Source organism: Equus caballus, chromosome 1, assembly GCF_041296265.1.
Source record: "Equus caballus isolate H_3958 breed thoroughbred chromosome 1, TB-T2T, whole genome shotgun sequence".
NCBI classification, from domain to species: domain Eukaryota; kingdom Metazoa; phylum Chordata; class Mammalia; order Perissodactyla; family Equidae; genus Equus; species Equus caballus.
In genome coordinates, this window is record NC_091684.1 from 44,084,105 (window position 1) to 44,660,820 (window position 576,716).

Sequence of the window (576,716 nt, forward strand, 5' to 3'; positions counted from 1 at the left end):
ATTAGTTTCCTAAATGTTACAGTATTAATTGGGGACTACATACAGATCAGATGAAATGATGGAGATTTTTTCCATAACAAACCCATAAAAGGCTCTTTAAAATTGATTTTTCCATGTCTGATATCAAATTCATCTTCCGTTTCTAGACATCTTATTACCATTAGTCTGGCTCTAAGTTATTTTCTCCTCATTATTCTGGCAGCAACATGGCCAGAACAAAGTATAATTAAAGAAATGAAAATACAGAGCAATACTTTATACACTAAAATATTCTGAATTATTTTATTTGCTGAGGAAGATTTGCCCTGAGCTAACATCAACTGCCAATCTTCTCCCTTTTTTTATGTGTGAGCTGCCACCACAACCTGGCCACTGACAGATGAGTGGTGTAGGTTCATGTCCAGGTACTGAACCTGGGCCACTGCAGTAGAGCATGCCAAACTTAGCCACTAGGCCACTGGGGCTGGCCCTGAAATTTTTTCTTTTCTTTCTTTCTTTCTTTTTTCTTTTTTTTTTTTGGTGAGGAAGATTGGCCCTGAGCTAACATCTGTTGCCAATATTCCTCTATTTTTTGCTTGAGGAAGATTATTGCTGAGCTAACAGTTGTGCCAATCTTCCTCTACTTTGTATGTAGAATGCCACCACAGCATGGCTTAATCAGTGGTGTGCAGGTCTGTGCCTGGGATCTGAACTGGTGAACCCTGGACCACCAAAGCAGAGCATGTGAACTTAACCACTATGCCACTGGGCTGGCCCCCTGAAATATTTTTAATGATTTGAATTATATAATGTGCATTAGATAAATATAGGTAATCCAAATTACAATACTTTATATCTTTTAGGAGGAGGTTTATTATCTATTCATTCATTTGACAAATACTTTCTGAGTTTTCACCATGTGCCAGGCGTTATTTTGGTGCCAGAGGTATTTAGTGGAAACAAAAGAGACAGGGTGCCTGCTCCGGTGGAGTTCATATTTCGGTAGAAGTAGGGTAAGAGATACAGACAATACACGATTCAATGAAAAAATAAATAAGAAAAATATAAGATAGCCATAAGTGCTACAAAAAGAATTAAGCCGGGATGTTGCGATAGTGAATTACTGTTGGCTCCTTTGGAATAGGTGATGAGGAGAGACGTCTCTGAAGTGGTGACAGGAAGGTCAGATCTGAGTGACAAGAAGGATCCAGCCAGGCAGAGAAGCAAACAGGCCAGTGTTCTGAGCAGAAGCTATTAGAAAGGCCCTGAGGAACCTGCAGGGCATGTGCTAGGAACAGAAAGAAGGCTGAACTGGCTCAACGATTGGAGGGAAAACAGAGACAGTTTAGAGGTGAGCTCAGACAGGCAGGCAGAAGGCAGTTCACGGTGAGCTTTGTAAGTCAAGGAGACTTTGGATTCCTTTCCAGCGTGATGGGCAGTCACACAGCAATAGGGACATGATATGACTGGATGTACATTTTGAAAGATTACTCAGGCTGCTTCGGGGAGAATGGATCATCGAGGGTGTCAGTTGAGGCTGGGTTTGGCTGCATATAACAGAAAACCCAATGATAGTAGCTTAAATAAGCTAGTTTGTTTTTTCTTTTTCTCATATAACACAATGTCCAGAGGTAGAAGGGACAGAAAGGGCTTCTCTCGGCTGAATTGTGCCCTGGTTAAGCAGATTTTTCTAAAAACTCCTACTTACGACTCATTGGCCAGTACTATGTATGTAGCCAACATTATTTGCAAGGAGGACTATTTTTGAGTTTTGAGCTGGACACATTGCTGCCTCCACCCAAATTGTGGTTACTTATCTAAGTTTTTGTTTTCTTGCCTGTAAAATAATAATAATAATAATAATAACAATAACAATGATAAATAGTTACTTCATTATGGTAAGCTTAAAGATTTAAATGGGATGATACAAGTAGAACATTTAGCACAACACTTGGAACACAGTCAACTAGTTCAATAAATGCTATTTATTAGAATGTAAGCTCCATGAAGGTAGGAATCAAGTCTGCCTCATGCAAGTGCACAATAAATATTTTTTGGATGTTGAATAAATAAATGCAGGAGGTAAACTCTTCTGGAGTTTAGAGGCTATGACTGTGGTCGCACCACAGTCAGTAGAGTGTATATGTTTGTGTTAAAAATAAATACGTCAGAGAAAAAAACACCAACAGAGTACTTTACAAACGTATAATTAACTGAGCCCAGATTAGGCTCTCATTGCATTCTCTGGATTTTTGGAAGAAAATTCATTGCTGGTAATGTTGTCCCTGGAGTACTGCCAACATTCAAAAATATCAATTTGCTTCCAATGATGTTCTGTGAAGACAGGGTAACGCAAAAGAAAAAAGAATTTAACTGTTAAAATTCCAGGGCTCTGAGTTAGTTAAAAACAAACAAACAAACGCCTCCATACAACTTTAGTTTTTTTCACCTTAGGGAAATAATTGACAGTCAACTGAGAAAAAAACAAATAAAACTGACCACTATCCTTTTTAACCTGAATTACATTCCAAAGAGGTACATTCTTTTTCTTAAGAGACGTATCAATAGCTCTTTAGTTATCAAGGCATTTTTATGAGGTCTTAGTTATTTTTGTTTTTTTCTGCTTTGCATAGCTACATAGGGAGGGCTGCTAACCATTTACTGGCTTTTCTTTATATAAGTCTAAATTTCAAGCTCTATTTGTTTCTAGTCTCACTTTTTTGTTTGTTTTAAGTTTCATGCCATTACACGTTCATCTTAAAGAAACAAAAATGATAGTCACTGACCAATTTTGAAACAGTTAACTTTCTAAAGCCCGATCAATACATATTGGTTTCTGAAGCGGAGGAACAAAAGGATATGCATTCTTTTGTGGCAGAAATCATAAAGCAAGTCAACTTGTTGACTTATTTCAGAAGTAAGGAACTTCTGAGGAAGCTCTTGAAGGTCATGCAAATGAATTTAGATACTATTTTGTGACCATGGGGAGCTGTTCAAGGATTTTGAGGAGAGGTACGATGTGTTCAAGTTTTTAGGCTAGAAATACATTTCTGTCTGCAGAATACAGAATGATGGATTGAGATGTGTAATAATAGAGGCAGAGGTAACACAGTAGGATATTGAACCAATCAGGAATGGTGCAGTTCTGACTTAGGGCACCAACAGTGTAGATGCTTGTGAGTGAATCAGTTTACATTAAATTTTGGTAGTTGATTCAACCATACTGAACAGAAATTGGATATGCAGAAGTAAGAAAGAGAAGGAAACAAGAGAGGGTTCTCATTTTCTGCAGAGGACAATTAGATCGTGCCATTAACCTGAATGATGAAGATAAGAATAAGTTTGAGGAAAAGGATTAGTAAGTATTAGACACATGAAGTATCCACTGATGTCCAGTAAGAAGTTGAATATAGGGTTTTAACATCCGGAAGAGAGGTTTGAGCTACAGACATAAAAGCTATCGGAGCAGAAGATTATGTAAAGTAAGTTGAAAAGAGTACAGAAGAACCAACTTCATGGAATAGTGGATCATGAATGAGAGTTGCCAGCTTACAGGGGAAAAATTTTGCCTGGCAGAGGGAATGGCCTGTGAAAGTAATATCAGCACATAGACCAGCGGGATGAATGTGGGAACTAGAAGCAGTGTCCTACCGAAGTGCTGTGTGTGAGACTAAAGAAGCAGACTGTGCCCAGATTTTAAAAAGGGAAATCTGGTATGTCAGCTATCCCAGAGAACTTTGACTTTATCTTGTAATTAATGGGTAACCACTGAAAGGTTTTTAATGGGGAGTGATATGATACTATCATGCTGGTGGCTATTATGAAGGATGGAATGCGGAGAGTCTGGCTGCAAAGAGGGAGACTAATTAGGAAGCTCTTGCAATCACTTGGTGAGAGATAATGAGAGTGTTTACTAAGATAGCAGCAGTGGAAAAGGATGTGAGGACAAAGAGTGGAGATATATTTAGAATGAGTTGGATATGAGGGCAGAAGGAAAGTGAGGGATTGAGGAGGATGCCCAGCGTTCTTGTTTGGGCGATTGGAGGAATAAATGGTAACACGAGCCACTGTAGAAGATCATGGAGAAAGAAAGAGGAAAAGAGACTGAGAAAGATATGGCCAAACAATTAGGAAGAAATTTGGAAAGAAAGTAGTGTGGGGAATGTCAACACTGTAGAGAGTTTCAAGCAGTGGTCAGTAGTGCTAAATGCTGTTAGAGGTCAAGTAAATTAAGAACCAAAAATTTTCCCTCTGATTTAACGATCAGGAGAACAGTTTCTGGGCGAAAGCGGTTTCAGTGGGGTGGTTCAGACAGAAACCAGACTGCTGTGGGAGGAGGAAAAAGGGAGGAAGTGGTAATAGTCTAGACACCTTCTTCAAGAAGGTTAGAAAATCATAAAAGAGAGAGAGACGGAGAAGAATGAGACTATGAAATAAATCTAGTTTTTTTATTTTCTTGACTGGGCAATAGGTTATACATATATGTTAATTTCTATCTTTCTACAGATTAAATTAAATCATGTAATATACAATGTAAACAATTTTATATAATAAAATGTAGGACAAAAAATATTAAATAGTCATTTATTATATAGTGAATGCTTTTAAATAAAAAGTGAATCATAAAAATAATAATAAATATAATTATTACATTATTGTTTTACTTTTTAGAATATTTCAGTCAAATATTATTTTGTCAAAAATTCTTTGTAAGAATAAAGTCCTGCTTAAAAAAGGAAGTCCTTCTCCACTGCTTATATTTTCCATATGTTATTTACTTTTTAGCAATACGTAATTATTTCCAGACTCCTGTTTAACCTCTGAAGCCCTCTGGAATGTTTACTTTACTTGGGCTTTTGTCTTATTGTTGTGGTGCTAAATATTTCTTTAGAGTGGGGTTTTTGGAGTCTGAGGATTAACATTCACAAAGCAGGAAGGTCCTCTCATCAAGCAAATCAAATCCCCAACAACTTCATGGCTTAATAAAATAAAAATGTTTGCTCCCTTCTTTAAAAACAGAGAATATCAGCTATGCTAGAATAATGTTCTTCACATTTGTATTCTTAATCTCTCAGACGCTTTACTTATTCATTAATTCATTCTTTGTACAATTCTTATTTTGCATCTATGTGTACTATATGTTCAGATGCTGAGGGATATGTCAAAACAACATATATAAAAGTCCCTTATATTTGCAGCTTCCAGAAATTCTTAATATCAAATTAGATCCCTAACTCTAGGTTAGAGATGCCCTCTCTACCTGAGCTGGGATGCCTCCTACCAAGCTGCTCCTCCTTGTGGATGCCCTCCTCACACCTCTCAGACTCTGGCATCTCACGCTGGGTCATGACTTCCTTTTCCATATGGATGATATCAAGGAAAAAAAATAGTTTACATGACTTAAATAGAGGTTAAATGCTTTATTTAACTGGTACACATCCAGGAACACCTGAGGAACATCAAAGGAACTCCCCTAACTGAAGCAGGATTGGAATTTTATAGGGTGAGGAGAGGAGAGCTGTATGTGTACTTGTGGTCTGGCCCATGTTGAAGTTTTCTTCATCTTTAACCACTGCAAAACCTTATGTGGAAAAGATTGACGGTTGTTCTGGTTTTCATGCTTTTTGCTAGGGATCATTGGTTCAATTCCCTCCTGGCAACAGTCAGAACAGTTCTTTCAAAAGATGTTTTTGCAATTTCTGCAGTTTTTTCATGTTTAGAAGAGGGAGAAATAGCAAAAAGAAAAAAAAGTGGGGGAGGGATGGAGAAAGAGAGGAAAAAAGTAGCAAGTGAGGAAAGAGTTGAAACAAGAGAAATAGGTCTATTTTAATCCTTTACCATGTCAACAGGGTCGCCTTGGTCAGCTCTGAGTCCTTATGCAGGGCAGCTTCTCTGTGGATGTTCCCTTCTCTCTGATTGAATTCCAACAACCCTGCCTTGAGCTAGCTTCCTTCACCCGCCCCAGCCACAAATGCCTAACTTGCTTTGCCCAAGTTCAACATAGGCATCGGGACAAAATTGTTCTAAAAGGAGAGAGAAGGGAAGGGAGGAGAAAAGAAAAGGAGAGGGGTAAAAAAAAAAAAAAAAAAAAATAAGAAGGAGGGGAAGAAGAAGCTCAATTACTTCTTTTAAACTCTCCTATCCCTGAAATGTCATTCTCCTTTATAAAACTTCAATTGTGCCCTTGATCTTTCGCAGTATAGAGTTCAGATCAAAGACTATGCAGTCAGAAAGATCCAGATTCTAGTTTACTCGTTGCCACTTACTACATTTATGCTCTTGAGGAAAACACTTCACCTTTCCAACCTCATCATCAATTAAACATACATAGTTGTAGTAGTCAAAAATTTTTAAGTGAAATTGACAGAAATACAGATCTAACTGATTTACTCAGAAAAGGAAAATTTATTGGCTCATAGAACTTGAACACAGGAAAGAAAAACTCATGTCAGGAAGATAGGATCGAAGGACCAGATCCTTCTCAGGGCTTTGTCTTGTTTATTCTACTTTTCACGTGTTGATTTCATTGTCTCTGACTCAGGTAGGAGTTGAATGTGAAAGGGAATAGGGTAATGACATAATTGGACATACAACCTACCTACTCCAACATCAGAGGGAAATGCTTCTTTTATCTATCAGAAGCAGGCAGGAAAAAAACCTAGGGATGAATGAAGACTTGGGCCTGACTTGGGCCACTTACCCATCCCCAAGTCAATCATTGTGGCCAAGAGTACAGGGCATTATGTCTGGATTATATACTCATTCTTGTGGCCAGGGTGAGGTTGTCAGTTATGGAGGCTTGCTGGGTAAAGCAAGACAAAGGTAGCTACCCACCTTGTAAATTTCTGTAAGGATTAAAGTGATTAGAAAAAATGAACCAATATTAAAAAAAAAAGGGAACTCAACGGAAACCAATCATAAAGCAACTATATTCCTTTTCCCGTTGCCCTTAAAATTCCTCTTAGTCTAGTTTTTCTGTTTTCTCTGTACTTGGATTAAATTTAGGAAGGTTAGATAACTTTTCTGGTTCATTTCAACCATAAGAAAAATCTCATTTTAACAATTAAAACACAGATTCTCATGTAATGTAGTATTAACTTCAAACTTAATGCAAATCTGAAGATTCTATTCCCCATTCTCCCAAGATATGTGGATGGTTTGTTTTCTTCCTCAGATTTATTCTTCTTACCCACTAGCCATCGGTGTTAGTCCATTTGGGCTATTATAACAAAAATACCATAGTCTGGGTGGCTTAAATCACAAACATTTTTTTCTTACACTTCTGAAGGCTGAGAAGTACAAGATCAAGGCACCGGCAAATTCAGTGTCTGGTGAGATCCGGCTTCCTGGTTCGTAGATGGATGTCTTTTCGTTGTGTCTTTATCTGACAGAGGGACGAGAGAGCTCTCTAGGATCTCTTCTATAAGGGCACTAATCCTATTCATGGTGACTTAACCCTCGTGGCTTAATCACCTCCAAAGGTTCCACCTCCTAATACCATCACATTGGGGGTCAGGATTTCAACATATGGATTTTAGGGGGACACAAACATTGTGTCCATGGTTTCTAATCTCTGAATTTTACCTAAAGGGAAAGGAAACAGGGAAAATGGAGCAGAGTGACTGGCACTGTTGTAAAACGGCTGGTCACATCACTGAGCAAAGTGCAACAGAATCTTATAGGCTTACAAAATGTCAAAACTGACTTCCTCGTAAGTGTTTTTGCACATTCCTCAGATGTTCACGCAAGAAATTTTCAACTGCAATTCTGTTGAGTCAGGGAATGCCTTTCTGGCTAGTCATTTTCAAGCTCCCTCCCATTCTTCAGGCTTTCCTAGTCACCCTTCTGATGAATCACTCAACCCCTCCCAATGGCCTTTTTGAAAGAATTCCCTTTCAAGATGGTCCAGGTTGCCTCTTTCTCATTTGGCCTCAATTTAGTCCATGGGAAGAACAAACTGTAGAAATACAATTTTAAGAACATTATAAACATGATTTTCAAACAAATATAAAGTGAGTATATGTGAAAGATGTATTCAATTAGTTAATAAGGAGCCAGCAGAATGGTAAAGCCAGTTCAGAAAATTTGAGAAACTGAGTGTTTATAGATACTGAAGAAAAATGTTAGAGATGGTTTTCCAGGTTAGATACAATACTGGGTAACATCCTAAAAATCAATGAAACTAAAACTTTTGGGGTCATCTTCTCTAGTAGACAGAAATGATGTGTATCTCTACTGCACAAAAGTCTGCAGGTAAATTTGTAATTTCATAGTCTTTGGACCCTAATGACGAAAGAATACTTTTTCAAAATAATTAAGTAATCCAGAGGTGAGCCATTTGTACAATGCTTCAGTATAACATTGAAAAGACTTCCAGTCCTCTTTTCGCATTTTTACATGTTTTGTATAATTGTTCTGAAGTGTGTGTTTATCTTGCCGTCATCAGTGGAACTGCACTTTCCTTCATGGCAGCCCCATATTTCTCTTTGTTCTGCTGCCTCAGGAAATCTTGCCAATCTCTATACCCTAACCTCCAGGGGCACATATGCTAAATGATATCTTAGGCCCCTCTCAGATGGCCTAAGGTGGAAAAACCTCCCCTTCCTCTCCCAAGGGAGAATAGAGTGCCTGAGGAGACTGCCACAGCACAGGCCTCCAAAGGATGTTCCCTCAGCCTCCTTAGCCCTGTGGAATGGACTGGGGGTGGGTAATCATGCCTGGGAGCAGAACACCTTTCACCCTCTTTACTTTGCCCTGAAAACATCTTGCTCTAGTGTGTGGGAGTACAGTCATGTGCCACATAATGATGTTTCAGTCAAGGATGGACCACACATACGACAGTGGTCCCATAAGATTATAATGGAGCAAAAAATTCCTATTGCCTTCTGACATCATAGCCATCATAACATTGTAGTTCAACACATTACTCACATGTTTGTGGTGATGCTGGTGTAAACAAACCTACTGCACTGCCGGTCGTATAAAAGTATAACACATACAATTATGTACAGTATGGAATACTTGGTAATGATCTAAATGACTGGTTTATGTATTTACCATACCATACTTTTATTATTATTTTAGAGTATACTCTTTCTACTTACAAAAAAATATTTACTGTAAAACAGCATGTCATGTTATGCCAGAAGTACCCTCATACATCTTGTGTTCACCACACCTCTTGACTGTATCCTTTTCTCTTCTGCTTGATTTAATCTTGTGTTGTTTTGTTCATCGTGGCTTCTAAGCATACAAAATGCACTCTTAATGTTGCCAGTAAGAGAACATATCAAGCGATTGACCCAGAAATAAAATCAAAAGTGATTAAGGACTACAAAGGTGGAAAATCAGTGATGACTATCGTTCACCAGTCGGGCATGTCCCATTCCACCATAGCTATCATGTTAAAATACAAGAACAAAGTGACAGAAGCTGTGAAAGGATCTGCTTCTGAAGGCAACAAGACTAAAAACATTTGAGAAAGGACTACATCAGCCATCGAGAAACTTCTAATGACCTGGATTAAAGACCAGACACAGAAGCGTAGCCCTCTCAGCACCATGACAATCACTGGCAAAGCAAAAAATTTGTTTGTGATGTTGAAAGAAAAGGCTGGGGCCCAGTACGATGTTGAGTTTACTGACAGCTCTAGGTAGTTTAAATGAGTCAGGAATCATTATTCATTACATAACGTGAAAGTGAGTGGTGAGTCTGCAAGTGCTGATGTTAGGGCGGCTGAAGAACTATTGCAACTCTAGATAAGTTGATAGTGGAATAAAATTACTTGCCATAGCAAATATTCACTATAGAGTAAAATTTTCCATTCTGGAAACAGATACCTGAAAGGTATCATCCATAAGGAGGCCAAGTCAATGTCAGGTTTCAAGGCTTTTAAGGACAGGATAACAGTCTTGCTTGAGGGCAATGTTGCAGGCTACAAATTGAAGCCCTTTATGATCTGGCACAGGAAGAACCCCAAGGCCTTCACGCATGTAAATAAACATACACTGCCAGTGGACTACAGGAGCAATAAGAAGTCATGGATGACCCAACTGCTCTTCCAAGATGCCCTCCTGAATTGCTAGGCCAGCAAAATGGAGAACTGTTTGGAGAATAACACACCTTTCAAGATTTTGCTTACTGTTGGTAACGCTCCCAGACATCCTCCTTTTATTGGTGATCTTCATCCCAATATCAAAGCGATGTTCTTCTCTCCAAACATCACCTCTTTGATGCAACCAATGGATCAAGGAGTTATAGCAGCTTTTAAGGCCTATTTTCGGAGGACCTTTGCCCAAGCTATTGCTGCAACTGAGGAAGATACTCAGAAAGCATTGATGCAATTCTGGAAGGATTACAACATCTATGACTGCCTCAAGAACCTTGCTTGGGCTTGGGGTGGTGTCGCCAAGGATGGTATGAATGGAATCTGGAAGAAGACTATCAAAAGGTTTGCCCATAACTTCCAAGGATTTGCCAAGGGCACAGAAGTTGCAAAAATTAACAAGGCTGTGGTTGAGATAGCAAACAATTTTAACCTGGGTGTGGATGAGGATGACATGGAGAAGCTCCTAGAGGGGTTTCCTGAGGAATTGACTAATGAGGAGTTGTTGGAACAGGAACAGGAACACAAAGCTGAAGAAGAGGCAGAGAAAGGAAACTATAGGAGAAGAAAAAGAACCCCCAAGAAAATTTACAGTGAAGGGTTTAGCAGAAGCTTTTAGCAGAAGCTCAACAAGCTCTGTAAAAAGTTTGGAAACATGGATCCCAATACCGAAAGGTTTTCATTAATAGAGAGAGGAATGTTCATGGTATATTATCTGTTTACAGGCAAATCTATCATGAGAAAAGGAAACAAACCAAGCAAACCCACCATGGACATATTTTTGAAAAGAGTGACACCTCCTCAAGAAGAGCCTCAGGCAGGTCCTTCAGGGGGAATTCCAGGAGAAGGCACTGTTATCGGAGATGGCAGCTCCATGCGTGTTATTGTCCCTGAAGACCTTCCAGTGGGGCAAGATGTGGAGACGGAAGACAGTGATATTGATGATCCTGACCCTGTGTAGTCCTAGGCTAATGTGTGAGTTTGTGTGTTAATTTTTAAGAAAAAAGTTTAAAAAGTAAAAAATAAAAAAACTTTTAAAAATAGAAAAAACTTTATAGAATAAAGAAATAAAGAAAGAAAACATTTTTGTGTAGCTGTACAATGTGTTTGTGTTTTAAGCTAAGTGCTATTAAAAAAGTCAAAAAATTAAAAAAATTAAGTTTACGAAGTAAAAAAGTTACAGCGAGCTAAGGTTTATTATTGAAGAAAGAAATATTTGTCTATAAATTTAGTGTGGCCTAAGTGTATAGTGTTTATAAAGTCTACAGTAGTGTACAGTAATGTCTTAGGCCTTTACATTCACTCACTCACTTACTCACTGACTCACCCACAGCAACCTCCGTTCCCGCAAGCTCCATTTGTGGTGGGTGCCCTATACAGGGGTGCGATATTTTGTCTCTTATATCCTATTTTTCCTGTACCTTTTCTATGTTTAGATACGTTTAGATACACAAGTACCATTGAGTTACAATTGCCTACAGTATCAGTACAGTAACATGCTGTACATGTTTGTAGCCTAAGAGCAATAGGTTATGCCATATAGCCTAGGTATGTAGTAGGCTGCACCATCTAGGTTTGTGTAAGTACACTCTGTGATGTTCATACAATGATGAAATCACCAAACGACGCACATCTCAGAATATATCCCTGTCAATAAGCAATGCGTGAATGTACTTGCTGTCTATTGTATTGTTCTCATCCATGAGGCTCTGCCAAGCTTCTAGACAATAAGAATTGTGTTTCACATCCTCTAATATGTAAAGTCTTGGTAGTAGGACCAGGTAACTCTGAGGATGAGGGCCTCCTTAAATTCTGTGACCTGACAGCCTCTATTGTCTCACCCTACTCCCACCCCTTCTCAGTAAAGTGCCTTGTATTTAATAAGTGCTACATAAATTATCATAATCTGAATTTTATTACTGCTACTATTGTTGTTACTGCCCAGAGAATAAAATGCTTACATTTTGTAACTTGGCACACATGACCATTTACAATCTTTTCTGAGATTTCCTTTTCAGACTCACCTTCGGTGATTTTTTTTCTACCAGTCCTGCCCACTGTGCTCTCGCTGCACCAGAGTAGCTATTAACATCAACATAATGGTTAAGAGCATGCAGTTTGTGGTCAGACAGAACTGAATCTGAATCCAACTACACAAATTATCACTTGGGACCTTGGGACCTTGGATGAATTACTCAACCCCTGGAAGTTTCAGTTTCCTTATACCTAAAATGAGCATAGTAGAAAACTTCCTCATAGGCTGGTATGAAATTAAAGGAGGTAATGTACATGAAATGCTTAGTATCTGGTACATGCTCCATAAATGATGGGTATACTTTTATAACTGGCTTCTTAGTTTTTTTTGTATCTTCCTGCCCTTGTATACTGTGTTACTTCTGATTTGAGTGATTTACTCAGCTTCTCCATTCATGAGAATTTTACTTGTAAACACACCTCAGATATGGCCTCATTTGACTTTTCTGTGTTCCAATAGAACTTTTTACATACCTACATGGTGACACTTGTTTCATATATCGTAAGTTATTCTTAAATCGGAAGCCTTCTTAGAAGAGGAACTGATTTCCTTAATTTTTGTATTGTCAGAAGGCAACACACAAGCATTTGATAAACTTTATAGGGGAAAGAGAGTCTATATATTCCTAAATCTTAAATTATTCACATGTACATACAACATCCCCCCATTCTCCCTCCACTCCCCTGTAACTCTCATGGCACCTTGTTTTTATGTGTCTTCTTGGACTATAGAGTCTATCTTTGGTTAATAAATTTTCATATACTTATCTGCCTTTTTTGAATATAGATGTATAAAACAATCTAGATTTGGACACTATTTATTGCCAAATCTTTTGCCAATTGGTAATGATTCCTAATAGATATTTTGAAAATAGTTGGTTCCTTTAACATACGTGAAATAGCTATCAGTTTATACTTTTGTTTTTGCAAGAGCAAATATATTACACAGAGCAAAGTATTCATATGCTATTCTCATTTTGCAAATGTGGACAACAGGAAGTGGAAAATTAACTGAGTTGCTCAAAATAAATGAGCCAGCTCATCAGTACACACCAAGGAGCCCAACTGACTAGCCTTTTTTCCTCTCAATTGATAAATGAAGCTAGCATAAAGTATAGGGATGAGATTTAAGGCCTCTGTAAATAAGCCACTTATATTCTTTGTTATGCTTCTCACAACTTTCTTCTCTCATCATTTTTATTTCTTTCACTTTCATCAATCGTTTGTAGCTTATTTTTATGACACAATTATTTCGGAATCAAGATTCAATTTCTAGTCCCTGTTCCAGTGGTGTGATTTTAGGCAAGGTGCTCTCTGTGTCTGAGTTCTCATCTAAACAAATAAGAGAACTTGAGTTGAGTTGAGTCAGTGCTTGCCAGGCTTGTTTGACCATGCTACCTGTTATCTTCAAAACACATATTAACACTCCAGAGAACTAGCTTCTGGAAAAAACATCTTGCCAAAGAGCGTTCTAAAATATCGAATCAATGGATTAAGTCACATGAAAGGAAAGTAAGAAGTAAAGCTATTGGAATGACACACAAAGTGGCCATTGTTTCAAAACAATATGTTTGTATTCCTAAATTATCCAAAGAGAACCAATTAAAAGTTTTATTAGAATTAAATTAAGTAGCTACCTGAAAAATAAATACGTAAAACTCAATAATTTAACTTGTGCTTTAACTATTTAGAAAGTATGATAGAAATATGCCATTTATGATAGCACCACATATATAAATATTTGGAAATAACCGTAAGAAAAAGATACGCATGGGAGGTCAATGGGAGGAGACTGCTGAGCGGCACTGTAGAAGACGTGACTAAATAGAGAGAAGATGTGATCCTCATGGAAAGATTCTTATTATAAATATATCAAGGCATTACAAACATGTCATTTCTGCTAGATTTCAAATGGTTTTCTTAGGTGAAACACTGATAGAAAAATAAAAAATAGTCGTAATTACCATTTACTAAATCTTTTCTATGTCCCAGGTACCCAAATTTAAACATGTTACATATATTAGCATACTTAATGCTAATAATAGCTCCCTGAGGTTGTACTATTAGTACGTCCTTCTTAAAGATGAGGAAGCTGAGGCATAGAAAATATGCACCTTGTTCCAGATTACGTAACTTATAAGTGGGGCTGCCAAGATTCAGACCTAAGCAGGCTGACTTCACTTAGAGTGACCTTCATTTCACCTACAGTGATGGACTGCAAGAAAAATTCTACAGAATCCTTAAAGGAGTATAAAGTGAGACTTGCTTTATTATTCAGATATAAAAACATATTAGAAAGCATCAATAAATCGATTTACATCACATACACTCATATCGAATCTAGATGGAATGAGAATTAAATAGAAAAAATATAAGAATCAAACATACAAAAATAGAATTGTTGTCACCTCTTGTTTGGGTAAGACTCTAATATAAATGCAATTAATTAATTAATTAATACAGCAAATATTACCAGAGTGTCTCCTGTTTGCCCAGCATCCAGCTAAGGCATTATGAATATGAAGATGAGCCGTAGAGAACCTCTCTCTCCTGAAAAGGCATTGACTTAACCCAAATGGACATTAGTTCAATATTAACTTTAACTACTATACATTTGCTATTCACTTACTCTGAAGAGTGTTGACCAAAATACCTCACCGAGATCTCATCCCCAAGGAAGTGATGGTGGAGCTGAGATATAAAGATATGAAGGGTGTGCAGGAAGTAACCAGTTTTGATGGGCTGACAGGAAGACATGAGGGAGAAAATTTCAGAAAAGGGAACACCATCTGCAATGGCCAAGAATGAACTGGAACTGGGCCCAATGAAAGCTATGCAAAAGGCTAATAGGTCATATAATGAGGAGAGTGAGGTAAAATGTGTCTGGGGTGAAATTTCTGAGTGTATAAAAATCGAAGTTTTCGAGTATATGAAAAATGTAAAATTTCTGCTTGTTAAAATCACTTATATTAAAGCACAGATAAAAAACTCAAGAAAATATTTGCTACAATAGTTTTATTTTTAAAGAGTATTTGTAAATTATCTATGATGTGTACCCGATGCTACATAAGTGGACCAAGGAAAGGAACCGACACTTGAGCAAAGAGAAAACACGCAAATCTAATGAACATGGAAAATACACAAATCTCACCCTTATTGAATGGATGACATATCAAATTCACAAAAATTTAGTAAGAAAATATTGATCAGTGCAGGTAAAGGTGAGCTGGAATGAGTATTAGTGAGTTGGAATCTTTTTTTAGAAAGCACTTTGGCAGTATACATCAAAGTCCTTAAATAATGTAAACATTATTTGACTCTGTGATTCTATTTCATTTATCAATCGATCCATCTATCCACCCAAATCTAACTGGACAGCTACTTTGTGTGCAGACACTAAGGAGAAAATTTCCATTACAGGAAGGAGTGGAATAATAGGTAGGATTAGAATATGAGAAGCGGCATTTCAACAAACACATCACTTTCACAAGTTGACAGCCAAGTGCAATTTATATTGAGCTATTATAAATAAAGTACAGCTAATGAATACACACACACACATACACACACACACACACACACAGGAGAATTGGGAAATTTTTCTAGCTGCTTTATCTTTCTACTGACTTAGGCAATATCTACTGGTAAAAAATACTAGGAAAACAAATCAATTTCATCTTATCATGAGCTCTTTTGAAAACAGAATGGAATATTTTACTTTTTATTTTCTTTGAAAAATATTTTGTATGTGAAGGCAGAGTCTAAACTTCTTACTGAAAAAGGAAATTTCCCATTGTCTGGAGCCACTTATATGCTTAAAAAGATGGAATAACATTCATGGTGGGCAATTTCTTTCACATTTCTTCTCACTAGCGAATAATGGCTTTTAGTGATCTGGACTTACAGGGTAAAACAAAAGAAAGAGGATCAATCTCTTTCTAAAATACCGCGATTACTTCAATGCAGAACTGCTCAGATTTAAAAAGAGAACATACATTCTTTTTTGAGAGCTCTAACTGAAGGACTATTTGATTTCTCATAATTTATCTAAAGCATCAGCACTTCACTTGACAATTTGGAATTAGGATATGTCTATAAAATGATCTCAATACAAGAAAAAATATGAACATGTGCTGTCCTTTATAATCTCATGCCTGAGCTTCCATTTCTGTTTAAGCTGCCAAGGTAGTCCACACTCATATCACTTCACATTTAAGATTATTTTAAACCTTAACTGCTCTTTCTCCATTCAATCTGCTTTACATAATGCTACCAGTTTAATTTTGCTGAAACTTATCACTTTTATTAAGTTGCTCTTGTGCTCAAATGCTCTCTATCATCTGCAAGATAAAATTCAAATTATTTTGAAAGATACTCATAATTTCCTTCCTTCCAGCCTCAAACTACCTTCTTTAACTTGTCTCCCACTATTCATCAGCATAAATCTTTAATCTTTATGCTATATCTCCTGTTCTACGTGAATTACAGTTCCATTTCTTATGGTGTGTTATTTCCCATTACTGCTTTAACAAATTACCACAAAATCAATGGCTTAACACAATTTATATATTTTTTATCTGATAGTTCTTGAGATTAGAAGTTGACATAGGTCTCACCAGGCTAGAATTAAGGTGTTGGCAGGATTGCCTTCTTGATGCTCTAGTGGAAAATCTGCTTTCTAGCCTTTTTCAGCTTCTAGAAACTGCCTGGGTTCTTTCGCTGCTGGCCCCTTCCATCTTCAAAGTCGGTGATGGCTGGTTGAGTCTTTCTTATATCACATCACTCTGACTCTGACTCTTCTGCCACCCTCTCCCTCATTTAAGGACCCTTGAAATTATAGTGGGCTCACCCAGACAATCCAAGATAATCTCTCTATTGTTAAGATCAGCTGATTAGCAAACAAACAACCCGATCAAAAAATGGGCAGAGGACATGAACAGACATTTCTCAAAAGAAGATATGAATATGGCCAATAGACACATGAAAAGATGTTCATCATCGCTAATCATCAGGGAAATGCAAATCAAAACTACACTAAGATATCACCTTACCCCCGTTAGATTGGCAAAAACATCCAAAACCAAGAACGACAAATGTTGGAGAGGTTGTGGAGAAAGAGGAACCCTCATACACTGTTGGTGGGAATGCAAACTGGTACAGCCACTATGGAAAACAGTATGGAGATTTCTCAAAAAGTTAAAAATAGAAATACCCTATGACCCAGCCATCCCATTACTGGGTATCTATCCTAAGAACCTGATATCAGATATCTCAAGAGTCCGTTGCACCCCTATGTTCATCGCAGCATTATTTACAATAGCCAAGACGTGGAACCAGCCTACATGCCCAGAAACTGATGATTGGATAAAGAAGATGTGGTATATATACACAATGGAATACTACTCAGCCATAAAAAAAGACGAAATTGGCCCATTCACAACAATGTGGATGGACCTCGAGGGCATTATGTTAAGCGAAATAAGTCAGTCAGAGAAAGACGAACTCTATATGACTCCACTCATAGGTGGAAATTAGCATATTGATAAGGAGATCTGATCGGTGGTTACCAGGGAAAAGGGGGGGTGGGGGGAGGGTACGGAGGGGGAAGTGGTGTACCCACAACATGACTAACAAAAATGTACAACTGAAATCTCACAAGGTTGTAATCTATCATAACATTAATAAAAAAAAAAAAAAAAAAAAAGATCAGCTGATTAGCAACATTAATTTCATCTGTTACATTAATTCCTCTTTGCCATGTAAGGCAACATATTCACAGATTCTGAGGATTAGGGAGAGAATGTTTATGAGGAGTCATTATTCTGTCTACCACAGATTGTCTGACCATTTTCTCTTCCTTTGTAAACTACAGGTATTCAGTTATTCTTTAATGCCCAGTTCAGCTCTTCGATGAAACCTTCTCAGATTACAGTTAATCTCAGCAATTTCTCCCTCCTTTCAACTCTTATAAAGAGTACCACACTTATACACTCACAAGAAAGGATCCTGTTTGGGTCTTGTGTAGTTAAAGGGTCCACCCTGGTCCTCATTTGTCCTTGGCCCTCTTCAAAGGCAAGGAGTCTATAGGGCAAACGAGCCTCCAATGTTCTTCTTACTCTGGACAATTACAAATGATATGGATGAATCTGCCCATAACACTCTTTATAATAAAACAATGAATTCTGAGTGGACTTAATGAGTACATTGTTCTATGGGTTTTTGTTTTTTCACATTTTGAGATCTTAGTTTTCTCATCTCTGTAGAAAAGTATCTAGGGTTTGACATATTAAGATTCAGTGTGATCGGTGGATAAAAAGTTATAGAAGTCTTGTATAACATGTATGAGTCTGACCCCACCCCCCCAGAATGGCCTTGCTTATTATTAAAGTTGCTGGGTGTGCATGTGCCAAATCCTAAATGTGTTTATCACAAGGACATAGTAGACGTGTGAGTAAAGATTTTTATATGAAGAGGCTCATTGTAGCATCATCTCCCAAATTAAAACCAATCTAAATATGAGATAGTTAAATTCTAATAAATAAATGTTGTAGAATATTATGCAGCTATTAAAAAGTATGTTCCTAAAGATTATCTAATAATACAGGAAATGGTTATATATGTTATTTGAGGGAAAAGAATCATGCAAAACAAATGATATCAAAAAAGAATGACATATATTTATATATTAATTTATTAATTTCAAATGAAAAAAAGAGTTTGTGAAAATATGTTAAAAGAGTGAAAGGGGTCATGCCCAAGTGTGGGATTATAAGGGATTTTAAAATATTTCTTCTTTATACTCTTTCTTGTTTTCTAACTTACTTCTAAATTAAAAATGTTTTCTAGGGGCTGGCCCAGTGGCACAGCGATTAAGTTCACACGTTCCACTTCTCGGCGGCCCAGGGTTCGCTGGTTCAGATCCCAGGTGCGGACATGGCACAGCTTGGCACACCATGCTGTGGTAGGCATCCCACATATAAAGTAGAGGAAGATGGGCATGGATGTTAGCTCAGAGCCAGGCTTCCTCAGCAAAAAAGAGGAGGACTGGCAGTAGTTAGCTCAGGGCTAATCTTCCTCAAAAAATAAAAATGTTTTCTAGCTTCTGACAGATTATTTTAATTTATATAAAATTGATTTTATATGTAATTAAACTATATGATACTTACTCTTGTTTCTTCATTAAAAAATCATTATCATTATAATAAATAAGTTCAACTAACATTTACTGGACATTTACTAGGCCCCAGACACCATACTGGGTGCTAAAGGTAAGACATAGTCCGTGCCCTGAAGGAGCTCATCCTCACTAAGACAATTAGAAAAGGATCTTAGCTTGCTAGGGCTGCCATAACAAAATACCACAGGCTAGATGGCTTAAGCAAGGGAAACTAGCTTTCTCACAGTTCTGGAGGCTAGAAGGCCAAGATCAAGGTGTTGGCAGGGTTGGTTTCATTCCGAGGCCTCTCTCCTGGGCTTTTGGAGGCTGCCTTCCTGCTATGTCCTCATATGGTCTTTGTCTTTCCTCTGTGTGTCCAAATATCCACCTGTGCATCCAAATCTCCTCTTCATATAAGGACACTAGTCAGATTGGTTTAGGGCCCACCCTAAGAGCCTCATTTTAACTTATTTACTTCTTGAAAGGCCCTATCTCCAAATACAGTCACATTCTCAGGTACTAGGGATTGGCGCTTCAACATACGAATTTTGAGGGGAACACAATTCAACCCACAACAACAAGTAAACAACTAATCTTAACATTTGCTAATGATGTCCATGTTGACGGTACAGACAGGTACATACTCTTTCAGAGGAGGGAGTAATCATTCTTTTTAGGAGGTTTGGTCAAGTGAGGTCTCATTGAGGTCACATTTGAGAAGAATTTTGAAAAATGAATGAGATTTTGCCAGTTTCTAATCAATAGAAATGTGTACCCTAAATAGAATTGATTTATATAGCATAATATACATAAAAAGTATAATTCATACATAGAAGATTAGAAAGCACAATTCTACTTTATGTCCTGGAACTTCTGGGTTTCATTTATTTGGGCCAGGAACCCAATGCCCCTGGGTAAAAATGAGTCAAACTAGCCATCTAGCTTGACAATGCTCACAAAGTCTTTCAGTTTTTTCTGGATAAAGGATAATATCTGAGTGATTATGCTGAAATCAAGAAATAAAAATTTCTTGGCAGAAGTAGCTCTTTTTACAACTCATACAGCCAGTTGTGGGGTAGATGTTGTGTTCACAAACTCACAGAGTAGGGACGTGGTGGAGCCAAGGAAGCCGTATTTCTAAAATGCTCCCAAGAACATTCTAATGGTGTCCAGGGTTAGAACAAAAGTCAGAATATTGCTGAACTCTCCTTAGACAGCCACATGATTGAGGACCAAATTGTCCCATGATGATTCCCCTAACCCTGAAAAATATTTACTATTTGCATTAGTCTCTTGAACCTTAAACATTTACAGTTCAGTATCTTGAAATTTTTTTATATTGTTACTTCATGTACTGATGATTTTTTTATTAGACTGTAAGCCTCTCAAAGTTGAGAATGAAATCTTTGTGTGTTTTTTGGTGCATCCTCTGGAGTCCCTTCCTTTGTGCTATGCACAGTAAGTTTTAACTGATACATAGAGAAGAAACACATGCATGAGTAAGAGCGCCATCTTTCCCTCAGGTGGACTGTCTCAGACAAAGGCACCGCTCTTTACAAAGGCTATAAGAAATCCTGAGGGTGTCCATAAACACATCTGGAACTATCACCATGTTTCCTTAGATATTTTTCAGAGCTATATTGCTGATTGATAACACTTCTTACTGCCCTGACTAGGCTGTCTTGTACGCTTAACAGGCCAAGTTTTCACACTTCTATGCCTCATGTTCGGAGTTATAATACGCCTTTTATCTACTACAGAAAATTGTACCCGTCTCTTATCACCCTCAGGGGAGTTCTACTCCTGACAGACATGGCTGTAACACCATATGTCTTTGTTGTAGAAAGAAACTGTACAATGATCAAAATTAGCACACGTATATGAAGGGCTCATGCAATTCTGGAGTTCCCCTGACAAAACATTTGAGAACCATTGGACAAAATGTCTGACTGGCCATCCCACAAAAATGGCTGTCTAACGAATATGTTTTCACCTCAACTGAGTTATATTTTTGAAGTTTTCAAAGACAGCAAAGAGATATATACATAAAAACAATAGTTTATCCATCAGATATTTGCATTAAATCTTACAAAGCAAGAATTCACTAGCACAATTTATCCCAATGTATCTCGAAATCTGGTTTCCTGCATTTTTGTGTGAGTAGATTCATTGACAGCTCCAACAAATGACCTTCGTTTTTTGTACACATTTCTAATAAGGGAGATCTTGGGAAGTTACACATTGCTCTGATTAGTAGTTCTACAAAAATTTGGAAAAGAGCTCAGGGATTTTAAATGAAATAATAATTCTGAAATATCAGATTGATTGTATTAGCACTGCTGGCAATCCTGCTACATTTCTCAGTCCCCCAATCTCAGTCTCTCAAGCTCTTTCTCTTCTCTTTCCCTCTCACTTTGTCTCTTTCAACTAGTGGATATTTAAGCATTCTCATCTCCCCTTGTACCTCCAGCACCACTTTGTTATGCTCTTTCTCTGGTGGTGACCTTACTTCTCCCACTGAAACACCCACTGCTACAACCACTCATTCACCTGTGTCTGTACCCACTTACTCTGCCTTCCTTCCTATCTGTGGAGGACCTGCCCATGTGTTGATATAAAGCTGAATCTTCTACTTGGGCAGATCTCAGCCCTTCCCTCTTCCTCAAGCATATCGGTCCAGTATTTTCCACTGTTTCTCTGCATCATCAATTTTTCTACTTCTAGTGGATCATAACCATCAGCTTACACATTTTCAATACTTTCTTCCATCTTAGAAAAGCAAAAACCCTCCCCCTTGATCTGACATTTGCTCCAATTACCACCCATGTCTCTCCTTTCTCCAAAGGCAAATCTCCTCAAATGAGTCACCTGTGCTCACTCTCTCTCTCTCTAACAGCTCTCTTCCCATCCTCACATGAAAATACTCCAGTCAAGATTTCAATCTCCACCACTCAACTGAAATAGCTCTTGTCAACACTACTATTGAACTTCATGTTGCTCTGTGAAAAGTTAATTTTCATTGCTCATCTTACTTGATGTATTAGAAGCTGATGAGTTCCTTCCTGGTGATTCACTTTCCTCAGTTGGTTTCCAGAAGGCCAATATCTGCTGCTTTTCATCCTGCTTCAAAGCTGCTCCTTCTTGACCTCTTTTCTATTCTCTTATTTTATCTCTCTGCCCTCTAAAGTTGAATTTCCCCAGGACCAGTTCTTGGACTACTTCTCTTCTCTAGATTCACTCATTCCTTTGGTGAGCTCATGAGAGTCACAGCTTTGAATACCAATATGTTGGCTAGTCCCAAAATTTTATATCTAGCCTACACCAATTTCTTGAACCCAGGCTTTTATTGTCCACCTGGTAGCCCCAGGGATCCCTTTAAAATGTACATCAGTGAATGCCATTCCTCTGCTCAAATTTCACGCAGAGCTTTCCATGTCACTCAGAATAAAAGCCAAAGACGTCTCAGTGTCCTATAAGGCCTCACCTAGGCTGATCTTCCCATTGCTTCTCTGGCTTGTTTCCTTCTGCTCTCTCTGTCACTCAACTCCAGCCATGCTGGTCTTTCTCAAGCTCTTTAAAATGGGCCAGTGCGCTCCAGTCTTAGGGCATTTGAACTGACTGTTCCTTCAGATATCTCTGACTCACTCTCCTGCTCTTTAAGGCCTTTAGTCAAATCTCATCATCTGAGTAAGACCTCCCTGATCATCCTGTCATCACACTCCCCTCATCACTTTATCAGGTGCTCCCTTTCCTGCTTTGTTTTTTTTCACAGCACTTACTACTACCTAATACACAATATACTTTAATTATGAATTCGTTGTGTGCCTCTTTCCACTAAATATAATGTCCTTGAGGGCAGGAATTTTTGTCTGTTTTGCTGTTTCTTGCTGTATCTCCAGCACACAGCATCTGGTAAATACTGCATGTATAATATATTGACATTTCTCAAAGTGTGGTGCCCAGACCAGCAGCATCAGAATGACCTGAGAAGGTTTTAGAAACATGTTTGAGATGCCAGTGCTTGGACCCTACATAGTCTTACTGAATCTGAAGCTCTGAGGACAGGGTCTAACAGTCTGTGTTTAGACAAGCCTCCCTCCAGGTAATTCTCATTTCTGCTACTGTTTGAGAATCACTGTGATGACTATTTATTGAATGAGTAAAGAAATGAGAAAATTTCTATTTCTGTTACTCTTTCGACAAGTAAAGCCATCACAATTTTGGGGTTAAAATGTTGTGCAAATAAATGAGTAAATCACTTTGTAGTATTTATTTTTCTGATATCAGTCATAATAAATCTAATAAGAAAAAGTACTAGTTTTTCATTTAGAAAATGAAAAATATATACATTATCCTAAGCCATGAATCCAAATCTGTTCAAAAGTGGTAGATTTGGATAGTCATAACCGAATCCGTAAAATTAATTTATGGTTTTAATTCAGTTTTAGTTGAAACTTCTGTTAAAAGGTAGTCCCAAGAATTTTGTCCTATGATTTAAAAATTTAACAAAGCTATTATGAACCAACTTACTTCTGTTGGGCTTTCCTTCTTCTTCGACTTCCAGCCCTAATTCTCTGAGGTTAAAGCACTCTATGTCTCTATGCCCTCTACATCCAACCATGTCACATGTGAGCATCTATTCCGCATTCGATGCCTGGGACCCACTTTCTACCCTTAAGGAGATAGGGCAGAGAATGTATTTCAGTTCACGAAATCTCACATATTCTGTGATTATGAGGCAAGCTGATAACTTCCTCCTTTACTCCCTGTACATGAAGTCATTATGACCCTTCCCACGGGAGCAAGTGACTGTTAGCCCAGGAAGATCCCAGTTTTTACTTGATACCCTAATGTAATTATTATTATTAGCATCCTTCATTTCCAAAAGTGTCCTGCGTTTACTGACAAATTATATGGCCACCCTACTTATTTTACAGATGTATTTGTTTATACCTTTACCACCTTTAGTTTACATTTTTATATAATATCTAATGATTATTGAAAACCAGAGTTCTAAATATGATATTCACTAGGAACATTAACTTTGGAAAGTCACTCAAAAAGTCTAGATATTGGTACTTTTAATACTATAATGAGGAAGGAAGAAATTTTAATATTGCATTTGTATAAATGAGTATTATATGGCATTGTATATTTTACTAAGAATTTCTACTTATTAACGTGGTATTTGATTTGCATTAGATTTCATTTAAAGCCTCTTCCACTTCTAATACTAAATGCCAGTACCGATTGCCAAAGATGTCATGTTTCTCTGTAGGTATTAGCAGGATGATATTACGATGTTGCTACAACAGACTGAAACGTGAAAAATACAAAGATTACGTAGCCTGACTTTTTTCATTTACTGAGTCAGCTACTCCTTCCATTTCTTTGATGTTATGAAGATATAACCTCAGACCTCATGCCTTTAAAGAGGATCAATAAATGTGTGCAGAATTATTGTTGTAGGATTAGAATTTCTGGATCAGTTTCTATGGAGTGGTGCTCCACAGGAGTTTTTGCTTTGCATCATGTTTTTAGGCAAAACTAAAACGTAAATAAGACAAACGCATTTGTCTTTCTGATTAAATACACTAACAGGCTTAAGTGCTTTTCCTTTCCTTTAAGAATTCAGATCCTATATGAAAATGATACTAGATTAGTATAAACCAGATTTTGCCAATGTGTGACGACTCCTTTGCAATGATTTTTGAGGTTTACCAGCTTTTTAAACTTTCAATTTACTCTTGCATACTAACTTGTTGAGAATTTAAAGTTTATTGGTGGATTGATGTAATATTCCCAAGGCTTCACTATCATATATTGTTTTAGTGGAAAAATAGGGGTTCACCAGGAGGAATATCCTACCAGTAAAACAATCTAAATTGGATGTTTCAGCAATTACTTTAATTATGTGATCAATTGTATAGTTCATCCAGACTATTAGAGTCGTTGTAAGATAGATGTTTGTTTACTTGATTCATTCTCCTAATTGCCTCAAACCGTTTACTTGGCCTATATAATCAGCCTGTTTTGGGCAGTCTGTTCATTACAGTTGTGCTGGCATCCATTCCAACTGCCATACCCAGAACAACTGTGTGGCATTCCGCATGTATAACAAAAATGGCTGGCATAAACACATTGACCTTGGCATGACACCCTGCGTAGGCGGTTTGTATACATAATCATGGCCACAGCCTGCCTGGCTTGTTCAAGGTCATATAACAAGTCTGGGTTTGGTTACAACTCGGAGTCCTTCAGTTTCTAGTCTGGGGTTGACCTTAAAATAGCCAATCCGAAGACTTTTTTTTTTTCCTTTCAATAAATACTGTTAAAGTAGCCTCAATTTTATAGAGTGCGTTATCTTATGGGAGAAAATAGTTTCATCAGTCTAAGGCCACTCTTTTTACTGAATTGCTTTACAACTGGGGTGCACACATTTCTATCAGTTATTTTATTCTGGGCCGGAAGGTATGCCAGGTTCAAGACGATGGCACACACTTATTGAGTGTCAATTTTCACAATGTGGAGAATATATTAAGATAAAAGAAATATATTATAGAATAGCATACAAAGTCCATACACAGTTTCAAAAATATGAGCCTTCAAAAAAATTAAGGCTTAAGAGTCTGGTTTGAGCCTAAACAGTCAGATACTTCAGGAGCAGAAGTTCCTTCTATTCTGGGTACTAATTATGGGTATTTTGGTGAAAAAGTTTGAGACTGGCAAATCTCAATGTCAGAGAATTTTCCATCTTACTTAGCAAGTTAGATACTTTTGAATGTTATGGTTACTGTATCAGAAAAAAGGTAACGCTAACTACAAATTGCTCCATGTCTGCATTGGAACAAATTGCAATGATCTCAAATCTATTAAAAATAGGTTTATTTAGTAATTTACAAAAATATGTAACTTTATTACCAGCTATACTCTTTGGCTGTTTAGTTCAGTATTTAAAAAGCAAAAAACAAAACAAGCAGACAAAAAACCCTTATCATATCCTTCCTTTTTCCAACTTCCACCAAACTTTGAAATGTCCTTATGGCACTTTTTTTTTTTATTGAGTTCATGATAGTTTGCATCATTGTGAAATTTCGGTTGTACATTATTTCTTGTCTTCACCATATAAAGCACTTTCTTTTTTAACTTGTGCTACATATTTGTTTAGTTTTTCTTTGGGAGGAACTCTGTTGTATACATATATAAAAGAATTTTAAACACAATGCTTAGTAAGCTTTTGAGAATTGATACATTGTGAAATAGAAGCTTGAGTGCTGATTATGAAATCTTACAGATTTAATGATTTAGTGGCCCCTGATTGCTTCACTCTGGAATGGAGTCAGTCTTCATAAAGTAACCCAGAGTTTTGAGAGTTTAGGTGCAGTTTTCACAATTGCCCTGTGTCTCCCAGCTTACCGCTCAGTGGACCACTCCAAGTCCACTTTATTTACGAGGGAACTTCTTCATGTGTCTGAGAGCAGCACACATTTCACTGGCGTTTCTCAAAATGCAGAGGTAATGTTTTTCCTAGAGCCTGTAGACCCAACAGACATAGATTTTTGAAGCATTAAACACACCACTTCTGTAGTATATATTTAACAGAGTGAACTTCAGACATCCTCATTTTTGTTTTCTGAGTATAACAGTCAGAATGTAATATTCCTTTCTCCCAGCTACTCCCCCTCCCCCAAATAAACCAAAGCATTAGATAAAATTGGTAGTCCTGAAATTGAGGATATCTAAAAACAGCAACCTGTAACCTTGGGAATTTTGGGTGATATAAATACAATGGCTGAAAGCATTTTTAACCACAGAATTTTCACCTGTTATACTTAGCCCCTTGCCAAGGTTATTGAGTTGCTCTTCTTGTAGCCCATATTAAAATGCTTATGTTTGGGAACTACACAATTCACATCCCATACTTTTTTTTCCCCAAATGAATCCATATTTGTAACCAACTTGTAATGTCTGGTTCAATTCCCAGCCAAACAAGTAAATACACTTTCTGAGGAGTGATAGCAATTCCATACCTGTTTATTTACAAATTTTCTGACAATGAGTCAGAAGTCTACAATTTGTTTTGTATATAAACCTTCTCAGATTGATTTACCGATCTGGAATAATTTCCTGTCTGTCTCTCAATCTTTATAATCTAAGAAAACTGCCTTCAATGTTTTCAGTCTTTCTGTCTGATACAGAAGTGGTATCATGTATTTCACAGAGAAAATAATGCCTTCTCTATCCCGTAAAACTGTACCGACTTATCACAAAAGCCTGGTTTTTGGTTACATCATCACTTAAAACGTTGCCTATGCCTGGGGAAACGTGGCTATCCTAATCAGCAGTAAATCAAAGTTCTTTCTCTCTGACGGAACAGGACTGTGAAATAAATTGTGATGGGTGAGCTGTACCAGCAAGCATCCGTGATTAGGAGGATTGGCTGACAAGTCTATTAAGACTGCCCCAAAGGAAACCACACCCGTTTAAGGAAAGGTTGGGGGAACTACATTTTCTGTGGTTTTACCGTTGATCTCTGTTTCCTTATACAAAGTTCACTATAATTGACAATCAGACTGGTACAACACAGGATGTTTTAATCTAAATATTTGAAGGTGCTTTTCTTTATAATCTAATGAAGTAGGATTTTTTAAATTGAATCAACAGGAATGTAAGACCATAGTTACAAGCAACAACCAAAACCATTAAAATAAATAGGAAAAGACTATGCTCCAGTGGAGAAAATGAGAAGTTGATGCACATTATTCTATTAAATGCACACATATATTCAGCAAAAAGTGTACAAAAAGTTAGCCTGAGTTACCTGGCTTGCCTGGGGATAGTTGCCAAATTCATGAATTAAACAGTTCTCCAACAAATTTTGCTTGTGTGGGCAGCCCCTAAAATACAAAAGATATTAAAAAAATACTCTACATAGCTCAATCTAGATAAATTTTGGTTAATTATAAATCCAAAATAAAAAATTATGAGTAAAAGTGATCATACTCCAAGGATAATATCATTAATAAACATAGAAAATATTCGTTTTTAGTAATTAAGAAGTAATTCACAAGAAATCAGAGAACACATGTTGTTTGTCCCATTGGACAAAGTGACCACACTGAGAACGAATTGGTAGACATCTGAGAAATAAGTCTTTGCCCGACTTCTTTCCCCTTAACCTCTTTATAAAACTCTAAGTACTTCCTCCTATGGCCTACAACCACTCTCAACCCTGGGTACGTGAAAATTAACTTGAAGTAATTAAAAATACTTTTGGTTAGGGCCTTTAAAACAACTGAACCAGTATTTCAGGAATGGGGGGCGGGGCAGGCATTGGGTTTTTTTTTTCCCAGTGTTATTGAGGTACAATTGACAAATAACACTGTGCAAACTCAAGGCATACCGCACAATGATTTGGTATATGTATATATTGTGAAATGGTTACCACAATAAAGTTAGTTAACACGTCCATCACCTCTCATAGTTACCTTTTGTGTGTATGTGGTGAGAACGTTTAATATCTACTCTCTTAGCAAATTTCAAGTATACCATACCATATTCTTAACTCTGTCAAATCTGTTGGAGCCCCAGAACTTATTCATTACATAGCTGAAGCTCTGTACCCTTTGACCAACGTCTCCCCATTTCCCCCACCCTCCAGCCTCTGGCTCAAAGGAAACAAAAATTACTATCTTGAAGAGATGTCCTTACCACCAAGTTCAGGCAGCATTGTTCCCAATACCCAAGATATGGAAACAACCTAAGTGTCCATTGATGGATGAATGGACAAAGAAAATGCAGCATCTATATATACACAACAGAATATTATTCAGTCATAAAAAATACAGAAATGCTGCCATTTGCAACAACATGGATGCAACTTGAGGGCATTATGCTAAGCGAAATGTCAGCCACAGAAGGACAAATACTACATGATCTCACTTATATATGGAATCTAAAAAAGGCGTATTTTTTAAGTGCCCCGGGGAGCGCTGGCCCCATGCTCTGCTTACACCTTCTGCTTCCGTTCCTATTACTCTCTAAGCTCAAGCCACAATTCCCTCTCTTCCTTAAGATCACAGAAATTATTCCTGCCTTTGAGTATTCACCCTTGCTGTTCCCTCTGCCTGGAATTCCTTTTCCCTAGATGTTTATATGGCTATTCTTCTTATATTCAGGATTCAGCTCAAATGTCACCACTTTCAAAGAACTCTCCCAGGGCCCGCAAGGTCACATTTTATCACATTATCCTGTGTTATTTTCTTCATAGCCTTCTTTTAAAAATTATTTCAGTATTTGTATGCTTGCTTCATATCTCTCTCAACTGTTAGAAAAAGCTCCCTATTGCAAGAACCATGTATTTCTTCACCATTGTCCTCGCCCCCTAGTAGCATCTAGCAGCACATTATAAACATATAATGAAGTTGATCATTTTAACGAATATTTATTAAGCACTTACCACGTTTCAGACACTGTTTTAAACAATGAGAATAAAGCAATGAACAAAGATAAAATATATGAATAAAGAAATAAGTGCATCCCTATAGTGCCCAGCAGACAGGTTATAGATGAACTCAGTTCTTACAGAAAATTTTCTTTTGTAATATTATTGAATTTCCCCAACTACAAGCAAACAATCCACAGAGATATATTCAGTACTTACAGGATTGCAGCCTAGCCTACTGGAAGGAATGGAAGGCCTGACACCATAGAACCTAGATCCTAATCCTGATTGGCTCTACCAATACTGGTAGCTATGAGATATCAGACAAGGCATGTACTGCATAGTTATTAGGAGCACAGCTTTGGAGACAGCTGGTTTAAAAGACAGGCACTTATAATTTACTCATCTCTGTTTCTTAATTTTCTCATGTATAAGGTGTGAGTAATGGTAAATCGCTGCTTCATTGGATCGGACTGAGGATCAAACAAGGCAAAGAGTGAGAAATTAAATAAGGCTGAAAAAATGCATCGAATGCATTTTGATTAATAGTAGCTGTGATTACATTAATTCTCCTTCTCTTCCTCCTCAGCTTTGATTTTTTCCATCTGTGAAACAGTGAAGGTAGACTAGCATTTCTGCCGTCTTTTCCAGAGCACACGTTTTCAAAATATTCTCGGCCTGTATCCTGACAGCAAAAACTTTCTGCATTTTTTAGCAAATACATATTCCAGAAAAATATAATGACTTGTTCCAGCTTTCTTGGCTCTTCTATTTTCGGATCCTAGGAATGATTAAGACAAAATAATGATGTGGTAATATTCTATGATTTCCTCCTCATAGTTTTGAGGTTTGTTTTTGCCTTGTTTTACCTGATCAGTCTGCTGCTTTACTGGATACCACGGATTTTGTTTCGTTTTTGCTCTAAGCATATGCAATTTTCAAGTTTATTTTTTAGAAAACTTATTATTATTTTTTTGAATGGATATTTTTGGCTCAATGGCATTTGCAAGCCCACTCCTCATTACATTGCTTCTGACTTTGAATGATGGAGGAAATAGCTTTGGGTGCGTAGCCAGCCAGTCTGACTAGTCCACTGGGCACAGGCTCCCTGGTCACTGGGATCACTAACGCCTAATGCCTCTCTAATTATAGACATGTCTCATTTCTGGCTACTTAACAGCCTCACCGCAGGGAGTGGCTCCACTTCCTGACTGGAAGCTTACCTTCATTAGCGTAAACTGTACATCAGAACCTTCTAGTTTTACAATAACCCAAGGGGCCCTTCCTCCCAGAACTGTGGCAATGTGACAGTCTTAGTATTTGAACTTGGAGACAGATGATAAGAATTTATGACTTCCAACTTTAAAATGCAAAAGGTAAAATTCTGTATGAAATGGTTTCAAAGAAGCCGTCTGTGCCAATAATGGGGAGGATGCAGAGATTTTGTTCTACTCATTCCCTCTTCAGTGTCCCCTTCCTTCCTTAGAGAAGAAAGGCCTAGAGTAAGATTCTCAGCGCTGGTGAAGTCTGAGTAAGGATGAAGACTGAGAAACAAACGAGCCTGTAAAGAAACTTCATATTGAGTCAAGATTTAATACATCCAGATGTGAAAGAATTATCACTTAGTTTGGATTAGAACTTGGAGTACTTATTCAAGTCTTACCTACTTTCATCATCATCATCATCATCATCACCATCATCATCATTACGTTTGCTACCTGTTATAGAAAACTCTTCAGATGCTGGGCTAAGTACTAAGCCCCTTAGATATTATCTTCCCAGATCTCCTAAATACTGCAAGGTAGGTTATGTCCATTTACATAGGAAAAAACTAAGACTCAGAGAAGTGTGGTGAGTTGCCAAGGTCACACAACCTATGACCAGGTTGAGATTTGAACTCTTTACTTGATTCTAAACTCTTTCTCTCAGTCCACTCTGCCTCCTTTAGTCTTTCTTGCCCAATGATAATATAACATCTAGACATTTAAGAGGACAGTGCTCCTGCCTCTGTGCTTTCATAGACATTTGGTCTTAAACTTCTATTATAATAATAATATAACTTTCATAGCAACAATAACATAACCAATTTTATTGAACATTTATTCTGGGTCATGCACATAGTACTCTCATTCAATCTTTAAAATAAGCCTTGTATCTTTATTTTCAAGTGAAGATGTTGAGGTTTGGAGAGGTGGTATGGCACACTGCCGCATCTAAGCGGCGGAACCCACTTTCATTATATTGCCTCTCACAGTAGCAATGAATCACATGCATATGTATTTAAATGTATATTAAATTGTGTTCTTGATCATACAGTGAGATTCTTAAGAGAAGGGATCACTGCCCAGTGTAGTTTTCCCACTGATTAGGACTCTATCTGGTACGTGATAAGGATTCAATAGAAACATGCTGAGTGACCATCAGTTTTAGTTACATTTGAGTCAATCATCTTCTCGTTCAGTTAAATAGATCTTACATAATGGAGAAAACCATGAGAATACTTGGAGGCAAGTATGGCAAAATTAGTGCTTCATACATTTTTCTAGTTACAACAAAACCTTGTTATTTAGAAGTTAAATCTTTCACTCCTGGTTCATGTTGACTGTAATGTCTCAATGGAGATAGAAAACTAGAAATTGATCTTAATTTTATGCAGACCAACAAAAAAGATGAAAGATCATCAAGTATTCAAACCAGGGCCACCCTAAAGTCTGGGGCTATGAAAAGAAGGCCAATATTTTTTGTATATTTTGCTCATCTCACTTCCAAGTGGCTCGTACATTGCTATCTGCTATGCTATAAATGAGTACTGAAAGAATGAAAAATTATAGAGTTGCCTGAGAGCATCTATTCTGACTAAAGTTAATTTTAGCTTACTCAGAATAATAACCTATTTTGCAACTCTCAAAGCCAGAAGGGAATTTAGGAATCCCTTAGGGAAAATCCTCATTTCCCTGATCATGCAAATGAAGTGTACAGACGTAAAGTTTGCACAGATAATTGGATCTAGAACTAGAAATCAGTTTTGGAGGCTCGCTGCACTGCATCCTGCTCACAGCCAAATAAAACTATTAAATATTTTCATTGAATTCATAATTTCATCTGAATTTATTTTTATATTCCTTCAAAAATCCACAAAGTAAACACATACTACCTCCATGTCCTCATGCTGGTCTGGGGACCATTATCTCTAGACTGGATCACTGCCCGAGCTCCTGACAGGACCCCCTGCTTCTACTCTTGCCAGCGTGAGTCTTCTCAAATGTGGTTTAGATTATGTTCGTCCTCTGCCTCAGAACCCTGCAATGGCTCCTCCTTGACCTGAGTAAAGGCCAGTGTCCTTTCAAAGGTCTATAAGGCCCAAAGCTTCTCACTGCCTATTTCTTCCTGACCTTGTCTTCTCCTCTTCCTCTGGCTCGTTGCAGTCCATCTATGCTGCCTGCTTCCTGTGCCACCTACATGTCTGAATGCTTCTGTCTGGTATAGGGGTTTTGTTCCCTCTGATTGTACTACTTCTCTGCCATAAACTGTTTGCTAATTTATACACCTCATTCAAGTTTTTGCCCAGATTTTACCACCTCAAGGAGGCCTATCATGACTTTTATTTTAATATTATAATCTCTCTCTCTACTTCTATCCCTTTCTGCCCTGTACTCTCAATTCCAATTACTTTGCTCTATTTTCAATTTTTTCCATATCGCCATCACCGTCTTTCTTACCATTTACTTAGTTAATGAACTAATTTAATAGTCACATTATCTCCACTGGAATGTAAGCCCCTCAATGGCAGAGATTTCCCTTTTCTCTATTTCCCACTGCTGTATCCTAAGCGTCTAAAATACTACTTAACACACATTGGGTGCTCCATGTGTATTACTTAGGTGACTTCGATAAAATATATAATTAAATTTTTAAATGGCCATAGACAGAAAGTAACAAATTTACTAATTAATATAATAATATGAACAGATAAATTTATCATAGAGGAATAAATGCACTATTTTTAAAATTAAACGGTATTTCTAGTGATAGACAATATAGTTCTCAAATTTCCTAAACATAACAATAGCAAATATTAACAGACATGAACACATTTACTCAGCTATTAATATTTGTTTTTTGCAAGCTTCAAGAGATTTTTCTGATATTCTTCAGTTATTTTATTTTTGTTTTTAAAGATTGGCACCTGAGCTAACATCTGATGCCAATCTTCTTTTTTTTTTTCCTTCTTCTTCTTCTCTCTAAAGCCCCCCAGCACATAGTTGTATATTCTAGTTGTGAGTGCCTCTGGTTGTGTATTCTTCAGTTATGGATTTCTCGTTTGTTCCATTGTGGTTGGATAACACGCTGTGTATGATTTCAGTTCTTTTAAAAATGCTAAGGTTTTTTATGACCCATGATACAGTCTATCTTGGCGTATGTTCCATGGGCATTTCAAAAATATGAGCATTTTGCCATTCTGGGGTAGAGTGTTCTATAAGTGTTGGTGAGATCCTGTTGGTTGATGGTGTTGTAGCATTTTTACACATCTTATTTCTCCTTTCAGTTCTATCAGTTTTTGCTTCACATATATTACAGCTCTGATGTTTGGTGCAGATGCATTAAGGATTGCTATGTATTCTTGGTGGCTAGACCCTTTTATCAGTATGTAATGTCCTTCTCTATTTCTGGTAGTTTTCTTTACTCTGAAGTTTACTTTCTCTGATATTAATCTAATCACCCCTGCTTTTTTTAAATTAATGTTTGTATGGTATATCTTTTTCCATTGTCTTTCTTTCAACTTACCTATACCATTACATTTGATGTGAGTTTCCTGTAGACAAGATATAGTTGGGTTGTGTTTTTTTTGTTTGTTTTTTTTTAATTAATTTATTTTTTTAAAGATTTTATTTTTTTCCTTTTTCTCCCCAAAGCCCCCTGGTACATAGTTGTATATTCTTCGTTGTGGGTCCTTCTAGTTGTGGTATGTGGGACGCTGCCTCAGCGTGGTTTGGTGAGCAGTGCCATGTCCGCGCCCAGGATTCGAACCAACGAAACACTGACTGGGCCGCCTGCAGCGGAGCGCGCGAACTTAACCACTCGGCCACGGGGCCAGCCCCAAGATATAGTTGGGTCGTGTTTTTTAATCCACTGTCCCAACTTTCGTCTTTTCATTGGTGTATTTCGGCTATTTACATTTAATCTAAGTATTGATATGTCAGATTTTAAAGCTGCCATTTTCTTTTTTGTCTTCTATTCTCTCTATTTTTCATTTCTCTGTTTTTTTGTCTTCTTATGAATTATTAAACTGAACCTTTTTTAGAATTCCTGTATCTATAGTGTTTTAAGTATTGTATCATATATACATATCTTATCACGGCCTATTGGTATCAACATTTTACCAATTTAAGTGAAAAGTAGAATCCTTATTTTCCTTTACCCTCTCCTATTTAAATTGTTTTAAATATTTCCTCTAAATACATTGAGAACCACATTAAACAGAATTATAATTTTTCCTTCAACCATCAAACATAATTTAGAAAACTCAACAGGAGAAGGAAATGTATTTTTACTTTTTCTTGGTTTTGTTTTTCTTCCTGATGTCCTTAGATTTTTTTGTTTTTTTTTAAAATAATTTTCCTTTTGTTTAGAGAATTTCTGTTAGTCATTCTTTTATGTAAGTCTGCTAGTGACAAATTCTCTTATCTTTACTTCATATGAAAATGTCTTGATTTCCCCTCATTCTTAAATTCTGTTTTCACTGGATATAGATTTTAGGGCTAACAGTTGTGTTTTCCAGCACTTAAAGAATGTTGTGCCACTTCTTTCTGGTCTCCATGATTTCTGATGAGAAATCTAATTATTTTTCCCCTAGAGGTAAGGTCTCATTTCTCTTTCTCTGCTTTCAGGATTTTTACGTTGTCTTTTGTGTTCAAAAGTTTGACTGTGATGGCGTAAGTGTGGATTTCTTTGGTTTATCCTGTTTGGGATACACTGAGATTCTTAAATTTGTTGTTTTATGTCTTTTATCAAATTTGAGAAATTGTCAGCCATTATTTCTTTGAATACCTTTTCAGCTCCTCTCTTTTACTTGTCTCCTTCCTGGACTGTAGTGACATAGATATTAGATCTTTTGTTGTATTCTCACAGTTCCCTGAGACTCTGTTCTTTTTTTTGGATCTATTTTATCTTTGTTGTTCAAATTGGGTAATTTCTATTGTTTTTATCTTTAAGTTCCGTGATTCTTTACTCCATCCTCTGCATTCTATTGTTGAAGTCATCTCTTAAGGGCTTTTTGAAAAATCTTGGTTACTGTATTTTTCCATTTTTAAAATTATTTGTTTTTTTTAAATATCTTCTGTTTTTTCCCGATATTTTTTATTTCTTTGCAAAAATTTTCTCTGTTTTAAATTTGTTTCAAGCATGTTGGTAGTGCTCATTGAAACATTTTTATTATGGCTGCTTTAAAATCCTTCTTAGATAATTCTAACATCTGTACGATCTTGATATTGTATCTGTTGATTGTCTTTTCTCATTCATGTCACAATTTTCCTTGTTCTTGGTGTGCAGAGTGATTTTCTATTGAAACCTGGACATTTGGGAGGTTATATTATGAGACTCAAGGTCTTATTTCAACGTTCTGTTTTAGAAGGCCTCCTCTGACCCCACTCCAGTGAGGGAAGGATAGATACCATCTCTTACTGCCAGGTGGGGTGGAAGTCCAAGTTCCCAACTCAGCCTCCATTTACACCTTCAGGGAGATCTCCTTGTTACTTCTGGGTAGAGATGGAACTTCTGGCTTGCCAGTAAGCCTCTGCTGATACCACCCTTGTTAGGAAAGGCTGGGGTGCCTCATTACTACTCCCCTTGTGTCTTCCACTGACACCATGGGGTGAAGGTGGCCTTGTTACTGCTAGTGGTGGTGAAAGTTCTGACTCTCTATTAGACCTCCTCTGACACCACCCTGGCAGAAGAGTGGAGAGACACTTTGTTACTGCAAGGGAGGAGTGGAAGTCCAGGCTCCTTGTGTGGCCTCCACAGATACCTTGGATGTGTGGGCTTGTTACTACCCTATGGAGATGAAAATCCTAGCTCTCTATTGGATCTTCTCTGACACCACCCCAGCAGGGAGGTTGAAGAATCTCATTGCAGCAAAGTCGAGGCTCCTACTTGGCCTTGGCTGTTGGGTGGAGCCCCTATTTTCTCAGTGGTGTTTGGCTGAAGTACAGCAGTTATTTGTCTAAAACTTTTCTGTCTTGCTAGGTTGCCCCTCTCTTGGCCCTTTTTCTCAGAGTAGCTGGCTTTTCTTATTTTTTTTTTCTGTCTATACCCATTTGCATTTCCAGGGTGTCATCCTCTCCAGCATTTTGTCTAGAATATATGAAACAAAAAGAAAATTGAGGAAACTCAGTACCGTGTCGTTCCTTAGGTCCTGAGTTTCCTAGCTCGTTGGCCTTTTTATGTCCAGCTTTTAGAGTTTTCTTATGTTTGTTTTATATATAATGTCCAGGATTTTTAGATGTACTTACCAGAAGGAATAGAAAAAGTACCTCTATTCCATCTTTCTTGTTGCAGAAATTTCTTAAAATTCATATTTTTAGTGGTTCAACCTTGATTTTTTTTTAAGATTCCATGACTTTCAGCTGTTAGATTATAAGGGGAATGATGTTTATAGAAGTGACTTTTGAGAATTTCTGTTAAAGTCTCTCACATGCTAGACCAGCTGTGTATTTAAAGGGGACACAAAATAACTGGAGAGAAAATTATTACTGACTTTTCTTTTCAGATATTATAAACGCTTTTCCGGGATATATCTGTACATCATGGAAGAAGGACATTAAGTGAATTTAATTCTCAGGGAGACAAGAAAATCCTAGAATAAATGACAATATTTAAATAATGAATAAGGTTCAGCTTGTATATTTAATGAGTATTATTGACGAAAGTCCGTAATGATGATAGTAAATGCCAACCCAAACTTTCCCCTTAGATTAATAACTGTTACAGCATACTGAATTAGAGGTAGATGATAAGACCAGTTTTGTTTTTTTGATTAATTTCAAAACACCTATGGGTAATATTTTGTGGTAGTATGGTAATGGAGGTTTATATTTATAAAGTTGTATCACTTTTACTATAACAATGAAAATACTAGAATAATATTGTGGAACGTTAGTAGATCAGATTTTTATTGTTGTTGTTGGTGTCATTGTTTAAAAAATCTCCAAAATCCTTTATTTTCTTGTTTTTCAACTCCACATTGCTAATCCAAGATTGCTTTCTCCAGGATATGGATAAAGGTAAATAGCATTTGGTATACAGTACTGACAATGATTGATTTTTATTTTTTATTTCAAATGTTGGCTACTCAACGCAATTTACTTTAGATTTCTCTTTTTTTTTGAGGAAGATTAGCCCTGAGCTAACATCTGCCGCCAATCCTCCTCTTTTTTATTTGCTGAGGGAGACTGGTCCTGAGATAACATCTGTGCCCATCTTCCTCTACTTTACATGTGAGACACGTGTCACAGCATGGCTTGCCAAGCGGTGCATATATCCACACCTGGGATCCGAACCGGCAAACCCTGGGCCACTGAAACAGAACATGTGAACTTAACTGCTACACCACTGGGCTGCTAGATATTTTTTTTAAATGATGAAAAAATATCTAAGACTTGGATTTAAATGGTCAATTAATTTTCACCAATTTTCATTTATTTTAACACAACAATAAATAACAGATTTTAAATTAGTGTATTTAATAATGGCTGGCTTTAAGAAATTAAGTTCTGGCACATTAGGCAATAATTGAAGAATCAAGATCAGAGTGCTGAGAGAATAGAGTTTCTGAGTTCAGGCTCTGGAGTCAGAATGGCATAGCTTTAAGTCTGACTGTTACTGGTTATGTGAACTTGAGAAGTCACTTAAACCCTCTAACCTTAGCTTCCTTATTAGCAAATTGGGATAATAATATGTAATTGGTAAAACTGAATCACCATCTCCAAATATCTCCTGAAGAGGAATGGAGAGTGAGTTCTGGAGCACTTGAGTGGCTGGTTCCAGGTGATCTTAGGGCCCAGATGTGTCACATTCCTCCTACTGTTTGATCATCCAATCTTTCTTCAGATTTTACAAGCAGATTAATTTTGCTTTTCTCCCTCAGCTAGTCAACTTGTATGGTTTGGTTTTGGTCATGTAAAGCAGTCTAGTTTGTATTGATCAATTACATTAATGAAAATGTTCCTCTGGTCAGTCATTTTAAAACCGATGATTGAAAATTGGTCAATTTACAAGAATAGGAGAAATAAGCAAACATCTGGGAAGCTTGAAAAAGGCAAAACCGTGACTTCCCTGGAAAAGGGACCCCCCACCCCAAATGCTATAATAGCAGCAAACTTTAAGGCAATTTGACAAGCATTTTTTGGGGACACACTATTGAGTATCAGTAGGTTGTGTGTAGGAAAGAGAGGTACATAAGACATGGTCCTGCTCCTCAAGTGGTTCATCATGTGGAGGACTAATTTGATGAATGATTTCGTCTTCTTTTCCTTCCTTCTTGCTCCTTTTTCTTCTGTTTCTCACATCCTTTTTTATTCTAGTCTCTGGCTGCAAGTTCTTTTCCTTGGGTTGGGTAGTATCTTCAACAGGATTTCCTTACAATAAATCAGAGTTAAAAAGCTATAACAAATTTCCACAGCTAACTTTGATCACATGATTTTCCAGAACATATTTGATGAAAATAAGTTCTAAGTATGATTTATTTTCTAGCTGTATGGACCTGGAACATTTTTGCTTCTACAAATTTTGTCTTCTCTTCATGTTATGAGCTGAATACCAACCTTTCCCAAATCATCTCTTCCAACTAGTCTGCCCAGAGCCTAAAATCACTAGATGCACCATTCCTTTGAATTGATGTCTTGAAGATCTCTCAACAAAGAACTTTATTTTAAAAGAAAAATCTGCATAAAGTCCCTTTATTGCCATGATAAAGCTTGAAAATTACGTATGGTGAAGGTTGATAGAGACGAAGGCAATTTCTCCTGCCAAACCATTACATAGGAGAGAAAAGGGAAGGAAAGAAGGAAAAATATAAGAAATCTGTGTTAGGGAGCTGGAGATAAAACACAAGACGCTGTCTGTAATTATCAGCATTACTTTTGCAAATACTAAGAATAGGATGTGGTCCTGTGATTATGCAGGACAACTTGCCTAAACATTTTGAGAGATGTATCTATCAGGTTTCCACTATAGTTACATCTTAAGTCAGTAGTTCTGAAAGAATGCACAGAATATCAAGGAGATGGAACTCAAGAATTTGGATTTTAAATAAGCACCTAGGTGATTATAGTGCACAGTGAAGTTTTAGAATAACTTGCCTAAGCTACCCAAAAGTGATCCAGGGTCGTTACTACAAATTTTTACTCCAGGTTCTAGACATCTACAATGTGGATCTTTTAAAATTCAGCTCCTTGGGGCCAGCCCCGTGGCTGAGTGGTTAAGTTCGCGCTCCGCTTGGGCAGCCCAGGGTTTTGCCAGTTCGGATCCTGGGCGCAGACATGGCACCGCTCATCAGGCTATGCTGAGGCGGCATTCCACATAGCACAACTGGAAGGACCCACAACTAAAAATACACAACTATGTACCAGGGGACTTTGGGGAGAAAAAAGAAAAATAAAATCTTAAAATTCAGCTCCTTCAAATTTGTTCCTTATTCTAAAATTTGTAGCACTTATGCCTGGAACCAGATTGAGGGAAAACAATGAGGAAAGGGAAATCAGGGTGGTAGGGTATCTTAAATTACTCTCTATCCTCAACTGTGGCCAATTTTCTCACTCTGTGTCTTGTATTTCTTATCACACTCAGGATTAAAAGGTACGATAAAGATCATTTATTTATTTTTTAAGCAAAAACCCATGATGTATACAAATAGTTTACTATCAGGATGATCAGTGCAAATTATTTATAAAAAAGAAAAATTAATAACCTAAATGTCCAGCTATGGGGGAATGGTTAAATACGATAAAGACACAAGGATGGAATACTATTCAGCCAATATAAATCATGCTTCAAAACAACATTTAATGACTTGAAAAATATTCATGATAAGCCAACAAGCCAAAACAAAACAAAACAAAAGTTGATAGCCTAAAGTTATCTCTCGTCTGCCTAGTACAGGCAAAAATGGGATGGTCTTTCTTGGAACTTAATCAGACTCAGCAATTTCTTCCCAAATATAAGCAACTTACTATCTACTTATGTGGTTTCTAAAGCATGAAAAACTAAAATACTTGCACTCTAGAACTGTGTTACAGGATGTCTGATTCTGACATATAAATGGCAGGGGCTGAGAGAAATGTCATGAATGAAAAAAGTATTTGGAAGTTTTGTGGATGGTCCTCTCCATTCACTACTCTACACGCTGTTCTTGGTTAAAGTCAGATCCACCATAAAGTGATGGATATGCAACTGGACTCTATTTCACTTTTATTGAGTTTTATTTTTGTATTTTAGTAGTATGTTCTTGGTTCTTGTTAAATAAAACTATAAAAAATATTCACATGAGTATTATTTTTGAATTTTATATTCAAATACTCTTGATAATAAGCCTTCCCCAGATATTCTGTATATGCTCCTTTTCCCATATATGTCCTCAAGGTGTTTTCTTATCCTTCAAGATTTAACTCAAACACAGTCTCTGCCGAGAAATAGTCCCCATTTTTCACAGTCAAAATTATTCTTGCCTTCTCTTGTGCATTTTGATTATTTATCCTTGCAAGCAATTATTATATGCTTTTTTGTCTCTCGCGCAAATTCCACCCCAAATGTTAGTACTTAAAACAAAAATTTATTAATGTTTCTCATGCTTCTGAGGGTTGACTGGGTTCAGTTGAACGGTTCTTGCTTGGGGTGGTGTCTCATGTGATTGCAGGCAGATGGCAGCTGGGCCTGAAGTCATCTGAAGGATTGTCTAAGCACGATAGAGAACAAGGCTTTTTCACTCACATGTCTGGAGCCTAAACTGAGATGAGGGGAACAGATGAGGCTGACTGGGCATTTCTGTTCTCCATGTATTTGCTCCATGGCAGGTTGTTTGGGCTTCCTCCCAGCAGGACAATCTCAGCATAACTGGATTTCTTACATGGAGACTGGCTTTCTCCAGAGCTAATATTCCAAGAGATACAGGCTAGAGCTGGAAGTTTTCTGATGACCTAGCCTTGAGAGTCCCAGAACTTACTTCTACAATATTCTATAAGCCAAGGAAGAAACTAAGGCCAGCCCAGATTGAGAACAGGGGAATTAGATTCCATCTCAATGTGAGAAGTACTGCGCACATGCAGGGAGAGAAGATGTTGAGGGTGACCATCTTCAGAAACTGTCTAACACATGTAGAACAGAGCAGAATTTCAGTGCTGAAAAGAATTTCGAAGACGATCTGCTTGAACATTCTCATTTTAATGAAGAGAAAATAACGTCTAGGAAGATGAAATAATTTGCTCTAAATCAAATATATATATTTGCCTCTCTTTCTTTATGAACTAAACCCCCAACAATGTAGTAGAAAGGTTCACAGCAAGTGCCATGTTTTGTTCCCAGCCTAGCCAAGGACCATGCATAAATTACATGTACAAGCACTTTCTAAAATGAATAGGGTGTGTTATTGAAAATACGTTTAACTGCCCTGTATCTCATTTTAAGGAGCAAGAATAGAGACTAGGTTTCCTATTTGGGCTGCGTTTTGCTCTGGAACACATGCAGTTTTGACCTAATTTAACCGTTGTGCTATGTTGTGAAATCAACCTAGGTATAGTTTTAAAAAATAGGTTTCCACAGCTACACTTCTCAGACTACATCTTGTGTTGTAGATTCGACTTTAGAACAATGGAAATGGTATACGTAATTATAAAACAAAACTAAATCAAAATGAAAATAAAAAAGCATTCCTAAAAATGGAATGCAAAATGAAACAAATAAACCTAACTCTGTATTGAGTTGGTGACTTAACCACAAATGGGAATTATTTCAAGTTACTTTAAAGCACAGTAATTTGACTGTACATTTTTAGTGTTATATATCCTAAGAACAAAATAACTTCAGAACAAAACCAAAAACTTAAAACTGTTTTCAGTAATTATATCATTAGCAATAATTTTGTTTTGTTATTCTAATACTATTTTGCATGTATACTAGGATAAAGCTATAAATAATTATGTTAATATTATTAAGAATCAAGATTTTAATAATAAAAAGGGATATAACAAGAAAACAGAGGGGTTACCCAAAAATTCTGTATTAATAAATTTGAATTTAAAATTACTAGGATAAACTCAAGATATATATATATATATTTTCTTTTTTTTCTTGTGAGGTAGATTGGCCCAGAGCTAACAATACCTGTTGTCAATCTTCCTCTTTTCGCTTGAGGAAGAGTGGCCGTGAGCTAACATCTGTGCCAATCTTCCTCTATTTTGTATGTGGGACACCACCACAGCATGGCTTGATGAGGGATGTGTAGGTCTGTGCCCAGGATCCAAACCTGTGAACCCCAGGGTGCACTAGTGGAGTGCACGAACTTAACCACTATGCCACCAAGCCAAACCCAAGATATATATCCCTACAAATGTGCATTTCTAAGCTCTGTCTAATAAAACACCCTAGAAACAATAACCAATGATTATTTAGTAGCAGTGAGCACCATTAGTGCAGATTCTTATCTCTAAATACCATTTCCTACTAAATCAGGTTAAGGGTCCCTGGAAAAATGGTTGATTTTAATACTGGGACAGGAAACATACAAGATAAGCCTGGAATATTTTGTGATAACAGAAAGCAGGGAAATCTATGAAAGAATATTGAGATCATGGTCATGTCAAAAGGAATCAGAAGCCAACATGAAGTGTATTCGAATAGCAAAAGTTGGGACAAATTGAGAATCAATAAGAATAACAACTGAATAATCAATAAAATAATCAGCTGAAAATCAGTAAGAATAACATTAGATGAATTAAAACCATCAAATATAACTTTAAAAATCCCATGAGTTCATAATCATACTTCAAAAAAAACCTCTTTTGGACACTTTTGGAACATGCTTGGGGCAAATTCATTATTCTGACTGGTTCAAAGAAAGGGCGGAGGGTAAAGACTTAGCTTACATTTTCTGTATGAATTTTAGACCAAATGCAATAAAATGGAAGACGAGAAAACTTTTTCTCTTTATAAAATTTTTCAATTAATAAAGTAAGGAATGGTAAAATTAGCATGTCATTTTGCTAATGAAAATGAAATCCCTTAACTGAATTACTCGGCAAAAGCAATGATCATCAGTGGCTGATAATAATATAAAAAGTGATGAAACTAGATGTTACGCTCCTCCCAGTAAGAGTACACAAGACACCTAGGAAGTTGTCCTGTTGAGAAATTAAACTTCAGTCAGGTCAATCCTCTAGATTTAATTACAGTTCACAGGAAATGTAGGGGGCAGAGGAACATGCTAAGTGACATCACAAAGTTGCAATCTACAAAATCCAGACTGTAAGAAACTCGGGAAGAGTGCTTCTCAAACTTTAACAGGCATATAAATTGCCCGAAGATCTTGTTACAATGCAGATCCTGGCTTAGTCTTTTGGGAAGGGCTTGAGAGTCTTCATAATAAGCTCTCAGGAGTTGTCAGTGCTGCTGGCCTATGGATCACACTTTGAGTAGCAAGAGTCAACAAGGTAAACTTAATTTATCACAAAAAAAGAGAGAGAAGTGCCCTAGAAATTAAAAGTGACTACAGAAACATAATAATCAAATGTAGTGTGTACACCTTTGTCTAGATTCATTGAACCAATCAATGTAAACAATTATGAAGAGAGTCCAGCCTTGTGGCAGAGTGGTTAAGTTCACACATTTTGCTTCAGTGGCCTTGGCTTCCCTGGTTCGGATCTTGGGAGCGGACCTACGCATGGCTTATCAAGCCATGCTGTGACAGCATCCCACGTAGAAGAACTAGAATGACCTGCAACTAGGATATACAACTAGGTACTGGGGCTTTGAGGAGAAAAAAAAAGAGGAAGATTGGCAACAGATCTTAGTTCAAGGCCAATCTTTCTCACCAAAAAAAAAAAAAAATTATGAAGCGATGAAATGATAACCTGATATTTGACAATATGAGGGAATAATTGTTCATTTTTTAAGGTGTGATAGAAGCACTGTTTTGTTACATTTTTGGAAAAAGTTCTTATCCTTTTGAGATGCATACAAAATTTATGGCAGGATTGATATGATGATTGGAACTGGGTTCAAAATTATCCAATATGTATTGGGGGGGGGCAGGGGGAAGTGGAGAAGTCATCAGGGTTATGAGTTTATCATTTTATTTTCTCTACATTTTTATGTTTGAAATTTTCCATAAGAAAAATGATTTTTAACTGGCTCTACAAAATTATTGAGCATATTTTGGAAAAATTTTAACTGGTTTCTTAGTATCTCCTTAAATTCTTCACCAATTTTTTATATATGTGTGAGTAAAACATTTTTCTTGGCAAGTCCATAGATTTATTTCATTTTCAAAGATGATTGAATGGACAGGAATCCTACCAATGATAACTAAATTCAAGAAATTATCTCCTTTGAAAACCAATAACTTGAAGAAAACCATCAAGATAACAATTTTGTGAACATATATTTCTTGCTATTCAGTAAACATCATGAAACAAATTTCCTTGTGGATAGTGTAATGTCTTAATAAAAGAGCACCCTCTGCTGTCTTGACAAGAAATGTCACCACAGATGAAGGACATTATTGTTTCCTGATTTTTCCAGTTACCAGTCATAGCAACTGGAAAATATAATAATAATAATAATATGAAATCAAGGTATGATATCATAGTCAACTTTTCTTTTAAAATCACTACCAGGGGTATTAAGGGGAAAATATAAATGTTGTTTCTGCTTACATCTGATTTTTCCCCCATCTGAGGCCTTTCTATAGGATTTACTGTCTTTATAGCTCATATGATTCTTTATCGTAATTAAAAACATCCTCCAAGACTCACAGAGACACTTAATTCTTCACTTTAAAAAACTTTCGTTTTTTGGCAAGCATAGTTGAAAACATAAAGAAGTTGTGTGATGGGATTCCTGAATTTTAATCCCAGTTCTTTTTGCTAATTCACAGGTAATATTTGGCAATTTAAATCAATAAATATTTATTAATGTATTTTAATCTCTTTGAGCCTTTGAAAATTATACATAATTCCAAGAGATGGGGCTTAGAGATTTTCCAACAATTTTGTAGAGGTGGAAACCATTCTTCAAATTAAGCTTTCTTGGGAGCCCAATATGTAAATCAGATTAGTATTGCTCCAGTTCTTGGATTGGCAAATCACAGGCCCATGGACCAAATACAAACCACTACCCACTGTGGTAAATAAAAGTTTATTGGTACACAGCCACTACCATCTGTTTATAACTGACACAATAAAATAGATGAAACAATGATTTTTAAGGCATTGAATGTTAAGCATGGGAGATTGATCTCTGAGAGACTAGGAGCAAACTAATTGAGTCTTAAGATGCCCCCAGCTTATTGACTTGAGAGAGCTTCCAGGTCAAAATTCCAGGAGAGAAGATGAGGTAAAGCCCATTGGATGCCCTGAGATGAGGAGACAGAGCCGGAAGATCATGGAGATACAGACTGCTGGAGGTCACAGGAAAGAGTATCAATGCAGAGAGCTCTGCATGGGAGAGGACTCGGAAGACCCTGCAGGATATTGCAGAACTCTTACCAGTGTGTGCTTCAGAGGATTCTGCCCAAGGCGAGAGAAAGAACCGTCTGAAAAGATTAGAGTGAATAGTGCCAGCACTCACATAGGCCTGAGAACAGTGCCAGTACCAACTGTCCAGGCTAAAAAGCTCATAAATCATGGAGAATTGGGTAGAGTTCTCAAGAGAGGAGAACAAGTTGCTTAGACCAAGCACTGCTCCTGTCGCACATAAAAGATAGACCTGAAAAAAACAACTTTGAAATAACTTAACTGTATGCCAGAATAATACATGTCACCTTTAAGCAAGTAACTCCTAAATAATCCATGGTCAAAAAAGAAATTAAAAAAAGAAATTTAGACAATATTTTGAACTGGATCGTAATGAAAATGAAATATATTTAAATTTGTAGGATGCAACTAATGCAGCTCTAACAGGGAAATTTATAGGATTAAATGCTTATACTAGATTGGAAAAAGGCATGAAATAAATGATCTAATTACCCACTTTGAAAAGCTAATAAAATATGATCAAAAAATTTCAAAGTAGAAGGAAGGAAATAATAAAGATAAGAGCAAAAATTAATGGTATAGAAAACTAGAAAACAAATGAGAAAATTAACAAAGCCAAAAGTTGGTTCTTGCAAAAATTAATAAAATTTACAAACATCTTGCAAGATAGATCAAGAAAAAAATTTTAAAAACACAAATTAGCAATATCAGGAATGAAAAGGGTATATCCTTACTGATTCTAATAGATGTCAAAAGCACGGTAAGTGATGACTATGAACTACTTTACGTCAATAAATTTGTCAGTTAGATTCCTTGAAAAATAAAATGTAACAAAATGATACAAGGTCAAATAGAAACATCTAAGTAGCCTTAGATCTACTAAAGAAAGTCATTTTGTTATAAAAACTTGCCACAGAGAAAACTCCGGTCTCAGATGGTGTCACTGGTGAATTGTATTAAACATTAAGAAAGAAATAAGGGGCCGGCCTAGTGGTCCAGCAGTTAAGTTCACACATTCTGCTCCAGTGGCCTGGGGTTCGCTGGTTTGTAACCTGGGTGGGAACCTACACATCACCTGTCAAGCCATGCTGTGGCAGGCACCCCACATATAAAGTGGAGGAAGATGGGCATGGATGTTAGCTCAGGGCCAATCTTCCTTAAAAGAAAAAATGAAAAAAAGAAAGAAAGAAAATAAATCTTACATAAAATTCTTTTAGAAAAGAAGAATAAGAAACACTTCTCAATTCATTGATGAAGCCAGGATAACCCTGACATCTAAACCTGGAAATGTTACAAGAAAATATTGCTCATGATATGCTTGTAAAAATTCTCAACAAAATATTACCAAATATTTCCAACAACCTGTGCCAAGCACAACATATCGTGATCAAGTCATGTTTATCCTAGAAATAAAGAATAATAAAAAATAATAAATAATTCATTATATTAACAGGTCAACATTTAAAAATCAATCACTGAAATCCAGTATATTAACAAAATAGAGGAGAAAAACCATATGCTCGTCTCACTAGATTAAAAAGACATTCACAGTTTTATTACTCTTTCATGATAAAAACTTTAGCAAACTTGGAATAGAGGGAGCCATCTTCCATGGACATCAGAAAAATCCTCTAGCAGACATCATCCTCAATGGGGAAGCATGGACAATCTTACCACTCAAGTTGAGAACAAGTCAAGGATATCTCTTCATATTACTTCTATTCAACATTTTTCTAGAGGATCTAGTCAGAGGAAAAGAAAAGCCAGGCAAGAACACTGGAAGGATTAAGTAAAACTTTCCCTATATCAGAGAAGACTTTTTTTTTTTAATAAAAAATACTGACATTTAAAAAGTTACTAGAAATAAATAGGCTGAGTCTTGAAGGACTCACTCTAACAGAGGCTAAGAGCTAATACGTGTAGTATTTGCTCTGTGACGGGCCCTATTCCAATTGTTTTACATGCACTCGTCATAATGAATCTGTGTAGTAGATACTGTTATTTTTTCTATTTTATAGATAAATAAACAGAGACATAGAGAGGACAATAACTTGTCCAAGGTCACACCATGGCTAAGTGTACAATCAGGATTCAAACCTAGTCTGATTTCATGCTTTGAGATAAGAATAAATCCTGGTTCAAGATCATGTCGCAGGCAAGAAGAACTTGATCAAATGACCTGACGTGACATGCTCTTACCTCCCAGTCCATGGCTATAGGGTCTGTGAACCTCCTGAAATTCCATGCAAAATGTTGTGTGTGTGTACCATTTGTCATTGTTGAAAAGAAGATCTATGATATTTTTCAGATCCTCAGAGGGAGCAAAGAAGAAACGGTATGAGTGGAAACACAGGGCAGCACAGGGAAATGAGCAAGAGCATAGAGACGGGAGGGGGAGGCAGAGCAACACCCTTCTGCTGCCCAAGGCAAGAATTCACAAAGGACATGGCCCAGAAAGAGAAAGGCAGCCCTGACAGCTTTCTGCAGGGAGCTGGCCAGGCACTCCCAGCTCATCTTGGAGTTTCCCACAGACATGAACACTCAGAACATCAGAGGTGACCATGACGATAATGGAATGAGAGGAAATCTAGACCCCCAGAAATCAGGTCAAGTACAGACAGGCAAGGGCACTATGCAATGGATGAAAATGGCCCACATGCCCCTCTACTGGCTAGTGTGAGTAACTGCAGCTTCCCTACCAATACCGCTTCAGCCCCTCTCAGTTCCCTACCGCACCGCTCCCCCGCCCCCACCCCTCCAAGCCCCATTCTAGGAAAAAGTTGTCAAGACACAAAATCAGCACCTGATTGCACCCTGACAGCACCCAGTCCAGACCAGACTCTCACTTCTTTGAGTCTTCCTCAAAATCACAAAGCACAGGCCAAATCCCATAGTCCCCACAAGCCCAAATTCCATAGTCCCCTCCTGACAAACTGTTACTGAGAGGTCCCTATGCCGTGCAGTCTCCCTTGTTGCAACAAGTACCAAAACATCAACTTTGTTTGACAACAGGTGTGCCCCTGGTGGCTTCTGACTGCAGGTCTTTGCTCCCTCCTGAGCTGGTGACTCTCAGTACTGATTTCACCTGCCCCAAGACAGTGTTGCTCCTTCCTGAGCTGGGGGACCCTCAGAAGTGACGTCACTTGTCTGATCCTCGGTTTTCACATCTGTAACATGGGACTCTGCACAGCACTCATAGGGAAGGAATTCCTGTCCTGATGAGATGCCAAGATTGGCTCATCACTTGCAGCCCTGTTTTGAGAAAGGGGCAGCTCCCAGGCTCCCATTTGCACTTTTTTATCCTCCTCATAGCATCCTGAGGAAGCAGAATGTGGTTAAAAATCTTATTTTGTGCAAGAATAAGTGGTTTGTCTAAATTCACATGGATACCAAATCCAAAGCCATGAGTCAAAATCTCTAAATCTCAAGCTGTTTCTTCAAGATGGGCTGATCCACCGTGGCTGCTTCCCAGAGGAAGAAGAAATAGAGATAGGATTCCAACCCTGGCTAGTCTGACTCAGAATGGAGCATAGACCAGGCGAAACTCTGCAGGAAAGAGGCCATGGGAGGGCAGAAACAGGCCAGGCTGCAAAAGAGGGGCCACAGGAGGGGTCGGCATTTGTCTTACAGGCCAGAGATGCAAGGTGGGTGAGGTGTTTGTCTGGTAGGGGTGACAGGGAGGAGGCAGCACTGGGCAAGGGGAAAGGTCCTAGAAGGTCTGACAGTGGCTTTGTGGGTGGTATAAAGGTGCCCAGCGATGGTAAGTGGCAATTATTTAGCAGTGTTTGCTTCTTGTACCTGTTAAGATCTCAGCACGGTGACTCTAAGTATTTGTAGGACATCACTCAGCATTTTAACTATTTCAGCATTAGAAGTCAGCACTTTCTAGAGAGAAATTGGTACTTGCCTCTTGAAATGTAAATTTCACGTTTGCCTGGTGCAGGCCCTGAGTCAGAGATGCCATCAAGATGGAGAAGAGCTCTGAGCTCCCAGGCCTGTGAGGTGGCCTGAGGGCAGCAGGAGGGCCAGGTCAGTGTTTGCCGAATGGGTCAAGGTGGGAGGGAGGTGCGGGGTGCTCTTGGGAAAGCCCATTTCTGCCCTTGGCTACCAGGAAGCAGGGTTCCATTCATTGTCCCTAGTGGGAGGGAGCTTCCTCAGGGTGTTTTCAGGAGTCCTAGCAGGGTGGCCTTGCAAATTAGGGGCCTGGAAGGAGCCGCCCCCTTCTCAAGACAGGGTTGCAAATGATGAGTCAATCTCAGCCTCTTGTCAGGACAGGAAGTCCTTCCCTATGAGTGCTGTTCAGAGTCCCATGTAACAGGTATAGAAACTGAGGCGCAGATAGGTGAGGTTACTTCTGAGGGGCCCCCATCTCAGGAGGCAGTAGTGCTGCCCTGGGGCAGCTGAGGTTGGTTCTGAGAGTCACCAGCTCAGGAGGGAGCAAACCCTGACCTGGCCCCAAAGCCCTGGTGGCAGGTTAAGCATCGATAGATGCTTATCTAGCGATTCCCATCATCTCCCATTGGCGCCTTGAATCATCACCTTTGTCTCACACTTAGCCGCCCCTTCCCCCTACCGTCAGGCAGAGCACTGAGCGCTGAGTCCAGCACTGAACCGCAAAGCCAGACCAGAGAACCTGCATCCTGAACTTAGAGCCCCGGACCCCCAACACCCCTTATCCCAGAAGACAGGGATAAAATCCAGTCCTCTCATCAGTGACAAGTAAAGAGCTAAAAGATTCAACCGCAGGGGCAGGGCCTAGAACCTGGAGCCCACAGCCCCATGCTGGAGCTTGAGTGAGGAGCCTGCAAGGAGGAGACAAGATTGAGGGGCTCAGTTAAACTTGCAGCCCCACAGCCTTGCATATGGCCAAAGATGAAGCCCAGAGAAATGAGCTCAGCTCTCAAAACCAGGAGGCCAGGAGGCAGTGCCAAGCAGGGTCCCAGGCCAGAAAACCAGGCCTCAAGCAGAGCCAGTGACCCCTAGTTCAGGATCCAACACACAGACCCTAAAGCCACCTCTTCTCCGGGGAACTGAGGTCAGCACCCAAGCACAGCCTGAGGTCCATCCCGGCATCTAGAACTAAGACTCGGGGCCTGGACTGCAGAGTCCAGGGGCCCAAGCTCAGGGACCAGTACACAGGAAGCAGGTTCATGCTTGTCCTCAAAAAGACTTTCTCTGACATCCGTCTGCCCTCTTCTTGACCCACTGCAGTTCTGTACTTGGCCAGCAGAAGGCAGAGCTGTCCCACGCTTTTCCTACTTGATAGAAAGGGGGCTGCCTTTCGGGGATTTCAGCTTGTCTCACAAGATCCCTCAAGGTCCAGGGCTCCCCTTCTCTCACATCCTCACTTTGGTTCCAAGAGACCGTTCAGAGAAGCTTTTCCCACCATTCCGTCTCTCTGTGAAGAGTAAAGTCCAGTTGACGAGGTGATTCCGGTCAGTCTAACCAGGTTTCCCCAGGCTGCAGTGTGTTCGTAGCTTCCTTCCTTCCAGAAGAGCTCTCCTCCCTGCTCAGATCTTAGGGGAGATCTTTTTTCGTGGGAAAGTATCATGCTCTCAAATGCCACATCATTTAGTGCTCACAGTAAATACTCTGTCTGCCAGTGCTGTCCATATGTCCATTTTATAGTTGTGAGAGCCGAGGCCTGGCAAGTTGTGGTCAATGGGAGGCACTGTTCTCAGTGAAGGGCAGAGAATGAAGGTAGCATCAAGTTGTGTCTGGTGTATCACATCCTCTGCCTTCCCCTCTCCCTGTCTGGGGGCCAGCGGCTGGTGCACTGGAAGAAGAGATAGGAGGATGGGAGGTCCCCCGGGGCTTGGGGCAACAGGTGACTGGCATTAGCCTCACCTGGACTAGGAGCTGGTTCTTTGGGTTCTCAGATGCTCCTCTTGCTGGGGGAGGATTGCAAACCATTCCCTGGATGTCGCCTCCCAGGACACAGCTGCTGAGGATTCTAAATCATGTCCTGCCACGGCTCAGCCCCCAACCTCCTAACTCTTTATATTCCTGTTCAGCAGCACCCTAACGTGGTGCCCAACTCTGCTCCTCCACCCTACTTCTGACAAGAGGACAAGGAAGGGGCATGGATGTTGGTTCCCTGCCTATTGCCTCTTGGTGAGGAAGGATCCCAAGGCTGCCCTTGGGGCCAGACACGAATTTTACAAGCCTGAGCCTCATAATTCATAGATCATCCTTGTCGTATACATTCACACACCTCCAGATGTTCCCCAATACCAGCGTGTGTACACACGTCCACACACACACCTTGGACAGGACACACACAGGCAGATAATCAAATTGACTTATGTGGTTGGGAACACACAAGCACAAACACAGAGATGCAATGGAAAAGGAATGCTGCACCCTTTCTCCCTGCCTCTCAGACACAAGAGTCATGGAGACATAATCAGACGTGCCCAAGGCACTCAAATAGGCCCAGTCAGGGACTGCTTTGTGACACTGTGGTGAAGAGAAGGCCACATCTGTATTTTTACTACTCTCCTTCAATCAATTTATGCTTCTTTGGGGCTGGGTGCACAATCCTACAATTTGTATAGTCTTCTCATACATAAATTGGAACTGGGAATAAATGAACATCTATTGATTCTAGTCGTTTCTATTGGTTACTCAATAGCTAGACACACCCTTCCCTCAGGGTTCAGAATGTGTGTGTGACTTACAAGCTCTCACAAGCCACTGAGCCATGAAGTTCAATCTCAGTCAACATTGTGGCTGACCCCTCTATCAGTTAGGGTTTTATAGAGAAACAAAACTATAGAAGATATGTTAAGGAATTGGCTCACGCCATAATGGGGGCTGGCAAGTCTATAGTCTGCAGGGCAGTCTGGAAACTCAGGTAGGAGGTGATGCTGCAGTCCTGAAGTAGAATTTCTTCTTCTCTAGAAAACCTCGGTTATTCCTTTTAAGGCCTTCAGTTAATTAGATGAGGCCCACCCACGTGATCAAAGGTAATCTGTAATCTCCTTTATTTAAAGTAAACTGATTGCAGATGTTAACCTTACCTAGAAAATACCTTCACAGCAACATCTAGATTCATGTCTGATTAAATAACTGAGTACTATAGCCTGACCACGTTGACATGTAATACTAGTCATCACACTCCCTGACTCTAGGACAAAGATATGGGCTACTCAAACAGGAAGCCACTAGCCACGTGTGCTTATTGAGCACTTAGAATATGCTTAGTCCAAACTGAAATGTGCTGTACTTGTAAAATGTAGGCTGGATGTTGGAGATTTCATAAGAAAAAAAATAACTGAAAAATATGAAATAAATAATGTATTTATACAATTACATGTTGAGATGAGAATATTTTGAATACTTGGGGTTAAATTTCATTAAAATTAATTTCACATGTTTATTTTTACTGTTTTAATGTGCCTGCTAGGAAATTTAAAATCACACGTGTTGCTAACGCTATCTTTCTATTGGGCAGTGATGCTCTAAAATCCATCGTCTCTGGGCCTCGCTGGCAGACTCACTGGCCAAGTCATGGCCTCGTGAGGGTGAGCAGTTCCCCAGCTTTGCGGTCCATGATGGCAGCAGGCATCCTCATGGAGGGCAGACTCCTGGGACTGTGGTTTGCCTTACCTTTCAGGATGCCCTGAGGGAGCAAGGTGGGCTGTGTTGCAACCCCCTTCCTTCTCCCACTCTGGGGAAACGGCACACTCGCTTTAAGCTGAAAGCTCAAGAGACTCATCTCTCATTGGACATTCAGAACTTTCAGAATATGAAAGCAGGATCATGGCCAATATCAATCTGAAAAACCAGGCCCATGAGGCCTTTGTTCCAACATCACAGAACACTGAGGATCAGGATTATGGACCTTTATCAACAAGGCTTTGTCTCTCCTGAAATATTTTCAAAATTTCAGGAAGAACATGTTCATTGATTACTCCTATAATTAGAGGTTAAACACAGGAGAATGTATAGAAGGGTATTCAGCATGGGGAAATAGAATATACCAAGATGATGGTGTCAAGATAGGGGTGGCCTATGTGGGGAGCCTTATGGAGCTTCACGTGGCTGACTCAAAGACGTTCAGAGTCCGAGCTCCAGGGCGAGGCAGGAAGGAGGACCAGGCTGACAGCAGAAGGTTGTGGATATCAGACTGTGTGCACAGACCACCTCGTGTGCTCAGACTAGGATGGTCGTAAGCAGGAGAGTATTTGCCCTGGCGATTATTTCTCAGTTACAGGTATGGCCTAGGCATATGTCAAGGACACACATGACTGATACTTGGTCCTGGGCTGAGAATGCCTGGCCGCTGCCCTGGTCATGTCAGTAAGAACCTCCCCCACCCCAGAGTCAGTCTCCTGAAAGGAATGTGGAGAATCAAGGAGAATGGGCTGTGTTCTGTGTTCGGGTCCCTGTGGGCCCAGGGATTCTAGAAATGTGTGAGATGCTCAGAATGCACCAGAAATAAAACAGGCAACTAGAAGTAACCAAAAACTTAGCAACGCAGAAAACTTCTCAAAACGTGGATTTGAACTACACTCAGGATGTGAATGTGGATGGTGCTCAAAAGCACTGCATGTGACTCTCAGAGGACAGGATAAAGCAATCAGAGAAGTAGTTTGACAGCTAATCACATATGGGAATGGATTGCCTTGCCCTGTCCGGGGCTCCCCACTCTGGGGAAGGAAAATGGGGCTAGAGAGGAGGTAGGGGGCCCTTCCACGATGCGCTGGGGGAGGCACACCTGCTGGTCCTGGTGGAGGAGCGTGATCTGTCCCGCCTTCCCACAGACAATAATGATTAAGTCTGGACAAATTACTCCTAAGAAAGCACTTCACAGAAAGGACTGGAGATCCACTCAAATCAGGCAGATCCTGGAGGAGGTACCTGTGATGAGGGAACCGCTAGGAGCGAGGTCTCTGAGTATGCAGATCTTCGGCTGAGGACACGTCCCAATACTCAATAAATATTAAACTTCAAAATGACACGGGATCAAATAGAAAATAGGAGAAGTCTTATATTTGTTTAAGAAATTAAATTTGTACTCTAAATCATCCCCATAATGTCAACCTCAAGCTCAGGTGACTTTCCTGGTGAATTCTATCAACTTGAAAGAAAAAAAAAACAATAGCAACATTATACCAATTCTTTCAGAAAATATAAGAAAAAGGAACTCTTCACAAAAAATTTAGGGTGCCAGCACCAAGTTTGCCTGATACCAAACCTGGCAAAGATATTGTATGAAGGTAGTATTACAGACCAATATATCTCATGATTGTGATCACAAAATTTCGTAACAAAATATGAGCATATTGATCAAGCAACATATGACAATTAAAGAATGTCATGATCAAGTGGCATTTGGTCATGTAATAATAAGCAGGAATGCAAGTTAACATTTAAATATAAAACTTTGAAATCAACAATATTTACTAAATTAAGTTTATCTAAAAGTAAATTTTATTTACTAAATCAAGGAGATCTAAGAGTCAGTTCAATAGATTCTGAAAAATCAATTCACAAAATTCTTTACTCATTCATTATTAAAAAAAAAAACTTCAGCAGATTTGGATAGGAGTTTTCTTCCATGTGATAAAGTACCTCTATGAAGAACCTTGAGATATCATTATCTTAAATGGTAAAATATAGAAAAAATTTCCCCGTGTGATTGAGAACAAGGCAAACATATAAGTTCTCATTCAATTCAGCATTAAGTAGCAGATCTAGTAAATGCAATATGGCAAAAAAAAAAAAAAAAAAGAGAGAGAAAGCAGGCAAGAATGCTGAAAACTTTTCTGTTCACCAAAGGCATGGATTAATACAGAGATATCATAAGGAATCTATTTTTTTTTAAAAAACTCTTAGATCTAATAAACGTGTTTAGCTAGATCTTAAAGTACACAGGCAAAGTACAACAATCAATCTATACTTCTATATTTTAGCAACAATAAATTAGAACATAGAAGAGTCAATGATGTTCAATGTCTATTCTCAATACAATAGTCTCTAGATTTAACTCATTCTCAGTCATAATCCTAGAGAAATTAACCAGCTTACTCTGCAATTGATACGGAATGCATTAGGGGAGGAATTATACTACATGATTTCAAGACATACTACAAAAATAAATATCAAGACAGTGTCAAATTGGTGTGGAGACACATAAATAAATCAGTGGAATAGAATAGAAAATCCAGAAATGCAATGGGTATATATTTATATACATACAAAGTAAATATAAAATCGTTGTTTGAATTTCCATGTAAATGTAAAAGGTCTTTAATGGGAGACAGAAAGACTTCTGAACTAACATTACTGAAACCACTGGATGTCCATGAAGAGAGCTGATCAATACTGAGCTCTATCACACATCCTCAAGAAAAATTATTTCAAGATTGATATAAGAGCAAAGTGTCAAAGTTAAACCAGTAAAGCTTTTGCAAGAAAACAGGAGAATATCTTGATGAAATCGAAGTAGACAAAAATGTCTTGGGTAGGATAATAAAACCCTAAATGAAAAAAGAAAAAAAATGGATAGACTACTCTTTATCAGGAGTGAAAACTACTCATCAAAAGGCACCGGTAAGAAAATAAGGAAACTAGCTACACATTGTTAGAAATATTTATAAAATTCATTTGAGAAAGGACTTGTCTCTAGGATATATAAAAATTCTTACAACTCTCCAAAATAAAGGCAGAGAAATTTAAAAAGTGGCTAAAGACTCTAAAAGAAAATGCGCTATGCAAGAAATACAAAGCTTGATAAACGCAAGAAAAGATGATCAACCTCATGATTCATCCGGGAAATGCTAATGAAAACCACAGCAAAATACTAGTCACCTCCCCAGGGAAAAGGCTAACGTTGAAACACCTGAAAACAACAGGAATTGGCACACACATGAAGAAACCAGAATTGCTCTACTCTGCTGGGAAGACAGTAAACAGGTACCACTGCTCTGGAAAAGGGGAAGATGACCATAACATCTTGTTTGACCTGTGGGGACCAAGGGTTGGAGGTGGCAGAGGGGGAGTGCCTGTCTCCCAGGCTAGTGGGGTCAGCCTGTCCTGAGCTGTCTTGAGAATCACAGAGGGCAAGTTCAGGCAGCAGTGCGGCTCTCCTCTCTGAGCTTGTTTCCACATTTGTACGTTGGCCTCTGGCTTTCATGTATGAAGCATGTAGGGCTGCCTCACCTGTCCCCTGAAACTTCCCAGAATGGTGTGGCTTTTCCACTGGTTTTAAGCTCTACGTATGGGAAGAACCTGCAGAATTTAGAGTTCACTGTGCGTCCACTAGTTTAGCCAATGAGGGCTTCACTCCTGGGTCACTCATTCTCTCATTCATTCATTTGTCCATCCATTCCACAAACAGGAACAGGTACGTTATAGAAGGAAATTCTATGCTTCCCTCATTCCTCATAACAATTTCCCTATAGAGACTTGAGTTCCAGAATCTATCATTTTACCCTTCTATCATTACACTTATCAGTTATCTTTCATTCCAAATAATATAAGTAAGGCTGTAAGTATTGCCCCTGAAACCTCTGTAGAGAAAACCCATCGGAGATGCTGCCCCAGTCTGGGCTACCTCACCCTGCACAACCTCTAGGCCCCATCCCCAGCTCCAACCTGCCTGGCCGGTCTCAATGGAAATGTTTGATTTACTTCCCCAAGAAAGGCCATGTGAGTGGCCAAGCCCTGAGTGACTCTCCTGTTCACCTGGGGTGGCAGTGGTGACTGGTGACAAGTGGCAGTGAGAGTGTTGAATAAGAGTCCATACCAGGGCTGCTGCCAGCTCCTCTCTGTCCACCTTCCTGCACAGACTTTGAAAGAAGGCTCTGAAGACTGATTTTCCTCTGTGTCTTTGGATTTTTAGCTCTTTCTAATTTTTCATTTTGTACTTCTGCATTCATTGTTTAAAACCATGCTAGAGAAAAGAAAAATAATCTCCCTGAGGTTGGCCCTGAGCTAACATCTGCTGCCAATCCTCCTCTTTTTGCTGAGGAAGGTTGGCCCTGAGCTAAGATCTGTGTCCATCTTCCTCCACTTTATATGTGGGATGCCTGACGCAGCATGGCTTGATAAGGATGTGAACTGGTGAACCCCAGGCTGCCAAAGTGGAGCCTGTGAACCTAACCGTTATGCCACTGGGATGGCCCCTCTGATTTTTTAAAAAATGGGATTGCAGAAAAGCATCTACATTGCAGTATTTTATCTTTCAAAGCAAATTGGGGATCTCTTTGTAGTCCAAAGTGGTGAATTCTGATGAAGGTACCCTGGTAGCCTGATGTTAAACATTTGTTCAACATTTTCAATTATAGTACTGTGCTAGTCTCCATCCAAGTGGAATTATCCTAATGCACTATCTGCTCGTCAGCAGAGCGTTAGGTGTGAGTTTCCAGGGAAGGTGAAGGATGGCTTTGTCTTTCCTTCCTTCATTCAAGTGTTCATTCATTGATTCTTTCCACAAACATGCATGAGCACTGACTATTGTGGCCAGGCCCTGCCTTGGGCACTGGGTCCACTTGAGTGAGAGAGAAGAGTAGTAGTAAGACGGAGGTGTGCCCCACACATGGGCAATGGAAAGAGGGGCTTTCTGGACTGAGAGAAGAGTGTGCATAATTGATTGAGTGGGCCTTCTGGGGCCACAGAAGGAGGAGTTTAAGTAAGGAAAGAAAAGGTCAAGCACAGGGTAGAGGGAGTGTGAGTTCCTTATTACTTTGGGTCTGCCCACCCAACCCTCAGCAGGTGTGGTCTCCCCTGGTTGCCTAGTGAATGTTTGGTTCTGGGTAGAACCCAGAACAGTTCTCTCCATGGTGTAGTGTGGTCCAATTGGCCATGGTGGCTCTAGGTGCCTTTGTGTCAGACTGGGCCACTATGGGAGAACTTCCTCCTGCTGAGGATATGCACTTTTGTCAAACCCAGGAGATGCTGGAGCATTTCATGACAGAAGCCCCTGACAATATGAGAGCAAGTCTCGCTGTCCCTGGATATCAGTGGGAGACAGTGGATTGTGCTGTGATAGTTCAAGTGTTCATAGTTCTCTTGATTTTAGGCAGAATTGTGTGGTCATTCACAGAAAGGCCTTCTATACAGAGAAACAACGAGCCTGTCAGTAGAAGCTCAGCACTAGCCACAGTGAAACGTGACACTCTTAAGTTTCATCCTGAGTTAGAAGAAGTTGAAAATTCAGAAGTAGCTGATGACCTGGATATGTCCAAACCTACAAGGAGGAACATCATATGCATTATGGTAAGACATGGGGCAAAAGGAAAACCTCAATGTTCAGACCAAGAACAGCCTATGTCTGAGACAGCAAGAAAGATCCAGGCTTTGGTCCAAGAATAGAAAGCCACTGAAACACAAGGTCAAGAAGGTAAAACATTCTTAAAACTTCTACCAGTAACTGAAAAAACCCTCAAGCTTTCCATAATGATCTTTATGTCCCCTATGAAGAGTCAGGTATTGTCTCTGCAGGATAATTGGCTTAAGATCAAAGAAATGGCAGCTTCCCTGGCAGGGAAGGATATGAATGAGAACTTGGAATGAGGGCAACCAGAGAATGAAGATCGTGATGATGGCCAGGCAAAAGGATTCAGGAGGAAACTAAAGCATGTTGCAACGTCAGGTTCACATTTAAACATTCCAGATAAAGAGAAAAAACAATTCTACAACACTATTGCTAAAGAAGGGAAGAAGGAAATGCACCTGAGAGGCCATTACAAAGGTGCCTAGATCAAAGAAGCCTCCGTTGAAAGCGCAGGTCAACATCTTGAGGAGGAAGGAAATGAAGTGACTGAACCACAACACCAAAAAGAAATGGAGTATCTCGGGATAATTCAAGGCAGATCTCAACTTACAGCAAAATGTGGGATGTTCTGAAGCCAATGGATTGATGAGTCTTATAACTGCAGAGCTAGACACCTACCGAAAGAGATTCTAGGATCTTGAATTGACAGTTGGAAAGAATCACTTCTTCTTATCAGTGGCAGATTCTGACCCTGGAAAGAAAAGCTTTTGATGACTGGTTGAGAGCTCAGGAGGCTGAACAAAACCTCGTTATCACCAGCCAGGAGGTTGCAGACCTGAGACAAAGCAAAAGGGAGAGAGCAATTCAACTCCATCTTCCGGAAGTGGATTCTCATGTATTTAATGACCCTAGTGGAGCTGGGAAAATTGCTTCCCTGATCTCTGGCATGAGATTGTGCTTCCTCTGAGATGGGAGTGTCTCTGGGCTGTCTACTCAGACCCTCCCCTTGACTACCCTCCTCTCACTCCTCTTCCTCCTCTTTACATGATCTTCACTTTGTTCTTTTCCTCCTCTTTTCCCCAATAAGGTGTTTACTGTGAGTCTCACTGGGGAGTTCCTGGCAAGAAGATGTCCTCTTGTTCCAGGTCGTCCAGGAAGGCTGAGTGGACCCACATGAGCCATGTTCTCAAAGCATAGTTGTCCTCGTTTTCATTGCCATGCCCTGTTTTTGGTTCTTTTCCCTGGACACTGCTATCCAGAAAATGGACGTGTGTTACCTCTTGGTTTCATTCAGCCTCCGTGCAACATTAGCGGTTAAAATCCTGAAATACCACAATTAACTTCAGTCACCAGGTTTCTTATTTTAGCCTCAAAATATCTTTGAATTTCCTTTATATTTATTTTTAGGGTAGAAATCTCTTTTTATGTAAGTGGTTTTACTTTCTCTCATCTTGCATCTTGATAATAATAAAAATTTCAGGATAGATTTAGAAAATTGAGATTATATAAGTTATCCCATTACATTACACCCTCTAGAAAATATAAGTAGTAAGTTTTTATTTGATGAGTCAGCCTACTATTCTTTAAACAACACGATATTATCTACGAACATTTTAGTCTACAAAGATATTTGAAGTAGAAAAACACTTCTCTGTTAACGTTTCTATCCAGTAGCATTATAAGAGAAAGGTGAAAACTACATCATGATCTCAATAAATTATACTAGAATTAAAGATTGGCTAACGCGTGGATGAGTGGAGAGGGCAGCCTGTTAGGTGGGGAGTACCATAGCACTGGACCCATCCATAGGTATTGCCCTTTGGCTGTCTGAGTCTCTGGAAGGGGCTGGACTAATGTAGACACTCAGTGAAGAGGGAGATGGATCAATCTCAACTCCTCACCTTTGCCCCAAATCGCTCGGAGACCCGGGCCACTGTGGTCCTCAAAATATTGATCTAGATGATGGGCCTATCCCTCTTGACAATGACATCTTTAGGCTTACATGTTGGTCCTCTTGGTGGTATCTTGTGTTTTGGAGTATGGCCTATGGGATAGATCTGGCCAGCAACTAGTTTGATACAAAGTCAAACATGTTCCCAGGTTTGGCAAGTGGGGATGTCAATGAAGGGTGAAAGGGTGAAGCCTTGAGTATTTAGGCTAAGAGTCTTTTGGCTGAGACAAAGCAAGTCTACCATACAGAACAATAGGCTGGGCTCTGCTCATCTGGATTCTGGTCCTGAACCACAACCATTCTGAGTAAAGCATCTGTCAGTCTTCAGGGAAATCATGCCTCAGATCCTTGATGTCAGTGTGATCAAGAAAAGTCATGAGGATCTGGAACGTGCAGGTCATCTGACTGCCACTGAGTCTCAGGTTCTCCACCTCTACATGGGTCTAACATTTAGAACTGCCTACCAGTGGTCCTGAGAAGATCCCTGTAGGAGTCAAGGGTCTCCCTAGTGCCTGGTACCCAGCACATACCCAGAAATGGACAGTAGTCTATACTGGGACTTCCCCAAGGATGCAACTCTGAGCTAGGCCTCAAGCAAAATGGTGTGGGACAAGCACCAAGGCATTCCCAGAAAACAAGGAGCATCGTGAGGGCTAAAACATTCTTTACCTATGAGACCATGTTGCGAGGGAAACAAAGGATTTTGGTGGGGGTGGGGATTCAGGGGGACCCAAACTTGAGGACCCAGCATTAAACTGGATCTTGTAGCAACACACTCCATAGACTGCATCTCTGCCTGACAGTCCACCGTTAGAGAGCCCTGCTTCAGTGCAGATTCTGGTCAAAAGCAACTACTGAATGGGGACTGTTGTGGTTCCTTCCTAATCCTGTGCCTGAGATATTCATGTTTTATTCTAGTTCCCACCTTCTTCATCTCCATCATCTGCTCTGATTTGGTTGTTTCTGCCTTGAAAGAAGAGAGGCCCATCTCTGGCACCAAATCATCCCTAGGCAGGTCTAGGGCCTTCTGTGTTTACCTCCTTGTAAAGGCGACTAGTGAGAGACGGATAAAGGCTTAGCCAGAGTGGCCCTAGGGCCTGGGATGTGGTCACAAGAACTGTGGGGGTTACTAAGAAGCCATGCCGTGCTGCATGCACTGTGGGCAGGTAGGGGCTGGCACTGGGGTGACCAGCATCCACATGTCCTGTCAGGAAGCCAATCCATAAGGGATGTGGCTAACAGGTATCAAATTATATCTCATCTCATGGCCCTTTAGCTTCAAGGGCGGGGGGGCGGAGCAGGAGCTATGCTGGAGAAATTAAGGGGTGGGAAGGACATGGGCCAAGGCTCTATCTCTGTCTCATTCACTGCCCAGACATGCCTTGCTTCCCTGACATCCAGTTCCCTTGCTTTGCGAAGACTCCCCTGTGTGGGAAATCAATGCAAGTTTGCTCTGAAAATGACCAGCAGAGGGCAATATACACCAGGTGCCCTAAAGCGTCTTGCCATTGATATATCTCCCATAGAATTGCCCTCTGCCTTGCAAGGATGATTAGAACATTGGGCAGCTCGCTGTCCCTGGCTTACTTTCCTTATATTTTTACCACTGTCCCCTGTTTTCCTTAACAACTCTTTCTCAGTTTTTCTTTCTTCACATATTTTAGTATATTCAATAAATATGGGCTCTTGGCCTGTTTGTGCCAGGCCATGTACATGATGTTGAGGGTCATGATGAGTCAGGCCCTCTTTCTTTCATCTCTCACAGTCCACTTTATCATATCTGTCTGTCTGTAGGCTGATCTTACAAATCCATGAAGGGGAGGGCCCTTTTATCTCCAATAACCATATCTGGGCCCCTATTTCTACAGAACAAATCTGAGGACGGCCCAGGTTACCAAGGGCAGGTACTGAGAAGGAGAGGACTTTGTGAGGCACTTCACCTCCCAGTGTGGTCCCACTAGGTTCATCACCCTTCACTGTCTGCAAGTTTTGCCAACCGAGGTCAGGGAAGTGGTGCAGGAATGAAACCATCATGAACCAGCCCTGCCCAGTGCTCCTCACTCTGGGGCAGGAGAGTGGGGCTGGAAAGGAGGAGAGGCCCCTTCCTTTCTGTTCCATGATGCTCTGGGGGAGGTACACCTGCTGGTCCTGGTGGAAGAGTTTAGTCAGTCTCACCTTCCCAAGAATAACAATGATTAAGTCTGGACAAATTCCTCCTAAGAAAGCACTTCACAGACAGCACTGGAGAGCCACTCAAATCAGGCAGATCCTGGAGGGGATACCTGCGAAATAGGAATTGCTAGGAGCAAGGTCTCTGAGCATGCAGATCTTCAGCTGAGGATACTTCCTAATACTCATTAAATACTAATCTTCACCAAAATGACACAAGATCAAACAGAAAATCTGAAAGTCTTGTATTTGTCTATGAAAATGAACTTAAGCTCTAAATAATCCCCAAAAAGCCAACCTCAAACTCAGATGACTTTCCTGGTAAATTGTATCAACTTGAAGGAAAAAGTAATCCACACCATCTCTTTCAGAACACAGAGGAAAAAGCAACACGTGACGATAAATTGTGGGACACAACTCTCAAAAATTCATAACAAAATCTAAGCATATAGATTCAGCAACATATGACAAATATAGGATATCATGACAAAGCAGCATTTAATAGCAGCAATGCAAGTTAAAACTTAAATGTCAAACTTTGAAATCTAGCATATTCACTAAATCACGGAGACATAGCAAAAAGTCATTTCAACAGATTCTGTAAAATCAATTGACAAAATTCATGACCCATTCATTATTTTCTTTAAATCTCAGTAGATTTGGAATGGGGGAGATTTCCTCCATGTGACAAAGTACATATATGAAGAACTTTGAGCTAGCATTATTGGTGACACATGGAAAAAATTTGTGCCTGCAATTGAGAACAAGACAAAGATAACAAGGCTGGCCCCGTGGCCAAGTGGTTAAGTTCGCGCTCTCTGCTTCAGTGGCCCAGGGTTTTGCCGGTTCAGATCCCGGGCAGGGACATGGCACTGCTCATCAAGCCATGCTGAGGCAGCGTCCCACATAGCAGAGCCAGAGGCACTCACAACTAGAATATACAACTATGTACCGGGGGGCTCCGGGGAGAAGAAGAAGAAGAAAAAAGAAGAAGATTGGTAGCAGATGTTAGCTCAGGTGCCAATCTTTAAAAAAAAAAAAAGACAAAGATACCAGCTTTCATCGTTTCTATTCAATGTTAGGTACAGGATCCGGTGAAGGCAGTATGGCAAAGGAACAAGAAAGCAGGCAAGAATGTGAACAGACAAGAATTTCTATTTACCAAAGACATGAATTGATATGGAAGAATCTAGTTTTAAAAACTACTAAATCTAATAAATGTGTTTGGCAAGGTCTTAGCATACAAAAGCAATGCACAACAATCAATTTATACTTCTATATGTTAGCAACAATAAATCCAAACATACAAGAATCGATATTATTCAATGTCGGTTTTTAACACAGTACTCTCTACATTTAACTCAATCTCAGTCATAATCTTAGAGAAATTACCAACTTATTCCACAATTGATATGGAATGCATTAGGGGAGAAATTATACTACATGATTTCAAGACTTACTATAAAAATATGGTGATTGAGATAGTGTCAAATTCGCATGGGGATACACAAATAAATTAGCAAAACAGAATGGAGAATATAAACACAAACCTGTATGTATAAATGCACCTTTGATTTTCCATGTTGCTATAAAAGACTTTTAGTGAAGAATGGAAAGACGTTTCAACAAACATTGCTGAAACCACTGGATATCTACAAAGAGATGTAGTCAATCTTGACCTCTGCCACACCTTGTCTTGTAAAACTAATTCAAGATTGATATGACTCATTATAACAGCTTTTATAAGAAAACAGGAGAATATCTTCATGAAATCGAAGTAGGCAAAAATGTTTTTCCCAATATTTTAAAATCCTAAACAAAGAAGAAAACGATAGATAGACTACCCAACACCACAAATGAAAACTCAGCTCATCATAAGACCCCCATGAGAAAACGAAGAGATGAGCTACATATTGTTAGAAAATATTCATAAAATTCATCTGAGAAAGTGCTTGTCCTAGAATATATAAAGATTCTTGCAACTCATCAATAAAAATGCAGAGAAATTTTTAAAAATTGGTCATAAGACTCGAAGAGAAAATGTGCGAAGGAAGAAATACAAAAACTCGGTGAGCAAAAGATAATTAGCTTCGTTTCTCATCAGGGAAATTGTCGTGAAAAAACGATGAGATACTACTCCCACCACCAGAAAAAAGGCTAAAATTAGAATGACTGAAACAACAGACATGAAGAAACCAGAATGGCCATACTCTGCTGGGGAGAAAGTAAGCAGGTACCACCGCTTGCGAAAGAGGAAGAGGACCATAACATCTTGTTTGACCTGTGGGGACCAAGGGCTGGAGGTGACAACTAGAAAGAAATTCGAATGCCTCTCTCCCAGGATAGTGGAGTCATCCTGTCCTGACTGTCCTGAGAACCACGGGAGGGCAAGGGAAGTGGTCAATGGAGCAGTGGCAACTCCTCTCTCTGAACTTCATTTTCCGTATCAGTACACTGAACCCTCAGCTCTGCATGACCAGAGTAATCCTCCTTGGGATGTGTGTTTTCCTATGTGCCCCAAAACCTGACTTTTCTACTGAATTTTAAGCTCTCCTTTCAGGAAACATCTGCAGCGTCCTCAGAATTCATTGTGTATACATAGAATTGTCCAACAACATTGTCTAAGTCATTCATTCACTCATTGATTTGTTCATTCATTTATCCCACAAACAGAAACAGGTATATCCCAGAAGACAGCTCTGTATGTCTCTCAGTCTTTGTAACAATCCTTTTATAGATACCTGGGGGCATTGTCTGCCAATTCTCTCTCTCAAAATTAACTTTATTAAGTTTTTAATAGAGGAAAGTAGAAGTAAGGCTACAAGGGTGACACTCAGCACTCTTGTACACAAAACTTATCTGAGTGACCATGCTAGGCTGTGGTTTTTAGCCCTTCACAACCTCCCTGCTCCAACCTAGGCTGCAGGCCCGTTAGAGAGAACCTCTTCAGGTCTATGACTGCTGGAACCATTTCTCCACAACCCCTTCACTCCCATTGCTCCTCGCAGGGAAAATCTGTCTAATGGTTCCATTTCACAAATGTGGTTCACACACTCATTCCTGATGGGGGCATGAAAGCGGATAGATGAGTCCCTGAGGACACCTAAACCCCACAGATTGGATGTGTTACATCTCTTTTACTCACACTTTGCATTTCTAGAACTAGATCATTTATCTCCAAGCAAACTACTGGGAGGCTGGGAAATGTTGCTGCTTGTGATCTCAAGAAGAGAAATTGGTGCTGGAAAAAAGTATCATTTTTGCCATGGTGGGTATAGAAGTATCATTCAGGGAATTTTGCTCTTTGGGAGGCAGTAATCAGAGAAATGCTGGAGAGAGGGTAATTTTTTTTTCAGATGAGGTGTCTTGTACCATGTTGCATCCTGATGAGAATCATAAGGTAGAGAAAGAAAGAAAGAAACTGACAAAGCAATTTGGGTCAAGGAGAGATATCCCTGAGTCACTGAGAGGGGATGAGATCCAGTAAATAAGTAACTGGTTTGGCCATAGACAGTGCACCCATGGTGAGAGGAGGAGGTCAGAGTTTGTGGTCATTGATGCAAACTGGTTGGGAGGTTTGATTGTGGGAAACCTAGGAAATTATTTTCTGATCATTTTCAATTTGGCAGTGAAATAAAAAGCAAGATCCTTAGATGAGACCAAAGTGAGGGAAGAAAGTGTGGGAAACTTAAGAAAAGAGAATATGGTTTAAAGCTATGAGGTGGGATTGTGAGAGAGTGAATGGAGATGAATGCAGCAAGATTATTGGGTGACACTTAGGACTCACTCAATGTCTGAGGTCGTGAATTTACAGTGAGTGGGCCATCATGGGTATATATTTCTCTATGGCTATTGTCAGCTCTCCAGGTGCAGGTAAGGAGCAGATGGAGAGTAGAATTTAAACATGATTGAGATTTTTTCCCAGGTCATTTAGAAGAGGAGAGGTGGGGAATCAATAAAAGAAAGTAGAAGTTTCAAAAGAGTGATTATAATGATTAACCTTGCTATCTAAGTGTGTAGGAGGAAAATGAAGCTATGAGGCCAGTGAAGGGCAGTGAAAAGAGGGTCAGATCAAAGATTACATAATGCCAGGAAGTCCTAAACTGTAGGAACCTGGTTCCAGGAGGGAGTGAGCTGGAAAGATGCACGTAGTGGTCAGAGAGTGGGATGCTTAAACCTCCAATTGTTGAGAGATGTAGTTGTGGTATGAGCAATTCTAGGTATGATCTGGAGTGTGCTGAATTTGGGAGGAGAACAAAATCCAAGGAACATAAAATCTCAAGGAATTAAGAATCCCACTCTTGAAAGAATTGTCTATATGAATATTGAAATAATCCAGGACTACAACGGATATTTTAATGCAGTATGAAATCTTCAAAGATGCTCTATAAGCCTTCCTGCCATAAAGGTTTACCACTGACAAAAAGACAGGAATGCCAGCTGGGGTATGGTCTCCTGACCTCCCACTTCCCAGACTCCTTTCCTGAGGTCTTAGGCCCTGAAGAACTCCCCAGAGGGGTCAGGCGGGGCTAACAGAGATTTCCTTCTAGGGAGGAAGCCTGCTCGATGGTGAGCAGGCTAGACACCTTGCCCAGGGCCTGTCACCAAACCCTAGCATGAGACAACCCTGGGCAGGCCTTGCCTTTACTCTATTTCCCTCCAATAGCAATCATGCTCATGTTGTCCCATGGTGCGTTAGAGATGCAGAGAAGCACTACTGGCCTTCGGCAAAGGTGGGATTAGAATCTATTTTCAAAAAAATATATTCAAAGCTGTAAAACTAAGTAAAAATAATGCTGATACACAGGTGGCGCAAACCAACTTTTGCACATTTGGAGACCATCAATACAATTGCTTGGGCTGCCAGGGGAATGTGTCTTAGTGTGGAACTGGGAAGAGAATCATTCCCACGATTTCTCTATGCATTTGAACCTCTCAGAAATGTGCCACTGCCTAGTCCATCACTATGTTGATCACTTCAGAAATTCAGCCCCATGAGTTCCGCTCTCAGTCTGCTGTTCAGGTGAGCTCAGTGCGATGAAGCTCTGATGCTGAGCTCACTTAAATGCTAGACGAGGCAGTGGCAAGTCTACTTGGTGCCTGCCTGTGCCTGGTCCTTACCATGACCCTAATACCCAGCTGAAACAATGATATCCAGAGGCATGTTTATATCACGTCATGTGTCATTTTGTGTTTAAGTTCGAATTCCTCTTTCTCGTGGAACAGTCTGAGAACACTAGTGTTTGAAAGGACGCTGTGTTGAGGAAAGGGTTGACAAAACCCTTTCTCCTGTTCTATGGAATTTGACTTTGGGTTACTTTTCTAGCTCCGTTTGCCCAAAAACTTGATAAAGAGAGAATGTCAGCTGTATCACTGAGCAATATTGCATACGGTAAAAATGACCTCTGATTATGAATTGCCTCTGACCGGGGAGGACAGATGGACTAAAAATATCAGTTTGGGAGACATACCTTTGGACTTCCGAAAGCGTGATGACTCTTGTAACTCATATGTCCCTTGTGGAGACCCAGAAACTTTGCCTATGGAGCTGTTGTTAAACGATATATTGGTTCTTAAATGGCAAAGTTTTCTTCTTTTTTAAGGCTGAATGATATTCCAGTGTGTGTAAGTGTGTGTGTGTGTATGTATCACGTTTTCTTTATCCATTTGTCAGTCAACAGACACTTAGGTTGTTTTCACATCTTGGTTATTGTGAATAATGCTGCAGTGAACATGGGAGTGCATACAAGTGTGCGCTTTTCTCCACATTCTCTCCAACACTTATCTATCAACTTTTTGATAAAGTTTTTTCGTAATTCTAACAGATGTGGGGTGATAACTCATTGATTTGCAGTCCCTTGATGACTAGTGACGTTGAGTGTCTTTTCACACTACTGGACTCTACGGCTAAGATGGAAAGTTTTATGTGTATTTTATCACAATTTTTAAAAATATGTAATATACACAAAAAGAGGCTACTATCAAGAAAATGGATCTCAAGACATAAGAAATAAATCACAATGACTTCCTTAAAAGAAAAAAGATATGTTGGTTCCTATTAGGGCTGTGGGACTTCTAAGCCAGGATTGCTCTTCTAAGCCACTACTTGTAATCCAGCTCTGTCACACCTTAACACCCTAACTGTTACTTGGGGACAGATCAGAGTCTTGGACTGCTGTGTGAACTGCTCTCAGACCTCCTTCCACTGCAGAAAAAAGCTTGTTGCTGCCCAGATGACAGGCTGTGTTTCCTTTCCTGTCCTTCTGTCCTTCTAAGAGGAGCCAGGGCCAAGTGTGGCCTTTGGTAGTTTTGTGTGTCCAAAAGTATCCTAGAACTAAGAAGATCCCCAGTGCACCTTGCATCAGCTATCATTTATAAATATTTACGCATGTCACTCAGTGTTTTGATATTGTGAAACTGAAGCCAGATATAAAAAAAAGTAAATTGAATGCTGGAAGCCGACATAAGACTACAGTCACTATTCATAACTTTGGGTGGCAAAGATTTTTAAGTTTACCAGAACATTCTGTCTCATTTTGTGTAGTTATAAATTTGAACTTTTAAAATATGAAAAATCATTATTTTCAGATGAAATTGCTCTTTAACCTCTTGTGTGTATTGGTGTTCCACGTAGGATTTTGATTGAAACAAAATTTTTGTAGCTTTGCTAAGCCTTGTTAAAGTAATTAAACAAGGAGCCCATTAGTCAGGGGTGGTTCTAAGGCCTTGGTGGCTTATGTAAGCGAACCAAAACCTAAGCCAGAGGCCAGAGTCAGTGCTCCTGAATCTGAGAACACGAAACTTACGAACAACCAATCACAAACAGCCAACTAGGTTTTCCCAAATAAGGCAACTGCTTAAGCCCTGGCCAGCCAAATAAATTTTTTGCTTTGCTTTGTTTCCACATTTTTCTATAAACACCTTTCCCCTAGCTTCTGTCAACAGAGCACTGCTGATTGCTTTTGGTTGGAGGCTGCCCTTATTCAAATCAATGTGTGCTCAAACTCATAAATTCTAGTGTGCCTCAGTTTACTTTTTAACAATTCAAACACCCACTGCTCTATTTTGGTCACATATAAAATGCTCCTGTCCCTGCTTGCATACTGACAATGTCAGGGTGCTCACCACCTAGAAGGCAGGCTACTCTAACGCCCACGTTGTCAGTACCTGAGTGTCAGCTCTGGGGTGTACTGAAAATTGTGCCCTGGCTCTGCTGCTTCTAGAATATTTGATGATTTTGAAACAGGAAGCAGCCTAACAAGATAGGGTCATCTGCAAGGCCCTGGCCTAACAAGATAAGTCCCCTAACCAATCAGCAAGCTAGGACAACCAGATAGAGTCCACCAAGATCCACATTCCACTGCTTCGGGACTCTCACGGGTTTACCCATGCGCCCTAGCACCCAGGAGTCCACAGAAGGTGACCCTAGCCACCTTACCATAGTAAAATCACCCCCAGGGGTGGAGGGCTGGCAGGCTAATGATACAAGCAACACATGTGGTGTCATGTTGAACAACAGTACAAGTGCAAGGAAAACCCTGCCTCTCCATGCATGACAAGGACCTCCTTCAGCCTTTGCCTAATCAAAGCCCCAGATCACCTAAAACAGCAGAAATGTATTTGCTCACACTCAGAGTTCAGAAGTCTGAAATCAAGGTGTTGACGGGGATGCACTCCCTTCAGAGGCTCTAGGAGGATTTATTTCTTGCCTCTTCCAACTGCTGGTGGCTGCAGGCTTTCATTGGCTCCCATCTCTGCCTCCGTGGACACGTTACTTCCTCCTCTTCTGTGTGTCTTCTCCTCTGTGTGTCTATCTCCAAACTCCCTCTATTTCTCTTTTATAAGGATACATGTGATGACGTTTAGAGCCTACTTAGAAAACACAAGATAAACCCCTCATCTCAAGAACTTTAACTTGATCACATCACATACAAGGTAACATTCTCTCTTGCCATATAAGATAATATTCTTAGGTTCTGGGGACTAGGCCATGGACATACCTTTGCGGGCCATCATTCAGCCCACTTCAATAATTGTTACATAAAATTGTACAGATGAGGGGAGCCTAACCTGGAAATTACTATTCAGACAGCAGTATCTGCACTGAGGGGTGGCCTGAGAGAATCCACTCAGGAACAAACATTAATCATCTTGACCTCTTGATGCACGTGGAACTCACAGTTTGTAAAATGGGACTTCATCCTGTTTATGTCCTTCCGGGACCCATCTCCACTCATTTTCCTCTGGCCTTTCCATCAGGCACCTCTGGGTACCAACTGGTGCAGTGCACAGGAGACTCATCCATGTAGAGGAACTTCCTGGGTGTGGGGCCTCTCTCAGGCCCGGGTAAGCATGAGCGTTACCCTTCTTTGTGAAACTGATGATGGCTGTGCTCTCCTATAGGTTCATGAGGGTGGCAATAGTGGTCCCCACGTGGATGCACAGTTCTCCCATGGCTGCCAACCAGTTGCCCATTGCTAGAAAAGAGCCTGTTTCCCACCATGATCATGGATCCCTGCGAGGTCAGAGCTGAAGAACAGAGGGCCAAAGTTTGGATTTTGATCAGAGTCTGTGTGTGCTTCTATGCATTTATGTCTGTTTATGTATGTATGTTTGCTGTAAATGTATTTGTTTTTTTAATGTGTGTCTCTTCGAGTGTTTCTTGGGTATATATTTGTGTTTCTGTGTAGGGTTCTGCCTAATCTTCTTTTGTGTGTGTCTTGCTGTCTTTCAGTGTGAGTTTGGCCACCTGTCTTCATCAGCAATTCCTCTGACTCATCTTTTGACATCTGAGTGGCACACGAGTTGAGTGGGACATGCAGGAGAGAATCCTACAGAGACAGGTTTGAAAGGAAGGGCCTGGTTACACAGCACTGGCCAGGAACTTAGAGAAAAGAATAAGAGCAGTTACCTGAACCTATTTATGACCCTGGGTTCTCAGAAACCTCTCCTACTTCTGCTGAGATAGGATTTTTCTCACCTTTTGTCCCTTCCTGATTCTCTCCTCTACAAAAACTTAAAGTATGAGGCACCCAAGCTGTGAACACCTCTGGTTTTCTCCTGGTCCTCTCCCAGAAGACTCCCCACTACTCACTTTGGTTGCAGTAACCAAGTCCTGCTGAGTGCTGCGTGGACTCCCTGGGCCCCAAGGCTCACCCCTGCTTCTCATTCAAAGCCTAACATCTGCCTGAGGGTGGCCTGCAGCTCCTTGTCCAGATTGACCCTCAGTCCTGTGGAAACATCCCCATGTGGGGTCAAAGTCAAGGTCGCCACTATCCTAATTAGTGCTGGCAGGCCCTAGGCCTTGAATCACATGCTCCCCAGTAGCTCACTCCCTTCTCGTGGGTTCCCCAGGTGAGGATGTCCCTCACTGTGGTCAGATCCAGGGCTGAATATGAGCCCAGACCCAGGAGTGACTCTTTCTGGAGCTCTCAAAAAGCACCTGAGAGATTCTCCTGTTGGATGACAAAGAGAAATAACTCACTGAAGATCTCAGTCCTCTCTTTTTTTACCTTCCTCCATTCTCTCTCCTCTCCCCATCCTCCCTCCCTCTCTCTCTCCCTCTTTCACATCATAAGATTTGAAGTTCAGGAGGCTGTTCCCCAGGTAACAATCTAGTCTACTGTCATGTGGCCATTAGAAGGAGTAGGAGTCTCAACTGCCAAGTGTATTAGTTTCCCAGGGGTGCTGGAAAAAATGACCACAAACTGGGTAGCTTAAAACCATAGAAATTTATTCTCTCACAGTTCTAGAGACTAGAAGTCCAAAATCAGAGTGTCAGTAGGATTGGTTCCTCCTGTTAGGCTCTGAGGCGGAATCTCTCCCATGCCTCTCTCCTGGGCTTCCAGTGGCTGTCGGCAATCTTTGGCATTCTTTGGCTTGTTAAAGCATCACTCCATTCTCTGCCTTTGTTGTCACATGACATTCTCCCTGTGTGTCTCTGTTTCTCTATGTCCAAATTTCCATCCTCATATAAGTCATCAGTCAGTGGATAAGGGCCTCATCTTAACTCTATTATATCCACAAAGACCCTATTTCCGAATAAGGTCACGTTCACAAATCCTGGGGGTTAACAGTTGAACGGATCTTTTCAGGGTACCCTATTCTATTCACGACACCAAAGAATGGGAATTCCTGACAGAAGACATGGAGAACACCCTGCCCTGGGCTTCCTTTCTCACCTTGGATCCCTGAGTACCCCTGCCCATTTTTGTCTTTTTGTTATTAAGCTGTGGGAGTTGTTGCTGTATCCTGGATATCCTATAACAGATAGATGTTTTGCAAACATTTTCTTTAGGCCATGGTGTGCCTATATGTCTTCTTAATTTTTAAGAAATAAAATGAATCTTCAATTTTGAGTAAATCAAATTTTTGTTGATTTTTTCATTTAATGACTATTGATTTCTCTGATCTCTCTAAGAACCTTTTGCCTAACCCCAAGTCACTAAGAATATCTGTCCTTTATAAATGAGGATACTTTCTAGGTCTTATGAAATAAAACAAAAAGGAGAGGAGACAGTGAAGAGAAAGAGAGAGAGAAAAAAAGCAAACAAAAACCAACGTTACAGAAAACAATGTTTCTGATGCCAAAGAGAGCAAATTGTTCCAGGTCTTCATAATTCAAAGCTTCAGGAGGGCAGATTTAGGGGAGACCCCACAGAAGAAAACTTGCTGGTCTTCCTCAGAGGCTCTGGAAGCGCAGGCTTGCTTCAGAATCCTCCCCAGCGGTATTGATAGTTCAGGTTCCTGAGGGTAGTTTTCCAGCAGACACAAACGTGAGGTCAAGGGAGCCTCCCCAAGGGGGAAGCCCCATAAGCTTAGAGGTTTATGAAAGGGGAAGAAGCAGCAGTGGCTCTGAGGCACCAGGCTGTGGCAGCTGTGGGACTCTGCCAAGGGGGAAGTACTGAGAGAAGGTAGGACATTGCATCTGAAGATAAGGCTGTGAACTCTACCAGGAGGGTCATCCCATGTTACATGTGGGATGTCCCGCCCTTAGAGGGAGTGGAGTCTGCTCATGAGAAGACCCCTTCACTGGAAGGAGAAAGTCGAGATCAGAAGATTTTAAATGTTAATAATGATGGTGGATCACACAGGGAAGATGAGGTCAAGGTAAAGCTTGGGATCTCAGGAGATAACTTGTTACCTTTTCACAAATATTGGAGCATCTCAAAGGCGAGGCAGGATTTGAAGGTGATTTTTCCCTGAGATTATAGGAACTCTGATAAAAATAACCACAAAATGGGAAATTTCCCCCAAATATGTCTAAACTGGCAGAGTGTGACCTGAGCATTGGCCCTGACGGGGTGTCGTCATGATGAAGATGGGTTTGAGAGGTTTTCTCTTTCCTCTTTTTCCTGTCCATGTTGCAGCCTCCAGTTGTTGCTTCCGTGTTGCTACCAAGGTTGTTGGCACATAACAGGATGGTAACAGGGACCACCACTTTTGCTGGGATGTGCTGTGGTTGCAGTGGAGTTTTCTTGTATTCGTGGATGTGGCCTGTGACCATCTCAAGTGTCATGTCAATGTCTCAAACCATGAAAGAATGGAACAAGGGGAGGTTTGGGACCTAATGGTCCTGACTTGGAGGGCTGGAGGAGCCATGTCCACCCCAAGGGTAGGGGGCCTAGGCTGGGCTGCCAAAGAAGGATGCAGGCTTCACAAGATGTGAAACTCCTCTGGCTCAGCCTGAGCAGAACCAGGATATGAGAGGTGGGACCATCAGGGAGAATTAAATTAAATTCTTCAGTCTTGAATTACTACAGAGGGACAGAGATTTCATTTAGACAGTTTGCCGTGTGAACTCAATTCTCTAACAGATCTAAGAAAAAGCATTAATTTCAGCTTGTTTGGGGTTTTTTTTTGTTATGAGGATGGGAGCATGAGCTCCAAGCCCTTTAGATGTCGGAGTGGAAACCAGAAGTCTGAATGTATCATTTTTTATATAATCCAAATGCTGTCTTTTCTGTAAACATGGTAAAGAGTCGGGCAGCAGGCAGAGAGAAGATAGCTATTAGGGGTCCTCTGAACTTATTCTTAATAAAAATTTTTAAAAGACTGATTTAGAGAATTAAGTGGCTGATGGGACTTCTGCTTCTGGATAGAATACGGTAGTTTCAGGAGGCCAGTACTCCCACGGTAATAATTAGAAAAAGCCAGAAAAATTACTCAAAATCATATTTTAATCATATCATAGTACTGTAAAGCACTGAAAACTAGGTAAATGGAATTCTAGATTATGAATGGTGCTTCCAAATTGAGCTGCTTATCGTTAGCTATTTGTTTCTTTGGAAGCATTCCAAGTCTGAGCAAGGGCTGAGATTAGCCTCAAACGAGCAAAGGGAATATACTGGGGGCAAGAGAAAATGGCAAAACTTTGCAGTCACATAGAGAACATGTGACAAATGGAAAACTTGAGAGGAAGTTCTTCACACTGAAAGAAAATAATCCTGAGTGGCAGCACTAAACAGCAGGAAGGGATGAAGAAGTTGGAATGTGCACAAGCTAAAACATTAACTGTTTAGACAGCAATGATAATAAGAACTATTGTGGAGTTTATGCATCTGTAACAACAACAGCATAGAAAGCAGGAGGAGAACAAAAGCAGTGAAAGTGTGGAGAGGTTTGTGCATTGCTTGGGAAGTATATTCAAGTATTAATTTAAGTACACTATAATGAGACAATGACATACTGTAATCTACACGGTAAGCAATAAACAATAATGTAAAATTATCTGGCTAAATGTCAAGTAGAGGAGACAAAATGGAAATAAAAGGGATTAATCTAAAAAAGGCAGGAAAGAAGGAATAAGGAGACAAACAACAGATGGAACTGATAAAAATTTTTAAAAATGCTATATTTCAACCCAATTCTATTAGTAATAAAATTAAATCTATATGGACTAAATTCTTCAATAAAAATCTAGCTCAAGATCACGTAACCATTAAATGAAAGAGGTATAAATCTAGTTTAGACTGTCAGATAGGATTTTCAGGAAGAGCCAACTATACACTAGTAAAAGAAACACTCTGAACAGAAGAACAGAAACGGGTAAATGCAAAACGATGAGAAAATACATAGCATTCAAATACTAAACAAAATAAAGCTGATGAGGTGAATTAACATCAGTAATCCTAAATTTTTAGGTGCATGGTAATATAGCTTCAACATAGAGAGAACAAAAATTGACAGAGGAAAATGAGAAATATACAATCAAAATTTGATATTTTAATGTGCATCTTTCAGTATTAGTGAGAATACAGAAGATATGAACAAGATTAATATCCTGACCTAATGATACACTTATCAAATGAAGAAAACACATTATTTCATGCATTTACCATTCTTAACCATAAAGTGGGCCATAAAAGCAAGTCTTAACAAATTTCAAAGAATTGAATTTATATGAAGTATATCTCTAGCCAGAGTATAATTAAACTGTACATCTTATAGGAAGATAACTTTTTAAAGTTATCACCAAATATTTGAGAATTAACACACTTATAAATAAACCTATAAATAAACCATGACCAAAGAAGAAATCAGAATGAAAATTATAGAATATTTTAAATTGAATGATAATGACCAAAGCTGCATATCACAACCCGTGGAATGCAGCTGAAAAAGCCCTTAGATGGGAATCTATAATTTTAAATGAATATTTTAGAAAAGAAGAAAGATAGAAAATCTATTGTCTAAATGTCAATTAAAAGAAGTTAGAAAAAGAATAGTAAAGTAAATCCAAAGAAGAATAGCTCAAGGAAATGAGAAAGATAGGAGCAGCTACGAAGGAAACTGGTCATCCAGGCCAATAGAGAAAAGTTACATTAAAAAAGCAACTTTTGACAAAGATTAATAAAATTGGCAGACCTCCAGAAGGACTTATTAAGAAAAAAGGAGAGAAAAATCATGAAAGATGTAACGGAGACATTGCTATCTTGCTGACTCTACTTACGTTAAAAACAAATAAGAAGATATGGGGAACAACTTTATGCCAATACATTTAACAATTCAGATAAAAAGGACAAATACACTGAAAAAGCAGAACTTGCCAAAACTGCACAAAAAAAAACATAGAAAATATGAATAGATCTATATCTTAAGGAAATTAAATCTGAAATTAAAAACCTTTCCAAAAAGAAAACCATTGCAAGATGGCTTCGCTAGTGAATTTTTCTAACACAAAGGTGTAATTTTACGCAAGTTACATCAGAGAATAGGAAATCTGAGAGCTCGTTTTGTGAAGTTAGCATAACATTGGCACCAAAACCTAGCAAGGCATTACAGGAAAAAAAAAAAATCCGCTATCTCTCACGAACACAGATGCAAATTTTTAAACTATTAACAAATCAATTACCGCACTATATACAAAGGATAGAATGTGGCCAAGTGGAGTTTATTCAACAAAAGCAAGGTTGATTTAATTTTCAAAAATCAATAAATGTTGTTTATTACATAACCATATGATCTCATTAAAAAATATACATACAGACAGGACTGAGTGGATTAAGATTTAAAATGTAATATCCTAGCACTCTACTAGACATTATTTGATTGTCTCAGAAATTCTCATGTCATAGGGATCATTATTTTCTCCCAGCTACAGGTGAATGGTTGACACAGAGAAGTTAACTACCTAGTTCGATGTCACAGCCATGAAATGATAGAGCTGCGAATCCAGTTTAGATAGGCTTGGCTGGAGAACTTATACTGTGAAACACTTCATTACGTTGCCCTTCTGTTGCCTATGCCTATTCTGGTGGTCTCTGGAAGCTTACTTAACACAATAGCAGATATTTCCTCAGCAACACTTCAGTACTAGACTTGGGAAGACAGTGGCTGACACTGTACCGTGTTTATTGTTTCTATCAATGATTTGACTCCTAACTTAGGAAGTGATTTGACTTTCTTTTGAGAAGCCCGCCATGCCAAATTCCTCCAAAGACTTTCTGTTGTGCTTAAAATCTTCCCCTCAGGAGATCCTACGCTGCCAGAATTTAAATCATTGAACACATTTCCAGGAGCCATTTTCACAGATGTTTGGATTCTTTCAAAGTTGACAAATATTAATCCCTTGAGTGTGAGATTATTTTTGGACATGGCTAAATGTCACGGAGGAATATATACAGCAGCTGTCAGGTATGGGCCAGTTTCACAAGGAACAGCCTTGCAAAGGGGAATTGGGATTGAGCTCGTCTTCAGCAAATGGAGACCCCATCCATCCACAGAGAATCTACTGACAATGAGCTAGGACAGTGGCAGTAAAAACAGAGAAAGAACAGACAATTACTACAACCGTCATTTTAAGAGTCATCATCCCTCCTCTCAGGAAGGAGGTGGGAGAAGAGAGTTGAGTTAAACATGAGTTTGAAGTTTTGAAAAAGAGAAAGACTAAGCCTTAATAACTAAAATAAAATGAAGTCATTTAAATGAATCAAGCAAGGATGTTCACAATCGCTACTTCTATTCAATACTGTATTGAAGTTGCTAATCAGTACAATAAAGCAAGAAAAAAATAAAAGATATAGCAACAGGGAAAGGAAGAGGTAACTGCCATATTTTCAGATTACTCAGTTGTATATAAAGAAAATCCAGAAGAATCTACAACCTATTAGGTTTAAAAAATGAACATATTGAGGCTATTGAATATAATAATATCAAACAGTAGGAAAAAAAATTAAAAATATGTTATTTTAAGAACCACCAAAACAAGATATGTAAGACCTCTAAATTAAAAACTTCAAAACATTGTAAGAGAAATTAAAGAAATCCTAGTTAAATGGAGAGATACACTATAATCATTGACTGGAGACTCAGTAGTAAGTTGTCAATTCTGCCTAAATTGATCGATAGGGTCAATGTAGTCCCAATGGAAAATTTATCAGGTTTGTGTGTGTGTGTGTAAATTGAAAAGCTGGTTCTAAAATTTATATGGACACACAAATAACCAAGAAAAGCCAAGGCAATCTTAAAGAAGAACGAAGCTGGAAGGCATATGCTACCAGATACCAATTTCTGTTATACATGCATAGTAATTAACATAGTTTATTATTGGCACAAGCAACAACAAATAAAACAGTAGAACAGTACAGAAAGCCCAGAAACAGACCCACACATATACAATCACAATAAGGCACTACTCTATTTCAATGAGGGAAAAGTGATCTTTCCAACAAATAATACTGTATCAAGTGGATATCTACTAGAAATAGGTAAAAGGTTTACCAATGAAGCTACCAGAAAAAACATATAAGAATATCTTTATGATTTTGGAATAGGCAAAGATTTCTTAAACAGGGCATAAAAAGTACTAAATATGAAGGAAAATCTTGTTAAAATGAAGAACTTCTGTTCATCAAAAGTCAACACTGGGAACAAGTCACAAACTGAAAAATATTTGTGATATATACAAACGAAAAGGACATAGATCCAGAAATACAAATAACTTTTACAAATCAGTACGAAAGATACTGGCTATTTAATTTAAACAAAATACAAAAGACTTATACAGGTACTTCACAAAAGAAGCTATCCAAGCAGCCAATAAGCATATGTAGAAGTGATCAACGTGATTGCATGTCAGGGAAATAGAGATCAAAGTCATGGTGAGATATCTGCTTTACATCCTCAGGAATAGCCAAAATTAAAAAGACTAAAAAATCAACTCTTTACAAGTGTGTAGAGCAACTAGAACTGACACACATCACTGGTGAAAGTGTAAGTTCATATGATCACTTCGGAGAATTGGAAGTATGTACCAAAATCAAACACATGCTTACTCCACGACCCACCAATTGCACCCCTGGGTAGACAGCCAAGGGAAATCAGTGCATACGTCTACCACAAGACAATACAGAAACGTTCATGAGTTTTTTCCTTAATGGCGCAAAACTGGAAACAGTCCTAGTGCCTATTCACAATAGCTTAAGTATAAATTGAGGTATATTTATATACTAGAATCCTACGTGGCAATGAAAATGAAAAATCTGTGAGCAGCAACAACATGAATGAATCTCACAGACTTAATTTTGAATGAAAAAAGCAAACCATACAACAGTATACATAGTATGATTCTTATCTATATGAAGTTCATAAACAGGCAAAATTAATGTATTATAATAGAGGTCAACATAGTATTTACCTTTGGCAATAGCAACTAGGAGATGTTATGAAGGGATTTCTATGTGCTTGAAATGTCCTATATCTTAATCTAGAAGGTGTACATATGTGAGAATTCATTACTCTACCTGTTCACTTGAGATTCATGGTTTTTACATACTGATGTTGCTCATTAAAAAGAAAATAAAATACAGTTCAGAAAGAAAGCTACAAAATAGGTCCATTTGGTAACTGAGACTCGCTGAAAAGCTATGGAATTAGGTTAGGCAGGTGTCACTAGGGGAGACCTCTACCCAAAGAGAAATGACAGCTCACCGGAGCACAGGTGTTTATAGTAAATGGAAAAAATGAAACCATTTTATTTTTATACCTTAGCAAGTTAACACTATTCACATAAAAGTATACAGCCTAATTAATATCATATAAATTATATCACTATTGTTATGTCAATAATTAACATAATTAGATAATTATTAATATATATTAGATAATTATTAATATATTGATTAATGTAATTATATATATTAACTAACAGGGAACTCGCAGACTGCCAAAAGGGAGACGGAGCAGGAGATGTCATTCCACTTGGCATCCGTCTGGAGCATCACACAGTCTTCCGCAGAGTTAGCATCGTTGGGCTCACCGCTGCCCCAATTTTCATAGGTCAGCGCCCTTCCTGTCAGATCCACAAACTGGCCTTCAGTCTTCACATCTGTGATGCCCAGGAAGGTGTCTCCCTTGGCTACCTCCTGGATGGCCTTGTCCTCTTCAGCATTCCTGGGGGTGGCCACAGAGCCTTGGAAGTGGGTGCACAGAGCCTTCACTTTGTCGAAGGTCATCTTTTCACCATTGGTAAAGAAGAACTTCTGCCCAACATTTTTGCCCAGAGAGAAGATCAACCCTAAAATGGAAGAATGTAGGTGACGCTGGCTTGTCTTTGAGCCCAGCCCAAGATATTTTTCTGGATAAATGCTTCTAGAGTAGAGTTGTCACATAAAATACAGTATGTCCACTTAAATTTGAACTTCAGGTAAACAGCAAATTTTTTACCATAAATATCTCCCGTGCAGTTTTGAGAGCATACTTATACCACACAAAATTTGTTGTTGTTTATCTGAAATTCACATTTAACTGGGTATCCTGTCTTTTTATTTGTTAAATCTGGCAACTGTAATCTGAAGAGAGAGACTGAATCAAAGGTCTTTGTCCCTTTGGATGAGAGTTCTAGAGCACATATAATTTTGAATTCTGAATTCTACCTCAATAGTAACTTGAATAAGCAAAAATGTCTGAGAATATTTGCCCTGGGCCAGGAAGGCACAGAAGGACCAGGTTAGGCCCCATTGCCAGGACTCAACACCAGCATAATGAAGGGGCATAGGTCCCATTTTCAGTGACCAGACAGAGTGAACAGGATCAGGGAGTCAGATGGACTCCAGCCTGTAAACTACCTCTGCCACTGACTAGCTCCGTGCATTTGAGCAGGGTAACTTCCCTTTGCCTCCATTTCTGCTCCTCCTCAAAAGGCTATTGTGAGGATTTCAAGAAATCAGAATTTGAGAAACCCCTATTCAGCTACTAGACAATTATATGCATTTAATAAATATTTGTTGCTTTCCATCTTCCCAAAGTTCCAGCTGCCTGAAGAGTAAGGGAGAAGGCTTACACTTTTTGATACGGTCCAAATCTGCTCGCAGAGCTGCTCTTTCTGAAGCAGCTAGGTTCTGATCATGATCTAGAAAATTAAAACAAAGTGAAAGAGAGTTGTTGAGAAGAGATCTCAGAACCACAAGGCAGTGGGCTATCTTTTTAAAACTAAAAAAAAAGTTTCTTTTACATTGATATTTGCTCTTTCAAGGAAAATGATAAATACTGAGAAGAAAAAAGAAAGAAAAGTATCCCTATTTCCAGCCAGCCCAAAACATCACTCTTCATCTGTTGAAGGTATCTAAAGACACTTTATGCATGCATACACACCCACATGCATGTACACATACATACACTTCCTGATGACCTAGCGTGATAACACTCCATACACCAATCTCTTCACTAATTGTTTTTTTTCCAAATAAATAGCTCTATCACAGATCAAAAGAAATCTCCTGGGGAATTATTATGAGCCAGTGAATATTGACTAAAAAAGACTGCAGGGGTGCTGGCCCGGTGGCTCAGCAGTTAAGTTCGCACATTCCGCTTTGATGGCGCGGGGTTCTGGAGTTCAGATCCTGGGTGTGGACATGGCACTGCTTGGCAAGCCATGTTGTGGCAGCATCCCACATATAAAGTGGAGGAAGGTGGCCACGGATGTTAGCTCAGGGCCAGTCTTCCTCAGCAAAAAGAGGAGGATTGGCAGCAGATGTTAACTCAGGGCTAATCTTCCTGAAAAAAGAAAAAAATAAAACAAAAATAGATTTTGTCTTTGGAGAGGTTTTGTTGCTTTTTTGTTTTGTTTTTGATTTTTCTTGAGTTTGTTTTATTAATCAGTAAACCAAGATTTTTGTGGGTTGCTCATTATCCAAGCGGAGAGCGCATGAGGCAAACCAAGTGTAATAGATGGCAAAAACGGCTTCAATATAGTGCAGCTTCTCTCATTACGAAATGGAGTCTATTTCTCCATTCCTTTAACCTGACTAGCCTTGTGATTTGTTTTGACCAACCAAATGTGACAGAAGCAATAATGTATGTGTTCTAAGACTTCAGGAGGCCTTAAACCTTCTACTGGTTCTAATCTTGGGAATCCTGTAATGACCTCTATGTGAACAAGCCTGGGCAAACCTATTGGATGATGAGAGACCTGTGGTTCAATTATCCTCATCACTCCAGCTGACACCCAAACAATAGCCTGACATGTAAGTGAGACCTCTGGCTATCAGTTGACCACAGACATGAATAAGTCCAGCTGAGACCAGCAGAGAAATCATTTGGCTGATCCACAGAATTATGATTTAAATAAATGGTCGTGTTTTTTCCTTTGTTTCTTATGAAGTAAAAGATAACTGACATATCATGTAGACGCTGTTGTTGTGAAAACAGGCATAGTAACTCCGACACTTAAATGGTCTACTTTCTCCCTTTTGGACCAGAGCCTCACAGTGGATTGTTTCAGCTGAAGGAAAATCCCCTCCAGGGGAAACCTGGTGAGGGAGTGGCCTTGAAGGGTTTATAAGTCTGTACTCAGGCATTGACAGGAATCCTTTGAGGTTCTAAGTAACTTAGAAAGGACTGAGGGTGCGGGGTCAGGAAGCAGAGCTGAGCATCTTCCCATGAATCACCAGGAGAAGAAACGCTTCCCAACTGGTACTCAAAGTCCCAGGACCCTGGGTGGCCTCAGCCTCAGACCATGTTTAGGTAGCCTCCTTACCTGGACATTCTCCATTGTCTCCTTTTTGGCCCTGTACTCCTGGTAACCCACGGGGTCCTGGGCTTCCTGGAGGCCCCAGTTTTCCAGGAGGGCCCTGCAAGCCTCTGAGCCCTTGGCCTGTTGGAGGACAAAGGAAACACGAATCAGTATCCATGTTGCTCTATTTCTCCAAGAGTTAGATGCCCAATCCCTACCCTTGAGAAAGGAGACATTGATCCACAAGGACCAACTTGTCTAAGCCATTATTTCCAATGACCCAGAGTAGAAAATCCTCCTATGCCCCATGGGATGCCTGCCTTGAGGGCCAACTCCATGAGCAGGCAGGATAGCCACGTGTCACCAACTCCTGTGTGGAAGTCTGGGATGACAGAAAATCAGAGCTGTATCTCTGTTTTGAAGTATAACATAGAGTTGAGAGAAAAATAGCCTACCGAAATAGGATGTTACCCTTCTCACATCTCCAGGCATTTTTGTCTGGAAGGCAAAGAGTCACGGAGACAGAACAGCCCAAGGTGTACCTGGTTCTCCCTTTTCTCCCTTGGCGCCAACACTCCCATCTCTGCCTGGTAAGCCGTTGAGGCCTGGAGAACCACAGGCAATCACAGGGCAGGTCTTTGGGTCGTTCTCACAGCATCCTGTTTCTGAGCAAGATGCTGTCACCATGCTCAGGAGAAGCAGAGGGAGCGATGGAAACAGGATCATGGTCCTCACCTTGGTGAGTGGGAAGTCAAGGAAGCGTATTTCATCTTGTTCAGTTAATCGACATGTATTTACCAAACATGCCCCCTGTCCTATAACCTGTGCTGTACTGTACCCATTCCCAGCCTCCAGAGTGGGGATTTGGAAAAGTAACTCTTCTTGTGACATTGTGTGATTAGTACTTCAACAAAGGTAGACACAACAAAACGCAGTGGGGGCCCTTGGGAGGAAGTGCCCAGGCCTCTGGTGTTACCTTTGGAAGGCTGTGAGCATGCTGCCTGTGTTCATGAGAGCAAGTGGGCCTGCACACTGCCAGCTCACTCATGCTTGTTGGCTTAAGGAAGGGGAACAAGTGGAAACCCAGGAATCTGTAGGAACGCCCTCTCGTCCCCACCTCTCCCCTTTAGACCCATCTACCACCTGCATCCCATCCTTATATCTCGGCAGTCCATTTCCCTCCAGGGCTGGTTAACCAACATTTACTCACCGGCAGGCACTAAGCTGCAGGCTAGTGATCCAGAGAGGAAGAGTCGCTACTAGTCACTAACCCAGCCCAGAATTCACTTGAGTTTGCTTCTTCTTGATGTTTTATTTCCCACTGCAAGAGAGACTTACCAGGGGGAGCATTTTCTCTGGAAATTTCTTACTACGTTGGCCCTGGCAGGGTGCCAGATCCCCTCAACTTCTTGGCAGGAATTCTCTGTGCTCTGTAAGTCAAAACCACTGGCAATTAGACCACCTTTCTTGACTCTCCCTCCCATTTTTCAACTTTAACATTTCCTCTGTCTTTCAAAGCTCTCTTTCAAAGCTATCCCTCCCCAGGAAATTTCAGCAGCCTCATGGGTCTAATACTTCATGGCTGTTTTCAAATACAAAGGCACAGTCTCATTTACAAATGGTCAGGTGAATCCAGGAAAGTCGCAAGTGCCCCATCATAAACAGAGAAAGAGACATCCTCAGCATGACTTCTGCCTGCCATCTCCCCACCCCCAGCCCCTAGAAAGCCTCCTCTAGGCCTCCAAGGTCAAAGGCCTAGACACTTGATTCAGGACCCCAGATCCATTCAACAGAAAGGACTTACTGGGGCTTCTGCGGAGCAGGGAAGCAGAGACAAGGAAGCTGACCCTCCAGCTGGAGGTTCTGGCAGATACCTCAGGGTGTGGGAAGAGGCTGCAGCCCAATCAACCTTGTGAACTGGGCAGTGTGGGCGCAGCCTTCAACTCCAGATTAATAAACAACTCTTCTTGGGACTGCACTAAACTCTTTTTAGGAACATTTCCCAGGGGTTTCTGGCACAGTGCTCAGCAGCTGTTCGCCTTAGTATTGCACAGTTCCTCCTTCAAATTGCCATCCATTTTGGCAATTCTCGTTGCTGAGCCACCATAAGTAGGGCACACTGTTAGTTTTGTGAAGATCCCTTTTTCCAACAGAGAAACATAAAGATACCCAAGAATGCCCCCACACGCTTGTGCACACCAACTATACACACAGACATGCACACGTGCACACATACTCATCCACGAAGGCACGGCAGACCCCTTGCTGCCTTTAACACCCCAAGACCACTCCTGCCTCAGGCTCTATATTTGATGTTCTCCCAGCCTGGACATCCCCTCCATTGTGTCGCTGGCTGGCTCTTTGTCTCCTATTCAAATACTCCTGTCTCAGAGAAACCTGTCTTGACCATTTCCTCCAAAGTAGTCCCATGGAGCCACTCTCTTTCCTCTTGGTTTGCTTTATTTTCCTTCATATTACTTATACTACATAATATTATGTTCTAGCCATTTAATTTATTTTCTATTTTTTTTTATTTTGGTAAAATATACATCACATAAAATTTACCATTTTGACTATTATTAGGTGTAAAATTCAGCAGCATTAAGTAGATTCACATTGTTGTGCAATCATCACCGCCATCCATCTCCAGAACGTTTTCATCATCCCTAACTGAAACTCTGTATCATTAAATAGTAACTCCCCATTTCCAATCCCCAACCCCTGGTAACCACTCTTCTACTTTTTGTCTCCCTGAATTTGACTATTCTGGGTACTTCATATAAGTGGAATCATGCAGCATTTGTCTTCGTGACTGCCTTATTTCACTTAGCATAATGTCTTCAAGGTTCATCCACGTTGCAGTATATATCAAAATTTCCTTCTTTTTAAACCTGAGTAATATTCCATTATATGTAAAACCACATTTTGGAAGCTTCATTTTTAATAGCCAAAAAACCTGGAAGTAACCCAATTATCCTTTGACAAGTGAATGGATAAATAAACTGTGGAAAACTCAAATACACACACAAAAGAGACTATTGACTCATACAGTAACTTGGATGAATCTCAAGGGCATTATGTTGAATAAAAGAAATATAATCTAAAAAATTTACAAACTGCATAATTCTTTTTATAGAACATTCTGGAAACGACAAAATTACAATCATAGAGAACAGGTCCGCAGTTGGCAGGGATTCGGGCTGAAGGGAGGATTACACTGTAAAAGTGCAGCATGGAGAAGTTTCATTGGGGGTGATGGAACAGTTCTGCATCTTAATTGTGGTGGTTGCACAGATCTATGATTGTGATAAAATTTCATAGAGCTATACACCAAGAAAAAAAAGAATGCAAGTAAATAATGATTAAATCCAGATAAGATCCATATCTTATTGTTAAATTGTTCCAATGTCAATTTCCTGGTTTTGATATTTGTACAGTGGTATGTTAGATTCTATCATTGGCAAATGATAGATAAAGGGCACGTGAGACCTTTCTTTGCTATTTTTTCAACTTACTTGTGAGCCCAAAATTATTTCAAAAGAAAAAGTTTCCAAAGGGAGACTCAAGGAAGTTGTGGGTGTTCCAAAGACTATCTCTGCTCCCTTCAATGCTTTGTCCAAGTTTCACAATGTGAATAGTCTGTGCAATGGCTTGAAAGTGAGAAAAAGTAGGCCAGATTCCCAATGATAATACTATTCACTTTGGCCTTACAGTGTGAGATCCAAGTGGTGAGACATGAGGCAGGTTGACAATAGGATTTATAAACTGTGTTGAAGAGTTTGGACCTCCTCCCAAGGGTCACTAGAGGAATTCCAATAGAGGAGAGATGATCAGATTTGAATTTTTCAAAATTTATTCTGACTACAGAGTGGAGAAAGATGAGAGGGAAGCAGGTATGGAAAAAAGCAGACCTGCAAGGAAGAGCTTACTATCACCTAAGAAGCAGATAATAGTGCCAGATTTAGGGTAATGAGAGCTGGATCAAGAAAGTGGACACATTTGAGAAACATCTACAAGGTATACTTGATGGAACCTGGGAATTGGTTGGGTGTGAAATGGTGAGCCAGAAGGAGGCATTTTTGTGGACATACAAGTTTCTGACTTGCATATCTCAGTGCCATTCAACTGAGATAGGAAACAAAGGCCAAAGAACAACAATGTTGGGGGAGATAACGGGTATCTTGTGGGTAAGTCACTTGAACCCTGTGATTGTGGTCAAGGGGGTCAATCTAGAAGGGATGGAACAATAACTTTAAGAAGCACAATGGATTCAGTTCTGAACAACATTTCTAATAGATCTGTCATAAAATATCATGTTAGCCTGGGGAGGTGAGGAAGCCCCTCATGGGAGCTTCATACAGAGGTTGCAGAGCCATGTGGTAGGGTGTTGGAGAGGCCTCCAAAGACCAGAAGGAATGGGAATGAGATTCCCTTCCAGGTCTGTTCCAACTGGACCATCCTTGGCTTGTGGAGGGTCTAGTTTCCTTGCTTCCTGCTGAATCATCCCTGTGCCTAGAAAGCACCCAGGGTGGCACAGAGCCACATGTCTAAAGCAAATGACGGAGACCAAGAGATCCAAGGCCCAAAAAAGGCTAGAGGCCACTTGTTCATCCCTCTTCCTTACCCTTCAGCAGCCAGAAATTCCCCTTGCTCCTGCTCCAAAGTGGCAGGAGATGGACTAAGATAGCTGACTCCAGGTCCTGCTGGAGGTGCCGGCTTTAATCATAGTGCTTGTTTTTATTGAACACTTAGGCCAGAGGTCAGCAAGCTGCCCTCCAGGCCCTGACATTTCCTGGAACTGGGCTGGGAAGGTTTGGGCATCTGGGTGGTAAGTCAGGGCAACAGTTGAGCAGTTGCTCTGGGTGCTGCCCAGCTATGAACCCCTTCCTGCTCTCTGGTCTCTTTTGTGCTTTCCCATCATGAAGTACCCTTTCTACATGCATTAGCCCCTGATTACCCACTCTGCACTCTGTCTCAGAGATAAGGCCACTGTGCACATTTGTTCTGGACCTTAGGCCTTTCCCAGATTACCTCCACTCTGGCACCTCCACCAGACATCCACCTCACAGAGGGCTGTAGAGATGGTGCCTCTCTGACCTGTAGGACAACTACCTGCCCCCTTTATTCTAGCCTGGGATGGAATCTCAGCTCTGCCGCTTCCTGGCTGTATGACCTTGACCAAGTTCCGGCTCCTTCAGATCCTCCTTCCTCATCTGTGAACCAGGACACCACTGCCATGGCTGTGCCGTGATTGCCTCCATCTAGTCCACACTCAAGAGTGCATGGCATGCAGCTCACCACGCCAGCCTGCTTAAAATAAGCCTTCATTGCACAATAGGCTTCTTACCTTGAGAAGCAGTGTTCTCAGGTGGCCCCATTTGGGAGGCATGACTTGAGATTTGGAATCAGAAGGCTTGGTTTGGGCTCATGACTGTGAGTTTAGACAAATTACATGTTCTGGCTGAGCCTCAGTTTTGGCATCTGTAAAAGAGGATTTTGAGACTGATTCTCCTTCCCACAGAGATGCTGTGAGTAGGACAACGACAGTGAAGGGGACGTGTCAGTGCCCTCCAGGCAAAGACCACCAGGAACACGCCTATAATCAAATAGAGTTGACTTTTTTCCTTTTAGTTTTTTTATTTTGTACTCGTTATAAACAGGATATTGCATACGATGGTAAGCCATATGACTTCTCAGTAATAGGTTGCCAGGAGGGATTTTTATGGGATTTGGCCTTGTGTTAAGTGATTTTGGGGGAAGGATTAAGGAATGGGTGTTTACGCTGGATAAGACGCTGTCAAGAAGCTGAGGCAATTCTATGATTGAGTTATTTTAATAAATTTTATCTAGGATGAGAGAGGAAAGGAACAAGGCAAAGCTCTATCTTGTAAAGGAGCAGCAGATGCTCATGTTAGCAAGGAAAGGGTCATGTTTTCATTTTCGTGGTTCGCAAAGCAAACTTTTTTGTCTGTGTTCAGATAGGAGTTTGGAGTGATCTTTTCTCTCATAACAGAATGATCTTGTTTTGTATTGGTGTTCTGCGAAATTGTTTGCCCTCAGCAGAGAATACTACGGTTTAGCTGTGAGAGACAGCTGACAGCCTTCAGGCTGCTCTCTCTTTGTCAGCAGTGTCCTCTGTAACCAATGCATACCTTCCCAAACTTTCTGTCCTTTGTTTCCAATCACACTATTGTTTCCTTGCTCATTTTTGCTCACAAACTCTTTGAGACTCTAAAAATATCATGGGCCTTCTTTTCAACAAAGACAAATATACATACCACAGCGTCTTGCAAGGTACACCATAGGTACCACAGCCATGGGCTGGGAGGTAAGAGCATGTCACATCTGCCCACATGATGGAGTCCACCCTTGCTTGCAGCGTGGCCCTGAGCGTGGGGTAGGTGCAGTAGAGGAAGGTTGGATCTTAGGACAGCAAATACCTGCTCCTGTGCCACAGAAATCAGAACGTGTGTGGATCTCAGAGCCCTCTCAGACATTTGCGGCTCCATCCTTCCCCGCCCCCCCCCAACTCCCAGGGTTGTTGTATTCCCACCAACAGAGCATCCTTCATTTGGGACGGCTTCTCTCTAACACCCAGTTTCCTGATCAGTGACAGTGCATGGTGACAATCATCCTTATACATGGGGCTCTGGGGCCACGAATGCTTCTTGTCAGGGTTCATTCTCTGTCCCTGCTTTACCTCACCAGGAGGACACAAAGCAGAACCTGGCAGAGGTGGCCTGGCAGAGGTAACCAGCCAGAGAACCCAACACCCCCAAGGAGAAGGAGCTCACGGCTGAGATAAGGGGAGGCCTGAGAGGGCACGTCCACCACCACAGAAACGCAAGGACCAGAAACATACACCAACTGATGAGGAATCATTAGAAAAGAATGGCCAGCAATTTAAAATAAGTATAATCAATATCCATAAAGAAATAAGTGAAGATGGAAAATGTTGGCCATATGACATAAGCAAGAGATAGTGTAGAAGTGATGAAGCAGAAAAATGAAAATGAAGAGCGCAATCATTGAAATAACAAACGATGATATTGTGACATAATAAGAAACATATTAGTTGGGCTATGTCTCATTCCTGGCTCAGCGCCCACAAAACCCTTGGAATTTCTTAAGTGATGAAATCAATATAGGTGCCTTTTGTTATGTTAATGAGGTGACTTTTGGAAAGACCCTAGGTGACCTAAGAATGGGCTGGTCGCCAGGGCAACCAACCATGTAATTAGAGGGTTGGAACTTTTAGTCCTACCCCCTTCTCTTAGGGAGGAGAGATGGGCTGGAGATTGAATTCAATTGCTGATGGCCAATGATTTAATCTATCACACCTTCTAAATGAAATCTCAATAAAAACTTCAAAAGACAGGGTTTGAATAGCTTCGGGGATGGTGAACACATGGAGATTTGGGGAGAGTGGCCCTCTTGGAGAAGGCATGAAAGCTCTACGTCCCTTCCCACATACCTTGCCCTATGGGTCTCTTCTATCCAGCTGTTCTTGAGTTATATCCTTTTATACTAGAGAGGTAAACATTAAGTAATGTTTCTCTGAGACTTATGAGCCATTCTAGCAAGTTATTGAACATGAAGATGGGATCATGGGAACCTCCCATCTCTAGCTGGTCAGAGGAAGAGGTGACAACCTGGACTTGTGATTGGCACCTGAAGTGGGGAGGGCAGTCCTGTAAGACTGAGATCTTAACCTGTGGGATGTGATGCTCTCTCCAGATAAATAGTATCAGAATTGAGTTGAATTGTAGGACATCCAACTAGTGTTGAAGGAGAATTGCTTGGTGGTATGGAAAAAACACATACTGGATGAACAAAATAGAAAGTGTGACTGCCAGGGTGGACTAAAGAACACATCTGAGAACTGAGAGAGGAGAGTGAGAGCCTCCCAGGTTTGGGCACTTGGAGAAGTGGAAGTTGGGGGTTAGAAGAGGGAATTTTATGGTATTGACACAAGAGCAGACTCTCTGGCACATAAAACTGAGTTGGATAGATTGTCCTCCTGCTTTCTATGCCCCCAAACCACCTTGATCACAGAGATACCAACGAGGAGGAGTGGAAGAAACAGAGATTGCAGCTCACCATGCCTGACACTGGGTTGACACAGAGAAGTGCTAACCTTTCGGGGCTTATCCAAAACCATGGCTCAATTAATGCTTGAGCTCTAATCAAACAGATCACCAAATCCATTTCCCTTTTGATAGTCAAAAATTAAGGGATTTAGGAGAGGTTCAGAAATGTGTGGAGTTGGGCAGAAGCACTCTTGCTTCCAACATTGTCCACTTTTGATTCTTGGGACCAACTGCATGTAACAGCCATGCATGGTTTGACTGGGCACAAGGATGACCCCTGCGGAGGAGAAAAATCACCAATGTCTCAAAACATCTTCCAACATCGTGAGGCAGCTCTCCTGATACCCTCCAAGACCAGAGACAAAGCGAGCTCAGCTATCCACAATAACGGATCAATTATGTCACTAATTTAGTTACCTGAAATCCCACACTGTACTCTTGAACTTGTGTGTGTGTGCATGCAAACTTGCACACACATACTTCTGTATGGGGGATCTCTAAATATGCCCCTATGCTTTTCCTTAAATTATGTGTCCCTCGGTGAAGGACAAAAACTAGGCTATTAGTGGTGAACTTGATGCAATCCATACAGAAACTGAAATATAATAATGTACACTCAAAATTTACATAATATGAAAAGCCAACATGACCTCAATAAAATAAAAAAAGAAACAAAAGAATATTTTTTCTGAATATATATTTATTGTTATCAAACCTTTTTTCTGCCTCTATTTAAATGATCATATAGTTTTTTCTTTAATCTATTACTCACAAGTTACACTTATTGATTTTCTTATGTTAAACCATCCTTGCTTTCCAGTGATAACCTATACCTGTTGATGGTGTACTATTCTTTTTGCGCATTGCTGGATTTAGTTTTGTACTATTTTGTTAAGGAATTTTGCATCTTAGTTCATGGGTCAAATTAGCAAGTCGTTTTTTTCTTGCTGTTGTTCCTTTGCCCCTTTTTTGTTTTAGTATCATAGTTAAGCTGTTGTTGTTGTTTTTTTTAAATATAAAATCTTTTAATATGGCTTCCAAGAAAATGTGTGGCTTGGAAAATTTTTAAAAAAGAAAAAGGTAAAAGGAAAACAGAAATTGCAGAAAAGTGAGCACAGTTTGGCCAGAATATGCCACTTTTTTTAATGAGTTAGAGAGTGGTCCCTTTTTGTATTGGCTAGAAAAGTAAAAGGATTGAAGTTTCCTGTCATATAAAGTTGAATAAAACGTGCACACACAAATTCTGTGTCCCTGCTGTGATCATATGAGCACACTTGTGACTTTGAAGGTAAGTTTAGCACTCTGGAGCAATCGTGAGATAGACACCACACAGAGATCTAAACAGGGCAAGTCTAGTATAAAGAATTATTCAGCTATGAGAATCGAGGTGATCCTATCATTTCTGACAAGGTGGTTGGACCTTGAGCACATTGTGCTAAGTGAAGTAAGTCGGAGAAAGACAAATATTATATGGTCTCACTTATATGTGGAGTCTAAAAAAAAATAGAAATTATTCATCTGTGATAAAAGGTAACTATATGATATAAGAACACTCTCTGTGGTTCAGACCTCATTGGAGCAGGTGTAATTGAACCCACTGGATGGCAGAGAACATGCTGGTTGGCATGGCCTGAGCTGCCCTTTAGTCATGAGATGAACAGGAATCAGCCCTCAGGGGCAGCGGCCAAGAGGCAAGCCGGAGCTGGGGCCACACTGGCTGGGCAGTGGGGCCCAGGAGCCACAGACTTGGAGTGTGCTGTCCTGTCCCAAGAGACACACCTGGGGGAGGGGGCGAGCTGTGGGAATCCAGGCAGAGGTGCAGGCAGGAAGCCTTTGGTCTGGGTTTCCCCACAGTGCTATAGGAAAGTTGTGGCCAGGCCACGTGGAGGCTGCAGGCACGCTGACTGTCTGAGGGACTGAGCCTTTGGGCTGTGGCAGGAGTAGAGCTCCCCAGGATGCTCTCCTGCCCACAAAGTGGACCCACCGAGCTGCACCCAGAAACTGCAGGAAACCCTTTTTCTTGCAGCTTCTCTCTAGCGTCCTCTATTGTGAAAGCGTATGATGCTCACTTTCAAGGAGAAAAGCTTGGGGGCCAGGCCGGTGACGGAGTGGTTAAGTTCAAACACTGTTTCAGCCGCCTGGGGTTTCTCTGGTTCAGATCCTGGGTGCCAACATGGTACCGCTCATCAAGCCATGCTGAAACCGTGTCCCATATAGCAGAAGTAGAAGGACCTACAACTAGAATATACATCTATGTATTGGGGGGCATTGGGGAGAAGAAGGAAAAGAAGGAGAAGGAGGAGAAGGAGAAGCAAGAGATAGAGAAGAAGAAGAAAAAGATTGGCAACAGATGTTAGCCAGGGCCAATCTTTAAAAAGGAAAAAAGCAAGAGAAAAGCTTGGGGCTAGACCGTGGTCTAGTGGTGAAGTTCAGCACACTCCGCTGTGTGGTCCCGTTCAGTTCCAGGCTCAGACCTATACCGCTTGGCCACCATGCTGTGACAGTGACCCACACGCAAAACAGGGGAAGATTGGCTCAGATGTTAGTTCAGGGTGAATCTCCCTCAGAAAAAAAAAAAAGAGAGAGAGAAATGCTTAAAGGAATTCCATGGTTTATCACAGAACTTATATTGAAGAGTAAATTTATAGCCTAGAGTCCTTTGAGAACTAGCACAATAAGTGGGTCCATGTGTCTATGTACACAGTGAGTTCACAAATGCCCTGTGTGTGCTCTCTGTTGGCATATGTCGTGTCTCAGAGATTCCTTCAGTCAAGCCTCATGAGCGAGGCCAAGAGCCAAGGAAGGCAGAAGGGTGGGCCTGGCTGCTTCTGGGCTCTGAGGCTGCCTCTGGGCTTCCTTCTGCCCAGGCACGAAAGACCTGTCCCTCAGCCCATTCCTGCTTTAAGACATCCACTCTTATGCACTGAATTTTCTCCCCTTCCCCACAAATTCATATATTGAAGACTTAACCCTTGATATGGTTATATTCAGAGATGAGGCCTTTAAAGAGGTAATTAAGAATAAATGAGCTCATAAGGATGGGGCCCTAATCTGATAGAACTGGTGTCCTTAGAAGAAGAGAAAGAGAAAACAGAGACCTCTTTCTTCGTGCACTCACACAGAGGAAAAGCCACGTGAAGACACGGGGAGAAGGCGGCGGGCTGTCTATAGCCAGATCGAGAGGCTTCCCTCATCAGAAGCCAGCCCGGGGGCACCTCAATCTAAGACCACCAGCATGGAGAACTGTGAGAAAATAAATGTGTGTTCAGGCCGCCCATTCTGGAGTATCTTATCATGGCAGCCAGCACTGACTAATACAGCCACTTAGGTCAGGGGGAACCCAGCCAATCCCAAACCTCTTCTCTGGAATAGGAAGCTGCGCATACGGAGGAGACTGTCCTGGACATGAAGGTATAGACCCCGGAGGAGAGTGGCTGGGCAGTGGCATGGGAGGGGAGGGAGTAAGGAAGGTGTTGTCTGCCAGAAGGGCCAAGGAGAGGCTGGTTCCAGCCACAACCGGCTGAGGTAGATGCCGCCTTTCCTTCCTCCTCATTCTCTTGGGCGCCCAGCTACTAGCCCCCCAAGGCAGGTGAGAGGTCAAGGACAAAGGACATCCACATATCTGATTCCGTTCTGTCCTGACCTGAGCTTTGTGACTTAGGCAAAGACTCTCACCTTATGAGCCTCAGCCCTCCTGCTGTTAAATGGCTTTAGGGAAGCTCCTAGATACCAGAAATATTTTGGAGGGCTGACTGGAATGTTGTATGTATACAGAACCCCTAATCCTTGAGAAAAGAATTCCCCTGACAGAGGCAAAGGACCAAGAATGAGAGCTTCCTGTGACAGGTAGAGGAACAGACAACAGGAGACCCAGAGTAACCAGGCCGGACTGATCCAGGAACACCTGGCCCCTGTTGACTGCCCTTTTTAAAGGGAGGTGGAATGGTGGGGTGGAGCATCCTGTCCTATCACGCTGCTCTGCATGGCTTCCAAGGAGCCATGGTAAAGGATAGAGGCACCCTGTGTCCTGAGAGCATCATCCCCTAGCAAGGTTTCAAAGAGAAATTATAGGTCAGCCCTGCCATCTAGTGACCAGACTCAGAATTGCAGTGAGCCAAGGGCTACACTGAGACATCACACATCCCCGTCCCTGTTCACTCATCCCACAAATTACTTTCTAGAAGCTGCTATGTGTCAGGCAGTAGGATAGGACCTGGGAGATGAAGGAGAACATAGCAGCCCACGTGAACGCACAGTCTAGTGGGGAGAGCAGACACAAATTCATATTAAGACAATTTCTGCCATAAAGACAACCAGCAAAGGACTGAAAGAGATGATAATGGAGGGAGCATCCCAAGATTGAGCAGTCAAGGAAGGCCTCTCTGGGGAGGAGAAAGAATCCTTAAGTATAGAAATCTAAGGAAGCACATTTCAGGCCAAAGGAAGAGCATAGAAATGCCAGACATGGTAATAATCTTGGTATGTGAAGGTCAAAGTTTGCTCCCTCCTGAGCTGGTGACTCAGAAGTGACCTCATCTGACCCAGGACAGCATTGCTCCTGCTGAGATGAGTGACCCTCAGAAGTGAGGGTCACTGGGGCTCATTTTTCTGAGCCTCAGTTTCCTCATCTGTAACATGAGAATCTGAATAGCATCCACATGGAAGGAACTCCTGTCCTGTCGGGATGCTGTGATTGGCTCACCACTTACAACCTTGACTTGAAGGAGAGAGCCCCTCCAAGGACAGGAACTGGCTTGGATCAGGGGCTCAGAGTCCCACGCTTGTTTGTGGAAGGAATTGATGAAGCAGTGTTTGAATGAATGAAGAAGGGACAAAACCATCCTTAATCTTCCCTGAAGAGCCACACCTGATGCTCTGCGGACCCAGCAGGCAGTCCACGAGGACAGTTTTAAAATGCTATGGGTATAGATTAGCAAAGTAATGTAATTGAAAAGGTTGAACAAATGTTTAATGTCAGGAGTCCATGACACAATCATCGTAATTCCCCATTTAAACTACAAAGAGATCCTCAAACACTTTTGAAAGATAAAATACTTTCAAACCAAGACTCATTTTCTGTAATCTCATTTCAATTAGGAACAGGTAACAAAATTTAAAGTAAAAATAACAATTTGTTGGAAAATTCCACGCTCTCCTACATCATCTTTGGGTCCAAAGAGCCACAAAAGACAACATAGCAGAAAATTTAGAAAATGCTAATAATGGAAACAATAACTATAATAATCTGCAGAACAGAGCTAAAGCTACTCAAGAAAGAAAATAGATACCATTTAACACTTAAAAGACTTTTAAAAAATGTGAGAATGGATTGAATATTAATGTGTCTAAAAATGTCAGAAATTGAAAGGAAACTTAAGTAACAGTTATTAAGAAATCAAATAGATAAAATATGTGAAAGCATTTTGAAAGCTAAATAGAACTATGCATGTATATTATTTTCATTTCTTTGCAATGCATACACATAGTAGGTTAGATACTAGTTAAGGCAGAGGTCTCTTTCATTTCATGAGCTAGTGTCTGAGATACCAAGACAATTCCAGATCTCAAACTCCAGTCCCTTACACTCAATAATTTATAAACAAGCTCTCCTTTTTATGCCTGACCAAAATATTCAAAAAATTGCATCGTGCTTTAGCTGTTTATTCAAAGAGCTGGAATAAGGGTGCAGGTATTTGGCTGATATCTACTTGGGCGGCAGTGATGCCAGAATAACCAATCGCTTGTATGTATAATCTGTGGAATCAGAAAATAAACACTATCTATATCTATTCATTGATTCCTTTTATCGTATTGTAGTGATTTGGGCAGTAATGGACAGACTGATTTGAGTGGCAACTGTATGCTGTCATTCTTCATGACGATCCTCCTATCAAGGATGACTTAAGAATCTATCATTGAACTCTTTTTTCATTACATTTGTCAATTATTTTTAATACTACAACATAAAGATAAGGCTGAAAGTATAGCCACCAAGACGTCTATACAGAAAAACCATCTGAGGGCTTGCTCCGGCCTGGACTACCTTGCATGCACAACCTCTAGGCTGCATATATTTCATCCATTTGATTTCTTAACAGCAAATTTCTTGTAGCAATGGTTCCAGTCAGATCCTGACCCATTTGTCCCCAAATTTGAGTATATCTGAATAAGTCTGGGATAGAGGTGTGGCAGGCCCACTAGAAGTCTAATCATATGAGAGATCCAAAGGAAAAAGAACATTGCAATGGAAGAAACAGTTCATATGTTTGATTCAAATACAAATGGCTGGGATTGGAGAGTGGGATTTACAAGTGTAGCACACATTTATCTCACCGATTTCCCTTTATTCCAGGACATACGGAAACATGCCCAAGTCCTAAGTTAAGAGAACTACATTTAAAGGGCTATTTTATGAAAAGTCCTCTTCGGACACTGAAAGTGTAAGATATTGGGAGCATTCGCTAAGGGAGTGCCAGCCCGGTCACTGGGACTTCCACCCTTTCAGCCTCCGTCTCAAATAGGCTGGTGTCAATGGCTAATCTTGCTCAGGTGGATTGTGCCCTTCTCTGTGTCCTTCTGCTTTAGACTGTGAAATCATCTCTAGAGAGACTTTGTGTTTGCTTGTTTCTGGATACTATATGGTATTTTTTTTAAACTTAGGAATACATTTTATTTAATCTACTTTATCCAAAATATTATTTAAACATGTAATCAATATAAAAATTATTTATTATTATGATTTTTTTATTGCAGTAACATTGGATTATAACATTATATAGCTTTTGGATGTACATCATAATAATTTCGAATTCTGTGTAGATTAGGTGGTTACCATGGGGGAAGGAGGGGGGAGGGCAAAAGGGGGGATTAGGCTCACATGTGAGGGGATGGACTATAATTAGTTTTTGGGTGTTGAACACCATGTAATCTGTACAGAATTTGAAACATATGTGGTATTTTTAAAAGGGCAGTCCATTCTTACACACCGTTTTCTGAGGACCCAAGGTCTCATTTCTTGCCTGTCCCTCGTGTCTTTTATTGCACAAGCACTTATCTGTTACTAAGATTAATGAATAACTCCCAATGTTATCCCATGTCCAGAACTCGACTTCAGAGTCCACTTCATTTCAGGTACCTGGATATTTCCCTTTATGTTACCCCAATGCAGGGTTTTCTTAAAATACATTTTGTTTTGATGTTGTTATGTTTATATATGATACAGCATTATTTAGTATTTACGGAGACAGGCTTTCTAGTTAGCTTAGACTAATGCTTTCTGAAAATTGAATCTCTTTCTAGCAATTCGTCTACTCTATTCTTTTCACTGCAGCCAGTGTGTTATGTTCAGATTATCATTCTACTTAAAATATATCAAATATTCTGTAAGAGTCTGGTTGGGCTGCAAAACAAAATACTACAGACTGGGTCGCTTAAGCAACAGACATTATTTTCTCATGGTTCTAGAAACTGGAAGTCCAAGATCAAGATGCCATCAGAGTTGGTTTCCAGTGAGGTCTCTCTTCCTGGCTTGTAGACAGTTGCCTGCTACTGGTATCTGCACATGGCTTTTTCTCTTTATGTGCACAGAGAAAGAGAGGGAGAGAGAGAAAGAGAGAGACAGAGGGCATGGGAGAAAGTGAGCGAGCACTGATGTCTCTTCCTCTTATAAGGACGACAGTCCTATAGGATTGGGGCCCCATCCTTATGACTCCATTTAACCTTAATTACCTCCTTGAAGGTGCCATTTCCAAATACAGTCACATTGAGGGTTAGGGTTTCACATTTTGGAGGGATACAATTCATCCATAACAATTTTCCTTTACTTTAGCCAAATATCCAAATCCTTAACATGACTTACGTGCTGTATTTGGTGCACTATCTCCATCTCCATCCTAATTTCTGAGCATGCTCTCACGTTGTTTTTCATTCCTCCCGCTCTGGCCTTCCTTTAGCTGCTCTGCTGTGCCATACTCCTTCCAGCCACAGGAAATTTGCACTTGTTAGTCCCTTTTCCTAGATTGTTCTGCCTGTCTCTTCTTAGCCCGGTAAATATTGATTTTTTCAGATTTTAGTCTTAGTTGCATCTCAAGACAACTCTCTTGACTTCCCTCTGATGTGCAATCTGACTGTCATACACCCTCCATGAGCACCTTCTTCAAAGCATGCACTTCAGGTGTAATTTTACATTTATTTTGTGGATATGTGCTGAATGCATATCTTCTTGCTGTTTGCTCTAGAATCAAAGCTCAAAAGAACTGCATATTGTTTGCTTACTATTTTATTCCTATTAGTATGATGCCTAGCATGTGACACTCATTCAAAAATATTTCTGAATTAATTTATGTGTATATAAATATATAATATGATTGTCTCAAATATAATTATATAACATATATGACATATATTATATCAAGTATATATCAACAATATAATATATACATGTAAAATTAGTCTTCTCAAGACTCTTCCTTTCTTTGTAAATTTAGAAATCCACATTCCAAAATAAGCAAGGGCTTTTGACATTTGCCCCTCAAAGTTTTAAGTTACTTTCTGATATAATTAACATTGCCTGACTTCCCAGATTTCTTATATCTCAGTCTGGCCCAGTGCTTTGAATTTAGAAAGTTACAAAAGTTCACAGATAAAAAAGCCAGGAAGGGCTGGCTCCGTGGCTGAGTGGTTAAGTTCGCGCACTCCACTGCGGCGGCCCAGGGTTCGGATCCTGGGCGCTGACATGGCACTGCTCGTCAGGCCATGTTGAGGCGGCGTCCCACGTTCCACAACTAGAAGGACCTGCAACTAGGATATACAACTGTGTACTGGGGGGTTTGGGGAGATAAAGCAGGAAAAAAAAAAAAGATTGGCAACAGTTGTTAGCTCAGGTGCCAATCTTTAAAAAAAAAAAAAAAAAAGCCAGGAATTTGGAAAGCTGTGTATATGGGGAATTGTTGGATATAGCACAAACATCCTGGAGCTATTCACTGGAAGAATAAAAAAATTAAAATTACATATGCATCCACCATGATCTTTAGTTTTGTAGGATTGTGTTCAGATTTAGGAATTAAATAAAAAGGAAAAAAAGTTAAAAAATATCCCTACACTGTAATTCACAGTTCAACCTAGTATTTTCCTTGAAGTCTCTCTACCAATATTTTTTCTTACCTCCCTCTCTGTTTCATCCAAACTTCAAAAAGTCATGTCAGTGTTTTCTTTTGCAACATCTCGTGTATGTTTTCCCAGCTTTATTTCCACGAGCATAAACTCTTCCAGGCATTGCCAGGTCAACCCTAGACTTCTGAAGTAGCCTGTAACAGGTCCGCTTGGCTTCCGTCACTCCTTATTGCTGTCTATGCTGATTCTACTGCTGGATGAATGTCTCTAATACATGGCTTTCACAGCATCACTATTTTAAAAAGCAGTGTAAAATGAAAACACACTTATTTTCAAGACCTTCCACAATCCAGTCTGAATTAACTTTCCTCCCTTGTTGCTTATGATCCTGAAAAAAAGCGAAACAATATTCATCTCAGCAGGACAGTCCATTTGGATTTCCGTGTACTGAGCATTGGATATTTCTATTTCTCTGGGAGCACTTCCCTTATGATTCTAGTAAGCGAAGCCCTCTTGTCTGGTGAACACTTTCCGTATGGTTAAGCTGGGCTCTCCCCCATTTACCACATGAGAAATGGTCATATATCCAGGTCCAGCTCATGTATTGTAGCCCTTACATCACCACGATTGTTTCAGTGCTGGATGTGTCACTTTTCATCTTAATGGTTGCATCTCAGGACAATTCTCTTGACCTCCCTGTGATGCGCTATCTGACTATCATACACCCTCCACGAGCACCTTCTTCGAAACAACTGCTTCACGTGTAATTTTACATTTATTACATGGTTATGTGCTGAATGCATATCTTCTCTCTGTACTTTCCTAAGATTTCCTATATGGACCCAGGGAAAGAGTCTCTAAGGGAGGAAAAGCGTGGACCGACAGCAGCCATCTTTTCTGCAGCTTAGAAAAAGCCTATTTGAGGGGCCGGGCTGGTGGCCGAGTGGTTGAGTTCACTGGCTCTGCTTCAGTGGCCCAGGGTTTGTCAGTTCGGATCCTGGGTGCAGACCTACACACTGTTCATTAAGCCATGCTGAGGTGGCATCCCACGTAGAAGAACTAGAATGACGTACAGGTAGGTTATACAACTATGGACTAAACTTTGGGGAGAAAGAAAAAAAGAGGAAGATTGGCAACAGATGTTAGCTCAGGGCCAATCTTCCTCGCCAAAAAGCATACCTTTAAAAAAACCAAAAGAAAAGCCCAATTGAGAATGATGTCAATATGTGGAAAGAACAAGAGCTCCGAGATAGAGTCCTGACCATATGTCTATACATCTTGATCCCCTGAGAATAAAAACCACATTTGCCTGTGACACTTCGGAACTTACAGTCTGGTTTGATTGGAGGAATATTAGGAAATGTTTCAGAAGATTTAGTTGGGTGGACTATACATCCCCTTTTTGCTTATGTCAATTTAGATTAGGTGTCTGTCACTTGCAACTTGATGACTCTACATTCTCCATACTTGCCATGGATAATCATAGTGGTACCTCTTTACTCACACCATCCCCTTGCCTAAGATATGTTCATCCTTTCACCCTCCAAATGAAACACCAGTTATCCTTCAAGACTTGATTAGCACTCTGGTTTTGAATGAAGATTTCCCTGCCACTCCCAACCCACTGCATCCTTTCAGTAACCCATTGGATACCTACTGTACTTCATATATTTAACTAGTTATTCACATATATTTGCTCATATTTCCAACTCTATGCAAGCTAAATGAGAAACGAAATGATGTCTCATATTATTTCATAATCATCTATGTCTAAAATGGTACTTGGATATAATATCTGGTTTTCATTCATTAGAGACTAATTTCTATTTACATCTCCCCAAAAGGCATACTTTTATTTGATTTATAACTTAAGGATGTTATTCTTCTTCTTTACTTAATGTTATATATTTATTTCTACCTGTGATCCACAAATTCAATACTGCTTACCTACTAAAAATAATATTTTTGATTTGGAGGATGTGAGATAAATAGGCCATTATTAAATATTTTTTCCAATTGATGTGAATCATCTTTGTTATAAATTAAATTTCCCATGATTTGCCTTTCTGAAGGGCACTGAAAACTATTGCTAGCTGGATTTATCTTGATTTGAGCATACTTAAAATGAAGTCAAAGTGTGATCATGTTATACTGGCCATTAAAAAATAAAATTTACTTTAAGTACAATCATCGTAAATATTTAGCATCTTCAGTGGAATAAAATGAACTTTTTTTGCTCATGTGTGATAAGTACACATAAACAGTAATAACAATTTTATTTCAAACTTAAAATTCTAAATATAAACATATGCACCATCTAAACAGCAGTGCAAAGCAATATGGCTTAAATATTCAAAAGAATAGAAAGTCTTGCCATAGCCATAGAGAGTCTGAATGGTCATGAGATAACCATTCATCACCATGGATATCTCAGAAAAAATGAATAAAAATTAGGGAAAACATAAGATTGGAGATATTCAACTGACTTCAGTGGTTCCCTCAGTCCTCTCTTCTTTACCATGTAAAATTATTTTCTATTAAATAAAATAAATTTAAGATACCTAAGACTTCAAAAAATTGTCTTACAGCTCTCCCTTCCAACCAGCCAGCCACCATGAAACCCCTCCTACATAGAAAGTGTGAAAGTGTCAATAAGAATGTGTTTAAACATGTTTTTGCTGAAACATCTAAGTGAATGAAGGAATACATGAAGGAAGACAAGAAAGAAAGAAGGAAGAAAGGGAAATAATAAGGCAGTAAAGAAACAAGGAGGGGAAATGTAATACAGAAAGAGTGAAATCCTAGGGAAAAAAAAGTGAGAAAATTCAAAATGTATTTTTAATTGGTATGATTGATTTTTATGACAGAGACTAGCTATATGTTTTTCAAATCTCATTGTTTTTCTCCTGTTTGTGTACCAAACTACATTATCTAGCACTCTTTGATGCTAGATGTGGCCATGTGACTTTATGTTAGCCAATGGAAAGTAGCTGAAGTCTTGCATCACTTACAGACTTGATCCATTAAAAACCATTTGCATATGATTCTCCATGTTCATTTTCTCTTCACAGTGAAAATGAAGATGTGTTTTTTAAATCTAATTCACTTATTTTTAGTGTATTGAAAAAATGATGCAGTTATGACCACTACCTAATTCCAGAATGTTTTTATCACTTTGAAATGAAATCTTGTAGTCATTAACAGTCACTTTCATTCTCCCTTCTAACCATCCTCTGAGAAACTGCTAATCTATTTTCCATCTCTACAGATTTGCCTATTTTTGACATTTCATATGAAAAGAATCATAGAATATATGGCCTTCGATGGCTGCCTCCTTTCACATAGCATAACGTTTTCAAGATCCATCCAAGTTGTAAAATGAATCAACACTTCATTCCTTCTAATGGCTGAATAATATTCTGTTGTATAGATATATCACATTTTATTTTTCCACTCACAGGTTGATAGATTTTTGGGTTCTTTCTGTACTGGGCTATGATGATTAATGCTGTGATGAACATTTGTGTACAAGAATTTGTGTAAACTTACGTTTCTAGTACCCTTTGGTATATACCTATGAGTTGAGTTGCTGGGTCACATGGTAATTTTATGTTTAACTTTTGGAGGAATTGCCAAACTGTTTTCCAAAGTGATGTCACCATTTTACGTTTCCACTGGCAGCGTACGAGTGTTCTAGTTTCTCCACATCCACAGCAACAATTGTTAATGTATATATTTTTTATCACAGCCATCTTAGTGGACGTGAAGTAACATCTCAAGAAAAATTTTGAAAAATACTTTGATATAAATGAAAATGATGAAAACACAACATGTCAAACCTTATGGATTGCAGCTAAAGTAGTGCTTATAGGGATATTTACAGCTTAAATGACCACATGTTTTTAAAAAAGAGAAAGCTCTCAAACTAATAATTTAACTATTTACGTTAAGAAACTAGAGAAAGAAGAAAAAACAAAATCCAAGCAAGCAGAAAAAATAGAGAAAATCATCAAAACCAAAGTTGGTTCTCTGAAAAGATCAACAAAATTGATAAACTTTTAGCTAGACTGAACAAAAAAGAAAGAAGTCTCAAATTACTAAAATCAGAAATAAAAGACAGGACATTAGAACTGAACTTACAGAAATAAAAAAATGGATTTTAAGGGGTAATACATGACAGAAGTATTTGTCAACAAATTAGGAAATTTAGATTAAGTAGAAAAAAAATCCTAGAAAGACACCAACTACTAAAACTGACTCAAGAAGAAATAGAAAATCTGAATTAACCTCTAATAAGTAAAGGAATTGATTTACTTATAATAAAACTTTCCACAAGGAAAAGTCTGGACCCTGAAGTCTTCAGTGGTGAATTCTATCAAACACTTAAAGAAGAATTATTAATTCTTCACAAACTCCTCCAAAACATAGAGGAGGAGAGGGTGCTTCCCAATAGATTCTATGAGACCAGTATTATCCTGATACTAAAATCAGACAAAGTCATCACAAGAAAAGTTTAGGCCAATATCTCTTATAAATAGAGATGCAAAAATCTCAACATAAATCCAGCAACATACAAAAAGGATTATACATCATGATGAAGTGGGATTTATCCCAGGAATGCAAGGCTGGTTCAACATATGAAAGTCTATCAATATAATGCAAAGGATTAATATAATAAAGGACAAAACCACATGAAGAAAATGCATTTGACAAAATCCAACACGTTTTCATGATAAAAATACTTGACAAACTAGGAACAGATAACCATTTTGAAAGTCGCTTGACAAAAGGAGCTGAGCTCCCTGAATCCCTTCTTAGAGGAGAATAAGTTTGAGAGCAGGAAAACTGTCAGTTTGCAAGTTTATTTGTGAAAAATAAACTTATATGTATAATTTCCCCCAAATAAAACCATTTTGGGGTTTATTCCAGGAGCTAGCATTACTTTAACAATTAAAATCTTTCTGGTCAAAGTTGTGGTTTTGCTGTTTTTAATATTCTAAATAAAAATGAAAGGTCAAAATCTGTTTAGATCCTACATAACAGAAAGGTGCAGAATAGGGACTGAAAAACTATGATAACTCTAATGGGAGATTTGTCTAAAGATACTAAGATATCTAAATGGAAATTAAATCAGTTTTCTGCTTCCAGAAATCCTCTTTTTTAATATTCTTATAGAGTAATAGCATCTTTTCTCAAAGAGGGTCTAAAATTTATCTGGAAATAGAATCTATTACTGTTATAAAAGAAAAATTCCTTATTTTCTCCTGAGATCATAGCAAATGCACAAGAAACAAACGAACAAACTAGCAGTCAAAAAAACCCAATATTCCTATTATCTTCTTAGTTCTTCACAATAAGATAAGTTAACCAGGAAGATTTACTTAAAACTATAAGAATCTAATGGATTAAACCATAAGAATCATTTTCTGTCCTATGCTACTGTACATACTTTTGTACATATTTTCAAAATTAAAAACATGAATGTAATGAGAAGATGAATATTTCTGTGGCTATAGAGCTTCTCTGGAGTTTTTATTGCTTTTAGAGGCTCATCCCTACCAAAGAAACGCATGATGATAGTGAGGGATATTTGGAATTTATTCATTCAACAAATCCTTATTGCACGCCTGCTTTATGATACCTACAAGGGAGCCAACAGTGAACAGACAAGACAAGAATTCTTTCTAATGGAATTTGCATTTCAGAGAGAAATTCATCTTATAAAACTTTTCAAATACTTATAGTGGAAAATCAACCATGATTGTCATTGAAAGTCTGAGTTCTCAACAAGACAGTGATCTTCAAGTGTAGATCTTAAAAGACATTACAGAATTTCTTCCAATTCATCAAATTGTTTCACCAAGCAGCATATTCTATTATTTGAAGTTTAAGCAAGGGAAGAAGAATTGTAATTAAAATGCATTATGTTTAACTGAGTCTGAATCTGCGTAGATTTGTCTACTTATTTAACAATAAGTAGAAACCCTAGTCTCAGACAAAACATGGACTGGAAGATGGTTGTGTAGCAGAGCAGAGTTTGCAGACGTGCATGAGAGGATTTTTCTAGCTCGAAGTATTGAGCATGCTAAGAGCATCAGTCAGTATGTTTTATGGAAGAATGGAAAGTACTGCTTAATCAGGTAGTCAGTCAAATGGAAGTCATTTTAAAAAGCTTTTACTACACCTCTGAATCCCGTTTAATTCTTTGAGACATGACCAAGATAATATATAAATACCTGGGGTCAGCCCAGGGTTGTAGTGGTTAGGTTTGGGGGTTCAGATCCTGGGAACAGACTTATACACCTCTCATCAAGCCACGCTGTGGTGGCATCCCACATATGGAAAATAGAGAAAGATTGACACAGGTTAGCTCAGGGTGAATCCTCCTCAAGTAAAAAGAGGAAGATTGGCAATGGATGTTAGCTCAGGCCAATCTTCCTCACCAAAATACAAAAATATATAGAGATAGGTACTTGGAAATCACACTGTGCTTATATCACAAAATCTGAGTAACAACCAGAAATGATCTGTGGGACCTTGAGATCTCTCTGCACTCATCTTAACTTAATAATGCTTTAAAATTATATGTGTGTCCCAGTTTACCAACCCCTTTTACATATATAATCTCATACAAATTCCTGCCTTCTGGTGGAGAGTGCAACATGGTCATAAAACACGTGGCAAATTCACAAGTTTCTGGTCTCCACTTCCTGCTGTTTGCACCACCTTGACCAATTTTTTTCTATCCCTTGGTTTCCTCATCAGCAAAATGACTATAGTAAATGTACCCTCTGCATACTATTGGTGAAGATTAAATTAAATAAAATTTGCATAATTATTAACAAATTATAAGTACTCAACAACTATAGGACCTTATGATTATATTAGAGAAGCAAATTAAGTGAAAAATGTGCATGTGAAAGTATCTTAAAAGGTAAAAAGCTAATGTCACAAAATATATGCAACCAGCATAAATTAAGGGCATCAAATTCTGAGAAAAATATGTAGGTATATTTTTAAATGGCTTATAAATTAGTATTTCTCATTATCTCATTATCTAAGAACTAACTCAACTTTCTAGCTTTTAGGTCGTCAGATTTCACTTGATAATTGCTTAGTGTATATCAGAATACTAGCTGAACTATTTATTTACCTCTTTAGATTTGCAGAAGTTGTTACAACTAGTCAGGTAAATTTGCTGATAAAGAAGTGATGCGTGGTTCAGTGTCTTACAAAGAAATCTCATCTGGTTCATCACATTCTACTGTAAATGAAGCTTGCGAATAAATCTTGACTGCTTCTGTGCTTTCAACTTTCCAGCTATAATTGCTTTTATTTCGGAGATTGATATGGGAAATTACAGAAGATTAATTTTGATGAAACTCTCTGACTAATAATCCTTAATAAGAACCAGTGGGCTGGAGGTGGGTGTAGCTGCCCCTGACGCAGGAAGGGTTAATAATCACTGGAAAAGGCTTGCCAACAAACTGTGAGCCGGAGGCGAGAAGGCCAGTTAGCCAATGATGGGTAAGACCTCCAGGGGGAGGCAACCTAAGCCAGGCATCGGTCGCCCGGGGGCACAGATGGAGACACAATATCGATATCGGGAGCAGGAGGAGCCGTTGCTTAGGAGGCCTTGCCTGCTCCGAGATAAAAATATACGAGCACAGCAAAAACATGATAATATCAAAACAGAGGCCGAGGGAGGGCTCCTTGAGAAATCACTAAGAATTCTTGGCATTCGCTAATTACTTCATCCAGAACAGCTGTGTATGTTTAACAGCTGTAAGCTATGTATATATTGAAACGCTGGTTATAATAAACTCAGAGTGGCCATCAGCCCTCTCTGCATCTATCCTGATGTGTACATTGGATTGCGACACCGACAGTGGGGTGGGGAAAGAATGTGTAACACTTGAATACCAGCGAAGTCCTACGTTCTTGGAATTATGGCCCTCTAGAAAGTTGAAGAAAATGTCCTGGTTGCTGACAGCATATTATACTGCTTCCCATGGGACATAAGCACTTTTCACAGAATATTATCAATAATCAGAGGCCACCAGTGACTGTGGTCAAACAGGGTGTAAACAAGACCACCATGTAATCACGTCTGAACATTGAAAGAAAGACACCATGCAGCCCCCAAAATAACCAAACTTCCTCAGCTTCTGGATAATTTAAGTGGCTAAAGCTCATTTACCTATGACAACACTAGCTTCTCTCCCACTTGTATGCACCAATTTGAGTTTTGTTGAGAAATACAACTTTCTTATCGGTGTTCACAGTAGAAAAATGTATCCCATTGGACAGAAAAACAGACAACATGGTTTTCCTAAGTGACATTTACAAAATACTTTACCCACGCAATAGTCACTCAGAGATATTCTTGTTCAACTACTCACTTAAAGAATTCAGATTAGATTGGTCATAATCTAAAGATTTCACTGTAAGAGTGGGTTTTAGTTGAAAAGCTGAGGATATCTGCAAAATTATTTTTATGTTTAAATGAATGAATGCAATGTCTTCTTGACATTAATATATATAATTCCCACTTGATAATTTTAAACATAAAAAATATAGATTAATATCAAAAACAGAATTTTCCTGGATCTCTTAAATGGAAATAGTAACCCAAATAAACTGTTTGGTATTTATTGTGAAGTGGTATAATTAATAAATCTTTCATATAGATACACATATATATGTGTATGTTTGTGTTAAGATGAAATATCTTCTCATATACACATATACTTATATATAGTTATCAGTATTATAAAATGTATTTAATTATGTGACATAGTTTAACTAATATGATGGTATAACTTTACCCGCATTCATTTACCCTGGAGTGTTTATCTACCAATTTGTGTGTGTGTGTGTGGCAGATTAGCCCTGAGCTAACACCTGTTGCCAATCTCCCTCTTTTTACTTGAGGAGGATTGTGGCTGAGCTAACATCTGTGCCAATCTTCCTCTATTTTATGTGGGATGCCACGACAGCATGGCTTCATGATCTGTAGTAGGTCCGCACCCGGGATCCAAACCTGCAAACCCCAGGCCACCAAAGCAGAGCATGTGAACTTAACCACTACGCCACTGGGCCAGCCCCACCATCTACCAATTTTTAAAGGAAAAATAATCAAAGATTAAAATCATTACTTTGGATAGAAGGCAAAGTTGCCAGATCAAAAACCTTTCTATTCCACTTAGATATTAAAGGTTTAAAATGTTATTTAGGGGCAATAAAAACAAAACTAAACAAGTGGGCCTGCATCAAACCAAAAACTTTCCACTAAGCAAAGGAAACTATCAACAAAACAAAATGGCAAGCTATGGAATGGTAAAAAAATATTTGCAAATGAAAATCCAATAAGGGGTTGTAGAGCCAGAATATACAAAGAACTCATGCAACTGAATAGGAAAAAAACACAAATAGCCCATTTAAAAAATGGGCAAAGTATCTGAATAGACATTTTTCCAAAGAAGACATAGAGATGGTCAAGAAGTACATCTAAGGATGCTCAACATCACTATTTATCAGAGAAATGCAAATCAAAATCACAATGAGATATCACCTCACACCTGTTAGAATGGCTATTATCAAAAAGAGATAAGCGCTGTCAAGGATGTGGAGAAAAGGGAACTCTTGTACACAGTCTGTAGGAATGTAAACTGGCATAGCCACCATGGAAAATAGTATGGAAATTCCTCAGAAAATAAAAAATAGAGCTACCATATCATCTAGCAATCCCACTTCTGGATATAATATTCAAAGGAAACAGAATCATTATCTCAAAGAGTTATCTGCACTCTCTTGTTCATTGCAGCATTATTCACAGTAGCCAAGTTATGAAAAAAACCTAAGCATCCATCAGCAGATGAAATGGATCAAGAAAATGTGGTATAGGGTCTGGGCCTGTGGCCGAGTGGTTAAGTTTGCATGCTCTGCTGTGGCGGCCCAGGGTTTTGCCAGTTTGGATCCTGGGCGTGGACATGGCACTGCTCGTCAGGCCACATTGAGGTGGCATCCCACATGCCACAGCTAGAAGGACCTGCAACTAAGACATACAACTATGTACCAGGGGGATTTGGGAAAAAAAAAAGAAAGAAAATGTGGTATATATATACAATGGAGTATTATTCAGTCTTAAAAAAGAAGGAAATCCTGTCATTTGCGACAACTAGGATGAGCCTGGAGGGTTTTCTGCTAAGCGAAATAAGCCAGACAGAGAAAGACAAAGACTGCATAGTATCACGTATATTTGGAATCTAAAAAAAAAAAAAATAAGTCAAATTCAGAAGCAGAGAGTAGAAAAGTGGTTGCCCTGGAACTGGGCTCTGAGGGAGGGAAATAGGAAAAAATTTGGTAAAAGGGTACAAATGTTCAGTTATAAGATGAATAAAGTCTGAGAATCTAATCTGAAAACAAGTTTTTAAAAGGTAGGGTCCAACCAGTGACGTAGTGGTAAAGTTCGCACGCTCTGCTTCTATGGCCAGGGGTTTGGAGGCCCAGTTTCCAAGCGCAGACCTAGCACTGCTCATTAAGCCACGCTGTGGTGGCATCCCACATAAAATAAAGGAAGATTGACACAGATGTTAGCTCAGTGACAATCTTCCTCAAGCAAAAAGAGGAAGATTGGCAACAGATGTTAGCTCAGGGCCAATCTTCCTGGCCGAAAAAAGAGAGGTAAATATGTGAGGTGATGGACATATTAATTAACTTGATGGGGGAAACTTTTCACAATGTATATAAATTATTACATTGTACATTTTAAATATATTACAATTTTATTTGTCAATTATACCTCACTAAAGCTGGGGAAAATGTCATTTTGGTATGTATATACATATATGCAACATACTTCTAATGTGCATTTAGGTCTGAAATACAATGCACATCAATTATCTTTGCTTTCTATTGGCAAGTATACTTTTACTCATTTTTAAGCTGCATTAGTAGACGTTCTTTCATTGCAGATGAAATAATTAAATAGAACTATTTTCACATGTAGTTAGGATATATTATAGTAATTCAAATTAATGTTTTAAACCATAGATTTCCCACTACACTTACTCAAACTGATTGCTTTTACCTAATGAATAAAACATATTACATTTTTAAAAAGTAAACCGTATGCAATTATTACCATTAGTAAGTTGGTAATAAACAATAAAACTGTTTTGAACTGTGCAGTAAATTTACCAGAACTACTTTCTTTAACTAATTAAAGTAGGTCAGCAAAAGCTCCACTCTCTTCAGCAACATTCACATATTATGAAATGTGTCACTAATGACAGTACATTTCAAAAAAGTGAAAGTTATCATAGATGATGTTTTAGTAAAACGTGCAAGGATCTACATATGTGTACAAAAATTTACTTTAAATTGCTAAATATGCATCTTCTCCAATAGTGTTTGAATATTTTAGGAAGCTCTTTTGACTTAATGCACAAGCACGTAAGTCCTTGTCGCTATTGCTGCATAGCAAATCACCTCCTATTTGCCTAAAACATTATCTTATCCTCAAGGCTTCTCTGGGCTTGTTTCTTGAGTCGGTTTCAGGGAGATATTTGCTGGGAGGTTTGCGGATGTGCCCGTGGAAGGGCTGTAGCGCTCCAGCCGCCCTTCTCTGGCGTGTGGCTTCAGCACCCGACCTGCCCCAGCAGGCTCGCCCTCTCCCTCTCGGGACAGTTCTGGGGTTTCCCCGCGCTGGCTTGCTAGGTCCATCCTTGGGAGCTGCCCCTGACCGAGAGGGACTCTTATTTCGGGTCTCAAAGGCGACAGTCTCCGCCCCCGCAGGCCGCGCGCGTCTCTGCCTCCAAGTGGGGGACCAGGGATGCAGCAGGCACAGGGATGCAGGGGCTGGGGGAGTTCGCACGGTCTCCTGCCCACCAGAGGCTGCGACCTCAGAGGACGAGGCCTTGTCCGCGTTGTTCTTAGTCAGAGCTACCTTGGGGGACAGCATTTTGGGCTGGAAAATCTCCCATCAACCATTAGCGGCTTAATTCCTGACACCTAGCTGTGTCAGGTCAGAAAGGGGTGGGCTCAACTCTTCAGAGAACCCTTCTCCACTCACATCGGAGAGGACGCTGCGTGGATCTGGTCCCCACAGTTTGGGAGCACCCTTCCTCCCTGATGAGCAAATGATCCTACTTCAGCATCAACTCCTCTTGAGCCCTCCCACCCCGAGGCTCGGAGCAAGCAGCAAGGGTCCATCCTCCCAGCGGAGAGAACCCTTCCCCCAGGACATCAGGAGCCAAGCAGATGGCGAGTCGTCTGAAGGCAGAAAACAAAGACAAACCCAGACAACAAACAAACAAAAAGACCAGTAACTCTGACTTGATTCATTATGAAGCTTCCCAGGAAAATACTTACTTGAAGAAAATTAAATGGAACTTATGCTGTTACCACATGGTTGCAAAGTTTTCAATGGCTTTACTTCAATTCCTTCTCCATAAAGTTTGGTCAGAATCTCAAGAGTTCAGAGCAAAGGATGAAGGAAAAACAAGATCTAGGTCAGGGGTCCTCATACCCTCGGTGGGGAAGAGCCTTTTATTTTTTTCATTTCCAGACGGCTGCTTTTGTAAAATACAATAAAAAATGCATTATTTGACAAATAAAAAAATAGAAGAAATAAAAAGGCAAGCCCCAATTACATTATTTATTCAACAGCCTAAAATTGCATTTGAATAGATATAGTCAAAATAGCATAACAGAAAGGAAAGAATGACTCAAGCTGAACGAATTATTCATTGAAATAAGTCTGTATGCAATTAATATAGAGAATTTCTAGTAAATTCTTCACTTTTTGTCATTCTGCAATTATAATTTTAAAACTCATGAGTGAAATGGCAAATTCCCGTATTAAAATATCCAGAAGAAATACTAATATTAATGTTAATACTTAAAGTTTTAATGTGTCAAAAGATTGCCTCTTGTTTATTGACTTTTTTGATCTCAGTTGGAGGATGACAACACTATTCACAGGACATATGCAATCTGTTTATATGATTTGTCTCAACACTCATAATAAAACTCTCTCTCAGAGAAATGTTGACTGGGAAGGAAGAAGATTTTAAAGCAATTTTAGCCAGCTCTGGATATTAATGTTTTTTCAACTTTTATTAAAAAACAAAGCAAATTGTGTGATGTTTTCAAAATTACATTCACTCCTTCCTCAGTATCAGTTCCAACAATTTATCCTCTTAAATTATAATTACATTAAGATGATCTTTCAAAGAAAGAATGGATTCTTGGTTTAATACACTTTGAGATTACGATTATAGAACCAACCTTCAAAAATGCCACACTTGAGGTGGACTGTGCTCCAGTGGGTAAGTTCTTGTGCTCCCCTTCAGTGGCTGGGGTTAGCCAGTTCAGATCCTGGGTGCAGACCTACACACTGCTCATCAAACCATGCTGTGGTGGCATCCCACATAGAACTAGAAGGACTTACAGCTAGGATAAAAAGCTATGTATTGGAACTTTGGGGGTGGGGGGGAAGAGGAAGATCAGCAACAGATATTAGCTTAGGGCCAATCTTCTTCACCAAAAAAAAAGCATAAATAGAAACAAACAAAAAATACCACACTAACGTGGTCCTATTGTACACAACTGGTGCTGTAGCCAGGCCTAGAAGACCCTTGCCTCTCAGAAGAGAACACGAGAACAGATCTTTGCCCTGCTCAATCAGAGGAGTCCATTGGTCACACTTGGCTGTCCTACCAATGTCAAGTTGCTCTATAAATTTCTGCCTGACTTTCAACCTTGGTACTATTTTGTTTCCAATGGGTAGCAAACAATGCTGGCTTAGGAAGAGTTCTGATATTTGCTTCTGTTCTAGCATCCTCCTGAATAATTTTCACGATGTAAATGGAAATCCACTGAGATACTTTTTACAAGAAAGAACTCAGAATGGGAAATCCAGCCATGTTATTATTCACCCCATGTGCCTACTCCCTAAATCGGATTCACACAGAAATGCAATATGCCACGTCCTCAGACGCCCCTTGCTCTTTTTCTCAGTTCCTTTGCATATCTGTTACCCATCAGAAGCTGAAGGGTTCTAGCACAATGGTGTAATGTTTATGACAGTGCTGTGTACTCTAAGTGGCATTTTACTGCAGCGGGGTCAGACCCCTCTCCATCCAGCTCTGGCTCTGGTCTACGCGGAGAATACCCACGGTAGAAAAGTCACCATCACACCTGAGCCGATGATGGATTCTGGAGGTTGACTCTCCACAGCACCGCCAGGGCTGTTTTTATCTCCGGGGTTCATCACCCTAACTCAGTGCGCACTGCAAATCCACTGGGCAGGGCGCCCTGGCGCCCACTCTGCAGGCACCAAAGTTGCTGACCTGCGCGTAAATCCTTCACTGAGTCTGCCCTTGCGCCTGAGGGAACCGACTTTATAGCAGTCCCTTTGCCCAAAGAGGGAAGGGTCTACTCTCGCAGGCAGCAGCTTGGGCTTCGCTCGCTCTTCCTGGCGCTGCGTTCGTGTCTGTGCCCCTTGCTCCAAGTGCTCATCAACCTCTCCAGCGGAAGGCCACTTTGGTGCTCGTATTTCGTGCGTGAGCCCACAGGTTGCCCCAAGCGCTGTGCTTTTCCGGATTCGGAGGCCAGAGACTGCGAGGTGAGCTCCAGGCTTGCTGGAGAAGCGGGAGACTCTTCTCCCAGATTTTAGCGGGAGGGGTGGCTGGGTAGTTGTTTCTCACTGCTGGGGACAGTGCCCTCCCCAGGACCCGCTGTGTCCACTAAATCTGCTCTGTTTCGGCGCAGGCTTACGTGCGCCGTTTCAACACCAAAGTTTATTCCCTCCCGGGGAAAAGTACTTCGCTCCTAGGAAAAAAAAAATACGCTATTTCATTTCATCTCTCACCTGTACTTCTACCCAGCGCCATCTCGGCCATGCGTCCTAGATGCGCCTAAAGTGGCACCCCGGCCCACAGTGTAGCCCCGGCTGGAGATCAGGTGGGGCAGGAGGGAGAGGACCCCTGCCCGGGCGCCCCGGTGACCCTTTGCCAGGAGAGAATCCTGCAAGGGCAGGGAAGAGGAGCCAGAGCCTCCAGGAAACCGCGTACCTAGCAACGGAGTCTTAAACGCCTGGAAGTCACAGACCGTATTTCTCATTCCCAGGGACGTGTGCAGAGACCAGGACTCGTTTACGCTCAACGTTGAAGAAATGAGAACGGACCGTTCTTTACTTCACTGAGGCCCGGAAGCAATAATGTTCTCAAGATACCCAGAGCAGAGATTTTCTCTTTGGTGTGTTTCTTATCCTAAGCAAATATTGATAAGTTTGAAAGAACTACTGGATTCTATTTGCCAGTATTTTAAGGGGTGTTTTGCACATAGACTCCTCAGGAGAATTAGTCTGTATTTCCACTAAGGTGTTGGTATCAATGATATGCATACCTCATAAAGCAAGTTGGGAAATATCCCTCCCCCACTATATTTTACTCTCTAAAAGAGGCTATGTAAGGTTGGTATGATTTCTTCCCTAAATGCTGCATTTCACCAGGAAAGTCATGTGTGCCAGAAGATCCCTTTATATCATGGCCTTTAATGACAGATTCAATTTCTTTAACAGATATTGAACTATATAGATTTTCTAGTTCCTCATGTGTCCAAATTGGTAAGCTATGCTTTTCAAAAGAATTGAGAAGCAATTTGTCCATTTCATCTAAGTTATCAAATTTACTGTCCTAAAATTGCTCATAGTATCTCTTCCCCTTTGACTAGCTACAGTATTTGTTATGATGTTCCCCTTTCATTTTTTCATGTTCTCTCTCCCTTTCTCTCTCTCTCTGATGTCTTTCTCTGTTTTGTTCGGCCTTGTTCTGATAGAGTGTTATTAATTATATTAATATTTTTAAAAGACCAAGTTTCACCTTTTTTGATTGATATTCACTATTCTTCATCCATTTTCTCTTTTATTAATTTTCAATCTTAACTGTATTATTTCCTTCCTTCTATATATTTTGGGTTAATTTTCTCTTTTTTTTAGATTGCAAAGAAGGAAGCTTATATACTTAACTTTAGTCTTTTAACTTTTCTTATATGTGTATTTGAAAATAGAAATTTTCTGCTAACCACTTCCTTAGCTATATCCCCCAAATTATATTTTAGGTTTTCATTATCATTTTGATTGTGATATCGCCTTTGATCCATGAGTTATTTAAAAATTTATTTTTATTTTCCAGATTTTTAATAGTTTTTTCATTCGGTTTTGATGTAGATTTTTACTTTAATACAATTGCAGCCATAGAACATGTTTATGTGACTTCCATCATTCAGAATATATCGGGGCTTGCTTTATGGCCTAGAGTAAGGTTTGGCATTTTTATTTTTCTGTAAGGACCAAATAGTACATGTTTTAGGCTTTGTGGGCAAGATGGTTTCTCTTCCAACTAACTCAGCTTTTCTGTTTTAGCAAACACATCAGTGAATGAACATTGTTGTGTTTCGATAAAACTTTACCCACATTGCAGGTGGCTGGCCAGATTTGGCCTCCAGGCTGTAGTTTGCTGACCTCTGCCTTACAGCATAGAATGTATTGTAAACTGACTACCTTTAGCAGCTTGAATGTGAAAGAGAAACAAACTTATGTTGAGTTCTGGAATTTGTGTCTTAATATAATTCTAATAACCTTGTAGTCTATTTTAAGGGATGTGTTTTTTTGTTGTTGTTTGTACAATATGCATTTTACTTTCAGCACGAAACACTTAATTTTACTCTCCTATTTTCAGTCTAACCCACAGAAGTAGGAACAAATAACTGAACCAGACCATGCCAATTCAAGCATTCCATCTACTTCCTTGATTGATTCGCAGAGGGTCACCTGAACAGAGTCACCTAATGAGACACAATGCAGGACTTTTGCTGGATGCATGGGAAGGAGAACTTCTCTTTCTAGTTGGGTTGTTAAACTGTGTGAATGTGAGCCTAGGGCTACTGGTAGGCACCTTGGCAATGCAAAATCTGAAAATGAATTCAACACACGGGAAGCAGAGTTGGAGCAGAGCTGTTGGAGATACAGGAACAGATTATTTGTTGCTTACCTGAGCCTGAATCTAGCCATGCCTGAATCTGGGTAGTCCTGGACTTTGATTACCAGATCCACTAAGCCCCACTCTCTGCTTATCAAGTGTGTCTGTTTAATCAAGTTCATTTAGTCATTTATAACAGCAAGATTCCTGGAACATAGGTCTTTACAAACTGTATCATATATATAATCTCTTATTTTAATTCTCAAAACAATCTCATGATTTAGGTAGTATAATGACTGTGTTTTATTGAATTTTTCCTTCTAGCAATGCTTAGCACAATCTCTTGAAGAAAGCAGGTGTCTTGAAGAAAAAAAAAATGTCTGCTAAAATGAGGTAGAATAAAGGAAGTGATTGGCTACCACAAAAAATGAACAGATTTTATTCAGGCCGACCAGAACTTTTAAAGTGACATCTCATGTCTCCTTTGGAGCATTCCTATAAATTCCTGTAAGTGCTGCCATTGCTCCGTTCACTCTGAGGATGCTTCTTGGGAATTGTCTTCACAGACTGCAGCTTTGTCGTTGGTGTTGTTACTGTGGTTCCTGTTTTATACTCAGTCATGATTAACCTTCATCTTATGAGGGATAAATTAATCTATATAAATAGCCAAAATTAATGGGACAAAGTTTGGTAATGAAGGAAAAAGGCTGATAGGTTGAGTTGGGAGAAAAGGAGTAGATGAGATTACCTTTTACAAAGTACCTACTATGTGCTGCTGCATCCTCTGATGTACACTATGCTTACACACCTGCTAATATTTATTGAGCACCTGCTTTGGCCCAGATTCAGTATAAAAATCTAGCAGGTAGACATTAGTATCATCCACATCCATATCCTAAATTACACATATTTCCTGTGGCCTCACAATCATTATGTGCCAGAGGCACCGGTCAAAATCAAGGCTGACTGTGACTTCAAAGACTGAGGTTTACCTTTCCACCATTCTGTGTCTCTGCAATTAATTTTAGTTTTTAAGCCAGAGTCTAACCACAGAATAAGGAGGCTTCTTTTCTCCTGAGTAATGCCAGGTTTATTGGGAAAGCAAAAAATTAGCAGAATGCATGTGGTTCCCAGGCTCTTATCACAGGAAGGGGAGCTGGGTGCAACTGGATGCCCCTTGGGAAGTGCTCCAGCAGAGGAAGCCACCTTTCTCACTGTGCAACTTTTCATATTGATTGGGAGGGAGCAGGAGTACCCTCACTGAGCATGTGACAACGGGAGATTTCTGATTATGAGAAATGTTTGAAAAAGCCGGTGACCAGAGCTCAGATGTCATTACTTAGAGCATTTGCAAATCAGCACCAGTGCCCTCTAGTCCATTTGCTGCCCTTCAGCTGAGTCATCTCAAGAGTAGAAGGAGAGTTGAAACAAAGGCCAAAGGATTTACAAAGGGTTTGTCCCTCTCCAGTACATGTGTGGCTTCCTGAGGTGACTACAGAATTTGAATATGTGTTTGCCTTATTCTCCCTTTAGTTCTTCATCTTACCTCCTATTTTATTCTCCATCCATGAGAGCATATTTCTGGTTTGCTGGTCTGGGGCTCTGACTGTTTTGGGCTCCATTCAGCTTCCCCAAGGGGACAGGGATTGATACCAGGACATCTGTGACCCAGTATGTCTCTGCCCAGAGACTGGGAAATCCTGATTTGCATTTGGTGGGAGTGGCAGGGCTCCAATGGGCACAGATTTTTCTAGCCTGGTGCCCACTTTGAAGCAAGGTTCAGTTTTGTGTAGCCCCTAAATAGATCCAAATTCCTCCCCAATTAATGAGAAATGAATAACTGATCAAGGATTTGTGGATAAAGATTCACAAGTCACAAGTCAGCTAACAGTTCATTGGCTATATCATTAGAACACTGTTTTTGTATCCCTAGACAACTTATTTTTCATTTTCTCTATATTATTCCCTCTCAAAGACTATCAGAATGGCCTCCAGGGGCCTAATTGCCTTATCTCTTACCATATGAGCACTCCACTCAGAAAAACTGAAACCGCTCAAATTGTGCCAATCTGTTGTTCTCAAAGCCGGCACCTTGTGGAGAGTCAGCGAATCCCTCTACCTCTGCAAAGGAAGTTCTTTGCTGTTTTTGATCCTTGGTGCTATGTTTCTTAGCTTGTCTGGGCAGAGGCCCCCTCCTTGTGACAATGTTCCTCTCTTTCTTGCATACATCAAGCCCTCAACTATTAGCTGGGTTGCATCCTGTGCTCCAGGCCAGCTAGATGAGCTAATAGATATTGGACTTGGAAAGATCACTGGGGTTGAAAGGCAGGAAACAGAGACTTACCATCACTACTTCATCATTTCTGTGATCCCTCCAGAGACAGTACCAGACCTGTGAAATTGCAGGTGATTTAGAAAGGAAATTTCCAAGGCCCACTTCAGGCTTATAACAAATATTAACATATCTGCAATTTAAGATAGCACATGCTTCACAATTCTTTTTACATTGTTTTGGAAAGTACCTTACCAAAATTAGGATGGAACATCATCTAGTAACAGATGAGGATGATTATTTACTTATTTCAACAAATCAAATTTCTGGAGAGATCTCTCTGCACACAATACAACACTACAGGCTGATCACAATATAGTTTGTATGATGACAGAAAAAAATTCAACCTTTCCTTTTTATCTTTTTTCTACCTTTGTGCAGAGAAAGTACAAATAGAGGTTACATCTGCCTTATCACCTTTAGTCAGGTATTTGCTTTCTTTCTAGGAAAACAGAAACATCAAATAAAAATAATAAAGATCAAAACTAATGTAGAAAATTGTCTTTATCGACACTTTGATAAGAAAATAAGAAGTTAGTCAAATTTCCAACCTCATGATATAACTAAATATTCCCTGTGAATTTCATTCCCCTTTTGATTAAAAGGATATTAAACAGGTAAGCATATTTCCTGTAGTCTTATGGAGCCATTCAGTAGTAAATAATTTGTGCTGAAGTGGGAAAGGCACATAAAGGAATCACTTTTTGATGTGAGAAAGAATAATTTTGTACTTGCAGAAAGAATATGACTTTCAAATACTTGAAATTATAGTACAAAATAAACCCTAAGAGGCCAAAAATGCTGTTTTCAATAACCATAGCAATCACCTTCCATCCGTACAATAAAATCAATATTCCTTTTGGTAACAATGTATTTTTTTGCAATTAATCTGTATTCTCAATTACATATACATAAAACTGAATGGTTTCTGAATACCTAATTAAATCATTCCTTGTTTGATATATCATCATGCCAGAAAACTTAGAAATATCAATATCTTTTTGTGAGGCATATGGAAAATAGCAGCGTAAAATCTTTTGTGACCCTAAATAAATATTATTTGTATGTGTCTGTGTGTACATATGTATTCCCAAATGCATTATAGTAACTTATTTTCAAAAGTTAGGAGTAGGGTAGAGAATGTATCATCACTCTTATTCAAAAGAAAATATGAGAACTCTGTTACAATTCATAAAAACATTTTTAAAAAACTTCTATGGAATACATATTAGACGCAGCTGTCAGATTTCAACGACAGCTTCATGCCATTAATTAAGATGATGTAGATGAACTGAACGGGATAACCAATGTAAATTACTGGCAAAAGAGAATAAGATGAGTGCTTTCTAGTGCTTGCTTACAGTCAAAGCTGCCTAGATGGCTTACATTTAAGGACTTGGCAAGTTCGTGAAAATATGAGCCTTATTTGCACTCTGTACGTAAGTGAATACCTTGGAAACCAGTAAGAGGTGGCAGATTTTAGAACTTTGCTTTACTGTAGAACGGTACTCTCTGCCAATCAGATCATGATCAATTTTGTCTCTGAACCATTCATTTAGCCTTTACAGATGCGCGATGCTGCTCCTTAGAAGGTTCCTAGAAAGAACACAAGAATGGATGAGGACACAATCGCTCTGGCTGGAGACATTCCTTTGATGACATGTCAGTTTGTTCTTGTCCTCTACAAAATGACAGAATATGAAGATTTGTGTGTAGTAATAAATTAGTAGTTTTTGCTTCTTATGTAAAGTTTTTATTTTTATAAAAATGTTCTAAAATGGACTTGATTTTAGGTTACTTTTTAAATTAAGAAAATATTTTCATATAAGCTTGGCAACACTATTGATTTTTTTCTTAAACCTGCCTTTGTATAGACAGGAAAATAGTAAACTCAGTTTTGTACATCTTACCTGCAAGGGATTGCACGTCATTCCTGGTATAATATTTTGTTGTTTATTTCCTGTCATTTATGCTCCAAAATAGACTCACAAGTTCTTTATCAAAACATCCTTGGACATCAGGTTTCAACTCTGCCATGAAAAGAGCTTGGAAGTCACTAACGCCATCCTTACAACAAGAAAAAAGCTAAATGCACCCAAAAATCAACAACTTTATTTGAACTCATTAGAGAATTGAAACCATAGGGCAAACTGCCACTTCAAAATCAAGAGGGTCAGATGAATAGAGAGAAACACAGTTTACAGCAGTTTACAGGGAGTAGAAACCCTGAAGCCACAAACTGGGAGGAACACTTACATGGTGATTTTGATGAATTGCTGGAGGCTGCATGGGGGTTAGTTCGAGAATAAGAAAATCCTGAGAGCTACAGTTTTAGGAGGGCCTCTGAGTATTCAGAGGTTTTACCTCAAGGAACCCTCCCAAGTTCTCTTGGTAAATAGCCAAGAAAAATCAACTCCTGTCTTTGTGGGGAGGGAAAGCAGGGCAGAGAAAGCAACCATGTTGAAATGTGAAATATGCAGTTTGTTCTCTCTATCAAAGCTCCACTCTCCAGTGAGAAAGACTTTACTGGATCTGTGCCCAGAGGATCTGAGGGCCCTGATACTTGCCTGCCCTCCTTTGCTCCTCCTGCATGGTATCCTTTGCTTTTATTAAGTCTTAGGTAAGTGGTAAATATAGTCTGTGAAGTCTTGTAATGATCTGATGTTGAAATTGTTATAAAAACAGATATTTTTCTGTCGAGCCAATTGGAGGTTCCCAGCCTCTCAAGATGTGCAAACTGGTGAAATCTTTGTGCAGGCAAACCATTACAATCATTTGGAGAGATTCAAATGGAGATTTTGGAGCCTCATCAGAACCAGAATCAGAGCTCCAGGGCAGAGCGTGGGAACTTGTATTTGTGGAACTCTGGCCAGCTGATGCTGAGGATCACGCAGGTTTGGGAGCCCCTTACCTAAACCCTGGGAGCTCCTCAGTCATCATAAAGCTCTATCAAGGGCCCTAGATAGCAGGAATGTGTCCTGTCTGCAGGAAGAAATCATCCAACTCACATGGGTAAAAAGTACAGTGTAAATAAATTGAAACCAAAGAAAAGGTTGCATTAAGCTGTTGCTACATATTGTCTTTTAAACTTTAGCATTAAATTGCTTGGAAAGCTATAAATGTTTACAAATCTTGCAGTCAGCCTCCAGATGTATTATTACAAATATTGTCCAAACCAGTAGAAAAGAACAGCAGTTACTGTACGATGATCATACCTGGAAACCAGGAAAAGGATTGAGGCTGGGAGACAATAGTCTATACACATTTTTAGAGCCACCATGACTGTCCCAGGCTTGCTGATGTCAGCAGTGACCCAGAAATGGTTTGGGGATTTTTTTCCCCATCATGGCAGTGAGCTATGCTTTCAGAAACCAGCTGTCAGGGGCATTTATGCCACCACCGAGAATGGGTCAGACATTTCTAAAATGACTTTTTCAGAGATAACATTTGATTTTCTTTCAAGTTTAAATGGTATCCTGAAAAGATGTTTCCATTTATTTATTTTTTACTTCCTTTCGGGCTGAGCTGAGCAAACAGACAAGGGAGAAGTAGGGCAGTCAGGTGTGAGTGATGTGTGATTAGAGCCCAGACTCTACTCTGGACCACAGACTGTCCTAGTATGGCCACTTCTTTTTGTGGGACCCTGGACAAGTTCTTTATCCTCTTTGTGTCGTTAATATCTCATCTTCAGGCTACGAAGAACAATATTTCCTTTTGTTTTAAGGATTAAATGAGCTAAAATGTAAAGTGTTGAAATGAAAGCAATAGTAATTATTTAGTAGTTACATACTTCGTTGCTCTTTTAGCTCAGTGTTGGCTGTTGTAATAATTGATGCAGCCTCTTCTACACTCAACCACAACCAGTCTGCCTTCTGCCTCCTCTCCAAACCACCTAGCCCAGAGGAACAAACAATTGACCTGGGGCCAAAGTGCCCTAGGCCATACAAGATGTATCTGGAACCAATTCCAAAGAAACCGTGAAGACAGAGGGCAAAACAGTAACAAAACTGGCAGAGAAAAAATATTCAGTCCTTAAGGACACATTGATTGCAACATTTGTAGCTTACTGAGAAATTTAATGTAAAAGGTTTTTCTGTTTTTTTAAGACATGGCTAAGAATAACAACAACAGCTTTTTTTTTTTTTTCCCAAGGAAAGATTCGCCCTGAGTGAATTTACAGATGTTAATCTATTGCCAATCATCCTCTTTTTTTTTCCTCCCCAAAGTCCCAGTGCATGGTTGTATATTCTAGCTATAAGTCCCTCTAGTTCTTCTGTGTGAGCCTTTGCCACAGCATGGTAACTGACAGATGGGTGGTATGGTTCCAAGAAATGAAATGAACCTGGGCTGCTAAAGCAGTGACGACGCTGAACTTCAACCACTAGACCATCAGGGCTGGCTCTGTAATGTTTAAAAGACAATATATACCAAATGCTTTTTCTTTGGTTTCAATTTATTATTTACACTGTACTTTTTACACATGTGGGTTGGACTATTTCTTCTAGTTTCTCTCTTAAGCAGTGGAAGTGCAAGAAATATTTTCTCTCATTGAGTTAGATGTGGATGTCTATGATTCTAGGACAGAAAATTGTTTTGGTCTTTATGTACAGGTAGAAAGGAAGAGGCTATTTTTGACTGAGGACTAAAATAAGATGCTCTAAGAGAAATAATTCCCAGTCAGGACTGAGGAACTAGTCTGTGGGGTTTGGGCAATAAATTGGGGTTGTAAAAACATGAGCTATACATGTTTGTATTTCAGATTCTGAGTTTAAATCTGAAGCCATAGGAAGAGCCAAAAGTGAAGTAATCATAGCCATTCTTCATAATTTACTCTAATTACGTATATCAGTCAGAGGCTTGGCAGGAAATAGACAGCTCACACAAAAGGTTTAAGTCAAGAGTGTTTTATTGAAGAAGGGCTGTATACAGAGGTGTGAGCAGGCTCTGAGGAATGGAAAAGGTGTGGTAAGGCATTCAACCTCCAGGACCAGGCAGATGGGGCAAGGAGAGAGGGCTCAGAGCCGCGAAAGCAGAGCCACCTGGTGGGAGCAGCTGCCCCTCCCAAACTGTGAGTGGGCAGGGAGCGAGTGCCCCGGTGTGTATTGGGGTGGAGGGGTGGGGAGTGGCAGAGTGGTGATGGGCACATTCTGGCTTCTTTTTCCTTCTGCTTTCTGACCCTCTGCCAGTCACCCTATTGGGCATACCCAACAAGAAGCCAGATGGTGAGGCAGCAACCCACATAGGGCACAGAGCAAGGCAGGGGGAGAAGAAATAACCCTCTCACACTGGTGAGACCCTTCTAAGGACGCTAGGTTCAAGGAAAGCTATACGATGCTGTGGTGTGGACACCCCTGCCCTGTGTATTTACCCCATTAGATATTTAGCTATGTTAATTAGAATTTAATCTAAGCTTTCATTAGAGATCTGTCTGCTGGGAGGAAATAGTCCAATCCACCAAGGTAAAAAGTATGGTATAAATGAACTGAATCCACAGAAAATGGTAGATTAAACACTTAATAAATCCCTCAAATTCAACGAAAAAAATTGCACCTAAATTCAAACTATTGTATTAAAATAAAGTGCTATCACCTCATTTATAGCTTGGAGCCCACCGTCTCACCTAATTTAGGGGGGACTTCAGTGGCAAAGAGAAACACTCTCTTTAAAAGCCAACATTCCTTTAGACGGTCTGGGGCGCCTTCAACAAGAGATTTTCTTGATAACACTTATCAATTAAATGGTCTTTCTTCTGGCCTTTTTGCGCATGGGACAGAATTGTTCTACTAAGTTAAAGACAAGGGAACTGTCATATAGAAGGGAAAAAGCAGAAATTTTGAAACTAGGAACTATAGGTTTCAAAACTTGTTACAAACTCCAGCACTCACTAAATATGTGGTCTTTGGCAAATTGTTTACAGTCTTATGATATCGGTATCTTTGTGAACAAAAATTAGGGAACAACTTTACTTCTAGGACTATGGTGAATATTAATTGAGATAAAGTGTATGAAAATGTCTACTACAGTGCCTGGATTAAATTGTACCTTGAAAATGCTAGTTTCCTTTTTTTCCTTCTATAAATACTTTCTGCTGCCCTTCCTTCGGCCCTCTGTCAGGTAATATATTTTAAATTGGAGCATGACATCACCTAAAATAGTGCCTGGCTCTGAGTAGATGCTTAATAACTATAATACTGTATTGAATTGAATCGGAACTTTGCCCTAAAGGAACCTATAGCATAATGGGGACAAACGTACGCACAGAAAATGTGCTCTACAAATGAGTAAGAAGAGAGTAAAAGCTGTAAGATCTTAGAATACACAGTCACTGCTGAGAGCTAACATAATAAAGCCCTCAAAAAGAGGTGGGGCTAAGACGGGGTTGACAAATGTAGGGGGGCATCTGAGCACACACCCAGGGTAGGGAAGATTAATCTATACTTGGGGAATTTCCTAAGCAGAAAAGCAGAGACCAGTAAGCAAGAGCATGTTCTGATGAGTTAATGAAAGAGACTGATTAGAAAGGAAGATTCATGAAATGAAGAGTAGGACTAGCTTGTTGCTAGGTATAAGTTGGTTTGGGGATGGCCTCAAATGCTTAGTCAAGCAGTTTGGATTTTATTCTAAATCACAGGAAAATATTGAAGGCCTTGAAACATTTAAGTGACAGAAGAAATAAGTGTTTTAGAAAAGTTAGTCTTGGGCAGAATTGATTGTGCTGAATTCCTAATGTACTGAAGTATATGTGTTAGGAGACTTTTGATAAAATCCCAGCCTTAGCTGAAAATATTTTGAATATTTCTTGTAAAGATATGTTTAAATCAGGAATGTATTGTTTCTTGTCAATATACACGAAATAGAAAGAGTCTAATGTTTTTAAGACATATTGATTAACGTGGAATTCTTCAAGACTCTTTTCTAGCCACTAGAGCTAAGGAGCTCATGGTGCAAAACGTGGACGGAGTTTGGGAGGAGAGAGAGGAGCTAGGACTTTGGCTGCTCTTCTCGTTCCCCATGGGTATTAGGATTTCCTGGAAATTAGAAAACTGTGCAAGATGTTGAAGAGTTTTGGCATCAAACACAACATGATTTCGTTTCTGACTCTTGTTTTCTGGCTGTGCTGTCTTGATGTAGTTGCCTGTCTTCGTTGAATGTCAGTTTCCTCATTGGTAAATAGAAGTAATTGTGCCTACTTCTCAGGGACATTGTATTAAATGAGATATATAAATATATTAAATGAGATATATACATACCACAATACCTGACATATAGTAGTTGCTCAATTGATACTATTTAGTTTCTTTTGTTGGTAAAGGATGGTAGCAAAAGGAAGTGTCAGGTGTTGAACTATTCCCATAATGATGGTTTGGGCAAATTTTCATGATGACAGGTAATCGTTAACTATAATTATTTTTTTAAATCTGTGACAAAGAAGAGTGCAATTATATGGGTCAAGAAAGCTCTAGTTATCACTTTGTTCTTTGAATTCATTAAGCAGTGAACTGCCTCCATTCCCAATAACTATTCCATGGCTCCTACTCTGGCTAGAGGAAAGGGCATTGGTTCCGCCCACAGCACATTCATATCTTTTTAAATACAAAGTGTCTGGAGTGTAGTAGCTATTTTTCACCACTTCCTTGATTTTGAGAATAAGTTCAGGCTTATCATTTTCCAGCTGAGGAGCCCAGGATGAGAGATTTAGAGTCTTTATCATTATCACATGGGGATAGGAATGCTCAGCCTACTAAGCTGTGAGCCAAAGGCATCTTTTAGGGACAGAACATTTTGACGTGAATTATATTTTATGAAATATGAATTTCAGCACCAAAACACTGCAGTCCTCACTGTTAACCTCTAGTTGAAAGTTAATAAAATTCTTGCAACCGGCCAGACTGGTTGCAATATCTTATCTTATCTTCTCCAAATCAAAACAAAATTTCTCGTTTATAAAAGTCATGTGGAAATACTGCTGCCTATAACATGGGGCAGGCTCTAAAGACATTTGGTGTTCTGGAAGCCTATTTTATGGAGCCAAATTTAATCAGAATGTAGATCACACAAATGAATCATGACATTTAATGATTTAATTTATTGGAAACTAAGTTGGTTTTGAATGAGTGAGATTTAACGAATTTGTACAGTTGTTTCCAGAAATATTATTGTTTTCCATTACCCTAAGCAGCCCTGAATTGCCCTTGGCCATGGAAAGTAAAACCTTAATCAGGCCTATAGAGAAGAGCGCCTTCTTTCCAAACGTAGTTTTGCAGTCTTTGAACACTAGGTGGCAGAAGTGCTCTTGTTAAGGTTTGCGGCGCTGTCTAGGAGATCATCTTTATGCTGACAGCAATGATGAGCTCTCTTAATTAAATAGTCACCCATACACATAAAACCCACACAGGATGTTCTGATTGAAAGAGACATGTACTTCGTAATCCACGGGGAAGTTGTTTTTGCAATATCGATGGCTTGGCAGGGGATGGTTTTTACGAGGACTGCCTATTCATTTCAATAATGGAATACAGCCAGCTAGGGCTTCTGCACTCATTCATCAGTGGTGAGCATTTGGAAAAAAATAAAATCTAGATTAAACCCCGACAGAACATCATGTTTGCTACCAAAAGTCTCTGCTTATAAGTCTTGGTATCCAAGAAAAGATTGACAGAAAAATAATTGACTGCATTTTTTTTCTCTCAAGATCAAGGAGAGAGAAATTAAATTACAGAATAGACCTTAGTAATGACCTAATAACCAGAAACTAGTTCCAAGTGGTCCTCTAACTGGACTTCAATATCTGTGTTGCTTTAAACAACTGCAAGTTTCTGGCCGCTACTCCAGCCACGAGTCAGAGTCCTTGGAAAATGTGCATTTGAAAAGCTGTTCAGGTGATTTCGAAGGACAGCCTTTCACCTTTGAGTAAGATTTGTAACTCTGGCATCAGAATCAGCCCTACATGTGTTAACTGCATGCCATGCCGGACTTCGAGAGCACTCAAAGGACCCAGGCTCCAAATCCAATCTCTCTCACAGGCTAACAATAAATACGAAAGTCTCCTCTGTGCTCCTTCTTTGTGTCACACTTGTGGATGAAAGTGTAACCGTCATGAAATGTAAGTCATTAACAGACTCTAGCTTTACAGATTCAAATAGTTCAGTAGACTTTCAAAAGCAATCACTACATCACTGGCTTAAAGCGCTGAGTTTATCAGGTCTGAGAAAGGTTTCAGATCTTGAATCCTCTTGAAAAATACTGGCCTGAGGAAGATGCGGCTTCGAAGTCACTAGTCACCCTGAGAGCAACATGGGAACAGAGGTGGGGAGTTATCAGGGAGAGCTCTCTTTCAGGGATTTGGAGGGTCTCCAAACCAGTCTTGGTTTGTTTCTCAACTTTGCCTTGGGCTGGCTAGGCTCTCTGCTATTCGGTATTCAGGAGGCAGTTATAAGGATATAATTCTCCTGAAGGCAGGAATGGACAAGCTGAATGGAATGTTCTCAGTGGTACGATTCATCCCTAGGCAGTCACAGAGGAAAAAATATGTCTTCTCATCCTGAACACTCACTTTTCTCTGAGAACGAATCTCGGGGTTTTATGGAGATGCTGCTGAGACTGTCCCCAAGACACTGCAATGGAAGTTAAAAACTGACAAGTTCTGTCAATCAGCCATATGTGTGCAAACGCAATCTGCTTGATTTGTTTTCCCTTTGAGTTGATCTGTTTTACTATGTACGTACAACTTAAATGCCACGCGATTTAAGTAAATTGTGTCTCACAACTAGTCACTTCAGTGAAAAAAATCCATTGAACCTATAGTTTGATAAGATGAAGCAACGAAAACTCTGATTCGCTCAGCTTTTACTTTTCAAGTACACGTGTTGGCAAGGTAGCCCTAGCTAGCCTCAGTTATTGAAACATATTCAGAGAAACAACATTTTCCAGTTTGAGCAAAGCATCTCATTTATTAACTCTGCATTAGCAAACCACTCCTCTGGTTTTTATTAAATTTTACCAGTGTCTCTCACTCTTCACGTCTTCAGTAACGCATCTGTTATTATGACCCCAAGGAACGCAAACACTAAATTCAAGAAATACAATAAACAGCTCTGCCAGTGACACTTTATATCTGTTGCATCAACATCATAAATACATGCTCAGAAAACAGTCTTGCTCAACCTTCCAATATTTACAGTGATCTTCATCTAGGTCACATATAATGGCTCAATTTCAGAAACAATAAGAAGCATAAGATCTACAGGAAAACTCCTTCACCAAGAAAGATACTTATGTTTTTACAGCAGATTAGATCTTTAAGTTTTGCGGATTGCTAATAGGCAGGGTGTAGGATTGGAGGGCCCAAACCTCCTCATTCACTGATATTCTGATTCTAAACTTCTGCTGAACCATAAAGAAACATACATTTCCCAAACTACACTTTCTCATTGCAGGCACTTATGGAGATTGCAATTATTTCTCAGGGGGAAACGGTCATAAATATTCCATTGGAAGTGAGTCAAACATTTATAGTTTGGCTTGAAGATGGAGTTGCTGGCAACATGTGAATATATTTGCCATTAGTGTTGAATAATGCTCTCCCTCACAGTCACAGGAAGCGTTGTTCTGCATGTGTGCGTCTCGTTCTCATTGAATGAGAACATTACAGAAAGGCTCTTTGAATGGTATGAAAGTGGCAATCTGTTGCTTTTGAAAACTGGCTTGTGAGTTTATCAGGAAGAGCTGTTTTTATTGGTAGTATAGTTATTGAAAGTATAAAGTCATTAGAGTAGGCCACCATTGGTAAAAATGAAGCAGACGATGGATGGACCTTTTTCTATTTATTATTTAGTTAATGATTTGCTTGTTTGTACTAAATGCAAAGACTAACTAAAGAAGAAAACAAATTTCAATCTTGTTTTTTATTGTCACTGGGTAATCAGTTGTGAATAAATAAGATAACGTGAACAGTTCTTATATGCTAACCATCGATTGGGTAAGAGATTCCTTTGCTTTAGGCCTTCGCAATGAAAATCCATTTCTTAACGAAAGTCACTTACAAAGACTGGCTGCCTGAAATACCACCTAATGAATTTACGTCACTCTATGGTTTTGCCTGGTAAGTATGAATGCCTTTATCTGGTGTGTCAATAAATCAATTTGTCAAATTTGTAATGAAAATGTCAATGGAGTACATGAAACCTACGTGAATGAGCAGCTCATCAAGCATTATCGGGTAATTGAATCACGACTTTGTCTGATTAGAGCTTTAGTAATCAGGCCATCAGGCTCTTTGGAACAACAGAAAATCACTTAACAACATTTGACTTCGAAGTAAAAAAGGTGATCCACGTAGCGAAGAGCTCTCTCACTTCTTTCGATCATCCTTAAATCATAGCATTGTATGTCCTTAGAACTAATTTGTGTTTAGTTTTTGTAGTAAAACAAGATAATAAGCTTCATGTCCTTTTTAATTACCTTATGAATTTCAGGTAGCAGCTGCAAACTGATCCCTCAAAACTGACCTTCGGGTAGGTTTTGTTTAGCCTGTATGTTTCTGGTTTACAAAGGTTTTTTTTTTTTCCTTCTTAATTATTGGTTATTCTCAACACTTAAAATTCAGAGATTTCCAATAAAATTTCATATTTCTATCTTCTGTAAAATAATAAAAGATCTGGCAATGCTGGCCCTGTATTTCTGCAGACGATCATTCTTTGGAACCGAATAACAGCTGCCACATTTAGACAGAGAAAGAGTTCCCCAGCCTCCCACATTCTCCTCCTTCTTCTAATTTCTCTCTAATGAGATTGTGTTAGTTGTCATTTATAATCATGCTTGAAGTTGCTTTCTCAATAGTAGAGCTAAAAGGAAAGTGAAACATTGCTTATAAAAATTGCTGATCAAAAGTGGGAAAATGAAAGTCAGAGTGAGAGGGCCATATCCTCTCAGAAACAGTCACGGGATTTTCTCGTGAAATCTGTTTTGTCTGGATTCCTTCCATCTACTCATCCAGAAGGGAGAAATGTCCACATTCAAAAGCAGCTCCTGGCCTCTGTGCTCTATGTCCAAAGCTTCTTCCACCTCCCACGTGTAGCTTTTGTGGCACTGACGGACCATCAGGACACACTTGCTCTTCCTAACAATGAGAAGTACTGAAGACAACTGTCAAGCCTCTCCCACAATGCTTAGTTCTATTTTTGTTTAATTTTCTATCTTGACAGAGACGATCTTATTTTTCACTTTATTGTAGAACAATTAGCAGCATGACTTTGTTTCACAAATTACAGAGCTAATGGGAATTTTGGCAATTCTTTTTTTCCACCTCTGCATTGTTGCATGATTCTTTACCCATCATTCCTGGTGTTTCAAGGAACTGTATTATGATTATATAGATCCTGGACCAATCAGACTTTGTCTTCCAGTTCAAATGTTGTTGAAGACTAGAGTTCAGGGAAGGGAGGTGGGCACAATTGTAATCAGAAAAAAATGCTGTTGCTATAATTTATGAGAACTGTAATGGTGCAAGAGGGTGAGATTAAGATGCTATTTGAAAAAAAAAAACATCCAATTGAGACACTCCAAGTTTCCAAAGGGATTATATATTGCGACAGTAAAATGATGGATAAAAGACTATTTTTCATTATGCTGTAGCCTTGGTCCCAAAACACAGTGTAGAGCTTTATTTCATACAGAGAAATGATCTGCCTACACTAAGGGCAAGCTTGGAGGTCTCTCACCAATGCAGGATATATAATCTCATCTACTCACTTCCCCTCAAACCCACCCCCGAGTCTTAGATCTTCCTGCCTTCATGACAAGAGTTAGAGGCAACAAGTAACAAGTGCATTAGCTCTCAGACCCATTTTTTCCCACCAGCTAAGTGGGATGAATTAGGTCTAAAAAGGGAGAAGGCAGCCAAGTAAAACAGTGATGGCCAGGTTTTTAGCCTGTCTCTTCCTCATTTCTCAGGTTTCATGGGCCAAGAGTGTCAGAAGACAGAAGAGGTATTTATGCATATAATCTTTAACTCTTTTGAAAGATGCATACCTGAGGACAATGGTCTGATCCATAGACAAACTCCTTCTCCTTGAGGATGAACGGAGTGCAGGCTCTGCAAAACAATAAGAATGTATATTCACATAAGCTCATTACCAATACTATTAATGTTATTAATATAGAGTATGTATAGCATTCAATTTATAAGCAATACTAAAATATCCCATACTTTTCATTGTAAATTCCACATTGCAAATTGATTCTTCTAGAAAGCCTGTTATCAATTTTTGCCAAACTCGTATCCACAGCCAAACTCTGGTTGCAAAGGATAAATAGCGTAGTTCGAACATGAATGTTGATTAATATTTTCATTTACACTAATGAGTAATATGAAAATGAAACAATAAAACTTCACTCATTCATCAATGAACCAAGTGACTTTGCTAAATATAATCAAAATGTAATTTTTGAACACTGTAAGACTACATCCTTAATTTTTTGTGTAATTCACAACCTAACAGCCGCAGATACAATGCATTTTTTTTTTTTTTTTTTTTTAGTACTTGTATTATTTATTTTTGGTCAGAAATAGTAAATTAAATATTTTTTGATAGTTTGTAGGTAATGATCAACTCCTAACTTTTAAGATTTTTTTATTTTTTCCTTTTTCTCCCCAAAGCCCCCCGGTACATAGTTGTATATTCTTCGTTGTGTGTTCTTCTAGTTGTGGCATGTGGGACGCTGCCTCAACGTGGTCTGATGAGCAGTGCCATGTCCGCGCCCAGGATTCGAACTAACGAAACACTGGGTCGCCTGCAGCGGAGCGCGCGAACTTAACCACTCGGCCACTGGGCCAGCCCCAGATACAATGCATTTTTAACTTTAACCTGCATTATTAACATCTTTTTCATCACTTTCTTAGTTGTAGACAATCAACAAAATGATAAATCAAGCTTTGAGTTATTTCATTAAATGATTTCCATGCTGTAAATACTATCACCAAAGCTGATATCAAGCTATCAACATGATATTACTGAACATACAGTTAAGAAAAGACTGACAGTGGTATCCTATTTTATAGTACTTCTACCATACAGATACAGTAGAAGTAATCAATCACAAGAGCATAGATAATGGTAAGATGTAGTAATCTAACTATGAACTGATGAGTTTTGGGTATTTATTACCTTAGTTTTTAATAAAATTAATTTGAATGTAAGTTTATATAATTAAATTTTTATTAATGGCTATATTTAACAGCTGACTCATAAAATTCCTGAAAACTAAAGGATCAGCTCTTGTGAGTCAGTACGAGCTGGTTCCTCCTCACCACTGGGTGAGAGAAGCCCACGAGAGCGTTAGAAAACTTTGACCCCTCTTTCATGGTCCGTTGGTTCAATTCCTGTCTCTGTGCTTGTTACAGGTGAGATGGACCTGTCAGTTCCTAAAAGGTTTCACGAATGCTTCTGATGTTGCCGTAGAAGCTTTTTAAAGACTAACCGAAAAGCCATACAGTACACTAAGAAGTTACTCATCCTCTATTTTATTCTTAAAAATTTTTCAGCTATGTTTTATGTGAGGCAAAATAGCATTTTTGATAAGAACATAGGCGCTGGGTTCAGATTCAGCAATTACTAGCTATGTTGACGTTTAAGGAGTCATTTGATTTCTCTGAACCGTACTTTCCTGATCTGTATAATTTCAGTGCCTGCAATAGGGTTCTAGTGAGCAATCAGTGCCAGTCTGGGTATAGTGCTCAGCACAGAGACTAGCACACATCAAGGACTTGGTCTACGGGAGATATTCTTCTTCTTCTTGTCCCACTTCCTCAAACCCAGCTCACCAAACAGCATCATGATTCACACACGCAAAAATAACAAAGCCAATGTGTTCATAGCCACAATAGTGCTTAGTTACTAACATTTACTAAGCACACATCATGGGCCAGACACTGTTCACGCATTGTTTTATTTAATCTTTACAGTAGCATTGTGAGGTAGGTACTATCAATATATCAATTTTATAGGAGGAGAAACGGAGGGCAGAGGTGTCAGATAACTTGCTAATATTCGTATGGCTGAAAAAATGGAAGAACAACTCTCGTCTGATTTTGTAGCCACAGTCTTAAAAGATAGGACATAAAGTACCCTAAATTGAACAACTTATGACATATGAAAGATGAATTCCATTTTTTGTTGAAAAAGTTAAAATAAACAAATCCCCTATTCTTTTGTTGACAGGAAAATTGAAGTCCCAGAATGGGTACAAAAGACACTCCTTGTCCCATTTCTTCTTGTGGGCTCAGGCCCAGGCGTTAGAGACCTGTGTGAGGTCTGGGTTCGCCTTTCAGCAGCCTCAGCAAGGCTGCCTTCACCTGGCACTGATGTTGCCCCTCAGCACTATTAAATACCTCTGAAATTGGGAAAAACGCAACTCCAACTCTCTTATATATCGCATTTATCCAAAAACTCAGAGCATAAACACTCACGTAAGAATTTTAGCACCAGATATTTTTGCTACAGTAGTTCTCAACCTAAGAAACAGTTTCCCTATACAGTAATGTATTCCAAACAAAAGTAATCATGTCAGAACACAGCAAATATTTTATTCTAGGTCTGTATTGTTGCCATGGACCATGTCAGAATTTTGTCTTGGAGAAAAATGGTGTACAAGAGGAATCAGAATATATGTATATATATATTTTTAAGATTGGCACCTGAGCTAACAACTGTTGCCAATCTTTTTTTTTTTTCTTTCTGCTTTTTCTCCCCAAATCCCCCCAGTATATAGTTGTATGTTTTAGTTGTGGGTCCTTCTAGTTGTAGTACGTGAGACGCCGCCTCAATGTGGCCTGACGAGTGATGCCATGTCCGCGCCCAGGATCTGAACCGGCGAAACACTGGGCTGCCTCAACGGAGCATACGAACGTAACCACTCGGCCATGGGGCCAGCCCCTACATATTTTTTTCTTCTTCTGATTCCGTTCTCTCTCACTCTCCTTCTCTATCTCTATAGATATGTATTTCATTTTTGCCAATAATTTTCCTGAGTCTACAACCTGTGAATGGAAACTCAATTGGGAGGAATCCTCTATCAAGAAGTTAGTAATGACACAACATTTCTTGTATCTTGGGGTGTAGGTGGGGGGATCATCACCAATACATAGTGACTTCTCCCAAAAGTGACATGTAAAAGTTTTTTAATATTAAAAATTTTAAATTTTGATATTAAAAATATTAAAATATTAATTTTGATATTAAAATATTAAATATTTAAAATAGTAAAAATAACATTTTTAAATCTTCTATAGTGGATTTGCCAATCCTTAGAACTTCCCTGATGTTACCTTTTTCTTTTTGTTGTTCATTTTGTCTGTGTCAAACCTCTCTCTTTTCTACTTCCTCTTTGCCCCCTGCATTTCTGGCATTCCAAGGCTGTGTTAAGAGAACTTCCATGTAGAAATGAAGCTTTAATTCTGTCTTTCTAGCAGGCACCTTTCCAGAAAGAGTTTACAGGCTTTCTCAGTGGTGACTCCTGCTGTAGAAATACTGACGCTTTGGATTCTTTTTCCAAGAGTAGGAGCCCCCTTCACTACATGTCTATTAATCAATCCAGCTTGTTTTCCTATTTCCTCTACTCAGAGCTCTGTCCTCGGTTCTTTCTTGGATTTCACATGATCGGCAAACACGTTCATCATTCAAAGCCTGGAGATACTGTTTCTTACAATCACTCACAAAATTATGAGCAAACCTTTCAGGAGAGAGGAAGCCCTCGGGGTTGTTCTGAACTCTTAAACCTCTAGAAGGTGCCTCTGAAGAGCGAAAACACTTGTCTTAGTCAGTTTAGGCTGCTTTAACTAAAATACCACAGACTGGTGGCTTAAACAACAGAAATTTATTTATCACAGTTCTGAAGACTGGGAAGTCCAAGATCCAGGTGCCAGAGAGAGCTGAGGGATCTCTCTTCCTGCTTTGCCTTCTTGCTGCATCCTCACATGGTGAAGAGAGAGATCATTCTGTCTCTTCTTATAAAGGCACTAATCCCATTCGTGAAGACTCCACGCTCATGACCTATGTACCTCCCAAAGTCCCCACTCCAAACAGCATCACATGGGGGATTATGGCTTTCACATATGAATTTTGAGGGGACATAAACATTCGGTCTGTAGCAGCTCCCATTTGCACTTGAACTTTAATCCCTGTTAAAGCTCCACCTCCTGGATCTGTGAGTCGGCCATCTGCCCAATCCAGAGGCCATCTGCAACGTTCTCTGTTATTTGAGATGAAAGAAATCAGGGAAGCAGGATAGAATGGAGCAATGGGCTTTCCTTGATTTCCACACTAGACAGCACAGTTGCCAAAACCATGCATCCATTATGCTGCTGCACTGCCGTGAAATAAACTGTCTTCTCCACCTCTCACTTCCTGAGCATCTCTTCTCCCATCTAATTCCTAGAGAAAAATGCCTTCTGTCTAAGAGTAAGGGGAAGTAGCTCCCTCCAGATCTTTGCCTCAGATTATCGTGCCATCTTGGTAAACAAAGTAGTCTAGTAATTAAGGGCACAGACTCTTTGTTCAAAATCTGGCCCTGCCAGTTAATAACCATGTGAATTTGGTCAGGTCTCCATTTCCTTACTGGGAGATTAGGAACAATAGTAATAATGGCACCCCCCATCATAGAATTGCCATGAAAATGAAATGTGGTAATACGTGTGAAGCTCCCTGCATAGTATCTGGCCCAAAGTGAGAACTAAACGTATCTGTTCTCTCTCCTCCTCCCCTTCCTCCTACTTCACGATCTTCATCTTCATCATCAAATTTATACCATTCATTTCACCATCTTTATCTTTAACATCTTCATCAATTCCAAATGATGCAAGGTTATGGGAAGTGAGAGGGTTCAAAGGAGTGTATTATGGGGAAAAGGAGGAAGACACAGGAAGCTTAGGATAATTTCTTGATGATAGTAATAATAAATAGTTACCACTTGGAGGATACTTACCAGATGAGAAATACTAGTAAGTGCTTTATACATACTTTATACATACATACATACATTTAATTCTCACAACAATTCTTTGGGATCAGAAGTATTTCCTTCAATTTGCAAAGGGGGAATACAGCTCAGAGAAGTTCAGCAAGGATGGACATCTACGAAGTGATGAGTGACAAATGAAGCCTAGTCTTTCTGCTTCAATATTTATCCTCTTTCTACATTTATACTTTAACTATAAAAAGAATAGAAGAACAAATGGAGAAGAGGGAAAAAATGGCAAAGGACGTAGGGACATAGGAAAAGAGAAGAATAAAGGAGAGAAGGAGAAAGCAAGCAGCACTGGAACTTGTATGTATCACATTTGAACGTGAGTAGAGACACTCAGTCTTGGATCCCAAAGAAAGATTCTGGGCCAGATTGTCTGGCTTCAGGGGAAGTATCTACAGCCTTTGGGATAGGAGTAGGGGGTGGTCTGGGTGGGTAGGGAATGTAAGTGGATGGAGGACCAAAGAGTGGTGGTGTTGGAGACTTCTTCAAATTATGCGCTGCAGGTGCTACTCAGGGAAAATATTGGTAGGAAAACTGGTGCTAGGTGTTGGCTCTTCTGTTCTCCTTACGGGAGTTAACTCAAGAGTCAAGAGAAGAGAAGAGAGAAGCAACTGGCCGGGTAAGGAATCCAAGTTGCTTTGGGAAGGCAAACTTTACAGCCACTTCAAGTAGTATAGAGAGTGGTGCCTTGCTGTGAATATGACCACTTATTTTGTTTTCCTGAATAAATTCAAATGTGAGTGTTCCAACAAAAATAGACTCTCTTTTTGAAACCTTAGCCACAGGCAGGAGATTACCAGAATATTTCAAATTCTCAATTACTTGACACTGCTGCCTACTTATTTTTTCTTTCTGATCTTATATACGTAAAATGTGTCACCAATGAAATCTGACCCTGTTGGTCCCTGGACTCATCCTTGCAGATAACCATGAAGTGAGGACACCAGTATTAATGACACTAGGTAGTTATCAGCGTGTCTCCCATAGAGTGTTGGTCTTGCTTTCTTTCATATTGCTGATTATTTTTTTCACATATCTGCCCTCAAATTGATTGTAAGCTGCCAGAGCCTAGGGATATCTCTTTCCTTCCTTCCTTCATTTATAATATTGTGTATGTGCGTGTTTACTGATTAATCAAAAAATCAAGAAAATCAGTTGCAGAATTTATATTGCTCAACCATCCATTTCCTTTCATCCTGGTTTATTTAAAATAATTGTATTTCAGGCATTCTTTGTTTACTCCACAACAGAGGGACTTGTTTCCTCTTTGAGAAGGATTTTCTAACATGTTGGACTTTAAATATAGAGCTAAGAAGCCAAACCTATTCAATTTCCCCTAAGAGCATTCAGGGTTATGTGATCCTTCTATGTAAAATCCATGCTGGTGTTTTGCTAGCTGTTATCAGCCAAGAGCTAGAATCTAAAGTAGTGAGACTGAAAATCTCTTAAAGAGAATGGTAACAGAATTGCGGTGACTATAATGTTCACATACCATGAAAGTAATGTCATATCTTCTCCATGCAGGTTTTCTGATGTTATCTTTTTATTAGGATGGGACGTATTTTTATCTCCTCTTACCCAATCCTACAAATTTCTTTCAATCAGAAGCAAATCTCATTTTAATGGAGATCGTGCAGCAAGATATTTCATTGCCTTCCTATCACCGAATGTGACTCTGACATTTTCTAATATAGTTAGAAGCAATAGTATAAACTATATCTCAATGGAATTTTCAGCTTAACAGTCCATGATTTCCACTGTCTTACCCTCTTCAATGAGCTCATTTTGTGCTTCAATTAAATAAAACAAAAAAAAAGTTTCAATCTAATTCTAGGGAAAACTTTGTGCTTCCATGAATACTATGCATTTTTATAGCTCAACCTTCCCAGTTATCTGATTCTGATTATTTGGAGGCTCTGTGCCTTTCATGGCTTTTGAGTTATTTTACAACTCCTCGAATTTTAGATAGCAATGTAAATAATTTCTGCCTGTAGAAAAGCAAATAATTTGGTCCAGTGGAGGGACAAATTCAGACCCTCTGTGGAAAAGCCAGTTTTGCATCCATTTGTAAATTCATGTCACTATTCGTGGTTTATAAATGTGCTTATCTTTGGATTTTTCTTTGAACTGGTTGTAAAACACGCCTGACCCTCTCATTTAATGATGAGTTAAATAAAATCATTGCTGTGTGTCCATTTTATATCTGTACAAGAGTTATGAGTTGAACTTTAAAAAAAATTCTCCTTTAACAATCCCATTGTCTCACCAGTGGAGCTGGAAGAGCAATCTCTTTCCTTTCACTGTATTCCATTTCATTCACCAACATTTAGAATTGAGTGACAACTCTCCTTTTGCTTTCGTCCTGAGGGCTTTGGTACCAAAATACATTTCAAGTGAATAATACCAGTGGCTTTCTAGCTAGTCATCTAAAAATCTGTTGTAGCACTTTTAATAAATAATAGTAGCAAAGAATATGGCCAAATAGAGATGTGGCTGGTCCCAGAGTTTAGAACTTAGGTGATAAAGCAAACATTTCAGGTATTACACAAATGCATAATGATGAAGATGTCGTTAAGAGGGAAGTTAATCTCTATTTTCAGCCTTATAGTTTTGTGTACCTCAAGGTAAAATCAGCTATTTTATTGACTGTAAGACTACTTATTGCTGCTAAATGGAAAAGATCAATTATTAATAGGATTCTCCTTTATGACAGAGCTCTATTCATTTATTTCAGAGAGGGTTAATGCAAGGGTAAATCCTTCTTATAAATGCCATTCATTTAATGCCAGTTAAGGCTACCTTTACAGTAGAAAAAGATCAGGATCTTTTAAAATGGTCAAATATAGGTATTCAATGGAGAAATATAGATGAGTTTTTAAATATCTTTATTCATTCTATTTTCCAGGAAAGAATCTGGAGCCTTGGAGGGATTTAAAGCCACTCTTTGGGATCTCCTAATAAAATTGCTTCTCTCTCTTTGTATTTCCGTGTTGTGTGTAGTTTGGCAATCTTTTCCCATAGGAAACAAAGAAGAGGAGAGTCAGCAAGCTCATTTATATTTAGAGTGTTAATATCCAGACCACGCTTGAAAACATTTTGTTGTTGTTGTTGCTCTGTGGAAGTCCTCGGGAAAAGCTTTCTAAGTGTATTTTAAGGAAAGGCACGCTTAGTCTCCACCAAACAATTTCATCTCTATGACAATTATTTGGTTCTGCATCGATTGCAGGTAGGAAAACTACTTGAGTGTCAGGGGCTGCAGAAAATTGGTTGGTAATGTTAAAAAACAAAACGAAACATGTTTTTTAGTAGAATAAAGACTGAGCTTGATAATAAAATTCAGTTTTGACATTTTCAAAAGTTTGAGAAGATCTTGGCATTTGGCATATGGATTTTATAACAACTAGCCTCCTCTTGCTGAAGGAAATAGTCATAGCAACGATCTGGTGAAGAAGGCACTAATTAGCCATGTAGTCATCGACTGTCAAAGGCAGGCACTAACTAGTAAACTAGGCACTTACCAGCAATTTATTTCCTCTCTCTGAGCTTCAATTTCCTCATTCATAAAATAAGATGTTTGGTTAAGATAAGTCTTAATGTCCTTTTAAAACTCAATTATTGTGGGGCTGGCCCCGTGGCTGAGTGGTTAAGTTCGTGAGCTCCGCTGCAGCAGCCCAGGGCTTCGCCGGTTCGGATCCTGGATGTGGACATGGCACCGCTCGTCAGGCCATGTTAAGGCGGTGTCCCACATGCCACAAGTAGAAGAGCCTGCAACTAAGATATACAACTATGTACGGGGGAGGTTTGGGGAGATAAAGCAGAAAGAAAAAGGAAGATTTGCAACAGTTGTTAGCTCAGGTGCCAATCTTTAAAAAAATTAAAAACCCAATTATTGCATATTTTGGAATTTGACCACCTCATTTTTTTTTTTCCTTTGAGGAAGGTTAGCCCTGAGCTAGCCTCTGCCAATCCTCCTCGTTTTGCTGAGGAAGACCAGACCTGAGCTAACATCCGTGCCCATCTTCCTCTGCTTTATATGTGGCACGCCTGCCACAACATGGCATGCCAAGCGGTGCCATGTCCACACCCGGGATCCGGGCCTGCGAACCCTGGGCCACCGAGAAGCGGAACATGCGAACTTCACCGCTGCGCCACCAGGCCGACCCCTGACCACTTCATTTTTATCTCCTATACTTTTTGAGTCCCATTAACCAATTACAAAGGACTTAAAAAAAAATTGCTAGAGATTATAAGATCATTTAAGGACACAAAACCTCCTGAAGAGTGGAAAGAAAAATGAGTGAGTGAGTATATGAGAAGGAAGAAATGATCTTCTTCATTGCTTTTTAAAGTCCTTTCGCAACAAAGGTTTATCACAAAACTGCTGGTGAGTAAAATGATTAAATGAGAATAAGACGCTGTGCCAGAGCCGGTTATTATTATTGTGACTAACAAATTAGTGTTAAAAGAAAAAATACTTTTGTCAGTCATTTATTGCCCAAAGAAAACCATATTAAACTAAACAAAGTGACAACAACAAAATCAAAACCCAGAATCTCCAAATTGTTCCCCCTTCAAGCAAGTGGCTTCACCTTAGAGAGCTAACTTATTCAGTTCTTGGGGACAGCATTAACGAAAGTCAACTTTTGCTTACCGCTTACTTAGAACATTAGCAGATAAGTCAGTGACTGTACCAGAGGTGTTTCTGTGTGATCCCAGTTTGGTTGATGTTTGTCTTTAATAAAAAGAAAAGGTAACAAAATAGCTGTCAACCATCATGGTATGTCATGTGAACATTTAGAAATAGAGATGATCAATTAACAGGAAAATAAAAATCACTCATCATTCTACCATCCAAATATATACAATGTTATATGTTGCTGCCTATTTAATAAATTATTTTCAAAAAGAGGATTTTATTATACCTAGATGCAATTTTGTAACTTCTTTTTTCCTACTTCTTATAGCATGAATCTTTTTATATTATTAAATATTATACTACTATATCTTTTTTTTTTGGTTATTAGATGGTCCATTGTACAGCCTACCAAAATAGATTGAAGTAATTTCACTTATTGGATATTATTTCTATTTTTTGGTATGCGTCTTTCCCTAAATTCTTTCAGTCAACAAATATTTATTGAGCATTTATTATATCCCAGACACTGTGGTTAATTTCGCAGATATCATGGAGAACAGGACAAAGAAGGTCCCTGCCCACATGGAACTAAAGTCTACTGTGAGAGACAAGTATAACTCTCAAGCTCATCAAGTCTAAAACTTACCTCTTTGTCATCCCATCAACATACTCCCTCTGAGTTCTTGTGATTCATTTAGAGTTTGTAGTCAAGCTAAGCTCCTTCCTTTCCCTCATTCCTCACAACCAGAAATTCACTAGAAGTGTTGATTGTCAATTCTGTCTTCTAAAAATCTCTTGACGCCCTTCCTCGTCTATATTTCCACTATCATTTCCCTAGTATGCGTTCTCATGGTCTCTAACAGGACTATCGCCATCATTTGCTACTTCTGAAATCTTATTAAGTCCTCTTTTTATGGCCATGATTTCCTATCACTCTGGTTTTATTATTCCTAGTTTTCCAACTAAAACTTTTCTACAAATTCCATGAAATTTTCTTTTCCTTGATCCCTCTATTTAGTCCCATTTTATGAATCTTTGCTGCCTTTTCCTCCTTTCTTATTCAGTCTAGACATAATACTTTATGTAAGTACTTAAATCTCAGCTTCTTTACAACACAGCTCACCGTGGGTTTGAAAAACATCCTATTTTCTACTTAAGAATAATATTATTTAATAATCAGATCTCACCTTCACTACTTTTTTAACTTTTGTCTGGTGAAATCCCTTTCCCTGAGATACTTTAAACATCTAGTTAGTGGAGACTATGCCTCTGAGTGAGGAAGAACAGACAGTCTGAGGTTCACCACGCTCCAGCTCTGTGGGCATGGACTGCAGACAACTCCCCTGATAGCTGGTTGACCTGCCTCCCATTGAGAAGTCAATGGAATTGAAAATGATGTCAGGTGGAAACATTTCCTTTCTCATTTGTGGGATGGGTCAAGAGACTCTTTGATTCACTAATAAAAATATTCCAGTGTGGCAAATAGGCAAAATCCATGTCATGTCAGATACAGCTCGATATAAAGACTAAAGTAACTTGTGGGTTTTTGTTGCCTTCCTTCATTATAACCTACATAAATAGCTTGTGGGAATTGAATAGCCTAAACTCTGTGGCACTGTGGTATCCTACTGGTATTAGATCAAGTTCATGAGTTCCTAGGCAAAAGAAGCGTAGTCACACAACTAATGGCCAAGATCTCGGTAAGTTGAAGAAAGATGGTCCAATGGCTTTCTGACATACCAGTGTATGATGTTATCTTCATGATCAAATTTCATGTAGCTCAACAAACAATTATAGGTCAGCGTATTTGAGCCCAATTCTGGCCTAGTTTAGCGTGCAGAAAAGCAGCCATGATATACTTTAACTGTCAGGGACAAGTGTCATATAGGAAGAATCATATTTTCACACAATTGAGGAATTTATTATCAGGTAGATTCCAAAAGGGAAGTGGGAGCTCTCATACCAGAGAACACAAGCACAAAGAAGCGCAATTTCAAATGAGCAGCTGTATGTCATTCTTATGGTAGCGAGTGAAGTGAGCAGCTCACTTTTACAAGGCATATTAGGGGAAACAAAGATCATTGTAGGGACTATGGTGAAAAAGAACTTTACATATTTGTAATGCAAAGACAAAGAGCTATCTATAAAGAGTGTAGGCACTGAACAAGAAAATGTCCACCGCATACCAAACACCACTGATAAAAGGAAATGGTGGAACAGCATGGTAATTAGAATTAGGAGACAGAAGAGAGGAAATATTCAGAGTAGATCCACAATGAGGAGGAGCTAGAGATTAATGTCATTGTGATAGTCGTGATCATGACCATCGTTATCATCATGCTACAGTACTGAGTACATAGTGTGAGTTAGGTTTGTGCTAATTGTTTGACTTTACTTAATTTTCTCAAGAGGAATATGAGGTACGTACTCATTATTTTCATTCTATAGACAAGGGAATTGGGAAGGCAAACTGCTTTGCCCAAGGTCATGTTGCTAGAATGTGTTACTCAACAAATCTGTGTCTGAATTCAGCTATTTTAACCTCCATGGAACATAGCCTTACCTACTCAATACCAATCTACTCAATATTATTTCATTGTGGCTATATACATTTATGTCTAAGTTAATGTACTTTAAAATGCATACAATTCTTATATAAGTATTCAGTTCAGACTTTCTCATAAATCTTTTCAAAGTTAAAATAAAATTCATAAAATTCAGATTTAAAAACCATCCATCCAAGTATAGTTATGAACAAGGCATCTATACTGAATAAACTTTCTGTCTATTCGGGCCAAAATGTTGGTATCTAGATTCAGCATAAACTGTCCATTTTGCAGAAATATCTGTTAAGAATGTTCATTCTTTCTGGCCCTGCTGTTTGTATCGTATTTATTATGATCATTTAAAGCTCCTCTTCACTCGCAGAAGAAATCCTACCAATGTAGGCATATAAACTCAACCGCCAAGACATCTGTTCTGTTGAAGCGATGCAAAAGACTTTTAAGGTGAGAATACATTGAATATCCTCAGTTTTTTCTTTTTGCTGGTTCTTTCAAGCTGATATGAATTGTCCTTTGTGCTCTGTGTTCTCTGAAAGGAACTGGTTTTATTAAAGTCATTGTGATGGCACGGTTAGTGCCACATCAGCTATGACAGCCAATTAGCCTGCTGCTCTTCTATATCGAATCTTGGTCTGTTTTTTCTTTTATCGTGAAAACAACGTAACTGGGCTTTTTTTCCCTGCTTAACTTTTTTTTCATAACTCAGCTAGAATTCACCTTGTGATATGAAGAAATAGATATCATTGCTTTTCCCTCGAGTATTATACAGGATATTCTTCATTATTTTGGAGGACAAAGAAGATAAAAGAAAATGCATATGAATATCAATGAAATGGAAAATAATTCTAAGCAGTAATTTTCAATGGGTAAGATTAACTCTACAGAAGCTACTCTTTCCCAAACTCTTTCTGGAGCCCCAGTTCTCAACTGTCTGCCACTTTTTTTCACTTTTGCTCCATTCTCCTTCTCTGAGGACAAGGTTTCACTCCTAAAATGTGAACCTCAGGAACTTACTTACAGGGCCTTTCAGCTTAAGAGCCTTCTACCTACTTGAGTACAGTTAATCTTAATAGAAATTCTTGAGAAAGATAATATTGGTTGCTGACAAGTAAATGAATTTCCTGGTATTGGATGAACTGTTCACTACTGATCCAGTTAGTCATGGACAGGATTATAAGGTCATAAGTATTTTGAATAGCCCATTTAGGACCGGTGGGCAGGCCAGGCATATTAACATTATACCATCATTAACTGTGACTGGCCAAAGAGGTAGAGTACTTGTCTTTGAGAAGATTACCTTTCTGACAGTCTTTAAATACACCTCTCATTTCAAATAGTTAGCCATCTCTATTAAAGAAAGACATTTAAAATATCTTCATAGTCTTACTTGACCTCATCATACCTTTAAGGCATCTTGATTCATTTATATTCAGGACCTCTCAGTTTATTAAAAATAGTTGCCTAGGATACTTCCTACTTGTCTCCTAACTCTAGTCCTATATCATTTTTCCCTTCTGCCTGGAACTTGGCCTTGACATTTGTCTCCTATAGACACCACTTAGCCTAGTAGTTGCTGTTAGGCTCCTTGGCTGGATCAGAGGCTCTGTTCCTGTGGCTTTTCCTTCTTCTTGCTGCCTTGGATAGAGTGCCTGGCTTCACTGCCATTCTAAGACCCAAACTTCAGTACTGCATCACTTCGTGATTATCTTGACTCCCTTCAATTTCCAAACCTTGTTTAGATTATTCATGTGACTGTTATGTTCAAGTTTTTTCTGTGATTCTCCAGTTTCTTTCAAAGGAGAGCTATTGAGAGCTCTCAATGCTAGAGTCAACAATTTCCTATAACTTTGTTGTTATAACTTTATGTTGTTAACTTTTATGTCTAAACGGGAGAAGAAATATTGTTTCATATTTATTTTCTGGCACATCTGAATGAAAATCAAATCAGCATTTATTTAGGCAGAAAACAAATGGGACTATTATGGTGAAAAGTCTAGAACAGAAAAACCTTCTGGTTGGAAGAAGATTTTAACTAAAAGGATGTCTTTTTGGTCTAATGATATCAGTTAATTCCTGTATATTTAAAAGGTTCTGATTTTGAAATTTGATCTCGGCAGCCTTTAAGACTGATATGAAACTTTAGAAAAATCAGTCATTTTAAAGTTTGCTTGCTGGCCTCTTAATAGATTCACCAGTGGTCTTTCTACCCAAGGAGAATTTAACGCTATATCTGAGATTGGTAACAACAGTATTAAAGCACTAAATGCTTTTCTGGTCCAGCCCTAGATCAGAACCCAACACCACAAGATACCACATCACCTTGTCTTCCCAGTTCACTGGGATATTAGGATCTTTGAGGTTGGGCCACCCAAGAGCTGGTTTATTTGCACTGTTAAGACATGAGAAAGACTTTTCAACGCAAAGAGGTAAATCAGCAATAAGCTGTTTTTCCTGAATATTACCTATCTACCTCACTGTGTATAGTTACAGTATTACACAACTTCTAGAATCGTGATTTTAGAATTTATAAAATCTGAAAGTTGGTCATTTTGAGTTGGTTTTGGCCTGAGACTGAAGGCATAGAGAAGTACATGCCTTCAAGTAATGAAATTTCCGAAACTTCTTTTGGCTAGTAATTGATCTTAACTGTGTGGACTACAGACTCCAGAGAGGGAAGTCAGCCCAGAACACTGTATGGCTTCAGACACCACATATCCTGGACGTTCAGATAACCACTTTTTGGGTAAGAAATTCGTTTCATGTGCATAGCTAAATAACAATTACATTATTGTTTTCACTGACATAATACTTTTTCTATGAGTAAACTCAGAAATTGGAAAAACATTTCTTTATCTGTCCACATATCTTGACTTTTATTTAAAAAATATTGTCATTGCACCTAATGTGCATTCATGAATATACGCTAGAGAGTAATGTAGATAGTTTGTAAGTGCATGCAAACCCTCATTCCAGCAGTCTTGAGCTAAGATGATTAAGCTCATATGAAGCTTGGAGCAAGCCTTATTTTTACTTGCCGCAATCTGATGGAATATTTTATTTTTATTCATTTTCTTCTTCCTCCGTTTTTATGCACTGGCACCCTAGAGCTATCTAGAAGTGAATTAAATGGCTTAGAAGCTGTGATTCTGCAGCTACCAAGATGTTAGAATGGAAATGACTATCTGGAGGTGTTTGCATATAGAACGTACCCATGTCCATTTTAACCTAAGAAGTTGCAGGAAGCTTATTAATACCTTAAAGCATTTATCACTTCGGCCTATTTGGCTTCTGAATCAGTAAAGAATTGTTTTTTAAAGAGTGCAATTATAAATAAAGACAAAGATGACAAAGAAGAAATAACGTATTTCAAATAAACTACATGGAAATTCATCTGTAGGCAGGCGGAACATTCATTGTATACCTGTTCCTCTGTGTGCTCAACGACCCAGGCCAATATGGAGAAGCTGCGTCAGAGGACTTTTAAATGTTACTCCTTCATTTTATAAACACTTTCAGGAATTAGTTGGAGGATAAAAGCGAGCCATTTTTGTGTGGGGTAGAATTTTTAACTTTTTATGTTATTTTCATAAAAACCTATATTTGTTCTGAATCACAATATATCTAGAGCTACAGAAAGAAGTAGGAAGTCACCAAAGTACTTTTGTCATTGGAATCTGTCCTAAATCAGGCTTTGATTCTCTATTTCAACCCCACAGTGCTCTGAAATTGAGGAGTTTCCCCCTCTGAAGCCAGCACAGAATCCACCTTTCGCCCTCCTTTCTTTACTCCCCTCCCCCCCTTCCTTTGCTCCTCTCCCTCCCCCCTCTCTACCTCTCTCCCTGTTCCCACCCTTCTCCTTTTTCCAATCTCTCACTTCCCCCTTTTTCATCTCAAATATTTTTAAGCTCCTGTGTGGCAAACACTGAGCACATCCCAGAAATACAAAAACAAATAAGATGTAATCACTGATTTTTGAATTATACAAAATCCAGAACAACAGTTTCTAAGTTTTTTTGATTGGGCCCACAGGAAGAAATACATTTTACCCTGCAACCCAGGACACATAAACACACGTGTACTAGTTTGCTAGGGCGTCTGTAACAAAGTACCACAAACCGAGTGGCTTAAAACAACAGAAATCTATTGTCTGGTACTTTTGCAGGCTAGAAGTCTGACATCAAGGTGTTGGCAGGGGCCATATATACTCTGAAACTTGTAGGAGAGAATCTCTCCTTGCTTCTGGTGGTTTGCAGACAGTCCCTGGCATTCCAAGGCTTGCAGCTGCAGCATTTCAGTCTCTGCCTCAGTCATCGCATGGCATTCTCCTCTTGTGTGCCTTCTCTCTCTGCGCCTCTTCTCTCATAAAGGACACCAGTCATATTGAAGTAGGACTCACATTACTCCAGTATGATTTCATTTTAACTTATTATATCTGCAATGACTCTGTTTCCAAATAAGGCCACATCCTGAGACACATCAACATATTCTTTTGGAGGACACTATTCAACCCATAACAATATACAAGCACACGAACACAATAGTTTCATGAATCAATATTCATTTTTTTACTGTGTGATATTTCCTATTAGATCTTGTTAGAGAAAAATTTAGTTTTGACCCACTAAATTGATTTCACAACCCACCCACTAGTAGATACAAGCCCAGTTGGAAAAACACTTTTGTAAGAAAGGGAGGTAAGCATGAACAAGGATACTTACAATATAATATTATAGGTGCTAATAGAAGAATCTGTAACATGCATATTCCAGTATGGGGAAAAAATTTATTTATGAAAGGAGCAAAAATCCACATAAAGAGGTAAGCCAGGCTGAGTCTTAAAGGAGAAAATGGAATCACCAGTGGTGGGGATGAGAATTTGGGGGAGAGATGGAAGAGGAAAGTAGGTGTGTGGGGATGACAACTCTTGGAGGATAAATAGGAGTGCATGAGGCAGTGAGGCCGATTTATAAACGGTCTTATATACAATGTTGATGAGTTTGGCTTTTATTCTATAATAATGGAGAATTGCAGGCAATAACAACACTAGTCAAGAATATGAGTGAAACTAATTCAGCTTTAAATCCCAACATGACCTTGAACAAGTCACTTTTTCTTTGCTTTGGTTCTCTGATATATAACTGAGAATAAAAATACCACCTGCCTCATTGAGTTGTTGTAGGAGTAAATGAGTTATTACATGGAAAGAATTGTGGCTGGCCCATAGCAAGCCCACAATAAGGGTTAGTTGTTGTTTCTGTAATTATTATTGAAGGCTTTTATGCAAGGAAGTAAAACAAGGTGAGCAAACGCTACTGGATAGTTTGAAGAATATTGCAGATAAATCTAGGGGAGACTAAAGCCAGTGAATGAAAAGTAAAAATAATCAACCAGTGCTACACAACAGTTCTAAAGTCCACTGCTCAGAAAGATTTCATTCCACCCCCTCCACTTCTAGGTTAATGGGAATAATTGGTTGTTTAGTGTCCTCTAGATAGAACTCTACCAAACTTCTCTCCCTCTAGACAGTTCTATTGACAACAGTAAGTTCTTCATCATTTTCATAGTTTAAATCCCAAGCATCTTTTGAAGAAAAGGTCTTAGGCACATGCAAATACACTTGGGGTCTCAAAAAAAAGAGAAACTCCCCTCCACCCCGCCCACCTTAGGGGAATAAGGCAAGTTTCAAATGGACAAATGAAAATGATCTGCTATAATTTTTATGTCACTCTATCTTGTATAGTAAACTGAATATATTTTACATAATGTAATAAAACATTACAGAATATTTACCTAAGCTTTTGATCACTGGTAGTCAAATAAAAAGAAAACGTTTTATCACCATTTGGGATTAATTTTGGGATTAGATTCTGAAGTTTACTGTAATTCCATGTTTTCTTTTGTTTGAACCACCTTCATTTTGTCTCCAGCCCTCCCGTGACTTCAACGTTTATAAGAACAGAAAATTCTAAGCTCGCATTAGTAGTTACTGCCCTTGCACTGCGTGTGGTGAACACATCTGGGCAGACATCTGTGTCTCAATTCTACCCAGGGGCAGTTGCCTTCAAACTGAGACAAAATCTGAGCCCGCCAAGCGAACTGCTGCCGCGAATGGATATCAAAGGGGAAGGCAGAGGAGAGCATCCCGGGAACCTTGGGTCAGCCCATCCCAACGAGCGACGGGCGGTGTAACCGGGCTGGGGCAGCAGCCCAGCGCGGTCACCGCCGTGGGCTCCTTTCCGCCGGAGAACCGGTTTCTTAACCCATAGCAGTCACTGCTGGATATTGATGCGCTGCCAGGAACGCTCCCACAATCCTGCTCCAGCGCGCTCCGAAAGTCTCCTTTCTCATTTGTCCTCTGGTGGGCTCCAGGATGCAGGGCTGGGTGATGTATTGACTCAGCAGTAGAGACTCCTCAAATGATTGTTTTGCGGTTGCTAAAGACAGCCCTGTGGATCATAGCAGTGAAGGTCGCTTGCAAATTGTTTTCCTGGCTCTAAACTGAAAGAATTTCTCTTTCAGGGCTTGCAAACTAAGGTCAGAGAACTCACTGGGCAAGATGAAGGTTTCGCGGACGTCTCCCCTGGCAGAGAGAAAAGGACTAGTGATTGTAAACGGACCTTGGTGAGGGCCTTTCTTAGTCCAGCAAGGTGAGGGTGGGCAGGGGGGTAGGGGGGGACGTGGGGGACCAGACTTTCATTTTACATAATACCACTGCTTAATAATACAACTTTCGTACATAACAACAACTGTTAATGGCTTAACATGCATTGCAGACAGACCAGCCTAGGAGGAATACTTGTTACAATCTCCCTTTTTAGTGCTGGCAAAGAACCCTCCTCCTGTTTAGTCCATTAAACTTTTCAAAGGTTTTGTAAACTCAGCTTTTGCCCTTCTGGATATCCATCACTTCTTAAAATACAGCACGCCATTACCTATAGCAATTACATACAATATTTCCTAAATGCTGTTAGTCACAGATATTGGTGGATACTTTTTCTGATTTATATACAAAATAAATAGGGGAAGACAAAAAGACTTTGGGCTCCTGCATTAAAAAAAACACTTTTCTTTCATTCTATCATAAAATAATACATATTGATTATTGAAAATTTTGAAGATACTGAAAATCCAAAGAAAGGTAGATAATCGCCACCATAACTTTACTGTCCTGAGATAACCAAAATGTAATTTGTATATTCCTTGTGGGCGAGAACCACACATTTCTTACTTTTGAATCTTCCACAGGGCTGAACTCAGAACATCGTGTAGACGAGGGCATTGGTTTCAACCTTGACTGAGCTTCTGTGACATTTGTGGAACCACACTCAGACCTACTGCCTCAAATTTTTTGAGTGGTGGCCTAGATGGCAGTATTGCAAGGAAATTCCACAGAGGATTCTGTAAAGTAATGAATTCAGTACTCAAAAACAGCTTTTAAATTGAGTTAAAGATTTTTGTTGCAAAAATAAAGTAAAATAAAAGGGATTATACAAACAGTACATAACGATCTTTTTCCCCAACAGCTGAATTTGCTTATATTCCTTAAAGCCTCAAGCCAGCAGGGCATTATCATGCATGTTTGAAAATTAGTATTTCATGTCATAAGAGCTGAACCTCAATCTTCTTGAACAAGGCATGGCCCATGATTGTACTTACTGACCCCATTCCTTAGCTTTTTCAGGTCAGCTAGTCTAGGTATCACTGATTCCCGCACTAAAGAGCAAGCTTCAGATATAACTACGTGCTTTGAGTTATTGGCTGGACCATATACCAAACACTTGGAACCTGTCTTTTGGCTTCTTAGGCTTTAGTTTCCGTTAAATTCTCCCTGGTTTGGGTTTACGCCCTTCTCAATGTCATCCTCTTTGTAATTCTTCTCTTCTGCCTTGGCCAGATCCCCACTAGGTAGGGTGATACTCTGCTCTGGCCTCTGCCTCCAGGGGACCTTAGAATTCAGAGACCAGATCATAAAGAAGAGCAATTTAATTGAAGTGCCCTAAGATTTTTCTCTTCACTTTGGAGACCCTCCTTTTTTTCCTATTCAAGATTCTGTATGCAGGTCTATGGTGCCCACTTTTATTCATCTATTCAACACATACTGATTGAGCACTCATGATGTCTCAGTTACTCTTTGAGGTTCTGTAGATTCAAGACTAAATAAATCATACAAAAGACCCTGCTCCCATGGATCTCACAATCCAGTGGGAGATGATTGAAAAGAAAACAGTGACTATGCAATATTTCAGATGGGCATTAGTGCCATAAGGAAAAATTAAATAGCGTAGGGAGATTCTCTCTGACCAGAGAACCTAAGGCTGGAGGGAGCAAGCCGTATACATACCTGAGGTAGAGTGTTCCAGGTTGAGGAAACAGTAGGTTAAAAACCATTTGGTCAGAGCATATACTGATAAGGAAAGGAAGGGGGCCAGTGTGTCTGGGGCACAGCAACCAAAGTCACTGTAGTAGGAGATTGGGTCAGAGAGATACTGCAGGGGTGCAGGGGACATCATGTGGGGATTTTCAGGAAATGGGAAGGATTTTTGTATTAATTCTGAGCTGACATGGAAGCCATAGGAGGGTTTTGGAAAAATTAATGACATTATCTGGCATGTTTTAAAGAGAACACATTGAACACTGGGAGGCAACAGGAGTAGAGGCTATTGTAAATATCCAGGTGAGCGGCCAGGTAGCTTGGATGAGGTGAGTGGTAGTGGAGGTGGTGAAAAACTGTCAGCTTTTGATGGTAGAGCCATAGGATTTGCTGATGGACTGGATGAGGTATGACAGACAAAGAAGAGAGAAGATGACTCCAGGATTGTTGGCCTGAGTAACTGATAGAATGGAGTGTCCACTTACTATGATGGGAAAGAGTATGGGAGAAGCAAGTTGGAGGCGAGTGAAATTAGGAGTTTGATTTTAGATGCATTAAATTTGAGATACCTGTTAGATATCCAACTGGAAATGTAAATAGATAGGTATATGAATTTGAGTTCAGGGGAGAGGTTGGGACACCAGTTATAAATTTGGAGATTGTCAGCTTAAAAATGGCTTATCTGTTAGGATTAGATTAGGTTGTAAATGCTAGAATAGCAAAATCACACTGGTTTAAATGAAATAGGAGTTTATGTTTCTGTTATACAAAAAGTCTGGAGGTGAGCAGAACAGGAACATGGCTCCACAATCATCAGGGAACTGGACTCCCTCTATCTTATTGCTCTACTGTTCTCAATATGTGACTTTGATCTCATGGTCTACTATGGCTGCCTGGGCTCCAGCCATTATATTCCCATTGATGCCAGGAGGAGGAGGCAAGAATGAAAAAAGACTTGGTCCCTCCTTGAAAGAACACTATCTAAAGGCTGCATGTGACATTTCCAATTACAGTCTGCTAGGTAGAACTTGGCCATTTGGACACACCTGAATGCAAGGGAGCTGGAAAATGCGTACTTATTAGGGAAGGCCTTATACCAGATAAAAACTGGAGTTTCCCTTAGTATTGGAGAACAACTAAAATGCTATGTTACAGATGATATTTAAGTCAAGGCACTGAATGATCACTGAAATAATGAATGTAGCTATAGAAAGATCAGCCCATATCTGCCCACATACACAGATATTTCTATTTTTCCAGAACTCTGACAAAGGTCAAAGCTATGTCCTGGTCTATCTCAGCTGACTATTGCTGTGGAATGAAATCACCCCAAAGCTAAGTGACTTATCATAACAACTATTTTGCTATTACTTATGCATCAAAGTATTGACAAGGGTTTGGCTGAATAGGTTTTCTATTGATTTCTCTTGGGATCTAATGAAACTGCATTCAGATGACAGCTGTGGCTAGAAAGTCCAACATGGCTTCACTCACATTCCTAGTGCCTTGGTGGGGATGACTGGAAGCTTATACTCTGCCGGGGTGTTGAGATGGCCAAGCTCCTATCTCTCTCCATGCAGTTTCAGGGCCTCTGTCCCTCCACATGGCCTCTCTAGGCTGTTTCTCCATGAGTCTTTCTGGAAGGATAACCAGACTTATTCCATGTCATCTCAAGGCTCAGAAGAGCAGAAAAGCATAAAAGCTACTTGGCCCACTTAAGGCTTAGCTCCAGAAGTGGCAGAGCGTCACTTCTGCTGTTTGCTCTTGGTTAAAGTGAGTCACAGAGCCAGACTCCTTGTGGGAAGAGCCCACAGAAGTGTGAGTACCAGGGGACTTGGCTCATTAGGGGCTGTCTTTGCAGATTAGTTACTGTGTGCTCTAATGACCAGAAGGACTGATAAATATGGTATGCCTGCATCATCAAGAACGATACTGGAAAGCAGATCGAAGGCATTATTTTGCCCAAGTGCAAAAGCATACTTTCCTCAAAGAGTCATTGCCTGGCCTGTGGGAATGCTATAATAGAGATCCCTAGACAGTCCGTTGAAGGTGGCCAGTGCCCAGGGCCTGCCCTGTGAACCAGGTTGAATGAACATCTGTGCGCATCCCAGGTACCAGGAGCTGTGCTAAGGACTTTAATAAATGGTATCATATTAAGTCTTCACACGAGGGCAGTATTATCTGCATTTCATACCTGAGGTTGAGCAAAGTGCCCAAGGTGACCCATGGAGTAAATGCTAGAACTCATGGGATTTAGCTTGTCGTTCTCCCACACTTGACCTGCTTCCCATGCTGACTCACTTTGCGTTTCATGCCTCTGTGGTTTAGAAATGATGTGCCATCTGGCAGGAATGCCAACCTTGCCTTTGGTTGCCTTGGTATCTATTTTTGTCAATGTAGCATAGGAAATCATTTTCTTGGAAACCTCTCTGAGAGCTTCTTCCTCACCTTCCAATGGCTTTTGCCTTCCCTCTCCTTCTTAGGTGCCTTATCCACGCTTCTCACTGTAGCTGTGACTTTAATAAGCATAAGTCTGATTATAATGTTTGTCTCACTAATAGACTGTGAGCTCCAGTGAAGGCACTTTTATTTTTTAATCTTTTAGCCCCAGGAAATCACCCGGTGCCTGGCAGTTAGTGATTTTATTGATTAAGGATTAAATTAATGAAGGCATAATCCCTGCCTTTAGACGTAAGTCATAAACTTCTGGGGCCAGGGAGATAACATCCATGTAGGCAATTAGACTGAGTCTTAGCTCTGGGAACGAGGGGCATGGGGAGGATGCTGTGGTGATTGCAGAAATCTTAGCGCCACCCAAAGATATTCAAACTCAAACTTTTAATAAAACAACAAGCCAGCTTTTTAAAAACAAAAAAGCCTACAGAGCAGAATAGGCCTGCGGGATGAAATTTTCCACTTCTGCCATAGAGAGGTCATTATCTCGTTGAGGTTGACACATCCTAAGAGAAACAAGAAGGCGCTGGATTAAATACGACAGGGGTCACCCACAGAGCTCCCACATTCTGCCTTGCACTAAGGGGACAGAGCAGATTAATTACTTGGCCAGGTCACAAACCATAGTTTTAAGTGGCTTCTGTGGTCACAAGCACTTTCCCTTCTTTATTCAGCATGCTCTTCATTGAGCATCAGCTATAGTGCCCCCAGGGCAGTGTGAGAGTTGACACAGCCTCTCAAGTCATTGTTGCTGCCGTTGAATAATTACTTGGATATAGATCACAGCTTTATTATCCAGTGCAATGAGCAGTAGGAAGCCTCATAGCAGACGTGACCACTCTATTTGTGGACTCTTCATTAGAGAGGGGAGAGATTCTAGAGATCATTTAAGCTCTGAGAAGTTATGTTTATTGCCTCCGGTTACATAGGTGGTCTGTGTCAGAGCCAGAATGAAAACTTAAGTCTCTAGATGTCCGTTCTGTGCTCTTTCTATGATATGACTTGGAGAAGCTAATGCTCTGACTAATGATCCTTTGGTTGAGTACTTTATAGTGTTTTCTATGGAGGCTTTGTGAAGACCCCAGGCCAGGAGGGCAGGACCAGGGTTCTGCTGTCCCCAGGCCCCTGCCATATGACAGCTCCACTTTTTGTGAGTTTCAAATATTGGGTTTCCACTACGTTTTTAAAATGAAAGCCTTTTAACATAAAAACAAATACAAAGAAAATAAAATCTCAGCGAAGCCAGCACCCAGCTCCGTCAAATCTTACCATTTTGCCATACTATACCTCTGTTCTTCCCTCCCTCTACCTCCATCCCTCCCTCCATGTTCCATGTCTTCATCCCTCTGCTCTTCCTACCTTCCCTCTTTGTTTGACTCCATCCTTTCCTCTTCGTTTCTCTCCCACCTTTCCTCCCTTCCTTCCTTCCTTCATTTGCTTGTTCCTTCCTTTGTTCTCCTTTCTTCCTTTAAAAGAAAATAGCCCCTTGCAGAGATAGATGGAGGCCTCTGTTCACCTCTCCCTGATCCTATTCACCTCCTTTCCTTCCCACAGGCAACCTCTCTACTCAAGTTGGTTATTTCTGATCCATAGGCCTATTTTATAACCCTGCTATGTATGTATATCCCAGAACAATCCATAGCACTTTTTGTAGGTTTGCACAATTTTTATACATGGTGTCTGTTGCTTGCTGTTTTTTTCTGAGATGGAGGTTAATGTACAGGATGTTTATAAGGGAAAGTTCTTGGGATCAATACCTGTGAAAGGATGAGAAAGGAAGCATGACAGGACAGAGAGAGTTAGCAGCAATGTAATCCCAACAAATACTCTGATGGACTCCATTCTTTTCCAACCAGAGCTCTCTCCTTGGCATGGAAGACTGCTTCCTTTGAGAGTTTAACTTTCTTCAGAGCTTGGGTATTCTTAAAATCAATTCCCCAGCAAGCCGTCTCCTCAGCTTACTCTGCCTCCCTACTGCAGAGAATGAGAGTTTTCTAGGCTCTCTGACTTACATGTTTAGCCTTTAATTACCAGTTAATCACTTTCAGCTCTCTCTATCCTTTTGCAGAGCTTCAACTGAGGTTAGCAAAAGTTACTCAATTCCACTACTCTTCCTCCATATTTCTCAAATGCCCAGTATATCATATATTACCTGCTAATTCATTTCCTTCCATTTGTGTGCCATCTCAGTTCACTGCCTGTAAATATTTTAAGAGCTGAATTGCTACCTTGTGTCAGGGCTATCTGTGCCCTATTTACTACTCTTGATGGAGCCCTCATTTAATTATCCTGGACTTAATTTTAGCCACAAAGAACACTTTATTATTTTTTAATTACAAGCAGATGTATTAATGGGTCTATGACCAAAGAGCAGTTCTGTGGGGCTAATTTATTTTCATATTTTATGTCTACCATTCTCATTCTGTGAGTGGATTCAGGCCAAGCCCTCTGCCAGTTTTGGGCCACTGAGACAGTTGGAGAGCAACTCAGAGTTTAGCTTGGTCATGTCTATTTATTTCAAACTTATGAGAATTCAATAAGTGGTGTTTTCATAACACTATCAGAAATTTTTAACACACCCCCTTGAACTACACATTTTAGATTTTTAGGAGCCTAATTTTGCTCAGGTGGCAAAATTCAATGAAGGTCAAGAGGTGAGTCAGAGAGGCGGCCAATTACTCCTGTTTCTTTTGTTCTACTTCTGAACACCTCCTCTATGGCTTGAAGTTGCACATTAATTTCAACTAATTAAAGGCAATGGCTCTTGTCCTAGAATTTTGCCTGTCAGCTAAGATTTCAGTAGTTCCACTGAGTTTGTTTCTCCATGACTACTCTCACATTAGTAGCTCTACAAATGTCACAAAGCTTTCTTAGCCACATGGATTTTGAGGTTCTTTTATGGGGGAGTAGGTGGAATTTTTCATGGAAGAAATTATCTTCGAGTTAAACCAGGGCTCTACACATCAAAATCCGTGTTCAGATATCATGGTCTGAAGGGCAAACTCTGCTTAACTGATCTGGTAGGATTATGTGATTTATCAGCTGTTACTGTTGTTTTATCATCGAGAGAAGATTGCTTTCATGTATATACACGGTTGACTCTAGAACATTTAATCTTAAAGATTACCTTGGTAATAGGAGATTTTTACTTCTAAAACTGCATCCAGATCTCCACTTGTGTACTGCAGAGATTTCACGTCAAATAGCTGAACAGAGGAAGGGATGAGTTGAAAATTCCTAACAAGTCAGAAAAATGTTATTGAAATTCTTAAGAGAAAGGAAAAATGACCACTTCTAGGCCATTTTTTCTTTTGTATAAAGCTTAAAATTTAATTCTCAATGGAGATAAATGGTGTGGGCTTAGCTGAGGGTTTAGAAAAGTCCCCCTCCTCCATAAATTGAGGAATTGTGCCCCTAGTTATGGTAGAGTGATGACTAATTAACTCAGCAGTGAGATCCTTTCATTAGTGAATTTCTTCTGGATCTTAGGAGGTTTGTATATATATTCCAGAGTGGCCAGGGAAGCAGAAAAGCAGAGGGAGATGCCAGGTCTGTCCTGGGCTCTTTTTGGGGACTTGCTTATACCAGTCAAATAAGCTGTTAAACCACTGGGAAGTTTGAGCCCTCCTGATGACACCCTGCAGGGTAGAGCTTGCCAAATCAGAAAGTGCAGATACTGCACCATTGCTCATTCATCCTCAGTTTTCACATCTACTTCAAAAGAACAATCACTGGCAATCCATGTGGTTAGTTTAGAAAACTGTTCATAATAGTCCTAGTGCTTAAGGATATTGACATGTGTATATTCTCATTCCTCAGGAGTAGAAAGCAGAGTCAATGCCCAGTATCCATGAATAATGTGTCTGCCTGCAGCTCTCCAGACTTCTGGAAAGCCCATTTTTCTACCAGCACTTATCATATCCATTATAATTACATTTTGCTTCTACTCTCCTATTAGACTCTGAACTCTTTGACAACAGAAAAATATGAAAATGACTCATGTAAGTTGGGAACAACTAGTTAAGCGCAGTAAATTTAAATTTAAGTTTTGGAAATTTTTTAGGTATCAAATGGCAAATAAGGGCTATTTTTTTCCCAGGTTTATTGAGATTGTAGGGGAGGAAGACATTTCCTCTACCTGCTCTGGGTTCTTCTGGGCAGAGAACAAATTAAATTCAAGAGACAGAATAACAGGAGAAAATTAAACAAAGCTTTATAACATGGATACATGGGAGAGGCTCAGGCAACCTGAGCACTTGCCAAAATGGCTGAAGCCACCACCTTAAATATCATCTTCAGCTAAAGGCAAAGGAGGATGTTGGGGGTGGAGGGGTAGTCAGTCATGGGAGATTACCACACAAGTAAACAAGTGTTAGGTTATTATGCAGACTTGAGTCCTTGCCTTCTGCATTGGTAAGAGTTTCTAGAGATAAGGTCATCACTCCTTCCTGGTACAGAGAGGGTCACCTTTACCGATGGAGCTTTCCTTTAAAATGTAAATGTCTCTTAACAAAGGGTAAGTAAATTCTACTTTTCAGAATTTCTTTCCTGTCTGCAGTTTTTCAAAAAGTAACCAGCCCCAATTAATCCTCATGCCAAAGAGACTTATCTTGGGGTGGCCAATTCCAGTCCCCCACAAGATCTAATTGACACACAGCACAGTATAACTTCAAAGAATACAGCATAATGATTCGACTTACATATATTGTTAAATGATTACCACAATAAATTTAGTTAACATCCATCATCTCATATAGACAGAAAAAAGAGAAAAAGAAAAATTGGTTTTCTTTTCCCTGTGTAAAAGCTATTTTAATAAGGTGTTCTCTAGAATGTAGAATTTGATTTAACATCTTGATAAACAAAGGCCAGCTCCAGTGTTGAGCCAGACTTCCTGGAAACTCAAATCTTATTCCTTTGAGGAGCAATTGGCCCAGGCTTGTACCGAAGTTTTGCAAGGCTCATAAAATAACCTCTCCCCTGAGCCTCCAGCATCCAGGCATCCAAGTGCATGCAACTTAGTAATATTTTCACAGCAGAGTCCTGCACGTTTTGAGTGATGTTGCCATTTGCTGGAGTTCTCAGCAGTGAGGCTCTTCCACGCGGTTGCAACCAATTTCACTGATCAGTAGCTCTGGCTCAGCTTCACCCTCATAAATTAAATAATTCATTTGGCAGGTACAGAACAGACAGATCTCAAAAAAAATTAAAGTGTGCAGGTTCTTGGAAGAGCCAGGAAAACGACACACTGATTTTTTATTTGCTTTTGGATTCTGACATTTAATTTGGATATAGGGATGACCCAGTATTTCCAGGATGTTCAAGCACCAGAGATTTTTTTCAATTCTTTCATTTTTGTTCTTATTTCTTCTACAGAATGACTTTAATCTGTGGAGTCCATTTAAGAGTCATGGATATCAACAGGTTGTTAAAGGAAGCCAGTTATTGGACCATAGAGATGGGCTAGTGAGATGTAGGAACACAGCATCAATTTTGTGTCAGCCTTGGACATGGCTGTGGGCACATCCAACTGTGACCATACAGAGACTTGGTTTATATTATATGTGTGTGTGGTAGGGTGTGCACTCGTATGGGTGCCCGCACACACACACACACACACACACACAGAGCCAGACTTACTGGATCCAAATCTCAGTTCTGCTACAGGCTAGCTGAGTAATCTCGGTCATGTTTTTAAGCCTCTTTGTGTCTCATTTTTGATTTGCAGAAATTGAGAATTCCTCTCTTATTGTTTGTGAGGATTGAGCAAGTAAATACACGCAAAATAGTTTTTAAAAGTGTCAGGCCTATAAGAAGCTGTCAATGAATGTTAACTCTTATTATTATCCTCACTCTCATGTAAAGATGTGGTCATCATTTATAGCTTTTTTCTATATAGCGAAAATTTACTCTTTCTGTTTAACATATTTTTCTTGAATAGGTAAGATGCTCACATGGTAAAAACCCACACAAAACTGGAATATATACAATGAGAAGTTAATTCTCTTTCCCATCTCCCCCTCTTTCCCCATCTGCCTTCTCAGAGGTAACCATTGTCCCATTTCTTAGGTATTTTCCAGAGATATCTATGTACAGAAATGAGTTTACTTAATTTTTAAATATTTAGAATACTAATTGAAGATTATTATCCATAAGGGAATATTGAATTTGTCTTATTTGGGTTACGACTAATAGAAATAATAGTTCTTACAACTTGAATAATAATAGCTGGCTTTGCTATGTAGCAGGAACTCTAAGCTCTAAACCAAAAATACCTGATCTAGTACCCACAGCAACCCTCTGAGATGAGTATTGTTATCCCCATTTCACACTTGAAGAAACTGTGGGCAAGAGAGGCTAAATTTCTGAAGGGCACTCAGCTAATAGGTCACAGAGCTGGGTTTTGAAACCTGTGTACTTCAATCTCAAGAAAAGTTTTCAGTAGAAGATAGAAATCTACCTATTATGGATTTCTTTTTTGAAAGTGCTTCTTGTATCTTCCCTGTAATTTCTCTTCCCCCTAATCTGGACCCTCACACAACTTCTACTTCACACTTTCTGCACCTTGTGTATCCTTCAGCCTTTGGAAAATTCCACCTTTCCCAAGCCTGTGGTGGTTGGTAGGTAGTTCCCTGACTGATGGAGTGTAGTCCTCTCTCTCCTTGAGTATCAGAATATTTTGAGTTCCTGGAAGGCAGGGGCTGCATCTCCTTCATTTCCTATCCCCAGAGCTGGGACATTTCCTGGCGCGTGCTTGGCACTGAGGGAGCGCTGGCTGAATGAATGGATGGATGCAGGCAGTGTTTGTCCATGAAGGGTCTTTGGATATCAATTTCTCAGCTGTGGGTCCAGGAGGGCAAGTGGAAATTCCCTCATGCTAAAGAATTGTAAAATGTCAAATGGGGAATTCTGGCTCATGAAACAAATCTCAGGGACCTAGCAGTCTAGATGTAATTACTTCCAAGGCATACTGGTGATGTGAAGTGTGTATATATGACAGCATCTTCTTTGAGCCAAAAATGTCTTCTGTCATGTCATGGAACCATCCTCAAAAGGGTACCTCTGAGCAGAAGGCACTAAAAATTGTCATGCTTATTTTGGTTTGCAGTGACTCAGGGTCTTTTTGTCTTTCACGACTTAAAGACTGATGTCACTGGGCAAACTGAGTCAGAGGAGCTTCTTAGATCTGTTAGTGTAACTTCTTATTTGTTTCTGAGGAGGAAGCTTGGGTATTCAAGAACTGGAGGAAAGATAGATGGTTAGAGTTGGAAGGAGTTTAAATGAGTTTCAGAAATAAATTACAGGTTAAAATGACGGAATATGAGAAGTTGTGTTCAGCTGTTGCCCCATCTCTTCTCTCTGATTGCTACCCAGCATCAGCAAAGCCCTTTTGTACTCAGGGAAGCCCTTGGTACTCAGGCAGTCCCTTCCTTTTCTCTGTGAGTACTTGCCCTCGCATAACTACTGGTAAAATTCCATCACGCTAAAATGTAATTGACTAGGAGTTGTAAGGGCAAATACAAATTATAAATAAAAGGCTTAATTCTCCCTGTTGAAAGTAAAGGAAGGGTGGGGCCGGCCTGATGGCCTATTGGCTAAGTTCGTGCACTCTGCTTTGACGGCCTGGGATTCATGGATTCAGACCTACACACGGCTCATCAAGCCATGCCATGGTGGCATCCACATAAAATAGAGGAAGATTGGCACAGATGTTAGCTCAGTGAGAATCTTCCTCAAGCAAAAAAAGGGGGAAGATTGGCAAAGATGTTAGCTCAGGGCCAATCTTCTTCACCAAAGGAAAAATAAATTTAAAGAAGAGACTTCTCTCCCCTCCTTTTTCCTAGACCATTTACTGTAGAAACTTCATAATTGTAAGCTCTTTCTTCATCTCTTTGAAATATATTTAAATCTTTTTAAAGGCTAAATATGCCTCTTTCCAGGAATATCTTTCTCAAGGACCTGAGAACCATCTCTTTTCAACTGTAATCAGTTAAGGAATATACCACACCCTGCCTCTCAGGGGAGGGTAGGAGCCTCCCTTCTGTGGGCACCTCCCTCCAAGTTGCAAAACTACCTCTTTTCATAAAGATATGAGAAATTTATTTTTCCCTCGGACAAATTCAATTAGCAAACACAGATGGCCATGGCAATTACCAGGTGAATTTAGGATGAACTATGTGTGACAAATGATGCTGTCAAGTCCTCTTCCTTGAGGACTAGTCATTGGTTATCTTGAGCACATGTATGTCATGGCTTTTATCTGCCTGGCTATCCAGAAGGGGGAAATTTCTTTCTGTCTTTGCAATCTCTTCACGCACCACCTGCAATGTGCCTCACCTTCTGGTTTAACACTTACTCAAAGATAAAATTTTTTTCTTTCTCTTTTACCTTTGTGGAGAGGTTTTCTGGGTTGAGAGGAGATTTTGTTTTAAATTTTATTTCCCCAACACAGTATACTCTCTGTTCAGAGTCATCTGTATTTTAACTGAAGCTAAACCTTAAAGATGAAAATCTGAACTGCTTACTCTGGAATTTCAAGCACCAGTGAACTGAGAAGTGAAGAGAGATGAGCAAGGAATATCTGAACTTCTACGCAGGAGCCAGCCTCTTGGGGGTGAGGAGCACTTTTTTGGGGGCAAACAACTGCCCTTCAGTATTTGGCTTCCGTCTGGGGGACATCCACACTCTCCAACATTAAAAGAGAGCAACTCCTCCTTGTTCAAGGGAATTTCTCTGGCCTGCAAATCCGGCATTGCTGCCTTTTCTAAATTTAAATATTTTCGTTAAGTAACAAAAGAAATACTCATTAAAGATAACATATTTCTTGAACAGCTCAAATATCACTTTTGCTGAGTCCCTTCCCAGCTTCCCCAGACAGTCTTTACTGAGTTTTAGTGGCAAAGAGTACATTCCAGTTTTTTCAGCTACTGCTGATACTGTCCTTTAGGTTTATGTGTCCTTGAGGACAGAGGTCATGTCTTATTCATCTCTGTCCCCCAAACTTCTGGGCACATCAACAAGCTCATAGCAGTTGCTCATTTAATGCTTGGATGAACAAATAAACACATGAGAACCTCCACTACATACGGCATTATAAAACACAAGGAGGAATACATAGATAATAAAAAACAGCTAATGATCCTTGAGTTTTCACACAATTAACCTTGAAAAAACCTGGCTCATAAGAGACAAGTATCAAGTAACTTTTTATCTCCCACTCCCCCTTTTATATTCTCCGTGTTGGGATATTTCTTCTCCCACCCCGTGTCTTTCCTGGCTATGATTTGGTAAGACAAAGTACTGAGTTATAATTAACATCTCCATTTCCATATCAGAGTACAAACTTTGAACTTGTTTTAACATTAAGGCCTCTCCTCTGCGGGTCAGGTCTGACAAAAAGGGGGACATCTTCAGTCGGGGAATAGGGGGTGGTCGGCTGCTTTCCTCTTATCTCACATGGGATTTTCCCGATTTGCGATTTTATTTGTATGGAGCTATGGGATGCCCTTAGATTGAGTTTCCCCCGGTCTTGCCTAACTTAATAGATGGCAACTCGGTTGTTCTAGTTGTTCAGGTAAAAAACTTTGGAGTCACCCCTGACGCTGTCTTTCTTCCACGCCTTACGTCCAGTTCTTCAGCAAATCCTTCAAAATTCTCCCACGTCCGGGCATTTCTAGCCAATCCCACCATAGGCTGCTCACCACCATCTCTATTTAAACTGTCGCACTAGTTTTTTACCTGTTCTTCCAGCGGATTCCACCCTCCACCTCTAAGGCTACATTCCACAGTACCCAGAAGGAAACTTTTAATACGCCAAGTTATAGCATTTCATTCTTCTATGCTAAACCCTCGATTTCCCATTTCTCTTAGTCATGGATGTTGAGAGTAGCTGATTTGAGAAGAGAGTGTACAAATGTGTCCCGTGCCCCCGTGTGCATTTTTGCAGATCACAAATGTCAGTAGAAAAGGGATTAGGAGGCTGTCATTTCACCAGCGGGCCCCTGGATGGCACCGTGGGACCGCGCAAACTTCTGCCGTGGGCGTGGAGAGCGCAGTCATTTCAAGCTGAGCGCCTTCCTCCAGGCAGCCTGGAGGAAAATGCACAGAATTTCCTGCTCTTTTTTCTTTCTTTCCTATTCTTATCGCTCCCTCTTTTCTAAGGGAACAAATTGTAGCTTAAGAGAAATAAAATGGAAAGATTCTGAAGGTGCTGGATTCTCTCAGTGAAACTGTTGGAAATGTTTGAGAATGTGGAATAACCAGGCTTCATGCCCGGGAGGTTGGGGGGGTCGGGCTGGGGTGCGGCGAGGTGGCGCTGGGGGCGCCTTCGAGCTCCCAGGGGCCCGGACTCCTTGGAGGGACTTGCGTGCGCAGCCGAGGGATGCCTGACTAGAGATGTTGCCATTTGGGAACAGAGTCCAAAAACATTCAACCTAGTTGGTCACTATTACGAAACGCCTTCTTCAGAGGCCGAGCTTCTGCGAATGCAGGAACGGGGTGGGTGGCGGGGGGTGTCAGAAGGTGGTCGGAGGAGAGCAGGTGGGGATGGCGGTGACGGTGGCGGGGTTAGGGACTGGCTCTTTGGCCTTGGGGCTGACGAGGAACTGAGCTTGCGCACATCGGGGCTGGGGGGTGGGAGGGGAAGGTCCACTGAGGCTGCGAGGTCAAAGATAAGCCGAGGGCAGGACCTGGGACGCTGCAGGGAGCCGGGTTGGAGGAGGAACCGGCCGCAGAGACTCCTCCCCGGGCCTGCACCTGGCACAGCTGGCTCCTCTGAACTTCTGAGGGACCTTCAGGTGGCATGGCCGTGACTTAACGCACGTTTAGGACAGAGACGCCAGAGCTCCTGGTTGAGTCCCGGGAAATCCGGTCGGACACAGTCGCTGCAGCCGGCGGTTTCGGTTCTTCCGCGTTCTGTCCGTGTGTCTTGCGGAGGCTCGAGGGCTCCTTGAGTTGCCTCTGGGTAATGCTGGCTACATGATTTGCAGGACCCCGGGAAAAATGAAATTGTGAGCCCCTTGTTAAAAATTTAAGAATTTCAGGTCTGTGACAGCAGAACATTAAACAACCTGGTCTTCATAAGCGTAGGACCCTGTGTGATTGCTCAGGTCTCACCCACAAAGCCCAAGACGCCAGCCCTGCCCCGGGGATCCCCACCTTTCCCCCCAATTCAGTCCGGGTCCATTTTTGGCCTCGTCTCTATCCTATTTTCTTGAGTCTTAGGGGACATTGGTTGTGGTTCTATCTTGGACCTCCAGGGGGACTCTCTCTCAACAACGTATGAAAAGAGCCGCTCACTTTGTAGAAACCATCTTCCTAACCCCTCTTCTTATTGATGTTAATTTAATGTCTGCCTTGATATCTTTCAAGGGAGCTTCCTCAAAATGGAGTGTTTCTGAAGTCCAGGTACAGACGCTTTCTGTGTTCTTCGGAAACACTCGGAAGGAGAATCCTCGATTTGGAGGCGCTCGGAGAGGCCGCGCGGGACTCAGATATCAGGAGAGAGAGGCTCTGAATCGACCTGAAAGCGATCCTGTTTTTGATGACAATGTGCAGGTATTTGGCTGTTTTTAATGAAAGAAAAGATGTTAAATTTCACAGAAGGTTTTTGTTTTTTGTGATCTAAAGTCTGCCAAATTATTTTCCTTCTCCCTTTTGAATGAAATTCACTTAACTTTCTGCCATAAATCAAATCAATTCATTTACTATTCTTCGATTCCAAATGAATAAGCGGCAGTTTCATTGGTATAATCAATTTTTAGTAATTACAACTTGCTCACATACAGCGTACCCGTGAGTAGGCCTTCACGTCGCCATTTCCCAGAGGAAGAACGGGGCTCAGAAACATAAGGTCACACAGCCAGGATTAAGTGGGGATAGGAGTTTGGATTCTCTTCTCTTTGTTTCCACATCCGTGCCTGTTTCATTCTACCTTGGTGCATTTCTAACAGATCGTCTCTTGGTATACGGATATAAAAGTTCAGGGGTTACCCCTAATTCGAATTTCTACTTTTTATAGGCAGAGTTAGTTTCATGATAGATTAAAATAAAATTCAGCCCGCATTACCTTCCTCTTAGAAACATTCAATTAGTGGTCAAATAGTGGAGTGGTTTTGGCTTCTTTTTCAGAACAGTTTCCTACGATGGAGCTCACCTTGAACAACACGAAAAATATGGTCAACTGTGCCGCCTTCATCAGCCAATCCCCAATAAATATATACAAATCATTTCTGTGTAAATATACACAGAATTGTCTCCGTAATTCTTTACTGACGTCTTAAGCCTGGCGTCATCTCTTGGTATTTCAGAGATTTAGTTCCAATAAGTAAGACAATGTGTAAAGTATCTAACATATAAGAGACCTTCCATTCATTCATCTATCATTATTTCATACATTCTCAAATATTTATTAACCTTATATTGCAACCCCTAGATGTTGGGATATAGCTAAACATAGACAACATCACTGCTCTCATGCAGACTATGTTCTAGTGAGGAAGACAGAAGATAAACGGTTAATCAATGTGTGCATCAGAAAGTTACAGTAAAGGACAGTGAAGAGAAAGAAGGATAGTAAGGACACAGAAGGACATGGTGGGTGTCATTTTAGCTGAGGTGTTTCTGCTGAGGTAACATTTGGTTAGAGACGCAAATGAATTGGGAGAATAATAAGTATTAGGTTACAATCTCCTCCCTTCTTTTTTGCATGTCAAGCACATCTCAGAGAAAATCGCATCACTCTTGATGGTGACCTTTCTTCCCAGCCTTTTATTAAGTCCAATACATTTTCTCTATTATTGAATCTCTCTAATCTTCGATTTACTCCTATGCAAATTGGATAATAATACCTCCTGGGCCTACCTCTCAGAGTAGCTGAGAAGTTCAAGTGAGAAAATGTATGCGAGGGGGCTTTAAAATCTTGAAAGTACAGTAGACTCGTAGGGATAACTATGCTTTATAAATCTACCTTTCCACTGGACCCTAACTTGTCTTTTATTTGATTTTTGTGGTGGTAGCCCGTCTGGGGCTGAGTGTGCTTGTTATGTTTCTACTTTATCAGGTCAGAGCCTAGATTTTGGGTAATAAGTTTCATCTCACATGCTTATGTTGAAGATTGGCCATGACTTTCTAGGGCACTGTGGTGAACTCGTGTTCTCCCATCGTGTAGCCCATCATCATAAACAACAGTTCAATGCACTTAACTTCTCCTCCTCTCCTCATCTTCCATAGATCACTTGTGCTAGGATTGAAGGAATAATGTTTTGATGTGTTTATCATGTCTGCCATTGCCAAGAAAGGGGAAATCTGGTAGTCGTCTGCGGGATGTTTACTGAATCTTGTTTAGATCAGAGTAGCTTGTCCGGAGGTGATGGAAATTGTTGTCCCTGTCTTCCTGTTACTAGTCTAGCTGCTTCAGTGTATCCAAAAGCAGTCCTCTGTTCTAATGCAGATTTTCCTGTCCTCTCAGCAACTCCTCGGTAGACCTCTTGCTTCTTCCTGGTAAGCCACGTGACAAATGCCAGGTGCTGCCCCGTGGCTTCCTTCCATTTGCCCTTCAAATATGTGGCCCAGGTCCTTGCTCCTGTGGACATCTGATCCCATGTTTTGTGTGCTCTTCAAAGACAGGGGTCTCAGGCACAGAAATTTTGAGTCTCACCAACTAGAGTAAAATAGATAATTCAGATACTTGGAAATTTGGAAGTTGATTCAAAATACAAGTAAAACATTAAAACTTTCTTTATGCTGGATAACTGCTCCCCAAATTTAAATGAGATCATAGGATTATGAGAATTGTAACAACAGGTCAAACAAGGGTCCATTTAATTCAGCCCTGAAGTTCAGTTTTCCAGGACTTGTTTAAGACAGCCATGGGAAGTCTGTCCTTCTAAGCAAATTTATGGAGAAGCTAATTTGTGCCTGGGCACTTTTTTTGTGTGTGTGTGTGAAGAAGATTGGCCCTGAGCTAACATCTGTTGCCAATCTTCCTCTTTTTGCTTAAGGAAGATTATCACTGAACTCACATATGTGCCAGTCTTTCTCTATTTTATGTGGGATGCTGCCACCGCCTGGCATGACGAGCCGTGCTAGGTCAGTGCCTGGGATCTGAACCTGTGAACCCTGGCCTGCAGAAGCAGAGCAAGGGAACTTAACCAGTATGCCCCCAGGCCAGCCTCATGCCTGTGCATTTTTTACCCAAACTTATGGATTTGGAATTTAAAGTATCAAGCAGAGAGAGCAAGGTGAGAGCTAGTAGTATGGACAAGAGGAGGCAGGTAACTATGTGGGGAGGGCCTCTTGGAGTCTGAATAATACAGCTAATTGTAGAGTTCTAATTTCAATACAGCTAATTTCAAGTTCAGCTTGAAATGGGGCCCTCAGGGACCAGCCTGCACATTGCTTCACCTTGGATTGTTCATATCTAAAGGTTGAGTTTATTGTCCCTTGATGTTGCAACATCTTTCTTCCATTGCTCTTTATATAGTTATTTGTTTTTATCCTTTAATCTTAAAAGTTCCCCTGTCTCTGTATGTTTCTCCATTTCTCTGTGCTGCATTCAGGGTAATTTATTCAGATCTGTCTTTCAAAGCATCAATTCTGTCTTTTGAATTATCTAGCTTACCATTTGACCATATTATTACTTTCTTAATTTATTAACAGTTTTCCATTTCTAGAAAAATCTCTCTCTTTTTTTTAAAGTTTGCTTGTTCTATTTTCATGCTATTTTCCTGCCTATCTTTTGGATGGGTTCCTTCCTCTCTCTTTGGACACATTCAACATATTAAGTATTATCGCTATTCCTTTGGGTGGGAAGTCTCTCCTAGCTCGCATTAGCCTGTCAGCTGTCATTCTGTGGCTTCCTCTAGTGCTCTGTGTTTTGAATGTGTGAACTCATCTTCAGCGAGAGCTGTCTTCTTTCACAGTCTCTGTGAACAGTGATTTCAGTGTTGACAGGATAGTTTTTACACAAGCTTTTCCTCAGGTTTTCATACAATGTAAATACTAATAGTGTGGGTCTCACACTTACAAATGGGGTTCCATGTAGTTAACAATCACTCTTTCTTCACCTGTAGCTCAGAAGGAGAGTCTACTTCCAAGGTAAGCCTTGGAGAAAGTGGGCAGCGGTTTTTTGTTTAAGTTTCTGTTCTAGATGGGGAAATCCTCTATCTCTGGCTTCTAGGTCTTGCAGGGAGCACAGTTCTAGCTTTCCATCAAATGTGACCACAAAGCCAGTTGAAGATCGAGTGCCAAAACTCTAGTCCCTCATGTTTATCTTAGGTTCAGGTACCTCCAAAGACCTCTGCAATTTCAGCTCATCATCACTGCCGTGGTCTTCAGTTCCCATTTTCTGCCAAAGAGTTCTCTTTCTAGCCTTTGAGTTTGACATGGGTTTTGAAGGTTTATTTTTCAAATTTCAAATAATATTTCTTAATGTTTGGAACCAGGGAATTGGGGGTCTACTCAACCTGCCTTCTTCACTGGCAGCTTCTGAATCAGTTCTTTTTTTTTTTATTTTTTTTTTGAGGAAGATCAGCCCTGAGCTAATATCTGCTGCCAATCCTCCTCTTTTTGCTGAGGAAGGTGGGCCCTGAGCTCACATCCATGCCCACCTTCCTCTACTTTCTGTGTGGGACACCTACCACAGCATGGCATGCCAAGCGGTGCCATGTCCACACCTGGGATCCGAACCAGCAAACCCCAGGCCGCCGAAGTGGAACGTGCGCACTTAACCGCTGCACCACTGGGCTGGCCCCTGAATCAATTCTTTATGTGACTGTAATGAACAACTTGATACCAGATGGTTTACCAATCACAAAGCCTGAACCCAGAAAAGGAAATCCTGATTCACTGGTAATAAATGAGGTAGGCTCTTCATGTTCTAAATAAAGTAGAATGCATTGTTTGAAAGAAGTAGTGGTCACAAATATCTGCTCAAAATGAAAGCGAAGTGCTTATTGAATGGAATAGAGTATCCTAATTTCAGTTCCTAGAGACAAATATTTATGGATGTTTGTACCTGTTCAGACACAAATTCTTTCGTGCCTCTCTACAAGGTGGGATTGAAGACCTCGGTATTCATGAGTAGTTCAGTAGGTTTTAGTTACGATTCACCATGAAGGTGTTCTGAAAGTCCACTCTTTTCATCTTTGCTGGTTCTGAATTCTAGAGATCTCAAGTTAAATAGGGGCTCCACTTTTACATGGCTAGAAAGATGAGATCTGAATTGGTTGCTTATGACATCTGGGGAACATCTGAAAAAAGCAGTCACTAAACAAAAATAGTGACCAAATGGCAGCAATTTTACAGACTGGTATGGGATAGTATTTTAATAAAACAAAATTTAAATGTGAGACCCCAAATCAAGAGTCACAAGGACAGGTATGAGAAATGAAGGTATGATTTACAATTGAGTTGCTTCTCAGATGGGCAACCTTATGTATAATTATCAAAGGGATATTTTATTTACTTGGTAATAAATAGATAATAGGTAACAGTTCTTTGAATATAGTTGGATAGGTTGGCTAGTTGAAAGATTGCTTTTTCTATAAATATACAAAGAGAAATATAATTGATGAGTATATTTTGAAACCAAGTTAATTTTACTTTTTAATATTTTATTTTTCAAACATTATAAAGCAGATAGACAATAGTATATTAAGGTTTTAGTGTTATTGCTTTCTTTTTATTTTCTTCTTTTTTTTTGGGTAAGGAAGATTGGCCCTGAGATAACATCTGTTGCCAATCTCCCTCTTTTTGCTTGAGGAAGATGGTCCCCCAGCTAACATCGGTGCCAGTCTTCCTCCACTTTGTATATGGGATGCCCCCACAGTGTGGCTTAATGAGTGGTGTGTAGGTCCACACCAGGGATCCGAACCCACAAACCCTGGGACACCAAAGCAGAGTGTACACACTTAACCACTATGCCACTGGGCCGGCCCCCAAGTTAATTTAAATGTTTTACTGTTTAAAAGAAAGCCAAAGCTATATTTAAATAATAGTTGGTTAGTTTCCTCAAGCCAGTTTTTAAGCTTTCTGTCTGTAGTCATTGTCAATTTCAAAGGTCAGTCTGGTGGTAGAAATAGAAGCAGCTGTGAGCACAGTGAAGCATGACTAAGGGTTCCTGCCTTCTACTGTTAAAGGATCATTTTTACTTCTTGCTATTTCCTACCTCACGGGCAGTGCTAGGGTAGTGAAGCATCTGAGGTCGAAAGCATTTTGTCAGGCTAATAGGAATGACCTCTGCCAGAGTTTTCCTACATATGGCCAAGTTAGGTGAGGGAGGGAATGTTTGCAGGGTGAGAGAGAATTCCTCACGTGGAGAAATTCCTCAGGGAAGTTGGCGGGTGGAGATGAAAAGGAATCAATTGCATTTGTTAGTGACTAACACTGAGAAGTGGGAGGATGGTTGAAGTGATCTCTTGTTTTCATCCCTTCAGTTTCTATGATTGGATTAATGAGAACCCCAAGGAATTAATTTTTAAAAGAGTCATAATTTAAAATATTCTATTTCCTAAGTGCCGTCAGTGAACAGTTCTCTCCTTTCGTCCTGTTGCTTTATTCTTAACATCCCTTCCTTTCTGACAAGGTTGCTCTCTGAGCTATTTAGTGGAAATGAAGTCCAGAAACTCCTTATGGAAAGGTATTAAGTGAATATCAATATTAAAATAATAAATTAACACAAGCATGAAGAAAATAAATGTTTCTTCTGAAAAACAAAGTGCGATCAACACTTGTTAAATGAACTTGAAAATAAAAACATTAAAATGTATGTCAGCACATTAACATCAACTCATGTTCAGTTTTACAAACTGCGCATAAAGCAGTTTTTTTTTTAAAGAAACTTTTCTTTATTTTAGTAGTTTATGTGGTAGTACTTGGTCTTCTTTTTCTGGGCCTAATGATGCAGTTGTGAGAGATGTGGAAATAGCAAAGAAGATAAATATAATAAGATATGCTTAATTTATATTAATTGATGGGAAGTGATTAGAGGTATTTATTGGACATCTACTAACTCCTATGCTTTGGGGAATAAGAATGAAATATAAGATACAGCTCTTGTTCAAAGGTGCTTACAACTTAGTTGTGATTATAAAATAAGTGTCAGTGAACATAGAAAATCATTGAAAATGAGTTGGCTGCCCTGACTGCCAGTCTATGTGGAGTTAAAAGAAGGGAGGGGCTGGCCCCGTGGCTGAGTGGTTAAGTTTGCGCACTCCGCTGCAGGCGGCCCAGTGTTTTGTTGGTTCGAATCCTGGGCCCGGACATGGCATTGCTCATCAAACAATGCTGAGGTGGTGTCCCACATGCCACAACTAGAAGGACCCACAATGAAGAATATACAGCTATGTCCTGGGGGGCTTTGGGGAGAAAAAGGAAAAAAATAAAATCTTTAAAAGAAGGGAAAAACTTCCTTGAGTTGAAGTCGTCTTGGGTAGCTCAGTACATCACTATGAATGGGTTCTGTTTCACCTGCAGAGGGAAGGGAGACCTTTCCTTTCTGGGACTAAGTCTCCTTATCTCTTGCCTAAGGCAAGAGAGTAAATTATTCAGAATCCTGAAGCGTTTTGGGAAGAGAAAGCAAAGGAAGAGGTGGGCAAGATGAGGAGTTGTAGTAGGGAATTTCCGTACACCAATAGATGCTCTAAATTAATTGTCTGAATTAGAGGAATGGGAAGAAAAATTGAATATTGTTTCATGACCTTGAAGTAAATATGAAATTGTAATCTATTAACTAAGCACTGAGACCCATCAGAGGTCTTACCGGTCGTACTTCAAGGTCAAGACTCTTTGGTTTCCCACAGATGGTGTATTTGACCTCAGTGGCTGCTCAAATACTTAAAAAGAGTTTTCTCTAAAATTTCTCCTTCTTCCTTTTAATTTGCTTGATAATACTTTTTTTTTAGACGGTGAGACAGTAAACTTTGGCCCCAGTTTAAAGCAAATGGTCACACATTGGAAATCTGAATTTATAATGGTGATGCTTTTTATTTATATGGCTTTTTTACAGGTGACTTATATGTCATTTAATAAAGAATTCTGAGCTCCTATCATGTGCCAGACCCTGTATTAGGCACTAGGAGCACAATGTGGGATAGAAATGGAGTGGTGAATAAGACAGACACAGTTTCTGCTTTCATGGAGCATATGTTGTAATTAACAAGTGGAGAGTGGACAGAAAGAAAATAAATAAAATGCAAAAAAAATTAACAAGATGATTTTTGGTAATGATAAGTGCTATGAAGATAAAGCGGGATCATGGATCAAGGTGGTGTTGAAGGCCACAGGTAGCTCTCCTTTAGGGAGTGGGAACAGGGAAGGCCCTTCTGTGGAGATGACTTTCAAGCTGAGACCTTAACAATGGGAATGGGCTGGCCATGAGAGCTGAGGAGAACATTCCAGGCAGAGGGAACTGCAAGAAGAGAAGCCATGAACGAAGTGAACTTGGCTTCTTTGAGGAATGTGAAAAAGGCCAGTGTGGCTATAGTAGAGTGACTGAACAGGGACTGATACAAGAAAATTGAAGAGACAACATGGACTAGATCATGTAGGGTCTTGTAAATTACAGTAAATGATTTTCACTGGTCAATTCGGTGTACAAAGTCAAAGCACTGGAGGGTATGAGTAGGGGAGCAAAATGGTATTATTTAAAAAATATTAATCTGGCTGCTACCTGGAAAAGGAATTGTGGGTGGCAAGAGTGGAAACAGTTGGAAGTTTCTGTAGTGGTCCCGGGGAACGTCCTGACCATTTCATTTTCGGTGGTAGACACCGAGCTAAAAGGGTGCTCAATGCATTGCCCGAGCTCATACAAGCAGCGGGGAGCCAAGTGAGGCCTCCTGAGTTCAGTCTTCTTTTCCTTATATCCTGATGTGAGAACTTGTTGGGCCTGGGAGTCTTTGGGCCTCAGTGCCCTGGCAGGAAGAGTAGTAGATTCGGTGGTGGAAGATTTTATTCAGATCCTGGATCTGTCACCTACAAGCCGGGGGAATCTGCGCAAGGCAGTTGGTACCCAGTTTCTGTCAACTTGTGATGCCTATTTCATAGGGTTCTTATTAGATACAAGAGATGATTCTTATGAGAAATGACAAGAAATAGCCATGAAAGAAATACTTAATGTTAGGTGATGCAAGTGAAAGAGCTATAATTTTAATGAAGGCCTCAGAAAAATAGAAAAGATGAAAGGGATTAAAAGTAAGGAGTGCCAGGAGGTTGGTTGCCTTCCTGAGTTTTAAAAATTGTATGAGTTCAGGCTTCAATTGATCAGGAATCTGCTGATTTTGCTATCACTGTCTTGAGGCCAGTGAGGGGTGAGTTTTCTAGAACCCAGTCCCTTCCTTGCTGACTCTGAGAAACTCACATCTTTGCGGAGAGAGGATATTCACCTAGGAGGAGCTACAGACCAAAGTCGAGCCTAGAAAGAGTAATAGGGCTTATGTGATGAGTGACTTATGAGGGGAAGGTCATTTCATAATTTTTCTTTGTAATTGTTAGGAAGTCATTTGTTCCACAGAGGGCTGGCAACACGTTTTATGGTCTACAGAGCTTGTTTACATCTGAAGTGAATGTCCAAACTCACAAGGCCTGCAATTTACTTGAGGTCACAAGGGCAAGCATCTGTGTGAAGAGAAAATCATACTAAGCTCTTTGTCATCATGTCGGCCAAAACCCTAAGGGTTTTGACTGAGTGTGTGACTTTGCATTCGGGGTCCATCTGTGCCCTGATGGCACAGCTTAGTGCTGAGGAGCTGGGTTGGGAGAAGGAAGATTCTCGTTTCACCAGTTGGCTCTGGGCCATTTTGATGCTTAAAGAAATACTGATCCTGGAACTTCCAAAAGCCAGCTGAGAGTGGACTTGGGGAGCAGGTACTAACTTCTTTAACAATTTAAAGAGATTGTCCTGGACAGCTATAAACTGAAGCCCAACACGTTTCAAAAATTATTGACTTTAGATTTGTAGGCAGAAAGCCTGTGACTGGGAATAATGCACTAATTGCTTTGCTTGCACAGAAGCAAATCTGCTAGTCACCTGTCAGCTGCTCAACCTTATCTAAATTATTTCTTCTCTTTGAACCTCAGTTTTCTAACCTGAGAAGTATGGGGAAATAACATACCTTCTCTGGATTGCCGTGGTGGATAAATGCAGTAATGTATCTGCAAGAACTGAGTGTCTGACGCATAGTAGACATTGAATCCACATGCCTTTCTGACCAGACCAACAACAAGGTGTTGACGCTGAGGTCTTCAGCAGTACAGACCCAGGTCCTTGGTTTGACTATGCAAAATAACAATAATATCGACTTTTGGTTATGTTCTATATGGCCTTTTTAATTCATAGATATGATGTTACTGAGCTACAGTATAAATTAGGAGCAAAAGAGGAAAATTTTCTCGGTGGGTAGTTATCTGAATAGATTCGTAAGCGTGGGAGGAAGCATGGAACAGTGGAAAGAACTTTCATGCCGGGTAGCCCTGGTTTTGCACCTTGGCTCTGCCGTTTACTAATTATGTGTCCATAGTGGGGTGGGAGAAGTTGTCAATTTTGGAGCTTACAACGCTTTGCCAGTTTTTCTGTCTATGAAACATGGCTTGACACTCATGGTGTGGGGAAGAAAAGTGGTCTTTGCGCCTGCTAATATATTTTATTTTAATCCTGAGACTCTAGAATCAAGGCTTCAGGAGAGAGAGGGTCCTGGTAGCTAAAACACTTACTCCTTGTTTCAGACTTATCAGTCCTGGGTCATGTCCCCTCATGACTGCTGGATGCTGATTAACTGTTCTGACTAATTTCAACTAAAGTAAGCATGGTTGATAGTAACTAAGTGTGTGACCCTTCTCAAGGGATATTTGTACAAGTTGCAGAATTTTACAACAAAATGAGTTAACATTAGGGAAATTTTTAGCCCTATGTCAAGACAAGTTAGGTAAATATTTTTAGGTAGGCGGTCTTAGAAATTTTCAAATCACATCACATATAATTTGGAAAAAGGTATTACGTCTAAGTATAAGGTTGTTCCAGCAAAAAGCCATTCAATGATGCCAAAATTATTTTAGCTTGATTTTATAACTAATTCCATCTACTATCAGCCACAGCAAAGTTTTCACGTTTAAAAGAATGATCTGTTCTTTCCAATCTTTTTTTTTTTTCTGCTTTTTCTCCTGAAATCCCCCCAGTACATAGTTTTATATTTTAGTTGTGGGTCCTTCTAGTTGTGGCATGTGGGACACTGCCTCAGCATGGTCTGATGACCGGTGCCATATGCGTGTCCAGGATCTGAACTGGGGAAACCCTGGGCCGCCGAAGCGGAGCGCGCGAACTTCACCACTCGGCCATGGGGCTGGCCCCTGATCTGTTCTTTCTATGAACATTTGTTGAGCACCTACCGTGTTTTCAGTATTGGAGATAGTGGATGCAGGGATGAATTACCCCCGCCCCCCATGCTCTGAATTAAAATCTGGAAGGAAAATATAGCTAACTGAACACATAAATGAAATGTGATGACAGGAAGTACACTCTCCTAGGAGGGCATATATTAAGGGACCTGCAGACCTCTGGCTCATCTGGATGGGCTTCTCAGAGGCTGTTCCAGCTGGGGCTGAGGTGAAGAGTGTGGGCTTTGCTTTGTGGAGAGCAGTGGGAACAGAGGGAGCAAGTGTCCTAGGGTTTTGCTTTGACCCCTTGCTGCTTAACCTATTGAACTCACACTAACTCATAATTGTGGTGAAGTTAATCATATTTCCTCCTTTTCATGCACCTGCCAGCAAGCCTGAAATGACAGTAAATGTTGTTAGAAGGTTAGGCACTTTGCTGTCCTTGTCTTATTGGATAATTCACAAAACAGAGTTGACCTTTTTGCAATACATTTTTTCTCTTTCTTTCCACAGCAGCACTCTCTATTTTTCCTCTTTTCTTATTGGCTTCTTTTTCTCACTAATCTTTCCTTGACTTCTAAATTTTGGAGTCTTCCCGAGTCTTGTTCGTGGAACCTCATTTCTCTGTTTATACTCTTCCTGAGTCATTGTGTGAATTCCCCACGTCGCCATGGCTTTAACTACCATCCATAAGCTTATGACTCACAAATTGATTTTTTTCTTCCTGATCTCTCCTTGGACTCCAGATTTGTGTATTAAAATATGTATGACATCTTTATTTTGATAAAACCATGTCAAACTTATAATAGCCAAAGTGGAATTCATGATTCCACCTCAAGCATTCCTCCGCTTATCTCCATCCCTCACTGCTTGCTCCCTCCCATATAATCCATTAAGAAGTTTTGTTGCTTAACCTCCTAAAACATTAGCTTGCATCCTTACCTATCGCCCTAGTACAGTCCACCAGCCCTTCTCTCCTGTTCTGCTAAAAAGGCCTTCAAATTGGTCTTCTTTCTACTTTTGTCCCCTTATAGTCCATTCACTACAAATCAGCCAAAGTTCTCTCTTTTTTAAAAGTCATTATCTTTTTTAGGTTCACAGCAAAATTGAGAGGAAGGTACAGAGATTTCCCACATACCCTCTGCCCCTACACATGCATAGCCTCCCCTATTATCAACACCCCCCCAGTGGAGTGATACATTTGTTACAACTGATGAACCTATATTGACACGTCATTATCACCCAAAGTCCATAGTTTCCCTTAGGGTTCACTCTTGGTGTTGTACATTCTATGAGTTTGGACAAAGGTAGAATGCCGTGTGGCCTCCGTAAGAGTATCATACAGAACAGTTTCACTGCCCTAAAAATCCTCTGTGCTCCACCTAGCCATCCCTCGCTCCCCTGTTAACCCCTGGCAACCACTGATGTTTTGTCTCCGTAGTTTTGCTTTTTCCAGAACGTCATATAGTTGGAAGATTGTCTTCTTTCACTTAATAATATGCATTTCAATTTTCACCCTGTCTTTTCATGCCCCAAATTTATCTTTTTAAAATCATAAATCTGGTCATGTCCTTCCTCTCACGTAAATATTGCCATTATTTTTTCAATACGTTTAGCATAAAAATCAAACTTCTCTACCCTGGACAACATGGGTGTAGGACTGTTCCCGCCTATCCACTTGACCTCATCTCTTACCTCCCCCTGCCCTACTCACTGTGATTCATGATCTTCTTCATGTTCTTATACATGTCAAACTTGTTCCCACCTTCAGACCTACACCTGCTGTCCTCCCTGTCTGGGATGTTTATGTCCCTGTTTATTGTATTGAGAGAAGTGTATTGACTTACCATTTCAGGTCTCATCTTAAATGTTATTTCAGAGAGGCCTTCTCTGGTCACCTCATCTATAGGACATTTTGGCGCTTTCTGTCACAGCACTATCACAGTCTGAAATTATTATAAATGTTATTTTTTATTATCCATCTACCTCTCCCCATTAGGACATGAAGGTAAGCCTCATACCAGGGTGGTGATTGGGTTGATGCAAAGACAGCAGCAGATCCCAGTAGGGATACAGGTCCACAATCCCTTATTCAAAATTTTGGGGTCAGAAATATTTCAGGAGTATTTTTTTCAGAAATTATTATAACTTAGTATTTTAGAGAGATATTATGATACCTATACAATATGTTACATAGCATCACAGTCAGGCCTAGAGCAATATCCCCTTGTCCAACTCAGTATTTCTTACGGGAAATTTAATAATATTTACGCTCAGTGGGATAAATGACCTTGTGTCCCTCAGGTCCCATTTTGCTGTCAAGTGCAATTAGCAAAGAAGTCTTGTTTTTCAAAGCTTTTCAGATTCTGGAGTTACAGATAAGAGATTGTGGAACTATGGGAAGTTTCATTAATGGTGGGTGTAAGAAGCGTCTTCCATTCTCATGGGATCTTTTTATCCTCCTGACCCTCCTGACTGTTCTGGAGACTCTATCTAGATTCCTACCTCCTACCAGGTACAAATATCAATGTTAAGCCATGTAACTTCATTACTGAGGTTTCCTACGAGGTTGAGTGAATTAAGTCTCTTCTCCAGCCATAGCATTCCTGAGCACGACCACACTTCAGGTTTGCCTCAGCTCTACTCTTAGATGTAGCAATGTTAAGACAAATACAGTGGTGGAACTGGAGATGAGAAGGGACAGTGAAGTGCAGGATATTTTTAAACTTGGTTGCATTCTTGCTTTTATAGCCTCTCCTTTTGTTGAGTTTCATCTTGACTTAAGACCGGATTTGAGTCTCATTCAACTGAAGATTATAATGAGAAAAATAATTGCACAATAGTAGAGAATAAAAGACAGAGTAATTTATTTCGTTGACAGTCTTTAGTCATACGATTATTTAATGTAGGCCATTTAGAATTCATAATAAATAAGATATCCAGTTATTATTTTCCCCGACTGCTTTTAAAAATAGATTTAAATCATATTTAAAATTTTATCCAAATTTTGGAAGATAAACTTTTACTTTGTGTTAATTTTTATAAAGCAATATCAATAGTGGAGTGGCAGGGTAATCTCTGATTCACTAAATGTGTAGGATTGTTTAATAGAAGAATCTATTATACTCTTCACATGGTAAATATTTCAGTGTTAAGCCACTTCATTTTTCAGATATTACAGTGTAGACTGAAATGATTGAATGGGATAGAGTTACTGAGCTTTGGATATCTTTGAGGTTCTCTACATTTTAAAAGTGGAGGAAGATTGGCACAGATGTTAGCTCAGGGCTAATCTTCCTCAGCAAAAAAATAAATAAATCAATAAAAGTGGAATTATTTAATTTCCGTAGCACTGCTCTCTATTAGTGACATGTGATGTATTATTTTTTTCTTAATGAAAAGAATTTGTTTCTGGATGTTGACTCTGGTCTTATGGAGCGTCTTCCCTGTGTTTTCTTCTAGGAGTTTTATGGTATCAAGTTGTATGTTTAAGTCTTCAATCCATTTTGAGTTAATTTTTTGAGTGGTGTAAGATAGGAGTCCAATTTCACTTTTATGCATGTGTTGATCCAGTTTTACTAACACCATTTGTTGAAAAGACTGTCATTTCACCATTGGGTGTTCTTGGCACCCTCATAAATACCAGTTGACCATATATTCGGGAGCTTAATTCTGGGATCTTTATTCTGTTCTATTGGTCTCTGTGGTTTATGTGTCTATTTTTACGCCAGTACCATGCTGCCTTAATTACTATAGCTTTGTGGTATAGTTTGAAATCAAGAATGTGATGCTTCCAGCTTTGTTTTTCTTTGTCAGGATTGCTTTGACTATTCAGGGTTTTTTGTGGCTCCATACAAACTTTAGGATTTTTTTTTCTATTTCTATAAAAAATTGCATTGTAATTTTGATAAGGATTGCACTGAATCTATAGATGGCTTTGGACAGCATGGACATTTTAATAATATTAATTCTTCCAACCCATGAACATTTCCATTTGTTTGTGTCTTCTTTGATTTCTTTGAACAAAGTATTGTAGTTTTCGTTGTACAGATCTTTCACTTCCTTTGTTAAATTTATTCCTTGATATTTTATTGTTTTTTGATGCTGTTGTGAATAGGATAGTTTTCTTTTTCAGATGTTTTGCTATTAATGTATAGAAACGCAACTGATTTCTGTATGTTTATTTTATATCTTGTGACTTTACTGAAGTCATTGGTTAGTTCTAACAGTTATTTTTGGCTGAGTCTTTGGGATCTTCTATATATAAAATCATATCATCTACAAATAATGACAGTTTTAATTTGCAATAATTTCTTAGATATGACACCAAAAGCGCAAACAACAAAATCAAAAATCAACAAGTGGGACTACATCAAACTTAAAAGCTTCTGCACAGCAAAAGAAAGAATCAACAAAATGAAAAGACAACCTATAGAATGGGAGAAAAGGTTTTCAAACTTTGTCTTGGTTAAGGGGTTAATATCCAATATATATAAAGAATTTATACAACTCAATAACAACAACAAAACCCCAAACAATCCAATTGAAAAATGGGCAGAGGATCTGAATATACATTTTTCCAAAGAAGACATCCAAATGGCCAATAGGTACATGAAAAGGTACTCGATATCGCTAATCATCATGCAAATGCAAATCAAAACCACAATGAGATACCACCTCACACCTGTTAGAATGGCTATCATCAGGAAGGAAGACAAGAGAGAACAAGTGTTGGTGAGGATGTGGAGTAAAGGGAACCCTTGTACACTGTTGGTGGAGATGTAAATTGGTTCAGCCACTATGGAAAACAATGTGGGCATTCCTGAAAACACTAAAAATAGAATTACCATATGATACAGCACTTACACTTCTGAGTATATACCCAAAGGAAATGAAAACAGGATATTGAAGAGAAATACACACTCCCATGTTTATTGCAGCATTGTTCACAATAGCCAAGATCTGGAGACAACCTAAGGGCCTGTCAATGGATGAATGGATAAAGAAGATATGTGGTATATACCTACATACATATATATATATATATATACACACACACACACACACACACACAATGGAATATTATTCAGCCATGAAAAAGAAGGAAATTCTGCCATTTGCAACAACATGGCTGGACCTTGAGGACATTATGCTAAATGAAATAAGTCAGACAGAGAAAGACAAGTACTATTTGATATCACTTGTACATGGCATCTAAAACAGCAAAACTTGTAAAAACAGAGAGTAAAATAGTGGCTACCAGGGGCTGGGGGGTAGGGAAGGAGGAGAGATACTGTTTAAGGATGCAAACTTGCAACCAGTAGGTAAATAAGTCCTAGACGTATAATACACAGTATAGTGAATATAGACAACAATATTGATTGTAATCATCAATCTTGCTAAAAGACTAGATTTTAATTACTCCTACTACAAAAAAGAAATAGTAATTATGTGACATGATGAAAGTGCTAACTCTCACTACAATGGCAATCCTATTGCAATATATAAACGTATCCAATCAGTATGTTGTACATCTTAAATTTATACAGTGTTATATGCCAAATATATTTCAATTTAAAAAAATGAAAACGCATGTAATTAAAAAAAAGATCTAGTCCCATTGAAGCAAAATTAATTGCCTAGACGGATACAACTTCCGTGCCCATTTATCATGAGCTGACTGGCCTCTGAGTGAGGTGCAAAGTTCTGCAGGTACATTAACATCTTATTTCCCCACAATTGAGAGATTGACTCTGGAACTACTAAAACCAATTAAAAAGCTTCCACATGCCCATGGACTATGCCGCGGTGGGAAGCTTTAAAGTAGAAAATCAGGTCTTGTGTTGTTAGAAAAACTGTACTAAGATAGCAGTGGAAGTTGATTTCTTTTCAATCACAAAGAAAGAGCAGTCTTTGAAATAACTCTATTCATGCAGAGGCACTCTTACTGATTTTGAATTCTGGATTTTTGCAGTTTGACTTGACTGCCAGATCTCTCAAAGGACTAATTTTTTCACTATTAGGAAACTTTGGCAGACAATGTCATAATGGTAGACTTTTTTCTCTTCTGTCCCCTTCCATTCTTAACTCATCCCCGATCCCTGAAAAAAAAATACAAACAAAACCTCTGTGAGGAGCAAATTTCTCCACATAAAGATTTTCTTTTTATGAAAGTTTTCCAAGGGTGATAAATCACAATAATTTGCAGTTGTGTTAATATCAAGAATCATCCATTTAAATGGGTAACTCCTCACTGTGTGTCCCTTTCTAAATGAGTAAATTACTAATTTAAAATTGTGTTTGACTGAAGAGGAATTATGCTTCAATGTTTCCTTTATTGGCAAAAGTTAATGAAATAGATTGCTATTAGATAATCTAATTTTGCCTGATGTACTTATGTGCATTTAATGAATAGAAGTAATAACTTGTTATTTGGGGATGAGGCATATATTTTATAATACATTACTACTGACTATCTGACTATAGAAGTTACATTATAACACAGTGTAACATATTTCTTTCATTACCTCTTGGCATGAATGCAAAATTAATTTTGTTAACCATCTTCTCAATAAAGAAAAGAAAACTTTGTACGGATAAAACCATAGGAGTCCTTAACTTCACTATAATTGTTCTGTAATGGTTTTACAAATATGCATTTGCAAAGATTTTCCCTTTTACCAATAATAGAGATATGTTTATCCAGATCAACAAGACGATTGCAATGATCTATGGAGAACCAAAATCAGCCTTTGGAGCACAAGACTTCATTTAAGGTCTTCCTTTTCAGGAAGTATATTTCACACTTGATACCTTGCAGAAAAAAACATTTACTGGAAGCACATTAGTAGAGCATGCCATTCACAACTGCACTTAAGTTTGAGTTCTGTGGGATTCCAGAGGGAAGATGGTGTTCTACTCATTGGCCTTTGCTAATTCCGCCACGGACCTCTCTACATCCCCCCAGAATAAACCTTTATCATACGGAGTATTAGGAGAAATGATTTGCAATTACTTCAGACTACTTAGAACACTTAGTTCTTCCGTCTATTTTTTGTCTGTGTTAAAGAACACATCCTTGCATAGTGATTATTCACTCTTCTAAGCCCTGTAAGTTTGGTGTAGGGAAAAGTGTTAATAAAGGTAGCCCCCCCCCGCTTTACCCCTCTGCTTTCACCATTTTATATTGCTAAACAAAGAGATGAACAAGGTGGTGCATTGGAAATTATGGGAAAATATTAAAATTCCTTTTTAATTAACATATTTATTGATTCACTTTGTACATGAAGGTGTTGCAAAGTGATTGAATGAAGTACATTTTTTTCTCCAAGGGCAAAATCCTTTACTGGCTATTAAGATAGAATATACTTGTGTAAGTAGGGAAATAATGCTTAATTCCCTTTGTAATAATGTTGTCAAAAACAGTGGGTTTTAATTTGGGGACAATTTCTTAAAATACAGACTACCAAGACAGAGATGTAAGACATGGAGGGTGTGGTCCAGGTATCTATATTTGAAAAAAGAAGATGATTCTGATACAGATGATTCTCAGAGGTCTACTAGAGAAACACCATGCCTACACTTTTATTACTTGATGATGGAGTTATTATGTATTTGCTAATGTTTCTGTTTTTCTTATTTGCTGGCTTAACAACTTTTACGCTTTCATTAAATCTAGCCATCTGATCCTTGGTTTTATTAGAATCATACTTTTTTTTTTTTTTGATGAGGAAGATTGTCTCTGAGCTAACATCTGTGCCACTCTTCTTCCATTTGATGTTGGATGCAGCCACAGCGTGGCTTGACTGGGTTCTCACCCAGGATCCAAACCCAGGAAGCCCAGGCCATCAAAGCAGAGTGTGCAAATTTAACTACTATGCCACTGGGCCGGCCCCAGAATCATACTTTTTTTAAAAATCTCTTGGTCATCCAGCTTACACCCTAAGAGCTCTTATGTTTGCCTAAATAAAGTATGTGCAGAAAAGAAAATCTACTTAGTTATACTAAAATGAGCTAAATCTGCTTAAAGCCAAGATACAACATTTTATTGAAGAAAACTTTTATAAAAGTTTTAATCTGCTTCTTGGGATGGGGTCAGGGCAGGGGGCATCCTGTCAATTATGTATTAGGTTAGAATCTCATATCCACAGTGCATATGCAACATCAAAGTTCTGAACTAAAATAATTTCTTATTAATATTTAAGTAAGATTTTTATCTAATCCTGTGACAGTCAGAGGCAGAAACCAAAGGGATTTAATAAGCACCTCATCATTGAAGGTCAGGCCCCTAACAGAGCCCTTAATTAGCATGTGGAACATCTTAGGGCTGACAAACCTCTTGTCAAGTGATTTCTTTTTTGGCCAGATCGCTTATGTGGGTAATAGAGAGCATCAAAGAACTTGCGGCTGAAACTTAATTCACATTTGTTTCCCCCAATATGTATGTATTTTCTGTGCTCCTTGTTTCTCTGCTGACTGAATTGTGTTCTGGGGGAATGGATAAAAGAGGAATAAGCATTTTCAGGAAGGTGAAGGAAATTTCAGATTTCATTGGGAATTTGGATAACAATTTCTAGGCATAGCATTAGGTTTTGGCTCATGAACTGCGACAAACATATTGGGGGTTGTAAGTCATGCATTCAAATTGTAGAGCCATTTTGTGTCTTGTTAAAAACTCATTATGATAATATGGCCTAATTGTCTCTTATATAGGGTCCTTCTTGGTTGCTCAAGGTTGACTTTTATGCTGTCTGTGTTACTTGGAGAGTTCTGGAATCCGTCTGACCTTGACACTTCATAAACCCTATCCCTGAGGCCTGAAATCCAATCGTGTCTTTAAATTAAAGCCCTTTCTACTACAAACACAGTTTAATGAAGAATCGTTACACTAGGACTGGGCTAGTGGTGGGAAGTGGTCTATTACTTCACCGTGTAGTACAGAATTTATCATATTGTCTAGTGAGTAATTATTCATTGTTCACAGATATTTAGGGCTAGAAGGTCTTTTGTGGGTTTGCTAATAACTACCTGTTTAATAATAGGCAAGTCATGTGGCCTCACTGGCATTCTTTTATAAAAGAATGTATAAAATAAATGCATTGGAGTAAGTGTTGTCTGGGTTCTTTCACATTAAATATTCAAGGGATCTTGGTGTTTCCAATTTTTAAATTTTTGTGTCTCCTTGATCTAACTTTTTAGGTTGAACCTAGGAGCAATTATTTGGGGTTACCATGTGGTTAATTCAGTTCGAAATAGCAAACTTTAGTGAAGAAACTCCTCTGTGCAGAGCACGATAAATAAATATCCCTACAGGTCACATCAATATCCTACCTTGTTGAGAAGATGGAGGGCTGTTCTAAGGAAAGTAGCAGGGCTTGTTCTTGCAGAACCAAAGAGGACAGGGAATGGGGAGCTGAGGTGCGCTCAGAGGAGACAGTACGGGGGCTGGGGACGGGCAGGAGCGGTGAGGGTGCACAGCGAAGCTTCATCTTCCTCCTCGGGCAGGGCGCATCTGGGCAGTTTTGGAGCCCACTCGTGGGAGTAGGGAGTACACAGGCTAGGACAGCCCGTCCCTGCTCTGGGTTCTCAGGGACCTGCTTCTAGTTAAAGGACACACATAGGTAAGGACTTCTGTGTCAGTATGAACTCTGCCAATCCCAAGTCCATGCCAAGTTCAAAACCGTCTCTAAGAGGCCCTACAGGAGCATCTCCAAGCGATCACGGTGATGAACAAACATTACTTTAGGACTTTTAGTTCATTTGTTAAATTGGACACATCATTTTGTCAGCTGGGTTCCCAGGGCTTGGGTGGTAAATTAAATGCGGACACAAACCTGGGGGAGAGAGGCATTGGCTCAAGTGGAGGAGTCGACCTTAACCCGTAGCTGTTGTGTAGAATGAGACATAAAAGAGTATTTGAGGAGGAGAATGGCAAACTTGATAGCTGAGGGGAGAAGATGCTGCTTTCCTGTGAGGATTGATCGGAATGAGGAGGATTATGAAGAAAGGGAGGTTTAGTGTAGTTCTTTGGTTCATTTTTACATTCTTAACCCCTGAGATTTCACTACCACTCTGTAGTCGTTTGGCCATTAATTTATACAGTTGCACCTGGTTTAATAAGGAAATTAACATGATTTGTGGGCATATTACTGTCCATTTCTGTTTCATGGCTATTAATGGCATGTAATTTTCTCATTGCAAACCATCTTAAGGAAATAAAATGATTCTTAAAGAAATAAGATCATCAAGCATTTTTGATTTTCCTTACTTACCTCAGGTCTGTTTTAAATAGACCATTAATTTGAAGGGAATCCTTTTTGAAAATGACATTCTTTTTAACTGGGGTTGGGTAAATCCATGCTTTCATACTTTGCTCAGTTACTATAGAGGAAGCCAAGGACTTTGTGCCTTTGGATTCTCCATATTGACTAGTTTGCTCAGTTAGATGTCACCTCTGAATTGAGGCCAGCTCCTAGTCTTTCTCCCGGAACATTTTCAGCTGAGAGAATTCGAGAACTACCTTATTGTTTATTATTTCTGGTGCCTAAAGCAGTTAATCATCAGGAGGGAAAAAAGTGGATTTTAAAGCAGTAACTGAAATGCATTTGCTTTTTCTGTTTTTCTTGTCTTTTTTTTTTTTTTTTTAAAGATTGGCACCTGAGCTAACATCTATTGACCGTCTTCTTTTTTTTTTCCTTCTTCTTCTCCCCGAAATCCTGCAGTACATACTTGTATATTCTAGTTGTAAGTTCTTCTGGCTCTGCCATGTGGGATGCTGCCTCAGCATGGCTTGATGAGTGGTGCTGTGTCCAAGCCTAGGATCCAAACTGGTGAAACCCTGGCCCGAAGCGGAGCACGTGAACTTAACCACTCGGGCACGGGGCCGGCCCCAAAATGCATTTGGAATGTTGTGAGAAGCAGCTTTCAACCAAGTTTGTCACAGGCTTTGAAATGGGATGTCCCAGGAAATTCACTGTTGCCATAAAGGTAGAAAGAGAGATGACAGTATAGAGATACACCGTTCCTTTTGTAAGGAGGACACTGGGGACCATTCTGGCCTGAAATGATGCCTCTTAGACAAGCAATCTCAATTCAACTCAAAGAGCCAGGCTGACAAACTGGCAGCTGAGGTTTCCATCTCAGAAGCTTCTTTCTTCAAAATAACAACGATTGGGCTGCCTCCTGGGTGGTTGGACTGATGGCTTTTAAGTTTCCATGCAAAGGAGACAATCTGAACTTACGACAAAACTGGTACAATTTATTATTCCCAGACCTAGAGGGTCCCTCCAACCTTCCCACTCAAAATCACCCACAGAAGTTCAATGAACTGGATTTTTTAGTTGTGTTTTCGTTTCTCCCCTCAGTACACCTTTGAACTACTTGTGGAAAAGATAAGGAAATTAACAATGCAAACACAATTATAACGCAAAATATATAATAATTTGAGAAAATATATTCTTAAATAAAATAACTTATCCATCCCGTACTTAGCGAATATGTACTCCATAGCAGGGTACTGTGCAGACACAGATGGTGTTTATAGGCAAGTAGGCCTGATAGCCACCCATGGATCTTTTTAAATTCCCTGCAACATGCTGAGTGGCAGCAGGGTGGGGATTAATCTCTTGGGCTCAAGAATCAGAAAGGCTGTCTGGAGTTCCGGTTCTTCCACTTGCTAGTAGTGTGACTTTGCGCAAGTCACTTAATCTCCTTAAGCTTCTGTAAAATGGAGATGTAATAAAGCCTAGAGCACAGGGTTATGATGAGAATTGTGAGGCAATGCATAGAAAGTGCTCAGCTCAGTTCTTGGAACACAGCTAGTACTTTATAAATGGTAGTGATTATTATTATAATAAGTATTACATTTCTTTTTTTATGGATAGATAACACTTTGCCTTCCTCTGAACAGGATGTGAAAATTTGCATGGCAAAACATCACTATTCAGATTAATGGGAAATGTGACCTTATTTGAAAATAGGGTTGTTGCAGATGTAATTAGTTAAGATGAGGTCATCCTCGAGTGAGCCCCTAAGCCAACATGACTGATGTCTTTATAAAAAGGGGACATTTGGACATAGAGACACAGAGTAGTTTGTTAGGCAACAATAGAAAACTAATCAAGGTGGTTGTACCCTTTTTTATTCTTATCACTTTCTTTTTCCACAAGAAATTTGAGATCTTTTAATTAAAAAATTAGCTATTAGTTAATAGGCCCTTATTTTGTGCTAGGAGTATAAAGTACTAAAGAATTATCACTTTTTATATAAACCCTCCAATAATGTGATGAGGTAGGTGTCAGCAGTCTCCTCCATCTTGTCTATGTAAATACTGAGATTGGGAGGGCTTAAGGAGCTTGTGTAAGGCTCCACATCTGGCCTGCTGTATATTTAGGTACAAATCTAAGATGGTTTCGCTCCAAAGACTTGTGCTTTAAAAATGCTGTTGCCTTTATGTCCAAACTGATATTGAAGGCCATTTGCAATATTCTGAGGGTCTGTGGGGCATGGGGAGGCAGAACTCAGCTCTCTTCTCAGGGCCATTCCCTTTCCACCTCATCCAGGTGTTTGGATGTTGGAGAGGACGCTTTTGGGGTCAAGGTGGAGGGCCAGGATTCTGCCCCTGGGAAAGCAGCTCGGCTCTGGGAAAGCATACAGCAAGACTTCTGAAGATTCTCCTCTCCTTTGAGCTTCCAGGTAAAAAGAGTTTCTAGAGAAGTAGAGGAAATTCCCTTGTCATGAATGAAACTCTTTGAAATAATTCTGATAACAAGTAGTCTTAGGTGGCCATTTTACAAAAGGGGTAAATTTGAGGGTGCTGTCAGACCTAGGGTTTCTCCTTAGCAAAATTTAATATCTCCTATAAAAATATAGGCTCTCTATTTCTCTTTTATTATCAAGTTCACATTTTAGTTGCTCGATAAAATCATATTCTCATTTGTTCATGCATTGATTTACTCATGAAATATGTTTTGAATGCTGTCCATGTGCCAAGAATTTTCTGGGCATTTGGGTTAAAAGAGACAAGAAGAAAATGTCCTCATGCTCACAGGAGCTTCTCTTTCAGTAAACATTACCACTCTCCTCTACCAACTCCTGGGAATATATCCCATCTCTTTTTCCTACATCTTTTGTTTGTTCTGGTGGCCGTTATAATTTTTTTAGTTTTGCTCATCCATTCTTCCAGGTTTTAATGAATTAATTGCTGATTTCTTTGACTTGAACCATATGCTACCTCTCTTCTCTGATAGACATCAGTACCACCATAAGAATATTTTTTCATAGTCCCCTCCAATGTGAGCATCATACTGAAATTTCAATATGATGGTCACTGCCACAAAGAAAAAATATGAAGTCATAGAACTTCTATGAAACAAGATCTAGAGTACAGATGGTGGTATGGATCTCCAGGAGGGACATCTCTGAAAAAGTTCCCAACAGTGCAACTTAATTAACATTGGGAACAGAAGCCCATCAAGCCTTGATGTCTCAACAGTACCTTCTGGGGATTCATTAGGACCTCGTAGTAGAAAAAGCACATGTCCTTTTTATGTGACTAGATCCCAGCTACCAGTAGTGCAATGCTGAGGCAGCCCAGATTTATTCCAGGTTGGTTAGAAGATTCTAATAGCTAAGAAAGGCAAAGCGTAGTTTACAGTTTTTGGCGTTTTGTTTCCTGGTACACAGGAACATTGTCTATTTCAGTGATTTGGATGGCCACTTAGCGGAATGGTTTCACTGGAAGAAAGGCTTGTTCATTTGAAGGCTAGTTTATTTGTTGCCTCTCATTTATTTTTTTTTTAATTTTTATTTTATTTTTTTATGCTATACATCACATTAATCACCAAAGTGATAAGCAAATACCGACTGAATCAGTGTTCAGAAAGAAATTCATTACTTTACATAGGAAACCATTCCAGCCCAAATCTGTGCCAGAAGTTAGGGCTCAGAAGATTTGGCTTCTAATCTGTGGGAGCTGATAATCTAATACGGAGGGAGGAAGGGAGGAAAAAGAAGACAATTGCAATGCACAATTATTACCAAGATTCACATTGGTACGTGGCACTAAGGGACCTCAGAGGAAGGGCACCTAACCTCAAGTGATAGTGAGTGTGTGTGAATGTGTGTAGAGATCATTCTGGAGGAGATGATTTGAGCTGAATCTGAAGGGAAAGTAAGAATTAGCCATAGGAAGAAGTAGGAGAGAGAACATTTCAGAGAAAGCAAAGAGGGAAAAGAGAATGCTAGAGGAAAGTGTTGAGAGATGAGGCTGGGAGTTAGGAAAGGAACAAGTGGTCACAAAAGACCTTGCATGGCAAATGAGTGGTTTAAATTTTACCCACAAAGGAATAGGGACACACTGAGGGTTTTTAAGCAGTTTGTCGCTCTTCAGAAAGCTCCTTCTGGGAGTCATGAGTAAGTTGGACTGAAGGGATGGTGGAGGAGGAGGGCAGGCTGAAGAACAGAGCCCAGGGAGGAGGCTGTGGCAGTGAGCTAGGAGTGTTGAGCACTCCCTGAACTCAGACAGCAGTGTCAGGCTGGAGGAGCGAGAAAGGGTTCCTAGTACTAAGAAAGTGGAAATGACAGGATGTGTGGCCTATACGAAAATGTGGCCTTTTCCACTAATACTCTAAAAAACTGAAGCAACTGTGATTTCTCAACTATCAAAGCTGTGCACATTCTCTACCTTCAAATAAATACTAATCCAATTCATGTTTTTGAAGTAGCAATCATCAATGTTATAACCAAGGCGTCTTTACCCTTGAGGAGTAGTAAGAGCTGTTAGGTGGATGGTTCTCTGGGCTGTAGCGCTTAATATGACTTGAATTTTCACCTCCTAATAAATATTCACATTAAAAAATTCCCTTGCCAGATATTTTTATAGTGTGAATAGATTACAGTCCTTTATTAAATTTGTTTACATTTTATGTGCTTTCTGATAAAATACAAAATGCAGTTTTTCTATTTACCTACTCTAGGTAACGGAGTTGTCCCAAAGTGCCAAGAATCTAATAATCTGTGTTTCAATGAGAGGTGAGAAAGGTCTTAGGTATCAGATTGGCCTTATTAGACAGAAAGCACCAGACTTTCACAACCTGTGCCTTTTGAGGGGTTTCTGAGATGCTCTGCTTTCTATTAGGACAGTGTTATTAAACTAACACTGGCAAGCCACATCAGCAATAGCACTGGGGAGGGAACTGTGTATCTTACACAAGAATTCCCACAAAGTAGCTATTAGCATCAAGTAAATACATGTTAGCTTTAATCTTACCCTTGATTCTAAGTGCGGGGAAGTTGGACTCTACTCTTGGAGGATAGAAATCCTTTCCTTATTTATCATGGAGTGGATAACAAGAGAAAGCATTGACTTCCTCTCCTTGAAATCTTCCAGCAGGTTTGTTATTGAAAAGCATACACAGAGAAATTGTCTCTGGGAATGATAAGAGGAACATAGGAGATAAGAAATAGAGTGTCTTATTTTTTCCTTCTACTCCTGACAGCAGACAGAGAAAATTATAACGTTTGACACTGCTTTTGGACAGGTTGAATCCAGTGTTTCTGGTGGGATACAGTACAAGGGTCAGAGCAGTTTTTCGTGCTGACACTTAAGGGAGAGCTTGAAGTAAGAGAACAACATGATCCCCTACCAACCTGAGGCATGGTCATTTGCTCGCCCTATTCTGACTTCTATCCTGTTAGTTGATTCTGGCATTAGGTAAAAGGAGTAAATTGTATAGCATTTCCCAAAGTGCAAGCCATTGAGTAAAGAAACAATTGTTCTGCTATTAAATTATTTGAAGAAAACTGGCTGAACAACATCAAACAGATATATTCACTGCAGTTTTTCAGAGTCATTAAGCGCTGATGTAACAACCATGAAAACAAGAACCAAAATTTATTAAGCGCCTACTGTATATCAGGCACTATTCTAGAGTGTTGCCTGCATTCACTTGCTTGATACTCACAACAACTCTGTGAGGTGAGTACTAATATTATCCTTATTGTCCACAAGAGGAAACTGAGGCCAGAGAGGTTCTGTAACTTTCCAAGCTTACACAGCTGGCAAGTGTTTCTTTGAGGGCAGGATCCAGTATATAGTGTTTCATGAACTCATTTGACCACATCCTTCCTCCGTCTCTTTTTCTTTTGTGACATCTACTGCAATGAATATTCTATGGGGTACAATTTGGGAATTGTTGCAGCAGAGGGGACAGTATGGAAAAATGTTGGGAAGAACACTGCGGAATGGTTTGTATTTTCTCAGACATAAATGATGTGCATTACACTAGCCCAAGATCAGGAGATCTTTACAATCTCTTAGGGGTCAGCAACAATACTATAGGCCTATTACTTACAAAATCTAGTATTTAAAAAATCTATAGAACCTAGCATATCCTTCAGGATGAATTCTTTTCATTTTTGGTAGGTAAGCCTTTCCTGGGAGGGTACTTAAAAATATTTTAATTAAAGAGACAGAATAAATAAATTCTGGCACATGCTGTGTCAGGCATCAGCCCCATGTCCAGAAGCCTTTTACTTTACTTAGCTTATGGCCTTAGCCACAGTATCTAAGCCTCAAATCTGGCTTTTATCAGATAATAAAGAATTTTAACAGCTTCGTTCAGTTCTCTGCTCATACTAAAACTTTTTTCTTCTTAAATTATCTAAACAGGCAGTGCATAGATTAGGAAAATTAAAGGCCAGTAGATGTAAAATGCTCAACTTCTCATAATCAAAAAAAAAGAAAAAGAATGATGAAATATTACTTTTTTTCTACCAGTTAGCAGCATTTAACAATTTCGATAATGCCAGCATTGGAAAGGTCCCTACATGCATTTTTGGTGGGAAAGTAGAATCATTACAACATTTTTAAGAGGACAATTTGAGAATATCTACCAGATTGGAAAAAAAAAAGTTCATATTCTTGGACCTAGAGATGCCTGTTGTTTATATTACCAGGAAGTTCTTCCTTTGTTTTTTCTACAGTCCATCCTTAAAATGGTGGATTATGTGTCATTTCCAGTTAGGATCTGTCCTTGTGATAGGATTATACATCCTCACTCCTTGATGTGTTTTGCAGGGCCTCTCCTAGAGGCAGAATAAACTTCTCACCCCGTTGACATCACTCTTGGCTGTGTGACTGACTTTGGCCGGAGGAATTGAGTGGAAATGATATATGCCGTAACTGAGGAGAAGTTTAAAAGCTTAGAATTGGCTCCATCATTTCTGTTTCGTCTCTGCCAGGAGATGGAAGTAAAAGTTGCCCCTTCAGCCTCAGTTCTGGAATAAAAATGATAGAGAGTCAACCTGAAGACAGCCATTAGCTGAGATATATGTGAGCAAGAAATATTGTCATTGCAAGCCACTGAGATAGTTTTTTTTTCCCACCACAGTATAACCTATTATGAGCTAACAGAAAATTAATATCTGCTTTTTCCATAGAAACTCAGATAAACCCCAGCTCTGTTTGATCTTTCTTTTTTCCATAGTGTACAAAGATTTGAAGTTTTTAATACATTTTGAGGTATGTATTTCCCTATATTCTTTGCTAATTATATTATATAAATCAGTCCTCTCCAAAGATCTACTTTAAAAAGCCCCATGCTGTATCATATACATTTTTTTCTTGAGGTAAAATTCACTAATAAAATTAACCATTTTAAACTATGCAATTCAGTGGCATTTAGTACATTCGCCATGTTGTGCAACCATCACCTCTGTCTGGTTCCAAAGCATTTACGTCACCTGCTTTGGAAACCCGGTTCCCATTAAGCAATCACTCCCCAGCCCCAGCCCCTCCTCCACTTCCCCCAGCCCCTAGCAACCACTAACCTGCTTTCTGTCTCTATGGTTTAACCTACTTTGGGTATTTCATATAAATGCCATCATACAATATTTGACATTTCCTGTGGCTTCTTTCACTTAGCATAATGTTTCTGAGGTTCATTCATGTTGTAGCATGTGTCAGTATTTCACTCCTTTGTATCACAGAATAGTATTCTATTTACGGCTATACCACATTTTGTTTATCTGTTCGTCCTTTGATGGACCTTTGGGTTGTTTTTACCTTTTGTCTGTTGGGAATAGTGCTGCTATGAATATTGCGTAAAAGCATTTGTGTGAATACTTGTTTTCAGTTCTTTTGGAGATATATCAAGGAGTGGAATTGCTGGGTCGTGTGGTAATTCTGTGTTAAACTTTTTGAGAAGCCACCTCACTGTCTTCTATGATGGCTGCACCATTTTACCTTTCTACCAACAATGTATGAAGTTTCCAAATTCTCTATTTTCTCACCAACAGTTATTTGTCCCTTCTCCTCTCCCTTTTAAAAAAGTTCTAGGCTTGGGGCCAGCCCCATGGCCGAGTAGATAAAGTTCCCCATGCTCTGTTTTGGTGGCCCAGGGTTCATGGGTTTGGATCCCCAGTGTGGACCTACTCCAGTCATCAGCCATGCTGTGGAGGTGTCCCACATACAAAGTAGAGGAGGATTGGCACAGATGTTAGCTCAGGATTAATCACCCTCAAGCAAAAAAGGAGAAGTGGCAACAGATGTTAGCTCAGAGTGAGTCTTCCTCTCAAAAAAGAAAAATTCTAGGCTTTCTAGTGGGTGTAAAGTGACATCTCATTGTGGTTCCAATTTGCATTTCCCTAATGACTAATGTTGAACATCTTTCTATGTGCTTCTTGGCCATTTGTATATCTTCTTTGGGAAAATGTCTATTCAAATTTTTCCCCCATTTTTTAATTGAATTGTTTCTTCTTTTGTTATTGAGTTGTAATAGTTCTTTATATATTCTGGAAACTAGACCTTTATCAGGGATGATTTCTGAATATTTTCTCCCATTCTGTAGGATATTTCTTACTTTCTTGATAGTATCCTTTGATGCACAAAAGTTTTTAATTTTGGTGAATTCCAATTTCTCTAATTTTTTCTCTTATTGCTTGTGCTTTTGGTGTCACATCCATTGCTAAATGGGATATCATAAAAATTTACCCCATGTTTTCTTCTAGGTGTATTATAGTCCAAGTTCTAACATTTAGATCTTTGATCTATTTTGAGTTAGTGCTTGCATAGAGTGTAAGGTAAGGGTCCAACTTCATTCATTTGGATGTGAATATCCAGGTTTTCCAGCACCATTTGTTGAAGACACTATTCTTTCCCAATTGAATGGTCTTGGCACACGTCAGATATTAATTGGTCGTAGAGATGTGGGTTTATTTCTGAACTCTCAACTCAATGCTGTTGATCTGTATGTATCAACTATGCCAGTACCAGAGTATTTTGAGTATTTGGTAGGAAGTTTTGAAATCAGAAAGTCCCAGTGCTTCCATTTTGTTCTTTTACAAGATTGTTTTGGCTATTTGAGATCTTTGTGATTCCATATGAACTTTAGCATTTGCTTTTCTGTTTCAGCAAAAAGGGCCATTAGAATTTTCGTAAGGATTCAATTGAATCTGTAAATTGTTTTGAGGAATATTGCCATCTTAACAATATTATGTCTTCTAATTCATGAACATAGGATGTCTTTCCATTTACTGGCCTCTCCTTTAATTTCTTTTAGCAAGTTTTATAGTTTTCAGTGTTTAAACTTACACCTCCATTGTTAAATGTATTTCCAAGTATTTTATATTTTTGATCTCATTTTAAGTGGAATTGTGTCCTTAATGCCATTTTCCTATTGTTCATTGCTGGTGTCTGTAAACAACTAATTTTTGTGTGTTACTCTTTTACCCAACAACATTGCTGAATTTATTTATTAGCTCTAACAGTTCATGGGTTTTTTAAAAGTTATTCTTCAGAATTTTCTATATATAATGTCATCTGTGAATAGTTTTACTTCTTCCTTCCCTGTTTGAATGACTTTTATTTATTTTCTTGCCTAATTGTTGTGGCTAGAGTTTCTAGCACAATGTTGAATAAAAATGGAGAAACCCAGCATCCTCATCTTGTTCCTGATCTTAGGAGTAAAATATGCAATCTTTTTTGTTGTTAGTACCATGGCGTTGATTCTGACTCCTAGCGAGCCTATGGACAGCAGAGGAGAACCCTGCCTAGCCTTTTGCACCATCCTCTCACCTTCTGGCACTGTATCAGACAATATTCTGTTGCTATTCAGAGGGTTTTCATGGCCATTTTTTACAGAAGTGGGTGGTCAGGTCCTTCTTCTTATTCCAGTCTTTAATCACTGAGTATCATGTAAGTTGTGGGTTTTTTCATAAATTCCCTTCATTATATTGAGGAAGTTCCCTTCTATTCCTAGTTTATTGAGTATTTTTATCCTGAAAGGGTATTGGATTTTGTTAAATGCTTTTTCTGTGTCCATTGAGATAAGCATGTGGTAGTTTTCCTTTATTTTGTTTACATGGTGTATTAGATCAATTGCTTTTCATATGTTGAACTACTTTGTATTCATGGGATAAATTCCACTTGGTCATTGTGTATAATCCTTTTCATATGCTGTTGGATTTGGTTTGCTAGAATTTTGTTGAAGATATGTGCATCTATAAGAGATGTTAGATTGTAGATTCCTTTTCTTGTGGTATCTTTGTTTTGATATCAAGTTAGTTGTGGCCTCATAGAATGGGTTAGGAAGTGTTTTCTCCTTTTCTATATTTTTTGGAAGAGTTTGAGAAGGAGTATTACTAAAGCCCTTTAAAATATTTGGTAAATTGATCAGTGAAACCATCTGGTCCTAGTGTTTTCTTTGTTGGGAGATTGCAATTACTTTGCTTGTTGTAGGTCTCTTCAGATTTTCTTTTTCTGAAGAAGAAATGACTTCTTCTTGAGTCTGTATGGTAGTTTGTGTGTTTCCAGCAATTTGCCCAAATTTTCTAAATTATGGAATTTGTTGGCATGCAATTCATAGTATTCTCATATAATTCATTTCTCTGAAGTCAGTAGGACCAGTCTCTGCTTTCATAGCTGAATCTAATAATTCGCATCTTCTCTTTGCTTTTCTTGATCAGTCCAGCTAAATATTTGTCAATTTTGTTCATTTTTCAAAGACTCAAGTTGTGATTTAGTTGATTTTCTCTATTGTTTTTCTGTTCTTGATTTCATTTATCTTTGCTCTTGTCTTTATTATGTCCTTACTTCTGGTAGCTTTGGGTTTAGTTTGTTCTTTTTTTCTAGTTCCTAAAGTGTAATTTTAGGTTTTTGATTTGAGATCTTTTTTACTTTTTAATGTAGGTGTTTACAGCTATAAATTTCCCTCTGGGCACTGCATTTTCAGGATCTTATACATTTTTGTTTGCTGTGTGTTTGTTCTTATTTATTTCAGAGCATTTTATAATTTCTTTAGTGATTTCTTCTTTTACCATTAGTTGTTTTAAGAGTGTATCTAATTTTCACATATTTGGGAATTTTTCAGTTTTCCTTCTTTTATTGAAATCTAGCTTCATTCCATTGTGGTTAGAAAAGATACTTTATATGATTGTAATCTTTTAAAATTGATTGGGGCTTGCTTAGTGGCCTAACATATGGTATGTCTTGGAGAATGTTCCATGTACACTTGTGAAAAATATGTATTCTTCTGTTTTTTTCATGGAGGGTTCTGTATATGTCTGCTAGATTTAGTCAATTTATAGTGTTGTTCAAATCTTCTGTTTCCTTGTTGATCTTCTATTTATTCTATCCATTATTGAAAGTAGGGTATTGACGTCTCCAACTATGTGTTGTAGAACTCCATTTCTCCCTTCAGTTCTGTTAATTTTTCCTTCATGTATTTTGGAACTCTCTTTTAGGTGCCTGTCTATGTATTCTTGATGGATTGACCCTTTTATCAGTAAATAAAAGGCCTTCTTTGTGTTTCGTAACAATCTTTGATTAAAGTCTCGTTTGTCAGTAGACTTTGTACACCCACCTCAGTTAGCCTTCCTTTATCCTTTGGTTACTATTTGCACGGAATATATTTTTCCATCCTTTCGCTTTCGACTTATTTTTGTGTTTTGATTTAAGTGAGTCTTTTGTAGGCAGCATATAGTTGGATCATATTTTCTTATCAATTCTTGCAACATCTGCCTTTTAATTGGAACATTTAATTCATTTACAGTTAAAGTAATTACTGATAAGGAAAGACTTACTTCTGTCATTTTACTATTTGCTTTCTGTATTTCATATCTTTTTTGTTCCTCAATTCCTCCATTATTGCCTTCCTTTGTGTTTAATTGATTTTTCTTTTTAGCATACAGTTTTGGTTCCCTTCTTATTTCTTTTTCTGTATACATTTTTGTTATTTTCTTAATGGTTACTGTCAGTATTATGCTTAACATCTTAAATTTATAAGAATCTAGTTTGAATTAATAGCAACTTAGCTTCAATAGCCTTAAAAACTGTACTCATATGCAGCTCTGTCCCTCCCCATTTATGTTCTATTGTCATTTATTATAGCTTTATATATTGTGTGCCCATTGACATATATTTATAATTATTGTTTCAAGCGTGTGTCTTTTAAATAATATAGGAAACAAAAGAGTAAAGTCCAATATGTGCTAATAGTGGTTTTAATATTTACCTATGTTGTTATCTTTACCAATATTTTTATTTCTTTGTAGGGTTTTAAGTTACATTTTAGTGACTTTTGTTTGAGCCTGAGGACTCCTTTTAGCATTTCTTGTAGGGCAGGTGTACTAATAAGGAGCTCCCTTAACTTTTCTTTATCTGGAAATGTCTTAACTTCATCTTCATTTTTTGAAGGATAGTTTTTGGTGGATATAGAATTTCTGTTTTTTGATAGTTTTTTTCTTTTGCATTTATGTCATCTCGCTGCCTTCTATTCTCCATGGTTTCTGATGAGAAATTTGCCCCGATCTTATTGAAGATCCCCTGTAAATTACATCACTTCTCTCTTGCTGCCAAGGCTCCCTCTTTGCATTTGTTTTTCAACATTTTGATTACAATGTGTCTCAGTGTGTATCTATTTGAATATACGCTGCTAAAGTTTGTTGAGATAATTGGATGTGTAGATTCATGCCTTTTGTTCAATTTGGAAAATTTTAACCATTATTTCTTTAGATATTCTTTATTTCCCTTTCTCTCTTACCTCTTTTTTCTGGGACTTCTATTATGTATATGTTGGTGTGCTGGATGGTGTCCCTCAGGTGTCTTAGGCTTTGCTTACTTATCTTCATTTTTTTTTCTTTTTGTTATTCAGGCTGATTAATTAGAATTGACTTACCTTGAAATTTACTGAATCTTCCTTCTGCTTGTTCAAATCTGCTGTTGAATGCTTCTAGTGAATTTCTCACTTCACATACTTTTCAGCTCCCAAATTTCCATTTGGTTTCTTTTTATAGTTCCTATCCCTTTAATAATATTATTCAATTGTTGAGACATCTTTCTTTGGTTTCCTTTTGTTCTTTGGTCATGGTTTCTTCTAGCTTTATGAGCATATTTAAGATAGTTGGTTTAAAGTCTTTTTCTAGTCCAGTGTCTGTGCTTCTTCAGGGAAAGTTTATATTAATATCTTTTTTTCCTATGAATGGGTCATATTTTCTCTTTTCTTTGTGCGATTGATGCTTTTTATTGAAAAGCGGACTTTTTTTCTTTCTTTCTCTCGCTTTTTTGCTGAGGAAGATTTGCCCTGAGCTAACATCCATTGCCAATCTTCCACATTTTTGTATGTGGGTCGCTGCCATAGTATGGCTGCTGCCAAGTGATGTAGGCCCACGCCTGGGAACTGAACCTGGGCCCCTGAAGAAGACACTGAACTTAACCACTAGGCCATGGGGCCAGTCCTGAAAAGTGGACATTTTGAATATTATAATTTGGTAACTCTGGGCATCAGACTTTCCTCCTCTCCAGGGTTTGTTGCTGTTGCTTGCTGTGGGTTAGAGTTGTTTGTTTAGTGACTTTTCTAAACTATTTTTGTAAATACTATATTCTTTTCCAAGTGTGGTCTCTGGAGTTTCTTTTTTTTTAGTTTATGGTTTGGTATTGGTTTGACAGAGATTTCCTTAAATGCTTGGAATCAAATGGAAAAATTAAATAAATAAATATTTTCCTGGTCTTGAAAATTGACTCTGTGTTGGCTCACTCTTGTGTTTAGCTATGCTGTTTGCACGTTTGCCTTAGCTTTCACTTTCTGCTTGCCCTAAGCCAAAAGATCAGCCTGAGATGACAGCTTTGAGTCTTCTCAGGTTTTTTCTGTTGCATTGTGCCTTGGGTATGTTTATGACTTTCAAGAGTCCCCATAATATGCAGGAACTTTTCAAAGTCCTTGTCACCCAAAGTATCTCGCTCTGCAGCTTTTCCTCTCAGGCTTTTGGCGTCTATTGTTTGCCCCAACTGTAATCTTTTACTCTAGTTAACAGTGACTTGTTCATTTGCCTTTCAATGTTGTTAAAAAATGCCCTCACCATTGCCAGTTTTCCACCTTATGAGACTTCTGGGTTAGGGAAAACAAAGGAAAGTGCCTCAGAAGGTCCCCAGATAGGTTAAAATAGACAAATATAATCCCTTTATAACAAGGTCTGCTCTGCTCCCTCTGGATTCAGGAATCCACACTGGGAATGTAGGCTTTTGCCTTAAGACTGTCACAGATCTATACAGGGGGCAGGGGCTTGGGCAAAAAATTAAGACAAACAATTCTCCTACCATGTTTAAGTCACTTTTCTCTTGATTCAGTCTTAGCTTGTGTGCTGTAAACCTTTGACTAATTTCCAGAGTTCCAACAAAGTTTATTCTGAGAGTTTTGCTTCTTTTTCTGATCCTTAGAATGTCTTACTCCATCATTTTCCTGATGACCCATATTATATACTTTTAAGCAATTTGCTCAAGTGCTGGAAACATAGTAGTTGCTGATTAAATATTCTTAAGACAATGCATTTACAACTATTTATTGAGGTACCTATCATTTGAAAACCACTGGTGCCTTATTAATCAGTGAAAATGATAATGAAAGATTTTTATTTCTGCCTAATGCATAAGGAGTACCCCCTCCTTTTGAGGGAAGACACAAGTCCCAAGAAGAATTTACTTGCTGGCTGGTAAGTTCAGTGACTAACTTGTTTTACATTATCTTTGGCTTCCAAACCAAAGGGAACCAAAGAAAACCTGTCCAAAACAAATACAAGTAAACAAACAATAACAAAAATAAAAACTCAACTCAAGCTTGCTTCATGGGGAGAATATCCTTTAAGAATAGACCGATAAAAGGTTATATTTATTTATTTTTAAGTGAAATTAATTTAGTTGAAGTCTATTGATTTCCCTTTGAGATTCTTCTTACAAGCCGTGTTTGTGTGAGGTGAGGCAAGAGGAATAAAAATAATGATCAATTAAAGTTTCTTCTGGAAACAACTCATATTTTATCCAGAGGCACTTCTTATTGGATTAGACTGAGGTTTATTTATAGTTTTTAATGATTCCTTAAAAAGGAATATATTTTGAAATATATTTAAAGCCACATGGTCCTTCAGCTAATATGGTGTAACTGTGCTTTTTAATGAGGTAAAATAAAATTGATGGCTTTTTTCACATCTTGAAATGAAGGTATCCTTCTGTGACTGTCAAATGGCTTTTGGATACTTTAAATAGGAGACTGTTCTGGTATATTGTGTGATTAGGCATGACCTTAATGAGAGAAGGATGACACTGCAGACTTTGTGCTTTGATACCGAATGGGCGGTTTGGGTGCTTGATTCTAGGTCAGTGGTTGTCTGGGACAAATATTTCACACAAGAGTAGCCAATAGGCTACTTCCATATTTATCTACATAAACGTTTATAATATACTCAAGTGTGTCACATCTCTGTTTTTTTCCTATTCTATAGTCTTATAACATTTATTAGAATAAATTCTATTGAATCATTGCACCATTAACCTTGTAATATTTTTCGATGTACTTGCCCTTCTGCAGCAAACAGCCAGTGTAATGAATTGATAGAAGACATTAACCCATGTTAAAGAGTTACTACTGTTATGTGGCACATAGGTCATTTTAATGCCTGGCAAGGAGGAGGGAGGCTATTTTTCAGAGGGAATATGAATATTGTGGAGTTATCTTCCTTGTTCTGCATTAGATTATGGATATTAATGTAGTAAACTCTGTAATCTCTTCAGGTTTTAGTTTCTTCAGCAAATAAGTACAATTCCATCAATGAATTTCTTTGAACTCCTTGGGAAGAAAAGGTTTAGCAAAATTCAAAAAATCATGCAATCATTGAATTGTAAGGAACTTTAAGATCATTTAGCCAATCATCACCCAGGCCTTTTTTGAACAAAACAAGACCCAGAGATGTTAGGTGTCTTGCTTGACTTCCTTCATGGCGATAAATTTGTAGTAAAAACAATAACATAGAAAGTGCATTTTAGGGCTGGCCCTGTGGCTGAGGGTTAAGTTCACATGCTCCACTTTGGTGGCCCAGGGTTTCACCAGTTTGGATCCTGGGTGTGGACATGGCACAGCTCATCAAGCCATGCTGAGGCAGTGCCCCACATAGCACAACCAGAAAGACCTACAACTAGAATATACAGCTATGTGCTGGGGGGGCTTTGGGGAGAAGAAGAATAAGGAGAAGGAGAATGAGAAGGAGAATGAGAAGAAGGAGGAGGAGGAGGAGGGGGAGGGGAGCGGAAGGGGGAGGAGGAGGATTGGCAACAGATGTTAGCTCAGGCACCAATCTTTTAAAAAAAAGTGCATTTTAGGTGTAGGAAGTTAGCAAAAAATCAAATGCATCTAAGGAAAGCATCATGAGGATAAGAGATGTCTCAGTGACTTTAGGGGATGGGACTTTTAAAGAGCCACTAATAATAGAAGGAGAGAGGAAATGACACCATGTTAAGAAGGTAAACAAGGACAATTACAAACATGAAAGCAGATCTACAAAGGGAAAAACTACCCAAAGTATGCTGAGGAATGCAATTACATCTTCCTGGTGGGAACTTTTATGTGTGTGTTCTTTGGCTTGCCCTTTGCACTGAACTGATCCATGCTTGTGTAGATGATTTTTATGAATATATCAATGGCATACAGAAGACTCAAAGCTGGGTAGGAAAGATAACTAGCGTGCTTTACGTTAGAATCAATACTCACAACGATGTGAACCTTTGAGCCCATAAAAACAAAAATGGATAGTTTGCATGTAGATTGATAAAAATGAAAACCACTGTAAATCATTTGACTAAGAAAGGCAAAATTTTTCAGCAGTGCAGTGGTATGCATTTTTGATTTTGGTCCATAAATTCAGTATAGGGCAACAGTCTGTAAAAAAATTGAAGGCAAATTTTGTTTATTTTATCATGGTCTTTTAATTCAATATATCCTAAATAGGTAATAGACCAATGTTATTCAGATGTTCACCAGAACATTGCTGCTATTGAGTGTTGTTACATTAGAAACAAAATGATGAGATACCTGAGTAGTGATCCCTAAATCTTCTCCCTCTGAGAATCTGTTGAAAGCTGTATCCCTTCCTTTCCAAAATGAACAGTCACAAAATTCTGCCTGTCAAATCAAGGTGTTCACCTACCAATGTTAAAAAGTCTTTAGAGTAGGGTAGCAATTGGAAGGGAGCCAGGAGAAGAAGAGTAGAGGAAACGATGCCATTTGAAGAACATGTGAAGGAATTAGACATGTTTGGGTTGGAAAATGAAAGATCTCAGGAGGCCTAAACTGTAATGTGAGAGACCTTACCAGTGCTAACCAATACCCAGGTTTGCTTCTCCTGGCAAGGGGTCTGCCACCGGGTTGGGATTAGACACATTGACCTCCAAATTGCAATCAAAAGCTGAGACTCTGGGGCTGGCCCCGTGGCCAAGTGGTTAAGTTCGCGCGCTCCACTGCAGGCGGCCCAGTGTTTCGTTGGTTCAAATCCTGGGCGCGGACATGGCACTGCTCATCAAACCACGCTGAGGCAGTGTCCCACATGCCACAACTAGAAGGACCCACAACGAAGAATATACAACTATGTACCGGGGGGCTTTGGGGAGAAAAAGGAAAAAATAAAATCTTTAAAAAAGAAAAAAGCTGAGAGTCTGCAGTTGTTCTTGCCTCAATGTCTCCAGTCCTCTTTATTTTCTCAGGCACTTTTAATCATTAGTAATTGATGGCACATATTTTTTATCTAATGCATGTAAATGAAGATTTACAAGCAATTCTAGAAAGCTTTATCCAATACTACTATTTAATATAGGCTCTAAGTATAAAAGTCTAAATTTTAAAGGTAACAACCAAATATGCTTATAACTGGTCTGTGCAGAGTGGGGTGATTCAAGGAGGTGTCAGCAGCACATAATCAGCAACCTTTATTCAGTGATGAGAATCAATACCAGTTCAAGCATCAGCATCTTTTTAAATTTTTAGGCCCAGGTCCCTAGTCCATGTCTCTTAATATTCAGAAGAGTTATTCCTCATTAAAGACCTTCAGCATCAAGCAGTAATTTTGCAGCTTTCTCTCTGCTAACCTGGAGGAGTTGCCATAATCTCCTTCCTCTGACCATTTTGTGGCTTGTTTTATTTGTGTCTTAAAATAAATGTCGATTCACATTCTCAAGAAAACAGATCTTGCTCTACTGAATGGCATGCCCAAGGAAATGAATTTAGCATTACTGAATACTGGTTATCATCATTGTTTTGACTTTTAGGGGAACTAATTTTTGTTTCAGGCTCAAAAATAATTAAGCATGTATGTTTTATGAAACAGTTTGTGTCTTGTTTCTGGTTTAGCAAATGCCTTTTGTGACACAACTCTAAATTCCTTAGTCTGGGCATGTAAGTAATGCATTCAAGTAAAAACAAATCTCTTAGCAGAGTTGGTTTATATGACTTTAAGTTTCCTGTCGTTTACATTTGGAAATGATTCCAAGGGAATCAGGATATTATTTGCTGGTTGAAATAGCACAATTCTTGATAAGCAATTAGATTATATTCTGATAGTAAGTATATTAGTTACTGTGGATAAACGATAAAAAGACTATTTTCATCAGAAAGGAATGACAATGGTAATATAATGGTCAGAGGAACACATTGTTCCCTAAACACAGTTCACTGGCATTTTCTTTTTCTTTTTTTCCCCTTTTTAATTTTTTTGAGTAAGATTAGCCCTGAGCTAACATCTACCACCAATCCTCCTTTTTTTGCTGAGGAAGATTGGCCTTGAGCTAACATCCATGCCCATCCTCTCCATTTTACATGTGGGACACCTGCCACAACGTGACTTGATAAGTTGTGCACGTACGTCCGTGCCCAGGATCCGAACAGGCGAAACCCGGGCTGTCAAAGTAGAGAGTGTGAACTTAACTGCTCCGCCACGGTGCCAGCCCCTTGCTGGCATTTTCTTGATATGTAACCTTGAGTAAATTTCTTAACCTTTCTCATCCAATGTTTTCTCATCAGTAAAATGGGGATAATTGTACCTCGCTCGTACTATTGTATGATTACATGTGGAAATACATAAAGACAAAACATATAACAGATTGTCTAGTATATAATAAGTGCTTGGTAAATATTTGTCTATTGTTATTCTTATTATTGTTATTGTTAAATCTTACTGTGATTGAATGCTCTTTGTGTAGGCAAGGAAGTAAGGCTTGCATCAGGGAAGAACTGTGGTGATGGAAATTATAGAAAACTATATACCAGCAGCCCTGACTTCTAGTTCTTGTTTTTCTACTAACAAACTGTGTGGTGATCAGCAATCACTTACCTCTTTGAGTTAAACTTAAGGTATCTGTTTGTAGTTTGTTACTTTTGTCTAGACTAAGTAATCCCCCCTTTTTTCCAGTTATAAATTTCTTTCATTTTATGTGAGACAGCATTGTGATTGCCAAAACATCTTAGTGCACATATTTTATTAATCTTAAATATTGAAAACTACAAATAATGACAATCAAATGGTTCAGAGCTTCAAACAACTCCACCAAATCCACAGCCTCTCACGGAGAACCAACTGTGTTGCGGGCCTTGTGGAGCAGAGGCAGAGTGGAATAAGGCCCAGACCCCACCCTCAAGGAGGTCGGAGTTAGGATGTGTAAAGAGATCCTCCTGCTTTTTCTGTAATCTTATCCTTTTATGTAAAAATAAAATGTTGGTTATAACCCTATCAGATCATTTATGAAAGGATGTAGACCACACAATTGTGTGATTTTTGAATGTCAGCATTCTACCATTCTCACCTGTTTGTGGTCAGAGCAGTTTGGACGAAAATAAAGGACAGCTAAGTGAAATAAACCAAATTGCCAGAAATATAATATTAATTCATTATACCAAATCAGAAAAGAAATTAGTGGGTTTGTCTGGGTTACTTGAAAAAATGATGAGCCATTTAGGACTAAAATTAGATAGAATTTGTTGGGCAGATGCCATAGTAGAGCTTAAAAAAAGGAAGTCTGATCTTTAGGATGGAAAAAATTCATGTAATGGACACGGGCAATTATCCTGAATAGAACTGAACACTAAAGCATTGTAGGACCTAAGCAACTGAGCTGTCTGATGCATTTCTCACCAAGTAAAGCTGCCAGTACTAACCACTGCAGAGTTTTTATTTTAAGAAATGGTCATAAAATTCCCTTTTCAGCTAAGAATTATGGATAAATTTGCCTTTAGTAGAAAACGCTTTTCACAAACTATATTCTCTTGAATCTGTCAGCCACGTGTCCTGAAGGAGAAAAGGACTTGTGGGTAAACAGAAGTGAAACTGGTACTAACTCCTTCTTTTGCAGCTTGCCTAGAGGGCGGCTGCAATCCACATTCTCAAAGTGGGAGGAGGCAATAAGCAGAAAGAGAGGAGGGCTCTTACCACACCAGATAGAACAGCAAAGGAGATCGCAGAGAGCAAAGGCCCCAACTCTGACAGGTGGAGGTTTCCTTTTACTATCTTTGACCATAGGTCTGAGAATGGGCTTTGTTGACCAGGCATAGCTGCTAATTTATGAGCTTCTCCCTGGGCAGTCAGCCTTTCCAGTCAAGGAGAGAGAGGGGGTAAGGCAGTGTAAGTGAGCCTGGAGAAGGATGATGGGTTGGACTTCCAGACTGAAGGTAGCCGCTGGCCTTTTCCTGCGAAACTCTTATAGTATAGACAGGGTCCTATAAAGCGTTCAAAGGAAAAGTTAAATCCCAAAAGTGTGTGTGAAGCTTTGATCTCTTTAATGCCAAATGACCATAGCAATGGCCTATGTACTAAAAAATGTCTGGAAAGAATAGCTGGGCCATCTTGGGAAGATTATGGGACATCTTGTTCATTTATATACATATGCAAGCATACAAACTTAAAGAATACATATGAATATGTAGAAATTAATAGAATATTTAAATACATAAAACTTTGTAGAGTGCATAAACATTTATAGAATAATTTTAAATACATAAAATGCTTATTTATTAATATAAATAAAACTTACAGAATAGGTAAATTTGTATAATAGACATATAAATAAATTGTATGAAATTTGAAGTTTTATGTAAGATTCTGTTTTAGAAAGCAGCATGTGGTAAATCCTGTGATATTTTCTCTTTGTAACTAAATGCTTTAATATTGGTTTTCTTTCTTGCGTGAGGTAACCTGGCACTTCCTCTTTTCTCGTTTGGATCTTAATTGCTTGTTACTGAGCGGTAGTGAGAGGGATTGAATTGGATCAAAGGACACAGTCCTCTTCTTTCCAACAGAGCATCCTGTGTCTCTCTTCTAACTACTGAGAACAACCCAGTAAGATATGCTTTTGGAGGCCAAAAAAACATAGAAATAATTAGATTGTTCCTTTGCTACTATTCTTTTTTGGCTCCACTTAGATATAAAAGCATTTATTTTCTCACAGATGTGAAGAATGCCTCTTCCTTTATAATTTCAAGATAAAATTTCTTCCAAATTAGATGATTTTATTAGAAATCTGTGGCATTAAACTATTTCCCACCCATAATAATAAATTCATTGTTTTGAAATTCTATCTTCAGAAAGAAAAACAAAAAAAAATTTGGTGTTAAGTGTAAACAAATCATACCAAGGAATCCCAATGTTACCTTTAAGTTGCATTTTCTCTGCGTATGTTGAATTTGTTTACATTTAATCACCTTCATAACACTACGGTAAGTTGACCAAATGCGCAAATTTACATGAACTGCTTCAAGACTTAAGTCAACATAGTTGCTTCTTGTTGCCGCTGGGAGAGCGTTCTTGATATCCGCAGGCTCATTTTATTCAGCCACACTCATGGCAGCGCTCCAAGAAGTCTGTCCTGTACCCTAGAGATTCATATTGCACTGCCACTTTTAACTCAGCAAGCAGCCCTACTTTCAATAAGCAGCTGTTAAGACTTAATGACTAAGTTATTACAAAGATTGAAATAGTTAATTTTGCCCTCTACATGTCAGGTTTTGTTAAGTACTTCCATGATTTTTTTATAGAATCCTCACAAAAATGCTCCGTGTGGGGGTGACACTGCTGCTAATAGGCGTTCACTCAACACCCACCTTGTCCTACTGGGCATTTTACATAAAATCTTCTTTTTGCTCCTGGGAAAAACTGAAGTTCTAAAAAGTGAAGTAGCTTACCCAAAGTTCTGATTATATTGTAAGGTTCAGTTCCCTGCTATTTGGGGTTTTGACACCCAAAGGTCCCCAAGAGCGCTGTCTGGGCAAAGAGGGACAGGAAAAGTCATGCTATAGAACCAGCAGTATGATGTCCCATGCCCTCAACTTCTGGATGACAAGACCTAAAATCTGGAAGAGATGAGTGAGCATAAAAACAATATTTTTCTCAGACAATCCCCTCCTTACCATGTGCCTTCTCCGCAGATCTCATTTCTGTCCTCCTTGCTTCACACACTAGTGGGTCTCTATCTCTTACTGTGCTCATTGAACAAAACGCTGTCTTCTGCCAGAGAATGAACTTCCTTGAAACCTCTTTGACCAGCTCCAGATGGAAGAATAAATAGAAGAAATGTAGACGGCACATCGCGTTATCACCTCTTTAAGATAGCTGCTTAAAAAACAATAAATAAGGCTCCACGTGGGGGCTTGAGTTATTGTTTTTCTAAATTCAGTGGTAAAAATTCCCTCTGGATCACCACACAATGCAGTCTGTTTGGAAAGCACTTCATCATCTTCATCTTATTCTTCTCCTCATTATTTTGTCAATAATTACTGCCATGAAAAATTCTTATTCCATGTCAAACACTAGGCTTACATTTTTTTTTACCTTATCTCATTTTACCTTCACAACCAACCAATAGGTAGATCTCATTATCTCCGTTTTTACTGATAAGGTCACCCAACTAGGAAATGGTGGAGTCTCTCTTTGAATGCTGTTCTCTTTTAATGCGAAGTCTGTGCTCCTCCTGTTGCTCCTGCTTCCTCCAACTCAGATGAGATCACAGTTTCATGCTTCTATGCCCATTTCACGGCCCGGCTCTCTCTGTTGGAGGAGAGCCTATAAGGGAGGAAGAGCAACTGGATCAGATCAATATCTCCTGAAGGATGGCATGGCTTCTGGGCTAATTCATCACTGGAAGAACTTTGGAAGAAAGTTATTACAGAACATGGCTCTTTGAAGACGTTTTAATTAGATCAGGGCAGCCCAAGGATTCCCCAAAGAATTGTAATTGTATTGCTTTTCATTTTACTTAATACTGTTAAGATAGGTATGCAAATAATGTTGAAGTAGTTTGGAAGGTTATTTGAGACCAGCCGTTTGATCAAGCAACATTTAAGAAACACGATCTAGCAGAAGAATGTGTGCATGTACTACATCATTTGAGATATAATTAATCTTGGTTGTTAGGCTAATACCTATTTTATTATATGCTTCAAGTAGGAAAATGTACATTGTTTGAGGGATGATATTTTTGTCTGCAGGTACTTACGAGGAGTTTAAAAAATATATTTTGCAAGATGAGGTCACAGATTTAAAAAAAATCACTGTTAACTTAAATTGGACTTAGGTTGAAATAAGAAGCCAATTAGCAAGGGTGCTGCTTGTGAAACCCTCCAGACATGAAATAAGTGTTATTTCTAAAACAAATAATCACTCCAGGAAACTGTCAAGCCCGTGATCTTGGGAAAACCACAGGAGACAATGTGGAATAGGAGAAGGAACAGTCAACTAGGAATCAGCATTTGCTTTGCCAGGAGCTAGCTACGTGGGTGACCTTGAACAAGTCACTTTTCCAGTGTCAGGCCCACATTCCTCACCTGCGCTGTGAGTGTGTTTGATTGAGACATTTCTAAAGTCCCACTGAGCTGCATGTACTGTGATTTGAAGTGTATGCAGAATTAAGCATTTACCATCAGTAAGGATGTTTATTTTGTATCTGTTTCCTTAGATGTTCTTTAACAAAAATGAAAGATAACCTTATGTAGTTGAATATAGTACTGTTCTTTCTAAGAATCAAAACTTGTTCATGGGTTAACCCTTTCTTGTCACATCAGTATTTGGAATATATGTATGTTTCTACCAATTTATACAGATAGGAAAAGGTAATAGCTGCCCAAATTACACTGCTTTTACTGATTTGTAATAGAGACATTAGAACATTGGGACTTCCTAATTCTAAGAAAGTGGTTTACACTTTTCTAACCTTATTATAACTCCAAATGGTAAATATAATGGGCTGAACTGCATCCCCTGCAAAAATCCAGAAATTGAAGCCCTCAGCCCCAGTACCTCAGAATGAGACTGTATTTGGAGATATGGCCTTTAAAGAGGTAATTAAGGGAAACTGAGATCATATGGGTGGGCCTTAATCTAACATGACTGGTGTCCTTATAAGAAGAGGGAATTAGGACACAGACAACACAGACCAAGGCATGACCACGTGAGGACACAGTGAGAAGGCGGCCATCTGTAAGCCAAGGAGAGAGGCCGTATAAGAAATCAAACATACCAACATCTTGATCTTGGACTTCTGGCCTCCAGAATTGTTAGAAAATAGATTTCTGTTGTTCAAGCCATCATCCAGTCTGTGTATTTGTTATGGAAGCCCTAGAAAACTGATACAATAAGTATTCTTCTTCTTATTTTTTGGTTGAGGAAATATGCCTCAGAGAGGTTAGGTAACTGATCAAAGATCAAGTGGTTGATAAGTCATAGAACTGTGGTTCAAATCCAAATTTTTCTGCCCGTGTGCTGTCCATGTCACCACACAGTTTCCTTATTAAGCATAAGATGTGACCTTCCCTCTTCATGGACCACCACACATATCATGTGTGGTAGTCTATGTAGGAGTAGTTGCTTACAGATAACTTACAAAGATTTTCCAAGCATGGCATTTGTATGCAGAAGCAGACCCTATTGCTGAGGACCCTGAGTTCCTCCTCAGACTACTTGGAAAGTTACTTAAACTTTCTGTGCTTTTTTTCTCCCCTTCATATAGTGAATAAAAATAGAAGTGTCTACTTCATAAGTTTGTCAGAAGGATTAAATGAGATACTGCATATACAGCATTTAGCATAGGCCTTGGCATATTTTCAGGACTCAATATGTTAGCTATTCATAATGCTGTTATTATATTAATTACCTCATTTGATCCCACAACTACTCTGAATGATAAACAGCTTGAAGGACCTCTGGAATTTTTATGACCAACCTTTCCTGTTAAAGAGGAAGAAACTAAGGCCCTGAAATTATTCCAAATCATTTTGAATGAGTTCAAAATTCTGTTTTATTTTTATTTTTAAACTAATTTATTATAGCTTCATTTATATTATATTTATTCATAATAGCAGTATGATTAGGACTCTGAACTTTTTATCTAGTTATTGACATCATGGGGTGATGGATATTCAGCACAGACAGGTCTGTTGAGCTAAACTGTGATTGCTTCTTCTTTATACTTTTAAGATACTGTCCTTAGTTATAAAAATAACACACTAATTTGTAGTGTTCTTTTATGACTCAGAGTATTTTTATTATACCTGAAAGTTATAATTTTCTCCTCTCAAATGTGCAATTGAGTCTTAAAGATCTTGAGGTTTAAAAAGGTTTAAGTCATTTTGCAATTACCCTTCCCCACCCCCAAAAACAGTTTCTAACTGTAACAAAATACATTGTGACAAGAAGGATTTAGAAAACATTGCTATATAGGAAAGCTTTTTAGGAATATGTTGTTAAATGTCCTTAATTTTAATAAGTGTTTTTAGTAACAAGGGCTGAATTAAGCAAAAATAAAATGAAATTTCTCTTCAGCACTTTCTTAAACAGGAATTTCAATAAATTGGATAAATAATTTGATCATTTGACATTTTTATTGAATTAATCTTTGAACCATGTCATTCTGAGCTTTTTTTTTTTTAAAAAAAGAAATCTTTAATAACTCATTTAAGTGTAATTTGTCAGTCATCATTTCCTGAAGTGGGTCTTTACTCATTCCTAGAGGGTAAAATTCAGGAAGCAGAGGGGAATTAGACTGGAGAAGAAAGTTTAGGATAGAAAATGGAGAGGAAGAAAGTGAAGGTAAGAATTTTATTCTGCAGGCAGTAAGGAATCTTTGAAGATTTCTTAGTAGGAATGTGACTTCTAATGAACTCTGGGAGATTAATTTGCAGAGATATCTATAATCTATTAGAGCAGAAACTGAAGTTAAGAGTTTATTTTATGTGTCTTGGTAAGAGACAATGAGCATTGAACAATGATGCCTGCACTGGGAATGGAGAGGAGAGAAGGGAGACGAGAAACATCACTTAGGTTGATTAAATATGCATGAAAAATATGGGAAAGACAGAGTAAAATGTTACTTGGTTAGGTTAAAAAATGGTGTTTAAATTAGAAAAAGTGGAAATATATATCTGAGACATTTAAAGCGTAAGAGAGTATCTTTTGTTTTCACTATTAAATGAGTTTGCATCAACAAGTTCAGATGAATCATACCCCAGGGTAATCGTAATAGCCATGAACCTTCAAGAAAATACCAGAAGATCAGTTACCCCCTTCTCTTAGAATAACACTTTAGCTTTACAAGCAGGGTGCTGGGCAAGGGCAATAGGGGCTCCAGTATTCTTGGTCTGTCACACTTGGTGTAGTCCTTCTGCCCTACAGAAGTGAGGGCTAGGTGGGGGCTTCGTAGGGCTAGGTGAAGAAAGAGAGCTGAGGCCTCAGCTGCTCTTGCCTAGAGTAGAGCTTCTGCAACACAGAGCTGGGTGTGTGTCATAAATAGTAGTGGCCTGCCCCTCTCAGGGAGGAACCACAGCCCTAGACTGGGAACTGGAACAGAAGGAGCCCTGTGTTCTTGGTTGCACCTGTAGGGGTAGTGTTTCTATGATGCTGAGCTGGAGAGAAGGGGAAGGAGTGGACTGTGGATTAAATGCCACAGACTCCTGTTATTCTTACTGAGATTTAGTAAATTTTCTTGCGTAAATGTATCTTCATTTGCTGTATGCCTTTAGGACAGTTTACAGATTTCAAGCAGTTGTACGTGTTGCTTTCTTTTCATTAGTTATGATTGTTTCATGGTGGAGAAAGTCCAGAGCTTCTCACACTGTTGTTCCAGAAGTTGTCTCTTTAATTGTCATTTGTTAATTGAGATATTGGCAAGTGAAACGTGCTTAGAAGAGGGAAAAGGATTGTGATTGGGTCTGAAAACCAGGCCATATGAGTAATATAGGAGAACTAAAACATGGGAGAGATGCCAGGAAGCAGTGTTTTCACAGATATAAAATGGTAAAGATAGCCTTAATCTGTATAGCTCCACTGACCAGAAATAAAATTAATACACAAAATTACTGGGAGGCAGATTTCATAAATTTTTAAAACAAGTTTAGTTGAGTGAAAAATAAAGAGCAGTCAGATGTGTGGCACTGAGCTCCATTTTACTGGAGACGTGTGAACAAAGCTGAGAGACCATCTTTTAAGGGAATGCCAGAGGAGATGTCTGCAATGATAGAGCATCAGGCAAGATGAACATAGAAATGTTTACGTTGCACAGAAGGCAGTTTGGAGCCTACTGTATTAATCAAGGTGAGAGATGATGCTGGTCTGAAGGGGACAGCGACAGATAGAATGGAGAGAAGTGGGCCAGCACCTAGCATGATGGTAAATGCTGCCGGGAAAGATACAAGGATGTAGGAGATTAATTACAGTCTGTTGCAGACTAACAGAGTTCACCTGGCTTTGAGTTAGGACTCTCATTCTTTTTCATTTATAGTCTAATGGGCCATAGCTGTGATTTAAGGGGATGTTTAGGCACCCATCTATCTTGCATCTTCTCCTCATCTTTGGTTAGATGTGGAATTGATTCATTGGAGTCGACTCCATGTGGTATCACGACATTTGAAAATGTGAGCCTTGGAACCTGACATATCAAGCAACAAAGGGAAAAATAAACAATGAAATGCTTACCTGCACAAAATTTGTTAAATTATCTGACTTCTTTTCTATATGTAATAACTGTAGAAGCTTCCAGAAGCAACAAGATGAACAGTAACACAAGTAAAAACAAGCAAAACAATGAATAAATGTTTATAAGCTGCAGACCAAATCACAAAGTCAAGCATACTTTCATGCATTTTTTAAATCAGGGAATATAAACGAGGAAGATCTCTACACTGAAGTACTGTAAGAAAAATTGCTGTAAAGCAGCATAAGATCAGCAGAATAAATGGGGAAAGTTTGAATAATATCACCTTTAAGTGGCAAGAAGGTTGAAACTCTAAAGGGAATTAGAATGTGGTAAGAAAAATTGTTGACATCAGATCACCAGTCTCTGTAATAATGAAAAGAATTCAGGGGCCTCACAATTTAAATTGTGATTCTATACAGCTCTAGACATTTTTTTTGGTAAAACACAATATTTGAGAGATACCTACCTAAGTAGAATGCTAGAAAGTTTTTTCTATGCATGGATTTCTCCTGAGGCTTATAAAAATATTTGATATCTTGCCTAAAATGATAAATTTTACTGTGAATTTTTTCCCTGGTTTAGGAGTCGATTCACTTAAAGCACATTAAGATCCTGTAATAGAAAATGAGACCTCTGCAAATACTGAAGAATAAGAAGCCAAGATTCTGCCATAGTTCTTTACTTATGTTTTTGTAATAGATTTACAGGACACTTATCTATTATAAAATGTATTTCAGCAAGTAATTAAGGAAGTTTTTTTTTATTTCGTTTGTGAATCTTGCTTATAATTAAAATAATGCACCACAGTTCAGCCAAAGATCTGATAAAAAAGCCTGTTACTAAGAAGGTACTGGAAAGAATTTTCTCCATCCTGTTGTAATTGGGGATTTCCAAGTTTTATATTCCTTAAATTTTCTTTCTGCAGTTATAATAGAACATCACTGCTGAGTTTATGGTATCATGGGGCTCACATTAGTGAAGAAATTCCCTTAGTGAATTTTTATGGTTTCAAATATAAATCAACAATTTTAAACAAATTAGAAAAATATAGCAGAAAAAAATGTTGCAACTGTGAACACAGCCATTAATTTGAATATGCTCCTTTTACTTGTATCCTTCTATCCCTCTGGACAAATGAGATTTTTATTTTCGAAAAATGGTAGTTTCCTATGTTGGGAATTTTAAAAACCATTAAGAAGTCATGAGCATAGATTTAACATAAATTTGCTTTGGAAGGGATTTCATAAAACTGGTTTTCATCAAAGATAATCTATTATTGTAAGAAATTTAAACACTGGCTAGTTTAATCATCAGGTTGTTAATTATTTACCGTAAGACATATAAATCAATAAAATGTGTTAGTATTTTATTTGTAATCTCTATGGTAATTTAGAATGTCATGATATTTGAATATGAGACAGAATGCTTCTAATTTAATAAAATATATTAAATTATAATCTTAGAATTAACATATACATTATTAATCTACACATGAATCAATTTACAGATAGTTAATAAATAATACAGCTTGTGTGGTTAAAGGTCTAAATCAAGTGATGTTTTGAACTTTAATTTTGTTCAATGAGAGTTGCAGTTTTTATGGATGTCGTGAAATAAAAAGTCTGGCCTTGAGCTCTCGCACCACTATTTTAGAAGAAACGATAATGTTTTGGAGAGTAAGTTTATGTAATTTCTTTCAGGCAACATAAGGAGAAAATGCCTATTTTTCTCTATTAAATTAATTAAGATGGCAGCTTTGAACTTTGCCTCATTGCTTCATGCTAAAAGTAGTCTGTAGGTACTGATTAGGTCGTAAAACGTCTTAAGTATATACATGTGACTAATTCATTTAGGCTGTGTTTAGTGGCTACGTTCATAAAAATGAGCTAGCATGCTGTGGTATTAAATAGGCTTAAAATCTCAGGTTTGTTTTTTTTGAAGATTGTTGCTGAGCTATCATCTGTTGCCAATCCTCCTCTTTTTGCTTGAGGAAGATTGTTGCTGAGCTAACATCTGTGCCACTCTTCCTCTATTTAGTATGTGGGATTCCACCACAACATGGCTTGATATGTGCATGGCTTGATAAGTGGTGCATAGGTCTTTGCCCAAGGTCTGAACTCGTGAACCCCAGGCTGCCAAAGTGGAGCACACAAAGTTAACCATTATGCCACTGAGCAAGCCCCAAAATCTCAGTTGTTTAATTCAATAATAGGTTATTTCTTATTCATGCTGTATCTCCAACATGGGTAAGTAAAGGGCCCCTTCCACTTGTTACCCAGGTTGATAGAGAGTCTTAACCCCTGGTTTCATACTCATCTAGCAGCAGAAAGATAGTTTTGAATCTAGCACTGGCTGCCTAAGCTACTGCCTGCAACTGACATTTTTGCTAATATTTTACCAGCCAAAGACAGGTCATACAGCCATGTCTAACTTCAGAGATGCAGGGACATGAAATCTCACTATGTGCCCAGAAGAGAGAGGGCAGAAAATTATTTAGCAATAGAATTAATGATAAGACATGCTAAACCTTGTCCCCAGGTCCTTGTTGGATAACTCTAAACATATCTTATCAGTGTCAGAAGCTAAAGAATATGTGCCAAAATTTTTTGAGAATTGATGGGTTAACTTTTACATACGTTCCTGATATATGTCAAATATGGATATTGTCATGTTATAGAGGTTGCTTGGTTCAGTGACATTGTTTAGCTTCAAATAAAGTGGTAGAAATGTAATGGAGTCATAACAAGAAAATCAGATGCACAGGACTTCTTCAGTGAGGAATACACATATTGTTGGATGATCTGACTAATGAAAGAATCTGAGTAGATGCCTGAAATAGCTCAGAGACCAGTTAAATTTGAGTCAAGCACTTGGAATAAGAATATTGAGTCAGATCAGGAAAAGAGGGTTTGGCACTGGGGGAATCAGAATAAGCAGACTGGTCAGAGGTGCCACCTGGCTAGAAAAAGAAAGAATCTAGACAGGAAACTTGACCAGGATTGACAAGAGGGAAGTAGGTTAAGACGGAACTGACATTGGTATAGGCAAGCATGCACTTACTGGATTGTTTCAGAAGGAAAGGAAGTAAACCGCACCTCAGTTGCACCTGACTTGACAATAAATTGCACAGTTCTCAGTGGGTCAGAACACAATTGAAAGGTTTTTTGCTCAAATCTGACTTTCAAAGAGGGTATGCGAAATGCAACCAAGAAATATCACTGTGGGGCATGATATCTCAACCTTTTAAGAACTTAATCCATTAAAGATTAGTACATACTGGCTAAGAAAAGATATGACTTTGTTCCTGGAACTCTCGGAATTTAATTCAGGAGATAGAAACACCTCTTTGGTGCTAACAAGGAATTTGTGTGTTAAATAGGAGTTGAGCTCTTCAAATACCTGGGGCTGTTTCCTGGAAGATAGTATAAGCTTGTAAACACACCACTGGGTGAGGCTGAGAGGTTTAGTTGAACGAAGCTGGGCATTAGGTGAATACATTTATCTCATAGAAGTATCATAATTTTAATAGTAAATTGGAACACTTGAATTCAAGTTCTATAATAGTTGAGAATGCCTTCTAATAGTAGTTATTTCAGTCCAGGTAAGACATTTTACAGTTCATATCTATAATTAGAAGTTTTTCTTTTTCTTTTCTTTTCCTCTTCAGTTTATTATGTTATATTTAAAGTGGATTAAGAACTTTGTTTTACATATATTATATGGCATTATATTAAAATATTTAGAATAGGAATATTGTGGTTAACTTTATATACTTAAACTTATATATTTACTAAATTTATCAGTCTAGATGTCTGTTAATCTGCTGGTGACCCTAAGCTGAGAGAAAAGCACAGGCCAATGGAGAATAGAGACTACCGCTTAGTTACAATAGCTTGTCTTTTTTTTTTTTTTTTTTGAGGAAGATTAGCCGTGAGCTAACTGCTGCCAGTCCTCTTCTTTTTGCTGAGGAAAACTGGCCCTGAGCTAACATCCGTGCCCATCTTCCTCTACTTTGTACGTGGGATGCCTACCACAGCATGGCGTGCCAAGCGATGTCATGTCCTCATGCGTCATCCAAACTGCCGAACCCTGGGCCACCAAAGCAGACGTGCGCACTTAACCACTGCACCACTGGGCCAGCCCCAGCATAAGTCTTTAAATTTTATAATGATGGGAATAGCAAATCTTTAGAGCTTTTACTACTTACAAGTCTTCTATGTTTAAAATGTCTTTTTATAGCTAACTCTTTAAACGCATAATTTCCCAGAATATGGAGATTGTTCTATTTAAAAGACTAGCATGTATTTCATTGTGTTCACTACATGTTGATTTTTAAGCACAAAGCTTTTTTTTTTTTGAGGAAGATTAGCCCTGAGCTAACATCTGTTGCCAATCCTCCTCTTTTTGCTGAGAAAGACTGGCCCTGAGCTAACATCCGTGCCCACCTTCCTCCGCTTTATGTGTGGGACACCTACCACAGCATGGCTTTTGCCAAGCGGTGTCATGTCTGCACCAGGGATCTGAACCCGTGAACCCCGGCCACCAAGAAGCGGAACGTGTGAACTTAACCACTGTACCACCGGGCGGGCCCCACACTTAGCATTTTTAATGGGACTTTGGCATTTTGTAATCTTTATTTTAAAAATCAACTTCCTAAATATGACCACTTGATCTGATCTGAAATTTTAAATTATTCAGAACAGGAATCTTTCTCCTAATAATAATAAAGGGTTTTCTTTGAGTAATTTGCTCCATTTCTGTTTATATCACAATTCCCTTAACTGCATTAATAATAAACTTTTCTTCTTAATATAATAACAGGAAGAAAATAATTAGATGTGTTCGTGTTTTTTTCTTAATAAGCTTTGGTTGAACTTTGTTATGCCAATTTGAAATATTTTGAAAATATTGCATATAGTTAGTGAGATTTCAGTGTTTTACCTGTATATCCTTTAATGAAAGATTGCATTTTATTAACACATTAAGTACTTTGTAAATAATTTTATGTCCATAATATATAGATTTTAAATGTACATCTTATGTTGATTTCTAATTTATATTAAATATTTTAAATTTTATGGAAATATTTTACGGCACATAAAATATATTTCATTATAAAATTATTTCATTGTAAAACATGGAACATAAATCTTTTTAATCATTATTTAAACTTTTAATAAAATATAGTAGACCTGTATATCTATATTTAAGAGATTTTTTCCCCCAAAGGCCAGCAGTATATGAAATAATGTGCCCTGATGCTATCAATCGGCCATTCCTTATTTAACTGTAGATACTGTAGAGAAGATGATTCATGACCCAAAGACCACACTGCAGGCCTATTTACTTGCTCAGTTTTTTTTTTTTTTTTTTTTTTTTAAGATTTTATTATTTCCTTTTTCTCCCCAAAGCCCCCCGGTACATAGTTGTATATTCTTCGTTGTGGGTTCTTCTAGTTGTGGCATGTGGGACGCTGCCTCAGCGTGGTCTGATGAGCAGTGCCGTGTCCGCGCCCAGGATTCGAACCAACGAAACACTGGGCTGCCTGCAGCGGAGCGCGCGAACTTAACCACTCGGCCACGGGGCCAGCCCCCTTGCTCAGTTTTTTCACACTTAGATTTATACAAACTTTTGAAAGCCTCATTAATCTTAAGAATCTTCCTAGGGGTGTTTCAAAACCATGGTTCTTCATGCACAAGAAGCCTAAATATTTTAAGCATCATACAATTAGATTTTGTGGAGATACTATTGTAAAGATTTAAATAAAGAATGAAACAAAGCCTTTTTCTAGTTTTTTTTTTTCTTTTAGTTGAAAAGGATTTTAATGTTTACAATTGCTGTAACAAGCCTTATCATGATGCCTGAAACAGGGATTGGATTAGGAGAAAGCATCTGAGGAAGGGGAGAGTAGGCAGTGGCCTGAGGAGTTAGGGACAGGTGGTAGACTAGGGTTTCTCCAAAGTTTCATTAAATCTGATGGTTATGGTTTTCGCTTTCCTCCCCTTCCCCCTTTATCTGACTATCTTACTTTTGATATCTTTTTTTTTTTTTCAGGAAGCTCAATTTTGCTGTAGATAATCCTCATTTCACTATGAAGGAGGTGGATTAGAGTAAGGCAAGACTGATACAATAATACAATAGCTTAAAGTGAATGGCATAAGTCAATGGGGCAGCTCTGCTCCTCTTAGCCATTCAAGCGCTCGAGTTTCTTTTAAGTCATTGCTTTATCCTAGGGCGTTGCGGTCATCTGCATGATCAAAACTAGGTTACTGCCATGTCTGGTTTCCAGCTGGTGGGGAAGAAGGATGAGTAGATAGCAGTATGTGTGCAATGGAAGTAGCACACATCCTTTCTTTTCACATTTTTTTTCTTTTTTGTGAGAAATTAGTCAAATGTCCACACTTTGAATCAAAGGATCCTCCTTTGCTATGTCTCCAGGAAGAAAGGGAGAATTAATTTTGGTGGACATATAGAAGTTCTGCCATTGGGTGACTACATTATGTGACATTTTAAATCAAAAGAGAAACGGTCAAATGCTTTCAACATGCATTCTATTTTCTGATGAATCATTATACACCATCACATCATGAACATGTGCTTCTTTGGTATATAATCACGATATAGTATAAACATGTGCTATGTGTCCATTAAAATGATTTTGTAAAAGCATACTTAATAGATTGGAAGTAAGTTCACAATATATTGTTAGTTTTAAAGATTGGCACCTGAGCTAACAACTGTTGCCAATCTTCTTCCTTTTTTGTCTGTGCCTTTTCTCCCCCAATCCCCCCAGTACATAGTTATATATATATATATTTTAGTTGTGGGTCCTTCTGGTTGTGGCATGTGGGTTGCCACCTCAGCATGGCCTGATGAGCAGTGCCATGTCCGCCCCCAGGATCCGGACCAGCGAAACCCTGGGCTGCCAAAGTGGAGCACGCAGACTTAACCATTTGGCCATGGGGCCAGCCCCCTGTTGTTAGTTTTAAAAAGAAGATTATGAAATGAAAAAAATCTAACTTTTGTAAATAAATCCAATGTGTATATATATGAAAAATATTAGAATAATATGCGTGAATATGTTAATAGTACTGATTGCTAATGTTTTGCTACATTTTCTAATTTTCCCAATGAATATGTATTTGTGATGTAAGTAAGTAAAAATAACATGTGTATATAAAAATTAAATATGGGGATTCTGAAACGATCACAGGAGAATTTAAATTCAAATTCATTCCACTTCAGCTGTGGTTCGGCTAGAATTAGTAATTTCTCTGGCCAAAAGCTTCAGAGAGGCTTGGGATAGCTCAAAGAAAATTTGCCAGAGAATTTAGAAGAGGGAATGTGGGAAAGAAGGAGTTAAAGTAGCTGATCCGTGATCTGTTTCTCCTAGGGTAATTATGGGATGTTCCAGGAGGAAAGAAAACAAGGTTCATAACTGCTGTACTCTCCCTTTAAACATGATAACCAGACCTCTGGGCAAATATATCAGCATTTGCTAAGAGGCAAATCCTTATTTATAAAGTGCTTTGAGTGGGATGTCTCTATTTTGCATTTTCTTATGGTAAACAAACCTACAAAGTACAGATTTATGGAGCATAACTTTCTGGAGAATGTCACATAAGGTATTCAACTCTTGGGGATATAAAATGCGAATGTTTCATGATTTTAACACTCTCTGTTTTGTGAGACAATCCACAGTCCTAATGTAGAGACTTTATCTATTATTCTGGCCAGAAAGTCTATGCGTAATGAAGGAAGGTGGACCTGGGGAGCCATGCAGGATGTAAGAGACTTCTCCCTGCTTCTCCTGAGCTTCTTGCTTGCTTATCTTCTTAAAATTATTAATAAAGTTTATTACTGAGTGTATTAGTTTGCTGGGGCTGCCATAACATAATGTTACAGACTGGGTGACTTAAACAACAGAAATTTATTTTCTCCCCAGGTGAAATAGCTAGATTTTGGTTAGAGGCAACGTGGTAAGATAAGATAAGATAAATGGATGGATAAATGATAGATAGATAGATAGATAGATAGATAGATGATAGATAATCTTTGAACACTTGATTCACATCCAACATGGAGAGGTACTCCTGCTCCTGGAAGCATACAGGAACTGAGTCTGGATAAAGAATAGCAGGTTCACACTTTTGACCTTACACTCAGTCCACAGCACACTTTCAATGAGTGTATTAGTTGGCTAGGACTGTTGTAACAAAATACTACATACTGGGGGGCTTAAACAATAGAAATTCATTTTTTCACGGTTCTGTAGGGTAGAAGTCCAAGATCAAAGTGTTGGCAGCTTTGGTTTCTCTTGAGAGCTTTCTCTTGGTGAGCAGTCATCTCAATGTGTCCTCACATGGCTTTTTTATCCCTGCTGTCTCTTCCTCTTCTAATAACATCACTCACGCTGCATTAGAGCCCATCAATATGACCTCATTTAGCCTTAATTTCTTCTTTACAGACCCTATCTCAAAATACAGGCACATTCCAAAGGACTAGGGCTTAGGACTTCAACACATGAATTTTAGGGGGACACAATTCAGTCCGTAACACTGGTTCAGATCTCTAGTCTACATGTATCTGATTTGAAAATTTAATCTTTTATGTTAAATTAGAAAGAAATAGTAGTTGTGAGTTGTGATATTCTCTCAGTGATATAAGAGTTACGCTGTTATTAAAATAGATGCATGTCATCACAAATTCACATAGGAAGTCTTATCACAAAGCTCATACAAAAAGGAAAATGGAAAGTGAATATCTGAGATGAGTGCAACATTTAAAAATAACTCTATTTCTTATTGGAATGGTGTGCTTAGCTAAACATTTTTGTCCTTTATTTACTTACGCATCTTGATGATGAATATTTGTTTGTTTCCCCAGCCATGTTATACAAGGTAACAAACATCTTATCACTAGAAAACTTGATTCCTATTGTAAGAGGATATCATAGTAAAAAAATAAAAGTAAAAAATAAAAAAGTAGAAATTTTTTCCTTTCCAACCAAAGTAAAAGAGGATAAAAAAAGGTTTGATATTAGTATCAATATTGTTTCTTTTTAATACCAATTCATGAGTTGATGTCCATATTTGATGTGTTCAACGATTAGAATTTCAGTCAATATGTAACCAAAGTAATCTAATCTTTAATCTAATTATTTGCTGCTCCTTTTCTTCTCCCTTTAAAGGAAGCACTTCCTCCAATCTGTGGTCTAATCAGAAGGTTTTTCTTGCTTTCAAAATTATGTCCATAGTACCTGGAATGCCCCTCCAGTGCAGGGCTGCTCTTGGCTTTGCCATGGGTCTCCCTCTGGGAACAATGATCACCACCTGGAATTCTGAGCACCTATTTACTCATTATGCAAGTACTTTCCCTCCATGGTAGCCAAAGAGATGGGACGGAGTTTGCTTCCTTTTTTCTTGCTTCTTTATTCCTCCCTATAAAGCTAACATCTAAGTCTTCATAGGTATACAGTGGGGATGCACCAAATTTTGGCTTAAGTCATGGCACAGGGCCAAAGTCAGCTACTGACAATTAGTTTTTGGCCTTTGGCAACTGACTAGCTAAATATCTAGTTCAACGCCATAAGAATATCATCAAGAAAAGAACAAATGTGGAAGTGCTATCCATGATTTTGGAAGCATATCATGTTTCCTCACCAATGCCAGTTTTATGTTGTAGTGCAGGACATGTCACAGAATGACTCACTGTAGCAAAGAGAGAATGGACCTCTCATCCTCCAACTATGGAAAATCTGCATGATGTGCAAAAAAATTGGCAATTTTTTATCATGCGGTTTTATAGCATATTCAAATCATCTGAAGAGCGGCGATTACATGTTTAAAAGATTTTCTTGAAAAAAGGAAAGTTTTAATATTATACTTTGCTAATACAAATACTTAAGTAGATATATAACAAATGGCGTGTTAATATCAAAGTAGTCTTAATAACAACCATTGGTTGCTTTAGAGAAAAGAGAGAATTTGCTGTAAGGCACTGAACCACACAATCCGACGGATGTCCCCTGTGCTCAGGTTTTCCTTCCATGATGGTTGTGTCCTATCCCGGGAAAAACATTGTTAAAATTGGTAGACATGCAGTTAAGTCTGAGATGCAGTTGGGAATTCAGAAGCAATTTTCTTATCATGAAAGTCACTTATATAGCTCCATTATGACATTTATAGATGAGAGATTTAAGGGCATTTTCTTCAAGTGATTGTCGTCATGCAGCATAAAGGCAAACAAACAAAAAAAAAACAAATAAAAATAAGAGTGAAGGTCAATGAGTCTTCTTCTGTAAATACTCAGAAAGCATCTTCCTCAAGTTGTGTACAGAGCTTTAGTTTGTGGGATTGCTTCAATGAAATTGCAATGTCACTCTCAACCAAATCTTAGTCTAAAGAACAGTAGTCTTTAATTAGTTATTATTAACTATAAAGGAAAACTGAAAAATTCTTCACATCACCCTTGACTATAACCTATTGAAATTTAGCTGAACTAAAATATGTCTTGCTCCTCTAGTGATTATCTATTTAGTATTACAAATATTCAGTGTAGTATCTGTAGGAAGGATTGGCAAGACATAGGGATGAGAATTATTTTTTCTGTTAAGCCAAAATAATAACCAAAAAAATCTTGACAGTACCTTTTTAAAGTATAGAGTTACAATCCAATCCACAATTTTGGGATGCATTTTAGCTTTATTTTTATATCTCAGATATTCATCCTATGATGGTGATATTAAGCTTCAGCCTTGGCTTGGGATAAATTGCAATTTTAATACTCTGCTATTTAGCATGAAGCCAAAAGATTTATTTGTTCCACTTTTAATATATACATTTCTTTGCTGAAAGCCCAGGGTAATTGATGAAAGAAATTACACTGTAAGAAGTTAAAGGTTCAAGTTCCAGCTAACTTGGTCTTTCCCTGGGCCTCAGGAAGAGAGTCCCCAGTGGACAGCTCTCCTCACTTCATGACCTGGATTTCTTGACTTCAGGTTGACATGGGTTTTGTCAAAAGCCCTTTTATCACGTTTCAGTCTAAAACACGGAGCTTTTCCCACAGCGAGAGAGCTTGCTTCCTGGCTTCTTCCACCTTTCCCAGCCTCCCCTCTGGGTGGCACCATTTCAAGATACACCCAACACTAATGGTCATTAACTCTTAGTTTGACAAGTATCTGGGAGAGTTGGTGAGTGCAGGGGGTGTGCTGTACATGGCTCCTATGCCAACCATGGGCCAGAGAAATAGTATTCTTTCAATTTAAGATTCCTTTTCAATACTCCTTCCAGTGCAGCCTGCTGGTCTTTTACTTTTACATAATAAATACTGACCTATTTAATACATACCACTTTTCCAAGGTCAAACATTAATATTTTAAGAGACTCTATGCTTTTAGTTCATATTTAGGAATAATATTTCCTCCATTAACAATGTCTCTGCCCTGCCCTTGGAGTATATGATTCCTCAATGTTGCTCTGAGGGGCTTTTAATTTCTTTTCTACTCTTGCCATGGCCCACAGGAATCATAAAAATGTACATTAGCCTTTAATGTCCACTTTTATTGAGACCCAGAGACAGACTCTGTATTTCATTCCACTCTTTGGAGTCCGAGCCTACCTTTGATTTAAGGGAAATGGAAGCTGGTGATTACCAATGTGTCCTACAACTGACCTACGAATAAATACTTAAAGACCTGAGTAGGGACGTTATTGTGCCGCATAGCAAATAGACATACTTAGGAAGAAAGGTTGGAATTAAAATAATAATAATAATTTGCATGTTCAGTTCGCAGTGCAGATAATTTTATCCTACCCCATCTTCCAGAGAGTAACATGGCTGTTCTGAAAGGGCCCTCAGGGTGAGCTGAGGCTAGAGAATTCTCTTCCAGAACTAGTAAAAATAGAATTCTGGGAACTATGACCACCCAGCAAGTGTTAAATTAGCCATAAAGAATTATCTGATAACGATGAAGTTAGAACTGGGCCCGCTGAAGAGGAAATGTGGAAAGGAAAATATTTCTTGGTCCAGTGGAAGAAACAGGCAACTGCGCCAAGCAGGAAGTTGCTCCGTGGAAATACAGAAAGCTGAGTTTTCTTAGGGTTCTAACAAGGGTTATTAATCACTTGGTCTTCCAAGAGGATCCTGACATGCAAGGATAGATGTGCTTTTTTCCAGGTGCTATGTTCATTCATTCATTCAATTCTGTTTTTTTGGCAGGGAAAGATTCACCCTGAGCTAACATCTGTTGCCAATCTTCCTCTTTTTCCTTTTTCCTCTCCAAAGCCCCAGTGCATGGTTGTATATCCTAGATGTAAGTGCTTCTATTTCTTCTGTATGAGCCACAACCACAACATGACAACTGAAAGATGATTGATGTGATTCGATGACCCGGAAGTGAACCTGGGCCTCCGAAGCAGTGAGACTGCCAAACTTTAACCACTAGGCCATCAGGACTGGCTTTATTCAACTATTTTTAATTGAGTTCTAGGCTTCGGAACTATCCATAGCAGTGACTGAAACAGCCAAGGATCACTGTCATCATGGAGGTGACATTCTATAGGGGAAAGACAGAATTAAAAAATAAAGAAATAGTAATAGCAGTAGTTTAGATGGCCATAAGTGCTATGAAGAAAAAGCAGGGAAGGGGGAAATGGACAGCCTGGTAAGTGGGCATAAAGAGTTTAAAGAGGTTGGTCTCTGAGAAGGCCGCATTTGAGCAAACAGCTGAAGGAGGTGAGGGAATACGCTCTCAACATCTGGAGGAAGAGAGTCCCAAGCAGAGGGAGCACAGATCACAGATTGTGCCTGGAATATTTCATGAACAGCAAGGAGCCTAAAGTGACTGCAAAGAAGTGAGTACACAGGAAAGCGTAGGAGGAGAGAGAGTCAGAGGAATAATGAGAGACTAGAATCATGTACAGATTTGTGGGTCACTCTACAGACTTGGGCCTTTCCTCTGAGTCCTATGGGATTATCCTTGAGGGTCTGAGCAGAATAGTGACCTAATCACTCTGGCTGCTTTGTTAAGAGTAATTTGAAAGGAGGAGGAGTAGAAGCAGAGGACAATTTATAAGGATATTAAAGCAAGCCACGCAATATATTATGGTGGGTTGGAACAGGGGTATGAGGATTAGGGAGAGAGAGAAGTAGAAAGATTCAGAATATATATCTAAGGAATAACTAATAACATTTACTGAAAAATTGGATGTGGATTATTTGAGAGAGAGAGGAGTCAGGAATATATCCAGGTCATAACTCAAGCACTGGGATGATGGAAATGCTGTTTATTAAGCTGGATTAAGTTGGAGAAAACTGCAAGAGAAGAGTATTTGCAAGGGATGAGATAGATAAAATTAATACTCATGGTTTTGAAAGTGTTAAGTTTGACATGTGTATTAGATATCTAAGGGGAGAGGTGAAGTGGGACACTGTGATAATAGGTCTGGCTTTCAAGGGAGATGTGTGGGTGCAGAAATTAATTTGAGGTCAACATCATGTATGAATTATGATAAAAAATTCTCTGGCATTAAGGGAAATTCAGGGAGCAAGGCTAATTTTGGTATGCTTCCTTAGTCTGCATTTTGCATCTTGATTCGTTAATTAATCCATTGGTTGTATGAGCATATGTATTGACATGTGTTTACCGTGTGTTAAGCAATATAGTCTCCTAGTTAACAGCAGAACTTGAAATAAATTGTCTGACTTTGAATCCAGCTGCTTGGTCATGGACAAATTATTTAATCTATTTATACCTCATTTTTTTCATATAAGAATTATAACTAATAGTATTACTTAAGTTTTGATGCATAGTGAATTCAGTATGTGATAACTATCATCATCATCATTTTTATTACTACTTTTATTCTTTATTAATATTATATTTGTAGCAGGATGTAACTGAGCACATCATTGCCTTCTGTCAGTTTATTGTTTTTTGTTTTTTGAAGGAAGATTGGCCTTGAGAAAACATCTGTTGCCAATCTTCCTCTTTATGCTTGAGGAAGATGGTCACTGAGCTAACATCAGTGCCAGTCTTCCTCTACCTTGTATATAGGACTCCACCACAACATGGCTTGATGAGTGGTGTGTAGGTCTATGCCTAGGATCCAAACCTGTGAACCTTGGGCCACTGAAGTGGAGCATGTGAACTAAGCCATTACGCCATTGGGCTGGCCCCCTTCTGTCAGTTTTGAGTGGAGAAAAATTACTCTAATTTTAGAGGGATTACCTTACTCATATTTATATATGTGTGAATTCTACTTCTTCCAAAATAAAAATATTTATTAATTATTATAAAGCAATAATATCCCCAAAACAAGTGACTTTTTGGGCAAAAAGCATTTTAATAGATGAATTTCCAACATGTTTCTTGCAACTACTTTTAAATAAAATTCATTTATTTGACCACTCACCAAGGTTGGTGACATATCTAACATAGCTAGATCCTGAAAAGATGTAATTATTTTACATATTTTAAAATTGAGAAACAATCTGCATATATTGAACTGCACAAAATTTAAGGTATAGTATTGTGGATTTTGATAAATGCATACATTCATGTATTGCACTCTTTCAAGATTTGGAATATTTCCATCACCCGAGAAAAATCTGTTGTGTTGATTCCAGGTAATCTAACCAACCTCCCCACCCACCACCCAGTAACAACTGTTCTATTTACTTCATAATATGTTAGTCTTGCTGTTAAAAAGTTCATGTAAATGAAATCATACAATATTTACTCTTTTGTGTCTGGCTTCTTTCATTCAGCATGATTTTTTGAGGTTGATCCATATTTTTTGACTGGATAGTTTTCTTTCTATTGTGGAGTAGTTTTTCATTGTAAGGGTACACCAAAATTTGTTTATGCATTTTTCTGTTGATGGATGTTTTGGTTGCTTTCCAGGTTTTGGCTAATATGAATAAATCTGCTACAGACATTTTTACACAAGTTCCTTTGTTTGCATATATTTTCACTTTTCATGAATAAATATCTGGAAATAGAATTACTGGGTCATAGAGTAGTTGCACGTTTACCTTTATGAGAAATTACTAGACTGATTTTGAAAGTGGATTTAGAGGTTTACATTTCCATGAACATTGTATGCGAATTCCAGTTGCTTTACATTCTGGTCAACATTTAGTGGTGTCATTTGTTTTTATTTTTTGTTTTCCAGAAGTAGTGTACCGGTTTTCCTAAGTTTACTGCTACACTCCCTAAACAAGGCTTAGGACAATGCCATGCACATTCTTTTAAAGACTGTTTTTTTTTCAGAGCAGTTTTAGGTTCACAGCAAAATTGAGAGGGAGGTGTAGAGATTTCCTATATACCCGTGGCCCCACACAGGCATAGTCACCCCATTATCAACATCCCCCACTGGAGTGGTACAATTGTTATGATTGATGAACCTACATTGACATATCAGCACACCCCAAGTCCATAGTTTACATTAGGGTTCACACTTGATATTGTACATTCTATGGGTTTGAACAAATGTGTAATGACATGTATCCACCATTACAGTATCACACAGAGTATTTTCACTGCCTAAAACCCCTCCATGTTCCACCTATTCATCTCTCTCTTCCTTCCTAACCTCTGGCAACCACTGATCTTTTTATTGTCTCCATAGTTTTGCCTTTTCCAGAATGTCATATAATTGGAGCCATACAGTGTATAGCCTTTTCAGATGGGCTTCTTTCTCTTAGTAATATGCATTAAGATTCCTTTTTGTCTTTTCATGGCTTGACAGTTCATATCTTTTTAGTATTGAATAATATTACATTGTTTAGATATATCATAATTTATATGTACGTTTGAGTACTGAAGGACATCTCGGTTGCTTCTGTGTTCTGGCAACTATGAATAAAGCTGCTATAAAATTCATGTGTAGGTTTTTCTGTAGACCCAAAATTTCAACTCCTTTGGATAAATACCAAAGTGTACAATTGCTGGATCATATGGTAAAGATATGTTTAGTTTTGTTAGAAACTGCCAAATTTTCTTCCAAAGTGGCTGTACTGTTTTAAATTCCCATCAGCAATGAATGAGAGTTCCTGTTGCTCCAATTCACATTTGGCATTGTCAGTGTCCTATATCCTGACCATTCTAATAGGTGTGTAGTGGTATCTCACTGTTGTTTTAATTTGCATTTCCCTAATGACATATGACATTGAGCATCTTTTCACATGCTTGTTTTCCATCTTTATATCTTCTTTGGTGAGACAATCTGTAAAGGTCTTTGGCCCATTTTTTAATGAGGCTTCTTGTGCTTTTATTGTTGCATTTTAAGAGTTCTTTGTATATATTAAATAACAATTCTTTATCAGATGTGTTCTTTGAAAATATTTTCTCCCAGTTTATGGTTTGTATTTTAATTCTTTTGGAAGTGTCTTTTGCAGAGCTGAAATTAATTTTAATGAAATCCAGCTTGTCAATTATTTCTTTCATGGATTGTGGCTTTGGTGTCATATCTAAAAAGTCATTGCCAAACCCAAGGTCATCTAGATTTTTTCCTATGTTATCTTCTAAAAGTTTTATAATTTTGTATTTTACCTTTAGGTCTGTGATCCATTTTGAGCTAATTTTTGTGAAGTGTGTAAAGTCTTTGTCTAGATTTTTTTTTTTTTGCACGTGACTGTCCAGTTATTCCAGCACCATTTGTTGAAGAGAATATCTTTGCTCCATTGTATTATCTTTGCTCCTTTGTCAAAGATCAGTTGACTATGTTTATGGTGGTCTATTTCTGGGCTCTCTATTCTGTTCCATTGATCTATTTATCTATTCTTTTACCAATGCCATGCTATCTTCGTTACTGTAGCTTTATAGTAAGTCTTGAAGTCAGGTAGTGTCAGTTGTCCAACTTTGTTTTTCAATATTGTGTTAGCTTTTCTGGGTCTTTTGCTTCTCCATATAAACTTTAGAATCAGTTTGTCAATATAAAAAAAAAGTTTTTTTTTTTATCGTGATTGCATTGAATCTATAGATCAAGTTGGGAAGAACTGGCATCTTGACAATATTGAGCTTCTTATCCCTGAACATGGAACATCTCCCTATTTATTTAGTTCCTTGATTTCTCTTGTCAGAGTTTTGTAGTTTTCTTTATACAGATCTTGTACATATTTTGTTAGATTTATACCTGATTATTTCATCTTGGGGGATACTAATGTGAATGATATTGTATTTTTAATTTCAAATTCGCTTGTTCATTCCTGGTACATAGGAAAGTGATTGACTTTTGTATATTAGCTTTGTATCTTGCAACCTTGCTTGTTAGCTAATCACTTATTAGTTCCAAGGTTTTTTTCATTCATTTTTCAGCTTTTCTACTTAAACAATCATGTCATCTGAGAAAAAGTTTTGTCTTCCCTCACAATCTGTATACCTTTTATGTTCTTTTCTTTTCTCATTGCATTAGTTATAACTGGCAGTACAGTGTTGAAAAGGAATGGTAAGAGGGGACATCCTTGCCTTGTTTCGAATCTTAGTGGGTAATTTTTTTAAATTTCAGAAATTCTTGTGCATGTGTAGTAGTATAATATTTTGGTGTTCATTTTCATTTTCCTGATGACTAATGATGTTGACTACTTTTCATGTGCTTATAGGCAATTTATATATCTTCTTTTCTGAGATTCTTTTTAAGATTTTCGGTCAATTTAAAAATTAGATTATTTGTTTAATCTTTAATGATTTGTAGATGTTTATATATTCTGGACTCAAATCCTTTGTCAGATATATGTAGTGACAATATCTCACATTAGTGATTTGCCTATTTATTTTCTTAATAGTGTCATTTGATGAGTAAAATATTAATTTTGTTAAAGACAATTATATCTATTTTTTTCTTTTAAGAATAGTGCTTTCTCAGGCCAGGCTTTTGGCCTAGTGGTTAAGTTCAGCACACTCCACTTTGGCAGCCTGGATTCAGTTCCCGGGTGCAGACCTACACCACTGATCAGCAGCCATGCTGTGGTGGAGACCCACATACAAAATAGAGGAAAGTTCCCATAGATGTTAGCTCAGGGGACATCTCCCTCAAGCAAAAAGAGGAAGATTGGCAACAGATGTTAGCTCAGAGTGAATCTTCCCCAGCAAAAAAAACCCCAAAACAAAAACAATAGTGCTTTCACTGTCCTTTGTAAGAAATCTTTGCCTACTGTAATGTTTCAAAGATATTCTCCATCTATATGGTTCATTGAGATTAGTTGTTTTGTTTCATGTTTATTATGAGTTGTGTCCTTTTTTCTTTATGAGTGGCTAGTTGCTCCAGCACTATTTGTTGGGAAGATTATTCTCTCTCCATTGAATCACTTTGGCACCTTGGTCAAAACTCAGGTGAGCGTATGACAGTGCATTAATTTCGGGACTCTCTATTCTGTCCAATTGAACCATATGTGTATGTTTACACTAATAACATATTGTCATGATTACTTGAAAAATCAGATGTTCAAGTCCATCTAGTGTTTTATGTTATTTTTCAAAATTTTTGGAGTCTTCCAGGTTTATTTAATTTCTGGATATATTGTAGAATCAGCATGTCAATTTATAAATACGTCTTATGGGTCTTTGACTAGGATTATTTTGAAATCGTAGACCAATTTGCAGAAAATTTACATTTTATAAATATCAAGTCTTCCAGTATTATGATCATGATTTACCTCCCCGTGTATTTAAGTCTTCTTGAAATTTCACATGGACTACAGTATATATTTCTCTCTACATCTATGCGTTGCACTATATATATAATCTATAGTCATGCATACGACATGCTTGTATCAGTATGATAAAGGGCATTTATTTTCAATCCCTATTTAAATATTTTCTTTTTTTAGTGTCTATTCTGCTGTTTTTTCAACCCAGTGACTTTTAAATTTTCAACTACAGTATTTAGTATTTTTTAGTTGTAGAATTTTCATTTGATTCTTTTACATAGTTTCCGTTTCCTTATTGAAATTTCCTATTCATTTTCTTTTTATGTATTTTCCCTTATCCTTGAACATTTGTATAATAGCTGCTTTAATGTTCTTGCCTGCTCGTTTCATCATCATCATTGTTCCACTCTCCCCCTCCCCTCAATTATTGCTCCTGGATGTGGAGCTTCTTCACATATATAAAATTTTATGTTGGACAAACTATGATATACTGTTGAATGTCTGAAATTTATTTTCTTTAATGTTTGAATTTGCTTTTATTTTTTAAATTTGATTTAATTTATATTGTGGGTGGGCAGTTAATTTACTTAGAGATTGGCTTTATCCTTTTAAGCCTTGTTTTTAAGCTTTGTTAGTGTCTTTTCTAAATGACTACATTGGGCTTATTTCTAAAATGTATATTTTCTAAGATGTCTGCTGAATACTCCCAGTGTTCACAAAGGTCACTCCAGTTTTGCTGGGGTTGTAACTTGAATATCTCCTAGCCTTGGGCAAGAGTCACAACTCCCTTGTTGTTTTTATTTTCCTGGTAGTTGTTCTTGCTCAGGTTTTTTTGTTTCGTTTTGTTTTTTTGTGAGGCCTCTTGGATTCTCACCTTCCTTATGTACAGATTAGTATTGGGACAAAGACTCAAGGGGACTCCTCTGAGGATTTCTGGAGGTCCTCTTATGTTCAAGTCCTTTCTGATACCCTGCCTGGGATAAACCTGACTTCATTGTGATGGTGTGGATTTATGTACTGTGGACTTGCTCTGCTAAAATTTTATATAGGATTTTTATATCTGTATTCATGAGATATTGATCCTTAGATCCTTATTCTTGTATTATCTTTGTCTGATTTTGGCTTCAGGGTAATGTTGACCTCATGGAATGAATTGGGAGTTATTGTCTCCTTTTCAATATTTCAGATAAGTTTGCATAGAATTGGTATGATTTCTTCTTTAAATATTTGGTAGAATTCACAGTAGGTCTGTTTGGTCTCGAGTTTTCTTTTTGGGGAGGTTTTAAATTCTGATTCAATTCTTTAGGAGCTAAAGGACTGTTCAGGTTATTTATACTTTTATTTTTTTCATTGAGGTGTAATTGACATACAGCATTATATTAGTTTCAGGTGTACAACATAATGGTTTGATATTTGTATGTATATATTGTGAAATGATCACCACCATAAGTCTAGTTAACATCTGTTACCATACATGGTTACAGAATTTTTTTCCTTGCGATGAGAACTTTTAAGATCTACTCTCTTCACAACTTTCAAATATGCAATACGGTGTTATTAATTATAGTCACCATGCTGCATATTACCTTCCTATGACATTTATTCTATAGCTGGAAGTTTGTATCTTTTTATGTATTTGTTTTATTGTTGATTGAGCTTATTATGTGTCTTTCAAGGAATTTTTCCATTTCATCTAAATTATCAAAACTATTAGCATAACATTAATCATATTCCCTCATCTTTTTAATAACTGTAAAATCTGTAGTGATGTTAACTCTTCATTCTTGATAATGGTCATTTGTAATTTCTCTTTTTTTCTCCCAAACGATCAGGCTAGAAGTTTATCAATTTCTTCATATTCTCTTTGGAAAATCTTTGGTTTCATTACTTTTCACTATTGCTTTTTCATTTTTTTATTTCATTGATTTCCATTCTGATCTTAATTATTTTTTTCTTTTACACAGTTTGAGTTTTGTTTTCTCTTCTTTGTCTGATCTCTGGAGATGGGAAGTGAGGTCATTGATTTAAGTCATTTCTTCATTTTCAGTATCCGCATTTAATCCTCTAATTTCCCCCAAAGGATGGCTTTTGTGGCATCCTGCAAATTCTTATGTTTTTATTTTTATTCAAGTCATAATACTTGTCAGTTTCTATTTTGATTAATTATCTGGCACACAGGTTATTTAGAGGTATGTTATTTAGTTTCCGGGTATATTTGGATCTTTCTATGACCTTTTGGTAATTGATTTATAATTTAATTTCATGATGATGAGGGGACACACGTCATATACCTTGAATCCTTTTAGATTATTGAGTCTTATTTTATGGATCAGAATGAAGTGTATCTTTGTAAATGTTTCATGTGCATTTGAGAAGAATGTGCATTCTGCTGTTGTATGACATTTTCTCTGTATGTCAATTTGGTCAAGTTGATTGTATGCTTAAGTCTTCTATATCTTTACTGATTTTTTTTCTCACGTTCTGTGGTATGTTGAAAGAAAGATATTGAAATCTCTGACCTTAATTATTGATTTATATACTTTTCCTTTGCAGTTACAGCAGTTTTTACTTCATGTAGCTTGAAGTATGTGATAAGATGTTGTGACGGTTACTTTTATGTGTAAAGTTGGCTAAGCCATAGTACCCAGATATTTAGTCAAACATTATTCTATATGTTTCTGTGAAGGTATTTTGGAATGGGATTAACATTTAAATCAGTAGATTTTGAGTAAAGCAGATTGTATATCCTTTTAATTTTAATTTATTGTGTCTTTATATTTAAATTGGGTTTCTTGTGGTCAACACATAGTACTGATTCTTGCTTTTTAATGTAATCTAACCAATTCTTTCAATTAGGATGATTAGAGCATAGCATTGTCTATCACACTATTTGCTTTGTATTTGTTCTATTTGTTCCTCTTTTCCACTTATTCTCCCTTCTTGTACATTAATTCAGTGTTTTTTTTAAATTCCACTTTATCTTCTTTGTTGACTTATCCTCTGTAACTTTTTGTTGCATTATTTTAGTGGATGCTTGTTATTTAAGTAGATGTTTAAATTAGCACAGTCAACCTTCAAGTGACACTTTCCACTTCACTTATAGTGTAAGAGGGTTACAGTAGCACTGCCCATTTATTTTCTCCTGATGTTTTATTTATTATGTATTTTGGGTTACACCTAACATTATATTATTTTTGTCATATATTTTACTTATACATATGTTATGAACCCCACACTCTATATTGTTATTTTTTACACAACTAACCTTTCAATATATTTAAACAAAATAAAAGGTATATATTTATCCTCGTAATCAGTACTTCTGTTTCTCTTCATTCCTTTGAGTATCTCCACAGTTCCATCTGAAATCATTTTCTTTATTTCTGAAGGAATTCCTTGAATATTTCTTGTACTGTGTCCTCTGATGATTAATTCCCTCAGGTGTTTATATATATGAACATGTCTTTAATCACATTATTTTCAGAGATATTTTCTGAAATATATTTAGGTTGATAACTTTATTCTTTCACTACTTTAAAGGTGTTCTACTGTCTTTCACTAACATTTATTTCAGACAAGAAATCTGCTGTCATCTGTATCTTCATTTTACCATAAGTAGCATGTCTTTTATTTTTTGGCTGCTCTTATGATTTTCTCTTTATTACTGGTTTTGAGGAATTTGATTATGATGTGCCCTGCTGTCATTTTTTAACGTTTCTTTTGCTTTGCTATTGTTGAGTTTATTGAATATATTGATTTATACAGCTTTCCTCAAATTTGGAACATTTTCAGACATTATTTCCTCAAGTATTTTTTTCTCTCCCCCTTTTCTCTTCTTCATGGACTCTAATTCCCACATATATTCACTGTTTGAAGTTACTCGACAGCTTACTGATGTTCTGTTCTTTTTCTTTTTTCTGTTTAAATAATTTCTGATTCGTTTTACACAGTTTATATTGCTATCCCTTCAAATTCACTACTCTTTTAAACAGGAACGTCTAATCTCCCATTCAGTGTATTTTTCATTTCAGATATTGTTTTCCATTTTATATATTTGATTTGGTTCCCTTTTTGTATCTTCCATGTGTCTCTTCTTAAATCTATGAACATATGGAATACCATTATAATAATAACTGTTTTAACATCTTCATCTGCAAATTCTAATATCTTTGTCAGTTCTTATTCAGTTCTAATTGATTGATTTTTCCCCCTAATATTTATGTGTCATTTCTTCTGGCTTCTTTTCATGCCTGGTAATTTTGTATTGGATCACAGACAGTATGAATTTTACCTCTTTGGATTCTGGATATTTATGTTTCCCTATAAATGTGCTTGAACTTGTTTTAGGACAAAGATAAGTTACTTTGAAATGGTTTGATCTTTTGTGTCTTGCTTTTAAAATGTGTTAGAGGGGACCAGAGCAGTATTTATTCTAGAGTAACTACTGCCCCTTACTAAGGCGAGAGCCCTCTGTTTACTCTCATCGATTCCCCCTTAATCTTGAAATTTACCAGTCTGGATGATGGGAATAAGTACTGTGCCTGGCCACCTTTTTCTGCTGTGTACTATCTCTTCTAATTCTTCGGGCAGCTGTTTTTCAGTCTTTTGTAGTTTCCTTACACATATGCTATAGTCTGTACTCAGTTGAATTCTCAAGAGAAATACTCTCGTACATCTTCAACATTCTCCCTCTTTCCAGCTCTTTGCTCTCTGCTAATTTGTTTTCAGAACTCCTTCTGCCTTGGTTGCCCGGTACTCTAGCAACATCTCCTCGACTCCAGTCTACTTGTCTCTGACTGGGTCCTTTTCCTCCTGCTGTGTCATGGTCTTGAAACTCTCTCAAGACAGAAAACTAGAGCAATTGTAAGTATTATCTCATTTACTTCTTGTCTTTCAGGCATCATTATCCTTTTTTACCTTTTGTCAAGGATTTGAAAAACAATGTTTCATGTATTTTGTCTGGTTATTTGGTCCTTTCTGGTAGGAGGGCAAAAAATGTTGTCTTTGTTACTCCGTCTTGGCTAGAAACAGATGCTTCTGTACCTACTACAGTGACTGCAGCCTCACAGTAGCACAACCAGCCAGAACCTTCAAGAAAATATTCTGTAAAAAATATTTGAAAACTAAATATCTGTTGCTAAATGTCTCATTATTGAGATTGATGTGATCAAAAAATCATTACAACTAAAAAGAAAATGTATTTGAAAAGGTTAAGAATTTTAGGCAAATAAGGACCTATCTTATAAGAAAGTTTTTATTTAGGGTGACTTGGTTTAATCAGATTTTTTTTCCTGATATCTAATTTAGATTCTTTTGTGGAATGAGTAGTTTTGTGAAAAAGAAAGAGGAGATGTTGCTTTGGAGCATGTGACATTGTGAGATAGGTCAAGTATAGGGGACCCTCAAAAAGAAATCTAACAGCCAATTGTCGGTGTGAGGAAATTGGATTCTTACATAGGGTGTGGGGAAGTTAAGGTTAACAGAGTGAAAAACATCAACATCAAAATTCTTAAAATTAAAATTTTTGCTGGGTCCGGCCTGGTGGCACGGCGGTTAAGTTCGTGCACACTGCCTGGGGTTCTCTGGTTCCAATCCGGGGCACAGACCTACACATCACTTATCAAGCCATGCTGTGGTAGGTGTCCCACATATAAAATAAAGGAAGGTGGGCATGGATGTTAGGTCAGGGCTAATCTTCCTCAGCAAAAAGAGGAAGATTGGTGGCAGATGTTAGTTCAGGGCTAATCTTCCTCAAAAAAAAAATTAAAAATTTTGCTTTAATCATTCTCTTGTCTATTATACTTTTTGGATAGAGAAACAAAGGGCTACATGTCAGAGCTGGGTGCAGGCCTAGCTGTGTAGAGCAACTGCATAGTCTGTGTGTTTTTAAATGTTCTGCTTCTCTAACTTTTATTCCCATGAAAAATTCAGGACTATTTTGTGGAGAAGAAGGGAAAAAGTCTACATCCAAATGCTAAAACTTATTATCATGGAAATTGGTCCTAATTATGACCTAATTTTTAAAGCAACAGTCAATGGTGTTCTAACTCAAAACAAGATCCAACTAATTAATATGTACTTGACTTCTGTCTTATTTCCCCTTAAAATTTATTAGGCTGTGCCTTGAAAATGAGAATCTTGAACTTTGGAGATTGTGTGATGCACTAGTAAATGTCAGAGGACTGGAAGCTGAGAAAAATAAATTATATTCCAGGTACTAGACTATACAAATTTATGCAAGCTATATTATATCTCTGTGATTTGTCTTCTGAAAAATAGGATTAATAATTCCCTATTCTTATATACCCATTAAGCATGATAGACTGTTGTACATCATGGAAAATTTCCCTTTCTCATCTAAAAGATATGTTACTTTCCCCAAATCTGTTATTTTCCCCAATGGTCCAGTTTGTGGATTGAGCATATCTAGATTAGTTTAATCTTGATGCATTGACTGATTGCTTTGAGATAAACCATGCTTTCCCATTCACTTAAGGCACCTATGTAACCTCTCCCAAAGTCTGACAATTACACTATGTGTTCATAAAGTGCTTGGATTTCTAATTCCTGAACATTGTACCTGTTAAGAATGTAGTTAGGGCCGGCCCGGTGGCGCAGTGGTTAAAGTGCACACATTCCGCTTCAGTGGCCCCAGGTTTGCTGGTTAGGATCCTCTGTGTGGACATGGCACTATTTGACAAGCCATGTTGTGGTAGGCATCCCATGTATAAAGTAGAGAAAGATGGGCACAGATGTTAGCTCAGGGCCAGTCTTCCTCAGCAAAAAGTGGAGGATTGGCAGCAGATGTTAGCTCAGGGCTAATCTTCTTCTTCTTTGAAAAAAAAAGAATGTAGTCAGGAAAGAAAGCAGCAACAAACCACGTAAGGGGAAAAAGTTTAAGAAAACATTTTTGGAGCTCTTTCATCTCCACCAAGACTGGTGAATTTAAACTGGCTTATCGAAGAAGCAAATACATTTCATCTCTCTGCTGAGCATAACCTCTGCTGAAACACATAAATATTTTCTTCCCATCTCTGAGATCCGTTTCCTCTTCAGTGGATTCTTGATGACACCAAAGCACTTGAGGTGTATTTCTAGTTCCTTCCAATGATGAGAATGTTAGGTATTAATTTGACAACTCAAATTTTGCCTGGGACTTTAGTAGAACTATCAAAACATGTCAAGGAGGAAGGAAAACAAGATAAGATTTAAGCACCTCTCTACTGCGTGAAGATGTGTAATGTTAATATAGTGGGAGCCAATCACTATTTTTGCATTCTGCTTAAAAAAGGAAAATATGTAGTTCTTAGTTTTTACTGATTCCTCCACACATAAAAATAAATCTTAGATAGTTCAAATAAAACTACCTTTATCTTCTATGAGAAGACTTAAAATTTTGAAGTATTATGTTATGTGATTTGTGGTTCAGGCAAATAAGGCCACATGACATCCTTTATTTGCATTGTTGTAGGCTATGGGACTTTTAAGTTCAAGATGAAAAGTATGTCCTGGCATAAAAATAGTAATAGCTATCATGTTCTAAATATTTATTATATGCCAAGCATTATGCAGCTTTACATTTATTCTTCATAATAAACTCAAGAGTTCGCTCATCCTCATCATATAGGTGACAAAATTGATGCTTAAGGATAATAACTTCCATGTCAAGGTTGCACAAACCATTAAGTGGCAAAGATTATTTGAAAATAGGAGTCTTCCGACATCAAAACTTATGCCCTTACCCTATACAAACTTACAATTTAAATTTAAAAAGAGAATTTTTGACAATTGACTATTAGAGCACAAACATATTAGCTGAGGAAGTCTACCTTCTAAGCCGTAATATAGCTAATAGTTCCTTGTCATTATTAAAAGAGATAGAAATAAACAGATGTAAATAGGAAATTTCCCAATTACTTTTCATCCCATTCTGATAGCATTTGATTTCTGATCAAGAACTACACAATCTCTATGTTTATTTAAGATTTCATTAATTTATGTTCTTGCTTTATTATTCTTTCTATTTCTTTTGGATTTAACACACTGTTGTTATTCTAACTTTTGGAGATGTCTATTTAAATAATTATTTCCAGCCTATGTTATTATCTAACATATCCATTTAATGCTATTAGGTGCCTTCTAATGGGATTTTAGCTTCTTCCTACACAATTTTATATGTAATATTTTGTTAAATATTTTTATATTTCTTATTTAAATTCTCCTTTTACATATGAGTCTTTTATTAGTTGTTTAATTTCCAAACAACTATGGATAGATAGCATACTTGCACCGTGGTCAGAGAACTTACAGCATTTTATATCAATCCATTAAACCTTTTTGAGGCTTGCCTAGAATATGCCAGTTTTGAAAGTTGTTCCATGTATACTTACTTGTCAGCTCTATTGATTACCAGTGAAAGAGTATTAATAGATCCAATGAAAAAGTACTAATATATCACACATTAATCATGAATCTGTCTTTTTCTTTTAAATTGTATCAATTTCCCTTTATATCTTGAGGCTGTGTTATTATGTGCATACAGATTTGGGATTTTTAAATCTTCCTTGTGGCTTGACCTCTATAACTTTCTCTCTTGTGATGCCCAGTTGCTTTCACGTGTACACCAACTACATGTCTATTGTGGTTTGGAAGGAAGTTCTGTCAAAAATGGTTACTTTAATCAAGTAAAGCGTTGAACCTATTCAGTGGATTTTAGACTGTCAAAAAAAAAAGGATATATTTCAGGTTTGTCCTTAACATCCTATGATATAGGATATGTTAGTTTTCTGTAACTACTGAAACAAAATAGCATAGACATAATGGTTTAAAACAAGACAAATTAATTATCTTACAGCTCTGGAGATCAACTATTTGAAATGAGTCTCACTTGGTAAAATCAAGTTTTCGGCAGGGCTGTGTTCCTTCTGAAGGCTGTAGGGGGGAAGGTATTTCCTTGCCTTTTCCACCTTCTGGAGGCTGCCCTCGTTCCTTGGCTCATGGTCCATCTTCAGAGGTTTTCATTTTTAAAAGCTGCAAACTCGTCACTCCAAACTTTGCTTCCTGCTCACATCTCTTTTTCTTCACTTTTCCACTTTTAAGGATCTTTGCGATTACATTGGACCCGTCCAGATGATTCAGCACAATGTCCCCACTTGAAGGTCAACTGGGTAGCAACCTTAATTCTATTTGCATCCTTAATTACCCTTTGTTGTGTAACCTAACATGTTCAAAAGTTTCTGGGATTAGGATGTGGACATCTTTAGGGGGCCATTACTCTGCCTATCATATTGCTATTCTGGGCTTCCTACTAAAAGTTTGTAATTATCTGGGTTCATCATCCTGGGGGGGCATTTCAATTTCATTATTTTGTTTTCCCAGTTTTACAGGAAAAGGTTAGTAGCTGACTAGTGTTGCTCAAACCCTGTACATTCCAAAGAAAGTCCTGTTTCCCTTGGCCTGGCCCTTAGGAAATAACCTTTGAGCTCTTGGAATATTCTACTGATACAAATGTTTTTGTATGCCGGAGTCCTTGGGCCACACCATACCAGTCTGACCAGATAAGATTATCCTAACAACGCAATTTATGATGAATGCCTGTGTTCGCTCTCGGGCACTGGGGTCTGAGTAATTAAGGTCAGTCTTGCAGGCAATGCGTGCTTCTGTGACTAACCGCCAGTAAAAACCCTGGACTCAAGAGCCGGGTGAGCTTTCCTGGTTGGCAACACTTTGAATGTGTTAGCACATGTTGTTGCTGGGAGAACGAGATCCCCTGTGACTTCCCTGGAGAGGACACTTGAAAGCTTGCTCCTGGTTTCTCTTGGACTTCTCCTCCTTTTCGTTTTTTTTCCTTTATTGATTCTAACCCATATCCTTTGCTGTAATAAAACATAACTGTGAGTATAACAGCTTCTGAGTCCTGTAAGTCCTTCCTTCAAGGATCCTTCAAGCCTAGGGGTGATCTTTGGGACCCCTGAGCACACCCATACTGTAAGACTGTACAAAGTTGTACTGGGTTCTCTGCCTTTTAGCATCAGTTTTCCATTTGACTTCTCACTCTCCTGGCCCCATTCTACTTATGAATCAGCAAATTCCTTAAGGTGAAAGTGATTCTGTCAAGCTCACTTCATCACTCTTTTTTTCCAAAATTGGGCTTCTTACTTCCGACTTTCTTTGTACCTTGAAGTTTGTTGGTTTTTTCTCCCTAAATTCTGTGAGACTGTTAAAATTCCGCTTAGGCTATGTGCTTTTTGGTTGTTGCTCTTTACTTGTTACTTTTTACTCAGATTCTTTGTCTACACTGACTGTAGATTGACAAATGTATTATAGAGCAAAGCAATGCGGAATACTGGACTCATCACATGGCATTTCTCGTCTCCCTCAGATAACATCCTCTTGCTCTCAGATGACTTTTGGTTACTTTTGATGGAAGGCTTTATCTGATCAAAGCTCGTTCTTTAGGCAGAAGCACATCTCTCTCTATTCCCATTTGTTTCTGCCTCTAATTCCACTAATTCATTCCTGAGCCCATCCATTTCCTGTAGGATCTTTCCAAATGCTGCCAATATTGGCCAAATATATGCTAACTACCATTCTGTTTTCCGTTCTCTTTTGCTAAAAGGGTAAGCTCATTAGCTTTATGATCTGTTCCCAATTCTCCTTACTGCATTCTCCAATTGCAGGGTTTTTTTTCCCCCATCTTCCATATAACTCTTTACTCATTGCTACATATTTTAGGTTTTATTCTCTGTAGCAACCCACTCCTGATACCAGTTTCTGGCTTAACACAATAAACATGTATTTCTCATGTTTTTGCACATTGGTTTTGCTTGGAGTGTAACTCTGCTACACATGATTACTCAAGAAACTACGATGATGACCAGTATTTGATCTTGTAGTTTCACTATGTGAAATATGAGGTCTCCTTTTTTTAACCTTGGCTAGTACTTTTCTTCATAATATATTGGTTATAATTAGTCACTTGGTGATGCCTAATTGTAAGGGGGCTGGAAAGTATAAGTATAATCTCCTATATTTCTGGGAGTGAAAGAACCTAGATATTGGTCAACAGTAGTGAAGTCTACCCCAGGAACTGACATTTATTGAGTTGCTACTTGTGCCAGGCTCAGTGCTAGGAGACTTGCATACATTATTTCTTTTAATTCTTATAGCAACAGTGTAACATAGCTATTAATAATTTCATTGAAGCTTATATAGGTTTAATGTTTACCTGTAGGTCACATAGCTAGTTAGTACAGCAGCCAGGGTTTGAATCCAGAGTCTAACTCACCCTTGATCTATATATTTCCCTCTTATGCATACAACATTTGTGCAATTTTTATTAAATGAGTAAATATTATGTGTTATGGTATATAGTGCAGTCTCAGTTTTGTTTTGGGAAGGTACTATTATTTCAGAATTTATTTTATTGGTGAAAAAAATCACCAAAGAAATATGTCATCTGTCATCTCCTTGCTCTAAAGAACTAATGGCTCAGGAGGGCTGCATTCTGTAAATGGCTACTCACACTATCTATCTACTCAATATCTCTCTACTTTTGTATCTTCATCATCATCATCATTATGTATCTTCTCATGTCTAAGACTTTAGAGAGAGGAATTTGCCTTCTGCATTAAGTGAGCATATTAGTTTGAGTTGTAGATTGGAAAAATAAGTGCAGTAAAGCACTACTTATTCTGCTTAAGAAAAACAAAATAAGCATTTTGTAGGCTTTGTTCGTATACTTCGTATGGGACTTTTAATATTGTTAGTATGGTATCGCAGTAAACTATAATTGGCACAACACATGTTTTAACAGTAGAATCACAAAGTTATTTTGGTTGAAAAATAGGTCTGGGCAGAGGACACATTTTGTCTGATTTAGTTGAGTATTTTGTGTGAGGCAAGATCATGGCTTGTAAAAACATCCCAAGAAATCTCTCCCTTGTTTTCACTGAATTTGAACACAAATCTTGCTGTGGGAGGAATGTGATCTGACACATGAAAGCAAGATAATACTGGGGGCTGTGTCCCCCAGAAATTCTGAATGTGTGTTAAAGAACAGTTGTGCTTTGGATTGAAGCCTGAAATAGAAATGATCAATTCAGATGGAATGCATTTTGTTTGTATTTTGGGAAGAGAGTAGGGTGACTATTATGTGCCAGACAGTGCACATGATGTTGTAGTGTGATTTTTCATAGACTATTTAGAGGAAATTGGTAAGTTTACGTGATGTACATTTAAAATTGGGTACCTTTACTCCCAATTTTTATGCATTATGAGAGAACTCCACATGTCAGCAGCTCCTAAACTTCTAATATAAAGAAGAAAATGCTTCCAAAAGATGAGAAAACTAAGTTTAAAGAAAGGTGAGGTAAAATTAATCTTACGTCAAAATTAATCTTATGTCAAAAGAGTTCTTTGGGAGAAAAATGGGAAAACACTCCTGCTAGTAATATATAATGAGAATTATAATTTTGGAATTAACCTGTTGTGAAGAGAGTCTGGATTATCAGGTGTTTTTATAACTATTTTTTTTAAAGAAATATATTTCTAACTTTGCATGTTTTCCTTTTGAGATGAATTCGTTTTTCTGCTCATTTTGAAGCCCTGCTGATTCCCTTTAGTCATTCAGATAGGTCACAGCAGAGAATGGCTTTTAATAAAAAAGCAATTTGTCTTTTAAACTGAACATACATAATAGCTCCTTTGCTGCCACTAGCTATTGCTTGTAGCTTGAAGGGTTTGCCCTTTCTTTTCAAAAGTCTTAAGACCATTGCTTTGTGTTGTTAACAAGGCTAAATGCCACTCTATCCTTTTGCATAACTCTCACTAACATTCGCTACTGAAAGCTGAATTTTTTTCTTTTTGATGTTGCACTCCACAGTTGTTAAGGAATTACGCATGTAGAGAAACTTGAGTTTTCTTGGTAGATTGTTATTACAGTAGGTGTTATTTTTTTTTCCAAAATTTGCTTTAAATTATGAACTCAGATTTGAAAAGGGCCATTTTGGCATTGGTATATATTTTAAGGAAAGGCGTGAGACCTTTTAATCTGCAAGAGTCAGCTATGATAAGGGAATGCTGTGGTAATGACAACCCCCATGTCTCAGGGGCTTAAAGTAACAAAGATTTATTTCTTGTTCACATAGCATGTTCATTATGGGCTACCTGGGAGCTCTGTTCCATGTCCTCCTGAGTCCAGGACCCAGGTTGGTATAATAATCATCTGAAACATTTCACGTTGTATCAAGGCAAAAGAAAATACAGTATAGATGTACTGGATCTTTTTTTGTTATTTTTTTTTTGAGGAAGATTAGCCCTGAGCTAACATCTGCCACCAATCCTCCTCCTTTTGCTGAGGAAGACTGGCCCTGAGCTAACATCCATGACCATCTTCCTCTACTTTATACCTGGGACACCTACCGCAGCATGCCTTTCGCCAAGCAGTGCCATGTCTGCACCCGGGATCTGAACTGTTGAACCCCAGGCCGCTGAAGCTGAATGTGTGAATCCAACTGCTGCACCACCAGGCTGGCCCTCTACTGTTTCTTAAAGTTTCCTTTTGGTAGTGATGCAAGACACTCCTGCTTTTCATTTGCCAAAGAGAATTGCATGGCCATGCCAAAATCCAAGTGAACATGAAAGTTCAATCCTTCCTTATCCCCAGGAGAAGAACCAAATATTTGTAAATAATTCTAACAATCACCACAAAAGTCATGTATACATTTTGGTATACATATTTTAAGAAAATGCCTTTCTTGAGGGATTTGTGATGTCAACCTGCAAAAACAGAAACCAGTTTAAGAGGCAAAGTGGTTATTTGGGATCAAGAATTGCAATTCAGGGAGCACAGATTCAGGTAGAAACCCAAATAATGTCCTACTAGTGAGTAAAAGTCAGGGGCTTTTAAACACAATGAAGGGAGATTGTGTTACAAAGAATTTTAATTGAACTTGGAGGCAGTGGGCTAGTCTTGGGTAAACATTGATTGACTATTCATTCTATCTTCAGAAACTCGACAGTCATCAGTCCTTGTGGTCAGAATCTCCATTCTCCTGCTGACTTCTCAAACAATTGCTTGTGAAACAATTGCCATTTTGGCCCGTTTCAAAGGTTTGTCCCAGTCCAAGGTCCAAGACAGTAAAGCAGTTTCTCTGAAAAGGCAGTTCCAACAGTGACTTGAGGAATTCTTTTCTGGGTCATTCGCATCCTCTGATTTTGTGGAAGAATTATTTAGAATTTTTTTTTAAAGAAGATAGACTGTGATAAGATTTTTTGACAAAGCAGCATCTGTTAAATGTCCTGACAACTGGATCTGTCCAATCTGTATGCCATTGTTACCACAGGAAAATGGGGTTCTCCTACCCAATATAGATAAACAAGCCAATTAATTACAGCATCAGCTTTTGGGAAAAGAATTCAGCTTTATTCTGCTACATCAATCTGTAGGGAGACAGCAGACTTATGCCCTTAAATCTGTCTTTCCAATCCAGAATTTGGGGCGAAACTTAAGAGGATAAGGAGAACAGGATGCACATGGAAATGCTGGCAGGACAGGTCTTGATTCTTGGCCTTCAAGCATTTATGGTAAGGTTCATTTATGATGATATTCTAAACTTTTGTGGTAAGGTGGGGAAGGAAATTTAACACTGGATCTTCCTGAATGATGGCCCTCTCACTTCTAATAAGAGTCTAACTTTCAAGTTGCAGTCAGGTCCTTGTCTTTTGGTTCCATGGCGAGCAAAATCTTTTGTTCCACAGTCACTTCAGGTCAAGATTTGTTATGCTGCATGTGCTCTGGCTATGTGGCTTTGTAAATTTTCTCAAAGACAATTTCTTAATCACTCTGCTGCTAAGAGAAGGAGTCTATTCAGACTGGCTCTAAATGGGCCCATGGTTAAAAGTCCCCACTTTTTGTTGTTCATTTCTCCATCTTGAGGGATATAGAATCATGACTGCTTTAGCTTCTTCCTGCTGATAAGGGGCATAGCTTGTTCAGTCTCATTGAATCAGTCTCTTAGTAAGATGGTGATGTGGGTTGGCTCCCAAAGTTAGGTGTATTTTGTGTCAGCAAGTCACCAGGTATTTAATAAGGGGCATGTCTAGAGAAAGAAAAAGAAAAGCGAGGTTAATCATTGGATCAAATTATAAACCAGTTTCTGTGCCCAGGGGACAGCCAGTCAAGAAGATTTCTAGATGTCAGAGTCGAAGCATCTTTGGCAGTTTGAAATGTCTCTGATGATGTCATTGGGTGTTCAGATATCTTTCTGAGTGACTTACACAGCAACAGACATGAATCTCTTTTACATTTATATCAAGTTGTCCAGCTTCAGTTTGCAGGGCTTTAGAAAGAAGGGTAGTTTCAGCTCTCAATGATTCCAAATGAAAATGATGGAAAAAATTGAAAACCTTAATTTGGAGATTTATAGTCAGAGAGTTCAGGAGATCAGAAGAATTTAGGATCCAGTCCAGTTTACAGATATAAAACAAAACCTTAAAGACGATTATCAGGACTGGAATCTAATATCCATGAATGTGTACTATAGTTTCTATTGAAATGCAATTTTTCTCTCTAAAAATCACCCTCATTTTTACCAAAGATAGCCAAATTAAGAATAATTGATTGGCAAAATAAATCTAGTTTCAGTAAACTTGGCACAATTATTTACATATGTACAGTAAGAATAACAATTCATCATAAAGACTCTCTTACATCTGCTTTGCTGGAACTTTTCATAAGGCATGTCAGGTTGAACTTTAAAGGCCTCTTGAGGCCAGGAAAACCAAGCCAAAGACTTTTTATCAGACTCTGCTTGCGATACGTATAGATTTGGGTGAATTCTTCTCTTCTCTTAAGGTTCCCCAAAATACTTGAGGTTCTTTGCACCTACCAGGGAAGTGACCTTCTTTACACTCACCTGGTAAATTTGCTGGGAACCTGTCAGGGATGTACCAGGCCAATATTTCCAAGTGGCTTTATTGCATGAAGTCAATCATTGTTCATCAAATGTCTGTGCTCGTCTGTCTCAAATATGACGTTCCAGTCAAAGCCTTGATAATATTACCAATGTTTCCAATTGTGTCCTGCTATAAGGAGATCAGATCTTTTTGAACTTATGCAAGTAATTGTATTGTCATGAAAATAAGAATGCTCACTCAAAAGTTTCCACATTCTGGAGGGATCAGGAAGGGAGAAAAAGATAAATGTTTCAATTCTGCTTACAAAGGTATAATTTACCAAATTGCTATAATTTGTAGTTAGCTTAAGAGAAAAAAGGAAAAGGTTTACTTAAATCTGAAAGCACAAAATATTAAACATCAGCAATATCCCAAACAAAAAGTCATAAAAATTATAATCATCTTCATCAGTTCATTCAGTCCTGTGTAATTGATTCTTGGTCTTAATCTTCTGTTACCAGTTTTATGAGCTCACCAATTTCTCCATCAGAGTTGTATAATTTCTTATCCAGCTCAGTTTTATAATCTGAAAGATTATAAACACTTGTATCAATAACATTTACACACATAATATCATAGGTCCCTATGAAACAATGCTTATTTATCCATTTAACCATGGTGACAATTAAAGATTGTCAGGTGAATGCAGAAAATTAAATAGCTGTAAGAAAAAACTTAGCACCTATGATTGAAGACCTGATAGAAACAATACAGGAAATGTATTTTGATAAAACGTATAATCCCTACCCTTCTGGCAGACTACTCAAAGGAAAAAAAAACCTCTCATAATCTCTTTATCAAGACCTGACTGAAAGTTTAAGAAAATTTTCCTTTTAAGAGAGAGAAAAACAAATTTTAATTTTGCACCAGCTTGCTTTTTATATTAAAACTCATTTACATAATTAAATTCATTTTGATCTTAGCCAACTTGACGGTGAACATAACTCTTTCCTCAGGGTTCCTCTTCAACAATCCTCTATAACTCTCTTTTTACATTCAGAATTTGTCCCATGCCTTCTTTCCTTCTTTAGGATAAACTTATTTTACTTAACAAAAAAAAATACTTCCATCCTTTATACGTTCTTTACTGAAAACCTGTGTCTTACTTTCCTTGACTACAAAGATGTTTCCCTTATTAATTTTTAGTAGCTTTAATTATGCATATTAATTAAAATTCTTAACACTTACAGACCTTAATTTTTAGTGAAAACTAAGAAGTAAACAATTATAAATTGTCTTTTACATTAGCATTCTGTGTGGCTTGGCAAGTTAATGACAAATAACAATGGCAAGTAATAGGATATATTGGAGTATATGAGGAAGACATTTTGTGTAAACCTAACTCGGCCTGACCTTGTCTTTCCAAAAGGGCCTGACCGAGGCCATTGAGCATGCATTGTATACCTGCTTTAGATATTCCCTATGGCAAGAGCAAAGGCCCTTGAGATAAAGGTGCAACTTCCCTCCCCCTCCCAATGTTGGCATTCCCTTAAGGATTAAGCATCTTTCCTTAGGCTAGGAATTGATTGCTGAGCTCACCTGTGACCATCCAGCTTGAGACAATAGGCTTGCCTCCTGCTATACCCTCTGAGATAGCAGACCCACTACCTGCTGTGTCCATCAAGTGCTGTGCTGACAGGGCAATCTTGTGACTATTGTGGGAGGGACATTTTAATCATATGCGAAACGTCCTGTATGGGGGTATATAACCACTCTGTATACCTGACTTCTTTGGTACCCTTTCTTCCTTCGGGAAGAAAGGCCCCAGGCCATGGTCCTCAGATTTCAGCTCAGAATAAACTCTCCCAAATTTTCATTTATAGATTGGTTATGGATTATTTTTGTTGACATTTATAAATACTTTTTGTAAATTTTAGAAACCTGCTACTTCATAGTACAAGTTTTAATAAAATATAAAACATATTTACAAATAGACCCAAACATCTTTTGGTTTCTTTGTAATAAGAAGTCAAAAGTAGATAAACTTAGACACGTTTAGCAATAATGTTTCAGTATTTTATCTTGTTTGAAAATGGCCTACATATTCAATGAATTTTTTTCATTTAATTTCACCTAAGAAAACTCCAAAGTTTCAAGTTACCAAAGCGATTTTGGAAGTTATCTTAAATACACATGTCGCAACCCATAATTATTGTTAAAAAGTTCACTTAATGCTGTTATCTTTTTCACCTCTATTTAGTTTACTCCTTCCCAATAATTATTTAGATGCTTTGGGATTGGCAAGAGGACAAGTGAACTTTGAACAGCTTTCTAGAGCCATACCTCTGGCCCTGCAGAAATTTGCAAAAGAAAGATGGTTGTTTCCAGTTCCCCAGAGAACTGGATTACAGTCTGAACAATAAAAGACGTTGGCCCACCCTTTCAGCTACATTTTTCCAATTTTTTTTAATATCCAGAGGATTTTTAGCTTAAGAGATGAATAAAAAGATTTTTTATGTTCTAAAACTTCAGGAAAACTTTGTTTTTTATTTTTATTTTTTTAAAGATTGGCACCTGAGCTAACATCTGTTGCCAATCTTGTTTTCTTCCTTCTTCTTCTTCTTCCCAAAGTCCCCCAGTACATAGTTGTATATTCTAGTTGTGAGTGCCTCTGGTTGTGCTATATGGGGTGCTGCCTCAGTATGGCCTGATGAGTCGTGCCATGTCCCCACCAGGATCTGAATCAGTGAAACCCTGGTCTGCCAAAACAGAGTGCGTAAATTTAACCACTCAGCTATAGGGCAGGCCCCTATCACACCTTTAAACAGTCTACACAAAGTGTTTAATAAAGGCCCTTTTCCAAATGCACAATTCAACTCTAGACCAATTTACCCTGGGTAGGGGTGTGGAGCTTTTGTTAGCATCTGTAAGACCCTGAGAGAAAGTTGAGCCTCCCAATTTAAGTTAAGACTAGTCGTTAGGAGAGCTCTCAAAGTTTTTTTGATTTAGAAGTTTTTCCAATTTAAGGATCCATCATCTGGCCAAGTAGGATTTTAATAGCAACTCAAACCAATAAGCCTTTTATAGCTTAAACATGTATGCAAGAGTCAGCCCCAAAAGAGAGTGCAAAAGAAGCAGCCCTCACGATATCCAGAAAATTCACTCCCAAAAATAGTCTAAGAAAACAAAGGCCTTTGTTGCACAGGTGATAGTGCACTAAGAAGCAAAGAAGGGTGAGAAGACAAAGGCCCCTGATGGCCTGGAACCCCTTGTGGCAAACTCCCCTGAGAGCTAATACAGCCAGAAAAAGAGAGTACATCTTGAAACCTTGGTCTATTTGACTGGCTGTTAATATGCATGCCACTAAGTGCATCCTCTGGGTGGTGGAGACCAAAGAGGTCGCAAAGCCAAGCTCTCAAGACATAGAACAAGACAAAAGATAAAACCCCATCTTGTATGCACACTAACAGCTTTAGCTGAGCCTTGGGTCTCTCAGAGGCAAAATAATACCTAGGAGGGAGGTGCCGTGGGGCTGAGGATTGTGTGTGTTTTTCAGAGTACCTCGTTACATGGACATTTTCTTGAGGTTGAAGGGGGACCTGTGTCTTCTTACCCCATTCTGTGACTCACTTATCCTATCATAGGAGTCTTCTTGAGGTGGCGAGTGCCCTAATGGCTCTTAACTGCTCAACCTGCGCTCACCAATACTGTGGCTGTTTTGGCTTCCAAGATGCCCTTTAGCAACAGCTTTCACCTCATGTGCATATCAACCCACAACAAAGTTTGCTGGGGGACGAGCCCACGAAACAGGCTTATGGAGATGCCTGTGTCTTGCCCTCTGGTTTTTCCTTTTTATGACACATGACACAAAAGACAGAGACAAGGAAGAATATTGACCATCTCTTGGAGGAAAACAATCAATAAACCGATGAATACTCAAACCAAATTTCCCAGAGTCACTGAATGATCCATTGTCCAGCCATTTTCTCTGGACTTCTAAAGCATACTGTGGTCATGTGTTATAAAAGAATGTCACCTTTGCCTGTTTCATGGGCTTGTAGGTAGAAGTCACCCAATTTGGGAGAATGCAACCTAGTGGGCTACAGGTGGGGATCAAATTAATATTTCCCATTGTTTCATAATTTAGACACAGCCTGTCAAAAGTGTATTTATGCTGCAGCTGGAAGCAGATCTCAAAATATTGCGCATCCCTGAAACCAAGACCCTCACAATCAAGGCGAAACTAAGGCTTCATACTAAAGGCCAATGTAATTCCCCTCAGGTTGACAGCAATTTGATAGGATCCTTAGCTACAAAAGGGAGTGCAGCCTGCATTTCTGCCCAACCATCTCTGACTGCAAAATGGGTGCAACCGCATTCTTGCTTAACTGTATTTCAGGACCTGCAGCCTGATGATTATTAAGACAAGCCCTCAGGACACTAAACAAGCTTAGTAAGATTCTGCAGTTCTTTGTAAACATTTACACCTTCTGGAACGTTTAGGTTTTGTGCCAGAAGGTGGAACACTTGACTCTTTAAAGATTTCCTTGTTTCTTGGTTCAAAAACTCAAAAGGGGCACAAAGTGGCCACTATAATTTTACATTATCCCAGGTTAACTTGCCAGCTGTCTACAGTTATTCCCATTTTAGGGAACTCTTTCCACGGGGGCCACAACAAACAAGGTAATTTCCAAAGAGAGTTTGTTAACAGTCACCGAGAAACCCACTCTGAAAAATGGTTAATTCAATTTAGACAAACGTTAACACACAATACAACTCTACATGTAACGCAGACCACAATAGTAGCTAGTTTTCCAGGGGCAACTCAGGACCAGTGCCGGGACTTGCCCAGATCCAGAAGCAACTGCAAGAACAAAACTTTTATCCTGCCTCTAATTATCTTGGGTGGTTCAGGCCCAAGATTCAGGACTCAGCCCACCAGGATTCCCCAGAACGCAAGCTAAACTTATATTTCCAGGAAATCAAACCAGAGAGACAAGGTAAAGGACAGTCACTTTCTAAAGTTACTCACCCAGAGCCCAAAAGGAAAAAAAAGATGCCTTGGGGCCTGGAGTGCTACAGCAGTGGGGAAAAGGGAATCCAATCAGCTGAGGCTCTAGATAAAATTGTCTAGGCGGCCACTTACAGTCAATGAAAAGACCCTGCACGCCACTGAGGGTTCCAGAGCCTTGGGTGGGCAGTCACAAGACCTTGTCTCTTCATGGTTGCCAAAATTGTTACCACACAAAAATGGAGTTCTCCTACCCAATGTGCATCAACAAGCCAATTAATTATGGCATCAGCTTTGGGAAAAATAATTCAGCTTTATTCTGTGAGGTGGATCTGCAGGGAGACAGGGCCATGTGCCCTCAGGTCTGTCTCTCTGATTCAGGATTTGGAGTGAAATTTAAGAGGTTAGGGAGAACAGGCTGGCACACAGAAATGCTGGTGGGACAGATTTTGATTTGTGGGTTTCAAGCACTTATTGTAAGGTTCTAAACATTTATGATGAGGTTCTAAACTGTTATGGTAAGGTGGAGAAGGAATTTGAACACCGGATCTTCCTGAATGATGGACCCTTGTTTCTGATAAGAGTCTGACTTTAAAGTTTCAGTCGTGTCCTGGTCCTTTGTTTCATGGGGGGGGGGGGGGGGAATTCTGAGGTCATTTCAGGTCAAGATTTCTTCTGGTGTGTATTCTCTGGCTACGTGACTTTGCAAATTTTCTGAAAGACAATTTCTTAATCGCTCTGTTGATAAGAGATGAAGTTTGTTTGAACTGGCTCTAAATGGACCATTATCTTGTTACAGTTACCATTCAGGTAATCTGGTTTTGACAATAATACTAATTCTTGAAGGAATTCTTTAACTTATATGACCACGAAGGATTAATTGAGAATCACTGAACACAGAGTCTATAATGACGGCCATATGTAGTTTACTGAACCACTTGCTTTAAAATGGGCCTCAAACCATAGTAAGTGTGCAGACCGGTCCTATTTAAAATGTCAATTAATAAGAAGCATAAACTGCAAGGGATGCAAAAAGTTTATTTGGGGTCTCAAGAATTGCAATTTGGGGAGCAATTCAGGTAGAAACACAAATAGTGTCCACCAGGGAGTAAAATTCAGGGGCTTTAATGGCAAAGAAGGGAGTTTGTATTGCAAAGAATTTTAATTGGAGTTGAGATAGAGGGCTAGTCTTGGGTAAACATTGATTGACTATTGAGTCTATCTTCAGAAAGTCTACAATCCTCAGTCTTGATCAGGATGTCTGTTCTCTGGCTGAACTCTCAAACAACTGCTTGTAAAACAACTGCAATTTTGGCCCAGTCCAAAAGTTTGTCCAGTCCTGGGTTCAAGACAGTAAAGCAGTTTTTCTGGAAAGGCAGCTCTGACTCCATTTTAAAATGGTTCCACTATAGTCAATTTTGACAAAAACTTCAAATCTTATAAAACCTGTGTTGCAAATTCATTAATCTTCTAATTGCAAACAATTCAGGGCTTTGTTGTAGAGCTCTTCTCTGGGTGTCATGGTATTATCCATTTTCTCTGAAATTGATGCTATTTTCCCATTGGAAAAATGTTTTTAATGTAGTTCAGTGGTTCGCAAATTTGGTTAAACATTAGAATATCTCAAGGAATTTACTAAACATTTTTCCTGAGCTTGTAGCTGCAAATTTTGGTAATAACTTTAATTAATAGTAGGAGAAAAATGGCCAGAAACATGATTTTTTATATTCCAGATTACATGAAGAATCCTTTGACTTCTGGATTGATGCTAAATTTTTTTTTTAAAGATTGGCACCTGAGCTAACGTCTGTTGCCAATCTTTTTTTTTCCTTCTTCTTCTACCCCCCAAAGCTCCCCAGTAGATAGTTGTACCTTCTAGTTGAACCTCTAGATAGTTCACTCATAGTGAGTGCCTCTGGTTGTGCTATGTGGGACGCTATCTCAGCATGGCCTGATGGGAGGTGCCATGTCCGCGCCCAAGATCCGAACCAGGAAAGCCCTGGGCCACCAAAGCAGAGAGCACTCGGCCAAGGGGCCAGCCCCTAGGTTGATGCTAATTAAAGTGAACTTCTTTTCAAGTCATTTTATAGGCCATTTTGACATTATCTTTCAAAATGGTTTGTGAATTCTGGGGGAAAATCTTCTAATATTGCTCCTTTAAATGTGTTTTCGAGTCTTTCAGATTCTACCTCCCCAGAGATGTAGGAGGTATGTGCGTCAAAACATAAAGAAGAGTTTGTTTCACAGGCAAGTTTAGAACTGAATTTGGGGAGTAGTTGCAGCTATACAGAATTCCGTTAGGCTAGCTAACTTAAAAAAGGCATTTAAGGGAAAGTAAGTGGAATTTAGAAATTTCAGTAATTATTTTTGGAAATTCCTCTATACCGTAGACCAGGGATTGGCACATGCTTTCTGTTAGAGAGATGGAATGGGGGAAGACAGAGAGGGGCAGAAACTTCTAGCTGCCTCCATTAAATCTACTCTTTTCTTCCTCACTGATAGAAATAAGAGGATATTGGCTGACCTTCCTTATTCGACATACCTTTAGCCAGTAGGAAAATCACTGGAATAGACTTCCCAGGAAGCTTTTTAGAGGAAGATTACTTTTCTGGTATAGACTCTTTTTCTCTATCATTGCCCTAGCTTCTTCCTTCTTGGAACACATTAGTAATGGCTGGAGCTCGAGCAGCCATCTTGGACACTGAGTCAAATTTAGGGAGAGAATCTATGTGCTCAGGATGGCATGGCAGAGAGAATGAGCCTCAGTTGCTGATCTTTTACAGTTGTCAAACCTGCAACAGGCTGCCTATATCTGCAAAACGTTAAGTTTTGATCTAGTTTAATGCTCTGTTAATTTCTTTCTCTATTACTTTCTATCGTATGCAACTTTTAGAGAATTAGCAGGTGGAGAACTAGAAAGGGTTTAAAAAAGAGAAAAATAGCTTAAGAAAGATGTAGAGGGCTGAAGAATGAAAGGGGTAGTTGAGAAAGATGCTGAGGTCTGGACAAATAAATAGTGAGAGAGCTGGAGAAACAGGAAAAGATCTGGATAAAGAGAGACAAGGAGAGGATTGGAGAAAGAGGAGAGAACTGAAATGAAGGGAGAAAATAACAGTGAGGCTCCCCTTGTGCCCAGGTGGACATTCCAGTTGCATGAGTTGGTCGAACTCTCTGCTTAGGCTTGTATGATTTCCATGTCTGTCATTTACAAACCAAAATATATTGTCTACATTACTGTTTTGTGAAACTCTTCAGTTTCTTCATGTGCGTTTAATCTTATCTTTAATAGGGCAGTTGAGATCTTTAAGAAATGTTACCACACAATACATTTTAATCTTTTCTTCCTCCCTTGCATAGAATGTGGTATAGTGATGAGCCCATAGTTGAAATCCACCCAATATTTTACAGAAGTAAATTTCAGTAGTTTTAGTTTACATATACTATATTGTATAATTATATATTTTATTTAAATAAAAGTATTACATCTAGGAAATAGGTATAGTGGAAAAATAATTTCTAAGAAGCATAATGTAATCTTGTAGTGCAAATATATTTGGATCACTGTCTAGGAAATCATGCTTGTAAGTTACATTTATGTGAAAGTAAAATATATTTAAAAGTAAAAAATTAACAATTTTTTGTCACTAAACAATTTTAGACTAGTTTCTTAAAAATAATAGATTTTTAAATATCTTTTGGAACATGGATGTACTCAACAGCTTAAATACCATGATTAGCAAAAAATACAGTATCATTGGTTTTATTAATATTAAAATAGATATGTTTCTGTACCAGTTAAAGTACAGAAAGCTCTGTATTTCTGAAGAAAAATGAGATTTCTATGAATTTTTTAAGGATCAGACTTTACAAAATGTTGCAAAAGAGAATAGAGTAAATTGGTGTGAACAGCTGCTGTTTTCAAAGCGGTGCCTTAATGACGGGGGAGAGTTGTTGTTCGCCACCTGCTTACAATGGTACAAGTTGGATTGTTAGGAACAACTACTAACGACGGAGTCTGTCTTGATTTCTCTTCACCATCTGGAGCTGGGCAAAGCTGCCTCACTCAGCTGGGCCAACATTGACTCGACAAAGAATCCGAGGGAATAAGAGGAAAGTTCTTCCAAAGTGGACACGCTGCCAGTGGCAGTTAGTGGTATTTTTTATCTTTGCACATTTTTAATTGACAAAACATCAAAGAACTCACTGAATACCAAAACCATACCTTTCCAGAAAAAACAAGGATGAACGTTCATTATAGTCCTAAGCAATAATCACAGGCAGAAGAAAAGCTATTTCTAAAACATCACAGAATGTTTCAACAGACATTTTAATGAAAATCTTACAAGTCTTTGTAGACTATGCTTTGAGAGTCAATTTAAGGCAGTTAGGAAAATGTTACACTGGAATATTCATGTTTGATGAGGAAACAGTTGTTTCTCATCCAAGTATTTTCTTTTCTAGCCAGACGTTTGAGCAGAAAGCTCTGGGTTTGGAATTAGCGACTTCGGTTTGAATTTCAGACTTGCCACTTTGTAGTAGTGTGACTTTGTTATCTACTTTCTCACATAAATATTTTACTTAACCAGCTAAGCCTGAAGTTTTCAAATAGAACAATGAGAACTGGTATGTGTATCTCTCAGACTGGTATTGATGAGAACCCTTTATACACAAACAGTTTCCTCATCAAACATAAGGTAAACAATAGAATAAAAATAGAATAAAAAAGTTAAAGTTACTTACATAACCTCCATTGTCCACCAAATCTACCAATAATATGTTTTTGTTTGCTTCACAAACAAAATTTAGGAATTTGTATCCTAACAGTTCCTCCCCATTGGTCATTGGTAAAATTATCAGGAGTCTATTTCAGGTTTTATTCAATGAAGTATTTATTACTAATTTATATATGCCTAATATTTTTTGTGTTAGACACTCAGATTTTATGTTCTAAATTAGGAGATTAAGAATAATAGTTATGAATACACTGTAGCATATATGCTTTCCAGTGTTCGAAGGCATGACTGTTAATTTCTTATCTTTTTTCTGCTTTTGCTCTGCATAATAAAAAATCTCCTAAAACAAACAAACAAAAGCCAGTATTAGATCCTTCTGTTGGGAGAAAGTAAATACACGATCAAGATGGTAACTACTTCTTGAAATTTCGTGCATATGTTGTATGCTCCAGCTCCCACTTCTCTTAGGGTATTCGGACTCAGAAGTGAATGTACTGCCAGTCAAGGACTCAAATCAAATATTGATCTTCTACTCAGACTCAAATGTTTGTAGCTTGGGCCCAGGTAGGCATATATAAGCCCATGAATTTCCCGTTATGAAGCAATCAGATTGCAATGTTCCATATTACATGTTTTAGAACCCCTCGGAACATCAGAGAATGACTATCCAATTTTCTCATGATGCAAAATAGTTGGATATAAAGAGACAACCGTAAATTCCCTATCTTCATATCTAGATATGTGACAAATGTATGTGACACTCATATGACGGAAGTCAAATGTCTAAGTATGAGATGCTTTCCCATTTGCTATCATATGAATAATATATAGACAAACCCTCATAAATTCTTCAGCCATGTGAGTTATGGGGAAACGTCTCATTGTTTCATTTGGTACAGAGTAATCTATATGTGAATTATGACTTCAATAGAATATTAAACTCAACTTTATTCTCAATTCTTGTACCACCCTCAGTAACTTCCCTGGGTTTTCTGGAGAAAAAGCAGAGTGAATACAGATGAGGGTCTGTCTTATAGAATCGAAGAAAATATTATCCTTCTGGTGTTTGCAGTGTCTGAAGCCCAGGTCAAAGAATTGAGTTTTCAGAAAAGTAACAAAAGCGTATTCTCTCCACTTTTGTAGCAGTCTTCATTTCTTTCCTGTTAGGGACGCTCTCACACTTCATCACTATAACACTTCCCTCCTCACCATAATCAATAGGGTGAGAAGTCGTATGTAAACACACTCTACTGTTGCCTGGAATTTTTTTCTTCCTTCAAGCCATGGATCCAGACAGGATGGATTGGTGGTTCTATTTAAACACAGTGTTAATTTTACTCTGTACGCTTATCATTATTATTAAATGAGTGGAGATAAAACATCTATAGTGAACAGGAAGTCCTCAAACTTGACTGTCCGGGATGACTCTTTTTATATAACACTAAATCTTTCCATATTAATAGTACTGTGATGCCTGATCTCTTCCCACAACTTTCATTTCTAATTTCTATCCACTTCATTCTTGTGAAATTTTCTCATTATATAATCATGTGCAGGGAGACTATATCTAATATAATCTATATTGGTACATGTTTAATTCAATCTTTGCTGGGTTAACTCAGTCTTTCCTGGCTGTATTTGATCATGCTCTGAATGTGCTCATCGTTTCTGTCTTTCCTATATTTGCAACAAACAAATCATTTCCTAGCTGCCTTCTTGTTTTGCATATTTTTGTGCACTTGTACAGATTGTAGAAGATGTATACGTTATAGAAATATTTTCTGAAACTTCTGACCTAACTTATCATTCTTTTTCCAGTTTTCACTTTTTATCAAAGTCATGCATATGTGTAGTTTAGAGTCATAGTTTATATTGAAGGCTTAAAATAAAAACCAACAGTTTTATGTCCCACTCATCTTGAACACCCAATTCTTTCTGCCCAGAAACAACTGCTCTCTTTTTCACCTACTTTCTCTGAAATTTACACTCATATTTCCAAATAACGTATTTTCTTCCTTTTATTTTTCAGTCTTAGATATTATATATTGATGTCTTACTCTGGAAGAGGAATATTAAATATGTCCCTCTTACAATATTCAAACACTTCATGTCCTCGAAATTTCCTGACATAACTGTAATATAGTTTGCTTAGAGCAATATTTATTCCTATTATTATTATGACTATGTAATTTGTATTTACATTTGAACTGTATCATGCACCACGATTATATTCCCTTTTCTCTAGTTTTTAATTGTCCTCATGTTATAGCTGCCTCATTTCTTGGCTTTTTATGTTCTACTGAATTCTAAAAATTAAAAATTTCCTCAAGAATTGTAAATATTCTCTAAGTATATTTGAACTTATCAATTATTTTATCAGTTATTTCTTTTTTTTTTTCTGAACATACACTCTGGATTCTTTCATACTCTTCTTCTGCATTGCAGTATTCGCTCTCTAGGTATGCTGCATAACTGTCACACTGGAAGGTCACTTCAGTAATCATCTTGGAGACCTCCTTAACTTCTCATTCATGCTAGCACCATATCTTTCTCTTTCCTTTCTTGGTCTGAGGAAGAACCACTTCTAGAAGCTGGCTGAGAAAGGGTGTATTAGAAGAATATGTTTTTTCTGATATTGCATGTGTAAAGAATGTGTAATTTCTCTCAGAATTGTCCCTATTTCTTCTAGTTTCCAGTATTGCCTTAGAGAAGCCCAATCATATTCTGATTTCTAGTCCTTTATATAGTATATGATCTGTTTTTATAATAATGTTTTTTATGTTGATTTGTATTGTAGTATGTGTCATTAACTTGTTCCTTTCTTAGTGCTTAATGATATTGAATTGTATCGACGTAACACATTTTGTTTATCCATTTGCCAGTTGATGGGCATTTAGACTGACTGTATGAATTTTGCCTCTATGAGTATTTACACACCTGGTTCTATGCAGACATATATTTTCATTTCTCTAGGGCAGATAACCAGCTGAGCCATGTGGTAAGTGTATGTTTAAATTTTTAAGAACTGCTACACTGTTTTCCAAAGTAGCTGTACCATCTTACATTCCCACTAGCAATGTATAAGGATTTCAGTTTTCCACATTTTTGCCAACACCTCTGTCGTAAGTCTTCTTTGATTACAGCTATGCTGGTGTAGAGGTATCTTATTGTGGTTTTAATTTGCCTTTCCTGCTGACTAATGATGTGAAACATCTTTGCATGTGCTACTAATTATACCTTATAACATGTCTATCAAACTGTTTTGTTCATTTAAATAATCTGGCTGTGTGTCTTATTGTTTATTGAATTGTAAATGTCCTTTGTGTAGTCTGGATTCATGTCGTTATCGAGATATATGGTTGGCAAATACTTATTCTCAGCTGTAGCTTGCCTTATTGTTTTCTTAACGAAGAACGAAAGTTTTAAATTTTGATGGTTCCCAACTTACTAATTTTTAGTTTATGCGTCAAGCTTTGCTGTCATATTTAAGAAATCTTTGCCTAACACAAGATCATAAAATTTTTCTCTCATGTTTTCTTCTAGAAACATTACATATTTTGCTCTTACTTTTAAGTTTATGATCTATTTTGAGGTCAATTTCATGTGTGGTATGAGGTAAGGGTCAAAATAAATTCACCCTTTTGCATATGGATGCCCAATTTTTGTGGTACAGATAGTAGAAAACGTTATCCTTTCTCTAGTGTATTGCCTTGGTACCTTTGTGGAAAGTCAATTGATCTTAAATTTAAGGATTTATTTTGGACTTTTTATTCTATTCCATCGATCCAAATGTTTCTTTTTACACCATACCACACTTTCTTGAATTCTGCAGCTTTATCAGGAATTGTGAAATTGAGCAGTGTAAGTCCTCCAGGTTTCCTCTTCTCTTTCAAAATTGTTTTGCTATTCAAGGCCTTTTACTTTTCCAGATCAAGCTTAGGATCCGTTTATCAATTTCTACTACAAAACTGCTGAGATTTTGGGGCTGGCCCCATGTACGAGTGGTTAAGTTTGCGTGCTCTGCTTCAGTGGCTCAGGGTTTCACTGGTTCAAATCCTGGGCACGGATATGGCACCGCTCATCAAGCCACGCTGAGGCGGCATCCCACAGGCCCAACTAGAAGGACCCGCAATTAAGAATATACAACTATGTACCGGGGGGCTTTGGGGAGAAAAAAGGAAAAAATAAAATCTTAAAAAAAAAAACTGCTGATGGGGCTGTCCCCGTGGCCGAGTGGTTAAGTTCGTGCGCTCCGCTGCAGGCGGCCGGGTGTTTCGTTAGTTCGAATCCTGGGCGCGGACATGGCACTGCTCATCAGACCACGCTGAGGCAGTGTCCCACATGCCACAACTAGAAGAACCCACAACAAAGAATACACAACTATGTACCGGGGGGCTTTGGGGAGAAAAAGGAAAAAATAAAAATCTTTAAAAAACTGCTGAGATTTTAATAGAGATTAAATTTGTGGATCCATTTGGGGAGAATTAACATCTTAATATGGATTATTTCTATCCATGAATGTGGAGTGTCTCTCTATTAATTTAGATCTTTATCTTATGTCAGCAATATTTGTACTTTTCAGTATACAGGTTTTTCAGTGCTTTTGTTAAGTTTATTAGTAAATATTTTATTCTTTTTGATGATATTGTGAATGGTAATTTCTTCCAGCTTTATTGAGATATAATTGACATATAACACTGTATAAGTTTAAGGTATGCAACATGATGATTTGATACAAGTATACATTGTAAAATGGTTACCACAGTATGGTTAGTTAACGTATCTGTCACCTCACATAATTACAATTTTTTCGTATGTGATGAGAACTTTTAAGATTTCCTCTCTTATTTGCTTATTTGTTTTTAATCAGCTTAGTTTATGCTGTATCCTAGCACTTAGATCCATTCTTGGCCCGTATTAGGTGTTCAATAATGTTTTGTGGAATGAATGAATGAAGTTTGAACAAGCTACCACCTTTATCACATCGCATAGCTATCATTTGTGTGTGTGTGTGTAATGAGAACATGTAAGATCTAGTCTCTTAGCAACTTTCAAAGATATAATGTGGTATTGTTAACTATAGTCACTATGCTGTGCATTAGATCCCCAGAAATTATTCAGCCTATAACTGGAAGTTTGTCCCCTTTGACCAACGTGTCCCCATTTCCCTCACCCCCTAGCCCCTGTCAACCACCATTCTATACTTTGTTTCTGTAAGTTTAGCTTTTTTAGATTCCACGTGTGAGATCATAAGTATTTGTCTTTCTCTGTCTGACATTTCACTTAGCAGAAGGCTCACAAGGTCCATTCATGTCATGTCCTGTCACAACGGCAGGATTTCCTTCTTTTTATGGCTGAATAATATTTCACTATATATGCATATATATGTATATTTCACTATATATATGTATGCCACATTTTCTTTCTCCGTTCATCCATTGATGGACACTTAGGTTGTTTTCATGTCTTGGCTATTGTGAATACTGCTGCAGTGAACATGAGGGTGCAAATATCTCCTTGAGATAATGGTTTCATTTCCTTTGGATATACACCCAGAAGTGGGATTGCTGGATCTTATGATAGTTCAATTTTTAATTTTTGGAGGAATCTTCACATTGTTTCCCATAGTGGGTGCACCAATTTACATTTCCACCAACAGTGCATGAGGGTTTCCTTTGTTCTATAGCCTTGCTAACACTTGTTAGCGCTTGTCTTTTTGATGATAGCCATTCTTATAGGTGTGAGATCATATCTCATTGTGGTTTTGATTTGCATTTCCCTAATGATTAGTGATGTTGAGCATCTTTTCATGTACTTGTTGGCCATTTGTGTGTCTTCTTTGGAAAAATATCTGTTCAGATTCTTTGTCCATTTTTGAATTAAATTATTTATTTATTATTTTGCTATTGAGTTGTATGAATTTCTTATATATTTTGGATATTGACCTCTTATCCGATATATGGTTTGTAAATATTTTCTCTCATTCCATAGGTTACTTCTTCATGCTGTTGATTGTTTTGACTTATTTCTTTTGCTGTGCAGAAGCTTTTTAATCAGATGTAATCTCACTTCTTTATTTTAATTTGTTGCTTGTGCTTTTGGTGTTGTATTCAAAAAATCATTGGAAAGACCAATGTCAAAGAGCTTTTTCCTTATGTTTTCTTCTAGCACTTTTACAATTTTCAGGTCCTTACCGTTAAGTCTTTAATCCATTTCAAGTTAATTTTTGTGAGTTGGTGTAAGATAGGGGTCCAACTTTAGTTTTTTTGCTTGTGAATAACCAGTTTTCCCAATGTCATTTATTGAAAAGACTATCTTTTCCCCACTGAATATTCTTGGCTCCACTGTCAAATATTAGTTGACTGTGGTATTGTTTTCTTAATTTCAGTTTTGGACTGTTCATTTCTGGTATATAGAAATACAATTGGTTTTTGTGTATTGTTCTTATATCTTGCAAACTTGTTAAAACTATTTATTGATTCTAGTGTTATTTTGTAGATTCCAGAGACTTTTCTACATATGGGATCATGTCTTCTGCAAATAAAGAAATGTTTACTTCTTCCTTTTTGATCTGGATGACTTTAGTTTCTATTTCTTACTTTATTGCAGTGGCTAGAACCTCCAGTGAAACATTGAGTAGAAGTAGTGAGAATGGACATACTTATCTTGTTCTCCATTTTAGGGCAAAGGTGTTCGGTCTTTCACTCTAAGTGTGATTTTAACTGTAGTTTTTTCATAGATGTCCTTTAACATGTTGAGGAAGTTTCTTTCAATTCCTAGTTTGTTGAGAGTGTTTACCATGAATAGATGTTTGATTTTGTCAAATGCTTTCTTTGCATTTATTGAGATGATCTTGTAGGTTTTGCCATTTATTCTATTAATATGGTGCATTAAATTAATTGATTTTTGATGTTACATCAACCTTACATTTCTGGAAAAAATAACATTTGGTCTTAATGCGAAATGTTTTTTAAACATGTTGGTGGGTTTTTTAAAAGATATTCTGTTCAGGCTATATGTGTATAACTTTATGAAGAATTTTTTCTGTAGTTTCTATTTCTTGTGATTTTTCCCCCCTGGCTTTGGTAGCAGTGGGAAATACTGACCCCAGAGAATGAATTAGGAAATGTTTCCTCTTCATCTATTTGTTTCCCTCAAACTTTCATTTATTGGGCATTAGACATCCTAGATTAGTAACCTAAATTTCTTATCTTATTTATTGGTTGATTTAGCTCATTTTTTATTGTGATAAAATATACATAATGTAAAATTTGCCCTTTTAAACATTTTAAGTGTGCATTTCAGTTGTGTTAAGTACATTCACATTGTTGTGCAATCATCACCACCATCCACCTTCAGAACTTCATCTTCCCAAATTGAAGCTCTTCACTCGTTAAACAATGTCTTCCCTTTTTCCCCTTTCTCCAGCCCCTGGCAACCACATTCTACTTTATGTCTCTATCAATTTAACTACTCTATGTGAATTCCATGTAAGTGGAATCATACAGTATTTGTCATTTTGTGACTGGCTTATTCCACTTAGCATACTGTCTTCAAGGTTCGTCCGTGTTGTAGCATGTGTCAGAATTTTCTTCCTTTTTAAGGCTGAATATTATTCTATCTTATGTATATGCCACCTTTCGTTTATCCATTCATCTGTTGATGGACACTTGAGTGGCCTCCGCTTTTTGGCTATTATGAAGAATGCTACTATGAACAGGGGAATACAAGTATCTCTTCAAGATCCTGCTTTCATTTCTTTTGAGGATATACCCAGAAGTGGTATTGCTGGATCATATGGGGATTCCATGTTTAAGATTTTGAGGAACTGCCATACCATTTTCCACAGTGCTATGGCATGTTGCATTACCACCAGCAATGCACAAGTGTTTCAATTGCTCCACATCCAAGGCAAAGTGTATTTATTTATTTATTTTTTGGTACTAACCTAGCCATCTTAGTGAGTGTGAAGTGGTGAAGTGGTATCTCATTGTGTTTTTGATTTTCGTTTCCCTATTGATTAGAGATGTTGAGTATCTTTTCATGTGCTATTGTCACTTGCATATCTTCTCTGGAGAAATGTTTATTCAACTCCTTTGCTCATTTTTAATGGAGTTTTTGCTGTTGTTTCCTTTTATTCATCTTCAATAATGATATTTTAGGCCCGTTGTTGCAATGTTCATTTCCGTTATCACATATAAACTTAAATTTTCAAGTGATATTACTGTTTTCTATTCTCCCCCTTCCCATAGTGCAATATTTTCTCTGTCTACAGGGGAATGAGTTATAGGTTACTAATATTATGTCTATGATTCCCTTTAAAAAAATTTTGTTTTGGTCTCTATTTCTTATGTTTTTACTACCAATAATTTCATGGTCTGTAGTTTTCTGTTTATATTTAAGAGTAGGTCTCTAAATACATTAATTAGAATCTAAATACTTATTTGGCCAACTGGTTAATTTTATTTTGAGTGATATTGCTCGTCTCTGTTATTGGGGAGCACCCTCCTATACCAGAATTTATGTGTTGTTTATCTTTTTTAAGGCTATTTTCCCAGAGAGGAATATTCTAATCTGCTTCTGGAGAACAGGCTTTGATGGTGCAGGAGAGTTATAAATGGCTGCACGTGTTCCTGGAGATGAGGCATCTCATTGTTTAGAATTCAGATTTTCACTCAGTCCCCCTATTTTGATTATACATCCTTGCTCTCAGCTATATCTGACTTTCCTGAGTCTAAGGTTTCCTTTCAGAAAACAGACCTTCCTTCTTCTACCCAGGTAAGTGGGAGACAAGATCCCTGGTGCACAGGATAGTGAGAATGTCTGGAGTTCTAACTTTTTTTTTATATGGAATTTATGTCAAACCTCCAGCTTTCAGCCCAGTTTGGCATATATTAGTGGTTTCTACTATTGTCTGGATAGTAGAAGTGCCTTGAAAGTTTAAAGGAAAACAGAATCAAATAAGAAAAGAAGGAGGTTAAGAAGGAAGGAAGGAAAACCAAGATGTTCATATACTAGCACAGAAGTTCTCATATAATTGGTCAGTGAAGGGAGGTTACTGGTCAGTGGGCTTTCATAAAACTCTTAAAGTGACTGTGCAGTCAGGACAGAGAACCGTTGCCCTCTTGCCCTCCCCTAAGTCTTCCAAAGTCTGTTTTTCATATCCTCTCCTACCGCCGTCCACGTTTATCATGGTGCTCTAGCCACACTGTTGTTTTTGCTGATTCTTTAACACTCCAAGTATAAATTCTTCTTTGGGTCTTTGCCATTGTTTTCCTTTTGCTTGCAACCTCATTGCCAAGATTGTTGAATTCACCCTCTTCAAGAATCTACTGAAATATCAGGATTTTTGCTGGTGTTTTGTTGACAATCTGATTTTAAATAGCAACACTCAGTTTCTTTTTTTCCCTGCCTCTGTCTGTGCATTATTTTTCTCCATAGCGTATCTCACTATTTGAAAGAGTTACTATTTTATTTATTTATTTATTTTCCCTTGCTTCTCCTACTAAAACAAATATCCCATGAAACAGGAATTTATAGTGATTCCATTCCTGATTTTTTCTTTCTCAAAGAGAGCTAGGTATACTTTGATGTCTAATAAAAAGTTCTTGATTATAGGAATAAGTGAATGTGTGGACAAATAATAACACATCAAAATATATGAGAAAATAGAGAAAAACATAGTAATATAAAATTTTGTTTTCTCAGCTTTTGATAGACTAGACTCAAAAAATTAGGGACTCTCAATGATATTAGTACTAAATTATTCATTTTTTTCTAACAGTAGAAATAATACTAAACACCAAATGTAAAAAAATCTAGGAAAAAATAACAAAAGTAGAATTAAGAACCTACAAATGCTTGGAAATTCAAAACAAAAATCCCCTTCCTAAATAATTCTCAGCCAATGTGTAATAAATAACATATTTGATTTTAGACTCTTTAAGTAAAACTATAAACAAACTAAACTAACAAAAACTCCGTATTATGTGAACAATAACAAATAATTTCACAATTACCCAATCTGACTCAGAGAACTTACTCAGTGAATTCAACCTGATTAAAAATTCATTTTCATTTGCATACGTATTGAAATCTGTTGATTACACAGAGGTACATTCCCTTCCGAACAAGTAAGAAGTCTCAAAATAAAGTTTAAGCATATGTTGGAAATATATTTAAGTAGGCATATGTGGGAAAAGTTCTAAAATATATATATTTTCATATGTGCTCCTATAAAATATTTATAAATTTTCACTCATGTATCCAAATATGCTTTCTCATTACATCTCATATTTATTATTTCAATAAAAAACATTTTCTCTGAGGCTAGTAATAAAACCAAGTTACTGTCTTGGCCTAAGACTTTTATCCTCTTTTCATGTTATGAATCTCCTCTTGTTGAGAAGAGCGCCCACCTGAGATTATGAAGAGTCACAGCTCTCACTTTCAAACAGGTCAATGCGTAAGTGATAATCCCACGACTGGAGACGATGTATAAAGCAATAAACTCCTCCTGTCTCATAAACAGTGAGCCTTGAAAGTTGAGCGTTTATGAATGCAGAAGTGTTTACCACTAAATGACATCTTCTTCTGCTCTGGGAATATTGTGGAAGTGAACAGAGCAAGATTATCATGCCAAAGATATGAGGATTTTAAAATTTTTATTTTGTTTGCAGAACTTGAAGAAATAGATTGGAAAGAAATAGAATTAGTAAGCAAGGAACTGTATTATTGCATAGAAAGATTGTGTGAGCTTTCTACTGAGTTTATCAAAGGCAGGACTCTGGACCCACTGTTGGGAGAGCAAGAAGGGCAACACGTTGCTCAACAGCAATGCCATTGGTTTAGGAGCATCCTCCACTGCCTGGAAAATGTCAAAAACAAGGAAAGAAATAAAAAGGTAAATAAAGTGTACATAAAACGGTGAATCCGAGAGCTCATGAAAAAATATATATGTGAATATAATGTTATATGTCAGTTATAGCTCAAAAAAAACTTAAAATAAGGAAAAAGAGAAACTTTAGGATGCAAAACTAGGTGAAAAAGTATTGATTCTTTGTTCATTACGCAATTTTCTGCCTGTTATAAACAAGAGAATAATGAAGTAAATGACAAAGATCCAAAAGTAATCAACTTCAATTTTTAGATAAAACCATCTGATTTTTACCGTACTTCATTAATCCTGCCCTAATATCTTCCTAAAATCCTCTTCTGATGTTAAAGCATCAGTGGATCTTCAAAATCTTTCTTCGTTTCACTCTTTTAAATATTAACTGGCTTGCAAATCTCACCTTAACAAATGAAAGTATTTGGCAATAGCTATACTTAGAATTTAGGATCCTCTATATAATTTAAAAGATTCTTGAAACACAATGACAGGCAACTGTTAAATGTAAAAATAAAAACACTCCCCATGATAATGGGAGGAAATATTAGGAGAAAAGGAAGGAGCTTGTCTGGTAAACTCACTGGATCTAAGAGTGTAGATTGATTTGCCTGGCACTCCTGGGGCCCGCAGACGGGCGTTTTTCTTGAATGCTGCCCAGAGCTGCATGGCAGACTCAAGAGCAGGAGGCCAGTTACAGATTATTCCTAATGGCTCTCCCTTCACAAGGTCACGTGTCATCCCTCAGGCTTGGGCTGGGCTGGATGAGGTCCTGCTGAGGTATTGTATCAAAAAATCTCCAATGGGTTATGAAGATAAGATCTGAAATAAGTACAAATACCAACTAACATAATTTAGGTCTCTCATCTCAAAATATTTCCCCTTTCTCTTCATTTTTATTTGGTTTAAACTGAGTCTTTCTCAAAAGAAAGGACATCGTTAGCTATGGTAATCCGCAAACTGGGCCTTAATTCATTTCCCCACATACTTGTGAAATCATATTCAGTATACTTTATGCAACAAACAAATCCTGACCCTGATAAACGAATCACTGAACATACAGAAAAGTACAAAATATAATTTTACTTTTAGCAATTTCACAATTTTTAGTAAAAGAAAGAAAATGTTGATTACGTTTTTGTGTTTAAAAGTAACGGTGATTATTGGAGATAAATATAAAATATAGAAGGAAATATTTAAAAATTCTCTATAATACCACCACATAAAGCCTTTTCTCATTTTGATGTATCTCTTTTCATTATTTTTGATGTGTATATTTCTTGAGTCTTCAGTTTTTAAATTATCATTAAAATACATATTCATTATAATAATTCAAACAAGCCTTAACTACGTAAGACAAAGATTGAAAGACTTTTCTTCAAATTTCTTACTTCAGAAGAAAAAGTTAAAAGTGTCAGTTGCATTGTTTTCCACATTTTTTATGCACTATATAACCTTATTGTATATGAATATGATTACATTAAGTATATAAATTTCACTTGTAAGATATGTAAAATTTCAGATGTATACAATAATTATTGTTTATAAAAATTTAAATCCTTTATTATATGTAATGTTGTAAACCAATGTTACCTCAACATAAAAAAATTTAAATCCTTTTTTAACTTATGCTGCTGTGAGCACTTTCACATTAGTATATAGCATTGATAGTTATAATTTTTAATGTTTGTGCTATCATTGCACTGAGAGACAATGCCAGAATTTAGATAGTGTTTACTCATTGTTATTTATTTAGGTTATTTGATTGTTTTTACTCCTATAAGTCATATTGTAATGAACAACTTTGGGGCATAACTTTACTCTTCTATATTTGGAGTTCTCTCTCTAAGTAAACAGATTTCCAGGAATGGAATTAATAAAAGAAGGCTCTCAACCTTTAGTGTAAAATTGCTTTTCAAGTGGTTTATACTCTTTTTATATTGTCACAGCAATGTGTCAGAGTTATTAAAGCTTAATCATTGAAAGGTTATAAAAAGAGATTTTTTTATGTCACAAAAATGGTATAATCTCTAGAGTTTAGAGAAAAGGATTGAAATAGTAAGTAGGTGAACTAGTTAAGAATTGATTGCAATAAATAAGGCAAGAAATAATGTGAAAACGTGAAATATTTTGCAGCATAAGCAATTATTTATTTATTTTCAATTAAAGATTGATCAAGCCCCTACTCTGTTCTAAGAACTGTTCTGAGTACCATACTAGGTATTTGGCATATGAAAAGACAAGGGCCCAGGCACTGTCTTCTGGGTATATAAATAAAAATAGAGTGAAGTTGAGATATCAAGGACTTAATAGGGAAAATTTGGTGGTAAAGATGACTTCATTTTCATTTTTGGCAATTAAGTGGATGACACTATTATTTATTTACCCCTTTTCTTGCTCTATTTCTGCAAGATGCCCCTCTTTCTTCCATCATCTCTAACACCATCTCAATTGGATAATCACTATTCATCTTTCAGGACCTGGATAGATGACTTTTCATCCAGAAATCCTCCATGACTTCACTAGATTGAATAAGATGCTTCTCCTTGGTGCTTTTTTATTCCTTAAAAACAGAGAGTGAGGTGGTGTTCTTTATTTACATATTTAATTTTCAGCCCTGAATTTTTCTGTTGGTAATTGGCAACTCCTATTGTTCATATATTTCTGAAGGAAAAGAGTTATAAATCAGAAAAGAAGAGTTGCAAACATAAGAAGATCTGAGCTTCTTTACATTCATAGGTGTCAATCATTCTAGAGAAATATTTTTTCTTTAACTATCTCTTCTATGCCAAGGTCCAGTGTAGGGTCAGCACCTTGCCAGCCTGGCATATACTTACTCTTTGTCTCCCTCTGAATCTTATTCTTTATCTCTCTCTCAATCTCAAATAACAAGTTCCACTTATTCTGCTCTCTCAACAGTTCACAGACTATATAATTATGTGATTGAATTTCTTTCATATCATGCAAGGAGATAAATGGTGCACAAATGTCATCTTGTATTGACTTATGCACCATTTGCTATGGAGTTGACTTGAACACAGTCACTGCTGTTTCACTTCATTTAAAAGAGTCGTAACTCTTTAGAATCTTGTAGAGTTGATGGTCTTTAAAGGAACAGATTCTAATGTATATTTTTGAAATTCAATTCTGTAAAATTTATAAACCAAATCATAATTAACCCAGTTCTCTCTCAAAATGGTCTCTTTTTCTTGAAAACGAATCCTCCTTCTATTCCTCATAGTTAGAAAATGAAAAATCTGTTTTTAACACCACTTTGTTGATTCCACATAAAGTCTGACAAGTGTAACAGAATACTGGCGTGTTGTAAGTGGGAAGAACTAAGTGCTTTTCCCACAATCATAATTTCTCTTTGGTAAGACTTTGTTACTTGGTCATGGCAATATTTTGAAATTATTAGAAAAAGTTAAGAACTTTGTTAAAAATGTCATGAAAGGATTTAACTTTGACAATCATGCACAGAAAATATATTCAAATCTTTACCAATATCTTATTTTGATGTTGAGACAATATCTTATTTTCAATCATTGTTTTAAAAGTCAAAATATATTGATTCACATTCCATTGGGAAATATGAAAATATACAGATTCTTTTAAATAAAGGCACATTTTTTCTAGCTTCTTTCATTTTTACCAATGTCCTCTGTCTCCATAAATATTCTACAGAAATAACAATATTGTTTTCTTCTTTGTTTTTAGACAGGAGCTTTATATATGAGCTTTCTAATCTAGGCAAATTGGAAACATTTATAATAATTGTTTTGTAAAATATCCTTAAATATATTCAACATCTATCCTCAGCAAAATATCCTTTATGAATTCCTTCCCCTAATGTTCAGTTAATATTGACTTTTGACTTTTCTTATTTTACCATTCTTGTAAGTGTTTTTCAGGAAATTCGGTACATGATTCTAAGCTGTTTTACATTATTGCTAGTCATTATTTCTGGTTTTAAAGTCCATCAAATTTGGGGCTGCCAACTTTTTCCTGGATGTTGTCTATAGTAGGAATCAACAAACTTTCCATAAAGGACAAGATACTAAATGTCTTTGGGATCATATAGTTCTGTTGCAACTATTAAACTCCTACATTATTTGGGAAAGCAGTCAAAGACAACACTCAAGTGAATGAGCGTGACTGTGTTCCAATAAAACTTTATTTAAATAACAGGCAATGGGCTGGATTTGAACAGTGGACCATAGTTCACAGAACCTTGATCTATAGGAAAGACTAGCAATAATAATATTCACAGTGGCTAGATAGGTAGCATGAGAGCAGCAAGCCAGGTACAATTCTTCACCTAAAGACTCTTTCGTATTAAAGAAGTAGGACTTCTATAAGAAGACTACGGGCTCTTCTGTTTCTCCTAAACATATCTCTATTTTATTTATTTCCTGATTTCTGAGAGAGAGTTGGGCACAAGAAATATTTAATTATTCTCCGCTTTACTATAAAAATAAAGATAACATTGCAATAAAAATTACACTTTGGTGTAGATAGAATAGCAGGGAGTAGTAGAGACTGACAATGTGGATAATGTCATGTGCGAAAGAGGCCCAGTGTTTCCAGATATTCCAATGGCACTGGTCCCCCCTTATCTGTGGTTTTGCTTTCCATAGTTTAATTTACCTGTGGTCAACTGCAGATGATCCTCCTTCTGACACACCATCAGAAGGTCAATAGTAACTGAACACTAGGTCACAATGCCTACGTTATTCACCTCACTCCATCGCATCACGTAGGCATTTTATCATCTCACATCATCATCAGAAGAAGGGTGAGTACAGTACAATCAGATATTTTGAGAGGGAGAGACCACATTCACATAACTTTTATTCCAGTATATTGTCGTGTGTTCTTTTTTATTATTAGTTATTGTCGTTATTCTCTTACTGTGCCTAATTTATAAAATTAACTTTATCATAGGTATGTATGTATGTATAGGAAAAAACATAGTTTATATAGGATTCAGTAGTATCTGCAGTTTTAGACATCCACTGGGGGTCCTGGAATATATCCCCTGTGGATAAGGGGAGACTATTATATTCAAATTATGAAAACAATTACATTGGAATTTTCCCAAATTTTAAGTTATTGCAAATAATTTAAAAAGTTACATAGGCTAAGAAGGTGTGGTTCATATAGAACATGTCTGCAGGGTAAGATCCACCAATTATTTCCAACATTGGTTTGATAGCACACAGCATACAAATTGTGCTTGTAAAATAAATGCCACTTTATGAGACTTTCACTTGATGTGGAGTGCCATGTTGTTTAGATGTCTGCAAATAAAAAAATATTCAATTAGAAAGTCTAGAAATATCAAGAAGTTCGAGATCAAGTAGCAGATGAACTCTGAGTCAGGGCAAAACCCAAACGAGTCTAGAATTTACCAGAGATACTACACAGAGATCTATTATCTAATGGGGGAAAGACATAAGCATAAAAATTAATGCTTAAAGATAAAAACCATTCACTGTGAGGCTGATGAATTTTGTTTCAGGGATTTGAGAATGGTTGGTTCATCAGCTCCCTCAGAATTGATTCTTAAAATCTTAATGGAAAGAACTAGCCGTGCCTGAAGCCAAGATACTTGTAGCTGAGTGTAATGCCTGTGAAGCATTCCACAGCAGGCAAGGTCCTGGAACTTCCTAAGTATTTTCATATACGTGTAAGCAAGAAAGCAACATCCCTATAACTGAGCAAAAACCAGGTGCTAGTGAAGCTGGGGGGTGAACTTGAGTGATGATGACTGTTATAGCTTGAGTAGCTCTGACAGTCACAATAGACGAGAGTTAGAGCTATTTTACCCTTTGAACTTAATCTAATTAAGAAAGGTAAATTCTGTACTCATTTTTCCCTCATCATAAGGAGCAACTATAACTCATCTTGATCCAGGGCAGATTTGGCACAGCTTAACTCATATTTGTGGTAGTAACATGATTGGAAGAGATCTCAACTGTTTGGGGTATGTGATGGTTCCAGGCTGAAGTTGGGTAGAGCTGCTCATAGGTTAGAAGTATTTGGATGACCTAATAATTCATGTAGGGTAAATATACAACACAGTGATGTCCTCTGAGAGTCTCTTTATACAGTCATGCGTTGCTTAATGACAGGGATACGTTCTGAGAAATGCATCGTTGGGCGATTTCGTCATCGTGCGAACATCATAGAGTGTATTTACATAAACCTAGATGATATAGCCTACTACGCACCTAGGCTATATGGTACTAATCTAATGAGACCACCATTGTATATGCCATCCATCATTGATCAAAACGTCACTATGTGGCGCATGACTGTACACTCTATTCTTACTCACGGGTTAAGTAGATTGACACTCCTCCCTCCCATCCTCCCTCCCTTGCTCAGTTGTTTCCATCTTCTTTCTTTCTTCTTTCCTCCATCCCCCTTCCCTCTCTCTCTCTCTCTTTCTTTCCTTTCTCAGCACCTATTACCCAAATATAGCAGGATCATTTCTTTGATGATCCACATGCATTCATAAGCTCAGTTAGTGACGAATGACAAAGATGGAGCAGCAGTTTATTTTTATAAATGCCAACTACATAAAAATGATAAAAGAAATTCAGGATGATTTGTCAAAGCTATATTTTGAAAGCACTCACATGGTTGAAAATAGGAACCTCTAAAGTACTGCAATAAGCCATTTACTATTTCATATAACTGCTAACCCATAGATTATTTGAAGTCAAATTAAACTATAAAATATGAATGTTAAATTGTGAAGGAAGCATAAATTCTAGGTTAGCTAAACTCCTAGCTGAAGGCAGAGGTATGTGAAAGAGAAAAGGGTTTTGCCTGCAAGATTAACAAAGAGAATCATATTATAGATACTCTTGAAATTATAAGAATAAATTATCTACAGAATGTCTGTGCATGGTCAAAGATTCTTTTTTCAGGTTTTGAATTATCTTAGGTGTAATTGTAAAATTGGTTTTAAATTATCTTAAACATATTTCAGATTATTTCATTTTTTGTTTCCCAACATACATGGCATAATCAGAATACAAATAGCTAACAATGGAAAGAAATCCAATTTATTGTGCATTGTGGCGATATGGGGAAGATGGTATTTCAATTGCCCATCTCCCTAATCTTTTACCTCTCACCTATGTAGGGAATTTCTCAGGAAGGGAATTTTTTTTTGAGGAAGATTAGCCCTGAGCTAATATCTGCTGCCAATCCTCCTCTTTTTGCTGAGGAAGACTGGCCCTGAGCTAACATCTGTGCCCATCTTCCTCTACTTTATATGTGGGACATCTACCACAGCATGGCTTGCTGAGCAGTGCCATGTCCACACCTGGGTTTGGAACTGGCGAACCCCGGGCCTCCGAAGTGAAACGTGTGAACTTAACCGCTGCACCACTGGGCCAGCCCCAGGAAAGGAATTTTTTTCATAGGATGCCTATGACTTAGAATGCATAAATCTTGAGAACTTCACTGTTTGACCTGTTCTCAGAGGGAAAATTGTCAAGGTTGGAACTCTGTCTCAAAGCATCTTCTCAAAATCAAGATGTTCCCTGAAGAAGCCTCGAGGAGTAACACTCCACTCTTACCCCATCCAGCAGAGATGAGTCTTTTCTTGATTGGTTCTTCCTGATGTTTTTACATTAAAAGCAGACTTTTTATTCAAAGGGTAGTTTCTCTTAATACTCAGAGTGGTTCAATTGCTTTATTTGACCTCAAAAAATAATTTTACAAGGAGGATTGCCAGATTTAGCAAAAAAAAGTGCAGAATGCTCAGTTAAACTTGAATTATTCCTAATTGCTTATGCATATGCTCACTGAGATAAAATTAAAATATTCCATGAGCAAATATACTAAATGTTGTTAATGTGAAATAAATTATGTCTCTAAACTACATACCTCTTTTTTGGATTATATTACTTCAATGATTTGTCTTTCCCTAACAATTCCTTGTTTTCCAAAATTTGCTGAAAGAATTCCACGCAGTTACATTGTATGTTCCAAGTAAATCATAACATCGCTTCTACAGTGGTCACATTCAACTTATTTCATTCTTTTGTCCACTGAATATTTATTAATGAGAAAATACCACATCATTAGGATTATAAAGCCAGGTTACTGAATGTGTACCTAACTGGCATAAACTTAACAACTCTGAGAATTGCTCTATAAATTTGATTTGTTGAAATACATAATACCATCTTTTGTGACATAATAATTATCCACTTAAATTGGAATTTCTTTTCCTGTTAATAAGCAGTGTTGGGCCTTTTAAATACAGCCTCGACTCTTAAAGGTTTGCAAAGTTTATCAGTCCTCTCTTTAATGTACTCAACAAATTTCTTTTAGCAATGAAACTTTAATAACACTGGTTGCAGTTCTCTCAAGTTGCATAATTCCGCTACTAAAGAGATTTTGGAAGCTATGAACAAGAAAAAGGCAGGCGTCATGCAACAGATTATATAAAAGGTCAACAGGGAGTCTTTTGAGTCTTTTCTTCAGCAGTGAATTATAATTTCAGTGCTTAGGTAAACTCAGGTATCCCTCAACTGCATTTGCTTTTCTGTGTGTTCTTTTGTCTTTTAGTTTTGTTGTTGTTGTTGAGGTATAATTGATATATGACATTATATTTGTTTCAGGTATGCGACATAATGATTGGATATTTGGATGTATATACTGTAAAATAATCGCCACAGTAAGTCTAGTTAACATCTGTCGCCATACATAGTTAGAGAATTTTCCATCTTGGGATGGGATCTTTTAAGATCTAGTCTCTTAGCAACTTTCAAAAATGCGATACAGGATTGTTAACTGTAGTCACTATGTTGTACATTGCATCTCCAGGACTTAATTATCTTACAACTGGAAGTTTGTACCCTTTGACCCCCTTCACCCATTTCTCCCACTCCCCGCCTCCAGCCTCTGGCAGCCACCAATCTGTTCTCTGTATCCATGAATTTGTTTTTTGTTGTTGTGGTTTTAAAATTCCACATATAAGTGGAATCATATGGTATTTGTCGTTCTCTATCTGACTTATTTCACTTAGCATAATGCCCTCAATGTCCATCCATTTTGTCACAAATGGCAAGATTTCATTCTTTTCTATGATATTCCATTGTGTATATATATATATATGTATATATATACACACAATATCTTTATCCATTCATCCTGCAATGGCCATTTGGGTTGTTTCCATATCTTGGCTATTGAAAGTAATGCTGCAATGAGCATCAGGGTACATTTATCTTTACAAATTAATGTGTTTGTTTTTTGGGGATGAATACTCAGAGGGGAATTGCTAGATCATACGGTAGTTCTATTTTTCATTTTTTGAGGAACCTCTATATTGTCTTCCGTAGTGGCTGCACCAATTTACATTCCCATCAACAGTGCATGAGGGCTCCCTTTTCTCCACATCCTCATCAACACTTGTTATTTCTTGTCTTTTTGATAATAGCCATTCTAACAGGTATGTGGTGATATCTCATTGTGGGTTTTTTTTTTAAAGGATTTTATTTTTTTCTTTTTTCTCTCCAAAGTCCCCCAGTACATAGTTGTATATTCTTCGTTGTGGGTCCTTCCAGTTGTGGCATGTGGGACGCTGCCTCAGAGTGGTTTGATGAGTAGTGCCATGTCCGCACCCAGGATTCGAACCAATGAAACACTGGGCCGCCTGCAGTGGAGCACGCGAACTTAACCACTTAGCCACGGGGCCAGCCCCCTCATTGTGGTTTTGATTTGCATTTCCCTTTTTAGTGTTATTAAGCATCTTTGCATGTACCTTTTGGCCATTTTTGATGTCTTCTTTGGAAAAAATCTCTATTTAGATCCTCTGCCCATTTTTCATTGGGTTTGTTTTTGCTATTGCTTTCCATGAGTCCTTTATATATTTTGGATATTAACTCAATAAGGTATATGATTTGCCAATATTTTCTCCCACTCAGTGTTCCCTTTTCATTTTGTTGACGGTTTCCTTTGCTGCGCAGAAGCTCTTTGGTTTGATATAGTCCGACTTGCTTGTCTTTGCTGTCAGAGTCAGATCTAAAAACTCATTGCCACAACTGATGTTAAAGAGCTTACCACTTATATTTTCTTCTAGGAGTTTGATGGTTTCAGGTCTTACATTCAAATCCACTTTGCGTTAATTTTTGTCTATGGTGTAAGATAGTTTCATCCTTTTGCACGTGGCTGTCCATCAGCTGCATTTGTTAAAGAGAGCAAATGGGTTTCTGAATGCCAGAAAATGGAAAAATACTTACTTTTAACAAAATTATAAAACTACTTTAATTTCTCAGTACAAACAGTATAATTACTGAAGGAAGAGAACAATTTCATAACAATGAATGTCAATAGAAAGAACATCGTATGCTCTTTGAACAATATTATGCAAATTTATGTGCAGGGCAATCAGTACCTTCCACAGAATTCATCATGCTTTGCTTCAACTTTGTATAAACCCGTCTGCACCTTTACACAGACACACACAAAAGACAATATTACCAAAATGTTTATCATCCTCACCAAAAACAATACAAATTCGCTCATTAACTCCAATTAGACTCTGCAAATATCATTTCTTTTTCTTTTTTTTTTTCTTTTTTAAGGATTTGGACCTAGGCTAACAACTGTTGCCAATCTGTTTTATTTTTTTCTGCTTTATCTCCCCAAAACCCCCCTGTACACAGTTGTATATCTTAGTTGCCAGTCCTTCTAGTTGTGGGACGTGGGACGCCGCCTCAAGCGGTGCCATGTCCGCGCCCAGGATCCGAACCCTGGGCCGCTGCAGCGAAGCGCGCGAACTCAACCACCTGGCCACGGAGCCGGCCCCTGCAAATATTATTTCTAAAGTCTGATCTGGATAAGATTTTACTCACGATAGCCTTAAAAACTAGGCTTTTTCACAAGAAAAATTATTTCACTGGCAATAGAATTGCTTCTGCACTGTTATTCCTTGCATCCTTGACTATGGCGTTAAAAAAATGAGACATTTAGATCTTTGATAATATCTATAATCATAAAAAGAGATATTACATTATTCTAGTAGATGTCTTCCTGGCAATTGAAAACTTGCTTGCAATTTTGGAATCTGAAAATACTTCCGGTAGTGGTACATTCAAACGGTCACTTGAGCTGAAAATCTGATAATGTTATATATTGAAGAAAGTTAATGCAACTTCTTTTTTGACTATTTTATTTTCATGCAAATTTCTTTATCAAAATTTTTGTTTTACCACTTTCTTTGGTACTAGGTGAATAAATCATATGTCTGACATGCTTAGCTGTTAGTATACGTTGATTTATATCTGACTTTTCACCACTTTCGATCTTGAATGAATAATTGTATACTGTACGAATTACTTCAAAAGGCTTTTTCCTTATTTAATAAATGTTCATTGTTCCGAAAATTCATCCAAAATTATACACTACCAGATATTCTGGTATTTTGAGTTTCAATCATACACAAATTAAAAGAAAAAAAGATAAAAGCAATCACCAGAAGATTTAGAGATTGAATTTGATCATCTCGTAGTTAATGGGTGTATCTGTCATTCATAAATTTGAACTCATAAGGAATTGTAAAATAGGTGTTGAATTATGGAAAGACTCAGGAATGAGCAAGTAAATCGAGCTCACATCTGATGTAAAAAGGGTGAACTTTCCACTTGCCTTCAAGGGACAGATGTATTCAGAAGGCACAGTCTCACTGATCTTACATAAAGTTTTGGGGAGCTCAACGTTCAGGGACTGGCAAACTTTCACAAGCAGAAGTGTTTAGGAATTGACACATTTGCATCTGCTAGCGTAATTTTGGGAGTAAGGTTGCTATAGGCCCAGCTTTTCAGAGCATGGGCACTGGAGCAAGACACTCGCTGATTGGCTGCTTTCTAGAAGTGAGAGACTGTCGCCAATTGGCTGACTTTCAGAGATGGTGTACTGATGTAAAAATTTTCTCTAAAGATGGGTAGTTGTTCAGGACCTGGGATTTTAGCCAAAGAACAGTCTTATCCTTTCTTGAATGTGAAAATTAATTCTCATTTTTTCATTTTGGTCTTTCCCTCAGCCTAACTTGCATGAGAGACCAAAGGATTACCCAAATTTTTATTTGTAGTGGTATGATTCTCACCTAGTGTTGCCATTTAAGTGAATTAAGCATTAAAATTGTAACCTAAAAGTAATTCTAACTGCTGATTTTAAAAAATGTATTGAAAACAGCTGAATATAAGGCATTTACGATGTTCTGACAAAGTCAACATAGCGTGCAGGACAAAAATCATTAATTATAGGACATGTCCTATGTATACAGGACACTTTGCAACCCTACTTACAAAGCAAGTCTGTTCTCTAATTAGATCTCTCTCTCCCTCTCTCATTTACCAAAGTTATCTTTGATTTGTTGTACAGCATTTTAAGCAGAAGGGGATTTTGTTTCAGAATCCTAAACATAAGAGAGAGACTTTTGCTTTTTCCCCAAGGGAAGCACGTCGTAATAGTATTCGGAATAGGAAAATGCCTAAAAACAGATAGACACTCGATAGATTTACATTTTTCATCTGATGCCACAAGGTTAGAATTTTAAGAAATATCCTGTATTTCAGGAGATAAGCATATAAGGATGAGCAAAGCTGATTTAGAAAGTAGTTAATCTCTGAGCAATTTAAAACTTTCTAATCCTGGACAAGAATTACAAAAAAACAAAAAAGAAAATCTTCACTAGAAGGAACTATAGAAGTCTGAGGTGCAGATGGGTGAAATCATTTTCCCAGGCTCACACAGTTAATATCAGCGTCAGAGCTGCATTTGGATTCCTGGTGTCCTGGCTGTCATTCCGCTCTCTTCTGCATGCTGTAGTTTAGTGAAATAGTTAACTCCATGGGCTTCATGGTTAGACAGATATGGTTCAAAGTTTTTCTGCTACTTACCAGCTGGATGAATATGGGCAAGTTACTTAACCTCCATGGGCCTCAATTTTTCATCAGTAAAATAGAGATAATGATAATGCCTGCCTCATAGTTTTGATGCATTAACTGAGATCAGTCACATGATATGCTTGACGTAGTGCTTGGCATATAATCTGTGTTCAATAAATGTTAGTTATTATTATTCTATTCTATCATATTGAGCTACTATATAAGAAGTCAGTGTATGACAACGATATTAAGACCCTCTGGCAGTTGAATCTATGCTTGTAATTATCTTTCCATTTGTAGTAGTCTGACTGTTACACATATTTACTTGAAAACAGTTTGGATCTGTGAATTTATTCTTTGCCCATGCATTAATCACATCAGCCAACTGTTGCTATAACCTCCACATCTCAAGCAGTGGACACAACACAATTTTATTTCTAGAACATGGGTTTGCAGGGGGCTCACTTTCATGCAGTCACTCAGGAACTGATGCTACTTCTGTGTGGTGACTCCACAATCCCCTAAGGTTCTGGGATCCTCGTTTGGGTTCTCTACATTTGATGGTCCAGAGAGGAGGGAAAAGACATCATAGATGATCACGCAGGTTTCGAAAGGGCAGGCCTGCGAGCAGCATTTATCACTTCTGGCAATGTTTCCATGCAATGAAGGCTATGAAATGTAGTCAAGCTATGAATCCATGAGGGTAGAGAAATGGAGTTTGGAGGGCACAGCCTAAACAGAGATCGCAACGTGCTGATGTGTAGGAGAGAAATATGAGGATCGGAACGACCTTGTTACAGATCATTTACTTGAGCCTCATAACATACCAGTTAATTTTCTGTGTATTGTCATCCCATATAACAGATGGAGGAACCAAGGACATAAGTGAATTGCTCACTTTGACAAGTGCATAACCAAAATTCTTTCCCAGGGGCTAGGAACCCAAATCCAAGGTTCTTGATTTTGCATCCATGAAGGAACTTTGGCTAGAATCCTTGGTTACTGTTTCATTAGAAAGGTGCTTAAATCAATGAGGTTAACTAACCTGCCAATCACTGCAAATTCTTACGTTTTTAATACTTTCAAAACTGAACTCTTATTTTACGTCATTATTTTTTGGAGGCAACAAGACTGATTTCACTGATCGAGTATTTTGCAGATTTTTAACTATTTTTCAAGAGATTAACAATGCTTTTGTTTTCTGAATAAAATTTCAGTTTGGTTAGCAAAATGTCACATTTTTCTTAACCTCATTAGTGATGTAAATGTTTAGAATATCTTAATATTTCTTTTAAATTCTATACTTACTTAAACAGTATCTTGTTTAAGCAGTCTTCTGAAAGTAGTAATACTATGTCCTGAACTTCACAAATTGATGAGTTTTAGGCAAATGTTTTGTATTTGTATCTAAGTCATTAATTAAGTAAAAATTGTATTATAAATAATACTCATACTTGATATATAGAAGCAATAATTTTCTAAATGTCAATGCTGGATATTTTTACATGGATTATCACAGTCATTCTATTAACAAATAAACTTGGAAATTGCTGAGCAAAAGCCTGTAGGAGTTATTTTAACCTTTAATTTTTCATTTGTTGACACTGGATACTCCTAGGAAATTTGCTTTTAGCTAAGGTGTGTTTACTGGATTTTTATGAAAGGCACTCAAGGAAAGGCCAATAACTCAAACTAGTAGTGAGACCAATTACGTATTAGAATGAGCATTCATTTCCAAAGCCAGTGAAACTTTCATATTGAAATCTACAACCAATTTCAGTTTGTATGAAGTTCTTTTTGCATTTATCCAAGCAGGCTAAGTGAGTTGTCCTTTCATGGGTGTTGTCATTCCGATTCTCTGACTTACGATTAGGGAATAGGCTTTGGAAATAAATTTCTTAGTCTCGTTAAGAAGTTTTCCAAGTGATTTCTATGGTTTTATGCTTTCCTGTAGAGTTGGAAAAAAGAAATAGCCACAAAAATTAGGAAATGTGAAACTACTGCCTACATTTTCTGATCCTTTAATGCTCTAAATGTCTAGGTCACCAAAGCTAAAACAGTTTTTCACTGTTTTGAGCACATTTTGTTTTATGTTAAATTGACTTTAAAAGAAGGGATGGAGTGTTTCAAGAGGGAGATCTTAGTTTCCACCTTAAATTCTGCAAAGAGGTAATGTAAGATGAACACCAGAGTGTCTTTTGTATAGAATGGCCATTAGCGGCTTCCAATATGCTAAATTTTACGTTTTTCAGGATCATCAAGAAATGCTAGTATTGCCAGATAACATACAGGACACTCAGTTACATCTGAATTTTGAATGAATAATGAATACTTTTTAGTATAACTATGTGTGGAGAATTATTTGTTATTTATCTGAAATTAAATTGTGACTGGGAGCCCTGTATTTGTACTTGTTATATCTGGGAACCGTAAAATATAGGATTTCTCATTCTCAGTCCTAGCTTGCTTTCTTTCTTTTTTTTTTATTGAGGTGACAGTGGTTTATAACATAATATAAATTTCACATGTACGTTATTGTAGTTTGATTTCTGTGTAGACTACATCATGTTCACCAAAGTTTAATTACCTACTGTCACCACACACATGTGCCCTTTTACCCCTTTTGCCCTCCCCCCTGCCCCCTTCTCGTCTGGTAACCACCAATCTGTTCTCTATATCTATGTGTTTGTTTGCTGTTGTTGATATTTTTTATCTTTCACATATGAGTGTAATCATACCAAATTTTGGAGTTAGGGAGTGACTGACACAGTTTAGATCATGTGACCTTTTTGGGCTTCAAGGTCAGTTGTCTGTACAAGGAGTTGCATTTTTTAGAAATAACAATAGCTGGCCTGAGGATGGGGGAGGGGGAGAGAAGTGCATCAGGAACTAAACAGATTTAGTTAGGTATACACAGAAGACAGCAAAATAGTGATTTTGGTGTTCTGAGCTCTGTTTTCTAGCTTGTTGCTAAGAACAGTCCCAATTGTTCTCTAAGATACTTAGCATCCTTAAATTAATTACTTAGCTGGTTCAAGATGGCTGTCTGTAATTTGCAACCAAAAATCTTAATTACACTATTTTAATGGTAATTTCAGATACTATAGAAAAACTTATTGCAACAATATCTGCCTGGTGGCAGTGTTCATTATTTTATTTTAAAATAACAGAAACTAGGAGCTTATCAACACTCCATCTACTCCCGGTAGACCCCTTCTGTATGGAATCAAAGACTGGAGATTTGTCAGCGCATCCTATGAGAGGTCAAGAACCTTGACCCTATGCAAACGCAGCAAAAAGCAATGCTGTAGCAGGAAAGACTGTAGTACTACTCATCTGTTACCCTTTGGTAAAAGATATGGCTTCCTCTTTAGCCAGTTGAAGGGCAGGTTTCGCTTTTCTGACTAAAATTGGTACCATTGAAAAGAAATACATCCAAGATGAATGAATACATTCTATACAGAATATTTGGAAACCAATATCTTATATAACATACTGCTCTGCATGTTTTGTGGATGTAAATCAAGCAGAAGCTAGTCCCTGACTTTTTGATATATCAAAATTGATATATGGAATGAATTTATTTTTAACACTGCCTTTTATACAGCTCATGAAATTTAAAATCTTAGTCCTTGCCACAGGGTAGGTTAGACTATTTACCCAGAATATCAGAAAGAGCAAGTACGTTTTTCTGGGCTCTGACATGAAGCTGTTATTTACAGAGCTAGAGATGAGAGAGTAGTCTTTGTCGCCACTTTACACTGAATACTCAGTTATGTGAAGTCACATGCTTCAAAGCTGCGTATATAATATGCTGTTATGTGTAATGTATGGTTCAGATGAGGTTTACATGAGAGGAATGAAGAAAACTCTCACCATCCTGTGTCAGTCACTACCCTGCTGATAATCATAGGTAAATAGAAACAATTAGAAGCATAGACATACTGTTAAGAGTTTTGCAACTGGTGCTATTAAGAAGCCAGTTCAAAACTAGTTTACCTAGAGTAAACAGTTTACCTAGAGCTAAATGCATTGAATTGTTAGAGATGTTTTTAATCTGCTATTATAAAAGGAGTGGGCAGATATGTCCCCTTGAAGTTTTTGCTAACAGTGATGATGCACAGTATAGTGTATAGACTTCTACAGTGTAAATCTGAGAGTTCTTAAAGACTAATTTCTTAAAGTTGTGTTTCATGAAAGCCAAAATTCCAAATTGCAAGCCTTCAAATTGAAATTCCAAACATGACAATAGGTTATATCAGGATCAGCACATTTGTATTTCTTTCTAAATTAAAGATAATATATCCAAGGCAGCTTAATGACCAAAATCTGGCTAATTTTAAATAATCGTCAGCAAAGCCTGATTAGGTCTTGCTTTTATAGTTTCTCTAAATGAAAGATCAACTCAATTCACCCTTTTAATTTTCCATATATCCATATCCTAGTGAAATGAAAAAAAAAATACTTTACCCACTTTAAATTGTGTCAACAAATATTTTTTCTCAAAAACAGAAGGTTTTCTTTGTTGTTTTTTTTTTTTAAAGATTTTATTTTTTCTCCCCAAAGCCCCCCGGTACATAGTTGTGTATTCTTCATTGTGGGTCCTTCTAGTTGTGGCATGTGGGACGCTGCCTCAGCGTGGTTCGATGAGCAGTGACGTGTCCGCGCCCAGGATTTGAACCAACGAAACACTGGGCCACCTGCAGTGGAGTGCGTGAACCCAACCACTCAGCCACGGGGCCAGCCCCTCTTTGTTGTTGTTTTTCAGTGTCCAGTTGCTATGAATTGACATCAGTACTGATTTATTCATCATTCATTCATTCATTCAACAAAATATTTATTGAATGATGCTCTGGGCCAGGTTGTGAATGAATGTATGAAAGATAGAAAAAATGCCAACAGGACGCATTTTCTACAGTATCTGAAGTTGTTGGTAATATTGGCATTTAAACATGTGAACTGTATAATAACTTTTAATTTTCAATAAATATGGAATCTAAACTGTAGTTTCAATTGGCAGAGTGGTGTAATAAGAAACGTAGGTGGACAGCTGGGAAAATTTTCCTAAAGATCATAGCCAGAACTTCACAGCCAGAGGACTGGCAATGTAGGGAGGATTTTGAGAGAAAATAGAGAAAAAAATCACTGGGAACTTTGGATTTTGACTGGCCAAGAAGCAGTGCTAACCCATTTGGCCACTTCTATTATGATTTTTTTTTTAAATTCTAGGGCTTTGGAACACTTTAACACTTTTAACCCCATTCTCCTCATAAGCCATTTAAAAATATATCTATATACTTAAAACTCCAACGATATTATTGTTGTTTTATACAGTCAATATTTGTTTCAATAGCTCAAATAACTCAACATAAACTGTGTTGTTACTCTTCATTCCTCCACATTTCCTTGAAGAGGACTATTTAGTCTTTCTCTTAACATGGGTCTCCAGATATCAACTCTTTCAATTTGGATGTAAAATTCTCATAATAAGGTTATTTTCTTTTAGCAGTTTGAAGATACTATTTTGTAGTCTTCTGGCTCCAATTATTTCTGTTGATAAGCCACCATCAGTGTGTGGTTGCTCTTTGAATAGTAATACATATTTTGTCAGTTGCACTCAATATTTTCTTTCTGTCTTTAATGTTCAACAATTTTCTATGATATTTATGGTTTTTATGATCTTTATATTCATCTTGTTTGTGATTTATAAGACTTCTTGAATCTGTAGTTAATTTCTTTAGCTAATATCTTTTAAAACTTATCTTTTAACTTGGTAGTTAGTATCTTTCAATATTTTTGAAAATTGATTGAAACTATACCTTATTCCTTTCTCCGTTTCCTTATAATATGAGAGATCATTTTTTCCATATGTCCATTTTGCTTTTTACTTCATTTTCATCTTTTTTTTTTTTTGTGATGAAGATTGGTCCTGAGCTAACGTCTGTTGCCAATCTTCCCCTTTTTTGTTTGAGGAATATTTTTGCTGAGCTAACATCTGTGCCAATCCTCCTTTATTTTATGAAGGATGTCATCGCGATGTGACTTGATGAGCAGTGCCAGGTCCCTGCCAGGGATCTGAACCTGTGAACCCCAGGCTGCAGAATTGGAGCGTGTGAAGCTAATCGCTGCACCACTAGGCTGGCCCCACTTTCATCCTTTTTTTTAAATGTCTTTCTCTTTGATCTCCATATTTTACTTTGACTTATCTTACCGTTTAATAAGCTTCTTTTTAGTTGTGTTTTATTTGCTGCTAATCTCATCCATTAAATATTTTATTATTTATTTTATTTTTCATTTCTAGAATATTTGAGTCTTTTAAATAATTTCTCCATCTTGTCTTTTAAATCCTGAGACCCTCAGTTCTACAGTGTCAAGTAACCAAATTCTACCCACAACCATGTAAGCTTAGAAAAGACCCTGAACCTCAGGCAAAAACACAGCTCTGGCTGCCACCTCGATTGCAGCTTATGAGACCCTGAACATAGGACCCTTCTGAGTGGTGTCCAGACTTCTGACCTATGCAAACTATGAGATAATATGTGTTTATTTCTTGAAGTTGCTGACTTTGTGGTAATTTGTTACACAGCAGAAAACTCAAAGCACATTTGACTACCATGTCAAAAGCAAATAAAATTAATAAACATTGAAATTGCATAAATCTTACGAAGGGAGCCAAGTACTGTTAAGGAGTTATTTGCGTTGCACAAAGGTAACTGCTTAAAAAGCCATGTTCCTTCAGTGGCTGCAGTAGCCACATGGGAGACTATTTTTCCAATCATCCATCCAGAGGCAGAGCTTTTTCTCACTTCACACACATGCCATAGAGCCCACCTATCGACGTGGAGGAACAAGGCTAAATATTCAGAGACAAATGGGAGGGAGGGTTTTTGGGTTTCCCAGATAAGGAAATTCCAGATTTCAGAGCTGTTGCAAATTCCTAATCCTTAAGAATAGTGGGGAATGAAAGGAAATAAAGGAAAGCTTGGACTGAATAATCCATATCTAAAAGGGAAATACTGAATTTTCTCCCAAATCTAATTGAAGCCACCCTGAGCAGAGACCTTTTTCTCATCCCAGTGAAGTGCTTATAATCAACCACTTTCCGCTTCTAGGACATATCTTCTCTTTCCAGAGGGTAAAATAGCTTTTGAGTAAAAGTTCTATAATTTTTGAATTGTTGTTATCTATGCTTTCTGTCTGGGGTCCTCATTTAGTTGAATTATGTAATCTATGTAACCTTTTCTTTGGCACTCCTGATACAATTACCTCTTGATACTTTTCCCCAGATATTCTGGTAACCTCTATTTCACTATGTTTGACAGTGTATCACATTTTTTGAAAGAGGCATAATTGAGAATGGAGGTGCTGATTAGTGTTACTCTTGAGAATAGATGTTACCTGAATGATTTAAAACAAGGGAAGTAATCTAGACTTGATATCTATATAAATAAAATGACACTGAAATCACTCAAATCTAAAGAAATAATAATTCAAAGCTGCAAAGGATCTGCATTTCTAGGAAGAGTGCCTACTGTGCATTTGGTCTCCTCAAAGCCTACAGCTTCTACAACTGCGCTTTGGCAAACTTGCTCATGAAAGGCTGTTGTTTATAAGTAAAGATAAATTTGGAGAATCTGTCATTGCAACAAATGATCCTTTAACCAAACCAGCTCTTCATTCTGCAAAAGCTTCAGAGGGCCGAGTCCAGCTCATACATTGAGATAAAATGATTGAATAAATAGATGCTAATATTATCAGTAGGAGAGTGTGATTCCAGAGAATCTTGCGCAATTTTTGCCGGCATCCTGTTAAAGATGGATGGCTCCAACTGGTGTCTGTGGCAGAATGTCATCTTCCGTAAGATGGAAAGATTGAATATGATTCATTAACAGAGACATTAAAGGTCTAATGTTGGCATTAAGATCCAAATAATGAAACCCTCAACTGCCTAAAATTCAAAATTATCAACCTCGCAATTAAAAAGCAAAATAGCTAATAGCACCTGTAATGAAACGAGCTGTATGCGCCCTTTTTCATCCTTGGTAGTTTCAGGCACTAAGAAGGAAATTTGAACTAAAAAAGAATAGAAAACAAAATACAACAACTCTATGACTTGATTATACTGCCCCTTTTACAAATCAGTGCTTTTTGCATTCGTTATAGTTATATAAAGCATTATAATTATATTCATTATAGTTATACAAACTATACCTCTATATAGATGTAGTTAAATGTCCTGTGTGTGTGTGTGTGTGTAAGGATGCATTTTTTTTAAAAACGGAGTTGTATGGAGGCAACTGAAGTGTTGTGTACCTCTTATTCAAGTATTTTTGTACAATTTAGTTGTAATAAATTTATATTATGCACAATTTCTATTGTATGAGAATACCAGGAGTAAGTGTTAAGCTTTGTAGAGGTGTGATCAACAAGAACCCTCATTCACTTGATACCCAATATTGATTGCCTGTGTGAGGATTGTTTTTCTGGTCTTCCTCAGCTGAAAACATTTTACTCATTGAGGAAAGTACGTTTTCAGTAAAACTATTTCCATAAATTATCTCTGGAAATGGTGATTCCAGTAGTTAAGCTGAAGAATTTTGAGTCTAGTGCTTGCTGTAGGGTGATATGCAGCGTCAGAGCCAGCTCAGGCCACAGGTGAAAGAGATGCGAAGAGATGCTGAGACAGCAGAGGGAACGCTATTAGGTTTCTGCAATATAGAAGCCATCGCGAGCACAAAAAAATGGATTTTTCCTCTTTCATTGTCAAAATTTTAAGGGCTTGGTGGATGGCAGGGATGCAGTGATAATGAGGGGAAATAAGATTTTTCACAATCAAATAGCCTTTTTAAATTATGTAAGTGCTTTGCAATTCCATACATTTCAACATTCCATACAATTTTAAGAAGGAGAGCACATATCATTTGAAATCACCCTGAGATGACTTCCAATTAAGAAAATAATTGGCTATTGTCTTTTTATATATATTTATTTAAATAACGTTTGCTTTTAATCTCAATTATTTTTATACCTTTTTAAAATTTTTATTTATTCATTTACTTTTTTGCTGAGGAAGATTGACCCTGAGTTAATATCTTTTGCCAATCTCACTCTTTTTGCTTGAGGTAGATTTGCCCTCAGCTAACATCTGTGCCAAGCTTCCTCTTTTTTGTGTGTGAGTTGCCACCACAGGATGGCCTCCACCAAGTCGGGTAGGTCTGCGCCCAGGAACTGAACCTGGGCCACCAAAGTGGAACATGATGAATTTAACCACTAAGCCACAGGGCTGGCCCATTTTTATACCTGTTTTTGACGTATTTCCTATCTCCTTGCCCTCAGTTAAGAGTTTAAAAGTTTTTCTTCAACACTTTTTCTATTTCCATACAGACACACACACACACACACACACTCACGGTTTTATTTATTGTTAGTGTTATTGTAATTACCAGTGATTTACAAAATAGGATCATAGATACAATTTTCACTTTTTGTTTTGATCATTTAATGATTTTTGTTGTTGTTTTTAAAATCTTCAATTTACCTAATGCTAATGCAGCTCTAACTCAGCTTTTAAAGTGTATGTATTATCAGGCTTGTTAGTTGTTGTCTTCAGTGGTAGTTATATGCATTGCATTTTTTATTTCAAAATTTTTCCCTTTCATTTCTGCATGTGCTACTTGGTTCTTTAAAAAGGTGACTTGTTATTTCCTAATGTCTTTTTTCCCTTGTGAGTTCTATACTTTTAAAAAGTATACAGCTAATAATTTTACACATCCTTGTTTGATGGTCTAATGAAGATTGTTCTATCTCATTTTTTTTTAGTATCCTAATCCTTTAATTTGTGGCATCTTCCAACTCTTATTCATTTCCTGATATAAGATTTTACTCTGTGATCTCATTTTTAAATACTCATTGATTTTTATTTGCTTATGTAATCCTATATGGTCTCTGTTTTTTAAGTGTCGTTCCAGAACCACTTTGAATTTCATTTTGTCAAAGGGCATTGCTTGTTTGTGAAAAGTTTCTAAAATAATTTTTGACTTGGGGTTTCTTTACAATAAGTGAGTAAATTTTGACTCCAAACTGTGTGAGGTATGGTTTCCGTTTTCCATAGGATAGTTTTTTCTACTCAGATGCGAAACAGACACTAGATCTATTGTATACTTTCCGGGTCAGTGTCTCAAGTTACTTTTTCTTTCTTTAACTAGAATTATATCCCTTCAAGTGGCCTAGATGTCTTCACATGGGTTTAAGTCGTAACTCCAAGTATCCTATGGGTCTGAGGCCTGGTGTCCTATTCCTTAGGGAGGTAGGTGTTAAAAACCTAACCCCCAACCATTGCTGAATCCAGAACCCTTTCATGGCTGCAGAAATATCAACTCACATACCGATTGTTCTAGCTTTCATTATACTCTGCTTCTGGTACTTGAAGATTTTTGTTTGTTTCTTGAACATTCAGCTATAACATAAAAATATGGAAAACTCATTATTATATTTTATTCAGCATCTACATCTCTAGGAATTTTTAGAGAGAGGTTTTCAATACCAGCCTAGTTTATCAAATTACTGAGAATGGAGCTCCACTCCTTCTTCTAAATAGCTCCACATTATTTCTTGATATGTATATACAATTTATTAATTTATTCACTCACAGTGGTGAGTATTTAATTTATTTTTCTATTCGCTTTCTTTTTCTACTGCAAATGTAGTCACACTAAATAATATCCCCGTGCATAGCCTTAATCATTAATGTTTTTAAACATGAGATAATGTCTCAGAAATAAGATGGCTGTTTTAAAGATGATGAAATTTTTAAATATTAATAGACATTGCTAGTCTTCTTTCTAAGACACTACAACAATTTATTACTGGTTGAAGGATTTATCTATTGAGTAAGTATCAATAAAAAATTAAAATAATTTTCTTGGAGTTCTGATATGAAAGCTAATAATTTAATTCCCTAGCTACTCAACCAGGGAGATTATTTTTCCTTTTATTTAAACAGGAAATAAATTATGCAACAAAAATAAAACCAGAGCACATAGATAAAATAATAAATCTGCCAACTTTGTGCATGGTTAACCAGAAAAGTTGAGATTAAGAGCACTATGTCTGAGAAGGGAACAAAAAAAGAGATAAATTCTCACTTCCAAATAAAACTCATCCTGTTAGTTATTACCTCTTAGCTCACTGGCCAATGTGGGGACGTTGTAGGTGTGTGATAGAATCCGTAAAGGTGCCATGGTCTGTGGTTGTTGCTGTAGAATATCAGTGTGTGATTTAGGACACTATCAAGGAATCAGATAGAATAATTGGTTCTTTGGAGTTTGACAAATGCCACCCTCTAAGATTTATAGTGTCAAATAATTTCAACCCACTGTGGACTACTTGAACCATGTTTCTGTCATTGTTGACTGAAAAGTTTTCTTTAAAATCAGCCGGTTTATCTGTTAAGAGGAGATTTTATGCCTGATGTATTCCTACTAACACAGATCTCCTACACTTCTCATATCGTACATCATATTTATATATATGTATATGCTTACAAGTGGAATAGCTGGGTCACATGGTAATTATATGAAACTACCAAACTTTTCCACATGGTTGTACTTTATGTTCCTACAAAGAGAGTATGAGAGTTCCCTTTCCTCCACGTGTTCACCAACACCTGGTATGTCATTTTAGCCATTCTAATAGGTGTGTAGTGTTATCTCAATGTAATTTTAATTGTCATTTCCCTAGTGATTAAGGATGTTGAACCTCATTTCATGTACTTATTTGCTACCCATGTATCTTCTTTAGTGAAGTATCTGTTAGATTCTTTTATCCATTTTTCAATTGGGCTGCTAGTTTTCTTATTATTGCCTTTCAAGAGTTTCTATATATAATCTAGATACAAATTCTTTATCAGGTATATCATTTGCAAATGTTTTCTTCCAGTGAAGGGCTTGTATTTTCATTCTCTTAACAGTTTTTCATTCTCCTAACAGTTTGAAAAGGGAGTTCTTAAAGTCCAATATATCAATTTTTTTCCTTTTATGTATTTTGACTTTAGTATCATCTCTAAGAAATGTTTGCCAAACGAAAGGTAAAAAATATTTTCTCCTATGTTTTCCTCTAGAGGTTTTGTAGTTGAGAGACTGAATATACAAATGGACACTGGCCAGACCATATATAAAAACAGAACTCTGACCCACAACCTCTACAGCAATGAGCTCAGGAAGCCAAACCACAACCCTTGCAGCAATTGGCCAAAAGTGGTCAGGACTTGGTCAATTGCTTCCAGATTCTCTAATTTTGCCCCCACTTCCAACTCAGGACCAACCAGAGAAAGCAAAATGTTTCTTGAATCAGTCACAGAGGATGCACCATTTCTGTTTAGCTTTCCCCCAGCTTCCCCATGCCAACAACCTCAAACCAGAGCACACCTTAGCCTTCTCTGTTTTTCCCTGTAAAGCTTTCCCAGTCCCCTGTGCCTGCCTTTGAGTCTCTGCTCAATGCAAATGCTGATGGCTGACCCCCTTTTTATAGTGAGCTTGGAGTAAAGAACCTCATTTGGGTGGTCTTTGTTAATTTCCTCAATTTTCCAGGAGGTTCTACCAAGATAACATCTGCATTGCTTTAGCTGTGGACCTCAGCCTTTCTCCAGGTGTGGTACTTACAGAGGTTCCTTGTGCCTTGCCATTAGTGGCTTGTTGAGTCTGTGCCAATGTGGTAAGTCAGCACTGGCTCTGAACTCCTCTTTCTTGGATTGAGTACCTCTATCAATCAACTTTTATTAATTTGCAGTTTGGTACCTGGGTTTTGTTATTGGTTCCCATTTGTTTGGCATCCTTGGTGAAGTCAGGCATTCCTTTTCGTCCCCTTTTGTGTTGTGCTATTTAAAAGCGTTTGTTATAAGAACAAGAATCACAAGGCAGAACACAAGCATAAACCTACAGGCCTGTTCAAGCTGGCCTCACAGACCAGTGAGTTTGCTGTTCCGCCTGAACTGATGTCCATCTGGACAAACGTTGCTGTGAGTAATCAGCAGAACCAGATAAGGTTCTCCTTTCATCTCGAGTTTTTGTCCTGAGATCTTGGCTTTCATCCAGAAAGAGTGGTCTTCCTGCTGGAGGACATAGATTGTCAGGTCCATGTTTAGAGATGGACAACCGTAAGATTGGAGGTCTGAGACGCAAGGTACATGAGCATAATATTCTTACCAACGGTCGCCAGCTTTCATGGGGTCTTGTAAGTCTAAAAATTCTTCTCCTATAGGAAAAACTCCTGCTTCTTATATACAATGCTAATTCTTGCACTTATCTTTCTAAATGGCATAACTTCACTAAGGATGATTTGTATCTTCAGTGACCACTCTGGGGAACCTTTGATTTGAATGAAATTATTCATCTGAGGAGTGTCTTCGAAAAGGAGAGGAATAAGATTTCTTAGGACCAGTTGAGCAGCCCCCACCATTTACTGGCTAATGCGTATGTTTGAGAATAATATGAAATTCTTCTTTTGTTATGTACTCCGTGCCCTCCTTCCCCCATCTCTCCTCTATCCAAGCACTACTTTGACAAAGACTTTAAACTTCAGCTCAGTTATTGTAACCACCTTATAAAGTGATGAGTATTTTTTATATTTTTCCTACAGAAGATGGAACTGAGGTGTATAAATGATAATTAACGTGCCCAAACTCATATACCTAGAAAGTAACAAAAATAGCTAATAGCAGTTTGAATGTATAAAAATAGTTAAAATCCTTAAGTATTCTTAGAGTTTTACAATAATTTCTAGTCTATTTATTTTATTTATTTATGTAACCAGCACTTATTTGGCACCAGAAACCATTCTAAGCAACTTTATAAATATGAAGTTCTAGCAACTTTATAGATCTGAACTTATAAGATCTATACTAATCTCATTCTATTTCCTATGAGGATGAGTTTCCTAAGGGCACATATTCAAACTGTGGTCTGTGCTCTTAAGAGTTAAGCTATGTTGACTCTGTTCCTTTGATTTGTCCAAATAATTGAGGAAATTTATGTATCTAAAGATGAAGACATAAAAAAATTCTTAGTTATAATGCAAAGTAGTAATATTCTGCATAAGTATCAGAAGATAAGAATATGCAAGATAATTAACTGAAGTCGCTGGTACCAATTTCTAACAAGGGCATATTATTCCTATGGGTTAGCAATAACTAGTCATAAAAACGCAATGGTTAAGAAGCCTAATATGGTATTTAAAAATCATATGGGGCTGGCCTGGTGGCATAGTGGTTATGTTTGCTCAATTTGCTTTGGCGGCCCGGGGTTCTCAGGTTCAGAACCCAGGTCAGACCTAGCACCTCTCATCAAGCCACGCTGTGGTGGCATCCCACATAAACTAGAGCAAGATTGGCACATATGTTAGCTCAGGGCCAATCTTCCTCACACACACACACACACAAAGTCATATGATAGCCCAATACATTTTTAATGTCATTTTTGAGGTTTGTGGCAGACTTTTTAGTAAATGTTTCCAAAATACCCAGTGTTATAAGTGGAACTCAGTGAGGCTAGTGCATGACGCAGTCACAACATACAGAGGGATCAAAAACACTTAACATTGAAGACAATGGTGGAGCTGATTCATAAATTGATAGTAGGAGTTTACAAGATAGAAAAGGTGAGAGAAAGAACCAAGACAGAGAGAAAACGATATGCAAGGTATGGAAGCATGCTCTTTTTTAGTTCAAAGATAATTACATGCTAAATTAAATTCTGACTTTTCCTCTCTTCTCTTTCCTCAAGTCTTAATTAGATCAACTTTTGCAGTTTGAAATGGAAAGAAGATATTCTGTAAGAAAAAAGGGAAACATTTGTATGTAACATACTCTCCTGCTAGAGAATTCTTTCTGGATTAAAGTGATTTCCCCACTAGCTTTGCCATATACATCTGTTTTCCTTTGGAAGAGTGCATGCAGCTGTCTCCTGAAGGATCTGCACTATCCAGGCTGTCTTTTGTTTTTCTATCTTAACATGTTTGGTCCAACACTGATCATCCTCTTTCTATATAATGAGGAAAACACGAAGGTTAACGCTCTTGCATAGCGTGTGCTTCTTTAAAAGTATGGCTGCCCCAAGAGCACTGAAGGTCTGGAATAACAGCGACATTTAAATAATTAAAATAGTGACTTTGCATATACTGTCTGTGGAAGATACTGATCATCCAGGCTGATTCCTCTGCTTCCCGAGCTGAAGCTCGACTATGTGTTCCAGTCTCCCTCCTGTAAGCTGTCGACATTTGACCTGGTCTGGGCTATGTAGAATGCAGACAAAGCTCAGGGCTACGTTGGGAGTCATGAACTGAGCATGATGGAATCTTGGAGTGGAATGACCCTAGCTCCCTAGTCTGGTCTTGGAGGAGAACTCTCCATGATTCAGGTACACCTTTTTAGATTTTAGGGAGTGGAGAAAGAAATTTTTACTGTGTTAAATCTCTGACTCTCCCGAATCTGTCAGGGCAGCCAGAGTTACCTTTAGCAGTAGACTCTCTCACACCTAATTTCATATTATACTGTTGTTTGAGTGAAGAAACTTAAGGTCGGGCATTAATGAGTTGCTCAGAAATGTTCAGCTTCTATGTAAGATTCACACCTGTATTTTCTGAATCCAAATTTTTGATATTTTTCCTATACCAAGTTGTCAAAAATGGTACTTTTATTTGGTGTTTAAAAGCTCAGGCGCTAGAGCCAGAGCAGCATTTGAATAATGACACTAACTGTTACCATTGATATGAACTTCAATTATTTAACTCCTCCATGACTCCATTTCTTTATTTGGGGTAACAACAGCTCCTAGCCTAAGTAATAATAGCTCCTAACCTATTAAGGATTTAGAAAGATAATTCAAGTTAAAAGCTTACTACGGTGATTTAATATAATACTAATAAATGGTAAAATAATAGTAGTACTTTTGGTGCTTAATAGTGAGCTTTCTATACATTAAAGAATTTGGAATGTATGCTCTCTCCTTCTGCTGATGAATGCTTTCTCCTTTTTCTGTTTTAGTACTAGCTTTTCGCATGTTATTAGTTTTTAAACTTGACACAAAATTGCCTGATGAGTTTTCTTTTCTATTAAACATAAACACCCAAATAATTTCAAAGTAAAATAATATGCAAAAATTCATAGAGTACAAATGAAAAGTTCTGTTTATCCTAGTCTTTTCCATCATGGGAATTTATGTTATTACATTGCTGACAATAGAATTATATCATGATATATACATAGTGTATGTGTGTTGATTTTTTTTGTTTTTTGAGGAACATTAGTCCTGAGCTAACATTCTCTGCCAATCCTTCTCTTTTTGCTGAGGAAGATTGGCCCTGAGCTAACATTCGTGCCTGTCTTCTTCTACTTCATATGTGGGACGCTGCCTCAGCATGACTTGACAAGTGGTGCGTAAGTTGGCGCCTGGGATCTGAACTGGTGAACCCCAGGCCGCTGGGCTGCCAAAATGGAGCGTGCAAATTAAACCACTGCGCCATCAGGCCAGCCCCTATGTGTTGATTGTTATTTAAATTTTTTATTTTACTTAAAATATACATGAAAAATATATGCATAATTTTATTATTTGATAAGAAGCTTTGTAAATAGTAAGCAAATGATCTTGTGGAAAAAATTCAGGAAGAATTTTAAATTTTATGGTGAAATTGCTAAAAATAAGAAAAGGCTGCAGTCTGTTAAAATTTTGAGCTGATGTCATCACATTGAAAGAAAATAAACAATGAAAAGGGAGAAGAAGGATGGACTGTCTGGGGAGGAGCTGGGGAAATATAAAGCAGTGTATTCAGAATGGGGTCTTTGTGACCACCATGGCATACCATGGCCAGGGTCAATAAGTGCACCCAGCTTCATCTTCAGATACTTGCAAAATAAAGCCTGGATTCAGATGTGGTTCTATGAGCAAGTGAATTTGCAGAGAGAGAGCTATATCTCTGTTTTTGATTAGTATATGAATAGTATATGAACTTCATATTAGATGTTGCAGAAGATTAGTTCTAAAACAGTCAAGAAAACAACTAGGTCACATCTTGAGTGTTACTTTGGTACAAAGTGTCTCCAACTAGAAGTGAGCAGTGAAGTGAGAAGGTGAGGACATGTAGCTGTTTTTTTTTTTTTTTTAAAGATGTTTTTTGTTGCAAGTATAGTTCTAAAACAATTGTTCATATTGTTTTAAATTATCCTTATGTTATTATGAGATCTCAATAAATGCTGTGAGGTTATTATTATTTTTTAAATATGGTCATAGGGCTAGTCCTGGGGTTGGAAATGAAAGTCAGAACACTGATTCAGCACGTTAGGGTACTTCTTTGGTTCTCCAGTCTTACAACATGTGGCTGAGTTGGCCCTGTGTGTAAATATGTTACATGTTTGTTATATGTTCATCGCTTCACCTGTCCTACCTCTGTGAGAGGAAACCTCAGGGCTGAGAGATGGTAGAGCTCATTCTCCTTGTGTGAGAATTTTAGGAACTGCCCTTGCATCTTGCTGCCCTTCAAGAAGATCAAGCCCAATCAAGAGACTTAACACAGGTTGAAAGCGAAATTAAGATTTCAGCCTTGGCCAAATGTCACTCCACATGTTAGACAAATGACTGCTAACAATTTGAGATGCTTACCAATATCTTTTTCTAGGCCTTTATATACATATATACATAACACACATATGTATATACACATATTTCATAACTATTGTTACATTGTATATATTGCTATGCCACTTATTCATTTTATGCTATATTAAAGATATTTCTTTGTACATATAGCTCTATGCTATTCTAATTTTACTGCTTACATCGTATTTCATATTATGGATGTCACTTTTTAACGAGAATCTAAGTTGTTTCTAGTTTGTTACTATTTCAAACAATGCTACAGTGAGTAACATTTGTATGCATCTCTAGCACAGATATGAGTGTTTCTATAGATAAAATTCTAGATATAGTATTTCTAGTTCAAAGGTCATGTGCATTTTACATTTTGAAAAATAGATTCGATTGCCTTCCAAAAAGCTGAATATATTTATATGTATAAATGTTCATCAATACTAAATTTTATCCATCTTTTGAATTTATGCCAATCTGATATGGCAACGTGAAATGTATTTCATTTTTTATTTCATGTTGTTAATTTGAAGAAGTATATTATATATTTTAAAATTAATCCTTTATGTTTAATATTTTTCAAATGTTAGTTAATAACTTTACCAGTGCTTTTATACTTTTTAAAAATTTACCTTAAAAATTATCTGGAGTATATATCTATAGCAGCCGCTCCATCTTACATTCCCACCGGCAATGTATGAAGTATTCAGTTTCTCCTCGTCTTCAACAATACTTTTAATCTTCTTTTTTCCTTGTTGCCATCATGGTAGATATGAAGTGGCATATTGTGATTTTGCATTCTCCTAATGACAAACGATGCTGCATGTTTTTTCATGTACTTATTGGCGATTTGTATATCTTCTTGGAGAAATGTCTATTCAATTCACTCACCCAATTTTTTTTATCATTAAGACTTTATCTTTTTAGAGCACTTTTAGATTCAAAGCTAAATTGAGGGGAAGATACAAAGAATTCATATATAATTCCTGCCCCTGCACATTCACAGCCTCTCGTATTATCAACATCTCCCACTAGAGTGGTGCATTTGTTACAATTGATGAGCTCACGTTGACACATCATAATCTCTTAAAGTCCATGGTTTACATAAGGGTTCACTCTTGGTGTTGTGCATTCTTTGGGTTTGGACAAATGCATGACATGTACCATGATTATGGTATCATACAGAGTATTTTCACTACCCTAAAAGTCCTCATGCTCTGCCAATTCATCTCTCCACCCCCAATCCCTGTCAAACACTGACCGTTTTTATTGTCTCTGTAGTTTTGATTTTTCCAGAATGTCATATTGTTGAAATCATACAGTATGTTGTCTGTTCAGATTGGCTTCTTTACTTAGTAATACGTATGTAAAGTTCTTCCATATCTTTTAATGGCCTGACAGTTCATTTCTTTTTAGCACTAAATAATATTTCATTGTCTAGATGTACCACAGCTTATTTATCCATTCACTTATTCAAGGACACCTTGGTTGCTTCCAAGTTTCCAAGGGCTGTTTACGGATAAAGCTGCTGTAAGCATCCATGTCCAGGTTTTTGTGTGAACAAAAATTTTCACCTCCGTTGAGTAGTTATCAAAGAGTGAGATTGCTGGATCATATGGTAACACTATGATTAATTTTGTAAGGAACTGCCAGACTGTCTTCCAAGGTGGCTGTACCATTTTGCATTCCCACCAGCAATGTATAAGAGTTCCTGTTGCTCCACATCCATGCCAGCATTTGGTGTTGTCAGTGTTTTAGATTTTGGCCATTCTAATAGGTGTTTAGTGGTATTTCATTATTGCTTTAATTTATATTTTCCTGATGAGCATCTTGAGCATCTTTTCATTTGCTTATTTGCCTTTTGTATATCTTTTCTGGTGAACTATCTAAGGTATTTGGCCCATTTTAAAATTGGGTTGTTTGTTTTCTTATTGAGCTTTGAGTTCTTTGTATATTTTGGATAACTGTGTTTTATCAGTGTGGCTTTTGCAAATGTTTTCTCTCAGTCTGTGGCTTGTCTTCTCATTCCCTTGACATTGTCTTTCACAGAGAAGTTTTTATTTTTAATGAAGGGCAGCTTGTCAATTATTTCTTCCATGCATCATACCTTTGATGTTATATCTAAAAGTCATTGCCATACCCAAGGGCATCTAGGTTTTCTCTTATGTTATCTTCTAGGAGTTTTTCAGTCTTGCATTTTACATTTAGATTTTTACCTAAGTATTTAATTTTGGCAGGTGCTAATATAAATGGGTTTGTGTTTTTAATTTCAAATTCTACTTGTTCATTGCTGGAATATAGGAAAGATATTGACTTCTGTGTGTTAACCTTGCATCATGCAACCTTGCTATAATTGATCATTAACATTTGCTCAATTTTTAACTGGGTTATTTTTCTTCTTATTTTTGAGTTGTTATTGTTTCTGATATCTTCTGGATAAAGATCCTTTATCAGATATATGATTTACAAATACTTTCTCTTATTCTATAGATTGTCTTTTCACTTTCTTTGTGATCTCATTTAAAGCATAATGTGTGTGTATATTTGCGTGTGTGTGTGTGTGTGTGTGTGTGTGCTTGATAGAGTCCAACTTACTTCTCTTTGATTGCTTGTGCTTTTGGCATCTTACCTAAGAATTCATTGCCTCACCAATGTCATGGAAATTAATTCTTATGTTTTCTACTAGTTGCTTTATAATTTTAGCTCCTACAATTAGATCTTAGATCTATTTGAGTTGTTTTGTGTATGGTGTGAAGCAGAGGTCCAACTCTCTTCTTTTGCTCTTATATTTATTATTTTCTTTCCTATGTTCTTTGGGTTTATTTTGCTAATATGGTTCCAGTTTCTTAAGGTGGGAGTTTAAGTTATTTATTTGGGATCTTTCTTCATAATATAGGCATTTAAACAATGAAATTCCTATTAGTACAACTTTATATGCATACCATAAGTTTCGGTACTGTATTTTCATTTTCTTTTCTCCTAAAATATAATTTACCCTGTAATTTATTCTTTGGCCCCTCAGTTATTTAGGATTGTGTGATTTAATTTCCGCATTTGTGAATTTCCTGAATTTTCTTCTCTTGTTGATTTCTTGTTTCACTCCAGTATGTTTGGAGAACATGCTTTTGTGATTTTCATCCTTTCAAATTTATGGAAGTTGTCTTTTGGTCCTAACGTATTGTCTATTTTGGAGAATCTTCCATGTATACTTAAGAAGAGTGTGTATCATGAGGTTGTTAGGTGATGTGTTATATAGGTGTTTTTAGGTCTACTTATTTTATGGTGTTGTACTATTTCCTTGTCTTCTGTTTCCTTATCTTTCATCTGGTTGATCTATACATTGTTGAAAGTGGAGTATTGAAGTCTTCAATAATTATTGTTCTATTGTCTATTTTTCCCTTCAATTCTGTCAGTTTTGCTTCATGTGTTTTGAGGCTCTTTTGTTAGTTATCTATACATTTATAACTGTTTTATCTTCCTGGTGGATTGACTGTCTTATCATACTGTCTTTCTTTGTCTCCGGTAGTAATTTCTGTCTTAAAATCTATTATGTTCAATGTTAAAATGGCCACTTCGACATTTTTTTAGTTACTATTTGGTTTATCTTTTTCCTTATCTCCATTTCAACTTATTTGTGTCTTTCAATATAAAGTTTGCCTCTTATAGGTGACATACAGTTGGGTCATGTTATTTTATGCATTCCGACAATTTCAGAATGTCACTTGTTGCGGGGGTTCTTTTTATCTGTTTTCCAGTTCTCTCAGGGGTGATTGCTCCACAGGTAGCTGTAAATTTACTGTGTCCATGAGAAGAGGTGAGTTCAAAGTCCTGCTATGCTGCTATTGTCCCAGCCTCTGACTAAAGTCACTTTTCTGTTGCTGCTTTCAATATTTTCTATTTTTCTTGACTTTTTACTGTTTGACTATGTGTGCCCTGATGTGGATCTATTTGAGTTTATCATGATTTGAGTTCTTTATGATTCTTGTATGTGCAGATTAATGCTTTTCATCAAATTTGGAAAGGTTTTAGTCAGTATTGCTTCAAAAATTTTTTCTGCCCTTTCTGTCACTCCTCTCCTTTTGAGACCCCTCCAATATGTATTTCATTATTTTTCATGGTATCCGTGATCGTTGAGGCTCTGTTCATTTTTCTTTATTCTTAATTAATTAATTAATTAACCTGTCTTCAAAGTCACTGATTCTTTCTTCTGCTAATCAAATATGCTGTTGAACTCTCTAGTGAGTTTTTTTTTAAATTTTAGATACTATACTTTTCAGAATTTCTATTTGGTTCTCTTTTATAATTTCTGCCTCTTTATTGATATTTCCTATTTTGTGAGAATTCTTATACTTTGCTTTAATTATTTAGGCATGGTTTCTTTATTATTTGAATGTATTTATACTCCAAATCTGTGGTTTAAATTTAAAGTCATTATCTAATGTCTTATATCTGGGGTTTCTCAGGGACAGTTTTTATTGACTGCTTTTTTTCCCTGTGAGTATGCATCATATCTTTCTGTTTCTTTCCATCCCATAATATTTTGTTGAAAACTAGAAAATTTAATATATTTTATGTCAACTCTGAAAATCAGAAAACCTACTTTAGATTTGTTGTTTCTTTCTGTTTTGTTGTTGTTGTTGCTGTTGTTTATTTAATTTTCTGGACTAATTCTATAAAGTCTGTAATCTTTGTTGTGTGCAGCTCTGAAATATCTGATCAGTTTGTATAGTCATCAAGTAATTCTTGGACAGAGATTTTCTTAATTTATTTGAATCAGTAAGTCTCCCAGCCTTTGCCAAGGGGCTTTGTGTGTATATGTTGGGACATGCTTTTAATACTCTGGCAGGCAGTTTATAACTTTGTGCCTTCATTATCTGCTGGAGCTGGTCCTTTAAGTCAGTCAGATGTCAGGCATGGCCTTTTTAGATATTTCCTCAGCATGCAAATATTTATGCTCATTTTATGATCCTTTTGATCCCTAGGAATATGTCAGAGTTCTTCAAAACCCTTTATGGACCTCACATTTCCCATTTTTCCTTTTATCTTTCTTGGCCAGCCATTTGTTAGCCCCAACTGATATCACTGTCTCAGGCAGTTGCAATGCTAAACAGTTGCCACTGATTGTTTATGACAAATGCTCTGGGATGGATTATTTGCAGAGAGTGCGCTCTGATGCAGTTCAAATAAAGATAACCCCTAAGAATGAAGCTTTTCAGAGAACTTCCACACATGTTAAATAATGAGAATTCTCTGGGGATGGGCTTTTTGGTGAGTTCTAATCCTGTTCTTCCCCCTCCAGTATTTGCTAGAATACTCATTTTCCCAGCTTTGATAGTTGTGAGTCTGTTTGCTTTCAAAGCTACCACAGATCTGGGGAGAGGGAGAAAGGAATAAGCATATTAAAATACCATAAAGTTGATTATTTATGTTTTGTTTGGGGGGAAGGAAGATTGCCCCTGAGCTGACATCTGTTGCCAATCTTCTTCGTTTTGCTTGAGGAAGATCGCCACTGAGCTAACATCTGTGCCAGTCTTCCTCTATTTTGTATGTGGGACACCATCACAGCATGGCTTGATGAGTGGTATATATGTCCACTCCCAGGATCTGAACCTGTGAACCCCAGGCTACCAAAATGCAGTGCATGAACTTAACCACTATGTCACCAGGCCAGCCCCTAAAGTTGACTTTTCTTAATGAAATTCAGTCCTTTTTCTTGAATAAATGCTCCTTTAATTGTTGTATGCTTTTAGTTAATTTCAAGAGTTATTAAAAAGTTGTTTTAGACAATTTTTTTCCAATGTATCATTGGTTTTATAAGGAACAGATTTTTTATAAGGAACAGAAGTATTTATTCCACAATTTCTAAGTTCTTCTGCCCTCAAGTGTATTTTAAATGTTTGGGACCCTCTAGGTTTGAATAACTTTATTTACTGGGACACTGGCTAATAACCAGCTTGAAAAGAATTTCATTTGATTACACTGTGGTGCCAACTAATGTCTTGAGATGTCATGGATGAGCTGCCCTAGATGAGCTTCTGGTTAGTTGTCAGATCTGTAGTACTTGAATTGCCAAACCTCTGTTTGTATCAGAAGATAAGAATGATATATTCAAAATGCTAATTTATTTAGTTCCATAGTCTTTAATCTCTGGCTTCTAATATGAGTAGTGAATGAATAAATGCATTTAAAATAAGTAAATACATATCAGTCTTTGCATTTTTGCACTGACTTAGCTTGTTAATTGTGAATCGTTAAATACAAATAATGGACTTTTTACAAAGCACACTGACTTTAATAATTAAATTAAGGTTTAATTCCGCTGTTTATTTCATTATTATATTTTCACTTGACAAGTGATGAAAATTCAAATCACTATGTGAAATAACTGTTATAGCACCGTAGAGCTATTAAAGCTATGAAACCCTAGGAACACGTAGTGAGAAAGGATAGTCATCAGTATGTGAACTGTTCCTTTATGAAATTTCCTCAGAATATCTTTAGAATGCAAGACCTCAGTATAGTTCATCAGTTCAAAGAGAGTCTTATTTTAAATAATGACCTAGGATGTACTTGTTTTTCACTCTCTATTAGAATATTTGTTTATTTATTATGCAACTCAAGAAAATGTTTATCTCTCAGGGATAGTAGAAATGCTATTGCCTATATTTTATTCATAACCATGTTAGTACAGCAATCTCCAGGGTATTTGGAAAATTTGAGATGATACCAGTAATAATCCATAGCATTTCAGTCACCAAATGAAAAGATTCTTTCTGCATACTGATTGAAAAGTAATCTGTAATGAAACTTCGTCAACGTTTAAGTTTCACAATAATGGCATCTGAACACCAGATTATTAAATCACGTTGGAGTCTCTTTTTCCTATTCCTGTAAATGAGGTCACTCTTCAAAAACAACATTTTGCCTTTAATAGCCTCTTACTAGCTGTGCGAACTTGGACAACTTGTAAAATCAGAGAACCTCAGGGATAAAAGGAATTTTAAAGGTTATATTTCCCAGTTATTCACAGATCTTCTCTGTCTTCAGCACTCCCACAGAGTAGTCATTCCACTTCTGTTTAAACGTTTTTAGTAACAGGGAAGTCAGTGCAACCTGGTGAACTCTAACTGGTTTCAGACAACTCTGTGTCACAAGAATTCTTTGTTCACTCTTTCTTTTGAATCAGTTTCCTTATACTGAAAATGTGGATAAGTAGCTGTCTATTTCACAGAATTATTGTAAGGATAAAATATACAATGCACATAGAAAATACGATGTATATTGTGAATCTGGGACATATCTGTAAAATACTCTTGTTACGTCCAGTGTAGTAAACTATTTTATTTATTTATTTTTTTGAGGAAAATTGGCCCTGAGCTAACATCTGTTGCCAATCCTTCCTCTTTTTGCTTGAGGGAGATTGTTGCTGAGCTAACATCTGTGCCATCTTCTTCCATTTTATATGAGATGCCACCACAGCGTGGCTTGATGAGCCGTGTTTGGTCTGTGATGGGGATCCAAACCTGTGAACCCCGGGCCACCAAAGTGGAGTGTGCAAACTTAACCACTACGCCACCAGGCCAGCCCCAGTAAACTGTGTTATTATTCACAAATATTTGCTTCTATTCTCTGGGGAAAAATTATACTTCATCACTCATTGGTATCAATCTTGGGCCAGGTGACTTGCTTTGGCCTGTGGAATAAGAATCCAAATGATGTGTAACTTTTGGGGAGAAACTTTAAGAGCCAGCATGTGGTCCCATGTTCCCCTTTCCTTTCTGTCCCAAGAACTAGCAATACTTCAGACAGCCTGCTTTGACTGACTGAATCCAGGAATGAAGACAATACGGAGCAACATAGCTAGCCGAAAATGCACCTGTCACATAATTCACTGAGAAGGTTTTGGTTGTAACCAAACATAACCTCACCTATCTTCTTTGATGCAAACTTTCTCCTTTCTGCAAAGGCTTGCTTTTCAAATTTTTCTTCTTGCAGACTTCTTACCACTGTGAGGAGACCCTTTTTCCCTGCTGATTCCATATGAACTTGACTATGAAGCAGGCAGGAAAGTGCACTTTCCTGGGCTGTACACATAAGATTTCAATAACGTTACTGATTCAAGTTGGTAATTATTGGATAAATTGAGAAACTTTTCTCCAAATAATGACCTTTTATGACATCATTTTCATGAAAATTCGTTTGGATTTGTCCTTTTTCTCTAACTGAGGAGGGACAAACGAAGCAAATCTTTAGGTTTGTATGAGAAGTATAATGTATGGCCCCAGGCTCAGGGAGCAGATCTTTGCACAGTGAGGTTAAATACTTTCCTTAGAATAACTTAGAGACATTTTAAAGTAGAGATTCTTCTAAAATCATGAGAGTGTTTAAAATTCACTATGGTTCTCCAAATCTAAATGTAAGAGGGTTGAAAACAGCACATCCTTTGGGGAAAAATGAGGCACAATAGAAGACAATAACAAAAAAAGATACTATTATATGGCATTTATTAAGCATTTACTATGTGACTAACCTTTACATGCATTGTTTATTTCAGTCTCAAACAAGGTGTGAAGTTTATATTATTATCAACCTTAGTTTACTTGAAATGTAGGGTTACAGAGGCTGTGAAATTTACTCGCTATTACATAGCAGTTAAGTAGTGGAATCAGGCTAGGGGCCCAAGGCTGTCGCAATTCAAACTACAGAGCTTAGAAGTGAAATGTTATATTGTTTTCTTTCTTTCTTTCTTTTTTTTTTTTTGAGGAAGATTAGCCCTCAGCTAACATCTGCTCCCAATCCTTCTCTTTTTGCTGAGGAAGACTGGCCCTGAGCTAACATCCATGCCCATCTTCCTCTACTTTCTATGTGGGATGCCTGCCACAGCATGACTTGCCAAGAGGTGCCATGTCCGTACTCAGAATCCGAACCTGTGAACCTGTGGCTGCTGAAGCGGAACATGTGCACTTAACCACTGCGCCACCAGCCGGCCTCTGTTTTCTTTCTAAAATGTAGAATTGTATTAGTATGGGGAGTAGCACCCTGTGCAGGTAAGACCTCAGGGTGCCTGGGTGACCTTGCCAGAGCTTCTCTTAGAAAGTGAGGGATCAGTTTGGTTATTCTAAGATTTTGTGTGTGTGTACATATTTGTGCATAGACAACCTCAGAATTTTTTTCTCCTATAGACTTTGTTAGAAAGAAACTGTCTTAGGTCAATCCCTCTGTTTCTCCTCATACCGCTAGAGCTAATATGAATTTTTTCCTATTTCAGGATGACCTTCATAGTTACGTTAATATAACATTATCTCAATAAAGGTATGAAGGAATACTATAATTTTTGGCTCTTTTTTTGTTACTCTATTCTTACTATTTTAAATAAGGTCTGTTGTATAATAGGTGCTCAAAATATATTTTTGACTATATGAATTAGCATGTTAATATATATTAATTATATATAATATATATTTTTCAGAAGAACTCAGTTCCTGGAGCTAATTCTGTGATGGGATCTCCTGCCTATTAACATATTCCAAAAATAGTGTTAATTGTGAGTTGGACCATTTTGGCTTGTGTACTTAGTTAAATAGTCCCACTGTAAGACGTAAACATTGACTATTGAGAAGTTATTAGATTCCCAAAGATGGTAGATTGAGTTCATACATTAAGGTCCCAGTGGAATGAATACAAAAGCCTGTAATAGTAAAGAGAAAGGAGGGAGTTCAGCGATGTCAACAAAATTTCTGAAGTCAGAAATCATATGAAGACAAGTTAGTAGGTGAAATAGCTGGAAGTATGTCTGAGGATGCTGCATGGGAGCCCATCTTCCTCATAAATGCCAGAGAAGATGCAGGCTTTGAGTAAATTGATTCAAAGAGCAGAAATGTAAGGTGGGACTCAAAATAATGGGATTAACTGGACTTCTGTGTACAGAATAGCTGAGCACTTCAGCCCTCTTATCTATTTTCTCTTTATCTCCTTTCCTCAAGCAGCCTAGCCTTTACCTTAATGTAAAAACAAACCCAGACAAACAAAAAACAACCAAGGAGTTTCTCGGCAAAGAAATTTAAATAAGTGCTATGGAAGAGCTAAGGATCTTAAGGTAGGTGTTGGTACCTCAGAGTAAAGAGCTCCTCTGGTGATGCCTGAGGCTGTAGGGGACAGACTCCTATCAGGTGGCTTCCTGATCCTGCATCCAAAGGATGCCTCCCAGTCCACAAGCCCCTCCCCATATACTTGGAAATCCCTTTTAGCTTTTTCAGTCAGAGAGAAAGGTGTACGAGGGAAACAAAGCTACCTACAGCACAGCGAGTGAAATAGAAACAGATACTTAGAATAATCTTTTTTCATTTGATTCATTTTTGAGCATGAAAGCAATTTAAGATCTTCAGGCAAATGAAAAAAGACAGAAGTTAATAAACAAATAACTTACCTTAGAGAATATATAATGCAAGACAGAGAAGAGAAAGAAAAATTTAATTTTTGCCCTCAGAGTTATTTGAGAGATATACTCTCATAAAAAAGCATAATATGCTAAGAAAAAGAAATAATAAAAAAACACATAATGTCTCTTGAAGATTAAAAATAGAAATGCCAATGTTTAAACATTATTACATGAGTCGAAATTTAAAGTTTAAGAAACTTTCCTGAACATTAATCAACACAAAGAGCTGAAAATTATAAGAAAAAGAAATTCAAGAGCTCTATGCGGAAGCACACGACACTGCCGGTAGCAGATCCTGAAGGAGAGAACAAAGGAAATGAAAGGAAGATTTAGTCAAATAAATTTCCTAGGTTTGAGTAAGGGCATGAAATTTTAGATCTAAGAGGGATTTTTTAAAAATCCAATTCTAGTTCTAGATTCAATATGATAAAGTTTTCAAATTCCAAGGGGAAAGAAAATAATTCTGAAAACTGAAAAAAAAATCACCCACAAAGAAAAGATAACCCACAACATAGGATACTAGAATTTAGTGGTGGAAATCCCTTCAAAGTTCAATGGAAAAATAATTTTAAACGTAAAATTATTTTATGCATTCATAAAAATATAAATCAAATATGAAGACATAACAAAGAACCTTAAATGTTAGAAAATGTAACTCATATACATATTTTCTGAGGAAGTAACTGAGAATGAATTCCAGAAATACAAAGTAGAAAGCAATGAAGGGAAAACATAGGTTGTAAGAAATAGCGACTGATTCAACAGTGGAATAAATGGAAATTATCAGATTATAGTGTATACTTGGCAAGAGAAAGAGTCATTTCGTGGTCTATCTAAAGATTGAACAAAACAGAAAAAAGATGTTAGCCAATAGATATATTAAAGGATGTGATAATTTCAAGAATTTGATAACATCATGTTATGTTTCTGTCAGCAAGAAAAAAATGAAACGTCGTTGGAGATGCGGGGAGGAGGGAAAATGTGCAGTTAAGTCATGATCTGAGTAAGAAGTAAAATAAAACATGATGATCAACTGATATGTTGTAGAAAATAAGATCCACTTGACTTTGCATCTAGGAAGAATTTCCTTCAAATAGCTTGGCTTTCTTGAACTTAGAGCCTTAGAAAATATCATACAATGCTAACAAACTCTTTGACCCTTAAGGGACTGATATTTGTGTAAATATGTTAATGTAACCTCTGTTTATTGGTTTTAAACTTTAAAATCAGTTTTTCCTCAAAATATGTAACCTACTTTTGTTTACGAAGAAATGTATATGTTATCAACCTTAACACTGTAAAAAATACAGGTAAAATTCATGGAAACTAGGGATCAAAGGCTAGTAGATTTCAAAGGAAGGAATTAAAAATACTTTTTTATATAATGAACAGCTAGAAATGATTGTCTAAACTAGATAGCAAAATTAAGTTTTAAGCATATTATTTAATTTTACTGAGTTAACCCAGAGAGGAATGAAAATTAATTTAAAAATTAAGAGAATGAAAGGAGGTCCAAGTTGTCGTAACAGATAGAAACAGAAGTATTTAAAAGTGCTCATCTTTGAGGGGCCGCACTGGTGCTTCTCAGCCCAAAACCTTTCCCTCTTTATTGTTTGATCGTTTGAACTGCCAGCTGAATATATTACCCTCTTTCCAAGGTATCATTTGTGTTAAGACAACCGCTTCATGGTACGGACAGTCTTGAGCATATGTAGTTTGGATTTCTCAATTAAAAATGGACAGTGGACATAATATTAATGTTATAATTTTTATTATAAGAAGCATTACAGAACTATCCTACCATTCAAAAGAGAAATTTGACCTATTCATAAAAATCTGTTCTGAACAGAAATTAATTTGGGGCAGCTAATAATTGATTGAATTATTTCACTTTTCATTTGTTCAGCTCTTTAGCTATCTTTGGACACAGCCAGTAATAACGTGAATAAATAAAAAGTCCTATCATTGTTTCTATGTCAGTGGCCAATAACAGACTTATAATGAGATATAAAAAGGTTGTAATTCTCGGGTCAGCATAGTAGAATGTTTAAAAACAGAAACCCACTTATTTCCAACTTTACAGCATGCCAATAATCTACTGCCCTAAAAATTGCCTCATGCTTTGAAGACAGCAGTAGTTTTAGTAGGACAATTATTCAACTGTAAAGAGCAGATTTTATTTCATGTATATGGAAGGCTGTCAAGATTTGACATTTTATATTTGTCTAGCATTTGAAAAGATATTATTATTTTTTGTTAGAATTTGTAGGAGGGAAAAAAAGCTATAAAAATTCAATCTCACATGAAATTGTTAGAAATTGCCTTTCAGTTGGCTGGATAAATAGATTATTGATTTCACCTTTTTTATAAAATGAAAGGTTAATGAAAAAGATCACGCAACATTCATTTCTAGGAGGACTCACACACATAGTTTGATAACATTCTCTTGCAAAACATTTAGTATTTATACACCAAATTTATGAGCTGTTATGATGTTCTGATAGGGAATGAATTATGGCATATGCTTTGCTCCATGATCCTGCCAATTTGTAGTGATTGCTGTTTCTCATTTTAAGCAAGTCTTATTTAATATTGAGGACCACTTACAGCTTTGGATAATGGAGAAAAGTTTTCTATATCAGTTGATATGGTCCGAGTGAGAAAGTGACAAAACAGGCCTCTCTTTCCCTTTGTTACTGAGGATAGAAATAGCAAAACATATAGGCAAATTGCAGTGTATTATTATTATAATCCTTGTGACTACACCATAATTTTTCAAAGAATCTACTGGTGTAAGATAGAAAGTTCCATACAATTTAGTATTTTGCCATTAGTAGAAGATGGAAATCAAAATTGATCTGGATGAAATTTGTTAAAATTACCTTGTGTTTCTGTTTTAAGTATAGGCATACCTTGGAGCTATTGTGGGTTCAGTTCTGGACCACCACAATAAAGCGAAAATCACAATAAAGCGAGTCACACGAATTTTTTCGTTTCCCAGTGCATATAAAAGTTATATTTACACTATACTGTATTCTGTTAGGTGTACCACAGCATTATGTCTAAAAACAAATGTACATACGTTAATTTAAAAATATTTTATTGCTAATAAATGCTAACCATCTGAGCCTTCAGAGAGTCGCCATCTTTTTGCTGGTGGAGGGTCTTGCCTCCATCTTGATGGCAGCTGACTGATCAGGATGGTGACTGTTGAAGCTTAGGGTGGCTGTGGCAATTTTGAGATTCGTAAGTATATATCCAATAGTAACTAAAATTAGATGGAAATTAAGGGAGCACAATAGAGTAGGGGACAAGGCAGCACAGAAAACTAGCATTAATTTGTAAAAAGAAAAAACCCTCTTTTTGATTTATTCACTTTAAGAAATTAATTTCACATTCCATCTTTCATTTGACTGTTATATTAAAAGTAAATATAGTAAACTGGAGGAATCAGCCCAGCTTCATCATGGACTGGATTTAAATAGTGTTGGAGAAATAGAATTTAGTACAAAATATCCTCTCGACTCAGAAAACTTCTCCACAATGGTAGAAAAGAAAGAAAACGGTTTTGTCATTGAATAAGCATTAAACCAGAATGCGAGGTGCATCACAGGCAGTCGCTCAAAGATTGCAAGGACAGAACGACACGGCAACATTTGATAGACCAAATAGACTCAATCCATTACATACATGTTCTCAAGATAAACCACAACTAGTCCTCAACCAGAGGGCTTGACAGCACCATTTGTCACACATAGTTCATCCTACATTCACCTGGTGATTGAGGTGACCATCTGTTCTTGCTAATTGGCTCTGTCTAAAGGAAACGTAAACTTCTCATATCTTTATAACAGGAGGTAGTTTTGAGCAAGGCACTGACTGAAGTTAGGCTCCTGCCTCCCACAGAAACTGCGAGAGAGTGGCATGATCTTCCTTGATGATCACATTTCAAGGAGACAGTTCCCAGGTCCCTGATAAAAGAATTCCTGGATCATAAAGCTCATGAGATGTATATTTAGTTTAGAAAAGATCAACCTATATTTCAAAGAGACGACTTACAATTAAAACTTTTCTTAAGTCAATGCTCTAATAAAAGGGGGAGAGAACGTCTTCCCTATTTTCAACAGAGTATTAAACCTCTTATTTTAAATTTTCATTTGCCCCAACAACAATTAGGGAGAAATAAAAAAGATTTTATGAGCTAGAATTCTCTTCTGGATCACTAATGTTAATTTTCACAAAGTCATTGATATTAATAATGAGATTTGTAGCTTAAAGCCATGCTTACTCACTGAAGTCTAAGCTTTGCTGTGTTTAAACTTATTCAAATAATGAATACTGAGTAAATATACCAGAGATAATATTGAAAAATTTTACCCAAGTAGGTCTTTAATTAGTGTTTGACTGAAGATGTCTGTGCTTATATAGCAATAGCGGAATTTTGGAAGATTTACTTTGTTTGGTAGACTGTGAAGCAGAGTTTCCAGATTTAGCAAATCAAAATTCCAGACACTGCCTTAAATTTGAATTTCCAATAAATTCAAATTTAATTACCTATCTTATGTTTTGTCTAGCAAATTCATTCTGAGTTGTGATGGTTGAAGCGATAAGACATTCCACTTATGAAATTAGCTAAGTACTAAAACTTTGATGAAAGGCCAGTAAGATGTAGTCATTCCTTTCAGTTATCAACTGGAAAATTGCCTAGAAATAGTTAAGCTTATCAAAGGACTGTGGTTTCCAGAGAAGAGAGTTAACCTGGAAGTCAGAAAGTTAATATTAGCATTTATTTAATGCCAGCAAAGTGCCAAGCTTAGCTAAGAGTTCTACAAGTATTATCTCATTTAATTCACACAACATCTTTAGAAGTACAGAGTAATATCAACCTGTTTTACAGATGATGAAAACAACTTTAAAATAGTTCAGTAAGTTTGACAAGCAGAACTGTGCTTTAAATCACAGCCTGTCCACACTGAAGGCTGCCTTTCCTAAACTGTATACTGTACAGCCTATCCGATGGCATAACTTCTAAGATCTGTCCCCTTTTTGTCTAGATCTGTGGCCTGCCTTGGATGAGCCATTTAACGTCTCTGTTTTTCCATGTTGGCATATATAAAATTAGAGCAATAAATTAGGTGATTTATAAGTTTGCTTCATTTCCACAGCTCTATGATTTTGTCAAGAAAGCAGATAGTTATGCTAGTGAAGTATAAGAAATAGAAATATACTTAATTTTGCCTCCGTCTAGATTTTAAGGTCAAACAGGGCACACAGTTTCTTTCATATCCCTGTACTTCTTCTCAGTATGTGCTATATTATTCTGCATAGACCCGCGGTGGATGCTTGAGTAGCGATTGGGATCATTGAATTGTGTATTTCTTCTGGCAGTAAGTCATTCAACCATGAGGAAGAAAAGAAAAAATTCTCGAGTTTCCTGTGTTTTTCTAATAACCTGAGAATTGACATAAGATATGGGAGAATGCTGAATATGCTGAATGCTTATATGCCGAAATGGTAGTGGTGAACTATGTAGGTTAGTAAACCATGCAGGCTCGTAGCAGGAAGTAATGACTGCTTGCTGGGAATCAGAATATGCATATGAGACTCCAGGTTCCTTTAAAGTTACCTCATTCTTTTAAATTCTGGAACAACTATCCTCTTCGTCTCCTAAAGCTTTGTTCTTCACAGCTCCACTGGCTCCCATTATCTTTCAGAGCTGAGAAGATACATTCTTCAAGATAGGCATAGACTTCCAACTCCCTCTCCTTCCTGCCTCTCTCTCTCTCCCTCTCTGGTTTTCTGTCTGTCTCTCTCTCTCTTTCGGCCTTCATTTTATTTTAGTAAGAAATAAATGGAGATAAATGTAAAAATCTCAAAGTGATTCACTTTTAAAAAATGCCATATATGAATGAATGGAAGCATAGTTTCTGAATAGCTGGCCTTCAAGGTATATGAATTATGAATCTACAAGCCAGAAGGAAGCACACAAGATCATATCAGAAATTAGACCTGTCTTGACAATGTGATGATGGCGTTCGGGACACATACCCCAAACTATGGCACCTTGGCATATTGAATATTTCGAGCTGAAAGAGTTTGAGGAAATGGCAGAAGGAGGAGGGTCATTTTGACCTACCCCCTTCTTCCTTGAAATGGGCCATAAAACTGTCATGTGAGAGGTGCCCTCTCTATACCCAGAGGAAAGGAACATCCTTACCTCCAAAGATAAAGGGACATGGAGAAGAATGCAAACAAACAGGCCTTGCTGTTTCCCCAAGTTTACCACACTCACCTCATACTCCTTGACCTGTCCTCTTCCTCCATGAGTGTGCCCGCCTCATCAAACCTAGCATAAAATGCTCAGCTCAGGCCTGTTATTTGGGTCTTCATTTCCTTATGAAACCTCCTGTGTCACAGAAAAGTTAAATGAAATAAATTTGTCTGCTTTTCTCTTGTTAATCTGTCTCTGTCAGTTTACTTTTCATATCTAGCCAGGGACCCAAAGAGGATGGAGGGGAGCTTTTCCCTCTCTACAGTGACATGGCCGTCAAAAGACATAATGGTATTTATAGCTAGCCTGCAGATGATTATTCTGCATCTAAACTCTGGCAAGTATAGATTTAAGATGATGTGTTTCAAATCAAGAAACTTGGCATTGGCAGCAGGTAGGCTGGGTTTAATAGGACATAAATGTTGAAGAATTGAGAAGATTGAGTTTTAAGAGAAGATTACAGAAACAGATAGTATAAATTACAATGCCATGATTCACTCAAATAGATGGGAACTAAAGGAAATGTTATGTAGTTTAATATTAGGAAAATATTGCTTTCCAAAATAATAATGTCAAAAATGTAATATTATTTTTCAACCATAAATAAACAACCAAACCATAAACCATAAAGATAACAAAGTACCATATAGGCCATGCTCATCAAATGAAAAAATTAATTGTTTGGGATCGGAAGAAGGGACTGTGCCTCTGCCTGTGTTCTTTAAATCGATACATTTCTTCTGTAAAAAATTAAGAAAAGGCAAATATAAATAAAATTAATAAAATATAAGACGGATTGATAACTACAGCCAAAAATAAAGACTTAAGCACAAGATGTGGCAGCTAAGAGAATTTTCCCACATGGTTGGCACTGTTTTACTGGAAAGCAGATAGACATTTAAAGGAGGCAAAGTGTGGGGAAGTATGGAGAATGAGATTTATGGCACATTGTGGAGAAGGAAGGTACAAGGGAATTCTCAGAATGTGGAATAGAACAGGAAAAACTGCCAAAGGTTGAAGCCATGGAGTTGATGTCAAAACACTGGAAAAATCTAAATAGATTAAAATGAACTATGGAGATTTCACAGTAGGCTATTCCCTCCTACAACTTCCAGAACACTGGAGGCAATTTAGAGAGAGTTCAGGAAGTAAAAGAAAGGAGTGTTTTTTTCAGAGAACTCAGAGCACACATATACCAGCAGTGGCCAAACATCAGTCAATGGATCTTCCAGTTGAGAATACCATGGAGAAGTTTTTACATAAATATAGACTGCAAGGCTGTATTAGTGATCTCTTGTTGGGTAAGGAAGTACGTCTAAGTTTAGTGGCTTAACACACATTTGTTGTCTCACAGTTTTGTGGATCAGGAATCTAGGTGACCTCTGGCTTGTCCTCTGGCTCAGTATCTCTCACAAGGCTCAATTACATGGTAAATATATTGATAAACTAAGCAGAGCTCTGGGTGATTTCACACTTAAAAAAAGGATAAAGCTAGGATTAATTTTTACCTTATTTGCATGATAAAAAGGATTAAATAAAATAGAGTGGGCAAAATGGAATATAGAAAAAGTGAAGATTTCTGTTAAATAAACCTGACATCTTATATTTCCTGGTTGAATGAATATAGTTTTAAAGTCCATATATAAGTATAGATTTATTTATTTAGATTTATATTTTTATCTATATCTATCTATCATTTATCTGTCTATTGACTTTATATCCATTAGGAATAAAGGTTAAACCATATAGTTTTAAACTCCATATATAGCTATAGACTTATTATTTATATTTATATTTTATCTCTCTCTATCTATCATCTATCTATCTATCTATTGACTTTATATCCATTAAGAATAAAGGCTAAACCATCTTTTACTTAAAGAAATAGATTTTAAAGTATGCTAAACAAAATGATATACAACTTAGGTACATTTTCCTTTGGTATATTTAGCTTTATATTCTTAGCCACTAATATCTGAGAGTTTTTTAAGAAGAGAAATTTGGTTTATAAATAAGAGTCACTGAAGTCTAGAGAGTGTTTATTAAAGAATAACACCCAGAGATAATTTTAGATTTAGCTATAGATGATTAATTGATCAGAAGTTTCTGAGAATATAACATGTTCCCAGCATATTCTTAGGCAATGTGAATACTAAGAAAAAAATGTTAAAAAATCGTGTAGTCTACGTTGGAAGAGAGATGAATGACTCTTCTGTTCACTCCTCATCATCTTCCCAAGTGCAGCCTCCAAAACATACTGTAGCCTAAATTTCAATATCTTCAAAGATGGGAACTGTCTTTGTTTGGACTGCTATAACAAAAATACCATAGACTGTCTTCAACAACAGAAATTTATTTCTCCCAGTTCTGGAGGTTGAGAAGTCCAAGATCAACGTGCTGGCAGATTTGGTGTCTGGTGAATGTCCTCTCCATGCTTTGCAGATGGTCATCTTCTCACTGTGTCCTCATATGATGGAGAGGGAGCTCATCTCACTCCTGTCTCTTCTTGTAAGGGCACTAATCCCATTCATGAGAGCTCCACCCTCATAATCTGATTACCTCCCAAAGGCTCCATCTCTGAATACTGTCACATCGAGGGTTAGGATTTCAACGTATGAATTTTGAGAGGACACAAATATGCAGTCCGTAACAGAAATCACTTCACACTGCCTGTTTCACTGTTAGAGATCTCCAATTAATTGAGACCATTCTCATATAATATCCATATTTACCTTTCTAAAATTTCCACAAATCAACCTTTGTTCTGCTTTATGTAATATCATAGGGAGCCTAATCTCTTCCTAGACCGTGAGCTTCCTGATGACAAAGAACATGTCTTTCTCTTACCTCTAGATATCGCATGCCTGGTAACCAGTATGTATTTTGGATAAACGGCCTCTAATCTCTGAACCCTGTTTTTAGAATAGCTCTGAAATTACAGTTTCCTTTGTATTTACCTTAAGTATAAATGGAGGCAAATGCTGTATTCTCTAGGGTCAGGCTCATTTCTTTGTTTCCACAAATCCATAGCAGAATAGCTAAGCTACTTATAGTTCATGGATATGAACTTTATCTGCTCTGACCCGTAAAACCAAATTTCTTTCTTGTAATTTATTGCCCTCTTGGCATTTTCAATTTTGCTTTTCCCCTGACCCCCTTCTTGAACTTCCGACTTTCAGCCTCTTGACTTACTTTTGAGCTATGTTTCCACTGATTCTATGGTGCCAGCCCTTGAAACCCCTGTCCCAGTTCTAAGCCCTGACTTGATTTGTTCCCCCTTAAAGCCATCCACAGCCTAGTAGGGTGGATTCTTCTTATGATGCATTGAATTGAGTTCAGATTTGTTCGTTCTTGTGGTGGTTATTTATTGATTAGTAGCGAATGCATGAAACATAATGAATTTGGCAGTGAGCTGGAAAAGGTAGACCTGGAAACTAATAGCCACTACAGAATAATGGCTCACAGGTCAGGTGATTGGTCTATATTTAGGTCTCTCCAAGCAGAAGTGATTATTGCAGGGGTGCAAGTTGGAGAAAATTAAGCAGGCCAGAGTCATGACATGATGGTCAGGGCCATCATCAGGTCAAAAGCCAGAAAGAGGGAATGCCACAAGAATTAGATCAGCACAAATGCCAGACAACCTACAAGGTCACTTGTCAGAACGTCCTCCCAGGCTGAGGAAGAGGAGCAGAATCAAGTAGGGAGAGAAGATAAGAGAAAGAACCTTGACATTAGGTTTTACCCCTTTGACTTTGGGTTTTTATGTGTTCCTGTCCTAAAAGGATCTAGGCTTAGCCTAACTAGTTCAGGGCATGTAGCTGACTGGGTACGTCTCACAAAACTGGAAAGTTTATTGGCTATGGCATTCCTGGCAGGTAGATTTTAAAAATTGCTCTGTTCCAGCCACCCTGAGGGTCGCGCCTGACTCTCATCACCTTTATTATTGCAATCCCTTTCCTTTCTCCCTGCATTTCCTTGTTCATGCAAATATTCAGCAAAATAATAGCTATTGACTGATCACTTATGATATATCAAATACTGTGCTATATGCTGGGGAGTGCAATGAGGAGTGATAGAACCACAGTTTCTGCTCTCAGAGAGCTACAGATGAGTGGAGGAAGATACTCAAGAGCCGGGGTCCAGCCCCAGCCGAACAGGGTCTCCTGAGGGATGGACGGCGTCAGTGAAGGAGGAGGCAGTGAGACAAGGAGTTTGGTGTCCAAGTCCAACTTTATTTTGTGTATGCATGATTTATATAGGGCTCAGGATATGCACGGGTGATTTCATGGGACAGTCCCAGTACATATTTTTGGCTCGCGTAAGCGGGTTTTTGTAAGGTAGACAATAGTCCTAAGAGCAACCGTATCTAGGGAGTCAAGCTTCTGCAATCCTTTACTTCAAGGAGGCTGCCCCCAGCGGCCTCCTGACTCAATGGGCCGCGGCAACCACCGTCCTCCCAGAGAGATCTGTGGGGGCTACAGATTTCTTTGTTCCCTCTCCACTCCCATCGCTCCACCCGACCAAAGGACGGGTCAAAATGTTCTTTCCCTAGAAGATGTTTTTCCCCAGAACTTTCCCTAGAATATTGCGTTGTATCATTCTCATTCTCAGGGCCGGGCTGACTTCCCCTGAAATAACCCCAGGTGCAGAACAGAGTAAGCAGAAGCAGGAAAGTCAAAAGTACCAGGGAGACTCGTTGCAGGGGCAGCCTGGTAGATTCCCTTGAGGGTCGCTGTGCGTCCCCTCATCTCTCTCCCGGATCGTGTCACAAGGCAGGGGCTTAACTTGTAGGCTGACGGCTCCCAGCATCTCCCCCTTTTTTGTTTTTTAGAGAGGCAAGTCGCACTTCAGCAGAGACCCTTTCAATGGCTCGCCTTAGCAGTCTGATGATGACTGGAAAAAGAAGAGCAATCAGAAGAAATCCTAAAATAATCCCCAGAGAGATAAAGAAATGAGAAGTACTAAGTGTGTGACGAGTTATGAAACTAGAAAGGGAAGTGAAAAAATCAGAAGCCGAAGAGGAGGAGGCAAAATCTTTTTCAGCTCCATTAATGGCTTGAATTTGATCATGGAGTGAACTTAGGTCTAAGCTTAAGTCAGAGTGATTCCAAATTCCCGGAATATGATTTTTAATTTTATCCCAAGAGGGCTGAGATTCATTGACCTGTAGAGGGGTAACACAGATCCATCTATAACTTACATGACAAAGAAGAGTTAAGCGAACCTTTAGATTCGTAAGTTCTTGTCCTATTTGAAGTACGGCTTCTTCTGAAGCATTAACTTTAGCTTCTAACTTTCGATCTATAGCTTCTTGTGTGGCTAAGGCGAGAGTAATGTCTTTAGAGAGATCATCAACACAGGAAGCTGTGTGTATCTGTTTGGCGAGTGCTATGGCTGATACAGTCAAGGAAGTAGGGAGAGTGATTAAGGCTGATATGCCCAAAATTAGGGCAACAACAAATCTTTTTGATCTAGAGAGGAACTGAGTGGCTCCCTCAATTGTTTTAAGGCCTGTATCATCAAACCATTTTTCTTTTAAAGAGACAGGTACAATTATATAAGGTGATTGTTGTAGAATCATAACATTTTGTATTTTTACAGCAGGAGATAAATAACTAGTCAAAATACAGTTCTTACAGGTTATATTATAAATTTGAGAGTCCAGGTTCCTAATATTAAAGCAGTGATAAACTGGCGGGAGCGCTGTAAGAGATCAGTAGCCTGTTTTAACGTAAGCAATCCAACATCATCATTCCAAGGTTCAGATAAATGAACAGGTAGCATAAGGTAGGGGGATTGTTGTAATATGATTACAGCTTGTACCTCTATATCGGGGCTCAAACAATTAGTTAAAATACAATCTGGACAGGAGATATCATAACAAGAATTATTAAAAGAGATAGACATAGCAAAACTGTGTACAGGAGAGGCCAAGAAAACATAAGGGGCTGGGACACAGGCCTTAACCTTATACAATTGTGATCCTGTTGGTCTAATCAATACAACATTCTGTAAAGCGGCTATGGCCTGCAACAAGTGTGGCTGAATTTGCCAGAGTCAGTAAAAAGAATAAGAGGGCGGAGGCGAGTGCGGACGGGCAGCCAAACGTTTAAAAGGTTTCTCGCGGAGTGAAAGTCGTCTCATCTGGGCTACTGGGGGAGATTTATCATCCATCTTGACTTGGAAGCTGGGGCTCATCCACTTTTCTGGAGGTGGGGGCAGAGGCTGCTTGCGGTACATGCTGAATCAGACGATCAGGAATCCACCAAGGAGATGAAGCGTCCTGTGGAAATATGCAAGCATATCCTCGACCGCTGGTTAAGAGAATATCAGGACTTTCCACTGTCCTGTAAGCAAGTCCTTCCATTTGATCTGTGGTAAAATTTTTTGTTTATTATGATTCCAATGTCTCATCATAGGTGAGCTTAATAGACTAAATAAGTCTAATTAGTTTAGAATTTTCCACCTTATAGGAAGAGAGAGTAAATTTCTCTGTGAAGTCCCAGGGGCCCTCTGAAAATCCCCAGAGAAATCCTTCTCCTTCATTCAGGTCAAAAGAAAGCCTTTATTTAGGATTTGAATATTTTTGAGGGAGAAGTTTGTCAAAAATATCAAAAGGTTTTAAAACACTTGTTCAAACAACACTCACTGTGAAATAATGCTCAGGTATCTATTCAAATATCCATTGAAAATAGAAACAGTCAAAAAAAAAAAATCTTAAGAGTGACCTCAGTCATTATTTTAACAAAACAGATTTGTTTTTTAGGTAGACTTAGAGCAGGCCAAAAGTTCAAGATAATCATCCTTTGAGAGTGTAGGGGAGGAAGACATTTCCTCTCCCCAAATGGGGGTTCGTCTGGCTGGAGAATTAATTAAATTCACATGAGACAGAATAGCAAGAGAAAATTAAACAAAGCTTTATGAGGAACCATGGCCCAGGGCCTTTCTTCCCGAAGGAAGAAAGGGCACCAAAGAAGTGGGGTGCACATAGTGGTTATATACCCCCAAACAGGGTGTTTCACATGTGATTGAAATGTCCCTCCCACAGTAGTCACAAGACTGCCCTGTCAGTACAGTGCTTGATGGACACATCAGGTAGTGGTCTGCTGTCTCAGAGGGTGTAGCAGGAGGCAAGTTGATTGTCTGGAGCTGGGCGGTCACAGGTGAGCGCAGCAATCAGTTCCTAGCCTAGGGAAAGATGCTTAATCCTTAAAAAATGCCAACGTTGGGAGGGGGAAGGAAGTCAGTTACAGGAGGTTACCAGACTAGCACAATAAAATGCAGATTTAAGTCCTTGCCTTTGGTATTGATTAAGAGTTTCTAGAGAGAAGGTCATCTCCTTTCTTCTTCCTGGTACAGAGAGGGAGCCACCTTTTACAGATAGAGATTTACCTTACAAATGTAAACGTGTCCTAACAAAGGGCAAATTCCATTCCTCCTTCCCTGTCCCAGTTTATCAAAAGCAATCAGCCTCAAATAATCCTGATGCCAAAGAGACATATCTTGGGGTGGCCAATTTCAGGTCCCCACAGTCCCACCTTTGAAACTTTAAGAAGTTTCACAGTCCAGAAGCTGAGTGGTAGATTGTTTCGTCTCACTGAACACATTTCTTAGTGCTGTTAACAGATCAGTCCAGTTAAAGTCATTTTAGAAGGCAACGATACAGGTGGGCTCCCAAAGTTAGGCCTATATTTTGGAAGCAAGCAATCAGGTATTTAATAAGTATTTCTATGGAAATAGAAGAAAAACAAGGTTAGTGATTGGAGCAAATTATAAACTAGTTCCTGAGTCCAGGAGGCAGCCAGTCAAGAAGACTTCTAGATGTCAGAGTGAAGCATCTTTAGCAGCTTGAAATGTCTCTGATGATGTCATTGGGCGTTCAGGTATCTTTCTGAGTGGCTTACAGGATACACAGCAACAGGCAGGAATCTCTGTTAAGTTTCTATCAAGTTGTCCAGCTTTAGTTAGCAAGGCTTCAGGAAAAAGAGCAGGTTCAATTCTCAATGATTCCAAATGAAAATGAGGAAAAAAATAGAAAACATTAGTTTGTAGGTTTGTAACCAGATATTTCAGTGGAAGAACTCAGGATCCAGTTCAGTTCACAGGTAGAAAAAGCCTCAAAGACAATTAACAGAACTAGGATCTAATATCCACAAATGTGTATTTTAGTTTTTCACTGAAACATAGTTCTTCTCTCTAAAATCACCCTCATTTTTACCAAAGGTAGCCAGACTAAGACTAATTGGTTTGCAAAATAAGTTTAGTTTCAAGAAACTTGGCCCAATTATTTACATAAGTGCAGCAAGAATTGCAGTTGATCATATAGGGTCTTCAATCTGCTTTGCTGGAATTCTTTATGAGGAATCTCAGATTGAACTTTAAAGACCTCTCGAGGCCAGGAAAGCTAAGCCAAGGACTTGCCGTCAGATTTTGCCTGCAGCACCTACAGATTTGGGTGGATTTCTCTCTTCTTGAGGTCCCCCAAAATATTGCGAGGTTCCTTACATCTGCCAGATAAGCAAGCTTCCTTACTTACCAGGTAAGATTGCTGGAATCTCTCTCTGTAAAGCAAGGTACCAGGCCCATATTTCCAAGTGGCTTATTTCCACAAAGTCAACCTTAGTCCTCAAAAGTGGTATTGTCATATCCGAGTCTGTATGTTTCTCTCAAATATGACATTCCAGTCAAAGCTTTGGCAAGATAACCAATGTTTCCAATTGTGTCCTGTTATAAGGAGAACAGATTCTTATTGAACTTATGCAAATAACTATATTGCCATGAAATAAACATACTCACAAAGAGTTTCCAAATTCTCGAGGGATCAGGTAGGAAGAAAAAGATAAATGTTTCAGTTTTGCTCACAAAGGTATAATTTCACTAAATTGCTAATAAGTCATAGTTAGCACAAGAAAAAAGAGAAAAAGATTTTCTTGAATCTGAAAAAACAAAGCAAAACATCAAAAAATCAGCAATATTTCAAATAAAAGTCACAAAAATTATCATCCTCAGTTCATTCACTCCTGTATACTCAGTTCTTGATCTTAATCTTCTGTTAGCAGTTTTATGGGGTCATCAGTTTCTCCGTTAGATTTCTGTAATTTCTTACCCAGAGTTCAGTTCTATGATCTGAAAGTTTATCAGAAAACTGTGTTCCAGAGTAAGTGTCAGAGTCCTTTCCATGAATCCCTCTGAAGATGAGACATATTTGCAAAAGCAAAAAGCAGAGTAAAACAACTAACTGTAAATAACAAAGACTTAAAAATGACAATTGACAGAGAAACTTATTATTTCTGTGATATACAACACCTTAAACTAATAATTAGAATTATGACTGATAACCAGGGCAGATCAGAATTTTAGGAATGTTATATAATTTTCAAATCACTTATATCAATAACATTTACCCACATAATACAACTTAAGAAAGATTATCATCACTTTATCTGACAATGCTTCCAATGTAATTTAACAGACCAAATGAGCCTAATTAGTTTAGAATATTCCACCTTATAGGAAGAGAGAGCAGACTTCTCTGTGAAGTCCCAGGGGCCCTCTGAAAATCCCCAGAGAAATCCTCCTCCTTCATCCAGGTCAAAAGAAACCCTTTATTCAGGATTTGAATATTTTTGAGGGAGAAGCTTGTCAAAAATATCAGAAGGTTTTAAAACACTTGTTCAAATAGGAAACAACACTCACTGTGAAACAATGCTCAAGTAGATACTCAAAATGACAACAAATAGTCAAGGGTAAATAGCTAAGAGTCGAAATTTTAAGAGATCTCTTTCTGAAGATGGGAAATCATTTTAACAAAACAGATTTTCTGTCTTTTAGGTAGACTTAGAGCAGGCCAAAAGTTCAAGATAATTATCCTTTTGAGAGAGAAAATCAAATTCTAATTTTTGTACCAGTTTACTTTTTCATATTGAAACCCATTTACCTAATTAGATTCATTTCAATCTTAACCAACTTGACCAGGTACAAAACTCTTTTCAAAATTTCTATAACTTTCTTTTACATTCAGAATTTGTCCCATGCTTTCTTTCTTACTTTCTAGTATATTAGGACAAATTTATCTTTCTTAACCCAACAAACAAAATATTTCCATTCTTTATACCCTCTTTACTGAAAACATACATTTTACTTTCCTTGAATTCAGAACATTTTCCCTATTAACTTCTAGTCACTTTAATTACATATATTAATTAGAACTTTTAACCCTTACAGACCGTAGTAAAAACTATAAACTAAGCAATTATGAACTGTTTTTTTATATGAACATTCTAAACACTTTTCATAATTTCTAGAAACATGCCACTTTACAATGAAACACAAGGCATACTTTCCAATAGACCCAAATGCTTTTAGCCTCTTTGCAATAAGAAGCCAAAAGTAGATAAACTTACATTTAATAATTAATTTCTAATATCTTATTTGGAAATGATCTAGATACTCAATGAATTTTATCATTCATTTAAATTAACCTAGCAAAGCTTCAAAACTTCAAGTTACCAAAGATTTTGGAATTTATTTTAAATACACATACCATAAACTATAATTATTGCTAAAAGTTTATCTATAAACTCTTATTTCATTTATATCTAAATCGTTTGTTCCAAATAATGATGTTTAGATTACCCATAAAAACTTTGAGACATTAGACAAACTTTAGCTATCATTTAAAGCTATTATGCTGACAAATTTCTAACAGATAACATGAACTTATTTGACTGGTAAACTCAGGCTGCATATTTGCATATGCAGTGCTAACTCTGGAGGACATATCCAAACATTTTAATCAAACCAACAAACTTAAGCTTTCATTAACCAAAGATTAATCCACATCATCTTAACTTAAAAGACATTGGGTTAATTTCTATTTCATTTAGAATTTATGTAAGCGCTTACTTTAAGCCAATTAAACAGAGCTCTTAGTTTTGGCCATATCACCTGGGGGTAAAAATATCACACACATATAGACACACAGACACAGACACACAGACACAGAGCCTTCACACATATTGTTTTAAAAATCACTGCCATCAATCAGGTAATGAGTCAATCACCAAGAGAGGGCACCCCACTTGGTTGCCAGGGTGATCAGGCCCAGAAACGGGGGCTGGGGGGGGAGCTCCCAGAGGTGGAGCTTTTGATATCTTAAAGATTTCTTTGTTTCTCAATTGCAAAGCTCAAAAGAGCCAAAAATGGTCACTGTAACTTTAAGAGAGAGGAAAGAAAAGGGTCCATTACCTTGAAAATCTCCTGAACCTAGGGAAGCGTCCTACTTGTTCTGCCTGTGGGATGTTCCTATAGCAAGGGGTGATAGGGGCGTCCCCCTGCATTGCATCTCTTGTATACCTTCCCTATTATGCCTGGCAGTCATAAGTGCCTGGTGAATGGTCCCCAGGATAAAAGAATAGAGAAAAACAGTGAGGAACTTTCCGCTAGTCTGGGGGACATTCTACCCAATTGCAGCCTGGAGCTATTCTCCCAAGAAGGGGTTCCCCTACTCAACCAAAGGTTAGAGTTTGGTACTTTCCTTGAACTGGAGTCCCGATTGGGACTTTTCCCACAGTTCAGAGCATGGTCAGGTGCCAGAGGGAGGGATACCATTCCAGCCTTAGGAAAAGAAACCTTTCACGGGAGTCTTGGAGATTGGCGACCCGTGCCCATGTAAAATTTGTCTATTAGAGATAGAGTCAGGAAGGAATGGATTAATTCATTCTCCATCACCCTCAGGCTTAAGGTACTGATTCTCTTCAGGCTGAATGCCACAATTTGCCCCATAGAGTAGCCATGGGCAGCAAACATGGATTCATACAGCTGTCCAAGAAGGTTCCCGATGGAGCAGTGAATTTAGATCCATCCTCGAAAAAGAGAAAGTCACAGGGAAAAAATAGGGCACTTACCAGAACTTGAGCTTACAAATAGATGAAGCAAGTTCACCAGAAATGATGTGGGGTCGGTGAACTGAGGAGTCGAAAGAAAGATTTCTTGGGCTCTCAAGATTTGGCAGCAGTGCTCTTTTATTTAGAGAATAGCATGGAATAGCATGGGGACAGGACCCATGGGCAGGCAGAGCTGCTGCGTGGTGACAGGACCCACAGCCAGGACTTAACAGGTCTTGCTCTTGTAATGTTGCACAAGGAAGTATTCCCAGTTAGACATTTTAAAACATACTTAGGCAAAGTTGATATAACCTCTTTATAAAGAAAATCAGCTTCTAAGTTGTGTTCCCACTATCATCCAGGTTTCCAAATTAACAGTTTCCTCTTCGGGGAACCAGGAACACTGTTCTTGTACGAAATGTAGGAATTTAGAAATCTGTCCCGAAGAGGCTTTTATGCCTCTTATTATTATTATTTATTTATTATTTTATTATTTATTATTTATTTATTTATTATTAATGTTATTATTTCTATACAGAGCCTTCTTTCTTTAGACTCAGTATGGCCTAAAACTTCTCAAAAATTCTTAATATTTTTTACTCTTCCTAACCTTATTTCACTCTCCCTTTCTGGAGAGGGACTAAAACTTCTCAACTTTTTAAGTTCTGACCTACTACCTATCTGTCCTTTCCTCACTCTCCCTTTCCAGAGAGGGGCTAAAGGGGGCGCTTCTTTCCAGCCCTAGGTAGGAGCCTATCCGTCCCGAGAAGACGGGGGAACTTACCCTTCAGGTCCATGTTCCGGCGCCACTTGCCGGGGTCCAGCCCCAGCCGAACAGGTTCTCCTGAGGGATGGACGGCGTCGGCGAAGGAGGAGGCAGTGAGACAAGGAGTTTGGTGTCCAAGTCCAACTTTATTTTGTGTATGCATGATTTATATAGGGCTCAGGATATGCACGGGTGATTTCATGGGACAGTCCCAGTACATATTTTTGGCTCGCGTAAGCGGGTTTTTGTAAGGTAGACAATGGTCCTAAGAGCAACCGTATCTAGGGAGTCAAGCTTCTGCAATCCTTTACTTCAAGGAGGCTGCCCCCAGCGGCCTCCTGACTCAATGGGCCGCGGCAACCACCGTCCTCCCAGAGAGATCTGTGGGGGCTACAGATTTCTTTGTTCCCTCTCCACTCCCATCGCTCCACCCGACCAAAGGACGGGTCAAAATGTTCTTTCCCTAGAAGATGTTTTTCCCCAGAACTTTCCCTAGAATATTGCATTGTATCATTCTCATTCTCAGGGCCGGGCTGACTTCCCCTGAAATAACCCCAGGTGCAGAACAGAGTAAGCAGAAGCAGGAAAGTCAGAAGTACCAGGGAGACTCGTTGCAGGGGCAGCCTGGTAGATTCCCTTGAGGGTCGCTGTGCGTCCCCTCATCTCTCTCCCGGATCGTGTCACAAGGCAGAGGCTTAACTTGTAGGCTGACGGCTCCCAGCACTCAAGGAGCAAGTATAATGTAGCACAAGAAAAGCTACGATAGAGGAACAACACATAGGAGAATACCCAAAACAGAGTTCTCTGCCGTGTCTGAAACCTCTGGTCAGACATTGCAGAAGTACTTCCTTTTCGACAATCCCTGGTTTGCTGGCTTCTCTCCTGCGACTGTCTTGATATCTATATCCTGGGTTCCAACATCTCCCTCTTTTCTCATTTTGCCTCCTAGACTGCATTGTTGGATTGAGTAACAATACTCTGCTGCCCTCTCTGCTGCTTAGCAATCGTCTTATTTATTTTATGTTCACTCCCTCTAGCCTGTGTGCTTGGCTGCTGTAAACCTGTCCCTTCCAATCAAGCTCAGATCTTTTCACTCTCAGCCTGTGACCTTGACTCCTATTTACTGAGCAGATTGAGGTTATCTGGAGAGAATGCCCTCAACCCTCCACTGCTGCTGGCTGACCAAGAAATCATCTTCTTTGCATATAAATATTTCTTTCTTGTATCCCATTTGCTTTTTTTCTCCTGTCTCAGAGAAAAAATGCAGCTTTTCCTTTTTGGTCCTAATCATGCCACCTGTGCTTTTGACTGAATTCTTGCTGCCTCTGAAACTCAGTGGGCATCCATTATTGCCTCTCATTGGATTCTTTCCATCTATTAGAAACATGTTAAGACTACATAAACCTAAAAAATATTTTACCTGATCCCAAGATTTTTTTTTTTAAATAGTCTTCCATAATGTTCTTTATTCATCACAAAACATGTCAGAAGATCTCTGGGCATTGTTTCTTCTATTTTCTCACCAATTATACGTATTTCCTTTTTATTGTCTTCAGATTTTGATAATCAGTTTTTACTTGTGGCATCGCCATGGCTTCCTCTTCTGCTGCTCTGATTTGTGGAAAAATATCTCCGCACAGTAAGGAGGTCTCTTCAAAAGTGGTTACTCAGGTGCTTTAGCCATTAGAATAGACCATCTGGATTCGAGGCCTGGCTCCACCAAGGACTAGCATATGAAATGGGCAATACTTAGCCTTCCAAATCTCAGGTACCTTTATTGAGCTGCTGCAAGAATTATATTTTTTAATTCTTATAAATCTTAGAAGAGTCCTTGGAACAAAGTGACCACTCATAGCTATTATTGTAGTTTAGTTATCTTCCTAATTCACCCTCTATATGCAAAGGTCATACCATCATATATTTTAACGAAATCAAGCCACTGACACTGTGGTCTGCACACGGCTGATTATCAAGAAATGATGATGTGGGTACTGAAAAATATAATTTGCAATGTAGTCAAGCTTTCACAAGCCTTGATTTACTTGGAAGTACAAAGGTGGAATTGCACATTTTGGGGTGAATCTTCATCACTTCCTAAGTTTTAGAGATTTCGAAGGGCACATAGGAAATTTCTACTATGCATCTTATCATAACTTTACAATTGTAAACACATTTTATTTAATTACCCACTCTTCTGGGATTTATCATTATATAATTATTATTATTATTATTACTTCTAAGAAACTACCCTCTTGGTTTGACAGTCATTGTTTGAGTTTCTATTCATGATCCTACTGGGGGTTCTGGGGAAGGATTTGTTTCCTTGCCTTTTCTAGCTTCCAGAGGCATCCTGAGTTCCTTGGCTCATTGCTCCTTCCTCCATCTTCAAAGCCAGTGGCATATTATCTTCAAATATCTTTCTAAATCTGGCCCTCCTGTCTTCCTCTTTCACGTATAAGGCCCCTCATGATTACCTTGGGCCCACCCAAATAATTCAACACAAATTTTCCACTTTAAAATCATTAACTTAATCACATCTGCAGAAGTAGATACATGGGAGCAGCAACATAGACCTCTCTAGACTTCCTTAGGTGGGCTTACACTTGGGATTCCCACACTGGGAAGATTAGGTCATTATCATCAAGTGAGAACTGCTTCTGGATGGAGTGGAGAAGACTGAAGATCCCAGTAATCAGGTTGCAAATCACACTACTTAAAATCATGGGTTTTGAAGTAGAACAGACATGGGTTAGTGTCTTTATTCAAGCTCGTTGCAGTAAAGGTTGTGAGATCTCAAGAAATTTCCTGTCTTTTCGTATTCCCGTTAGCATAGTAATAACAATCCGCACTTCACAGAAACTGTTGACTATATTAAATAAAATAATACCTGGTACACACAGTGCATTCAATAAATAACAACTACTATGTTTACTAATATTATTACTAATACCATACTGATAAAGTACTTAGAAATGTAGCCTCTATTTTATTTGCCACCTCTGACCTTGGTTCGGTGAACAGGACTTTTGCTGCTTCATCAATAGGTATGAGCTGTCATTTCACAGGGTGGCCTATCTCAGATAAACATTGAGACCAAATGAGATTTCTATGAGGTGCCAACTGGAAGTTTGCAATGACTATGTTTACAATGATCCATTTTCACAATGCCCGTAAGTATGCTACCAGATTGCCATCTTCATAATGCATCAAATGCACTGCAATGCAGTTACAACAAACTTCTGCATAACTTGTGCCAGTAAATAAACCTTAGTGCTGGGCATCAGTGAAGGGGAGGCATGAACTATTTCTGCAGTTAAAGCCTAATAAGATGTCTGAAAGGAGGCAGCATGTGAAGAAGGAGTCAGTTGTTTTCTTAGATAGAGCAGGTTAACACATATGAAATGTTCTTAGTTGTTAATCACAAGACAAAATTCCACTTTCAAACTCCCAGGACTGCACAAAGTATACCATGGGTTTTCTGATTTTTAATGTCTTCTAGGTTCATGTTCAGATTTAGTGTATTGTTCAACTCTATTTTAAAAGCATATCTTTATATATTTAACAGCATATTTTTCACTTCATCTAATTATTTTGCACAGCTATTTGTCTCATATTCTTCTGAAAGAGAAATATTAATATATGTCAATGGTGTAGAAATTAGAAGCAACCTAAAAAGAATTGATGCAGTTGTATCCTAGAGATACAACTGTTACCAGAAGTAAGTTTCCTTTGTGTTAACACCAATCATCTCAGTGAATAATATAAAATAGTAGCAGCAATGGCAGGAAGAAAGTGAAGGGTATTATCAATTTGGGGGTGGTGTTAGTCTGCCATTTTGAGATAAAGTAGCTGGATGCAGTGCTTTCAGAATAGCAACTATTTTATTTAAAGTAGAATTCAGCGTGGGGCTGGCCCCATGGCCGAGTGGTTAAGTTCGCGCGCTCCACTGCAGGCTGCCCAGTGTTTCGTTGGTTCAAATCCTGGGCGCGGACATGGCACTGCTCATCAAACCACGCTGAGGCAGTGTCCCACATGCCACAAGTAGAAGGACCCACAACGAAGAATATACAACTATGTACCAGAGGGCTTTGGGGAGAATAAGGAAAAAATAAAATCTTTAAAAAAAAAAAAGTAGAATTCAGCAAAATGTAGCTTGTAGATGGAGTTTATAAACAAGGGAGTGCCTTGAGTAAATCTAACAGTTATTTAGTGAAAAATTCACTCAATGCAATCTATATATAATTTGCATAGATTTTTCAATTTTAATTAGGTGGTTAGTTAATTCAAGTAATCATTGAGCAGTTGGCTAGGTTCTCTCTGTAGTATATGAAGATAAAACATGGACTCTGCCCTCAAAAGACTTTCAATCCAGTCAACAGATCTGACATAATCAATGACAAACTTAATGCCACAAGAGTTAAACAGCAATGATTGGTAACAGAGAAATAATTCTATGCATTATTGATTTAAGAACCTAAGGAAGAATTCGTATGATAAAATAAATGCCACAATATCAGAGAAGGGTGTTGTTTCCTTGGCAATAGGTTCATGTAGGAAAATATAGAAATAAAGTGTTGAAAAAAATGGGTAGAAATCAGATTGTAGAGATTGTTATCCATAAATGTACCTACAAATAAGCCAACATTTATCATTTTAACTACGTGTATCCTTTCATGACCTAAGATTTTCATATCAATTTCAACAATGAGGATTTTTTCTTCTAAGTTAGAGCCACAGCTATTCAGAAAATCTATCTATCTATGATGTTTTACTAAATAGTATAGAGCAATAATGCATTTGAAGAATTACGTTCGGGGAGCATGTGCTCTGACCACCATTATCTTATGTTAGGCACTAGGGACACAAAGGGAAGGAGTATAAGCATGGAGATTGCATAATAAAGCTGAGACTTTAGGAGTGAAATCAATTCAACAGATATTTATGGAACAGTGTGCTGTGACAGGACATCAGATTTCCTACTTAAATGCCTGGTGGAGCCCTCAATCTTGTATACAAGGGTCAAGGCTTCTTACTCAAAGAGAGACAGCATGAGTAAGAGTCAGCCAGGTGAGGAAGAAGGGTAAGTAAGAGGGAAAGTCATGAGCAAGAGCCTACAGACTAGAGGGAGCAAGAGAATTGCAAAGAACTGAAGATTTTGGAAAGAATTGATATTTCCTATAAAATTTTGTAGATATAATGAAGAGAAAAATATATGCTAAAATGCAGCAAAATTTGATGAATGTGTTGCTGGATTTACTAGTCAAACAGTGTTGGTTCAGGAGAAAGCCAGAGAACTGTCCATAACTTATTGTTGACTAAAGAAGTGTAGGATTACAGGTCACTGTACTTGCCCCATTTCATTTAGTTCAACAGCTCAGCAAGAATTTATTCAGCAATAATAATAAGCCTTGCATCGTGCCTGGTGTAGGAGATGCTGAGTTGAAAAAACGACAGTTCTTGCACTCAAGGAACACTCCATCCTCTGGAAGAGAATACACATCACAGGAGGTTCAGCGTTGTGGGCTTGAGTTTTCTGTGGTGGAAGTCAGACTGTGAACTGAATCCCGAGCACATTAGTCAATTGAGGCAACAAGGAAGGACACTTTTTTAGCCTCAGAGGACGGAGATTACTTCCCAGAAAAGTTGGGGCGTGAGCTATCTCATGAATCTGCTTCATTTGGGAATTTTTTTGTTAACCACTTGGATGAAGAACTAGAAGTCCATTGAATTGTATGTGCCATGAGGTCACAGGAAGCATTTTATCTCACTGGCTAGCTGGAAAACCTAGAAGACAATACATAAATGCATCAATACACAAATACGCAAATAAAATATTATAAGTGTGGATGAAAACAAAGATAAGTTTGATTAATAACAAATTAAAATTTAAAAATATACTAATGGGCTGGAAAGAAATGGCTGTTCCTAATACAAGGAAATGTAATAAGGACAAATATAAAGGCTTACATGAACTTCATATAATCAAATGCCCAAAAGTGGAGAGATCGTGGTGAAATGGCAACACCTGCTCAGTATGAGCTCACGCTGTGATGTGGTTGTCAAAGAAAGTGAAGATATTGTTTAGATTGAAACAGTGTATTGAGAAACAGAACATTTAAATTCCACTAGTCTCATTCCATTTGACAGATTCTGGATAATTGTGACTAGTTCTTAGCACAACAATTTTAGGAAGGAGATTAATATTGGTCAATATGTTTGCAAGAAGGCCATTAAGGCAATAGCGAATCAAATGATTACTGTGGAACACGGAGTGGCCTACTCCAGTTCTCAGATTATGTGATTCTACAGAATTAGAGAACTGGTTTTCATTAAAGATGAGGACTTTACCAGGAAAAATAACTTCTCCGTGTCGTGGTTTCCAGCCTTGAGGAGTTTTGGGAATTCAGTATGTTTCTATAATTTTTAACTTCAATAGACAAAGGTGAAAAAACTGTGAATGTATTGGGGGCCAGCCCCGTGATTGAGTGGTTAAGTTCACAGCTCTGCCGGGGCAGCCCAGGGTTTCACTGGTTTGGATCTTGGGCGCGGACATGGCACTGCTCGTCCGGCCACGTTGAGGCAACATCCCACATGCCACAACTAGAGGGACCCACAACTAAAATATACAACTATGTGCTGGGGGGATTCGGAGAAGAATAGCAGAAAAAAAAAAAGAAAGGAAGATTGGCAACAGTTGTTAGCTCAGGTGCCAATCTTTAAAAACAAAGAAAAAAATTATGAATATAGTATTTCTTTTGGTTAATATACTTTCTTGTCTTCTATTTGGATTAAGACTTTATCATAGAATCTTATTTATTCAGGCATTGAATATAACTTATAAACCTTGTAAATTTAAAGTAGATTCCACATTTCTAAGCAAAGCCTAGGGTTACAAAGAAACTTAGTTTCTATATTTTTATAACTTGAAGTTCAAAAGAAAACTGAAAAATGATCTTAAGAATCAAGGATATAGGGTAGCTTAGTTTTTAATATATTCTGGGTGGGAGAGAAAGAGCTCTGGCGTTCTTTGATCACCAATGCTCTTGAAGGAGTGGAAGCGATAACACCCAATAATGTCTGGGGTCTTAGTGTGTTTGAATAAATTTTCCTCTTGATATTCTCTGATGACGAGATAACCAACTCCTGCTGTGTATTAACCCATTGCCATTGGGCAAGGAAGGGAAAGCAAAGCAATCTGGTAATCCTTATGGATATTTAAAGATAAATAAATTCCACTGTAGTCAAGGATTTTATTCTCCTGAAAAGAAAATTTTATTAATTGTTGTTTTTTTTGTTTGTTTGTTTTTTGATTTGGAGACAAATAAAACTAAGTTGAGAAACTGAAATGTGGTAAAAATAATATAATAAAAATTATTTAAAATGTTAAGAACAAAAGGTGAGATCTCAACATGCTTCAGGATACAATATAGGCTACAAAATATGGCAAAGGAATACTTGCATGTAAACAACAAACCAATTTATTACAGTTATACTGTCTTCACCTTGAAAATATACCTTTTATTTTGCAGACACTATGAAAATGTTTACTGAGGGAATGAATATAAGAATGAAATAGAAAACTAAATGAGTCTGACTCATCAAGATAAAACACCAACCGTGGTGAAATTCAAATATTTTCCTACCTTGTGTTTGCATCTGTGTCATTGGGCATGACAGTGAAAAACACACATAAAGTGCTGTCTCATGTAACTTGAACTATCTAACATTAACTGTCACTAAATTCAAGGGGCTTCTTTGTGTTGACCAGTAATCCTACTATATTTCCCTGACTCATTCTCTCTTCCACACTGTTAGATGACTGTATGATACTTTCTTCTCTCTTCTCAAATCTTCAACACCTTCTCTCTATTCTTACCAACAGTTTATGGTTTATTACTTTGGAGGGAGTGTTTATGATTCCATTTAAGGTCAGCCCCTTCACTTGTGCATACACTACATTCCATCCCCTTTTGCCGACCCAAGAAAATGGCTCCAGCTATTCTGGCCTCTCCTTTCTACATGGACGTGCTGTGATTTTGTCTCATCTTTAAAAAATCCTCTTGATCCACTGCTCCTTCCAACCACTACCCCATTTACTGCTTCTCTTTATAGCAGAATGTCTCAAAAGTGTTGGCTTTATTATTCACTGTCCCCAATTCTTTTCTGTCCTCCCAATCTCTCTTAAACTTGCTCTAGTTAGGCTTCCAAACAATGAAAGTCCCATGAAACTGCTCACTAAATCTAGAAGTCATTGCTCACTCTTTTCTTGATTTATTAGCAGGATTTGACACTCATGATCACTTTTTCTTCTCTGAAACACTTTCATCACCACACTTCTGGGTCACTACACTTTCTGTTTTCTCTCTGTACTTGCTGGCGGCTCCTTCTCAGTGTTGTTTTCCTTGGCTGTGCCTCTTCTCACCATCTTTCTATATTGTGAAGCTCCAGATCTTAGTCTTTGGATCTGTTCTCTTCTCTGCCTACATTTAGTCTCTTGGGAACTTCAGCTAGTCCCCTGATTTAAATATCAACTACACAGATGACTTTTAAATGCCTGTCTCCAACCCAGATTTTATATATACAATAGCTTTCTAGAAATCCTCGCTCAGATGTCTAAAAGTCATCTCAAGCTTGACATGTCCTAACTAAAATTCTCAACTTGCTATTCCATCTCAACTTGCTCCTTTCCTTCTCTCCCTGACCCCTTAATTAACAGCAATTCTCTTGTGCCAATTGCTCAGAAAGAGTTTGGAGTCATCCTGAGTCCTTTTGTACTCTCATATCTCATATCCGATCTGCCAGAAAATTCCCGTGGTTCTCTTATGAAAGAGAATGCAGAATCCGGCCACATTCTCTACCTTCACTGCTATCCTGATTAAACACTCTCCCCTCTCCCTTGTGTTAGTGCACTGGCCCCCTTCAGGGTATCTTTGCTTCCACTTTAGCCTCTCCATGGGCTCTATACACAATGTGATAGCCAGAGGGACCTTAAAAAATGAAACTCAGATTGTTACTTTTCTGCTTAAAATTCAATAGGGCAACTTAAAAGCTAATCAAAGCAATGGTTGTTTCTTCTGTTGCCAAAATGGTTCTTAAAATGTCCTTTTAAAGTTAACTTATAGATGTATTACTTGTATACTATAATCTTGCCCTGATGCATACATGCATACAAAGTTGGTAGAGATGAGGAATAGGTAAAATGCCCTTGGCTAGTTTACAAGAAAACTTAGAGGAAAAGCAAATTAAATTAATTAAAAAATTAAACTAAATTAATGCTATTACGCTTTTTTAAACAGTTTACTGGACTCTCTATTTCTCGAGAAGTAGAGGCATTATTTTCAGATCCTGTCTTGATCTGGACCTTAGTAGTCTTTGTCAGTATATGCTCAAAGAATATCTATTTAGTAATGATGCTGGGGTTTTCAATAAAACCCAAATGTGCAAATCATTACAGACAAAAGGGTCACAGTCATTTTCAATTAATTCCAGAAACTGTTCTTGTACTTTTGTTTTAAGATTTATAGGAATATAGCTATAAAAGCTGAGTTTGATTTGGAACAGCATTCTTTAGTCTTATTAAGATGGGATAAAAAGTAGTATCTTGCCCTTCCTGGGTTGTGCATAATTGTCTCCAGCAATTATTTTCAAATTCAAGAGATGCGCATTTTTCAACAGCTGTGTTCTATAAGTGAAGGTGATCTTTTAATCACTGTTAACTGTAAGTGAATTTTCCTGAGAGACTTTATAATTTTCTAACCAAAGTTATAGCGAGCATGTTTGAAAAGATGATTCCATCTTTAATAGCCTTTCATAAAATTTCTTTCCTCTCTTTTGAAGGAAAGAATGAGGTTTCTAGATATCCTATTTTACATTATAGCTGAAATTGTTTACAATTATTCTTGTAACTTTTCATTTGTCAATTATTGTTTCAGTAGATACACTTACCCATGACTTTGTCTTACAGATTGCATTACGTCAAGAAAGTTCATCTACTACAGACTGATTTAAAAATTAATGACATAAAGTGTTCAGTACATACAGTGTGTTTTAATAAAAAATATTGATAAGAAACCAATGGGCTAGAAAAACACAAAAAGCTATATTATTTGTTGTGAGATAAAGGGGAATGATTAAGTTGGCAATGATGTGGAGTAGCTGGAGCTATCATACACTCCTGCTGGGAGTGTAAATTGGCACAGTCACTTTGGAAAAATTCCACTAATAGAAATGTATACATATGCTGGAGGAAAGACATTACGAGAATATTCATGACAGTATATTCATGATATTCAAAAATTGGAAACAACACAAATCACAAATGTCTGTCAACAGAAGAATGGATAAGTAAACTGTAGTATATTCATATAATTATTTATGTATATAATTTGAATAATTTTAATAGACAAAGCTACATACATTTGATTGATATAATTTTGTGTGAAATAATTGAGAATAATCTAGACACAAAAGACCATATTATGTGATTCTATTTTTATAAAGTTAAAAACAGACAAAATTAAGCAATGGTATTTAAGTCTAAATTCTGGTTCCTCTTTGGGGGCCTGAAATGAGATGTGGGATGGGGGCCTTTGCAATGGTATAAGTTTTCCCCGTCTGGCTTCTGATTACACAGGTGCGTTCAGTGTGCGAAATTTTATCAAACTATAGGTAGTTATGATTTGTCCATATTTATATGTATATTGAACTTTAGTAGAGTATTTCATAAGTCTATGATAATGAGTTCAGTTGATCAAGAGAGGACACTTCGATAACTGACTAATAAGCAGTCTTATTTGCATGCCAATATTTTGGTATAATTTATCCATAGTCCTGCATTTGGTCTCTGTTAGGGCACTCCATGTTGTCTGGAGTAAGGGATGCCAACTCACATTAACTAAACTCACAAGAACCTGATGAAAAAGCAAGAAGGCCAATTTATTAATTGACAATGAAGAGTATTCTTTTCCATTAACTGCAATATTCAAACTCCCTAGTTAGGTTATAACTTTCATTATTATCAGGTTATAAATGGGAGATTGCTCAGCAAGTATAGAATGAAAGTAGAGTAAGGGGAAGTATTATGACGGATTTTTCATTTAGACCATAGTGATATTCAATTGTGTATTCCTTTTTGTAAACAACATTGGGTTTTTTTCCTTAATGGCTGTGTGTGGGTCTCTCACATTTAGTGTCTCTCATTCTGGAAGATGCCAGGTAAACCACACCACCTTGTACCTGTTGGGCTTCCTTTTTTTAAGTTTCAATCTCTGTATTTTCTTCAAGTTTATGCAAGTTTTGTTTAGGTAGACTGCAATGTAGATGATGAAGTTTCAAATTATTCAACCCTGCTTACCTGAGATGACACTTGGAATATCTTGACAGCTGGTTTGAGTATTCATATATTTTTTTCCCATCCCACATACATTGATGATCTCTTTATTTACTCCACATATGATCAATCGCATTGCCTGTGTGGCATTTCGTTCAGAGGGCCCTTTCAGCTTCAAGTTCTTTGGGGTAACTTCACTATCTCACTTGTACCTCCTCATTATTCAGTAATTCATTAACTTTGCCTATTTAAAACAGTTCTTTCAAACTCGACTTAAAAGATTGGGAGACATACTTTTTGATCACTGCTCTTTCTCCCTCCATCCATCTATTTGAACATAAATTAGTTCAGAAATATGAGAATGCATCCCACTTGGAGAAAAAGAGTTATTTTCAAAACCTATCCCACTTTTTGGCAGGTCCTAGAACACGGTGACATCATTAGCAATGACGGCAAAGTCAGAATGAAACGAATTAGTCTTCTTGTTAAGAGAATCTCAGAGATTTCGATTAGTTTGGAGAGAAACAGGATTATTTGGCAAGCCCCCTCCTGCTATTTATCATCTTTTACTGATATATTTTTGCAGTCAAGCAACCACGTGGGTCAGACAAAACAAAGTGAGGATGGATTATAAATTCACATACTGGGTGTATTCATATTTTTCCAAATATCTCCCAGAAGAGACATTCCTTCAGCCCCACTTTTAGGTTGGAGCAGAGACACATACTCATGTAATTGATAAATTTCAAAAAGAAGGGCATGACTTGTTTAATTTATGCTGAGTTACTTATACAAGTCAGTGGTCCAAGTCAGCAGGGTGATAGTATAATTTTCAAGCATGCTGACCTCTCAACAGATTTTATAAGATGAAACTAGAGCAGTTACTTAAAATGTCATTGAAGGTCACATCAAGAAGACTGAAAGAGCAGCTACCCATGGTTAGGAAGCAGATGAAAAGGCAAGAGGAACACATACCAATTAATACTCTGAAAATTGATCTCACCACACCAGTGCTTGTCCTTCCAAACTTTTACATTTGTCTCTGACAATAAATTTGAAACTTGGTTATTTACCGTGTCCTTCTTGAATTGCCATTTTTATTTAGATTTCTTTGTTTTTCTGAGTGATGTCGGCACATTGAGAGTGGAAACTGCTACTCTGTTTTTGATTCTTTCATGGGTCTTGACCGTATTAGGCACATAGATAAATCTTACTTGTTTAGATATTCATCTTTTGAAAGAGGAAAATTTGCTAGTGGGAACAAGGGACAGAAGATTTCATGGGATAGCAAACACAATGTATGATTGAAGAACCTGGAAGAATTGAGCTACTGTGAACTTGATAGCAATTTTTCTTGCTTTATCTTTTCAGGGCTACTCACAAATTTAGAAGTTATATTGTCTTCCATCATAATACTCTATTTTGTTGCTATGGAACTGCGACTTTATTTTGTAAAATGTCTTCCTAGGGCCAACAGTTTATTCATTACAGAGTTGAATCTAGAACTGGCTATTTTTTCTAAAATTAGATATGAAGAGTATTATTGACATCTACATCATTCTTGTATTGCATGTAAATTTTAATAATTTTGTTTTTGCCTTCTTGTTCAACTATAATACAATAAGTAAAAATCTGAACCATTTTTTTGAATCTTGCTTATTTCTATCTGTTTTCTATGTTTCTTTAGATGAATGAGCTATTTGTTTATATTTCTTATCTTCAGTTGAGTTAAAAACAAAAACAAAACAAAATCATATTGCAGTAATTATTTTTTCTCTTGAAAGAAATTCTTGTGTTACAGGAGGAAAAATGCTTGACTCTTTTGCTTTTATTCCATGTCCTTTCTTCCTCTCTTTATCCTTTCTCCTTTCTTCCTGATGAAATGTTTAAATTAAAAGTATTCTTGGGCCAGCCCGGTGGCGCAGCAGTTAAATTCACACGTTCCACTTGGGCAGCTGGGGATTCGCCAGTTCAGATCCTGGGTGTGGACATGGCACCGCTTGGCAAGCCATGATGTGGCAGGCGTCCCACATATAAAGTGGAGGAAGATGGGCACGGATGTTAGCTCAGGGCCAGTCTTCCTCAGCAAAAAGAGGAGGATTGGCAGCAGACGTTAGTTCAGGGCTAATCTTCCTCAAAAAAAAAAAAAAAGTATTCTATCTCTTGTGCTTTTATAAGATTAAAGTAAAATATATAAACTTCCATGATTCCTTAAAATAATTGTTCTTGTGATTTAAAGAAAAGAGGATTTTATTAAATAACTTCAGTATCAAATAAGGGATGTGTCTTTTGAAAAGAGTGAAAAGAGGGTAACTCTTTGTGATTATAGATATTTTTTTCCTCTGATGTTCATTTCATATCACTGTTAAAGAAATCAAAACTTTTTCTTTCTGAAAGGAATTTGTTTATTATTGGTGCCTTTTCAATTTGCAAAGTAATTAGCATGTAATGTTTTAGCTATTCTAAATCCAAAGTCCATTTATAAGTTGATAGAAATAATAGTCATTATTTCTAAATGACCAATTTTGACGTTGAATTCCTTATTACTCTTGTGGTCTAGTGGTACTCTTGCTTTGCAAGAATAACCTGTTATACTGATGTTCAAATATTTTTTTTCTTGTCTTCTATTAAGTAAAAGTGGTAGACTATTAAATAAAAGTGAAAATTGTCATAGTTACTTATTATATAGTTGAATATTCAGCTTCATTTGTTCATTCACAATACACAGAGAAGTTTATCAATGTCATATATAATCATCTTTCTTTGGAATTTTTGAGATAAAAGATAACAATGATGCTTTGTAGAAAGCAGCATAAAAGAGAATAAACTCTGTCAAAGGGCAATTTAAACATCAATTTAGTCATTATTATTTCTATTTTCTCTGTGACTACATCAAAGTGTCATCTCAGTCTGACCAACAGCTTGGCGTTTAATTGCTGCGAGAGTTAAAAGCTAAGATAATCACATAGTGAATGGTTAAGAATGCATATCTGAAGTCCTATCGCCAGTTTTTAAATTGAACTCAACAACTAATTGGAAGTGCAACTTTGTGCAAGTAACTGAAATATTTTAAATCTTAAACTTTTCTGATTTATAAAATGGAAATAATAATATTACCTACATTATTGGTGGTTGTGGCGATTAAATAACGTTTTTATACTTGTGAGAATTTAATAAGGATGTTAAGTAAAAATATTTAGTGCGATGTTTGGAACATAGTGACCACATGGTATCATTATAATCCTAATGGCCAAACTGATCTACTATCCACATGAGTAGGCACTGTGACAGAAATTATAAGCCAGGATTAATATCGAGCCCTAGGTGGTGAAGGAATATATACATCATAGAAAATACTGCCCTGTGGCAGCATAGAGAGTATGGTAAGAGGAAAGAGAGAGAAAGACAGTAGATGGAGGAAAGGAAACAAAGATAAAAAAGGAACAGTCTCCATAATTAAAGATAAAAGTATTGGCCTTTTTCTTGTTCTTTAGAGTTCTGAAAAGTTAGCACAATGAAAGTGTAAAAATAATATTTTTCTATTATAAATTTACATAAGAATTTACCATTCGAGATTAGATTAGGAAATATTCTCAAACTGGAAAATGGGCTGTAAAATGGGTATTGTAAAAGTATTTATGCTTCAAGACATAAACTTAGTTTCTAGTCCTAGAATTCTGTGCAGCAAATATGTATGTAGTACTAAATAGGGATTTCTCTGAAACTCAGTTTACTTTTATATAATAAGTTGAGCAGAAGCAGTAATTTTTGATATTTTCTATAAAGTTTGGTTTCTCCGTCAAATAAGGCTGGAAAATGCTGCATTCTGTCTCCCTTTCTGAAGTCCCCAGAGTATCTGAATTCATTAACTAAAGCCTCTGAAAATCCTGCCATAAAGACACCTAGTTAATTTTATTTCACCCAGTTTCTGCAGATTATTTGACCATGTGACCTTTTTAGTAGTCTTGTAGAACGACCCTTCAATGGAATAAACTTTGGTAAAATTTGACTACAAGATAATTGTCTTATTCCATGTTTAGGAATCTATTTCATGAACTTTGTTTGATGATAAAGAGATTGCATGTTAACTTCTGTTGGAAAACCTGATCAATTAGCTGTTCTTTTCTGATTCTTATGGGGATGATGAATAAGAACAAGAGAACTTTGAAGTATTAATTTCTTTTTACATGTCTTTGGCAAGAGGGAAATAAAAAGAAAATTAAATTACTTTACTAGAGTAAAGTAAAACCTGCCATTTTTATTGTTTTTTTTCTGTGATACAAAGATATTCTTAGGAGACCATAAATGAATATATCTACTTCATCATAAACAATCGACAATAAATGAGCAACTATTAAATTTCCAAGTCTGTACTTCTTAATCACTACAGTGGTAGATTTAATCTCCTATAATCCAGGTGAAATATAACTAGTATTTTCCTGTTATAGATTAATAAATAAAAGTATAAAAGTGGAAGCTTCTCAGAGAATTGTTGCCACATTGGAAATAGGAAACACATTTATTAGAGTAAATTCAAGGCATTTTTTACTTTTGCTTGCAGAAACAATTCTGTAGGTTATCCTACCTAATAGCTAGTCCTGTGACTGGCCTCAAAGACTCACAATGCATGAAATTATCTATTGACTGATGGTCACATTTTGAGTATTAGCCATTCTACCCATGGATTAAATAGATTACTGAAGGAATGACTAGCCTTGCCCTAGGGCTGAGATCAGACTTCATTGGAAAGAGTATGTTTGTGGGTCCCTGGATGATGAATAAGTTAATGAAGTACTGTGCTGGCAGAACTTTCTAGAAATCTACCCTCAGTAATGCTGAGAGAAGCAGTTTACAGGAATGTACTGTATTTCTGAAGTCACTTGCAAGCTAACTAGGGGACTTGTGTGGGGGAGTGTTTTATTAGTGGAACTTCCAGCAAAGCTACCTGAGGACACTGGAGGAAGCTGCTGGCTACCAGGTACTGATAAACAAGTACACTGCAAGAGCCCAGCACTGAAGAAGCTGTTCACTGCAGGAGCAAGATTCTGGAATATCATATGCTACAGGAGTTTAGCATTAGCAAGACTATCCGCTTCAGGAGCCTGGTTAAGGAGCACCAGAAGGAAGAGGAGAAAATCCCTTCCTTGTGCAGCATCTCTCCAGTGCCCTTAAATGGCCAAGCTTAACATCATAGTAGCCTCAATTTCCCAGACTACTAAAATCAATTTTGTCTATAGTTTCATCACATTCTTATTCCAATACTTCTTTGATCAGAAAGTGGAAATTGAGGTTTTTGGCACATGTGCAACCCTGAATATTTTGATTTATACCTATGGCTTCAATATTCATATTTAATCTGAAATTATCAGGATGTACAAATGAAAGCAGTACCAATAATCATGCCTAGACCCATAAAAATAAAAATGTATCTTGAGATAGTTTCAGGTAATGTCGAAACAAAGTAGTTAGAACCACTGCTCATCCCCCTGACAGATAATAATTATAAAATAAAAACAAAACATATATGTGTATATATAATCTAAATATTATATAGATGTATGTATGTGTGTGCTTTAATTTTTTTGAGACACTTAAAATTGACCAAAAGAAGATGGAGACATGTTTACCCTTGATAGATTCAACAGAGAGAGGTAAAAATTATGACCTTTGACTTTCTTGACAGACGTTGATCTACAATTACCACAGCTACGATGACAGAAAATCACATCCTTTGGAGCCGGAGGTGGCACAGTGCAGAGTTCTGGGTTGGCAGGCCATACCCATGGCAGGGTCGCAGGAAAATCCTGGAAGTGAGAAAGCCACAGATGGGATGAGACCCAAAATATGAGTATAATCTCTGCCGAAATCCCCTAACTGACCTCTCAACTTTGCACGTGGGTGGGAATCCAGACACCTGGTATAAAAACAAATACAAACCAGAGAGGAATCTACCCTTGAAAGCCAGAACTTCCAAGCATGCTGCTTCTATGACAGCACATGGCTCAATCCATATACACTTCTGGTGGTGGAAAACTGAAACCCTACTGGCCTGAGGTGGCAGAGGACAGAGCTCAGGACTGGCAGAGCAGAGAGAGGAAGCTCAAAAATCTGTGTGTAAACTTTCCCCAAATTCTTGGCTGACCCACACAGGCTCAAGTTCATGTATGGGAAATGGAAAGGACCTAGAATATAAAAAGCAATTTTGAAAAATAACAAAGTTACAGCTCTTACACTATTGATTTTATGACTTCTAATAAGGCTAGAGTAATAAAGACAGTGTAGTCATGGCATAAATATAGACATATAAATCTATGGGACAGACCTGAAAGTGTGGAAATATGTGATCAATTAATTTTGACAAAGTCTTCAAGGTAATGAGTGTCAGAAAAAAATCATCTTTTCAACAAATAGTGCTAAAACAACTATATTTTCATGCAACAAAATGAATTTTTACCTTTACCTCACACCATACATAGGTGCTAACTCAAAATGGATCACAGATGTAAATGTGAAAGCTACTACAGTAAAACAAAGACAATTTTGCCACCTTGGGTTAAGCAAAGATTTCTAAGATAGGATACAAAAAGCACAGACAATAAAAGACAGAAATGATAAATTAAATTCCATATAAATTGAAAAAGTAAGCCACAGGTTGGGGAAAATATTTATAATACATATATCAGACCAAGCAATGCATCTAGAATGTATAAATATCTATTAAAACAATATTAAAAATGACAAAACATCCTATTTAAAAAGATGGGCAAAATATTCATGGAAGGACATATATAAATGGCAAAAGAGCACGTGAAAAATCATTAGTCATAAAGGATTTCAAAATAAAATCACAATTGAACACCATATGTATCCATTTGAATTGCTATAGTTAAAAAGCCTGACAATGTCAAGTATTGATTAGATTATAAGTCTCTGGCATGTTCATGCACTACTGATGGGAATGTAAAATGCTACACTTTGGAAAACAGTTTGGTGGTATCTTATCAAGTTAAATGTGCACTTACTATATAACCTAGAAGTTATACCTCTAGGTATTTATCAAGAGAAACAAAAACTCACGTCCATGAAAAGACTTGCCCAGGAGTGTTCTCTGCAGCTTTATTCGTCTTAGCTAAAAACTGGGAAAAACTTAAATGTCCAGTAGCAGATGAATGCATAAAAACAATGTAGTTTATCCTTACAACATAACACTACTGAGAAATAAAAAGGAACACACAACTGAGACATTAAACAGCATGAATAAATCTCTAAAATATTATGCTGAATGAAAAATCTAGACACTAAAAGCTACATAGTGCATGATTAGTTTATGCAACATTTTGAAAAAGACAAGCAAACATAAAGTGATAGAAAAGAGCTCAGTGGACACCTGAGGGGAGAAGGAGGTGGTAATTTATTGCAAAGGGACATAAAGGGACTCTTGGAGTTACAGAAATGTTCTATAACTTGATTTTGGTTGTGGTTACATGGTATATATTTGTCAAAACTTATTAAACTAAACACTTAAATAGGTTCATTTTTATTATATATAACTTATACCTCAATAAAGTTTATGGGGGCTGGCCTGGTGGTGGAGTGGTTAAGTTCACATGCTCCACTTCAGCGGCCTGGGTTTACAAGTTTGGATCCCAGGCGCAGACCTACACACCACTACACGAGCCATGCTGTGGTGGCGTCCCACATATAATGTGGAGGAAGACGGGCATGGCATGGATGTTAGCTCAGCAACAAACTTCCTCAAGCAGAAAGAGGAAGATTGGCAACAGATGTTAGCTTGGGACCAATCTTCCTCACCAAAACATAAATAAATAAAGTTTATGAAAAAGATGATTTAAAAAAGTATCCTAAAGGAGGACAAAACATGTCTTATTTTTATTATAGTTACTGCCATTATTATTAGCATTATTATTTTAATATCTTGAGCCTTCTGGGAAAAATAGCTGGTGAAGTTATCTTTATTTGTTTAATTGATTGGCTGCTTTAATGTATTAGTAGGATTTGGTGGACATATACAAAACATATTGAAGACGTCAAATTATAGAGGGAACATCTGTTAACATTTCTTCTGCAGGAAAAGAATGTGTAAAGCTAAATCTCAGTTTAGTTCAAGATATTAATATATAAATACAGATACTAACATAGATGTGGAAATAGATATCTGAAGTAAGAATTGTTTTACTTGGGGAAGATAGTTAAAAAATGAAGAGTTGAATTGAAAGTTAGTAGCATGCAAAGCCATAGTACTCCAATGGTGACCTAACTAGTTCTTCATTTTAACACTCAATTAACTCTCACAGCACTCCTGGCATGAATTATGAACTCGATTTAAGGGAAAATGGAACAGAAAGATAAATGAACTTCCCAGCTGCCCAAGGCGTTGCTGGTCTCTGTCAGAGCTTGGATTGCTTCATTCTAAAGAGACCCCTTGCCTGGGTGCCCATTGCAAAAGTATTAAAGGTAATAAGCAAATAATTTGAAGGAGTAGTGAGGATTGCCTATATTTGAGGAGTAAGTTCTATTGCAAAAAATAGCTCCAATTCATTATACTTCAGAAACTTCAATTTCCTTTAAAAAGTATCATTCTGATCAGAAAAAGAGGTCTTTTAAAAATAGCTGATAATAGACTATCTGGAGATGTTTGAAGAAGTTGAACATAGATCAATCAGCAGCTTCAAAGGAGAAATTTATGGAGTGCTTCCAATTATTTTTGAGCTCTTGTGGAATTTGGAGAACAAGGAAAGCACTAAAGATCATAACTGATGTGGAGAGGATTCCTGGAGTGGAGCTGCTACTTGCATGCTAGCTTGCCTTCTCACACTCAGAGACCAATTAAGAATCAAAACCAATGGAACCCATCAGGTGGCAGTAACATCACAGAGCATGTTTGGAGAAGATTTGAGGGTTATCTCTGTTCCTTGTAAACAATCATTTGTATCATTGATCCCCATTGTAGTTTAGGCAGAGCCAGTTGTGTCTATGTTGTCTGTTTTTGGAAGAAGTACATGGAGGAAAATCTGGGCTTCATAAACTCATTGAGGAATGATCTTTTCTAGAGCAGACTTAATGACTTGTTGGTGTTTCTAGAACATATGGATTTTCTTTAGTGTTTTTTGCTTCAGTACTGGCTATAGTAATATCTTAATGCTGCTGTAATGAATCACCGCAAGCTTAGTGGTGATTAAAACGACAAAAATTTATTATTTTACAATTCTGGAGCCTGGAGTTATGAAATAGGTCTCACTGGGCTAAAACCAAAGTGCCACAGGGCTGCATTCCTTCTGAAGGCCCTAGAGGAGAATCCATTTCCTGGTTCTTTCCAGCTTCTAGAGGCCAGGCATTCCTTGACTTGTGATATCTTTCTCCATTTTCAAAACCAGCATCCTCAAATCTGTCTCTGGATCTGACTCTTCTGTCTCCCTACTCCACATTTAAAGGAGCCTTGTGACTGCATTGGACTATCACATCATCCAGGATAATCTCCTTATACTAAAGTCAGCTGATTAGCATCCTTAATTCTATCTGCAGCCTTAAATCTATCTTTCATGTACCAGAACATATTCACAGGTTCTGGGAGTTAGGACATGGATATCTCTGGGAGGCCATTATTCTGCCTACCACAGTGACTTCACTAAGCAAGCCTGGAAAGTCCCATGTTTTCCCAGTCCAAATCTAGCTAGCTAGGAGTTCGACTGAGTCAAAGACCTTTCACGAATACTCCCTATGTTAGATTATGATTGTCATTAAAAATAATGTGCTAATTGGAAAATATTGTAGAGTCAACTACAGAATATATAAATCATGTGCTAGTTAGGAAATACCTTAGGAGCAGTAAAGTTACATCTCAGAATTGTGTTGAAGTGGAAGGAAGGCACCTGAACTTTTAAGAACTACTGTGAAATTTCTCTAAGTGTGGAAAGGTTCTTATTAGTGCAATGATGCATCTCAAAGCATAAATCCTCAGAAACAACAGGCACACAGACACAAAAAACTGAAAGTAAATGAAATGAATAAAGAGCAAAATTTATAGTGACCATGGAAAAAACAGTGTCCTCAGAAGAGAGCTGTTTAGGAACTTTGTCTTTATCTTTTGAGTGAATCGATTGAAACCCTATCACTGAGGCAATGTGAGAGGGAGAAGTTTCAAAAGAATATGGTATAAGGAATAACCTCAGGCTCTCTTATGAAGATGGAGTAGGTCAATCATCCATAATAAAATTTTCCTTCCAAATATTAAATCTATGAAGAATCTTCATAAATATTCATCTCTAAAAAGTACCTGTGGGATCATAATTTCTGTAATGAAGACTTGGGAAGCAAACACTTATAGATTTGACTTATAGGTCAAGAAAATTATCATTAAAAAGACAACATTTAAAGATCTAATGTGTTTCCTTGTTTTCAAACCACTTTTGAAGTGAATTCTAATTGAATTACTCATTCAGTAGTTACTAATTGATTGCCTAATGTAATTCAAGGAACTTTGCTAGTCTGAGGAATACATGAGGCAAATATAATTCACAAAGCTTTCATATGTACCTCCTTTATAAATCTTCTTTCTTCTTGTGCCCCATATACCTTCTGAAGGTCCTATTTGTTCACCTGATCTGGTTTTTTTCAACTTACTTTCTTTTTCTTGTACTGTTTCTTCTGCTTTGAAGATCTTCATCCACATATGTATGTCTGAATATTATCTCTTCTCCAAATCCAATTCTACCTCACTAATGAAGCAGGCAATTTCTCTCTCCTCCTAGTCAAGAATTGTGAAGGATCTGAGATTTTATCATGCTTACAAGCTAATGAGTTGACCTACCAAAGTCTCATCGCTGCTGGCAAAAGACACGAGACACCTGGGTTAGAGACAAAGAATAGTTTATTACTCACAACAGGAGCAGGAGTAGGCCCTTCAGCATTTGTGCAGCTTTTTCCACCCTCAGTTCCTACAGGGAGCTGTGTCAAAGATTAGGTGATGTCTACACATTCAGGAGTTGTTTACAGGAAAGAAAGCCTGAACTTTGGGAACCTGAATCTTTTAAAATAGGACCTTTGCCTCAGAAGGAGACATTATTATACAAGACAGTAAACAAACCTGTTCTTTTTCTCCAAAGGGTGACACTGTGTCTTTCAAGGCTCTTCATTATACAACCATCCTTGAAAAGATAGTCAAGACAGAGGGAGTGCAGAAGTGTAAGAGGCCCATCGAGAATACTTTTCCCATAAATTGACATATTGTCACAAATCTGCACCTTTTTTTGGCATTTGACATTTCCAAATTTATGTTCTTATTCATCTTTGCATCCCCTCTCCTCATCATCTTCATGGTGTTTAGCATAGTATTTATTGGTTTATTGATAAAATACGGTATTTGAGGACTTACGAAGAGAACAAAGGATCTAAGAAAAAAGAAGACCTTACACACAAAAGGCAATTTGTTGTTTGCCCACGGTTTTGTTTTCATTTATTTTAACACAACAAAATATTTGTAAAATTGAGCCTCCTGTGCCTGGTCTTGTGGCATAGGGATGGAAGGGAAATCTACCTGTGTATGACAGCGTCCATGTATGTACTTCATAAGTTTGGTGAATGTTTGGCTCAATTCATTTATTTCATTATGAATTGTTATATTCATATGAAGTTCATTATGAATTGTTAAAACATATTTTAATGAGTCGTTACCAAATTTTAGAAACATCAGAGATAATCAGTATGTCAATTTGCATCTTTTCATCTTTTCATCTGACTTCAGTGGTACAATAGATTTTTAAAAATATCACGAGACTCTAAGGTGAGTTGTTGAAAACTTCTTATTTGTTGTCATTTATAAGTGTGAATCAGGATATTGCACAATCAGAATAAAAATGAGAAATTGTGAACAAAATGCTTTTGAAGTTTTCATGAGATTTTGTATTACTTTTAGTTGGTTATGTGTTTAAATTCTTAAATTTCTAGTTAGATGTACAAATTTTTGCTCTTGTTTTCGTTTTTTTGCTAGTAAGATTCACCCTGAGCTAACATCTGTTACCAATCTTCCTCTTTTTGTATGTCGGCCACTGCCACAGCCTGGTCACTGACAGATGAGTGGTGTAGGTCTGCACCCAGGAACCAAACTTGGGCTGCCGAAGCAGTGTGTGCCGAAATTAACCACTAGGCCACCTGGGCTGGCTTTTGTTTGTTTTTTAATAAAATTAAAGTGGAATGTAGATGCTGGACAAAAGAAACCATGAATTTTTGTTAAGAATCATAAAAATAGAGGCACTGTAAATTTCAGAATGTTGAACATTGTTTCCTCATTGATTCCATTATTAAAAGGGCAATATATTACTCTGAGGACTAAGTTGGTGGTAAACAGAAGTGAATAAGGGTACTGAGGGTGCACCATACTGGAAATAGAGTCAGAGCCCCCAGGGCTAGGTGAAGGAGTTGCATCTGAAGCAGTCTGAGAGAAGGATTCAGGGGGTGGTGAGCTGTTGGACTCTCTCTTGCTGCTTCATGTCTTGTTTCATCCCCAATAATAGAACATTTCTTGCCTTAGGCCTGATACATCAAAGAATCATCTGGATCTCTGTTACTATTTTTGTACTATTTCTTCAGGCTTTAAACAGTTCCACAGAGTTGTAGAATTGGACAGTTCTTTCTATGGAATTGGCACTTATTAAATAAATCCGGAGCTGGATCTTGGCCTCACCATTTTCTAGCTTGAACTTAGATGAGGCACTTATTATGCTAGTTTTCAGTTTTGTCATTTATGAAACAAAGGTTTTTAAGAACAAACAGTTGAATACATTGAAAATTCATGAAATCATTTTGAGAAGAACATTGAGGTAAAAATATCAGTTATTCTGATTTATTTTCCAATTGTTTTGAATCCTTTTTCCATGACTAACTGAGTTGCTTTATGTTAAAACAAGGTAGGGAGATTTTTGTCCTCACAATGTTTATATTCTGTTGGTGTACTAGAACATACTGAGGTGTATTTTAGTATAGTGATTTAAAGCAGAGACTCTGGAACTACGTGGGTTTTAACAGCATCTCTGTCATTGTCTTGTTGAATGACTTTTTCAAACCTCAGTTTCCTCCTTTATAATATGAGGATAATAATATCTATCTCACTGGGTTGTTGTAAGCACGGTACAGGTGCATACTTCATATTATTTATATGTTCTCGTTGAACCAGTTACTTAACCTCTTTGCCCAGTATAGAGCCAGCTCATACTAACCCATAAGAATTGATTGTTAAATTTTTAGGAATGTTGTAAATTAATTGTTAAGTGGAGTCATTATTAAAAATTACATAAATTTACAATTTTATAAATTATATTAAAAACAAAATTTATACTCGAAACTTATCGCTTACTAATTATTTGTATCATATTATACTATCTATACTCCTCAGATATAAATAGATATTTATATCTACTACTCCGACTGGTATAAATACCATATAATACTGTGCTACTGTGCATGTCTTCCTAACTGCACATTCGATGACATCATGTTGGTAGCTTGAAATCGATGATGATCATGACTAGAGTGTTTACACCATGGAAATTGGCAAACATTATAAATTATGTCTCATTCCTCACCTTGCCAGCTTGTTAAACATTCACCAGCACACCACTGTATCTGTGCTACATTATTCTCAAATGTAAAATGGGGATAACAGTGCCTACTTATGGTGCCCTTGTAATGATGCACTGATTTATTTTAGGTAAAGTGCTTAAAAAGGTCTGAAACAGAGTAAGCTCTAAGAATTACCAATTATTATTTTTTTCCAGTAGTGTTTTAGTATGCCAGTGATGTATTATAACCCCACGGGAATTGACACCTGAAATAATTTCTTAATCCAGCTGTAGGCCAACCTATCCTCTATAAGATTTGTATTGACCAGAGGGGGAGGCCTTGATTAAGTGGCCATATTAACACTCACCATGTATTGTTTTCATAAAGAATACAGTACAGTCACATTTGTCCTTGTTTTTATAAAAGTGTTATTTTCAGTAAAATATAGTCACATCAATTTTTTTAAGTTCATATTTATTGTAAATATTGTCCATGTCGTGTAATCAAACAAGGACTGAGTTGAATTTAGTCATCTCCAGCATCCTGAATCATCTGAAAACTCAGGTTAAAAAAAAAAAAATTGGCAAAATGTGCACTGCCTTTTTAATGCTTGTTTGATCAAATATTAAGAAGTAAATATTACCTTGTTGAAAGATATATGCTAATAAACACAAAATTTACAGACATTTTGTGAAAATTGTACCTCAGAGAAAATCAACATGAATTACTTTAAATAGGAAGGCTTAACTCTAATTAGAACAGCTGAAGTGGGTTTTCCTACAATTCTGGCTCCAACAGAGGGCTTAGTAAACCTTAAGTCATTCTGAATTCCCAGTGAAGTTAATGGGTATTCTGTGTGTGCCGAGGGCGTGTGAAAGAGACTATATCCACAAAAATAGCACAGGCTCTTCATAAGAGAATTCAGAACCAACAAACAATCTAAATAAGTTTAACTATCAGTCTCAGAAGTGACAACGAAGTTTTCTGGATACCGGATGAAGCCAAATGCAAATTCTGACTTCAGTCCCGTCAACAATTTGTTTATGAACATACTACGTGCAGCATTTTGATGCATCATGTCTTGTTAGAGAATTCCAGTCATAAATCACGTTTTTTATACCTAGGTCTTTTCTAGTCTCTATAAAAACCAAAAAGAAGTTGTGCATTTCTAAATTGCAATGTAAAACCTTTAAAAACATAGATTTGTAGTATTTTTAGAAATAAGATGATCATTATTATTGAAATATATCACTGTTTCTCATGACTGTTTTAATAATTCCCCTTACATTTTATGGGTTGTGTTACAGAATGATGAAAAGGTTCAAGGAAAAAGCGTTTAGTAAATCTTTGCGATGAACATTTCAAAGTGCAATCTGCTATGTGGAATTCTTTTTTAATTAAGAATACTGGCTGGCCGTTGATCCAAGTAATCAAAAATAATTTAATGATTTGTTGTTGCTTCATTAAGCCTTATTCAGAGAATGCATTGAAGAGCTTAAATATACTGACTAAATGCTGGAGATGAACTTGATGATTTTCTGTGATATCTTCATGATTGACAGCAGGCCTTACACAGCCCAGTAATTCTCTATGATTTGTATGGCTCTGGGCCTGAATTTCCCTTTTTATTTAAACACAGCTAGAGACAAGGGTCTTGAGGATGCTCTTATCTACACAACAACTTGACAGTAAATAACCTGTGAATTGGACCTCTAACTTGTTCTCAAATTATTCTTCAGATTTCTGTTTTGCATTAGAAATTGTCTCAAATAAGATCAATGCACCATTATTACATGCTGACTGGTAGGACCTGGTGCCATATTTCACTTCAAATCTTTTTTTATATTAATAGCCTTTATCTTTTAGAAAAATGTTAGGTTTACAGAAGAATTGATTAGAAAATCTAGAGTGTTCCCACATACCTCTCCTACTTCCCCCTCCCCCACAATCTGCCTTAGTATTTACATCTTCTATGACTATGGAACATTTGTTATAATTGATGAACCAATATTTATACAGTATTATTAACAGAAGCCCATAGTTTACATTAGGGTTCATTCTTTGTTTTGTATATTCTAGGGAGTTTTATACATGTATGATGATATGTATCCACCTTAACTGTATCATACAGAATAGTTTCACTGCCCTAAAAACTCCTCTGTACTCGGCTTATCTATCTATCCCTCCCTCCCCGCTCTCTGGCAACCACTGATCTTTTGACTGTCTCTATAGTTTTGCCTTTTCCAGAATGTCATATAATTGGAATCATATGGTGTGTAGTCTTTTCAGATTGGCTTCTGTCACTTAACAATATGCTTTTAAGTTTCCTCTCTGTATTTTTGAGGCTTGATAGCTCACTTCTTTTTAGTGCTGATTAATACATCATTATTCAAATGTACCACAGTTTATTTATCCACTCACCTACTAAAGGATAATCTTGGTTGCTTCCAGGATTTGTTGTTTATGAACAAAGCTGCTATAAACATTCAAGTACAGGTTTTTGTGTGGTCAAAAGTTTTCAATTTATTTGCGTAAATACCACGGACCATAATTGCTGGATTGTATGACAGAGTATGCTTAGTTTTGTGAGAAACTACTAAACTGTCTTCCAAAGTGGCTGTACCATTTTGCATTCTCACTAGTGTGGGGGCCTGGAATTGGCCACCCCAAGATATGTCTCTTTGGCATGATGATTATTTGGAGCTGGTTACTTTGCAGACAGGAAAGCAACTGAAAAGTAGAATTTACTTGCCCTTTGTTAGGAGACATTTACATTGTAAAGGAAATCTCCATCTGTAAAGGTCACTCCCTCTCTGTACCAGGAAGAAGAGGGGGATGACTTTATCTCTAGAAACTCTTAATGAATACCAAAGGCAAGGACTTAAATCTGTATTTGTTTACTGTACTTGTGTGGTAATCTCCCATGATCGACTCCCCCTCAACCCCCAACATCCTCCTTTGTCATTAGCTGAAGATGATATTTAAAGTGGGGGCTTCAGCCATTTTGGCAAGTTGCTCAGCTTGCCTGAGCCTCTCCCATGTATACATGTTATAAAGCTTTGTTTAATTTTCTCCTGCTATTCTGTCTCATGTGAATTTAATTCATTCTCTGGCCAGATGAACCCAGAGCAGGTAGAAGAAATGTCTTCCTCCCCTACACCAGCAATGAATGAGAGTTCTTCTTGCTTCACATCCTCTCCAGCATTTGGTGTTGTCAGTGTTTTGGATTCTAGCCATTCTCATAAGTGTTTAGTGATATCTCATTATTTTAACTTAAATTCCCTGATGACATATAATGTTGGGCATATTTTCAGATACTTACTTGCTTTCTATATATTCTCTTCGGTGAGATGTCTGTTCAAGATTTTTGCCATTTTTAAATGGGATTGTTGGCTTTCTTGTTGAGCTTTAAGAGCTCTTTGTATATTTTGGACAACAGTTTATCAGATTTGTCTAGTGCAGAGATTTTCTCCCAGTCTATGGCTTGTCTTTTCATTCTTTCAATTGTTTTTCATAAAGGAGAAATTTTTACCTTTAATGAATTCCAATTTATCAATTTTTTCTTTCATCGATGTGTCATTACCAAACACAAGGTCACCTAGATTTTCTTTTATATTTTCTTCTAGAAGTTTCATAGTTTTGCATTTTACATTTAAGTCTATGATCCATTTTGATTTAACTTTTGAAAGTTGTAATATCTGCATCTAGATGGGGTTTTCTGCATGTGTATGTCCAGTTGTTCCAGCACATTTTGTTGAAGCGTCTACCCTTTCTCCATTGAACTGCTTTTGCTCCTTTGTCAAAGATCAGTTGACTGTATTTGTGTGGTTCTATTTATGGGCTCTCTATCACTTTTCCCTTGATCTATTTGCCCCTTCTTTTGCCAACACTACGCTGCCTTGTTTACTGTAGCTTTGTAGTAAGTTGCGAAGTTGGGTAGTGTCAGCCCTCTGACTTTGTTCTCCTTCAATATTGTGTTGGCTATTCTGGGTCCCATATTTTATTCTTAAAAGTATTCCCTAAATACTTTGCTAAGAGGATTAGATATAGCGGTGAAAAATAGAAGGTCTCTGCTCTCATATGGCCTCCTGACTGATCTGACTTGTATGTTCTGAAAAGACTTCTGACAGCTTTAAAATGCCCCTTCTGTGCTAGATTTCCTTACCTATGCTATTGACCTTCCTTTGTCAAATCCCTATCCTGCTGTAGGAATTGGAGTTATTTATATTTGTTACTCCTCTTTCTATTGATTGTTAACACTTAACTGGTTATTGTTCTATGCCAAGAACTGTATTATGCATTTTAAAGTGATTTTTTTTCACTTAATCCCCATAATAACAGACATTATTATCATTATTTTACAGATACAAAAAAATCAGTCTCAGGAAGTGTAAGTAACTTGCCCCAGGTCATACAGCTCGGTGGGGAAGAAATAGGACTGGACCCTAGACCAGTCAGAATCCAGATGCTGACTCTGAACCATTCTGATCCATTACCTCCTTTCACTTTATTCTTAGTGTGCTCTTTCTTTACTGTAGAGCTTTTAATTGTACAGAGGTGTGTGTATGGGGGAAGATATGTATGTTGGAAAGTGATTGTTTTCCTGTTTTTAAATAACAGAATTTTTCATATTCTTAAAAACACCTACAGGACTTTCCTCTCAAGAGATTCCTGTAATTACACAACTAATTATAACATTAAAAAAACCAGACAAGTTAAGAGGTATAGTAGAGGCAATGAAAGTGCCTATGGAGGTTGTTGAAGCTGTCTAAGGAAGACTGCTTCATTGATATTAGTATCGTAGGATTTAAAGGTTATTGAATATTGAGGATATAGGGTAGAGAAAAGGGGTTGAGAGATTGTGAAATCCTGCTGTCCTTATAGAAGATGCAGCTCTGGCTAGGCCCGCGTGAAGATGTGAGTTAGGAATATCAAATTCTATCAGCTCAGTGTTTTAGGAACAGGAGATTCCTTTTCTCTACCAGTTCAATGATCCTTGTGTTACAGTGAGGTACTTGTTAAAGGACCTGGGCACTGATGTACAAGGTAGGAGATGATCGGCCTCTGGATTAGGTGGTTTAACGTGTTTGATGCATTTGGTTAAGTTGCTCTTAAGTATCACATTGAGGGCTAGCATTTCTTGGGCTTCTTCGGAGTTTAGGAATGTAAAAAGTCAAAATAATTCTCCTTGGCAGAATGTAAGCACCATGAGGGCAGGAACCTTTTGTATTTTGTTCACTAGAGCATCCTGAGAACCTAGCATAGCACTTCCACATATTTACTTCTCAATTCATAAGTTTCGAACGTCAAATATAAACAAGTGTTGTGGTCAGAGTAAGGGACAAGAGGGACTCAACTAAACATGCAACTTCAGTTCTGAAGAAGTAATAAATAAGTAGTTGTCTATATCATCATGTTTACTCCCATCTTTAATGGTTGGTACAGTATCCTTTTATTCCCATTTGTAATTTTGTTCTTTTGTTTTGTTTTTTGGATGATCATATTTCAGGCCAGTGTCTGCAATACCTAACAGTTACCTATGAGATAAAATGAATTCTCAGCCTAATATTCAAAGACCTCTATAACCTGACAGCCATATTCCCTTTTCAAGCTTTCTTCTATTTCTCCTTAAGAGAGTCTATCTATTTTACAGAGAATTAATGGTCATCAGCTATTCCACTGCACTGTAAACTCACCTCAGCCTCCATAGCAGTCATGCCAGGCCATGTGGTTACTTCTGCCCAATGACCTGTGAGTGATCCACTGCAGATAGCATAGCTACAATAGGAAGGAGGGTAGCATGACCTGCATCTGACTTGATATGAGTGACAAATAAAGTTTATTGTGTTGTCATTGAAATTTCTAGCTTTTCTGTTATAGTGTCATTTACTCTGACCTAAATAACATCCATTAACAAGCTATGCTGTCAATTTGGGGGCACCCATTTTTCCATACCTCTCCTTATCAGACCCTTTTCTTTAAGGGCCAAATCCAATCTCATTAGTTCTAAGAAGGCTTTCCTAATCATATCATATGAAAGGAGAGGTTTGATCTGCTTTCCATCTGATGAAGTATTAACATTTACTTGACATTTATTATCTGTGGCCTAGATTTTGGTCTCAATGACTATTTACCTCTTTGAGTGTTTATGTAGTTTTTCTACCAGTGACATCACAAGCTTTTGCATCTTATGCTACTGTGTGACTCTCGTGGTATATGAGACATGATGGCTACTATCCAAAGGTAGCAATTAATCCCTGAAAATTGGAAAAAATAATTTTTATTGGAAATATCTACTATGTCAAGGCCAAACGAAAGTCAAAAGTTTTTCCTTTACAGTTTTTTGAGAAGGATTTGCTGCCATTGAAAGCTATTTTTGTTACAGTTTTAATGTTTCCCCATTCAAGTGAATTGAAAATGATGTATGGAATTATGCTAAATAGTTAAAAATAACATTAGTCATTGCTTTCCTGTGTGTGATTCAGTGGGTAATTTAAATGATAATCTAGTGGTAGTCTCTAGGGAAATTGAATATCTGCAGTGATACTCAAAATTAGAAAAAGAAATAATGCATCTCAACCACATATTCAAGTATATTGTTGTCAATCCCACATTCACCATTGAGAGGGTAAAACACCTTCCAGGTACTCTGTCTAGGAATGCAGTAGCAGTGAAGTAATTTCCAAAGTTTCTTCTACCTATCTTCATCTCAGATGTAATTCTGCAATCAACCCACATACGTTTCCAAGGGCATTGTAGGGGACAGGATTATCTAGAATCCTGGAGCAAGCTCATCTCATAAGCTATTAGATAAAAAGCTTGAAAATTGCCAACATTAAAGTGAGCTTTTCTCCCTAGATTCAAATTCGAGGACACTAAGCCCTTTTGAACTTATCAGTTTCTATTTATGAGATCAGTGAATTTTGGTCTCAGTGTAACCTGGCTCTTTTATGTGAATTAAGCAGATTTGATTTTTTTTTTCTGAATAGATCAGAAGCCTTAAAGCTGACCCATCAGGGAGCCTCTTTAGCTATTGGGTCAGCACAGATGCAGCCAGTTGAAAGGGATGGGGGTGTTCCTGTCCTGATCCCTGGGCCCACCCCTCTCATTTAAGTCTTTGAGGAACAGGCCATATTTTACTTCCAACCATTACACCTTGTGTTTTTGTGTAATGAGCCTGACAGAACACTGATGAAATTCTGTGATAGCCCTGCCAAGGTCTATTTGCTGCAGACCAGTAAAGAGCCTCTTCTTGAGTATATTTTAGAACAGGAATTCTTTTCCACGTAAGTGGTAGAAACTATGTTAACTGGAGATTTACCCCATTATAAACTCTTGCTCTGAAAAGTCAGATGGAAGTCAAACTTTATTTTGAATGCATAAGGAAACTGTGTAAAGAGACTCTGGGCTAATGCTTTTGTAGCATTAGCATTTCATAAATGGGCTTTTTAGAAAGCAAATACTGGGGCTGGCCCTGTGGCTGAGTGGTTAAGTTCTCGCACTCCGCTTCAGTGGCCCAGGGTTTGGATCCTGGGCGAGGACATGGCACCACTGGTTAGCCCATGCTGAGGCAGCATCCCACATGCCACAACTAGAAGGACGTACAACTAAAATATACAACTATGTACTGGGGGGATTTGGGGAGAAAAAAGCAGGAAAAAAAAAGAAGGAGATTGGCAACAGTTGTTAGCTCAGGTGCCAATTTAAAAGAAAAAAAAAAAGAAAGCAAATACTGCCCGAAATGAATTTCCAAGGAGCCCATTTTAATTGCGGTTCTTTATACATAATTTTTAGGAGGTATTTTGCTCCTATGAAATCAATAATAAAGAGATCTCAGTTATGCTTGGCAGGGAATGGTCCCTGGACTAACAGGGCCAATATCAATGATTGTTTATCCAAGCTTTCAATGTCTTTAAGGCTAGAGATGAGGAAAAATAAAGTTGTTTCTACAGTTTGCGCCAGTGATCGTGTCCTTTTCAGTTAAGAAAATCTTCTTAATTTTCATTTTGGATTAAATTGTGTTATCAGAATGGTACTGTAACATTTAAGAATAGCGGTTCTATAAATTCCTTCTAAGGGAAGGAATTTGGAAGTGCCTCATGCCCTATGAGAAAAGAGATTAACATATTGACTGTAGAAATTTTCTGCAAAGTTATATAATCTACAGTTTTTTTAAGTAAATGCCAACTCCTAAAAAGTAAACATCCCTCTGAGTTCATCTGCTTGACCACAATGATCACTATTTACGGAAAGTCAGTATGCTGTGGGGAAGCACAAGCAGTCTGAAGGTAGGTTGTCTGAGTTTGAATGTCAGCTCTACTACTTGCTAGATATGTAATCTGGAGCGAGATTAACTGAATATCGATTATCCATTTTGGATTCTTAGAGCCCTGTTGACAAATGTTGGTTCCTTCGTAAGTAGTCTGACCTAATTGTGTAGCAGATGGCAATAATATAAACACAAGCTAAAAGGTATTCTGGGACCTGGCAGGAAAGACATGTATATTAACTCGAGGGTGGTGTGAGTCTATTTGTTGCAAAGATGAGAGACAAAGGCACATTGGTCATAGGAATCAAATGGTATTGCAAAAGGAAAGCCGTTTCAATAAACAGAGCTTGAATAAAAGGGTGGAATAGGAGGCAGTGTCTTAAGAGATGACCCACTTCCTATGGACAATTTCAGGCAGTCATGTAAAGAGAGGCTGTGATGTTATTTGATGCAGAAATAGTCAACAACATTTAACCAGAATCCAAATAAAATCAAATCCAAATGAAATCCGAATTCAAATGCAAACATATCAGATAACTGAAACAGTTTATCATGAGGAAGATGAGTTGTACAGCAAACATCTGGAAACTAAAGCAATTCTAAGCAAGTACTTGGACCAGTCTGTCCATGAATAACTATTATTGTGACAGCTGCCAGAGAGAGTGAAGGCACAGCAACAGTCCTTCTTGATTTCCGTATCAGTGTCTAGAGTACTTTGTCTCCAACAGCTCCGTATCTGCAGCTATTTTAATAGAAGCCAGTTTTTATTTTATTTTTTTATTTTCCAGAGCTGCCCTTTGTTATCTTATCTTCCTGTCTAGATTATGAGCTACTTGAGTAAAGACATGTGGTTTCTTTCCTTACAATGTGACAGAACCTAACACATGTTTTGCATACTATATTAAAGGCAAAAAGCAGAGAGAAGGAAGAGATTAACAGAAAAAGCAAGGAAGAAATAATATTTTATAGACAGTGGCTTATATTTATTGAGTGTTTGATATATATTAAGAGCTTTCTAACAATTATCTTTATTAATCCTACCAATAACTTCATGATGTAGGTATTGTTGGCTCTATTTTTCAGATGTTGAAATTGAGGGTTGAATTGGATAAATTATGAAAGCTTTCACACCTAGAAAGTGGCGAGAGCCTGAATATAAAACTGCATCTTTTTCTCTCCCCAAATCCACACTTTGATCCAATTTGTCATGCTTCCTCTGAGCAAAGGGAGGATGAAAGGATAGAAGGAAGGAAGAGCAAAGAAATAAAATATAGAAGGAAAGTAAAAGAAGTGAGGCAGGAAAAAAAGGAGGAAGGGGAGAAATAGAAGAAGAGAGAGAAAAGGAATGAAAGGAAAGGAAAGCAGATATTAGTTTTAAACCTGTCAAATACTTAGGAATAAATTTTAATCCAATGCAAATATTGCAGTTCTTATGTATGCATTTTTGTTTATAGAAGAAAAATCTTAAATGAAAACTTATAATAGATGTGTTACTGCCCAAGGTGGGGGTCTGCTGCTCACCACAAGACATGCCAATAGTTGAGAGGCAAAGTGGTAGGAGAGAAAGGATTTTATTACAGCTTGCTAGAAAGGGGGAAGGTGGATGACTAATGTCTGTCATCTTACAGAACAAAGACTACAGGCCAGTTAGGTACAGAGCTGGTCTCCAGGTGGGGCAGACATCTGGTCTTAGTTCCTGATAATCTTTTGTTTTACTGGTTATGCATCAGAGACTGAAGCAATGCCCTATGCCTGGATCTTTCAGTTGCCATTAATGGTGGCTGTCAGCATAGCCTCTCTGCCCAGGGGTCATCACATTCCTAAGGACCTCAGAAGAACGAAGTTATCAATTTATCACAGCTTGGAGGGGCCATAAAATCTACAGAGCTTGTATGTCTCCTGGAGGGTGCATATCCATTTGGATTAATCAGAGGTCATTCAAAGTTATAATACAGTTTCTTTTCTACAATATGGCTTCCCTTATCTCAACCTTGTGCTGAGCAAGTATCAGATGGGGTAGTTCCTAAAACATTGCCTTGGGAGTATTTCTGTTCATATCAGTTCTGTTGCATGTTTCTTTCCGGGAGAGATTATGACTTCCATACGAACAAAACTTAACCTTGGAGTTACAGGAAACTTGTGGCCACTTAGCTGTGCAGTAACTGTGGTGTTAGAGGAAATAAAAAAAAAAAAAACAAGTAAAAAACCCAACTCAGAAATTTAATCTAGTGCCTATCTCACATTGCTTCCTAACACAGATGATTTGCTTATTTTTAGCATAACAGCTACAGTATTAGGATATGATCTTTGGCAAGACTACATTTAAGGTTTTGTTTTTTTACCCTATATGAACTTGTTATAGCTTGATATTTACATTGTCAAAGAGATAACCAAAACTATTACTTTCTATCGTAGATGACTGTTTCAAATTAACCCATAACTCTTTAACCCATCCATGGTGAGGTACACATGCCCACTGATTGAAAAAATTTAAGTAGCTTACTTTCTCAATTCTTTAGATATTGCTCTGACATGAAAGAAGGCTTACTCAGGTAAGAATACAATGTTTTTAACATATGTATAAGTGCTACGATAGATCTCTAGAACTTTCTAATCTGGCATTACTGAAACTTTGTAAACTTTGAACGGTAACTGCCCGTTTTCCCCTTCCTCCTCAGGCAACCACCATTCTATTTTCTGCCTCTATGGGTTTGACTATGTTAGATACCTCATATAAGTGGAATCATATGCTATTTGTCTTTCTGTGACTGGCTTATTTCATTTAGCATGATGTCCTCAAGATTCACCCACTTGACTCATAGAAGATTTCCTTCTTTCTGAAGGCTGAATGATATTCCATTGTATGTATATAGCACATTTTCTTGCTTCATTCATCCATCAATGGACATTTAGGTTGTTCCACATCTTGGCTACAGTGAATAATGTTGCCATGAACATGGAGTGCAAACATCTCTTCAAGAAACTGATCTCAATTCTTTTACATAAATACCCAGAAGTAGGATGGCTGGATCTTATGGTAATTCTAATTTTAATCTTTTGAGGAACTGCCATACTGTTTTCCATAGTACCTGCACCATTTTACATTCCCACCAACAGTGCACAAGTATTAGCACCACTCACATAAACCATAATCTTTACTATACATGTTAAAGAATTTTTTATTGTCTTTGAACTAAATCAGGCTATGGGACATTGCTTTGGTCTCTGATGCATATCCAGTAAAACAAAAGATTATCAGGAACTAAGACGAGATGTTGGCTTCATCCAAATACCAGAGGTCTGCCCCACCCAGAGGCCAGCCCCTATATAACTGGCCTGTAGTCTTTGTTCTGTAAGATGGTTCTTTTGGACATCAGTCCCCCCATCTTCCATGTTGTTAGCAAGCTGTAATAAAACCCTTTTTCTCCTACCACCTTGCCTCTCCACTATTGCCTTGTCTTGTGGCGAGTAGAAGACCCCCCTTTTGGAGGCAACTCAAAGGTTCCAGTTTCTCCACATCTTTTCCAATAGTTCTTATAATTATTAACAGTATATTCTACACTTAAAAATTTGTGAAGTAGATCTCATGGTATGTTTTTTTACTACAATAAAAAAAGAAAAAATAATAATCCAGTGTATTGGGCAGTATACTTGATATGTCTTGAGAATTATAGCAATGAAATGCCAATAACCTGCAGAAATTGGATTTTTCTCTTTCCATCTGGATCAGTAGAGAAAGACTCCTACTGGCAAGAGTGTAATTTACATAATATGCCTTTGAAATGTTTATAGCCTTTAATCAAGTAAATATACTTCTAAAAATTTGCTTAAGAAAATTTAACAAAAATGTACAAATGTTTATCTACAAAGATGTTCATTACATTCTTATTTATCAAAATGAAAAACTAGAAACAATCTAAATATTCCCAAAGAGAGAATTTCTTCAATAAATCATGGTATATCCATCACTAAAATGCTGCTCAGATCTAAAAATCTGTTGTAATCCAGCAAGTCCACACTTAAGTATTCACCGCAGAGAAATGAAAACTTATGCTTACACAAAAACCTGTACACAAATCTTGATATCAACTTTATTTATATTTGCCAAATGATGGAAACAGCCCAAATGTCCTTCAACAGTTAAATGGATAAACAAATTGTGGTACATCCATACAACAGAATGCTATTTAGCAATTAGAAGGAGCATATTATTGATACACATAGAAATATGGATGAATCCCAAGTGCATTATGCTGAGTGAAAGAACTCAGACTCAAAATGTTACATACTTTATGATTCAATTTATTTAACATTTGGAAAAGGCAAAACCATATGAACAGAGAATAGGTCAGTGGCTTCCAGATGTTGAGGTTAGAGGAGGAGCTAACTACACAGGGATAGCCTGAGGAAAATTTTAAGTGAGAGAACTGTTCTGTCTCCTGATTACAACGGTTATTACATTAAATCTATGCGTGTGTGAAAACTCATAGATTTGCACACCAAAAAAAAGTGAATTGTAGTATATGTACATTTAAAAATAAGAAAAATCAGTTATGGAAGAGTATGTGAGAAAATTTTTCACATTATATTTTTCACACTATATTTTTCACACAATATATTTTAAGAGAAAAAGGCAGTGCAGAAACCCTTATGTCTATAACATGATCTGAATTTCACAAAATAAATATGTATACATGTAAAAAAATGTGTAAGTAGTTCTTTTTCAATTTAATGCTAAGGGGCCAGTCCTATGACCTAGTGGTTAAGTTTGAGGCACTCCACTTTTGCTGCCTGGGTTCAGTTCCCAGGCACAGACCTACACCACTTGTCAGCAGGCATTCTGTGGCAGTGACCCACATACAAAATAGAGGAAGATTGACAACAAATGTTAGAATGTTAGCTCAGGGCAAATCTTCCTCAGCAAGAAAAAAAAAGAAAAAGGAAAGAATAAATTTTATATTAAAAGAAACCAGACATTTAAAAATGTTTTCCACTCAATAGTATGATCACTTCTGCCAAAAAAAAAAAAAATTAAAAATAACTCATAATTAAGGAGGAGAAAGAAATAATAGGCAAAATATAGAAACAGAATAAAGAGAAAGAAAAGAATGCTGGTAAATAATTACAAATTAGGGAAATGGCCTTCTAGAGACTTTTTGTTGTTGTTGTTATTATTATATTTTTTTATTAATGTTATGATAGATTACAACCTTGTGAGATTTCAGTTGTACATTTTTGTTAGTCATGTTGTGGGTACACCACTTCCCCCTTTGTGCCCTCCCCCCACCCCCCCTTTTCCCTGGTAACCACCGATCTGATCTCCTTATCAATATACTAACTTCCACCTATGAGTGGAGTCATATAGAGTTCGTCTTTCTCTGACTGGCTTATTTTGCTTAACATAATACCCTCGAGGTCCATCCACGTTGTTGTGAATGGGCCAATTTTGTCTTTTTTTATGGCTGAGTAGTATTCCATTGTGTATATATACCACATCTTCTTTATCCAATCATCAGTTTCTGGGCATGTAGGCTGGTTCCACGTCTTGGCTATTGTAAATAATGCTGCGATGAACATAGGGGTGCAACGGACTCTTGAGATTTCTGATATCAGGTTCTTAGGATAGATACCCAGTAATGGGATGGCTGGGTCATAGGGTATTTCTATTTTTAACTTTTTGAGAAATCTCCATACTGTTTTCCATAGTGGCTGTACCAGTTTGCATTCCCACCAACAGTGTATGAGGGTTCCTTTTTCTCCACAACGTCTCCAACATTTGTCGCTCTTGGTTTTGGATGTTTTTGCCAATCTAACGGGTGTAAGGTGATATCTTAGTGTAGTTTTGATTTGCATTTCCCTGATGATTAGCGATGATGAACATCTTTTCATGTGTCTATTGGCCATATTCATATCTTCTTTTGAGAAATGTCTGTTCATGTCCTCTGCCCATTTTTTGATCGGGTTGTTTGTTTTTTTGTTGTTAAGCAGTGTGAGTTCTTTGTATATTATGGAGATTAACCCTTTGTCGGATAAGTGGCTTGTAAATATTTTTTCCCAATTAGTGAGCTGTTTTTTTGTTTCAATCCTGTTTTCCCTTGCCTTGAAGAAGCTCTTTAGTCTGATGAAGTCCCATTTGTTTATTCTTTCTATTGTTTCCCTCAACTGAGGAGTTATAGTGTCTGAAAAGATTCTTTTGAAACTGATGTCAAATAGAGACTTTTTTTTTTTACCACTATAGAAGTCTTTCGAGACCTCCTAAAGAATACACTTACACTGGTCCCACTCTTTCCAGACCACCATAAAAAGTTGTTTGGTAAGAGAGAGACAGAGAGAGAGAGAGAGGAAATGAGTGAGGATAGAAAGTTTACAGCTTGTTTACATTTATTCCTTTTATAGATATTTTTGGATTACCTAGTATGTACCAGAGAGTAAATGCAAAATTTCCTTTATTTCATTTAACTCTCACAGTTCTATGATACAATTTACTTTTATATAAAGGAAACAGATTCAGAAAAGTGTGGGACTTTTTCAAAAGTGATGACATATGACAAATAAAAATGGCAAGTAATAGGATATATTGGAGTATATGAGGAAGCCACTTTGTGTAAACCTAATTCGGCCTGACCTTGTCTTTCCAAAAGGGCCTGATGGAGGCCGTTGAGCATGCATTGTATATCTGCTTTAGAGATTCCCTATGGCAAGAGCAAAAGGCCCTTGACATAAAGGTGCAACTTCCCTCACCCTCCCAACGTTGGCATCTCCTTAAAGATTAAGCATCTTTCTTTAGGCTGGGAACCCATTGCAGCGCTCATCTGTGACCGCCCAGCCCGAGGCAACAGACCTGCCACCCTGCCAGGGTCCAGCCCCAGCCGGATCCAGGTCTCCTGAGGGATGGACGGTGTCGGCGAAGGAGGAGGCAGTGAGACAAGGAGTTTGGTGTCCAAGTCTGACTTTATTTTGTGTATGTATGATTTATATAGGGCTCAGGATATGCAAGGATGATTTCATGAAGCAGTCCCAGTACATACTTTTGGCTCGCGTAAGTGGGTTTTTGCAAGGTAGACAATAGTCCTAAAAGCAATTGTATCTGGATTGTGTGTAGGCCTGGGGTAGTCAAGCTTCTGCAATCCTTTACTTTGAGGAGCCCACCCCCAGCAACCTCCTGACTTAGTGGGCCGTGGCAACCACTGTCCTCCCAGAGAGATCCGTGGGGGCCACAGATTTCTTTGTTCCTTCTCCACTCCCACAGCACCACCCAACCAAAGGACGGGTCAGAACGTTCTTTCCCTAGAAGATGTTATTCCCCAGAACTTTCCCTAGAATACTGCATTGTTTCATTCTCATTGCCATGGCTGGGCTGACTTCCCCTGAAATAATAGGTGCAGAACAGAGTAAGCAGAAGCAGGAAAGTCAGAAATCTCAGGGAGACTTGTTGCAGGGGCAGCCTGGTAGATTCCCTTGAGGGTCGCCGTGCGTCCCCTCATCTCTCTCCCAGACCGTGTCACAAGGCAGAGGCTTAACTTGCAGGCTGACGGCTCCCAGCACCACCCTGCGGTGTTCACTGAGACAGCAGACCTATCTGCCGTTTCCATCAATCGTTGTGCTGACAGAGCAGCCTCATGACTATTGTAAAAGGGACATTTCCATCATATGTGAAACGTACTCTTTGAGGGTATATAACCACCCTGTGTACCCCCACTTCTTTGGAGTGCTCTGTTCCTTTGTGGAAAGACTCTCCCAGGTTATAATCCTCAGATTTAAGCTCAGAATAAACTCACCCAAATTTTCATTTATAGATTGGTTATGGATTATTTTCGTCGACAAATAGAATTCAGTGCTTCCTTGTGGTGTGTTTACTTTTCTGATATCTAAGGTTAATGATTATTTTTAACACATGCTCAATGGATATTTGCCAGGTTGAATTGAAACAGGGAGCTTGTTTACATTATGTTTGGTGTGGAAAGGGCCTGTTGCTAGCCATACAGATGTCAGAATTAAATCTGTTTAGCTCTGTTTATTATCTCTTTGCACTCTGTTCTGATCAGCCTTAGTAGCTATCTAATGACATGGGAGCTGTAGAACTCAGAAACAAGTGACAGTGGTATTAGCAGCAGAGGTTTCCTGGAGTCCTTGAAGAGGTGGGTCAAGGGCATAAGCAGTGGGGTAAACATTAAGGATGAAAACTTAAAATATAATGTGAGAGCGATAGAGAAATTCTCTGATGTTAACCACGGCAACAACTCATAAGCTGGAGATGATGTATTTAAGAAAAGGAGAATGCTATTGGTAATGGAATGGAAGATCATATTTTGCTATTTGACACTTCTTAAGACAACAGAACACCGAAGCACAGACTATATAAAGAAATGGTCCCCTAAAGAGTTATTTTCATTACTAAATCCTTATTGAGAATTAGAAGAATGAGAAATCTAAAAGTAAATTCTGAGAACGAAAAATAAATTCTGAGAATTTTGAAAGTTAATTCTGGAGGTAAAGTTCCAAGTTAGTGTATATCAGTGACATGGTAAAAATCACACAGCACATTTTCCAATGATCTCAGGCACTCAATTAGTTTTTGGCTAAAAGCTATGTGATTTAAAAATTTTTTTTTTCAAATTCTGATTATCCAAGTAAACATAAGGACTAATATCAGGAGAACTATAGCCACGAGCATTAAATATGACATATTTGCATTATCTCAGTTCATCTAAAGACAATGCCATTTAAAAAAAAAACAAACCTTTTTTGTCTATTTACAATGCATAGATTTTGCCCATGACAGGAAATAAAGTAAAACATAGATTAACTTCAAGAAGAAAGTTACCTAGCATCTCTATGTGTTACTTTCCTCATCTATAAAACGAAGATGATAAAAGTACCAGTCACCTAAAGTAGTTGTGAGGCTTCAATGAGTTAATACATGTAAAGCACACCTATATTCTTGGCACCTGATAAATGCAGTCTGAAGGATTACTACTATTATTATTACATGAGAGAGTTGTTATGGAGAAGCCAACTGAATGGTCACTGAAAAAGGGTGGGCTAAGTGAGGGGTTAAGAATAAGGGCTAAGAGGCAAATTTAGACTCAGTCCATTTGTAACACACACACACACACACAAATACTCAAGGAAATCACGTACGTCCTAAGAGAACAATAAAGAGACAAAAAAAAAAAACCCTAGGAAATAAAAAATAATTTTAAATGATCAAATTATTTTTCCTAGAGAACCATTTGAAGTTAATCTCAAGGCTTCTACAAAACAATAAAACAATATATTTTCACAACTAATAGATGTGGTTGGAGGTTTACTCTCTGTTAACTTTGACAAGATGTCTGACTTTTGAAACTTGGAGTTTGTTTGTATTCCACTATTCACTACTAATATCATGTTAAAAAAGTGGAAGTCTTCCCAGAAAGATTATTTCTCAAGTCTCCTCTCAGAATCACTTAAAAAGACAATTTTGTCTCCCTTCCTTAAAGATGTGAGGAACACATTGTTCACAAAAAAATGTGTGGAGGGCTGCAGAGGAAGGGGGAAAGGGGACCGAATCGAGTTGATTTCAGAGGGAGCGATGGAGTCTGCACACAGTGTAATACAGTGTCCTCACCCCCTCAGGAGAATCAAGAGAGTCTAGAATAGCAGAAGATAACAACAGCTTCAAAAGTTAACAGCCACTTGATAAAATATAGTCTCAATATGTCCATTAAAGCAGCAATGGAAAGAATTAGGTGTAAACCAAATGGAATTTCGACCTGAATAAAAGGCTCTGAAGGTTATTAAAACCCATTAACTAAATAAGAGCAAGGACCTTTACCATTTCTGTAAAGTTAAAGGGAGGAAAAGTTAAATAAACAGCTCGATTTGAGATCTAATTTCAGTTTTAACATGATCTTTGTTACAGAGGACATCTAAAATAGTAACATTCCCCACTGAAAGGAGAGCATCATTCAAGTGGCAAAAGGGAAGGACGCACAGGAAAACAGCATCCTAGTCGGAAACGTGAAACTATAGACTTAGAGGGAATAGTCTCGTATTGGGATGATCAGCTACTTCTGAACCTTCTGTGGGTTAGCAATTCAGCAAAACCATATTTCTTCCGAAGTATTTCACTGGTAACTCCTACTGTCTTTCTCAGGCTCATCTTCTTTCAAACTTTGTGGAAAATTTAATGATTGGAAGGAAACATTAATCATTAAGTGATCCCTCTTAATTTTTGCATTTCAAGTATCAATCCTAATTTCAATGGAAATCAGTGAACTATTTGTTTTTTTGAAAGATTTTATTTTTTTCCTTTTTCTCCCCAAAGCCCCCTGGTACATAGTTGTATATTCTTAGTTGTGGGTCTTTCTAGTTGTGGCATGTGGGGCACCACCTCAGCGTGGCTCGATGAGCAGTGCCATGTCCACTCCCAGGATTCAAACGGTTGAAACACTGGGCCACCTGCAGTGGAGTGCTGGAACTTAACCACTCGCCACGTGGCCGGCACGAACTATTTGTTTGTTTAAATGATGGTAATTCTGCCCTTTTTTTCCTCTTTCTCAAATCATCATATTTTTGTCTCCTAATGCCAAATTTACCTCTTTTTTTTCAGTTTTAGATGATTTCTTTGAAATACTGAGTTTCTTTGTCCAAGCTTCCACATGCGCAGAGTAGGCAGCTTCTACTTACTGCTGTTTGAAGCGTGCACAGACCATACTCAGTCCAAATAGTTTATGCATGTGTCTTTACTTGTTTCCTTGTGCCTCTTCTGTCCAGGTGAAAATTCTGAGTACTAGAATAACTGATGAGTTCAATGATACCAACAATAACATCACCTTGAAAATGTGACTGTTAGAGTATATGAACAATACCATGGAGAAGAAAAAACTTGAGATTTCCATTACATCTCTTCTATTAGAAAACAAGGACTGTCTATGTTGAGCTAATTATCATCTTCAAAGGCAATAGAGAAACTAAGTCTAAGAAAATGGGAATGTTTTACTCAGAGAAGCTGGGAGCTTAGTAGGTGTAAGTCCTATTGGATGCGAATGGGAGGAGAGGAAAATATAGAGTGACTTGAATAGAATGAGCCCAGGGAGGAATCTCCAATGAGACCTTTTGGTGAGAGATTGTTCAGGTGCTGGCTTTACATCTCTCATTACAGATTTTAGATACTATACCTCAAATATGAGATTGGAGGAGGAAGGACTATAGATAGTAGTTTTGAAAATATTTAATGAGAGGCTACTAGGTAACAGACCCATTGTTGGGTATTACAGAGTCAAGTATGAAAAATATATAGTTTTTGATCTTAAGTAAATCATGATCTAGTGGAGTAGAAGGAAATTTTATAGAATAATAAATAGAATCATGTGAAAGTACAATACTATATCAATTCAGATCACAATGCTATGGAATTTGTTGATTTTGTTTGGAAAAATCAGGAAATCTTCACAGAGAGAATAAAATTTCAGATGAATGGTGTTGGGTACAATGGTAATTTACCGGACAGAGAAGGGAAGAGGTACATTCAAGAGGGGAGGGAGGAAAAGGCAGCACGTGTTCTGGGAAGAGTGAGTCACTCTATTAGGTGGAGAGTAGGGCTTATGGAGAGGAGCACTGATGAAAAACGAGGTTAGTTGGGTAGATTGAAACTAGCTTATGTAAAGTCTAGCATTCTGCACAAGATTTGGGGTAAATGATTTTGTAAAGTAGAGAAGTGACAGGGTCAGAATTTTTCCTGCATAAAAACATGTTAAGGGAATGCCAAAAGGTACTCTTAAAGGGATACGAAAGTAAGAGGAACTATAGAGAAGAAAACCAAACTCCCAATTCATGAAATTGCCTACCTGTGCCTCAGATTGTGTCCTTCAGTGGATTTTGATGAGGATTTTAGGCTGGTTACTTTTAAAACTGCAGATGAGAAGGGGGCTCCGAGGAGTGGAATTTGCTTGCCCTTTGATGGAGACATTTGCATTTGTGAAGGAAGTCTCCATCTGTGGGGGTTGTCTCCCTCTCTGCACCAGGAGGAAGTTGGGATGGCTTTATCTCTGGAAACTCTTCATGGGGAAGGCAAGGACTTAAGTTGTTTACTGTCTGGCAACCTCATGTAACTGACACCCTCCAACATCCTCCTTTGTCTTTAGCTGAAGATAATATTTAAGCAGTGGCTTCTGACATTTACTTAATCTGGTTTGATTCTTATCTAAAAGTTGTAGGACCACCCAATAACCAGACCCTACTGGCACTGATACCATTTTAACAACTTTTTTTACATATTCTTTCCTTTGTCTTGTAAAGAGATAACTCACATACCTTAAATTTAGCCCTACTCTCCACCCATGTTTGCAGCAACAGCAGTGGCAGCAGCAGCTCCTCTTGCCCATGGGTCCTATCCCCATGCAGCAGCTCTGACTGCCCATGGGTCCTGTCCCCATGCTATTCCACACTATTCTCTAAATAAAAGAGCACTACTGCCAGACCTTGAGAGTCCAAGAAATCTTTCTTTCAACTCCTCAGCTCACCGACCCCGCATCAGATTTGATGCAGTTACTCTTTGTTTCAGGTCATTGCAGAACAATGAGAAGCAAAGGTGCCTGGAGAGGAGAACTAGAAAAGATTTGGAACATGAATTATGCTTTTCCTCAGAGTAAAATTGGGTTGTTTTTTTTTTAAGGCCAAAGATTTTCTGAGCATTTAATAAAGATAAAAAGTTATTAAAAAATTTAATTTCTGGTCATTAAATGGGAACTGACTTGTGAATCTAGTACACATTTAATCAGAAATGTTTATAATCTAGTATGCCTGAGACTGTCAGCTCTTTGAAAGAGAGAATTTCTAGAATGGGCCATAAAATATGAGATCACATAATGGTACTTCCTTTAATTATGAAGTGTCACCAGCATTTGCCTCTCTCATGGAAAAAAATTTGTAATAATTTTTTGGGGAGGGGAAAGATTGAAATCCCAATTTAATGAAAGGGATATGCTTTTCTACATGAAACATAGTATAACATATTTTCTCGCTGCATTCTTTTCTGTTATTTATGGAGGAATCCTATTGGATAATTGGACACATTATAAGAATATAAATACTGAGTTATATGATGTGTACATGAATGCTATCCAGAAACTAATTATGTTTTATCTCAGAATAGAAAAAAAAATTGTAGAAATAATCTTCCTATGAATAGGGAAAAATCATTGATAATTAAATGTAATTTACAAGTGTTGCAAATAATTTTATGTTCTTAGAAATTCCATTTGCTTGTTCAGTATTCAGATAAAAACTCGTGCCTTAAAGTGAAAGGCAAGAGAGCCCTAACAATTTCACATGCCAATATAGCCCGTCTGTTTAACACAGGTGCATAGATTTAGTGGTTGTCTCTGTAGGGGAGGAAGACTTTTCCTCTACCTAATGTGGGTTTGTCTGGCCGGAGAATGAATTAAATTCACATGAGACAGAATAGCAGGAGAAAATTGAACAAAGTTTTATGAGGACCATGGCCCGGGGCCTTTCTTCCTGAAGGAAGAAAGGGCACCAAAGAAGTGGGGTGCACAGAATGGTTATATACCCCCAAACAAGGTGTTTCACATATGCTTGAAATGTCCCTCCCACAATAGTCACAAGATTGCCCTGTCGGCACAGCAGTTGATGGACACGGCAGGTAGTGGGTCTGCTATCTCGGTGGGCGTAGTGGAGGCACTTCTATTGTCTTGAGCTGGGTGGTCACAGGTGAGTGCAGCAATCAGTTCCTAGCCTAAGGAAAGATGCTTAATCCTTAAAGAAATGCCAACGTTGGGAGGGGGAGGGAAGTCAGTTACAGGAGGTTACCAGAAACAGGAATAAGATTATTATGCAAGATTTAAGTCCTTGCCTTTGGCATTGATTAAGAGTTTCTAGAGACAAGCTCATCTCCTCTTCTTCCTGGTAGAGAGGGGGATATCTTTACAGATGGAGAGTTCCTTTACAATGTAAATGTCTCCTAACAAAGGGTAAGTAAATTCTACTTTTCAGTTGCTTTCCTGTCTGCAAAGTAACTAGCCTCAAATAATCATCATGCCAAAGAGACATATCTTGGGGTGGCCAATTCCAGTCCCCACCTCCATAGGCCGTGGTAGTGTTTTCTGCAGGTCTTAGTGAAGGCCAAAGGCAATGTGTTTGCATTACTGAGAGAAATCCATAAGGGAGAAAAAATTTAAAAGAAGGAATATTTTCACCCTCTTCCACCCCTCCCTCCCTCCCTCTCTCCTTTTCTTTCTTCCTTCCTTCCTTTTTCCTTCCTCCCTTCCTGTTTCCCTTCCTGCCTCTTTTCCTTGTTGTAATAACCATAAATGTGATGCACATTTGGGGAAACAAATTTGAAGACAGAATTATAAATAGAGGGAACTAAAAATCATCCATAGTCTCATTAGCTAGAGACAGCAACCATTAACATTATTTTTCCCTCTATTCTTTCTCTCAAGGAGTAAATTATCTGCATCTCTTGACCTTAGGCTATTGTTTTTAATTGCCTTAAGGCAAAGAACAAGATGAAGGTGAGTGGCAAGAGAGGAGAAATAGACAGGAACTGTATCCTTAGTTTTGTTGAGCCAACAGATTAACCAGCTTTCAGACTTGCCACAGTTTCATCAGTTAATGGATCTCTTTTGTTCCTGTTATTTAAGCCTTTCTGAGTTGGATTTCTGTTGCTTGACAGAACATTCTCTTAACATGCATGTGCTTCTTCCTTATCCAAACATCCACTCAGTTTTAATGGTCAGATCCATCATTAGGAAGGGGTCTCAAACATTAGCATGCATCAAATCAGCTAGAAGACTTGTTAAAACATGAATTACCGAGCCCATCTCCGTGGTTTCTAGGTCTTGGATAAGAATTTCTGTTTCTAAGAAGTCTTCAGGTGATGCTGATACTGTTGGTCCAGGAACCACTGACCATGAATCACTAATCTATGCCAGCAAGCTCCAGATAGAAGTGGTACCATTTTAGCCGCCAAGACGTTGGGAAACACAACTTTTATAATAACAGACCTCCTTCACTCATAAAGTTATATGTGATTTTTTTTTAAGAAGAGGTGAGGGATACTCTTTTTAGTTGTGAATTAAAAACAAAATAAAACAAAAAACCCTATGAATCAACAATGTGCTAATTGATATAAATACCAAGGTAAATCCAAAGGATTCCTGGGTTGAGAAACTCATAGTCCGATAGAGCACATTTGAGGTGTCATGGGTAATGGCTGGAAGACATATTTCCTAGTGTTCTGGAGGGTGTGTGCGGGCACTCAGTGGACTCCTGCACTACTTTGGGGACCCAGAGGATAAGAGACAGAGGGAAAGAAAAACCCTGCTTTTGAGGTGAGCATATTTGTACATATATTCTCTCGCTGCTTATTCCCATACACCCATCAAACACCAATACATCTGTTCACCTTACTCGCAGGAAACAAACGCAATTTAATTCTTCTATGAGTTTCCATCTCTTGGTTATTTTCAATAGCAGTCTTATTCAGACACTGGCAACTGTATTTCTCTGTAAAAAATATGCATTATGTAGAAAATTTCAGAGATTTTCTATTAAATGAGGCAAAAAAAATTCCACAATATTGGTAATAGTGTGTGTATATGTGTTTCTGTATGTACTGAAGGAAACTAAAATATAAGACAAAGAACAGCCTGAATTTACCTCTCAGGATATGGCAGTAACTCCATTTACTCTTGTTCCCTGTACTTCTTCAATGATATTGAGTTCTGTCCCTTTTCTCTTTTTCAACAACTTCAAAACACATTTGTCATAAAAAGGAGTGGGAGCAGTATTAAGAACACAGAAGTCACATCACAATAAGGCAAATGGTCAGGGCCTGGCTTGTTCTGTCGGTGGAAAGGAAATTGTTACTGGTTTTGACAGATTAACTGACCCCATGGAAATGCAAACTCTGTGTTTAAAATCCGAGTGAGCTGTCCACACATTAATCACTGAGGTTAGCTGAAGACTTGCCTCATCAGTATTCAGCACTCTGCCTTAAGATGTAAGCAGACAAGAAACTTCCTCGGATGGAGGGATGGAGAGGAAAAGAAGAAATCTTATCTGAGACCAAAGACTGACATCCTTTACTCATACCCAACTCCCATTGACTTCAATCAACTTCAGCTTCACATCAGGAAGAATTTTGCTGGAGGACAGAATTTTGAATTTCACTGGTAATATTACAAGTGGATCAAGGCTTAGAATACTGAGTTTAATATCTTGGATACAGAAGGAATAATTGGATTCTAGCAAGTCTTTTAAATGTCATTGGCTTAGTGAATTTTATTTTTTAAATGTAAATTTTAAAGTAGATATATATTGCATATAGCTACATAGATGCAGAGACCCAAAAGTATGCCTATTATTGCAGTGTTGCATAAAAGCTTTGAATTTATGGATTGAAGCAGTTTGATGTACTTGTCAAAACAAGGAATGTGCATTATGATTAATTTGGTTAGGAGAACAGCACCAGGTTCTTAAATCTGACCTTCCACCATATGTGCTTGTTTTCTCTATCTCCTCTTTGTCAGTCATCAAATGAATTATAAGTGAATTGTAATAACAATAGCAATAATATTAATACTGTTACCTAATATAGTTAACATTTATTGGGTTTTCTCTATGGGCCAATGGAAATTTTACAAGTGTTATCACATTTATTCTTACTACAACCCAATGCAGTAGTTAATATTATCATTATCCTCATTTTAGCAATGAGGAAACAAAAGTCTGGAGAAGTTAAATAAATTTTCTAGATCACATGCCCAGAAGAAGTAGGTACAGAAAATCAAACCCAGGTTTGCCTCAAAGAAAAGTTCACAAGCATGCTGCATTAGTTTGCACAGAGACCATGGGATCCCTCTGTCCTTTTCTATTCACAGCAGATTAAAGCAAAGTTCCTCGTCTGACGTGGAAATCACGTGTATCAAAGCAGCATCAGCAACAAAGGCATAGTTCTTAGCAACCAAGCACATATGTGTTACATGATTCTAAAAGACAGGTTAGTGTAAATAACTATGCTATTCAGGAATTTTAGATCTTAAAACAAAAAAGATACTTATCTTGAGGTTTTATGGACACTCCTCTTAATCTGTTCTTTCAAACCTATTTTCATTTAGAGGTATATAATGAGAAATGAAACCACAGCTACTATGGCTCTGTGTTAAACAACACTGGAAAACGGCATACTTCCCTTCTGTTATGTTAAGGAATACAGAGAATAAGGAAATTAGTTTCTTGCTTCAGGAAATACTTGATCTTGAAATATAACCTATTCCAACAAAAACACATAGGGTATTATCTAGACTAACAGCTTATTCATCAAGATACTTGAAGATCCTTACCTTACTGTCAAAAACTCGATGCCATAAATTCTCCCTAATTGCAATCAGTTCCTTACCTTGTAAGAAAAACTGTAAAATTATCCAGCCCAGGATCTAAAATCTTATAAATATTTGGCCTGTTTTTCCATTTTGAGACACTATGCTAAAATCCTGGCAAGATCTATTGATTTTATTAACATTCCTCCTAGCTGCTAAGAGCTTAGGCTCTGAAATTAGACTGGTTGGGTTAGAGTCTTTGTTTAGCAGCTTATCAGTTGTGTGATCTCAGTAACTCATTTAAACCTTTCCCAATAGCAGCTTCCTCTGTAAAATTGGATTAATGGTATTGCCTTCTTCACTGGGTTATTGCAAGTTAGATAAAATAACAAATGGAGAGGACTTAGAATAGTGACAAAATACTCAATAATATTGTTCTTTTTCCCACTTCTACTTAAGGCTTTTGTCAGAAAAGAGTGGAAATAATCTCTGTTTTAGTTTTACGTCTTGTTCAGTTCAGTTTATTCTCTAACTTTCTTCTTTTATGTCCCTTCTTCCTGCATTTCTACTCATTCAGGTGTTTATGTACTGCACCTGTAGACTAAGTTTCTCTCTTCATTATGAATCTTTCTGCACCCCGTCCCTCAAAACGACCTTCATTATTTTTTGCCCTATCTTAGGGCTTTCTCCCTGATGTGATAATGTTGGTATGACTGAATTGATGGTTGTGGATAATACTGATATTTTTTCAGATAAGATGTTTATACTTGAGCAGGTATCTTCAGTCCTCTAAGTGGTCAGCCTCAAGTACACTTCATTTTAACAGCTAGTACTGACATTCTTCCTCAGTGGCCAAAACGTTCCAGTCCTTTTCAGACAAGTAGGAAAATTCACACACAAATTTTAGGAGAAAGCCACTTGACTTTTATAAAGTAGAGCTTGTTGGTTTATGGGATTTGTTCAGCCGGTTGGGTCGGGGCCACTTAGGGACATGTTTGAGGTCAATCCTGCTGCTTAGAGTCTTGTTGATAATAGCTTTACTTAAATGCTGAATAACAAAAATTGAACAGATTCGGTCCCAGTGTCTATCAGTCAAATTAATAAGAGCAGATAACGCAGTGGTGTACTCGTGGGAAATTTCTCCAAAAGCCAAGATAGTACAGAAATGAGTGAATATTGTTGGAGATAGTGCTCCATATGTCACTCATGTTTTTGAATGTGAGCAAAGTACTGACAGTCCTTTGGTGATCTATATTTGATACTTATTCTTCTTTCTTTTTCTCTCAAGGTGAAGCAATTGCAAATAGAATTTTCAAAGAGTAGCACCACTAATCCACTACTGGCTTACAATAGTTGTTCAGAACATAGAGAATTGTTTTCTTTTTTCTTCCTATTTTATAAGTGAGGAATCTTGAAAAATTGTCTTCTGGAGCAAGTCCTTATGGACAATAGCTGAATTTTCAGTGTATGAAACAAATTGTATACCATACAAGGGGTTCAGTATGGAATAGCTATGGTGAGCCAGATGCGCCCGAAGAATCAGGTTGATAATATAATATCAGTGGTTTTCATTGCTGTTTAATCATGAGATTAATCAAAGACTGAAAGAAGTAGAATGAAAGTCAAGCATAAAGCCAGGAGAGTGAGGAAAGCAGAGAATCAAGAGTGGCTAAGAGAAGGCTCAGAAACTAGGAGCTAGGAATTAAGCTGAGCCTTTATCTCTTAGGGTTCTCTGCCTTCAAACCAAGGAGGACTTCACAGTTTTCATCTGATTCCCACTAATATTAGTAGATCTCTGTCCCGGGAGTCAAGCAAATTGTGTATAGGTCCATGCACCAGGAAGCTGGATGCCAGTAAATATTAAACTGAACTCCTATCTGTTAGGAGATAATTCTCCATGGGTCTTTCACATTTCTGTGTGTATTATGAACAAACGTACCAATGGCTTTTGTTCTAGATTATCTGTTTGAAGATGTTTGTATAGTGAAAAACCTTCGGTAGTAGAGACAGTATCTCCCTCAGGAGTAGAGGCCATGTTTGTTTACTGTCCACTTTAAAAATGATGTTTCTTGGGGGCTGGCCCGTGGCCAAGTGGTTAAGTTTGCACGCTCCGCTGCAGGCGGCCCAGTGTCTCATCACTTTGAATCCTGGGCACGGACATGGTACCGCTCATCAAGCCACGCTGAGGCGGCGTCCCACATGCCACAACTACAAGGACCCACAAGTAAGAATATACAACTATGTACCGGGGGGGTTTTGGAGAGAAAAAGGAAAATAAGTTTAAAAATCTTTAATAAATAAATAAATAAAAACTATGTTTCTTTCCAGGGCAAATCAGGAAGACTGGTCTGCTGCTCGTTATATGAGATTCAGGTTTTCTAACTTGCAAGCAGAGTAAAATCTTAGCACCACTTTCACAGTTTTTTTTTTTTTTTTCCAAAGATTGGCACCTGAGCTAACAACTGTTGCCAATCTTTTTTTTTTTCTGCTTTATCTCCCCAAACTCCCCCAGTACACAGTTGTATATCTTAGTTGTGGGTCCTTCTAGTTGTGGCACATGGGACGCCACCTCAATGTGACCTGATGAGCAGTGCCATATCCGCGCCCAGGATCCAAACCCTAGGCCACCGCAGTGGAGGGCACGAACTTAACCACTTGGCCACGGGGCCGGCCCCTCACAGTTCTTAACACTAATTTAGTTTAATCTGTCCTGCACTGTGTGTTCCTTAGCTACATAAGAGAGGTGCTGACTCTATTTCCACCCTGAATGGTTCTTGTGCTTCTCCCATAATTTCCTCCCCTTCCCCACCAGCAGCAACGCAGAAAAGAAGCTGGCTAAATGCTTGGCCCTTACTTCTAATATGTAAATACATTCTGTGTGGGAAAGCTCACAACCTGGTCTCTACTTTGTCTCCTGGAACGTTTCTGTCCAATCTGCTGATTAGTGTTCCCCACCCAAATCCTAAACTTTTTCCCACACACACTTCTGTGACTTGGCGTTGAGGTCCATTTTCTAAAATCTAAACCACAAAATCCAGTTCACTGACTTGACAATTTCCTGAATGGTCAATTAGCTAAATTTTCATGTTTTTTATCCCTATATTAAGTTTTATAGCTCTTCTTAAGAAAGTTCTATTTGATTTTCCATGATTTCTCTGCACCTAAATCTGGTGGGAACCGGGGCAAAGTGATAGGACTGCTTTCTTTAAGGAAAGGCCAGAGGAAAAAACTTTATGGAAATTGGCCTTTGGCAAATTAGAGCTCAGTGAAATGGTCTATTTCCTGGAGTTTCAGACACTTAGAGTAAAAGAGGGCCCTCCAACTTTTACTTAAAGAGTATGAGGAGGAGAATTTAGTGCCTAGCAATTTGTAGAATAAAAGCAGACTAGAGGAGGACAAAACAGTAGGAGTACTTGTCCCTTCACATCTCAGATACTTACAGGTGGAGAAAGAGTAGTCAGAAAAAGTATTGTCCAGTTATATATAAAGTAGTACCAGCTTCTTAGGAGGATGGCATTATAGTCATCTTAAGACAGATAGAATTGGCTTATGCTGGTAAATAAAGGATTCCAGGCCAGCAACTGCACAAATCCTAGAAGGAAGTGATATCTCATTGTGGTTTTGATTTCCATTTCCCTAATGGCTAGTGATGTTGAGCATATTTTCTTGTGCTTGTAGGCCATTTATACATCTTCTTTCCAGAAATATCTGTTCAAACACTTTCCCCATTTTTTAATTGAATTATTTATCTTTTTATTATGAGTTATAAGAGTTGTTTGCATAATCAATACAAGTCACTTGTCAGACATATGGTTTATGAATATTTTCGCCCATTGGCCATTCACTTTCTTTATGTTATCCTTTGAAGGACAAAAAGCTTTATATTTTGATGAAGTCTAATTTGTCTATTTTTTCTTTTGTTGCTTGTGCTTTTAATATTATATTTTAAAAACCATTCTCTATTCCAAGACCATGAAGATTTACTCCTATTATTTCTTCAAAAAGTTTTATTGTTTTAACTTCTACATTCAGGTCTTTGATCCACTTGGAGTTAATTTTTGTATGTCATATGAGACACAGGTCCAGCTTCATTCTTTTGCATGCAGATATTCAGTTGTCACAGCAACATTTTTTGAAAAGACTCTTCTTTTCCTATTGAATTGTCTTATTGAAAGATAAGATTTTAACCCTTGTTGAAAATCAATTGGCCATAAACGTGATGGTTAACTTATGAACTCTTGATTCTATTCCATTGCTCTATATGTCTTTCCTTATGCTATCCCCATATTGTCTTAGGTACAGTAGCTTTACAGTAAATTTTGAAATTGGGAAGTGTGTATCTTCCAACTTTGTTCCTTTTTTAAAGATTGTTTTGGCTTTTCAGGGTCCCTTGCATTTCCATATGAATTCTATGATCAGCTTGTCAGTTTCTGCAAAATAAGTAACTGGAATTTTCTCAGGAATTGTATTGAATCTGCACATCAGTTTGGGGAATATTGCCATCTTAGGTCTCTCCATTTGTTTAGATATTCTTTAAGTTCGTTCAACAATGTTTTAGAGTTTTCATAGTGTAAGTCTTGCACTTCTTTTGTTAAATTCGCTCCTAAGTATTTTCTTATTCTTGATGCTACTGTAAGTTGAATAATTTTCTTAATTTCATTTTTGTATTGTTCATTGATAGTATAAAAATACAAATTACTTTGTACATTGACCTTGAATACTGAGACCTTGTTAAAATTGTTTATTAGTTCTAATAGTTACTTGTGTATTCCTAAAGATTTCCTACATAGAAGATCACATCATCTGTGAATAGAGATAATTTTACTTCTTAGCTTCCGATCATGATGTCATTTTTTTTTTTTTTTTCCTAATTGCCTTGGCTATAACCTCCCATACAATATTGAACAGTAGTGGTAAAAGTGGGCATTCTTCTTTTGCTTTTCGTCTTGGCAGAAAGCTCTCTCTCTTTCACCACTGGACATCCATGGCATTTTCATAAGTGTCTTTCATCAAGTTGAGGTATTTCCCTTCTGTTACTAGTTTGTTCAGTGTTTTTATCATAAAGAGCTGTTGGATTTTGCCAAATGCTTTTTTTGCATCTAATGAAATGATCATGTGTTTTTTGTCCTGTATTCTATCAATATAGTGTATTACATTAGTGGGATTTTTGTATGTTTAACTAATCTTACAGTACCGGATAAATCCCACTTTGTTGTGTAAAATATTTTTTTTACATGTGACTGGATTTTGTTTGCTAGTATTTTGTTGAGGATTTTTATGTCTATATCCATAGAGATATTGGTCAGTAGTTTTCTTGTCTCGATGTTTTTTCTGGTTTTGGTATCTAAGGTAACCTGTCAAAGAATGGGTTAGGAAGTATCCCCTCCTCTTCTATTTTTTTGCAACAGTTTAAAGAATTGGTATTAATTATTCCTTAAATGTTTAATAGAATTAAGTAGTGAAGTCATCTTGGCTTGGGCTTTTCTCTGCAGGAAATCTTAAAAATTCCTAGTTCAATTTCACTTATTATGGATCTATTTATATTTTCTCTTTCTTCTTGAGTCAGTTTTGATAGTTTGTGTCTTTCTAGGAATTTGTTTCATCAAAGTTATCTAATTTGTGGCGTACAATTGTTACATTATTGCCTTATAATGTTTTTTTTTAATTTATTTCTGTAAGGTCAGTAGTAATGTTCTGACTCTTAAGTACTTCACAGCTCTGTAATCCCTTAGATATTTTGGCCCAGTGATACTGGCTTCAGACTTCTGCTCTCCAGAATTGTGAGCGAATACATCACTATTGTTTTAAGCCACCAAGTTTTTAGCAGCTTGTTACAACAGCCACAGGAAATGAATATAGTAAACTAGTGATTCTGAGCAAAACTTCTAAGTCAGAAGATTTTTCCCCAGTTCTTTTTCTGTCCACTTTCTTGGTCATTGCATTACCGTGAGATTCAATGCTTTTCATTCTGTTCCTGGCTGCTCAGTACAATAGGATTACAAAAGTAGTGATAAAATCCTATCTCCATGGCTCAGCTGCCACAAGGCAAAAATAGCTAGAACCGTCAGCCTCAGATTCTTCCATCCAAGTGCAAGGGAGCAATTGAAATATCTGTAGTGTGCCTGTAAATGGATTTGACTCTTGTTTTTTTATTCATAAGTCATGTTTTTGCTATTTTCTCCTGTGCTATTTGAGACCTTTCCATTTATTCTCTGGTCACTGAGTTGAATTTCAATGAGAACTTTATTCCTGGTGTACCTCATCTTGTCATGCAAATTGTCTCCCAGTGTTGAAGTAGTGTTTTTTTTAACACTACTTTTTTTAGAGCAGCTTTAGGTTTACAACAAAGTTGAGAGAAATGTACAGAGATTTATCATATACCTCCTGCCCCACATGTGTATAGTCTCCCTCATTATCAACATCACTCACATTTTTTACCAAGGATGAACCTACATTGTTACATCATCACCCAAAGTCCATAGTTTACCTTAGGGTTTCGTCTTGGTGTTGTACATTCTATGAGTTTGAGCAAAAGTATGATATGTATCCATTATTAAAATATCATACAAAGTTGTCTCACTGTCCCTGTGCTGTGTCTTTTCATCTCCCCCTCTTGACTCCATCCCTGGCAACCACTGATCTTTTTATTGTCTTCATAGTTTTCTCTTTTCCAGAGCATCATATAATTGAAACTATACAGTATGTAGCCTTCTCAGATTGCATTCTTTCACTTAGTAATATGCATTTAATGTTCCTCTGTGTCTTTTATGGCTTGATAGCTCATTCTTTATTAAATGTTGAATACTATTTCATTGTCTGGATGTACCACAGTTTATCCATTCACTTACCAAAGGAAATCTTGGTTGCTTCCAAGTTTTGTCAGTTATGAATCAATCTGCTATAAACAACCATATGCAAGTTTTTGCGTGGACATGAATTTTCAACTTATTTGGGTAAATATCAAGGAGTGAGATTGCTGTATCCTATGGTAAAAATGTATTTAGTTTTGTAAAAAACTGCCAAACGGTCTGCTAAACTGGCTGTACCATTTTGTATTCCCGCCAGCAATGAATGAGAGCTCCTGTTGCAGAGACACAAGAGCAGAAACTGCCCTGGGAACCAGTGCCTGGCTAGGGAAAACTGAGAAGGCAACATAAAAATGTTGAATGAATGAAAAAAAGTGAAGGAAGTGCAGATACATGGAGGAAGAGAATTCCAGGCAGAGGAAACACAAAATATGAAGACTTTAAAGTGGGAGTGGTCTGTGTAGTGTCTTCAATGAACGCCACAGAGTTATGAGCTGGAGTGGAGTAATGATGAGAAGAAAAGTAGAAGATGACATCAGAAAGATTGGCAGATAGGATTGTGGATAGTCACAAAGGTAAGGACTTTGCTTTTATGCTTAGTTAGAAGGTTTTCAGTAGAAGTGAAAAACTGAAGAGTTTTCAAAATTGAAAACTCAGGTTTGACTTTGGTATCACTGTGATACTTCTGGCTGCAATGTTGAGAATACACTCTAGGGGACAAGGGGAGAAGCAAAGAGCTCACTGTTTCTGACCAGTGTTAAGACAATTGTTTCTGCCATTGGGAAGTCATGTGGAAACCACAACTGCTCTAGCAGTGTTATTAAGGATCCAAAGCACTTTGTATGAACACACATCTGGTTCTGTGATGGGAAGGTTTAGATGGGTGCCGGGACTGTGTCTTACTACTCTCCCGAGGGTCATTCTTTGCAGATGATACCAGCATTGGGATGAGAAAGTAGGTCATCTAGAACAGACAAATTTATTTAGGGGTTGAGGTAGACTCAGGTAAGAATCAAAATGAAGTTCAGATATGGGACCCATTGGACAGGAATGAATGTATGGTAAGCATTTTCTCTTTATTCAGGAGGCTACAAATAAGCATTGAAGCAGAGAAATAGTTCAGGGAGTCCACATCCTTGGATAATGTTGAGAGGAACCTATTTATGTCGAAATTACAGCTAAGCCTTTGGAAATAACCAAGTATTTGCTTGAGATAATGCCCTGATATTCTGCATGTTGAACATTCTTTTCACAAGGGAGTTCTGGTAAAAAGAAAACTCAGTGCTTAAACGGCTAAAATTCAGATAATCATAAATATTTTTTATGCACCTATGATCAGTGATATGGAAACAGTATTTGTGGCCACTAATTGGGTCACATATAGAAATACAGTCATGTGCCACGTCATGACTTTTCAGTTAGTGATGGACTGCATATTGATGGTGGACCCATAAGATTATAAGATTATAATGGAGCTGAAAATTTTATATCGCCTAGTGACTTGTAGCTCTTGTACTGTCGTAGCACAACACATCACTCACATGTTTGTGGTGATGCTGATGTAAATAAATCTCAGGCCCTTCAGGAGGTATTCCAGAAAAAGGCATTGTTATCATAGTGGATGACAGCTCCATGCATGGTAAGTCCTAGGCCTTCACATTCACCCACTTACTCACTCACTGACTCACTCAGAGCAACTTCCATTCCTGCAAGCTCCCTTCATCATAGGTGCCCTATACAGGTGTACTATTTTTTAGCTTTTATACCATATTTTTACTGTACTTTTTCTATATTTAGATATGTTTAGGGGCTGGCCCCGTGGCCAAGTGGTTAAGTTCATGAGCTCCGCTGCAGGCGGCCCACTGTTTCATCAGTTTGAAGCCTGGGCGCAGACATGGCGCTGCTCATCAAAGTACGCTGAGGCAGCGTCCCACATGCCGCAACTAGAAGGACCCACAACTAAAATATACAACTATGTACCGGGGGGCTTTGGGGAGAAAAATGAAAACAATAAAATCTGTAAAAAAAAAAAAGATATGTTTAGATACACAAATACTTACCATTGTGTTATAATTGCCTACAATATTCAATATAGTAATGTGCTGTATAGGTTTGTAGCCTAGGAGCAATAGGCTAGACCATATAGCCTAGATGTGTAGTAGGCTATACCATCTAGGTTTGTGGAAGTACGCCTTATGATGTTCGCACAATGACAAAATCGCCTAACACCACATTTCTCAGAATGAATCGCCATTGCGTGCACTAAGAATTGCATGACTGTAATACAAAAGTAATTTGCAAATGAAAAATATGAACAAAAAAATTTCTATTATCCAAAAATAATAGTAGAAGATAGTGGAATTTTGAGAGGACACAGATAGCCAAGTTTGCATGATTTTTCTGTTCTCTTTTGAAGTTACTTTTGATTTTCTTCATCATAATTGTGAGAACACCTTCAAAAGACTGTTTAATCTCTGCAACTCTGCCTCTGTGTCCTTCAAATGCTGTTATAAACCTGTGAACTTGCTTACAATTTCAGGTATTTGTATGTCAATTGTCTACCTTTAATTATTTGATTCTTCTAAGTCTGATTATTCCTTTTAGTATCTCTCATTCTATTAGCGGAGGTTTGGGTTATTTGTTCTAGTTTTATTCCTGCTTTTGTTCTCTTTCTGTTGTAAATTTCTTTGAAACGTTTCCGAGAGCAAGGCAATGACACTTGACTAGGTAGCACAAAAATTGACTACATGTTTTCTTCTTTCTGTTTGAGAAATAGCAATTTCTAAGAACTCTTGTTTATAAAATTAACTTCTCTCTTTTTCAGCTTTTGCATTATGTAAATCAGCTGTAACCAAACCCAAACTTTCAAATTATGCATTAGGAAACAATCTGTAGTAAGTTAAATGCTATTTTTGTGACTGATACTTTTATTATTTTAGAAATGATAAGATGAATCTCACAAGTCCTGAATTGTATATAAGGTCAACAAATGTAAGGAAATGATGAAAAGTACATTTAACTGAGATAAGCATAATTGATGTAATGACTCATGGTTGTTCAATTCTGCTCCGTTCTGTTGGTCAAAGCAATTCACAAGGCCAGCCGTAGTCAAAGGGAGGGAAAATAGACTCTACCCTTTAATGGGAGAAGCAGTATATCTTCAGTTAATATTTGTTGAGTTGAACCATGTCAGAGCCATGTTACTTCTCTTCCTTTTGAGAAAACAGTACTTTCCCAGGTTATTCTACAGCCTCACAGACAATATTACTCTCTAACATTTACCTGAGTAAAGTGTCAAGTCATTTGTTTTATTTATCTTCTATTTCCTCTACATCAAGGATAAAACTTTCATTTTTGTGTCTCTCATTGCATGCAAATTGCTTCCTTAGTGGAGGTGACCCCATCACTGATGAACCACTATGTTCCAATGATCACATTAAATGATCTTACAAGGCTTTAAACTAAATGCTCATTGAAATGAAGAGATGGGAATGGGTCTAGGTTGTATTTTTTATTAGTATTATTCTGATTTGGCTGCAGATAGTTTTCTGAAAACTAAACAACATAAATAATGGACTGAAAAATTCTCTTTAAAGAGACTAGCTCCATTCTATAAAGAATCTATTTTGTTTAAGGTCACAAGAACTGCTTTTAGTAAAATTTCAGTGTAGTTGTAACCCAAAAGGTTTATGAGAGCTGACAAAGTATAGAATAATTAATGTGAACACGCGCTTGTGCTTCGCAATTATAAAACAAGAGTTCTGGGGACCATAACTTTCTTCTCCTATTGAGCAAAATTTTCGTCTAATTTTGGGTTGGAATCCTAGAGCCACTCATTTCATTCTGGAACACTATTTAGAAAAGGGTCACCCTTGGAATATGCTTTTATTTCTATACTTCAAGATGCAATATGGTCTAAGAGGTAAGAGTTTGGACTTTGGGGAGGATAAACTGAGTTGAAACTGTGAATTTTACACTTATCAGCTATGTGACCTTGGACAAATTGCTAAATCTCTCAAGACCCCATTTTCTCCTTTTATAAGATGTAAATAATTAATGATAATTGTGCAAGAGAACATTTAATGATTTTAAATAGCATAATTGTGGAAAATAGCCTAGCAGAGTGCCTGCCACAGAGAACATATTTATTATTGCTATTACCATAGTTTCTTTTCTTTATATATCCTCCTTAGGGCTATATTTTGCACACTATGGTAAAGACTATTAGAAATCTTAAGAGAAGCAGGCCAAGTTGTGGGAGGGAAGGATTTTTTTTCTTTGCATGTTTGAGGGAGGAAGTGCACTGTTTCCTTACACTACTTAAAATTTATTTATGGGAATTGCCGTGAGGACATGGAATAAACACCATATTCTACAGCTTTTACCCACACATTCTTGAGAACTTTTTTAACTTATAGAAAATGTATTTCATTTTTGGGGATAAAAAAACTTTTATTTTGAATATGATAATTTCCAGCTTTGTTTTATTTATTCATTTTCTTTTTGCCATCTTTAGGAAAGGAGCTTAAGTATTTTGATAGTCGTATTTCCAAAAATTTATTTTTAATTATGTTAAAATACAGAACATTTCATATACTTTATATCATGATTGTATAGGACCTTGTTAATCTTCCTTCTGCATTTACAATTTTCATACGAGCTCTGCTGAAATGTCTTCTATATTTTTAACACAACTCAAAATTCTACTTTCAATATTTTAATCCTGCTTTTTGGAATTTATTTAAAACTCATTTGAAAACTTACTTGAAACATTATTTTTATTGCTCAAGATATTCTACTAAGCACAGCATGTATATTCTTATTAATATATAAAGAACCCAAGGGTTAGAGATGAACTTATTGCCCAAGTTTCAATAGCTCTAAAGATGTATCTAAGCCTAAAATGTAGGTCTTTTGAATTCAAGATTAATGTTCTTGTTATGCAGTATTTCCAGTTGTTTGCACAATGATCATTAGGATAGATTTCATTGTTCATTTATCTTTAGAATCCATAATGATTAAATAAACTCATTATGATCACACGTTTATTCTCTGGCAGATGTACAATTTGGATTTGATTTGACTTCAAATGTTTTGTTTGACTAAATGCTAACTCCTTTTGAACAGACTGTATAATATTCTCTTCAGTATATGTACCAGATTGCACTAGCCATTTTTCTGTCTGGGGAATTTTAACATCATTCAGTTTTTTCTTAGTGAAACACAGCTGTTCAATTATTATAATGTTGAGTAAAATCTCTCTCCTCTCTCTCTCCCTCTGTGTATGATATCTATTTGTACTGAAAGATTTCAGTTTACAATTAGCTTTTGTCTTTTCCTCTTTTGGCTGTGAATTAGCCACACTTTCTACCATAATTTTGTCCTGTCCTTTTCTTTCTACTCACACACTTTCCAATTTCACCATTTTTCTCTGTTAGACACTCATGATACTAATGTTAACTCTTTAGTTAGCTCGTCGCCAACCTCAATTAATGCAAAATATTCTTGGGAATTGAGGTTGCAACGAAAAGTTCTTCAAAATGATTGTCCCCCAGATCTGCAACGGGGTTCTTAGAGCTCACCAACTGACTCCATGGCTTACCTCATTGAGCGCTTGTTGACTTACCTTTATTCCAGAGATAAGCTCCCAACTTTCTCTTTTGAGAGTATTTGATTGAGGAGATTGGTAGTTGTGCATGTGTGTTTTGGGTGATATACACAGGAAATGAGAAATACCTAAGACTACAGCTCTATATTCATATCATAAATATCCATTTCAATGGAAAGTAAGAATGACACGGGCTACCGAAAATCACATAGATTGCTTTTGTGGGATAATCTTTGCTTCTTTTGATGGCAAATAAGCAAGGACCACCAAGCTAGCTCAAATGAAGTGAGTTTAGGGTAATGATGCACAGAAAGCAATAAACAGAATCTCATGAAAATTCAAGAAAGAGTGCAACAAAGATATATCTCGCAAATACTGAAGCTGGATGCTGGTCTCAATTTGAGGAAATTTTAGAATACTGCAGTAGCAAAGATTAAGATATAATGTTAGTACTATTGCATTTACATGTCTAGTCAAAAACCTGGTGATTCCTTTTCCTATCCTACTTTTAATTGAGAATTCTTTGTTTATTTCCTGATTGTATGATTAAGAGAAGGAATTTGTTAGATTTATCTATATTTGTACATCAGGCCATAGCTGATGACCAGCTATGAATGAAATGCTCAAAAGGCAGAAATTTTCATGGTTTAAAAAGCCGTGGCTCCGGGAGTCGCGTGACTTAAGATGGCTTCCTATGCCACACCTGAGTTTCAGTAAAGGCTCTGAGAGGTCATTTCTCCTAGACGGGGGTTGTATGGGAACAGGGACAACGCCTAACATAGCTAGAACAGTAAGTTATAAATACTTTACACTTTCATGTTAGAGAAATGGCGCTAGAATAGAAAGAGATCATTCAGATCTCTGGTAATTCACATGGGTAGACTGAAGCCCTCAGTATTAGGGACTACAGAATAGGAAGGATTACATTTCTTTAATTGTAGGCCCAGAATTCAAAAAGGACTTCCACTTAACGGTTTTGTTTGTTTCTGTTCTATTATACTACTTCTATAAACATCATTTCATTTGATGCAGGATATATGTAATCCTCTTTGGTAGACAAATAGAGACACAATTGTGTAAATTGATCAGACCGTGAAATTTGTGATTGAGCCAAAATTCTTACTATAGTTCAAGACTCTGTACCATTTTTCCAATCTTAATTTTATTTCATTTATCTTCACATTTTCTTTTTTATTTTTAATTTTGCAAAGATGATATCTTCCTTTATTCTCCCACTTATTATGTCAGTGTTTTAAGACTATCAAAGTGGTCCAAATATGAGCATTCCAGGATAAATACAGAGAAACCTAAGCTATGGTCATCCCAAATTAATAAGCATCCCTTAAAAGAATTGATAGTGGGCTGTGGCTGACTTTTCTCCCCAAATACATAAACTCATTTTCTCTTTGGATCTTTCTTTGACAGTAATTCACAGAACACAATGAAAAGACAGCTAGAGGGAAGTGAGTTATTTATAGTTCAGGCTGCTGCAGGAGCATCTACAATATACAATTAGTTTGAAAAACTAGGAGCTATAAAGAGAAACAACATCATCTTGCTTTGAAAAGATATGGTTTGTTTGAGCTTTGACATATTGCTTCTATGAATTTATATTAATAATTTTAGTGGCAATGATATGACAAGAGGGGTAGGCTTGAGGGAGGTGACTATTATTCTACATTTGAAGGCTTCTGTGTGCATGTGTGTGTGTGTATGTGTGCATTGACACGTCTGCTTGGAAAAGGAGAAGGGTTATCCCATTACTTTCCCTTTGTAGTCTTTTTTTTTTTCTTAAAGATTGGCACCTGAGCTAACATCTGTGGCCAATCTATTTTCTTTTTGTTTTTCCCATCTTCTCCCCAAAACCCCTCAGTATATAGTTGTATGTTCTAGCTGTGAGTGCCGCTGGTGGTACTATGTAGGACGCTGCCTCAGCATGGCCTGACGAGCAGTGCCATGTCTGTTCCCAGGATCCGAACCTGCGAAACCGTTGGCCACTGAAGTAGAGTGCGTGAACTTAACCACTCGGCCATGGGGCTGGCCCCTGTAGTCTCTTCTTAAAACAGAGGTTTTATATGAAAGACTGACTTAAAAAATGTAAAACAGTGAAACTCAGTGGTGGTCTGAACACCTTATTTCAGCTCATCCAACAGCCTGAACACATGGTGACCGCATGAGCCTAACTCTTCTATAGTTTCGATGCTACATTTCAAGATTTTTGTCAATGACAACAGAAATTTAGAAGTTAAGAATGTAAGAACTACAAAGAAAGCAGACTTTGGCAATTATAGCAAAGACTAGAGAGAGAAAGAAAGAGAGAGGGAGAGAAAGAGAAAGAGAAGAGATAGTATAAGATAGTACGAAAGTAATTTTGCAGGCAGATCCTTTGCCCACTAGGTACTTGAGAACTTGGTAAGCACAATTCATACTTTGATCTCCTGATGAAAGAGGGGGCTCTTACACTGGCAAGATTTTTATTTTTAATCTTGAGTCCAATAGTGACTTTGAGTTAATGATGATAACTATGACTTTGCACTATTCAGTTTCTCCTTTATTTATTCATTAGTAGGAGGGATATTTAGGTTTTTTAAATCATTTAGATGACACTTCATTTTGTTCAGATCGATGTGAGTTAAGTTAATAACTATATTATCAGCAATAGTCATAGTTGTGGTGATTGTTAGCTTACAGATAAGTAATATACACCAAGTACAGTGCTGAGGATTTTACAGACCTCACCTCATTTGATCCAAACAACTCTCTAAGGGAGAATATTATCTTGATATTATTGTGAAGATAACTGGTGTGTACAGATAGAAGTCGTAGGCCATAGATTTTGGATTTCAACCCCATCTGGGACATTTATTTCATTCATTCACTCACACACTCCATCATTCATTCAACAAATACTTTTTGAGAGCATTTCATTTGCCAGGCACTGTTCCTGGCTCAGAGGATTCCCAAGTGAGCCATGCAGTTAAGTACCAGATCTCAGCCCTCTCCCAGGAGATTATGTTCATATTGAGAAAGACACAAGGAGCAGGCAACATAATCAATAACAAGCTAATTTGAGATTCTAATTAGTTTTATAAAGGGAAAAATTATTGAGTAACTAGGGTGAAGTTAATACTTTAGGTAAGAAGACACTCAAGGAAGGCTTCTCTGAAGGATACAGCATTTTCACTGAGAATGCCAGAGAGAGAAAACTACACAGGAAATGTGAAGGATCTAAAGAAGGAGTGAGTTGGCACACTTGAAGAACAAAATCAGGTCAATATGTCAGGGGTACATGAGCTAAGGGGGAAGATGGAATGAGATGGGGCTGTAGAGGCAGGCTGGGGCCAGGTCTCGTGGAGCCTCATCCTCTATGGTAAGGAGAAATTAGGATTTTATTTTAAGAACACTGAGAAGATAGTGTAGTGCTTTAAACTTCAGAAAGTGATAGTGTGTTTTAAGTGATCGCTCTAGAATTCTGACAAATTCATTATATCTCCAAACCTAATTCAAATCGTTCTTCAAAATGGCGGACCAGGAGGATAGAAGAAGAAATTAAAACTATGGAATGACAGCAGTTTTTAAACTGGGAAACCATGATGATAATTGTGCTTAACTGTGGTTATTGTTTGGGGGAGGATTTTGGCTTTGGGGTAGAAAATAAAATAAATATCTTCCTCTGGGGTAATCTTTCTTCTATCAGGAGATTCTCACTGAAAAGAAACGTCTTTTCCTTGGAGCAGAGATTAGCCAATTCAGCCGGAACTTTTCAAGATAAATGTTTCATACACACTGGTTGAAATAAATGGCTCTTGAGAGAGGGAATGTAATATTCTCTTGCAGTTAAAAGCTAGCTATTCCTTCCTTTTCGGTTAAGTCTGTGTCCAGGTAAAATGCAAAATACCAAAGAAATGCTTACTTGGTTCATCAAGGAATACAGTTTAATGTCTTTGAATAAATGAACCAGATTAAAAGAACGTTTAGTATAATAAAAGGATAATAAATGATTACCTTTCGGAGATTCATTTAGAAATAGTTGAAATGACAAAGTTTTCTGCTAAAAACAGGAATATTGAAGATATTTATTCCTGGATGATGAGGAAAAGCCATTTGATAAACTGTTTTTAATCCACTTGTTTTTGGTGCAGTAACCTTTTAGCATTCTCACATTTGTAGTGCTGAAACTCTAACTAAATTTTCGTATGAGCTAATTAATATTATTTTATTTATTGTAGGCATATTTTCTCTTTTTATGTAAATATGAGACAAGTATAATGTTCATTTTTCTTTAATGAAATAAACATATGAAAAATCACCAGTAATTTGTCCTTCCTATGGAATTACTATGGAATATTCTTTATTTTTGGTCTCAAACCTGCTGCAGGATTCCTCTTGAGTTGGATTTTCTTAGTCTGTCTCAAATGAGGCCTCTAGAACTCAAGTCTTACATAACTAGTATGAGTGGAGTGGCATGAAGGAAATGAAAAGGGGAGGAAGATAACTAGGCTAAAATTACCCATTAAAAGTTAGCATGCCAATGTTTTCCAAAGCCTGTGTGATGTGACTGAGACCTTGAAACACTTTATTCTATCAGGAAAATCTATTTTCCTTCTCAAACGAAACTCAAAGATGTTGAGTCTTTAAAAGATACAGCTTCCTGAAATCTCCTGTAAATACAAGTCTTCCCAGGTCCTGAAAACTGACATTTATTGGCATCCTCTAAATCTCAAACGTTTCAAGAGGTAACTGAAATATCCCTTAAGGAAAACATAATGTGAGTGTTTACAGTTTTGCTTTACAGAGTGTATATAGATATAAAATATTATCCTTATAATAAAAATGATTCCCTCTTTACACTTGTACTTCAGTGCTGTCAGAGCCTGCGCATGTACCTCTAAAACTACTGGAAGGATAGGATTCATTTATCACTGCCATGTTTTTTTCTGAATTACTCAGATTATACTGATTACACAGAAAGCCAAAATGGCTTGGTTGGCAAGGTGGGTCTATGATCACTGCTTTCTTCATCTTTTAAATTATCTGCCATTTCCAGAAGCTCCTCCACACACGTATTCTAGATCCCAAGGATGTGCCATTCTGGGTCCCTTCTAGAACTGCTCATCCTAAGTAAATCCTCACATCCCATACTTTTAGCTTGGCAGCAGTTCCCTTTTAAATTTCCCCTTATACATTGTTGTCTAATGGTTGTAAAATACCTTTTTATACTCGTCCCCATTAAGAACATAATGATTGAGGATGATACTACATATTACCAATTAAGGAGATCTAGAAAGCTTACATAGTTTTATGTAGAAAATCAAAGAATGGAGCTCTGATGCTTGGAATTTCAGGTACAATGTCACACTCAGGAGAGAGAAACTCTTCTTCAATGACTTTTCATACTTCTACTACAGAGATGGCAGTTATTTTATTTGCTTTTAATGCTGGCTGTTCTAAATTCATGGTCTATCTGTGCTGATGGATATTTTAAAAGATATGGCTACGGTCCTATCAGGAAAGTTGAGGGAAAGTGGGGGAATAGGAAATTATGATAGATTTTAAATCATTGCTTACATCTTTTCTGCCTTAAAATGAAAAGTGCTAATAGAAAAGTCTTAAGTTTTCCTACATCTTCAGATAGAAGCCTGTAGCTGAGAAAGTATGTGTGTGTGTGTGTGCGCTGTGTGCACATGTGCACAGACTAAAATGTGGGGTGGAAAGAACCCCAAATGGACTAGCTGCTTTTATTAAAAAAATTATTTTATAGTTTACTGTTCTTACATGATCTTGTAGTTTATAATATCTTGGAATCATATGACAGATGCCATTGATATATACCATCTAGTAATGCTTGCACGAAAAGTTCAAATGATAATGAGGCTACAGACCTCACCTTTATCCACAAGCTCATCAGGAGGTCAAGCGCTGTGAGCTGTGTCTGTGGAAGTAGGTGGTGTCAGAACTGTGTGCTCCCACGATGACAGCTACTTTGAACAATAAGGAAGACAATTAAGAAAGCATATGTAGAAATCAGCAAAACATATATTGTGTCCATTCCATAACTACCTTCAGAAAAAGTTAATTATACATGTCAGTGCTTCATTTACAAAAGTGGGAAATCCGAAGTAGTCTATTGTAGGAAACAATTGTAGAGCTTTCACAAAAAGAGAAACCTACTTGGGGCCGGCCTGGTGGTGCAGTGGTTAAGTTCTCACATTCTGCTTCAGAGGCCTGGGATTTGCCAGTTCGGATCCCTGGTGGGGACATGGCAACACTCAGCAAGCCATGCTGTGGCAGGTGCCCCACATATAAAGTAAAGGAAGATGAACACAGATGTTAGCTCAGGGCTAATCTTCCTCAAAAAAAAAAATAAATAAAATAATAAAAAAAAGAGAAACCTACAAAACTATAGTATAATATTCTGCATACCTGGGAAATTCTGGTTTCCTTAGAGTTTTTGGTATTTTTCTACAAAAGGTTTTAATATGCATAATAGCAATGATTTATATTTATTAAGCACTCAGTGCTTCCCCTGTATTAGCTCATGTAAAATTTTCAATAGAAGCCTCGTTTTACAAATGAGGAAACTAAGAAACAGAGAGTAGTAACTCTTCCAAGGTCACATGGCTAATAATTTTTTAAAAACCAACAGATTTCGCAGCAGCCAATTATCTCTAGACCTCCAAGTGTAACCACTAGGTATTTGGAGACTAAATGGGATGGTTCTGTCTCAATACTTCCTGATCAACTCCTCCAAGTTTAAAAAAGAAAACAAAAAGCACTTCAGATGAAAAAAGAAAGTTCTTTTTTTTAAAAACACACACACAATAGCATTCCTTTTTTTTTGGCAGGGAAGCATTTACCTTGAGCTAACATCTGTTGCCAATCTTCTTCTTTTTTTTTTTTCTTCTCCCCAAAGCTCTAGTGCATAGTTGTATATCCTAGTTGTAAGTCCTACTTCTTCTGTGTGAGCCTCCACCACAGCATGGCAGCTGAGAGATGGGTGATGTGGTTCCACAACCAGGAAACAAACCCAGGCCACTGAGGTGGAGAGCGTGGAAACAACTTCTAGACCGTCAGGGCTGACTCGAAAACATTTTAACCATAGTTAGATCCTAAAGTAAAAGTCTAAGGAAGAATTGGTTATAATACATTTCTGGTCTAATTAAATGACAGAATTATGTAAGAAAAGCTGGGCATTCCTTAAATACACACTTAAGAGCAGAGGCTTATTTATAATCAGCTTAATTATCATCAAGACGAGAATTTAGCTATTTGATTATTATGCACAAGTTAGTGGTTTGAATTTTCAGTTCAATATTACAGTTCAGCTGTAATAACTTTGTAAAACAATCTCCCAGAGTGCAAATTGCTTTGGGTTTTTTTGGCGGGCAATTTGGGGCTAAAGGAAACTCCTTAATATACGAGACTTTTGCATATTGATCAGCTCTGTAGTTGGTGAGGAAATGATAAAAACTCTGAGGAGATTGCCCTGTTAGTTTAATTTGAATGCAAATTTTACTCATCTAAATCTCTGTTAGGCTTCTGGAATCTTTTTGAATTTGCGTGTTTGTGTTATGTGTATGCGCCCATGCCTGTGGCCCCACTTGCACACAGCTGTGCATTTTTATTAACTTTTGGTCAGCTCTCTGCTAGGTAAACATTTTGAAGCTTATCTCTGGGTGGAAGCTGGGGAGAGATGAAACTCAAAGAGCAGCAGCATTGTGTGGTGAGCTGAGATTTCGATGATGTCTTTTGATTAGATGATGAGGTCAGGGACCCACCAGTAGAGTCTTGACTTAGCGGTGACGTGACCGTGTCACTTCAGAGGCAGAGTGTGGGGAAATCATTTGCTTTTGCTCTGAGTTTCATCTTTTTCATTCATCAGTTGGGGAGATTGATGTGGATGAGGTGATTTCTAAAGTCCCATTCCCCTACGCAGTTCTGTTATTTTTCTTATGGTTCTACTTTCTAACGTTATTTTCCTTTTCAAAAAGTGAGAATTGAGACTGTCTGCATCCATCCAGCTTACCCACAAGACCAACAACTAAGGACGACTCCAGCGGTGTGACTTTGGTCTTTGTTTCCGGAAATTCTTGCTGAGGAAGATAAGGCTGTAAACTAGTAAATGTCTCTTTTCTTGCAATAACTTGCTAAAAGTCAACCTATGCAAATAATAGACTGCTCAGACCAGCTTCTTCTCAGGACAGTAGCTGTTCATCTCGGCAAACAACCTCCTTCTCAGGACAATAGATTGCTCTAACAGGCAACCTGCTTGCTTATTAAGCAGCTGTTTGCTTATTAAGACTCATGTCAATACCCTCACGTCATGGTGTCAACCAATCCTAAACTATTATATCATGAATTTTTGCCAAATTCCATTCAGATACTCATTGAAAGGTCTGCTTAAACCACTTGAGACCAGTCCTCAAACTCTAAAAATATCTGTCCCTGACTTTCATCACTTTTAACGTCTACTAAAACTCTGTCCAGATGGTGCTGTCATTTATTGTGCTAGACAGTAAACACAACTTTACTTGATTATGAAATTATTCTGGTCATCTTAGGAGGAGTTGGCGGTCAAAATTATTACTGTTTTATTTTACAGAAGAGGTACCTGAGGTGGTGCTCAAGAGAGCACAGATGATCGATCAGGACAGTGCTTGTAGAAAACTCTGGTCTTCTGATTCTTATTCCATGACTTTTTGGGTACTTAGTAGTGTTATGAACAAAATTCCTTTATGGGTTTTTAGTAGTTTCAATATGAAAGTCATGGCTTAGAGGCAATACATGAGATAATTGGTTTTATGTTGAGGTAAAAAAAAAAAAACCCTATTAGACTTTGCTGAAGTGCTAAAACTCATGCCAGTTCTGTTAGCCAACACCAAGTTACTCAGTTGATATTCTGACCACCACCCATATATCACCATTCTAAGTCCTTTACAAATGTGATGTCATGTAATGCTCATAGATGACTGAGGTATATCCTGTAATTGTTGTGACTTACTGAGACAAAACTGATAATCAGAGAGATTCAGTGCCACAATAGTACATGGCAGAACCAGAAGTCACGCCAGGCTCTCTATGCACAGAGTCTGTGCTCTTACCACTACCCTATGCTGCCTAGTCTAGTTGTAGACCATACAAAACCTTTCATTGAAAAGTTCCGGATGCTAAAATTCTGGTTGCCTCTCTTCTTAGCATTTAGAGGGAGGTCACTTCCATTGAAGACGTGTTTTATATTTAGTCAATACCATAATGTCAAAGATAATACTTATTTCAAAAATAATATCTACATAGATGCCAGAAATTCCACTGTTAATTTTTTCTTGGTGTTGGGTCTCTTAAATATCTTCCATATGAATGTGTTTATCAGATAAATTTGCTCCATGTAGTGCAGCAAACAGGAAGTATTTATGGGGAGGTAACCGAGTAAGAAAGGAAAGCTGAAGGAAAAGGAAGAGCTTCCTTCCTTCATCGCATTCAGGAGAGCCGCCCTCCTTCTCTGGCAAATTCCTCCATTTGAACTTTTCTCCGTGCCTGGCCCTCTGCGCATTCTTCCAGACCCTTAGGGTATGAGCTTTCAAGTCAGACAGCTGGAACCAAAGAATATATTAAAGGACTGATTCCAGATTTCTCCTTCTGGCTTGTGAAGATGTGATAATGAGCTGCCCTCTCTGAGCCTAATTGGCTGCAGTCAGCCTAGTCAGTGGGTGGACTCTGGATTAATTTTAGGACACAAACACTTTCCTGCAGAGAGGTCTTCTGCAGACCCTATGCTCCTTATGTGCGGGTGAGTTTGCAGGACTGCTGGTAAATGTTTAGCTTGGCTATGATACTTACTGAGGCAACCTGTGGAAAAAAAGAAGAGAAATTGCTGAAGAGGGTAGTGATTCTGGACAAGTTAGTTGTTTGTTTCTCACCTGCTCGTATTTTAGGGTTTGCGAAGCTATTTGTCTCATAGTTTATCTTTGTCACTTAGATTTGCGCTGTTGTTGTTGCCTACTTGTTTTGCTTTGCTATTCCAGTTATTCTGTTTTTGTGGGGAGGAGGGTTGGAGAGATTAAAAAAGAAAAACTTACTGGTGGTCCTCTTTCTGCTGTTATCTGCCTTTAGTCAAGTTCACAAACAGTATAAAGAAGGATCCTGTAATGTGTAAGTCAGGCTTTGGCTTTTCATTGGCCTTTTCCTTGTCCTGCGTGACACGGAACCAGCATCAAGAGACGTAAGCTCATCTCTTGCAACCCTCCATCTCCCCGACGATGCAAAACACCATTCCTTTACCTGTTGAGTATGCTAAATTCTGCCTTGTTTCAGGGCCTGTACTGATATTTTTCCTAGATTTTCAAATCTCTTTCCTAACTCTTCACCTGGTAAAATTCCCTCTATCATTTTCCTGGATGCTTCCATCCCATTGCAAGATGGCTCTTCACCATTTACTAGAAACCTATGGGCAACAAACCACAACCACATCAAAACAAGATGAGATGTATTTTTCTGCTTATTTTAGGAACCACTGAAACCCCAAAAGTCCAGAAGGGAACCTCTAGTTTCAAACACCACATGGTAGCTTTATCCTAGAAGGTTAAATGAAGAATCTAAAACTGACTAAGTGAAGACCACAACAGAGTCTTAAAAAATTGCATGGAGCACAGGAAACAGTAGGAATACAGGCCAATACTGAGTTGTTGCTAGGCTAACACGAACTGTAGCAGGCAAAGATCCTTAGTTTATTTACGGTTATAGTTTGATTCTGTCTTTCGTGAAAGCCCTCCTTCACCTTCTTACACCTTGTCCCCTGTAAGTTTTTCATATAGTCCTTACAATGTACACCCAAAGCCTAGTAAATATATAAGTGTATGGATTTGCATTGCCCTGGGATTCATGGGGATGATGAAGAAAATTATTGTTCTTCCTCCATAACAACAAAAGAATACTGTGTCACATATTCTACAAGTTAAAATCTATGAATTAATAATATGCATCTTTTACTTCTCAAATACTTATCTGTATCTTTCAGACATAACATGTTGTTTACAGTGACTTCTCCTGTTTTGTGTAATGAGTATTTGACTCTCCCTTAAAATTTATATTTTAACTTGTTTATTCTTACTGTTCCCGTTTGCAGGATGTAAACATTTGCTCAAATTGTACCAGAAGCTTATTTACTTGTGAGGAAGAGGGCATGCTTCCCTACTTGTTGCAAAATAATTTCTAGAAAGGTGGGTGGGCAGAGGAGGTTGGATCTTGAGTCTCACTTATGTATACAAGAGAGTTCATAAATGGGATGTATAAAAAAGAGAGGGGAAGTCCCTCAGCTTCTGGCTGGAGGTTACTATCCTCGTTTTCTCCTGCACGTAGATATTTTAATAAATGACATGTCATCTTTTAAAAAATTCATAGTGTGTGACCTTCTTTCCATGATACTGGTTGGCTTCTCACTCTTCAGGTTTTAGCCCTCCTACAGACCTTCCATTTCTTAGAGAGCTCTTCCCTTACCCAACCCAACCCAAATTATGTTTCTTAACCGCGAGTGTTCTCTATTCTAGCCTCATTTGTTTAATTTTTACCCCTTATCACAACATATAATTATTTTTATTGCTAATTGTTAGTTAGTTAATTAACTGTTGCTTTATTCATTTGTTGTTTGTCTACTGTACCGTACAATCCATGAGAGCAAGGGCCTGGTCTGTCTGATTCACTATAATGTCTCTAGCATTGATACGAGGGAAGCTGAATAAATTATTAGGAGAGCACCAAATCTTAGCCTTGGTATTTTTAGCCAAAATCTGAGATCCAGCTTCAGCTTCAAATTTAGACTTGAGCTTTCAAATCCTGAAAAGCTGAATGAGAGGCCTTCAATATCACTTTTTGCATTCCTAAACTTATTCAGGATAGTGATAGTGTGATAGTGGAGATTAGCATGCTAACTAATTAGCATTACTTAGTGACAAGTATGCCCTTTTTATGCTAGTCACCACCTTCAGGATATATGTTCTGTTTTGATAAATTAATATCTTTGGATGATATGTGGCATTGAATATATGGCATTGCCTGGCACCTAGGGGACATTCTTTTATGCTTCTCTGGGTTTTAATTTAATTATTTTGATTCATAGGAAACATTTTTTTTGTACCACACAAACTTCAGTGACCTGCTTATAATTGGAGAGCAAATACAAAATTTTTCCATTTGCCCATGAATTCTAACAAGCTGACTACATACACATTTGCATACAGTGGGTTTGCGCTTGGGCTCGGGGATGTGTATTTTTAATACGCACCAGGCAGGTGGCTTCTCATGAAGTACTTCAAGGGTGACAACTGGCTGCCAATACTTATCTGAGGCACTGATGTTATTGACTAATCTAGAGAGGAGTCCCTTTGTCATCAGGGAGGATAAGGTGACAGTTTTCCCATTTGCTCAAAACAATGACTGAGACTATTTTGTGTGTAGCCTCAAGTTAAGAAGGGCCAGATTTTCAAACAAGGACAAATTTTAGTTTCAACTGGCCAGCTGAGTTTTGCTTTCATGAATCCAAACTGAAGAGAGGACACTGATAGAGACATGGTTATGATAGCAGGAGAGAAATCAACCTCCAGATGTGTAAGCCATGTGAGAGACCCCAACATCATAATAAAGACAGAAATAGGGTTTGTGATGAGAATGAGTAGGAGGAAACAGATCAAGAACAGTAGTAGGCAATTGGTTTCACCTAGCACTCCAACCTGCAGATGGTTATCCTAGGGCAAAAACTGCCTGACATCTTTTTTTTTTTTTTGAGGAAGGTTAGCCCTGAGCTAACATTCATGCCCATCTTCCTCTATTTTATATTCAGGATGCCTGCCACAGCATGGCTTGATGAGCGGTGCATAGGTCCGTGCCCAGGATCTGAACCAGCGAACCCCGGGCCACTGAAGTGGAGAGCATGAACTTAACCCTATGCCACCGTGTCGGCCCCTGCCTGACTCCTGCCATGGATTAGGTAGCCATGAACATGTGGCTGGATAAAGACCAACTGGCTCTCGTTGTTCCCCTCAACAAGGCAGGCTCTCTAGGTGGAGAGGATTGCCCTGGAAGTGTAGTCACTTTGCAGGTTCTTTGTGGTCCAGGCTGATCATTAACAACATTGCCCCATTGTCTCCAGCCTCTACTCTTGCGCCCTCAGGATGGCATATCAAATTGAATAAGTTAATGCTTAACAAGACTTTACTATTACTCAGCTTCAGGGATTTGAAACAGAAATACCTTGCCATCAATAATTAATATTTCCTGCCAACTATTTTCTTATTTGGATCAGTTTTGAATTCCCTAAAAATAACTGATCCTCTGAATCTGCAACTCTAAATTTTGTGGAAAACATGTTTCGAAAATTATCGTTATAGTTTGGCTTTACATCAAGAAAATAAAAATTATCCATTTGGAAGTTGGGAAAAATATTAGAAGACTGAGAGCTATAAATCTAGATCGTAGGGCTCAGTAAGTTCTAAATTTGATTTGATTTTATTCCTATTTCCATGTTCTGTGATTCCATGATTTTAAAACTTGATTTTCTTTTACTTGTCAGCAAGCTGTATTTTCACCTTTAGTCATATTAAGCAGGCCCAAATAAGATATTTTCTTTTTGAATAAGATTATGTTCTTTTTCTAATGTCCTTTATTGACTATATAATTCAATCAGGGGAAGCAACAGGACTTTGTTTTCAGCTGAGCTATATTCTTTTTAATTAATTTGGCTCCCGCAGACCTCAACTAAATCTTCTCTTGCTTCCTGCCAATTGTTTTGTTTTCTTTTCTAATTGATCCATCCCATTCTTGAATTGATTTCTTTCTTTTGTCTGACAAATAAATGAAAAGCAATAGGATATACAAGGAAATCATTCGGTTTAAAAGTAATTCGGCCTGACCTTGTTTTTCCAGAAGGGCCTGATGTGGGCCGTTGAGCATGCATTGTACATCTGCTTTAAATATTTTCTATGTCCCAAAGGCAAGAATGATGCCACTAAAGATAGGGGTGTAGCTTACCCCCATATCGGCATTCCTTTAAGGTTAAGCATCTCTTCCTGGAAACTAAGGATTACCCACTTGCTGTGCTCATTTTGTGACCACTGATCTGCTCTGCCGGCTTAGCATCTTGTGACAATTGTAAAAAGGACATTCCTGTAATATGTGATGTATACTCTTTGTTCCAAGACGGTATATAACTACTCTGTATACCCCACTTCTTTGGTGCCCTTCCTTCCTTGGGATAGGAAGGCCCCAGGCTAGTCCTCAGATCTGCTCATAACAAAATCACCCCAATTTTGATTTACAGATTGACCATAGATTATTTGCATTGACAATCGGTTCGATGCATTCTGCTCTGATTCTTTATTTCTGAGAAATATTGAAGCAGGTGACAACTGAGAAAGAAAGGTGGTAATTTACACTTATCACTTGTACCTCAGAGGTCAACACTCACTGTTTTCCCTGTGCATCACACAGAGGAATTATTGCTGATGTCCAGGCTGCTACTGCCAGTATTCCTGAATACTTGGATTTGCTCCAGTCCTCTCATTTCGGCTGAGCACTAAATAATTACCCTGTCTTAGCAGCCTATTATGTCCTCTTGGTGGTGACAATTTGAGTGCGAATGTGGTCAAGTTGCTGAGGCTGAATTCAACACTCCAACACAAAAGATAAATGTCAGGACCCTGATTCTGACCCAGAGCCCTTTCCAGCCCAATATTCTGTCTCTGATATGAAAGTATTTTAGGAAGAAGTCCTAATTTTTCTCTATGATTTTACCTCAAAAGTCAAAAATAAACCCTGAATATACTCATTAAAATTATCTATAAAGCAGCAAGAATCTATTCATCTAGCAATTCATAACCCACTGAAGGACTCAGTATGACTTAGTGGTTGAGTGGACAGACTCTGTGCCTAGTGACCTGGGTCCTTACCCTTGCTCCTTGGCCTGACTGGGTAAGTAACCTTGGGTGATTCATGCTCTCAGTTTCTTACTCTTTGAAATGGGGAAATATTATTTCCAACCTCATAGAATTAAATGACCTAATCCGTGTAATATATTTAGAATGGTACTCAGCACACTCTCAGCATTAAATAAATGTTACGTATCATGTTATTCCCAAAGCAACATTCTAAAGATGTGAAGAATTTAAAATTTCTTTAGACATGAAATACACCTTCTAGTATTTGACACTTATATACAGATGATGAAAAATAATTACATATAATCTGGATATGACTGGCAGATTACTTTGGCCTTGTGCTCACCTTGGGGATTGATTCCGCAGTTCGCCATGTTTCCTTTTTCCCTTATTCCACATCAAATTGCAAAGGCGACAGTGATTAATGTGGATTTTACTCAAGTTTTCCTGAGGAGATGGAGAAGAATGTTATCTGGTATATGTATACAGAATGACTTAAACTTCTCAGTTAGTCCCTTGTCCTCTCTCACAGGTTTGTCCCATTAGTTGCACACCATCTCTTGTATAGACCCTCAAAACACACTCTCTGTTCCAGACCAAGTTAGCTCTTGTCCACAGTGAAGCAAATCACAGCAGTTAGCCACACTGTGTCCTCTTGTTGCACATTCCCAGTATGTCTAATGAGAGTTTCTGTTCATCCAACAAAAAGTGAATAGGTAAAAGGAGATATGTCCAAGAAGAAAAAAAACCTGCTATGCCACTTCCGAGATAGAGGAGTTAATTTCTGATTAGAAATTCTGGAGGTGGGAGAGGTTTCACAGCAAAGTACATTTCTGCTAGACGTTGAAGAATGAATAAAATTTGAATATCTGGAAATGGAAGGGTGAAAGATGAAACAGCGAGTAAATAGGGAGATAGGGAAGTCCAGGCAGAGGAATCGCGAAGACAGTGGGAACAGAGGAGGAATGTGGACCATACGTGTCCAGATCAGTGAGCACCATCTTGAACAATACAGGATTGTCTCAAGGATCTTGCAACAACTGGAAAGATGCTTATTCATGTGAATTAACTCAAGAATACTGCAAGGAAAGGATGAACTGAGTGATACTGGCAAGATGAGTTCAGAGGAGGAAAAGATCAATGTGGACCAGAATTGTCTGCAAAGGACTTCGTGGAGGTTTTGAGCTGGTCTTGAATGGTGGGTAAGGTGAGGACGAGTATCACAGATCAAACCCTAGAACTATTTTTTCCTCTTTTTCCATGCACTATATATCCCCTGCGGTTATCCATGAAATATAATATTTTGTGGTTCAAACATGTCTTGGAAACACTTTCACTTTCCCCTTCCTGATAATCACAAGGAAATTTGGAATGTTTTAGTTTGTGAAAAATCCTAGAGAAAATGAATTTTTATCACTTTAATGCAATGGTTACTGAACATATTTGTTCATTTAAGTTGCTCTAGGGAGACTAGTTGACTAGTTCTGGAAAATTTACTTTGAAAAAAGCTTCCTTACACGAGATAGGCAAGAGTTATGCAGCAAGATAGGAAAGCTCACAAGAGAAAATAAGTTGCACAACAAGAATAAAACTATTTGTGCTGCAAATACTTTACCAAAGCTGCTTGAATTGTTATGGCCTAAGTCTTGCCATTGGCTTTAAAGACAAATCAATTCCTTCTGCAGTTTATCATCTTTCCCTTTGTGAGTTAATGACAGGTGAGCCTATGGGTCAAGGAATGTTGTCTGAATTTTGAACTCTATGCATTTGTATGCAGTCATGACCAAATACTGCAGGGGTCTCAGGCAATACACCTAGTCTTATCATTCACAAGTCTGGGTGTCATTTTCCCATGTCTAGAGACATCATTAAATGACAACCCTCAAACCCCAGAGGAAAGAATTTTATCAGATACTGTAAACAATTGACACGGCATAAAACTCCAAAATGTTGACTCTCGATTAAAGAGACATGCAAATCTCATATCGCTGGAAAAGTTTTCCAGCCAGCAGCTTCACCTGGAGGAGTCTTAGGAATACTCAAGAATCAGATAATCGTTTGTTCAAGATTTCAGCTAACTTCTTCATAAGGCCCACAAAGTAAGATTCCAATAACCAAAGATAATTACTATAATGCCTATCTTCTAGCTTTTTAAATCTACCTTTCTTTGCTCGTTTACGGTGTTGGCATGTGAACAAACATTTGTTACTTTTGAATTATGATAGCTGTAGAGATCCTATCGTTAGATTGCTCTGTGTAGCCTTAATCACACCATCATATGAGTTTCACACCTGACTTGGCTAAAATATGCAATCAAACCTACTATTGGGTTTGTACTCGCATTCTTTTGAGAACCATCCAGTTTTCTTGGATACCAGTTCCTTATAGTAATCCATTAGTTTCCTTGGTGATTAACTCAAGCACTAGTTACTTTTTAGATAGAAAACAAAACAACAATCCAGACATACAGAAGTCTAAAACTCTTAACATCTCATAACATAGATATAAAGTTTACAATTTCTACATAAACAACAGTCTTGGACCTTTTGAAGGGGCTAATGTTTGAAGTCAAACTTTCACAGAAATAGAGCCAGAGAACAGATGGAGTATATTCAGAGGTTCCCTCCATTTCACAGACCTTGCAAGACTCATTATCTAGGCTCAGTCCCAAACTCTTTTGTTTTAGATCTAACCAATGACATCTCTTCTGCATATTTCATCACCTAACACTGGAATGCACATTTGATGAGTCATTGCAAAATATTACAGCACTATTCAATAATTGCATAGGGTTATTTTTTTAATCTGAAATTGACTTCTTGGTCCATAATGATAGTACTTACTTTTCAGTATAAAAATCTATTAACTACAATCCACAAATTAGATAGGGGTGGACACTTATTATCAAGATAGTTCCTGATATAATCTAGGGCATATTTTGGTCCTCATATTCCTATTTTTGGAGAAGACAGAGTCTAAGATTAATTCAAGAATGATAGAAAATGGGCCACACAATTTAGTTGCAATAACTTTAATGCCTTCAGGGCAATTTTGTTCTGTTTTCTTTTATCCTGAAGCCTCTTAATTTCTTCCTTTACAAGTAGCATGAACAATTAGGATAATATATTTCAGAAAATGGCAAGAGCACTGACAATGTTACAAAAACCGTAAAACTTCTCTTCTGAGAGTTTCATGAATTTAGAAGGGTGGCGATTTAAAATAGAATGTCTTTCAATATAATCCTGGCCACTTGAGGTGCAACATATGTTGCCTTAAGGGGAAACTTTTGTCCTTAGGCCACTACACACCTCTCTAATATCATTACTCTTACTAAAAATAAATAAACAACTAGAAAGAAGCCATGAAACATAGTTACTTGGTCCCTACCTCCATATTTTATGCAGCCTCTTTATACTGAGGAAGGGGAATCTGTTCTTAATTTTATTAATTCATTCATGGCACCTAGCTTAGAAGTGGATTACAGACTTTAATAATAATCTTTCTCTTAGTATCTCTCTGTGTTCCAGTGCTCAGATGTGTGATCTCAAATGCTGTTGCATAACTTCTGGCCCATCTGAAGACACAACAACGAATTTTCTAATATAAGGAACAATAGATTCTAATTCTTAAAGAGGTTGGAAAGACCGCCATCAGCAATTTCACTTACAAGGATGATATATCAAAGTGGGGGGAGAACCCTACCTCAAGGTATCATTTGGTTTCTTTTAGGGGTGAATAGAATGTTCTAAAATTAAGTGGTATTGATGGTCGCAGAACACTGTGAGTAGACCAACAGAGCATTGAACTGAACACTTCAAATGGGAGAATTTTATGTTTATGTTATGTAATTCTCCATAAAGCTATTAAATAATAAAAAACAACAATAATGAGATCAGAAATACTTTTGTGTTCCTTTATTACGTAATACTGTATCAGGCATATTTTCATATCCTTATGTTAAACAATATGAGACCAAACAAAAATAACTTAGATACTTTCTCCAAGAAACATTTCCTCCTGGAATATAAAATACTGTGAACTAACTAAAATAACTTTCTTTAAAGATTTTATTATAAAGATAGTCTTTACAGTTCACTCATCAGTACTTGTTTCAAGACTCTCATTTCACTACACCTAACAATCAAGAGCTATTTTGTTATAAATTCTGCCCAATTACAACTAGGTCCTTACCTTGCAAGATCTGTGTTGATTTCATCTCTATAAAGCTTTAAGACCCACTAAATAGTCCTTACTAATTTTCTCATTTTGATATACTGCAAGACGCAATCAATCTGGTCTTCTCCCTTATCATATTAAGTCTAACAAACTTAGTTTTACTTGACTGAGAGGATTTTAGGTTGGTCACTGGGGAGTCATCTGTCATAGGTAGCCCAGAATTAATATCTGTAAGTAAGAAGAGAGGATAAGAATTAATTGTGGCACTTGATATCTCAATACTTAGCTTACACCCTTATCATATATTCTTTGAAATTACATTTATTTTTTAATCTGACATATGAATTAAGTAAATAAATAAACATCTACTCCACAAAATTTATTAGCTGGTGCTAATCTAACTTTTCAAAAAAATTAGCAGAAATATTTGTGTGTATAATGTGGAACAATAATTCCATTGTATATATTCATATTCCATTACTTAAATTACATTAATATAATTAACTAATATAATTGAATTAAATGATATAATTAATAATAATAATATAATATTCCATTACTTTAAAAAAATTTCTACCCACTACTGTACCAATATTTGAGTTGTATATACAGAGTAGCAATTTATGGTTCATGGTACCTACAAGACCATTTTAATAAAGTGCAAGTTCATATAATAAATAAGATATTATATCTGTGGAATTTTTCACATATTGCATTGAAGGTAAATTATAGGCCTAAACTCATTGAAATATTTAGCTCTTTAACTTTCTAAATATGAGCACTGTGTTCACAAAATTTTAGATACCTTTGAAATCTAGAATTATATGAGGTCTTACCAGTTTTTTTTTTCTTTACAGTTTCTGTCATTTTCAATTTGGATCTGAATTTATCTTCTGAAACCCCAACCACATCAGGATTACCTGAGAATGTAATGAGGGGTTTCCTGATTTCTTTTTAGAAAGTCATGGATAAAAGACTAATATTTATAGTGGTTATTTAAAAAAGAAACAGATTGTTTACACTTTGAGGAGCTGTTTTCATTCATAGTATACTCCCAAAATATATATGTGTATATATATGTGATGCCGGTAAAGAAATGTCCCAAATTTGTCTGTACACTTTACTCACTTGTGTTACCAAATATAAAAGAGAAAATGATGGATTTTCTTTTGAAAGCTAATAGCTCACAAATTCAAATTAATTTCATTTATTTGAATAAGATCATACTAGTACCGGTGTTGGTGAATTAGCAGGACTTGAAGACAATGTTGAACTTTACCGTGCAGAATTTTGGGGTGAAAGGACCACAGGAGCAAAATAATTGGCTTCTCCTCTCTTCTCATTTTATCTAGAATAGGGAGATGGGATGTATTCTAGGAGAACAGAAACTTACATGAGGCAGTCAGACGAGGAAAGAGCCAAAGGGAAGAAACTTTGTTCTCAAACTGTGATCCTTGGATGAGCAGTATTGGAATTATCTGAGAACTTATCAGAAATGAACAGTCTCAGGCCCACCTCAGACATGATGAATCAGAATCTGCAGGTGATTCAAGTGCATGCTTCAGTTTATATGGAATTTTCCTAGAGAACGCTGAAGGTCAATCTGGGTATTAATAACTGCAGGAAATAACAATCAGGAGTAAGGTAAAAGCTTGAACAAGAGAACAGGCTGCTTAGCCACAAGCCTGTGAATGAGCCAGTCTGGCTGAAAGGGCAGGACTGGCCTATGTGAACAGATGTTCCAATTGAGGAGAGAGTGAGGCAAGAACCAGCAGAGTATTTCAAATGGCCTCACATTACACTTCAACCATGAACTGTGATTAGAGACACCAGCAGGAGTGGATGCCATTTTATGATTGTAAAACTAAAGAAATAATAGTTTACATTTGCTTAAAGAGAGGCATGCTATCAAAACAGCAAGGTCAGAATTCTAACTGCTATTTAATTTCCTCATATACTCTTGAGAAATGCTGTTTTTCTAACATCACTCACGTATTTGGTGAAGGAATAAAATTGGCATGATGATGAAGTGCTGGTTTGGTAAAATTTGATAAGCTTAGAACTAACTGCAAATACTAATATCAACCTATTTACTTTTCACTTTTTATTTAACAGAATGGAAAAAATGTGCTTTTGAGATTCCATATATTGATGATGAGGGCTGCGGGCCATGTGCAATAGTAAAATGATTCTTTGCATTGACTTAATGCTTTTCACATCGACACCTAAATGAAGCTTTGGCGGCAATATCCTTATCCCCAGAGACAGTCAGAGCAGGCTGTACAACTGCTGGAGGGAGCAGCGGGTTGTAGGACTTGGCCTGAACAGCAGTGAGTTTGGGTTTTTGGAGGGAGGACTCTTTACAACTCTGTACCTTGCCCTAAAGGCTTAGTGAGGTTCATTTTCTTGCTCCTGAAATTGCTTCTCCTTATTAACATACTGATGAGAGCATTAAGACTGCTTCTGCATTCCCTAGCATAGGCATTCGAGTAATGGTGTTGTACGTGAGGGGGTTTTTCTCCCTCTCTACTTTTACTAATGTGGTGTAACTACCTTTATATTGCCAGTGTTTCTTTGAAATTGTCTTTAATCACTCAAATCGTGGACTATAGAAACTATAGATAAGCTTAGGAATGTGAATATTAATAGTAGTATTCAGAGTAAAACAGTTGTCTGGACTTTAAAATTCATTGCTTCACGTAAACATTGCAACAACGCTACAACATAAGCATTAATTTGGATTTCAGATGAGAAAACTCAAGCTCAAATAGGTTAAGATTTACCAACAACTACTAAAGAGCAGAGCCAAGATTTAAAATGGATTTGTCAATTGCTAAAAATTCCCTTCCAGCTTCATCAGGAAATTGATTCACTTTCCATGACATGATGAAATAATTTGCAGAATTAGTGCCCTATGACTTCATTTATTATAGAGGACGCATCTTGTCCAGTTCATCCTTTGTGTTTGTTTTTGCATAATCACTTATATTCTATATCTACTTTCTCCTATTATCTAATTTTTCCCACTTTATTTATGCTTTAATTCTAAAAACAAATGACTTTCTCAGAGGGCAGGATCTTTGTTAAGAAAAGTTGAATTCACACAGTTGAGCAGATGAGGAGGAACTAACTTCTTTCTAAGCTCTTAAGATTTGAATAGAGATATGTGGGCTTGGGGTAGTAGGTTTCATTTGTTTAGCACATTATGATAAAAGTTCCTGAAGAATTAAGAAAGCTAATAACTTATGCCTAGATGGCAAACACATTACAATGTCTTCTCACTAATCTTGAGTTGGGGGCAGGGAGCCTGTTTCTTCTTCATCCTTCCTTCTGTGCCTATAGCGTATAGGACTATGGTGAATCCTCTGGTTTGGAAATTCTAAACCCACCTTGCTCCTCCCTCCTACTTTTGCTTTTGTAGATCTCCTCATTCCAAAACCTTTTTTCTCTCTGATTGTAATGAATAAAGTAAGACAGCAGCAGTTCAGGATTGAGTCATGCTCTGCTACGGGGAATCATAGCATAAAAGTGTGGGTGAAAAACAAAATAACATCTCTCTTATTGCTTTTATTTATGTTTAGTTTTAAGATATGATTAAGGTAGGATTTCAAATAATACCATGAGATTGGTTGAGATGTTGCATTTATCAAGAGGAGTCAGTGGTTTAACGGTTTGGGGAACCCTCACCTACCATGTAACAAGTTTCTGAGAAACTAGAAAGTTCTCAATGGAAGGTCTTGGGATCATAGAGAAAGAGTGTGACATTTAGCACCATATATTATGCTCAGAAGTATTAGCACATTTGAAAAATTTTTTCCGTAGATCCTTTTACTATTGGATTGTGTATATAGTCCTAGTGACTGTGTGCCAGGGATGATTGTGTTTTCTTTCTTTCCTCAGGTAATTTAGTGTTTGCTTGACAAGATCAACTTGCAAAAAAGAGATATAGACAAGTCATCTTGTTTTTTATCCAGTAGATTAGAACAAAATAATATCCTAAGTGATTAATGTTTTCAAGGAAATTCAGAGAAAAAAACACAACTTTTGAAAAATGTCACGTATTTTTTCTGTACTCCAGTTGGAGCCAAGTCTATAAATTTTTTTTCAGTTTGAACTTAGATATTTGAGATTAAAAACAATGGATCGTTCAACCTACTGCTAGATGGTTGAGGTAAATATATTTTTCAAAGTTTTTATTTTGTTTGAGTTGAATATCAGATGTCATAACTTCATTATTCTACCCCATCTTCCACTGCATTGTGCTCAAACTCCCACAGGAAAAAGGCACACCTTGACTATATGTGCCAACGCTGGAGAATAAAGCTAACAGCAGACTCAGTGAGAGATTTAGTAGCCTAAGCTAAGAGTAACCTGAAAATTCTAAGCATATATGAAGGAGGCTATGTTGCATATTTAAATGAAGAATCAATTTATCTTCAGAGAAAACAAAATACATCACCTGTAATTATATCTAAAGATAATGATTCAGTGTTATAGTGAAGCAACATTTGAAAATAAAGCACTATGACACAGATTGCCCCTTAGATTGTTTTTATCCCTAAAGAATTTGTGTTCAGAGACCTGAGGAGAGGAAGCTATAAGCAAGGAAGACATCTTTTAAATTTCAAAATGAGAAAATTATTAGGAAATTACCCTACCAAAAAGAAAAGAGCACCAAGCCCAGAATGATTTCACAGGGGAATTCTACCAAACTTTAAAAGATTAAATCATCTCAAAGCTCTATACATTACTTCATAGCATGCAAAAACAAAACTTTCCAGTTCCTATAATAAGCATAACATTGCATTTAAATCTGATAAAATAGTACAGAGAAACACCTACAAACAATTATCATTCATGAACACCAATTAAAAATATTAAATAAGATATTAAGAGATAATAGCAAATTAAGTACATCAAGTGCTATACATAGTACATTAACAGTATATCAAGAATAGAATACATCATGACCAGGTAGTATTTATTATTAGAATGCAAGGTAATTATCTCCATAAATGCTAAAAAGCCATTGACAAAATTTAACACCATTTCTGACAAAAACAGTCAACTAAATAGGACCTGAGATGATAAATTGTATATACACAAGGTATATATATACTTCAGTCCCAAAGCCAGTATTTTAATATTTTAAGTATTAGGGAAACACACTAGAGGAATGAAGCATTTCCACTATGATTGGGAATAAGAAAGGATACCTACTCTCTTCACTAAGCTTCAACATTTTCATAGAGGTATCAGCCACCCTGATTAGATAAAATAAATCAGAGGCATAATAGTTGCTTGCAAAATCCTAGAGTCCCAATGATGAGACTAGCTCCAACAACAAAAGAATAAAGTGAGCAGATAAAATGAAAACAAAACTTCTTAGCCTGCATTTGCACAAATAATAACAATTGTAAATAGCAACAAAGACAATTAACTATTTTGGAATTAATTTAACACGAAATTTGCAAAACCTAAAGAACACCTTACAACGCTACTGAAAGACTTCAGATTTTAAATAATGGAAAGATATTCTTTGTTCTTAGATGGGACAAATTAACATCACAAACATGCAAGTTTTTTCTTAAGTGAATTTATGAGTGTAATGTAATTCTAAGTTAATATAACAAGCATTTTTATGGAGTTAGACAAGTTGATTCAAAAGTTCATATGGGAAAACAAACATGCACAGATCATCTGAAAAACACTGAGAAAGCTAAACTAAGTGGAAAGACTAGCTACACCACACGTTAAAGCATATGATAAGCCCCTATAATTAAAACGTTGTGTTGCTGTTCCAAATAGACCAAGTGGAATAGAAAAGAAAGCCAGGAAATAGACCCAAGGTACATATGGAAATTTAATATTTCACAAATACGTCATCTCAAAATCCTGGGGCAATGATGGAGTGTTTAACGAGTGATGCTGGGACAACTGAGTAACCTTTCAGAAAAAGATACATTTAGCTCCATTCCTCACACCACATGCAAGGATAAACTCCAAATAGATTAGGTATTTAAATTTAATGTATAAAACCATCAAGTTCTAGAAGAAAACTGAGTGAATTTCTCTGTAACCTCAATGTTTGTAAATCTTGCTTATTATGACTCAAAAATCCTAAGTCAACTCAAAAGGTAAAAAGGCCCCCAAAAAGCCACAAAACTGACAAACTGGGAGAAAAATATTTGCAAGATAAAACTAAGAGCTAATATCTCTATGTGTGTATCTGTATGTGTTTGTTCGTATGAATATCTATATCTTATAATTTGAAGGACAAGGGATCAAAAACACAATGGAAAAAATATATAAGATATTTCTCCAAAAAATTATTAAAATGTTCCTCAACTCTTTGAAAAAATATCCCAAACTCATTCATAATTAAGAGATATGCAAATTAAAACAATACAGATACACAATTTTTTTCCTAATCAGATTGGCAAGAATGGATTACAACACATTCTGTGGGCATTTTCAAAATTTTCTAATGGAAAGCAAACTGGTCCCATTCTTCTGGGGAGGAATTTGACAATACCTAAAAATGTATACATATGCACTTATCTTTTTTGTTTTTTGAGGAAGATTAGCCCTGAGCTAACATCTGCCGCCAATCCTCCTCTTTTTTTGTTGCTGAGGAAGACAGGCCCTGAGCTAACATCTGTGCCCATCTTCCTCTACTTTATATGTGGGACGCCTGCCACAGTATGACTCAACACCCAGTGCATAGGTCTGCACCTGGGATCCGAACCGGCAAAGCCTGGGCCTCTGAAGTGGAACATGCAAACTTAACTGCTGGGCCACTGGGCCAGCCCCTGCACTTACCTTCTTAATCTTACTTCTAGACGCTTACCTTTTTGATCTTATTACTACCCTGAAGACACATCTCCAACAACAGAAAAATGCTTAGGAACATAGATATTTAATGCAGTATTGTTTGCAAATTCAGAATAATGGAAACAATCTAGATACTTACACATAGAAGAATAAGTGACTAAACTATGTTAGATTTACACAATGGATTACTGTGAAGCTATTAAAAAAAATGCCAAAGATCTGTATGAACTAGTATTGAATGAGCCCCAGAGTATGTTTGGTTTTTTAAAAGCAAAGTGCAAAAGAGCATCTATGGCATACTAGAAAGAGAAAAGGGATATAGGGAAACACATACATATTTACCTATTTTCAGAAAAGAAATACAAGAATTATAATCCCAAACCTAATGAAATGGGTTACCAGTAGGGAGTGAGCGGAAATGGGGTGCAAAAATGGGGGGCATCAGAATGACATAGTAGGGATAATGGGGTAGTGACAATGAGAAAACTCCTTTGACTTTTAGAACTGTGGTAATGTTTCACATGTCCAAAAAAGTAAATGAGCAATTTAAGTCAACCAGCATTTAAAGAAAACCCCAAATAGTGTGCAAAATGTAACAAACGAACCTATGTTACAAGTAATAACATAACCACAGCAAAGGGGATGGGGAAGAAATGAACTGACAAGAAAACTTCCTAAAACAGTATTTTGACAATATATTTTAAGTCTAAAGATAAAAATAACTGTATGTAGAGATTGTACTATAGTTAGTAAATTTGCATTTTACATGGTTTAGAAGTTAAAAATTCTGAAACTACTTTATGTGTATAATAATATTGGGCAAATAAAATATAGGGTGGTTAATGAGGGTCAAATTTCTCACTATAGAAGAAAGGAATTACAAAGAAGGAAAGGAAGAAGGTTCGACTCATCTCTCCCGCCTCGTTGGATTGGGATAAGTGGTATCAGTATGAACACATAGATATTTGTAGAAATGTGTATATGCAAGTGTGTTATCTATTGCTGTGTCACAAATCACCACAAACTTAAAGCTTCAGACAACACATATTTATTATCTCAAGTTTCTGTACATCAGGAGTCAGGCACAGATTAGCTGAGTCTCTGGGTCAGGGTCTCACCGGGCTGCATTCCAGGGCTTGGCAGGAAGTGTTCTCACCTGGAGGTTCAGCTAGAGAAGAATCTGCTTCCTGGATCTCTTGAGCTGTTGGCAGAATTTGTTTCCTTGCAGTTGTGGGACTATGACTTCAGTTTTTTGCTCGTTGTTGCCAGTAGTCACCCTCATCTCCTAGAGGTTGCCTATAGTTTCTGCCATGTGGATACTCCATAGGTAGTTTACAAGATGATAGCTTGCTTCTATCAAGGACAGAAGGAGAGTAAGAGAGCGAGTCTGCAAGCAACGTGGAGTTGTATACAATGTAGCATAATCACAAGAGTGATTTCCTGTCACTGTCATGTTCTATTAGTTAGAAGCAATTCACAAACCTCATCCACATTCAAGGGGAGGGAACATAAGCAAAGGCACAAACCCCAAGAGGTAGGGGTTGGTAGTGGGGCACCTAGTCTATCTACTGTTCACATGTGTAAGTATAATACGTATATTTCTGAGTCTGTCCACTGAGAAATTATAAGAGGAAAGTTCAGGTAAAAATCAGTAATTTTATATCAGCAATATCCAAAGGATTTATTTTTCTCTAAAAACTCAACAGTTTAAGACAATCTTGTCTTCTATGAGGCATAACTTCTTTGGTGGACTCTCTCTCCCTCCCTCTTTTATAGCAGATAGTAATTTATAAAACACTGACCTAGTTTAGTTTGAGATATCATGTATTAAAAGTAATCACTTTCTATTAGTGTATGAATAGCATTTCACAAAAATCTACTGCGTTTAATTTAAAGGCTTTAATTTGTGTGCCTAATACAATCCTATAACTCTTATTTTATAGCTAGAAACAAGCCAGAATATTTTTCAAGGATTTTTCTTTTCATTACATTGAGTTGCTTTCAAATGTAAACCAGTTTTAAAATCTTAAGAAACATGATTCTTTTAAACATGTAGAAATTTATAAAAATAATAAAGTGGTGCAGTATAGTAAGAATGGTCCTTCAAGCATTCATCAGAAATGGAGGGTGTGGAGGTCAAGGTTCAGAAAAGGTCTTAGTTATGCTTGATTATAGAAGAAGTTAAATGCAAGAGAGAAAAAAATAGAAGCAAGACCACATAATTGTCATAATAACGTCAAGGAAAGAAATAGTGGGACCGCTGGTAGTGTGGCAAGCTAACTGGTAAAGGTTTTAGAAGGTCTCTAGCAACATAGTGCCTGGTTGCACACCAGTAATTCATTTCTGAGTTCTGAAGTTTCTATAAGTTGACGTATTTTTGTGTTCATTTAAAAATTCTCTTGTCTTGGTGATATGAACTGAGTATATCTAGGGAGCAATTGCTTTCCTTTCTAAGGGAAAGTTGATGTGTGACTGAAAGTAGAAAAATTAGAAATTAATAACGAAGAACGACCATTTTAGTAGCAAAAAGTGAAGATACTGAGCAAATAACAACAGATCAAAATAAAATAAATGGTAATTGGTAATTAGAGAAAAGATAGGGTCAACGTGGTTGCCATTGTGAAATTTTTGAAGAATCTTACACTTATTATAAATTGCAAACTTTACCAGAACATTTTTCCTGTAATATTTGTAGTTGACATAACTTGTTGACATGTGATTTATTTACTTCCTATCTAGAGTAAAGCATAGTTTTGATCTTTTTAAAAAATCTGTATTTGTTAGAGGTCCATTAGAGAAACAGAACTATTATGAGGACAATGGAAAAAATAATTTATTGTAAGAATAAGGCTTACACGTTGTGGGAAAAGGAAGCGGCATAATAGTCTGAGAGGAGAATTTGAAGATTAGAGAAAAATCAGCTAACCAGAGCTCCCAGAGCCGGGGACATCTAACTCCCAGAGTGGAAACATGAAGAACTAGTGGAGACGTCCATGGAAGGCTGTTGCCTCTGCATTTGTTGGTGGACCTGGGATCACTTTTGTCATCAGGATGGACAGGGAAGAAGAGTTTAATGTGGAGCATGAGAGGGTGAGGACAACATGGAATTCACCAGTATCTGCATCTGACAGTTATCGCCTCTGATCATGACGACACTCAGGGAGCAAAACCTTCCACTACTTCACTTTCTCCTTTTCAATCTCACTAATTTCGTTTTTATTCAAATAACCCAGAACATAAAGGAAAGGAGATTCCTGGGAAGGTGGTTCCAGCTTAGCCAATCTGATACATTACAAAACACGACATGGTTTATGGGTAGGAAAGTGGTGTCCCATGGAAATTTTCCTTTATAAATTCCTATAGTCATACACAGAATCCTTGGATTGCTACTTTACCTTCACAGATTCGAATATCAGATGTGTCAATGCAAATGACAAGTATTACATTTTTGAGACTTCCCACTTTGCAATTGAAACTATTTTGTAAATGAAAGAAAATATTTGATACATCAATCTTTTCTTTTTTTTAAGCATTTCTTAAATAATAATCTATACTTGTATAGATCCCAACACAAATCATAGTCAGTTAAAAAGCATCAGACTCAGTAATTTACCTTCATTATTTGGAACATTGCTGGTGAATATGACATATAGTAGGAAAAAAAGTATAATTTGAAGTATCAGCATTTTTTAGTCTGGAGGTTGTATAACTAGTTGTGCTGTTTTCACAAAGTCAGAGCAATCAATGGGAAATGAAAAAAATAAAGTTTAAATAAATGTCTTGCATAATTGCTGCACAAGAAAAACAGATTTATGTTTTTATTGATATCACTTCTGTTTTGCTGAATTGACTAGAGTTTTACTGATCACATAGCTAAAATCCTAGTGGTTAAGATTCTGCACTCTCATTTCCACAGCCCAGGCTCATTTCTGGTCAGGGAACCACACCACCCATCCATCAGTTGTCATACTGTCATGGCTGCCTGTTGCCATGATGCTGAGAGCTGTGCCACCAGTACTTCAAATACCACTAGGGTCACCCATGGTGGACAAGTTTCAGCAGAGCTTCCAGATGAAGACAAACCAGGAAGAAGGACCTCGCCACCTACTTCTGAAAAATTTACCGTGAAAACCCTATGAATAGCCGTGGAGGATTGTCTGATACAGCGCCGGAAGGTGAGAGGATGGTGCAAAAAGGCCAGGCGGGGTTCTGCTCTGCTGTACACAGAGTCACTAGGCGCTGGAATCCACTTAAGGCAACTAGCAACAAAGCTAAAATCCAGTTCTATGATTGCTTTCTGGTGGTTAAAAGACCTATTAGCACATTATTTCAGAATCTAAACTGTGTAATTTCAAAGCAGTGATATTGAACAAAACATGTACCTCACAGGAAGTTTCTGTTTGCACTGAATGAAAATGTTACAAAGTCATGTAAATTATGCACGGTCAACCTTTTTCTATATTTTGCAGCACTTGTTACTGCAGGATTATGAATATTTGCTTTCCATTTTATGAGAAATAAAATTGGAACTAACAGCTGGTGCCCAATAATTTCATTTTTAAGGGAGTAATACTGCATGGCACCAGATTTGCCATTCTTCCTGTAACTCAAGCTTTTCCCCTCTAATATGCTTATTCCTGCTAGGATGAAGAGATCTAGGTATGTGCCTTTTTTAGCTTTTCTATGAAACCATTCAGATTAATGAATAGATTAAAACATAGAGATTAAAAGAGTTTCAATGGAAGATTTACATACACATTTTAGAAGTGATTACATTTCCTCATTTAATTTCGCAACACTGTGGGAAATGCATGATTACAGCTATGCTAACTTTCTGAAGCACCTTCTTATAATCTCAAGGATTTAGTCCCCTAAACTTCTTTGCAAATGTTGCGGGGCTTGATATCGTGGATTTTACTGTAAAACTTCTAGACAAGGGTGGTGAATTCAACAAATACTTACACTTTGGCTTTTCAGATACCTCAATAAAGTGAGAGAAGTGGGCTTTTCATATGACTTGTGTTGACAAGAACAATAATATTTTGGAACTGCAGTGCAGATGTAGAAATTGACTGACTCAGCCCAAGAAAGCTGAATCCTAAACTGGTAGAAGGTAAAGCTGAGTGAGTTGGTCATACAGTCCCCAAAAGGCCCAGGAATTAGTGACATTCAGGATCTCTGTAAGTATTGGATAAAAGAGGATTGTTTTAAAATCTGATTAAAGATAACTTGGAACCACAGATCCCCTCTTCACTTTGAGAACCTAGTTGATGACCCCTCTCTCACCCTGGCAGAAAACTGGAGATTTTCTGGAGACCATAAAACATACTGTACCTGGGCTGAAGACAGAAATCATGGTTGAAGTTGGACCACACTGAAAACAGGAGGCCGAAGTGGAAGTTTATATGGTGAATACTGAGCTCCTCCCCTCCCTAAAACACTCACACCATCTCCTCTCAGTTGGTTTCCAAAATACTGTCATGCAGACTTTTGTCACCCATGCAGGGAAATTAAGACTAAATTTTGGTAGTCGTTGAGTGAGAGTAGGGAACTTCATCATACCAGGAGAAGAGAATAAATTATACTGGATTCCTCAAGAAAACAGAATATTCAGTTAGCTCCATCTATGACACAAGTATTTCAAAGTATTTCAAAGTATTTTTAATTAACCAATTCTTAAATAAGAACAGACAGCCTGAGCTCACTAAGTATTTATGAAATTAGAAACAAAGATAAGTGGGCATAACAACTTGGAGGAAACTGAGATCATACAGGAAAAAGAAGACTTCAGAAATCATCCAGGCTATATTTATAGATGTAAAAAAGACATTGTATTCAACAATATCTATATTTTATGTAAAAGATTTAGTCCCATAAAAAGTACTTGAAAATTTAAAAATATGAGAACAATATTGAAAATCTCAATACACAGATTGAAAAGTAAAATAATATCACCTGGGGTATCCAGAGATATAAAATAGGAGAGAAAAGATAATAAAATAAGAGGACTAGTTCAGGGTATGTAATTACTGAGTAATAGGGATTTTCAAAAGAACTGGAGGGAAAGAAATCATCAAAGTCTTAATTCAAGTAAAACTCTGAAAACTGAAAGACTTAAGTTTCAGATTAAAAAGTTATTTTTATCCAACACATTGGTAGAAAATAGACTTATAGTAAAATATATCATTGTGAAATTTAAGATCCTTAGAGACAAAAAAACCTCTATGGAAAGTAGCCTATACACTTTCCAGAAGAAGGAAAGGAAGCCACATAAAAAAGATTAAGAATCAGAACAGCATCCACCTTCTCAAAAGCAACAGTGTCAGAAGAGGACGGAAAAAGACCTTTGGATTTTTGAGGAAAAATGATTTGCAACATATAATTCTCTACTGCTAAATGAGGATTAGTCTATCCGGGACTGATCTCCTGATGGCTTGTCTCTCTCAGAAAAGATTAGCTTCCTGCAGAGCTCCATGGCGCCAGGTTTAAGGCTTGGCATCTTTGGTAGCCTGAAAGCTTGGACTCCAGGGTCTGGTCACACCATGGGAAACACTGATGCTTACCAACCATGAAGGCAGACTTGGCAGTGTAGGCCTGGAGCTAAGGTTTTACCACATCACACTGCTATTGTATCCTAGCACCTGATTATACAAGTTTAGCAGTTGGCATTTCACAATTATGTAGCTTTAAGCTCCACGGCTCAAGGTGTGGATTCCCTCTTCCATGTCTGCTGTTCAGGCCAGACTGACTCCTAGGTGATCTTTGGAAAACAATAGGCAATGAGAGACTTACACACCTATTCATTCTTCTGTCTCCATGAGTTGTTCCTAAGAAATGCTGCTTCAGTGTATTTGATATGTGTGTGTTGTGTTGCTATATGTTCTTTATACAGGACATTTGGCACAATGAGCAAGGTTTCTTGTTACACACCCTGATATGGACTTCTGAAAACGAATTAAGGAATCAGAGATCTCTTTTTGAAAATCTTAGATATTGGAAATGTCTGTTAGATGGTACAGGAATAGCCATTAGAATGTATGGCTTCTGATTTTTCACAGGAATTCACTTTCACTGCTCTCAAGAAAGTGAGAACCAGGAAATTTGTTGAATGGAACAAAATTCCTCGCTTATTAACTACTTGGGAAAGAGTCATTTAGAAGAGGTGGACTCCATCAAGGGAAGACCCCATGACAAAATCTCTCTCTCTCACACACACACACATCCACAAAGACACAATTGGAAGAGGATATTGGGTGTCTTCTTCATGATTATCTAAGGATGTGTGTAATCAGTCTTGCCACCTTGCACATAGATTGGAGGGGCTATTAGGATAGGAAACGTTTTATCTGGAACACATGCATAAGGACAATCCCAAAACTGTACCCACTCCCCGTGAGATTAAGATAATAATATAGTCATTCTGATAGGATGAACCATCCCTCCCCTAAAACTCCAGAGTCATCTCTTGACTGAGATGTCCAGGCAGAGGTATTGACTTTCCAACTGCGGATTCCCTTACACAAAGTTCAAGTGTTGAAGGATACCCAAACACAATAGAATTGGTCAAAGACTGTCCCTCACCGTCCTTGTGCTGCAATGCTAAGGCATTCTGCATGGGTTCTGGTGGCTATTTTTTTTCTTCCCACACATAGTGCACTTTTCAGGTGATGGTTTCCTCTGTTAATATTGATGGATCTGCCAGTGAGCTGAATTTATTAGGAGCTCTGGAAGCCATTCCAATGTCTCCTAACAACATTCTCTTGTTTGCAGGCTTTTTTGATCCCATACAGCAGCTATCCATGAGTCTACTTAACACTTCTCAGCTGGGCAGTGTGCCTCCTGAACTATTTCTACAAATAATTGTCCCCCACTTTGCCTCAATAGACATGATTTTCCCCTGGAAATGGCCACCTGACCATATATAACCATCTTCTGATTCCTCTCACAGTAATGTTATAGCATTTACAGGTTGAGTGTAGAATATTTTGCTTGGAGAAAATCCTTTGGGATCATGAGAGAGGACTGAGAAATAAGGACTGACCTATCCAGGACTGATCTCCTATAGGCTGATGTCCCATAAAGATAGCAGGTTTCCTGTAAAGATCCAAATTTGTTACACATTAGTGTTTAATCTCAGCCAATCACTGACCTTATACCCAGGGCCCAGACCCTGCTAGGTAAGGAGCCAGTGCTTCTTTTACCATGAACTCTAAACTAGCAGAAAATAATAGAGGCAAGTTTCTTCCATAGAACAGGGCTACTTTACCCTAGCTGTGATCACAACAGGGGCGGGGACATGATTCTCTAATAATGCAGTTTAGAAGCCTCACACCCAAAGGGTGAGGGTCTTCTCTCAGAGCCCGATGTCCACGTCAGTCATATAGGTGTATGCGGAGCTAGAACATAATCAGCAACATGGAACTTCTCGCCCTCATGAGTTTTGACTAATAAACTGAGCTTCTGGAAGTCTAGTATGTGAGCTCTTTGCCTCTTTGCCCTGTTCTCATAACATATACATAATCAAACCATTATTTAAGTTTAGGAAAGAATGAAGATATCTTTAGACGTTGTCTCAAACGTTCCCATCTTCTTCATGCACTCTTTCTCAGGAAGCTACTGGTGGATAGATTCCCCACCACAAAGAGAATAAACTAAAAAGGAGGAAGATGTGTGATCCAGGACACAGGAGATCTAGGAAACAGGGGATCCAGCACAGAAAGAACATGAGAACACCGTATAGAAGGTGTCTAAATGAGGTTCCAAAGCAACAGATGTTGATCTAGTGCAAAAAAAATGAGAGTGAACTTCCCATAAAGTTCCAGGTGAAATTTCTTCAAGAAGATTAAATTGATAGAATACTGGATTTGTTTTAATATACTGCTGAGAAATGAGGCAGAATTTGGAGCTAAATACGTACTGTATATAATACTGGATATAAAACCTAGAAGCACCCCCAAAGAATGATGAAAACTAATCATTGTACAATAAATACTTCATTGTACAATAAGTATATCCTTTACTAGACATAATAATACAAATCTTTAATTCTTATTTAATCAAAGTTATAATATAACCATACCAGCAAGATTTATAAGAGGAATAGAGAGTCTGTGTGTGTGCGTGTACATGTGTGTGTGAGTGTGTGTTTGTTTTCAACATCTTTTGGAGGGGGTAGCCCTCCTGTGTGAAAGAGGCCAAGCCTCATCTTTCACAGTGGAAAGTCATAATCAAAGTCTGAAATTAAAAAAAATAGATGCAGCAATATAACTATGTTTTTTTATAACCATGTTTTTACAGATATGACAATCAGCTAAGAAAGTTGACAGTGATAGTCTCTGAAGAGTGGGAAATGGATAGGAGAGCAGAACTGCTCTTTTCATCACACGCCCTGTAAAATTACTTGATTCTGTAAAATATGTGCTATGCTTTCAATGAAACACACACCCAACGAACATAAACAAGTGTCAAAGTGGAAAAATCATTTTGTGAGGCAGAGTACATTAGTGAAATAGAAGAGAAGTTTGGCCGATTCTCAGGAGAGTTATTTTAGTTGTCAGAACCAGAGTAAGCACTTTGTTACAGCTTCTCTGTGCTTGTATCCCAACTATTTCATTGTATCTTATTTTCTGCAATGGACTCTTTAATTACGTTATATGAAACCACTGGGTTCTGCACATCATTTGTTTTTGTGTTGGCTTTCTAGTACTGGATGAATAATTGTTGTGCATTTGCAATGTCAATGAGTAGCTGTTTATATATATATATTTATAATCATAAAGTTATTTGTGTTTTCTAAGTCACATTGAAAGCATAAATATATTATGACAAACTTGTGTATGTTTATTTAAAACCATTATGATTTTCTTCAAATTTAACTGTAAAAGTTTCAATAAATGGTTTGAGAGGTCATTAAAAGTGAACAAATGATACATTTTCCCCTCGCACGAGTGGAATTTCTAACATTTAATCCTGAGTTGTCATTGGTAATGATCACCAATCCTTTATGCTTGGGATACATTATTTTTTAATTTCAAGTTAAGAAAAAAGCATTCTCAAAAGAATTGGATTGGAGTCCTGAAATTCCCAGTTTCAAAAGTGCATAAACTTCAAGTTTCAGTTTTCTCAACAAAAATGAAATAACATCTGTCTTCCGTAATTATCATGAAGATCAAATGGGACAATATATAAAATGCCTAGATCAGTTCCTGGCACAGTATATGTATTTCAAACATTTGAGATGGCCTTTTTGTCTCTTTTCCTTATGCCACAGTCTTTGGGAGCTAGAACTCAAGAAGGTTTGGATGCTATTTTACACCTCTATTTGGAAAACAAAGACAGATTTTTATGAAGAGACAACAAGCAACGCCAGGAGAAGAAACGTACCCAATACTATAAAAGAACAGCAAGTTTGCTAAGAAAGTTGAGGAAGAAGAAATGAGTTTTGAAGGATAATCCTTTTCTAAATAAAGAGCACAAATGAAAGGATGATTGAATTGCAGCCCTAAAGATAGAAACCTCTAGAGAGATTAAAGGCCATTTGCTTACGTTCCAGGGTAGGGATGGGAAGCTAGAGACCATCCCCTTCCCTCTCCTCCCCTTCCCCTCTCCAGAAAGAATTCATTTACATTTCAGAGCAAAGGTCTCTCTCTCTCTCTCTCTCTCTCCTTTTCCCCTTTTCTCCCTCTCTCTGTCCCTTCCTCCCTTTCCTTCTCTCTGCCTGTCACTGGGTAGATGAGTACATGTACAGCCATCCGAAATAAGCCTCAAGTCTTATAGTTCCAGGGTTCCTATCCTGTGGTGCCAACTGCACTGTTCATTCAGGTGAACATCAGGCCCCCATTGTCGCCCTGTGGGGGGTTGGGCTCAGGAAATGCCACTGCGAGGGTGTTCCTCTGGCTGCTGTGAGTAATAATGATCTGTGTCTCTGAGCCAGGGATCTGATGTCTTCTTCAGGAGACGTATATAAAATCGGCGGGACAATGTGTTAACTGGTAAGCGGGGTATTCGCAGACTCTTCACAGTTTTTATCTTAATATTCAACGTTAGCTGGAGACACAGAGTGGCATAAAATGAGGATGTGGGATTTGATGTTTGAGCAAGTGAGAAGTGGGCTATCACAAGTGAGAGAAATATGAGAAAGAACGACCCTTAATTCTGTAGACACAAACATTAAATTTATATAAAAATATTCAACAGGGGAAATGCACTGAATCAGAGTGGCTTTACTAGCAGCTGAATAGCTGTGGACACCTTTCTTTCAAAATCTACAATAGCACATGATGAGCACGCAGTATGCTCCAAACACAACAGTAAACACTTCAGACTAAGAGCTCTCATAATAAATGAATGAAAGACCAACATTTCTTTAGCCAATGGATACAAAGAAACGGTTCAAACAAGAACTTACTAAAAAAAATCCACGTCTTCAGTATATTTAAATGCACAGCATTCATTCATCAATCTCTGTCTGTAGAAAGAAGACCTTCTCTTTAATGTGAATCTGCTGATTCGATATCACCACAAGCTGTTTCACGTCAACAAACCCATGGTTCATTGTCATTGATTGCCACTTTTAGTTTCTGTAAAGATATCAAGAACTTAAGACACTTGAAAATTCATTGAACACATTCTACTTCAAGATTTTCTAAATTTTCCTCATCTTTTATAATTGCTTTGGCTATCCCTAGTTAAAATGACATTTTGTTTAATGATTTGCCATTTTCAATTTTCCACAATATTTAACTTAGTTTTTAGAGAAGCATTTCTTTACACATTCATATTTCTTCAGTTTGTATAACAAATTAATTATAATAACAAGTGCAGCAGGTCTAAACGTTTTAAAAGACTTCTAGGAGCAGAAGCGCATGGATGTTTTAGCAAGAATCCTCTTGTCTGTGCACAATTCTCATGCCTTGAGCTTCCTCCAGTAGGTTTCACCAACAAAATAAAATTTGTTGACTAATTAGCTAAGTGGGAGTTAGTCAAGATAGCTTCTACTTTGATTTCTATTTAACATTTCCATTTGTATAAGGTGATTTATACTATCATCTCACTGTTTTGCAGTGTACATGGCATACATTGGGACTCAACAAACGTTTGTTGAATGACTCATGGAATTCCTTTTCACAGTGAGAAAACTGAGGCTTACAAAGGTTAAATGATATGCCCAATATTACACCTTCAGCAAGAGGTAGTACCAGGACTCAAAGCAAAATCTGGCCCAAGCCCATATTCTTCAGGGCTATGTTCTGCTGGGTTCCTACCTCAAAACTTGAGCTTCCTCAAATGCTCCATCACCATTCGATTTTAAGATATCTCAAACAGGACCATTTTCCAAAATTTGCTCCACTGAAAAATACTTTCCTCACATATTTGGTATTGTTCATCCAAAGTCACTTCACATAATCTGGATGTGGGGATGATGCCCACATGATAGTTGATCCTGTGCAAAAAGTGTATTCTAAAACGGAGAATAAGACAAAAACAGTTGTGAGGGTTGGAGAGTAAAACACTGCAAATAAACTTAGAATTTTTTTAAGCTGCACAAATAGTATATTCATATTACATAATTATAAGCAGTAAATCTCATGGGTAAGGGTTTCCCAGTAGATAATTATGTTACGTTACAAATACACTATTATTTTAGCAGGAAAGTGAGTGTTTTTTTTATTCAACTTCCACTACTGGACATAGTGTTCATAATTAAGCATAATAGTTTAGGAAAAGAATCTTCCAATTCATTAGTGGCATAATGTGGAGTTAGACACTCAAAATAGTCATGTAAGTTAAGATTACAAAGTCATGTTGAAATATAAATAAAATTTTAACACAGTATTAAATTTATATAATAGTTTTAATATCACATGAAAATCAGTTTAAAATTCTAATTAAAAAAAAAAGTGTTGCTAAACTAGGATCAAATACAAAAGTATGGCATAGAGCAACCTGCATGGTGGTGTGTATTGGCCCAAGTCAGAAGATGCTTTTTGCTCCACACGTTTTGTTTTTCTCAGCTTCACCAACAAATACTGCCAATTCTCAAATTGAGCCCCTTCCCTTTATATAACTAATTCTTTGCAGAGGAAATAGTTAACAGTAAAATTTGACTATGGCACCAACATTTCTTCCTACTTTCCTTGCGCAGGTCACAAATTGATACTTGTGCTTGAAATTGAGCGACTATTTCTAAATTAGATTTGACGACATGTTCAGAAAATGTTGATAGTCATATCCCTTTTTGAGACAGTGTGTGCATGTGTGTGTATTACTGCGGCACTATAATTTTCACAGTTGGAATTGTTGAAAAAGAATGTAGTCACCAAAGATTGTATTTGCATTTTTTAAATATTGGCAAGCTAGTAGAATTTTCGCAGATATTTCTTTTTCACCTGTGGGCTAAAATATCAATGTCTTGTCATTAATTGCTCAGTAGAACTGCATGTTTTTTAGATCAAAGTGACACACCCAATATTACACCATCAGCAAGGAAAAGTACTGGAACTCCAACGTGAGTATGATCCTACAGTCCATACTCTTCAGGATTCTGGTATACTGGATCACTATTTGAAAATTTTAGGTCCCTCAAATTATCTACCGCTATCCATTGGTTTGGGAATTTCTGAGTAAATGAAAATTTTATGATATTTAACACAGGAATATTTTGAATATTTGATCCATTGAAACATAACTTTCCTTATACACTTCATATTGTTCATCCAGGGTATGCTCAGAGAATCTGGATTTTGAGATGATGTCCCATGTGGAAATGTGATGTCAATTAAAAATAAAAACTTATCAAGTTGTACACATTAAATATGTGCAGTTTTTTTGTATATCAATTATGCTTTAATAAAACTATTAATAAAATACCCATCAATAGTAAAAAAAAAAAAAGAGAGAGAACGACACTGACAGATTATTTCTTGTACTTGTTTATACATTGCTTTCAATGGCTTTGATATATTAAGAAATTTATTCACAAAACTATGATAAAAAGATACAATTCAGTTTTGATAGAATGTAAAATTTTTGCTTTCTACAATAAAAAAAAAATCACTCAAATTATTAGGAAATACCAATAGGCTAAGAGCTTTTATTTACCCTAAACAGGATATTGCAGCAATTATAATTTTTCAGGTGTTCAGCTAGAGTATAAAGACATTAAAATAAATGGACAAAATGTTGGCATTTTTATTGTGATATTTTTAATAAAATTGAGATCAGAAAATCATACCCCATATTTACTGTGTTTTTGTAAACAAGATAAAGTAGAGGATTGATGAAATTGTAATAATCTCCTCATTCAAGCATTACATCTTTGTTAGGAATATTCCCTTTTATTAGGTTAACTGGTTGTCTACCCTTGTCAATATCTATGTTTAAATGTGACCCTAACACTGCATACCCAGAACATTATTATGTACATCTACTAGGGGGAAGAGTCATTTTTTTAATCAATCACATATATTCTAAATACAGTTGCAATACTAGCCACATTGTTTGACGTGATTCTTCACTTATAACTCTGGTGGCAGCATTTTTATTTGTAAGTCAAAGCTTGTCTTATATGTACAAATGTGTAGAGTGTTGTGTGACTGTTGCTTACTATTTTGGTAGCTAGATCTTTATTCCTTTAACTTCAAACCGTGATACCAAGTAAAAGGCACCATTTGGAAAAAAGATTACTTATTTATGAATTAATTCAATAAATATTGACTGAACACCTGTTAAATGTAAATACTGAGCTAAGTAATATGGTTAAAAACACAAACTCACAGGGGCTGGCCCAGTGGCATAGCCATTAAGCTCACGTGCTCTGCTTTGGTGGCCATGGGTTCATGGGTTCGTATCCTGGCACCGCTTATCAAGCCATGTTGTGGCAGGTGTCCCACATATAAAGTAGAGGAAGATGGGCACAGATGTTAGCTCAGGGCCAGTCTTCCTCAGCAAAAAGAGGAGTATTGGCCAGGGATATTAGCTTAGGGGTAATCTTCCTCAATAACAACAACAACAAAAAAAACACAAACCCACAAAACAAGACATGGTCTGTATTGTTAGGGAGATAAAGAAATATAGCCAGGGAGACAGATGTGGTTATACAATAGTGTCACAATATCAAGATAAAATGGATAAATGAACAGAATGTTGTTTTGCAGTACTTTCCTGAAGGCAGGATTTGAGAGACAAGAGTGAAGAGACCATCAGTTTGGGAGAGCTGCACCATGGTGGAAGAGCAGACTGGAAAATAAGAAAACTATACACATCTTTTGGGCCCTGGTGCATATTTTACCTACTTAATGATTTTGTCAAAGGCTGCACTGATAATTACAAAGGATTACTAGGGAAAATGATGATAGGTGAAAAGAGTTTTCTTTTCCTTAAATATTTTCACCAACTGTTTCCAAAGACTGAAAAGAGAAGTTGAAGTCAAACTTTATTTTTTCCAGAGCGATTTCTTTCAATATCAAAAGACAGTGTTATCATGTGCTATCATATTCAATGTCACAGTGTCCTTGTACTGTAGGTTCAGGAAGCATTATTACACCAATTTTGGGAATGGGGAAATCAATCACTGAGAGACCAATTTACTTGTCTAAGTTTATACAGGGAGCATGGATTGAGGTTATGATTAAGAGTCAATGACCTACTAAGTATTTCAGATGTATCAGATGCTTTTGCAACATTATATTCTTTGCCATATAAGATTGAAATACTTTTTCCAGGTGATTTTGACTATGCAGATTATTGAACAGGTGAAAAAGTCAACAGTATATATCATATTCTTTCAGATATTTCCACAGTTGAAATAAATTCTTTTTATCTTAAATAACACCCTGACATGTCTACCAATAAAGTGGATAAACTCAGAATACCTGTTAAATATTAAATATTTCCACTTACTTTTTTCTTATAAATGAATAATAAAATACACTTAATATCATGGAGCAAGCCTTTCAATCTGATGTTGCATTCATATGGCCAATTGAGTTCCTGGTAGTTATGTAAACAAAATGTTATTAACAAGACTGATAGCTGTTTATGAAATTTATAGTTTTGTAAATATTTAAAATAGGGCATTGCAGCTTAGATAAATTCATGTAATTTTGGGAAGAAAAGACTTCAGAGCATATTTCTTCTTTTATACGAGGAAACAGAAACAGTAATTTGCCACTTAACTCAGAGAACCTGGCTGTCTATGACCCTTGTGTAAATAAGTAGAAAAACATATTTAAAAATATAAGTGCTTTGAAAAATAAAAGCAGATGGAGTTCCATCCAATTTAACACATCTCGTGTAGTAGAAGGGAAGGGAATTATTCAAAAATTTTGAAAAAAACAAATATTCTACATTTACATTTTTATTTTCCAAAGCAAGTACAATTAAGGCACTTTTTGTTTTGGACAATATTTTTTCCCTGTTCCATCTGATGCTACAAAGCAGATTTTAGAAATATATGGTAAAATATAAGTTCTTGTATATTACATAAAACTGATATCAGAAAAAAATCCTACTTTGCTGGTTTGTTAATTTATCATGTTAATTCCTCTTGAGAAGGTGTTAGTGTGAATATAAGTATACTTAACAATGGAGAACAATGTTTTACAAAGCTTAATTGAAATTACAAATGTTAGTTATTTCCTAGGCCACTTCCTTAATATACATACAATGTAATGTAGGAGAATGTAATATGTTTCTGCTGGAATATGGAAAGGCCAATAATCACCGTCACCTTTTAAAGGAAATTTTGTATTTATCTAGAGTTGGGTTAAAAATATCTTGGTCATGTAGGAGGTTTCTCAAGTACAGCCTTCCAGTTACAGTCTGGAATAAGAATTCTTCTAATTAGTTTTTAAATTTCTAGTCAATTTAAATTAAAAATAAAACATAGTTGAAAAGTTTATGTTCTAATATCGTGCTCTCCAATATGGCAGCCCCTTGCCAAGTGTGGTATTTAAGTTTTAGTTTAAATTAATAAGAATTGAATAAAAATTAAAAACCCACTTTTTATTTGAATTGGCCACATTCCAAAAGCAAATTAGTCACATATGTATAGTGACACCTTATGGGACAGCACAGATATAGACTATTCTCATCCGTTCTATTGGATAGTTCAAGTCTAGTAAGAGAGAGGCATGCTGACAATCACAATGGGATAAAACACGACTGATACAAGCAGGTATAAGGTGCTCAGGTGGCAGAGAAAAGACACTAATTAACTTTGAATAAAGTGGATAAATAAAGCCAAGAGTAACTTCAGAGAAAAGATAAGCTTAAAATTTTAAAGAAAAAACAGAAACATAAATCAGTTTGTTTCAGGTTGTTGCGTTCTTGAGAAATGACAGAGCATCACTATTCTATGTTGAGCTAGATTTTGCTTTTTCAGGAGTAAAGAACAATCCTTTAATAGGGAGGATAAAAATGTATATCAATGATGCCAAAATCGCACCAACATTGCTACAATGAAATATGTTATTACCAGAAGTCTATTACCATGGTAACACAATGAATGGACATTGTTTTGCCCTCGTGTATAAAGCTATAAACATACATGTGCATAAATATAGAAATAAATACATATACCCATATATTCCATGCAATATAACTTACTGAGTTATTTTTAAATGTGATTTAAATTTCAATTATTTTCCTCATTGGATCATATTCCTCTAAGTGATTTTTGCCAACTCCATTCTCCTCTTTGTGCTTCTTTCTCTCAAATATCTCTGGATTGTGAAGGTCAGAGCTTACCTAGTTTCTGTATTTTTGTCTTTCTTATGTTTCCTGGAGAAATTTATGTTTCTTAGAGAAAGGGATTGATTAATGGACTACCATAATTTAAATCACTATTTTAGTAATATTTATTGATTTAAGCTAATATAACAATTACACCCCAAATCTCTGGGAAGAAATCATTTGACAAAATGTGTGTGTAAATGAAATACTAGAACAGAGCAATAAAAATCAATTTGACTAAATAATTTTACTTAGTCTGAATTTCCAAAATTGGTGAAAATATATAATAGTTTCAGTGGCATTTTTAATAATAGAATCACCCAATAACCTTTACTAAAATAAAAATTAAAACAAAAGAGTAGGATGTGGGAGAAGATTAAAAAGTCACAATATAAAAAAGTAGAAAAAAACCCAGAAACTTAAAAGTCTTTGTAAAAATCTTGCTTTAAGGACATACTTTTAAAGTTTCATTTAGCATAATATACAAAGTATATTGGTATAACATACCAAATGACAAACAACCTTTACAAGCAAATATGATTAAGACTGACTTGCAGGTACCATGAGCTATTATTCGATTATGAGAAATTATGTCCAGGGGGCCAGCCCCATGGCCAAGTAGTTAAAGTTCTGTGTACTCTGCTTTGGGTCCAGGTTTGTGGGTTCGGATCCCAGGTGCAGACCTACTCCACTCATCAGCCATGCTGTGGAGGCATCCCACATACAAAGCAGAGGAAGACTGGCACAGATGTTAGCTCAGGGCCACTCTTCCTCACTGACACACAAAAAAGAAATTATATCCAAATTATCCTTCCCAGACTGTCTTGGGATGGCTGGGGGAAAAGAAATAGAATACAAACCATAAGGCAGGATTTTTATCCCGCACTGGTTAAATGACAATTTGCCTGCACTCAAAGACTGAAGCTTAGAAATATGCATTTATTTTATAAAGATTAGATTGTTGCTTTTCACTCAATAATCTCTCTCGCAAAAAAAAGATGATTCTACACTTCAGTATTAGAATTATTGCTTTGACAAAATGACAATAAAAAGAATTCTCAGGCATTTTAGAGATCATCCAAATGTACCGTCCTGTAAAGAGGAAGTGCAGTATTACAGACAGCAGACATGGAAGGGAACGGTTGTGTGTTCTAATCACACTTCATCACTAGGCTTGTCTTTGGGCTACTCACTTGAAAAGTTTTAGCCTCAATTTGTTGTTTTGTTTTTGAGGAAGACTGGCCCTGAGCCAACATCCATGCCCACCTTCCTCTACTTTATATGTGGGACGCCTGGCATAGCATGGCTTGATAAATGGTGCGTAGGCCCACACCTGGGATCCGAACCGGTGTACCCTAGGCCGCCGAAGCAGAGCATGCAAACTTATACACTACACCACCAGGCCAGCCCCTAGCCTCAATTCTTTAAGTATAAAATTAAAATGCAGAATTAGATTATCTTAAGACCATTCCAGCTTTGTAGAAACATTAAAAAGAAAAATTACAGGGAAAATCAGATTGTCTATTATCATGTCTTTATGGCACTGACATTACCTCTATTCATTCTAGAACTGTGGAATACCAGTTCTATGTCACACGCTATGATAAGCCCTGGGATACAATAATGAAGTACATTTGACCTCAAGAGTTTGTATTCTAGGTGGGGAGAGGCATGTAAGCGTATTGGTGTACTAAAAAGTTACAGGTGTTAGGAAGGACCTAATCAATGGTTCCATTTTATTCAGGGACAATATGAGTAATATGAGTAATAGGGTAAGAATATCTTCCTAGAGGGAGTAACATTGTGCTGAGTCTTGAAAGGTGGGAATGTTAACATGGAGACAAGGTGGAAGAGGGCTTTTCAAGATTTAAGGAGCAGAGAGAGAAGAGATAGAGTACGTGAAAGACATGAAATGGTGGGTTAGAGGAGCTGCGAAGAATTTGTGTTCATCCTTCCATTAAACTGAGACATATGCCTGGACATTCACAAGCACAGAGTGCACTCAAGATTTGTGATGTGAAATTTCAAAAGAAAATGAAGCTCTGGGAGGCTGATCAGGACATCTCCTGGAGAACCTTGAACGACATATTAACGAGATGGGATTATCACCAACGAGGAGCCTAACTACTTTACCTCAGAAAGAGAATATTATAGTGTGAAGGAAAATGTTTTAATAAAAACAATACTGGGATAATATCCCCTTATTCTTAAAGCAGCATTTTCATGCTTTATTTCCCCCTCACTTAACTTTCTTTACTATCCTGGGAGGAAACATAGCCTGTATTAAAACCTCTTTTACTGTTGAAATGAGATGTCACCTTCACAGTTCTTACAGCTCTAATGTAGCAATTCATAGTCAAGAGGTTATTTCTGCACCAGAGTCATTGGTTGGAGAACACGTTTCATAATTGATCTTGGCACAGTGAGAAATGTGGGTATCTGATGAACAATGAAACCCTTGAAAAAGCACATCAAAACCAGCTCTGCTCTCAAGGCGTGGATGTCTCCAACATGCGGCCATAGCATTTGTGAGCTTTCTCCTGTGATCAGGGCAAAAGACAGGTGTAATTATATAGGTGTCCTGAAAGAAAATTCAAGGAGAAAAGAAATATTTTTTTTGAGTGAAGCAAGTATATGAGAATATCAATCAATTAAGCAATAATGAATATACTTAAAATGTAGTTGAAAAATAATAGGATGATGTTTAATAACTAAAAATTTCACTTTGATATCTCAGGAAAACCACCTCATATAGATGACTCTGCAAAAAAGCAGATTTCATCTAGATTGGGGAATATATATTTCATGCTATCTCCTGTGAAAAAAATAATAGTACTTTTAGTGGTCAAATATATGTGAAAAGCTAAAGGTGAAATAGGAGTAGTGATCAAACCCCTTGCTTTTCTTATCACCTTGGCAGCAAATGATTCCATAATTTATGGAGTCCTATAAATCAGATAAAGAGAGTACATTTTGAAGATCCAAAAATGATGGATAATATCTGAAAACTACCCCGAAAATGATTCAATATCAACTCTATCTGCAAATTAGAAAAAATGACAGATCTTTGTTTCTTACTATGTGTTTGCTTAGAAACAAATTTGCAGGATTTCTTACTGTTAGAACTAGTCATGAAGTAATGGCTTAAATGAACATCATTGAATTTAGGGCCTCATGCAAATAGTCAAATAGCTCTTAAAGGGAACCATTATTCAAAGAGTTACAAGAGAACGGAAGCCTTAAAATGACGAAAGTGCCACAGAGACCCTTAGAATTCTGGTGCGCACAGCCTTGGTTAAACTCCCCTAGGCGTTTATAAATCTAGTCCAGCCTTCTGATGAAATGCAGCTGAAAACTGAAATTCCACTAAACATCTGTGGGACTCACCATGGGATGCCTATTATTTGCATATTTTAAACTAGTCAGACCTGTGACTGTAGTGACCATTTTCTGTTACTAATTAAAACATAAATTTTATTGAACTGGATTGTTTCATAGAGCAGCACAAAAGGGCCAATTCTGAAATGGGACATTTGCTCTCTTTTACGTTATTCATGCAGGTTATGAATAAGCTCTAAACATCCCTGCTTTTTCTTCATGATGCAGTATTTATTTATCATCAATGAATTCACTGTGCAATATAGCTAAAAGTTTGAATGCTGTTTATCTTGTTAGTCTGGACTTTTCCCATAGGGTTGATACATCTAATATGAAGAATGAAAGAAATCACTTAATCATATAATCAAGTTATTCTTAAGCACTAGGAAATCATAGACCCCCTTAGGATCTGATGAAAGTTCTGGGCCTTTTTTTCACGCCAGTCTTGGCTTCTCCTGTGGCTTCTCCTACCCCTACGGCTTCTCCTTTTACCCAGGACAAGTTGTCAAATGCAACTCACTTGTCTGATGGGTGTGGATTCTGGACCAAGCAACAATAAATGAGTAGCTTAGCTTAAATTCTTAATTTGTCCTAACTTTAGACCTGGAATCCTAGTCTCATGATTCCTAAATTGCCGTTCTTCATAATGTTAGGTTGTCTCCAATAAGACCAGAGCCAACTCTTTAAATCTTTAAGTCTTTGCATGCCCACACCAACATATAAGCACATTTACATTGTTATGCTTTATTGGCTTTGGACTAAGCTTTTCTCAATAAAAGCTTTTGTCAATAGTCCCACTCTCTATGCTCTCTCCTCATATGGTTCTTTCTCTATTATCTTGATGCTTCAGTTCTTCTAGTCTGACCACAGTATTTCCAACTTCTTAGCTCTGTGTGAGTTTTAGGATTAGGTGTCAAATAATGCATAAGCCGATGTATGTAGGTGAAAACAACTTTCCACAGTCTAATGCTATATTCATGTAAGACATTACAAATGTACATATTTGTAAGAAGAAATTTTAAGTCTAAAATCACCAAAGAAACCAAACTGGGGGTTTGAGAGCCTGCTTTGGTATGAGCTATTTTGTAAAGTTTCATATTTGCCTGTTTTCAATATGAATATCTGAAAATAATTTTAAATGGGTAGTGTAGTCAATGCAGACCTTTTCTAGACAGAAGAACAAGCTATTCTTTTATTTTTATTTATTTATTTTAGTTTATTAGTTTAGTGTTGGTCCTTCCCATTTTAAATGCTATAGAAATTCTTTAATTTTTTTTTAAATTAAATTTCTGAGTGTGCTATATACAGTAAGCTTAGCAGAATAGGAAAAAAATCATATAATGCTCGTTTTTTGTTTTCTTTCTCCCTTTAAAATGAGTCTTATATTCTAGAGATGAATCATATATGCACAGCACTGAGTGATATCACATGACACCTATTGAATCAATGCTGAATTGATAAAGCTGTCTGGGTGAGAACTTCAAGAACAAAATATTCAAATAGCATCTATTAAGCTACCTTCCTACTTTGACCCAGGATTCGGAGCTATTGTATATGCGTTGGATTTAATATAATTTTCAGTATTAAGAATTGGGATGAAATAACAAATAGTCAATACATCCATATTAAAATCATAATTTAAAAAATTATTGATAAATCTGATTTTTAACATTTAATTCAAATCCCTTTACTTTTAGCAAATAAAAACAACAATTGCATTAAAATATTGAGGATGGTCTTCACTTAAACCAAAGCCATTAAAAATATTGCATAAGTATACAGTGAAAAATGTGTCTTCTTAGATTTTCTGAATTATAGACAGATTTGGCAACTGAACCCATTTCTATTGAGGTTATTCCAGTTTGCATGGAATTAAGAGACAGAGAAAATTTGGAACAAGCGGCTTCTCTCTGGATACCTGCTTTGATTCTTAGATGTTTAATTAGATCTATTTCAAAGCTAAATAATTTTCCTGAATCATGGACCTGCATATTAACACTTGGCAGTGAAACACTTCTTCAAGGGGGAAAATAAGAAACAAGTCTCAACTCTTAAGTTCAGGAAGCTAGAGCTGATACTCATTAAGTTGATAGTCACATGAAGAATATATTCCAATTATATAAAGCCCATTTATTTTAGCTTCAGACTAACCTGTAGTTTACAATAAAAGTTAACAATATTATCTGAGGGCTTGAGCAGTTTTTAAGTTCTGGGAACTTAAAAATGAAAATAAAAATAGTTAGTATGCACGTCCTGTAAGCATTATACATAATATCCTATTTAATACTCAAAATAACTTTAGGAGTTAGCTTCTGATATCATTCTCATTTCACAGATGAAGAAACAGTGGTTTAGAAAGAAAAACGATGCTTCCAGGTAATGGATGGAGCCAGATGTTGAAATCAGATTGGTTTGATGACAGAACCTGATCTTAAAGGCTCTGCTACAGTTTTGCAACTCACTCACTTTAGTGAACCAAAGTCCAGTGATCAAGGATTACCAAGTTGTCACAAAGGTAATTAGTGCCAGAACTGTAACTAGCTTCCAAATCCTCTGGCTCCTCTCTTATCCACACCAGTCTGTCCCTAAATAGTAAAATAGAATGTAATTAAAATGGGAGGTTTCTTTACAGGTATTTTCTTTTTTTTCTTTTTCCCTTTTTTTTTCCTTGAGGAAGATTCGCCCTGAGCTAGTGTCTGTTGCCAATCCTCCTTTTTTTGCCGATGAAGACTGGCCCTACACTAACATCCATGCCCATCTTCCTCTACTTTATATGTGGGGCGCCTGCCACAGCATGGCTTGCCAAGCGGTGCCATGTCTGCACCCTGGATCCGAACCTGTGAACCCCAGGCTGCCAAAGTGGAATGTGCGAACTTAACCGTTGCTCCACCAGGCCGGCCCCCACAGGTATTTTCTTAATTAGAAGACATAACGTTTATATGGATCACTGAAGGTCCAGAGTTCACTCTGGATAGTGACGTTGGGCAGGCTGCAAGCTCTCCAGTGACCAATGCCTTTCTTACATAGTCTCAGAAGCTGTGGCCAGTACCCTTACTCTAATGCTCTTCCATTGCCTTCAGAATAGGCTGCAGTGGATACCTTGAAGAAACCGAAAAATCTGGGCTTAGTGTTCAGTTTCTCTCTGCCACCTTTCGCCTGCATTCTTTATTTTTGTCTCCCTTCTGTTCCTCTCTTTCTATTAAAATCAGATCCCAGTAAAACAAGAAATAACACAGAACTGTTTGGTTTATGTGTGTCCACAGTCAGTATATCGTTTGAGCCTTATAACAATCTTGTAAGAGAAAAAGTGCCATCACCATGTTTACAGTGAGGAAACTAAGGCTCTGAGTGTCAGAGTTTTGCTCCATAGCATGCCCTGACAGGCACAGGATTAGAACTTGAGACTTTTTGCCTTAAAACCCAGGGATCTTTTCTCTCTTTCTTGGCAAAGTCGCCATATATCTTGGTTTTCCTGGGAGAGTTTTGGTCCATGGCTACTGTTCTGATGCAATTTTTAACAATGTTCCCTTGCCCTTTTAAAATATACCAATTTAGATGAAAAAGTTATCCTACTTTTGTGGCATTGGTAAACAAATTCAGAACGTTATCCTCCCCAGAGATATCAAATTTTATGCTGATTTTGTGTAGACAGATTTCAGGAATCCAGAGGTGGTGACTGACATCCTGAGCTCCTCCCAAAACCCAGCCTGACCCCAAATCTGTTTCATACTGGCCTTGATTTGACTCATCTGAGCTATCACACTTAGCAGGATTCGTGATATCGCAAGTAACAGGGACTAAAATAAAATATTCTTTAAACTAAATGAGGAATTTAATATTGCTCATATAAATGAAGAGATTCAAAGGCAGAAACCTAGGCTAGGAACAAATAAATTCAGAACCTCAAACAATGTCTCTCCCTCTCCATCTCTCTACCTCTCTCTCTCTCTCTCACTTTCTTTCTTTCTCTCTCTCTCTTTCCCCTCTGTCCCTCTTTATCTATCTCTTGCCTCTGCCTTGTCTGTATGTAGGCTCTTTCAATATACTGAAGAAGGTCACCAGCAGCTGTAGTTTATAGATAACGATGATATGGTAGAGCCATCAGTACTAGCCAGAGCTGAGGCTGATGGGGTAGAGAGTGGGGCACATTTGCTTTCCCAAAGTAAACTAAGAAGGAAGCAGGAGGAATGGATGATGACAAGCAAATACAACAGCTGTTTACTATTCTGCTTCTTTGTTGAATTAAAAAATGGATCATATGATATGGAAGTTGTGGTCTTAGAAGGGCATAATTTTCTTACGTATTACATGATTAAATCTTTACCATGGGCAATTCTATTCTGGAAGAAAATTGAAGTATTCTAGTGATTCCCCACCTTCATGGGTATACCACTGCAGGTACACTTAAATAAAGATATAATGTGTATATGCTTCTCGGAATTGAGTTGAACATAGCATTCTCCCTTGGCCGTTGTTCAGCCTGGACCCTCTCATTCCCAGCATTGAGGCTATTGTTAAGAAACGTTGTACCTTCCATACTGGTGTTATGATGCTCATTCAGGCCTGGCCAACTCTGCCTACTTTGGATAGAAGCACCTAAGGGTAGGTGCGTGAGTATAAGCTCAGGAGGAACTGGGGCATTATCTTAGCCATTTTTATGCTCCTTGTATCATCGTGTACCCCGCCAACTCCATCATGTATCATCCAAGTAGGTGAATAAGAAATACTTGTTAAAATAAACAGTGCCTTAGAGTCTAATAGTTTATTTAGAAAGAGCTTTTAAAAATGCTTTGTTATCCTAAGGCCGGTGTTGCACTTTATAGAAACACTTACCAATAACAGAAATTGTGTTATTTTCTTGTTTGCTAGCAAAATTCGTAAAGCAGGTTAGTCAGCTTGGTTGTGATGCATAACGTATAACTCATTCATTCATTCATATAACACATATATATTGAGCACTACCATTATGCCGTGAATATCTAGTTAATTATAGAGTCTTGCTCGTCACAGAATAAAGTTAACCTTCTTTGCTTTGCTGAGACACAGGTATCAAGAGAATCTGGCAGATATCCTTAATTAGACATGAACATCACAATCACACTGGAAGTTTTATCAAAAAACAAATTCCTGGGTCCAACCTCCGAAAGTATGTGTCCCAGAAGGTCTGAGTGAAACCTGAACTATACATGCTTTTAACATTTTACTCAAATAAATTATTTATTTATTATTATTTTTTTGAAGAAGAAGATTATCTCTGAGCTAACATATGCCACCAATCCTCCTCTTTTTGCTGAGTAAGACTGGCCCTGATCTAACATCTGTGCCCATCCTCCTCTACTTTATATATGAGATGTCTGCCAGAGCATGGCTTGATAAGTGATATGTATGTCTGCATCCAGGATCCGAATTCGCGAACCATGGGCAAAGGAGGTGGAGTGCATGAACTTAACCACTATGCCACCGGGCGGCCCGTCAGATAATTTTTGACACATATCCTGATTAAATCTGGATATGTTATCTAAAGACACTCTAGCTGTAATGGTACCCAAAATATGTGTTTGCTCAAAATATGAGGCAACCAGAGACAACGATGTACCAATTAATACTCATTCAGTTGCATTTTCTGGTGTTTGGAGTGGTGTAGAGCCCCATCAGCGATGGCTCAGAATTCATGGATAATCTGAAATACCTCAGAATGCACAGTTAAGGAAACGTAGTAACTAATGCTGCATTTTGCTTTGTTACTATTCGAGTAAATTCCTGGGTTTTGTTTTGTGGTCATTTTTAGTTTGGACATATTTCCTAAATGTAAGAATATGTTAGGCAACAATTAATGGTGAAAAGTCAGTAAAATATTAACGTTGGCCAGGCAGGCATATTCTAATAATCTATCACTGGAATTGAATATCTTCCCTTTCTTTCCTTTAAGTGACTCAAACTGAGACTAAGAAAGCAAGAAATTTAAAGAATTGTGTAATTAGGAAAAATGAGGAATGGAGCAGCCCTTCACACAATCTGAAATAGGGACTAAAGAAATTCTCTCTTTCTCTCTCTCTTCTTGTCTCATCTCACACTCTTTTACTGCAAACACGCTTTCCTTATATGAAGTTATATGACGTGGGAAAATGAGTGCAGTCAGTTACACACTTGCATTGTGCCCCGCTGAGATAACATGGAATAGAAGGTGGAGGAGAAGTCATTCCCCAAAAGAAATGTGTGCATGTGGACATTTTGGAGTGGCAGGTGAGAGGGAGTATTAAGAGCACTCTGGCAGTGCCCTTAATACAAGGAGAAAATAGATGCTGGGAGAATGAAACCACGATGGCCCCTGCATCTCTGAATGCTAGCCCTCCAGACAAAGAATGAGATCTCAAAGGAGCATTTTCACCAGATGTTAGGCTTCATCCGCAAATACTTCTTTCTCTGGTGTATTGTCTTAGAAGGCCTCTAGAGTTCACAAGAAAACATTGGCTTAATTCTATTGAAGACCTAGAAACACTTGGGACAGAACATATAGAAGTTTAGTATTTATTTAGCCACATTCTCTAGTTTGTATCATGTACCTGTTGGCCAGTAAGATTACAATAATCCTCTAAAAGACCAAAGCTCGTGGTGGTTCGAGGTTTTCTCTTCTTAAATTCTTCTTCTCCTCCTCCTTTTTCCCCTCCCCCATCATAAATCTGCTCTCTTCTATATGTTCTAGGCAATTTAAGTTTTTTAAAACATTTCTTAGTTAATCCAAGTAGCAGTTTAACCCAAATACCAAATAGAGCAACAATTTCTCTAGTCTTTCTCCACCAAGGAACCTAGTATAAAAAAGTTAATATGGCATGTATTTTTCTGTTGGCACATTTTTCTACATTTTAATTTTTTTAAATAAAAATATTTTTTAATTGATGTCAAAGAAAACTTGCCAGCCATTCTTTCTCTTGTTCTTCTATTCCTTTTCATTTCCTTTTTTCCTTCTTCTCTTTTTTCCTCCCTAAAAATATTTCATTATATTATGATTTTCCTTAGAACTGATGGCATTTTGCTAGAGAGGAATATGGTAATTCACATCACATCAGGTGAAGGGAGTATGTGAATGCAGATCACATCAGAAGAGAGGGTGTAAGGGAGTCATTAAGAGCACGGACTCCAGCTACAATCCGCCTCTGCGTGAGTCCTGGTTCTGCTTCTTACCGGCTGTATGACCCTGGGCAAGTTATTAAATGTTCCTGGTCTTCCAATGCCTCATTTGTAAAAATGGGTCAAATGAAATTTCATATATCATAGAGTTGTTAAAAGCATTAAATATGTAAAGTGCTTAGAATCATGCGAAACTATTATATATAATATTTAACTGTTATTATATATCATATATAATTAGCTATTATTATTAGACACTGTCAAAACTCTAAATTACATTATTTTCTCACACTTCACATAGAACCACGTTCATATACTATAAATTAATGAAGTAAATATATTACTCAAGATTTGCATAAAGGTAGGAATACATTACTTAAAAAATAAAAGCAAAAAGACTGAAAATATTCTAGAAATGTTTCTGGCTCATTTTGGTGGCTGATGGTAGGAAAAAAAAAAAAAACCCAGCATGAGCTAACTGGAGTTACTGTACTATTTGTGTTTGTGAGACACTTAACATGGTAATAATTACAGATTGGATTTTCAAGATGCCTAAAAATGATACCACTGTTTATAATTAATACATATACATTGTAAGAAAATGTGAGGTTTCCTCATGCACGTTAGAGAGCCAGTTGGGGTGATTGTGCATCTGGGAACATTCTGAAATCACAGCAGCAATAGAACAGGATTACTTCTCTGAAATTTGATTGGATTTTCCACTTTGCGGCCCTGGTGAGGCAAAAAGTTGAAAACAGGCAACCAATAAACAGCAAGACATAGTAAGTGAAGACAAAATATAATGTCATAAAAATTTAAGAGATTATTTTTATGAGAGAGCAGAATACAAATTTTAAAATTTAAAATTATATACAGTATTGAGGAACAATGAATTGAAACATACGGCTATTATAATCACTTTGAGTTTGTATGGGATCATTTACCCGAGAAATTGAAAATAGCGTTTTCCCCTGGATTCTGTAGGTCGTTTCATACACCGGTGAGTTTTTCCCTGCTTTGTCTCTTCATTTTACCTTTGTCCATAGTAAGCATAGGTCTTACAGATTAAGTTGTTGATTTTTCTACTCTGTTCAAAGTAGAGTTCTATCTCCTAGAAACTGATTGACAATTTACGTTTGACTGCTAGTTGGAATAATTGAAGTAAGAAAGAATTTAAGCATAATTAGATGAAGAACATCAGTGAAAATTTTTATAAATCAAAGTCAACCAAAGATATGATACTTTTCCGTGAGTATATATAAGCAAGTATATCTGAAAATTTATTTCTACCTAATAATATATAGGAAAAGTGGGAGGAAAGGTGAAACTTTTCTATTAAAAACATTGCCTAAATACCTAGCTATTCTATATAGGACAAACATAGCCTAAATATAAGAGGAAGCAATACCATCTCTTAGTCTTAGTCCTGACCTGGAAAGGACAGTTACCATTAAGCTCATCAGTGATGAAGATGCTGCTCTCAGGAGCACACTCCTCGTTGCTTTGGTAAACAAAGTGTTAGGTGAGCCCTCCTGTGGCTAATACTCATCCATGTGTAGCATTTCTATACTAGCATGCCCTTATCTGTGAGTTTTTTAATTCCTTCCCTCCGCTGTTTGCCGTGGTATCTCTAGTATCTGTACTTTACTTAGCATGGCTCACTGCTTTCTCCAAGCTTCTAAGAGCTATCATGGCAGCCTCTTAGTACTGTACCATTTTCTCATCCCATGCCTTTTATCTCATAGCCTCCTTTCTTTCCCAGCTCCCACTTCTCAGTCTTTCCGTGATTAACTCTAAGTTTTTTCTCTCTCTCTTATAGTTTATAATTCTGTTTTTCAAGGTATTTGATGTAATGATGAAGCTATTCACTAAGTTTTATTATATTTCAGATATCTTATTTTTATATGTTCATCTTTTTCACATATACCTGTTACTTTGATAGTCTGTTATTTCTTGGTGATAATTCTTTTATTTATTGTAAATATTTTGTACTCTTTTGAATATTTTTACTGTAAGACAATTTCAATTTGTTAAATCTGTGAGGATCTCACTCTTTTTGTAGTCTCTGCTGACACCCATGGTACTTTGTTTCCTCATAATTTTTAATGAACTTTATTGTGACTTCACATTGGGTTAACTTAAGTCTGTGGAATCCCAGGAACCTGGGGATGCTTTCTTTCACGGAGAATTTAAATTTGCTTTAGGGGGATTAGGGTTTGCAAGATATCTGGAATTGAATCAACCCTCTTTGGGGATTCTGATTTCATATCAAAATATCAGTGCAAGTTCTCCCATTTGTAGCTGGCATGTGGGTCACTATTCTGATGGTAACACTGATGTGAGTTTACCTTTAGGCCACGACTGCACTTCTAGCCTCAATGTTGCTTAGGCTTCCTGCTCTATTTTCAGTTCACTTTGTGTGAGTGGCAACCGGGGCTCTCAGAGATTACTGTAAAGCCAACAATGCCTAAAAATGATTTTTTATCCAGAATTTATTTGTTTTTTCATGGGAAGGCCCTTGGAGTGTCTAGTCTGCAATTCTGCCAGGAGTAAAACTCATTCTGTTTTTCAGAAAAGTTTTTCATCTGTATTGATTCTGTAGGTGAAAAAATATTTCATGTCGATTAATTTACATTGTTCTCACTTCTAGTGAAGTTGTATGTTTTTTCATATATTTATTGTCTATTTACACTTCCGCCAGTAGCTTATGGAGACCCTCTGTCATTTTAAGATTTCATTGTTTGTCTATGCCTCATCAATTTCTAGGCACCTTTCGTATATTCATAAGATTAAATTCTTGTCTCTCATATGCATAGAATTTGTTTCTAAACTTATTTGCTTATTGCTTTTGTTTGTGGAATTCTTTCTAAAAGAAAACATAGTCAGATACGTATTCAGAGGTTTTTTGAGAAATAAGGCACGCTTTTCCTCTGCTACGGTAGAACTCAAACTCCTATGGGCCATTCACCGTCTAGCCATCCTCCAGCCTCCCCTACCCTCCCACACACATGTAGATTGACCCAGTGGCAGGGGTAAGTTCAGGAACAAGGCTCTTTCCTAAGGACACACTTCAATGTTTCTCTTCAGATCTTTCACCTCCTTTATTCCAGGGGGTCTAATTTAGCTGTGGAATGAGATAGCTTGTCTCTTCAAGCAGTAAACATAGACAATCCATGCTATTTCCAGAATAAGGGAAAACATCCTGGTGTAACATGAAGTGTACAAGTGGGGAAGACATGCCAAAGTCCATCAAAATATGATTATAATTAATGTGAAATAATATAGCAAATATGATATAATGCAAGATAATATCAACAGATATTGAGTGATGTAAAAAAATAGGAACCATCCCTAATAAAATCACTAGACAAAAGAAGTCTATAAAAAAGTTACTAAAATATAGCGACCATTATAAGAAGGCCAATAGTCTCCTTTGTAGCAAATGATGACTTACACACCATTAAGAGGACAAACAGGCAAGTTTCTTACTATTACCATTGATATTTAACATTGTTTAGAAGGTTTAGAAGGTTCTAGATAATATAATGACAATAAAATATAAATGTTGGAGAAAGACAAATCTATCTCCACATTTATGTATCTATAATATCTGAAGAGACTATTTTGATTCATGAGTGATAATTTAATAAGAAATAATGAAATATTCAAAATTTAATATATATAAAATAAAAATCTATATTTAAGAGTATAATACCATCTAAAAGGACACTTCGGAGTTTTTCTGATGACTTGAATTTATTTTCGTATAAATTAACTCTTTGCAAGTCATATTGTAAAACAATTGATTAACAAAATAATTTGATGAGTGAAAAAATTAAATGACTCTCCTTTTCATCTAATTATATGCAAATAAATGCTTTTCTGGAAGGTCTCTACTTCCAAATATTTGCAGATCCATTAACCTCCCTTTTTTAAAAGAATTCTCTTATTGCATCTCTGTCTTGGCCTCTTTCTTTCACTTTATAAATGTGGTAATTAAGAGTCTTTCCTCTACTTCTTTTCTTCTCTCTCCACCATATCTCACGGGGATCACAATCTGCCTCCTTCGATATCATTTATTCTCTTAAGTTCAACACCCCCTCTTTCATGTGATAACGCTCATATTGCCATCAAAAGCGCTCCCAAGCACTCTAGACCCACACATACATATATTTCTATGTAAAATAAGTCTAAGAGGAAAATTACTAAAATATGGCAACTGACTACAGAAAAAACAACAGCAAACTTTTTTGAAATGACAACTTACAAACCATTCCTCTTAAAAAAGGGGTGGGGTCAAGCACCTTACTATCATCTTTGCTATTTAATATTATTTAGAAGTTTCTAGATAATTAAAAAAAATAGAAGTAGAAAATAGAAATACAATAGCCTGGGGATTTCCTTGTGCCACAAGCATCTCAAACTCAACATGTACAATACTGAACATACCCCCTAGCTCCCTAAACAAAACTTACCTCTTCTCATGGTTCTGATAACCCTCTTTCAGGCAAGATCATTCCAGTCATTGAGGTTTGAACCACTGAAACCATCTTTGAATTTCTCTCTCTTTTCAGATCCTTTTTATTTTATTTCTATGATAGCACAAAAATCATAAATCTTCTCACCATTCCACAGACATTTTCCTGTTTCAGATTCTCTTTATCTCTCACATGGATAGTACAAAAGTTTATTAATTTGTTTAATAAGACTCAAAGGCCCAAAGCATACTAAACACTGTTGTCATATTTACTTTTTATAGTCAGTTAAATAGCATCCACCTTAATAAAAACAAAAAACAAACCTCAAATGAATTTTTGTTACCTCCTGAAAACTTATCCTGCCAGTTGACACCAATCAACCTAGATAGAGCCATCCTTATGCTCTGCTCTCCTTTTCTCATACTTATTCTGAGTTCTAAGTGAAAGTGATAAGTTCTCAATAAGTTCTCTTCATTTCCCAACTCTGAGATCTGGTTTGTAAGTACTCTTCAACTGTGATGCCTTTCTTCCATTATCACACATTAAAATTCACCCACTTTTAAAGGTACAGCTTAAATACCATCTCCTTAATGAAATACTCCAGTGAGAAGTAATCTCTCCTTTCCCATAACTGCACTAAATTTTAACTTCATGATTCTTATGGTGTTCATTTCATCTATTTTATATCTCAGTGATTTTCACCAATCTTTCTCTACTGTACTTGAACTTAAGGCTTGGAGTCAGAACTATGACTTGAGCTTTTTTTACCCCTTAGTATTACAAAAAGTGCTTTCCACAGAGTAGAGGATGAACACTTATTTTAAAAATGAATATTTTATATAAAATTGACCAATTATGATTAAATTCACCAATTGGCTAAATTTCTATGAAAAAGACTTGGTAGAAATAGCCTTAAGTGCTTATAGTTTAAAGGAAACACTATTTTCTGGCTTATGTTTAAGCTTCTAGCTGAGGATTTTATTGCTACTTTTAGTTCAAAATCCATTAGGAACTAAAATGCACCTCTGGAGGCTTTTGAAGAGAAAGATTTTCTCTCTGGCCCTTCTTAGACTTATTTCTTAAGGCTGAGTATAGCACTTACTGCTTTTAGATCAAAAAAGAACAAAGGGAATGGAACTTAGGGAAATGTCCAGGGACTTGTTCAATAGACTTCACTCTTTCCTTGGTCTCAGTCACATCCACGAATGGAAGGTCTTCTCCTAAGAACCGGGAGAAGAGGACTGAGGCAAAAGGCACCACCTCACTTCTTCCAGGAGTAAGAAGGGCCAGCCTCTCCTCTCGTGTGAGAGATGCCTATAAGGAGGGTGAACTGAAGGTTGGTCTGTGATCCAAGGGAAAGTATATCTGGCTTTAATATATATGGAGAAAGGACCTTTTTAAACTTATTATTTTTCTAAAAATAACTTCCTTTTTTTTAGTACAAAATGGCCAGACACAAAATGGATCTTATTTAACACTCATAATAAACATACTATAAGATAGGAATTATTTTCCTCATTTTATAAGTGAAAACTTTGGCAGCTAGGAATCCTCAGTTAACAGTAATAGAGTTCGTGTTTTTGTTATTAATGTTACTATTATTGTCCAAATGCTCTAGCTAGGGTAAATATGCACCTGCCAGTCAGGGTTCTCCAGAGCAACAGGACCAATATATCATTATATATATATATATATATATATAAGTAGACTAGCCAAATTGACACATATAATTCACCATCACAGCAACCATATAATTTATGGTTCAAACTGGGAAACTTGAGATTAAATGGAAGCTTTATTAATAATTATGTTCAGACCTCAGGCATAAACTGGAAATTTCTTGGGCAAATCAAAACTAGTAGTCAAAGTAGCTTCCTAATCATCATATACGTTCCGATTATCCACCCTTCTATTTATACCTCAAAACTTAGGATATTTTATGACGTTCTGTTCTAATAAAGCAAACTATGTTTGACAGCTTTCCTGTTCTGTCCCCTGGGTGAGTTAATGGAAGTTTATTTTGTATTTTATTTTTCAGGAAATCAAGTAATGGAGTAATTTTTTTCAAACTGTCAAAATTCAGTTGTCACAAGAGATAGCTGTAGGAAACTTCCAGAAGTCTTTCCTATCTCCTTTGAAAGAACTTTGAAATTTTTTATACGTACTATGACTTTCAGTGTTTTCTGAGAAAAAAAATGATTACATAGTTTGAAACTCAAGGAAGGGATGGTAGGATGGAGGATACAAAGTGGGAATGGACAGGGCTGGTAAGCAGGTTTTGGAGAATCATGGGCATAATTAAAGGCTGTTTGAAAAGGATGATCATGTAGAATGTTTATTTACCGTGTTATTTCTTTTCTGCAAAATTTTCCCAGGGCAGAGGTGCGGAATAGCACTGCATTTACCAACAAGAATGGGGAGTCACAGCTTCCCGGGGCAAGGCCCCTCGCCGATGGTGAAAGCGTGTGTCTCAGGTTTGGGTTGGTTCCCTTCTCCTTAAGTTAAGTTGGGGGCAGCTGCGTATTTTATAGACTTCTCAGTGACTTGTTCATCCTCCAAGGAATTTGACTTTGCTCTAAGATAAGTCTGTAAGTGCCTACTATAATTAGCTATACTATGAATTAGATAACTCTTCTTTTATTTCAATAAATTCCTATTTAATTGGAATAACATCAAATAATTTGTTTATGGTCTGTCCATAAGCTCTTACATAGTCTAGTCTCTGCCTGTCATTTCAGCCTCAGAATACCAGGAATCCCATCTATTTTCCCCTAGCAGACTATGGAGCTAGCCACCCTCACACAATGCTGTTATCTCTGCCCAAAGTCTTCCAACCCACCCTTCCACACACTTGCTCACACACACCCACTCATAGTGCACGCGCAGACACACACACACACACTCTCTTAAGCTGATTTCCACTCAATTTTTAGGAGCCTACCCCTACGCATAAATCTAAATTTGGTTTCCCTTTTGTACTCTCTCATAGTAAGCACTTTGTTTCCTTCACTGTACTTATTTTTTGTTACTATTCATTTGTTTGATTATTAGTTTAATATTGTCTTTCTTTAGAATCTAAGTTCTATAAGCATAGAGCTATATCTATTTTGTTTACCTCTTTGTATCTTATGACTGATGTGGTAGGTTATAGGCATATAGGATATGCACAACCAATATTGGGAGGAATTAATCAACTAATAAATACACATATTTTCATAGATTATAGTAGGTCTACTTGATACATATGCATATTGTTTTAATTAATGTGATGTCTCCATTAAACAATACATCTCTCATTTTTATTACGCAGAACTGATCATTTAGCATTTACTAGAAAAATTTAATTCCCTTATTCGTGTTCAAGCTTTGTCATTACAGTTATCTGTTTCCTTTCTTGCCTGTTTTCTCCCGGTTCCTGGCATCAGGACTATGACCACATGAGTCACTTTTTAGATCCCAGTATTTATTCAAGTAGAGTTTTTATTGCTTTCTCATCCCATCTCAAGAAGATTTCCTCCACGAATCTGGATACAACTAGAAAACCTAAGAACACTTTAGTATGCTAAACTCACACCTGTCACTTTCTGGCTTTTTCCACTGACGTCCCAATTTGCTCAACTTCTACATAACTGTCAAGTGTTTAGACTGTCCTGACGAGAGCATGGCAGCATGTGTTATAATTGTTTGTTAAAAAAAATTATGTTGTTAGAGAAAAGGAGGAATCTGGATGTTTTTAAAAAAATTATTTGGCTGTTCTCTCTATCATGCTTAATTTCATCCTTTCTTGCCAGTACTCTACTTCTCTGAGTTTTGAAGTGGTAGAATTTTAAAAATTTTGAACAGCATATGGGGGCATAAACAATAATATGGGAGAAGGCAGGAGAAATGGGTTCCAGTTTCCCTCTCTCCCCTTATTATTTTCACTTGATCCGTATGGACTTCCGTATCTCATCTGCAAAATGTTATGATAACATGTTACTTGCCTTAAACTAGAGATCAAGAACAGGCCATGTTTTGTAGGGCCTCTCAGCTCTAGTATCTGTAATTCTAGTCCAAGAGAGGGTTTGTAGCAAAATGGAGGTACTCCCGAAGGAGCAGAAATACTAACACACATTTAGAACCAGTAGAATAAAAAGTACTCACTCAAACAGCAAAACAGAGAATCCCTTTGTTAGGTGAAAAATGGTCAATATTCCTTGTACGTGTTTCCTCTCCCCATCCTTCCAGCCCTGTCAGTTCATTTCACAGTTGTCTACTTAATAATGATTAAAATAGGAAAGAATATTTTCATTTTTAACAAAGATATGGATATTAAATTATCCAGATTTCTAATTCACTTTTTCCCCAAATTACATATTCTCTTGCATAAAACAGCAAGTGAAGTTTCAACTATTTTACACCATACTTTTAACAATGCCTCAAATGATTGTGAAATCTGCATCCCAAAGCTAAAGGAAAGTCTCCAGAGAGCTTTTCCTTGCAGGTGACTGTGTTTGATTTAAGCTTGCAGCGGTGCTGAGAGGTGTCAATGTCTAGTGACTGGTGGACTCTTGAAATGTGAGTTACAGCTTTTATTTCAACCTCTGAAAAGCAGCTGCTAGATGCAGAAGTGAGAAACGTTTGTTACCATTTCATGAAAAAAAGTCAGATTGTAAATGGATGCAGGGGAGGATCACGAAGTCGGACATTTTCACGTTAGGTTTTACTGCCTGATTTTGGTGAACACTGCAGAGCACTGGGGTCATTTGACCTGAATTCAGGTACTGACTTTGTCAATAATTACCTGTGTGACTTTGGGCCTCAATATCCATCTCCTATAATATGGGTTGATTGCAAAAGATAGCATCTAAATTCCCTTATTTTGTTTTTAACTTTAAAATTAATATATACCAATTATTGAAAACGTAGAAAATGTAAGTATCAAAAAAAAAATCTAAAGTCACTCATAATAGCAAAGCTTAGAGAAAAATCAATGTGTTCAAATTATTGTATGTTCACTTTTATTCTTTTTTATGCAAATATGTACCGCTCAGTTACATATTTTGCATATTATACATGTACAAAATATATTTTATGTACATAAATATATTCCCCTTACATATTATTAGATTGATTCATATAGCAGCCCATCCTGGTTTTTATTCACTTACTATATCAAGAACATTTTTCTATGTTATAAAAAATAAAATTTTGTGATTTTATTAATTACATGGAAATTATTGATTTAACAGCTATTGTTTATTATTTTGATTCTAGTTTTTCATAATGACAAAAGATTGTGATGAATATTCTTCCATATTAACATTAGTCCACATCATTTATTATTCAATAATAGGTAATCATTAGGTCAAAGGATTTCACTTAGAGTGACCATTTGGAAAAAGGGTAAATTCTGAGCTGTCATTTTCATAGAGATTCAGAAGATATGGAAGAAATGAACAAGATAAATAGAAATATTGCCAAGAAAGTTCTAGATTTAGCTTATGTGAGAACAATCAACTAGAATGCTCTGCACTGAGTTCATCCTCAGCAAGACCTTACTTTACAAAAAAAAGATCCCAATGACTGGGTGAAAAGAAAGTGTATATACTACATTGGACTTCTAGGTTTGTTTCACTCAACTGATTCTATGGCACCTAAGGCATTTTCAATGATTTATTGTAAATATTTTCTGGGGTATCCAACATTAGGCAAAAATTTCCGAGAGGTGGTTTCGATTGTGTATTTCAGAGACAAAATCATTGGAACACCTCTGACTGCATCCTTCTGGGTTGAACTTTCAAAGCATCATGTGTACTATATATAGTCTGGCAAACAGTGTGTATTTAACTATCATTTCAATGAGTTTAAGCCTGCATTCTCCAAATTTGTCACTAGATGGGAGAAGAGGACTTTGGTTAGAGTCTAGTGTAGGCATTCATTTGGTAAGTTTCTAATATAGGATCCATTTGGTTAGATTCCATTAGAAGAATTCATTGGTGAGATTCTAGTACAGCTGTCTTCCCTTATCTGCTGACGATACATTTGAAGACCCGCAGTGGATGCCTGAAACCACACCTAGTACAGAACCCTATATATACCACGTTTTTTCCTATATGTACACACCTATGATAAAGTTTAATTTATGAATTACATACAGTAAGAGATTAATGATAACTAATAATAAAATACAATAATTATAACAATATCCTCTAATAAAAGTTACCATAGATCTTAGCAACCACAGCATACGATTTTTTTTCTTTCCTTATTAAGGAGAGAACTTTCACCTTTTCTCTTAAAGGAAGCACTTTATGGCTTCTCTTTGGCATATGCGAATTGCCAGTATCACTACTCTTGCCCTTTGGGGACATTAGCAGGTAAATAAGGGTTACTTGAACACAGGCACTGCAATATCACAACTTGATAACAAAGAGGGTTATTGAGTGACTAATGTTTGGGTAGCATATCCAGCACTGATACATTGGACAGAGGGATGATTCATGTCCAGGTGGGATGGAGTGGGATGGCGTGAAATTTCATCACGCTACTCAGAAAGGTGTGCAATTTAAAACTTATGAATTGTTTATTTCTGGAATTTTCCATTTAATATTTTCAGACCATGGTTGTCTATGGCTAATTGAAACCCCCAGAGCAAAACCACAGATAAGGCAAGATTACTGTATGGCTTTTTGCAACCCCTCACAAGTTTTATTAGGGTAATCCGAGTACTATTTAGACCATCCCTCAATGCATGAAGCCATAGAAATCTGCAAAGCCTTCTCCCTGGGATTCCAGGGTTATGCTGAGGAGTAGCCACTGCTGTTGCGACTTGTTTGTCAGTCTAGCTGTCCTGTAGAGTCACCTGGCCTGGGGGCCAGCGTACATCAGCTTGTGTCAGTCTTTAGCCCTGGATCCTTTGGGGATGGATTTCTGGTATCTCTCTGAGCAGACTGGAGCTTGAGCAAGATCATAGGCAACCTGGTGACCACAGTTCTTTCTCTAAGACATAGACTGAAATCCGCAGTCCTGTGTGCCCACCTTTATAAGGTCGGAAATTTCAATTTTTGTACTCTCAGCCATTTGGCCATTTGATTATGCTAAAAGCTATGTATGAGCTGCCCAGTTCTAGGCACCATAATCCTTTTCTGCCTTGACATCCCTCCAATAGCTTCAATCAAATTTTTAAAAATATCCACTCAGTATAGTTTTTCTCAGTGAAAATTTGTTCACTTAATCTAGTTTTTTCTCAATGAAAAGGTTCATAGGCATTAACCAGTCTGCCATGATCAAATCACTCTAATGGTTTGCAAATATGCCTTGTATAAGAATACATCCTTGCATACTAGGTGGTGGTATTTGTGATTATATGGTCTTTGATCAATTTTAGTATTTAACATTTAACAGTAAATAGTATTATGTAATAAATCTTATTTCTTTCCCTGCCCTCCTCACTCAACACTATTTTTAAGCCCCATCTATATTGCTGTATGGGCATCTTCATCATTGTTCTCACTGCTGCAATTTACAGAAGCATTTTATAGCATATATATACTCTATTTATTTATTCATTTTCTAGTTATGGAAAACTAAGTTGCATCACACTCTCTGCTATCACACAAAAAAATGTCTTGATGAATATCTTTTTATTTGTACCTGCCTTTATATATACTTTTATAGGATTTTTCTAGGATTTATATCCAGGAGACAAACCGCTGATTCATTGTGTATATGCATCTTAAATTTCAATATTACTTTCCAAAATGGCTTTACCAATACATTTCCGGCCTTGCCAATAAAACTTTGTTTCCTGCCTCTGCACATCCAGACAGTACTTCATGCTATGCTGTTTTATGATTTTTGCCTTCTTCTGCGGTTGTTGAGTGAATTCTAATTGAGATAGCAGTTTGATATGATTCAGTTTTAATAGATATGAATTCTTTTTTGATTTAGTCCTGCAAATGTCTTTTGTTAAGTTGTCATCTGTCTGTTAACTTTGTGTATTATGCCATCAGGTTGAACTAAAATCCTTACTCATGATGTGGTAATATACATCAACATTTTGCTTTGCGGTTTGTGCTTTTTATGTGTTCTTTAAAAAGACATTTTTCTTTGGTCAAAAATATATTCTCCTACTTTTGTTTCTAGCTGTTTTCCCCCACTTTCTTGGTTTTAATAATTTTCTGGCTTTAAATCATCTATAAAATGGCTTGGTTTTCATCAGTCTATAAGGGGTACAGTTTGTACATGATACAAAGTAGTAAACTAGCTTATTTATTTTTCTACATATGGCACAAAGAAAAAAATGCAGCACAAGTTTTCTCTAATATCATCTACTAACCAATATGTTATTTCCACATGTTTTGTGGGTGTTACCTTTATCGTACATCAAATTTCCATGTATCATCTGTCTGTTCCATTCTTTTACTTTTCTGTTCTTCAACCAACATCATATGTCTACCAAAAAATCCCACTGTTTTGAAATGAGTTTGAATGTTTAATAGAATATGCCCCTCCTTCTTCTTTGCTCTTCTTTTTCAAACTTAACTTAGCTCTTTGTAGACCTTTATTACTTCATAAATTGGCTTTATTGGTTGATTTTTAAATAACACTGGGATTTTTATAGGTATTTCACTGAATTTATAGATTATGTTGAGCAGGAGTAACATGTTTACTTTATTGTTTTTCTCCATTCCTAGTTGTAAAATAGAAGCATGGACTGAAGTGGGCCTTCTTGTCCTGCCCCTTGTCTTAGTCCATTCTGGCTGCTGTAACAAAATACCACAGGCTGGGTGGCTTATACATGGAAGAAAATTATTGCTCACAGTTCTGGAGGCTGGAATTCTGAGATCAGGGTGCCAGCATGCCCAGGTGAAGGCCATCTTCTTGGTTCATAATAGGCTGTTTCTCTTTGTGTCTTTACATGGTGGAAGGGGCTACAGATCTGTCTGGAGCTTCTTTTATAAAGCACTGTTCCCATTCACGAGGGCTCCACCCTCATGTCTTGAGCACCTCCCAAAGGCCCCACCTACTAATGTCATCACCTTTAGGGGTTAGGATTTCAAGATATGAATTTTGTGGGGACACAAACATTCAGACCATAGCATCTCTGAATGTAAATGGAAATAAGTTTAAGGTTTCTCTATTAACATTAGCATGTTTGCTCAATCAATTTGTCTCATCAATTTAATGAGTTTCCCTACAATTTCAGTTTCCTGAAAGCTGTGTCATAAAGAGATGAATATTATAGTATGCTTTCCATGAAAATATTAGCGAATCATGAAGACATTATGCCTCGTTAACGTGATTTCTACTGGTAGATTCTCTGATGCTGAATCATTCTTGTATTTCTGGTATGAAACTAAATGGATCCTGATGTACTACGCAGTTAGATTTTATACATGTTCTTTACTTAGAATGTGAGATTCATTATTGTGAGACTGGCTTATAATTTTCTTTTTGAGTTTCGTAAAATGAATTGGTCAGCTTTCTATCTCATTTATATACTCTGGAATACCTTCTTACAATGTAGAGATTCTATTTCTTGAATGTTTGCAAAAAATATCCTTGAAAAATTATCTGTATAATTTGTTTGAGGCAGAGAGGTGTTCTTTGATAAATTCAGTTTCTTTAAAGATTATTGGTCTGTTTTTAAAAGTTCTAAATTCTTCTTAAACAATCGTAGCATTTTATACTCTTCCAGAAATTGTTTTCCATTTGGCCAAATATTACCAAATTTATTAATATGTGGTTAAAATATTTTATTCTTCTATCAATCTGTTAGCTCTGGATTTATCCTTGTTTTTCTGTATTTATTTATTGCATATTTTATATTTTATTTTGATCAATTTTGATATGAGACTTATCTATTATTAGTAAGACTCAACTCAGTTTTATTATTTCTCTTTATTGAATGTTATTTATTTTCCTTTTTGTTGATTCTTTTATGCAAGCTTTCCTATTTATTATTTTCTTCTTTCTTAATTTTGACATTTATCCAGTTGCTCTGGAAAAATGTATTTACCTCTTCATTCATATTTTGATAATTCATATTCTGATAAATGTATACAAAGGAGTAAATTTGTACGGAATGTATAATGTAAAAAATTTAATTCTGCTCTGTCTCACAGATTTTGGCCTGCAGAAGTTTCCTTTAACATTCAATTCTAATCACTTTGTAATCTCTGTAATTTTGATTTTTACCCTAGGAAGTACTGATTAATACAATTTATAGTTTCCAATTTATAGGGATTTAAAAACTTGATATTCTTGTGGTTTTTAGTTTTTATAAATTATATTTGCAGAATATATTCTATGTAATGTTAACTGTAATTTAGTAAGGTTCATTTTTTGACTACTAAAGTCAATTTTTCTAAATGTTCAAAATTTACTTGAAATTAATGTCTGTTCTCTGAATATTGAGTGGTAAATTTTATATATGTCTTTTTGTTCAAGCATGTTATTTGTGTTATGTCGTTACTCTCCCATTTTGAATGGGAACTGAGCAGAGTACAAGACCCCTGAAGGAAAACAGGGCACTCATGCTGTTGAATGGAGAAGAGGAATCTATTAGGAAAGAAAGAAGAACTTTTCATTATCCAGTTTACCCTGGACTGAGCGACACATAACTTACCTCCAAATTCTTAAAAATAAACTTACAAGGAGATAAATATCATAATATTCTTCATGTTATCACTGGTTTTGTGTGTATCTTGATTACTTAGTAGAATCAGAAATTATGTAACAAGTATGTCAATTTTTATTTTCTTTTTGAGGAAGATCAGCCCTGAGCTAACATCTGCTGCCAATCCTCCTCTTTTTGCTGAGGAAGACTGGCCCTAAGCTAACTTCTGTACCCATCTTCCTCTACTTTATATGTGGGACACTTACCACAGCATGGCTTGCCAAGCGGTGCCATGTCTGCACTCAGGATCCGAACCAGCGAACCCGGGGCTGCTGAAGCAGAACGTGCACACTTAACCGTTGTGCCACCAGGCTGGCCCCAACAAGTATGTCATTTTAAATTTAAATCACAAAAATAAAATATCGGAGGGAAGAGATTTTCAGAGGACATTGTACATTTGGGGAAAAAAAATGTTCCAATACTTTTCCTCTTTGCATTACAGTATTTTAATATTAGACCCTCACATGTGACAATTAGAAAAAATCTTGTAATTTTCTCCTTATCTTATTGTACATTTCATATCCTCTGAATAACTTGAAAAGTCTTCAGGGTTTTAAATCAAGATGTTTCTTGTCATAACACAGCAATTATGCATCATCGATATTTAGTCTTAATGCTTTTGAATATCTCTTGTACCACTTTAAGTAAGGTTCTACCCACTCAGGACTCATTCAGTGGGGTCAACCACATAAGCCTGAAAATAATTGGAAGGAATTCAGAGTGGAAATTCAGTATGAGTCATTTTTCTACTGAAATTTAATTGAATGCACAAAGGTTATGTTAGATCAGAGGCAGGTTTGTGTTTGGTGAGGATGGAAAAGGATTAAAACATACACACTGAAGATAATTAGTGTGATGTGAAAACATGACACCTAATTTCCCATAGAAAAAATAAGTGCTATTAAACCACCCCACACGTGATTAATGTCTGCAGATGCCAGTGTTCTACCACAGCAAGTTAAACTATGTAAAGACGGAATAATAACAGGAAGAGCTTTGCCAAAATCTCAAGGATTATTTTTATTACACTCCAGGCTAGAGGCTCTAGGTAATGCAATTAGTGTTTCTTAGGTTGAAACTGCTGAGATGTAAGAAACTGGGAAATGAAAGTGAAATCAATCAACAAACATTTAACTTAAATGAAATCTGCTGAACTAGTTCATTTTATTGATAGGACTGTTTTTGTCCAAAATCATCGTTATTTGAATTGATGTTTATGGTCAATATGAGATCATTTATTCACTCATTACAAAAACATTTACTGCATAATTTCGATGGGCAACTTTTTTTTTAAATATGGAGAGATTCATGGAATGTATTTTATGTCCTTAAGAAGCTCACAGTCTAATGTGGTGGGTGGTGATTTTGTGATAAATAGTTTTCTTCTGCAGTATTCTAGCTCTCTTCCTTTTGGGACACAGTGGAATTGCTCCATTCTAGTGACATGTGAGCAGCAGTGATGCGTGTCATTTCCAATGACAACCTTTAACCTTCCATGTAGATTTCATCGTGCTCCCTCCTATTCTATTATAACAAATGATATTCCAGATCTAGGGACCCCCACAACTGAGTCTCTAAGTAAGAATATCATCAAGCATGTTCACTGTCGGATCAGAGGAAAATCAAATTCCTTGGGTCCATCCTGACCAAAAAAAAAAAAATGATAGTTACATTATTAACTGTACTATCTACTTATTTATTCCTTCAGAAAATATTTACTGAGCATTCTAGTCAACCCACCGTATTAAGCATACTAAACGCCAGAAATACAAAGTTGAATTGGATCCAGTTCTTATCTTCAAGTTTATGACTGACTAATAAGGGTAGATAAATAAGTAAACAGTAAAGTTATAGGTTCTCTGTTAGCAGTCGATAGGTGATATGGTATCCAAACATATGATGAAGTGATTGACTTCACATTGTTTGAAAGAAATGATGAAGATGATGTTTCAGTGAAACTTGGAATATGGGTAGGACATAGTATTTAGTAGGAAGGAGGAAGAGAGAATATGTCTCTAAAATGGCAGTGCAGAAAAGGCAGATCCATCAGCAGAGATATCATAGAAAATTCAGGGATCTGGCAACTGTGGTATAATTGCAGAGCAAATTTAAAGTGGAAAAAGAAAGGATATTTTAAATCATGCTGAGGAAATTTAACTTTACCCTATGAGCCATGTGGATGCCCTAAAAGATTTTAAACAAGAGAGTACTTGAGAAGCAGGATGCGATTTGTACTTGAGAAAGACCACTGCAACATCAGTAAAGATTAGAGTGTAATTGGGGCAGCAAGAGGTGTAACTGAGAATATTTTATCCAATAAGAAAGTGAGAATAGGAAAGTGAGAAGCAAGCAAGTAATGGCGAAGAGACAGCAGGTAAGGATGATATTCAGAAAGCAGAACCATCATAAAAATGATAGCTCATTTTTATTGAGCGCTTAATCTGGTCCAGGCACGGTGCTAACATTTTTACAAGAAGTTTTTCCTTTAATCCTTATAAGAGACTTAAGTTTATATGTCAAGTAGCCTCTGTGAGGCACAGAGAAGTGAATGAGCTGCCAAGATTCTATAGTTAGACGTGGTAGTCCTGGGATTGGGCACAGGAAATTCAACTTCAGGCCAGTCTCTTAACCACTAGACTATACATACTGCCTTTCTAAGCACAACAGGGCTTCATGGTTGATTGAACAATAGTATTATGTAATAATTATCATAAAAGTATTCAGAAAGTATGATAATTCGGGAAAAAAATAAGAGACTGAAAAAGGGTTTCACTATAGATGTAGTAATCGAAATAAGCCTTGACAAATGGCTAAGATTTCAATAAGTGAAATTGGTGACAAGTTCATTCTAGATGTAATTAAATGTACTAAATGAAGAGCTCGTGGAAAGTTTTTATAGTCAGTGGGGAAGGAGTTTTCTAGTAAGTTGAGAAGAAAAAGTATTGAGATTATCAAATAATTTTATGCAGAAGCAAATAATAGATATTCAATAAATATATATTCATTTAAGTTATGAAAAGTAAGGTTGATATGATATATTTAGATCAGATCATAAAAGGCTTTAAAAGCTAACCTAGTTAGGTACCCCTTGAGAGTTTGAGAACTGAGGAGAAAAATCATAAATGCTATGTTTTACTCATATTAGTATGAAATAGAGTAGAGAATAGTGGATATAGGATCCATTAGAAGTTCATTCCTATAGGTCAGACAAGCTTTAGTTGGGGCCTAAAGAACTAGTGGTGATGAGTAAGAAAACTGAAGAATTAGGAATAATAGGACATGCAAATTTTACTGGGAGATTTAAAAAAAAAATCCAGTAATAAGACAAAGCTGACATATTTCTGCTTATGCACTGAGAAAGAGATAACATCACTTTTGTGATATTCCTACCCAAAAGACATAATTTGAATTTAGTCATGAGAAATATCAGAAAAATACAATTTTAGTGATATTCTGCGGAACAACTGGGCTATACTCCTCAAAAAATGCCTAGGTCGTGAAAGAAAAAGAAAGACTGAGAAATTGTTCCAGTTTAAGAAGAATGGAGTGCCATGATGATCCTAGATGAATCCAGATTTTTTAATTTGTTTTTAGTTTTGCAAGACACTGGTATAATAACTGGTAAAATACAAATATGATCTTAAAATTAGATAACAATTTCGTGTCAGTGTCATTTGTGGATTTTGATAAAAGTACTTTGAGTTTGTAAGAGAGTATCCTTTCTCTCAGGAAATAGACATTGATATATTTTAGAATTAAATCTCAAAATTTGAAAACATGCAGAGTGTGATCGCTGAAAACTTAATAGAATTAAATTAGAAATAAAAACAAAATAAATATAAATCCCTCAGATAACTGGGAATTAAGTAATACATGTCTAGATAGCCATTGGTTTGAAAATAGTTTGCGTTAAGTAGTAAAAGTATAGCATATCAAAATATTGGAGATGCTGATAACATAGTATTTAAAGGAAGTATTTTAAATTTAAGTGAAACTAGAAAAGAAGAAAGGTTTAAAATTAGTTATCTAAACTTCCACACTTAGGCTTTAAAAAATGAGCAAGTTTAAGCCAAATTAGTAGAAGGAATAAAATAATAAAGACACAGGAAAAAAGTGGATGAACCAAAGAACAGATTAACAATAGAGAAAATTAACAAAGCCAAACATTTTTTATTACTAAATATAATTAAGAAAGCCCTGGAAACACTGGTCAAAACATAAAGTACAATGCATAAATTATCACTATCAGGAATAAGATGGGACATCACTACAGATCATAATGATATAAAAATGATAACAAGAGGGAAAAAAACCTTTAAGCTGGTTCATTCAAACTTAAATGCAATGGAAAAATTCCTTGAAAAATATAACTTACAAAACCAAGATGAAATGGAAAATTGGAACAGACCCATATGTATTAATGTTTTGGATCTGTTGTCAAAATCTTTAAGATAGTTCCAAGGCCAGATGGTTTCATTGGTAAATTTCACTAAATATTTAGAATAAGAAACAATGCCAACCTTACACAAGGTCAGAAATTAGAAGAGGCGGGATGCTTTCCAACTAGTGTTATGAGGCCCTTATGAGGATGATACTAAATCCTGACAGAATCAATTAAAGAAAAGAATGCTGCAGACCAATATACCTCATGAACATGAATGCAAAAATATATTTTAAAAAATTGCAAATCACATCCAGCAACCTATGAAAAAGGAAAACATAAAATGCAGTCACTATAAAATTCCAGCTAGCCTTGATGGAGAAATTAACAAGCTGATATCAAAATTTATATAGAAAGGCAAGGGACCCAGAATAGCCAAAACAATCTTGAAAAAAGATCATAGTTGGAGGGGTGAACTCATACTTCCCAATTTCAAAACTTATCCAAAAGCTACTGTAATCAAAACAGTGTGGTACTTGCATAAGGATAGTCGTATAAATCAATGCAATAGAACTGAGGATGCAGAAATAAACTCAAATATCTACGGGTAACTGCATCAAGAGGAATCATTAGAACTGTTTGGCTTTGGGATAAAGAGAAATGCTATGTTGCTGTGAAAGTTACTGATTCTATGTGATTCTAGGTGTATAGCTAACCCTTCCTCCAGGATTTTAGAACCTGAGATTTTTTAGTGAAGCCATGTCATGTCTGTTATATGTGTTGGCTATTCTAGCATGAACTAGATTGAGAATAATAAATAGATCCAGAATTAGCCACTTGGACATGACTTCCAAGTTCGAGCTCAAGAAAATCAGAATGTCAGATCCATTGTGATATCTGCTTTAGTTCTGAGATGGGCAAGGAGCAACTTCTGAGTGTTTTCTGTGCCCAATAGGAATTTAGAAAAACTGTTAATTTACTAAAAAGAAATTTCAATAAGTTATATACATGGATAGTTTTATAGCCTTTCTATAATGTTCAGCAGAACTTAAAAATTATGAGTTGGGCCTGGCCAGGTGGCATAGTGGTTAAGCTCACAGGCTCCACTTTGGTGGCCCAGGGTTCACAGGTTCGGATCCCAGACACAAACCTACACATGGCTCATCAAGCCATGCTGTGGCAGCATCCTGTATTCAAAATAGAGGAAGACTGGCACAGATGTTAGCTCAGGGCCAATCTTCCTCACCAAAAAAAATTATGAGTTAAAACTGGTTAACCTTGCAAAGACACTATTAGAAACGTGAGTTTAGAAATAACAACAAAAATCCTACCGTTCTGGAAAAAAGTAAATCAAGGAAATATGGAATCAAGTGTCGAGGTCAGACTCTCAATTGTGCTTGCAGCTGTTAGTGGGTAGGAAGACAAAGCCAACTATCATCTGTGTGAGGGACATGCCAATCCAGCAGCCACACCATGGGGTGCCTGAACAGACTGCCCTGCAGCTTCCAAATCTAGAAAAAGACATGAAGAAAGGGCCAAGTTAACAAGCACAAGAGAAATCTCCACCAACCTTCAAAAAGCAAAGTGTTGCCATTTTTCTTTTTGTTAATGTTCATTTGCCCTTAATCTCTAATCTCAACTGCCCCCTCTCTTCATCCCTTATGTAAATCCATCAACACTGATGCTGGGTCTTTATGTAACATAACATGGTTATTCCATTCCTCAATGTTTGTAGGATAACATATACATGTACAGTCTGAACTAAGCTGGTATTCACATTGCAACTCCTCAGATAGAAATCCTTACTGTAACTCATAGGAAAACAGCATGAGAAATTGTGTAGTTTTTGTGCCATTTTCTTCTGTTTAAAAAAAAAACACACAAAACCCAAAAAATGTCCAATGTTGATTAATTTCTTCATTTTAGAAATGGTACCCTCGATGGACTCAACAATAAACAGTACCTAAGAACTTACAGATGATAAATATAAAACGGTCTTAGAGAAAAACCAAAACAAAACAACTCTTTCATTATTGAAACCACCCTAAAGGAATTTTTGGGCTCAGAACTGAGACCAATCTTTCGTGAATCAGGAGGGTTAGATAATTTCTTGGCTCAATTGTTTGCTGGGAAAGTAGTTTACTTCAATTGCATATTTTATATAAGTCTATCCAACACCATAAACAAGCCTGGGTTTCAATCTCGATTACATGACACTGAGTTGTCCCTTCTCTCTAAATCTCAATGTGTCTCATAAGGCTATCTCAAGGCTCAGAACATTTTATATACATAAAATAATGTGATCAATATAGCTTAGAGTTTACATAGGCCCTAGAATCAGAGAGGCCTGGCTTTGAATCCCAGCTTCATCTCTTACTTGCTGTGCAGCCTTGAACAATTACTGAATCTTTTAAAACTTTAGTTTATCTGTAAAGTGAGGGTAACAATATACCTACCCCACAAGGTTGTTGCAAGGTTACTAATGCCATCAAAATCTGATAGTAGTATAAAATATTATCATTCAATATCCCCTCAGTCCTCCCTCATTGCATAGCCTCGATAGTGCCCAGCCTGAACTTAAGATGTCTCTCTCTTTCAATTTTTTTCTGTGCACTGATCTTCCAGAGCAGTCTTTTTCTTGTTGTTTGCTGTCTTTTCAGAAATTTTCAGTGACTCCTTTCTGCCTAATGCATCAAGTCTAAGCTCTCAGAGAGGAAGTCATATACTTGTTCTGTGACTTTGGAATCAACCTGGTTCAAATATTGGTGCCACCACAAATTAGCTATTGAAACCATGTGACATTTGAACAAGTGTCTTAATCTTTCCATATCTGTTTTTTCTTTTGTAAAAGAAAGATAATAGAGTCCTTTCTCTATGGGTTGTCGTTCACAGGAAACAAGATAATAATAAAGTATTTAACACAAACCTGGTATATAGTAAGTGTTAAGTAAAATTTAGCTAGGTTTTTTCTAATTGTGGGAAAACTCCAGTTATTATAAAGTTCGATCTTATATGTTCTCAGATCCTGCATTCTAAAATATTTTTTGGTCATATAATCATCTTTTGTGGCAACAATTGAGCAAGTTTATATCACCTTCAACAGGACACCCCTTTGACTGGTCTGTCCTGATTAAAATTTTCACAGAACTACTACATATTTTGCATCACTATGTCAACATATTATTTTAAAAAGATTTTTTAAATAATCCTTATTATAAAGATTAAAAACTTTTTCAAAAAGATCTTGAATATTTTTTTTAAAAAGTGGTAGTAGACATGTTTATCTCACAGATACGATGGCTCTTTATTTCTCCAGATTTCACTAGTAAATCTGGAGAAATATACTAAGGAAGAAACAAGATAATGAAAGAACTCTGTCCAGAAGAGGACTATTTCAATATATATTACCTCCACACGCTGACACCTTTGCTAGATAGTTTCATTTGAAATCATTTGGCCTCATGAGTTAGGGAGAGACTAGAGAAGATTTTTTACAACAAAATGCAAAGAAATGTCACTAACTGCATCCCTTAAGTCCACAGAAGGCCCGAGCTGGAGGTAATATATCTTGTATAGTAATTTTTCAATTTTCTCAAAAAAAGCAGATTTTTTAAGGGAAATTGCAATTCTAACCTGCTGAATATGAAAAAAATAATTTGAGAATAAAGACTAAACTAAGGGATAGTGATTTTACTCGGGGATTACAACTGTCAGTGCTGGATTTTTTCTTTCACAGCTCCTTTGAAGAAAGCAGGACTGTTCCTGTGGTAGCCAGCCTCTCAAAGAGTCACTGTATTGCCAGGGCCAAGCTCCTGTTTTTATGAGGAACAAAAGATTTAGTATTTATAGGAAGCCGCAAAATGTAGCTCACATACGTAATGTGGGCTTCTTTAGGGGGAATTAGTTTCTGGATAAATCTGTCTCTCCCTCAGGCTCTGGCTCATACACGTCCTTCTGGAAACAGGAACCAAAGCAGCTTTCTGCAAACACTGCCCACACCCCACCTTTCCAACTTGGGATGTCAACGTTTGTGATCACCATTATTATTTAAGTTTTACGGCCAGGACTATCCAAGTGCCTTAAACCTTATATGATAGTGGCATATCATAAAGATTTATGTAGCCCTTACTAAGTGCCTGTCACTGTATTATGTTATTTAATACTCACGGACAGTATGAGGGTAATACTGTTATCATCCTCATTTTGTAGATGATACACACAGAGTAAGTGACTTTCCAAGGTCATACAGATATTTAAACCCAGATAGTCAAGCTCCTGCATCTGTGCTCTTAATTAATAGGTTACATGGTGCCTTAAAGTGCAACTCTGGGGCAATATGTTGTGATTTTCAACAAATGTTAATTTTATCTTTGAAAGTTCATTGCATTTTTGACATTTTAAAACAATTTGTTCTCGTCTTTTTTTTCTTTTCTACATGAGTGTTTATTCCAACTTTGTTTGGATCACATGTCCCAGACTTGTTGAATTGTGCTGACGTTAAGCCCAATTCAGGAGTCCAAACTGTCCCTTGGAGTATTTCTCTAGGGCTTGACTGTCTGAAAGATCAAAGGAGGTCAAATACAAGAACTTCTAAGAAATCACTCCCATGAAAAGGTAAAGACAAAGTAGATAAATTTTTTGCAAAAAAATGTAATATGAAATCTTTAACTCTATCTAAACCTATGAAACATGCTGAGCTCCTGTTAAATCCCTTATTTTATTGGGAACCTGTCCTATGGGTCCATGTATCAGAAAAGCAGAAGAGGCAGCATTTTCAAGATGAATTCATTAAAAATTTCCTTGGGAATAGGGAATTAATTTATTAAGGAATTATAGTCACTCACAAAAAAATTCCATTATTCATTCATTTACTTGGTCATATAAGCAACATTGGCTTTCTATGCCTTTTAGCCAAACAGGCTATAGTTTATATTTTAGCTCATCATCTACTAGCTCTGTTACTTTGAGTAATTTACTTAAAGTCTTTAATCCTTTATAAGATAGGAATATTTGTTGCAACTTTTTAGAAGGCTTGTTAGGGACATCCAGTGGGAAACTACATGAAAAGCACATAGTATCTACTATGGCACTGAAACTGGCCCATTCATTCCTTAATATCTTTATCTTCTAAACTTGCCTGTAACCTGATCCACAATAAATAATTTTAAGACATAGTTCCCATCCATTAGATTATTCTCCTACTCAAAAGGCTTTCTTTATTATTCTGACTTGTTTGATTTTTTTCATTCTGGCATTGTAAACGTTTGACAAGCCTTGACACGTGCCAAATACACACACACACACACACATACACACACACCCTTATCTCTCATAAAACATTTCTGTAGGTTGCCTGTTCTTCCTGAGCACTCCCACGTTGCATACTTCCACGTACAAGGTTAAACCTCTACCTCTGCTGAACTTTCCTTGCCCCATCTTCCCACTAAAGAGATTATTCCAACTACTCAAAGCGCACTGCACACACCTTTGCTCTATAAACATTTCTTGATTTCTACAACAGCAGCTTACTTCCTCTCTGAATTGCTACAACGATTTGTATACATTTTTTTTGTGTCAATTATCTTAGGTTGCCCCGCCTTCTAGTGTTCTATATACGTCTCTGATCTCCACAACTCGAAGATGAGTTTCCTGAGGACACATGGCTTATTCAGTTTTGAATCCTTTTCAGTATCTACCACAGTATTATGCCAAACAGTAGACATGTAATAAATATTTGCCAAATTGAATCGCACAGCTTAGTTGGTTCGTTCTCATGGGGGCCGTAATACAGGTCACACAGCAGCATGAAATTCCTGTGATTGAATTTTTCCAGCTGCTTATTAAGGCCCATTTACTTTCACTAACAGTTGGACAGGTGGTGGGATCATTAGGCTAATATTCAAGTTGTGGATCCAGCTGTACTTATGAGTGGTCATCAATGCACTTTATTGCCGGTAATTGTGTTGAAATGCCTTTTGGTGTTGTATGTGCAGGCAAAGAAATGTTCATTGAAAGTAATGGAGAGAAGACAATGATTTTAATTTTCTTCTTTTCACTCTCCATAGAAAATATTTTAAGTACAGCTCTTGGTAGCCCAATCTGGTACTTAGAAACATCATTTCCATATTTTCGACTATTGTATTAGGAGAAAAGTCAAATTCCAATAACATGTAAGATAGATTCAACTGTCATGTTTTATTGAAGAACAAATAAGCAACAAACAAAACTAGAAACAACACCTTGGGGCCTTTGCAGTTTTAATGAGCCCTTCGTATGGGAAACACACATACAGGCAAGATGGTCAAATTGTATTTTTTTAATTTCCACTTTCTGATGTAATGTATTTATAATTGAATGAGTAAATCATAGACATCAAAAATTATTTTATACTTATTTCTGAAGGAAAAACAACAGGCATGGATAGCACGAGCTAAATATCTTATTCCATATCTTCTTGTACATTTATAGAGTTAAGCCCAGTTTCAGATAAACTTTTTTCTGCCTTTTTTTTTATTGACACATTGTTATTTAAAAGCCGTAGGTTGGTTATATCAAAATGTAATTTAAGTCTAAATTTCTGAAATCTATGACATTACTGCATCTTAAACTCAAATGAAATGTTTTCATATCCAATAAAGATGTGTCTTTTCATAAGATATTAATGTAAGCCTATCTGCCCTGCGCATTCTAGCATTAAACGAAATGTAGGGAGGCACCTACTCTAGATTTTTCTACCAACCAAAGAAATTGCGCTTTTTGAAACTATGGCTGACCCTTAACATTTGCCAATTTTAGATTTGAAAATTTGTCTACTTGCTAAATTTACGTGTAACCCCCAAATCAGTTCTCATGGCACTTTTGCAGTCATTTGCACACATGCACAGAATGGCAAAAATTTTGAATGGCCTAACACGCACGTTCCCAACTGAAGGTGGACAGGGCAATGCTCTGCCTTCTGGCTTCAGCTCTCCTATTATAAACAAGTGTTGTTTCACTGTTTCTTTAAGTGCTACATTTTTCACAATTTTGTTGGAGATTTTGCTGTTTAAAATGTCCCCCAAGGATAGTGCTGAAGTGCTGGCTACTGTTTCTACATACAAGGCTGTGAAGGGCCTGATGGAGAAAATAGATGTGTTAGATAAGGTTCGTTCAGGTACAGTTTATAGAGCTGTTAGCCGTGAGTTTGCTGTTAATGAATCAACAATATATATTAAATAAAGTGTCTTTAAACAGAAAAAATATATATAAAATAAGATTATGTATTGATAGAGTGATGAAAATTGACCAAAGTGTTGCAGGAAACTAACTGTGTTTCCCCTGAGAGTAGTGGTTCAATATCCACTAATTCAGTGTTTGCAGTGAGTATATAGAACATAACCACCACGAATAATGAGAATAGCCTCTATTTTATCGATGTGTCTCTCTTCTCTGATTACTGGGTCAGAATCCAACTGATGCTCTACTTATCTTATCTCTGATCTTTATATATAGTGCATTGCCGTGGTCCTTCTTTCTCCTCCTCCTAATAATAAAAGACATATTCTGTCCCAGACACTTTGCATATGGTAGCTCATTTTATGTCATCAACTCAATAATCTCACGGATGAAAATCATTGTGCTCTTTTTATATATTAAAAATATTGAGGGGCCGGCCCAGTGGCGCAGCAGTTAAGTTCACACATTGCACTTTAGCGGCCCGGGTTTCACCAGTTTGGATCCCGAGTGCAGACCTACACATCACTTGGCAAGCCATGCTGTGTCAGGCGTCCCACATGTAAAGTAGAAGAAGATGGGCACAGATGTTAGCTCAAGGTCAGTCTTCCTCATCAAAAAAAAGAGGAGGATTGGTAGCAGAGGTTAGCTCAGGTGTTATTGTCCTCAAAATATAAATTAATTAATTAAAAAATAATAATAAAATAAATATTGAAATCTATATCTGATTATCAAAGTGTATTTTATAACAAATATGAAAATGTCTGAAGATACAGCAAAAGCTCCCTGCAATGATAATGGATCCTTCTGTTATGCCAAGTCAATAAGAATTAACTGAAAATCTATAGAATTAGTAATATTGTGTTCAACGTTGTGAGGTATAAATACATTTGGACATATACTTTGTCCTAAGGCATTTTATATTTTTGTAGCATACACACAATGAAAATAGCTAAAGCAAATGGGGTGATTTGGTCAGTATTTCCATGTGTTTGGTCAATTGGAAATAGTGAGGTAGATTACTGGATTTTTCCTTATTCATTCCCATGATTTAAATTAACTTAATTTAATTTAGCTCTAGATGATTTTAAATTATGTAATTTTGTACTGCAGGCTGATCACTACAACTTCACAGTAAAATCCCAGAGCTTCTTAGCTTCTTTATGCTGGAGGCACCTTAATCCACCACATAATCTTCTTCTTCAGCCACCCGAAGCCTGGCTGCCATCTGTGGTGTTCACTACGCCCATGCGAAATTGTATGCATCCTTATTTGCACACCACTCTCCAAGTGCTGGGCACTCCATAGAATCTTTTTTCGCTTGGCATTTCTAGTGCATGAGTTGGCCTAGCCAACAAGTTTTGTGTCTCAATAATTATCCATCCAGGCATTGAGATGCCAGTATCCCCTCTTAAAAGAAGGTCTATTATTCAAGCTAGTTTCAAGCTGGTTGTGAGAGGAAGACAACCCCCGCCCCTGCCACACACACAGACACACAAATACACATACTCCCACATTCACCAGGAGGGTATGGAAAAGCACAGACTCACTATGACGGAGGCAGTGCTCCTGTTAAAATTTTTTCTTCCAAAAAATCTTTATTCTTTCCATATCAAGCCTGAAGTAGGGTAAAGATTGCAGGAGTTTTTTTGGCTACCTCCTTGCAAGTCCCTTCTTTGGAATTTATATTTTAGGTGAATGTGGGGAAGAGTGATTTGTCACCTCTTGCTCTTGGATTTGTATACCAGCAAATATGCATAGACAACAGGAAACGTTTCATTTTTATCAGGAATCTCAGGGTATATGGATACACTAACTTTAACATTGTGGAATGTGAACTGCTTCACTGTATAAGTAGAATTACGTTTTCTCTATTCCTTGTGGGTTTGTAAGATTGAAACATATAGCCATTTGATCTGTCACAGAATTCTGCCGCTGTAAATTGCATAGAATGTAATGAAAATAAGCTCTCAGACAAAAGGATATTTAGCATATTTGAATCACCTGACCAACACTTGTGTTGGTCAAGTATTTTCCCAAGATAATTAAGAAAATACACGGTGAGTAGGAGAACCGCACACACCCCTGGCTACAGCAGGAGACATATATTCTTCCCTGAGGCACATATGAGGCTAAATCCTGTCACTGGGTGTCTGGCTATGCCATAGCCCTGAAGGGAAAGAAAGGTGGCTGGTCACTGGAAACTTCCAGGACAAGAGGTGATTGTGATGATGATGTTGGTACAGAGCTTCAATCTTCCAGCTTTAGCCTGAGATGTCAATTTGGCCAACAGTTGACATGCCTTTATGGATGGACACAGACTTGTTGCCTCATAATTGGAAAGATTCTTCAAAGTGCTTGTCTCAGTCAAAGCAGAAAACCATATTTCACCAGCACCTGAGGAAGGGGTTCAAGGCTAATGTGGTTGCAATTTATCAAAGGGAAAAACATAGAGGAAAAGTTTCATTTTTATCAAGGTAATTCTACTAGGCTCTTTGTAGGACTAGCTATTTTCCTTGTACTGTTAGAATAATAAGCTTCTTTTACTTTCCCTAGATATTATCCTGGAAAAAAAGTAGCATAGGATAAGAATTTTAAAAAGGAAGTAATCCCTGCTGTTTTAAAATTCTAGTTTGTACCTTTAAGAAAGTGTAAATATAAAGGAAAAATGTAACATATTCTTATAGGTTTTTTATAATGGATTTATGTGTCCACTCATAATGGATGGACTCCAGCTAAAGTTTCAGAAGGTACTGTCCATTTCCACACGAAGTTCCCCTCCTAGGATCCTAGTTCTTAACAGAGATGGAAAATTTAGGCTGCATTCTTTTTATGCAATTTACATCTGAAGGCTTTTTTTAATTCATATGCTCCAAGAGAACAAGTGTCTTTATTCAGTTAAGAAAAAAATTGAGAGTATGGGGGTGTTTCATTATATAAATTGGCGAAATATTTCCATTTGATTCCCAGGGGAAAAGACAGACTAACAAAAATGCAGAGTCATCAAGCAGTTATATTTCTAAAGCAGACGAGTAAAATGTTTCTAGAAGCTTGAGGGTGATAGAAACAGAGTTATCCATGCTCTTATCCCTGCTGGGAGGCTCCATTTTTGTACAAATCAGTGATTTCTAGAACATTTATATGAAAGAATTGTATACAGACATTATTTGTTCCACCTCCACTAGGCATTTCCGTGTCAATAAAACAGATGGTTGAGCACAATTAGTTCTTGGGCAGAACTGTAAATATAGTCAGGCCTTTCGTCTTGTGTCTTACTTCCACCTTGCCCAAGTGCTTAATGGCAGCAGCTCAATCGAAAACCATTTATAGGATCTAGTTCTTATTTTTTTCTAGCAGGTTGATGCCCTCTTTCATGGTGCGTCTATAAATTCCCTACAAATTTAGACGGCTTGAAATTAAACATGAGTCTAGACATTTACTATAATATATTCCTAATATTTCGTTTAGCTGGTGATCAGATTTGAGAATTCTTTGTTTCCTTTGGTTTTGACCTTAATTTGTACAGTTTGACTCTTCACATTCCGGTTATGAGCTGAAAACACTGAAGTGGCAGATTTGGAGAAGTAGAGGTGATTCTGTTTGAAAATGACACACCATCTTCTAGAGCAGAGTTCATTTAGAAGCATAAAAGACTGAGGTGAGACATAAGCAAGGTGGCAATGTCCCCATATATCCAAGACAGTCTTCGTTTCTGATTGTTGTCCTAAAGTAATGATTACTTTACACATAGAAATGCTTTACTTTGCACAGTCAATTAAATAATCACTGTAGAATAAACTTACTGAGTACAAGGTGAGAGTCAATGACTTTTATTCAAGTGCCATAAAAGAGACAGGTGCGCCCCTCCTTAAGATAAATCAATCAGTTAGATATGTTATATTGCTTTTCTTTATATATATAACCTAATATTAGACGTTTTCTTGCATATAAATTCTTTTCATTCATCAATTTTATTTAACAAATATTTTATTGTCATAATAATTCAGGCTTTCAGTCAACGGTTTGCTAGCTAATATATTTATCAAACTTTACTTATATTTTCCTCTTTTATAAGTCTGTAAATTCCTGGTGAACTGTGGTCAGACACACTCAGAAATAATGTTTGGCTAAATATCTGGGCACCTTGTGATGCAGTCACGTTGACAGATAAAATTAACCATCAAAAGTCCACCCATTGTCAAATCGGTACCCATACACATCTCCCGATACCACATTTAATCTCCAAATAAAGACAATAACAAGATCATAATTCCACCTAATGTGATATAATTATTCTGCAGACAACCAAAAATATATTGAGCCCTTCACCAGTGGAGGAGGTAAAGCCCTTGAATGATGTTTACTCTTCTCTTTGATATCCCATTGCTTAAATACTATTATGCAAAATTAAAAATATTTAAACACTATGATATAAAGTCAATACATCTTATGTTACATTATAAGGCAATAAGAGAGAAAAGAAACAAAAGATAGATAGAAAGATAGATAGATAGATAGATAGATATAAACACGTCTTAGTCCATTTGGACTGCTGTAACAGAATACAGGAGAGTGAGTGGCTTATAAACAACAGAAATTTATTTCTCAATTTTGGAGGCCAGAAAGTCCAAGATCAAGGCACTGGCAGAGTCAGTGTCTGGTGAGACCCTGCTTTCTGGTTCATAGATGGCCATCTCTTTGCTCTGTCCTCATGTGGCTAGAGGGGAAATGGAGTTCTCTGGGGTCTCTTTTGTAAGGGCACTAATGACATTCATGAGGGCTCTTCTATTATAACCTAATCACTTCCCAAAGGCCTCATTTCCAAAAACTATCATATTAGGGATTAGATTTTGTCATATCAATTTTGGGGGGGCACAAACCTTCAGTCTATAGCAACAGACAAATGTATTCCTAACAAAATAAGGAGGATATACTCATGACAATTACAGTCTTCATTTCTGTAACTGGTCATGTGGTCATAGCTGATATTTACAACTCCCTTCATTCACTACCCACTCCGTATTTCCTTTTCCTGCAGCAAACACCTCAGCTGGTCTAGTTCTTTCCAGCTGGGGTGACTCAGATCTTTATTCTGAAAGGTCTGGACCACTATTAGTCCTTCCTGGATTGGGTTGCTTTAGTTTTCCATTGGTCTTAATCACAAGTCATGGTGATACTAAGATACACTCTAAGGGATCTTCTGCATTCCAGACATACACTTCCTTACCTCCATTATAGAGTAGTAGTCCAATGTCTCTTTGGTAGTCAAGATCGATCATCCCAGCCAGCAGTCTTTGCCTATTGATTCAGAGGCATGAGGAGCCCAAAGTGACCAGGTGGCAGTCTTAACTTTCAGTTCAGTGGGATATCTGTCGTGTGTCCTGGTGGAAATATTCCTCCCTCTGGAACTAAGACCTCTAGGCCAACAAAACAGAAGGTCTTAGGAACAGAAAGCAAAAAATTTTGCTAGTTAGTCACTAGGAGTAATAGCAAGTGGTGAGTCTCCCATTCCTACCCCTCAATTCCTGGGCCCGTGAATCCTGGCTATGGAAGAAGCAGCACCATATATTGGCTGCTGATTCAGAGCATATACAGTCTTCTGGAGAACCTTGTCACTGCACTACAAGGTATTGCATCTAGCTGAACTGTAACTGAGTCTTCAAAGGCCATGCCTTCATTCTATCTAGCCAGCTATTTTAGGATGGTGGGAGTCAGTAAGACCAGTGAATTTCATGAGCATGAATCCATTGCTTCACTTCTTCTGCTGTGAAGTGAGTTCCCTTATAAGAAGCAATGCTATGTGGAATACCGTGATGGTTGATAAGGCATTCTGTAAGTCCATGGATAGTAGTTTGGGCAGATAATGCATGCACGGAAGGAAATTCCATATACAGAGTAAGTGTTTATTCCAGTAAGAATGAAACACTGCCCCTTCCATGATGGGGCATAACCATGTGCCACCAGTTAGCTGGCTGATCACTCCAAGGAAGGACTGATCACTCAGGGGAATGGTGCTATAGCAGAGGCTCAGGGTCCATCTCTGTTGCTAGTTAATTGGGCACTCAGCAGTGGCCATAGCCAGATTGACCATGATGAGTGGAAGTCCATGTTGCTGATCCCATGCATAGCCTCCATTCCTGACACCATGATCGCTTTGTTGCTGAGCTTATTGGGCAATAAGAGGGATTGCTGGGGAAAGAGGCTGACTGATATCCACAAAACAGGTCATCCTATCCATGTGACTAATAAAATCTTCCTCTGCTGAAGTCCCTGTTTTGTGAAAATTTATGTGAGACACAAATATTCTCACATTTTTTCCCTCTCAGAGAGCTCTATACACATACCTCCTCCCCAAATTTCCTTGTCATCAATTTTCCAATCATGTTTCTTCCAAGTCCCTGACCATCCAGGCAAACCATTGACCAGAGCCTATGAATTGGTATATGATTGCTCATCTGGCCATTTCTTATTCCAAGCAAGGTAATCAACTAGGTTCACTGCTTGAAGTTCTGCCCACTGGAAGGATTTCCCTACATCACTGACCTTCAAGGTTGTACCAGAGAGGGGCTAGGGCTGCATCTGTCCACTCTGAGGTGGTGTCTGTGTATCATGCCGAACCATCTGTAAACCAGGCCCAAGTCTTCTCTTCCTCGTCAACTGATCATAGGGATCCGCCCGTGAGGCCATAGATGCAGGCTGAGAGAGAGAAGGCAGTGTAGCAGCAGTGGAACCCATGGACGTTTGGGCCACTTCTTCATGAACTTTCTTGTGACTTCAGGCCTTATTAAGCATGTATCACTGCCATTTGATGATGGAGTGCTGCTGTGCATGCTTAACTTTATGGCTTGATGATGGCCTGCTTAGATCACATTGTAACTTGGTGGCTCATGGTTAAGTGTACAGTCTCTTCTAAGGCCTAGTAGCAGGCCAAGAGCTGTTTCTCAAAAGGAGAATAGTTATCATTGGAGGATGGGAGGTCTTTGCTCCAAAATGGCCTGCGCTGGGATTCACCTGTAAGTGTCTCCCAAAGGCTTCAGACAGCATCTCTATCTGCCACGGACATTTCAAGCATCATTGGATTTGCTGGATCTTATGCCACAGTGGCAGAGCAGCTTCAACTTGCTGCAGAACATTCTCCTGTTCTGGTCTCCAGTCAAACCTAGCAGCTTTTTGGGCCACTGGGTAAGGGGCCAGAGTATTACACCCAAGTGAGGATACATTGCCTCTAAAATCCAAAGAGGCTAACTCGGCATTGTGCCTCTTTTTTGGTTGTAGGAGGGACCAGATGCAACAACTTATCCTTTACCTTGGAAGGGCTACAACAACAATCCTCACACCATTGGATGCCTGGAAATTCACTGATGTAGAAGGCTCCTGAACTTTTTAAAAAAATACTTTAGTTTTTAGAGCAGCTTTAGGTTCACAGCAAAATTGAGAAGGTACAGAAATTTCCCATATATACTTGCCCCCAAACATGCATAGTCTCCCCCATTATTAACTTCCCCCACCAGAGTGGTACATTTGTTATAATTGGTGAATCTACATTGACACGTCTTAATCACCCCAAGTCCGTAGTTTACCGTAGGGCTCACTCTTGGTATTGTAGGTTCTATGGGTTTGGACAAATTTATAGCGACATGCATCCATCATTAGAATATCATATGGAATACTTTCACTGCCCTAAAAATCCTCTTTGTTCTTCCTATTCATCCCTCTCCCTACCCCCAACCCCTGGCAACACTGATCTTTTATTGTCTGCATAGTTTTGCCTTTTACAGAATGTCTTATAGTTGGAATCAGAGTATATCATTTTTTCAGATTGGCTTATTTCACTTAGTAATCTCATTTCAGTTTTCTCTCTGTCTCTTCATGGCTTGATAGCTCATTTCTTTTTAGCACTGAATAATAGTTCATTGTCTAGATGTGACTCTGAATTTTTGTTGGATTTTCCTTCTACCCTCTGTCATGCAAATGTCCTACCAATAAGTCTAGAGTAGTCACTACTTCTTTCTCACTAGGTTCAATCAGCATAATGTCATCAATGTAATGGACCAATGTGATATCTTATGGAAGAGAAAGGTGATCAAGATCCCTGCAAACTAAATTATAACTCAAGACTGGAGAGTTGAGAGTTGATATACCCCTGAGGTAGAATAGTGAGTATATTGCTGGCCTTGCCAGACAAAAGCTAACTACTTCTAGTGGGTCTTATTAACAGAGAAGGGGAAAAAGGTATTTGCCAGATCTCTAGCTGCATACCAGGTACCAGGTGATGTGTTAATTTGCTCAAGCAATGAAACCACATCTGGTACAGCAACTTCAAATGGAGTCAACACCTGGTTGAGCTTGTGGTAGTCCAGCGTCATTCTCCAAGATCCATCTGTCTTCTGCACAGCCCAAACAAATGAGTTGAATGGGGCTGTGATGAGAATCACCACCCCTGTGTCCTTCAAGTCCTGATGGTGCCACTATTCTCTGCAATCCCTCTGGGAATGTGGTATTGCTTTTTTTCTTTCTTTCTTTTTTACTATTTTCCTAAGTAGAGGCAGTTCTAGGGTCTTCCATTTGACTTTTCCCACCATAGTAGCTCTTACTCCAGAGTTAGGGAACCACTGTGGGTATTCTGCCAGCTGGTGAGTAAATCTATTCCAATTATGCATTCTAGAACTGTGGAAATAAACAGGGGATAAGTTTGGAAACCACTGGGTCATTATTGAGACAGAACTGAGCTAAAACTCCATTGATCACCTGACTTCCAAAAGTCTCTACTCTGACTGGCAGGCCATAGTGACATTTTGGGTCTCCTGGGACTAATGTCAATTCATAGCCAATGTCCAGTAGTCCCTGAAATGTCTGGTTATTTTCTTTTCCCCAATGTACAGTTACCCTGGCAAAAGATCCTAGGTCCCTTTAGGGAAGGCTGAGAGAAAGATTAACAACATAAGTTTTTGTTGTTTGTACTGAGGTCCTTCCTCAAGGGAACCTGGCCTCCCCTTCATTCAAGGGATTTTGAACCTATAAAGTGGATCACATCTGGGAAATGACTGAGGGGCTGCGACTCTCTGTTTTTATGATTCCAGTTCTATTTCTTCTCACTTGATCTAGAACTCTTTTGTTCATACAAATCAAGTAAGAATTTAGTGGGGTTCCTTTCTATTTCACTTCCAAGAATACAATGATCAATTAGCCAATGCCATATGTCTGCAAAATTCAGACTGTATTGCTGCTTTGTCTCTGCTGTCCATTAAAATAACCACATCCCACCTACCTTGTCTTTGGCTGTCAAGTGCTGCCACATGGCCCCTGCCATCCCAGGATCCAATTACTCTCATTCCATTTCGGTCTCTCAGTTAAGTGAGTCAGTTCCCACGGTGAGGTCTAGCCTACAGGGAAGAGAGATAACAGAGTCCTTGAAGATACTGGGGCTCCCCTCACAAATTTACTTCTCAGTATTGATGAAAGGTATGTCTTCTGGACCCTCCAAGGTTGGGTGAGTATGTCTTAAATGACAAACCCACTCTAACATTCCAATCTCCCCATCTTTGAATCCATTTATCTATGTTAAACCAAGACAGGTTGAGCATTTCCAATTCGCTCACGGTGGGGCCATGTTTTTGTCCATGTTTCAACCAAAGAAGCAAACCATTAGAGCCCTGTCTAACTCCTCAAGCTGAAAAGTTAAATGCAGAATCTCTGCTTAGAGAGCCTATATCAATAAATACAGCCTGATCCAGCTCTAGGCTCCTTCCACACTCATCCTGCACTGTTAGTATCCAATCTCACACACAAGTTCCCCAGATTTTTCTGTGTGTATAAATTAGGAAACTCAAGAAGTTGTTTTGGAGTGTAGTGTATCTCTTCATGGGTCACACTTCATACCTCATCTTTGGAGGCCTGCTGGAATTTGAGTCTAGTTATAGATCTAGTATCAAAATGATTCTAGGTGGAGGTGTGTCCTGAGGAAAATCAGCATTGTCCTTCATGAGAACTACCTCGCGAGAGGCCAATACTTTTTCTTCAGGCAATGCAAGGTTAATCTGTTCAGATGAGGTACAGAGATTGCTACTTCTAATAGTGGAGAAGCAGCTATCACTGGGATAGGAGGCTACTTGTACTCTCGGTGGGGAGCCCACTTCTGCTGTGGGTGGGGAGGCCTCTTATACCGGTAGAGAAGACTTCTCAGAATTTAGAGGTTCCATGTCCACAGTTTCTTCAAGTTCTTCCCACGTGTTGCTATCCCAGTTTACAGGATTTTATTCTTTCACAAGGAGTGTCCTCACTTTAACAATAAATACCCCGCCAGGCTGGGAGTTCAACTTGCATTGTAACTCGGCCACTTGCAGGATGAGAGTCTGTATTTGATTTTCATCAATCTCAGCCCTGTGGCTACAAGAGATAAAGGTCTCCTTCACGGTACATATAGACGCTTTGAGATCATTTATGTGGCTCTTGAGCTGGGAATTTGAATTCCTGAACTCATCCTTTTTATTCACCATTTTGTCTAGTGACATTAGGAGCGACCATCCAAACTTATTATACTCATTAGTTTTCCAAAAGTGTTAGAAAATTCCGTTATACACAGTAATCTGGCTCCTTGCTTCTTATAAGTGCTTCATTAGGAATATCCAATGTAGATGTATTTTTTTTAGCTCTATAAACAGTTCACAGCATGGACTATCAGTGCTCTCTTTCCCAGTGGAAATAGAGTCACTAGTGTCTTTAAACCTAATCAGGTTATTGAGACAATTCCAGAAATCTGGAACTAATTCAGAAAACTCGTCCTTAACATTCTATTCCTCAAGAACCACTCTTGGTTCCAAAATCTGTATTAGTCAGGGTTCTCCAGATAAAAAGAACCAATAGAAGAATATATATTTCATATATATGAAAAGACATTTGTTATGAGGAATTGCTTTACGTGATTATGGAGTCTGAGAAGTCCCATGATCCGCCATCTGCAAACTGGAGACACGAGAGAACCAGCGGTGTAGTTCAATCTGAGTGCAGCCTGAGAACCAGGGGAGCTGATGGTGTAATTCTCTAGGCAAAGGCAGGAGACGACAGATGCCTCAGCCTAAACAGTCAGGCAGAGAGGGGATGAATTCTCCCTTCCTCTGTCTTTTGTCTTATTCAGGCCCTTAGAGGGTTGGATGATGCCTAGGCACACTGGAAAGGGTGATCTGCTTTACTCAGTCTAATGATTCAAATGCTAATCTGATCCAGAAACATCCTCACAGACACACCCAGAAATAACGTTTAGCTAAACTCTGGACACCTTGTGATCCAATCAAATTGACAAATAAAATTTACTATCACACATATGGATATTATTAAATAAAACCTAATAACTAAATGTATTTATGGGTAAACTGAGGTTCAGAAAGTGAGTAACCAGCCTGAGCTTGCACAGAGTGGACGTGCAGCATCGGGATTTTAATCTTATGTGTGGAAAATGCCTTGCCCACTATGCTATATTGCCTCAATATATATTTGCTGAAATAAATATGATGGAGTGCTTTGGAAAGAAAAGCTTAAGATTACTTAAGCTTAGGTTATCAGAGAAGATTTCAGAAAACATTTTATCAGGCTTTTAAAAAGATGGGTGAGAATTTCCAGGGAAACACAGCAAAGCAAAGGTTGGAGGTAATAAAAACAATCATGGAAAATAAAAGTGGAAAGATATGTTTGGATCAGATAAAGGCGTAAATTACATAGACTATTGGACTTTACGCCATAAGCATGGTATCCTTTAGACATTTTAAGCGATGTGTTTTATATCTATATATAACTTAAGTTTAATTGAAGACTGAGACATAAGGTCAAATAGCATGGATGAGGGGAATATAAAATATGAAGAGATCAGATAACAGATATTATAAGTGGTTTTTATATAAAGAACTTAAATTTTAAACTATACAATACCATATTCTTCATCCTTTTATTTTCAAGTTTGCTGTGGCTTATTTTTTACATTTTATCCATGTGTTTTGGTGTCAATTAAAAGCTAGATTTATTTCAGATTTGATAAGAGAATATTTTTAGAAAAAAATCATTTTAGGAAGTGAACATTTTTCAGTCTTTGCCCAGATTATTCTGTAGGAAAAGATGGTGTTAATCTGTTTGAGAAAGGGCAGTGATATACAACTTTCAATTCTTCCTAAGGCTTCACTTCCTCCAAAAGTTCCACTGGACCCATCAATGACTACTCTGCTACTGGATGCTACAAGAAATAATTAGTCATGTTCCAACAGAAGCAGAGTTTGTATATCACCTCTGTTACCCAGATTAAGAGGGCTTTAAAACATTATGAATTATACTGTTCTGGAACAGGACATTTGTAGATCATTAGTGACGATAACCTGCTTTTGTGCTGATTTCCTCACTTATCTGTGCCAAAGGCTCTTTTTTCTCAAACAATAAATTCTTCTTTTCTTTCCTTTAAGTGCTTTTATTTGAGCACAGGAAAACATTTCCCAGTCTCCTTTGCATTTCTGCTGGGGCCAAGCAACTAGGTTCCGGCCAGTAGGAATCTGGCAATATTTATACTTCAAATACAAGCTTAATTTTGGCATTAAAAATATTTCTGCCTTGGGGCTGGCCCGGTGGCATAGTGGTTAAGTTCTCCCGATCGCTTCTGCGGCCCAGTGTTCACGGGTTTGGATCTTGGACATAGGCCTACACACTGGATGTCAAACCATGCTGCGGCAGCATCCCACGTACAAAATAGAGAAAGATCGGCAACAGATGTTAGCTCAGGGCCAATTTTTCTCATGGGAAAAAAAAAAATTGTGCCTATCACTGTCAATATTTTTGTGTTTTTCTAACCTCACCACCATCTTCTTCAAATTTGATTGTTAGTCTGTCCCAGGACAGTCTCAACAGTACTTTCATATTACAAGTAATCCCAAAAGGAACAGGATTATAGGAACCAGAAGCATCAGCCAATCAAAGGTAGATATCACAAATCATTTAAAAATATATAAGTTCTAGAATTTAGCATTGAGCTATCTTATCAAAGGCAATGTTATGCAATAAAAAAACAAAATCACTATGAAAGCGATTCTTATTATCTGAACTTGGAAAGTGACTTTCTTCTTGAAAGAAGTAGCTGCAGAGCCCACAACATATCAAACAGCCCAAACTTTATAAAATAATAGTTTCAAAACTTTATCTTAAGAACAAAAGTAAATAAAAGGAGCTGAAATAATTTTATTACCAAATAACGTTTCCCATGATTCACTCATCCAATTAATTTCTCCACCCTGAAGGGTAAAAAGGGTTGTTAGAAATCCTGAGAAAGAAATCATATTGATTACAAAGAACATAATGCTAATGAAAGTGCTGAAATATGTAGCTTTGCTGGGATCTTGGGTGTTCAAGGAAAACTGAAGTTTCCATGTTTGCTGTCCAACTCAGTATAGGGCTAGCTCATGCCAAAGGGGCGAGCTCTGCTCTGAGCTGTGTCTTCTTCATCCGTTTCTCATCCCACCTTCCTATTGTATTCCAACCTGATGCCCTACCTTTATTGTTCCGGTCTGTTCACAATGCCTATGCAAATCAAATCATAATGAAAGGCTATGGCTTAAAACATTCTAAACATTGCTCTGTCAACATGCCAGCTAGATTTACAGCTTTTTTAGTCAATCACATGCGGGGCAGGTGTCCTCTGGCTCTGAATTAATGGGATGTCAGTATTGATAAATGCCCCTCATCTGGGTGTTTCCTTCATGTTGAGCACAAAGCTGAGCACTCAGGGGCTGGCCCCGTGGCCGAGTGGTTAAGTTTGCGTGCTCTGCTGCAGGCAGCCCAGTGTTTCGTTGGTTCGAATCCTGGGTGCGGACATGGCACTGCTCATCAGACCACGCTGAGGCAGCGTCCCACATGCCACAACTAGAAGGACCCACAACGAAGAATATACAACTATGTACCAGGGGGCTTTGGGGAGAAAAAGGAAAAAAAATAAAATCTTTAAAAAAAAAAAATAAAAGCTGAGCACTCAATCATCAGTTCCACATTCTCAGACAGACAAAACTATTATTAAGATTCAGAAAGATCAAGTTGCTTACTGAACATCACAGGACTGATTTTGACAGAACCTAGTACATCCCAATCCAACATTCATTTTCTAAAAAATAATCCTCTGATAACTCCCTTTAGAAGTAACTAATCTTTTGAGAATATCTTTAATAAATGGTAATCCAGATAGCCCATGAAATTTGGAATTCTCATGGAAAACATGTAAGGCTGAGGAACGTAATAATTTTGTATCCTATGAAGGTATGTTTAAAAGTGATGTGAGTAGCAGTCACTTTGGAAAACAGTCTGACAGTTCCGTGAACTTAACTTGGTTAAACTTAGACTTGTCATATGACATAGCAATTCCATTTCTAGGTATATTCTCAAGAGATATAAAAACACGTGTCCACAGAAAAATGTGTACATAAATATTTATATCAGCATTATTCATGATAATGAAAAGTTAGGAAAAAACCAAATGCCCATCAACTGGTAAGTGAATAAAAAATGTATTATATCCACACAGTAGAATGTTATTTAGCCATAAAAAATAATGAAGTACTGATATATGCTGTAACATGGATGAACTTTGAAAACACAACCTGAGTTAAAGAAGCCAGTTACAAACGACCCCCTGTTATATGATTCCATTTTTATTAACTCTCCAGAATAGGCACATCTAAAGGGACAGAAAGTAGATTAATGGTGGCTTAGGCCTGGAGGGTTAGAGGAAAGAGAAATAATAACTAAAAAGAATTTGGGTTTGGGTTTTTTTTTGAAACATGAATATGTTTTAAAATGGACTGTGGTGGTGGTTGCTTATATCTGTGAATATACTAAAAAACATTAAATTGTACACTTTAAATGGGTGAATTTTATGGTATATGAATTATCTCATAACATTCTTACAAAAGTAACATCAAGGAAAATTTCTATTCAATTATATCATACTTCAACCAGTAATTACGGAGAATAAGAATCTGTTGATGTTTTCCCAGCACTGACCAGTGAAGCAGGCACAGCTATGCCCTCATGGTAACTATTTTCAATCCTGAGTTAGCAAAAAACTAATTAAAGAATTATAATTTATCTGGGACTTTCTCAAACTGGAAGTTGGTGTTAAAAATAAATGCTTTCTTAAAATATATGTCATTGATATTCAAGGGAAGAATTCAGGGTATTCTGTCAACTTTCAAAATATACTCATAAATTTTCACTTCAGTAAGCAGCAAGTAAGGGAATTTATAACAGGTTATCCAAGGGACAATGCACAGAACTAGCTAAAACAGCGCTTCCCAAAGTGTGGCCTGCAGACTGTGTGTTACTAATCTGCAACGAGATAAGTACAGACATTGAGAGTTAGCATTTAGAAATTTGATGCTAATTTGACATTGCTACACATGCAAGTGCGCAATCAGATTTTACTGTTCATTTTTATGGTATTTACCCAAAATATTAGTCTGTAATGATTTGGAAAAAAAATTGTTCTTTATCACAGTTTGATAAACACTGAGCTAGAATATTCAGGCCAAAATATTAGGCCTAACTGGTAGATCTAAATTGTAGAAAAGTTGTTATTGTTTCAGCTTTCTCAATAAATGTACTTTTTTAAAAAAAAAAATAGACTTTATTTTTCAGAACAGTTTTAGTATGTCTCCAACTCTAATCCATTACATGGATTGTTCTAGCATTTCCCCATTGCTGATCTGTAAACTCTCACTTCAACATTAAGAAGCTTGGCTTCCACCATTTACCATCAATTTATATAATTATTCATTATGTTCATTTACATAACCTATATCCTCATGAGAAACAAAATTTTTCAACTAGAGTACAATGCTTTCAGTTTCTTATGCTTTAGTCTCACAGACTCCATTCATTTCCAAGGTAACTTATAATGTGGGTGCCTTTCCCCTTGCCCACTTCAGTGAGGTTGTTTTATCTATTTTTAACACAGACTGTTTTGTCACAACTATTCTATCTGGGGATCATCCAATCTACCAAAATATTTTTTGCATGTATTGTTTTATGTATGTATTGTTTTATGCTTTGCGTTCTACAGTTCTATGGGTTGACAAATGTATAGTATCGTGTGTCCACCTTTGCCATATCATACAGATGAGTTCACTGTCCTAAAAATCCCTTGGGTATCACCTATTCTACTCTCTTCCCCTCTCGTGAACCTCTGGCAACCCTTGACCTTTTTATTGTCTCTATTGTTCTACTTTTTCCAGAATTTCGTCTATTCAGAATCATGTAGCATGAAGCCTGTGGCTATAGGAGATGACAGCTTCTTTCAGGACGGACATACAACCTTTCAGCTCACTTACATGGAGCTTGTGCTAGGATGTGAAGCCCCGAGCTCATTCTTTTCTTTTTCCACTTTGTTCAGTACAATTAGGAACAACCAGCCAATCTCATTATACTCCTCAGTTTGACCAAAATGTTCAAAGGTATAAAATATGTGGTCACCCAAGCCTTTGTCTTCTACAGATATTTGATAAGGAGTATCTAATGGCGAGAATTTGCATGTTTCTATTGCCACAGAACACCAAGGACTACCAGTGCTCTCCTTACCATTAGTGCCTTTAAATCTAATCAAATTAAGGAATAAAATTCACAAAACTCAGAACCAATTCATAAAACCTAACCTTAGAATTCTGCTTCTCTAGAGCCACTCTGGTACCAAAATCTGTATTAGTTAGAGTTCCACCAATAGAAAACTGTACATACACAAACACACACACACACATATTAAGAAATTTATTGCTAGAAATTGGTTTATGTGATTTAGGAAGCTGACTAAGTAAATCTGAATTCCATAGGCCAGGCCATCAAGAATGGTTGGCAAGCTGGATTTCTCAGGTATATGCTTAAGCTGCAATCCACAGGTAGAATTTCTTCCTCCTCCAGGAAGCCTCACTTATTCTCTTAAAATCCTTTCAACTGATTGAGTCAGGCCCACCCAGGATTATCTAGGATGATTTTTATTACTTAAAGTAAACTTATTATAAACTTTAATTATATCTACAAAATGCCTTCATACATTTAGAGTAACACCTAGATTAGTGTTTGAATAACTGGTGACTATAGCCTAGTCAAGTTCACACATAAAACGGGCCATCAGAGGTGGATTAAGGTCTACCATGTTTGTAACTATTTTCTATGTGTCACAATTGTTGAACAAATGTCTTTTTACTTTTTTTGTTCTACTTTTTTAAGTAGTTGCCTTTGTAAATAAAATAAACCCTAATCTCCTCCCTGACAATTTTCCTCAGCTGTTTCTCAACTCATTTATGTATGAAAAATCAAGTTTTTTTGAATAGCAAATAGTTTCTTAGTAAATACGTGGTTTCAGTGGCAATAATAAATTCACTTGAGCAGGAGATAATCATCAAATCAAAAGACTAAATGCTTGCTAATCATCAGAAAATCTGTGGCCATTAGGGCTGTCAAGTAGAAATCCAAAATCACTCAGAGGCCAAATCTTCAAGAAGATACGTCCTCTTATTAGTCCATATGGAGTAGGTCCATGGTACCTGAATTTGTAGACTGTCACCTTCTAACCAAATGTGACCTGTTGACACATAATTATGACATTTACAGAAATCTGATGGTCTACTGGTGAGGATTTTGTCTCCTTCCAAACCAGTTACTCTTCTACAAATATTTTATTTTAGATCACTCAGGCTTTTTGTAATCGCTATGTCACCTCTTCAGATACCATAAAAATATTGACTAAGATTTTCTGCAAAGACGATATCTGAATTTTGAATTGTAGGCTCCATTGATGGTCCAGGACATGTGACAACATCACCAACATATTCAAAAGCACAATGAGCCCTACAGCCATACTGAATAGTATAGCCAACAAAGCGAAAGGTCTTTCCCAGAACACCAGGGAGAATAGTCCTTTGTAGACTCTGCCACCAGGGCCAAGAAGATACTGTCAAGACAGATGAAAGGTGAACTGAGAGGGTAAGCACTCAGCAATCATGGGTCTGTTCTACAAAATGTTCAATTTTTAGGGTAGTTGCAGGGTTTCTAGGAAAAAACATCTAAAACATGTCTCAATGCATTTATGGGTGATCCATGGTTTCTGCATTCACCCAGAGAAGCGTGGAAGGACGCCGTCCGCCCCAAAGAACGCCAAAGATCTCCAGGCAGGACTCAGGTGGGCCTTCCTCACCTGAAAAATCAATTTTTAATTTCAAGTTTAATAGAATTTATCTTTACCGTGCATCTGACCTTCTTAAGAATCCAGTCTAAATTCTGGGTCATAGTTTGGGAATATTGGACAACAGGTCCTTGAATAAGTCACAGATTCTTTTTCAACTTAGATTCGAAAACTGTAAGATCAGAGAGTTAACTGAAAAAATTACCCACTCAGTATCTTCTGAGTAATATGAAATATAAAGCATCCAGAAATACGAAATGAGTTAGAAACTTAGTAGTAAAAAGGAAGATAAATAGCATTTTTGTAAGAAAATGAAAAATGCTAACTGATTTTTTATGTCATCTTTTGTTTTGTGCACTGGTTACATCTGGATTATGTGCCACAAACTGGAATTCAAGCAGATTGGCAATTTGCTGAGGTTTTGAGGACGAGATCAGAGTTTGGTACAGCTGAAGTGGCTGGAATCTCCAGAATAAGATAAGAGACTGGAAGAACTGAGCAGGCAAGATCACTTTAAGTTTATATAGGGCCTCTCCATAGGTCCTTGACTCAGTTCTGGACTCAACATTGCACAATAGTAACACCCAAGGCTTTCCAGGGAATGGATGCTACAGGGTTGAGAGCAACACAGAAATACTACAGGTGAAGCAGTGTTGAGTGACCGTCCATACTAGTAAGGGGGTAGAGAGATGGTGGCATTTGTTAATATCCTGAGAACATACCTCCAACACCACAAACACCTTAATTTAGAAATAGTGGGAATACCATAGGGCAAGATTCTCAATCTTGGTACTGTTGATATTTTGGCCCAGGTAATTCTTTGTTGTGGGTAGGCCTTACCCACTAGGTGACAATAGAACTTTTTCCAGTTGTAACAACCGAAAATGTCTCCAGACATTGTCAAATCTCCTCTGGTTGAGACCACTGGCTTAGACTCATACAAAGTCTAAAACCAAGTGTTGACAAGATCCATAGGGAAAACAGAAGTTAGAGGTGGAGTTCTAGTAAGTTTGGGGAAATTGGGGAATACCTTGGGCTTTCCACAGACCTGCAATAACAAATTATAAAACCATCCTGCAAAAGATCTAGGAGATCAGCTAACCATTGAAGTGATTAATGAAAAAAGAAATCAACCTTCTTCTGAAGAAGATAATAGAATCCACAATCTCTATGCCATATCATCTATAACATCCAATGAGTAAAGAAAAAGTATTTAACATGAGAAGAAACAGGAAAATGGCCTAAGTCAAGGAAAAAATGTCAAAAGAATCCAACCCCCAAATGACCCAGATATTGATATAGTAAATATTTTAAAGCAGCTGTTTTACGTATTGTCAAAAATTATAGGAAATACAGTCTTAAAGACTATAATAATTGGCAAAAGTAAACACTGGCAAGTTAGCCTTTGAAAACTTTAAATTCCTTACATAAAAATTTAACCTTTCACTTCTCACTTATCAGAGCTGCGCTTACAGGCAGCTCAACATGCCTGGTATAAGAGCATCAGGGTGCCAGGATCCCAGTTTACTCCAGCATGCCGAGCGAGGAGATAGACAGTGACAGGTTTGGGGCCCACAGGTGGAGATCAATGGGGGGCAATGAGTCCAGTCTGAACTTTGGGCAAGCCCAGTTAATAGTTTAAATATGTACAGTAGTGTTAAGCCAAATAAGTATAAACATATTGATAATAATGGGATCCGGAGTTGCCAGGTTTCTCACTTTCAGAGAAGGAACTTACAAATGTAGAAAGGAACAAGGCTAGAATAAATGCTGTTATGTTGGATCAAATTTATAGGTATCAGAGTGAGCCCTCGCTTCTTAAGATAGGTAGGTAAATAGATGATAGATAGAGGATAGACAGATAGATAGACAGATACAGATAGTGAGGGGTGTGTGTGTACATGTACAAATATAGGTATTTACTGAATGTGCCCACTGAAGCAAGGCTACTCCAAAAAGAAATAGCACAACTAGCACCCAAATCTTGTTTTGTAAATGTAATCCAACACTAAAAGAAGCCAGAAATTCATCACAAATGGATGATTCCAAGACAAAGGAGAAGAAAACACAAGATAAGACTGGAAGATTTTATTATTCCAGAAAGTAAGAAAGTACCCAAAAGAATAACGAGGTTGCAAGAAAAAGAAATATGCTAATTTCTTCGTTGCTTATGAGAGTGAACTAATACATACTCTTTAAAAAATTAGACAATTAACACAGATGGGTTACTAGTGGTTAATTTATAATCATAACTTGAATCTTTTATAATTATAAACTAGAACATGAATTCAATTTATATATTTATTGGAGGAAACACACACATATGCACAAAGCATAGAAAGTAGGCCACATAGTGAAAATCTTTTAAAGGCACACTTGCACTAAGAAAGAGTGGGTTCTGATCTCAGTACAAGACAATTCTGAATTCAGGCCTTTTTTAGGGCATTAAGAAATATATAGAAAGACACTTCATAGAGATGTAAGATGTGAGCCACAACTAGCAATGAAGATACTTGTAAATATATCCATGACATAACATAGTTAGGAAAGTTGATTCAATGGGTTGAAGTTGAACAGTAAAAACTGAAAGCACACAATTCTTTGCGTGTGTGTACAGATGCATGTTTGTGTGAGCATATGTGTGTATACCATATGTATAGCTACATGTAGATGTACATTAAAATTTTGAACTATGTGTTAATTTTTAATTACAACATAAAATAAAGGAGAGTTTAAATAAATCCATTATTAAAAGTTTACATGACTTGAATCGTTGTTTTAGATCATTCATAGAAGGCCTAAAAACAAAAACTTTTATTTAAACAAATTTTATAATTTATAATTTTATAATGTATCTATTTCAAAACATGATTAACTCTGAAAAAAATGGCCTCAAATTAATTCTGCACTCTCTGCTCAATCACTCCTCCTTTCAAGTTCCAAAGTTTATTTGGATGATTTTCACCAGTAGACAGCCTTAATGAAAATTAAATAACTTACTAGTAGAATGCTAAAGTCTTTCCATGAGATGTAAGTAATTGTCTTTGTTCATTTAAGTGGAAAGAACCTTTGGAATAATGAGTTAAAAGCAATTATTGATATAAATAAACACTTTTTCTCTTGTCTGTGCTCCGTTCTTGCTGAGATGATTGCATTGCTAACTTGATTAATTTAGTGCATCTTCTCCCGTGGTTATCATGGTATTATACACTCTTCCCTAATACATTCCGCCCCATAATTCTCTATTAAGAGAGGTTTAAATGGAAGGAAGGGAATGTTCTTTGTTCCAAATAATGAACCCAGGCCCCTTGGCAGCATATTCATATAAAGCAAGTGGATTTTATTACAGGCTTTATTTACAGAACTGGTAATTTTCCTTTCCACCCACATTGTTTGAGATCTAATTATTTATTCATTAACTTGTGTAATTCATTTTTTTCATTATGAGGAAAAATACATTTAGAGTAACATTATTTGGGGTCTGAAGGGGTTTTAACATCAATTCATATAACTGTCTACCCAAAGGAGAAATTCCCTGCATAGCATCCTGACAAAGCACTATTCTATTTCTGATTAGTTATTTCATTGATGGGGAGAACTGAATAGGTCAAAGCAGTCACAGTCTTATTGAAAAACTAAAGTATTCGAAATTAAACCAATATTTATCTAAAACATTACTCTTTTTATAATGTTAACTCCTTGGGTTTGTTCTACCTTCTGGAGAAGCAAGAATAAATTAAAGAAACACACTACTGTGCATTCAACGAAGGCAATTATACATATAAAGAGCCCAATGTATATCTCCTAGAGCTCTTTTACTAGGCTATTTTGGGTTCCTTCAGGACCCCAAATTCTCTTCATGACCTTCTGTTCCTTCTCAGTCAACTGCATCTTTTCTCTCAGCAAAGGGCAGGGAAAGAATCAAGACTGCAAGCTGCCGTATTTGACAGCAACACAAGCCATTTCACAGAAGGGCATCACAGCAGCGAGCTTCACTGTTTCCTAAGGCAGGGGTTCTTCCACGTAGCAACTCCATCCTGTGGAACACGTATCACGAAACTTGTATTGACACTGACTTTAGAAGTTAAAATATCTTTGAATTACTCAAGAAATTCTCAATATAACAGGCTCTGTGGTCCCTTTGATAGACAAACCGTATCCCTTCTCTATTGGTTTCTTTTTTTGTTGCTGGACAAACAACTCTTAAACTCCTCTGAGGCCTTTCCCTGAGTGGCAGGTGGTAAGAAATGCTCTCTGTTTAATTTTTTGTGTGTTCTAATTATCATATCATAAGCCTGAGGAGAGGTTCTCACATCCCGGTCATCATGGAGTGGACTTAGTTTTAGTTGAAACGTTTGCTTCATCTGATGGGACTCTTGGCTGTGATGTCAGCTCACTTCATTCTTCTTTCTGTAATTTGCAGCTTTGTCCTCCAGATTTGGGCTGTTGTTTTCAATTCCTCATATACTGAAGCATGTATTCTCCAATATATGTCCTAATATAGTTCACATTAACTATGTGTACTTATCACACAAAATATCCCATAAACCCATACTTTTTCCCATAAAAATATATTTGATCAAGTACATTCTATATTCTTATAACTTAAACCATAACTTCCTCTATTTTAACGTAGTGGATTACCTCCTAAACTATGTTTCCAATCCGGATCCTTCACTGATAGATTCAGACTCAAATACTGGTTTCAGCAATTACCAATGTATAAACTTTCCGAAATTAATTTACTGACATATAGAGTAGTGAGGTAAGTATGAGATAGGTATTGAGTACATGGTAGCTATCATTTGATTGTTTTAATCAACCCAAATGTCCTTTTTTTTCTCACTCATCGAACTAAATTTCATCTGTGTGAGCTAATTATTTTGAATTCTTTTTTAAAAAAAATAATTAATCATTCTCAGTTTTGAATTATCCAGAAATTTGATAGGCGTGCCTTTGCTGTCTTCATCCAAGTTAAAATCCAAAGACAAAATCTCAAGGCTCTTGTAGAATGTTAGACCTTGATCTTAGCTCAAGCCTCTCCCAGTGTCCCTAAGATAATATTAGGTTTCCATTATATATGCTCCCAGAGCAGCCATTAATAACCTCTTAGTGACATTTTTTTCATTGTAATTGGTGGTTTGCTTATTCATTTCTACAAAAAGATGAAAAATGACTTGGCCCTGTCTTGTTCACCAGTGTAACCCTTGTGTTTGCAGGCACACAGAAGGCCCTCAGGACACAGCTGTTGAATTGAAGCTTTAACTGATTAATTAACATTTTCCACTTCGGTTGCCCTTATGTCAGGCTGATATTGATCTACTGATCGACACTCTCTTTCGGTCAGAGTTATATGAAGTCGAGATATAATAGACGAGTGAGATTGATGCTGTTTTCTGACAAAATATTAAAGTGGATCATTAAACTGACAGCTTCTGAAAATTTAGCAAACTAAATTTGCTGGATTGCTAATTTGAGTCACATTAATGCTCTTTTTGGTGTCTAGAAAATGTAATGATGGCACATTTAATTACTATTTTAACATAGTTCATGACAAAGTCCAATATGGCCATGTGTATGTTTACAATGAAATGTAGACTAAATACCTACCACAGATGAGTAGTTTGACTTTTTAATAAAAGATAACGTATGGTTTATGCTAAAGCTAGGCCTCCAGGAGCCGTCGAGTACAGTAGTCAGCTAGGAGTAGGATTATGTCAGAAAATAACAGAAAGGCCTATTTGGCATGATTTGCTGCTCCCCAAGCCCACTGAGGAAAGCCCTCCCAGGAATAGATGAAAAATGATCCGTTTGTTTTGCTGGCATCATTGCAGCAGAGGGAATATTTTTCAGGTCTTTATCTCCAAGGATGACACTGAACCCCAGGAAAATAAAAGAGAGCCTCAGGCATGATGCATAAATTTGTTATTATATAGCAAACACACCCTGTTTTCAAAAAGCTGAAATCAGTGAGAAGGATATTTCCTAATAGGTCTGCCTTTCAGTTTAGGTATTTAAAAAGAACATGCAAATACCTTCCTTTTCATTTTCAAAGTCATTACGATATCTCGTGAGGAATTAGTGGTTTCTCCTAGAAACACTCACATGAGCAAAAAGACCTTACGGACTGTGGCAAGAAGAATTTTAAAATGGCCTACAAGCTTTCTCGCCTCTCTCCCCCAGTGTACACACTCTGAGTAATCTCCAAGACTGAGTTTAGTGGACTTTACTCCCATAATTAGGTTATGTTATTTGTCTCAGTTGATTTTAAGAAAGGAAAGTTATCTCAGTGGACCTAACCTAATTACATGAGCCCTTTAAAAGAAGAATTTTCTCTGGCTGGTAGCAAAAGTCAGAGACATTCAAAGCCTGAGAAGGACTGGATGTTCTTTGCTGACTAGCATAACGATGGAAAAGTCCACGTGGAAAGAATCTGAGGTCGGAAGCAGATTTTTTTCTCAGATCCTCTAGGGGAGAGCACAGCCTTGCTTTTACACCTCTGTGAGAACCTGAGCAGAGAACCCAATCATGCTCTGTCAGACTCCTGACCTACAGAAACTGTGAGATAAGAAATTTTAAGTGACTAAATGAGTGGTAATTTGTTATGCAGCAATAGAAAACTAATACAGGCTGTGTCAGGAAACATTTGGTGCCTTAAGAAGAAAACTTTTCGGGGCTGGCCCCGTGGCCGAGTGGTTAAGTTCGCGCGCTCCGCTGCAGGCAGCCCAGTGTTTCGTTGGTTCGAAACCTGGGTGTGGACATGGCACTGCTCATCAGACCACGCTGAGGCAGCGTCCCACATGCCACAACTAGAAGGACCCACAACGAAATATACAACTATGTACCGGGGGGCTTTGGGGAGAAAAAAGGAGAAAAATAAAATCTTTAAAAAAAAAGAATAAAACTTTTCATTAAAGTTACTCAATGCATTATGGATATTATCTTTTCTGACAAGAATACGGAAGCACAGACATTGTCTTAGCCTGTGTTTTGCAATGAATGAATGAAGCTTTTCAAAATGTTAATCATTTCCGTGGTGGAGGTTGCTTTAAGTCATTTTTATAAACTGTTTGGATAAATTCTAAAATTCTGCATTACATTTGTTTCTTTATGTCTTGCTATTCAAATAAAAAACAACTTGAAGATAAGCAAATACAAACAATGCCTAAACAATGTTTCTGCTGTGTTCTCCTGCTACATGAAGTGTCTGTAGTCATTTCATAGTAGTAATACATCCTCAGCGAAAAGATGGGGATGATCAGACCAATTTGGAAGCAGTGAAGGAAAATAAAGTTGATATTTGCTATTGCAGGTCTTCTCAGTTGTATTTCCTACAAATTAGCTATACAAGCACTACAATACTGGATCTCTACATGTGGCTTCATTTTTTTCCTGAAGACGTTAGAGGCATTTATTGCTTCCTTCTCTGTCCGAATCTGATTCCCCAGGCAGTTCGGACATGAGCCTCTACCCGACTTCTTCCTTCCGCCTCTTTTTCTAATATTATCCTGATGCGGCAGCAATGGATAGTGAGATGTTTCTTTCATTTCTCTTATGTCAATCAGAGTTCTACTTGAGTTCATGTAACATCCGTTATAAAAAAGTTAAAATTATAGACAGTGCCCATGTCTATTCCTTTTAGCTGAATGACAAGATATTTGCTGTTAGCTAGGTGGTTCTTTTTTTTTAAGATTTTATTTTTTTCCTTTTTCTCCCCAAAGCCTCTTGGTACATAGTTGTATATTCTTAGTTGTGGGTCCTTCTAGTTGTGGCATGTGGGACGCCGCCTCAGTGTGGCTCAATGAGCAGCGCCGTGTCTGCACCCAGGATTCGAACCGATGAAACACTGGGCTGCCTGCACCAGAGCGTGTGAACTTAACCACTCGGCCACGGGGCTGGCCCCAGCCAAGTGGTTTTTGTAAGCCATTAACAATCTCTGGGCCCTTACATCCTATATTTTTGTTACTTTCTGACTCTTCTCCTCTTTTGGTGAAAATGAAAATGGTCTTTTGCTAGCTATAATAACTTCAGATTTCTAATAATTTGGGATCCCCAGGCAGCAGTCTGAGACAGTGATTAGCGTGACAATGGAAAAGTCATTTAGGAACTAAGATAAACATGTACAATCAGACCTTTGTTTGATATGAATCTTGACTGGGCCGATCTTTGACAGCAGATGTTATAACTAATTTAAATGTTCTACCTTGATTAGAAAGCAGTCAGGGCTCATTATTATTTCATTTCCATTCACTCCAGCACATTTAAATAGACTTTCTTGCGCTTCAAATTTAGTGGGTCCACATAGGAGGGAGTACACTAAATAAAATTAATACTTAAACAAAAAATTCAAAGAGACAGAACCAAGAAGACAATAGATCTGTACAAAGAACTCATAGGAATTTCCAGAAAAGAATAAGTAAGTATACGTCATCTCATAGCAATATATGGAGGAACACAGGAAACAGCACAAAGTAAATTCCTTCACAGTTTAATGAACCATTTTAACTATGAAAATTTGCAAATATTTAATATAAATACAAGCACTTACCTAAACATGAACACTTTAGAAAATTCTGAATTAACTAAAAACTATTGTTTGAGAAATAGAATATGAAATAATGTGGCTTGGAGAGAGGTAGAAAAACATAGAAGATGTTACAAGATAAGCCATGAGAAAGAACAAAAGAAGAAGAGAGAAAAAATGAAAGTATATAGCTAATAACAAAGAAAGCATTGTTGGTCCCTAAATTTCCAGTCTCTAATACTCTTGTTTACTAAAAGGCCTGGCTTTATTGTCATCCTCTTGAATTCACTGAAATTTCCCCATCACTTCAATAGCTTCCTTCCTTTGTAGATATTTCTACATTGTGCGAAAGAGCAGAAGAGCAATTTTATATACTTCAAAATGTTGTTTAAGAATCATATGAAGTATTATGTGGACAAAAAATGTGAAAGGAGGGGCCGGACTGGTGGTGTAACAACTTGTCCATTTTGCTATTGAGTTATATAAATTCCTTATAGATTTTGGATAGTAACCTCTTTTTCAGATATGTGGTTTGCAAATCTTTTCTCACCTCTGGATGTCACCTTTTCATTTTGTTGCTGATTTCTTTTGCTTTGCAGAAGCTTTTTGGTGCGATGTAGCCACACTGGTTTATTTTTGCTTTGATTGCCTGTACTTTTGGTGTCATACCTTAAAAAACCCTTGTCAAGACGAATTTCAAGGAGCTTTTCCCCTATGTTTTCTTCTAGCAGTTTTACAGTTTTCAGGTCTTACAATTAAGCCTCTAACTGATTTTGAGTTAATTTTTGGGAGCTATGTAAGATGGGGTCCAGTTTCATTTTTCTCCCCATGGTTATCCAGTTTACACAACACCATTAATTGAAGAGACTATCCTTTCCCCATTTAGTGTTCTTGGCTCCCTTGTCAAATATTAGTTTACCATGTATGCAGGGGTTTATTTCTAGGCTCTCGATTCTGTTCCATTGGTCTATGTGTCTATTTTTATGCCAGCATCATACTGTTTTTACTACTATAGTTTTGTAATATGGTTTAAATCAATTAAGTGTGATGCTTTCAACGTTGTTATTCCTTCTCAGAATTTCTTTGGCTATTCAGAGTCTTCTGTAGTTCTACATGAATTTTAGGATTGTTTTTCTATGTCTGTGAAAAACGCCATTGGGATTTTGATAGCATTGCATTGAATCTGTAGATCTGTTTACTATAAGCTCCTCCTCGTTTTTCCTTCTTCATCTGATCCCCAGTGGTCAAGCCCCACAGATTCCCCCAGTGAGCTTTGTGAGGCAAGATCTGAGTGGGCCACCCAGGAAGCATCCTACAATGCTCGAGGAGCTAGATGTCCACCATAGGCTCTCTTTTTCCCATGGGAGAGGTTATAGGAGGGAGGGCCCTCTTGATGGGGCTCTAGAGTTGCAGCAAGGGAGAGGTGCAGTGCAGTCAGAATGTTGCCATTCTTCCCCTTCTAATGTGGTACTTCTTGGTCTCTGTGGTCCAAAGGGATGTTTCGGCCTCACCCTCTGGATCTGGAATTTTCACAATGGTGTGTTGTCTATGCATAGTTGCTAGTTGGTCTTTTTGTGAGGGGTATGGAAGTTGGACACAATCTATGTCACTTTCTTGATGACCAAACACTACATTCTTAACTGACTCTGCCACTTGCTATGGATGGAATCTTTTGACTATAGATAGTCTCTGTTTTGAATTTGTCATGAAATAAACTTCAAGTCACCAAGTAGGAGCAGTAAAACATCACAATGATAAGTTTCTAATGGCGATTTTAAATCTTACGAAATTTGATTGTGTGTGTGTATGTAAAAATTTTCCCCAACAAATTACTTGTACTGTATTATTGAGTTTAAACATGTATATCTTTCTGGAGCTTAGATTTCACTGCCATCCTGTCTCCAACAGAAAGTACGATGTTCCTCTACACAGCCATAGCCACAACCACAAATAATTTTGTGTGCTGTTTTCTTAGTAGTCAAAAAAATTCAACGACACTGGGAAAATTTTTTAAAGAAGACTTAGAGAGTCTGATGGGAAACACACACACACTCATCTTTCTAATATTACTTTCCTTATTGTTTAGGCAGCAATTACTTTATCTACTTTGGAGCCAAAAATGTATAAAGTTCACACACACACTTATGCACATAAGCTAATATTGATATTTGGCCTACAAAATCTCCAATTAAGTTTGTGGGTAATTAAGACTAAGCAGATGGTCATCCACAGCATTTATAATGTTTACTTTTTTTAAATAGAACTATAAAATGTTATAACAAAGAATGGGCACAGAATTCCAAAACTGAAGTAGACTATTAGCTAGGCTTTTATTAATGAGCCCATTGAAATTAACAAGTAAACATAGAAAACATAACTCTCAAGTTATTTATAGGTGTTTCTTTTTTTTAAAAAAAAAGATTTTATTTTTTCCTTTTTCTCCCCAAAGCCCCCAAGTACACAGTTGTATATTCTTCATTGTGGGTCCTTCTAATTGTGGCATGTGGGACGCTGCCTCAGCTTGGTTTGATGAGCAGTGCCATGTTTGTGCCCAGGATTCAAACCAATGAAACACTGGGCTGCCTGCAGCAGTACGTGTGAACTTAACCACTCAGCCCTGGACCAGCCCCTATAGGCGTTTCTTAACATAAATATTTTGTAAGACTGCCTGTAGATTTCCAGATAGATCTGGCAGCATATGGAGTCAATCATTCCACGACTCAGATTATTCAGAAATAGCATAATGAGATGGGTACAGGGCAATGACCACCCAGAGCATCCTGTAACTCAGAGGACCTTGAGCTGGGCACTAAAATTTGGAAACAAGTGAAGAATTTGGAATTTTGGTACGTAAAACTAAGCCTGAGGTTTAAATAGCTGTCACCTTTTGACACAGATATGGAGATAGACATCTTAACAGTCGAGAAAAACTTGAAGACATAAAATAATACATACTATTCAATTTTAATATTTTAAAGTCTTAGGTGTAAGCAACTAATTATGGCCAGGAAGAGAACAGGAATCAGAAACTCAGAGAGTCAGGCAGGGAAAGAAAATTTTAACCAAGGAAAGCTTTATACACTTCTAGCAAGGAATGGGTGCAGGTGTGAACTTGTGAAGTGAAAGTCATTCTGCTAGATAAGAATCAAGAATTTAGAAGTACTAAATCTAAGTAGAGAAAAGGTAAAATGGAGGACGTTGACAGGGCAGCTAGGTTCTGACTGGTCTAATGAACCCCCACCTTCGGTGAAAAGCTTCTGTACCTCTGTGAAAGATGAAATAATTTCCCTTCTCGCCAAATGTCCAGGCCCCAATCCCTGGGACCTGTGACAGTACTACCTCAACTGGCGGAAGGGTCTTTGGATATGTGATTACATTAAGGATCTTTAGATGTGATTATCCCAAACTTTTCAGGTGGATACCGTGTAATCACGTGTCCTTATAAGAGCCAGGCGAGAGGGTCAGAATAAGAGGAGATGTCACAATGGAAGCAGAGGTTGAGTGATGCGGCCATGATCGGGAGGGCGTGCAGACTCTAGAAGCCGGATAGGGCAAGGAATACATTTTCTCCTCCAGAATCCTACTCTGCCAACACATTGCTTTTAGCCTAGTGAGACCCATTTTGGACTTCTAAGAACTGATAAGATAGTAAATTTGTGTTTTCTTATGTCACTAAGTTTGTGGCAAATTTTTACAGCGATGGCAGGAAACTAATAAAACCACATTGTTTTTTCTCAATGGTCAACAAATACTTTGGCTACTTTAAGTGTACCCATGGTAAAAACTTTTAAATGCCTCTTTGCAATCCATTTTTCAGTTTCTTGTGAAGTAAAGATGAGCATTCGTTCCCTAGGGTTTCTCTCCCAGTTATTTTTCTCGGTTTTGTGGTAACAAATTTCTTTCCATTGTGAAGGATAAAAAACAAAATCTATACCTTTGATATGCTATGGATGCAGATTATGAATGAGGATACAATGTGGCAAGGACTACGGTGTGTTCAATATTATACTAATTGTTCTGCTTATGTTTTATCTGTTCTTCCAAAATTTTCCTCAAACACTCTTATAACACAACCTCAGGGCAAGGGTGTGCCCTTACCTAGTGAAAAAAAGACCAACTCTTCCTGCCATCCTTGATTTTCTCTTTAGTTTGAGGTAAATTACCATCTTGCCTAGTTCGAGCAGAAAAGTAAAGGCATTCATTACTTCTAATGCCCATTTATTGTTTTTGGTATAATCCTTATTGCTCATATTTGATGATAAGCATGTTGAAAATGGTGTCTCTGGCTGCTTCAACTCTAAATTGTTCTGACATGCATGGTGACTTTTACCTAAATATTTTATAAATGTATGATTTGCAAGCTATCCCTGGGCTGGTCGTCTGTTGTTGTTTTTTATGCATTCAGAAAGCAATATTTTTAGTTAGGATATAGAGCTATTATTAGTCTACTAAGTTATTCTTAAAACAAGCATGAACAAAAGTAAAAATAAATGAAGTTCTTATTTTGATTATATTTGTTTGGAGATTCTGAAAGTAAAAACACAGTTATTGATATCTGCTTCAAGATGAAATTTTTTCCCAAACAGAGAATGAAAATAGTATGGTCCCAAGATCACATAATCTCAAAGAGGAGAAAATAGAAAATATTAGTAAGAAAAGAACAATAATATTTGATAAGATAATAATATAGAGAGAGTAAAAATTTATTGATGAATATTAGGCAGTTTTCCACATACATAAAAATCTTTAGGAAAAACAGCAGCAGGTTAGCCACTAGAGTGAGTTAATATCATAACCTAAAATGTTACTTGGTTTCTAACTAATTCCCATGGCTATATACCACGCAGCAGAAAATTCATGCAACTTTCTCAGATTGCTCATATCCTGCTTCTTTAATATTTTGTTGGCTGGTCTTTAGAAGTTCCACAGACGATTGAGAAGCAACCACAGTGCATCTAGGTTTACAGATAAAAATATAATATTGAATAAGAAAGCAAGAAGCACGTTTACTGGACGTTTTAAATTAAGCCATGAGGACATAAGTTTAGGATTATACATCTCTCGATTGCCTGAAGATTTCATGAAATGACACTTTCGATTTAGTTATTCGCATTCTGATATTCTTATCAATTTATTTCTGTTAGATTTTTGTTTGTTTGACTTTGGTTTCTGTTTTTGTTTTTTCTTACATTGTATCCGTGGGTCTCCAGCATGGAGAAAATTACCTGTCTGCAAGTGATATAAAAGACTTATTAGCAGCTGCTTTTTATGATGTGTTTTACTCCTGTTGTCTGGCTTAACATTTGTAATAGATGTCTTTGTTTTTTACACCAGGGGTAAAAAATATTGTAGGGGAAAAATACTGTAACTGGCTGTATCTTTTAAATGGTGTTGATTTATGAAGCGGCCACGTTACCTGATTTCCAAAGACAAAGATGCCCTCCAATAAAAAGTGTGATTCTATCTTTTCCTTTCCCTTTGGATGATGTTGAGATTATTCTCATTCATTTCTAAAATAGCCTTTTATCTCCTTCTGCTGTTCAAAGCAGCTGATAGCTAAGCACTATTCTTTTTCCCCACAGCATTTGATCTCAGCAAAGGTGCTGGGAGAAATTTGCCTCAGGTTTTAACATCGCTTTCTACTTTTTTTCAACAACAAATCTCTATTTAATTAATTGATCAATTCATTGTTTTGTAAGGAAGAGTGGCCCTGAGCTAACATCTGTTGCCAATCTTCCTCTTTTTGCTTGAGGAAGATTGTCACTGAGCTAACATCCACACCAATCTTCCTCTACTTTGTATGTGGGACACTGCCACAGCATGGCTTGATGAGTGGTGTCCCCTTGTCCTGCCCTGGGATCCAAACCGGCCAACCCCCAGCTGCCAAAGTGGAGTACGAAAACTTAACCACTACGCTACCACACTGGCCCCTCTATTTAATTTTTAATGTAATTTGGTGATCATTTTGGTTGTGTTAGTATATGCACTTAAAATATGATTTTAAAAATTGAATATATGTAAAATGCACAGTAACTTAATTTCTTCAAAAATCATAAACTTGTAGTAGTGTGTATTCTCAAGTTGGAGAAAGCCATTAATATCATCCTTTTATGTGTTGTCTTTTACTCTGTGTCTCCAGGCCAAAGGTGGTATACATGTAAGTGTTATATTGTAGGAAGTTGGGTTTATATCCAGCCAGGATACTAATGCTTGGTTTCTATCAAAGTCATTATATATGATTTGTTTTTTTCTGTTAAATGGCAGACTAGTATTTCCAGATATTTTAATGATCCTGCTTTAGTTTGGGATGTTCCTGAATTTTCAAAGCAGAGCCCAAGATACTTCTAGAAATGTTCCATTAATAAACCACTAACAAAATATTTGTAAAATCTAGTCCTATGACTACCATTTTTGGTACAACTCATTTGCATGCATACACCATTATTACTAAATGATGCTCACAAAGCCATGACTGGTTCATGGATATGCAAGTGACAAATCTGGAAAGCCACTTATCAAGTAAGTGAATAAAGTGAATTAAAAGTGAATCGTGATTAAAAGTGGCTATTGTAAAGAAAATTGTGATGTGTACTATGACTGTGTCATGAAAACCCAGTACTCTCTATTCCCAGTACTCTCACCATCTAGTCTAAACAATGTCTTTCTCTCTGGTTATACTTCTGGAGCTCTACAACTACTCCTCACAAGATTTCCCAAGTATCTACTGCTATGTAGTCTTGAGATTGTACATTCTCCTGATCTTTCAGGTGTACCAGATGTTTTTACGTGCATTAACCTCTAGTGAGCATTACTGTGTCTTATGAAATGCGGTATGTATACCTATAGTCAAACATGAGGTGACTTTCAATATTGCAGCACTTGGAATTTTCAATATTAATAGCTATAGTTTTACATAGTAAAACACATAATTGTGTAAAATATGTATGTTAGCAAACCAATGATTTCTATGTTGATATAATATCTCCTTTTAAAAACAAAAAAATAAGTAAATAAAGTGAGTTGATTCAAACGTATGAACTAAATAATAGAACAATATGGCAGGTAATATAGCAAAAATCATGATGGTGGTTACACAAATGGCTGGAATTTAAGGTATGTTAGTTAGAATAACAGTCCACTGTAAGAATAAACCAAAAGTAATCCTACATCTTTAGCAAGAATATAATATCTGAAAAGCCAGATTCTCTCAAGTCTTCCAACAGCAATACTGCAGTCTTGATGTTATGACTTTCACGCGGCTTCCATAGGGCTCACTTAGACCCAGCTCACAGTTCAGTTCTTAGGAAAGTAGTTCAATGTTATTTTCTACGAAAGTATTTTCATTTTAACTTTTTTCAAAATTATTAACTATTTTGTAACATGTCATGTGCGTCCTTAGCTCCAGATCAATGATGTGCTTACAGCTTGCATAAGATTGACACTAGGAAAGAGACATTGAGAAAAAATTTAGAAATCTTAAGCAGCTTTCAGATCTATTTGATATTTTTCCCCAATTCAAAATCTCAATGGCATATTTTTTCAAGCAACTTTCTAGTAAATTCACCATACTATTTCCTAATCTTTGTATTTCTGCTCCCTGCCTGTGGTTTATAGGGAGAAGTTTAATTGGTTATGGACTAGAGATTTTCATCTTGTTTTTCTCTCTGTCCTCCAGCATAACCTGACTCTCACAGGACTCAGAAACTTTCCAGGGGCATTAATTAACAAAATACTTCAAGATCACTAAGGAAGTAAGTCCAAGACAAATTCCCTTAAAGCTGTGTTTAACTGTACAATTAAGAATTTTAAAAAATAAAATAAAAACAAAAAATAAATGTTGATCCAATTTTATAATTTGGTTTGAGCCTGTGGTCCCAGGTAAAGACTGTTTTTAATCAGTTATGAAAAACCAGATGGAGGAAAAGCTTTTACCTCTTGGTATTACTGTGTTAAAAAAAAGTATCCATTTTACACCAAATAACACAAATGCATTCTTTTGTGTTAGTTTCAACTCTTAGGTGTCATTTATGGGAAATTATCTTAAAAAAGTTTAATCAAATGGAAATCTGATATGAATACCTGAGTGTCCTAGGGAATCCAAAGGCAGAAATATTGCAACCTAGGAAAAAACTAAATCAGAGACCCAAACATTATTAGGGATTTTTCCATTTTTCATCCATGTTTTATCACATTTCAGCTTCAATTGAGACATTGCTTGAAATGGTAGCTGCTCAATAGTGATTAATCATTGCTACCAGATTTTTTTAACTTTGTATGTTGAGATACCTTTAGACTTAGAACAGAGTTGCAAAGTTAGTATAGTTAGGTTATTTATTTTTAATAACTGCTGTATTTTATTCATCTTTTTTTTGTATTTTTTGTAGCAGGACTACCCTTCTGAGTCAATTTCATCAGCTGTCTTGCTTGAAGTTTTTAGTTAAACTTTTTTCCCTTTGAGAATTCACCAACTTGAAAGCCTATCACGTAGTATGCTTTTTAAAAATCTTTTTAAAAATCTCTATTCTTTTCCTTACACATGAAGAAGGAAGAAAATGACATAAAGTAAATAGGAGTGTGTCTATGGATGTGTTGCAAATGCTATCTGGGGCTGCAGATGACTTTTTGGTCTTATCATATGAGATAGACATCCCTCCAAAAGTTGACTGATAAGCTATATATCTTCAAATGATTTCTTTAACCTAAAATGCTGAGTGCATAGTTCTGTGAGTTTATGTGTCAGGCACTTGATCCCTTTTAATAATGCAAAAGAGTCCTTAACCATTCTGCATGTCTAGCAGGAACCAGGGAGTTAACATTTCTCATAGAGTGTAATGCGTTTCTCACTCTAGTGAAAGGATATGACATTCTGTGAAATTTCTGTCCATTATAATATGCTATTAAAATATCTAAATACTTCCCAAACCTAGACCATCTTCTAGTTGTTTTGCTCTTCAGTGAAACTGTGATCAAGGGCTATATGTCTTTGACCCTTCCTTCCTCATCTGTCCTTAGTGAGCTGAAACACTTCCCGGTGAACTGTGCTTGTCTATAGGGGATCACTCTTAATCACATACAGCCTTCCTTTTTCTTTAAAATGCTAAAGCTAGAGAAGCATACAAATCTTGGAATATAGTGGGTGTTTGGTCAATTATTTGACATATAAACACATCACAACGGAAGTTTGAATTTTATTTAGATGTGCAAATGATTTGGATTCAAAGGCTCATATACTCTTTATCTCATAAATAAAATTGATAATGTACATAATTGTCTTGTTTTCATAAGTTTGAACAGTCCCATCCCACCTTTGTAAAAATAAAATTAGATTATATCAGAGCTGGCCGCTCTACCTTTGGCGATGAAACAACCTTAACTAATCTTGCCAACTAGGAGTTCATCAAAAATTCATAAACACTAAACTGATGACTTATAAACTTGTAAAATATTCGGTGTTAAAAAAGAGAAAAATATTTCCCCACTGCTGGAGTTGAATTAAAAGAGAAGCTCATTTTTCTGATATATATACCACTTGTGAATTTACCAGGAATAAATGAACCATAATTGAGTAAAAGATAAGATAGAAACTTTAGTCCTTTTAATTTGATTTTATTTGGTGCATTTGATCCTATTTCCACTTCAGCCTCTAAGGAGTTCCGTAAAACTAGATGATTACTTTTTGTTGCCTAGTTTTTGAGACACAAATATAAGGATTGAGGTCATTATAGACATGTAGATTTTCCCCTTGATCCTTTTTTATTGAGGTACAATTGCCATACATAATTATATTAGTTTCAGGTGTACAACATAATGACTTGATATTTGTGCATATTGCTAAATGGTCCCCACAATGTGTAGTTAACATCTGTTACCATACATAGCTACAGAATTTTTTTTTCTTATGATGAGAACTTCTAAGATCTTCTCTCTTAGCAACTTTCAAATATGTAGTACAGTATTATTAAATATAGTCACCGTGCTATGCATTATATTCCCATGACTTATTTATTTTATAAGTGGAAGTTTGTACCTTTTGACTCACTTCACCCATTTTGCTCACCCTCCACTCTCCACCTCTGCCAACCACCAATCTGTCTCTGTGTCTATGAGCTTGTGTTTTTTGTTTTTCTTAAGATTCCACACATAAGCAAGATCATGTGGTATTTGTCTTTTTCTGTCTGACTTACTTCACTCAGCATAATGCCCTCAAAGTTCATCGTGTTGTCACAAATGGCAAGATTTCATTCTTTTTATGGCTGAATAATATTTCGTCAGATATACAAAGTTTTCCTTATCCATTCATCCATCGATGGATATTTAGGTTGTTTCCATGTCTTGGCTATTGTAAATAATGCTGCAATGAACATGGGGGTGCACATATCGTTTCAAGTTAGTGTTTTCATGTTCTTTGAACAAATACCCATAGTGGAATTACTGGATCACGCGGTAGCTCTATTTTTAATTTTTTGAGGAAGCTCCATACTATTTTCCATAGGGCTGTACCAGTATAGAGTCCCACCAACACTGGGTAAATCAACTGTGTTACCTCCAGACAATAGAATATTACTCATCGCTAAATAAATGAGCTATCAAGCCATGGAAAGGCATGGAGGAAACTTAAGTGCATATTACCAAGTGAAAGAAGCCAATATGCAAAAACTACATACTGTATAATTCCAACTATATGACATTCTGGAAAAGGCAAAATTAGGGAAACAATAAAAATATCAGTGGTTTCCAGGGGTTGAGGTGGAAGGAAAAGATGACTAGGCAGAGCACAGAGGATTTTTAGGGCAGTGAAAATGCTCTGTATGATTTTATAATAATGGATACATGTCCTTATGCAATTGGCCAAACCCATAGTATGTATGACACCAAGAGTGACCCCAAGGTAAACTAAGTGATTATGAAGTGTCAGGATATTTAAGAAAACCCACTAAATATTTTGAGAGACTAATACCAGTTTTTAGTGTGCAGCCAGTGTTCAGCCTAACATGTGGAAATAATGGGGTTCTCTTATTACTACAAATAAATTAAACAGAAAAAAATTCTTACTTTCCTTTTAATATTTACATAGTACTGAAAGTAACAGATTTCTGCAACTTCTAAATACACAGCAGGTTTTGAAAATTTTATTTAGGGGGAAATATTAACTTTTGAGCAGTGAAAAAAATTATCTTTTCTCTCTTCCCACTTTTCCTTACAAATAAAAAATTATGAAAAGGCCTTTGGCTCTTAAATAAGCATGATGATTAATGACATTCTTTGTCAGATACGTGTTGACTTTGATTGATTGAGAAACAAGGAATGAAACTTAGCCACCACATTGTGAAGAAGCTCAAACCACATGAGGAGGCCACATTTAGGCATTTGGATTGAGAGACACCCAGCTAGGATTTCAGCTGAAAACGCAACATATCAAAACTTGTGGATGCCAGTAAAGACATTTGTGAAGGTGCTGGCCCAGTGGGTGAGTGGTTAAGTTCACACCCTCCGCTTCGGCGGCCCAGGGTTTCAATGGTTCGGACCCTGGGCATGGACATGGCACCGCTCGTCAAGCCATGTTGAGGCAGTGTCCCACATGCCACAACTAGAAAGACCTACAAATGAAATATACAACTATATATACTGGGGGGATTTGGGGAGAAAAAACAGGAAAAAAAAAAGATTGGCAACAGTTGTTAGCTCAGATGCCAATCTTTAAAAAAAATAAGATATTTGTGAGTGTGTGTTTGTATGGGGGAGATTTACTGTGATGTTTAATTTTATCTGTCAACTTGGCTGGCCATAGTACCCAAATATTTGGTCAAATACCAGTCTAATATCTGGGGAAGAGTTTCCTTCTTTACTTCAAGCTAATAAATGGTGTATGGTAGGCAGAAATTCATACAATGAATTAACTCTTTTTGTTTATTATTTACCTCCAAATACTACATTATAGAAAAGCACTATTGGAGAGTGAAGGCAAGTAATCTGCCACCTGTTTCCATACAGTGAGAAGGGAGATTGCCTGTTGGTATGGCTCTCCTTACCATATGCGTATCTTTAGATTTACCTCTTTACTTAAAAGAGTAAACATTCTAATGTCTGTTCCTTATTAATATATTTAATAAAATTAGGTTTGTCTCCATGTATTAAAATTATCTTTCTATTCACATTGCAATTACTATAAATTGAAATTTAGAATTTGGAACATGGTTGATTCTTATTATCAATTTGTGGAACTGTTGAGAATTTTTCTACTTCCATGTATTTGGGAGGTAGAAGACAGAATAATGGTTAGGAACGTGGCCTTTTGAATCTTACAGAATTAAGTTAGTATCTCAGCTCTGCCAGTTACAAACTGTGTGTCTTTGGGTAATTCGGTCTTTGTAAGTTTCAGTGTCATCATGTCAAAGGATCGTCATAAAAAGTAAAGACAGGGGCCTGCCCAGTGGCATAATGGCTAAGTTCGTGCACTCTCCTTTGGTGGCCCAGGATTGGCAGGTTCGGATCCCAGGTGCGGACCTACACACCACTCACCATACCATGCTGTGGCAGCCTCCCACATACAAAGTAGAGGAAGATTGGCACTGATGTTAGCTCAGGGACAATCTTCCTCAAGCAAAAAGAGGAAGATTGGCAACAGAAGTTAGCTCAAGGCAATCTTCCTCACTAAAAAATAAAAAGTAAATAAGTACTATAGGTTAAAAATTTATCACAATGTTGGATATGCAGTAAACATTTATGAAATGGTTGCTATTACTATTATTAATGTATATTTTAATGGGAATACAGACAAGTATATTCCTGTAATATTCCCTCATAATAGTGACTTCTCAGAAGTCACCAATGAATGTTATTTCTTAAACTGAAATGTAGAAATGGCTCAAATTCCACTAAAAAATAATGATAGAACCTTTATATATTCCCAGGTCATGAGTAAGCAGAATAAAACTTGTAATGTTCTAAAATACCTTTAATTTTCTTGATGTGGCAACCCCAGGTCAAAGGGAAAATATGAGTGGATGCAGGGTAATTTCAGGGCTCTGGGAAGGCACCCTGGGAAAGGTGGAGCTGCAGGAAGGAAGAGTTGTTGCTTCACTGTTACTATCTTATCAAAAGATAAAATGTTAGAAGAAAAATGGCGTTTGCTCTAGAAGTTAACAAACTAAGACTGCCAGATCAAGGAAAGCAAGGAGATTACCCACATGCTTTGGGATGGAGTGGGGAGGAAACTTCTTCTCAAAGTTTAATAATTAATCACGACAGGAATTTGGCTTTTCTAGACCCACTTCCTCTGCCATCTCCTGACACTACGAGACGTTAGCTGGTGACGTTTGTTGAAGTAACTCCGAGGCTAGTAAGACAATTCATTTGCATAGAAGAAGAATTTTGGTTTGGCTATTCAAATGTTGCACATACTTTAGTAGTAAATCATCTGTGACCTTTATTCTCTATCATAATTGTCTTAAGTGCAAGAGCTGTCACCTCGTTTCACCTGATTGGGTGACATAATTCAGATTTTTATATATTATTTAATCTCTAAAATATGTAGACTTATATTTTTAATTATCTGGTTTTCAGGAGAAGTTTGTGTAACCTTACTTATTGGGGACTTGAAAAAATAAATCTGGTAGTAATTAATAGAAACAAATTACCAAAAATCGGATGTACACTATAATAATTGCTGTTGCCTGAAGAGATTTATCATGATAGATGATGTTTTTGACATTAATATATTTGTCACCTATAAAGGTGTCAAATTATAGTTGTTGCCAATATTTAAATATTTCTTCACTACTTACAGAATTCAGGACTCCAGCGCCGATCATGTGACATGAGAAAAGGCCATGGATATTGATTTCTGCAAAGATACTGGGTTTTTTAATAAAATTGATAAGCTCAACTAAATTCCAACAATTATGAGAGCTAAACGATGGTTTGACTAACTTACATACAAACTTATTTTTAACTTACTTCAATGCTTTAATAGTCTGAAGCAGTGATTACATAAAATAGCACCATCCCAGATGACAGAAGCCTTGTCATTGACACTTTACAAAAAAATTATCTTCAGCCTTGGCACTCCATAGAATTCTAAACCCATAAATTCACATGAATTTTAAAAATACACTTTGTGAAAACAAAGTCATTATTTTCTTCCTCTCACCTTACTTGGTGACATCACAGTCTGCTTAGTAACCAAGATCAGAAGTTTGGGAGTCAGACTCCTGCCTTCCTCATGGGAAAAGGGGATAAAAGCAGTTCCTATTTTAGGATGTTGCTGTAAGGGGAAAAAAAAGGAAAAAAAACCCCGCACCATATATTATACATAAGAGGCTTAGCATGGTACCTGACATATGCATGGAAATGCCAATAAAAATTATTATTATTTTTTTTAAGATTGGCCCTGAGCTAACATCTGTTGCCAATCTTTTTTGTTTTCTTCTTCTCCCCCAAGGCCCCCCAGTACATAGTTGTATATCGTAGTTGTAGGTCCTGCTGGTTGTGCTATGTGAGATGCCACCTCAACATAGCCTGATGAGCAGTGTCACATCTGCACCCAGGATCCAAACCAGCGAAACCCTGAGCCGCTGAAGCAGAGTGGGCTTACTTAACCACTCGGCCATGAGGCCGGCCCTGAGTAAAAATTATTAACAGTAAAGATAAATGGTAACTAATATTTTATTGTTCCTTGCTTGCATATCAGTCTTCCTAATTTAGACTGTTAGTTCTTTGAGGGTAATGTCCTTGACCAATTGTATTTTAATTCCAGCATCTCAAATAATGTCCAACATATAGCAGTAATCATATATTTCTTGATTTGTATATAACTAAGCATGGTCATTAGACATCTCTGAACCATTTCCTACAAAAACTATCATAGTATCCAAGTAGACTGGCCCATGCGATGTCTGCAGAGTCAGCTGAAGGCCATGCTTCAAATGCAGATACTGGGCCTCCCACAGGCAAACTCAGTTGGAAACCTAAGTGAAGGCCCACAGATTTGTATGTGAATAAGCTCTGCAATTGTATGTAAATAAGCTCTACAATTGTATGTAAATAAGCTCTACAATTGTATGTAAATAAGCTCTGCAATTGAAACCTATCCACACTTCTATTTGAAAACCAACCCCCAAAGCTTTTCCTAATCCTAACATGCTCTCCAATCTTATGTGTTGCCACCAGAATCTCTCCAAATTACAACTTTCAGTATTTTGTATACTCTCTACAAATGTAAAATACCTACCCAATTGTCTATAAGACAAAATAAAATTTTTTATCTCAGCAATCACAATCAAGGGCCTTGTGAAATCTGATTCCAAAATAATTTTATGGCGTAAACCAAGACTTCTCTAAATCAGCCGAAGAGGATTCTGCTCACCCACCTTACTCTTTCCTGCCCATGTGTCTTGGCTCACACCAGTCCCTCTTGTGCCCTCAATGTTCTCCCCTCTCCTCTCTCTGCCATTCTCTTTCTCTCTCTCAAGTCAGTGATTCTTAGCTTGAGCAGACTATGAGAATTATCTGGGGATCTTTAAAAACATGCCAGTGCCCTGGCTCCTGCTCAGATGAATAGAGCCAGAGCCACTGGTAGAACCAAGACGCCAGGTGCAGTTTACCTCCCACCTTATCTTAGCCGCTTCCCAGAGATGCCCCACCTCAGCTAGAAAGACTCAGTGTTTCTCCTTTGAAGTCTTTGGAAGCACCTATCATCCTTCCTGCCACTCACACGTGACCCTATACCACTCCTTAGCTCTTATCCTTGAATTCCCTCTTAGATAGACAAGCTATTCTTACATTGCTAATATCATTACTTGGAAAGCATCAGTTATTGATAAATATATATTTTGGGAAAAATAGAGGGAAGTCACTTTTTTTTTGAGGAAGATCAGCCCTAAGTTAACATCTGCTGCCAATCCTCCTCTTTTTGCTGAGGAAGGCTGGCCCAGAGCTAACATCTGTGCCCATCTTCCTCTACTTTATATGTGGGACACTTACCACAGCATGGCTTGCCAAGCGGTGCCATGTCCGTACCCAGAATCTGAACTGTTGAACCCCAGGTGGCAGAAGTGGAATATGCACACTTAACCACTGAGCCACCGGGCCGGCCTGGAAGTCACTTTTTTTAGGAGTGAGAAGAGATGCTAATATAGAACTTTCTGGGTAAACATTATGTTTTAATATTCACATCTAAAAGTAACTTTTCCTTCAGTTTTCTCCATAAAGGGCATAGATATTTAGCATTTTAAGCAAGGGACAGGAAATAATCAAGAGAGATATGTATAAAACAATGTGGCACAGGGTTTGCCATTCTGGAATTTGTGTTCCCTCTCTCCCTTACCTGCTCCCCTTCTACAAGAGTGATTAATCAGATCAGAACCAGCTTCAGCACAGGACATAGGAGTAGGAATTTATATTTAGAACTGGAATCCTCAGGGGTCTAAGTTTGACTGCTTTTGTAATATCAAAATATTAAAATGAAAAATGACAAAAATCAAGCAGCTCTGCAGATTTTTGAATAATTTCAGGCCTTTGATGATCCCAAATATCTGGGGGTTTAATCTCACGAAGGAAAAGCATACAGCTCTTTGCATTTTTCTCCATTAATAAAAATCACACAGACAGCTTTTAATCTTCTCACCTTATCAGCCACAAGCACCTATGGAGGGTCACCTCTTTTATAGACTCTGTACTAGGTGCTGTGCTTGATTTTTGTGAATTTTATGGTATTCCATATGGTAAAGAAGAATATGTCAATTTGTTTTAAAAATGTTTATTACGCTGGTCTCGAGCCCTTGCTAATCATATCCATAAAATGAGAATAGATTGGACATGTATCGTTAATAAGCCCAGTGGCTCAGATGAAACTAATTGAATAATTTCATCATTTTATAAAGTCCGTGTAAATTTGGATGCTTGTGGATTTTCACCAAGAGCTGGACAGACTTACAGGATAGTTAATATCAGAGATTGTGTCCACAGGGGCCTTAGCCTTGACCCTCAGCAACAGTAGCACAGGAACTAACGGCTGAGTCCAGGTGCAACCTTTTAATATGAAGACAAAGAGTGCATGTCTAATGGGGTATGTACCATGCAGAGTTTTAAAGATCTTTTGGATTGAACCAAAATTTTATTCTCTGAAATTAAAGGCACTTTATTGATATAATTTAGTGTTTGTATTCTTAATGTTTAGTCAAGTAAAGTCATCTCAAATTAACAAAATTAGTTTTCAACACAAGTGAATCTCCCTGATGCCATGCCATGCTGGCAGTGGCCATTTATGAATTGTATTATTGTTTTAAGTAGATTTTGTTTTCTGCTATGGTATGGAAGTTAGTTACGTATTTCAATTCTATTGTAGACAAAAGATATTAGAAAGCTGAAAGGGATCAGAGGCTGGGACAAGTGATCCAAAAAACTAGAGTTGAATGTTTTCTTTCTATCTTTTGACATATTTTCCCCTTACTTTGAAAAAAAAGAATCCTTTCTCTTGTTCTAATTTTCTTATTACTCTCCTTTTTTATTTTGTAGTATCCTTTTTTAAATTGAGATATAATTGACATATAACATTATATGAGTTTTAGGTGTACAACATAATGATATGATATTTGTATATATTGCAAAATGACCCATTTTCTTAAGAGATATTGTTTAAGGTAAAAAAATGAAAATTTGTGATAAAACTAGAATTATTTTTTGGATTCTTAATTGAGGGGTCCTTCAGCTGGACCATCTCTGAGTAGCTTAGCTCTTGATGGAGTTCTACTGCATTTCTGCTGGAGTTACCACCCAAGGCTAATGAGAGAGTCTAGGCAGAGCACTCAACTTCCGACATGGTGGGAAAGACTCTGCTTGCCTGTTACACAGGATGAAGTGGGGCTATGAACACACCATTGCAGTCACATTGATGCTCAGGAGTGAGTGAAGAGTGTTCCTCCTCAGGGCTAGGAAGGAGAGTATCAAGAGGTTTGCCCCAATTCCAGCCATTACCAACTGGCTTGATAGTACTTGTGCACAGAGAAGATAGGAAACTGAGCTAATGCATTCTAAAAGGCAGAAAGAACAGGAAAGAACTGTTCTTTAGCTTTAGATGACTACTTCATTTTCTCCAATCCTGTGTTCAGTATCATGTTATGGAAGAATGCATTGGAATTACAATTGAGTTAAATAGAGGACATGCCTCACATGGAACCAACTGTGATTTACCTCTAAAGATCAGAAATTTCGTGAGCTCCTCCATGTTGAGAAATTCACATAGTCATCTCTATTTAACATAACAACTCTGAGGGAGGACTTGCTTTTTTTTTAAGCCTATGAGGAAACTGAGGGTCCTAAAAGTTAAATAATTTGCTTGGAATTATAAAGCTAATATTAGCATACACGGGATTTGAATAAAGATCTGATAAATTCCAAATCTAGAAATTTTTTCATTAAGTTTCACTGTCTCTAGTCTATTTCCTTTGCTTACAAATTATTTCTTTTAAACTGTAACAAATCATATTGACCAATTCTATTGTTTATATCTCACCCAGTTGGTATAAAAGGGAGAACAGTATTGAAATGCAATGCCTTTCTAATCATATCTAGGTATTCAGACGAAAGAAAGTTCTTTGGTGCACATTGCAATAAAAACATGTTTAAAATCTCCGTGTCGGAGTAGGATGAAAACAATTCGCGCTTCTCAGTTTGAGAGTATCTAAAGTTAGGGCCATTCCAGGGTGAGGAAAAACTGAGCTAAGTTCTTTTTGAAAACAATTTCTTTCTACTCAGCCTTTAAGTTTGAGAGTAAAGAAAAAATTGTAATGAACATAATTATTGGCTAAAAAGTGATGTATAATTTTTAAGCACTGTTTTGTATAATTAGGGTATAATTTATTAGCCAGATTGGAACACTTTTGAAAGGGATTGAGGTAAAGAGACACGCATTGAGGATGTTGGATAACATTTCTAAACCAGGACTGTTTGGAGCAAACCAGGATATATGATTCCCCCGTACCAAGTCAACTGTCTTCTCTTTGTATATTTATTCTGCTATTCTGTTGCTTATAGAATACCAAGAATAACTGAGTGGAATCTCATTCCTAAGTCTACTTATATCTCAGCATCTTTGTTTTTCATCCCAGGAAGTCATGTCATAACGTCATAAGAGCCATCAAAGATGACAGCAGTCCGCACTTTCATCTCTCTTTCTCTCACTCTCTTTTTTTGATTACAAAGCAAATGCATTTCCTACCACAAGAAGGTTGCTGGATTTCACTTGCTGGAAACACACAGAAAATAGAAATCTAAGAATATCCTGGGCACACATTTTTTTAAGCAAGATCTGTAAATGGAGCATTCTTGGATTTATTTTGTACAATAAAAAATATTTATTTTTCCAAATGTCTAACAGACTGTCACCTTCCTCCCAGAAATAAATCTCAAGAATTGCTATTGTTTTCCTCATGCATAATAATGTGGAGATGTTTGTCTCAGCTTTTTTGGAAGCAAGATAAGGGAGAGCTTATTAAAAAATGCACATTGATATCTCATCAAAATACGACCAGAGGTAATGATTTTTTTAATATATGTGTTATTTAGTCAAAAAGGATATCATGTTAATAGTGAAGTCTTCAGTGTGCTTGAATGCTTTTGCTCATATATCAGTTTGTTAATAAATATCACATTCAATTGTGTTTTACGTATGTCTAGCCCACGGTTGTGACCCAGTTCTATGGAGGAAAGAAATGAATCTTCACTAATTCTCCGTAGTGAATGAAGAAGAATTGTACTTTTACATACAGTCACTGAATCTATATTTCACTCACTAATATTATTAAAAGAAAATTATCACAAATTTCTGCTCTTTTTTCTGTATCTACCTTCCAATTTAAGCTTCAAAATATTTGAAAAAGCCAGAAACTTTATAATTTCATGATTTAATTAGTAGCTATAAGCACCTATAAGTAGGAAATATAACTGAAACTTGAAATTGCAGTTTAGAATTTAGTTCTGAATACCATCATCTCATTATGAAGTTAACCGTTTCCTTGGAAAGCTTCTATTCATTTACAGGAATATAATGAAAACCTCAAAGAAATCTTCTGGTTAGTAGGTAATTTCTGAATGGGTGGTTATAATTAGAAAAGATTTCGGGGAAGAAGAAGGCATGAACAGTGAGTTGGGGAGCCGGCCCAAAGCCTCTGAAAGAAGAAAGAAAGTGAAATTCCAGCGTTTACCCTGGTTGGAAATGAGTCACAGGGACACAGCACCTCTTGTACTTTTGTACTGGAGAGAAAAGGAAATGAGAGGAGGCCAGGAACCTGTTGCAGGAGTGAGGAAGTTGAATCTCCATTGGTCCAAGAAGTAAAAGCTCACTGTGGCATGCATCTGTCAGGAGGAAGACTGGGCATGGCTGTCTCACTGCGTTAAAATAAGGTATTTCCAGTGGGCCAGGTAGTTTCTGCAGGTAGTGTGCCAATGACAGCAAGAAGACTGGAAGCTCCATGTGAGATGGACCATGTCAGTTCTAGCACACAGAAAATTTTAAAGTGTTTCTTATTTTTGAATGAACTGATGAACTCATAATAATTTGGAAACCACCAAGGAACATTAAAACTGGGGGAAGGATCATGAGAAGTTGTAAAACAACCTAGAGAAAATGACAGCCCACTTTGAGTCAGAAGACTGAGAGAGACTGGAGACAAAAGTATCTTAGATTTTAAGTAGCCCAGAGCATTTGATCACAAGTTTCTCAATTTTTTCACCTGAGGCTCGCCCAGCATTTAATCTCAAATAAATCCTTCTTCTCCTCCCTCCACCAGCTCAATCCATTTTCCTTACTTCATCTAGAATATTTTTCTACAAATATCACTTTTCTCTTGTGATCATTTTGTGTCGTCTAATCACCTAAACAGTTCAAACTCCTTAGCAACAACTGCTATCATCTCTACTTCTATCAGTCCAAACTCTCTGCAGTTCTCTAAATGCTCGGTCCTTTCTCTTATCTCTGATTTTGTTGGTTACCTGCTGAACATCCTCTGGAAAAAAGCACAGCTGTCACTTCATTCATTCACTTACTCACTGAATATTTACATTGAACCTACAAGGGCCAGAGAGCGTGTTAGGGCAGGTGATAGAGCAGGAGACAAGGCAGATCCCATGCTTACCCTCAAGTAGCTGATAATATTCTGCTACAAGTTTGCTTCCTCGCATTGCATTAAACATTCTTTGTTCCCATAGCGTCTTGTGTGGGGTAGGCAGAATAATGGCCCCTCAAAGGTGTCCACCTCCTAATCTTACCTGGCAAAAGGGACTTTAAGCTTATGGACTTGAGATGGGGAGATTATACTGGATTATTCAGCTGGACACAGTCTAATCAAGAGATCTTAAAAATGGAGAAGCTTTCCTTGGTGTGGTCAGAGAGAAAGATGTGACTACAGAGGAATGGTCAGAGAGATGGCAGCATGAGAAGAATTTGATGTCCGGTTGCTGATTTTGAAATATGGTGGCCATATACAAGACCGCAGAGAGACCAGCCCCCAGCTGACAGCCAGCAAGGAAATCTCAGAGGCTCAGTTCTACAACTGTGTGGGAATACCTTCTGCTCATTCTTACAAGGAAACAGATTTCCCTTTAGAACCTATAGAAAGAAACACAGTACTGTGACAGCTTGATTTTGCTCAGTGAGACTTCCGACCTGCAGAACTGTAAGATAATAAATTTACATTGTTTTTAGACTCTAAAGTGGTGACAATTTGTTATGGTAGCAGAACAAATACACTACACATATCCTTATTTTAACTTATAAGGATATACTGAAATCTATTTAGTTGCCTGAATTCTGTGCTCACTACTTGAGCACAATGTTTATAACTCATCTCTATATCCCCAACACCTGGCAAATTTCTTACGATATGGCAGATGTGCCACAAATGGTGAATTTAGAAGGGTCTATTTTTAAAAAAATAAACAATGATAAATGCTATCATCTGAAATGTTTATGCTAAAATATTAAATGTTAGAATTGAATTGAAATAACACTTAAGAAAAAACTTTAAGGGAGAATGAAAATTTGAGAAATACTAGAAAAAAAAGAAAAATTTTATTAAGTGAATCTGTTGAAAAAGTTGAAACAAGATCAGAAATAAAACAAGGTGAATGTGCAGCATATATAGCATTATGGAACCAGGAAATGAAATAACTGGAATATACACCACACGCAGAGCCTAGTTATTAAGTGAAACAATTCTCACATTGAGATGAAAATTAACTGGACAAATAAATGCTAATGGGAAACAGTATTGTAAAATGAGTCAGTATAGGAAAATGGTGGTAATTAGGGCAGAACTTTGAGATGACGCATCCTAAAAAGAGATAAGAAAGTGAATTTTGGTGAAGAATATACACAAAGAATGCTGTTTAAATAAAAGCAGAGCTTCACTTAAATGTTTAAATTCTAGGCAAAACCAGGCCAAGGAAAGCTGTGGTTAGGAAGCAACGCGAGTAGTGGAAATTCTAAGTTAGAGGTCTAGAGGACTCAATAGCTACTGAGAGTCAGACTGATACAGAGCGACCAAGAGGTCAGCAGTAACAAGGATCAGTTTCAGGCAAGCAGAAGAGTCAAGATGACTTGTGGGGCAGTGCTATCTATGCTATCTAGGTAGCAGAGGAGCAGGAAATTATAGCATCAAGGTGTCAGGTAGGAAGAAAGAGCCTGGAGCTAGTGAGGATGAGAAGTCAGAGGGAGAGAAGGCACAAGGTAGCCTGTTCAAGAACAAAGAGGGATGCCACTGAGTCACAATCCCCACAGAGCTGGGGGAGGTACTGGGCTCTGAAGGAGTCGACTGGGATCTTCTATGAGGCTAATGATCAAAATGGACCATGTTATGGTTAGCTTTTGAGTTTATCTTTGGTCCCGGATAAAAATGAAAGGAAATGGCCTCCATGGGTGAGGAAAAGCCATCTAATTCAAAGGCAAAATACATCTGAACAAATAGAAATGGATCAAAAGAGAAATCATCAACAGTAGTGGAAACTGCCCCCCAAATAAATGTAAGTTTCTTATAGCTGTGATAGACATTCAAATTATGATGCTTAAATGGTGGCAGAACTGGTATTAATCAGTGGCATTAAAAAAGGGATTGTATAAGGCAAAAATAAAATAATGAATCACTTTCAGGAAAGAAAGGCCACATATTGTATGATTCCATTGATATGAATTGTTTAGAATAGGCAAATCCACACAGACAGACAGAAAGTAGATTAGCAGTTGCCAGAGGCTGTGGGGTGGGGGAAAGGGGGTGTGACTGCTAATGGGTGTGCAGTTAGTTTTTTGGGTGATAAAAATGTTTTGTAATTAGTGGTAACATCTACACAACACTCTGAATACACTAAAAACCTCTGAATTATATACTTTAAAGGGGTAGATTTTATGGCATATGAATTATATCTCAATAAAGCAGTTATTTAAAAATAAAGAAATAGCAAAATTATTTCAAAGGTGTCATTATCCACAATAAATATTCCCTTAAGGTATTAAATATAGTCTAGTCACACACATAAAAGTCTATCAGTTACAATTCATTCAGTAAAATGGTAGAATGGCTTTTCACTTCTCTAATATTGTCATTAATTTGGAAATATATGATAAAAGGCAATAAAAGAAAGCAGTAAAGATGAGCAACCTGTAGCAGAGTCTTAAGGATGTGGAAAAGATTGTGGAAATGATAGTTTCCTATCATTTAAACATTTAAACTAGGCAAGTAAAGGTGGGATAAGAATAACAAGGAGGAAAGAAGAAAAAAGATCCATGGACCTGTCGATGCAAATAATCCGTAATCAATCTATAAATCAAAATTGAGGTGAGTTTACTCTGAGCCAAATGTGAGGACCGTATAGCCTAGGAGAGTCTTTCCACAAAGGAACAGAGCACTCCAAAGAAGGGAGGTGTACAGAGTGGTTATATAGCATCAAGGAGCATGTATCACACATGATGGAATATCCCTTTTACAGTAGTCACGAGACTGCTCTGTCGGCACAGCGATTGATGGACACAGCAGGTAGTAGGTCTGCTGTCTCTGTGGGCACAGCAGGAAGCAGGTCTGTTGTCTGGAGCTGGGTGGTCACAGGTGAGCGCAGCAATCAATTCCTGGTCTAGGGAGAGATGCTTATCCTTAAGGAAGTGCTAATGTGGGGGAAGTTGCACCTTTAGCTTAAGGACATTTGTGCTCCCCTTTGGGACATAGGAAATGCTTAAAGCAGATATACAATGCATGCACAATGTCCATGTCAGGCCCTTTTGGAAAGAAAAATAAGGTTAGGCCAAATCAGCTTTACACCAAATGGCTTCCTTATATACTCCAATATATCCTATTGCTTCTCATTTTTATCAGACCCATGTGACAAATGGATAATGAGAAAAATAAAACACAGGAAAAGCTGACAACTTTGCTGAAGAACTAATGTATATTTCAAAATTAGGATCATTAAACATATTTTTCCCAATCAGTTAAACTTAAAAAAAATGTATGAATCATTTCTATGCAATATCCTGCCTTTTACGTATTTATCTACAAATTCTGAAATAACCCTGAGGACAACATAATATTTGATAAACTTAGACATATTTTTTTAATAAAAAAATTGCATAGAATCTTTTTTGTATTTATTTTGGAATTATTCTTGTTTGAAAGAACGGCATTTTTGTCGTTTTCTTAAGCACTAATGGCTGAACCCTTGTTCAGAGAAAGCAGCATTATCACATTAAAACCCAAAGGTCAGACATCTGTAAACGTTGTGCTTTGTGCTAAAAGCCAAGAAGCTGAGGTAGAAAATTCGTTCTGCATCATTTCAATGTAAATTGCAGATAAATAGTCATCTGGGTTGACAATGGCAGAAAAGAATTTTATTCCGTTTAACATCTAATATGTCAGAGGTGGTTATGCTGTATATTGTATATGTGAACTAACGTTAAGCCAGCCAACATTTTTCTTGGTAGTCTTGTCTTCTATATCTGTCTTTTAACCTTCAGATGATCTGATTTTACACCTACAAGGAAAGATCTGAAGTTTTTTTATATTCATTGTAGCCAGTGATTGCTTATTAGCATATCATTTATTTTTTCTGGAAATATATTTACTTTGTGAGTAAACCAAGAGAAATATAATTTGCCGTGATTTATTCTTGCTAGATGGTTATACATGAGATAAAATATTTGCAGCAATCTAGGTATTGAGAAACATTTGAAAAGAGGAAGCGGGCAATTCATTTTCCCCATAAAATCAAGGACATTCACATCAGTTAAAATTGCAGCTAGCATTTACTGAGTGGCTACTTGTGCCAGATCTCATCATGCAGTTGTTAAAAAATTCACTCAACTTTCTTATTCTCTGCAATGAGTATTTCATAATACGAGTGCAATAGACTGTTTTCTATAGAAGTTCATTTTGGAAAAAAAGACAGAAAATTACCTGAAGTCATGCTTTCGGTTTTTGCCACTGTAGTCAGTTTTGCTCCAAACACTCTGCCAATGCAGTACCACCTAAAACATTATGTCTTCATCATTTTTCTATTCCCCAAACATTTTAGCACAGAATCTGCACATCAATAATCCTTGGATAAAATTTAACAGAAATGTATTTGCTGTAATACAAAATAAAGCTCTTGAAGACTTGAAGGAATATGCAACAAATACCCTAGGAATTAGTTTTTGATGAAGCAAAAGTGACATGATAACCTATCACACAGTAGTCAAACATAGTTTCACTGGAGCATATTAAAGAATCAACTGAATGTTTCTCTTAAGTACACACTAACCACAGATTCAGTCCCACACTGCAGTAAAACCACACCCTCAAATAATGCATGAATACTCAAATAAAAGAGGTATGAGAGTACATCAAAGCCTGATGATTGAAATTATGGCATCTGTAAATGAAAATCTCACATAATTGATATAGCCATCCTTACCCTTTCCCATGTCCTTAAAAAAAATAAGATGGTTGACTCTCTTATTTATGATTAGCATGATGCAAAGATCTGAAATGAAAAATTCCAACTATGTTCCTTCCCATCTTATTACATAATCTACTCTCTTAGAAGAATCACATATTATTTTTGTTCTGTGTTATCAGATAGGGCAACAAATAGGACCTTCCTTTCCCTACAATAAATATATTTGTATCCCTTTGAAAATGAAGTTCTCTGATAATTCAGTTAAAAGGAAAAGAAAGAAAAAAAGGAATGCTTTATGTTTAGATCTTGCCACATCTGTCAAAGACAATTCATTCAAAGGAGAAAAATTCTTGGAAATGGGTTTGTTAGGTTTTTTTTATGTTTAGGGTCTTATGGGAAGTATTCACCTTAGATTTGGTAAGTGCTCTATGGAAAACATAACAAGAAGTCAATTAAAAAATAATTAATAACAATTTCTGTCTCTCACTCTCTCTGTCTGACTTCATTTCTTGCTCTCTCTATTGCATCCCCCCTCACCTAAATTCCCTCCCACCTTTTTTCCTCTTGCATCAATTTCACCGATGGAATTGTTGCGCCTAAAAAGTTTTCAAGTATGGGTGAAACTTTTTTCTTTTGTTTTGCACCACTGTGCTAAGTCATTACACATGTTCACTTGCAGTCTATTCTTCATTCTTCATTATGAGCAAAGTATAAGGATATTATTAAATTTCAATTGATTTAATTTTGTTTATCATCTATCTAGGAATTGTGTGTCTCAAAGAGAATTTGAATCACTTACAGCAGAATGTATACTGAACTACTGAAACTTGCTATGTCAGGTTATCTCACCTTAACAACTCACCACGCGGAGTCTTTGCTGGGTTTTCATTCTACAATATTGTCTCTACTGAAAACGTAAACATGTTTGATAGAATTTTTCTTAAGCACTAATGGCTGAAACACGCACGCACACACTCGCATCCCCAAACAACAGATAAGACATACATCTTTTTGTATATTCGTTTTTATTCTGGGAAAAGAAGTACCTCCCCCAGGTAGCGCCTCCTCCCTCCAGTTCCCTCACACAGATTTAAGCTCATTTCAAAGTTTGGTGTATGAGATAAACAAAATCTCAATCTGTCTTTTCTTATGTTTTTGTTAGCTTTTAACTGGAAAGAAATGTATCCAGAAATAGAAAATTTGACATTAATGAGCTGATCATTAAGGCCTTCTACACTTGTGACCTCCCTAGATACCTTGCCCTCACCCAAATTCAAGCTTATTTTGCAGGAATGTCATGAGAGACAGTTAACAGAGAGGAGCAGAAGTAGAGTCTCAAATCCTTCACCTCACCTAATCCTGTATTGCTAGTTAAATCTTCTGTGTCATGCCAGTTACCAACTCAGATCCTGATAAGCTTTTTGTTCCGGAAGCCAAAAAGTCATACAATCAGAAAGCAAGAGTTAATTGTCCTACCACTCTGAATTATCTAGAATAAATAATATGCTGCGATTCCATATCAGTATTTACATACAATCACATGAATTTTAAGCTCAAAAAAAAGGCTTGTTACCAAATGGTGATCTGCTGACCAGGAGAATTGACATAGGGATGCTAGATAAAATACAGGACATTGGTTGAATTTTAATTTCAGGCAAAAAATGGAATTTGTTTTAGTATAACTATGACCATGCTATATTTGGAACATACTTATACAAAAGAAGTATTTGTTATTCATCTAAAACTCAAATTTAACTGGTCTGCCTGTGTCTTTATTTACTAAATCTGCAACCTTACATTGACACCAGTTGGGAAATTTTAGAAATGCAGAACCTTAGGCCTTGTTCCAAATCTGATGATATAGAATCTGAAATTCAAGAAGAAACCCAAGTAATTCATGACACAGTGAAGTTTGAGAAGCACTGAAAAGTGCCAGTAGAACACTTGACTTGTGTCTTCTATTTCCATGTTTCTCTCTGCTAGGTGAGAAGAGTTGAGTAGTAACTACAATCAGCTTATGTCAGATTGTTTACTACTCAACTGGCAATCAAGTGCATAAGTTGTCTACAGGATCTGGAAAAACCTATTAAAGTGTTATCCAGCCTTTTGTACTAATACTGTGACTACATTTGCAGACCTAGCTGATCATTTTGTTTCTCAATTGGCCACTCTCTAAAACACTGATTTTATTCTATCTAATCTGCTACCTTACTCTGTAGTAGTCAGAGTAATAATATAACAGAAATCCACATTTACTAAATACTATTATGTATCAAGAACTGTGCTTGATGCTTTCTCTACGTAATCATTTTTAGTTTCATTATAACATTGCAAGTAAAATATAAACATCTCCTTTTTATGCTTGAAACAAACTGAGGCTTGGAGAGGATAGGTCACTATCTCACAGTGCCATGGGAGGGAGGCAAAATCTATTTCTTCAGGGTTCCTTCTACCTACATTGTAGTAATGTCACTTCTTACTTCTCCCTATCTCTTAATTTCCTTGCAATGTATCAATTAAAAGAAATTTGGATTAAACTTCTTCTTTCCTTGAATTACAGTCTTTGCAAAAAGTCAGTGCTGACTTTTTTGAGGATTAAAGTATTTTTAAGACAGATATGTTACAATTAAAATGAATCTGCATAGTTCTAATTAAAGTAAGTTTTCAATGACATCAGTGAGAAAATAAATTTCACCTAGTAGAAGTGATCTATTGGCACTAAAATGAAATTTATTTTGTAGAAGATATTTTTGTGCTTCATTTTCCATTTTTATTGATACCTTCTGCTTCTCTTTGAGCATAAATGCTTATGTATGTTGATATTCATCAGTACAGAGCCTGCAGAAAACTGCGCTATCCTTGTAGAATGATGTGGAATCATTCATCGTGTTAGGGGAAAAAAAAGGACACCAGGGAGAGATCAAATTTATTCTAAATGAATTGGATGTAATGGTGGGATTTCAGACACTATGCTGGCTGTATAGAGGAAGCAGTCCTGGTACCTCAAATCATACTACATGGTTTACAATTTCCATATGCACAAAATCAGTATCAGTCAGACTTGAATTTGTCCATTCAATTTCCTGGGAGCTTTTTTGTTGTTGTTGTTGTCCTAAAGATTTAAAGAACTCAGTCCAAAAAGGAAATGAGCACCAGAACATTGGTGTTCTTTTCTTTAAAGCAAAAGCAGAGTGCCTTTGCTTTAGCTGTGTTTGCAATAACTCCACGCTGGACCCTAAAGACACTGCCTATGTGTGTCTAACTAACTCTCTTCATGTGTGTCAGATACAAAAAGCAGCTTTTCTCTCCAGCTTCTTTTGCAAGGCTCTGTTGTATAAATAGATTCTCCTGCTCAACCATCATCTGACTTACCGTCTGTCCCCTCAACCCATGAATTCTACACTTTCCAGCTAAAACCAACATGCAATTTTGAAAAGAAGAAACATACCCCAATATGTTGAAGGGGAAGGAAATTTTTTCTTTCTTCCCTTCTAGGTTCTTTGACCAGCCTAATAATTATATTGACATAAGACAGATTAAAAGGAGAAAAACTGTTTTGATTTTGTATGTACAGGAGGTCATTGAAATATGAGACTCCCTGAAGTGACCAAAGCAGGTAGCTTTTTTAAACAAAGAAACAATTATTTGTGAAGAATTGACCAAAGGCACTTGGGCTTGGGGTAGCAAATTAATGAAGAAGTAACAAAGAAAAAGAAACAAAGATGTAACAAACAAAATGTTTATCCAGCCTTCTTGACCCTGAATTCTCTATCTCTGGTGATAAGTATGCCTTCTACACTCTAGGTACAAGGAGAGTAGACTTCGCGCAGAGAATTTATTTCCTGCTTTCAGGGGGACAAAGAAGGGTCAGAATATCCTTCTCACACCAGCTATTTCTTAAATAACTTTAAAATAATTAGTGTGCCAAAGTGACATATTTGGGGGGCTGCCCTAAACTCCATCAATGTAAATGTGAAGTTTTTGAAAAAATGCAGGTTTATAAGTTCATGAGATCAGAGAAAATCACAAAAGTTATGGAAAAGAGGAACAATTCAGAAGTAGTGAAGCACAGGATATACATATATATATTTTTAAAGATTTTATTTTTCCTCTTTCTCCCCAAAGGCCCCCAGTACATAGTTGTATATTTTTATTTGTGGGTCCTTGTAATTGTGGCATGGGGGACACCACCTCAGCATGGGTTGATGAGCAGTGCCATGTCCACGCCCAGGATCTGAACCGGGGAAGCCCTGGGCTGCCAAAGCGGAGGGTGCGAACCCAGCCACTCGGGCACAAGGCCGGCCCCTACAGGATACATTTTAAGACAAGGATTATTCCGTTAGTATTTCTTAACACTGGATTACATCACTTATCTCAAAATTCACAAATTGGAGATTCATTTGGGTTACTACGATTAATTGAAATAGGGGGACTATATTCCCAGTCTGCTTGGAACAGTCCTGAGTTAGCTGTTGTCTTGGCATAGTCATTAATAGCGTCTTTTTTCCCCACAAAATTATTGTGGTTTGGACAAATTATTATAAAGTAACTCTAACCATAAGGAATGCAACAATATCTGGATGTATTAAAAAGCATCTTATATATGTGTTCAATAATACCGCTTTCTCTACTTTTCTAATAACTCTTAGCTGAGATCAGGAGGAATTTTGGGAGAATTGGCTGTTGGGTAAGCTGGTATCCAATATAGAGTATTACCACCTGGAACTGGAGGAGAGGCCACAGTGGAGGCTTGGAGAAGTACCAGAGCAGTAACTACCTGCTTACTAAACTCATAACTGACGAGAGTTTTGTAAACAAATTTGGGAACAAACATGGAATTTTTAACTTATGACCAATTCAAAACAGAATAATATGGGAGGCATTTCCCTTCCTCTTGCTTTTCCTTCCTTTATGCTTTTCTTCCTTTTCCTTCTCTTCCTTTTGCTCACATTCTCGTTCTTTCTCCTCCTGATACTCTTTCTCTACTTTCTTTTTGAAACTCATGTCCCTGTAGTCTGCAAACCCAGAACTCAGACTTGTTCCATGTTTAAGGATTAAATGGTTCTACCACTTTAGAAGTTTAATTGGGCTTTGTGAGGGCTCCTGAAAACAGAGCCACCATTAGTAACTATACTTTCATGAGAAAAGTTTTCCAAGTTCTAAAAAAGTGAACTTTGAACGAAATCTATGTAAAGCAAAACATCTGTCTGTGGCCTACTGCCTGTGCTAGCTTAATACCATTTGTGTGTAAGATAAGGAAGAAGGAGATGAACATCAGCATCACTGAGGTAACCTGGGAATATCATCATATGTGTGCCTTTTTTTTTTTATCATGATATTGATGTCATGATGTTGGTGTATTAGTAATAACATCTAATACCCTGATCAGAAGTTTATATTTCCTGAAGAGAGACAGTTTCTCAAAAAATATCCTTTCCCAATCTGCTGTTGTATTTAAATGTTGCTAAATTCATTGGGCTGATAGCACTGGTGAAGTTACAACTTTATGAGTGCTGAATCTTACATTTATAAGGAAGATAGATAAATATATTAAAATAGTTTTACTTTAATATCTCATGCTAGATTAGAACTCAATAATGGCACAGACTATATAGGTTTTGCTTATATCTTTAGACAGCTCTTAAGATTGTACATGACACATAGTAGGTGCTTAATAAATATTTATTGAATGAATACATGAATCATTTTCAAAGAATAATGTGAAAGTGGAAATATATTGATAAAATCATTCTAATCGTACCAACGGAGAAAAGTCAGAAGACTGAATAGGGTGAATGATGGTATTCTTTCTTCTCTCTCAAATAATATAAAGTGATAGATTACCTTTGGAAATTTTTGTTAGGATAATTGTGTGTGTGTGTGTGTGTGTGCATTAGTGTGTGTGTTTAGCAAGGAAAGATTCACCCTCAGCTAACATCTATTGGCAATCTTCCTTTTTTTCTTTTTTCCCTCCCCAAAGGCCCAGTACAAGGTTATATATCTTGGTGGTAAATTGTTCTAGTTCTTCTATGTGAGCCACTGCCACAGCATTGCATCTGACAGATGTGCGGTGTGGTTCTGCTGCCAGGAAGCGAACCCAAGCTGCCAAAACAGTAACTGATGAAATTTAACCAAATTTAAGCCATCAGGGCTGGCTCTTTGTATTTATTTCATTACAAATTATTTCGTCTTTTGTATCCTTTATATTTCTCGATAGTTTCTAAGTTTTATGAGTATCTATTGATTTTAAAATAACAACAAAATAAAAGATCATACAATATTGGGTCTAATACTGCCTTATATGAATAGCATCTGTCTTATGCATGAATATAATACTTACATTAAGCCCTATGTTCATATCCTAAAAATTGAAGTCAAATAATCAGAATGTTTTTATTCAGATCCATTACATGTGCTTAACAACTCAGTAGATTGTGTTAGCTACAATTACATTTGGTTATGAACCAAGCAAAAACTCCAAATATAGTGCCTTAAGCAAAGTAAAAATTTCCTTCTCTATCACAGAAAAGAAGCAAAGAGACAGATAGCTGATGCCTGTTGTCAGGGAAACAGGCTGCTTCTATCATGTTGCTCCATTTGTAAGGTCTCCAAACAGTCCATGGTGGGTGCTAAAGTTTCAGACACACAATGGTATTCTAAAGAGCAAATGGAAAAGAGTTTTTGTTTGTTTGTTTTAATCTTCTTCCTTTCAGGAAATCTTTCTTGTAGTATCTTAGAACTTTTTCATAGATGTCTTATTGGCTGAGGCTTAATCATATGGTCATAACTAGCTGCAAGTGGTGGTAAGAAATATGTTAGCTTAGAGTCAATGCACCCAGCTAAAAAGTAAGGCCTTTGTTTACTGAGAAAAATACTTATACAATATTTAGAGCAGTTTCTTTCACACAGAATGTAGTGGAGAGAAATCACAGAAGTAAAAGCTGCAGTTGCTACTCTTACAAAGAATCTTAAATGTATTGAGTAGTAAAGACTATAATGCAGGATTCAACCGGAAAATGAGGAATAAACATTGTCATAGGAAATTTAGGGGGCCTGGGAATTCAGGAAAGGAAAAGGGAAACCTAGACAGAAACAGAGGAAACGTAACAAAGGTGCAGAATAAACATTCATTAAGTGAATGAATCAATAATTGAGAGAATGAATGAGCATTCCATTCTTTTTTTTTTTTTTTCAGTTAAGAACAGCTCAAAGTCACACAATACTGTGAGGCAGTTATTTTAATATTTAATTGCTTATAATGATGTATTACAATTTTGGGCTTTGTGCAGTCAGATAGATAATAGATAGATATGTATACATGTATAGATATGTATATATAGATATGTAGATATATTTGTATACATTTGTACCTGTCTATATTCAATTATACAACTTGCATTAAGAAACTTCATTTTTGAAGTTTGCACTCCTATCTTTCTCAAAAGGGATAAAGATGGAATATTCTGAGTATCTTTGGGACATTGTGAGCCATCAATTCATTAAAAGAAAAGTCCCAATTGTACAAAATCTTCGCTTCCCTAAACAAAACAACATTTCTAAAGCTTATAAATATTGCATAGAGACAAGGCCAACCCCCCACCATGCAGAAAGAAAATCATAAAAATATAACTATAAAAACAACACTCAATCTTTGTAATGTATCCATGAGGAAAGTAACTATTGGCATAAATTATAAATTTCATGCAAGATGAGAGCTCAAAAGTAAATAAATAAAAAGTAACAGAAGCACAACTGAGACGCAAAAGCCTCTTTGCGCTTCAGTCTCTACTCATTCTTTCAGGAAAGGAAAAGACAATAGTATTTCACTACTAAGAAAGCAAATGCAGGCACTGCAAAAATGGGATACTGCATCTAGTGTTTTTATTTTTGAAAATGTCTGTAATTGCTTATGAATTCCCTAGGTTACCGTTAGTGCTTCTTATGTTGATGATGTTATCTTTGTCGATGACTGGTGACTACTGTTAGTTGAAGTACCAGTGATTTTCTCGGAACTTTGGAATGATTTAATGGAAATACTTTAAATATTGAGAACAAAAAATTTTGGTGGAAGGTGAAAATTAGAGGTCTGAAAACTCTGTTTGGGATTGCACTGATGGAGGGCAAACTTTTCAGCTGTAAATTTATTTTCCATGGTTAGGGTTCTATTTTAGTTCCATCAAAGTTTGAGAATATGTTTCCCATTGTTTTCTCAATTGATGGTGTTGATTTTGTAAAGCAGAACTGCTAACACAATGGGAAAAAAGAGAAGAATAATTGAACTATCAGTCGCTAGGGCCTGAAGTACTTTGAAAGGTCAGAAACTTGAGCCTGCCAAAATAAAGTAGCTCATCTCAGACTACGTGGCAAGGCCAGAGCAGAGCCAATGCTCACTCTGTGTCTCCTTTAAAGAATTTCAAGGCCTGAATCTATGTAACTTTAAAAGATACTGACAAAATAATCAAAGTCATCACTGGAAGAGCTGTTCTGCATTTCACAGAAGCAGATTTTGATTGAGCTCGAAGCAGCGGACCCTTTTCCTCTGTGATTTGAATTCCTGAGTCTTGTCCTTGTTTTATCGTCACGCTGCTTTTATAATTTTCTTCTGCCTTTATTGGGTTCAAATGATCTAGAACCTACATACTAATCAGGTTTAGGGTTAGAATGTCATCACATATAAAGTGATAGAGATAATCATAAACAATGAAAATCATGACACCCACTGAGTGTTTTGTTCTTTCTTGTTTTAACCCCCTTAATCTTTTTTTTTTTTTTAAGATTTTATTTTTCCTTTTTCTCCCCAAAGCCCCCCAGTACATAGTTGTGTATTTCTAGTTGTGGGTCCTTCTAGTCATGGCATGTGGGATGCCGCCTCAGCGTGGTCTGATGAGCAGTGCCATGTCCGTGCCCAGGATCCAAACTGGCAAAACCCTGGGCCACCAAAGCGGAGCGCATGAGCTTAACCACTCAACCATGGGCCGGCCCCTAACCACTTTAGTCTTTAAGAACTTAGTAGAGCTGCATAGCACTATTCTGACCTACCCCTTCCTGCTGCAACCATCCTCCAACACCACCAGCCCCCTCAGCTCTAGTCTGATTAGTATATTCTCGTTTATACTTGCATTTGCTCCAAAAAGCATTATGATCAGATGCTTTGTGAAACAAGATAGAAAATATATCTACCCTTATAGAATGGGGAATTTTTAAGGGTAAGGTCATTTTTAAAATTCGTCTTTTATTCTTTAATAAACTAACTAAATTGATTATGATAAATATATATTTAAATATTTGTATACTTATGTATATCTCTTCAAATTATCCTAATGCATTTTTACACTACAAAGACAACTGCTACCATAAAGTCATATATAAAATATATCCATTTCATCATTATGGCATAAGTCTCTCACATTGTCAGGCACACAGTTCCATCGGTGAAGTAATTTAACCAGCTCTCAATAAATAATGGCAGGTTAAATGTCAATGATCTAAAGATAGAAATATCATATAAAATCTTCACACCATTTCTTGCTCATTTTTAATAAATTTGCTCATTTTGCACACCTAAAAATATTTCATTGGAGAAACGTATTCTAGTTCAAAAAGTATTAGAACTATAAATTATGTAGATTTTTAGAAATCTGTAATTTAAAATCTGCTTTCCCTTTTTAATATATAAATCTGTGGAAATAAATCCATGCTCATATCACACATCCTAGATTTTCTTTTCCTTCTTCCTAATTGAGAGTGCATTGTTAAAAAGAAAAGAAAGATGAAATTGAGAAAAACTGATGATTCAAATCATATCCCCAGTATTAATACAAAATCTATTACTTACCTGGAGTTTTAAAAATGTAATGCCCCACTATGTTTCAATTTTCTGGACAAAGCAACGGGATAAAGCATTAAAATTTTTTATAATAGAAGACCAAATTATATTCCACAGGGAAAAAACCCCACAAGACTAAAAAGTTGTAGGAAAAACAAAAACAATATATCCTATTACCGAATAATTATGAAAATGTGATCTCTCGGTGTCTGAGTAGAAAGTGATGAATGATTCAAAGTTATATCATTATGTGCTGTTTCAAAATGATAAAATATAGACTCAAAATCATTATAAAATATTGCTTTAACCACAGTTCAATAGCGGTAATTACAATGAATCATTGTCTTGCACTATCCATAACTATGGAAATGTGTGTACTGACTTCTACCTCCTCCTTTCAACAAATTATACACATTTACGCCCAGAATAAAACATTACCACAGGGTTCTATATAATCTGAACAACATAATGCGAAAAAAAATCTGAACTGTTGTTTGTTGTCTAAGTAGTAATAACAACAAAAGCAAGCTAATATCTACTAAGTACATGTGTTATCTACTGCTGAAAAACATCATTTCATTTTATTCTCATAAAAATTTTCATCAAATATTTATTCATTGTATAATATTGTAACTACTTTTGTATATATGACTAACTAACATTTAGATAAATTAAATAGCTTGCTTAAAGTCAACAGCTGTAAGAAGTGGGGACCCAGAAGGGGCTCCACATTTGGTGGTACGGATTGGCTCTGTTGCCAAGTGGACAGGGGGCTGAATCGAGCCTTCACCGCTCTCACTAAGCTGTTCTCCCTTGAGGATGCATCCACTCAGCGGAAATACCTTTGCCTAATTTCCACAAAGACACTGAATGCACCCGCAGGGGCCCTGGTACCCAGGCTTGAACATGATTGAGTTATTTTCCCAAGTATTTGTGGATATTTAAAAAGTCAGATTCTGAAATGATTTATTTGGTAAAAAAGCTTGAATTAATTTATCTCACCCAAAAGGGAATAGCATCTCACAAAAGTTAATAAGAGAGGATCTTACGGAACACTTTCCATAAGGCAACAAACTCTAGTTACTCTTGGTTGAAAAAAAATTGCAGCGCTCCAGGTGAAACAAAGCCTCAGAGTGAGATATCTGAGGAATTTCTCTGTGGCTAAGAAGCGGCGAAGATAGAGAAGACCAAATGCAGTGCATAACAAGTTTGCAAAATTTTAGAAGAAGAAAGCAGGTGGACCTCTACTAAAGTGATCTAGCAATCCAGAGAAACTGAAAGCTAAGTGCTTGGATGTGGGCAGGCCAACAAAAGCTAGCTGCCTAGTGAAGAATTACAGGAGAGACACCCGGCCCATCAAGAGAGTTAGATCTTTAGACATCCTCCCAGAAACTATGCTATCCAATAACTGTACCTTCTCCCATACTAGTAGAAATTCACTTTCTGGAGAGGTTTTGGGCTCAGGAACACTGAACCGAACTGTGCTTGTGGGTGAGGGACCACCCTGGGAACAGGAGAATTCACTGAAAGGCAACAAGAGTGAGATGCCCAAAGCTCTTCCCTGCCTGGATTCTCCAGTTCTGGCTGCCAGACTTACGACCCCTGCCCTCCTGCTTCCTACCAGCATAGGAGATGAGAGGATTTCTCTGCAGGGGGACTGACCATGAGAAGTGACATTTAGAGGTTCTCCACAAAATGTCCAAGTCCCTATATAATCACCCTGTGGTGGTATCTACCGGCTGACAAGCCCCATCCCCCACTTAGAGAATCCAATCACATTCTTTAGTATGTGATATGATGGAGGTGTTAGCTAAATTGCGATATATAAATGTATCAAATCAATACAGTATACACCTTAAACTCATACAATGTTATATGTCAAATGTATCTCAATGAGAAAAGAAGAACCTAGAGAGTTAGATCATAATTAGAAAAGAGTTATAAGCTTTCAGGGACATTTGTTAGGAGAAAGACATCCTTTCTCAAGAAAACCCTGAAATTTAGCTCACATGCTCCATGTCCAAATGGCTTGGATGTTGTAGGGCATTGGGCAACGTGTAAGTCAGATCTATCCGAATGGAATTAGCAAGCCACGGTAAGCTTACGCTGTGATCTACAATTTAGAGACTCAACATGGTCAAACTTCCTAAAAGGTATATGATGTTGTGATTGGATAATTCCTGTGAAGTAGAGCAGTAGCTAACGTCAAGCTAAGGTTCTGCTTTAGAATCATAGTTCCTAGGAGAGCAATAATAGATGTCGCAGCCAAACGTTAAGCTTTCAGCACGGATATTTGTCTTCAACTTGTGTTTTCATGAAAGAAAGTATTAAAATTTTAAATTATAATTTTTAGTCAACTATTAAAATGAAATTGGAGAACCACAAGTTAAGGTCCATAAATGATGCTCGGCTTGAATGCAATTTTCAGATATTCATAATACTGGGAAACATTTTTAATCTGCTGTATGCTTTCAAGCATATATTGGAGTCTTAACACAAAAGTGGTTTTCAAAGTAGTTCTGTGACTAGTTAGGTTCTAGCTATATTTAACTATGACCCCAAAAGAAGGGTGGCAGAAACAGGCACTAAAATGTAATGTACTCACTATATGCCAGATATATAGTTCAAGAGACTTTTAAAGTATGGTTTACTTCAGTCTTCACAATAAACTGGCACATCTTCATTGTTTCCATTTGATAAATGAGAAAATTATATTTTGATTAAGTTGCTCAAGGTACAGGCCAAGGCCACTTTCTTTGCATTGAGGCATGAAAGGTGATCAATCTGGTTTTCATTGTTTTCTGGGTCAAATTATTTTCTCTGACTACAGTCTTTTATCATCAGAAATGCATTTCTTGTTCCACCCTCTTTCAAAAACCTGCTCAAAAATTTTCTTCAGAAAGTATGACTGATTAGGATAGAAATGAAAAAATTTTTTCAAAAATCAAAACAAAACAAACAAAAATATCCTCTATGCGCTTCATATTTTGTATGGTAGGTGTTATAAATTACATGTTATATAGTGCAATACGCTGTAATGTTTTTGGCTTTTTGTGTGTGTGTGAGGAAGATTGCCGTGGAACTAACATCTGTGCCAATCTTCCTCTGTTTCATGTGAGATGTTGCCACAGCGTGGCTTGATGAGCTGTGTGTAGTTCTGTGCTCAGGATCTGAACCTGCGAACCCAGGCCTTCTGATAAAGCAGAGCATGAGAACTTAACCACTATGCCACTGGAGTGGACCCCATTGTAATGTTTTTTGAATTAATTCACAGAATTAGGACAGGGACCAAGAATTAGTATAATTCTTTCTCATTTATTCTTTCCACGGTCACATACTCTATGGTATGTACACATTCAGTAAATAATGGTAAAGCCATAAAATATTAAAACATTTGGCCTGGCATGAAGTACACCCAATTGCTAGCTATTAGAGCAGTACAGTTTGAAGGTTATGTAAATGCCCACCTGGAGCCAAGTACTCTCTTTATGACCTGTATTATTGCTTGAGCCTCTTATGGGTTCAGATAACTATAAATACAAAGCAGACATTTAACTGGAGAAAAGCACTACTTCTGTGGTGTATGGATTCAGGGAAGAAGAAGATGACAGAAAGGAGAAGGGGAAGGAGAAGATAAATAAGTGGCAGCAAAGGGAATTCAATTCAAATTTCACTTTTTTTTTTGGTAAGGAAGATTGGCCCTGAGCTAACATTTGTTGCTAACATCCTTTTTATGCTTGAGGAAGATTGTCGGTGAGCTAAGATGTGTGTTATCTTCCTCTATTTTATATGTGGGACACCATCTTAGCATGGCTTGATGAGAGGTGCATAGGTCCTTGTCCAGGATCCAAACTCATGAACCCTGGGCTGCCCACATGGAGCATGTGAACTTAACCACTACACCACCAGGTTGGCCCAAATTTGCACAATTTTATTTAAAGCCAAGTACAGTGACAGTTGTTGGTGATGGCAAAAACACGAAGAAATTTTACTTTCAATAAAGAAAACATTTTACTGCTGAAAACTCAGGTCTGACTCTCCTCTGAGGGTAAAATAGAAAGAGCAGGCCTTGATTCAAATCTAGATTTGATACTTAGTTGCTGTGTGACTTTTGTTGTTACTCAACCTTCCTGAAACTCAGGCTTTATCATTTTTTTTCCTATATCAATTAGGAAGAATAGAGTCTCCCTCACAGATTTTCTATAGAAACTAAATGAGAGAATATGTGTAAAATACATAGCATAGCTCTGGACATTAATGAATATTAATCTGTTCCCTCCAATAAGAACTTTGAACAGACGTCTGGCTCAGGGAGAGATTGGTCTAATCTATCTCATTTGAACATATGCACCTCTGTTGTGAATTCACTGTTGGCAATTTCAAAACGTGGGGATAGTTCTCCTTTGGGATTTTCTAAGAGGGAGCAGATTTCCTTGTAATTTCGTGGAGGAAAACATCACCTAAATGTGTGCCGGCCAACTTTTTAACTCTATCAGTCTGAACATAGTCCACCATTCCATCCTTTCTCTCGATTCTGTTTACCTAATCGAAACAATCCTTTGGGCTTCTCCCTTTTTAACAAAGTGAGGATGTTGTATCAAACACTCTGATCTGATAAGAAAATTCTTTCAGGGAGTTTACCTTGCCTAGTCCCATGTGTACTTCCAAGAAATTTACCTGGAGGGAGAAAAGCTTACCAGCCCAGGAATCAGTCTCACCAGGACCCAAAAGATCCAGAAAATTCCTGTAGTCTCATAGGGATGGTTTTCTTAACAACCGGTGCAGTAAAGATATGGAGGACTCTCTGACAACGCATATAGCAGGCGGGCTTCTAAGCATCACACTGGGGAATGGGGATGCTGTAATCTTGACTTTCAACTTCAGCAGGAAACTATTACCAATTCTCATAGCTGCCTTAGTAATTAAACTGTTAGAGCCTGATGACATTTCACTTTGGCTTTTTTTTGTTTTGGAGGAAGATTGGCCCTGAGCCAACATCTGTTGACGATCTTCCTCTTTTTGCTTGAGGAAGATGGTCCCTGAGCTAACACCTGTGCCAATCTTCCGTTACTTTGTAGGTGGCCCACAAGCACAGCGTGGCTTGACGAGTGGTGTGTAGTTTAGCATGCTATCAAGTAATTCTTCCTTGTTTACTCAGTTTCCTGTCTTTCTCAAAAAAATATTTTTGTGATTGTCATGGAGTTGTGAGTGAAAGAAGTCCTCCAAGTAATCATACTGTTAGATCTAGATCTATATCTACATCTATATCCATGTATATATACCTTAAATTTATATCAATGTAAGTACATATCTGTTTATAAATCTCTTTATCAATTTCTATATCAACATCTTTATTTGCATTAGAATATGGGCCCTACTTAATACGATTTTCACGAATCTTATTGCCCCAAATTGGTAACCAGACCTTTTACACAATCTCCCTTACAGAGAGATGTTCTAGAAAAAATAATTTCTACCTTGGGCTGGTGCGTATTATACCCTAACGGATTCCCTCTACTCTTATGTGCAATACACAGGGCCTGGGGCCTTGCTTGAGTCCATTACAGCATTCGTTTTTATCTGTTAAACATTACACTCTAATTTATCCCTCTCAGAAAAAGATGATGGTCAATAATTTAAAAATGTCCATCAGAGATTCAGGACTTATTTTTTCATTGGTATGGACTTATAAATGTATATGGTTTTTTACCGATTTAAAGATTACATCCAACTCTCTTCCTTTGACAGGAATTGATGGGTGTGCAATGCTGTGCATGCATCCTGAAAGAAAGGAAAACTGATTTTGAAACCAGGGCAAGGTCAAATATTTACAAAGAGAGAAAAGGAGACAAAATCTGGGCTCTCACTGGGGGGTTATTTTAAACAGCACAAGCAGTAACATTAATGCTTCTTCATCTTGGTCAGACACTCTGCCTTGGAATGACCTCTGTGATCTCATTTTTCACTTGGACTTCTTTAGCCTTGAAACTTCAGTGAACTCAGTACAAACGTGTGACCCATAAGTCAATCTCATTAAATGTTATAGACTCAATATAGGGACCTCTGATCATATTATGATCTTATCAGCAAAAATGCCATCTATTTGTATTGTGCTTTAACCTCTCCAAAAATTTTTTATGTATGTTATTATATTGTCATCCCCGAGAATACAGTAACTATGAATATTTAACCTCATTTAAAGATATTAAAAACTAGCTTTAGAAATGTTAAGAGGCAGACAACCTATTGTGATTTTTTTTTCTTTTTATTTGAGGAAGATTAGCCCTGAGCTAACATCTGCTGCCAATCCTTCTCTTTTTGCTGAGGAAGCCTGGCCCTGAGCTAACGTCCATGCCCATTGTGCTCTACCTTATATGTAGGACACCTGCCACAGCATGGCTTGACAAGCGGTGTGGGGGTCCACACCTGGGATCCAAGGGTCCACACCCAGGATCTGGACCAGGGAACCCGGAGCTGCCAACGCAGAGCGTGTGAACTTAACTGCTGTGCCACCCGGCCGGCCCCTATTGTGATTTACTTTTTGAAGTTCTTAGTCAAGTGTAATGGACCCCGTCTTTGGATAACATTCATGTCTAGGTGATAATTTTCCAGTGCAGAAATCAAATGTTATTCTGCAAGGACAAACTGAGTGTATATTGCTATGAAATAAAATGAATTTGTTGAAAATGTACTTATTTTATGAAAATTGGAAGTTTTATATTATTCCTTTTAATCAGTAAAGAACTGAGTAAATCTGAGAGTTTACTTTTATTTTTTAATTTATTTAATATATTTTATTTAATTTTAATAGAACACTTTATTCCTTCAGCAATGCTCAATAAAGGTTATACTGTTGCTGTAGTTTAATGCTGTGGCTGCTTTTATGCTTACAAATAGCATTCCTATGATAAAGCAAATTAATATTTTTAAAAGTCCATTTGAAAAAAGAAACATAATATCTAAAAATTCTCCTTTAACCATGACAATTCATCATTCATTGCATATATGTGTGTGTATACATATAATTAATATATTACATTTAATATTAATTATATATTGCTAATATTTTGGGTAAGAAATTTAGCCATTCATGTGCTCATGTGCTTTTTCTGCTTACCTGCTATCTTACCAGTTCTGGAAATCATGTAATGTATTAAAGTAAAACACAACTTTGTCATATCCAGAGAACTTTGTTCTTTTTCTAACTTACTTTTAGATAATTACTTAAGACTTCTGAATGCTTGAGCTATAAATTCTGTTTTTCAGATGACACTGTTTCTTGTTTTGAGTCTGGAAGAGGCATGCAATCTGGGAGGTGTAAAATGAAACTACATCCTTCTGTACTCTGTTGATAAAGAGCTCAAGACGCCGTTTACAAGGTTCATAAAATTGAAACATTAGTTACAGAGAGCAAATAATCTTTAACTGCTACATGACAAGGCTTTTTTTTTTTTTTTGCTACATGACACAGCTTCTTCTTTTTTTTAATAAAAACTACATAGCCATAATAATTTTTTTTTCTCAAATAGAGAAAAGCTATGGGCATACTTTGAAAGCTGTGTAGACAGTGATGGTTCGGCAATTACTATGAATATTTTAAAGCTACTGACACTTTTCCCAAAATGAGTATTACATAGGAAAAAAAAATCCACAAGGAACAGATGCTTTAATTTATTTTCATCTTCTTCTTCACTGAGAACTAGCAAAATACTTTGATGCATGTTCCCAAGGATTCTTGACTGTGATAGAAGTCTAAATATTTTTGAAAGTGAGAGATAACTAAAACTTTAGTTATGATTTGTTATGGACTAATAAAAGTTTAAAAAATAATGGCCACATATTTTAAAATCATTGTCATATTTAAAATTATTGTCCTATGATGGCATGACCTGAATAAATGCATCTAAAGATATTGATTACGTGCTTTGAAATGTTCTTTCCACTGAGGGCTTTTACTACTTGCTTTTGCTTGCAAAAACTGTCCTGACTGGCATTCCAGGCTCACAAGCATGTGCTGTTTCATGTAGCTGGAGAGCACTTCATGCAATTAGCCCCATCTTCAGACCTCTGCAAGTAGAAAAGAAGTTTGTACCATAAAGAAACTACGTTATATTTGTTACCCAACCCAAAGTGAGTTCGCTCACCAGTTGCGCAGCAGGCTAATCTCTGACACCAGGTGTGGAAGAAAGTAGGAATTTTATTTTTGCACAGCGCTGAGCAAGGAGAGAGGGCAGCTTACGCTCAAATCCCAAACTCCCCGAAAAGCTAAAAGGAAGGGTTTTTATTTGGGGTTTTAGGAAGGGGAGGGGGAGCACATAGCCTTGCTGGCCAGAGCTTTCCCACCAGCCTGTCTTTGGCCTTGAGACACTTGCAGAGAGAAGGGAGCCAGTGACCTTGCTGGTCAGCAGCTTTCCCACCAGCCCGTATCTCTTTGCGGGAGGAGATAGTCCAGGTGCTTGTCCTTGATGATGTCTGTCTCCATGGAGGATAGTGGATTCTGGAGCCAGGAAGCCAGAGAGTAAGCAGGGACTGAGTGTTTTGGTTTTAACCCATATGCTGGGTATAATGTGGGGAAACTGATATCAGGGTCGATATCATATTTGAAAACCCAAAAAGAAAAAAGACAAGAAATGAAGATCTTAGTCAATAGCCTACTTGTATGTTTACCATCATTCTGATAAGTATCATCCCTAGTTTTGACTAAGAATGAGGAAAATGCAAGTGTCATTTAAGATATGCGGGTTATGATGACAAGGCATGGTTTGAGATGATGGTTCAATGAAGTCATCTAAAGATTAAGGTGCAAAATCATTGTCGAGAAATTCAGATTCATAAGCATTCTTTAAACAGCTTACACTTTGCTTATACTCTATTACAGGTGCAGATTTTAATTTTCAAAGGGCTTATAAGAATAATGATTTACTATTCGTGGAACTACAAAGTTGGCCTGCTTGCCTTTTGCATAAAATTTGGGATTTTAAAAGCTGAAATAATTATTTTGCCTCCTTCCAAATTCCAGCAGAAATGACCTGGGAAATTGGGAGAAAAGTTGCATCAACATTTGATGTTGGGGATTTAGGGAAAGTATTCCATTTTCAGAAATTTTAGGTAACATCTGCCTTATCCAATAGATTCTATTAGATTCCATGTTCTGAAATGTCTGAGTTACAAATAACCTCTCCAAAGAATGATGTGACTTTGTTGAAAGTTAAAGAAGATTGTGGCCCAGAAGAACATCCCTAGGTATTGAAAGAATAGACAGAGGAGCTGACTAAGAATCTCTATTAATGGACATTTAAGTAGCTGCTGACGAACCTAATTAGAAGCAGGGGTGTGGGATGCAGTGGTGATTAAGAGGCAAAATTCTCCCAACTGTATTGCAAACTCTCAAGGGAAGGGTTCCAGCCATGGGATGCTTCATCCTTAAGGAACTGAATTGCTGATCAGTTTGCACTAGAAGACCCAAAAAGGGGAAAAGTTGATTTTATTAAATAGTGGACAACAGGCACTGTGTCTAGGGCAATGGTGGCAGGTTTGAGCATGGTGTGTGGTGCTTTTGATGACCTGTTTCCTAGGCTCATCTTTGCAGGATAGTTGAATACCTGGAAAAGGAGCTAACAAGAGATGCCCATTTCCACTCCATGCAAGAACAGTGTCAAAATGAGTCAGGAACCATAATGACTCCACAGTGAAATAAATGTGAGATAGTGAGTGAAGTGAGATTCTGCAGGGATTTTTGAAACAAATTGGTTATTTATATGATGTTTTAAATACACTAAAAGCAGTAAGCGTTAAGGTAATGCTGTTAAAGTAAAACATCAGATAACAGATGATAGACTTGAGAAAATCTTTTGTTCAGAGAAAATGTCAGAGAAATAATTAATCCGAAATTTTAGGGCCTGGCCCTGTGGCAGAGCGGTTAAGTTCACGTGCTCCACACAGTGACCCAGGGTTGCGCAGGTTCGGATGCTGGGTGTGGACATGGCACCACTCATCAGGCCACACTGAGGCGGCGTCCCACATGCCACAACTAGAAGGACCCACAACTAAAATCTGCAACTGTGTACTGTCGAGATTTGGGGAGAAAAAAAAAAAAAGAATATTGGCGAAAGTTGTTAGCTTAGGTTTTGTGAAACCTGGGTTGGGTTTTGTAAAAAAAAAAAAAAAAAGGTAGAATGTAATCATTACTCAAAAATTATTTAAAAAGACAAATTGTGAAGCTGCAAAAATTATCAATTGGCAGATTAAACATAGCCACTATCTGGCCAAATGAATGAAGAGAGAACGCTAAGATACACTCTTGTAGAACTTTAATAAGAAAGAAAGTCTCCTATGAACGCTTGGGCAGAGAAAGGTATTTTAAAAAAAGTAACATGATCTTTTCCAATGTTGTTTCCCAAACATTAAATATCTGAACAGAAGAGATTTAAATTGACAAATTTTAGTTTTAAAAAGTTTGAAACAAAGGATAGAAATAGAATAATAAATAAACCTAGTGAAAAATTAATTGCAGAAATAAGAAAATCATTTCAATAACACCTAGCGGAAATGGATTGTTCTTACCTATTAAGATAGAAGTCCAGATGATTTAAAGAAGAAATCTAATAAACATTTTATCTCCAAAGGGAAACACCTAAAATAACTCCAGTAAATAAAATAAAATATGTTTGAACAATGAATATCAGACATGAAGAGGCAAAATAAAACACATTAAAATTCTAATTAAAATAAAAATTAAAAGCAAGAAGAATATTAATGGACAAACTAGAATCATTTTCTATTAAGGGTATAGTTCACTGAAGAGATAATAGATGGACATACGCTTACCAAAGCAGGAAAATAGATTGAGATATGATAAATTGGTAGGGAAAAATGGTATTAATGGGATATATTAATACATAGCTCCAAATATTTAACAGAGTAAGTGGATATAAAAACCTAAGTAATTAAACCATATATTTCACTCACTTCACTAATATTTACAGGGGTTTCATTACAGCAATAGGTTTTATTATTAATGATGTCAACTTTGGACACTTGAATGATTTCTGCTGTGTTCCTCCATTATAAAATTACTATTTTTCCCTGCAATTAGGAAATACCCAGCATGGAGATACTTTAAGACTATGCAATCATCTTATTTCTCATTATACTTTCACCCACTAATTTTGGCACTCATTCATGGTTCCTCTCTGTAACAGTTATTACTGTGGTCTTTCACTAATAGTGATTGTCTATTTCCTTCATTTCTTCAGCATTTATTGATTGTAACTCTTCTGAAAAGAGAATTCTTCTCCTTCTCCTCCATTTATTTATCTGGATAATTCTTTTTATTTATGAGGAGAATTTTCCACTTTCTTATCCAGTTATTTATTCAACTATCTATTTATATCACTATGGACTCATGGATATTCATTTTATGTGTTATAATCTAATACTTATATCACTATGGACTCATGGATATTCATTTTATGTGTTATAATCTAATACTATCTTTATGCATCTTGTTTCTGATATTGTTCCTGCTTTGGCCCTAGAAGCTCTTTTCCATTGTCTCCGTGTCTTTTGACATGACCCATCATTTTTTGAGCACTTCTTTACTTACTGACAAAACAAAATGTTCCAGGCTCATCTTTATTTTCTCTGGCCTAGCTCTGGAATCAACCACTTCTCCACGGATCCCTGTTCTTTTTCTGTGGAACAAGTATTTAGAAACCAGATCTGGGTTCTGGATATTCTCATTGCTATTGGGGTATCATTGTTTCTAGGCCCTCTCCTCAGACGTAATTTGAATACACACACACACACACACACATACACACTCGTCTATTTTTGTGCCTATCTTTATATGTATTAAAAATCATGAGTTTGTACTGATACTTCCAATACCACAGAGTTTGTTCTATCCTTTCTCTTTTCTTATTTGCAACTTCTTTCTCTAACAGAATTGAACTGGGTTCTCATTATGTACAACATATTTATTGATTTGTTGCATTCTAGCAAACACATGTTTTGCTAACCTGTACCATATGGGAAACAAATTTACTACCTAGAGCACAATATTTATGGACAGTTCTTTTTGTCTTTAACCTGACAGTAAAGAATCAAAATTCTGGTTTTTTCAGTTACTCTCGTCAGTTCTTTTCTTCCCCAGCCACTTGGCAATGATTATTGGAGGGGATGACTTGGTCCCCTGGCATCCTGGTGACCTTGTTCATCTTCATGGAGACCGTGTAGGTAAGGCTTGATCACAGTCTGGTCAGAGTCTTGGCAGAACACCCTACAATTCCCTGAAATAGAGAGAGAGAAGCAGTCCTGTGAAGAGCCTTCATGGGGCAATTTCTCATCCACCTCCTTATATTTCAGAAGACTCCAGAAAACTGCTTCTCATCCGCATTCATAGTTTTAGTTGAGCATAGGACTCTCCAACTCACTCCCCTCTTAGGGTAGAGCTTCAAGCTGATAAAACTGCTGCACTATAATTTAGAGTTGGCTGCTCAGTGGCAGAGCACCCTAAAATCCGTGCCACCTGTCTTCAGACCTCTCCCATTCAATTTTATACTGTGAGATTAGGGAAACAAGGAGCCGACATAATGCTGATCTTGCTTTTCCCATTTTAAAATTATAGCTGTAGAGTATTCTTTTGTTTGGATCTACCATAATTTATTCCACCACTCTCTTAAATATGAGCGTTTAGATCATCTCCAATAATTTGCAGTTACAAACCATGATGGGATAAATAACCTTGTACATATGTGCTTTAGTGTTTTAGGAAGTATATTTTCAGGGGAGAGTTCTAAAAGTGGGATTTCTGGATCAAAAAGTAAGTTCATATGATGTTTTGTTAGATATTGGGATTTCCTCTTCAGAAAGGTTGTAGCTATTGGCACTCCCACCTCACTATGAAAGTGCCTGTTTCCCCACAGCCTCGCTAACAGAATGTGGGTCACTCTTTTTAATTTTTGTCAACCTCATAGATGAAAAACAGCATCTCAGTCTTGTCTTAACTGTAACTAAATTATGAAGAAGTTTAAATATTTTTTAATTTTGTAGGCCACTCATATCTTTTTAATAATTGTGTGTTCATGTGTTTTTCACATTTTTCTATTGGATTTCTGGTACTTAATCCTTCAATTTTTAAGAATTGTTTATACATCAAGGATATTAGCCTTTGCCTGTGATGTATGTTGCAAATATTTTCTTCCAAATTGTAACTTGCGTTTTGACTTCATTTATGAAGATTTTGCCAAGTGATTTCTTTTTCAGTCAAATTTATTAATCTCTCTTTTTTGTTGTTTTTTTTTTACTGATTTGTGGTAAGTAATTAGTTTGAAAACCTTTCCTTTTTGTTACTGACAAGGTCATCCATATTTTTTTCTAGTACATATGTGATTTTTTTTTTAGGTCCCTAATTCATTTGGAGTTAAAACTTGTGTATTGTGTGAGGTAAGAATCTTTTTATCTTTCTCCAAATGGCTACCTGGTTGTTCCAGTGCCATTTATTAAAAAAGGTCTGTCTTCCATTGTTTCTCAAATTCTAACGTGCATCTGAATCCACTTAGAAACACTGACATTTCTAATCTATGAAGCAAGGGGTTAAACAATTTTAGTATCATAGGTAACTCTCAATTCTTTAGCCTTTACCCATGAGAATGATGTCAACAAATTTTACTTGATTTAAAACTATTTCATCACAACTCCAATTGGAATGAGAGAAGATATTAGGGAAATGGGTACAACTATGTTTGAATTTTGTCACATTTAAAGGAAACCATTTTATTCTATCCTGGATAAGAAATATATCTTAAAGCAAACTTCTCAGTAAATTTTCATATACTAATATGACTACTACTAATAAAACACATATATTGATTACTGTGTTCCATACACTTTTTAGTGCTTTATGTATGTTTACTGATGCAATATTTACACAATTATATGAGGTAGGAGCAATGATTATCTCTATATTACAGATATGGAAACGGAGTCCTAAAAGGTTAAGCCTCATATTCTTCAATTCTAAGATGCACATACTTCTACATTTTAAAATCTTCTAAATAAGAATGTTTCTCACAATCAATGGCTTTCTCCAATAGCAGAAAGCCGGGGTTCAGTCATGATACTATTACGTCTGATATGCTCAAACCTGCTTGTTATGCCTGAGGCCATAAATGGATAGCTGCAGCCCCGTAGGGTTTCAATCACCAAGCCACATATACTATATTTGGGAAAGAAATATGAGTCCTGGTTGTAAACTTAAGGTTCTCCAAGGTTACTGACTTATGTCAGGTAACTAGATGATAAGCTTAAGATGAAAACTCTTGTGCAATGGATTCACTTAGAGAGCGCCCTCAGGCAAAGCCTGTAAGGGTATAAGAGAGGCAGGGTAGAACACTGGAAGGAGCTAGGCTAACATGTGGTTGCAGGGGAAATCTACCCATAGCCGTATCCAGGAGGAATGCTGAAGTGTAAATTATACCAAGAGGTCATCCTGCCCAGAGTCAAGGTTCTAGGACTGCTGCACATGCGTATCCACAAGTCATTGGACATGGGTACCCCAGGGCATCTCTGCGCTACGTGGCTCTGTCAGCTGAGTTTAATCCTTTGGAGAACACATAGAAGTGAGCTGTGAGCAGCCAACACCTGCAGAAGTTGATGGATGATTGCGCCTCACAATAAAGGAGATCAAGGTGGGGCACCAATAGCATTTGTTATGGTCACTCTTTCATATGATGGAGAAAGCTCCAAAGTTAAAGCTTGCAATATGGTTGGCCGTGCCAGTGACAATATGCAAGAGAACCCCAGAGAGAATAATGGAACACTTTTTAAAGAAATGCCACATTCCCAGTGCTCTTGATGGCACAGATGATGCTACTTTATGGAAAAAGCTCTCATCTTCTCTAAATCTCAAAGCGATTCCAAAAATCCAGTTTCTGAATAAGAAAAATTACAAATATATCACACATTTATTTTGCTTACATTTTCTTTCTTCATGCATAAGTGACATGTAATACAAATACAAATAAGACTAAAAGATTTATTTAAATTAATTCAGAATAAAAATTCAAAGTAATAAGAAAATGAATGTCGTGGTTCATTGGTGTATCAAATTCCTTCCGTGCTCCTCCCTGGCCCTGTATCACATATAGATTTCTATCAGAAATCTTTAAGGCCACAATCTAAAATCAGTGTTATCTGATATTCATTAAATCTAGAGATTTGCCCTAAGATCACAGAACTAGAGAGTGGGAGTGTTGGAATTTGGACCTAAACCCTCTGGAAGAAGAGTCCCTGGTGATAATATACTGTCTCTTGGTTTGTCTTGTTTTGAACAAAAATGATAAAAATAAAATCCAGAGGAGTCTTGAAAACCATCTTATTAAACACTCTTGCTTTATATATAGCAAAGTAAAATTATTGTTACATTTCATAATGTAGAGCAATGACAAAGAGAGGCATTTTGTTACGTAAGCCGGTCCTAAATGAAATAATATGTATACGAAAGCTGAAACTCCTGGGAAACATGGGATGATAATGGGGCAAGTTCTCAGGAACTAGGGCATACAACGGAATCAGAATTAATGCAGAAAAAATGTCAGGAAATAAAGGAATACACAGAACTGTAGAGGTGAAAAACCAGTAAGAACAATTCATGAAAGTCAATTCTAATTATTATTATTTTTTTGACATTTACAAAACCATTTAACTATTTCCTATTATCACACATTACCTACTCTGTGAAAAGCCCAGAATGTAAAGATAAGATGACCAGGCAATTATCTTTAGAGTCATAGTAATAAACAAAACCTACTTTTATGTGAGGATAAACAAACAGGCAAATCCTGACACTGAAACTGTGATGACTGAAGAAACCATGACACGAGGACTGCGCTGCTGAGCTATAGGAAAATACAGCTCCTGAACACTCCACTCCCTCATCACACTGATCTGGTTTGGCCTTCAGTTTATCTCATAGATTTCGTGAGCCACGGACAAGATTTATCTTTAACAAAATGATTTTATAGCTTAAAGTTATACACTGCAGCATACTCCGCATGTTAGAATATTGCTACTAATTCTTAATATCCTTGAAAGAGAGATCCAGGTCAATCATGAGTAGAGGAGGAGCATCAGTGAATGTTTTCTCCCCAAACTAGAATCTATGTTGCTCAAAATCTGGCAAGAGTCACACAGAAGTGGGATAGCTCCCTACGCTTACTAATTGCTCGTAAGTTCCTGATTCTAAAGGAGTACTTTTCAGTTTAGTTGTATGTTGTGACCTAAAGAAATTTTCTTGGGGCTGAATAGGCAGTTTCTGCGGCCAGCGTGTCTTTTTCACAACCAAGTCACTTCTCTTAGAAAACTTATAAGTATGTGCACACACACATACCCACACACACATTTTAGCTGCCTAACCAAAGTTGACTGCAATTCCTACAAATCCAAATTCAGTTATTTTCATCCATGTAAGATGTTGTTTCTGCTGCTCCAGCTTTCTGCTATTTTAATCTTCAAATATTTCTAGCAGTGAAAAATGGAGAAATAAGAATCTTTAGAACAATTAAGTCTAATCCGATCACAACTGCTCATGTGTACAGAGGTGCTAAACCATCATTATTCTATTTTACTCAGCAAGGAGGTAAGAAAATGAAATTTGAATTGAGGCCTCTCTCTCATTCGGTTGAATAGTAGGGAAGAAAATGACCGAAATCACTAAATATTGTGATATGGACAGAGTATTCGGTAAATTGTGAACAGAAAGAGGTAGAATTGTGGTAGAAAAATTCTACTGAATGTCAAGCTGTGCTATTATAAAAGGATAGTCGTATTTGAGAAAACTATGGAATAGTTCAACTATTTATATTTAACTTAACTAGGGAAATAGCAAAAAAGGTTATTCTTAGAAAAACTCTGAAAAAACTAAAATCTTTCTCTATCATTCTTCATTTCTCTTTTGCAATCCTTCCTGTCAAGATGTTCACTGCCTTGACCATTTTCCTCCTCCCTCCACATACCTCTTGCTGGTTACTGTTTCCATAAGCAGGTCCAACGTGGTCTAGTTCCTCATGACTCTGGCCTTTCGTTTTTGTTCTGTCTTGTTTTTGTTAGTAATTATTTAATACTTCCTGTGTCAGGCACATAAGGAAAGTCATACGTGACATGTGCCCCTACTTTGTAATAGATCTATTATTCATAGTGCTAAGGGAACATGACTGGAGTTATCTAATGTTATTTAACTTGTTTAAGATCTCAAAATAAGCAAGAGATGGTGCCTGAGATTTGAACCAAGCTCCCTCTAAATTCTGAACTTATATTCTTAACAGCTATTTATTCCCTCTCGCGTACAATGGTGCTAAACCATACTTATTTCTCTCTCCCTCTTTATTCTCCTCCCTACCCGTTTTCCTGGTCCTCTTTCTCCACTTCCTCCTTCATCTTGTCCATCTTTATCCTTTTCCTTCCGCTAAACGCTCAATTTCTGTGCTTGCCAACCCAAGATTTTAAAAGATCTGCCTAATAATATAAAAAGATCGTGTGCAGTTTCCAGATTTGCATTTCCTATGTTCATGAGACCAGAAAGGTTGAGACTGAAATCACTTAGTCCCAATTCCAAATTCCTGGGAAAAGAGCCTAACTGGTCAGAGATGTTAAACTCTTTCTGCAGGTGATGTTTTTTTGTTTTGTTTTGTTTTTCTGTCCTCCATTTCTCCCTTGGTGATTTGAGCCTGTTGTGTGACATGCATTTTTTTTCCCAGCTTCTCATTCAAGCCATTTCCAATTGCTGAAATTTGTATAAATTTACTGTATTGAAAACCATCAACACAAATCTTACTATTTGTGACAAAACCCAACAGCTGAAGCCAACCCCTCCTGGTTTATAGCCATCCTCTCTCCTATTCTCACCTCTGCACACCTCCAGAATTACTATGCTTCATCATGAATTTCAAAAACAGCAGTGAGGAGAAAACAATCATGATATTTTTCACAAACCCTGCCTACAAATTCAGACATTTATGCATCATGGTGTCGTGCAGGTTTACTTTGGAAGTTGTATATTGGAAGCTGAGAGTATCTGACTCCAATCATAGGCTTCAGTCCCCTCAACTGAAAGTGAAAGAGTTCAAAAGTCTAAAGTTATTTTTAGCTCTACTTTCCAGGTACAACGCATGTGTCACATATATTCTCCTAGTTCATTATCTGCCTCTTGCCTTGACAGTTGGCCTATTTCTGCTATTCCAAGTACTCATGGGAATATCTCAATTTGGGATGAGTAAATTTTCAACAAACTTTTATCAAAAACTTGAATAAAGGATAAATAGTACAAAACATATCTACTATAAAAGGTGTGCATTGTAAGGATGATAGTAAAGTTCATGATCAAATTCAGTTAATAAAATATTCATAAAATCTGAATAATTTACATTTTCTGTATTTACTGCACCGGCATATAATACACAGCAGCCTCCTGTCTTATTTTTATCCTCCAAAATACTCTGGAGTTCACTCTTGGTTTTATTTCCATCCCTTCCTAGCTCCTGAAAAAATAATCAGTGGACCAAAGATCTCTCTCATTTCTCAAAGCTAGCCTTCATGGACAGCATTTACTCTATATGGAACCCAGGCAGAAAATCTTATCTGACTTCCATGAATAGGGTTCTTCTGTTGCTGCTTTGAGAACTCTGCAAATTGTGAGGCTGTTCCTGGCTGCCTGTTTCTCTCTTTCTCAATGAAACCAGGTTTTAGGACTTTTGCTTATTCCACTGAAGGAGAAATAACCTTGATTTTCCATCACTGCAGGTAGCCATCTTTTAGGTTTCTATAACCTCTCACCTAGTTCTTTTCTCTTTATTCTTGACTGCCAAGACCTGAGGTTAGAGATGACAATTATAGCATGAGGAATTTTATATTTTGCATGAGGGTAAGAAAATTTACAGAGAGATCAGTGATATTATGGAGCTCATTTTAAAGTAGTGAGTATATTTACGCTATGCTTATGGATGCCATGGAAACCTCTTCTTCACAATGTGCCAAAGAGCAAAGATTTGACATCTGTTTTCTCTGGTCCAGCATGTTCATTCTGACATTCATGGTGAACAGTACCTAAGGATGCTTTGCAACCATCTTAGAAATTTTACCACCAAGACTTGTAATCAATTATTTATCATCCCAAGCTATTACATTTTAACATACCAAACTGGACTGTCAGTCCCTCCCAGAGCTTTAGAAAGCTACAAATAATAAATAAACTGGGGGCAGGGATAGCATAAATTGTCTAAAACAGCTGGATAAACAAAAGTGACAGCATGATCACTCATTTGGACAAGTAATCTTATTTTTAATATGAACAATTAACCCCACAGTATGAAAAAGAAGGAAACAAAGGTGAGAATCCCAAATTTTTTCTACTTCTTACATAATTAACTTACGAAATGTAAATGAAAAGAGGAAAAAGTAGTTTAAAAGTCAAATTTTTAGGATAATATATTTAGATAGCTTTATATAGTATTTCCCTCTAGTTATGACATGCGTAAAGACTTTGTCTTCTGCTACTCTTTATGTCTCACATTGCTACATTTATTTAATGCTTTTGCAGGAATGGTGAATTGGGTGAATCTGACTGTAAGTCCTGAAAAAAAGTCTGCTCCCCTCCCAGGGCTATCATTTCATGCTTGTTTAAAATGAGGTGTACATATTTCACTGAGGTAATATATTGCTTGCTCTTTATACACTTATTCTTCCAAAGGGACAGGGCAAGGATCTATAAAAGTTTAGAGAATTATTAGTCTTAATATATTACGAGAAGTTTCTTACAACTTTAAAAACGCAAATTCTAGCTAGTTTCATAACATTTTTTATTAAATCCTTTCTGAAATGAATTCATATCTTTTCCTCCATCTTGCGGAATTTATATAATTTTTTGTTTTGTACTGTTTAGATCTAATATTTGAGATGAATATGCATAGGTATAGAACACTAATATGTGTGTGATTAAATAGAAGAGTTTCATTTCTTTGCCTAGTCCTTAAATGACCCCTTTCAGACTTCATGGGCCCTGGGGAAACTGGTATTCTTGTTGTCTGGAAAACATTAATTTAAAAAATGCCTCATCTGATACATTTGGCTCTTCAAACACTAACAACTTAGATATTTGGGTACTGGAGTTGCATGAATCAACACGCCGTGTTTGTTGTGAAGACTTTTGTAGTTGTATTATGGTTTTAAAAAAGTGTTTTAACTGCAGTGTGACTGTTGACATATTAGAAAAAACTGTGACTCTGATAGACATCTTCAGGGTCCTAGAGACTGGATGTGTTTGAAATGCCATCTTCACTCACAATTCCTTGGGTCAAATTGTTAAGTGTAAATTTACTTATATATAACTGACCCCTGCAAAATATTTTATGTCTCATACTCCATTGAGATAAAACCCAAGTGAATGAGTCAGTAATTACATAAATCTTATTAACTGTTATGTGCCTAAAAAATGATTTGATATGGAGCAAGAAAAAAGAAAATGTCACAACTCTGCTTTCAGAAGATGGTAGTAGCATTTGAAAAATAAGATTCTTACACATAGAAAATTACAAAAAATAAGACACTATGTGCTCACTGGAAAATTTATTTGTTTTGATGAAAAGTGCTGTGAGGACTTGCAGAAAGGAAAGAAAAATTTAAGTGGGAAATGGTTTGTTTTAACCAGGAATTGATGAATATATTTAAAATAATTGCTTCTGATTTATTTAAATTATGGATTTTTTTGCAATTTTGTGGTGCCATCATAAAATCTATTACCAAAGACTAAGCATCCTAAATTTCTTTGCGAATATAGTTATAATTGTAGGTATTCAATATTAACCTTTCCAAATTGCTGTATGAGAGTAATTTATGCTTTGGTTTCATATTTAGAGAAAAGATACTTATCTTCAGGAATAGACATTTCCATAACTTTCATGTTTCCAGTATTGTCGCAGCCAAATAGTCTATAAAATGTTCATAATTTGAACTGAGCTATTTAACTGAAAGTTGGGGTCATTTCTGCTTATTTTATTCTATTTCACCATTAAGATACATTAAAGAACTGGTGGAAACAAAGAGGTGCCCTCTGGATTGACTATTATGATATTTATGAGGTGTTACTCCTGTTCCACCTTTATTTTTGAAACATAAGGAGAAACTAAGAGAAAAGTAATTTGATGGTTAATCCACTCTGGTTAAAATTATAAGACACTAGTCAGAGATAATGGAGAGTAAAAGAGTATGTGATTTAACTGCATGGGAGGTACAAGTCAGCCTTCATTTAAGGTACAAATCTTATCATCAACCATCTGCCCTCCTGATCTTTGTATTTAGCATGGAACCCATACCATTCCTTTCATACCTAAAGGTAAAAATAAAGATAAATTTTTTAAAAAGCTCAGTAAGTGATCATTGGATGTTATATTGCTGAAATTGTTTTTGTTAAGCAAGATGGGTAGAAACATTTATTCACTCATCAAATTCTTGGATAGAATTTACAGGGGGCCAAAAAGCATCATGTCAGTAGTCAAAAAGTAAGATCAAGTAGTTGTGGAAACTGAAACGTTGGGACAGGTGTGAATGTGAAGAAAACTGAAGTTGTGGATTCCCTCAGCCGGCGTTTATATGAAGTTCTTTCTCTAGGTTCCGTATGCACTGCTTGAGGCACCTGATTCTTTTTATGGTTTAGATTTGCACTGTCCAATATGGTAGATATCAGGTACATGTAGATATTGAGCCCTGAAAATGTGGCTAGTGCAATTGAGAAAGAATATTTAATTTTAATAAATTTAAATTAAATAAAAAATGAATATACCATTCAATCATTGGAAAACTTTTTTTTTTTGAGGAATATTAGCCCTGAGCTAACATCCATGACCAATCCTCCTCTGTTTTTGCTGAGGAAGACTGGCTCTGAGCTAACATCCATGCCCATCTTCCTCTATTTTATATATGGGATGCCTGCCACAGCATGACTTGACAGGTAGTGCATAGGTTCACACCTGGGATCAGAACTGGCCAACCCTGGGCCGCCGAAGCAGAGCACACAAACTTAACTGCTGAGCCACCAGGTCGGCCCCTGGAAAACTTTTAAGTATATTTTTAAAAACTTGGGTATGTGAATGTACTTTTGAAATGTAAATTTTATGAAACCTAAAAAAAGCCAGCATTTACAAAGAAAAGTTAATGTTTGAATTGAGATGTGCTGTGAGTGTAAAGTACACACAAATTTTAAAAAAATAATATGAAAAAAGAATGTAAAGTGTCTGCTTAATAATGTTTTAAGTTGATTACACACTAGAATTATAATATTTTGGACATATTGTAGAAAATTTGTGTTTTTATCCTGATAGTTATGGGGAATTGGCCTCATTCTAGGAGCCATGGAAGCCTACTGAAATGTGATGATAGAAATGATACTTTGGGATTTCTATTTGCTCTGCTAACAGACTCTGGGTTACATTTATCTGCTGAAACTAGCGAAAAATCACATCTTTGGTGGGTACATTTGTGAGTTCTTGGCAGAATGCGCATTTAGAAATCAGTATCAAATGCTTTCATTCTCCTGAGGCAAACACACCTCCCTGAGTAACCATTACTTATTACTGGAATTTACAATAATGACAGCAACTAAAAGCTCAAATCCATTTAGACAATTAGACATTATATTAAGGCAACATTCTGAAAGAGCTTCCATTCTGAAGCCAGTCCAAGTGCTCTTAAAAATCAGAATGATACAGTGATGGTAATTATAAAAGGCTTCACATTATGCCCTCTTAAATAATCTACGAAGTGTTTCAGTGTCATTAGCATTCCTGGATGTTTACAGTTGCCAGTCAGACAATATGCATCCCAACTGGAAACCATGACTACCATCGTCTGTGCCCACAGCTTTATCTTTCTACAAAATGTATTAGTCACTGGAGGCTCATGAATTGACTTTTTGAAGACAGAAGTTGGGAAGCATTTTCAGCAATGCAAAATCAATAACTGTGTCCATGTAACACTTTACTTCTCAGGGTTTAGGAGACTAAAAATTGAAAATACGATATAAAAACCCTTCATGTATAATAATAAATATTTATAGTAATAATTAACATTCTTATACATATCAGTTAGCAAAACTGGGTGGGCCATGGTTTTTAAATAATACTTTACAACTTCCACATTAATGTTTAATCAAGTTTAACAATATTCAGAGGGTATAGGAAATTAAAACGGAGAGAATCTGTATTTTAGGTACTTATATCACCTTTAGCAATAACAGCAGATGTCTTTAATTCTTGGATTCAGGCATCTGAAAGAGTCTTTTAATTTGATCAAAAACTGATCATTGCTAAGATAAGAAGACATCTATTCTTCCACCTCAACTCCTAACTTCACCCTCAACTCAGGAATTTCCAGGGACTAATTCACTAACAAAATTCACCTCTCGTGGTTATGGCAGTAGAGGCTCTGGTCTGAAGAAAGAGTGGTTAGGGAAGGAAGGACAACAAGATTAAAATAAAAATGGACTAACTTTTGTATATAACTAGATAATTGCATTAGTCATCATTATGTATATTATTACAAGGAATCTGGGGTAAATTTACATGTGCCTCAAGATAAACTTTGCAAAACATGTTTAAATTAAAATATACTTTTGGCTGTTTCATAGTTTTATAGATCCAAATATAACCAGTTCCAAACTAACAAGGGAATGTCTTTTTTTTTAAAGCCCTTTTACTAATATTTGTTTTCTGGAAGACATCATTATTATGTATAATTAGTTACATCGGTAAAGGTAGGTAACAAAACTATTTGATGCTGAGTTTTAGACATCGAAACCATTTCCTCTGAGTATCCAAAATGAATAGTATTCACTTCCATATATTCTAACATTAGGCAGTCATTACTCTCATTATAATTTAATTTTTTTGTTTTATATAACATTTATCTTTTAGGAAGAAACATTCATTTCAATCGTAAAGGCACCTGGAAGCTAGAGGAAGCTTTTCAACTCTATTGCAGTACTGATTGCTATCAACTGTTCACTATTTTTTACTTTGATTTCCTGTTTATTTTTAATGAAATTAGTCAAAAGCCTGGTTCATTTTGAAGTTTGGTTTCAGGAGCTGTTTCACATTTAGGCTTCTTGGAATTCCTACACCATTTTCTGTATGGATGCTTGTCCTAGCAAGACAACGCCATGGACTTGTGAGGAAGGTTGTGACTTTGTCTTTATTTGTTCTTAAATTGAAGCCTACTGAAGTTTCTTCATGCAAACGATTGGTCAGCCAGGGTTAAATGAAAAAAAAAAAATCTTTCAGAAACCTAAAAGCAAAATCCTCATGAATTGTTCTTCCCAGGCTCTCACAGAAGCATGCACATTTGTCAGGAAACCTAGATGAAAGAATTTCTATTCTTACAATGAACCCTGCAAATGCTTCATCTCTGGTTTCTGCTTTTAGACTATATAAGTTTAATATTAGATTCTTCTAAGTCTTTGAGTTATTTTGTAGTTACTCATGTAACCACATAAGTCAGTACATCTATCCATTTTCTACAATATTGTGTTTACATACAGAAAGCACACACACAATTTTTTTCAGACTATGTTGGAGCACTGATCACTTCTTTAATGATGATTTTATCTGACTCGTTCATATGTCTTGCAAACGTGTTAATTTTCTTAAGTCTTTTTGAGAGCCTGAATGCTTTTAAATATATTCTGATTGTTGTTAAGTGAATTTTTTAATTAAGAAACATATTAAGAATGATTTTTACACTCTTTCCATTGACCAGCATTGACCAAGATAGAATGCCTCAAAATGATAAATTTTTTTGTGATAAAACGTGATAGAAAAGGAGGAAATGGATCTTTGGCTTTTTGGTCAGATTATAAAGGAGCTCTTGATTGATCATTCAGTTGAAACACATTTATTTCTCATGGTAAAAATATACCCTCTAAAAATATGTCATCTTTTCTTTTGGTGTTGTCCTTCCTGAACTCTGTGCTCTAAATCACCAGACTGAGTTCAGCGGGCTTCCATTTTTTCCTATGTTTTTATCCCCCCAAGATTAAATTCATGTTAATTTGCAGCATCATTTGTACCCAGTTTTGAACTTTTAACGTTGGCTTTCATGATAGTGAAAACGTAGATGATGCTTACTTGGATGTGACTTTGGTTCTTGGAGGTTTTTTTCCCCCAGTTTTACTGAGAAATAATTGACACACATCACTGTATAAGTTTAAGGTATACAGAATAATGGTTTGATTTACATAATTGTGAAATGATTACCACAAAAGGTTCAGCTCACATCCATCTTCTCATATAGATACAATAAAAAGAAAGAAAAAAAGGAAAGAAAGTGTTTTCCTTGTGGTGAGAACTCTTAGGATTTTCTCTCAAGATTTTTTTTTTTGTACCATATAGCAGTGTTACCTATAGTCATCATGTTGTACATTATATCCCTAATACTTATTTATCTTAAAATTGAAAGTTTGTACCTTTTGATCACCTTCCTCCAATTCCCCCTCCCCCCACCTTCTGACTCTGGTAACCACAAGTCTGATCTCTTTTTCTATGAGTTTGGTTTTTTATTTTGTTTTGTTTTGGTTTTTTAGATTCCACCTATAGGTGAGACAATACAGTATTTGTCTTTCTCTGTCTGACTTATTTCACTTAGCATAATGCTTCAAAGTCCATCCATGTTGCCACAAATGATAGGATTTCTTCATTTTTTATTGTTGAATAAAATTCCATTGTAGGGGCCAGCCTGGTGGCGCAGTGGTTAAATTCGCACGTTCTGCTTTGGCGGCCCAGGGTCCGCCAGTTTGAGTTCCCAGTGCAAACGTGGCACTGCTTGGCACGCCATGCTATGGCAGGTGTCCCAAGTATAGAGTAGAGGAAGATGGGCTCTGATGTTAGCTCAGGGCCAGGCTTCCTCAGCAAAAAGAGGAGGATTGACAGCAGTTAGCTCAGGGCTAATCTTCCTCAAAACAAACAAACAAACAAAAATTCCATTGTATAGATACACACCATAACTTCTTTATCCATTCATCCATCAATGGACTCTTAAGTTGTTTCCTTGTCTTGGCTATTGTAAGTTATGCTGCTATGAACATGGGGGTACAGATTTTTTTGAGTTAATGTTTTTGTTTTCTTTGGACATATTTCCAGAAATGGAATTCTTGAGTTAAATACTAGCTCTATTTTTAACTTTTGAGGATCCTCCATACTCTTTGTCATTGTGGCTGTGCTTAAATACATTTTGAACGTTGTGTTTCCCTTCATGGAATGGTTACTCAAAATCCACTTGAAATTCATGAGCCAATAATCTAAAAATAAGTAGCAAGTGAACCACATCAAAATAAATAACATGACAATATCTCTAACAAATCAAATAATCCTTAACTTTGGAAAATTTAAAGCAAATATATTTTTATATTTTCAAAATTTAAATAATAGTTCAAAGCTATAGTTTTCACAAATGAATGAAACAGAATCTGATTCATATAAGGGTAAATTAGTAGGTTAAAATAGTTATCTTTGCTAATTTTGAAATAAACAATCTATTATTTATATTATTATCATTATTTTCATTAGCAGAAATTGAAATGATAGCTATTACTTTATCCAAAAATTCATCTTAGGTCAGGGTATATACTAGTATCAATAATTTGAGCAGGCAACTTAAAAAAACTGATGTGGCTATGTGGTAGGCAGAATTCTAAGGGGCCCTCCCAGATTCCTGACCCCAGGAACAGAATCTTCTCAGCTTGAAGGTAGGCAGCACTTGGGACTTGGTTCTCACAAATAGAATCTGGCAAAGGGAAGGGATTTTGCAGATATACTTAAGATCCTTAGTCATTTGATTTTGAGTTAATTAAGAAAGAAATTATCTTGGGTGGGCCTGACCTAATCAGTATGAGCCCTGAATAAGAGTGTCCTGGTCTTCCAAGAGGTGACACAAAAAGCAGCAGAGGTTCTCTCACACCACTGCTGCCTTTGACGATGCCATGAAACCTACAGCTGCAACACAGTGAATTCCACCAACAATCGGAGGGAGATTGGAAACGGCTCCTCTCCCAGTTGAGTCTCCAAGAAGTGAGAATACAGCACAGCTGACATCTTGATTTCAGCATTGTAAGACCCTGAGCAGAGGATTCAGAAATGTTTATTCAATTATGTTATATATAGAAGTCTTTAGGACAAATGGCATACCTGCTACCATGAAGAGATATTTAATCATATTCATCAGTCATTTTTAATCACTTCCAAGCTGTGTTCTATGGGACACGTCATTTCACCTCTCTCCCTGAATTATATTAATTGTAAAATTGCAAAATAATAGTACCTGTTTCATATGGTAGGGATAGATTTGTTGTTTAATATCCAGTAGTGTACATGGAAGATATTTTCACCATGACATCACGACTAACAAGAAGACTGTTTCTTTTGTATTCAGGGCAAACATATTATCAGGGAATGCAGTGACCCTAAGCTCATGGTTCTCTAACTTTGGTTTGCATAAGAAACATTTGATACTTGTTAAAAATGATGTTCCTGAGATTTCTGGCACCCACTTACAATGTAGGAAGCTGAAAGTGTTGCTACTACACTTAAAAATGCCAACAAAAATCTGCAAATTCACAATTTTTCTAGAACCTATAAGAGAGCTAATGTCACACGATGCGGGCTTGGTAAGCCAAGGAGTGGAAAGATTTCTTGAACTCTCAAGGTCTGGTAGGAGTGCTCCTTTATTCAGAGAATAGCATGGAGTAGCATGGGGACAGGACCCATGGGCTGTAAAGAGCTGCAATGAGTTGAGGGAATGGTTAAATTTATAAGGCATAGGTATGCGAGTTATTTATTTACAAAACAAAGGAAAGATTATGTAAAAAAGTTGTTAAAATGGTATCAGTGCAGGTGGGGTCTTGTTATTGGGTGGTCCTATAACTTTGGATACAAATCAGGTCGAATCAGGTCAGGACATCCTATACTTCCCAGAGGATGATATAGATCTGTATGTAGGGCAGGACGCCTTAGGTTTTTCTCCCTGGGGCAGCCTTGATCCTCATCATCAGGGACAACCAATTAACCTGAAATCTAGGAAAGGATAGTTGCTTCCAATGAGAGAAGGGATGTGAGCACTGGCGTATCTGAGGTAGGTAACGAGGTAAGAAAAAATTACCTGAAATGTTAAGGAATTTCTAAAGGCTGAGTTTGGATTGGTAAAAGAATATAGACCCCCTCAGGGACTATAGACAAAAAGAGATCTCATAACTGCTCATCCACAATGTCATTACATGCTTAAGAAAGATTGGAAGCAGATGATAGTCTTGAGAAGGTTCTCTCAAGGTTCAGGCATGGAAGCTTGATGTCAACGAAAATAATCCATAACCAATCTATAAATGAAAATTTGGGTGAGTTTATTCTGAGCTGAAATCTGAGGACCATGGTCCAGGGCCTTTCTTCCTGAAGGAAGAAAGGGCACCAAAGAAGTGAGGTATATAGAGTGGTTATATACCCCCATACAGGACGTTTCACATGTGATTGAAATATCGCTCCCACAATAGTCAGAAGATTGCCCTGTCAGCACAGGGCTTAATGGACACAGCAGATAGTGGGTCTGATCTCTCAGAGGGCGTAGCAGGAGGCAAGTCTATTGTCTTGAGCTGAGGGGTCACAGGTGAGTGCAGCAATCAGTTTCTAGCCTAAGGAAAGATGCTTAATCCTTAAAGAAATGCCAACGTTGGGAGGGGGAGGGAAGTTGCACCTTTGTCTCAAGGGCCTTTGCTCTTGCCATAGGGAATCTCTAAAGCAGATATACAATGCATGCTCAATGGCCTCGGTCAGGCCCTTTTGGAAAGACAAGGTCAGGCCGAATTAGGTTTACACAAAATGTCTTCCTCATATACTCCAATATATCCTATTACTTGCCATTTTTATTTGTCATTGGGAAGCAGCAGTCTTTGCAGGAAAGGCTCATGGTCCGCCTGGATCAGTCTCTCCTTCCTATCCTAAGGAATAAAAGCCTTAAACTACTGGGAGAAGGACAAGACACTCTTTTTAATATGTCATTGGTGAAACTCACTGAAACTGGGATAATACTCCACCACTTGGAGAAGGTCAGAAATACATGCTGGATCCAGACTGACATCTGAAATAATGTTTCTGCCCAAGGAGGGTCGTCTGCTGGACACAAGACATGCCAATAGTCAGGAGGCAAGGTGGTAAGAGAGAAAGGACTTTATTACAACTTGCTAGCAGGAGGGAAGATGGCCAACTTTATATCCAAAAGAACCATCTCCCAGAACAAAGGCTTCAGGCCAGTTATATAGGGCGCTGGTCTCCAGGTGAGGGAGGTGGCTGGTCTCTGGGTGGGGCAGATATCTGGCCCCAGTTCCTGATATTCCTTTGTTTTACTGGATATGCATCAGAGAATAGAGCAATTCCCTATACCCTGATCTTTCCATTGTCATTGATGATGGCTATCAGCATAGGCTCTCTGCCCAGTGGTCATCAAATTCCTGAAAATCTCAAAAGAACAAAGTTATCATCTTAAAGCAGCTGGGAGGGGCCCCAAAATCTACAGAGCATGGGGGTTTAGTTAGTCAGAGGTCATTTAAAGTTACAATATGGTTTCTTTTCTACAATATGGCTTTCCTTGTGTCAACCTTGTGTTGAGCTGGTGTAAGTAAGACTGGTTCACAGAAGAGGCCTCCTTCTCAAGACCCAGGTGCACAGTGCTTCTTGCCTAAGACAAAGGCTGAATGTGAACAACAGAAAATGCCCCACCCCTATAACCATGCTTACAGGTGTTAATTAATTAACAAGAAACAGCTGTCTACTGTGGGAAAGGGGCAAAAGCATGTAGAGAAACCCTTGTCTGAGGAAATCCTAAGGCCAAGGGAATAGACATTAAGCCAAAGTCTATGGCAAACCAGTCCTCAAATTAAATCCAAGGTGTGTTAGAGAAATGAGAAGCCAGTGGCACACTGACAGTAACCACAGCAACAGTAAAACTGAAACTAAACTCAGCTCTTCACAAGACTGGCTCAACATCACACACTAAAGCCCTAGTAGAAGCAAATATATGCTCATTTTCAGACGTAAAAGTAGTATACCTCAATAATTACTCTATAACACAAGATGTTCAAAAAAGCCTTATGAAGCATATAAGGAAGAAAAGAAAAGTAACAATATTTTAAGGAATAAATCAATCAGGGGAACCAGACTCAGATATGAAAAGATGTTAGAATTATCATGCAGGAAACTTAAACTAACACTAATTAATATCTTAAATTTGTAGTGGAAAAAGAGAGACCCCTAAAAGCCTACTTGACTCCAGTTTGGTTCAGGTTTATTTTATTATTTTCCACATACTAAATTGGAACCATTTGCCCCTGTGATAAATTACCAGAAGGAATATATCTTTAACAGTTCTCATCAGTGGAAGGATGAAGGCAGGGGTTTTTGAACTGGAGGTCTTCTTTTAAAGAGTACAATGAAGAAAAATTATATACACATAAAAAATAGTTCTCTCTATTAACAATAAAGATGCGGGGAAGAAAAACAAAATATACTTGAAATGGCCACTGAGGGGCTGGCCCCGTGGCCAAGTGGTTAAGTTCGCACCCTCCGCTGCAGGCAGCTCAGTGTTTCGTTGGTTCGAATCCTGGGTGCAGACATGGCACTGCTCATCAAACCACACTGAGGCAGCGTCCCACATGCCACAACTAGAAGAACCCACAACAAAGAATATACAACTATGTACCAGGGGGCATTGGGGAGAAAAAGGAAAAAAATAAAATCTTTAAAAAAAAAAGAAATAGCCACTGAAACAAGCAAAAATTGATCAATACGCAGTCTACTTTATATACTAAAAGGATAACATTCTTGGATAAAAGCCTTGTTTCTTTTCCTAATGTGGTTTTTCTTTTTAAAATTTACTCTTATTTTAAAATTGTCATACATTTAAAATATCAACTTAGCGTTGCTCTTAGTTGCCCTTCTGGTATCATATTTGACTTGTATAGCCATGAATCAGGGACAGAGCTGATAATGAAAGGAGCACATAAGGAAAACTCAGGTATAAGAAAACTTGAGAAATCAGAGATTAAGTTAAAGTCTTATGTTAAAGACAGATGAAGATTCAGGACAGAAGGAATATATATCAAAATCTGCAAATAAAGAAATAGTAAGGTATAAATCTAAAAAAAAAAATCATGTGCAGGATTTACATGCTGAAAACTACATAATACAAATGAACATAATCAAAGAAGATTTAAATAAATAAGGAGACATACCATGTTCATGGATTGGAAGACTCTACATACTAAAGATGTCAATTCTCTCCAAATTGATAACAGATTTAGTCCCTATCACAATCCCAGCAGAATGTGCAATTATTCTGGGATCATTTATTGAAAAGACTTTTTCCTCCGTTGAATTGCTTTTGCACCGTTGTGAAAAATCAGTGGGGCATAGTTGTGTGAGTTTATTTTAGGGTTTGCTGTTTTGTTCCCTTGATCCACATAGCTATTCCTCTGCTAATAGCACACAGTATTGATTACTATAGCTACAAACTGTGCAAAAAGAATGAATCTTAACCTTAGCCTCACACTTTATATCAAAACTAAATCAAAATGGTTGACAGACAAATATAAAATGTAAAACTAACAACTTTTAGGGAAAAATTCAGAGAAAACCTTGGGAACTACGGTTTGGCATGTAGTTCTTAGACTTGAAACTCAAAGCATGATCCATAAGAGGAAAAAATGATATATTAGGCTTCATCAAAATTTATATTTTACCCTTCATAAGACCCTCTTAAGAAGATTAAAAGACAGGCTACAGAATGAGTGAAAATATTTCTGAACAATATAGACAATATAGGACTAGTATATAGAATGTATAAAGAATTCTCAAAACACAATAGTGACAAAACAAATAATTCAACTATAAAATGGACAAAAGACATGAGGAGACATTTCGCCAGAGAGGATATACAGAATGCAAATATTAAACATCTATTAAAAGATATTTAACATCATTAACCATTAGGAAATCACAAATTAAATTCACAGTGAGATATCTCTACACACTTATCAGAATGTCTAAAACAAAATTTGGTGACAACACAAAATGCTTGCAAGGAAGTGGAGAAACTGGATCATTCGTACATTGCTGGTAGGAATGGTAGTTTGGTAGGTTCTTACAAAACTAAACATGCAAATACCATATGACCCAGCAATTGCACTTTGGGGCATTTATTACAGAGAAATTAAGATTTCTGTTCACACAAAAATCTGTCTATGAATGTTCATAGCAGTTTATCTATAATAGCAGAAAATTATAATCAACCCAGATGTCTTTCAGTGGGTGAATGGTTAAGCAATTGAATGAATGGTATGTCCATACTGTGGAATATTACTCAGTAATAAAAGGAAATGAACAACAGCTACATGCAGCAACTTGGATACATATTCAGAGAATTATGCTAAGTGAAAAAAATCAATCTCAAATGGTTCATATAGTATGATTCCATTTATATAACATTCCTGAAATGACAAAATTATAAAAATGGAAAATAGATTAGTTGTTAGGAGTTAAGGAAGATGAAGTGGAAAGGAAAGTGGACGTGGCTACAAAAGGCAAATATTAGAGATCCTGTGATGATGGAAGTATTCTGTATCTTAACTGTATAGATTTCAATATCTTTGTTGCGATATTATACTATAGCTTTTTTTTTCTTTTTTTGTGAGGAAGATTGCCCATGAGCTAACACCTGGGCCAATCTTCCTCCATTTTGTATGTGGGACACCACCACAACATAGCTTGATGAACGGTGTGTAGGTCCGCTCCTAGGATCTGAAACCATGGACCCCAGGCTGCTGAATCGGAATGTGTGAACTCAATCACTACCCCACCGGACCGGTCCCCTATACAATAGTTTTTAAAGGCATTATCTTAGGGGAAAACCAGGTAAAGGCTACATAATTGCTCCATAAAACCAGGGAAAGGCTACATAAAGTCTACATAATTATTTCTTACAATTGCCTATGAATCTACAATTATCTCAAGATGAAAAGCTTAATTAAATATTAAAAAATACATATCCAGTGCAGGGAGATATACTATGCATCATTTCTCACATTTATTTAAATATTGAATACCCTTTTTGGCAGAACATCTGAAGAACTAGTTTTCAACAGAATCCAACACATTACGCAAATTGTTTTTTAAGTAGTAAATTAAGGCAAATGTGGAAGCTACTTTTGTTACCACACAAAATTGGGATTCTCTGCCTGATGTGCATAAACAAACCAATTAATTACGGCATCAGCTTTTTGGGGAGAAATCAGCTTTTATTCTGTGAGATTGATCTGCAGGGAGACGGGGGCATGTGCTCTCAGATCTATCTCCCCAATTCAGGATTTGGGGCAAAAGTTAAGAGGTTAGGGAGAAGAGGCTGGCACATGGAAACACTGGTGGGACAAGTTTTGATTGGTGGGCTTCATGCACTTATGGTAAGGTTCTAAACATTTATGGTGGAGCTCTAAACATTTATGATGGGGCGCTAAACATTTTTGATGAGGTGGGGAAGGAATTTTAACACTGGATCTTCCTGAATGAGGGACCCCTCACTTCTGATAGGAGTCTGACTTTCAAATTCTGGTCATGTCCTGGTGCTTGGATTCCATGGGGAGGAGGATTTTTAGTTTCAAAGTCATTTCAGGTCACGATTTCTTCTTTTACACATGCATACTCTGGCTATGTGACTGCAGTTTTTCTGAAAGTCAATTGTTAATCACTCTGTTAGTAAGAGATAAGGTCAGTTGAATGGTCCTGGAGGGCTTGTGGTTTCACTTTCTTGCTGTAAAATGGTATCCTGCTTACTCATAGAGCCCAGCCAAAAATGAGTCCAGGACTGACATGGAATATGATGAGCCCACTGGAAAACATATTCAATAATCTTCGAGTGAAACAACTGACATTTACTATTATCGCATTAGAACCCTCTTTCTTGACCAAGTTATTATACAACTCACTCATTCTTTAAAGGAAACCTGGGATGAGAACAGCTTCTTCCTGCAAGGGCAGAGCTCACCCTGGGGGAAACAGAGCTTTCTTTTGACAGCTCCCTCCTAAAAGGAGAATGAAGGTGCTTCCTATGCATATCCAAATTCTTATGTTAAAACCCACCATTCCCCAAATTCCCCAGGAAACAAGATGGTTGAGTTTCATTAGCAACAGAATGTTAATGTTACATTAATATTAAAATTGTTTAGGACATAGTTCATAACAAACAGCATCAGAAAAATATGATACAGAGGACACATTCACTTAAGGTCTTTCTATTTCTTAACCCCTGGTATAATATAAAGGAGTATTTATATATGTTAACTAGAGCCTTACAAAATGAAGTGTAGAAGAAGAAATGAATCATAAAATTGTTAAATTTTAGAACTGAAGATGAAGTAAGTTGTCCAAGGTCACAGATAACACAGACAGAACTGGTATGGAAAATCAGATCTCTCATCATAATCCTGTTCTCCTCCCACTATAAAGTTGAGATCATGATTACATGTAATTTGAATGCAATTAATAGTGTCAAAAATAAAAGGGTATTATTTCACCATTTTCTTGTTCTGATATTATATTTTAACCTCAAAATAAAATGATTTTGTCAAACACTGAGAAATGAACAGGGTATCTAATGCAATGTTCCAATAAAAACTACAAACTCGGAAATATATTTGTAAACTATATTTAAAATAAACAAACATTTAAGATCTTAATATCTCAAAGAACTTTTGAAAGCAATATGGAAAAGTGCATGCTAAGAAGAAATACGTAAAGACAAATAGGCCACTTACCAAAGTAGTATAAATTATCTATAAAGTAAAAATACATTGTCTGCACTAAAAACTGCGAAGTACTATGAATTAAAAACAACAATTAGATATCACTTTCCCTCAGATATTGGCAAATAATTTAAATGATTGTTCTGTAATTATATGAGGAAAGTGACAGTCATATACCAGTGAAGGAAGAACAGTTTACTGTAGGACAATTTGGGCAATGTGTGAGAACCTTTAAATGTATATGCTTTACACAGAAAAGTTTGGAAAAGCATAAATAAATATATATTTTGTCAATATTTTTAAAAACACTGAAGTATTATACAGAATCGATTAAATTGTGATAAAATAGTGCCTAATACTTATTGAACATATGTCTTACTTATTTTTCCTCATAATAACTCTATGAAGTAGATGTTATTATCATGCGTATTTTACAGAGGAAGAGACAGTGCTTAGAGAGAATAAGCAATTTGCCCAAGGTCATACAGCCAAAGTCTTGACTCAAAGTTTAATCACCACCTCCTACCATCTCAACTGAATACAAAGCAAACACATCAACAATATTAAGTGAAAATGTGCCATCAAAAGTTAAGTGTAGCGTAATCCTATTATAAACATAACATTCTTTCTGGCTACCTACCATTCTATCAGTCTACCTGTGCACCTACATATCCATCCTTCTGTCCATCAGGAAATGCTTCAAAATATGAAGCATTCCCACTCTCCCCCAAGTACTAAGATTTGTGATAATTGTCACTTCCTTCTTTGTGCATTTATTTATGGTCTGGGTTCTTAAGAAGATTCAATTCAATTAAATAAAACAAAAAGCCTGTTCCTATTCATAAAAAAGTAAAAAAATGATAGAATATTTTATAGAAAATAAATTGTTCATAGAATGAAAAGTAAATTTACTGGTGACAGGTAATTGTTAGATAGGAAAAATAGATAAATATATACACAAAAATAACTGTGTCTTTTATTAAACCAAAAACATTTTGATGCTGCAAATAATGATAAGTTAGATATTATGTAATGTAAATCATATGGAGAATGGATAGATTGATACATGATAAAACTGAAGACACTTTTATTTTTCCTCTTCACATATAACATTTACCTGGGAAAATTTTGTATTTCGTTTATGAGAGAAATACTATATGGATGAAAGTTTTGTGCTTTTCCTCTTCAGCAGTACTTCCTCAAAATATGTTTGCTTTAAAGTTTAAGTGAATATCTAAGTTTATAACATATCTCTATGCAAAAATAAGCTAACTCTAGGTTCTCTTAAAAATGTTTATTTTCTATTTTCTCAGATTTCACCTCAAGTCTACTTTTACATTTCACACCCAGAATTAAGACATGTTAATTATCCTTCATTCACATTGCGGCATGCCAAAGAACTAGTCTGTAGCCAGAATTTAGCATTGACTCGCCTGCTAACTAGGCTGTGGGGAGAAATAAAAAGTCAAGTCTACAAAGAAGAAGAAGAAAGAAAGAAAGAAAAACTAAGAATAACTAAATTATATGGAAGAAAGTCTAGAATATATGTTGTATGTTGTCCATTCACTTCTTATGCATTCTCAATTGACTCTTTTTTTTTTTTTTGAGGAAGATTAGCCCCAAACTAACATCTGCCACCAATCTTCCTCTTTTTGCTGAGGAAGACTGGCCCTGAGCTAATATCTGTGCCCATCTTCATTTACTTTATATGTGGGACTCCTGCCACAGCATGGCTTGACAAGCAGCACATAGGTCCACACCCAGGATCCGAACTGGCGAACCCTGGGCCTCTGAAGTGGAACATGCAAACTTAACCACTGCTCCACTGGGTCAACCCCTCAATTGACACTTTTATCAATTAAATCACTAAAAGACTCTACAACTAGACTGTTTAGCTTGGTTCTTTTACTTTCAACTGGGTCAAAGTTTCTAGTTAGGCGCTCAGCTCTTATAAACATTTGCTGTATGGAAACAGATGTACGAAAATTTATCTGTATCATTTATAAAAGCATTATGGAGCATTGTGTCTACCGTATTCTTCTGGGATTCTTGTTTAGGGGGTATTTGTGTACCAATGAATTGTTGTCATAAAAATATGAGCCAGTAAACATCCCCCAAAACTCAGTGACTTCAACAATCCCAATTTATTGTCACGCTCATGGGTCCAAGAGCTCACTAAGCCCTCTTTGTTCTACATCTCCCTTCTTGTGAGACCATTAGGCTGGTGAGAAAGAAGGGCAAGCAGAAGCACATGGTGCCTCTTCAGCTCTAGGCTCAGAAATGGCACAAACATGCCACTTTTAAAGCAAACCAAATATGGCCAAGCCAAACATCAATGAAGTAGGAATATACTCTGCCCATAGTGGAAGGAACCACAAAGTCACCTGGCTACAGGAAAGGATGAAGAATTGGAACAATAACATGGGTACACTATACCATGTATTATGGAACACTTTTGGAATTTTGTATCATGAATATGCTGGCTTCTCTTGAAAAAGATGAAGATAATCCCCGTGCGTTATCTCTCACTTGTGATTTCAACCATGGCATCACCTGGTTTAGGAGATTTTTACTAGATTATAAGAATGATGTAATATATTCAATTTTTCTTTTTACTGTGACTTCTTTAAAACTCATAAGTCAATGTAATACTCAGAAGCAACCAACATTCTTGTCTAAAAATTTGTCATAACACCATTTCTTTTCAATTTCTGTTTTGATAATCAATTAGTGGTTCAGATACTCCTTTACTGGTAGTTTCTGAGTCATTTAATGGAATTATTTGAGTTTCTCTGAATCTCTATCTTAGGTCAGCGGAAATCTCTGTTTTGCACCTTCCTACTCAGGGATGCAGAGTCTCTGCCATCTGAATCTGCTACTGTTTTCCTGGACAGAGGAAAGAAATATCTAGCAAATAGCACGCCAGCACTGAAAGCCTTCTGTAAAACAGGCTATCCTTCCATGGGCCTGTGAGGAGGAGAATCCAAAATGTTGGTGAAGAGCTTAAGGCACTAACAAAA

General features: G+C 37.4%; 2 protein-coding genes, 1 long non-coding RNA gene and 1 pseudogene across 5 annotated transcripts; 1 reads left to right on the forward strand and 3 right to left on the reverse strand.

The window, feature by feature from the left end:
- Window positions 1-79,827: 79,827 nt before the first annotated feature.
- Window positions 79,828-86,206, reverse strand: MBL2 (mannose binding lectin 2). Of its 3 annotated transcripts, none has more exons than XM_014732958.2 (6): window positions 86,059-86,206; window positions 85,593-85,684; window positions 84,797-84,989; window positions 84,279-84,395; window positions 82,584-82,652; window positions 79,828-81,818 (listed from the first exon to the last, which is right to left on the reverse strand). In XM_014732958.2, the coding sequence occupies exons 2-6, from the start codon at window positions 85,602-85,604 to the stop codon at window positions 81,442-81,444; spliced, it is 768 nt and encodes a 255-aa protein (XP_014588444.1). In that variant the 5' UTR covers window positions 85,605-85,684; window positions 86,059-86,206; the 3' UTR covers window positions 79,828-81,441.
- A 32,673-nt stretch (window positions 86,207-118,879) lies between these two features.
- Window positions 118,880-122,365, reverse strand: LOC111770892 (uncharacterized). The gene is made up of 3 exons (XR_002804353.2): window positions 122,227-122,365; window positions 120,788-120,835; window positions 118,880-119,097 (listed from the first exon to the last, which is right to left on the reverse strand). It is a non-coding gene; the product is annotated as an uncharacterized lncRNA (long non-coding RNA).
- Window positions 122,366-164,131: 41,766 nt separating this feature from the next.
- On the forward strand, window positions 164,132-406,846 carry LOC138918059 (uncharacterized). Its single transcript, XM_070237964.1, has 6 exons — window positions 164,132-164,260; window positions 167,289-167,360; window positions 168,192-168,377; window positions 191,750-191,882; window positions 390,108-390,423; window positions 403,448-406,846. Exons 1-5 carry the CDS (start codon window positions 164,132-164,134, stop codon window positions 390,197-390,199), a joined length of 612 nt encoding a protein of 203 aa, XP_070094065.1. The 3' UTR covers window positions 390,200-390,423; window positions 403,448-406,846.
- An 86,951-nt stretch (window positions 406,847-493,797) lies between these two features.
- Window positions 493,798-521,303, reverse strand: LOC100071940 (mitochondrial inner membrane protease subunit 1-like; annotated as a pseudogene).
- Window positions 521,304-576,716: the final 55,413 nt, after the last annotated feature.

What these genes read in the sequence shown, in the direction of transcription:
- MBL2 (XM_014732958.2), bottom strand. An exon ending in AGACAATGGAGAATGTCCAG is followed by an intron (nt 82,653 to 84,278) that starts GTAAGGAGGCTA and finishes TTAATTTTCTAG; the next exon opens with ATCATGATCAGAACCTAGCT. An exon ending in TTTGGACCGTATCAAAAAGT is followed by an intron (nt 81,819 to 82,583) that starts GTAAGCCTTCTC and finishes CTTCCATTTTAG; the next exon opens with GGTTGATCTTCTCTCTGGGC.
- LOC138918059 (XM_070237964.1), top strand. Translation starts at nt 164,132, where the DNA reads ATGACGGAATATGAGAAGTTGTGTTCAGCTGTTGCCCCATCTCTTCTC. An exon ending in AGGTGGTCGGAGGAGAGCAG is followed by an intron (nt 167,361 to 168,191) that starts GTGGGGATGGCG and finishes ATATCTTTCAAG; the next exon opens with GGAGCTTCCTCAAAATGGAG. An exon ending in TTTTTGATGACAATGTGCAG is followed by an intron (nt 168,378 to 191,749) that starts GTATTTGGCTGT and finishes CACCTCATCCAG; the next exon opens with GTGTTTGGATGTTGGAGAGG.